The sequence below is a fragment of the Felis catus genome, chromosome B4, assembly GCF_018350175.1.
Source record: "Felis catus isolate Fca126 chromosome B4, F.catus_Fca126_mat1.0, whole genome shotgun sequence".
NCBI lineage: Eukaryota > Metazoa > Chordata > Mammalia > Carnivora > Felidae > Felis > Felis catus.
The window spans coordinates 64,177,496-64,665,082 of record NC_058374.1 but is presented as its reverse complement, the minus strand read 5'-3'; the positions used below and the strand labels follow the sequence as shown (position 1 = coordinate 64,665,082).

The 487,587-nt window shown below is 39.0% G+C and overlaps 4 protein-coding genes and 2 pseudogenes across 15 annotated transcripts; 4 read left to right on the top strand and 2 right to left on the bottom strand.

Annotated features, from left to right (window-relative positions):
- Positions 1–337: 337 nt before the first annotated feature.
- BICD1 (BICD cargo adaptor 1) lies at positions 338–265,291 on the bottom strand. 7 transcript variants are annotated; one of them, XM_023256907.2, is made up of 11 exons: positions 264,596–265,291; positions 149,103–149,315; positions 67,260–67,412; positions 58,857–59,282; positions 44,972–46,066; positions 40,182–40,333; positions 37,269–37,586; positions 36,106–36,299; positions 23,006–23,014; positions 12,018–12,093; positions 338–6,479 (listed from the first exon to the last, which is right to left on the bottom strand). In XM_023256907.2, the coding sequence occupies exons 1-11, from the start codon at positions 264,806–264,808 to the stop codon at positions 6,392–6,394; spliced, it is 2,937 nt and encodes a 978-aa protein (XP_023112675.1). In that variant the 5' UTR covers positions 264,809–265,291; the 3' UTR covers positions 338–6,391. The 7 variants fall into 7 exon arrangements, with proteins under 7 accessions (XP_023112675.1, XP_023112676.1, XP_023112678.1 ...); XM_023256908.2 differs by lacking the exon at positions 23,006–23,014; XM_023256910.2 differs by lacking the exon at positions 36,106–36,299 and having other exon boundaries at positions 37,379–37,586; positions 264,596–265,283.
- Positions 117,472–122,851, top strand: LOC111560781 (endogenous retrovirus group K member 6 Env polyprotein-like). 4 transcript variants are annotated; one of them, XM_045061635.1, is made up of 3 exons: positions 117,472–118,529; positions 119,636–119,722; positions 119,850–122,851. In XM_045061635.1, the coding sequence occupies exon 3, from the start codon at positions 119,873–119,875 to the stop codon at positions 121,934–121,936; it is 2,064 nt and encodes a 687-aa protein (XP_044917570.1). In that variant the 5' UTR covers positions 117,472–118,529; positions 119,636–119,722; positions 119,850–119,872; the 3' UTR covers positions 121,937–122,851. The 4 variants fall into 4 exon arrangements, with proteins under 4 accessions (XP_044917570.1, XP_044917572.1, XP_044917571.1 ...); XM_045061637.1 differs by lacking the exon at positions 117,472–118,529 and having other exon boundaries at positions 119,319–121,625; positions 121,809–122,851; XM_045061636.1 differs by lacking the exon at positions 117,472–118,529 and having other exon boundaries at positions 119,320–121,937; positions 121,993–122,851.
- LOC101090627 lies at positions 162,762–163,587 on the top strand (annotated as a pseudogene).
- A 17,911-nt stretch (positions 265,292–283,202) lies between the features above and the next one.
- On the top strand, positions 283,203–283,859 carry LOC101093947 (nuclear autoantigenic sperm protein-like). The gene is made up of 2 exons (XM_019835914.3): positions 283,203–283,394; positions 283,452–283,859. The coding sequence occupies exons 1-2, from the start codon at positions 283,224–283,226 to the stop codon at positions 283,737–283,739; spliced, it is 459 nt and encodes a 152-aa protein (XP_019691473.3). The 5' UTR covers positions 283,203–283,223; the 3' UTR covers positions 283,740–283,859.
- Positions 283,860–367,938: 84,079 nt separating this feature from the next.
- LOC101089780 lies at positions 367,939–369,089 on the top strand (annotated as a pseudogene).
- Positions 369,090–404,964: 35,875 nt separating this feature from the next.
- RESF1 (retroelement silencing factor 1) lies at positions 404,965–431,491 on the bottom strand. 3 transcript variants are annotated; one of them, XM_023256904.2, is made up of 6 exons: positions 431,337–431,491; positions 429,958–430,053; positions 428,090–428,290; positions 409,612–414,679; positions 408,150–408,233; positions 404,965–405,690 (listed from the first exon to the last, which is right to left on the bottom strand). In XM_023256904.2, exons 4-6 carry the CDS (start codon positions 414,620–414,622, stop codon positions 405,524–405,526), a joined length of 5,262 nt encoding a protein of 1,753 aa, XP_023112672.2. In that variant the 5' UTR covers positions 414,623–414,679; positions 428,090–428,290; positions 429,958–430,053; positions 431,337–431,491; the 3' UTR covers positions 404,965–405,523. The 3 variants fall into 3 exon arrangements, with proteins under 3 accessions (XP_023112672.2, XP_023112673.2, XP_023112674.2); XM_023256905.2 differs by lacking the exon at positions 431,337–431,491 and adding an exon at positions 430,513–430,958; XM_023256906.2 differs by lacking the exons at positions 429,958–430,053; positions 431,337–431,491 and adding an exon at positions 428,978–429,039.
- Positions 431,492–487,587: the final 56,096 nt, after the last annotated feature.

The following is a 487,587-nucleotide window of genomic DNA, read 5'->3' as shown; positions in this document are numbered from 1 at the left end:
AAATTAATCTTTCCTTTTTTTTTTTTGAACATTTTCTTCATGTTGGTACATCCTAATCTAATTCAGCTAAGTGTATCCTCCTGCCAAAATACCCTTTTAGAAAAGATTACAGTTACGAGAGATGATAAATGGAGAAAATGGGCAAATTTGATACACATTGCTTAATAGGAATGTGTAGAAATGTCAAAGGAAAGCATTTAGTTTTCAGTTCAAATAAGTGCTCTTTGAATAAATATATAAATCACATAGAAACTCCTATACTTTCTTCTTTTTTGGTAAGTACAAATCAAAATGACATACAGAAAAATCGCTCAAACTGATAAAAAGGTAGCATAGATGAAATGAACAAAAGATAACCAGTTTATTTACTGGAAAGAGTTATGCATTACACCATATTCAGTTGGTAACATAAACCAAGATATAAGAATCGATATATTGGCTTTTGGTTATTTTCTTAGCATTGGAGTTCCTTTTCCAACCATTGAGTGCATGATCAGATTACACAAATACAAGAACATATCATATATGGATTCTCCCACGAAACATTCACTGAGGATTGTCTATAATAAAAAAATTTTAAAGAACAAGCAATAATAAATTCATAAGAATTTTTCTGAATTTAAAATAAATGTATATGTCTTGGAGAACAAGTGTCCTTTGAAATTTGGATTTTAAAAAATAATTAGCAACAAAAGAGTTTCTTAGATCAGTCTTTTAGTCATGTTTTCATATGGTATTATCATTAGGTGGAAACACTTCACATCATTTAATCCCAAAAGGTATAATAACAAAATTGCAATTAAATGTAGGAACAGCAGAATCTTTACAACAATTATATAGTGTACAAATCAGGGGGGCCACACATTACACAAATGTTAACACTGGAAAGAAATACAATTCAGAATCATATATGGTTCATCATATATGCATAATCATGCAAATAAAAACACTGAGTAGATTATAAAAATATCATAAAAGATTTTCAAAGAATTGTTTAATTGACTCTAACAGTCAAACCATTGAGCTTAAAAATTTTGTGGCAATAATGGTAAAATCATTTATTTCCTCTAAGATTTGGTACATAATCAAATCTATAAACCTAAACAACAAAATGATTCATTCTGGATATTTGTTATTATTGAATAATGATTTGTCAACAAAATGATGACATTTCTCTTTATAGTTCTCTGATCTTTGTTTTTAAATGACTTTTTAGAAAGAAAAGCATACAGCTATACTAAAAACATTCGATTTACTTCTCAGTGTTTTTATTAGAGAACCATAACGATCAGAGAATAATTCTGAAAGAAAGAAAAGTTAAAATAAAGATGTGTTCTTGACCAATGTTCTATAGCACTTAAACTCCAATCACAGAAATAATCTGGCTCGGTAGTTTATTCAGGCGTCAGTTTAAATAGGACAAATTTTAAATAACTCCAGAGGAAAGGGATAAAAATACACTGAGGATTAGAGCCATGCATTTCAATATGGAAAGGAGACCAGATATAGGTAATAATCTCCTTACATTCCTAATGGAGAGAAGATCACAAGAGAAATAAGACTTCTATAGTGTTCATATTATGAATATGGGAAAGCTTACATGATGTGAAATATCTCATGCAAACATTTTACACGCATACTTTTATGTACTCACACCCTTAAAGTAAAGGCAGTTAATTACTCCTCTTCTTCGTAAGTAGAACATTATTTCTGGAAAAATCGATTGGGGAACACACCTTAATACTAAATATCTTTTGCGGTTATACTTTGGGTAAGAAGGATGAAAGAGATGTCTAGACAAAATCCTTCTGATGTCAACGTAATTGGATCAGGCTACAAATGCAACACATCAGGGACTATGGCAGTTAACTTGGCGTTTAAGTAAAGATGAATTTACTTACAGATGCAACTCATCTGGGGACATAATTACAGACAGTGGAAAAGGTCACTCGGGAGCTAGATTGGTCTTCTATATCCATAGAAATTGATTTCAAGGTAAAAATTCCTTGTCAATAGCAGCACTGATCATGCCATTTATCACAACTCCAGTTCAACAGCTTTGTCAAGAATTATGTTCCCTTTATTTGAAAACATATTCTTCTAAATTTTTTGCAATCTTAAATACAAGGATTATTTTAAATCATTCTGGCTTAAAAACAAATAAAAACTCTGGAGGACAATTTTTTTTAATTGTGAACTTTATCCTAAGAGTTCCTTTTGAATCTAAGTCCTCCTTTAGATCTACAATATCAATGCCTTTGGCATCCTTGGGCTGGATCAACACAGTTCCTTACGGGAAATCGATTACTTTCCCTTGATATGTCTTTCTGAAAGACAGATTATGTCTTTTGGCTGATTGATTACAATAATTACACATTAAAATTTGTCATTCTTATCCTAGTAGAAAATATATTCCATTTCTTCCTTTTCATATTTTGTAATTTCCACTTGAGAATTGTAGAGGATTTTATTTAATACCGTCCACATTCCCGGTTGGTTTATATGACCAATGTTTCATGGTTGTTGGAAACAGAAGGACTATCTGTACAGGAATATTTTCCAAAGCATTAGAAAGAGGAAATACTGAGATTGGAGATCCTTTTAAGAAAAGATAAAATTTGAGAGGCATCTGGCCCCCAAGGGATTGCATACTTTCTATTTCTGAAGTATTCCTGAGGACATTTGTTTTTTAGACTCTGACAATTGAGGCTTTTTATACTAAAATTACTACATTCTGGGCAACTTTAAAGATATTATGAAATATAGCTGGAAGAAAAAGTAATACCAATGGTCTTGTTTTTTATTAGAGATCTTGGAAAAGTTAAGATTGTTATCCTATTTTCAAGGGATAAAATATTTTATGATTAACCAGCATTACTTCAGAGTATTTTCAAGTTCAAAAGAAGCATAGGATTATGGAATCCCAGAATTATAATACGTTATCATAAAATACCTTGCCACCTATCAATCCTTACTAGAAAACCAATACTATTTAATTTTTGAAAAACAAAAATTCCTTATGATTATCAGTTCCACTGATTTATTTTCCACCGTTAAAAATCTCTTTCATAGAGGTAATATAAATCCTTCACACTAAAGACTTAGTTTTTCTTATTCCAGTCTTAATAATGATATCTATAACCGGTACTTCTCGTTTGTTACATTTTCTTGGCTTGAGGATCACTATTGTACCTCCATTTCCTTAAGCTAAGTAAAAGTATCATCTTTCTAAATAGGTCTTTTCTTAATTATTTAATAACTTTTCGTTTTCTCAAAGTTCTTCAGATTCCTCTCATTGAAGCAGAATTGTATGTATGAGAGGGATCTGATGAAATACAAGTTGACTGGAAAGATAAATCCAAGGGTCCTGTATACTCCTGTGCACTCAGGCCAAAGGCAATTTATTGCTCCTTTAAACTTAATTTTATTTTTTGGCTAAGAAAAAGCCTCAGTAGGAAAGCATCTCTGCATAATGACTTCTTTTTAGTATAGTAATTGTGCTTACTTGTAAAAAACTACTAGTTCCTTTGCTAACCGCTCTTGCCGGTTACCTTTCGTCTTTGCCCACTGTGTTTCCAATGATTAACCAATATTATTGTATTTCTGTAGTTGGTTTTCATTTGCCAAGTCTGTCTTCAGTCAGCCTCACTGAGGTCTGTTCTTTCTGATTTTCACTGATTCTTCAATTTTTCAATTTCTTTTTGAATTCTGATTTTTTTAAAAGTACTGATTTTTATCAATGCTACACATATTTAATTTTTAAATGCCTATAAATAAATATAGATATGGCTCGGTTTAAACTATACTAAATGATGCCACAGTGTAAATTCATGGAATTCTCTCTTACCGGTTAGGGACTATTATCTAAGTTTGTGCTGAAAATTAGAAATTTATTTCCACGTTTCTATATCTTCTTGGCAAAGTTTGCTAAAATTAACAACTTTATAGAATTGATACTTCAAAACAAGCATTTCCCACTCCATTAGGATAAAGAACTGAAATAAAACCAGCATATAATAGACTTAATGATAAACTTGTATTGAAAGAAATAAATGTGTTGTCCATACCTTGGCTTTTCACCAGGTCATAACTACAGAGTAAAGGGGCACGAAAGCAATACTGCACTGTCAATAGGCAGTACTGCCCTGTATTCCACACAGACAATACTTACTGCTGAATCCCTGTACCACCAACAAAGTTGATGAGGCAATAGAGGAAGATGTTCTGAGGTACTTTTTAAAAAGGCGTATTTTCCCTCAGGCACAAACAGTTTTTATTAAAAGTCAACTTAGCAGCCATGCCACTTCTCAGGTCTGAAAACATAATGCTCGAAAGAGAAATAAAAAGAAGAAACAGAGAAAGAAAAAGTAGGAGGGGGTATGGGATAGTTTCTTTGAATTGAACTCCAACGAAATCCACACCGTCTCACTAATACTGGTACCAAGCAGATAAAACATTAACAGAATGAAGGAAATGATTAAGAACAGCAAGGCAATGCAGGTAGCAATGAGCAGAACGTTTGGCTGCCACCATCAGGACTTTCTGAAGGTTTGTTTTGTTTCTTGTTTCTGTTACTTTAACCTGAATCTTTACTTTGGTGAAGATTTCCAGTTACTCCAAGCTGCATAATAAATGACACTGTTGAAAATAGCACTCACATAAGGAACTCAAAACCTCTTGGTTGCTTTGGTAATAGTGACCACTACTTAATAGGTGTACGTACAACTGACGAGAGCTCCTGCACTGTGCTTTATGATTTACCGACTGGCTGCCATCTTTGATAGACCATCCACGAATGTGCTCCCTACCCCCACCCGTGAAGCTGAGATCTCCACAACTAGATCTCCACTGCTAGAGCCCTGCATTGTTAACTATCTTTTGTGTTAACAGTGAGGATTGTTTTTGTTTTGAAGAGAAGTTACAGATACAGTTACATGAAAAGGTCAAACCGTTATGGTTTTAAATAAGTTAAGGCTACCTGACTAGACAAGGAATCAGGGCTAGGAGCGATTGTGTGGGCAGCACTTGGTACTTAAGGAGCCCAAGAGTGTTAGACCTTTCAGCTCAATTAGCTGTTTTCCTTGTTCGTCAGATTATGTGCAAAAGAAATTTTGCTATGAAAATCCACTGCCTTAAATCAAGTCATAAAAGTTACCCAGCAGAATCTGTAAATGAACTAGGAACATGTATTATCTCAATATAATATAATGATTGTAGGCACCTGAGTGTTTGTCAAAAGTAGACAATGAGCTAAGGTTTATTTATTGTTTTTTGGCAAGGAAGATTCATTATGAAAAAAACCTAACAACAACAAAACATACACTTTTAATCAAAATTTGAAAACTTTCTGGGTAAATTAATGAATCAAAGGCTAACTTACATCTATGTAGTATATTTTTTCCCAGTTTGATACCTTTTTTGCAGGAAAGACTCATGATTAGGGACCCTGAATTTGGGAAAGTAAAAAAAAAAAAAATCTGGTCTTTAAATGAACACGCTTTTTTCCCCCTTAACGTTATTTAGCTTCCTTAACATTATCACACACACATACACACACACAAGAGAGCAGCACCAGTGATCTACTTGTCTGCAGTTTAAAAAAATTAAAGATGCTGTCAAAAGTTGAGTAAGTCAGTGAATCATAACATAGTCTTTCTTAGATTTACTTAATAAAATCAAGTAAAGAACTCTAGTTAAAAAAAAAAAAACACCACCAGCAGTTAATGTAAATAAGCACATAAACAATATCAGTGTAGCAGCAAAATAGTTATTGTTAACATTCCGATGCACCTCATTTATTATTTTGTGCAAGAAATATGACCATGGTCTGGTCAATTCCAGATTTCAAACTAAATTAAAACTCATACTTAATTGAGCAAATTATGTGTATTTAAAAATAAATGAATTAAGTTCACCTCTCACAGAAATGATTTTTATAGACATAAGTCATGTGGCAAATAAAGTATAAAATAAATATTGATGACAAAAAATATGGGAATCGACTTCTATAGCTGAATTAGAAGTACAAGGAAAGATGATTTTACAATCTACGTATTTTACATTGTCTTAGGTCTTTCTTATGCTATCGAGGTAAAGCCAGCCATCTGAGATACACGGTTCCTGTTTCCTTTTATTTCTTGCTTTTAATTAACCATAGCCATTTGATTGTAGAGGTTTGTCTGTGACTTAGAGAAACCATCAAATGTTTCATCACACTGGAGTCTGTGCTTTGTGTTATTCTTCTTAACTTTCTTTCATCTTCCAAAATGACGAACACGAATCCAATCCTACCTCTCACACCCGAGAAGAAAACACCCGCGGGATCTTGGGCAGTATCCTGTGTGTGGTTACAAAGCATTCACCTCAGATATTCGTCCGTGGGAGATGGAGACTAGGGGTAAGGAGGCTTGGAGAGACAGTGGAGAGGGGCGCACTGCGGGCTGGAATGTGGCTGCTCGTCAGGGAGAGCTATGTCAGGACTGAAAATGAGAAACAAGCGTGTCAGCAAGAAACACAGGTACAGGGGCCAGGCACACTTGTAAGGGTTAAAGAGACACAATCTCTTCACAGAAAATTTTAAAACAGAAACAGAAACTCTGCACAATAAACGGTTTAAATCTAAAGCATGCTAAGACGACTGGAGTTTTTCAAAACAGTGTACAGAAAGAAAGAAAGAGACAGAGAGAGAGAGAGAGAGAGAAAGAAAGAAAGAAAGAGAGAAAGAAAGGAATTAAAAAGAAGAAGGAAAATGTGGTAGGGAAAGGACATATATAACTCTTCCCCCAATGTTGCTCTTTAATTTCTGCACACAGTCTCGTTTCCCTCAGGTCTTTGGGTTAGTTGCAAGATTTCTTCAGATCGGTTCTTTTTAAACTTTAATGTGCACACCAATCACCTGGGATCTTGGTAAAATGCCGATTCTGATTTGATAGCTCTGAGGGGGGACCTGAGAATCTTTATTTCTAACAAGCTCCAGGGGAATGCAGACAATGCTGGACCAAGCCTTTAGAGAACTCTTCAGTTCTCTGGTAGATCCAGATTCCATAGGATAAGTCCTTTGTCTATTGAAGCCTAATTTGCTCTAAAGGTTGCCACTGCTTGCTTTAGATTAGTGGTGTAAATCAGACGGGACAGTTTTAAAACTTCCTATTCGATGAGCATATAATACAGACTTCCAAACAACCACTTCGGAGAGCCTCCAGTTTAAATGAACACATAAATGTCCAGGCTCATCAATGTTTTGATGAATAATCTTGCAGGATAAGGGAGTGAAATCACTGAATTTTCTACGGTAAAACTATAAAACACATTGGAGTTCAGACCTTTTCAAAGGTAACTAATGGAGGGGAACACACACTATGGGGATTTTTTTTAATAGAAAAAGATGGGCATTTTTCTAACTCTCTGCTTTTTCCCTCATATATTATGAAATTCAGTACCATAGAATTCATTTCTGTCAGGAGTAATATTTGAGAAAACTATTCATGGCTTACCATGATTATGAGTATTAGTATTTATTTAATCATAGTTTTTAAAGCTAATATTATCATTGAATTCATTAAAAATTGCCATTAAAAATACTTTTTATCTTGGGGCAGCTGGGTGGCTCAATCAGTTAAGCATCTGACTTTGGCTCAGGTCATGACCTCACGGTCGGTGAGTCTGAGGTCCGCGTCTGGCTCTGTGCTGACAGGTGGGAGCCTGGAGCCTGCTTCAGATACTGCGTGTCCCTCTCTCTCTGCCCCTCCCCTGTTCATGTTCTCGCTCTCTCGCTCAAAAATAAATAAACGTTAAAAAAAATACTTTTTACCTTTGGTACTGAGAGTATATCTCTTGAATTTTAATACAAAATTATAATTATGTAAAATACCGATCTGCTTGAGGTCATCTTTACCTCCCAAACTCTTTGAACTGCTATGAATTTAATTTCAGAGGAGAGGTGCTCTTCTGTATTGGTAAGAGCAACAAGCGATAACAATGATTTTTCCCAGCTATTTTTAAAATATGGTAGGTGAGCCTGGGAGAGCTGGAGCTTCAACACAAGCACTAAAAAAATATCGCATGGCAAGAGTCTTCCTCCACCCTCCACACAGAGTCAGATGGCGGAGGAAACACAGCAGCAGACTCTCCCACGGACCTAACAGGGCTTCTTTCTATTAAATCTGCATGATTAAGAACAAGTTTCTTCTGGGGGGAACGAAACATATTATTCAACATAAGTTGTGGCAAGCAGCATGGGGTAGTCACATTACACAAGACGGCTGTTTGAAGGCCCCATGTCGTTCAAATACTCTTCTTCATCAAAGAAGACAAGCATTTCTGCTTGACCAGCTGAAGGGTGGAGCAACAGCTTAACTCCAAGTTATAGTCCGCTTGGCCCAACACCATGACACTATGCTATTCATGATAATTTCAAAATTTGTTCATTATTTCAGATTTTTTACATAAAGTGAGGGATCATAAATACTTTATTTCTTTTTTATTATTTTTTTAATGTTTATTTGAGAGAGAGAGAGAGAGAGAGAGACAGAGCATGAGTAGGGGAGGAACAGACAGAGACAGAGAGAGAGAGAGAGGGAGACACAGAATCTGAAACAGGTCCCAGGCTCTGAGCTCTTAACACAGAGCCCGATGCGGGGCTCAAACTCAGGAACAGGAGATCATGACCTGAGCTGAAGTCAGACACTCAACCGACTGAGCCACCCAGGCACCCCCATAAATACTTCATAATACACTATGGCTATTTTAAATTTCCATAAAAATGCAATCACACATTGGCTTACAGGTTAAGAAATTGTTTCTTAGATATAAATATTAGAGAAATTCTAATTATTTAAGGCACAGAATGTATTCAGTTCTGATGACTAAACACCTTCAGGAACCCACCTGTTATTCAACCTTTACCATTTAAGAACCTACTTTTTGTAGGTAGATCACGTTGTAAACAGTTGGCTTAGGAAACTATTATTAAGATATAAAGATGGGTATTTCTTCAGAAAGTTTCTTTTTTTTTGTCCCAATAAGCAACTACTTGATAGAAGGGGAGAAGTGCTAAATAAGAAACATCTGCATATATTTAAATATTACATCCAACGCTGCAACACCTTGGGCACTCTGTCCATATTATAATATCTATCATCTATAAACAATTGCAATAACTTAGCTCTATAATGGAATCAGTCTGTAGAAAGCACATATGAAAAATAGGAGGAAAATGCTCATGTATTCAAAACCATATGCCCAAAAAGTTATTTGAACACCTATGTAAGCTGAAGGAAGTATAAGATAATTTTCATTGTGAGAAACAGAGATAGAGAACACTGATGTATGGTTACTCAACACTGTTAGCGTGTTTCATTTCTCATGTTTCTATGAAATGAACATTCCTTTTCCAGGCAGGGATAAAGCATCAACATGGGTGATTTAAATGCTCTCTATGCTCATCACAGCGGAATTAAAATCGGTGAGCATCTCCTGGCAGCACATTGGTGTGTACTGTAGTGGTGGGACCATGGGTGCCAGACTCGTTGGGCTCAACTGCTTCCAGGATGGGTGACCCCAGAGAAGTCATGTGACCTCCTCCTCCTCCTCAGTGTCCTGGTTTAAAAATGGGTGGGGTAACTGTGCCTACCTTCGGGGGGTTGTAATGATTAAAAACTGTAAAGAACTGAACACATGTCAGTTACATGGTAAGAATTCAAACGTTGGCTCTTAACTTTTCTTGCCAGAAAGAAGTGAAAAGAGCAGTGAGGGCATCAAATTCAAGCCATTTGGCAGCAGGTGTGGGTGGGAAGGAAGACGATCATAATCTCGGTGACTCTGAAAAGGACAGTCTTTTCAGGTCTGTATGTACTTTGTCATTTCTCTGTGTGGACCACAATAAGGGACAGCGGAAGCTTGGACCATGCTGCATTCCCATGGGTAGAAACTGGAAACATCTGTAATTCATTAAGTTGCTTTTCTTTAAAGGAAATAATCCCTGTGAGGGTGTAGCAAACAACCTAAATTCTGTACACTCAGAAGATACGGAACTGGGGCAGGTAACCATTTAGTCAAACTGGTTCCTAAGAAAAAGAAAGGAAGGTGAAATAAAATTCAATGTAAAAAATTTCCCCACTAGCCTTTCCATTCCTTACCCATTTGAAACACTTAAAGAAGTAGACTTCTCCTATGTAGGAGATCAATCACTGGATTCTACTCCTGAAATCATTATTGTACTATATGCCAACTAACTTGGATGTAAATTAAAACAAATTAAAAATATAAATAAATAAATAAATAAATAAATAAATAAATAAATAAATAAGATGTGGGCTTCTTCACACCCTCCACAAGCAAATTAGAGAAGTTATGAAAGAGACCACAGGCCTTTGCCTTGAGGAACAGTTAGGTACTGAGAATGGTTAGTAGTGGTAATAGATATCGAGAGCACACTGGGTGTGCATCACGCCTGTGCCTCACAGAATCCCTCAAAACTATCCTCTTCCTTACTTTATAAGTGGAAACAAACAAACAAACAAAACAACAACAGACACACACAGAAGCTGAGCCAGCAAAAGCAACTTTCCACAATTACACAACTAGCAGGTGGTAGGGGTAGGACTTAAACTCAAACTATCTGCCTCCAGAGCTCATTCACTCATTCCTGTAATCAACAGGTGCTGAACATCGGTGGAGCGGTGGGGATGCCGGGTGGAGAATGGACTGCGGGTTAAGACCCCTTCAACACTCCACACACAGAGTCCCGCTAGGTTGGGTGTGAACATTTATAATTATATTCAATTACTTACACAATTAAAGTGACTCTACAGTTGGCTGCTGTAATAAAATGGCATTCATATGTTAGCAAAGAACATTTCTAAAGTAAAAATCCTGTTGCTGGAATCCTGTTGGCAGACTAGACATCAATCAGGAGATACTGGCTTGGGGCCTATTTAATCGTGCACCGTTTCCTGCTAACTCCCCGTCTCACTTCTACAGATGGCTGGACAACCACCTGGAGACCAAGTCACATGGGGGCTTTGGCTGCCACTGTATTTCTGGGGAGCACTTATGGCTCCCCAGTCCTCCTGGCTCTAACCCATGGCCACGGGCAGCCAGCTACTGATATCTAGTTCTGACATATGTAGAAATACAATCAGACCTGCCCCTGCTCAAAACCAGCCTTGCCCTGGTAGAAGAGCAAAGCACAAATTAAAACCCAGAAAGAACAATAAGTAGACTATACAAGCGGCACCAGACTATAAAAACTTGGCACCATCAGAGGCCAAGTAACTGGAGATGAAGTATTCCACAAGAATGTGAGGTCCTGAGGGGGGCGCTCTGATGCTGAGTGGGAGTGCAGCCACATGGAGGTAAATTCATGATGGATTTGTAAAGCTTTCATTGGAACAGAAGTCGTCAGTAAACTCCCCAACTTAGTGTCCACGGAATATGTAAAGCTGTCTTTAAAATTCTTCAGTTAATCTCACATAAAGGGCACTATCACTGCAAATATTCGTTTTAAATGCCAATTATAAGTTATTCTCCAGCTTTCAAATTCAGTTTTAATGAGGATGGTGGGTGGAGAAAAAAGAGAAACATTTTCATAAAGTTATCTGGCCACAGACATGAGATATGCTTTCTATTCTTCTTGCTTTTTTTTGCCTGAGAACTATATTCTAAGGACAGAAGACAAGCAAAAGAAAAAGTAGGGCAAGCATCCTAACAATTCCAGGTTTTATATTTGGGAAGGTAATGAACCACTGAACTAATTCAACTATTTACTCACACAAGGGAGCTGAAGGCAGCCCTTAGTCTACCCACTGGTAGCCAGTAAAATCAACTCTAGCTCTCTTGTATTTCCATCGGGTACACGTGGACTTCAGGTATCCAGTGTATGTTAGCGTAGCCCATATTTGAGATACAATGTAGCAAATATAATCATGGATAGGAAGTTATGGTGTTAGAAAGGAGAGCTTGGGATCCATGGATCTGACATGCAGCTGGGTGAGAAGAGAAATGACATCCAAATTTACCTGACAGTTGGGCAGTCTTGCCTCCCGGCTAGTTGTGAGCACTGTGGCGGTACGGAGGCAGCAGGCTGCTGACAATCTACAAGAAACTGATAAATTAGACATGTATACAAAGAGATGACGGAGCATCGTGTTAGTAACAGTAACTAAAGCAGTTGCCTGAGAGATTTAGTGAGGAATGTGCATTCTCATTGAAACATCTGGATTAAGCTTTGTTCCCCCCTGAATGATGCCAATAGAAAAGACGTTTTTCTTATTTAAATACAGTATTAAAAAATTAGTGACACAATTAGTCTCACAATTAATCTCACATTTAGTGAGATTTCTCAAGTACTTTTGAACATATGTGGCCATTCATATTTGGTATCAGGATACATCTAAAAATAAGGGACCTATTAATATAATGAAAGATCTTCAAGTTCTGAACTTGATGGTAGTTACATGTTTTGCACCTAGGTCTGCTTTTCCAAAATGGGATACATTCAGATAACTGCCTTTATTGTCAGAACACATGGGCATATTGTCAATCCCATAGGTACACTGAGAAAAGCATGCAATACAATATTTTCCATGATTAAGAAGATATCAGAGAAAGGAGTCATCTTTACAGTTTTCTGATAATGTTATTAATCAAAAGCAAGAACTGCTAGCAGAAATATTAGAATGTTCATTACAATAGCTAATTGTTAGTAACTTGGACTGATAGAGAAAGATAACATGAATGGGAGAATCACTTTTGTTATATTTTTGCCATTTTAAAGTCACATAATATTACTCACACTAGGTTGGCAAAATGCTCGTTAGTGAACTCCATGTGTTAGCTGATCAGTTATGTTAATCATCTACTCCCAAGAAAGACGGTGTACTGGGTGTTCTAAAATAATCAAAGAATAGTCTGTTTATTAGCACCAGACTGTCACCTGAGAAGCTAGTTAGAAATGCATGTGTCATATTTCTGTAAAAAGATTTTGCAGAAAAGTCAAAATTAGAGTTAGACTTGAAAATTCAATTATTCTCAAATAATTGCAGCATGTCCTTTTGCTAACTGCTTAGACCATGGATTTGCTTAGCAAACCTCTTTCCTTATATGTTATAAAGATAACATTTAAGCCAAATTATAAAATCATGATTTATAGCCTTGAATTTTTGAGGCTTCACTGAAATTTCCATTCACAGGCTTGTGTCTAAGTATCACTTGTTCTAAAGCCAGTATATTCTCAATACAGCAAAACCTGCTCATATAACTCCAGAATACCAAAATTTGTGAAAACTGCTAATGCTTTTGCTTGCAACATTGAAACCTCACTAAAGCTGTCTGTGATGCTAAGTAGACAGGCCTGATTTGAGTTCATTCAAGGGAACATCATTACTGAAGGGAGCCTTTCATAGGTGGTCTTTGTTGCAGAATAGCTTATTAATTATTGCTTACTAATAAGAATGAGATCTGATTCTCACTGAGTAGCTTGTGTTCAGATTATCATAGTTAGTAAAAGTCTTTCAAATGTAAGAAATATTTCCATTTTCTCCACTTTGGAGAATTATTTTTTCTTTGCTTTAACTTTGTCTTCTCATTTTGCACCTTGATTAACTCAATGATTCCCTTTTGTAGAAACTCAGAGTCTTAAAGGATGAATTCCTTCATGCTCCTTTTATCTTTTCCAACAGCTTTCTGATCTAAGTGATGATTTAGGGATGTCTTGGGCTAATTCAGATAATGATTTTGATACGATCAGCAGTGTTGTTTAAGTTAACCAGGAGAATGCTGCCCTCCTATGGTGTATTTGGGTAAATACAATGGATGGAAATGAAAGTGAACACTGGGAAAACCACTCTGGAATTTGGCCCTATGTCTTCCATTGCCAGGGAGGTAAATCTCTTCTTTTAAAAAATTTTGGCCTCTGTGGAATGACAAGCCTTAGAATTAATTTTGAGGGTTTACATGGTCTAATTTTTTTCCTATTTCTCCCTTACAATAGAAATATTTTTTGCTAAGGTAGTTACAAATTATTATTCATTCAAAATACGCTCTGTGATAAAATTTAGCAAGCAGATGAGCAGGACCACAGTGTATTCCCTTAATGAATTGTTTAATAAGTGGTGGATATTCCTTACACTTGTAGTATCAGTTTTTTCTACTTTAGTAGTAACATCACCTCTGGGCTCATTATCATTACTACTTTGCACTTGTTATTTGTAAGTACTTAGCAAGTGTTGTCCTTAAAGGTTAAAAAGCAAATTCCACAAATAATATGGTGATAGATGGAAAAATAAAATTTGAAAAACAGCCATATTGCTCTGACTTGCCTTCTAAAACTTTCTTCTCAGGACACCTGGGTGGTTCAGTCGGTTGAGCGTCTGACTTCAGCTCAGGTCATGATCTCATGGCTCATGGGTTCGAGCCCCGCATTGGGCTCTGTGCTGACAGCTCAGAACCCAGAGCCTGCTTCCAATTCTGCCTCTGTCTCTCTCTGCCCCTCCCCCACTTGTGCACTGTCTCTTTCTCTCTCTCAAATATAAATAAGCATTAAAAAAATTTTTTTTAAACTCTCTTATTGGGTTGACAGCCTTCCAGTTACACATACATCTAGCTCAGCTGAACAGTGGGATGTGTACTAGCATGCACTTTGTAAAATGAAGTGGGTGGGCTGGGGATTGGGAAAATCCCTTTACTTTTGAGGGCATAAAAGATGACAATTATGTGACTCATGCAGGATATATTAAAGTACTCCAGGAGTCACTACTGTCACCTGAGCTCATCACAACCATTCAACAATCAAGTTACTAAACTCTGAGTATGTGTTCAAATCTGTGAGGCACTGGGGACAAAAGGAAAACAGAGAAGATATGGTCCCTGGCCAATTGGGTAAAACAAGCATATTCAACCAGCAATTACAATAAGTGTCATGATGCCGGTGGTGATGGTGATGGTGATGATGATGATGGTGATGATGATAACCACCCAGCACTTATTCATTGCTTACCATGTGCCAGGCACTGGGTAGGCCCTTAACATGCATGCTCTCCTGTAATCCTGTTTTATTAATCACAGTTGATGGATGAGGAAAGGAGGACTTAGGTTAAGTAGCCAAAGTCCACCAAGAGGTGGAGCTGGATTTGAATCCAGGATTGTATAAGCCAAAGGCTGAATTGCATTTGCACACAAATCAGTGCATTGCTTTCCAGGATAGGAAAATGTAGGACTCTCAGAGCAGAAATACTTAACTGAGTCTAAATGGCCAGAAAATGCTTCCTGGAGGTTGTAACATCTAGGCTGATGCCTAAAATGATGAGTTAGCCAAAGAACTTCTTAGCAACTATAAATGGCTTATGGTCTCTACTAATAGTAATAAAATCTTTCATCAAAAAATTAAAGTATTTGAAATGTTCAGAACTGAACTAGATAACACTGTATGTTCATAAGGTCACAGGCCTCAGACGTGTCATAGCATATTCAAGAGATTGTTAGTACCTCAAGGCAGATGAATAAGGGATATTATAGCTTAAAGCATTGACAGGTCTATACTGGTATACACATAAAGACTACCCTTGTATGACATTCCTCCATAAACAAAGCCGACTAGAAAGGAAGTTAAAAAAAAAAAAAGGAAGGAGAAAGAAGAAAGGAAATTATTCGCTGAATCAACATGATGTAATTTCTCTTAGGAACTTTATATTAGTTATCTGTTGTAAGTCTTAGCAATGCTCTGGAGGTATTATTTTCACTATTCCTACCATAAGAAAATAAGTATTTTTGATATATGGGAACGATATCAGAATCTCATATACCCTAAGGCTATTTTTTTCCTTTAACATTTTTCATGCACTAGCAACAAACACAGAACTGACATCATAGTAGGTGTTCCACAAACATTCGCTGATTAAATTAATACACGATCACCATATATATTAACTTGCTCACCGTCACACAGGTAGAAAGTGGCAGAGCAAGTATTTAAAACAGGCAGACTTTTCTGATGCTGAGGCCTCTAGGAAATATGGGGGTCATAGAGTCAAAGAAACATAAATAAGAACTTCACCAGGGACACCTGGATGGCTCAGTCGGTTAAGCGGCCGACTTTGGCTCAGGTCCCGGTCTCTCGGTTTGTGAGTTCAAGCCCCTTGTTAGGCTCTGTGCTGACAGCTTGGAGCCTGGAGCCTGCTTCAGATCCTGTGTCTCCTTCTCTCTCTGCCCCTCCCTCACTCATGCTCTGTCTCTCTCTCTCCCTCTCTCTCTCTCTCCCTCTGTCTCTCAAAAATAAATTCACATTAAAAAAAAAAAAGTTAAAAAAATAAGAACTTCACCAGATAGTTGACATAGTAATTTGAAGGCAACCAATTCCCTCAAAACACAAAGCAAGATCAAGGGTGCAAGAATGGAGATAATATGCAATTTCTGTAAATTAACGATTAGGGAGAGAAAGTCTGGTTATAGGGTTTTCCCCTCTGGCTTCTATTACTTTTAAACTTCCTAATGCAACTTAGAAATATGAACCAATTTTTTAAAAAGTCAATGCCTTAGAAGGTCCCATGAGCCTCCTGGTGGCTGTTTGGGGAGGGAGGGAGAGCCTCATGTGGAAGGAGGCAGGGACCACCTCTGTGTTTTGGCTCCACACTGGGCTCAGCAGGCAGTGGTGAGAGGATGAGGACCCTGCGGCTGCAGGGACAGCTTCCTTGGTGCCAGACGCTCTGCGGGAAGCGTAGCAGCAGCTCTTTGTGTCAAATGGTCCCCTACAGAGTGGCCAGCCTTCCCCACCCCTGGGGTTCCAGACCTGAGAACTGACGCATCCCTATCGTTTCATGAGCTCTTATTTTCCACACCACATCTCCTTCCCTCATGACCACAGACTCCGCCAGGCGCTACACATCTTCCTATGAAAATTCCCTGTCCCCTGAGGTTTCCTCGGGCCAAATAATGCAAATTCCTCTTCACAGGACCCAATTTCAACTTCCCTCACTCGCCTCCTTGCTCTCTGACCATGTTCCAGTTTGTGCAACAATCTTCTAAAAGTGAGGTGTTCAGAAAGGAAATCATGTGGGATAAGATGTGATTGGTGGGGTGGGCTGGCAGTCTTGCCTCATTTGAGATACCCTGATTCTATTCAAAGAGCAGAAGCCTGCATGGATTTTTTTTTCTTTTTCCGGCAGATGTGTCACACTGTTTCATACGAGCTCACTTTGCCTACAGAGGGTGCCATCCAGTTATGCTTCCTCCAACTTGTACTTGGGGTGTCTGGAATCCCAATGCGATATTTCATGTGCTTTTTAAAAAAGTTTTATTTAAGTGATTTCTACATGGGGCTTGAACTCATGACCCTGAGATGAAGAGTTGCATGCTCCTCCGACTGAGCCGGCCAAGTGCCCTTCACATACTTTTAATTTTATGTTTATCTACAGTAAGTCTCACCTTTTCCTACCTGATGCATCTTTTAGATCCTATTCTGTCATCTAGTATAGTAACGTCCTCTCCCTGTTATTTCTCCCTCAAATTAGAAAATGTGATAATCATAGCCTTGATATCTTCATCTTTATCTAAGATTAGTAACCAATAATGGGGTCAGGCTAAGTAGAGACCTTATGTCATGAGTACCAATCTATGAATTTGGGCCCTTTGAAGATGTCTTTCAACCAGTTACGGACCTAAACAATTACATCATCTAGAATTTTTCTATCCTAAAAAACATTATAAAATACCTGGTCAGTTGTTTGCCAAAATTCAGGTATATTATATTACCACTCTTCCTGATCTTACAAGATAGAGAATGAAAATAAATCTAGCATAAGTCATTCTTGATGAACTCATGCTGGCTGTTAGTGATCCCTATTCTATACTGAGCATATGAAACCCATCAGCTTCCAGAAATTTCCCTAGAATCAGCCTCAAGGTTGTTGGTCTACGGATCAGAGAAATATCTTTCTTTTCCATTATACAAAAATTCTATTTCCACATTTCTTTCTCTGACTCATCTAGGAACTCACCTTCTCACTTCCATATTCTCCCTGAGCACATTTTCCTCATCTTTCATAAGGCCATGATATTTTTAGCATCTTTCCTTCAACAAGAAAAGTGGGAAGGAATAGTATGTGTGCTTTCCTTTTTTCCCCCTTCTCATTTACAAATGGCAACTCACATACTTCAAAAATGGCAGGGAAAATGAAAATCACGATACAAATGCAAACATGCCTCTTGGCGAGACAGTTAATCACTTTGTCTACTTGATGTACTATTTCCAAGACTGTTAAAAAAAGATGGGCTCAGTAATTAAATTTACCCACTTAAACAACTGCTGTCATAAATAATGATATTACTGTTATTTTCAAATGGACATCACTTTGGAACAAAAATCTTACCTACTTGGAGTAAATGGTCAATATTCATTAAGGACCTTTCAATGAGGACAGATGATTAACAGTAGAAAAAAAAATGTTTAACGATGAAAGTTATTAAACAGAAGGTCAACAGAGATAGTTATAGATTGTCCTAAAATAGCTCCTTAGTTAATGATCCAAACATAGAGACATCCTCTTTTGTGCCCTTATGAGAGATGAAAGGATATCCCTCGTTCTTCTTTCCACACACCTGGCCATATACTTCCAAACTAGTCACTAATTGGGATTTGGGCCATGACAGAAAAGGAAGAGCAGGCAGAAGGAATGCAGAAGGAAGAGGAAAGGATGAGAAATAATGGTAACATGGAACATTCAGTAAGTGCTGTATATTTGCAGACATTAGGCTAAGCATTTTGCATGCAACAGTTCTTTAATCCCTAAAAAAACTTAAAAGAGATAGGATTTATTTTTATTTTGCAAACAAGAACCTGAGGCCAAGGTTAAGGAGTTTGTGCATGGGTACCTTCCGTAAGATTTTTATAGTGATTTTTATAAAGCTTTTTTGGGCTCACAAAACTCAGTTGACTTTGGTTGTCATGATCCTCATTTTAGATATCAGGACACTGAGGATCAGAAAGGTTCAAGTGATGTTCTTTGCACGCTTGCAGAGGGAAGCACAGTGAGAACACAAGCCCAGTGGAATGCCCCATGGATCTGTAATGGACTAAATTTTGTCACCCCAAATTCATATGTTGGAAGCCCTACCACTACCTCAGAATGTAACTACTGTATATTTGGAAACAGGATCTTTAAAGAGGTCATTAAGTGAAAATGCTGCTGTGTTAGGGTCAGCTCTAATCCAATCTGATTGATGGCCTTATGAAGAGAAGGGATTGGGAGACAGAGAACACAGAGACACCAGGGATGGGCTCACACAGGCCATGTGAAGAGAAGGTGGCCATCTACATGCCAGGCGGAGAGGCCTCCAGAGAAACAAATCCTGCCCAACCTTGATCTTGGCCTTCTAGCTTCCAGAACGATGAATAAATAAATGTATATTGTGTAAGCCCCTCAGTCTATGGTCTTTTGTTATGGTAGTCCTCGCAAACTAATATGGAGCCTCTGTAGTTGCTCCAAAGTGGAAGCAGTTAGCACCCCCACTCTTCTCTCTTACTCTGTCACCAGTACTTCTCTAAGTAAACTGAGAACTTAAACTTTTCCAAACTCTAAACAGTCTAAGAGTTGGGACAAATAAATAAGGTTTAATTCAAGGAAACTCAGGGAAAAAGACATATACAAAAGGCCAGAAGCACAAATTCTAAATGAACATCTGTACTCGAATTTCTGCAGACTTTCTTCTTAGCAAAAAAGCATTTTAAATGCCAAAGTGGTCAAATCAGTGGTATTGGCGAAAACTAAACCGATGACAGAATATGATATCTGAGTATTTTCTAGAAAACAAGTTTCTAGAAAAAATGTATAATTATTAAAGAAAAGCCTCCCAAACACAGGAATTCTGGATATTTGCAGATAACAGCACAAAGATGCTCCTCATGATTAGTTACTGTCATACTTATGCCTACAGCCAGGTCTTAAGTGAGGGCTTTACACAACAATCCTTGGGGATGGATAATGGGTAAATCACGATAATTTTCTTCCATCTGCCAATGATACTTCTGCAGCAATTCTGTGGTCTCCTTGCCTTCCTCTTCATTCTCCATTCTCTCTCCCCTGTGCTCCTCAACTTTCCTCCATTTCAGCATGAGATTTAAAGTCCATCAGAGAGACCTTTGTGGTTAGATCCTACTCCACCAAACAGTAGCTGAGGGACACCGAAGAAGTGACTTAACTGTTCTGAGCTTCAGTTTCTCTGTTAAGTGAGGACATTAAATACAACTTTGCAGACCAGGTGAGAGAATGTCTGTGAAAGCATACAGCCCAGGTCTATGGACAGGAATTGGCCATTGATTACACATGAGGAACACCATGGGGAGAAGTCAAGGTGACCTTGAGGTTTTCAGCTTGAAGTAACTAAGTAAATGCTTTTGACAACAGTAAAATTTAAAAAGCCAAGATAGACCATATGATGAAATCATCTTGACAATGATTTTTTTGGGTTTTTTTTTTTTTTTTTGCCCCTATCATTACATTCATCTGAAATGCTCTTCTCTTGGACCATTCAGAAATAACAAGTTTTGTTTTTATTCCTGACCACCCAGAGGGAAGCATTTGCTTCCCCTAAACTCCTTTTGTATACAGCTTTGACCACTGCTGTCCTTGAAGTATGTCTAATTTCCTTGGTCACTCTACGTGGTTCAGAGAGAGAGAACCCTGTCTTATCATTCTTATAATTCTTCGTTTCCCCACAATAGTTTGCTTGGGGATGCATGTGGTGAAAAAATCCTTGTTAATATACTGATTTCATCTTCCCTAAAGGATTCTTGGATTTGTTTCTTTATTAGTACTTCATTAATGCATTGTCTGATGGATCCACTTGAAGAGGGGAGAGTTTATAATTAGGCATTCCTGTCATCATCTTTCTAATGAAAGAATTAACAAGGAGGAAATACTATCTGATAGAGGTTTTAGAGCTAGTTTAGTGATATTGGGTGATTAATTATTGTCCTTTGATAATTGTAAAACTCGGATGTATAAATCTTGAAAATAATTTTTAAGTGCCATTATTTAAAGTGTGCCAAATAACATCAATACTAAATTATTCCTCACTAAATCTACAAAATGATTAATAGTGTGTTAGTGAATTAACAGAAAAGTTCATGGAAAGAAGCATCAAAATACATTCTCCTAATAGTAACGGCTTGAACGCTTAAATAGTCCTATGGATGCCTATACACATAAACTGAAAAAAACAGACATACAGAATATTTAGGAAAAAAAAGAAATATTTAAAGTAGAAACATTATATAAAGAAAAATAATAAGGAGAGCATGAAATAGAAACATTGACATAAATATAAACAGTAATTAAGAAAAGTTGAAATATTTGTAAAAGTCTAATGATGAACTTAAAGGTACATTGACACTAATAAAAATGGATAGCTGTGAATCAACTTTTAGCATTTTATAATCAAACACATAGAGTTGGCTATCTCATCCCTGTTTGCTAAACATACAACATATCCTGTGAATACATTAGTTTCTCTGAAAGTGTCCACCGATAGGACAATAGCCTTATTTCTGACTACTCAGGAGGGTAATCTGCTAATTCATGTCACCAGACACTTCAGCCTTATCTTTCCATCAGTGTTTAACACAGCAAATTCCATGACATGTTTATACCCTTGATAGAAACAATCATTATTCATTAAAATTTTCCAGAGAACAGTAAAGACAGAATTGTTGAAATACATAGAAAAAATTCAATATAGACAATGCAAACATATGACCCGATAACACATCTTTAAACTGGCTCCGCCTTCATACAAATGACAACTGCATATAGTTTATCACATTTTGGTGACAAGCATTAAAATTGTCTTCAATGATGTAGAATCAGAGCATGACTTGCGAAGAAGAGGGAGCATCTTTAGACCTTTCAGTCATCATAGATTAAACAAAAACTTTCACCCAGCTTTCCATCTGCTGTCCTCATGGATATCATATAACTAGCTGATAAAACAAAGCAATATTCACAATCTGTTTTTTATTTCAAACCTTGCGAAAGAGAAATATAAAAATGCCCTGCAATATAGTCAGCCTTCTGCTCCTGAACAATGTATAATGAAACCATGAGCACATGTGTAATCAACTCCTTACGGTGGGAAGGACAGAAGATAAAGGAGGGGAGGGGGATGAAATACAGTGGCACCAAGAGGTAAAAGTACATTTTGCTACCAGATTCTTACACCAATTAGACACCTTTTGGAAAACAGCCTTTTGTTCAGAAATGACCTTCCCAAGGACAATGTTAGCTGGCAGAGTTAACTCAAGGTGGTATGATGGGTCTGTTCTCATTCAGCAAAGTGAATAATAGCACGTAGCAGATGAAGACCAGCTATACCTTTGAAATGTCAGAATTGATTCATCACCAAAAAGACACAAGAGAGAAATAAGTTAAACAAACTACCACCGAAAACCCACCAAAAAGATCAATTGTAAAAATATATCCCGAAAAGAAAAATATATGAGACACCACTCAGTGAAATGTGTTTGATTTTCTTATTTAATATTTTTTCATCATAAAAAAGTCAACACTAGAAAATATTCTGAGAGGTTCAGGGCATCCTCTTCTGTAAAGCGATGGATCTGAAAATTACAGATGTTCACCAATGTCAGTTGTTTCTTGGCTTTTTTCACTTTTCTTGGAAAAGAAGAAATACTGATGTAATCCATATTTTGGGGGGGAAACAATTCAGAAACCCCCAAACTAAACCAAGTGTTACAAAATGCACTATGTCCTCACAAGCAAATTAAATCCTAAGTATAACTCGGTTAAAGGAAAAGCAGTATCTTTAAATATTAAATATTTTTAAAATCCAGGTTTACAGAAGGTGCTTATTCATTTATCAAAGAATAAGGATTTACAATGACAAGCTTCCTAATGTAAAAGTATTTGACTTATGGAAACTTGTTTGAAGCAAAGCTACTCAAGAATAAATCTATTAAAGAAAATGAGGTTCACCTACAGGTTTATAGCCAACTTACCTCTTTTTGCTTTTGATGTCAAGTAGTGCATAAAAAGAGAAAAAAAATGTATGTTTAACTGATTCTGTGTCATTACATAACGGCTTATTCCATAAATACCTACTCAGAGTAAGCAACTAATCTATACTTGTTTTTTTTAAGGACGTATGAATGGAGGCGGAGCCGTGACTGTGGGCTGCCAGAAACCGGTGTGCAAGGTAAGCTAAATAGCATCCTCCCTGTGACATCTGTGCCAGTCTTGGGTGCCATTTGACCAGAGTACCAGGGATGGTACTCCCTCCTACTCTAAACTTGTAATTTCAGATCTTACCATCTAAGCTGATCATCGGTTGATTCTATTTGGAGTCAGACATACCCTTATGTGTGATGAAGAATTGGAAGGCAAGGCCCAGTTTGGAGCGAAAAACAGACTAGATGAACAGCATCGGAGCAGCAAAAAAGTACTTCACGTGAGGAAAGTTTATCCCTTCAACTAAAAAAAGCAACAATTTCATATCTACTAAAAGTAGGTTTAGCTAAAATGACAGTCCTGTTTCTAAACCAGTATCCTGCAAAATAAACACACACATTTTCATATAAGTCAATGCAAATATTTGAAATTAGAGTTGTTTCCTTTAGCTATTTTAAGAGTAACAATCTGATCAGTCCGTTTCTTGAGAACCTTCACTGACCTGAGCAGTCCCCCTGAAGAAGATCTGATTTATGGTCTGGACACATGAAAGTGACATAACCTATACACCAAAAAAGAAAAAGGAAATCTCCAGAGTCCAGTAATGAGCAAAATGGAAACGAACTTGGCTTTTACATGTACAGTTCCTAAAAACTTTGGATTTGTGATGTGGAGAGCACATTAATGACTGTTTCTTTTTGGCTGAGAGGTGACAATTAAAGGACCATAAAATTAAGAGTTATATGGGGCGCCTGGGTGGCGCAGTCGGTTGGGCGTCCGACTTCAGCCAGGTCACGATCTCGCGGTCTGGGAGTTCGAGCCCCGAGTCAGGCTCTGGGCTGATGGCTCAGAGCCTGGAGCCTGTTTCTGATTCTGTGTCTCCCTCTCTCTCTGCCCCTCCCCCATTCATGCTCTGTCTCTCTCTGTCCCAAAAATAAATAAACGTTGAAAAAAAAATAAAAAAAAAGAGTTATATGACATCTTTATGACTTTACTTTTTTTAGAGTAAACAAGAGAAAGGAATAAAGTCAACTGTTTGGTGTTTTTCCTTTTTCCTCTCATACCTTTCAAGCACAATACACTGAGGAAACTGCCAAGATAACCAAAGAAGCATCAATAGATGGTGGAAGAGAGGGGTGTGTAGAAGAAGGGACATACTGTTGCACAAAAGGAAAGCCAGGGTGGCTCCATTGTCATGTAATGAGTATCACCCACGGTCAATCTTTTCTGGTCGATGAGCTGTACAAGTTTAATTACTAGGTCACTGTAAGTAGTCTGGGTGCAAGTGCTTTGGAACTACCTTTTCACTACTTCATTTCAAGCAAGTGTAGTCTTCCCATGAGCATTACATCTACCCATTATTTGCACCATGCTCCCAGCAGAATTCAGGCTGCCCCTTCAGACCCTGACCAACTTGCCCAGAGCTCAGGAGAGCCACTGAAGCCAGTGTTAGCACGTGGAAAGGTCCGTCCCCCAGCTATTTATTAATGCCTCCAGAGAGTTTGGTGATGGGCACCAAAGAAACATATCTAAATTAAATCAGTGGCCTCCATATCATGTGTAATAATCTAGGTATGCTTTTAGAAATTGAGTCCCATCAGTTTTGGGAAGGAAATCAAAGCATTAGCACACTGCAAGAATTCAGTGTGGGACACTGCTCTTTTCTGCCTTGTACAGTCAGTTCATAACACATAGACACTTCAGACTGTCAAACAAAAAAAGGTTGTTCTGTTTAAGATAATGGGAATATTCCTTTTTCTTGTTGGAAAGTGTACTACTTGTACTGAAATATTTTAATGTTTTTACTTGCAAGTCTATTTAGAAACATGGTTGTACACAAGCTCCAGTCCCGATCATGAAGGGAATAATGTGTACTCATAGAATCAGAGTCTCCAGAGTTGGGAGAAGCTCTGTCCATATATCATTATGAATGTAAAGGGGAGTCTACTGTTGTTAACCTCAAAATTGGCTTCACTGGAGACCCATTGTGGCTTTTTCTTATGTTTTCTTAGAGTTCTTTGTAGATATAAAGCATCCCTTTGAAAGCTGAAGTTTGGATTTAACATCCTGGGAAATGTTTATAATCAGAGGGGTTTTGTTTTAAAATAACAGAGGTTGTTAAGTAGTTGCAGTGAGGGCAAACAGTAGAATACAATAGACTAGTGCCAACAAACAGGATTAAATAGTGGGAGCATAGCAAAGAAGAGGCTGATGGCTATTCTCCCCTGGAATACAATGAGGGGAAGGTCCCAGCTGCCCAACAGAACAGAATACTAAAACTCTTCTTTTGCATAAGGAGCTTTGGGATATGAAGGCAAGGTGATGCCAGTGCTAGACAGTTGTAGCACCTGACACCCACAAAGGATACCCAAGATACTAGGTTAGGTGCTGTAGGTAACTGATGACAGGTTGGCAGAATAAAGGCTGTTCCCTGACTTGAGTTGGGAGCATGCACAGGTAGATCACAGAGAACGTGAGCAATTTTTAAATTCAGTATTTGGACTAGTTGGTCCTTTAGTGGCAGAGGCTGGTCAATTCAGTGAGTCGGAAGCAGGATCTCTAATCTAGAAACCTATCCTAGAGGTATACATCTCCTTGATGTTTTCTATCTGCTTACTGATATTTTTTAGTGAGCTAGACAGTGTCATTTGGGCAGAATCAGAAGAAGAAGGCAGTTATTGCCTGGAATGTCCTGTGTCTTTTGTGTGTCCCAGCCCATCTATGCCCCTCCATTATCCTTCTGAACTTAGCCAGTTTATGGAGGCCTCTATCTTTTTTTTCTTTTTTTAATGTTTACTTATTTTTGAGACAGAGAGAGAGAGAGAGAGAGAGAGAGACAGAATGGGGGAGGGGCAGAGAGACAGAGGGAGACACAGAATCCAAAGCAGGCTCCAGGTTCTGAGTTATCTGCACAGAGCCTGACGTGGGGTTCAAACTCACAAATCGCGAGATCATGACCTAAGCTGAAGTGGAATGCTCAACCAACTGAGCCACCCAGGTGCCCCTGGAGGCCTCCATCTTTAGCTGGACTCTAGAGGACACAAGTATGACCTGACCACTTTTGCCCTGAATATGCAATAATTAGGTCTATCAAAAACTATATTTTCTTTCACTTAACGGATATATTGGGGAAGATTTTCATTTTTTCCTTGAAGAATTTAACAAGAAAATTTCAATTTCTGTGGGTTTAAAACTACATACTTATACTAAAATAGTCAACATGGAATAAAAAATATTGTCTAATCTAATATGTACATTCCTGCCACAATGTTGTTTTCCTGAGGATCCCTTCAGTACATTTTTTATCACTGCTAATTTTGCTTACAATGCTCAGATTTTAAATATGGAATCTTTCAAGAAAATTTAAGCTCTGGATAGTATACCTCACAGAGGAGGGAGTAGGAAACAAAGACAAAAATAAAAATAAATTAAAATCCTTTGGTCGTCAGATGTTCCATTCAATTCTGCATTATTTATTGAGTGGCTTTAGTACGCACCATGAAATTATTTATTTAGTATTGTCTTTATCTTCTCTGTTATCCTGGACAAAAGGAAAATACAGGGGACCCACCTGGAAAGAGTTTTTTTGGTGTGCTTTCAGTCTATATATGGTGTCATTAAATTCTGTCATTTAAAACTAGCAGGATGCATTATAAACATTTTCAATGTACTCCCTAAATAAAATGGACTTTTTACAAGCTTGATTACACCAATTTTAGAAAAATTCAGTTGTGTTATTATTTTAAGAATATTTAAGACATATGGTTTCTTAGGATATACCTAAACAATAGGGATTAAATTATAATACTGACAAAGATGCCTAGTAACAAATAAAGGAGAAGTATAAAGAAGAGTATACAAACATTTAATATGTACCTATCTAAAAGAGCATTGCCACCAATCAGGGACAAACAAAGCAGAATAAATCTGCAACAAAAAACATTTGGCCCAATATCTCATTTTTAATTTTATTTAGAGAATGGGGGGAGGGGCAGAAGAAGAGGCAGAGTGAATTATCAAGCAGGCTCCATGCTTAGCATGGAGCCCAACACGGGGCTCCAAACCCACAACCCTGGGATCATGACCTCAGCTGAAATCAAGAGTTAGATGCTCAACTGACTGAGCCACCCAGGTGTCCCCTAGCATTTCATTTTAAAAGAAAACCTAAATATGTACCATCTTAAGTCTCATTTTAAAATTAGATGTTAGTGAGTAAAACTGAAGTTTCTGTGCAGAAATTATATGTAGTTAAAACTATTGGTAAGCAAGAAGGCCTAGAACTACACTGTTCAATAAAATACTACCAGCCAAATCTGGCTATTGAGCACTTGAAATATGGCTAATTCAAACTGCAATGTATTCTAAGTACAAAATATAGGCTGAATTTCAAGGACCAAGAAGAACAGAACATAAGATATCTCACTAATATTTGCTTCTATTGACTGCATGTTGCAATGATAATAATATAGACACACTGTGTTAAAACATATTGCTAAAATTAAGCTCATATGTTTCTTTTTACTTTTTCTCATACGGCTACTAGATTAAAATTACACATCTAGTTCACACTATCTTACTACTGAATAGCTCTGGTCTAGGAGGTGAAACATCTGATGACTCCCATTTTATTGAATAGCAAGAAATATTTCTATTCTACACATGAAAACATTTTTAAGATTTTGTAAAGGGTTCAAGTATATCTTCCTTCTCCTCATTAACATCTGGTTAAAAATAAACAAAAAGATGAATATTGATATAAAGGAAGCCAAGATATATTAAGTGAAAAAAATAGCATGCATAACAATGTTTGTGGTTGTGCCAATGTTAATACATACATATATAATATATACTTGTGATTATATATGTACATATTTATAGATATTCTCTTGTACATATAGAGAATGTTTCTGGAAGGACATGAGAAGGAGGCTGGGAGAGAGCTACCTTCTATTTTATATTCTTTCATACCTTTTGAACTTTGGACCATCATTATCTATTGAAAATATACTTAAAAACTATTTTAAAAACATATAAAAAGGAGTAAGAATAAAAAATGAGGAAAGCCTACATATTTATATGCAATCTTTTACTCTGTACTACATGGATTCATAAACTTTGCCTCTAAAGTGGATATTTTCTTATAATTGCCTTGATTTTTAAGTACCCATATATAAAAACAACCAAATACAGGAACTTCAAGATTTTATATACATACACACATATATATATATATGTATATATATATATATATATATATATATATATCTCACACATTGTCTGAATAAAACAAGAGAAGTGAAGACCCCACTTGAAAAGTTCCCAAATACAACTGTTATGCAGATTTTATTCTATTACCTACATTACATCACATCTGAAATACGCTATTTTTAATCTACACATCAGAAGAACTACATGTATAGATGATAAACCACAATAAAGCCAAATATTTTGAGACACCGTAGAAAATTTGGACTGATTATCAATTATCCACCAAACTGAGGGCCAACTATGTGCCACGAACAGTGCAAGATCTTGAAGAGTAAAAGATCAAGGAACAGGGTTCCTGCCAAAAACCTTATAGATTCATAGAGGAATCTGATTTAAGACACTGTGTCCATGCCACCTGTAGTGAGGCAGAGAGGAAGAGGAAGGCAATTCTATCTAGTGGATACAAGGGATCAGAAAAGTCTTCATAATTTGTGTAATTTATGTACCCAATGGTAAAACTGGTGTATAGGATACATACAGGTTAAACACTTTATAAGAGAAAATAAGAAAGGGGAAAAATCTTAAAATTCTAAGATATTTTTATACTAAACTCGTTATCTAGACAAAAATCAAAACATTCAGCTAAATTAGAGAATGCACAGGTATTTCTCTAACCAAACCAAATATAGAGCTATTGGGAAAAATAAGCTACATTGTTCAGTTTCAATTGGGTATTTTTAATTTTCAACTGGAATTTAATGAAGAGACACATCTCTCAGATGACATTCTTTTTTTTTCTTCCCCCAGATGGCATTCTTAACATTGCATATTCCAACTCAAGATCATTCATTCTATAGGAAAAGATTTCCTATAAAAATGGAATTGCTCCTTGAAAGAAATACTGAAAAGAAATGTGAGGGTGTCGGACATTTCCACTGTAAAATGAAGCATGACTAACCCAGAAAAATAAAAATACTCCTGCAACATACATGATACACTGAAATTTGGAAATCTGAACCAATTTCTAATTGCATATTACATCGGGGCAAGACAGAAACATGTATTTTTCGAGATGTGATTGGTAACTTTCTGAATTGATATTTTTGTTAAATATTTATTTTTGAGAGAGAGAGAGCGAGTGGGGGAAGGGCAGAGAGAGATGCAGAGAAGAGAATCCCAAGCAGGCTTTGCACTGTCAGTACAGAGCCTGATATGGGGCTCAGACTCACCAACTGTGACATCATGACCTGAACCGAGATCAAGAGTCAGACACTTAACCGACTGAGCCACCCAGGCGCCCCTGGATTGATATTTTTGATTTAACTTCTGTTTTGTCAGATTCAAAGTAAGGGCAACATGGACCAGCATCAGAAAACACCCAAGCTTTCATCTGTAAAGAAGAACTCTATAGAAGCTATGTTAAGAGAAAATACAAGCCCAAAAGATTACAAGCTTCTTTTTTTAAAAAATTTTTTAAATGTTTATTTATTTTTGAGAAAGAAAGAGAGAGACAGAGTGTGAGCAGGGGAGGGGCAGAGAGAGAGAGGGACACGGAATCCGAAGCAGGCTGCAGGCTCCCAGCTGTCAGCACAGAGCCCTACTCGGGGCTCAAACTCATGAACTGGAAGATCATGACCTGAGCTGAAGTTGGACGCTCAACCGACTGAGCCACCCAGGCGCCCCAAGGTTACAAGTTTCAACAGAATGCTGTTCACTCTGGCTATTTCAAGAATTAAATCCTGTTGGGGGCGGGAAGCATACTGATATGGGGAAAGGGAACCCACAAAAATGGAGAAGCCTCTAAGGGAAAAAATAAGCTTTAGGAAACAAAAAAAAAAACACCACTGAGGCTGTTTGTTAGTTCAGGAAGTCAGTTCAAATAGCATTCACTGAGCTCCTTCTACCTACAAAATGTGGGAGGATGAAGGAGACAGGCTGTTAAAGTAGGCTGTGGGTACACAGGACATACCAGCTGTCGGGTATGGTTGGACTTCTCTACATTCAGACACATGTCAACATTCACAGTGCTCCAGTTTTGACTTCCAGTCTCTACCACCTCTCATCTGCAAATTTCAGACACTGTATCTGCTTCTCTACCTTAGGTGTTGGCACATCCAATCCATTCTCCACCTTTTATCAGGGCAATCGTATATAATGAAAACCTGTTCTTATTCTTAAAACAGTCATCTCTGCCAATGGAATAAAGTCCACTCTCACTAACCTGGCCGTCTGTTTTCAAGTCCTTGCTTGTCTTTCCAGTGTCATTTCCCATCACTCCTCAGTCCTGCTGCAATTTCTAGTTCCCAACCTCGTGGCCTTTGTATTGGTCGACCTCCTTTCCTAGGAGGCTCTGCTCATCACCCACACCTGCATCCCTATCATCTGCCCATCAACATCTAGCCACCTTTCACGACTAGGGCTTGCATTTCTTTTGGGAGAATGTTCCTAAACACCCAAAACCCTCTGTTTATTCTGGGAAAACCTAATAACACCGTTACTTATTTGCCTACCTACCTCCCCTACAGACTAGGAGTTTCTTGAAGCACAGGGATGGTGTTTCCCTTACATAACATATTATGTCAAGAGCCAAGAAAAGTGCCTGACACATAACGGTGGCTCAATACATTTTGTTACATTCTGATGAATGAGTGAGTGAGCAAATGAGTTAAGAAATATGGTTTTGATACATGCTTAAGAGCATAAACTGCAATATAAAAGACAGACAAATAAACGTTTGAATGCAGTGAAATTTTCACTAATGAACATGTTCGTGTCTATTGTTGACTATACATCTGAAAGGGTGATTGCATATCTAAGGTTAACACATTTCTGTGAGCTGCTTTAAACACGGGTAAAATCTAAAACATCATACAAAATGTTCAGATTTCACAAGAATACCATTCTCTCACACAAGTTCAGTAATGGTGTCAGAGAGAGGGAGAGAAAGAGAGAAGTGTGGAGGGACAGAGGGAAGTGAAATGATATGGGAAAGCAAAACATCCAAAAGAGAAAGCTCCTAAACGGAAAATGCAGCACGAAGAGCAAACTGCTTAGGCTGTTACTTCAAGAAGAGAGTTCCAACTTGCTTTTGTAAGTGTGAAATTTCTTGTTTATCCTGTTGCAATACTGTGATTTATAAGAAAGATTTATTTGGTCTTTGTCCATAGTTCCAGGTTCACAGCTCTCAAAACAAAAAACAAAAACAAAAACAAACAAAAAAAAACAACCCTTGGAATTTCCTAAGTGTTGGGAGTGACAATGGTGTCCCCAGTTATGTTAATAAAGTGACTTTTGGACTCTGCCTAAGGATGGAGGCTGGTTACCAGGAGAATTAAGAGAACTTGCCATGTGATTGGAGGTTTGGAACTTTCAGTCCTACCAGGCCCAACCTCAGGGGAGGGGAGGGGGCTGGAGGCTGAATCAATCACCAATGGCCAATGATTTAATCAACTGTGCCTGTGTAATGATGCCTCCAAAAAACCCCAAAAGGACTGAACTGGTGAATGCCTGAGGAGATTTGGGGACAGCAGTGTGCTCTGGGAGAAAACATGGAACTCCCAGTTCCTTTGCCATACCTTGCTCTGTGCCTCTCTTCCATCTGGCTGTTCCTGACTTAGATCCTTTTACAATAAATTGGTAATCTAGTAAGTAACATATTTCTCTGAGTTCTGTGAGCTGCTCTAGCAAATTAATGAACCTGAGGAAGGGGTCATGGGAACTCTGATTCATAGCCAGTTGGTCGGAAATATAGGTAACAACTTAATTTATGATTGGTATCTGAAGCCAAAGTGGGAGTCATTGGAACCCCTAATCTATAGCCGGTTAGTTAGAAGCACAAGTAATAATCTGGCCTTTCAACTGGTGTCTGGAAGCAGGGAGCAGCAGTTTTGTGGGACCGTGGAATGCAGTGTTATTTCTGGATACACAGTGTCAGAATTCAGTTGAATCGTAGCACACACCCTGACGGTGTCTGAGATTTGTTGGTTGGTGTGGGGAAGCCTCCACACAGACACAGATACACACATTGCAACTGGGTTCAGGAACCTAATTTACCTGTGCAAATCATGCAGTCAAGTCTTTACTGAAATAGCAACTCTTACCTATACGTTACACGGATTTCTTTCACATATTCTGGTAGACTGATTGTACGTATTGATGAAATAGTAAGATGTTATTATTGTTATTATTATTATTGTATAAATAATATACAACCATTTATATTATAAATAATATAAAACAACTAATGATTTTATAAAGATGCGCCACCTGCTGCCTGATTGTAAACTCGTTGATGACAACAGAGTCCCTTTGGATTCAAATTCATCAAGGATAGTAGCCCTATGTGTGAGGACACTACATTTTGTATGCCATGATAAGGACAAAGTCATCAACAAGAAAGTCAACAAGCTAAGGACAGAAACTCTGGAATTTCAGGGGATGAGGCAGCAGACACAGCCGAAATCAGAAGCAAAGGCCAAAATTTCCTCCAAAAGGTTATATTAATGTTGAAAATTAACTAGTACAAAACAATCTATTAATTTTGAAAATCAGTGCCCCATCCTAGAGTTGATTCTCCAGAAACTGAGAAATTGTAGCTTGAAGATGGGTTTTCTCCCGACCATCTCAAAGAAATAAAATCTATTTGAAAATATACCTTATATATGGTAAATAATATTTTGTGTTTTGTGTTTTAGATTTTTAAATGAGATTTATATCTGTCATAATTCCTCAACAAAAGGCTTCAAAACAAACTAAACTCTTTGTATGTCTACTGAAATGATTTGATTAATTACTTCAGTGGTCCTCAATAGAAAACCCACTTATTAGAATAATAATAATCACCTACAACAACCTATTAAAAACATATTTCAGAAAGCTTATCAAAAAACATTCTAATAAGTTAACAGGGAATTGTCCTTTTAAAATGATGAACATATATTGTTACTAGCTAGTAAATTTTATAATTATCAGTAACTTACAGTAAACTCACGAATAAAAAAGACTAATAAAATCTATTATTTCCCATGGGTTTAAAATACTTCTTACAGAGAACATTGGACTGGATATATATGGTATATTTTCCCTTTCTCAGCTTACTGAACATATTTTATATAGTAAAACCATTATAAATAATACTTAATATGTCTTACCCAATGCAGTTCAGCCTAGGAAAAATAATATACAGTGTCAATAACCCTAATATATTTTTTGAAGCTGCAATTTGGTATAGGTAATTAGTCACTTTTTATAGTAATTGATTTAACCAAAACTTTTTAAAAAAATGTTGCTGGGTTGCTCTAAAAATTGATTAAGAACTAATCTGGTTGGGCCCGTGGTATAAAACTGAAAATTCCTTAGGCTATGATAACAGCTTTACTCCCTCCCCTCTTCCGTTATTTTAACTTCAAATAAATGGTTAAAAATGTAAGGTTTATCGATATATAGTAAGTTGTGATTAAAATGATTTTCTGGCCTAGTGATGATTCTGAATGCCACATTATTTACATCTCTAATCTTGTATAAAATAATAATTTCTAAGACCAACGGCATTTTCTGGTTATTTGAAACTCAAGCGTTTGAGAAAACATAATGCTACTCTCGTTCATGTAGGCTCACTAGCCTTAGAGTTGCAAGATGGGTACAGTGTGCAAAAAGAACTAGAAACATTCAGAATGTGTGGAAAAGGGAAAAATATTTTGTGAGACTCTTAGTACACTGATCTATCCTCTTTGACAGCAACATCAAAACGGAGCAAAAAACATAAAGATTTTCATCATTGTAACCCAGTGATCTCACTTGAGAAAAAAACGAAACCGATGAGAAGTTGAATGCATGAGGGTATTTCTAGCAGCACTGCGGAAAATAACAAAGAATGAAAAAACACCCCAGCGGTTAACAGGAGAAGTAGAGATTAAAGGAATAAAATCTGAAACAAAATTTATGATACAACCTTTAAAAATAAAAATAGTCGAGGTAGTAGCATAGAAAAGTTTACAATGTAATGTTAATGGTTTCGACAGTGTAATGACAATGATGTAAATACACATTAAAGTAAATAAGGATCAAATGATCATACACAAAATGAAAACAGTTATTGTTAATATTTATTAATTTTTAATCTTACTGATAGGTCACTTTTTAATTCAAATACAATAGGGTTCCTAATTAATCATAGGATTTCTTTCCTAAGTTCCAATAGATAGTGCTACTAAATCCACTTGGAACACTAAAACAACTTGAAGTGTTTTATTCAAGTTAGATATCCTGATGAATCACAATCGTTTTGGTGATTTACAGATACTTCAAGGTACCTTCCAAAGGGGTCTGAAATATTAGGAAATGAGCTATGAAAGTAAGAACACCTGGCAGAGTTGTAGGTTTTTGTTTGTTGTTTTTGTTTTGTTTTGTTTTGTTTTTTGGCATACATTTTGGCTGTTATGCTCTCCCAACTCGTTATCATCACCCATTTGCTCAAACATTCTTAGAATGTTGATTATGTGCTATAAATTTCCACACCACACCTTTTCATCCCAATCAGTAGGCTGATTCGTGAATCATATGAGGATATTATTACAGATCCAAAGGCAGCGGTTTCCAAAAAGGAATTAAGGTAAACATCAAGTAAATGAGGTAGGTGAGACAACTAAAGTGAATTAAAAAAAAAAAAATCTGTGGCAAACTCAAAGGCTATAGTAGGGTTCAGAAGATAACAAAAATGGGTGCAGCAGGCTGGGTATCAGTACTCGGGAGTAAGGGGGCTGTGGAAAAGTGCATAAAAGCAGCAGCCAGTACGAGGCTCTGACAGGTTATTGACACGCATGGACACTGACCTTGGGCTGTCAGATATTCAGAATCTTTCAAGGGAGGCCAGAAATATAGATGCTCGTGTTGACAGCTAACTTGAATTAGTTTTACTTTTTCATTCCCTGTGACAACTAACCATTATGCTGCCTTTGGGCTTATTTTGTTTCATGGACTTCCTGTATGACACCTTTGACCTATAATTAGCGTGCAGGGATTTCTCAGAGGGCTGAACTTTATTTGCCAGAAGTCACATAGGAAGCTCTTCATAGGAAAAATTTTTTATAAAGAAAAAGAAAAATGCAAAACAGTGAAGCTAAAAATAAAATGTGAGCATATTGGTAAGCATAAATCAATAAGGGCTTGCAAACTACAAGAATATTACATTAAGATGTAAATGTTCCAGAGGAGCAAAACCTTAGCGGATTTTACTTCTATTTTCTCTATAGTGATTGAAGAGACATTCTGAGTCACTACAAAAGGAGATTAGCCCCAAAGGCTTTTTATAAAGATAGCTCCCTTGACTGAAACTACCTTAAAAAATATCAGAACAAAATGACAAAATTTGATCAAGATGGAATCGCTATGAGCTACCACGCTGCAGATAGGACCCAGGGGGTGTGTGCCCTGCATTACGCCTGTTGCTAGGTTCCCTTGACCTATCCCATTCCTTCCAACTCTCATTTTCCATCATTGGCTGTTAAAAGGAAGTCCTTGGAGACTCCTAAGGAATGCTCGTCTGGCCGAGTCAAGGAGGAAACGGGACGCTAGGCATAAAGGCATTTTTATGTTAGCTGCAGGAATTTACCTGTGGTCCAAGTTGGACTCCGTGGATGGGTGGACATGAGTGGTTGGGAGGAAGGGGGAGTGGTCTACTCAGCTAATCATCTGCATCACATGCACCCAAGGAAAAAATGTTTACCTGGTGGAGCCACGGTTAACCTTTTTTCCTTGCTGAGCCGGTGCCCTTGGATGAATTCATTCATGGAAGGGGGGCCCTTCAGAAGAAATGATTCTGTGGAGGTGGGATCAGGGGGAACTCTTAATAAATTCTGTAGGTAGGTAGCCCCTGAAGTCCTGGGACGGCTCTGATCACAAAGGGAAGGTGAAAATTGTCTTGCAGGAGATCCAAGAAAATACATATAGGAAACAAAAAAGTTTTACTTTAATTACCTTTCAAAGCCTCACCAGTGACAACATTATTTACATTGGCATTTAATTTTTTTAAAACATGTAAGTCAAGATTTTTGCTTATTGCTTAGTTTCCATACCAGGATACAACCCTATTTGGAAACTGTACTGGATACTGGAAAAGAAATTTATTATCGTTAGTCAGTTTGAACCGCAAACAGAAAATATTTATATTATTTGATACTTTACTGAAAATTCCTAAAATACAAATTTTACCATTAACTGAAAATACAGGGTAAGTAATTCAACACCCAGGACTCTGTAAAAAGGTCACCAAATCAAGCCGCTAATAACCCTGCAAATGATTTCTTTGAGCAACATTCACATACGAAATGAAAAGGCACAACAACCTGCTTTTAAGGAAAAGACTACACACAATCAATTCCATTTACCTAAATATAGACATCTCCTTTGAGTCAGTTGTCAGATTTGGTAATGTGGACAAGCTTCCCTAAAAGAACATATTCATATCCTTGTCGCATTAAAGAGAAGCTGGTAACTAGCACCATTACCAGAGGTACAATGACTTTTAAACGTCACGTAAAACGCAGCTTCATTCTTAATATCCACCTTTTTTTGTCTATCAATTTTTAGGTTGGAGGTAAGGGAGAGGCAAATTTATGCATACAAAGAACAGCAAGAATGTTGACAGATACTCAAAAATTATATTATGGTTAATCAAGATGTGGGGCATGGGGGACAGAAAGGAACAAATAAACACGATTATCAAAAGGATTTGATTTGGAAGGGCCAAGCAAGGCCCATTTATACACCCACTCCCAGTTTTTCTCTTCCTTCCCTTCCTCCATCCTCCACAATAAGAGCACATTAATTTTTGCAGTTAACTAAAAATCTGGCCTCTGCACCATACTATGAAGATCGCTGCATGCATACCTTTTCCTCTGAGTGCCACTGCTGACCCGAATGTTGGGTGTCTGTGGGCCCTGACTATGCAGGAGGTAAGTGTCTATGGTGGGCACGGTGACTGATGCCTCCCCACTTACTTTAGGGCTGCCGATCTTGCTCTTTCCAAGTTTGCCTTTGCTGCGTCGGGACTGCTCATGGTCAAACTCTAAGTCCTCCAGCCGCTGGGTCAGGGCGAGTTTTTGCTGGATAGCCATTCGTAACAAAGTGTTTAGAGTCTTCTTCTCATCCTCTGCGGCTGCTAACTGTCTCTGCATCTCATCCAACTGTGTGACATACTCATCACATCTAGAACCCAAATAAAAAAGTGGTCAGGAGAAAATCTTGGGGACACTAAATGTGGAACTTGAGTTGAGAATTTCACTGGAATTTAGATTTAGAACACTGGTCTTCCCTGAGCAGAATGGAGGTAACCTATTACAGTGGAAAACTGGAGAAGGTTCAAGAACTGACGGTTCTTCCATACCATGGAGTGCATATGGGGACACTCTTAATGGATGACATCTTAAACCCCAGTGACAGAGTTATTATGGAGGCTGCTCCATGGTGGCAGAAGAGTGAACTGTAACATTTCAGGTAATGTTCACATCATCTTAGATGTGTTACAATAGCTTCTTCTACTGTGTAACATGATCTTCTTCAGAGGAATGTGACAGGTTTATCATAGACTAGGCTTGTAGCATGCAAAGGAATAATAGTGTTTATAAAGAAAACATTTCCTCCTTTATCTGTATTTATAGGTTTTACTTTGAGTCCCCATTGCAGCTGCACTGTTTTCAATATGGCAGATTTGCCTGAATTAGAAACCTGAATATTTTCAAAGATTTCTTAACCAGAAGATAAAGCCATAGATGTCAAAGAAAATCAAGATTTGCATAGGGTTTGATACAGATATAGCAGGCTGTCGGGAACATCTTTCTTCGGCTTTGATACTTGTGCTGTAGCCAAAAGATAAGCTCAGCGATCTTTTTTCCCCAACAAAAGTAAAATCTAAGCACACAAACATTTGGAAGGGAGGCTTGATCACACAATTTTCAGGTTTTTTTTCTGCGTTTACTTACCCACTAACATAATAACAACAAATACTCTTCATGCACCAGCTGAGAGTTAATGACTTGATGGAGATATCCAAAATGTGCCGTGCAAACTTTGAAATTAAGATAAGCCTTGCAGCATTTTAAAGAAAAAACAGACTCTAGGTGAAAGAACTTGAAATGCAGGTGGGTCCCATTTTTGTTAAACTTAAATGTCAAGAAGCATAGTAGGGATACCAAAAGAAATATTGTGTCTTAGTAAAATACGAGGTGGGTTTAACATCCTGGATTTATTTTAATTGGTCAGATAACAATACTTTTAAAAATACTATGGAGCAAGGCAGTTACTATACCTAAAAAAACAAAACAAAACAAAAAAACAAATTTCTGGTTATTTAAGCCAGATTAAGACTATAAATGTCCCATTAAAAATATTTTGATTTCTGTTTAAAAGAGGAAATATATATATTTTAATTCTGCATGTAATGCTGACTGATTTCTTTCATCAAAGAAGGGAGCACTGTGTACCATCCCCATTCTCTATCCTGCCCCCCACAGTGGCCAGAGGTGTATAAATATATCCACTCTATTTCTCAAACTCTCCCAGGATCAGACCCAGAGGTCAGCTCATTCAGGTCTTCTGCATCTCTGTGGTTCACCAAGCACTCAGCCCTCTAACGGCCATCACCAAGAGAGTCAATCACAAAGTATGAGCTTGAAACTTTTCTCTCCTCATATGCAAGAAAGCCGGACAGATTCCAGGGCTCCTATAAAACCCAGGGTTTGTTTTGTTTTGTTTTGTTTTTTACATTTATATCAGCTACATATAAGTTATCTACTAAATCTGCAAATAAACCCATAGTTATGCTTTATGAATTTTGTACCACGTGTGTATTATATAAGACACATGACTGCTTTTGTTTTGGTACTGAATTGTGACAGTAAAAAGGGGATGGCGACACTATTGGAAATCTCAAGATTTTGAAACCTTTGAATCCATACATGCTTAATCACTTCAAGTTTAAACACAAAGCACTTCATAATGAAACTGGTGGGGAGAGGTAGTCACTAATATTTGTCTAGTTAATTAGCATGGCAATGTGAAAAACTTGGTGACAAATACAATTACATTTTAGAAATTATAATTTAGGAGCGCCTGGATGGGTCAGTTGGTTGAGCGTCTGACTCTTGATTTCAGCTCAGGTCATGATCTCACAGTTCATGAGATGAAGACCCACGTTGAGCTCTGTGCTGACAGTGTGGTGCCTGCTTAAGATTGTCTCATTTTCTCTCTCTGTCTGTCTCTCTGTCTCTCTCTCTCTCCCTGCCCCACTTCCCCATTCATGCTGTCTCTCACAAAAAAAAATAATTTAATTCATAGTGTATTAAAGTCCAAATAATTAGCTGATATAATGAGTACTTATATTCATCATGAACATGTCTTTCTCATGCAATACTTACTAATGATAAGCACTTTTATGTCACAGAAATAAATTTCAGTGGTGATAATACAATATTTATCAATTTTAAGAAAAACATTTCCTTCCCATTATCGGAGGCTTTTTTTTGGGGGGGGGGTCCTAATTCTTTTTGGCACATAAGCTCTAGGAAAAAATATCTATTAATTTAAAAATACTTCTATGTAAACGAATTGCTTGATCCAGTGTGTCCAGTAGAGGGCTCTGGAAAACAGCACACAACATTTTGCCTTAGGTCAGAGTGGAATCTCAAGTATTTTCTTCACCCCTCACCCTCTTAGATGGCACACCAAGATGTGTGCATGTGAATGTGAATTTTTAAAGTCTTTCTCCCAAGCACCCCACCTCATCTTGGAAGAAAAAACTGTTACCTTGTTGCAAACATTGCTCTCAGGGATGAGAAAGTTGCTGCATCTTCTTTCAAAGCCTTCAGTTCATTTCTAAGCTTCGTCATAGTTTCAGTCACCATTGCTTTCTCATTTTCATATTTGTTCTTGAGATTAGCTAGAGCCACCTCAGCTGTCTGAAGCAAAAAAATCACAACGCTTAGGATTTTCGTATCAGGAAAACCTATCATACAGATTTTTCCATGCTGGGTCTAGGACTTTCTTTCATAAATGGAAAGTGAAATTGGTTTGGTTAATTTTATATAAGCATATATATGTACTTGGACGGACATAAGGCAGTTTTTCTTTAAAATCCATAACATGGTTAAATCGCCCTGGAAGCCAGCTGTGAACCAGAGTATCAGAAGCTAAGGAAACGATCGTAGTTCAGAAAATATTTTAATGCAGATTCCTGAGTCTGCAATTTTTCAGACAGAAAGGGAGCTAAAATTAAACTTTATCCAAGAAGGATTTTATCAAGGAGAAGGCAGTAAAGAAGCACAGCTTCCAAATGAAATACAACAGAATGCGGGGCGCCTGGGTGGCTCTGTCAGTAAAATGTCCGGCTTCAGCTCAGGTCGTGATCTCACGGATCGTGAGTTCGAGCCCCATGTTGGGCTCTGTGCTGACAACTTGGAGCCTGGAGGCTGCTTCAGATTCTGTGTCTCCCTCTCTCTCTGTTCCTCCCCCACTTGTGCTCTTTCAAAAATAAATAAATGTTAAAAAAAGTAAAAAAGAAAAAGAAATATAACAGAATGCAAATATTCTTACCCCTGTGCTCTAGGGGCCTAAAACATAGAATAAAAGACACAGGCCATTGCAGTTTATAGTATGAGTACACAATAAACTATAAATCCCTATTACATGTGTAAGGAAAAGTATTCACAAGGAACCGATTACTTCCTGCCTTTGCATACAACTTCAAAACAATAAATTATAGTCTAATTTAATTCTTCACAATTTCCATAAAAAGGAGAAATTCCAAAATGTTTGAATGAATTAAAATATCCCTTTGAACTTAGAATTTGGGCATTTCTGAATCTTTTGGAATTAACAGCGTTTCAAACTGAAAACTAGCTTGACACACCGTAAGAAGAAAGAAAGATGTTAACTGAATCAATGCATGAAATCAATGTGTATTCAGGGACTGCCTGTTTAATGCACAGCACATGGTATATATATATATTGAAGCCAAACAGAAAACATACCATTTAAAAAAATTTTTTAATGTTTTATTTATTTTTGAGGCAGAAAGTGACAGAGCATGAGCAAGGGAGAGGCAGAGAGATAGAGGAAGACACAGAATCTGAAGCAGGCTCCAGGCTCTGAGCTGTCAGCACAGAGCCTCATGCAGGGCTTGAACTCACAAACCGCGAGATCATGACCTGAGCCGAAGTCGGACGCTTAACCGAGTGAGACACCCAGGCACCCCGAAAACATACCATTTTAAACAAACTGTTAACCACAGCTTTTCAGAGTGTGTAAAAATACTCAATACTAATGAAAAAATCCACTACTAATGAAGAAAAATCCATTGCTAATGGGATGTTCCTGGTTTTTAACATTTCCTTTTGTGCTTAAAATGGACAGCTTGAACTTTCTTATGCAAAGTGCCAACTTCTATCGGGATACCTGGATTCTTTTTATAATTAAAACAATGTTAGGATAGAGTAACTTGTTAATGTCTTGATTCCAAAGTAGCTTCTTATAGGTTTTAATTGAATTTAAATTCAGATTAAAATGAGAATTTACTGATAAAATATTTTAGCGTATTCTGTAGCTATAACTCCATGGAATCTTCAGAAATACTACCGATTCAGAAAATTATCCAGAATGCAGAAATTGATCTGGGGAGAAAAATGGCAGTTTAATTTTTTTTTTTAATTTATACATATATTCATATAGAACCGTTAAGCTTAAGTTGTGAAAATGTAGGTGTAACAAATTGGTAAGCATATGAAGCCAAATGGTCAGTTATCCAAGGGGAGGAGAGAAGGGAATAACAGAAGAGCAAGATCTGAAATAGAAGCACAAACTCATTTATTATTTGTGAGAAATGCCCCCAAAGACTCAGTTCTGTTTGTAGACTTGTTGGTCCAGACTGCACAAAGCTTTTTCAGAAGTTAGAAACTCTAAGTATCTTCAGCCCATGAGTAGATTTGCTGATGTCTGCATTTTCTACATTCTCCATGCTCCCTAACTTAACTTTGTAAATGAAAAATCTTGCTTCCAGCCACAGACATCTTCACAACCATTCCCTGAATATATCATTCTATTCTTTGACTTTCTACCTACTATTCTTTCTGCTTGGAATTGTTTCTTCCTCTCCTGGAAGACAACTCCTTATCCTTTAACAACAAACTCAAGTAAAACTGCTTCCATGAAGTCTTTTTTTTTTCCTAACTCCTTTAGGAAACATCAATTGCTTCCTCGGCAATGTTTCCATAACTTCTATTACAGCATGTATAATATCAAACTGTAATGATCTGTTTCTTTCCCAACATTCTCACCAGTTTGCGAGTCCTATTCTGAAGGGCAGGGACCATGTATCAGTCTTCTTTGAATGTTTAGCATCTAGCACAGTTTAGTACACAGATGCTATTTCATAAACATTTGCATATTTCAGCAGAAGACACTGTGCATACAGAAAAACCTGAAGTCTATGAAAAAATTCATAGAGAATGCAGAATGTCTATTTTTAAAACAAGAAGATTCCCCCTTTTCCCTTTATGACAGAATTCTTACCTTAGTCTTAATAGTGAACATTCCACAATGTCTAAACATAATGGATGTCATCTGCAGACATCTGAAGTTATTTATGGCACATAAGCATCATAGCGATAGGGCCAACATCATTAAAATGTAAACTAAATGCATGGCTAGAAATGTGTTTTCATTTTATTTACTGAGACCATAAGGTTTGTGACGCTAGTGTAATGCAAATGGTACCACAAACCACTGAGAAAATAAAAATTCAGCCAGGAATGCTTTGTATTCCTGTATTGCACTGAATTCCCATGATACTGTTTATACCTCTCAATGACATGTCCTACTCTGCAAACAGTTAACAGGCATGTGTTCAACTCCTACTAGATTACTTGGTCACTTAATTGGCATCATTATCTACCACCTGCCTTGAACTATGTAATAAATGAATGCTCATTCACAAATTAGTCTTTCATGGCTTATCAACCATGCCTATCTATACTTCTGCATCACTTAAGCGTCTTGTCACTTATAGATCTAGATTTCTAGGTTGTTCATATTCAACCTTCAGGAAGAAGTCAGAGATGCTATTTGAGTGGCTTGAGCAAGAATGCCCAGGATATTAGGTCCTTGATAAAGGTTGTCTAAGCCTTATCTAATGTGGTTTTTAGTGATATGGTATTGGTTTTTTATGATTACTCTAAATAACTGGGTCTTTGGATTGTAGTAGTTTATGGTAGCAAATTATTTTTTTTTAAGTTTTTACTTACTTATTTTTGAGAGAGAGATAGAGCAGGGGAAAAGCAGAGAGAGAGGGACAGAGAGAGAATCCCAAGCAGGCTCTGCACTGACAGGGGCTCGAACTCAGAAACCATGAGATCATGACCTGAGCTGAAACCATGAGTCGGACACTTAACCAACTGAGCCACCCAGGCGCCCCACAAATTCTTTCATTCTGACCTCAAATTGGAGTCAGATCTCTCGCAAATTCTTTACTCATCCTAATCTCTTCTATTTCCTTGAAGTGATGGCACAAAAGAAGGTCCTAATTTGTCCTTAGATTTATATAAAACATGTTTACAGTGCAAAGAAATTACTGCTTGTGGGATAGACCTCCCAATTATATCAGGGGATTTATGGGAACTAAAGACAAAGACACTATAAAACTGTACTGTGGATGACACAATATTGGTGTGGCTTCCCTCATATGAGGGTAAAAGGAGAAGGAGCATTGCATCTGAAATTAACCCTCACCCCCCAACACCAGCACTGCCTACATTTGCAAGAAGGCATTTGATGCTTTCCCTTTATCAACACCCTTTATCAGCACCCTTCTCAAATGTATCTTTTAAGGTTTATGTTCCAGAGAAACTAAACAGAGGTTAAAAATATTTTCCCATCTATATTTCACAGCATTCTCACCCAGGTAAAGCTCAAGGGTGGAAAACAAATTCAGTCACAGAGAAGATCTAGGAATTAGTCAGGTAGGGTCATGTTGTAGCATTCCTGCTTATTCCGGAAGGACAAGATCTATGCTTAGGAAAAAGTTTCCACAGCTTAAGCTAGGTGATGAATTAACATCGCAACTGAACCGAAATTTCAGATACGTGGTCCCTGGCAGAGCTCAGAGACATTCTACATCTCTCTCTAGAGGGCTCCCCTCTGCTTGCTCTGGGGCTTGCCAGAGTGTCTCCCTGGTATATGCTGCCATGCCAGCCCATTCAACCCCCCTCCATCTCCTGTTTCCACACTCAGTGACTGCTGGACTCCAGCTAAGTACTGCCTGAATTGCCTTTCTACATCTGCAACTAGATCTTCCTCTTGGATCCTGCTTTAACTTCCTCACCTCGACCTCCCCTAGAGGGGCATAGCTACTCTCCTGTATCATCTACTCACTCACTGAAAAATAATTATTACATTCTGATCTGGCACTGAGACGTAGTTTGATTTATTACTCTGCTGACCAGGAATCTGAACTCTCACCCTGATGATAACGGACACTAAAACCATTAAAGAATTAACTAGTTAAGAAAGTGTTGGCTAGCATGTTGTCAGTAGAATGAGATCACCTGTTTGTTGGCTTTCAGTACTGCTCTCAGTGTGGCAATCTGCTCCCGTTTGGTGCTCAGCAGGGACTTGAGTTTGAGGATCTCTTCCATTAAGGCTTCCTTGTCTTTATCAATCATGGGGGCCAGCTCCCGTGCTGCTGCTCTTTGACGAGACAGTTGCAAGGACCGGTCCACAGCTTTCTGCAGATGTTTGATTTGGTCCCGGATTATGGCATTAAGGTTGTAGATATTCATTGGCTCTTTGCGGATGTCACTTGTATCCAATACTGGAGATGATGGTGGGGCAGTAATAACAGGAGAGATTGTGGGGGTCTTGGTTGGACTTGGTTCTTTGCTGGCCTCTGTGTTTTCTTTTGAAACTGGTTCAGATGAGGTCCTTGTTTCTACTGGGGATGACACACCCCGCCTGGCTAATCGTGGAGACAAAAGTCCCCTGGGATCATCAGGCCCTTTCAGGCTGCCACTACGAGTGACTCTGCTTTGCCTATAGTAGTCCAGCATGACCCTGTTGGGGGTTTCGTTATTACACAGACATACATGGTGGTAAAGCTGGGCTAGCTCCTCACTAAATGTCACCAGCTCATCCTGGGCTGTATTAAGGGTATTGTGATTTTCGTTGGCTATGCTGGTCATCTTTTGCAACTCCTTCTCCATGTGGGCCATCTTCTCTCCACTCTCCTTGGTGGTCTTTTCAAGACTTGTAACCTGCTCATCATACATTTGGATCTTACTCTCATACTTGGCTTTCTCATCAGTATAGTTTTCTACAGATTTATTATATTTCTCCTTTAAGGCCTTAATTTCAGCTTTCAAATCAATCACCTCAGTTACTGCCACCCTATACTTGCATTCAAGGATCTCTAAGCCATTGATGTCCACCTCATAGTCATGGGCCTCCTCTGCTGAGTCCCGGCCCTTCTCCCCATCCAGCTCAGCCTTGAGTTCTTTGCTGCTCTGTAGGCCTCTCATGGCATTAACGTGTTCTGTTAGCCGGTGCACCCGTTCGTGCTGCTCTGTCAGCGCCCCCTTGGTGTGTTCCAGCTGCGTCTGTGACTCCTGGAGATTGGCCAGAAGAATGGCCTTTTCCCGCTCTACCTGTGATGGCAAAAAAAAATGTGTCTGAATGATTTCAATGCAATGCCAATGACGCACTTGATCCATTCACAGTCAGGCATGTATACATTTAAAATAACTGTAGCAGAGCCAATGTCCCCATTATTGCAAATTAAATTGGAGTGTGTTTTCTTATTTCAGCAGTTCTGGTAAGTCAATCAGTCTAAAAGTACATCATTTTAAAAGAATTATGCTACGCATATTTACTCATCCAAATTCTCATGCATTATACAAATACACTCATGAAACCTGAATGTTATCCAAACAATCTTATTTTTATCTTAACATCTTGCAGACAACACAACATGACTTCAAGAGATGGTACTTAGCACTGTCTTTATTTTCAGAGCCTTGGAGAATATATGCTCCTTAGTTCATGTGGGATAAGTGACTGTCTCAAGGTGCCTATGAATCACCCTTTCCTTCTGAGAGCTCAATCAAAAATCAGATTTAACACCTAAGGCTTTAACTTACTAAATAATGCTGGGAACACTAACCATCCCCTTAAAATAAAAAAATAAGCATTTGATCTCCAAAACAGACATGCTCAAAATTTGATAGATTTTAATATAAAAACATAGAGTTTTAGGGCTAAAAGAACAATTTATAAACCATTTCAATTCCTTCAGTCCAAACAGGAATTTTAAAAATTAGCAATATATTTGATTAACATGACAGTTTTGTTATTACATAGGTAGTATTATTGTATATTAAAAAAATTCTAATCTCAATGTAAAATACTGTCTCATTAAACATAAGTTTATAAAAAGGCACCCAAGTGGCTCAATTGGTAAGCATCCAACTTGTGCTCAGGTCATGATCTCACAGTTCGTGAGTTCAAGCCCCACGTTGGGCTTTGTGCTGACAGCTTGGGGCCTGGAGCCTGCTTCGGATTCTGTGTCTCCCTCTCTTTCTGTCCCTCCCCTACTCGTGCTCTGTCTCTTTGTCTCCCTCTGTCTCAAAAATAAATAAACGTTAATTTTTTTTTAAAAAGCATAAGTTTATAAGCAATTATAATAGGAGAATTTTTTAAGTTTATTTATTTGTTTTGAGAGGGGTGGAGTGGCAGAGAACGTGGGAGAGAGAATCTGAAGCAGGCTCCATACTGTCAGCACAGCACAATGTGGGGTTCGAACTCCAGAAACCTGAGCTGAGACCAAGAGGCAGATGTTTAGCCAACTGAGCCACCCAAGCACCCCTATAATAGGAGAATTTTAAAAAGCATTTCCTGGGGGTGCCTCAGTGGCTCAGTCAATTAAGCATCTAACTCTTGCTTTCAGCTCAGGTCATGATCTCACAGTTTGTGGGTTCAAGCCGTACATCAGGCTCTGTGCTGAGCAGGGAGCCTGATTTTGATTCTCTCTCTCCCTCTGTCTCTGCCCCTCCCCCCCGCTCTCTTTCTCTCTCAAAACAAATAAATATTAAAAGTATATAGGGCACCTGGGTGGCTCAGTCGGTTGAGCATCTGACTTCAGCTCAGGTCATGATCTCATGGTTTGTGAGTTTGAGTCCCATGTTGGGCTCTGTGCTGACAGCTCAGAACCCGGAGCTTGCTTCAGATTCTGTGTCTCCCTCTCTCTCTATATCCCCCCCCCCCACGCGTCATGTCTCTCTGTGTCTCTCAAACATGAATAAACACTAAAAAATTAAAAAACAAAAAGTATATATATATTTAAATACATATTTGTGTTAAATATATATATTTAAAAGAACATTTTCTTCCCTCCATTCAGGTAATGATTATGAATTAAAAGTTTTTACGTGATTATGACATAAATGTGTTTTTAATAAGCAAATATTGATATTGTTAATATTTGATATTATACTAATATATAACATAATAATATAATACATAATATAATATATTCTATAAATACAGTATCAATATATTGATATTACTAATATATTGATATTATTATTTAAATATTTAAATATTATTTAAAGATAACAGCTTGAGGGGCGCCTGGGTGGCGCAGTCGGTTAAGCGTCTGACTTCAGCCAGGTCACGATCTCGCGGTCCGGGAGTTCGAGCCCCGCGTCGGGCTCTGGGCTGATGGCTCAGAGCCTGGAGCCTGTTTCCGATTCTGTGTCTCCCTCTCTCTCTGCCCCTCCCCCGTTCATGCTCTGTCTCTCTCTGTCCCAAAAATAAATAAACGTTGAAAAAAAAATTAAAAAAAAAAAAAGATAACAGCTTGATGTTGAATGTTTTTATAACTAAAGTAATTTATCAATTTGAACTTTAAAATTTTCCTGAATCATACATTACATCCCTCCAAACTTCTAAATTCCTAGGGGTTAAATAAAATTATTATTATAATAACATGATAATATCAATTATTAAACTATAATTAATATTATATCAGCATATTATTTTAGGAGATCCATAGCTATCTATAAATTTGTAATACAGTAGAGTAATATTTTTATGATTCTTTGTGATACTTGATATCCTTCATATTATTATCATATATAGAGAGTCTTCACTTAAGGTTCTAATATGTATTAATTTCAGCGACCATCGTTAGTTAAAACGCCAGTCCCCCAAAACACAGTTTGAATTTTGATGACTGGTACATTAACTGTGAACAATGTGTAAGGTATAAACTTTGCTGCTTCAATATACAAAATCATTACATAATAACATCATGACCAGTGAACAATTACATTACTTCTTCCAAAGCCTTTCAGTGATTGGTCACTGCATATCTGTTATTCAGTTCATTCACAGACAGCAAAGTGTAGTTGTGTTGTCTTCACCATCTTCCAGTGATAAACCCACATGATGTTTCACAAAAATAGTCCAAAGAGGGCATTGGGAAAGAAAGAAAGAAAGAAAGAAAGAAAGAGGAGAAAGGAAAAGAAAAGAAGGGAGGGAGGGAGAGAGATGGAAAGAAAGAAAAGAAAGGAAGAAAGGGAGGGAGGGAAAGTGAAAAAACAAAAAGAGAAGGAAGGAGGGAATGAACAAGCAGCAGAGAAACAAAGAGAGACACACTGGAAGTGAAATCTGAATTAAACATAAATGGAGTTACAGGAGAAACGGTTGAATTTGCGAATATTGACCCTGATGCCATTTCAAGGAATTTAGATATGCAGCCAAGGCAATTTGGTGATGGAGAGGTATCGATATAAATCAAAAGAATAGTTGTTACAAAAAGGATTAAAAGGTTCTAGAGAAAATGACATGGGCACACTAAAGGCACTCTCAGAGATATTTTCAGACACTGAAAGTGCAAAGGATAGAATGTTGAAAGCTGATCCAAACTTACGAGTATGACAATTTAACAAGGCATAGAAAAGATTCTTGTTCCGATAATAAATTATGTGATGAGAGGGTGGCAAGATCAAACTATTCTTGATAAGTGTTTGGTGGGGAGGAGGCACAGTTCAAATTTCTGTTTCAAAAGCTTGGATATCTTTAATATTCTATAAAACATAAATTTAATTTCCCTAGTTTATTTTGGGGAGGGTTAAATTTTTATCTCAAAGATAAGTTTTTTACAAGGAAAACTTTAAATATGTTTCTAATTTTTGGATTACAGTGTACTAAGTAGTTTTACTATTTTTTCAATTCTTTATATATTTATAATCAACAATAAGGGAGTTTTAAATGTTCTGATAAAAAAAATTTTTAAAGATCACAAAACAAAGAGCACCTGGCTGGCTCAGTTGGTAGAGCATGCGACTCTTGATCTTGGAGTCATGAGTTCAAGCCCCACATTGAGCATAGACCTTACTTCAAAACAAAAAAGAGAGAGGGGCACCTGGGTGGCGTAGTCGGTTAAGTGTCCGACTTCAGCCAGGTCACGATCTCAAGGTCCGTGAGTTCGAGCCCCGCGTCAGGCTCTGGGCTGATGGCTCAGAGCCTGGAGCCTGCTTCCGATTCTGTGTCTCCCTCTCTCTGCCCCTCCCCCGTTCATGCTCTGTCTCTCTCTGTCCCAAAAATAAAAAATAAACGTTGAAAAAAAAATTAAAAAAAAAAAAAAAGAGAGAAAGAAAAAAGATCATAGTACAATTGAATTTTCTCCATTAATTGTGAGTTTGTTTTGCATGGTTTCAGTTTACACAATCATTTATGACCCATCAATATCATGCAAAACGAGGACTGCCTGTATAGTACACTCATCGCTTCTTGGCCTTTTGGCTAAGATCAAATGTATAGTACAGTCATGAAATTAGAATTAAAAATACAGTTATGTTATCTTATTAGAGCCTTCTAAGTCATAGCTTTGATTTTATGACATAGTGCTTGCCCATATCTGGAACACAATCCACAAGGTATATATTATGGCTATAGAAACCAAAATATTCCAAAATAATAGTATTACAGGTTAAAAAAAAAACCCAACTAGGCTGTAGTATCAGAGAATTCGACTCTAATCTTGGCACAAGCATTTACCTAACGCTATGACTCTGGGCAAGTTTCTTAACTTACAAAAGGATGATTGAGTAAGACCGTGAATTTAATGCTCCAGGTATTCTAATGTTAGCCATTGTTAACATTTGGGTAACTGGTCATTCCCATGACCAAAATATTTCTACATGGCAAACGCCTTTGTTTCACAGATTTGTATCTGTATTTGCAAAAGTAACTATTTCATTTCAAAGTCAAGACATATTTCAATACAAATCCCCCTGGTTGGGTTTCATTAGATATAACAAATTGTATCACCATAGCCGAAGATGAATGGACTTATCCAGACTATTGGGCAATAATTTTAAATGAAAAAATGCAGGTAATTATGTAATGTACTTGATGAAAAGCCAAGTCAGTTGAATTTTTGATAAGGGAGACAGAAAATCTTCTAAATATTCTATTATTGATATTGTAGACAATATCAATGAAAATGTATAATTTTAGGAATGTTTTTTTCTCTTGAAAACTAAGTGTATTTACTCTGAAAAACCTAAACATCATTTGATTAGTATATATGATTACAACAGACAAAGCTGTTTCCAAAAAGCCTTTGAATAAAATAAAAATTGGACCAGAACAAAAGGCACTAAATATGTCTCAACCTTGTTTTTAGAGGAAAAAGTGTTATAATAAATGAGGTGATACCATTAGGAGAATTTCAATCTGTACTCTGCCAATTCTGATTTACAAATAACATTTTCTAAGCTTACAAGGTAAATCTGTCAGGTTCTTCATGATAGTCTCTCCAGAAAATATCAAATAGGACACTGTCTCTTTCATGTCTGTATTTTCCACATACAGTATTAATTATCACACTCAGTATATTTCTGGTGGAATCACTTGAACAGAGAATGATATCAAAATTTACACACACATACACACACACATACACACACACGCACACACACATACACACACACTTACACACACACACACACACACACACACACACACACACACTTTTTTTTCCAGACAGTTATGGTTGGTTTGTTCCCCCTCCAATGATAACTAAATTGTGGATAAAATTATATTTGGATTTCAGAAGCAGTGCACAAACTAAGATGTGTAAAGCACTTCAAAGATTAAAATTACTATTCATTTTAAGGGTACTATTTTAATCTCTATTGGTGAAGAACTTATCTAAGGGAGACTTGCTCTGTTAATTAGCATCTTCCATAGTGACTAAAATCTTCATCTTCTATCTGGAACTGAGTATTTTATTTTTTATGGTAGGGCGGGTTGTTTTGCCAGAAAACTTGAATGCAGAATTTGTGAACTCTTTAATCCAGTATAAGTATACAATACATGTTAACTATTATTATTATTGTCATTATGTCCCATAAAAATTTTTTTAAGTAATCTCTACCACCAATGTGGGACTCAAACCCATGACCCTGAGATCAAGAGTTGCATCCTTTACTGACTGACCGAGCCACGTGTCCCTCCCATAGAAATTTTTTAATTTCACTGTATGTTTATCTTTTAAATGAACACATTTATATGTATTGAGTCCTGATAGCTCTTTTGTGGAAGAACAAAAGAAAAGATAGTCAGAATTTGCACATCCAAAGGACTTTTATAAGAAAAGAAATCAAAGCTACTTATATGCCATTAGTATTCTTTCTTTCTTTCTTTCTTTCTTTCTTTCTTTCTTTCTTTCTTTCTTTCTTTCTTTTCTTCCTTCTTGAGAGAGAGAGAGAGAGAGAGAGAGAGAGAGAGAGAGAGAATGTGTGAGCAGGGGAAGGGCAGAGAGAGAGGGGGACACAGAATCCAAAGCAGGCTCCAAGCTCCAAGCTGTCAGCACAGAGTCTAACACAAAGCTTGAACCCACAAACTGTGATATCAGGACCTGAGTCGAAGTTGGATGCTTAACAGACTGAGCCACCCAGGTACCCCTATATGCTATTCATTTTCATAAAGTCTTTATCCTGGTCAACTGACTCTCAATTTGAATGGATAGTGTGATTCTTGTAATGGTATACCTAGGACTGACATACACAAATAGAAATCAGAAATAAATAATTTATTCTTCTCTGCTTGAAGTAAAACTATTCTGGCAATGCATATCTGTTCCCTGACAAACAAGAACTATGAAAAAGATCAATCTAGTGAAATGTCAACTGGTGGAACAGAGTTGCCAAAGGATCGCAATTCCACTCCTAAGCATATACTGAAGAGAATTAAAACATATGTGCACACAAAAACTTGTACATAAATGTTCATGCCATTATTCATAACAGTCAAAAAGTGGAAACAATTCAAATGTTCATCACTGGTAAATGGATAAATAGAATGCGGTATATCCAAATAATGGAATATTACTTGCCAAGAAAAGAGAATGAAATACTAATATATGTTGCAACATACATGAACCTCAAACATGTTATGCTAAATGGAAAAAGCCAGTCATAGGGCGCCTGGGTGGCTCAGTCTGTTGAGGGTTCAACTTCAGTTCAGGTCATGATCTCATGGTTTGTGAGTTTGAGCCCAGCATTGGGCTCTGCTGTCAGCATGGAGCCTACTTCGGATCCTCTGTCCCCCCCTTCCTGCACCTCCCTTGCTCATGCTCTCTCTCTAAAATAAATAAACATTGAAAAAGAAAAAAGAAAAACTCAGTCATGAAAGGCCACCTGTTGTATGATTCCATGTACATCAAATGTCTAGAATAGACAAATCTATAAAGACAGAAAGTAGATTAGTGGTTGCTCAGGGCTGGAGTGGTTAATGAGTACATGGTTTATTTTTGGTGCAATGAAAATACTCTAAAATTGACCATGGTGATGGTTGCACAACTCTGTAAATACACTAAAAAACAATGAATTATACCCTTTAGCTGGGTGGATGTATTTTACGTGAATTATATCTCCAGAAAGTTCTTAAAAAATGACATAGACTCCCTTGCTATTGTGATAATAGATGCCCTTTTATGTTTTGATATATGGCAGGAAAAGTAAGGCTTCTGAGAAATTCATTTGCTTATAAAGCTTATATTAAAGGTAATCTTTAATTATAAAGTCTGTAATCATTTAATGAGTTGTCAACTTTGTCCTAGGAAACTGTATATGTCACTTTAAGTTTTAAAAAACACAGAGCATCTTCTTATAATTAATTTCTCCCCATAAATATTCTGTAAGTCTTTTTAAGCACATATAATATTTGATTTGATTTGATTTTGGTGACAAAAACATCTGTGCTTCAGTTTCCCTACCTGTAAAATGAAGATAATAATACTATCTACCCCATACAGTTGTTGCAAACACCAACCAATTAATCAAATATATATAAACTGCTCTGAACTCTTATGGGACATATAGCAAATTGACCACTTACCATCATTATAGGAAAAACTAAAATTGTTTTTAATAGAGTGGATCTAAATATAATATGAATCTTTATTCTTTCACAACCATGAGGATACAACAAAATATCAGTTTCAGTTTCATAGAAACATTGTTGTTTTGTCACATTAAATGTAAAATATAGCTAGTGTGATACTGAAGGAAAAAAATCCGAAAGTTTTCCCCTTAGTTTGACCAAGGAGAAAACTCTCTGCAATGTGACGTTAGACAGAGGCTATTTATTGAAGGCAGAAATATTAGCATAAGCATAGAGACTCCTTTAAATAGATTAAGAAATTTAGTTTCCTCAGACAGGATCTACTTATTTTCATTCTAATAAAACTAATTAAGTTACCTGACCAGTACTGGAAAATATCAATTACAGTTGGCCCTTGAACAACGCAGTACTGTTTGATTGGAAGCCTTACCAATAACATAAAGTCAAATTAATACATATTTTATATGTTATTTGTGTTATACACTAGTTTTTTTTTATAATAAAGTAAGCTAGAGAAAAAAAGTTATTAAGAAAATCATAAGGAAGGGACACCTTTACAGTACTGTACTGTATTTACAAAAAAAAATCTGTGTGTAAGTGGACCCATGCAATTCAAACCATGTTGTTCAAGGGTAAACTGTTTAATCTGTTTTAAATAACCGAGTCTTGAGGGCAATACAACTGTCAGAGACACTATTTCAATTGCAGTTGTCCTAGATTTTCATATTAATTATTGCCATTTCCCAGCAGATGGCAGTATGACCTCTTTAGAAATGGACCTATTTTTTTTTTTTTTTTCCCTAATTCTAACTAACAAAGGCCTAGAGACTACTGATGGGGCTAATTTATTACCTTCCCTTTATAGATGCGTCTCAGAGAAGTAAAGCAACTCACCCATCATTCCTGATACCCAAGGCAAAAACAGATATTTTTTCTTTTCAGAACCAAGGCAAATAAATACCCATAGATGGGAAAACATAATTAACATGCATAGATGGGAACTTGTAAGATAAGAATAGGCCAATAGGCTTTGACCTGGGTATGCTGTTTACAAAAGGTTTCTTTAATTCTCAGGAAGAATAATTTAAAAGCTGCATATTCCCTGGTACAGGGTGTTAGATCCCTGCCTGTGCCTCTCTATGTCTCCACAAACTGACAACATTAACTAAGCACAGGCGTTCAATTTGAAGGTGCACAACTTTCTCTCAGATGCGGTACTTTGGACCCTGGCCAAAAGAAATACTAAGAGACAAGTGAACTATGAAAATACAAGCTGGGATATCCAAAGTATTCTGATGTTAGAAGCTGAGGTACACAAGACTGAGAACTGCCTGAACAGTATGGCAGCTGTAATGCCCCACGACAGCCATAATTTCAAAATCGCAAGTGGCTTTAAATAAAAGTTGTATCATAACTCATGGGGTAGTGATATTCAGACAGCCCTAGACTCCTAAAGCAGCAAAATTGCACCTGCCTGATGAGAGGCCTTCTCTGGTCCTCATTTTCTCCTCTTAGAATGAACAGTCACATGTTTCACTACAAAAATGTTAATAGTGGGATGCCTGGGTGGCTCAGTCGGTTAAGCGGCCGACTTTGGCTCAGGTCATGATCTCACGGTCTGTGAGTTCGAGCCCCGCGTCGGGCTCTGTGTTGACAGCTCGGAGCCTGGAGCCTGCTTCTGATTCTGTGTCTCCCTCTCTCTCTGCCCCTCCCCTGTTCATGCTCTGTCTCTCTCTGTCTCAAAAATAAATAAACATTAAAAAAAATGTTAATAGTATTTGATCATTCACTGCTGCACCTGATCTCATTAGGGATGTCGCAAAATATATAGTATATGCTGTATATTACCTTTCTACATTCTGAACATTTCATTCAACACATTTGGCTCCAAGCATTTCAGATAGTCACACGTAAAGTACATCTGATTGCTTGTTCCTTGGGATGTCCAGACAGTGGTGCTGACACACAGGATATGCTGCAAGGTGCATTAAGAGTACTGCTGTGTATCAGAACTGTCATATTATTTTCAAGCCTCATTAACATCAAAGACAACTGCAATTACTTTTCGGTAATGTATCCTGTAATGTTTTTATAATTTGCTTATTTATACAAATTAAACCCAAGGGGGATGCACAGCTAAGGAAAACCTATCAGATTATAAATTATGCATGAAAAGATACATTCCGCTATACTTGTACTCAACAGTTTGAAAGAAATATATTCTTAGAAAAAGTTAATGCGCTTTTTTTTTAAACTTTTTTTTAACGTTTTACTTATTTTTGAAACAGGGAGAGACAGAGCATGAACAGGGGTGGGTCAGAGAGAGGGAGACACAGAATCTGAAACAGGCTCCAGACTCTGAGCTGTCAGCAAAGAGCCTGACGTGGGGCTCGAACCACGGACCGCGAGATCATGACCTGAGCCGAAGTCGGCCGCTTAACTGACTGAGCCACCCAGGCGCCCCAGTTAATGTGCTTTTTAAAAAATGTTGCTTACCAAAAGATGGTGACTTTGTCTAAACCATAATTAGATGTTAGTGTTGTTGCTGTGAGACTGGAAGCTGTAAGCCCCCCATTCCTGTGTTGAGCCTGGTCTCCACAACTAAATGCGGTGCTAACTTTGGAACATAAGGCCGTGCCTGTGCCTCTTCATATCTTGACAAACTGTCAACATTAATTAAACCCTGGTACACTGTTGTCTGCTGTACTGAGGGAAGGTTTACCCGGCCAAGTCTTTCTCTCCCTAACTTTCTGCTAAATGAACATCCCTTTTCAGACCTCACGCTGACACTTCACTGTTACCTTCCTGTATTCTTACCAGTGAGCACATTAGTCCCTTCTGAGATGACTCTCCCGGAGCCAACTGTCCAACAGTAAGTTAATAATACTAATAAAAGCTAAAGAGAGTGCTCCAGGCACTATGGAGTTGAAGTAGTCATAACAGTTCACAATTATTGAGCGTTTACGAGGCACTCTACACACATTAACTCATAAACCATGCCACTCTAATGGAGAAGGTAGTCTGTATCCCCATTTTATGGGAGAGTAAAGTGCTGTCTTTCTATAGGAGGATTCTCAACTAGCAGTTGACCCTTGGAGCATTTGAAACGGGTGGGGCATTTCATCATCACGTTGCCTGAGGAGATGTAACCGGCACTTAATAGGTTGGGACCAGAGACACTAAACCTCTGGTAGCTCACCAGTCACAGACAAGGAGGAATCATCCCACCCCAATGCAAATGACATTCCAACCCGGAATCGCTCCCTTGCTGAGAACTTGTCTCCACCATTCTTTTTGTTACACAACTCATTTCTTTCAGAATTTTCTATAATTTCAGATGACCTACAGGATTAAATGGGAGAGCAGCCCTGAGTTTGCAGCCCAAGGGCCGACCTAGTTGAAAACTGTTGTGCTGTTTCATGCAGAAAAGCCCCTCTTCCGAATCTACACTGCCACCCTAATAAGAAGAAACAAAAGTCTTGGCATGCTAACTTTTTATCCTAAAGCCACCAACGTGATAGTTTAAGAAAAATTTTATATTAATTCTATTTAATTTGGGGGCATGAATTCTTATATTATCTGTCACATACAAATTTAAAATATGTTTGCTATCAATCTAGTTGTATTAGTGTGAACTGAGCAAAAAGACATAAAAAAATATTACCTACACAGAACTGAACTTTGCAGTCAGATAAAAGTCTATATACATTCATTTTCTTCCAATGGCCATGCCCTCTTGATTTCAGTTAAACATTGTGAAAACGAATTCTTTGCTAGTAGCCAAGAGCACAGGGCAGGTAAAGTGTACAATGTGTTAACTCGTGATGTAATATTAACAATAAACCTATAAAATTAACTTCACTCGGTCTCCAGATTTTTATTTATTTCCGCTAATTTCACTTTTTAGCCATCATTTCTGTAGAGGCAGAACATTATAAGCCCTGTTTACCATAGAAATAAATGACTGCACAGTCCTGATGGCCTCTAACCAGCTGTATGCAGATAAACTTGGGGGGTGAGGGGGTGGGTAACAGACCAAAGAGTTAATCACCTGACAAGCCTGTTGAACCAGATTCCTGGTTCAGAAGATTTGCATGGAGCCCAAGAATGTGTACTATAAAGAAGCCCTCAGATGATGGTATTGGTGGCAGTGCTATGCTTCAGAGGAGATTCCCATTAGCACTAGATTAAGGTATGGCAGGGAGGCAGTATCTAAACTAGAAAAGCCATCTCACAGTGAGATAAACTTAAAAGGCAGGACTCTTCACAAGATATTTGAATTTGAAGATGCTAAAAATTTAAGGCCTAGCTCATGTTGAAATAAGAACTCCTTGGTTTCAGATTTATACCTGCTCTGTATTTTGAATCATATGATATCCTGGCTAATTTATAGACTGAAAGTCCTTCATGTCTTTTAAAAGCTTCGGGGCGCCTGGGTGGCTCAGTCGGTTCAGCGACCGACTTCGGCTCAGGTCATGATCTCACGGTTTGTGAGTTCGAGCCCCGCGTCAGGCTCTGTGCTGACAGCTCAGAGTCTGGAGCCTGCTTCTGATTCTGTGTCTCGCTCTCTCTCTGCCCCTCCCCCACTCATGCTCTCTCTCTCTCTGTCTCAGAAATAAATAAACATTAAAAAAAATTAAAAAAAAAAAAGCTTAAAGTATTCCTGCGAAGTGTATCGTTATTCTTTAACACTACAGTTGTTTGTGGTGGAAAAGTCAGATCACTCATGTATAAAGCTTTTGAATTCCTCTGTTAGAAACGCATCAAGAGGCTTCTCTCCCTTCACACCTGATCATAATCCACTTTGTGGCTCTAAGATATATTTCCTAAAGCCAGGCAAATGAGAGATTTCTTTTCAACACCTCTTTGGTTGTGTCTTTCTAAAATACTATACTTTCAAGGTTGCCAGGTGAAGAAGCAGTATGTCAAAAAATAAGCTAGAAGTAAAATGTGAGAAGAAGATATCACAAAACAGGCTCCGTGCAGCCTGCAAGAAGTTCACAGTAACAGAAGAGATTTTACCTGCATAAGTTGCTGCTTTAACTTCTGTATTTCTGAAATGTTCAGCTCACTGAATAAGTCAGAAACGGGGTGTAGAGACTCTCCTTTCCTTAAAGTGGGAGTCCGATAGTCTCCATTGAGTTTCACAAGGGGCCCGTGGATATGCCCATTCATTTTGTCGTCATTGTTTGGTTCACCCCCATCCTCGGCAAACTTGAGTCCATCGACAGAGATGCTAAGATGGTTGTCATTGAGGGTGATATACTGGGAGAGCTCCTTCCGCAGGATGTTCTTTTGTTCCCTCTCATTTTTTAAGGTCTCAAGGGCTTCTTCCAGCTGGTGCTCTGCGATCTCTTTCAACCGGATGGCATCTTCCAGCTGGCTGTTGAGCAGCACGGTTTCTTCCTCAAATCGCTTAATCTCATGCTTTAGGCCTTCGTATTCAACCTGAATTAGATATGACAAAGAAGATTCATAAAACTAAAATTTGGGTCTTACAACACTGCCATTAACCATTCTAGTAGACCTAATTATTTAAAAAATTAAAATGTTAGTTTCGGGCATACAATATAGCAAGTAGACTAACATAACACTGTACGTTAACTAAAAACAAAATAAAAGAAAGAAACTACGCAGTATAAATTGTTTCTCTACAAAATAAATCTCAAATCTCAGTACACAGTATATATACTCTTAAGGTAACACAGGACAGGTTCTTTGTATGTAAATTATATAATTTATAACATATTATTATTATATAATTTATATATGTAACATGATATATAATCTATATATATGTTAAGTTATATATATAAATTCAATTCTTAGCAGAGATGAAAAAGGTGTCTGTTTTTATGATTTCTTTTTATAGGAGCCAATGGCCAAAAGGGGGCATTGTTTGCCTAAAAAACAAAAACAAAAACCAGGAATTTAAAAAAAAAAACAACAACATAGTTTATCAGAATATCTACAACCAAGAAAATATTTTATCATCACTATTATTTTGTTTTATTCAATTATTAATGATAAGGAAATTTTTATACTCATAAATTAGCTAAAATATCACAATAAGAATTTAATCTCAAGAAAATATGTGTGAGGGTAAAACAAAACAAAGAACAATTTTATGTGCTTACAGATAGAATCTGAATAGCGGTACTGATTATCTAATAACAAATATATATATATATTGTTATCAATGTAATATTCTTTTGAATTAGAATCAAATAGCCTGCTTAAACACTCTCTCGGTCATGAATGCCCACAAGTGAAAGAGATCCCTACTCTAAATCGACATGCCACTTTGTTTGTTTTCTTTTGTTTTGAATTTAAATTTTAGTTAATGATGAAGTTTTTGGGGTTAAGGTGGGATCCAGAGCCTACGACCAAGAAAGAATTCTTGAGACGTCTTTGGTGCAAAAATGGTGACTTTATTAAAGCACAGGGACAGGACCCATGAGCAGGAAGAGCTGCCCCAGACCCTGTGAAGAGACTGGTCATATATTTGGGAGTTGGGGGAGATAAAGTCCAGAGGAAGATTCCAAAGAGATTTTCATATGCTAAAGAAGACTCACAGGATACCGGAGGCCTAGCTATTGTCAAGCTAAGATAGTTTTTCCCTCTAGTAAATCATTAGCATTAAGACAGCAGGGAGTTCCTGGAGAAACATTTTACTCTGCCTGCCTCAAGTATTTGTCAGTGGGCTGCAGGTTATAAGGAAATTTAGTTCTACCTGCCATTTCCTTCCCACATCAGTTAACATACAGTGCAATATTGATTTCAGAGGTAGAATTCAGTGATCCTTCACTTACAACAGCCAGTGTTCATCACAAGTGCCCTCCTTAGTACCCATCACCCACCTAGCACATCTCTTACCCACTTCCCCACCATCAACCCTCAGTTTGTTCTCTATCTCTAGTCTCTTGTGGTTCCCCTTTCACATGTCACTTTTTAATTTAATAACTCTTTTACCTCCACAGAGGTAATTTCCTCAGAAGGAAGAAATACTTGTTATGCACCTAGGCGTCCCTCACAGTGATTCAATATTCTTCCATCATGTTCCAACAGAATTCTGCTCTTCAACAAGTGTTTGCCGAATAAATTATTGTGGAAGAAAAAATAAACTAGGAAGGTAATATAATAAAGTCATTATATTAGATACTAATATAAACTATGTGTTTAGCTTTACATTTATCTTAGTGTTTATATTAAACTTCTATTTTAAGAAATATTAAAAAAAATTAAAGGATGGGGGATCTTTTTTTTTTTTAATGTTTTTAATTTATTTTTTGAGACAGAGAGAGACAGAGCATGAGCAGGAGAGGGGCAGAGAGAGAGGGAGACACAGAATCCACAGCAGGCTCCAGGCTCTGAGCTGTCAGCACAGAGCCTGACGTGGGGCTCGAACTCACAGACTGCGAGATCATGACCTGAGCTAAAGTCGGACACTTAACCGACTGAGCCACCCAGGCGCCCCAAGGATGGGGATCTTTAATTCCACCCTCCAACCCCTGTTCTTCACATAATCTCAATGCAATGGCTTATCTCATAAAGGTTAGGATAACAATTTTTGTTATAGGTTTAGGTCAGATATAGGTTTGGCTGATGTAACAGAGACCTAAGTAAGAATGATTTAGTCTAGATAGAAGTTTGTTTCTCTGTCTCATGTAACACTATGGATGTAGTCAGTCAAGGGCCAATAGGACTCTCTGCTCCATCATAAGGTCATCCAGGAACCAGGCTTCTCCTGTCTTATTGCACTGTCTTCTACTCTGGCCCATATGATCTAAGGCAGTATGCCACCTTGATCATGTTTCAAGCAGTGGCTCAAAGTAAGGGGAACACCCCTTCCCTTTAAGCACATGTCCCAAAAGGTGCTCATCACTTCTCATATACCATTGGGCAATACTAGTCATATGAAACTTATTTACAAGGGAGGTGGAAGAATAAGAATATATCTTTCCTCTGGGTAGCCTTATGCTCAGTTAAAACTGGGTAATACATTGGGAGAAAGGAATAATGGATAATGCTGGACAAACAGCACTCACCGTTATACGAGATCATTGGAACTTCACATGTCCATGACAGAATCATTCAAAAGACTCAAATCATGGAAATTGCTTGGGATAACAGAATCTGTGTCTTTATATCATGGTTTCTTCTAGGCTTGCTTATATACTGTAAAGTTATCTTCCTCTTGACCTTCTCTTTTCCCTTCCCTGGACAACTCAGGATACCTATCATTTGCTAACCTTTCCTAGTATTTCAACCAATCCTCTGACTGCCCCCAAATTATATGATAGCTTTACATATGCAGACATTTCTCTAGTTTGCATTGTAGACCTTTTATTCTGTAATCCTTGTTAAACTGATAGCTTACGCCAGGGACTGTCAAACATTACTGTGTCTTCTGGACAAAAGCTAGCCCACCACCTATTTTTACAAAAATAAAGTTTTATTAGAATACATTCAACCTATTTTGTCTATGGCTATTTTCATGCTACAACACCAGAGTGGAGTAGTTGGAAGAGACGCTGTTAGACATATATTAGGCCTGCAAAACCTAACATATTTACTGCCTGGCCCTTTATTGAAAATTTTACTGATTTCTGAGCTATACTTGAAGACACTGTAGATTTTTTTAGTTTATAATTCTTATTTAATTGACGGTACACTTCGTATAAGACTTGATCTCTTTGTCTCTGGGCAGCTTCACTCGCTCTACTCACATCTCACTCAAATACTCCTAATATTTACCCAGCTGTTTCATGTTTCTCTGCCTCAGCAAAGGACGTCATCTGGAACACTCCTATTCATCTTTCAAGACCCATGTCAAAAATCTGATCCTAACTCCAAAGGCAAACAGATCCCTCTTTTCTGATGCCATTACCATAAGGCCACATTACATGATTAGAGGTCCAGCAAAGGAGAGGTACCAAGAAACAGGAATGAGAAGGCACTTAAAAAATTGATGTTTGATTTTTTAAAGATATCATCAAAGTAGTCACTATTAGAAAAATCAGTACTTTGGTACAATTTCTTATAGCAACTTCACAGCTTAGTAACTTTCTTATTTTTAACTACAAGAGGGTTGGGGGTAAGTATCATAATCTTTTTAGAGTTTAGGAACTCTAAAAATCTTAATCTGGCCTGCCGGGGTCCAGCCCCAGTAGTTCCAGGGGTTCCCGAAGGATGAATGGCATCCGTGAGATGACAAATGGACACAGACAACAGCAGTGTGTTAGACTGGCCACTTTATTATGGCAAACGTGGCATCATATTTGTTAGCAATTTGTTTGTAGCGTGCGTCATCTATGTTTCTCGGCATTACCTAATTCTAAAAATGTTCCTTTGTGTAATCATCCATTAAGGAACTTCATGGTTATTTCTGTGTAACATTCCCTCCTGCCCTTTGCTTATTGATTAATTTCCCCATATTACTTTCATTATGTATCTACGTTTATTTATAGTTTATAAGGCATTTGCTTTGCTATTTTCATGAAAGGTCATCTAGCTCTCAACACCTCAAGTGGAACATTTACAGGGACATGACTTCTTAATTGTTCCTTTGAACCATTTGCAGCATAAGGAACAAAAGTATTCGCTTTGGTCTGGGGTGCTGGGAGGGAGCCAAGAGGGCCCTGGGAACCCACGCTTATGCGCTCCCAGAGAGACAATGTATACCTAGGAACTAATGAACCATTCTATACCTTAACTCATCAGGTCCAGCTATGCTCTGGAATGCCTCCTGGGGGCCAAGTGGGCCTAGGGGTTGGAGTAACTTGTATCCATAGATACATTCCTTTGTTGCCGGAGTGGGGGTTTCTAATCCATTTGCCCCCCTCCTTGGCTGGGAAACATAGGGGGCTATCCTTCCTTTAGGTAGGGGATGGGCAGGCAGGGGTGGCACCAGCTGGATATAATGTTTCATTATCCGTCTTCGGATTCTCATGGTTTTTCCCAGTTTTCCTGGGGGTCATCCCCAGAAAATGTCCCCAAGTTTGCCCCCCATGGGTTTATTTTGAATCATCAGTGCCAACTGGACCATGGGGATGACCAAGATGAGTAACAGGAGGGATACCAGTAGCTTCCCATTCAGAGGGTCACTGTGCGTTACCCTTCCACCAACCACCCGGGCTGTGCCATCAGGAAGGCTGGATGGATCGGCTCCCAGCACTGGCCCTGTATTGCCAAATCTAACACATAGCTTTAATATGCAATTATGTGGATGGCTATGAGTTTATTATTGCCTTCCCTACTGGGACTATAAATTCTTTAAGCCAGTGACCATATCTTTTGTCCTTAAAAAAGTACATGACCTCACTGAAAGATACTCCTGAAACACTGGTTAAATGAAATAAAACTGAATTGAATACATTCCCTAGGTCTCTTATGATATTATTTCTTGATATAGAAATATATCCCTGGAGGAAATGTCCTTCATAATAGAAGTATGATTGAATTATTAATTTTAAACAGGGTTTCAAAGGCTAGATAACCAATATTGAGTGCTTTAGCTTAGCATGTGAGATATTAGGGACAGAGAACTTATTATTTCCGCCCCCCCCCCACCTGTACATCTCTAGAAATTGAAGCTAACATAATTCCCTGCCCTGTAGGTAATACTGGGACCAGGCAAATTTTTCTGTTAACTCTGTGTTAACCAATACTGAGATGAGGGATAAAAAACTTGGCTGCTTGTGGGAAATACTTGCTCCTAAAAGATGAGACCCATACATCAGGACCCTTGCTTTGTTGTGCCTCCTAACTGACAGCCATTATGTCATAGACTCAATCTATCCCAACCAGCTCCCCACCATGCAAAACCCAGTCTAGAGCCTAAAATCCTATGAACACCCTTTCCCTAAACCTCCCATTTTAGACATTACTGAGGCTCTATCGAGGTGGGTGGTCTCTTACTGGGAGAGGTCTAATAAATAGCTCTGCTTCATCAATGGGTTTTTCTGGTAGGAAATTGACAGTTCACTTGACCTCTCTTCATGGCTCCTATACTTCTTTCAGATATTTTATTTTTAAAAAATATCGAGGTATAAATAATATTTATAAGACTGGACCTATTTTATTTTGTACACGGAACCAAACCAGCACACAGAGCAAAGTAGCTAAAGTTTTCAAAGTTGACTCTCTGATGTTCCCATATATTTCATATTTATAAAATAAATAAAACAATAAAATGTGGTTTGGTTAATTACAATTATCTGAAATTATAATTTCCTTTCTAAGCTGAAAAGAATGAATATAAGAGAAAGAAAGAAACAATTTACTCATTCTTTTAACAGATGTCTATTCAATGTCTTCTACGGGTCAGGCTCCGTACTAAGTGCTATATAATTGTTGAGGGGGAAAGAAAATAAACAAGGTAATATATAGGAACTATATAGAGAATAAGAAGTGCTATTTAAACCAGAGTTATTTAGAAAATAATAAATAGTTAAAAGAGAAATAGAACCTCAGGAAGAAAAAGAATCTTCTAGTTCTCTGAACTAAGCATTTTACAATGCTACTAGCTCACCTATTCAGAGAAATGTCAATACCCAGGCTGCGGGAGTATACTTTACTTAGGGAGCTTCAGTACAAAGCAACATTCAGACCAGTTTTGAGATTGAAAGCCAGCACCGTCATTTCTTTGGGAAAAAAAAACAACTGTGGCATGTATACATAAAATATTATACTTAATACCGCATTAATTGGGAAGAGAGTTTATGATGGATTCTAACTCCTGGCAATAAAGGCCAACAGGAGGAAAAAACACCAAAAAGCTAAACCTAGCATTTTCTTAATTGGGAGAGACTTATAACACTACAGTGTATCCATTTGTCAGGGAATAAGCCAGAATGGCCCTTTGTGCAGAAAATGATTTCAAGTTAATTAATTAGACACTTGATTGGGAAAATTACCATATTGCATCTAGAAAATAAAACTGAAGAGATGCGTACATTTTCCCATTTGTTTGTTTTGTCTTTTTTCAAACTTCTGAGTTAAGCATTTGATTTCCATATTTCAATTACTGGTGGAAGGGCATGGATGAGCCATAAACAGTAATCAGCCAGACTAATAGTACGGATTCCCACAGAAATGGCATCTGGGTTAATGAATACTCACAGGATACCTTGGCAGACTTTCAAGAATACCTAATACTGGCCTAAATTAACCTCCTGAGTCTATCAGTCTACCACATGCAGTGATGGGAGGCTACAGCAAGGCTGTCTGGCCGCACTCCTGCCTGTGCAGAGAGGGTTTAGAAGGACGGGAGCTAATGGCCACTTCAAATATCTGCACTTTAAGTAAATTCGCTTCAAGTCCTCTGCATTCTTCATCAGTGACCAAAACACCAAACAACAACAACAAAAAATACCCTTCTTAAGAAGTTTCTCAGAAACACACTTAAAATTTTTTTTCTCAGACTGATTTTCTTCACGTGAGCTCACTGACTCCAGCCAAACTGAGACCTGGGATGATCACCAGCCCTCAGAACAGAACACACACACAGGGAGTCAGTACTTAAACTGCAAGGATTGAGGTAAAAACAGAGGGGGATGTCCTGGTAGCCCTTTGTAATGGTGTGAAACCAACCCCCCCACTCCTGTGCTCCCTGGTAGATACTTTGTTTCCCCAACATTCCAAAGCTGGGGGGAAGTAGCAATGATCAGAAATCAAATTTCAATTGTGTCAACACGTGGATTTTTTTTTTTCTGGATTCTTTCTTTCCCTTCCCAACCCTTGTTATCTATCAAACCCCAAAATAGTTTTGTATAGAGATATCAGCTTGGGAAGGGAGGAGAAATAGAAGCATACACCTGGGATGGCCTCTAAGTTTACTTACTAAGTTACTTACTTTTGTTACTTACTGTAACATACCACAAGCAAACCAATCTGGAAAATTAAGCAATTAAACTAAGCCTCACTACAAAAAAAAAAAAAAAATTATTTGAACGTCCACACGCAATGTTTTTGGTCAGGTTACAGCTGAAAAAAAATCAGATATTATCTTTTTCTTATAATTTTATTCTTATTCATTTATATTTCATAATCCCTTTCCCTGTGTGATTTGAAAGCAATCTACAGAAAGAGAGAGAAGGGATTGCTCTTAATGAGAAGCTGTCAGGTTAAATTGATTATAATACAATTCAATTCCACCTAAAATAAGTTAACACAGGGCTACAGGATAAACTAAGATTTTGCTTCTTATCCAGCAAAGTTTTATTGTAAATTATCCTTCCAGGTTTGACTTTTAAAGGTTAGCTGAAACAGGAGGAGGGTCAGGAAATACCAGCACATAAATATTGTAGGAAGATTAAGGCAAATTCAGGCAAGTTCCTTTCTGAGAAATAAAGAGATTTAACCTTGGTGGTCAGAAGATGTGGCTCTATCTGGAGTGTAACTCAAAAACTTTTTGAACCTCACCTGGTTCTGCTTTAACGTGGACACGAGTTTCTGCAACGTGATATTTTCTTCTTCCAGCTCAGTGTAGTCCTGAAGGAGGCGGGCTTCTCGGAATTTGTATTCTCGGATTTCATCCTTCATCCGTATTCTCTGTAACTCCACCATCTCATTGTTCTGAAACAACAGAATAGACAATAGATATAAAACTTTCTTATGCTAGGTTTTATAAAGTACAGATACCTTGGTGGTTAAAGATAATAACAAAAACACCTCATAGAATGTCAGTCAGTCCCACCATCTTTCGAATGGCAATGTAGTGGTATGTGACAAAACTTTAAAAGCACATACACGAGATTCAGCAATTCTACATAGAAAAAACAGTTTTAAAAGTATTTTCATAGAGAAAAGTAAACCTGTATATATTTACACAAAGAACTGGAAACAGCCTATGTGTTGGCTATCGGGGAAACAATGAAATAAAGAATCAGGCATCTGCTGAATTGGCATTATAAAATTAATTAAAAGAATGAGAAAAAAATGAGGAGCTTAATATGGTGAAAGAGAGATACAGCTACAATATATTATGAAATATAAAAGAAAATTATAGGTTAGTACACATACAGTACCAACTTTCCAGCCTCCGAGTATGGGGGCTGTCCATCCACAAGTTTCCCAATAAGCCACATGGTCTGACCTGCCTCTGTCCAGCCCTTGGTCATGCGTGGCAGTCTCAGTAGCTTTCCTCGTGCCCCCCAACCATGCTGGACTTGCCAGCTTGCTCCTGCCTTGAGGCCTTTGCACTTCCCCTCCCAGAACTTCTTGCCTCCAGATCAGTTTATTTTTTTTATTTTTTTATTTTTTATGTTTATTTAGTTTGGAGAGAGAGAGACAGACAGAGTGCAAGCAGGGTAGGGGCAGAGAGAGGGAGACACAGAATCTGAATGAAGCAGGAACCAGGCTCTGAGCTGTCAGCACAGAGCTGGATGTGGGGCTTGAACGTGTGAACCGCCAGATCATGACCTGGGCCAGAGTCAGATGCCTAACTAACTGGGCCAGCCATGTGCCCCCTGATCAAGGGTTCTTGACCTCATTTGTACCATGGCCTTCTTTGACAACGTGTTGAAGGTGATGAAGCTTTTCTCAGAATAATATTTTAAAGGGTTCAGAGCATGCATACTGATTAGTTTGAGCTGCAGGCCCTTGAGAAACAGCTGATGCAGGAAGGGTTCTCTCTGTCCTCCCCCTTTCTACCTAAAAGCAGGACACGAAACTGCCCCTGAGAAAGGTGCTCTCCCTGTACCAGAAGAGAAGAACATTCTTATCAGCAGAGACAGTATGGGCACCAAAATGGACTTGTACAAACAAACCTACTAAAATAACCCTGATCTTCTATTACGTTCTCCACACATTTCCTAGTCACTGTTCCACAATGTACTGCCCCTAGCACAAGTTATCATATCTTGTCACATCCCCACAATTTATCATTTTTTGTGTAAAAGGTATATATAAGTTTGGGGGCTTGATGGCTTCTTTGGGTTCTCATTTTCCTTCTAAAGCCCCCTGTGTACACATAAAAAAGTTAATTTGTATGCTTTCTTCTTGTTCACCTGTCGTATCTTGTGTATGTCTTATATAAAATGTCTTATGTTTAATTCTTTGGCTCAGGCACAGAGAGGAGGGAAAATTTCCTCCCTCAGAGCTTATGCTTTGACAGGATCACAAAGGATACTGATTATAGTACAATTAAATTAATACAATGTTTTAAAAATTACGATATGGCAATCAGGTCATTTATTACAGCAATGAACCCCAATTAATCATACTTCTCTTGGAGTCTCCTCTTAAGCTGACTCTGAGCTGGCCTCTGACTTGCTCTGACCTGCAGAAGGTGGTGGAAGTGTTGTGGGATTTCTGAGCCTCAGCCTCATGAGGTGGAACAGTGCCACCGTAGAAGAAGCCAGGCCCGCCTGCAGGAGCCATGCCATCCAGCCCACAGTCAGCACCAGCTGCCAAGCACAGGAGAGGGACTTTGTGGACTATTTTGCTCAGTTGGGCTGCCGGGTGACAAGCAGCCCTGTGAGTGACCGCAGGCCCGTCCATAAGAACTGCTCAGCCGACCACAACCCAAATGACTGATCCTTGGAATCACGGAGTGCTGCTTTAAGCCTCTAAATGTTGAGGTGACTACACAGCAATACTGACCGACAGCATAATCACGTGTGCTTCTTTATTAACACAACGTAATAATCAGATTTAGTGGCAGATCTAAGAAATACCATAATTTCAAAGCAATGATGATATTTCAATACCTGCAAGAACAGAGATGTGGTATGAAAATACTGATCACAAAGTAACAGGCGATGATGATACTACTGAGGTTTGACGCCTACATTCACATCAAGACAAAGTCAAATTTCAGCCTGACTTCAGTGAACGCAATGTAATTATTTTTCCCACCCAAGTTTATCATCAAGTCTCCTGAATTCTATCCATAGACTCTGAGGACCCAGGTCAAAAAAACTCTTCTGCTTCTGCTTGTCATTTAGATCTCAATTCAAATGTCATCTCCTCAGAGGGACCTTCTCTAAACAGCTAAGATGACAGCTCCCTGGCCCTCCCTTCACCTTACATGATTTATTTTATATGTCAGCCTTTAGCATATAGTAGGCACTCAAAAAATAACCATTGAAAGAATAGCACCAATCATTGCTTGAAATCATTCACGTACCTTTTATACTTTTGACATTAAATTTCCTTTTTCATCTGAACATAATGAACCTTTTCTGTATTGCTCATCGATGTGTCCCTAATACCTGGCAAATTTTAGGCCTTTATAACCATGGAATTAACAACAAAACAGGAATACAAATGGTTAACTCAAAATTTAAAGAAGACTATTATTGCTGGGATGATGGCTTTTGGTCTTGCATTGCTTTAGAGTGGGGACCAAAGGGAGAATAAGACACTTTGAAATAAAACATACCTAAATCTGTGAAATAACTAGACTTGCTATAATTCTTCTTCACTATGTAGTCCAGCAACTTGGAGGCAGAAATGTTACTTTATTCCCTGTTCCTTGGACACATGTGCTCAATAAGTATAGAATGAAAAACAGTGGAGTTTGGCTATAAAGCCAAATTAAAATTTTTCATTAAATTCTTTTATTTTGCAGAACATGAAACCTTCAAATAATATTGCTCTATTTCTTGAGAAACTTACCATTAACTGAGTGATATATATTTATTTAGTTGTCCATATTTACCTGCATAAAGATGTGAAGAAGCCTGATAAATTGGATGCCAGTCATTTATATAAAATTGTAAAGAAAAATGTTAAGATATAACACCTGCTCTAAAATGTGAATGTGGACGGACATTGTAAAAAAATGTAATAATCAGAAGCCTCGCTTGAATACACTGAGAATTAACCATTAAAATCTTATATAGTAAGATGGTAAATGTCAAATTTAAGGCCACAACAACGCTAATGAGCATCACTATCAAATAACTCATAAAATGGCTAATGAAAACTCCTGATGCTAAATAAGGAAAAGGAGGAGCTTAGCTGGGAGACAGGTTAAGTTCAAAGACTAGCTAACAAGGAAACAGACATAAGGCCTAAAGGAAGAAAACTGGTCTTCTGTATTCTTTTTAATGTTTATTTATTTTTGAGGTGGGGGGGAGAGAGCACATGTGAGCAGGGGAGGGGCAAAGAGAAAGGAAGACAGAGGATTCCAAGTGGACTCCAGTCTCCATACTGAGAGCAGCGAGCCCAATGCAGGACTCTATCTCATGAACCGTGAGATCATGACCTGAACAGAAGTCAGACCTTCAACCGACAGAGCCACCCAGATGCCCCTGGTCTTATGTATTTTGCTAGAAGTCCTTGTTTTTGAACTGGCAAAGACTACATTCTTTGAGCAATGTTCTTTGCTTCCATCATAAATTTAAATAGATTTTTTGTGCCACGCATCATACATTTATCTCCTACAATTTTTTCTTCCTGGGATGTTTCTGAGCTCTTCTAAAAAGCCCGTAAAGAATAAGGAGAGTGAGAAAAATAAAGCAGGAGAGAAAGGGAGACAAGTTACGACTAGGGAATGCTTTAGTTTGTCACCTCCAGAGACCTGAGCTCCAGTTCCTCCTCAGAGCAAATGGACCTGAAATGTTTGGGGTTGACTATCCTCATTATTTGCATTGCACTAGAGCATAGCAGCATTCTTAGTTTTATTTTAATTAATATTAAAAGGATTTCTTTTTGCGCAAACAATACATTCCTTCTATTACCGGCAAGAAGAAAATCTAAGCATTTGTTACCACACAAAAGTATTGTGTAAATAATGCCTTCCAGTCATATAGCTTAGTCTTTTATAAATTAGTTAATTCACTGTCACATTAGGTCTTTATAATAGCTTGTGTGAGACGGGCACTAGACCCTCCAGTTTATTCATCTGTAAAATGGGGGTCCTAATACTTAAGATTATGTGGGTAATTATAAGGATTTAATAATGTAACATGGGGAAAGGAGCAGAGATGCCAGACACACAGAAAATTCACCATAACACAACAGAACAAGTGTTGTTAGGTTCACACCACAAGGCTGAGCAGTCAATTACTACTGGTTAAGTCAGCGAAAGCCTTACAAAGGAAGTTACATTTGAGCAGACCTTGAAGGACATGTAGTAGAGTTAACTAAATCGATAAAGAGGACAGCCCTTCTAGTCAGAAGTAAACTTTTGAAACAAAAGCAGAGTCATATTTGTGTTGAGGGCAGTGTTAAAATACCCAGTGGTCAAGGGAGGGCAGAAGATGGCGGTGTAGGAGGATGCTGGGCTCACTGCCCGACCTGCTGATCACTTAGATTCCACCTACACCTGCCTAAATAACCCAGAAAACCACCAGAAGACTAGCAGAATGGAGTCTCTGGAGCCAAGCGCAGAGGAGAGGCCCACGAAAGGGGGTGGGAAGGGTGGAGGGGCGGTGCACGCTCCACGGACTGGCGGGAGGGAGCTGGAGCGGAGGGGCAGCCCGCCAGCCAAGCAGAGCCCCGAGTCTCGCTTGCAAAAGTGGAGGGGCCAGACGGAGTATGTTCCGACAGCAAGCGGGACTTAGCATCTGGGAGGTCATAAGTGAACAGCTCTGCTCAGAAAGCCGGTAAGGCTGGAGGACAAAGGGAGGGAGAGTTGCTGAGCCCCGGGACACCGGAGCTCAGTTTGGCGGGGAACAAAGGCGCTCGCCAGCGCCATCTCCCTCGCCCATCCCCCAGCCAAAATCCCAAAGGGAACCAGTTCCTGCCAGGGAACTTGCTTGCTCCGCGCAAACACCCAACGCTGTGCTTCTGCGGAGCCACCCCTCCAGCAGCGGGTCTGACTCCCTCGCGCTGCCACCGGGCCCCTCCTGAAGTGGATCACCTAAGGAGAAGCGAGCTAAGCCTACTCCTCCTGCCCCTGTGCACCTTGCCTACCCACCTTGCCTACCCCAGCTAATATGACAGATCCCCAGCACCACAAGCCTGGCAGTGTGCAAGTAGCCCAGATGGGCCATGCCACCCCACAGTGAATCACGCCCCTAGGAGAGGGGAAGAGAAGGCACACACCAGTCTGACTGTGGCCCCAGCAGTGGATTGGGGGCAGACATCAGGTCTGACTGCGGCCCCGCCCACCAACTCCAGTTACACACCACAGCACAGGGGAAGTGCCCTGCAGGTCCTCACCACTCCAGGGACTATCCAAAATGACCAAACGGAAGAATTCCCCTCAGAAGAATCTCCAGGAAATAACAACAGCTAATGAACTGATCAAAAAGGATTTAAATAATATAACAGAAAGTGAATTTAGAATAATAGTCATAAACTTAATCGCTGGGCTTGAAAACAGTATAGAGGACAGCAGAGAATCTCTTGCTACAGAGATCAAGGGACTAAGGAACAGTCACGAGAGGCTGAAAAACGCTTTAAACGAAATGCAAAACAAAATGGAAACCACCACGGCTCGGCTTGAAGAGGCAGAGGAGAGAATAGGTGAACTAGAAGATAAAGTTATGGAAAAAGAGGAAGCTGAGAAAAAGAGAGATAAAAAAATCCAGGAGTATGAGGGGAAAATTAGAGAACTAAGTGATACACTAAAAAGAAATAATATGCGCATAATTGGTATCCCAGAGGAGGAAGAGAGAGGGAAAGGTGCTGAAGGGGTACTTGAAGAAATCATAGCTGAGAACTTCCCTGAACTGGGGAAGGAAAAAGGCATTGAAATCCAAGAGGCACAGAGAACTCCCTTCAGACGTAACTTGAATCGATCTTCTGCACGACATATCATAGTGAAACTGGCAAAATATAAGGATGAAGAGAAAATTTTGAAAGCAGCTAGGGATAAACATGCCCTAACATATAAAGGGAGGCCTATAAGACTCGTGACTGATCTCTCTTTTGAAACTTGGCAGGCCAGAAAGGATTGGCAGGAGATCTTCAATGTGTTGAACAGAAAAAAATATGCAGCTGAGAATCCTTTATCCAGCAAGTCTGTCATTTAGAATAGAAGGAGAGATAAAGGTCTTCCAAAACAAACAAAAACTGAAGGAATTTGTCACCACTAAACCAGCCCTACAAGAGATCCTAAGGGGGATCCTGTGAGACAAAGTACCAGAGACATCACTACAAGCATAAAACTACAGACATCACAATGACTCTAAACCCGTATCTTTCTATAATAACACTGAACATAAATGGACTAAATGCGCCAACCAAAAGACATAGGATATCAGAATGGATAAAAAAACAAGACCCATCTATTTGCTGTCTACAAGAGACTCATTTTAAACCTGAGGACACCTTTAGATTGAGAGTGAGGGGATGGAGAACTATTTATCATGCTACTGGAAGCCAAAAGAAAGCTGGAGTAGCCATACTTATATCAGACAAACTAGACTTTAAAGACTGTAACAAGAGATGAAGAAGGGCATTATATAATAATCACAGGGTCTATCCATGAGGAAGAGCTAACAATTATAAATGTCTATGTGCCGAATACTGGAGCCCCCAAATATATAAAACAATTACTCATAAACATAAGCAACCTTATTGATAAGAATGTGGTAATTGCAGGGGACTTTAACACCCCACTTACAGAAATGGATAGATCATCTAGACACATGGTCAATAAAGAAACAAGGGCCCTGAATGAGACATTGGATCAGATGGACTTGACAGATATATTTAGAACTCTGCATCCCAAAGCAACAGAATATACTTTCTTCTCGAGTGCACATGGAACATTCTCCAAGATAGACCATATACTGGGTCACAAAACAGCCCTTCATAAGTTTACAAGAATTGAAATTATACCATGCATACTTTCAGACCACAATGCTATGAAGCTTGAAATCAACCACAGGAAAAAGTCTGGAAAACCTCCAAAAGCATGGAGGTTAAAGAACACCCTACTAAAGAATGAGTGGGTCAACCAGGCAATTAGAGAAGAAATTAAAAAATATATGGAAACAAACGAAAATGAAAATACAACAATCCAAATGCTTTGGGATACAGTGAAGGCAGTCCTGAGAGGAAAATACATTGCAATCCAGGCCTATCTCAAGAAACAAGAAAAATCCCAATACAAAATCTAACAGCACACCTAAAGGAACTAGAAGCAGAACAGCAAAGGCAGCCTAAACCCAGCAGAAGAAGAGAAATAATAAAGAGCAGAGCAGAAATAAACAATATAGAATCTAAAAAAACTGTAGAGCAGATCAACAAAACCAAGAGTTGGTTTTTTGAAAAAATAAACAAAATTGACAAACCTCTAGCCAGGCTTCTCAAAAAGAAAAGGGAGATGACCCAAATAGATAAAATCATGAATGAAAATGGAATTATGACAACCAATCCCTCAGAGATACAAACAATTATCAGGGAATACTATGAAAAATTATATGCCAACAAATTGGACAACCTGGAAGAAATGGACAAATTCCTAAACACCCACACTCTTCCAAAACTCAATCAGGAGGAAATAGAAAGCTTGAACAGACCCATAACCAGTGAAGAGATTGAATCGGTTATCAAAAATCTCCCAACAAATAAGAGTCCAGGACCAGATGGCTTCCCAGGGGAGTTCTACCAGACGTTTAAAGCAGAGATAATACCTATCCTTCTCAAGCTAGTCCAAGAAATAGAAAGGGAAGGACAACTTCCAGACTAATTCTATGAAGCCAGTATTACTTTGATTCCTAAACCAGACAGACACCCAGTAAAAAAGAGAACTACAGGCCAATATCCCTGATGAATATGGATGCAAAAATTCTCAATAAGATACTAGCAAATCGAATTCAACGGCATACAAAAAGAATTATTCACCATGATTAAGTGGGATTCATTCCTGGGACGCAGGGCTGGTTCAACATTCGCAAATCAATCAATGTGATACATCACATTAATAAAAGAAAAGAGAAGAACCATATGATCCTGTCAATCGATGCAGAAAAGGCCTTTGACCAAATTCAGCACCTTTCTTAATAAAACCCTTGAGAAAGTCGGGATAGAAGGAACATACTTAAACATCATAAAAGCCATTTATGAAAAGCCCACAGCTAATATCATCCTCAAAGGGGAAAAAATGAGAGCTTTTTCCCTGAGATCAGGAACATGACAGGGATGCCCACTCTCACCGCTGTTGTTTAACATAGTGTTGGAAGTTCTAGCATCAGCAATCAGACAACAAAAGGAAATCAAAGGCATCAAAATTGGCAAAGATGAAGTGAAGCTTTCACTTTTTGCAGATGACATGATACTATACATGGAAAATCTGATAGACTCCACCAAAAGTCTGCTAGAACTGATACATGAATTCAGCAAAGTTGCAGGATACAAAATCAATGTATAGAAATCAGTTGCATCCTTATACACTAACAATGAAGCAAAGAAAGACAAATAAAGAAACTGATCCCATTCACAATTGCACCAAGAAGCATAAAATACCTAGGGATAAATCTAACCAAAGATGTAAAAGATCTGTATGCTGAAAACTATAGAAAGCTTATGAAGGTAATTGAAGAAGATATAAAGAAATGGAAAGACATTCCCTGCTCATGGATTGGAAGAATAAATATTGTCAAAATGTCATTACTACCCAAAGCTATCTACACATTCAATGCAATCCCAATCAAAATTGCACCAGCATTCTTCTCGAAACTAGAACAGGCAATCCTAAAATTCATATGGAACCACAAAAGGCCCCGAATAGCGAAAGTAATTTTGAAGAAGAAGACCAAAGCAGGAGGCATCACAATCCCAGACTTTAGCCTCTACTACAAAGCTGTCATCATCAAGACAGCATGGTATTGGCACAAAAACAGACACATAGACCAATGGAATAGAATAGAAACCCCAGAACTAGATCCACAAACATATGGCCAACTCATCTTTGACAAAGCAGGAAAGAACATCCAATGGAAAAAAGACAGCCTCTTTAACAAATGGTGCTGGGAGAACTGGACAGCAACATGCAGAAGGTTGAAACTAGACCACTTTCTCACACCATTCACAAAAATAAACTCAAAATGGATAAAGGACCTAAATGTGAGACAGGAAACCATCAAAACCCTGGAGGAGAAAGCAGGAAAAGACCTCTCTGACCTCAGCCGTAGCAATCTCTTACTCGACACATCCCCAAAGGCAAGGGGATTAAAAGCAAAAATGAATTACTGGGACCGTATGAAGATAAAAAGCTTCTGCACAGCAAAGGAAACAACCAACAAAACTAAAAGGCAACCAACGGAATGGGAAACGATATTTGCAAATGACATATCGACAAAGGGCTAGTATCCAAAATCTATAAAGAGCTCACCAAACTCCACACCCGAAAAACAAATAACCCAGTGAAGAAATGGGCAGAAAACATGAATAGACACTTCTCTAAAGAAGACATCCGGATGGCCAACAGGCACATGAAAAGATGCTCAATGTCGCTCCTCATCAGGGAAATACAAATCAAAACCACACTCAGATATCACCTCACGCCAGTCAGAGTGGCCAAAATGAACAAATCAGGAGACTATAGATGCTGGAGAGGATGTGGAGAAACGGGAACCCTCTTGCACTGTTGGTGGGAATGCAAATTGGTGCAGCCACTCTGGAAAACAGTGTGGAGGTTCCTCAAAAAATTAAAAATAGACCTACCCTATGACCCAGCGGTAGCACTGCTAGGAATTTATCCAAGGGGTACAGGAGTCCTGATGCATAGGGGCACTTGTACCCCAATGTTTATAGCAGCACTCTCAACAATAGCCAAATTATGGAAAGAGCCTAAATGTCCATCAACTGATGAATGGTTAAAGAAATTGTGGTTTATATACACAATGGAGTACTACAGGGCAATGAGAAAGAACGAAATATGGCCCTTTGTAGTAACATGGATGGAACTGGAGAGTGTGATGCTAAGTGAAATAAGCCATACAGAGAAAGACAGATACTATATGTTTTCACTCTTATGTGGATCCTGAGAAACTTAACAGAAACCCATGGGGGAGGGGAAGGGAAAAAAAAAAAAGAGGTTAGAGTGGGAGACAGCCAAAGCATAAGAGACTGTTAAAAACTGAGAACAAACTGAGGGTTGATGGGTGGTGGGAGGAAGGGGAGGGTGGGTGATGGGTATTGAGGAGGGCACCTTTTGGGATGAGCACAGGGTGTTGTATGGGAACCAATTTGACAATAAATTTTATATATTGAAAAAAAAATACCCAGTGGTCAGACTGGGCAGTACTTTGCGGAAATCAGTAAAGATAAAGTACTGACAGAGAGATAGAAAGAGAAATTCACAAAAATCTAGAAAATGGACAATTATTTTCAGCTTAGGTCTAAGTTCAGTATTATTCCATACAATACAATGTTGAATTACAGACTAGTATTGTTAATCTATGGGATGGAGGAAGAACCAAAATGTTTTCAGTGCTTAGAACATTTTAAGTCCTTAAATGGGCTGTAGGTTAGAAAATAGTGCAGTTTGGTGTGATTGGAGCAAAGTAACTCGAGACAATTTTGCGGGAAATTCTATGTTAAACAAAGGAATCGGGGAGAACAAATCATCACAGTCTCTTAAGCAAAGCAGTCATGTGATCAGACCTATAGTTTGACAAGTGACCCTGCTTGGAGCAGGGAGGGTGGGCTACAAGAAGAGAGAGCCACAGAGAATGAACTTGAGCAGCCACTCTAAGAGCCAAAGTGAGAGACCTAGGAGTACTGAGGTACGCTGCAGCTAGAATGGCTGACATGATAAGAAAAGAAGAAGGAAAAAAACATAGTAAGGATAAAGGCACCTAAATCGAGCTGTAAGAAGAAAAGACATTTACGACAAAGTGAATGTGAGAGTTAGTGATGTGGCTTATAAAGTTGCAAGTAGTATCAATTTGGATAGTCAAAGCAGGAACTTCTGATCTGATCTGGACCAGAGATGCTGGTCCAAGTGGGAAAAGCTGCAGAGGGGGAACAAATGGGGTTATTTCTCACTTCTCTGCCACAGAGTTGCCACTGCCAGGCAGTTTGCTTATTTTCCTTCCCTTGCCAAAAATTAACACTTCTCTCAGTTGGTGAGAGGAGTGGACCATTGTTTTCTCTGCCTCTTCTGGGCCAAGAATTCTCTGCCCTGGGGCCAAGAATGCCTGGCATTGGGTAGCCGAAGAAAGTGTAGGGGTGGGGAACGGAGAGGAAAAGGGGTCGTGACCCGCTTTAACCCAAGGGAACCTGCTGACATTGCCATCTGCACTGCCCCAACTCTCCATGCCTTAGGACCAGCATACGCTTTATTTGAGGATTCCGTGAGCACAAGTCTCTGAGTTTCTCTTCCGCGAGGCAAGAAGAAGGATGGGGCTACTGGATGACAGATCGTGGGACAGGTCCTGACTTCTCAGTTCCTCAACCTCAACTCGGGTGATCTGCTCTTCTATCACACGTCAGCCACCCACTCTGTCATGTTGTCACCAGTAACTAAATCTCCTACTCTTCTAAATCCTCTCTGGTTCTCCTAACCCAGCCATTCTTCCACCTTTGATCTCCAACTTGCTCATTATCTATGACCTTGGGTCTTCACTTCCCTCCTCATCCAGCTTCGATCCCACTACTGTCACACACTTACTCTCTTGCAAACACATTTAATTCCCTTCCATCCCTCTCTCTTGATCATAAAGCTTAACTCTGCCTTGCATGCCCAAAGCTGAACAGCCATACTCCAACACTTACTAACTTTGGCCGAGGTTACTTACTTCTCCATGTCTGCTTCTTTTCTTGCAGGAGGAACCACCTCCAAGGGTTGTTTTGTTGATTAAAATGGTACCTGGTAGGAGGGATCGATTAAAAAACCAAAAAAGTCTTGATTCTTTCAAATCCAAATGGGTCTTAAGCACTAGTGGTCATGCTACATGTCCACAATGTAGTAAGTTTCCTGCTTCCCTATTCTCCTATCAGCAGTTTCTCCTTCCCTCCCCTAGAACCTTGTCTCACATTTCCTTGGTTGTGGTAGTGTGGGGAGGAAGGCAAGGTTTGGCTCCTATTCCCATTCTCATTTTCATTAATTGCTTCCAATCTACTGTTCACAAAGATAACAAATCCTTCCTTAAAAATAACAAACCTTGGGGCGCCCGGGTGGCTCAGTCAGTCAAACATCCGACTTTGGCTCAGGTCATGATCTCACAGTTTGTGAGTTTGAGTCCCACGTCGGCCTTTCTGCTGACAACTCAGAATTTGGAGCCTGCTTTGCATTCTGTGTCTCCCTCTCTCTCTCTGCCCCTCCCCTGCTTGTGCTCATGCTCTCTTTCTCTCTCTCTCTAATAAATAAATAAATAAATATTTTTAAAATTTATTTAAAAAAAACCTTGACCTTTATATCTGTATCTCTATTTCTTTATGCATGATCACCCTTTCTCAGATCATATTTGTCTTCAGTCCATTCTGAGGAACACTGAAACTGCTCTCATCAAAGTTATCAATGACTTTGCATGCTGCCACTAGATTTGTAACAAGCATATCTGTTTTCCTCTTACTCTACTTCTTCAGTGGGATTTACCACTCCCTCCTTTTAGAAACACCTTCTCCTAATGGCTTTCCAGACATCTAAACTAACCTCACGGGTTGCTTCTTTAGAGTCCTTTCTGACTTGCTCCTCATCTTTCTCTGCTCAACCTCTAAATGTTGACTGTTTCAAATCTATGCTGAGTACCCCCCCTTTTCTGTCTACTTACTCCCCAAAGGCAACCTTGTCAAGGTCTCTGGCTTTCAATAAACCACCTATATGCTAATGATTCTCAAATCCTTACGAGTGCTAACAGAACCCCATGTGCCCTGCCTCCTGCCTCCTTTATTTATTTTTCTTTTTAATTTTTTTTCAACGTTTTTTATTTATTTTTGGGACAGAGAGAGACAGAGCATGAACGGGGGAGGGGCAGAGAGAGAGGGAGACACAGAATCGGAAACAGGCTCCAGGCTCCGAGCCATCAGCCCAGAGCCTGACGCGGGGCTCGAACTCATGGACCGCGAGATCGTGACCTGGCTGAAGTCGGACGCTTAACCGACTGCGCCACCCAGGCACCCCTACTCCTTTAAAGAGCTCAACATCGGGGCACCTGGGTGGCTCGGTCGGTTAGGCGTCCGACTTCGGCTCAGGTCATAATCTCATGGTCTGTGAGTTCGAGCCCCGTGTCAGGCTCTGTGCTGACCACTCAGAGCCTGGAGCCTGTTTCAGATTCTGTGTCTCCTTCTCTCTCTGCCCCTCCCCTGTTCATGCTCTCTCTCTGTCTCAAAAATAAATAAACTTTAAAAAAAATTAAAAAAAAAATAAAGAGCTCATCATCTATTTTGCTCACACTCACCCATGAGGCTCCCTTCCTTGGCCTTTTGTTTCTCAACCACCCCAAGTTGGGTCCTCCTTTGGAGTTTTTGCATTTGGGGATTCCCTTTTCCTTGTTCACATTGCTGTTTCTTCATTAGGATTTCAACCTAAATGTCTTCTCCATAAGAAGCTTTTCCTGATCATTCAATCTAAAGTAGCTACCCAGTCACATTCACATAATCTTGTGTTAATGGTCTGGAAAATGTTTATCACTACTGATTTGTTTGTTTGCTTATTGGCTATTTTTTCTCCTACTAGATGTAAGAGCCATGACAGCAGGGACTTTCTCAGTAAATGTTTATCACAGTGCCCTAGAATCCAGTGGGCATGTCACACATGGTAGTTGTATCCCAGAGCTCACCTCATCATTTCAAGCTTGAACAGCATTAGTGGTAACATGAAGAGAAGCTAAGGAAGTCTTTGTAGGGGTGAGTATATTTTATACATGTGAGTTCATAAACTGAAAAAAAATTTCAAAAGCACACCTACGAAGCAGGTCCCATGTAAAATCCCCTAGTGTTAAGAAATTCTTATTGGTGACACCCATTCCATGCATATTTATACTTTATTCCATCTCTAGAAATTTGCACTAAGGAAAAGATTTGATAAACTCATTTACTGTATTGATATATGACTGACATGACTTGCAATGTTATCTCTCATAAGAATGGGTACAATGAATGAGAAACAGAGCAAGACATCTCTGTGATAACAAGCTGATGGACACATAAGGATTTTCTTCCAAAATCACAATAAGGTAAACCCTATTGCTCTAACAGGCAGTATGTGGGCTTCACAAGTCTTCAGGAGAGCTACCAATGAAGAAAACACAATATCCAGAGCACCAAAGAGTCGGTATCTTTATTTTTTTTTTAATTTTTTTTTCAACGTTTATTTATTTTTGGAACAGAGAGAGACAGAGCATGAACGGGGGAGGGGCAGAGAGAGAGGGAGACACAGAATCGGAAACAGGCTCCAGGCTCTGAGCCATCAGCCCAGAGCCCGACGCGGGGCTCGAACTCACAGACCGCGAGATCGTGACCTGGCTGAAGTCGGACGCTTTAACCGACTGCGCCACCCAGGCGCCCCAAAGAGTCGGTATCTTTAATTGCAATCTAGACTTAATAACTAGGAAGAACAAACAGGGCAATTTTGAAATGTGGCTTAAAACAAACATGCTCAGCAAGAAAAAGGAAGTAGAAGATTTGTTGTGGCTGGGCAAGAGTAATAAAGAAGAAGAGAATTATGATTTCAGGACAGCATTTCCCACAGTGAGTTCTTTAGTGGGCTATTCTATATAGAGTTATAGGACTCATTCAAACATAAGTTTGGGAAATACTACGTTAAATAAAGTCATGCGCTTATTTGTGTTGTTGTTGCTGGACTTCCCAGAGCACTTCATTTGCTAGTATGCTTTGAAACTTTGTAAGAGCAAGACATGGTATGCAGTGTTTGCTAAGTTTATTTGACTGCAAGACTTTTGCCTTTTAAAGGAAAATTTTAAACAATCCACAGACCAAATCACTGAAAAATGTTATTTTGAGACAGTAAAATGATAGTATCTGTACAGCTGAATGGTGTAAACGACTAAGCCCCTTATCACTTGCAACTGCCAAGGGTTGACTGGACGATAAGATTTAAATAATGGCATAAAAATAAAAGCAGAGGAGTAGATCAATATAAAAAAGGGTAAAATCGGGTGCCTAGCTGGCTCAGTCGGTTAAGCATCCGACTTTGGCTTGGGCCATGATCTCGTGTTTCGTGGATTGGAGCCCTGCACTGGGGTCTGTGCTGACAGCTCAGAGCCTGGAGCCTGTTTCAGATTCTGTGTCTCCCACTCTCTCTGCCCCTCCACCACTTGCACTCTCTCTCTCTCTAAAAAAAATAAAACATTAATTTTTTTTAAAAAGGGTAAAACAGGGGTGCCTGGGTGGCTCAGTCAGTTAAGCATCCGACTTTGACTCAGGTCATGATCTCGCGGTTTTTGAGTTCGAGCCCCACGTTGGACTCTATGCTGACAGCTCAGAGCCTGGAGCCTGCTTCATATTCTGTGTCTCCTCCTCTCTCTGCCCCTCCCATGCTCATGCTCTGTTTCTCTCTGTCTCTCAATAATAAATAAATGTTTTTTTTAAAAAAGGGTAATCAGGATCAGGTCCTGACTGGACACGAATTAGTGACTATACAAGAGCAACAAAGCCTGTGCTGCCTGGTGGGCAGATGGCCCAGACACAGACAGGGTGAGGGCAAGGATATGAGGGATGCCTAGGTTATACGAGGGGAGATGGTTTGCCCTTCTGGGAGGACTTCCCAGACAACAGCAGGCACAAACTCCCCTAGCTGGGGACAAGGGAGGCAGCTGACACCATTTCTCTTCCCCACTCCTCAGCATGAACTAACTTCATTAACCAGCACAGTGCCGACAGTGGCAGCCTAAATAAACTGCTTACACCAAGGCCCACGCCCCTGCACGTTGCAGGTACTGCTTTTTTGGGGGAAGTATGCCTAAGAATCAGTGCAATGGGCCTCTCCTCCAGACGACCAGCACAACCCCCCACCCCCACCCCCCAACAAACACACACCATGTCTACTACTGATCACAGAGTTCTGCAAAGCTTCAGCTCTAGTGGAAATAACATCAGGTCTTCTTTAACAAGTAGATCAGAACACACCTAGTTAAAACTAGCCACACTCTGGCTTAGTTTAACTCTCTACAGAGAAACTCTGCAGAAGATTGACCTGAGGGAAAGAGCAGCCAAAAAACAGCAGCAGAGTGCACATAGCATACACCAGAGACACTTCCTGAAGCGCCAGGATCTGGACGGTATATGACCTCTGCTTCATAAATCCATTTCTGTCAGGAGGAGGAAACATAACAGACTTTCTTAACATACAAAAGAAGACAGAGAGCTAGACAAAATGCTAAGATGGAGGAATTCATCCCAAAAGAAAGAACAAGAAAAGGTTAGGTCAGGGGATCTAAGCGAAACAGATATAAGTAATATGCTTGAGCCAGAATTTATTTTTTTTTTATTTTTTTTTTCAACGTTTATTTATTTTTGGAACAGAGAGAGACAGAGCATGAACGGGGGAGGGGCAGAGAGAGAGGGAGACACAGAATCGGAAACAGGCTCCAGGCTCTGAGCCATCAGCCCAGAGCCTGACGCGGGGCTCGAACTCCCGGACCGCGAGATCGTGACCTGGCTGAAGTTGGACGCTTAACCGACTGCGCCACCCAGGCGCCCCGAGCCAGAATTTAAAACAACAATCATAAGGATACCAGCTAAGCTTAAGAAAAGAATAGAAGACACCATGGAGTCCCTTACTGCAGAGGTAAAAGTCCTAAAACTAGACAGGCCAAAATAAAAAATGCTATAACCAAAATGCAAAACTGACTGGATGTAATGACCACGAGGATGGAAGAAGTAGAGAAACAAATAAGTGATATAGAAGATAAAATTATGGGGGTACCTGGGTGGCTAAATTGGTTAAGCATTTGATTTTGGCTCAGATTATTATCTTGCAGTTTGTGGGTTTGAGCCCCGTGTCAGGCTCTGGGCTGACAGCTCAGAACCTGGAACCTGCTTCAGGTTCTGTGTTTCCCTCTCTCTCTGTCCTTCCTCCACTCATGCTCTGTCTCTCTCAAAAATAAACATTGTTAAAAAGAAAAAAAGATAAAATTATGGGGGTGCCTAGGTGGCTCAGTCAGTTAAGCACCTGACTCTTAATCTCGGCTCAGGTGGATGATATTACAGTTTGTGAGTTTGAGCACTCAGCTGACAGTTCAGACCCTGCTCTGGGATTCTGTCTCTCCCTCTCTCTGCTGCTTCCCTGCTTGCTCTCTCTCTCTCTCTCTCTCTCTCAAAATAAATCAACAAACCTTTAAAAAATGGGAGATGAAATTATGGAAAATTGTGAAGCTGAAAAGAAGAAAGAAAAATATTAGATCATGAATGTAGACTTTGAGAACTCAGTGATCCATAAAGCCTAATAACATTCATATCATAGGAGTTCCAGAATAAGAACAGAGGAAAAGGGGGCAGAAGGTTGACTGAGGAAATAATAGTTAAAAACTTCCCTAATCTGGGGAAGTAAACAGACATCTAAATTCCAGAGGCACAGAGAACTCTCATCAAAAATCACCAAAAGCAGGTCAACACCAAGACATATCATAGTTAAATTGGCAAAATATAGAGATAAGGAAAAAATCCAAAAGGCGGCAAGACAAAAGAAGTCCCTGACTTGTAAAAGAAGACAAATAAGGTTAGCAGCATACCCCTTCCTCAAAACTTGGCAGGCAAGAAGGGAGTGGTATGATGTATTCAACGTGCTGAATGGGAAAAATGTGCAGCCCAAGAATACTATCCAGAAAGGCTGTCATTCAGAATAGAAGGAGAGATAAAGAGTTTCCCAGGCAAACAAAAACTAAAGAAGTTCATGACCACTAAGCCAGCCTTGCAAGAAATATTAAAGGAGACTCTGAATGGAAAGGAAACATCAAAAGGGACAAAGACTAGAAAGGAACAGAGAAAATATCCAGAAACAAGGAGTTTACAGGTACTACCATGGCGCTAAGTTCATATCTATCAATGATCACTCTGAATGGAAAAGGACTAAATGCTCTAATCAAAAGCACAGTGTGTCAGAATGGATTAAAAAAAAAAAAAAGACCCATCTATATGCTGCCTACAAGAGACCCATTTCAGACCTAAAAACATCTGCAGATTGAAAATGAGGGGATGGAGAACCATTTATCATGCAAACAGACATCAAGAGAAAGCTGGAATACCAACACTCATATCAGACAAACTAGATTTTACACAAAAGATTGTAACAAGAGATGAATACCTATATCATAATAAAGTGGTTTATCCAACAAGAAGATCTAAAACTTGGAAATATTTATGTCAACTTGGAACACTCAAATATATAAATCAATTAATAACAAACATAAAGAACTCACTGACAATCATACAATAATAGTAGGGGACATTAGGGGTGCCTGGGTGGCTCAATCAGTTGAGCATCTGACTCTTGATTTCAGCTCAGGTCATGATCCCAGGGTTGTGGTATCAAGCACCGCCTCAGGCATCATGCTGAGAGTGAAGCCTGCTTGACATCCTCCCTCTCCCTCCCTCCCTCTCTCTGCCTTCTCCCCCACTCATGCTCACTCTCTGTCTAAATAAAATAATAATAATAACAATAATAATAATAAGAGACTTTAACACCCCACTTATAGCAATGGAGAGATTTTCTAAGCAGAAAATCAACAAGGGAAAAATGGCTTTCAATGACACACTGGACCAGATGGACTTAACAGATTATTCAAACATTTCATCTTAAAGCAGAATACACATTCTTTTTTTTTTTTTTTTAATTTTTTTTTCAACGTTTATTTTATTTTTGGGACAGAGAGAGAGCATGAACGGGGGAGGGGCAGAGAGAGAGGGAGACACAGAATCGGAAACAGGCTCCAGGCTCTGAGCCATCAGCCCTGAGCCTGACGCGGGGCTCGAACTCCCGGACCGCGAGATCATGACCTGGCTGAAGTCGGACACTTAACCGACTGCGCCACCCAGGCGCCCCAAAATACACATTCTTTTTGAGTGTACATGGGACATTCTCCAAAATAGATCACATATTGGGTCACAAATCAGCACTCAACAAGTACAAAAAGACTGAGATCACACTATGCATATTTTCAGACTACAAAACTATGAAACTAGAAGTCAACCACAAGGAAAAATTTGGAAAGACCGCAAATACATGGAGGTTAAATACTACTAAAAACCGAATGGGTCAACAAAGAAATCAAAGAAGAAATTAAAAAATACATGGAAATAAATGATAAACAAAACAAGATAGTTCAAAACCTTTGGGATGCAGCAAAAGCAGTCATAAGAGGAAAGTATACAGTTACACGGTTCTACCTCAAGAAACAAGAAAAATCTGAAATATGCAACCTAACATTACATGTAAAGGAGGTAGAGAAAGAACAACAAATGGATACTAAAGCCAGCAGAACAAGGAAAATAATAAAGATTAGAGCAGAAATAAAAGATACAGAAAATTAAAAAAAAAAAGGTAGGACAGATTAATGAAACCAGGAGCTGGATCTTTGAAAGAATTACTAAAATTGATAACCCCCTAGCCAGACTTATCAAAAAGAAAAGAGAAAGAACCCAAATAAATAAAATCACAAATGAGGGAGGAGAGATCACAACCGCCACTACAGAAATACAATTAAAAGAGAATATTATGAAAAATTATATGCTAACAAACTGAGCAATTTCAAACAAATGGATAAATTCCTAGTAACATACAAACTACCAAAACGAGAACAGGAAGAAATAGAAAACTTGACCAGACCCATAACCAACAAATTGAATCAGTAATCAAAAATCTCCCAACAAACAAAAGTCCAGGGCCAGATGGCTTCCCAGGAGAATTCTACCAGACATTTAAAGAAGTGTTAATACCTTTTCTTCTCAAACTTTTCAAAAAAATAGAAATAGAAGGAAAACTTCCAACTCATTCTATGAGGACAGATCACCTTGATTCGAAAACCAGATAAAGACCCCATTAAAAAGGAGAATTACAGAGGTGCCTGGGTGGCTCAGTTGGTTGAGTGTCCAACTTCGGCTCAGGTCATGATCTCATGGTTTGGGAGCTCGAGTCCTGAGTCGGCTCTGTGCTGGCATCTCAGAGCCTGGACCCTGCTTCAGATTCTGTGGCTCCCTCTCTCTCTACCCCTCCCCAGCTTGCACTCTGTCTCTCTCTCTCTTTCTCTCTCTCTCAAAAATAAATAAACATTTTTCAAAAATTTTTAAAAGGAAAATTATAGGCCAATATCCCTGGTGAACATGGATGCCATTATTCTCAACAAAATACTAGCAAATCGAATCCGATGGTACATTAAAAGAAGCATTTATCACAATCAAGTAGGATTTATTCCTGGGCTGTAAGTGTGGTTCAGTATCTGCAAATCAATCAATGTGATACACCACATTTAAAAAAAAATTTTTTTTAAATGTTTATTTATTTTTGAGACAGAGAGAGACAGAGCATGAACGGGGGAGGGGCAGAGAGAGAGGGAGACACAGAATTGGAAGCAGGCTCCAGGCTCTGAGCCATCAGCCCAGAGCCCGACGCGGGGCTCGAACTCACGAACCGTGAGATCGTGACCTGAGCTGAAGTCGGTCGCTCAACCGACTAAGCCACCCAGGCGCCCAGATATGCCACACTAATAAAAGAAAGGATAAGAACCAAATGATCCACTCAATAGATGCAGAAAAAGCATTTGGCAAAGTACAGCATAGAAAAGGCCATATATGAAAGACTCGCAGGTAATATAATCCTCAATGGGGAAAAACTGAGACCTTGTCCTCTATGGTCAGGGACAAGAATAGGATGTCCACTCTCATCAATGTTATTCAACATAGTACTGGAAGTCCTAGCCTCAGCAAGCAGACAACAACAACAACAACAACAACAACAACAACAACAACAAAAAGCATCCAAATCAGCAAGGAAGAAGTCAAACTTTCACTATTCGCAGACAACATGATACTCCATGTGGAAAATCTGAAAGACTCCAAAAAATTGCTACAACTGATACACGAATTCAGTAAAGTTGCAGGTATATAAAATCAATGTACAGAAATCTGTTACATTTCTATACACCAATAAAGAAGAAGCAGAAAAAGAATTCAAGGAACCAATCCCTGTACAATTGCACCAAAAACCATAAGATATCTAAGAATAAACCTAACCAAAGAAGTAAAAGACCTGTACTCTGAAACCTATAGAACACTTATGAAAGAAATTGAAGATGACAAAAAGAAATGGGAAAACATCCCATGTTCATGGATTGGAAGAACAAATATTTTTACAATGTCTGTACTAGCCAAAGTAATCCACACATTTGATGCAATCCCTATCAAAATACTACCAACATTTCTCACAGAGCTCAAACAATCCTAAAATTTGTATGTAACCACAGAAGAAACCAAATAGTCAAAACAATCTTGAAAAAGAACAGCAAATTGGGGGCATCAAAATTCTGGACTTCAAGTTACGTTAGAAAGCTGTAGTGATCAAGACAGTATGGTACTGGCACAAGAACAGACACATAGATCAATGGAACAGAAGACAGAACAGAAAATGGACCCACAACTATATGGCCAACTAATCTTCAACAAAGCAAGAAAGAATATCCAATGGAAAAAAGACAGTCTCTTCAACAACTGATGTAGGAAAAATGACAGCAACATGCAGAATGAAACTGGACCACTTTCTTACACAAAGTAAATTCAAACTGAAAGAAAGACCTAACTGTAAGACAGCCATCAAAATTCTAAAGGAGAACACAGGAAACAACCTCTTTGACTTTGGCCATAACAATTTCTTCTGAGATACATCTCCATAGGTAAGGGAAACAAAAGCAAACGTGAACTATTGGGACCTCATGAAGATTCAAAAAAACTTCTTCACAGTCAAAGAAACAATCACCAAAACTAAAAGGCAACCTTTGGAATGGAAGAAGATATTTGCAAATGACATCTGATAAAAGGTTAGTATCCAAAATCTATAAAAGACTTATCAAAGTCAACACCTAAAAAATAAATAATCCACTTAAGAAATGAGCAGAAGACATGAATAGACATTTTTCCAAAGAAGACATACAGATGGCTAAGAGACACATGAAAAGATGTTCAACATACATCATCATTGGGTCAGTACAAATAAAAACCACAGTGAAATATCACTTCACACCTGTCAGAATAGCTAAAATTAACAATACAGGAAAGAACAGATGTTAGTGAGGATGCGGAGAAAGGGGAACCCTCTTACACTGTTGGTAGGAAATGCAAACTGGTGCAGCCACTTTGGAAAACAGTATGGAGCTTCCTCAAAAAGTTAAAAATAGAACTACCCTACGATCCAGTAACCGCACTATTAGGTATTTACACAAAGGATACAAAAATACTGACTCAAGGGGACACATGCACCCCAATGTTTATAGCAACATTATCAACAATAGCCTAATTATGGAAGGAGTCCAAGTGTCCATTGACTGAGGAATGAATAAAGAATATGTGGTATATATATACAATGGAATATTACTCAGCCATAAAAAAGAATGAAATCTTACCATTTGCAACAAGGACAGAACTAGAGCATGAGCATATTATGCAAGCCTAAATGAGTCAGTCAAAGACAAATGCCATATAATTTCACTCAAATGTGGAATTCAAGAAAAAAAACCAGATGAACATAGGGGAAAAAATCAAGAGAGGCAAACCATAAAACAAACTCTAAACTACAGAGAATAAACTGAGGGTTGCTGGAAGGGAAGTGGGCAGAGGTTTGGGCTAAATGGGTGATGGGTATTAAGGAGGGCTCCTTGTTATGAGGAGCACTGGGTGTTATATGTAAGTGATGAATCACTAAATTCCACTCCTGAAACTAACCTTTCACTGTATGTTAACGAACTGGAATTTAAATAAAAACTGGAAACAAAAAATAGAAAGAAAAAAACAGAGAAACAAAGCTATAACGAAACCAAAACTCTGCAATTCTCACTTTGAAGCGTACACAAATCTTGCTCTGAAGAAGTGCTATCATGAAGAGTTAATGATTTTAGACTGAATTTGAAGCAATAAAGGCATCTTTCCCATAGGACATCTGACTCCATTAGAAAGAAGCCAAGGACCAATACATCTCACAAACAGTTCACATTTCAATGCCTCATCTCAAACATTTATCATAAGCAATAGCTCGCCAGCAAAATAAAACCTATCCTTTTAATGCAAACATTTGAAATAAATGGCACAAAATAAATAACATGACTTATTTTCTTATACCCTGATTTATAGTTTTTTCATTCTTTTACTTTAATAAAGAGTGCATTAAAAGAACACAGACATAATTCTAAATTTTCAAAATAAATCAGAAACATTTCCATTGTATCTTAGTGGCGTGGAACATGTGTTTTACAGGAAAGCTCTTTGTGTAAGATTTTTTTTTTTTTGGTATCAACTTCCTTAAGATACAATTCATATACCTATAATCCACCCACTTAAAGTATATAATTCAGTGGTTTTTAATATAGTCACAGAGTTGTGACCATCACCACAATCAATTTTGGAACATTTTTATTACCTCAGAAATGAATTCTAAACCTTTTAGCTCCCCACCTCATACCCCATCCCATTTTTCCAGCTCCAGGCAACTACTAATCCACTTTCTACTTGCTTCTATTGGATATTTTCATATAAATGGAATCATATAATATGTGGTCCTTTAAAACTGTGTGGAACATTTTAAACAATTGGTTACTGCCGATAAAATATCTTGGCTTTTTGAAGTCTATAGGCAGCTTTACTACAGCACAAAACATATTTCATTCTACATCAGCAAAGTACTATAATCGTGCTGGCATTTATCCAGCATATATCAGATCTAGCAATCACAATATGATGTTTCACAAGGAAGCATGATCATTTAAAGTTCACTCAATTGCTGCAAGTTATTTTTTATCAATAAAATGTGGCTTTGTGACCCGGGTATTGTAACCTAAATATACTGATCTGTTTTGGAATGAGCTCTTACACACATAAAATATTGAAATCTTTTCTCTTTTCTATAACCAACCTTGACGTCAGGAAACCATGATCATTTCCCAAAGCAGTCTAGTTACCTCTTGCTTACTTGTTTGATTTTTCTTTTAATTTCTCTTTTTTAAATTTAAAGATATAAAACACTATAATGAATGATAGCACAACAGTTTTCTGATAGTTTCTCTTTATAACATTAAATATACATGCTGCTCTGATTACACAATTACTGTGATGACTTATTAAATGGAAAAGGGAAATTTACATCACGTACTAAATAAATTTGAATCTAGATTGCGCAATACACATGAAATCTTTATTCGCAAATACTCCAGAAATAGTTCAATCTCTAACAGTTACCCTTTTACCTCAGCTTCTCATACTTTCCTTGATCTTACTGTAAAGAATGATCTAACCAAAGAAATAGATAGCATCAACAGGGTCAAAGTGATTGATTATGATAAGTAATTTTAATTCCCATCATCAAGGGAATATACTGTTTATAGATTTTTTATTGAAAAGAGACATCGTGAAAGGGAAAGAAGTGAATAAAAAAGGAGGTAATTGTATCCATTAAAGTGATTTTTTTTAATGCAAGTAAACATTGAAATAAAGAAAAAATTTAGAGGAAAGATAAGGGAGAAGGGATAGAAGGTAACAAAATGTGAGATGATTATCATCAGGAAGAAAAGGCTGAACAGAAAGGGGGGTATTAATACAACTTGTAATTTGATTTGAAAGGGACAAGTTAGTCCTTCAAGGGACTGATTATTAGAGACACTATTTTTGTTTATTCTTCAGGTATGTGTGTATAGTAAACGATGATTGGTCATTCATCCAGATAGTTTCTGAAGCTTTTCCAGGATATCTGGCCTGTCTGACCTAGCTATTTATTTTTTGTTCCTATAAAACACCTTTATTATCCAGGAAATAAAAGTTTAGTCCAAACATTGGCAATAAAGCAGGAAACTTAAAAAATAGTGAATATAGTTACTCAAATGAAGTCTTCAATTTATGGCATAGTATCAAAAACAATAGCTGCAGAGAGACATCTGTTTTTTTAAGTTTCTGTTTAGGTTATTTTTTTTAATATTTATTTTTTTATTTTGAGAGAGAGAGCACATGTGCATGTTCGCACACACACACAAATGGGGGAGGCTCAGCGGGAGAGGAGAGAATCCCAAGAGATTTTGCACTTTCAGCGCAAAGCCCGATGAGGAGCCATATCACAAACTGTGAGATTATGATTTGAACTGAGATCAAGAGTAGGACGCTTAACCGACTGAGCCACCCAGACGCCCTGAGGCATCTGTTTTATGGAGGTGGGTGGGAGAGTAAAAATAGTTCTAGACATGGATTCAGTTTCAAATACTGGCTTTCACACCCAGGAATTTCTGGGACTTGCAGTTTTCTTATTAAAAGAAGAGTTATTAAGATAATAGTATTTTCTTATTAAAAGAAAAGTTTTCTACTAAAGGTAGAAAAGTAGCTTTTCTGGTCAACTCCAGAGTTGTAAGAAATAAATGAGAAAGTATTTCTAAAAGCACTTTGTAAATTGTACTGAGCTATCATGCATTTTTCTTAGTAGGTAGTTGTTTCAAAAGTCAGTTAAAAGTTTTTGCAGGACTGTGTTGGGGATCCTTCAGAATGTTCTCTATCAGTAACTATTTGAAAATTCTTTGAAAAAAACATCAACACATAGATATGATTCTCACTCATCATATGAAGAACTTAAGATGAAGAGATACTGATTCCAGACCCAGAAATTATAAAAATATATACAGTGGGTAAAAATCTCCCTCTCATCTTGTCCCACACGAGCCTGGTTTCCACCCCATCCCAATGCACTGTGCTTAGTATCTTACCTATACTTCCAGAGTTCCTTTGTATTTTGCCTAGTCTCAAACTTTATAAAGCCAACTTATTCCCACATGAAAACGAACATGGTTAACATAATTTCATACCAGACTAATCATTGCAAAGCTGTTTTATTTATGCATATATGTATATTTTATATGTATATTTATGGAATATGTATATTTTATTTATATGTTTTAATAAGTATTTTATATGTTATTTATATATGTGTATTTATATATATGTTTATATATAATATATATATCATATATATCATGTATTTCATATGGCATTCTTCAATTACAAGCCAGAATTTATTAACTTAATAAGCACTTACATAATGCTTACAATGTGCTAAGACTATTCTAAACACTTTAGAAATACGAAATACTTTTAACCTTTTAACACACTTAACTCTATGAGATGGATACCATTATTAATCTCATTAAAATTTTGTTTTAAGTAATCTCTACATCCAACATAAGGCTCAAACTCACAAGTCTGAGATCAAGAGTCATGTGCTCTACTGACTGAGCCAGCCAGCTGCCCTTAATCCCATTTTACACATAGGCTGAGGCTTGGTTTGGTGACATAATAATTTCCCTAAATTCAAGAATAAATGGCAGAGCAAGAGTCAATGTAGTTTTAGAACACATGTTCTTAACCACTATGTTCTGCTATCTTTAAAATGATCTTTAAAGCGATTTATTGCTTAAATGGGATGGCTAATATGAACCAGATTATTTTAACTTCTGTCTTTAGGTTATGGTTTCCTTCTCTCTAAGAAATAACGAATGAATATACATATAAATGCCTCAGCAAATCTATCCCAGTTTATAATGAACTAGTGGGTGCTATTTCTGAAAAACAAACAAACAAACAAACAAACTATTTTATTATTTCCAAGAGGACTTCCTACAGATTTTCCTCAGAATTGATGCTGGAGCTAATGACATGATGGTAGTAAGAGGTGCCCACATTTTGAATACTCACTGCCTGCCTATTAAGTAAGTTTCATAGGTAAAGACTCTGATTACTGAAGCAGTGGTAGCTATGGTCCTGACCGTTACAGTGTATCCAGAATCTTTTCCCTATTAAAGGCTTTTAATATTCTGGGAATATGAGTCCTACAGCCTAACTAATATAGGAAGCCAGCTGTGTATGTGCTTAATAAAATACAAGTTACAAACTCTAAAGTATTGATCGGTCTTTAGTTAACCGGCATTCCAATTTTTTACTGTTGTATTAAAAGTCTTAAGAAATTCAAAGATGTATCTTTTACATAAATATTTAAGGTGATAAACTTTATACCTCTTAAAATCTCCATTAAAGTTTCCAAAAGAGGGGTACCGACTGGCTCAGTCGGTTAAGCATCTGACTCTTGGTTTCAGCTCAGATTATGATCTCACGGTTTGTGAGTTCAAGCCCCGTGTTGGGCTCTGTGCTGACAGCGTGGAGCCGGCTTGGGATTTTCTCTCTCCTGCTCTCTCTGCCCCTCCCCTGCTCACGTGTATGCACTCTTTCTCAAAAATAAATGAATAAACTTCTTAAAAAGTTTCAAAAAGAACTCTCCTTACCAAGGTCTTCTTGGTATAAGCTTTTGTTGTTGTTGTTGTTATGAAATAAGTAAATAGAAACTGAACTTTGGTATCACCTAAAAAACGAACTTTTGGTATGACAGGAGTGATAACTTGAAATATAGTGGAAATCCTAGGTAGTGAAATTTAAAAGTTATAAGGTTCAGGTGAGAGTGAAACAGTATTAGCACAGAATAAGAGTTACTGTATACGGGTTAACCTGCAGTCAAAGGTAGGTCTGTGCCCATCTCTGGGGACCCCTGGACATCCATGGCTGACCCTGGGCCATGACAAAGACAAAATGAACTAAAGAGTAACTTGTATGCTGTTTAAAGTCTGAAATTCTTCTTGACACATACTCTACTAACTTGTCTGTATATTATTAAAAAGGATTTTTAAAAAAAAATTTTTTTAACGTTTATTTATTTTTGAGACAGAGAGAGACAGAGCATGAGCAGGGGAGGGGCAGAGAGAGAGGGAGACACAGAATCTGAAACAGGCTCCAGGCTCTGAGCTGTCAGCACAGAGCCCGTCACGGGGCTCGAACTCACGGACCATGAGATCATGACCTGAGCCGAAGTCGGATGCTTAACCGACTGAGCCACCCAGGCGCCCCTATTAAAAAGGATTTTAAGTAATCTCTGCACCCAACTTGGGGCTGAAACCCACAACCTCAAGATCAAGAGTCACATGCTCTACTGCCTGAGCCAGCCAGGTGCCCCATTATCTATATCTTTTATAGAAAACTTATAGGTCGATGATTGGTACTCAGATTCATAAATTATATTGTCTAATTTAGCTATATGAGCAGGGCGATACAAAAGACTCTTCTGTAAACTTGTGTCTTGGCTGCCCTGGAAACAGGTATCTTGTGTGTATCTTAATGGTGCATAACCTAAACACAAATCACATCCACTGAGATTAAGAAAGAGCCCTAAAGCTGTGTCTGGAAGGCTCAGACCTCTCTGTCTGTCTGTGTTTTCTTGCTCCTGCTGTACCCCATCCTTTAGTTTATCAAAGCTGAGGGGGAGCAGAATAAGCCACCCCAGAATGTGCCACTTTGACATATGGATTATTTGCAGCTGAAGACAACCAGAGGCCCAGGAGACAGGGAGAATTTTTTACCTTCCCCTGAACTGCCTCAAAGAATTTAGATGGGGGCGGGGGAGGGGGGGTGAGGGCTATACCAGGAAGAGAGCTGTAACCAAAGAGAACGTTTTGTATAAGAAAGAACTACTTGCATGACTTCGCAAACATTTGTTTACCTAACACTGGTTCTTCCCATCTTCCACCCCTTGAAAGTGCCAGACCCTCTGGGGGGCCTGGGGGGCTCAGTTAAGCATCCGAATCTTGGTTTCAGCTCAGGTCATGATCTCACGGTTTGTGAGATGGAGCTCCATGACACGCTCTGTGGATGGCACACAGCCTGCTTGGGATTCTTTTTCTGCCCCTCTCCAGTTCCCTCTCTCAAAATAAATACATAACCTTAAAAAAATAGTGCCAGACCCCTACCCCCTTCTCCTTAGCTCAGAATGGCATATAAGACTCAATTACCTGACTGCTGGGGAGTCTGTTTTTATGGGGCCACCCATACATACAAAATTTGTCTCCTGTTAATGTGTTAAGTCAATTTAGTTATTAGACAAGGCAAAGAACCTAGAAGGGAAGAGAGGAAAGGTTTCTGCCCCTACAAAGCCTTATATGAATATACCCTTTGGAATCATGTGAGTCCTTTCAATGATCTGATCCTGTGTAATTGCTGCAACTTTAATAAAAGCAAACAGAAACGGAGTTGAGGCTAGGAAAATAGAATGCAATACTGATGAATTCCAGCAACCATCCAGGAAGACACTATGCAGAGGATGAGAGGGTGCAGCCTCCCTCCCTCACATCCTGCATATTCAGGTGGGACAGAGCTGCTGGGTCACCGGAAGGCAGATGATACAAGTCAGCCCTCAAGTGGAACAGAGGTGTCAGGGATATGAATGGCATCAGAAATGTTTTGCCTTCCTAAGAGAATATTCTGAGGCATTTTCTTTACATTCTCCATAACAGTAAGAAAATTTTCCACAATCTATATCTTTTTTTAATTTTTTTTAAAAGTTTATTTATTTTGAGACAGAGACAGTACAAGTGGGGGAGGGGCAGAGAGAGAGAAAGAGAGAGAATCCCAAGCAGGCTCCATGCTGCTAGTGCAGAGCCTGATGCAGGACTCGAACTCACGAGATGGCGAGATCATGACCTGAGCAGAAACCAAGAGTTGGACTCAGCTGACTGAGCCACCAGGGCACCCCTACAAGGTATATCTTTGCAGATGGACATCTAAAACCAAATGAAGTACTATAAGTCAAGATGAACAGAGTGAAGTGTTAGCAGAAATTCAGTTATATTTGAAAGATACAAATACATATGTATGTATATGTAAATACATTCAGCAACATTTTTCCTTCTTGGCAGGTAAAGGTAAGTAAATTCTCAATCTTGTGATTTTTCTCTTATAAGAAAATAACAGCTGCTTTATTGTTGTTACCAATTTTATAATCACCCAAAGTGAAATTTTCAATCAATTACAGTGCCATTGAAGAATGACACCTTGATTATTTAATGTTTTAATAAAAGTTGTTTTAGGGGTGCCTGGGTGGCTCAGTTGGTTAAGCATCAGGCTCTTGGTTTTGGCTCGGGTCATGATCTCATGAGTCATGAGTCTGAGCCCCAGGTCAGGCTCCACGCTGCTGGCGTGGAGTCTGCTTGAAATTCTCTCCCTCCCTTTCTCTTTGTCCCTCCCTCACACACTCTCTCTCTCTCAAAATAAATAAATAAACTTAAAAAAAAGTTTGAAGAAAAGTTGTTTTAACCACATGCATGTGAGTTATCAGAACTAAGAAAGCAATTTGTCAGGCATAAAAAAGACAGCTAGAGAACATATGATTCAACCATATATAACTAGTATGTAATACCAATATTTGGTAATTAAATATGGTGTAAGTAGTTAAGTAAAAAGAACTTGTAGTGTATATCTTACTCCAACAATGAGTAAACTGAGGCCTAGAGAGATTAAGGAAATGGAGATAGGCCACAGAGGTAGGAAATGATAGCTCTAGGTTTTGACCCAGATTCCCCAGAACCCTCAGTCAGGGCTCCTCTCTTAAGACACCCGGGCTTCATCTCCTGGCTGCAGGCAGATAACCAAAGAAAACAGACTGAAAGGAAAAGAATACAATATGCAAGGTGAAATGAGGAGTTCTCTGCAAATCAAAATGAATTCCTTATTTTGTGGGCCTTCAAACTCAGAAGGAGGCTGGAAGCTCTTTGTAAACAGAGAACTAAGGGGTCATACCCTCAAGCCCTAAGTACACTCTTACTTGGCTCAGGGAGAAAAGGCGGTGTTTGAGGGATGAGAACATGCTTTACCTCCTTAGAGACTCAGAGTTCCACAAAGGGGCTCAAAGGATGGCTCCCTTCCCCCAGGCCTGGGAAAGAATTTTGGAAAGCATGAGTGAATATCTTCTTTTGGCACCTGGTCAGGGGCACATACAGCTTGTAAGCTGTCCTCTTGGGAAGAGAGCATGATGGCTTCTGGCTGGTAAGTGACTGGTGTCGATGTTGCTCTTGAAGACCCCACTGAACACACTTCACACATAGGGTCACTCTCACTTGGCAAAGAAGAGAAGCTTTTATACTGAACAAAGTCCAATAAGAAGGCCTTTTCATAGATACACAAAGGCCAGTGATGTATTTTTCCCTGCCCTGAATTTCAATTAGCATCTTAGGCAACAAACTTGAAAATAACTAAATGAGAAATGTCTGCATTTAGTCTATGGGCCAAGGCCAAGGAAATATAAAATATATATTAAAAATCACTATTAGCCAAATGAACTCTCAGTGTGCATGGGGAGGGGGTGGACATTTCTTAAGAGTATTCTGTTGGAGTTGCTTTTTTTTTTATCCTGTTATACTGTTACCTAAAAACTTCTAATAATTACTTTTTGCTTTACTTACTTAACCTTTTAATGAGTTAAACAGTGAGACAAAATATGTTCTCATCTACTATTTAATTAATCAAGATATGTGTGAAGTAGCTTTCATCCTTTTCTGGTGTCACCAAAAGGAAAAGTTGAAAGTATTATAAACTCAGAGAATTTTGTCTATAAAAGTGAGGGGGAGCAAAATACACGACCTCAAAAATGTCACTTTGGCGTATATATTATTTCAAGCTGAAGACAATCAAGGCCCAACAGACTCAAGAAGAGCTGCTTACCTTCCTCTTTTTTTAAAAAATGTTTTTTAATGTTTATTTGTTTTTGAGAGACAGAGACAGAGCGTGAGCAGGGGAGGGGCAGAGAGAGAGGGAGACACAGAATCTGAAGCAGGCTCCAGGCTCTGAGCTGTCAGCACAGAGCCCTACACGGGGCTCGAACTCATGGACTCTGAGACCATCACCTGAGCAGCAGTCAGACACGCAACAAACTGAGCCACCCAGGCACCCCCAACAATCCACATTTTAACAAGCTCTTCTGATGTACATGAAAGTTTGATAACCACTGGTCCAAGTTAACTGACTCACAATAGCAACATGCAAAAGAATGAAGCTGGCTCACTTTCTTACACCACACACAGAAATAAACTCAAAATGGATGAAAGACCTAAATGTGAGACCTGAAACCATAACACTCCTAGAAAAAAACACAGGCAATCATTTCTCTGACATTAGCCATAGAAACATTTTTCTACATATGTCTCCTCGGGCAAGGGAAACAAAAGCAAGAATAAACTATTGAGACTATCCCAAAATAAAAAGCAAAGAAAACCATCAACAAAACAAAAAGGCAACCTACTGAATGGGAGAAGAGAGAAGATATTTGCAAATGATATATCCAATAAGGAGTTAATATCCAAAATGCAGAAAGAACTTACACAACTCTGTACCCCTCCCCCAAAAGTAATTCGGTATAAAAATGGGCATAAGAACTGAATAGATATTTTTCCAAAGAAGACATACAGATGGCCAACAGACACATGAAAAGATGCTCAACATAATAATCATCAGGGAAATGCAAATCAAAACCACAATGAGACAGATATCACCTTATACCTGTCAGAATGACTAGAATCAAAATGATAAGAAATAATAAGTGTTGGTGCAAATGTGGATAAAAAAGAACACTTGTGTACTATTGGTGGGAATACAAATTGGTACAGCCACTGTGGAAAGCAGTATGGATGCTCCTCAAAATATTTAAAACAGAAATACCATATAATCTAGTAATTCCACTACTGGGTTTTTATTAAAGAAAATGCACCCCTATGTTTACTGCAGCATTATTTACAATAGCCAAGATAGGGAAGCAACCCAAGTGTCCACTGATATATGAATGGATAAAGAAGATGTGGTATGTGTGCATGTATTTGTGTGTGTGTATATATACATGTATACAAATACACACACGTGTGTATATATATGTGTATATATGTGTGTGTGTGTATATATATATAATGGATATATATGTATATATAATGGATATATACATATACATATAATGGATATATATATATATATATGTATATAATGGAATGTTATTCAGCCATAAAAAAGAATGAATCTTGCCATTTGCAACAACATGGATGTAGCTAGAGAGTATAATACTAGGTGAAATAAGTCAGAGAAAGACAAATACCATATGATTTCACTCATATGTGGAAGTTAAGAAACAAAACAAATGAACAAAGAAAAAAAAGAGACCAAAAAGCCCCCAGATTTTTAACTATATAGAATAGATGGTCACCCGAGGAGAGGTGGGGAGGGATGAGTGAAATAGGTGAAGGGGATCAAGAGTACACTTATCTCGATGAGCACCAAGCAACATATAGAATTGGTGAATCACTATATTGTACACCTAAAACTAATTTAACACTATATGTTAACTATACTACAATCAAAACAAAATTTTTTATAAAAGGAAGATGTGGCACGCACACACACATACACACACAATAGAACATTACTCAGCCATAAGAAAATATGAGATCTCGTCATTTGCAGCAATACAGATGGACCTAGAGGGTACAATGCTAGGTGAAATAAGTCAGACAGATAAAGACAACAATTCTACTCATGTGTGGGATCTAGAAAACAAAATGAATAAACAAAAAACAGGAACAGACTTCCTAATACAGAGAACAAACTGATGGTTGCCAGAGAAAAGATGGGTAGGGGAATGGGTGAAAAAAAAATTAATAAACCACAGAGATGCCATTGCACATCAGTGGGGAAAAAGGGGCTAGAAGAAAATATAGGAACACGTTTATGACTTTGTAGCAGAAAATTTCTCAAACAAGAAACAAAAACAGCTTACTATACAGGAAAAGATTGGTACACTTAACTGCATTAAAATTCAATATATCTGTTTATACATGTATCATTTATTATAAAGTAAATGAAAAGATAAGCCTCTAAACAGGAATAGATGTTTTTCACACATATTGACAAAGACTCATATTTAGTATGTATTCATTCAACAACTATTCATCGAGTGCTTATGTGCCAGACACTATTATAAGTGTTAGGATATAGTAAAGAACAACAAAAAACTATAAAGATCTCTGCTCTCCTGAACTTACATGCCTTGCTTACAACAGACCTAATCAATAAGGAAATCATGCAGTTATTTGCTTAAATTGTGGGTAAATTATATACATCATATATAAATACAGGAACCCAAAAATAGAAAGTTTGAAAGTATGGAAAGTTTGAAATCTGACAGCCTCTGTCATCAACCACTCTTGTGCTGGCACAACGGGACCATGAAGGTGGGGCTTGGGAGTCCTGTCAGCCAGGAAAGAATTCAAGCTTTGGTGCCAGGGTTCTCAGACCAGGGCTCTACGTCCCATAAGGTGATTGAGGTATTATTCGTTAACTTCTTGCTCATCCTAAATTCTACCCCTGCTGTGTTGTCTTGGATTCTGGACCAAAGGTGGCCCCCAAATATCTTTTAGATGATGGGGTTCACCTGCTGTTCGGCAGCTCACACGAAGGAGCTTTTAAGAGTCTGGTCATAACTAACAATGGGATGAATTTTACAACGTGGCCCACTCATTACCACTATGCTGAAAAGAAATCATCCATTGTAAAATTGACAATTACCGCATTTTAGTAAACTTTGAAATTTTTTGAAAACTATAATTCCAAGAGTGTTTCTCAAACAAGAAAATCTTCCAGTAGATATAATGTACTTCTTTGATGAAATGACTCTCATGCCTTTCTCTTCACCAGTACAGGAGGATTAAAATAGGATTAAAACAGATAGTTTACATACAATAGAACTGTACAGCTATGACCTTCGAGGGGGAAATGACTGATTGCACAGAAATAATGTAAATAGACATGGTCTCTGTGCTTAGATGAAGGAATCTGTATACATCATCATTAAAAGTTGAAGCCAATTTGTGAGAAGCAATGGAAGATCCTCATAGATTATGGCTGTAAGAATGGATGTACAAATGCATGGAGAGATGACATACTTAGGCACCATCCTGCCTAACAAGCTATGAGATATGGGTTCTGGGTCAGTGAACAGCGTACATTCTTTATACTTTAGAATTCCATTCTCCATGCTAATTCACTTAAGCTGGAAGTGAAGATGGAAGACTTTATTTATTCTTGAAGCAAACTGCTGACTGAGCCTGAAAATTTGCCTAGAATTGAGGAATGACACTGTCTTTTTAAATTAATTATAGCACTTAATTCTTAGTAAACAAAAGACTTAAAAGTCTTAGTTTATAGTTACTTTATTTTCTTCCCTCTTTTAACCAAGACACTTGCATGAGAACTTCTGCTTTCAGCCGTGATAAAGTAACAAAGTCCTAACTTTAATTTGTAAACAATTAGCTGAACAAAGTATATGAAACAGCTGTTTTCAGACACTGAATGACAGGCCTATAGGACTATGATTTCTGGAAGAATGAAACCAGATGAGGTAAATGCTATGCACACCCCAACTTTGTGCCTGGAGGTGCCAGGTGGGGGAACTCAGAGGCTCACCTGAGGTGAGCAGATGGAGTTCAGAGCTCAGGAAGCTGAGGTGGCTGGAATCTGCAGGGTAGAATTCTGGAAAGAAGAGAGCTACACAGAAAAAGGCCTCCGGGGGCACCTGGGTGGCTCAGTCTGTTAAGCGTTATCTTGATCTCAGCTCACGTCATGATCTCATGGTTCATGGAATCAAGCCCCACACTAGGTTCTGGGCTGACAGTGTGGGGCCTGCATGGGATTCTCTCTCTCTGCCCCTCCCCTTATTCATGCATGCGTGTTCACTCTCTCTCTCTCTCTCTCTCTCTCTCTCAAAATAAATAATAAATTTTTAAAAAAATTTTAAAAAGAAAAGAACAAGGTCTCTGGAAATCTGCATAGGGGTTTCCTTGAACTCTTCTTGTGTATGAGGCTGCACATGCCTTCCTATCCCAAACATTATGCAAAAACACTGGAATTACAATGAAACATAGGATAAAAGTCCCTGTCTTTCAGGGGCTAAAATATAGCGAAGAATTTCCCACTGGTAGTGATTTCTGTTTCTTTCCTTCTCTTACTTATACTTGTAGTTCTCTGACAAGTCTTAAATTTTATTTAATTTCTGATCACATTTTTTTACTGTAACAAATGTTAGAATGTTACCAATTCTGTGTATATTTGATTTTTTATGGAGAAAGTATTGTAAGCATATAATCATTCACTCATGCCTTTTATTATGTACTTTTATAAATACTCAATGCATATAATATGTAAGAAATTATATAGGCTCTGGTATTATAAAAAGTATAAGACATTGCCTCTATCTCAAAGAGTTTATAATTTAGCTGGGGAGATGTGCTTAAAAGCTAATAATATTTAATGTGCATTGAATCCTGGTATGCAAGTACTGTTATTTTATAAGTATTTTATATGTAATAATTCATTTACTCCCCACAACATTATGAGTTAGGTATTATGATTATCACAGTTTTATAAGACAAATAAATTGAGGTGCAGTGAGATTATATAATTTGCTCAATGACTTACATCCTGTAGGTAGCAGAGGCAGGATTTCGAGACTTAAAATCGAACTCCAAAACAGCTGCCATAACACATTACTGGAACTTAAAAAAATGAACTGTTTAAGGAGTGTTTATTGGAGGACCCATCATATGCAAAGCCGTCTGCTAGGCAGTGACATTTAAATGTGTTTAGGACGATTCCCAGTTTCAAGAAATTTATAGTCTTCATATGATTAACATTAGAATGATTGTTATGGATTAATATCTGAAAAACCCATAATATATCATATGACTCCTACAGGGAAAAATGTATTATGAGTCTCAAACAATTTGCGTATGCATTAACTTTAGGAGCACTTTATTGCCAGGTGAAAACTGGCTCTATAATATGTTACATATAATTACTTAGCAAACATTTAAAAAATGTTTTAACAATTGGAAAATGTTTTCATATTCTTTTTAGAATATTTTCTTATTTAAAATGTTCACCGATTGTGAAATAAATGATCCTTTGGTGCTGTACAGTCTCCCGTGGTCTGAGATTCCCAGGGCTGCCGCAACAGATTACCACAAGGTTGGTGGCTTAAACAATAGAACTTATTTTCTCACAGTTCTAAAAGCCAAAAGTCTGAAATTGAGGTACCAGGAGAGCCACACTCCTTCTGAAGACTCTAGGGGAAAATCCTTCCTTGCATTTTCCAGCTTCTAGTGGTCCCTGGCCTTTGTTGTCTTGTATTAGCCAATCACTGCCTCTGTCTTCACAAGGCATTCTTCCCTATGTCTGTTCCTTTTCTTCTCTGATGAGGGTACCTCTCTTTGGATTCAGGGCCCACTCTTCTCCAGGATGATCTCATCTCAAGATCTTCCCCTTAATTACATTTGCAAAGACCCTTATTCCAAATAAGGTCACATTCTGAGGTACCAGGGATTAGCCTGTGCTGAGCTGTGTGATGTTTACTTGGGGGGCCACTATTCAATCCCCTACACCCACCTTAATTACTCTTATTTTTTGTTGTTTTGCTAACATTAAGGGTGGTAGGAGGCTGAAGTGCATGAGCAAGAGGCTTGCTCTTAATAGGGACGGGGATGGAGAAGGGAATGGGAGACTGAGGAGGAACAACAGAGGAAACAGAAGACACACATAACTGAGCAGCCAAAGAGTTCATGACTCCTCAGGCTCAAATATATACTCAAGAGATCAAGAACAGAATAGGTAGAAAAGGAGATAAGATTTTTAAAAAGAGAAGAGGGGCACCTGGGTGGCTCAGTGGGTTAAGCGTCTTGACTTTAGCTCAAGCTCAGGTCATGATCTCACAGTCTGTAAGTTCGAGCCCCATGTCAGTCTTGCTGCTCTCAGTGCATAGCCCACCTGGAATCTTTTGTCCACCCCTCTCTCTGTCCCTCCCTCACTCATGCTCTCTCTCTCAAAAATAAATAAAACATTTAAAAAGAGAAGAAACAAATGTCAAGGCAATGGGGAAGGCTGGGGACAGTGTTCAAAGATTCCTGGTAATGAGCTCCATGCACCCTGTTAGGAAAGGGCATTTACAGGTAAAGCATATATACAGACAAGGATATCTAAGCCCATGACTTAAAATGGGGTTGCAGTTAATAGTAACAACGCATGTATCACCAGTTCTTGCCTCTAACAGCTACTGCAAGATCTGTTAGGTGTGAACTCACCTCAGCCCCGTAATTATTTCTGGTAGTCTTCCTTAGCTGTCCTCCCGGGCTCAGCAACATGTCTTGTCAAGGCACTCGCCATTTCCTTCCTCTCCTGCTGCGCCTCCACTGCCTCCTAATTGGCACGAAAGGATCTCACTGCTGCCTCTGACGATCCCAACGGGCCTTTTCCTGCCGTGTCCCTCTAGGCCTTGCTGCCCGATCATGCCAGGTTCTTTGACACCAGTACTCCCCTAGGTGCCAAATCTCTTCCAGCCACCAACACCACAGAGATGGTGTGATCCTCTCGGTATCAAAATAGGTATGGTCCTCAAAATGCAAAGCCTCACTGAACTCCATAAAAACGTGGAGGCACTGTTTTCCTTCCTTTTAGCATTACCCTTTTCCACTTGGTTTCATAACAATGCTGCTGTGTCATGGTGGCTGATAGACCTTTACTTAGTGTCTCACTGTCCCCATACCTTCCTCCTATAACAACATGCATACACCCATTCCACACACGTATAGACAAACCACCATGAGAACTCACAAAGACCTGAGCAGGATACACATTTGAGTGACAAACACTTAAGTGGAATTGTCCTCTGACAACGGCTGGATTTCTGGGTCAAGAGAAAAAAAAAGAAACAGGAAGGGTAAAACATAGAAATAAATGGTTACTACTATCTACACTCTGTGCATCTACGAATCTTTGTACAAGTTTTGGGTAAGGTCTCTAGCACAGGGCCAGGCACACAGGTGATCAATAAATACTTATTAAATGATTCCATGAGATAGAGGAATTGATCCTATGAAAACAGTGCTTGTGGGCCTTGCCAGGTAATGAAGTCCCCGTTCACAGCCCTCATGCTCCTGGAACTCTCCTTCCTGCGCCTACAGTAGGACTCACTCACATTTGCCCAGCTAGGAAATTATGATACTTTGAATCAGAGGTCTGTTTGCCTAAAAGGCTATTCTGATTGAAATAAAAAGTCAGATAAAGAAAGAGGAGTCAGGGAAACTTCTGGGTAGTTAAGCAGTAGAAGTTTTATTTAGGGCCCTTGGGCAAAAACAGTAATTGCACAGGCTTAAATCAGTGAGGGCAAGCAGATGCTGCTCACCCACACAACAAACTGTCCTGGGAATCCTAAAAAGCATAGGCAGAAATTCAGTCTGGAAAACTAACCAGTAGCATTCAGAGGAGCAGCAGACAAGGGATATGATCAAGAGCAATGTTTTCAATTTGTGTCCTATGACCCAGGAGTGGTTTGTGAAATCAATTTAGAGGGTTGATTCCAGCATTTAAAAAAAAGTATCAAATAACAGAATATGGTAAAGTAGGATAGAATAGAAGAAATCATATCTGCATGCACTGCAGAAAGTAACAGTAAGCATTGTTCCATGAAATTTTGCTTTAGAATGTATATGTATATGCATCTCTACACCTGCACGTGAATGTGTACACATGCATATGCACGCACGTAAGTGACGAATAGCAATGTAAAATGTACTATTTATTGTGGGCTATCTTAAAAGTATTTGAAAGGCACAACTGCAGAGAAGGCAGCCACCAGACACAGTTCTGAAGAACCAGTGAGTGTATACCCTACCTAGAGGGATGGCTGCCATTCAGCTCCAAACGATTCTCAAACCTACTCTGTAGACAGAGACTGTATTGGTCACTTTCTTGTCCACAAATGTTTACTGCCCCTTCCAATAAGCTCCTTCCTCTTAGAAGATTATATAATGCTCTCACCGACATCAGTCTTAGACACATGATACGTTTGGTCAATGGATATGAGTAAAAGTGAAGAGCCTGCCACGTCTGGGCATTGATGTATGACCCATCACATTGCTGCCTTTCTTTTCTCTCTGCCCAGAGCCCAGCAATGCCCCAAATAGGAGCTGTCCTCACAGCCAAGCTGTCAGAATGGTGGGGATGTGGAACAGAACCACTAACCATCAGAAATAGGCAAGAAGCAAAAGCAATAATTAAACCTTATTGCTTTGAGTGACTCAGATTCTCAAGTGCTATTATGTCACTTACTGTAGAATAATGTAGCCTCAATTCACCGATACAACGATTTACACAGAAATTTCATAATCAGCCTTATTAAATAATGTTTCCAAGGATCCTTTTATTAATAAATATCTTGATTTAAAAATAGCATACAAATGACCAATAAACATACTAAAAGGGCCTCAATTTTATTAACCCTCAGGAAAATGTACATTACAACCATGGTACAATACAGCTGTACGCTCACAAGAGTGGCCAAAATAAGGGAAAAAAAATACCAAGCATTGCTGAAGATGTGGTATAGCCAAGCTCTCACATATTAGGTATGTATACTGGTACAACCACTTTGGAAAATTGTTTGTCAGTCTCTGCTATCCTCGAACAGGCACATCCTACAGCAATTCTACTCCTAGGCATATAACCAACAGAAGTGCACATACACATGCTGCATTTCATGAAGAAGGATGTTCAGAGAAGCCCTATTCTTAATAGCCAAGTATCTCAAACAATTCAGATACATGAAAAGATGCCAACATCACTAATCGTCAGGAGAACGCAAATCGAAACCACAAGGACATATCACTTTATACCTGCCAGAAAGGCTAGAATCAAAATGACAAGAAATAACAAGTGTAGGCACAGATGTGGATAAAAAGGAACCCTTGTGCACTCTTGGTGGAGATATAAAGTGGTGCAGCCATTACAGAAAACAGTATGGATGCTCCTTGAAAAAGTTAAAAATAGAAGGACCATATAATACAGTAATTCCACTACTGGTTATTTACCCAAAGAAAATGAAAACACTGATTAGTAAAGATGTATGTGCCCCTTTGTTTATTGCAGCATTATTTACAATAGCCAAGATATGGAAGCAAACTAAATATCCATCAACAGATGAAGGGATAAAGAAGATGTGGTATGTACACACACACACACACACACACACACACACACACACACACAAAATGGAATACTACTCAGTCATAAGAAAAAATGAAATCTTGACGTTTGCAGCAACATGGGTAGACCTGGAGGGTATTATGCTAAGTGAAATAAGTCAGAGAGAGAAAGATAAATACCATATGATTTCACATATATGTGGAATCTAAAAAACAAAACAAAATGAGCAAACAAAAAGTAGAAACAGATTCATCAATACAGAGAACAAACTGATGATTGACATAGGGGAAGGACATGAGAGGATGGGCAAAATGGGCGAAGAGAAATGGGAGATACAGGCTGCCAGTTATGGAGTGATTAAGTCACAGTGATAAAAAGTACAGCATAGAGAATATAGTCACTACTATTATAATAATATTGTACGGTAACAGACGGTCGCTACACTTATGGTGAGCACAGCATACCATATAGATTTGTGGAATCACTATATTGTACACCTGAAATTAATTTAACATTGTGTGTAAACTATACTATAATAAAAACAAATTTAAAAAAATTTTAACGTTTATTTATTTTTGAGAGAGAGGGAGACAGAGCACAAGCGGGCGAGGGGCAGAGAGAGAGGGAGACACAGAATCGGAAGCAGGCTCCAAGTTCGGAGCTCAGCACAAAGCCCGATGTGGGGCTCAAACTCACGAACTGCAAGATCACGACCTGAGCTAAAGTCCATGCATGTGCGTTGTTGACATATTCTATATACGTAAGATTATATATAAAACATTATTTATCAATGAGAACTAATGAATTACAATCACATTAGTGATTAGCAGCCACTTAAATAAACTGTACACACATAAGTTTCTATTGCATATACTATAATTTACTCATTTTACTGTGGATGGACATCTGTTTTCAGACTTGTCTATTGCAAACAGTGCTGCTGGGAACTTTGTTGTATATGCCCCCCTGATTCAAAAGTGCAAAGTTTTCCAGGGTACATACCTAGGATTGGAATCACTAGATCTTAGAGTCTAAGCATCTTTAGTTTTACTACATAAGACCTAACAGTTTTTCAAAGTGATTATACCAAGATATATTCCCACTCTTAATATTTGAGAGTTCCTATTGACATTTTTTTTTAATTTTTTTTTCAACGTTTATTTATTTTTGGGACAGAGAGAGACAGAGCATGAACGGGGGAGGGGCAGAGAGAGAGGGAGACACAGAATCGGAAACAGGCTCCAGGCTCTGAGCCATCATCCCAGAGCCTGACACGGGGCTCGAACTCACGGACCGCGAGATCGTGACCTGGCTGAAGTCAGACGCTTAACCGACTGCGCCACCCAGGCGCCCCACCTATTGACATTTTTAATACGTTGGCACAATCCTTTAAAGAGACAGAGGAGCTCAACAAAATGCTACACAAGTTTCTATGGTCACTGGATGTACAGTGAGTAATACAGGCAACATTTTGTATTCCAGAACAAATAAAATAATTTTATATGTATATAATTGTACATTTATTTCTATTTCCCTAACAAAATGTCTGATCCTTTCAACACAGCTTTCAAATTTCTGGAAAATTTGCATTTCTAATCTTAGTGCTGCTTAGAAAAGACTTTATACCATTAAAAAGAAATTATTAAATGTTTATTTGTGTTTGGTGCTGAACTGCACAAATTACATAACTGAGTATTATTATTATTATTATTATTATTCAAGAAAATCAAACTAACATTGAATGAGAATGTGTTAGTGCCAGTTGGAACTTCCTTTGTACAGATAAGAAACAAAAGATAAGAGTTAATTCTTTCACAGAGCCAAATGGTGGCTGGGTCAGAATTCAAATGCAGGTCTAATTACAAAATACCTTCATGTCCATTAATCACCACTGCTTCTTTTTACAATCTTCCTTCTGATCTATTATTTTTTCAACTTTTCAAGATAAAGATACTTTGTCTTGCTGACCTGATTTATCATCTGACAAAAAGGAAATCTTACGTAAGCCTCTAAAATCTGAAGCCCAGTGAAACTGAGTAATTTCTAGTTCTACCATTTTCTCCTGCGCTGCAGTTTTCTGATCTGATGTGAAGACAATAATCATGTGTATATCAGAGGATATCTGTAAGGATTTTATCAGAGAAATAATGGTAAGCCCTTGGCACAGTGCTTCCCACATAGTAGGTGTTCAATACCTGCCAGCTATTATCAACATGAACATTCGTGCCAACATTTACTAAGGGTAACACTTTGATAAGCCTGGCACTTTACTACTGATCTTTGTCTTCTTTCTATCTGGCAAAGCATCTGGCACAGACCAACTAGCCCAGGGAGTAATTGTGGTTGGTGTGAGGGATGTCCTATGAGGGATGACATTTAGCTGAATGATGACAATGAGCTGACCATCTGAGTCAAAGCATTTCAGGGAGAGTGAACAGCAAGAACAAAGGCCCTAAAACAGGAAGGAAGCAGCCACAAGTGGCCAGAGTTCTGAAGCAACATGGGTAAAAGAGAGTGCTACAGTGCATTTGGGAGGTGAGCAGGTGCCTGATCACGGCCTCACATACAGATTGGTTATGTTCTCCAATTCACTGCTGCATGATAAGATTTGTAATCCAGTGAGTAATATGGCACACATATTTGTAGAATAAATGAGCATCAAAAGGGTCACATTAGTAATTATACTTCCATTACTTTAAAAAGAGAGAAAGCTTTGGCATGGGTAGAGCTTTTCCAAACTCCCTCCAGATGACTGGCCCACTGCAGCTTCTAGGTACTGAGTTGTTGTCCCCCACCCCAAATTCATGTTGAAGTCCTACGCTCTGCCAATGTGATGGAGGTGGGGCCTTCGGGAGGAATTGGAATTAGATGATCTTACGAGGGTGGGCACCCCATGATGGGATTGGTGCCCTTTCAAAAAGAGGCACCAGAGAACTTGCTTGCCCCTCACCCCCCACATGAGCACAGAAGAGAAGCCCTGACCAAATTGGCTGGAATCTTATCTTGGACTTCCCAGCCTCCATAAGTTTGAGGTATAAAGTTTTGTTATGTAAGCTACCCAGTCTATAACATTTTGTTATGGCAGCCTGAGCAGACTAACACAGTGGGCAAGATTTAGTCAGGGAAGAAGATATGAGTCTCAATCAAAACACTAAATGGATCTTAATGCTTTTGCTTTGGGAGAAAAAAATGCCCCTCAGCAGTGCGGAGACAAATAAACAGACTAATTGAAGACAGAGAACAAAAGAGGAAATTGCTTTTTAAGCAATGTTATCTCTTGGTGCCACTGCTCCATTCTAATTGCACCAGAGGGAAACTAGGTAATAGTATTCATCGAATTCCAGAAGACTGGGCCCAAATTTCACTCATCTGATTCAAAGGCTTAGTTCAGCAAGAGGCACATGATGTGACTGCCCCCAACTGAATTAGTGATGCAAGCAAATGCACTGCTCTTGACAGCAGCATGCTGAACAGAGGAGGAAAGGGTGTGGGGAATGCCAGGCTTTGATTTATTTTCCTGTGTTGCTTTGGATTTGCAAATAGATATTACATGTGAATATATCAAAATAGGGGACCTATTAAGAGGTTTAAATTCCCTATTTTGTTTATGCAACAGATACTTTCCTAAGCAAATATTCTTGTATGAAGGCCAAACACTATTCTGGGTGTTTGGGATAGAGCAATGAATAAGACAGATATGGTCCCTGCCTACAGAGAGCTTCTAGTGCGGTTGGAGGGAAATAGAAAATAAATAAAACAAACCCAGAAAAGCTCATATGGTCAAAAACGTTAAGAATAAAATCAAATAGAAATGTGCTAGAGAGTGACTGCGGAGCTGTTTCTGTCACTATTCACCTAAGACATCTGACTAATAAATATTAGTTGGAAGCTTAACATTCACTTTTGCTTTTTGTTGTTGTTGCTGCTGCTGCTGTTCTTGAAAAAGGAAACATTCTAATCACTTCTGGTCAAAAACAATAAAATACTAATCCATGGTCCTTCTTGGGCTATTTTCATTCAATTAAATTTGTATGTATACTAAGTCCTTTTGAAAGGGGAAAGTGACAAACGGGGTTGGATAAGTACATGGGCATTAAAGTACACTAAATGAGTTCAGATTTAGAATGTAAGCAGTTTGAAATTAGGGATCAGATTTTCCTCATCTCTGCATTATGCATAGCAACTAGCAGAGTTCTTGGCATTATTAATAATGTGGTAAATCTAACAGAAAAACTGCGCAAATATATGAACAAGCACTTCAAAGAAAAAAGAATCCAAATGGCTAATAAACAGAGTAAGATGCTAACACCAATTCATAATGAAAAACAATAAAGTAAAAGAAGTGGGTTTTTTTCCCAACATATCATAGTTGTAGAGTTTAAAACTTTTGTTAAAAAAACCCTGAAAAGAACAGTGTTTGCCAATGTGCGTGTAAACATGAACTCTTATCAATGGTTAACTGATGGAGTCTTTGGCAAGGCAATTTGGAAAAAAAAAATATCAAAATTGTAAATGTCCATCCTGTTTTACCAGGAAATTAAACCTCAAACAACTTATCCCATGGATATATTTACCAAAACATGCAAATATAAATTACAAAGATATTCTTTAGCATATAGTTTAAGAGAAAAACCAAAAAGCATAAAAATAAACCAACTGTCCAAGGGACTGCATACATAATTATGGTATATCCACACAGAACAGTATGTATCTATTAAAAAACTATGGAAAGTTCTATGAAATGAATAATTAAATGGAAAAAAAATCAAGAAGTATTAAACATTTCTGAAACAATATGTAAGTAAGTGTTAACAGTGGCACAGCAGGTACGACAACAGCCCCCCAAAGATGTCCGTGTCCTAATCCCCTGTACATATGTTAAATTATAAACAAATGAAAATTAGGGGTATAGATGAATTAAGGTTGTTAATCAGCTGACCACGGAACAGGAAGATGATACTGGATTATCCAGGTGGGCACATGTAATCACAAGGGTCCTTAAAAGTGGAAGAGGGAGGCAGAGGAGAGAACCAGAGAAATGGTTAGCACAACAGAGACCTGGCTTGACATTGCTTATGTTGAAGATGGAAGGAAGCCATGAGCCAAGGAATGTGGGTGGCCTCAGGAGGTGGAAAGGGCAAGGGGAGAGACTCTTCCCTAGAGCCTCAAGAAGGGAAGAAACACCCAGCCCTCCTAACACCTTGATTATAGCCCAGTGAGGCTCATTTCAGACTTCTGAACTATAAAACTTTAAGTTAAAAAATTTGGAGTTTTTAATCTAAAAAAGTTTGTGGTAATTTGTTACAGGAAACTAATGCGAGTGGTTAGTTCTACAAGGGGGTGCTGGAGGTTGGGGCAGCCTGGTTAAAGATTTCAATTGTATGTTATTCTCTAAGCTGCAGAGGGGCAGAGAGAGAAAGGGAGACACAGAATGTGAAGCAGGCCCCAGGTTGTGAGCTGTCAGCACAGAGCCCAAGGTGGGGCTCAAAGCCACGAACCATGAGATCATGACCTGAACTGAAGTCTGATGCTTAACTGACTGAGCCACCCAGGCAGCTCTGTAGGGAATAACTTTTAAAGACAAGTTTCTATTATGGCCAAAACCAATGAGGTAAATATAAGAAAAATAAAATTTGAAGAGAAGGAAATTTTGTATAGGTTCTTACACACTCAAAAGGACTAATAATTAGGCTTGCAATTTCATCCTTACAATGACATATAGTGCCCAAATTTACTGAAAACGTCTGTATGTAATAAAGATTAAAATAACACAATTTTGAAAAGTATGGGAAAACCAAGCAAGATAAAAGATGAGTCTCATTTCTCATCCCTGAGTATTTATTAGCTTTGTCATTCTACCCTTTCACCATCTCTTAAAGTTAACTATGCACCACACAATGGTTTTTAGACAGTCATATTATTATATATCCCAATGCAGTGATAATGAAAACATCTAACTTGTGTCCCTGATATCCTTCTAATTGTTTTAGATGTATTGCATTTAATCCTCACAATAACCCCTCTGTGGTTGGCACTATTATCATGCCTATTTCTTAGGCACAAGGGATTTACTTGCCCAAAGTCCACACAGCTAATAAGTGATAAAAACCAGATTCAAATGGAACAGGGTAACTGCTAAGTGCACAATCTCAACCAACCGCTTAATGCTGTGCTCAATATAGCCAAGAAAGTTCGACTCAATGTCTAAAAAGAAATTTCTTCATGATTAATGAAGCACAGGACAAGCTTTATTTTAGCAGTCCTGTTAGCAGATCTAGGGCTGCAGAGTTAACATAATAATATACTTTTCCATCTGGCCTTTCCAATAGCTCAGCCTCTCCACCATACAGGCTCTCCCAATATCCTTTCTTGTGTCTCCTACTTGACCTCAAAAAACGGGTCACTAACCAAATTGTCTGGCATACCAACTCGACAGCATTTATTATTATATCCCTTTTATTTCTTTGTCAAGTCTCTGTTGTAGGACCCATGCTTTAAGCATTCCTGGGAACTAAAGCTGTGCTACCATAAAAACACTCACAAATTAATGGTATTATCAAGTCACACAGGAAGTCATTGTACATAAAAATGAACAACACAATAATGTGACAACTTCAGTTCAATACTGCCAGTTAACCAAATACATCTTAAATTGTCAACAAACAACTCTTCTGCAGGGCTCCTGAAGTAATTAGTGATCCCTAAGAAAACATTCCCCAAACCACAGCATTTTAAGTTAGACTCCATTTGAATGTTGTTAGGGACACCTGGGAAACCTAGAAATACTCCTCTCCAGCCACAATGATCTATATCTCTTTCCTCCATGAAAATCAAATAAGAAACTCTATTCTGTTGTTTTTACTCTAAGTAAGAAAAAGTGAGAAGAGGAAAGATACATTCACAGGCAAATCAATAAATTACTTGAAAATAGATATACATATTGTTAAACAAAGTATAGGACCAATTAAACTATTTCAAAACACCCATATATAAGAACATATTTTGTTTCATAGAGATCCCTGTCCATATCAGTCTTCTCACCAATTGAGCAGGCTCACTTTTGCATCCCAGATCTGCTCTCCAGGGCACCATGACACTTGTTTATTCAAATCTTTTTTTTTTTTGGTCAGCTGTTACCATACTCTACCCTACCCACTTGGGGTTCCTTTCCCTAACGACTGGTACTCAGTAATATACAGGCTCCCCAGCTTCATAGGCCCCCACACCAACCCCACCCTAACCTAACTTAGAGTTGAGTCTGTTTTTTTCATTCTAAGGTTTCCATCTCTATGCATATCAGGAAAGCTCAAGGAAAGCTTACCTGCTCAAGGACTTTGCTCTTACCAATATCTCTCCTACCTTTCTTCTTCATTATCAATTTCTCCTTCTTTAAAGATCATCACTTTATGCGGCACCTGGGTGGCTAAGTTGGTTAAATGCCCAACTCTTGATTATGATCTCCCAGGTGGTGGGATCGAGCCCTCCATCAGGCTCCGAACTGACAGCACAGAGCCTGCTTGAGTTTCTCTCTCTCCTTTCTCTGCCCCCCCTCCTGCTTGCATGCTTTCTCTCAGAATAAATAAACTTAAAAAAAAATAAAGATCATCACTTTACAAACACACATCTTGCAATAAAATACATGAACACCATAACAGAAACTAAGAAAGAAAACAAAAATAATAGTAGCCCCATTCCTCTGCTACCTTTCACAGCAAAATCTTGAAATGAATTGTTTATATTGTCATTTCTTCCCTTTTGCTCTGCCTTGTTCCCTCCACCCCAGGGAAATATCTCTTGCCAAGGTCATCAGCAACCCCATCTTGCCAAATTGAATGGTCAAGTCTTGGCTTCATCCTACTCACAGTTCACTTCTTCCTTTTGGAAACACATGTATCTCTAGGATTCAGCCTCCTTTAATGGCTCCTCCTTTTCTTCATGGATTTCTGTAAGTAACTGTCCAAGGCTAGATCCTTGGACATCTTCTCTTGTTACTCCACAGTGATGAGATCTGGACCCATGGCTTTCAATGTCATCTTTCACTGGTAACTCCTAAACTTCTTTCTCTAGTCTCAACCTCTACCCTGAGCTCCAGACTTGTGTATCCAATGATCTTCTTCTTCTTGTTGTCTTCTCCACTTGGAGGTCTTACAGGCATCTCAAACAAAATATGATCAAAACAAAACTCTGATGTAACACCCCCCCCCAGCCTACCAACCCAGTCCCTCCATGAGAGTTCCCCATTTTACAACATGACAGGATATTATAATTACATTTATAGTCATTCTCACCCACTAGAATGTAAGCTTCATGACAGCAGGATTTTGTCTTGTTTCTTGCTGTACCTCCACTGTCTAGACCAGTACCTGGTGAACAGAACGTGTTCAACAAGTATTTGATGAATGCAAAATAGTGGGAGAAGGAAAGTAAAAACAATAAACACTGTAAAAGCTACAAATATCAAATAACGATAAAGATGCTTAACAGTTTTTCCTAATCAGCAGAAAAGTGCTGCCTTTTTTTTTTTTTTTTAATGGTTTGGTGGAAATCTGCCATATTATTATGCTGTTATTTCTGGAGATTGAGATAATCAATTCTTTTCCTCTTTAATGACTAGTCCCTCCCATCATTCTTCTAGTTTTCAGGTGGGCCTAAGCAGGAGGTGAACTAATGAACTAATGAAGTAATAGGACATTCAAGTGTCCCTAAATGAAGGAACCAGCCGAATGAAGTCTCATTCTGCGCTGCCATGAGGACAAAGGTCCTCTCTCGATCAGCCGAATGAAGTCTCATTCTGCGCTGCCATGAGGACAAAGGTCCTCTCTCGGGAATCACTGCAAGGCAGTGACCCGTCGCCAAACCGCCTGCTGCTAGTTTTGCTTTTACTCTCTATTCTCCTTTTCACCTATGGGGAAGCCTGGAAACTGGAGACATATGTAAAATATTTACTAGATCCTAATGATAGGATGTGTATGTGGAGTGATTGGGGTCCTTATACTAATTATGGGATGAGGGGACTTTGCCAGAGGAAATTGATAGGGGGTTTTCAATCACCTTGTATTGGGTTCATTTATAATCAGAAATATTATTCTGTAAGTCATCTTACTAGTACTAGATATACTGCATGGAAAGTTCCTTGGAAATTAGTCAAAGATATGTTTAGATGTTGCCCCTGGCCAAGATATTGCAATGCATTGTGTCCTAAGTTTATGACTAATCCTAAAGGTTGCCATTGTGAAGTGTACAATGGATTAGAAGACAACCTGTACCCTAATGTGTATAAATAAATTGTAAAACTCTGACTGCGTCAATATGAACACAACAACATTGTAAAGCTTCTTAAAAAAGTTATCATGACCCTAAGAACCTGGTGAACTTTACACAAGAATTGTAATAAGATAAATGACCCTGTTTGTGACATTGTTAAAGATTTCTTTTCATTGTATCTACCTTATGTAAACTGAGGAAATAACCTTTGAGGAACTTTCTGTGAACTTTGTACCTTCCCCTTTCCCTGAAAATAATCATGTTAGACTATATATGTCGGTACACTCATGCCTGCCTCATGCCTATCATGTAGAATTAGTTATCCCCCACCTGTTAAGACTCCGGTCCCCAAGTGATAAATAACTCCTTCGCTACCTGCAATAAAGGCTGATGTGCAGAAACTAAAGTGTGACTTCCTTCGCCGACGTCCACCCATCCCATCAGGAACCCTGACTGCTGGAGCTGGTCTCCGGCAAGTGGCGCCCGAACAGGGACCTGAATTGGGTAAGTATATAGAGGATATTTCGGGGTGGAATAGGAGCTTGAGACAGGGTGCTGCAGACCCCTCTATCTTATATAGAGTGAGAGATCTCAAGAACTAAGTAAGTATGGGTAACTCAGAGTCCAAAGAGAGACGATTGTTCATTGATATTATTGTTCATATGCTTAGACAAAGAGGAATAAAGGTAAGTGGATCACAAATTTCTAGATTTTTGCATTTCGTGCAAGAACAATGTCCTTGGTTTCCAGAAGAGGGAACTGTAAATGTGGAAACCTGGGAAAAGGTAGGGCAGCAATTAAAAACTTATTATACTTTACATGGGCCAGAGAAGGTTCCTGTAGATACTTTTTCTCTCTGGAATTTGGTTAGAGATGCCTTAGATCCTGTACATGAGAGTACCAGGTTGGATACTAAAGTTGCAACCTCCTATGGGACCATGCCCTCGAGTTCGAAGGCAGTTATGGCCATGGAAGCCCAAGAAGATTCAGATCAAGAAGGGAATGATATTGATTTAGCTGATGAAGAGATTAAATATGAAATGGAGAAGCAAGGGGAAGATTATCCCCCTCTAGAAAAATTGACCCTTAAGTCATCTTCAAGAAATAATGTCCCACCTGGAGATTTTATAATTAATGATCACCCTAGACCTCCAGGGAAATTGCCTAATAAAAGTTGTGTCTCCTTAATGCAAAAAACTAAGCTACAAGCTATTGAAGCAGGAGACATAGACTTCTCATTGTGTTTTCCGGTAACATATGGCCCACAAAAGGAGTCTGATCCGAGGGCTGGGGATCCTCAATGGACTCCTGTTCCCTACAAACTCATAAAAGAGCTAAAAACGGCATGTTCAGCTTATGGAGTCAGTGCTCCTTATACCTTAGCATTAGTGGATTCTCTTACAGACTATTGGATGACTCCTTTTGATTGGACTCAGATAGCTAAGAGTTGTCTTTCTGGTGATCAATACTTGTTATGGAAAGCAGAATAGAAAGAGCAAATCAAACTTTAAAAACATTTATATCTAGATTACAAGCCTCTGATTTCAAGTATAACTCTCCTCACCACATTCTTACTCATGCTCTATTTGTTCTTAATTATGTTAATCTAGGACATGATGATCTTAATAATATGCAACGACACTGGGAACCAAGAAATACTGTCAAACCTACAGTAATGTGGAAAGACCTTTTATCTGGTAAATGGAAAGGGCCTGACATTTTGCTTACTTCTGGCAGGGGATATGCTTGTGTCTTTCCTAAGGAAGCTGATTCTCCACTTTGGTTACCAGATAGGCATATTAAATGTGTAAATTCCTTTCCCAGTAAAGTACCTGTAACCACTAAAAATGAACAAGAGCAGGAAACGGCGCAATTGTGACAAACCTCCTGTTGCAGAATTTAAAAGGCTCTCACTGGAGAAACCTAATCTTTTTCACCTCAAGACAGCGGCCACCTTGGCTGCCCCCCCTCCAACATGGGGACAGCTTAAGAAGTTGGCTGCTCAAGCTGAACACTTGGTTTTAAGCCAAGGCTGCACACTCAGTCCTTCTGTTTTGTTCGTTGCTATGCTATCAATCCTCGCGTGTCAAGTAAGTACCTGTAGTGCAGAACAATTCTGGGCTTTCTTTCCTAATCCTCCTCACTTTCATCCAGTAACCTGGGATGATAATACTACACATTTTATTGTTAATAATACTGCTATTATGGGGGGTCCAAAAATCGTATACTCTGATTCTCATACTACTCCAACTATTAATTATAATTATACCTACTTGGGAACTTCGCCTTCTATGCCTATTTGTTTTTCTATCCCTACTGTTTGGCCATACTCCCAAAACTTTCCACAATGTGTCGGACTCCAAACCACAGGTATAATTTTTGACCATCCACCACCATCTAAATTTGAATCATCATCTACGAGAGGTAAGCAAAGTCAATCGGAAGAGAGGCATTTACAAATGGTTCGCCTTATAGCACCGGGGATTGAAGCAACTCCGGTAAGAAAGTGGCCTTTCGATAATTACTCTCCTTTTTACCTACCTCACCCTCTTGGCCTACCAGACTGCTCTCAAAAGTTTTTTAGACTTATGCCTAGTGCTCCTTATTGGGTTTCTTGTTATTTTAATTCTACTCGGCCACAAATTCTGCAAGCCATGGACGGGATTACACGCATTTTTGATTGGACTAGTCCTGATCCTTTTGCAGATTATAAGCCTTATTTTAGAAATAAGACAAATTACAAAGGGTGGGATCAAACTCTTCTACCCGATCCAATAAATGTAAATAGAATTTCTACTTCCGGCTGGGTAGCTCCAGTTTTAACTGCAGTAGTGAAAGGACAAACTTACCTCCATAAATATCTTTGGCAGGCTACGGCCGCTTCACATCCAATAACTGCAAGTTATTTTTCTAATAATCAGACTACCTTTGCGAATTATTCAGTGACTACTTGTGTGCAGACGCCTTATGCTTTGCTTGTGTCTCCAACGGCGTACTCCTTAAGCTTTATAATGGACCCAAAAACAAAACTTATAACTACTTCCTGTAAAGAGTGTATTTTAACTAACTGTATGCGCCCCGAACTGAAAGCGAAAGCGTTTGTTTTGCTTCGGCAGCCACCTTACATTATGGTTCCTGTTAATGTTACAGACAGTTGGCACGAAAATTCGGGTTTAGAGGCTCTCCAAAAATTAGATTCACTGATGCGTCCCAAAAGATTTATTGCAGCATTGATTTTAGGCATTACAGCGCTTATTACTATTGTAACATCGCTGACAGTTTCGACCATCGCCCTCGCACAGGAAGTTCATACAGCACACTTTACTAATGAACTTTCGAAAAACGTAACTACAGCACTTACCACCCAAGAAATTATTGACCGAAAATTGGATGACAAAGTAAATGTTCTTGAAGAAGCGGTAATGGCTATTGGACAAGAAATATTAACTTTAAAAATTCAATTGTCTTTGCGATGTCATTCTGATTATAAATGGATCTGCGTAACACCCTTACGTGTAAATGAATCGGAGCATAATTGGGAAAGAGTGCAGAGTCATATTCTAGGAGTATGGAATCATTCTGATCTGGGCATAGATTTAAGTAAGTTACATAAACAAATTTCAGATATCAATCATGCCTCAGAGGAATTCTCCCCTGAAGGCATAGCACAATCTCTATATGATAATTTTTCTTCATGGGTATCTGGATCCTCACTGACCACTTTGTTGATTAATGTCGGTGTGGCTCTCTTAGTGTTATTAATATGTCTCCTCTTAATTCCAGTCTTCTTCAAAGTCCTCGCCCGAAGTCTCCAAAAGCTAACTGCTGAAGTTCAACTGCTTGCTTTAAAAAATAAAAAAGGGGGAAATGAAGGAACCAGCCGAATGAAGTCTCATTCTGCGCTGCCATGAGGACAAAGGTCCTCTCTCGATCAGCCGAATGAAGTCTCATTCTGCGCTGCCATGAGGACAAAGGTCCTCTCTCGGGAATCACTGCAAGGCAGTGACCCGTCGCCAAACCGCCTGCTGCTAGTTTTGCTTTTACTCTCTATTCTCCTTTTCACCTATGGGGAAGCCTGGAAACTGGAGACATATGTAAAATATTTACTAGATCCTAATGATAGGATGTGTATGTGGAGTGATTGGGGTCCTTATACTAATTATGGGATGAGGGGACTTTGCCAGAGGAAATTGATAGGGGGTTTTCAATCACCTTGTATTGGGTTCATTTATAATCAGAAATATTATTCTGTAAGTCATCTTACTAGTACTAGATATACTGCATGGAAAGTTCCTTGGAAATTAGTCAAAGATATGTTTAGATGTTGCCCCTGGCCAAGATATTGCAATGCATTGTGTCCTAAGTTTATGACTAATCCTAAAGGTTGCCATTGTGAAGTGTACAATGGATTAGAAGACAACCTGTACCCTAATGTGTATAAATAAATTGTAAAACTCTGACTGCGTCAATATGAACACAACAACATTGTAAAGCTTCTTAAAAAAGTTATCATGACCCTAAGAACCTGGTGAACTTTACACAAGAATTGTAATAAGATAAATGACCCTGTTTGTGACATTGTTAAAGATTTCTTTTCATTGTATCTACCTTATGTAAACTGAGGAAATAACCTTTGAGGAACTTTCTGTGAACTTTGTACCTTCCCCTTTCCCTGAAAATAATCATGTTAGACTATATATGTCGGTACACTCATGCCTGCCTCATGCCTATCATGTAGAATTAGTTATCCCCCACCTGTTAAGACTCCGGTCCCCAAGTGATAAATAACTCCTTCGCTACCTGCAATAAAGGCTGATGTGCAGAAACTAAAGTGTGACTTCCTTCGCCGACGTCCACCCATCCCATCAGGAACCCTGACTGCTGGAGCTGGTCTCCGGCACCTAAAAGTGTTATTTATGTCTTTACATTATTTACAAACAGGTAGTTGTTTTTCAGTCTAAACATTCCTTCTATTCTACACTGGGAAGTCAACTTGAGCAACATTTCCTAATTTTCCCTTCTGACTTAGACTCCTGGGTATTGTTAATATTCCTCTTTCACACTTGCCAATCAGCTGGCAAAGGTCTTTACATCTACTAGAGAGAGAACTCGAAGCAATGCTGGTTGCCTCTTGGATGTCTTGATTCTAATACTGAAGTCCAGTGATTACCATGTCCATCTCCAGCTCTGGAATTTGGAATTACACCTTCTTAGAGAATTTAATCAAATCAGGACTTTGTGGTATACTCTAAATAATTCTTTAACAGGAGGTAGGTTAAAGTCAGGCACTGTTTAGCTTCTGTAGTTCATGATTCTTGAAAAGCTGAGGGACACTTTTTCTTTCCTGATGTCAATCTTGCTTCAACCTAAAATTCAAATCCTTAAAATGCCTGTGGCACCAAGTTGTGATTTCATCCTTTTTTCTATAATTACTGTTTATTGGGCACCCATCTTATTATTCATTCTAAGAGCTTTTTATTATCTAAGAGCTTTGTACTACCTCATTTAATCCTGAGAATAACCCTATACGGTAACATTATGCTCACATAACAAATTAAGAAACTAAGGCGGTGAGAGGTAAAGAACTGCTCAGGGCCATGATTCAAACCAAGGTGTGTCTGACTCTAAATCCTATGCTTTAACCACTACACCATGGCCTTTTTTGCTTTCTTTGTCCCTCCTGATGATTTGGGTTATATTACCATTTGTGCGTTATTATTACTTATACCCCCTACTTAAAATGTTTTGAGGACATTTATAATAAAATATATATATAATATTTATTATATATGTTTATATACATAATAAAGCAGTTAAAATAAAATAGAAAATTTTACAAAATGAAAAAAAAGAAGCACATGTCCTTGAGAAGTATGACCAAAAGCATTAATATGATGCCTTAGTCCTAGGACTAGGACCTGAGAATTGAATTCCCAGGACTAAGACTGAGACCCCTAGTGTCAACATGAATTATTTGTTCCAGGAAAATTTTGCCTAGGACAGATAAGACTGTAAACTGATAATTTAATTCACTTTTAAATAAACTTTTACTTTAGGAAAATTAACTGATCTTGGATCAGTTACTTATTGACGATCCAATCGTCTGCTTACCCAGGAAAATAGCTCACATACCAAAAAGCAATACCCTGACCAGGTCTCAAGTAGCCACTGTAACTGAGCTTTAAACTGAGCTCTCTGCTTCCCAGCAAACATGTGAAAAAGGAAACACACAGAGTCATTTAATTCTAGTTTTCTCTTTTTTTTAATACCATTAGACAGGGGTGCCAGGGTGGCTCAGTCAGCTGAGCATTTGACTCTTGACTTCAGCTCAGGTCATGATCTCAAAGTAACTGGGATCAAGCCCCACATTGGGCTCTGTTGTGACAGTTCAGAGCCTGCTTGGAATTCTCTCTCCCCCTCTCTTTCTGTTACTCCCCTGCTTGCATGCATATGCTTGCTCTCTCTCTCTCTCTCTCTCTCCCTCTCTCTCAAAATAAATAAATAAACTTTAAAAATAAAATAAAATTGGAGCACCTGGGTGGTTCAGTCAGTTAAGCGTCTGACTCTTGGTTTCGTCTCAGGTCATGATCTCATGGTTAGTGAGACAGAGCCCCAAATCAGGCTCTGTGCTGATGTGAGCCTGCTTAGAATTCTCCCTCTCCCTCTCTCTCTGCCCCTACCCTTCATGCACTCTTGCTCTCGCTCTCTCTCAAAATAAATAAATATTTTAAAAAATAGAATAAAATACCATTAGATATGATACAGCCATAAAAAAAGATGCTATTGTGCCATTTGAGATAACAATAGATGAACCTAGAGGGTATTACACTAAGTAAAATAAGTCAGACTGAGAAAGACAAATAACCATATGATTTCACTCATAAATGAAAACTTAAAAAAGGAATAAACAAAAAGCAGAATCAGACCTATAAATACAGAGAACAAACTTAAGTTGCCAGAGGGAGGGGGGTGGGAGGTCAGGCAAAATGGTGAAGGAAAAAGGGAGATACAGGCTTCCAGTTATGGAATGAATAAGTCACAGGAATAAAAAGCAGAGCATAAAGAATACAGTCAATGATACTGTAATAGTGATGCAAAGGGACAGATGTCAGCTACGCTTGTGATGAACATAGTATAATGTATAAACTTGTCAAATCACTAAGTTGTACATCTGAAATTAATATAACATTGTGTGTCAACTATATTCAAATAGGGGCACCTGGATGGCTCAGCCAGTTGAGCATCCAACTTTGGCTCAGGTCATGATCTCACGGTTCGTGGGTTCAAGCCCCGCGTCGGGCTCTGTGCTGACATCTTGGAGACTGGAGCCTGCATCGGATTTTGTGTCTCCCTCTCTCTCTGCCCCTCCCTCACTCACATGCAGTCTCTATCTCTCTCAAAAATAAATAAACATTAAAAAAACTATATTCAAATAAAAAATAATAAAAATAAAAATAGAAAAATATATAAAATAACATTTTTAAAATACCATTAGATATTCAAGAGAAATACATTTCTTCCCCATTATTTTTAACCTTATTGCACAGATAAACAACTGAGGCTGACAAACACTATGAGATTTAGACAAGGTTCCACTGAAAAAAAAGTGGTAGAGCTTGAATTTGAACTTAACTCTTACCTGACTTCTGGGTCCATATTTTCAAACATCACATCAAATTCCTGATAAGAGAAAGTATACAGCTTTCCAATACTCCATGTCAAGAGAAGACTAAAACTTAAGAAAAAATGGAGGAGTTGGCGGATTGCATGTCACTTGGGCTATGGCCCTTAAACACCTGTCAGCTGGGTTTTTGACAGGAATAGAATAACAAGTAGGCAATTGAAGTTAACCCTGTCTGATGACAGCCTCTGATGAGTATTCTGTGCTGCAGAATGAAGGGAGATACACAAGCTTTGGGTACCAGATAAGCAGGTGGCAAGGCTGACACTCCATTAAAACTGATGAAAAGCCTGCTGTGATAATTTGACTGGATATAGGGGTCATCTTATTTGCATAAAGAGAAAGGGCAAAGAAAGACACAGGATCAAGTGGTCCTTAAGAAGAGCTGTCAGAGTGAGCACCTATTAGCAGAAAAAAAAAATTAGACGGGAAGTTCTATGACTGGAAATTATGAGCTCTGTATTTCAAATCCAAAAGAACTTCTGTCTTGATTTTTGCAATGTCTGGTTGTAAATATCAGTGGTTTCCATATTTCATGTTAGAGAATACATATGAAAGCAATGATTTTAATTTTGGAACAGTTGATAAAGAACTGTTACCTGTAGACAATTGAATTAATGATTTTTTTTAAGTCACTCCTAGAAGAAATATTAAATCATCACAGGAAAAGAAAAAGGAGCCTGAGCTTGTCTTCCAAATTGTACTATCTATCAAGAGTGCAGGCATATTGATAATCTAAAAGTAAAAGGGCCATCAAAATAATTGAAACAAAAGAAAAAAATAAGAGAGAAACAGTACTAGTAAAACTTAAACATATTGTTACATGGTAATAATTACAAAGTGAATCCCCAGCATAAGAGCATGTAGGCAGAATAACAAGGTACAATAGAAACAGGACAAACTAGGACAGACAGGATAAAAAACACAATACAGTCAAGACAGACTCATGCAGGTGTTCTTTTGGGAAAGAAAACACAAGTCTCTTTAAAAAAGGAATCAATTTTAGTTTAAAGGGAAATTATGAAGAAAATCACTCAGACCAAAAAATGTGTTATTTATTCAGAAGCTATGTATATAATTACCTTCTCAGACCTGGTAAGAAACCCTCAGGCTACTGAATATTTAGGTTTCCGGAAGCTAATCAAAATCTGTTGCTGGCTAATCAAGCAGAAAGAAATAAGATTAATTTTGACTATAGTGTTCTATTTTTGATATTCAAAGTAAAAATACTGAGACTCTTATCAAAATTATAAACCCTTAACCGAAGAACTTAGGCCAATTCTAAAAGCTTATAAATCATGCCTTAAAGAACTATGCCAAGGGGGCACCTGGGTGGCTCAGTCAGTTAAGCGTCCAACTTCAGCTCAGGTCATGATCTCATGGTTTGTGAGTTCAAGCCCCACATCTGGCTCTGTGCTGACAGCTCAGAGCCTGGAGCCTGCTTTGGAGGTTGTGTCCCCCTCGCTCTCTGCCCCTCCTCCACTTGTGCTCTGTCTCTCTCTCTCTCTCTCAAAAATAAATAAACATTTAAAAACAAAAAAGAACTATGTCAAATTAAAAAATCATATATTGCAGAAAATATTAATAACATTAAATATGCTTATTTTTCTTCATTTGAATTGAAAATTATTAACAATTCATTCTTTTCATTAATTAAAGATATTCTGGGTTTTGTTGTTTTGTTTTAAAAAAACTGTAATTTATTCTGACTCTCCCAATTTAAACTGTTTGTGATAAGTTTAAATAGAGTGTATAGAGAAAGAGGGACACCTGGCTGGCTTAATCGATAGAGTATGCAACTGACTCTTGACCTCAGGGTCGTGACTAAAGCCCCATATTGGGTGTAGAGCTTATTTAAAAGAAAATAGAAGGATATTCTTTTTTTATTATTACTTTAGAGAGGGGGGCAGAAAGAGAAAGAGAATCCTAAACAGGCTTCAAGCTCAGCACAGAGCCCCATGCAAAGGCTTGATCCTATTACCTTAGGATCATGACCTGAGCTGAAATCGAGAGTCAGACATTCAACCAACTGAGCCACCTAGGTGCCCCGAGAAGGATATTCTTTCTAAAAGAGGGGCACCATGCTGTAAATGGTGTTGGGTTATTTAACCATCTCAGGGAACTTTTTAAATTTAAACTCTCACATTGTTCTACATACCAAACTGAATCTCACATAGACTAAAGCATTAAAAGTAAAAATCAGGGGCACTTGAGTGGTTCATACATTTAAGCAGCTAATTCTTGGTTTTGGCTCAGGCCATGATCTCACGGTTCATGGGTTCAAGAGTAGCATCAGACTCCACGCTGACAGTGGAGCCTGCTTGGGATTCTCTCTTTCCCCCTCTTTCTCTGCCCCTCCCCTACTTGTGTGTGCTCTCTCTCTCAAAATAAATAAATAAAATTAAATTTAAAAAAGATTAAAAATCAAACCATCAAACTGATATAAATATTATGATTTTATAGTTTTGAGAAGGGTGAAGGGAAGAAGGAGGGAAAAACATTGTATTCTTAAAACCACTAAAAGGAACCTCATAGGATTACAGGCAGTGGATTTAAAAATAGAACTGCCAAAACTTCAGTGTGTCAAAAGTAAAATAAAATCAAAAGGCAAATAAAACACTGGAGGAAATACTCATAGGAATGATTAAGAAAAATCAACTGGGCAGAGGGGAGGCGAGTGAAGGAATGGATGGAATAGGTGATAGGGATTAAGAGTACACTTATCATGACCAGCACTGAGTAATGTATGGAAGTGTTGAATCACTATATTGGACACCTGAAACTAATAGAATACCTTATATTCACTATACTGGAATTAAAATGAAAATAAAATAAATATAAATAAATATGAAAAAGAAAAAAATCAGTAACTTCTTGAAACACACATACATAATAGAAACACTAAAACCTAATAAATAAATATGCAAAAACATAAGGAATACAAATTATTCCTTAATTACTAAATGAATTTATTCATTAATTATTCCACAATTTAATGAATGTAGCAAATTTCTCATTCACTTGTTCTTTTTTCTGTGTCTACTGTATTCCAAGCTTTGTGCTCAACCAACTGAGCTCAGTTCAACCAACTGAGCCACCTAGGATACACTGATGAACAAGATAAATCATGTCTCTACCATAAATGACCTTATAAATTAGTCTGAAATGCCACTACTCATCTACCAAATAATCAATCAAAATGAGTTATAAAGCTTAATGCTCGCCAGGGCTCAGTGAAATGGGAATTCTTTTCTATTACTGATGAGAGCATAAATTGCTTGAACCAATTAAGAAAGCAATATAGCTACATGTAGGATCTTTAAAAAAAAAAAAAAAAGCTTTGTATCATTTGATCTGGTAATTCTATTTTTGGAATGCTATCCTAGTGAAATAATCCTAAATATATTTTTAAATATAGGCAAACAGCAATAAAATAATCAAGTAGCTAACTCTGACTCCATGTTAACTACGTGCCAGGTGCTTTTCCAGGTATGTCACATGTCAGGATTCATTTAATCCTCACAAAAGCCCGGAGAGGTACGTATTAACTTATTCCCATTTAATAGGTAATAATATTGAGGCCTGAAGAGGCTGTTTTACTTGCCTAACATTACTCCACTAACATGTGCAGAACCAGCGCTAAACTCTGGCAAATACGGGGATGAAACTACTTGCAAAATCTACACATAGCTCTAAAAACAAAATCCAAAATTTCTGACTTCAATTATTTGCAAAGTTTTAAATAATAAACTTTTAGGAGATTTTTCCTAATACAATTTTTCTTTTGTTCCTCTGCATTATCCAAAATGAAATATTATGCTAGGCTTCAATACCATTTTCCAGCAATTCAGTTTTAAAATAAAGATTAAGATGCCCAGGTCCTATTTGCCCAAGAATAAGGGCAAATATGAAGGTTTTTTTAGCCTATGATTTGGTTAAATATGTCAGGGAAAGTCTGTCTCCAAAAGCAGTTTGAGCAGAGCCTTAAGAATCTAGTTGGACTTGATAAGGATTCTTGTTGAATTCAACTTCCATAATTATTAAATATATTATTCAGCCTCCATAATACCCTCTACTCATTTCGGATGGAAGTACAACTCATGGATTGTTAATAGAGACCTAATCGATTTCAAGGCCATCTAAGATATTCATTATAATAAACAAAGAAGAACCTGGCAGTAAGTCTTTAATTAATAATATTTCTCTTAGGCTAGAGAACCAAGCGGTGGCCACTGGATGTTTCCCAGAGGGCACTAATCAGGCTACATACTTAGAGGATGTCAGGCAGGTGTTTCCTGCTTTAATTCAGACAACTATCCTGAGCAGCACAGGGGGAGAGAAGTGCCTTCCAGTACTATACTTAATTACATACTTATTTTATCCCTCTGAACAGTCTCATAGAAGCACACATTGCATCACACATGCTCATATGTTCAGCAGTGTTGGCATAGCATTTGCACAAAGTAGGTGCTTAACAGAATGGTCATTCATGAAGGAGGAGTTTTGCAGCAAATTAAAATACAGCACAGAATTTTCATTTCTCTTTTCATTTCATCTTTCTTTCTCTTGCCACAGAGTGTGAGAAATTGTGGTTACATATGACTATCTGCACGTACACATCGAAAGCATTTGCCAACTCAATAGTATTTCTCTCAATCTGAAGCTTAATGGTGGATTTGCCCATCACAATAAGAGTTAGGTAATAACACTGTCTGACCTTGGAGTGACTCACTGCCCTTCTCTGCTGACTGGCCCCAGCAGAAAGGGTGATGCAGAATAAATGTACACCACAGTAAGATGGGCATCACCAACTCTACTCTTCTGAATCCTATGAATTTTAAACACATCCTCTATCTTCTAATGACAAGTGCCCCAAACAGATGAACATATAATTTAAAAAAATAGCCAAAGGTACATATTTATTACCTTCTATTCTACTTTCTTTTCTTTCTTTCTTAATGGCGCATTTCCAATTGGGTGGTATCACCCATGTGGTAGGCTGAATAATGGCCCCCAAAGATATCAAGTCTTAATGCCTGGGACCTGTGAATGTTACTTTCTATGGCAACAGAGACTGTGTAGATGTAATTAAGTTAAGGATTTTGAAATGGCAAAGTTATCCCAGATTACCCAGGTAGACCCTAAATGTAACCAGAGTGTCTTGATAAGAGGGAGGCAGAGGAAGATTTGACGAAGACGGCAATATGACACTGAAGCAAGATGCTGAACTGCTGACTTTGAAAGGTGGAGGACGGGGCCTTGAGCCAATGAATGTACGGAATGCAGTTCTAGAAATTGGACAAAGGCGGAGGCTAAAAGAGGAAATAGGCCCTCCTATAGTGCCTTCAGTGGGAGTGTGGCCCTCCCCATACTTTGACCTCAGCCCAGTAAACTGCAGACTTCTAGCCTCCAGAAACTAGAGAGTAAGTTTGTGCTGTTTCAAGCCACAGAATTTGAAGTACTTTGTTACAGCAGCCCTAGAAAATCAATACAGACCCAAAGGGAGTGAAATTGGTCCTAGGGGAAGTGAAAAAAGTCTTAGGTATTACGATGGTGTGTGATTCCCTCAAGCTCAACCCTATCCTCCAAAATCTTATTCCTCGCTATTTAATTTTGTGGCGGTTAGGAAAAAATATCTTAAAAGTCTCCTTTATAGAGATGATAATGAAAGAAAAGTGGTAAGCACTGCCAGTGAAAGACTGATTCAAATAATGAGGTGAGATGTTTATTACTCTGAAGGCCCAGTCTCACCATCATTAATAGCTGCAGAAGAGAGGTGATGTTATACTGACAGATTCTTTCATATCCTCCTTTCTTAATCACCAAGTTCACCATCCAAAAACATTTGAAGGCCACTTCTTGGTACAAGTAGTCAAATCTCTATCTTCCTGTTTAAAAACAACTGTGGGGGGCGCCTGGCTGGCTCAGTCATTAAGCATCTGACTTCAGCTCATCATGATCTCATGGACTGTGAGCTCCAGTCCCATATTGGGTAAGCTTGGGCCCCACTTCTGGTGAACCCCACTTCTCTGTCTCTCCCTCTCTCTCTCTTTCTCTCTCTGCCCCTCGCTTACTTGCATCCTCTCTCTAAAAAGTAAATAAATAAAAACAATTATAGGGGTATACTGTTTGCTAAAGCCCATGAAGAAACACATGCTGGTATTCTAGATTTCTTAATGTAATGTAAGTGGTGAGGTTTTTTTATATTGTGGTAGCCTCAAAAGAGATTTTTAGTTCCAATTCTGCTTTTTGAATAATTGTTTTAGTGAAACCAAAACCCTATCAAAGAATTATTTCTAAATCTGAGTACTTTTAATATTGCTGAACAAGTGATAATGAGAAAGCTAGATAAGAAAGTAATCAATGTATAGGCTGTCTAATGGGATATATAGTATTCTACTCTAACTCAAATTGAAAGTTAAAGTTTGGATCTATTAATACATTTAGTACGATTTTGTCTATAATATTTATTTTAAAAAATATATTTGTTGATTAAATATTTAAAGGTATAATTCAGGGCACCTGGGTGGCTCAGTCAGTTAAGCATCTGACTCTTGATTTCGGCTTAGGGTATGATCCCAGGGTCATGGGACTGAGCCCCACATCAGACTCTTTGCTCAGCATGGAGCCTGCTTAGGATTCTGTCTCTCTCTCTCTCTCTCTCTCTCTCTCTCTCTCTCTCTCTCTCCCTCCCTCCCTCCCTCCCTTCCTCCTTCCCTCTCTCTCCCTTACTCATGCACTCTCTCTCAAAAAAATAAAAATTTTTAAGAAGTATAATTCAAAATATATACATCAAAATTCATTATATACCTAAGCTCACCCATTTATTTGCTCTTTTTGCCTTGCTCAAGTAGAAGTTTCCTATAACCTTCAAGAAATTAAGTTCTGAGTAGATTCAGGTATTCTTGATTGTTAGATTAAGCTATAAACTCCCTTAGGAGAATTAAATGCCTGAAGTGAATCTTAATCAGGCCTGAGCTGCCAACCAGGATGTTCTCTGGAAATAGAGGTCAAGATGTAAAAAAACATTAAAATTGTCCACTAAGCACTCCATCTAAAATGCTGACTGTGCATTATTTCTCCTTCTACCCAGTCTGCACTGGGAACAAAACCTGAGCTTCTTGGGGTGGGAGAAAAAGTTTGAAATGGAATCAAGCTATTTTTAGTCCAAGAATCAATGTGTACAAAATGGATTGTACACGGATCTTTCTTCTTATATTCCAAGAGACAGAAAGCTGATGTTTGACCCTATTCACAAGATATGAAAGGGAAGGCAGGAGAAGGGGAAAAGGGAGTCAGGCAGGAAGGGAGGGAAGGGGAAAGGAAAGAAATATATACATGATAGATAGATAGATAGATAGATAGATAGATAGATAGATAGATAGATCATATATACCATACCCATTTTACATTTAGCAGGCTGCCTTTCACAGCTTATTATTTTTAAATGATGAATGAGAACTAACAGAAACTTACTTACCTTTTTAAAAAAGTAGACTATTCAAGACTACTTTAAAAATAGATTTTGGGGGCACTTAAGTGGCTCAGTTGGTTAAGCATCTGACTTCAGCTCAGGTCATGATTTCACGGATTGTGAGTTCAAGCCCAGCATCGGGCTCTGTGCTGATAGCTGACAGCGCAAAGCCTGCTTTGGATTCTCTGTCTCCCTTTCTCTCTGCCCCTCTCCCACACATGCGTGCATGCATATGTTTGTTCTCTCTCTCTCTCTCTCTCTCTCTCTCTCTCTCTCTCTCTCTCAAAAATAGATAAATAAACATTTAAAAATAGATTTTCTTTAAAACCTAGATCAACTTCAGAGTTTCCATTTCTACAGTATGTTCTGAGCAATACTCTCTGACCATTTCTAACTTTGACTTGACCTTCCCTGCAGTTTCCCTTTTAATTCTCCATTTGGCCCTGGTTTTTTTTTTTAATTAAAAAAATTTGTTAACATTTATTCATTTTTGAGAGACAGAGAGAGACAGAGCATGAGCGGGGAAGGGGCAGAGAGAGGGAGACACAGAGTCTGAAGCAGGCTCCAGGCTCTGAGCTATCAGCACAGAGCCCAACGCGGGGCTCGAACTCACGAACTGCGAGCTCATGACCTGAGCTGAAGTTGGATGCTCAACCAACTGAGCCACCCAGGCGCCCCTCCATTTGGCACTGGTTTAATGACTGGCTATTACACAGGAAATTGATGCAACTATCATATCAGGCCAGAAGTTTATGCCTCTTCTCATATTCTAGTGCAGAAACAAAAGAGTCACAAACCAAAAAGGTATTATTTTGAAGCTGTGTCCAAATGATGTCCAACATCTGGATGTTGGAAATATTTACATATGCTTTCATTTTTTAAGTTGCCCTCAAAATAGCTGGCATTATAAAGATGCAGGTCCTCATTACCTCTCCAAAATAAACTCAAAAAGGCTAAAAATATTTAATAGGGATCAACTGACATCATTTTCAAAACTATTCAAGAGCTGTTGTATTATTTCTCATTGACAAATAGAACAACCAACTTCCAAAATCATGGACAAAATATTTTCAGTCTTTAAAAAGAGAAATTAAATGTATATGCTCCTTACAATAATGCATGCATTTTAAACAATATCCACTGACTCTATGAGCATATGGGATTGCAGCAGGCATCATGATGGTTTTATAGATGTGTATAATGCACTCCTCACCTTGCTTTGATGGAAAACTGACTCTCCCCTGGGGACACTGTTTCCCCTGCAACCCTCTCAAGTGCTGGCCTGGAGGTGGGATGGGTGCCCCTTTTGCTCCACATGGCTGCTTTCAGAGCAGTCTCCCACCTCTCCTAAAACTCCTCTGCTTCGAATCTCATGTCATTATGAGATTTTCTTCTTAGGCTGATAAATACATATTGGGGCAGGGGGGACAAAATAACAGTAGCTTCCACTGGGGCAAGATAGTGGCAGCAGGGTAGGACTAAACCCTGTATACTATCCATTACCATCAATGATACAGTCACTTCCCAGACACCAATTCATTCCCCGTCATTTCTCCAAGACTTTAGCTCCAGGCTTACTGTCAATAACTCTAAAACTTCTGGTCGTACTTCCTGGCATCCTCAATATGCACATAGATGATCTTGGTTCCTGGAATTCCTCCTCTTGAGGAACGTCCTCCTCTGGCTTCAGCCACTCTTTCCCCTGCTCCTCCCTTAGTGATTCACCGTCCCAGGTGACTATTCTGTCACTCTTCTCTCTTCAAATTCCTAACACTTCCCCCCAACCTTCCTTCTCAGTTGCTGACCTTGCGTCCTGCTTCAGTGAGGAAAATGAAGCAACCTGAAGAGGACTTGCTCACACCTGCCATAGTACCTACATCTGCATCCACATACTCTGCTTTTCCACGCATTGCCATTGATGAAACGTCCTTGCTCCTTTTTAAAGGCAATCTCTCCACTTTTTGTACCAAATCCCATCCCTTTCTCCTTCCATCAAGAAAATCAATTGTTCTAGCATTCTCCCCTGGTCCTCTTATGTCATTAAAATTTCCCTCCCTGCTGAGTCACCCATCATCAATCAGCCTTTACAAAGGCCACCATTACATTATTTTTCACCTTAAGAAAAAAGAACAAAAATCAACAACTTTATTTTAAGCCCATTCTGTCTTTCCCCAGCTACTTCCTCATTTCTTTGGTCCTCTTTGCAAACAAACTAGCCCCCCCCCCGTCTTACACACACAAAGTTGCCTCCATTCTTTGTCTCCAATTCCTCTCCTTCTTTTCTTTCTCAACCCTGTTCTAAATCAGACTTCTGCTTCTACAACTCCACAGAAATGTCTCTGAGGTGACTGATGACCTCATGATGTTAAACCCAGTGGTATATTTAGTTTCCTTATCTTGTTTGACCTAGTAGCAGCATTTGCACTCTTAAAAAAATTTTTTTAATTTATTTTTGAGAGAAGAGGGGGACAGAGCACAAGCAGGGGAGTGGCAGAGAGCGAGTGAGACACAGAATCCGAAGCAGGCTCCAGGCTCTGAGCTGTGAGCACAGAGCCAGATGTGGTGCTGGAACTCATAAGCCATGAGATCATGACCCGAACCAAAGTCGGATGCTTAACTGACTGAGCCACCCAGGCGCCCCGCAGCATTTGCACTTTTGATAACTTCCTTCATAGATATCACTTTCTTCATTTGGCTTCCAGGAATCATTCTCTCTTTATTTTCTTTCTATCCCACTATGATTTTTAGTGTCTTCTGCTAGTTTCCCTTCTTGTGCCCAACCTCTCAGTGCTGAGGTGGTCTAGGGATCAGTTCTCGGGCCTCTTCCTTTTCTATCTATACTTCCAGTCTTGGTGATCTCCCACTGATGTGCCTTAAATAGAATGTATCTGCTGATAATTCCACAAGTTATATTTCTATCCCTAAATCTCTCTCCCAAATGCTAGGCCCTCTTTCCCCATGACCCCTGCATATTCTACACTTGGTGGTCTAATCAAAATTTAAAATTCAACATGTCTAAAAGTTCTAATCTTCCCTCCTAAAACTTATTTCATCTGATGCTTTCCCCATCTCAAGTGATGATAATTCCATTTTTCAAGTTGGTCAAGCTAAAACCTTTGACTGGAGTCAACATTTCCCCTTCTTATTTCTTAGTCTCTACAATCAACCCATTAAAAAGTCATGTTGGCTCCACTCTCAAAATACTTTCAGAATATGACCTCTTTTCACCACCTCCACCTATCATTTTGGCCAAAACTACCATCTTCTTACATTTGGATGACTGCAAAAATGTCCTACTCTTATCCTTGTCTCATTAAAGTCATATCACTCCTTTGCTCAACACTTTCCAATAATTTCCCATTTCGCTCAAAGCAAAAGCCAAAATCCTTTCAATGGTCTATAATACCCTACATGATTTGGCTTCCTGTTACCTCTATGACTTCATCATGACAGTGTGGTATTAGCAAAGGGATAGACATATAAATCAACAGAAGAGAATAGAGTCTAGAAATACACCCAAACAAATATGGCCAATTGATTCTGACAGAGGTGCAAAGGCAATTCAATGGAAGAAGAAAAGTCTTTTTAACAAATGATGGTGGAACAATCAGATATGTATATGCAAAAAAATGAACCCCATCTTAAACTTCATACTTTATACAAAAATTAACTCAAAGGGATCACAGATCTAAATTTAAAGCTCTAAAGCTTTGGGATAAAAATATAGGAGAAAATCTAGCTATCATCTATCATGACTTGGGGATAGAAAAGTTGTTTTTTTTGTTTTATTTTGTTTGTTTGTTTCTTTTGAGAGAGAAAGAAAGAGAGACCAGGGGAGGGGCAGAGGGAGAGGGAGAGAAAAAAATCTCAAGTAGGCTCCACACCCCACACAGAGCAGAGCCCCACACAGGGCTCAATCCCATGACTGTGAGATTATGCCCTGAGCTGAAATCAAGTGTTGGATGCTCAACTGACTGAGCCACACAGGCACCCCAGAGTATTCTTAAATCTGATAGGAAAAACATAATACATAAATGTATCATTATTATTATTATTAATAATATTAATATTACTGAGGTATAACTGACACATGACATTCCAACAATTTCAGGTATATAACACAATGATTCGATATTTGTATACACTGTGAAATGATCACCACAGTAAATACAGTTGGCATTTGTCACCATACCTAGTTACCGAACTTTTTGTGTGTGATGAGTACTTTTAAGATCTACTCTCTTGTTAGCTGTGAGCCCTGAGCAGACACAGACACAGAACCTACTCTATGTCTATCTACTCCATGACCAAGAGCACTGCTCAGCTCAGAACCCACAACTTACCAGATGATCAAAGGAACTTTGTCTTCCATAGAGGTCTGGAAGCAGGCAACAACTGAATCGGAATAAACTCATATTTAAAAAAAAAATCCTTTGGGTCATCTATATACCAAATAGGAATAAAGTGACATTAAAAAAAAATAAAAAGATCTACTCTCTCAGCAACCTTCAACTATGCAATATAGTATTATTAACTCTACTCACCATGCTATATGTTACATCCTCATGCTATATATTACATCATTACAAACCAGAAGTTTGTACCTTCTGACTCCCCTTAACTCATTCCACCCACTCCCACCTCCCATAAGTGTTTTCTGATACATTAGACTTTATCAAAAGGAGAAAAATTGTGCTTTGCAAAAAGTTAAAGAGAATGAAAAGATAAGCCAAATACTAGGACAAAACATTTGCAAAGGTCTTATATCCAGAATATATAAAGAATTCTCAAAACTTACCTATGAAAAGAAATAACACAATTAATAAATGGAAAAAAGCCTGAAACAGAAGCTTTACCAAGGAGACTGTGGAGGGCAAATAAGCACATGAAAAGATGCTCAATATTATTAGGCATTAGGGAAATTCAAACAAAACTATGATGAGATATTACTACATACCTATAAGAATGGCTAAAATTAAAAATACTAATAATATCAAGTGCTGGAAAGGATGAAGGGAAATTAGAACTTTAACACATTGCTATCAGAAATGCAACACGGGGGGCGCCTGGGTGGCGCAGTCGGTTAAGCGTCCGACTTCAGCCAGGTCACGATCTCGCGGTCCGTGAGTTCGAGCCCCGCGTCGGGCTCTGGGCTGATGGCTCAGAGCCTGGAGCCTGTCTCCAATTCTGTGTCTTCCTCTCTCTCTGCCCCTCCCCCGTTCATGCTCTGTCTCTCTCTGTCCCAAAAATAAATAAATGTTGAAAAAAAAATTAAAAAAAAAAAAAAGAAATGCAACAGGGTACAGCCACTCTGAAACACACACTCACCACCTGACCAAGAGTTCCCACCCTCTTAATTATTTGTCCTAGAGAAATGAAAACTTATATTCACACAAAAATACAAATGTTCATGACAGCTCTGCTTGTAACTACCAAAATCTGAAAACACCCAAATGTTCTTCAATAAGTGAACTCATTGAAAAAAACTATAGTATATCCATATAGTGGAATCCTATTCCACTATAAAAAGGAACACTTATTGATATATGTAACAACTTAGATGAATCTCATAGACATTATGCTGAGAGAAAGGACCGAAATTCAAGAGTTTACATGTTGTAGGATCTCCTTTACATGACATTCCTGAAAAGACAAAACCATAGTGACTGAGAACAGAAGACTGGTTATCAGAAATTGAGTGGGGGACCGTATGACCACAAAGCAGTCGCCCAGCACAGTGGAGGTTTCTGGAGCGATGGAACTGTTCTGCATCTTGATTGTGGCTGCAGTTACATGAATCTATTTATGTGTCATAATTCATAGAATTGTACACCCCCCCGCCAAAAAAACATTCTATGAGCTTATAATTTTAAATTAATCCTACAAACAAATCCACTCGTGTAACTTATTTTTCCAAAAGGCACAATCAAAGCACAATTATTCAAAAGTGAATTGTCTGTATATTGTTAAACTTTGCTTTCAAATTCCTAATAATGTTAATAGAGATATTTGTTTACGATAGCTTAGCAAGTGTTGGAAATAACTTAAAAAGAATTTTTTTAATGTTTATTTTTGAGAGACAGACAGAGACAGGGTGCGAGTGGGGGAGGTGCAGAAAGAGACAGACACACAGGATCTAAAACAGGCTCCAAGCTCTGAACCGTCAGTACAGAGCCCAACGCGGGGCTTGAACTCACGAACTGCGAGATCATGACCTGAGTCAAAGTCGGATGCTTACCGAATGAGCCACCCAGGTGCCCCTGGAAAGAACTTTTTGACCAAAAGAAATATAGCACTCTCTGGTGGAATTAATAAACCAATAGCAGACACTAACATCATTAAGAGCAGGGGTTCTAGAGTCAGATTGTTTAGGCCTTCTTGACTACTTGCTGGACAAGCTGTTTAGCCTCTCTTTGCCTCACAAGTAAAGGCAGGCAAAGATAGAAAACAGAGAGGGAATTAAATGAGATGATGAGGGTAAAGTGCTGATACCATGCTTGGCACGTGGTAAGCTCTCAAAATGTTAGCTATGGTATTGTTATTAGTTACTAAACCAATTAAAACCCTGATAATTCTTCATTGTTTGGGGCTTTGTATCATCTCAGAGAGGTGTGAGGCCCATACCCAACAAGTGTGGGGAGCAGGGGAGAAAATGGGACAGGCCAGGGAAATAGCTTTCTGACTACATCCAAGCCCTATCTTTACAGAATGGTAAAATCATCATTCAGTTGGAAGTGTCAAGTTCATTCAACTATGTATAAACATAGTTCCCAATGATCAACATCAGAGACCATAAGAAAATCTTTGTTATTTATTGGCTATGCCAATTAAATAATTCAATCTTGTCCCCATCACTTGGGTCATCTGTAAGCACATTCGATGTTGTACAAATAACACAGTGACCCTTTCAAGAACGAGCCTGGTATAAAAGGCTGCTTACACTGATAGTAAGAGCACCTAGACAGCTCACCTCTTTCAACCTACTGGTTTTAAAATATGTGTTGTTTCCTGTTTTAGTGTCAGGATGTCAGGCATTATTCTTGCTACTTTCAGAAGGTGTGGGGGGCTTCTCCGGACACTTCAATACAACTTTCTAATTTATTGTTTCTTTCTTGTTATGTGTGAGTAAGTCTGATTACCAAACCTTGAAACAATAAATAACAGTCTTTTATTTCTTGTAAAGCATTTTCATGAAAATATTTTATCTTCATAAAAATCATGGGGAACAGGACAGGTATTATTATAGTGTTTACATAGGAAATGAAAAGTTTAATCACACACCTGGTACAATAGTTAAGACGCAAACTTAGATTTCCTGATTGCTGATTCTACCCCATTACCAAAGCACCTATTTATAAAACAAGCAAATCGATTTTTAAAGAGTGGCTGAAGGGCTCTCCCTAGAATAAAGTGAACATGTGCTTAGTAGCTCAGGTCAATGACATCTAATCTGGCTGTTTAGATGATATTTTTCACTTAGTCACAGCAAGTACCACATATTTGTAGTTATAATGAGAGACTAAGATGATGAGTATATTATATAAAATGTTATATGTTGTCCCAGTCCATTCAGGCTGCTATAACAAAATACCATAGACTGTGTGGTTTAAACAACAAACATTTATTTTGCACAGTTCTGGAGGCTGGGAAGTGCAAGAACAAGGCACAGACAGGTTCAGTGTCTAGTGAGGGCCTGCCTCCTGGTTCAGAGATGGCCATCTTCTCACGGTGTCTTCACATGGTGGAAGGGGCTAGAGAGGTCTCTTTTATGAGGGAGCTAATCCCATTCATAAGGGCTCCACCTTCATGACCTATAATTTCTAAAAATGTCATCTCCAAATACTATCACACTGGAGATTAGTTTTCAACATATGTATGTTGGGGGGGGCCACAAACATTCATATATATTGTCTAAAACATAGCTTACTCTCTATTTCCACAGATAGTAGAGTAGAAGGTAATAGTTTCTAAATACATTTAGTTGTTTTAACATTGAAAACAACCATTCATTATTAAATATATTTGTTCATTGGTGTTTTCCAAGCATCTGGTTCATAGTAAGCACTTCAGAGAGCTTTGTTGAGTGCATGAATGTACAATTGCAAAATTGGAAATCCAAAAACATTAAAACACTAAGATGAGAAACTCCAATCTAGGTCCAATGATTCAAAATTTCAAGGATATATAACAAGGGTAAAGACACTCAATAGTATCATGTTTTTTAAAAGCAGACACATATTCTTAAGAGACACTGGATGTTAGTCTAAGAAGGTAAGGCAACCTGAAACCATGTCACATAAGGAAGTGCTAATGGATCTAGATATGTTTAGCCTGAAAAAGAGAAGACAAAACCGTTCTTTGCAAATATTTGAAGCTGTTGGGCATAGGCTGAAATTGTCAAGTGGAATAGGAAACTAAAAAAAAAAACATATATATATATATATATTCTTTGTATATCCAAAGGCTAGAAATGTGGCCAGCTGGTGAAAATTACAGGGTGTCAACTGTTCATTTAATAAAAAAGGGCAGTTTAACAATTAGAGCTGCCAAGCAACAGGACGGGCAGCCTTGTAAAGAAGTTGTAAGACAGGGAGAAAATAATAATTTAGCAACTCTGGGCATTTTGCACAGAACCTCTATGTTAGTATTATCACCTCCACATTGGGATTAAGGAAGCGAAGCTTAGAGAACAAAAGCAATTTTTCAACACCACATAGTTGGTAAGTGGCCCACCTCATATTCAAACCTAGGAATGTGTAACTTCCAAAGCATGTTCTTTCAGTTCTTGTCAACAAACATTTTTTAATGTCTGCTTTTGGCAAGACACTGTGCTGGGTGCTGGAGATTCAAAGATAAATGACAGACAAAAGAAAGCCCCCTCCTTGTAAGGACTCACAGTTTATCTTCTCCATAGTGCTGGAAATGTCTGAATAAAGGCTACATTGACCATGTAGAGATATTGGAAAAAGAATTGTTGAACTAGGAAAGTCTTTACCAAATAATCACTAAAAGCCTTCCTGCCCTAAAAGTTTGTAGATATGGATTCTTAATGGTAGATTAGATGTATTCCTAAAATGTTGGCATCATAGGTTCCTGGAAATTAAGCCACTGGTATATCATGAAATTTGGTGTATAACAATGAGGGAAAATAGTAAGAGTTTCAAACGTAATAAAAGTCACATGGATTAAGCAGCTTTTAAAATATAAAATGGCACACTAAAAACCAAAAAAATCCCTAGGAATAAACCTAACCAAAGAGGTGAAAACTCTATACACTGAAAACTACAGAAAGCTTATGAAAGACATTGAAGAAGACACACAAAAAAATGGAAAAATATCCCATGCTCCTGGATTGGAAAAACAAGTGTTTTTAAAATGTCAATACCACCCAAAGCAATCTATGTATTCAATGCAATCCCTCTCAAAACAACACCAGCATTCTTCACAGAGCTAGAACAAACAACCCTAAAATTTGTATAGAACCAGAAAAGACCCCAAATAGCCAAAGCAATCCTGAAAAAGAAAACCAAAGCTGGAGGCATCACAATTCCAGACTATAAGATGTATTACAAAGCTGTAATCATCAAGACAGTATGGTACTGGCACAAAAACAGACATTCAGATCAATGGAACAGAACAGAGAACCCAAAAATGGACCCACAAACGTATGGCCAAGTAATCTTTGATGAAGCAGGAAAGAATATCCAGTGGAATAAAGACAGTCTCTTCAGCAAATGGTGCTGGGAAAACTGGACAGCAACATGCAGAAAAATGAACCTGGACCACTTTCTTCACCATACACAAAAATAAACTCAAAATGGATGAAAAACCTAAATGTAAGACAGGAAGCCATCAAAATCCTACAGGTGAAAACAGGCAAAAATCTCTTTGACCTTGGCCACAGCAACTTTTTACTCAACATGCCTCCAGAGGCAAGAGAAACAAAAGCAAAAATGAGCTATTGGGACCTCATCAAGATAAAAAGATTCTACACAGCAAAGGAAACGATCATCAAAACTAAAAGGCAACCGATGGAATGGGAGAAGATATTTGCAAATGACATATCAGATAAAGGGTTAGTATCCAAAATCTGTAAAGAACTTATCCAATTCAACACCCAAAAAACAAATAATCCAGTAAAGACTTGGGCAGAAGACATGAATAGACACTTCTCCAAAAAAAGACATCCAGATGGCCAACTGACACATGAAAAAATGCTCCACATCACTCAACATCACACAGTGAGATACCATCCTCACAGCAGTCAGAATGGCTAAAATTAACAATGCAAGCAACAACAGATGTTGGAGGGGATGTGGAGAAAGAGGATCTCTTTTGCACTACTGGGGGGAATGCAAACTGGTGCAGCCACTCTGGATAACAGTATGGAGGTTCCTCAAAAAATTAAAAATAGAACTACCCTATGACCCAGCAATTGCACTACTAGGTATTTATCCAAGGGATTCAGGTGTTCTGTTTCAAAGAGGCACATACACCCCAGTGCTTATAGCAGCATTATTGACAATAGCCAAAGTATGGAAAGAGCCCAAAATGTCCATTGACAGATGAATGGATAAAGAAGATGATACACACACACACACACACACACACACACACACACACTGGAGTATTACTCAGCAATCAAAAAGAATGAAATCTTGCCATTTGCAATGATGTGGATAGAACTAGAGGGTATAATGCTAAGCGAAATTAGAGAAAAACAAAGATCATATGACTTCATTCACGTGAGGACTTTAAGATACAAAACAGATGAACATAAGGGAAAGGAAGCAAAAATGATATAAAAACAAGGAGGGAAACAAAACATGAGACTCTTAAATACAGAGAACAAACTTGAGGGTTGCTAGAGGGGTTGTGGGTGGGGAGGATGGGCTAAATGGGTAAGGGGCATTAAGGAGGACACTTGTTGGGATGAGCGCTAGGTGTTATACATAGGGGATGAAGTACTGGAATCTACTCCTGAAATCATTTTTGCACTTATGCTAACTAATTTGCATGTAAATTAAAAAATAAAAAAGAAAAGAAAAAAAAATAAAATGGCCACATCCCAAGGGGCGCCTGGGTGGCTCAGTTGGTTAGGCGACCAACTTCAGCTCAGGTCATGATCTCACAGTTTGTGAGTTCAAGCCTGGCGTCAGGCTCTGTGCTGACAGCTCAGAGCCTGGAGCCTACTTCAGATTCTGTGTCTTCCCCTCTCTCTGCCCCTCCCCTGCTCATGCTCTGTGTCTCTCAATAATAAATAAACGTTAACAAAAAAAAAAATTATCTAAAAAAATGGCCATATCACAAAACTAATAATAATATTCCAGTAAGTTACAAATTTAGATAATGTACTAAAGCTTCATATATTTTGCTAGAAATTTCATTAGCGTGAGGCAAGACTGAGAGGAGGGAAACTTGTGCTCTTGGCAGTATAGTGACACGACAGACACAGTCTAGATGAGAGTGACTTTCTGAGTTCCAATCCTGGCTTGTCACTTACTACTCACATGCTTTGGACAAGTTATGTGACATCTCTGTGATTTATGTGCCCTGTCAGAGAATGAAATTGTATAATAGAATCTACCTCAACAGGGTGTTATAAGGATTCAGCAAGTTAATCCATGTAAAGAATTTAGAACAGTGCCTGGCATATTATCTGGCAGTCAATGTTAAGTTATTTGCATTTTAAAGTATAGGTTTAATCTCTGTTAAGGTCAATAATCCATTTTATAACTCCAATCTTCTGCATTCTACCTGAAGGGTTCTATCTCCCATAACATCTCTTTTTCACATATACACCAATTCTGATTAGGAATACCGGTAAAAGTGCATTGTATGCTTCGTAAAATATTGCAGTAAATTCTGACTTACCTTACTAACAACTGAGAGTATTCAGTATTATTAGAAGTTTCATTATCCTGTTTTATGATTTTATCAATGTGGATTTTACTTTAATACAAAGTAAGTGTTCAATAAATATTGTTCAAATAAACCTATTTAGGCTATCGTCTACATGTTACACCTATAGGTTGGAGAGAGAAAAATGGAAATCAAATTTGTTTACTAAATATCTGCTTAGGCACTATAGTAACCTGTTCTCTTTAAGCTCTCACCAAAATGATGCTGATCAAGGCAACCCAAGGGTTTTTTTTACTGGCCCTGTAGGATTAACCCCTAATTTGGTTCTTTAGTTGGGGTGATATTTTTTCTTTATGCTCTCTATACTTCAAAAAATTTGTTAAAGCAGTTTACCATTAAAGACACACATACAATCAGGATGATAAAAATGGGAAGAATTATATGAAAAATCTGAGTTTTTACAGTTAAACATAGTCCTGGAGCTTCTTAACAACCAAGGCAGAAAAAAAAAAGCATACTGTAATTCCTACTGCCTGATTCATATCTCAACAGAAAGAATTTTCAAGGTAATAAATTCAAAGAGGTATTTATCTGATGTTTCTTTGACCTAAGAATATAGATCAACATAATAAGGGATATTTTCAACAATGTTTTTATGGAGGATGCAGAAAATTTTTAATGATAACAGTTTATGTTTAATATGTACTGTATTTACTATATGATAAAATAAGCTTCTACAAATACCATGAATATAATTGTAAAACTTTTAGCAGAGCTGAGACTAGAATATTAATTTTCTAATACCTAGTTCAGAAAATGTTCTATTTTTTTTTCTACTATATTATCCTATATCTACCATATGTGGAAGAGAATTTGACCGTGGAATTACACATGTATACAAACATGTGTCAAGCTTCTATAATACACATGCAACATTTACAGACACACACATCTTGGCCAGTACCAACAATCCTACTGAAATAAGAGATGAGTAAATAAATGAGTAAATAGCTTACTGCCAGTAAATAAATGTGATTCCATCAGTTAAATTCACATAGCATCTGTCAAGCTGATGATTTACTACATCTTGTATTGGTTATCCTTCTGTATTTCCCATGGCCCATCAGGTTATGATTTTTTGTTTTATGATCTCTCTTCCAATCATTATGCATCATTCCATGCTCAGAGTACAAATATAAAAAAACAAAATTGAGTGTACAATAAAAACAAATCTGGGATTTCAATTTAACACCAGACATCAAAAGTCTATGTCAATACGAACTCCCAGTTAGAAAATAAATGTCATGGGGATATAATGTACAGTATGATGACTATAATTAATAATACAGTATTATATATTTGCTAAGAGAACAAATCTTAACAAATTTTTTCATCACATGAAAAAAAATTTTTTTTAACTATGTAAGGTGATGGACATTAACTAGACCTATTGTGGTGATCATTTCACAATATAAACATCAAATCATTACCCTGTATCAATCATTGCATAAAAATCAATCATTATGCTGTATACCTGAAACTAACATGTTGTATGTCAATTATATCTCAATAAAAAAGTTTATATCAATATACCAAAAAATAGAATTTATTCCTTTTCTTCTTTTACAAATGTACTCAGCTCTAAATGCTAATAATTTTACTAGGTACTTGAAAACATGAGGCCTGGATGAAAACCTGCAGGCCTCCAAAAATAGTAATACCAGTAGCTTCCAGCCCATCAGAAAGAACACCAACAAATATCTTGTTGGCACACTTAGAAGAACAGGAAATTGACAACTGGGGTTTTTTTTCTTTTCATTAACTAATAAACCTGAATGAATACACTCATAGGCTAGATTGCCTTATGTGTATTTTAGATTAAAAAAATACATAAATTTGGATATAGCAAGTTATTCTCTTGCTGCAAATCAACTATTGTATAGAAATAGAGGATTATAACCCAGTGATTCATTCAGCAATTCCCCAAATTGTGAGCCGTATGATTATGATACTCCTTTCCCTAATTTGGGGCCAGCCAAAAAGTTTAAATTAGTGGTTCTTAATGCATGGTCTCCAGGGCAGCAGCCACAGCATCACCTGGTGTGAAACTGTAAGAAGTGCAAGTTAATTGTGTTCCACCAAGACCTCCAGAATCAGAACTCCTGAGGGTGGGGCCAGGGGTCATGTTTTGATGTGTTTTCTAGGTGATTCTGATACTCACTAAAATTTGAAAACTGATCTGAATGAATGGCTCCTTAAAATTTTTTTCTTTGCTCCCTCAATTCATTCATAACTTATACCTTCACTCTTCAGTACCGACTCCCACTGGTGATCGTAAATCTACTCCCTGGAAACTCCACTCAAGCGCAGCTTGTAGTGAGGATGCTTGGTCAATCACCACTGCAATGCCTCCACAGAGAAACATCTGTGGATTTTCTGCCCTTCCCCAACCCTCACTGATTGTTCCTCAGCTCTAGCTGCTGTGCACAGTGAGGGTGTGTGGCTTTCAGAGGATCCATCTAATTAGCAGTTGAGACCGCTTGACTCACTGGCCATGGGAATTCTCCACAAACCAACTGCCTGTGTGTGCCCATGGCCCCGTGTTGCCTTTGTCACACTGCATCTGCCAACTTGCCATGTGAACCTGCTGCTCCACGTAAGCCCCTGGTGGATGTCCAGGGACTCACTTGATCCAGGATGGTAGCCTGTAGCACTACATGATCTTGGGTCCACTTCTGTAGTGGACACCTGTCTCACAGGGAAGCCTGGGGCTGAAAGGGTGAATGGCAATTCCTTAGGAGGAGCAGGGTCTGCTACCATAAAGGGTAAGCAAGTGATGGCCCAAACCCAACACTGATAGGTGCATCATATAAAGAACTAGAGAGGAGCTTTGTTTTTAACCTTCACTTGCATTGGAGGAAAAGGAGGCAGGGTATCTTGAAAACTGTCTCATGTTCTTCTCAGTACCCAGCACTAATTTCCACTTGGTCGACCCTTTCTTGGTCTCTAGAAATCATATTACTATTCTTGGGCATGTCCAAAGAGAATGAGCTAGGTAAAGCAGAAACCTTACTGTAATATGCATTTAGTTCACTGTAACATGGACATGTGGAAATGCAAATTATTTATTAAATGCCAACAAATTTAGGACAAATTACATCTCTATTTACAAAACTCTACTTGTAATGTCACTAATTTCAGGAGAAAAACATCAGTGTATTATTTCTCTTGTATTTTACAATATTTAACAATTCTTTCATTCTACCCTTTTACATTACTAAAACACTCAACTGAAAAGCCCACTTGGTTCATCATTCTCTTCTGCACTGGTATAAGAATTCGAGGACATCTGTACCTCCTCTATAGCATTCACATCCAAAAATGGAGTGAATGACTCAATATGAAGTTTCCAAAAATGCTCTTAAAAGGGTGTGGTAGATTAAGCTGTTCCCAATATCCCCCCTCCACTAAAGAATGACTCTGCCACTCTGAAAATGATCTGGCACGTGATGCTGCCAAGGAAAAGCTGAAGAGAGTGAGTCCAGAAGGCCCAGCAACTGAGGAAGGCTCCCAGACCTAATTCATACCAGCTGTAATCTGCTGCCTTCTCTACAGCCAAAAAAATAGTTTATGGCTCTGCATTGTCAGACTCTACGACCCCACAGACACTCCCCTGGGGTCTCACTCCCCAGTGAGAAGAGTCCTGAGCCAACATGACTGTCATTTTGAATTAGTGCTGACACAGAGCATCACAGCCAGCTTTTTCTCCACCTTGTATTAAAACAGGTAAAGGGGAGAGGAAGTGCTAAGGTCACAATATTTTTTAAAAACCTTTGCAGAAAAGCAAGGCCAATTCCCAACTACTCGATAAATGGACTTCCAATTCTTAACAAACAAGAAGACAAAAAAGCTCATCTCAGAACAGGCTGTCATTTCACTAAACAAGAAAAATCACTAGCATCAGTATTATGTGCTTTGTGTGTTTTATTCCTCTCTCCTAGAAAGAATTTTATCTTATTTCTCTCTCCCACAAATCTCTCACAGGGAGTTGGCTGTTTACCTCCTTCAGATCCTGCACGACAGCCGTGAGCCTCTCATTTTCTGCCTGAACGTTAGTGACCACAGCCCGGCTCTGTTTCAGTTCGTTCTGCATCTCCAAGATCTTCCCCAGATAGTAAGCTTCCTTCGATGCAGACTCTTGCAGAAGTGTTTCCTCCCGGGTCTCTCCATCCTCAGCAACCTTCCGGTGGATGGAGAAGGACTGCCCAAATGCCTGCAGAGTATGTGAAAAGAAAAAGAGTGCCCGATGAAATGCACCACAGCACTATTTAAACAAACTCCGGGAAATGTTTGGTTTTTAGTATTTTTAGAAAAGCTACTCTACAAGACTTCTGGGAGCAAAACAATACATTTTATGCAACAGTCTAACTGCAATCACTGATACTTGAAATAATTCACTCAATTAGTAAGGGGAAAGAAAATTTTTAAATGTCTTGCTAAAAATATATATAATGACTTAAAGAAAACCTGAAAAACACTGCTTGTTTTATGTTACAATTTTCTTAAACCAAGCCTATTAAGGAACAGACAGTTCAGTGCTAACGAGGCCAACAAAATTCATGTTCTCACTCTCATTCTAGAAAACAATCCCAAAATTATTTTTCAAGGAAGAAAATAATAGTTTCATTAGCTTTTGAATACATTAGTGGTAAGAATATACCAATTAGGAACAGCACCCTGAAGAGAGGAAATCCCCAAACAGCATTCAAATCGCACACTACTAAACACACACACACACACACACACACACACACACACACACACAAAAGAACTGTAATCACTGTGTAAGAAGATATGTATCTACATATACAGAATAAAAAAGAAATACAGAATAAACCAGAAACTAATGATACTGGTAAGTCACAGAGGGCGAGTGGGAGCAGCAGGAAGGAAAAGTGATATAAGGGATGAGGGATACTCACTTTCCTGAGCACACCTTTTCATATAGCCCTGATTCTCACAACTCTAGTAATGTTTCACACACCTTCCAAATAGTAACTAAAACCAGTGACCCCATGTGGAACACAAAAAGTAACCAATGTTCCTAGCTGTACTACAAATGAACAAGTTAACCATACTGAGAGGAGCGGAGAGCTAATTTTGGAAATCAGTGTATTTGCTGTATACTGTAAAGCTAAAGACAAAAAGAACTGTACCCAACTACTATAGTCAAGCTAGTAAATTCTCACAGGGATTATGGGATCACAACTCTACAAACTTCTTTATACGTACACTAGGGTCGAGCAAATAAATAACTGTATTATCGATAACGGAAGCCAGGTTTTTCACTGTTGGAGAAAGTTACAAATAAGGAAAGGGAGACTTCTGGAAGGAAACTGGTGGCACTGTGTTGTAATTAGAAGCATCAGGGTGAACTTACAGTCTTTAATAGGTAGATAAATATTCACAGATGAACAGACGGAGAGAGACATTTATGCATGTGCATACACACGCACATATTTCCTAACTCTGCCCTCTGAGAGGCGCAGTAGCAAGGACATCTCAGCAGCCAAGAACATACCTGCACCCAAATTTTGTTTCTACATATCAATCTCCAATTAAAAGAATTAGGGCTCGGGGGGCGCCTGGGTGGCTCAGTCAGTTAAGTGTCCTACTTCGGCTCAGGTCATGATCTCATGGTCCATGAGTTCAAACCCCACATCAGGCTCTGTGCTGACAGCTCAGAGCCTGGAGCCTGCTTCAGATTCTGTGTCTCCCTCTCTCTTTGCCCTCCCCCGCTCACTCTCTCAAAAATAAATAAACGTTTAAAATTTTTTTAAAAAAAGAAAAGATTTAGGGCTCGGGGCACTTGGGTGGCTCAAGTGAGCACCCAACTTCGGCTCAGGTCATGATATCACAGTTCACGAGTTTGAGCCCCTCATCAGGCTCTGTGCTGACAGCTCAGAGCCTACTCTGGATCCTCTGTACCTCCCTCTCTCTGCCCCTCCCCTGCTCACGCTCTCTCAAAAATGAATAAACATTAAAATAAATAAGTAAATAAAAGAACTAGGGCTCTTTGGAGAAATAACCCATTCTTGAACTAGAGCAAAATGAATTTCATACATCTTGTGGTGCCAAAGAGTAAGTAACAAAATGCTTTCAAAAAATGATAGGGATCTGTCAAAGGACACAAGAGCCTACCAGAAGGGGCTCCCAATGGCCAAATCTGGGATAATTTGGTCAATAAAATAAATAATTACAGTAATGAATTATAATCCATAGAATAATACAGTCATGAGTCCACATTGATAAAATAACTGAATAAATGAGGGAAAAGAAGGAATTGCTCTTCCTTATAGTAGAACTCTAATTTTTAGGTGTAGTAGGAATGGTGGAGATAAAATATATCATCATTTGGCAAACACCAAGTAATCATTGTTGCAGGCAAAAATGATCAATGGAATATAAAATTCATAGGCCAAAAGTATGATGAGAAACAGGATATTTGCATAGTCTTAAAGTATCTTCTCCCATGATACTTATAAATTCCAGTTGGAAAAATGGGAAACTTGCAGTGGAGAATCCTGATCACCTTATGTGACCAAAAGTTAGATCAGCAGCAATGAAACATACTGACATCATGTACTCTCTAATATAACACAGTAAGAGGGGACGGCATCTCTTCTGTGGTATTCTTGCCAAAAACATATAAGCCAATTCTTATCATAAGAATGCATCAAACAAACCATAACTGGAGGACATTCCACACAAGTATTGGCCAGGACTCTTGAAAAGTATTAAGTTCCATAAAAATAAGTAAAGACACCTCTAGACTAGGTGAGACTAAGACAACATGACAATAAAATGCTATGTGGGAGTTTGGATTGGATCCTAGACCCGAAAAAAGATATTAGTAGGGCAACTGGCAAAAATGAAATAAATTCTTTATATCGGTTAATAATATTGTATCAAGGCACATTTCTGGTTTCCATAATTTTTCTATGGTTTTGTACGATGTTAACATTTGGGGAATTCAGTGTTGTATTTTTGGAGTTTTTTCTATGTCTAGAGTTATTTCAAAATGAAAAGTTACATAAATAGGTATAGTTTCTACCCTAAAGAATTTGGAAGATCTGATAAAATAGTGGCATAAAGAATTATGAAGAATAAATGTACTTGAGGGGTCCCTGGGTAGCTCAATCAGTTATGCATCCAACTTCAGCTCAGGTCATGATCTTGCATTTTGTGAGTTTGAGCTCCGCGTTGGACTTTGTGCGTACAGCTCAGAGACTGGAACCCACCTTGGATTTTGTGTCTCCCTCTCTCTCTGCTCCTCCCCCTCTTGTGTGCCCTTTCTCTCTCTCAAAAATAAATAAACATTAAAAAATTTTTTAAAAAAAGAATACATGTACTTCAACACCAATGGAATACTATATTTAATAAGAAGTACTTTGGGTATTTACCCAAAGAACACAAAAACACTAATTCAAAAAAATATATTCACCCTTATATTTATTGCATTATTATTTACAATAGCCAAGATACAAAAGCAACCCAAGTATCCATCAATAGATGAATGGATAAGAAAGATGTGGTATAAACACACACACACACATACACACACACATGCACACACATATACACACACTGGAATATTACTCAGTCATAAAAAAGAATGAGATTTTGCCATTTGTGACAACATGGATGGACTTAGAAGACATTATGTTACGTGAAATGAGTCAGATAGAGAAAGACAAATACCATATGATTTCCTTATATGCGGCATCTCAAAAACAAAACAAAACAAACAAAAAGCAGAAACAGACCCATAAATACAGAGAACATACTGATGGTTGCCAGAGGGAGGGAAGTGGGGGTATGGACAAAATGGGCGAAGGGGAGTGGGAGACAAAGTCTTCCAGTTATGGAATGAGTAAGTCACCAGGATGAAAGGTACAGCATGGGGAATACAGTCAATGGTACTGTAATAGCATTATATGGTGACAGATGGTAGCTACACTTGTGATAACCACAGCATAATATATAAAGTTACTGACTATGTTGTACACCTGAAACTAATGTAACACTGTATGTCAACTATGCTTTAATTAAAAAAAATAGGGGTGCCTGGGTGGCGCAGTCGGTTGGGCGTCCGACTTCAGCCAGGTCACGATCTCGCGGTCCGTGAGTTCGAGCCCCGCGTCAGGCTCTGGGCTGATGGTTCGGAGCCTGGAGCCTGTTTCCGACTCTGTGTCTCCCTCTCTCTGCCCCTCCCCCGTTCATGCTCTGTCTCTCTCTGTCCCAAAAATAAATAAAAAACGTTGAAAAAATTTAAAAAAAAATAAATAGTACTGAGGCTTTATTATGTATGTAATGCAATTTTGTTCTGAAATTTAAAATGTCGTAAAATTATGCTGCTGGACTTCATACAGGCTGGAGTTAATCTGGAAAATTGTTTGACATCATTACAAACCTGAAGGCAGAAAAGGTGTGTGTTGATCCATTACAAGGGAAATCGTTAAAACTTAGGAGGATACAGTATGATTTCATTATTTCAGACTCTTCTTCAAATTATACTCATAGAACAGAAATTAAAAAAAAATAATAACCTGCAAAACTATGTCTCAGTAAACTATCTTCTTTAGAATTTCTACATAGATCAAAATCAAAAGATGGTTCCTAAGCATCAACTGAGAAGGAAACATTCCAGTATGGACAGATGGACGTTCATCTGCACAGAGTGGAACATTCATTTTGGTGTTTGGCTTAAGTCTCCAAACAGAAATAAACTCTTATTTGAGTAGCCAAATTTCTAGATGTAGTAATAAACATATAGACTCATGAGCAGATGAAAAATTATCTTCAGAGGTGATGTTTACTTTGCTTTTCCATCAGTAGTGGTCAAATTCTGTGAGGGCAATTCTGAATTCATTACCCATTAGAAAGCCTTTGGAGGGGAGAGGTCTGACAGCACACTTCCGCATGGTGACCTGGTGAAGTCTTCACCTACCTTCCCCCTAGCAAAGGACCCTGACTACATAGTTAGGCATTAGTAAAATTTATAATTAGCATTAACTGTGTCAAGCACCTCAGCTACCTTCTTTTTTACAACCTATTTTCCCACTTCTTCATAATAGAAAACTGCCAGAGGACATATTCTTTACTCTTCCTGAGTAAAATCAATAGACTTATTAGGCATTCAAAAATGGGGGTCATGGGGCGCCTGGGTGGCTCAGTCGGTTGGGTGGCCGACTTCGGCTCAGGTCACGATCTCGCGGTCCGTGAGTTCGAGCCCCGCGTCGGGCTCTGGGCTGATGGCTCAGAGCTTGGAGCCTGCTTCCAATTCTGTGTCTCCCTCTCTCTCTGACCCTCCCCTGTTCATGCTCTGTCTCTCTCTGTCTCAAAAATAAATAAAACGTTAAAAAAATTAAAAATGGGGGTCATATTATTCTCAGTACATAAGCAATGCTCTCTTGGTAGCTGAAACAAACCCTAAAGTCTTAACAGCAAGTGACTGTGCCTCTCCACCCCTGACATAAAATTTAAAAATTATACTCTGGGTCCAACACCAAAGGAGATAAAATTTTTCAAATATATACATAGAACAGATTTCAAAAAAGAATCAAGAACTGAAATTGCAAATATAAACATTTTGATGACTCTTTACATTTACTGCAGCTCAGAACCTTAACTGAACATATGGGCTTCCAAAGTTAGTCATTATTTTAATGAAGAACTTGGCCCTTCATTGGACCTGATTTAAAAACCAGTGAAAGTATGCAAGGTTATCCAAGGACATTAACCATGGTGTTTCTCACTTGAAATAGAAAAATAATAGCAGTGCTGCATAGGCTACAGAAGCCCCATGATCTACATTTGCAAATGCACTGAGTGCTAACTCTACTCAGAAAATGCCTGCAATTTAGAAAGGAAGAAAAAAGGAGAAAACACTCCTACTTTACCTAATTCCTAACTGTCAGTAACTAGAATGGGATGGGATACCAGCTGACATCTATCATTTGGTTAATTGTCAAAGTGCATTCATCAGACCTGTCTGGCTCTGCCAGGTAGCTTCCTCCTCCATCACTACTCCAAGTATATCCCGACAAAGCTGGACCCAAGAGAAGACAATCTTCTTCAAGGCCATTGAAGCTGTATCCTTGGCAGAAATCACAAAACTAGCTTCGATGTCTATGTATATAGGCAAACCCAGGGTAGTCATGCCTCTAGTTATCTTTCAGACAGCAAATACTTTTATGTACTGCAATCATTTCATGGGTAATTTTCATTTGAAATTAATTCAGGTAAATTGATATTTCTATACAATTTTGGAATGTATTAGGATTTAATTGTAGAATATTATCTTCATATATTCCATTACAATGGAATCACAGTTGCTTTCAATTACATACCAATGGAAGTCCAGTTAGCTACAAAATAGTTTTTTCCTTTCTCATCCTACTCACATGACTTCTTAACCTAAAGAGAACTGATATTTTTTACCTTCATGTTCAGGACAATACACTAGCTGTTAAGTGGAGTTTTCATACTTATTATCCTTCTTAACATGAATGATAAAAGAAATAAAAGTTTGGCTAGTGTATTTAATAATGTTACATTATCTTGAAAATATGTGTCCTTGGTTACAGAATTTTCATTCTTTTATCTTAAAAATTGTGGCAAAACAATATACTAAATCATCCAAGGACATCAGACAAAATCTTTTTTATTTCAAATATTAAAATCTATTCATTCATTTCATTGATCTAAGTGCTCAACAAGTACTTACAGAGAACTGTAATAGGCACTGCTTTAAGCACTGAAGATCTGCAATGTTCTAGAAAAAAGATCTCTGCTAGTGGGAGCATACATTCCAGTGGAACATAAATAAATCAGTAAGTATGTGGCATAATGTTGGAAAAGTTCTAGAAAGAAAATGAAAGCAAGCATAAAAGCACAGAATAGCACTGCCTAATAGAACTTTCTGCAAAGATGTATCTATGTTGTCCACTAACCACTAACCACATGTGACTGATGGGCTCTGAAATTGTGGCCAGAGTGACCAAAGAATTGAATTTTTTCATTTTATGTAATTTCATTAATTTTAATTGTCACATTTGGCTAGTGGCTCCCATGTTGGACAGAACAGGGATAGAGAGTAAGGCAGGTGCCCACCCATTTAAACAGCACCATCATGGAAGGGGGGTGACCTTTGAGCAGAACCTGAACAAAGGAGGGAGAGTGAGCCAGAATCTGGCCTTTCCCCTCAGCAGCAAGCCTAAATTTCGGTGTTACTAAACAAGAATTACCGCAGTGCCATGGCACCTCTTTTAAGGACTATCAATGGCAGTCCTTCAAAATCTCTACTACACGTAGCACTTTAAGATCTGGGTGCATCAGGAAATATTGAGCCATGATTTAATATGTAGGAAAAAACGGTTGGCAACTAACCTATCATTGTAACCCATCCTCTCCAATGAACAACTTTACCTTCTTTAACATATAGGGGCACCTGGGTGGCTCAGTAAGTTAAGCATCCGACTTCAGCTCAGGTCATGGTCTCATGGTTTGTGAGTTTGAGCCCCGCATCGGGCTCTGTGCTCACAGCTTGGAGCCTGGAGCCTGCTTTGGATTCTGTGTCTCCCTCTCTCTCTGCCCCTCCACTGCTCACACTCTGTCTCTCTCTCCCTCAAAATAAATAAACATTAAAAAAAAAAGATGTAGGGGCGCCTGGGTGGCGCAGTCGGTTAAGCGTCCGACTTCAGCCAGGTCACGATCTTGCGGTCCGTGGGTATGAGCCCCGCATCGGGCTCTGGGCTGATGGCTCAGAGCCTGGAGCCTGTTTCCGATTCTGTGTCTCCCTCTCTCTCTGCCCCTCCCCCGTTCATGCTCTCTCTCTGTCCCAAAAATAAATAAAAAACGTTGAAAAAAAATTAAAAAAAAAAAGATGTAAACATATAATAAAAACTATCTGACCAATTATACTTCTCTGTTGCCTCAGCTGGCCAGGAAATTCAGCATTAAGTGCTCTAGAGCAATTAACTAAAATATCTTAAGTTTCTGGCATAACTCCCTCCTGTTTTCTCTATACTGTTTTGAGTTTTTGTTGTATTTACCCCCATGGTATGGGCTTCTTTTATTTTGATCTACTTCAAATACTTTTGGAGTAGAAAGGATGGGAGTTATAATCCCATCAAATGGTTTAAATAATGTTGAATTACCATTTCTTTGAAATTTAAGCCTTAAAGAAAGCCCATGTTAAAGATTATAGTCTGAGAGTTTAAGAGAACTGAGAGTTCTACTAAGGATTCACTCATTCCGTGGGAAATAATGGGTCCAAAAGATTTCATAAAGTGTGTGCATAACACACACAGGAATAAATGAGCTACACTTGTTAGAAGTGACTGAGAAACATTTCCCAAACGACTTATTCCAGCAGGAAAGTATCTTAGAGGGTATGGTCCAATAATAAGGGATGAGATCACTGGAGGTGGGACAACCCAAAAGTACCCAGCTAGGAAAAATCGGTTTCCATGACTCATGGCTCAAAAGTTACTAGGAGTCGTAGGGTATCCTTGACAGTGAGAATCAAGCCTGATCCTTGAAAGGGCACATGTACTCATAAGAGGCAGAAGAGGTCAAGGGCATGGGCTCCTGAGCTAGAGCAACTCTGCCACTTCCTAACTGTAGAGCACTGGACAAGTTACTTAATATCTTAAACCTCAGTTTTCTTATCTCATAGGGTTATTGTTAGGCTTAAAAGAGAAAATCTATGTATCGCTTGGAACAGTTCTTGGTACAAATACAGTAAATGCTCAAAAATTACCGGCGATTATCAGGAGGAAGAAAACGTGCTTTGGAATCAAACACATTTGGGTTTAAATAAGCCTCTTCTGAAATGTCTGGCAAGGTTTTGAATTTCTATGTCTCAGTCCTCACATGTACATAAACGAGAATAATACCATCTACCTTAAAAGTAAAAACAGACTGGCCCTCAAAGGTAAGGTTATCAGAGAAGAGGTATAAAACCCATACAAAATACCTTGCACACAGTAAAGGCTTACTAAACACCGTCTGCCCCTGCCTCTCACCTCCCCTTTGGAAGTCTCAGGTCTGGTGCGAGGTTCTCTGCGAACTTGTGCATGACTCAGGGGGCTGTTCTCTCCGTGGATCACAGCTCCCTGTGCATTTCTGAAACCCTAAACCTCTTACCGGGAAGGGAGTTCTGATGTACGCTTTTTCTTATTAAGCCATTCAAAATGTAAAAACAAACAAACAAGCAAAAAAACGACAAAAATGTCTCAAGGCCTAGGCTCTAAAGTTTACTTTAGCAAAGAATTCAGCTTTATCTTCCTTCAGTGAGAACTTGCAACTCTTCCTTAACTTTCCCTATCTTTTCTAACTTTTAACCTAACTCCTATCTCATTGTAAATTCCATCCATCTTGGAAAAACAAGATATCTATGATAACTTGAGTTATTGCCTCTGATATTTCCAAGTGTAATACCTAACAGCCTATCATTCACATATGTATTTACTTAAAGCCTAGATTTTTTTTGTATTCTTGATGGTTTATAATTGGCACCTTCTGTCTTGGTAAACAAACCCCCTTTTATTTTTTTTTTTAAGTTTATTTATTTATTTGGGGGGCGGGGCAGGGTCAGGGCAGAGAGAGGAGAGACAGGATCCCAAGCAGGCTGTGCACTGTCAGCACACAGCCTGAGGCGGGGCTCAAACCCATGAACCATGAGATTATGACCTGAGCCGAAATCAAGAGTCAGACGCTTAACCAACTGAGCCACCCAGGTGCCCCAGAACTATTCAGGCAGCCTTTTAAAACTATTCAGACTTTTCTTTTCTTTTCTTTTCTTTTTTAACATTTATTCATTTTTGAGAGATAGAGCGTGAGTGGGAGAGGGGCAGAGAGAGAGGGAGGCACAGAATCCAAAACAGGCTCCAGGCTCTGAGCTGTCAGCACAGAGCCCGACATGGCGCTCCAACTGACAAAGTGTGAGATCATAACCTGAGCCGAAGTCGAACGCTCAACCGACTGAGCCACTCGGGAGCCCCAGTTCAGAGATTTTTCTAAATGTTGTTGTTATATATTGAACATACACAAAGAAAATTTATAACAAAATATAAGCACAAAAAATAACATCAAAATTAATTTCTGTAGTTTAAAAAAAAAGACCATGATTTGTTAGTCTCAAAGGTTTCTATTTGCCCTATCTCCCTCATTGCACCCCAACGCCCCCCAAGTAAACACTATTCTGTATTTACCATTTCCTTTTTTGTAGTTTACCATATATGTATGTATTTGTAAATAATATATTGTTCAATATTGCTTGTTTTTGAAGTCCTACAATGGAATCATTCCATATGCATTCTTTTGTAATTTGTTTTTTTAACTCGTTTACATTCCTACAATATAATTTTGATTGGTATAGCTGTAATTCATCTTTTTTCATTGCGATATTCTACTGAATAACAAATATATAAATATATACCTCATTAAAATTTTTTTTGAATATTTTTGAAGGAGAGAGAGACAGAGCATGAGCAGGGGAGGAGCAGAGAGAAATGGAGACACAGAATCCAAAGTGGGCTCCAGGTTCTGAGCTGTCAGCACAGAGACCCATGCGGGGCTTGAACTCATGAACCGCGGGATCATGACCAGAGCCGAAGTCAGACATTTAACCGACTGAGCCACCTACGCGCCCAATTACCTCATTTTAATAATCTATTCTCCTGACAATGGATAATTGGATTGCTTCTAGTTTTTGTTTTTTTTTTTAATTTTTTTTTTCAACGTTTATTTATTTTTGGGACAGAGAGAGACAGAGCGTGAACAGGGGAGGGGCAGAGAGAGAGAGGGAGACACAGAATCGGAAACAGGCTCCAGGCTCTGAGCCATCAGCCCAGAGCCCGACGCGGGGCTCGAACTCACGGACCGTGAGATCGTGACCTGGCTGAAGTCGGACGCTTAACCGACTGCACCACCCAGGCGACCCTGCTTCTAGTTTTTTGATATAAACAATGTAGCTCTGGATATTCTTCTGCCTATCTCCTAGGCTAATACTTCTCAAAATACATGTGGTGAGGAACAGTTTTATTTCCAATCTTTGGTGGAGTAATGCTTTTGTAAAATGCAATAAAAATAAATTACTATAAGCATACACCGACCATATGACCTAACTGTTCCACTCCTAGGTATTTATTTACCCAAAATAAATGAAAGTATGTGTCCACATAAAGATTTGTACATAAATATTTATAGCAACTTTTTTTAAAAATTTTTTTCAATATTTATTTTTGAGAGAGACGGAGACAGAATGTGAGTGGGTTAGGGGCAGAGCGAGAGGGAGACACAGAATCTGAAGCAGGCTCCAGGCTCCAAGCTGTCAGCACAGAGCCCAACGCAGGGCTTGAACTCATGAGTTGTGAAATCATGACCTGAGCTGAAGTTGGATGCTCAACCAACAGAGCCACCCAGGCACCCCTATAGCAACTTTATTTGTAATATACAAAATGAGAAACAACTCAAATGTCCACCGATAGGTGAACGAATAAACAAATATGGTAGAGCCATACAATGGAACATTACTTGGCAATGAAAAGGAATGAACGTTGATACATGCAACATATGCAAAATAATCATGCTGAGTACAAGAACCCAGACAAAACAAGAGTGTATACTGTCAGATTCCATTTACATGACATTCTAGAGAATGTAAAAGAATCAGTAGTGACAGAAAGCAGATGAATGGTTGCTCTGAGATGGGGTAGGGGCTGTTGAGGAAGGGGTGTGGAGGGGCAAAAGGGAGAGATTATCAAGGGGCATGAAAATATTTTAAGGACTGATAGATATGTTCATTATTTTGGTTGTGGTAATGGTTTAATAAATGCATGCATATGTCAAAATTGAACAAACTGTTTATTTTAAATATGTGCAGTTTGTTGCAAGTCAATTATACCTTAATAAAGCTGGACAAACATAAGTTGCTAAAAATGTGAGAAGAAAAATACAAATATAGGCCTCAATTCTTTTTAAGACTATTTTTTTAAGAGCACTTTTAGGTACACATCAAAATTGAGAGGAAGGTTATGGAGATTTCCCATTATTCCTTGTCCCTACACATGCATAGCCTTCCCCACCAGAGAGGCACATTTGTTACAATCAACGAATCTACACTGACACATCATTATCATTCAAAGTCCATACTTTACATTAGGATGCACTCTTGGTGTTGTACTTTGTATAGATTTAGAAAAATGTATAATGACATGTAACCACCTTCATCATACCAAACAGTTTCACCGCCCTAAAAATTCTGTGTCCTGCCTACTCATCCCCACTAGCACCTGGCAACCACTGATCTTTCCACTATCTCCATTGTGGTTTTGCCAATGTCATATAGTTGGAATCATACGTATGTATTTAGCATTCTCAGATTGGCTTCTTCCATTTAGCAATATGTATATAAGTTTCCTCCATGTCTTTTCATAGCTTGATAGCTTGTTTCTTTTTAGCACTGAATAAGATTCCATTGTTTAGAGGGACTACCTTTTATTTATTCATTCATCTACTGATGGACATCTTTGTTGCTTTCAAGTTTTGGCAACTATCGGGACACCTGGGTGGCTCAGTCGGTTAAGCGTCCGACTTCAGCTCAGGTCATGATCTCACAGTTTGTGGGTTCAAGCCCCATGTCGGGCTCTGTGCTGACAGCTCAGAGCCTGCAGCCTGTTTCAGATTCTGTCTCTGGCTCTCTCTGCCCCTCCCCTGTTTGTGCTCTCTGTCTCTAAAATAAACAAACATTAAAAAAAAATTTTTTTTAAGTTTTGGCAACTATGAACAAAGCTGCTGTAAACATCCATGTACAGGCTTTTTTTGGATATGTTTTCATATCCATATTCCTTTGGATAGATGTCAAGGACCGTGATCACTAGATCATATGGCAAGAGTATGTTTAGTTTTATAGGAAACCCCCAAATTGTCTTCCAAAGTGGCTGCATCATTTTTCATTTGCACCAGCAATGCATGGGGGTTCACAGTGCTCCACATCCTCACCACCATTCACTTAACCAATTTTTTTATTAATAAATGTAAGAGACATAAAATTGTATTTCAATAAACTTAACCAGAACAAACATAACGTAGGAGTAAAAGAGGATTACAGAAGGATTATAAAAACTGTACCTCACTGAAAGTGTGATTAATATAAACTATATCTATCTTGGTACAGACCTGCAGGAAATAATTTGCAAACAGTGCTGGTCCCCAGATATACTTTGAATAGCATTATCCTAAATCACAAGTGCAAAAGTTTCTCTATAATGGTACAGCCCTAGTGGCCTATTAGAATCACCTGTAAAGTTCTTGAAAACAGACACACAGATTCCATCTCCAAATATTCTGAGTTAACTGATTTGGGATAGAGATTCCTAAGCATTCATGGTTTAAGGCACACCTGGTGTCTCAATAATGTTTTCATGGCACCCCAGGACAAAAGAACTACTGAACAACTCTTTCCTGAATAAGTATTTATGTCCTAACAATGTAGTAGGTGTTTGAAAAACTAACGTACGTACAGCACGTGAGCCAAGGCTCCTGGAGCCAGTGTGGTACACCAGGGGTTGGAAAAAATGCGCTAGGCAAAGAACTTGCAAGATCAGGACTGAAATACATTAATGTGGGTTATTTAGCCACAATGGAGATCATGGAGTCTGGCAAGATGGCTTCTCCCAAGAGCACGCTGAAAGATGCACAGATGATGGCACAAATCCTGAAGATATGGGCATTACAGAATATAAGCCAAGAGTTATAAATCAGATGGAGTTTGCCTTCCGATATGTGACCACAATTCTAGATGAAGCAAAAATTTATTGAAGGCATGCTAAGAAAGCTACTGTTAATGCAAATGATGTGTGATTGGCAACCCAATGTAATGCTGATCGGTCTTTTACTTCCCCTCCCCCAAGAGATTTTTCTATTAGATGTTGCAAGGCAAAGAAATCAAACTCCTTTGCCAGTAACCAAGCCATATTCAGGTCCCAGGTTGCCACCTGAGAGATACTGGTTCACTGCTCCAAACTATAGACTTCAGTCTTTATTAAAAAAAAAAAAGGCATCTACTTCTGTGAGAAGAATAACAGTTCCACAGTTAAGTATTGGTTCAGTTACTAGCAGACCACGATGTAGTAGACTAGTAGACCCACACTTGCCATGCCAAACCCACAAACCCACACTGTGTCAACTAAATTCGGGACTCCAATGTTCCTCACAGAGCAAAGGTTTACAGTCCTGTGCTGCCCACTGCACAGTCCCGAGCTGATAAAGCATCAATTTCTGCAATATCCACAGTTCAGAACATTCTGGTTAATCCATCATTAATTGGGTCCAAAAACATCCTTATTACCACTAAAATGGTGTCATCACAAAGTACTGCTAATGAATCATCAAATGCGCTGAAAAGAAAATGAGAAGATGATGATGATGATGATGATGATGATGACAATGACAATGACGACTATGATAATTTGTAATCTGGCCTTGATGCTTTAACACTTATACTTGGTCTTGAATCCACTGTACTGAGATTAAATATGTATGTTCGGTGTCTTCGAGTTGTGTTGTAAAAAACGTAAATGGTATTTAATGAGTAAATACAGTTATCCTTTCTGATCGAGATGTTGCATTTTCTTTAAAAGGATTAGTAATGGTTTTTCATCAGCCTTTAAGTGTAAAAAATAAAGTTGTCACACTGAATAGATACTTCTCCAAAGGAGACATCCAGATGGCAAAGCGACACATGAAAAAGTGCTCAACATCACTCATCATCAGGGAAATACAAATCAAAACCACAATGAGATACCACCTGACACCTGTCAGAATGGCTAACATTAACAACTCAGGCAACAACACATGTTGGCGAGGATGCGGAGAAAGAGGATCTCTTTTGCATTGTTGGTGGGAATGCAAGCTGGTGCAGCCACTCTGGAAAACAGGATGGAGGTTCCTCAAATATCCAAAAATAGAACTACCCTACGACCCAGCAATTGCACTGCTAGGTATTTATCCAAGGGATACAGGTGTGCTGTTTCGAAGGGACGCATGCACCCCAGTGTTTACAGCAGCACTATTGACAATAACCAAAGTAGAGAGAGAGGTTTGCAAGATGGCGGCTTAGGAGGACGCTGGGCTCACCGCACGTCCTGCTGATCACTTAGATTCCACCTACACCTGCCTAAATAACCCAGAAAACCGCCAGAGGATTAGCAGAACGGAGTCGCTGGAGCCAAACGCAGACGAGAGGCCCACGGAAGAGGGTAGGAAGGGCGGCGAGGCGGTGCGCGCTCCATGGACTGGCGAGAGGGAGCCGGGGCAGAGGGGCGGCTCGCTGGCCAAGCAGAGCCCCCGAGTCTGGCTGGCAAAAGCGGAGGGGCCTGATGGACTGTGTTCCCACAACAAGCGCGACTTAGACTTAGTGTCTGGGAGGTCATAAGTTAACAGCTCTGCTCAGAAAGCGGGAAGGCTGGAGGACAAAGGGAGGGAGAGCTGCGGAGCCCCCCGACGACAGAGCTCAGTTTGGTGGGGAACAAAGGCGCTCGCCAGCGCCATCTCCCCCGCCCATCCCCCAGCCAAAATCCCAAAGAGAACCAGTTCCTGCCAGGGAACTTGCTCGCTCCGCGCAAACACCCAACTCTGTGCTTCTGTGGAGCCAAACCTCCGGCAGCGGATCTGACTCCCTCCCGCTGTCACAGGGCCCCTCCTGAAGTGGATCACCTAAGGAGAAGCGATCTAAGCCTGCCCCTCCTGCCCCCGTGCACCTTGCCTACCCACCCCAGCTAATACGCCAGATCCCCAGCATCACAAGCCTGGCAGTGTGCAAGTAGCCCAGACGGGCCACCCCACCCCACAGTGAATCCCGCCCCTAGGAGAGGGGAAGAGAAGGCACACACCAGTCTGACTGTGGCCCCAGCGGTGGGCTGGGGGCAGACATCAGGTCTGACTGCGGCTCCGCCCACCAACTCCAGTTATACACCACAGCACAGGGGAAGTGCCCTGCAGGTCCTCACCACGCCAGGGACTATCCAAAATGACCAAGTGGAAGAATTCCCCTCAGAAGAATCTCCAGGAAATAACAACAGCTAATGAGCTGATCAAAAAGGATTTAAATAATATAACAGAAAGTGAATTTAGAATAATAGTCATAAAATTAATCGCTGGGCTTGAAAACAGTATAGAGGACAGCAGAGAATCTCTTGCTACAGAGATCAAGGGACTAAGGAACAGTCACGAGGAGCTGAAAAACGCTTTAAACGAAATGCATAACAAAATGGAAACCACCACGGCTCGGCTTGAAGAGGCAGAGGAGAGAATAGGTGAACTAGAAGATAAAGTTATGGAAAAAGAGGAAGCTGAGAAAAAGAGAGATAAAAAAATCCAGGAGTATGAGGGGAAAATTAGAGAACTAAGTGATACACTAAAAAGAAATAATATACGCATAATTGGTATCCCAGAGGAGGAAGAGAGAGGGAAAGGTGCTGAAGGGGTACTTGAAGAAATTATAGCTGAGAACTTCCCTGAACTGGGGAAGGAAAAAGGCATTGAAATCCAAGAGGCACAGAGAACTCCCTTCAGTGGTAACTTGAATCGATCTTCTGCACGACATATCATAGTGAAACTGGCAAAATACAAGGATAAAGAGAAAATTCTGAAAGCAGCAAGGGGTAAACGTGCCCTCACATACAAAAGGAGACCTATAAGACTCGTGACTGATCTCTCTTTTGAAACTTGGCAGGCCAGAAAGAATTGGCATGAGATTTTCAGGGTGCTAGACAGAAAAAATATGCAGCCAAGAATCCTTTATCCCGCAAGTCTGTCATTTAGAATAGAAGGAGAGATAAAGATCTTCCCAAACAAACAAAAACTGAAGGAATTGTCACCATTAAACCAGCCCTACAAGAGATCCTAAGGGGGATCCTGTGAGACAAAGTCCCAGAGACATCACTACAAGCATAAAACATACAGACATCACAATGACTCTAAACCCGTATCTTTCTATAATAACACTGAATGTAAATGGATTAAATGCGCCAACCAAAAGACATAGGGTATCAGAATGAATAAAAAAACAAGACCCATCTATTTGCTGTCTACAAGAGACCCATTTTAGACCTGAGGACACCTTTAGATTGAGAGTGAGGGGATGGAGAACTATTTATCATGCTACTGGAAGCCAAAAGAAAGCTGGAGTAGCCATACTTATATCAGACAAACTAGACTTTAAATTAAAGACTGTAACAAGAGATGAAGAAGGACATTATATAATAGTTACAGGGTCTATCCATCAGGAAGAGCTAACAATTATAAATGTCTATGCGCCGAATACCGGAGCCCCCAAATATATAAAACAATTACTCATAAACATAAGCAACCTTATCGATAAGAATGTGGTAATTGCAGGGGACTTTAACACCCCACTTACAGAAATGGACAGATCATCTAGACACACGGTCAATAAAGAAACAAGGGCCCTGAATGAGACATTGGATCAGATGGACTTGACAGATATATTTAGAACTCTACATCCCAAAGCAACAGAATATACTTTCTTCTCGAGTGCACATGGAACATTCTCCAAGATAGATCATATACTGGGTCACAAAACAGCCCTTCATAAGTTTACAAGAATTGAAATTATACCATGCATACTTTCAGACCACAATGCTATGAGGCTTGAAATCAACCACAGAAAAAAGTCTGGAAAACCTCCAAAAGCATGGAGGTTAAAGAACACCCTACTAACGAATGAGTGGGTCAACCAGGCAATTAGAGAAGAAATTAAAAAATATATGGAAACAAACGAAAATGAAAATACAACAATCCAAACGCTTTGGGACGCAGCGAAGGCAGTCCTGAGAGGAAAATACATTGCAATCCAGGCCTATCTCAAGAAACAAGAAAAATCCCAAATACAAAATCTAACAGCACACCTAAAGGAAATAGAAGCAGAACAGCAAAGGCAGCCTAAACCCAGCAGAAGAAGAGAAATAATAAAGGGCAGAGCAGAAATAAACAATATAGAATCTAAAAAAACTGTAGAGCAGATCAACAAAACCAAGAGTTGGTGTTTTGAAAAAATAAACAAAATTGACAAACCTCTAGCCAGGCTTCTCAAAAAGAAAAGGGAGATGACCCAAATAGATAAAATCATGAATGAAAATGGAATTATTACAACCAATCCCTCAGAGATACAAACAATTATCAGGGAATACTATGAAAAATTATATGCCAAAAAACTGGACAACCTGGAAGAAATGGACAAATTCCTGAACACCCACACTCTTCCAAAACTCAATCAGGAGGAAATAGAAAGCTTGAACAGACCCATAACCAGCGAAGAAATTGAATCGGTTATCAAAAATCTCCCAACAAATAAGAGTCCAGGACCAGATGGCTTCCCAGGGGAGTTCTACCAGACGTTTAAAGCAGAGATAATACCTATCCTTCTCAAGCTAGTCCAAGAAATAGAAAGGGAAGGAAAACTTCCAGACTCATTCTATGAAGCCAGTATTACTTTGATTCCTAAACCAGACAGAGACCCAGTAAAAAAAAGAGAACTACAGGACAATAACCAAAGTATGGAAAGAGCCCAAATGTCTACTGATGGATGAATGGATAAAAAACACGTGGTATATATATACAATGGAGTATAACTCGGCAATCAAAAAGAATGAAATCTTGCCATTTGCAACTATGTGGACGGAGCTAGAGGGTAGTATGCTAAGCAAAATCAGTCAGTCAGAGAAAGACAAATGTCATATGACTTCACTCATAGGAGGATTTTAAGACACAGAACGGATGAACACAAGGGAAGGGAAGCAAAAATAATATAAAAACAGGGAGGGGGACAAAACATAAGAGACTCTTAAATATAGAGAACAACAGAGGGTTGCTGGAGGGGTTGTGGGAGGGAAGGATGGGCTAAACGGGTAAGGGGCTTACGGAATCTACTCCTGAAATCATTGTTGCACCATGTGCTAACTAACATGGATGTAAATTATAAAAGACAAATAAATTACAGAAAGTAAAAAAATAAAAAATAAAAAAATAAAGTCATTCATAAAAAAAATCTAATGTATGCAAATTTAAAGAAAAAATAATATTCTAATGTCATTCTTAAATAACCATAATTATTTACTAATGAGATGTGTGTATCCACTGGGCACTGCACAACTTCTCAAACCTGGAATCAGATTGGACCCTGTCACCCTCATTTCCTGTTACACATTGATTTTCGCATGGCATCTGCTTTTTATTAGCAACCACTGAAAACCCAGCTTTGCAAAATATTGTGCTAAAAAGAAGAAGAAGAATGTAGCCCAATCTGATATTGAAACTGTGAACTGAACTATCTGGAGCTAGTAGCTCACACAGTGTCAACAGAGGCCAAGTATCACTGTGTTGCCCTCAAACAAATATATGTGAATATCCCTTGGTCCTCTGTGGGGCTGCCACAGTGCCCCTGGGCACCCTGGGCACACAGTTTGGCATCCACAGGTCTGGGGTAAGTCCTCGCCTAAGTATTTCTGACACACTCATTTTGAGATTTTAACGTAAGGAAGGGTTGAGGACCACGGGTCTGGGGTGCGGGCCAGGAGCTGAATGGCCAGGTTGCAGATCACACACAGCTCTGCTCTCCCCAGCAGGCCTGCAGGGGACTCCAATGCTGGACCAACTCACACTGCCACCAGCAGTGACTGAGAGTTCCTAATGCCCCACATCCTTACTGTTTACTTTAAGACTTTAAAGTTTTTACCACCTTGGGGAGGGTAAAATAGTACCACCTAGTGGTTTAATTTGCATTTCCATGATTACAAATGAGATTATGCATTTTCATATTCTTATTAACCATTCATCTTTCCATTTCTGTGTAGTTTCTACTCAAGGCTTTTTTTTCATTTTTCAACAGAGTGTTTCCCCCCGCCCCCGCCTTTACTAATTTGTCAGTTATATGCATGGCAAATATCTTCCCCCAGTATTTATGGTTTGTCTTTTCACACATTTTACAGTGTCTTTTCAAAACATAAGGTCTCATTTTCTAAAGGACAGGTTCCTGTTCCCTTACTATTTGTTACTAATAAGTATGGCAAATATTTTCTGGTTTGTTGCTCTCCCCGCCGCTCCAATCTTTTAGTGATGTCTTTTGATGAAGTAATGTCCTTAATTTTAGGTCCAGTGACTAATCCCTTGCTCTCTGGCCAGGACTTTTGTGTCTCATTTAAGATCCTTCCCTTCTTCAAGGTCATAAGGCTATTTTGTATTTTCTTCCAAAAGTTCAAAAGTTTTGCCTTTTACATTTAAGTCCCTTAATCTACATGAAATTGATTTTTGTGTGTGGAATGAAGTACAGATCTATTTTAATTATTTTCTATATAAATAATCAATATCCCTAGCACAATGTAATGATTTGCCCCTCCTTTCCTGCTGATATCAAGTGCCAAGTCCATCATAAATCATATTGACAGAAGTGTGCCTGTCTCTAGACTATCCCATAATGCGCCACAGATGTTAAGGTACTGAAGTGAGGGGCAGTTTCCCTGAGAAAGAAGGGGTAATTTGTATCATCTAAACCTTATTCGTTGTTATTTAAGCTTTGAACTATCTGCATCAAACAGAATGTGAGTACTGATGGCAATCTATTAAATGAAAATGTCATACTTTGTAGGAAAGGAGCAAATCCATATTGATTTTGAAATTTAGCCAGTGAATATATAAAACCTTTATATAAGTAATGCATGTAATTACTGAGGAAAATATAGATAAACCCAAAAAGTAGAAAAAGAAAAAAGTTACACCTTTCCTCTCCCACCCCCAAAACTTAGGGAAGTTCAGGACCTCCAAATCTTGCCCATTGTTCCCCACTGGGCCCCTTGAAGTCTTTAACACATGTTTTACTCATCAGGGTGTGGGCCTCAAGCTAAGATCTGGTCTTCTACCCTGGTGAACTTGGCTCAACCAAAAGGACTCCATCTGGCCAGGCTGGTGATCACCCATGCTTCCTCTTCCTTAGCTTTCCCTGGGTTCTAAGTATTTTTTTCTGTTGTTGGCAGGGTGATTTATGTCATAAGAAATCTTGGGGTCAAAAGGGTTAGGCAACCACTGTCCCTTAGTTGATGTATATAGTCAGTCTTATTTCTGATGGTTCACTTCAGCCTCCTTTGCCTGGGTTAAAAGCTAGTCTCTTATTACTATAGCTATCCACAGTCTCAAGCAAATTACGGAGACTTTAAGAATCAGCATAAGGAAAAACATACATGCTCAGCAATCAATCTCTTTTAAGACTGCTTGCTTAGCAGAATATGTCTGTCCAGGAGCAAAACTCAAATGCACACATTTTATGAGTATTACAACCAGAAAAAAAAAACTCTTCAATCTTTAAATAGATTCTGTTTTCTGAACAAAATATGTATAAAATACAGGTAAATTTTTTTTCTGGATTTTATCCATTGAGCGTCTTTGTCTATTAAGATGTAGATAAAAGGAACTTAACTTCTTAAGTCATCATAAGTTATATTCTGGGTCTCCAAGTAGAAAAATAATAAATTTTACATTCCTTTTCCCAACTAAAAATCAAACCAATATTCAGTAAAAAAAACAATTTCTTTTTGCTAACTTTCCCTCCCTTCCCTTTTTCCCTTTCTGCCATCCTTCCTTCCTTCCAACATTCATTCAGAACCTGTGCATTTAGGTACCAAATTGCTGGAATATCAAGGCCTCGTTAAAACTTAGGAAAACTGGTGGTTTTATTTATATGCAAGTTTTGTATAAAAACAAGTCTAGTGCTTTGAAGGACAACTTGTAGAGCCATTGAGGTGATTCAGCTCAAGAAAGTGAACAGAAATCAGCTCAGGCAGAGTGACCACCACAATCGCCCTAGATAAGAGGGATCCCCCAGGAGATCATTCTAGTTCCAGAGTCAGAAAAGGAAAACCTTGTTTCATTCAGGAAAAAGATTATCTCACACTCTATTCTCAGAGAAGAAATACTGTAGGCTTTTTGGAAAGCCTAAAGAAGAAAGTAATGAGGAAATATTCCTGGTTTTGCAGCTATTAGCAAAAATAAAAAAGCAGTATTAACATGGAGTTATCAATGTGGCCTAGATTTTCTTAAAACTCAGTTGTGACTGAGATATGAGACTACATTGAGTGACTTTTATTACGAATCAAATAAGAAAAGAAAAATGTTTCTTGGATGTATTGTTTCTTTTCCTCTGTATGTGGACCCTCATGTTCTTATTGGTTAACAAAATATATGAACCAAATGTTTTGAGGGTGTCTTCTTGCCTTCATGTAAAGTAACCTGATCTTTTACTTGAATGTTCAAAAACCACCTCAGCCTAAAACATTACTTAAAATAAATAATGGTATTATTATTGACTATTTTGAATAGTAGGTTCAGTAATCTGCCAAAGTCACCAGCTGGACAACGGGACAGCCAGGATTAAAAGCCCAGTGGCCTGACTCCAGAGCCTGGGCATCAAGTATTCTGTACTATGCAGAGCAGAACTGCAGCAAATCAGAAAATGAAAAACCTGATAAAAAGCATTACTAAGATAATATGAGACTTTTGTTCTGAACTTATAGGAAGTTAGGAAATACAAAAGTAATTTAGGCAAAGATTAGGCTAAAATAAAGTGAAACTGGGGTGCCTGCGTGGCTCAGTCAGTTGAGCATCAGACTCTGGGTCTCAGCTCAGGTCTTGATCTCAGGATTCTGAGTTCCATCCCCGTGTTGGGCTCCACGCTAGCATGAAGACTACTTTAAAAAATAAAAATAGAGGCGCCTGGGTGGCTCAGTCAGTTAAGTGTCCGACTTCAGCTCATGATCTCGCAGTTCGTGAGTTTGAGCCCCCATGTTGGACTCTGTGCTGACAGCTCAGAGCCTAGAGACTGCTTCAGATTCTGTGTCTCCCTTTCTTTCTGCCCCTCCCCCACTCGTACATACTCTCTCTCTCTCTCAAAAATAAACATTAAAAAATTTTTTAATTAAAAACACAAATAAAAATAAAAATAAACCAAAGTGAAACAGTCATCCAGCTACCCCCACCCTAGTTTGCTGTTGTGGAAGGGACTGTGAGTTATCTAAACAATATCCACCCTCTCTCTCCTTCATAAGAAATGTTGATGTTATTTGGGGTATACTGCCCTAGCTTAAAGACTGCTTTTCCTAACTTCTTGACTTCTACAGGAGTTCAAGGAAATGTAAGCAGAAGCCAAGTAGATAGAAGTCAGGGAAGCTCCTTCAAAGGGGGCTGATTCAGTTGACAGATGTGCACTTTTGCCATTTCATTTTCTTCCAACTTGGAATACAGACATGATGGCTGGAGTGCTAAGAGCATCTTGTGACTATAAGCAGACTTTTGGCATGTAAGCCAGCACTAAGGAGAGCAGGAAGAAGGTGGGAAGAAGCCTGGGCTCTTTGTGACCACAGGATTGCCAAACTAGTGCTAAACTATTTAGTTTTGGGCCTCTTTTATGTTTAAACCACTCCTACTTGAGTTTTCTGTAAAATGTAGCCAAATTGTAAGTGATATAGTCTCTTAGATTTTTTTTTTCCTATTTTTAAATGTTTACTTATTTTGAGAAAGAGAGAGAGAGCACAAGCACAGGAGAGGGGCAGAGAGAGAGGTTGAAAGAGAGAATCCCAAGCAGCTCTGTGCTGTGAGGGCAGAGCCCAATATGGGGCTCGATCTCATGAACTTAGGATCATGACCTGAGCCAAAATTAAGAGTTGGACACTTAACTGACGGAGCCCCCAGGTACCCCATATACTGTCTTATATAATTTTTTAACTTTTAATTATCCTCAATACTTTCCAAAAATTTACAAGAACTATTAATACTTTCTATTCTAGCAGCACCAGGTGGCTCAGTCAGTTAAATGTTCAACTTTGGCTCAGGTCATGATCTTACAGTTTGTTTGTTTGTTTTTTTTGTTTTGTTTTTAAATTTTTTTTTAAATTTTTTTTTTCAACATTTATTTATTTTTGGGACAGAGAGAGACAGAGCATGAACGGGGGAGGGGCAGAGAGAGAGGGAGACACAGAATCGGAAACAGGCTCCAGGCTCTGAGCCATCAGCCCAGAGCCTGAGTGATCTCACAGTTTTTAAGCACCACATCAGGTTCTCTGCTGCCAGCACGGAGCCTGCTTCAGATCCTCTGTCCCCTTCCCTCTCTGCCTTCCCCGGCTTGCACTCTCTCTCTTTCAAAAATAAACATTAAAAAAAACATTTAAAAATAAACAAATTTTATTCTAATTCACAATAACCTCCCTTCTGCCCCACATTTATTCTTCTCTGCAGTTCATCCCTACTAGTCTTATATTCATGTCTTTGTGAATTCATAGCATACTCTTAATAGAAAACAGTGGAACATCAGTAAAGGTGGAAATGAACAGTAAATGAAAAGTCAACAGCCTGTGATATAAAAGGGAAAAAAGATATTGAGAAATTAAAGGTAAGAAATTTGTCTAGGATCACCAGTCCAGTAATTGATGAAACCAGAGCCCAGACCTAAAGGCTCCTTTATGATGTTGGTCTTAAAGGGAAACACTGATAGTGAACAGGCAAGAAGGAAGTGGAAAAAGCTTCCAGTTGAGGGTGACTGGTTTCACAAAAAGCCTTCAGGGAAAAAGAAGGAGGTAGATGGTACTTACTTACAGACCATCAGAAGCCATGAGAGTGAGGGGGCATTTTAAGAAAAACAGACCTTGGTGCGGTACTAAGCAGACCTGGTGCTAAGAACTAAAGAGAGGAGTAAAATCATGAAATAAGTAGGCTAGAGGTGCCTCTCAACCACCAGCATGGGGAAGACGAGGGTGGGGAAACAGACTAACAAGCAGGGTATTCAGACTGGCCTGTCAAAGCGCACAGGTGCAGGTTTTATTACCAAGTCATGCAACATTCATCCCTGACCCCGACCCTGGCTATGAAGAATGTTCAGGCTCCTCATTATTTTTTTTCAGTATTTTTAGAGCATTTATAGCATACATGTTACTCCTATAATCATTCTCCTCTCAAAAATTTATTAAAATGTCTATAGAACTTTAAGGATATTTGGTCCTCTCCCCAAACTCATCATTATACATAAGGACTGGGAAAAAATATATATGATGCATGCTTATTACTCAGAGATTTGTGTTAGACAAGAAGTCATAGCCAGTTGATAAGGTGAAGGCTAGGAACAGCCATAATACCTAGGACTTGGAGATCTACAAATCCAAACCGTGTGCCGGGTGAAGATTCTTTCCTGTCTTACTTACGGCTACTCTGTACCTTTTCATCATAAAAGTGTCCCAACCAATGTGTAACAAGTTACCTGGAGACATCCAGACTTCAGAAGGCTAATTCTATTTCTTGAGGAATATAGTCATAAACTTCAAAACTATACATACTAATTGGCTGTCAAGGAAGCTGTCTCCAGCCCTCTATATGTAACATCCTTGGCAAAGTCCTTAAATTCCTTAGTCAGTAAAAAAACAAGACTTTTCGATTTCTTCCATCGGGCCTGATTGTAATAATATGATAACCACAAGTAGATTCTTCTCTTCAAACCAAAACTAATATGAATTTTTCTCCCACAAGCCCAAACATTTCCATTCCAATTCCGATCTGCATCAGTGCCTTTAACTTTAAGGAGAAATGAGGGGCATCTGGCTGGCTCGGCCAGTGGAGGGTACGACTCTTAATCTCAGGGTTGTGAGTTTGAGCCCCACATTGGGTGTATTGATCTTAAAAATAAAATCTTAATAAAAAAACTTTAGGGAGAAATGAGAGAAATGGAATTTGAGATGCAAACATTAAAGATATAAGTAGGGACGCCTGGGTGGCTCAGTTGGGTTAAGCATCCGACTTTGGCTCAGGTCATGATCTCACAGTCTGTGAGTTCAAGCCCCGTGTTGGGCTCTGTGCTGACAGCTCACAGCCTGGAGCCTGCTTCAGAGTATGTATTTCCCCCTCTCTCTGCCCCTCCCCTGCTCATGCTCTATGTCTGTCTCTCGATAATAAATAAATGTTAAAAAAAAAAATTTTTTTTAAGATATAAGTAAAATCTCAGGAAGGAAAAGATGCTTTGTTTTTAATGACTGATGGCTTTTCCTGAGATAAGTAAGGGTGGCTGGAAAACTTCTAATGCCTAGTTATATGCAGTTGGCCTGCCAGATGTTATTTAACCATTAGCCCATCTCATGCTTCCCTCCAATTCACCTTATGCCACATCCCCAATTCAACATTATCCAGTATCCACAGGGCCAGGGTGGGGAGTAGGGGAAGAGGAGTTCAGGAAGGGAAAGAGAATGACCAGGATGAGGCTCAGGAAAGGTAAGGCTGTCTGCTTTGCACATTATTTGGCCATTTCTTTCAACTGAAAACCAAGGTATCCTTTTTAGTACACACCAAATGATCCCACAACAAAATGGCTATGTCAGAACAACAAAATGTAATGTCACAGGCTCTTCTCAGGGTTATTCCTTCTTAAAGGCACATTCTAAGTTCCAACTCCATATCTTCAACAACCTGCTTTGAGATCCATGTTTCAATTTCCTAAGGTGAAACTATGACTCTAAGGACAAAACTTTTTCTACCACATTTCGTGAGGAAATAAAAAGTATAAATCTGAAAATACCTTGGCTCAGTCTTGGTTAAAATTAAAGAGAGAACACATGAGTAATGAAGGTACTGAGTGAGAAATTTTGAGAAAAATAACTTTGATAGAAGTTATTTAAGAATTCGGAAATGATTGGGGTGCCTGGGTGGCTCAGTCAGTTAAGCATCCAACTTTGGCACAGGTCATGATATCACAGTTCATGTGTTCGAGCCCCCCATCAGGCTCTGTGCTGACAGCTCAGAGCCTGGAGCCTGCTTCAGATTCTGTCCCTCCCTCACTCTCACTCTGTCTCTCTCTCTCAAAGATAAATAAAGATTAAAAAATTTAAAAAAAAAGAATTCAGGAAGGATCAAAAATATGACAAGTTGAGAAGTAGTTTCATTTGGGAATCTTAAGAGCACACTGAACAAAGAATACTCAAACAACAGGCACAAATTTCTGCTTTAAGTTTAAATTTGCACATGCTCTGCCTCTTGTCAAACTAATAAGTAGCTCTTAAATGTTGGGTAAGTAATGTCAGGGAACCTCTGTAGTATGTTATTTCAAACTATAAAGAGTTGGGGCACTTGGCTGACTTAGTAGAGCATGAGAATCTTGATCTCAGGGTTGTGAGTTCAAGCCCTACATTGGGCAAAGAGCTTACTTAACTAAAAAAAGATGCAAACTATAAGGGCTTTAACCTAGAACCTTAAAACTATGTTATGTTTGTTATAGAAAACTGAATTTCTTAGAATGTATTTTATAAACAAATTGTTGTTTACATAAAGATGTAAACTATGTTTGACAGAGAAAATTGATTTTGCTCACCTGCCTTGTTATAATTAACCCAATGTCTATGTTCTCACTATCCATGTTATATATAATTAACCTCAGCAATATACAAACTATGTAGAATCTCATGCTAGTCAAGAAAAATACCTAGACTCACATACTAAGATATTTTTCTCCCAATTAGATAGCATTTACAGCAGATTCACTTTCAAGACCCCAAAGCATAATGTCATTGTTCTCCATACTTGTCGAACTGTTTGCCCAGATGAACAGTATATCGTTCTATTAAGAGAGCTGTTTGCCCAGATGAGCCAAGTGTTTGTCCTGATAAATTGATTTGCAAGAATTTTCTAAAGCAAACAGTGAAGTTATTTATTAAATTACTGTCTAATCTTCCTGAGCAAGATAATTTCCTGGAGCAAAGAGTTAAGTCATGTTGACACGGGTGGGCTCAGTTCTAATATGCCCCATTCCATGTGTAAATAACAAATGGTTAGGGGCTCCAGGGTGGCTCAGTCCAACCTGGTTGAGAGTCCAACCTTGATTTTAGCTCAGGTCATAATCCCAGAGTCATGGAATCGAGCCCCACGTCAGGCTCCATGCTAAGTGTGGGACCTGCTTAAGATTCTCTCTCTGTCTCTGTCTCTGTCTCTGTCTCTCTGTTTCTGTTTCTCTCTCTCTGCCTTTTTCTCCCACTTGAGCATGCTTTCCCCCCCTCTCTCTAATAGTAAATAAATAACAAATGGTTAAGGAGAAAAAACATGATTGAAATAGAGGGAAGTTCAAACGTAGAATTTTAGAATTTGGTGAGGAGTCTAAGCTCATACGTTCACTGTAGAAGACATTGAGACCCAGAGAATTTAGATAACATACCTAAGTTCATATAGCAAGTTAGAGTGTGGACAACAGAATATAGATATTTGCTCTGAATCCAATACTATTTCCATTATATGACTCAGCTCCTGCTTTGAAATGGACCTTTAAACACAGAGAAATGTAGATCGTTTTTCATGATAGCTGTAAATGGTTCCTGGGATCACAAGCATCTCTACAAATGTAATACAGAGATTCAGGCAAAGGCACAGCATTTGCAAAGTTATCAACTCAACACATCTTACATACTTCACAGTGAAAAATTTTTTAAACTTAAGACTGTGAAGTCTCACTCATTTTAAATTTATTTTATGTCAGTAAAGATTATACTTATACTTTGGCAAAAATGTCCATTTCACCATTTGTTCTTCTGCACTATATTTGGAACCTATTAACATGGGCCCTCATGTCAACTCGTACTAGTAAAGAACTCTGACTCGTGCTCCAATGTCAAAACTGTCCCCAATGAAACACTATATAAAAATGTGATTAATTTTTGCTCTTCATTTTTATAAGTCTCAGTCATTCAGTAAGTGTCTAATTTAGACAACACATTGGTTTTATGCTTAATGGATGAAATAGTGGAAAGATTTATAATACATCAAAAAGCCAAAAAGCTTCCTACTGTTTAAAGCTCTGTGGTCCAATATGGGAGCCATTGGCCCCATGTGGACATTTACATTTACATTAATTACAATTAAATAAAATCTGGAGGTGCCCAGGTGGCTCAGTCAGTTAAGCATCCAATGCTTGATTTTGGCTCAGGTCATGATCTCAAGATTCATGGGATTGAGCCTCATGTCAGGCTCTGCACTGACAGCATGGAGTCTGCTGTCTCTCTCTACTACTCTTTCTGCCCCTCCCCGCACATGCTTGCACATACTCTCTCTCTCTAATAAACTTTAAAAAAATTAAATAAAATCTAAAATTCAATTCTTTAGTCACATATTCAGATTTCTACAGTAGAAATCTATGCAGGGGCACCTGGGTGACTCAGTCGGTTAAGTGTCCGACTTCAGCTCAAGTCATGATCTCATGGTTTGTGAGCTCGAGCCCCACATCAGGCTCTGTGCTGATAGCTCGGAGCCTAGAGCCTGCTTCAGATTCTCTGCCTCCCTCTCTGTGCACCTCCCCCACTCGTGCTCTGTCTCTCAAAAATAAATAAACATTAAAAAAAATGAGGAGGACCTGGGTGGCTCAGTCTTAAGTGTCCAACTTTGGCTCATGTCATGATAGCATGGTTCTTGAGTTCGAGCCCCACGTCAGGCTCTGTGCTGACAGCTCAGAGCCTGGAGACTGCTTTGAATTCTGTGTCTTCCTCTCTCTCTTTCCCTTCCCCACTCACTTCTATCTCTCTCCTTCTCAAAATTATATAAACATTAAAAAAATTTTAATAAATAAAAAAGAAATCTATGCATACTTTCAGCAATTTTGGAAGTATGTCTTATTTGGCCACTCTATTACAGAATGTACATAATCCTAGTAAATGAGTATCATTAAATAAACCATAAAGCAAGGTTTTATTAGTCAGGATAGGGTAACACAGGAATAAGCAACCACGAAATCTTAGTGTCATAAGACAACAAAGGTTCAGTTGTTCTATCCCATAGTTCAAAGTAGATGTTTCTGGTCAGGTGGTTCTCTTGGCTACATCCCCTTGGAACTGTGATTTAGAGAAGTAGGCTCCTCTGAATTCACCTCAACAATAATGAGAGGAGGGGGGATTTTACTAGATGTTCGGGAGCTAGGTCTGGAAGTGCCACACAGCACTTCTCTCCATAATACCCTGGCCATAAGTAGTCTTCTGGTCCCACATAGATGCAGAGGGGTTGAGACAGGCTATTTTCCTATAAATCCCAGAAGAAATGAAATGATGGGTTGAGTACAGATGGCTGTCTTTGCATGAAAAGTCAGTCAACATTCAGACCTCATCACACACACACAGACGAATCTCAAGATTTTATAAGGAGATGGTATCGCTATTCAAAACTATTGGTAGCTTCACAAGGAAGGACTATACACCCCTGCCACACTGACGCCAGACTTGGCTGCATGACCTGCGGTGCCCCTCTGTGCACACCCCAGAGCGGCCATGTGACTTGGTTTGTAAAATGTGTGTGGCATGACATGTGCCACTTTCAAGCAGAAGCTTTAAGATCCACTGTAGGTTTTCACTGTGGGATTTGTCCCCCTCTGCTAAATGATAAGCAAAGTCTCAGAGAGGGACTGCTCCCGTGGCTCATGTCTCAGAATGGCAACGACATGGAATAAGTCTTAGTTACTTATAACAGATGTAGAGCGTGAGGGACAAACCTCTGCAAGCCCCTGAAACTTTGAGGGTGGTTTGTTACCACAGCATAACTTAGCTTCAGTGACTACTAAAGTATCAAAACCATAGCACTGGATGCGGCTCTTTAGAAGCATTATAAATTACAGGGCACCTGGGTGGCTCGGTCGGTTAAGCGTCCCACTTCGGCTCAGGTCATGATCTCAGGTTTGTGAGTTTGAGCCCCACATCGGGCCCTGTGCTGACAGCTTGGAGCCTGGAGCCTGCTTTGGATTCTGTGTCTCCCTCTCTCTCTGACCCTCCTCTGCTCACACTCGCTCTGCTCTCGCTCTCTCAAAAGTAAATAAACATTAAAAAAAAGCATTATAAATTAAGAATAGCAATTCCTTGGTTTGTGATTAATAATAAAACATTCTTGTGACTGGGAGAGAATATGACAAAAGCAATAATTTAAATTAGGTATGACCTTTACTTTGGCCTTTTTTACTTGTCATATTCCTTCGCAGGTCCTGGGGAAGGGACTCTACCAGTGACTTAGAGACATGAAGTCCCTGCTTCCCTGCCAGGTAGTGAAGGCTATGGAAGGGGCAAGGCGCCTGGGGGTAGTTCTGCTCCTCTGTTCTCTGGCACTATTAGTTCAGGCACATGCAAAGGTAAAAACACCTCCATCTGGACAGAGCTTAAATATAAAACCATGTTTGTAACAACTAACAAATAAACTTCTGGAATTCAACAAATCATATTGAAAAATACAAATTGGTTCTGCCAGAATTAGCTGATAGGAACAAAGCTGACATTCTAATATATAACTCTATCGATATAACTTAACTAACTTGACCTAACTGTTCTATTAAACCATAAAACACATTTCATGAAGAAAATTTAGATTTCATAAACTGCACATAACAATGAAAATCAAGAAAGCAAAAGTTATAAAAATTGAACTTTCTAATTCATTTACCTGTTTTCCAAAGTTTCAGGTAAAAAGGAATCCTCTGCAAAAGGATTCCTGTTATCCTCCTTTTGTTTTTCTGAAGTCTAAGTTCCTTTGATGCTATTTTAAGCAACTTCTCATTAGGTCCTCACCTAGGATGGAAAACAATCATCTGCCATATAACATTTTAGTCTTAGTCAATTACTGACTATTCAAGGCCATACAGTAGCAAGGAATCAGTATGCCAAGAAACCAAATCAATAAATGTTTTCTCCTTGCAAGGCACTGCATTAGATACCAACACAACTTAAACACTTTACAATTACTTAAAATGTCCTCTTTCTTCAACAGTCCTGATTACGATCATCAACATTACTCTTTTTTTTTTAAAGATTTTAAGTTATCTCTACACCCAACATGGGGCTCAAACCCACAACCTCAAAATTGAGAATCACATCCTCCACCAACTGAGCCAGCCAGGTGCCCCAGGATGCTAAACCATCATATCTCATCTTTCAGCATGTCATAACCCTTTCCTGTTTAAGTAAGCTCTACACCCAATGTGGGGCTTGAACTCACAACCTGAGATCAAGAGTCACGTGCTCTACCAACTGAGCCAGCCAGGCACCCCCAATACTGCTCTTTTAAAACTAACAGCAAGATGGCTTACCAGCCTGTAAAATTATGAAAAAATAAGAAATTAACACACTTTTTTCCAACCCATTGGATAAATAAAGCACTGTGAATGATATCACCAAATTTCACGATAAATCATAACACTTTTAACTCTCCGTCCTTTCCAACCCTTTTTCTCAAAACAACTTTTAAAACTCTTATGAATAGGAATACTACAAATCTCCTTATGTCAGTAAACATTTTCTATACACAGTGGCAGACAGTGTGAGACTGCAGAGAGCCTTGTCCTTGGAAATGAATCATCTACTCAAAACAGTAATTCATATATACGAAAAAATTAGGAAACTACAACAGACACGAGATATAATTGCCTGTACCACAGGAAGTCAAGTTTTTCTCCTTCCCATAAAATCAAAAAGATGCATGGAGATATTTACCACCACCTTTCTGAACTTGATTGACAATGAGCAGTTTTCTGTCCTATATTGGTATTCTTTAAGTTCTCCTTTATTTGGAACAGAATAAATTTAAGTAAATCTAACAAGCATACACTGGCAGTTTATCATTTGTAGCAGCTAATTAAAAACAGATGCAACATTAGTCTTAGTAAACAGAATACATCTTTGAGCAATTACCATCACAATTCTGTCAGAACCAGGGTCTTACAGTGCAGACAAATCAGCAGATATTTCCTCTGCAATCTGTTGTGCAGGAATTTCAAAGTTCTGCTATTGCTTTTACTAAATTGATGAAGTACATACAGACATAAAGAGAAAAATATAATTGCACTCAAATTACATAGGCCAGTATTTTGCCGTTAGAATGATAACAAGTAAATTCCAATTATAAACAGTAGTTACTGAAAAAAAAACTGAATTATGTTCCAAAAACCAGTGAGTGAAAAATTATGTTTTCTGATAGAATCATTAGTTTATGTGAACTTGAAATGGGCAAAAATATAATATTTCATAAGATAATACATAAGTGCATAAGATAACCAACAAGCTGTCTTACTGCATTTATATGCACAAAATAAAAGGCTCCTGATAGTAACTTTTAAGGATTTCAAATATTAATCAGAGAAAAAAATCAAATCTAAAAATGATTTTCATTTTATAGCCAGAATTACTATACACCATGGCATTCAATATGACAAATAGTAGATTGGAACTTTTTTATAAACACGTATTTAGTTCTTTTATGTTTCTTTCCAAGTACTAAAATATACCTAAATTCATGACTTCACTGTAGAAAGTAATATTCCAACTTCTGGGTAAAGATAGATGGAAACATAGGTATTTTTAGTTCTCCCTGAAAATCCTTTAAACCTCCAGTAAAATTAAATATGTATCTATCTTTCCACCAGAGAATATGAGAGGAGGCAACTGTCACCAGCTGGAATACATGTGGATGAAGAGTGACTGGTTCCACAAACCTGAGAAAGCCAAGACTCCTTAGTCAATAACGTTATTATAAGGATTAAATGAGATAATATAGGTCACAAAATAAAGCATCCAATAAATGGGTAATCTTTATTTTCAACAGAATGTCTACAACGGGTGATCTTTTGGAAGGTGGCATAAAGTTTCAAATTGGCAAGCCAGGACGAAGAAAACAGAATGTTAGGAGGAAAATGTAACCTGCTGAGACCAGAGTTGTGAATTATTAAAGGGAAAGCTCTACAGGCATACCTCATTTTATTGCACTTTGATCTACTGCACATTGCAGATACTAGTTTTTCTTTTTCTACAAACTGAAGGTTTGTGTGTGTGTGTGTGTGTGTGTGTGTGTGTGTGTGTGTGTGTGTGTTTTAATGTTTTATTTATTTTTAAGACAGAGAGAGACAGAGCATGAGTGGGGATGGGGCAGAGAGACGGGGAGGGAGACACAGAATCTGAAGCAGGCTCCAGGTTCCAGGCTCCGAGCTGTCAGCACAGATCCTGACGAGGGGCTCGAACTCATGAACCATGAGATCATGACCTGAGCCGAAGTCGGACACTCAACCCACTGAGCCACCCGGGCGCCCCAGGTTTGTGTGTGAAACGAGTCTATCAGCGACATTTTCCCAAGAGCATTTGTTCACTTTGTGTCTCTGTGTCACATTTTGGTAATTCTGGCAAATTTTTTCATTATTATTATATTCTTTAAGGTGATCTGTGATCAGTGATCTTTGATGTATCTACTGTAATTGTTTTGGGGCACCATCAACCATACCCATGTAAGACAGTGAACTTAATCCATAAATGTTGTGTGTGTTCTGACTGCTCCACCAATCTGGTGTTCCCCGGTCTTTCTCCCTCTCTTCCAGGCTTCCCTATTCCCCCAAGACACAACAATATTAAAGTTAGGACCAGTTAATAACCCTACAATGGGCTGTTAAGTGTTCAAGTGAAAGGAAGTGTCACACATCTCACTTTAAATTAAAAGCTAGAAATGATTAAGCTCAGTGAGGAAGGTATGTTAAAAGCTGAGATAGGCCAAAAGCCAGGTCTTTTGCAACAAACAGTTAGCCAAGTTGTGAAGGCAAAGGAAAAGTTCTTGAGGCTACTCCCACGAACACCCGTGAACACTCGAATGATAACACAGAGAGATTACTGCTGATATGGAGAAACTTTGAGTGGTCTGGATAGATGATCGAACCAGCCACAAGATTCACTTAAGCCAGAGCCTAATTCAAAGCTAGGCCCTGTTTCTACTCAATTCCATGAAGGCTGGGAGAGGCGAGGAAGCTACAGAAAAAAAGTGTGAAGCTAGCAGAGGTTGGTACATGAGATTTAAGAAAAGAAGGTGTGTCCATAACATAAAAGTGCAAGATGAAGCCGCAGGTGCTGATGTAGAAGCCTCAGCGAGTTATCCAAAAGATCTAGCTGAGATAATGAGAAAAGGTGACACCAAACAACAGATTTTCAATGCAGTTGAAATAGCCTTCTATTAGAAGAAGATGCCATCTAGGACTTTCATTGCTAGAGGAAAAGTCAATGCCTGGTATCAAAGCTTCGAAGGACAGGCTAGCTCTCTTTTTAGGGGCTAATGCAGCTGGTGACTTTAGGTTGAAGCCAATGCTCACTGCCCATTTCCAAAAATCCTAGGGCCCCTAAAGAATTTTGCTAAATCTACTCTACCTTTTCCCTGTAAATGGAACAACAAAGCCTGGATGACAGCACACCTGTTTACAACATGGTTTGCTGAATATTTTAAGCCCACTGTCAAGACTTATAGCTCCAAAATAAAGAATCCTTTCAAAATAGTACTGTCTGCTGACGATGTACCTGGTTACTCAAGAGATCTGATACAGATGTCCAAGATTAATGTTGTTTTCACATCTGCTAACATAACATCCATTGTGTAGCCCATAAAAGGAATATTTAAATCCTTCTGGAAAGGATTTGCTATTCTAGATCCATTAAAAGCATTTGTGATTCATGGGAAGGTCAAAGATTGACATTTACAGGGTTTGGAAGAAATTGAGTCCAAGCCACATGGATGATTGAAGGGTTCAAGACTTCAGTGGAGGAAGTAACTGCAGATATGGTGGAAAGAGCCAGAGAACTAGAATTAGAAGAGGAGCCCGAAGATGGGACTGAACTGTAGCAATCTCATAATTTCTTTTAGAAAGTATGAGCAGGGGAGAGGAGCAGAGAGGGAGAGAGAATCCCAAAGAGTCTCCACACTCAGCATATGGACTCATTCCCATGACCCTGGGATCGTGACTTGAGCTGAAATCAAGAGTCAGACGCTCAACCAACTGAGCCACCCTGGTGCCCCTCATAATAAAACTTTAAAAGACAAGGTGTTGTTTCTTATGGATGAGTAAAGTGGTTTCTTTTTAAAAAAAAAATTTTTTTTTCAACGTTTATTTATTTTTGGGACAGAGAGAGACAGAGCATGAACGGGGGAGGGGCAGAGAGAGAGGGAGACACAGAATCGGAAACAGGCTCCAGGCTCTGAGCCATCAGCCCAGAGCCTGACGCGGGGCTCGAACTCACGGACCGTGAGATCGTGACCTGGCTGAAGTCGGATGCTTAACTGACTGCGCCACCCAGGCGCCCCAGTAAAGTGGTTTCTTGAGATGGAATCTACTCCTGGTGAAACACTGTGAAGACTGCTGAAGTGACAACAATGAATTCAGAATATCACATTAACTTAGTTGATAAAGCAGTGGCAGGGTTTGAGAGGATTCACTCCAATTTTGAAAGTACTTCTGTAGGTAAAATAGTATCAAACAGTATCACACGCTACAGAGAAATCATTCATGAAAGAAAGAATCAGTTGATATGGCAAACTTTATTGTTGCCATTATCTTATTTTTAAAAATTGCAACAGCCACCCCAACCTTCAGCAACCACTTAATACCCTGATCAGTCAGGAGCCATCAACATTGAGGCAAGACTCTCCACCAGCAAAAAGATTATGACTTACTGAAAGTTCAGATGATGTTTAGCAGTTTTTAGCAATATTATTAAATCATTTTTAAATTACTTAAATTTTAATTTATTTTTTTTAATTTTTGTGAAGTTTATTTATTTTTCAGAGAGTGAGAGACAGAGCATGACTGGGGGTGGAGCAGAGAGGGAGAGGGCGACACAGAATCGGAAGCAGGCTCCAGGCTCTGAGCTGTCAGCACAGAGCCCGCCCGATGTGAGGCTTGAACCCATGAACCATGAGATCATGACCTGAGCTGAAGTCAGACACTTAACCACCTGAGCCACCCAGGTGCCCCAACTTAAATTATTTTAAATCATGTTTTAGATATGATATTATTGTACACTTAATAGACTATAGTCTAGTACAAACATTAATTTTATATACACTGGGAAACCAAAAAATTCATTTCACTCAATTTATTGCAATATTTACTTTATTGCAGTGGTCTGGAACCAAACCCACAATATCTCCGAGGTATGCCCATATTTTAGGTTCCCCAAGGGAGCCATGTACTTCCAGTGGAGCTAGGGTAATATTGCCTAGAAAAACCTTTGCAGAAGAGAATGAAGGACACAAGGGGCAGTATATTTGGAAATCTGATAAAGAAATAAAAAACGTAACCAGAAAAAACATCAAGAGAAAGGCCTAACTCCAGAATATAAGTAGAATATGTACCTGGTGCCTATTATAAATCATCTGAGTTGGCCTCCAGATGAAAGGCTAAGTGCAGTAGAGACTCTTCATGAAGGCAAGGAAGACATTCATCCAAGAGGAAGAAGGAAAAGCAGACCAAGAAAACGCGTCTCAGTGGGTGACTGCAAGGTCTGGGGAGAAATCCTTAGGGTTCTTTGGGCAGAGCTTTAAAGCTAATTATGGGACCCAAGAGCTCAGGAGCACTGATGTCTACATGTAGACTTCACTAGCTCTGCCTCTTCATAAGGGGAAAGATGTTCAAGTCTGGGCTCGGGCTCAGTGGATAAATAGGGCTTTGCTTCTTTGCCTTATATGAGGGGAAATCCTCCACATTAAGTCCCCTTTATTCCCACCACAAAGACATGAATTACTTCAGCCTTCACATAATTTATTAAACATTAGCCTAATATACAACCTTCACATAATTTTTTTTAAATAACACACTGTTACAGCTATGAAAACATCTTGCTTGTTTTCATAGTTGTAGTAAAATAAGCACTCTGGAAGTCAAAAAAGGTAGAAATTTAGATTCTTTTACCACTCGACCTATTGATGAGGTTCAGAAAATGCTATCTCAAAATATGGCAACTTGGCAGGCTGAAAATTTTAAACTGATAGAGTTTTGAGAAAATAGCAAAAGTAGAAAAGACCTTCCCTCCCCACCGTCTCTCACCCTTAAAACAGGTCATAAAAACTTCATATGAGAGAGGTCTTCCTTATAAGGGAGGAAAGGGGCATCCTTATCTCCTATGACGAAGGGACAGTAAGAAGAAGAATCCAAACAAACGGGCCTTGCTAAGTCTCTCCCAGTTTACCGCACTAATCTCATTCTCCCTGACCTATCAAATGTCTCCACAAATGCCCACTCTTCATCAAACTGAGCATAAAAATATTCAGCTTTAACAGCTTCTGCAGGTCTTCATTTCCTTATGAAGGCTCCCATATCATATAAAATTATTGTTAAATATTTGTAGGCTTTTCTCCTGTTAATCTGTCTCGGTCAGTTTCATTTTCAGACCCAGTCGGGGATCCTAAGAGGGTTGAGGGTTGAGGAAAACTTTTTCCTCCCCTACATTTTTATACCATTAAATTTTAAACACTGGCTAGCACAATAGAAAGAAAAACAACCTACCTCAAAATGTGTTTTATCTATTTTAAGGAGGGACTAATGTTTTTTGTCAAGTTCAGCTTGAGTTAATAGGGATTGATAAATATACCAACAATATAAAATTTCTACTTTGCAATGTATACCTCATCTAGATATTGATTTTCTCATTTATTCAAAATAAAAGTATTTTCTTGGCATCGTTTCTGGTGGGAATGGCATCCGGAATCTGGCGTACATGGGTTTCTCCACAGAACTGCTTCATCACCTGAGGCATGGCCTGTTGTTTCCACAGAAGCACAAATAGATTACACAGAAAAATACAAAACTGGGTCCCTCAACTATGCGGAATAACCTCATTTATTTACATTGTGGTGGCCCTTAGAGAACAATGAAGTATATCTTGTTCTTTTGATTAATATTTGACATACTCCAAAAGCTGGCCCTACCAGAAGTAGAAAAGGGTGGCTGCTCTGTTACAAGTAGAGTGCTGTTTAAGGAACAGCTAAGTTCCCTACAATGAAATGCAAAGCCCTTGAATGAAAGTATAATACAAAAGCCTTATGCATCATTCATTCCTTCAGCTGGAAGGTGCGGAAGTGAGGAACCCCCAGGTGTCTGACTTGCAGTGGGCCAGGACAGCCAGCCTCAGAGACAGAGGAACTCCCTGCATCAGCACTGGGGAGTATGGACCGAGAAACCCAGTTAGTTGCCAGACTTCCACACCGTTATAGAGACTACTCAACAAGTGGCCACCTACCTGACTTTTTAACATTAACATAAGATCCTTCCCTTCCCTTCCTGTTCCCTTCCCCCCACCCCTTTTTTTTTTTTGAGATTCTTGCTTCTATGGCCCATCCACCAGATAGAAGATCCTAGAGTAGAGGCTCCAGCTCGAATCAAAGCAACCAGTTCATCAAATTCTAAGCAAATCCTAATTTCCATATATCAGAGACTAATTTGCTGACCTGGCAAACAGATCAGTCTCCTGTCCTATGTCACCTTCCTGTCCTTCCTGTCCTTTTCCTAGAAACTTCAGCTTCAGTCCCAGCAAGCATTGTGATCAAGTGGTTACTTGCAACAGGCAGGCACCAGCACTGCAGCCAAGTGAAGAATAGTTTGACCGTGGCCTGCTGCTTTTAAAAACTCAGGGTTTGACCTTTTTGATGCTGAACCCATTTTCTCATATGGGCTGTATTTAATGGTGATCTCTTGAAATTATGAATCAGAATTATTCTGAGTGCTGAGAATGACACATAGAAACTTAAAAAGTGATTCCTCCCCTCAATCAGATTACTATCTAATTAAAGATATGACTAAATCTCATGAAATTACAGCTATACCAGGAAGAGTATAATTTAATAGAGACTATAAGTACTTTAGTAATTCATACTTCCAAAAATAACTTCAGCTCTTGTTCCCTAAAAAAAATAAACAAAAAAAAACCCATCATCGCAATCACATTAGCACAAAGTAGACAAGATCACAGCATATATACTCTTTTGCAATCTGAATTGTCATTTAATACACATACTAAACACATGTATGTCACTATTGTTAACAGCTGTAAATAATTTCATTAAGTTAATCATTTGTGCTATTTCTAAATTTTATCATTATAAAGAGTTTTTGCAATATTATTTTACATAAATATTTATATTCTTTTAAAATAATTTTCAAGGTGCCTGGGTGGCTCAGTCAGTTAAACATCTGACTTTGGCTCAGGTCATGGTCTCCTGGTTCAGGAGTTCGAGCCCTGCATCAGGCTCTGTGCTGACAGCTCAGTCTGGGCCCTGCTTCAGATTCTGTGTCTCCCTCTCTCTGCCCCTCCTTCTCTCTGCCTTCCTCTGCTTGTGTTCTCTCTCTCTCTCTCTCTCTCTCTCAAAAATAAATATTAAAAAAATTGTTGAAAACTAAAATAAAATACTTATCTTTTCAAAATAATATATTTTTATCCCTGTTTGTTTCTTTTTTTTTTTTTTTTAACTCAACTCCTTCCACTTCTCCTTAGACATTCCCACACCTCAACCAGGAAACCAGGGTCAGTGTTCCAGTGGTCATCTTCTGAATCTCTTCCCTTGCCTATGAGATTATAAACAAATATATATATGTTATTACCTGCCTGATAAAATTTGTATTATACCATGTACATTTCTCAGCAATTTGCTTATTTCACTAAAAAAATCAAAAACAAAAAACAAACTCAAGATCAACAGATAAAGATCTAACTCATTCTTTTTGTTACTTGTATAAATTCCATGGCATGAACGCATGATACGATGGGCTTCAGATTTTTCTAGTTCTTGACATTATACAAAATAATATAAAACTGACTTTTTATACATACATTTGAATCCTGGTAATTTTATTTCTTTGGGATAGATCCTATCTTTTTTTTTTAACCGTGAAAATATTTTATTGGGTAAAATGGGTAGAAAAAAGCTACACATTATTAATTTTGAAGAAGGTAAGATTTAGCTTGAGTTTGAATCCAAACATTATGCTACTCTTACCAAATAAGTCTAAATAAACAGAAATCTAGTATGTTGGGGGAAATGCACATTTTAAGAAAAAACTACACTATTTTTAAAAGAGAGAGTAAGGGAAAATAATGAACACATGCTATCTTTAAATTATTCTAGTTAAACTCTGAAAATCAGAGCATTTCTTTTCTTCCCTATTGAAAAGCATTATTGCCAGAAGCCATGAACATACAATATAAGACAACTTTCATGTATTTGTAGTAAACTTTACACTTTAAGGTTATAACTTAAGCAATAGTGACTGCTTTTATAAAGCAAATAACTCATCAACTCTCGGATCTGGCCATTTTAGAAGAGCATATATTTTTTATTATAAATTTCTTAAAGGATGGCACTCTTTAATACTTATGCCACTCACACTCCTTACTCTGTTGCTATACAAAACCCTGATGTTGGAACCACAAAAGGCCCCGAATAGCCAAAGTAATTTTGAAGAAGAAGACCAAAGCAGGAGGCATCACAATCCCAGACTTTAGCCTCTACTACAAAGCTGTCATCATCAAGACAGCATGGTATTGGCACAAAAACAGACACATAGACCAATGGAATAGAATAGAAACTCCAGAACTAGACCCACAAACATATGGCCAACTCATCTTTGACAAAGCAGGAAAGAACATCCAATGGAAAAAAGACAGCCTCTTTAACAAATGGTGCTGGGAGAACTGGACAGCAACATGCAGAAGGTTGAAACTAGACCACTTTCTCACACCATTCACAAAAATAAACTCAAAATGGATAAAGGACCTAAATGTGAGACAGGAAACCATCAAAACCCTAGAGGAGAAAGCAGGAAAAGACCTCTCTGACCTCAGCCGTAGCAATCTCTTACCCGACACATCCCCAAAGGCAAGGGAATTAAAAGCAAAAATGAATTACTGGGACCTTATGAAGATAAAAAGCTTCTGCACAGCAAAGGAAACAACCAAAAAAACTAAAAGGCAACCAACGGAATGGGAAAAGGTATTTGCAAATGACATATCGGACAAAGGGCTAGTATCCAAAATCTGTAAAGAGCTCACCAAACTCCACACCCGAAAAACAAATAACCCAGTGAAGAAATGGGCAGAAAACATGAATAGACACTTCTCTAAAGAAGACATCCGGATGGCCAACAGGCACATGAAAAGATGCTCAACATCGCTCCTCATCAGGGAAATACAAATCAAAACCACACTCAGCTATCACCTCACGCCAGTCAGAGTGGCCAAAATGAACAAATCAGGAGACTATAGATGCTGGAGAGGATGTGGAGAAACGGGAACCCTCTTGCACTGTTGGTGGGAATGCAAATTGGTGCAGCCACTCTAGAAAACAGTGTGGAGGTTCCTCAAAAAATTAAAAATAGACCTACCCTATGACCCAGCGGTAGCACTGCTAGGAATTTATCCAAGGGATACAGGAGTACTGATGCATAGGGACACTTGTACCCCAATGTTTATAGCAGCACTCTCAACAATAGCCAAATTATGGAAAGAGCCTAAATGTCCATCAACTGATGAATGGTTAAAGAAATTGTGGTTTATATACACAATGGAGTACTACATGGCAATGAGAAAGAACGAAATATGGCCCTTGGTAGCAACGTGGATGGAACTGGAGAGTGTGATGCTAAGTGAAATAAGCCATACAGAGAAAGACAGATACCATATGGTTTCACTCTTATGTGGATCCTGAGAAACTTAACAGAAACCCATGGGGGAGGGGAAGGAAAAAAAAAAGAGGTTAGAGTGGGAGAGAGCCAAAGCATAAGAGACTCTTAAAAACTGAGAACAAACTGAGGGTTGATGGGGGGTGGGAGGGAGGGGAGGGTGGGTGATGGGTATTGAGGACAACACTGGGTGTTGTATGGAAACCATTTTGACAATAAATTTCATATACTGAAAAAAAAAAACCCTGATGTTTACATACACTGAAATAATGACTTGATAATTAGAATGTTATTATAATGTAATTTCAAATTTACATGCTAATCACGGGTAACATTTATTACTTAAGAACTCAATGTTCTGGGCACTTGGGTGGCTTAATCAGTTGGCAAACAACTCTTGGTTTCAGCTCAGGCCATGATCTTGCAGTTTCATGAGTGCAAGCCCCACATCCGGTTCTGCGCTGGCAGTGAGGAGCCTGCTTGGGATTCTTCCCCTCTCTGCCCCTCCTCTGCTTATGCTCTGTCTCTCAAAATAAAAAAATAAACTTTATTTTTTTAAATGTTTATTTTTGAGAGAGAGAGAGAAAGAGAGAGAGAGACTGAACATGAGAGGGGGAGGGGCAGAGAGAGAGGGAGACGCAGAATCCAAGGCAGGCTCCAGATTCCGAGTTGTGAGCACAGAGCCTCACACAGGACTCGAATTCACAAGCTGTAGGATCATGACCTGAGCCAAAGTCAGACACCCAACCGACTGAGCCACCCAGGTGCCCCAAAATAAATAAAATTTAAGGAAAAAAAAAAGAACTCAATGTTCTGATTACAAGACTATCTCACTTGGGGTACCTGGCTGGCTTAGTTGGTGAAACATGTGATTCTTGATCTTGGGGTTTTAAGTTCAAGCCCCATGTTGGGTGCAGAGATTCCTTAAAAATAAAATCGTTAAAAAGCAAACAAACAAAAAAGACTTTCTCACTCAGTCACAGTATAAAATCCAACTCTTATACAGCATGAAATTCATGAAAAATATAAGGGCTATGTCAACATAAAGCAAGATTATGACTATTAGATCATAGATCTTACATATATGATCTAATAATTGTATGCATTATTTTTTAAAGATTTGCCAGATAGTGTTCCCAAAAGCCTACAGAAATTCACATTCCCTCCAATAAATAGGAGTGTGTTCTTTTCTTAAAATTCACTAGTACTGAGTATCATCACCCTCTTTGCTAATCTTATGAATAAAGGGTGGTGTATCAGTGTTACCTTAATATATATTCCCTTCATTAAAACTAAAGTTGAGCCTCTTTTTATGTTTGTTGGTCATTTAGATTTTCTTCTCTATAAAATCCTATTTCTAGGGGCACCTGGATGGCTTAGTCGGTTAAGCGTCTGACTTTGGCTCAGGTCGTGATCTCATGGTTTGTGAGTCTGAGCCCCGTGTCGGGCTCTGTGCTAACAGCTCAGAGCCTGGAGCCTGCTTCAGATTCTGTCTCTGTCTCTCTGCCCCTCCCCTACTCGCTCTCTGTCTGTCTCTCTCTCAAATATAAAAAGTAAAGCATAAAAAAATTTTTTTAATAAAATCCTATTTCTATCTTTGGTCTTTTGTAAGATTTATTTCAGGATTGTTAAATTAGTTCAAGAAATCTATAAACATAATTTATCATCTCAACAAAAAAAGGAAATAAAGTAGGGGTGCCTGGGTGGCTCAGTAGGCTAAGCGTCTGACTTCGAGGTCATGACCTCACCTGGATGAGTTTGAGCCCCTGCACGGGGCTCTGTGCTGATAGCTCAGAGCTTGGAGCCTAAAGCCTGCTTCAGATTCTGTGTTTCCTTCTCTCTTGGCCCCTCCCACACTCACACACTCTCCTCTCTCTCTCTCTCTCTCTCTCTCTCTCTCTCTCTCTCTCTCTCTTTCTCTCCCTCTTCTCAAAAATAAATAAACTTTAAAAAAATAATAAAATTTTTTTAAAAAAGGAAGTGAAGTAAAAGAAGACATTAAGAGATTCCCACAATGTACTGAGCAAAATTCAGTAGCTAAGTAAAATAGGGAAAGCTTACAACAATTTAAGTATGATAAAGATGGTTTATTTTATTTTATCTTTTTTTTATTTAAGACTGTTTACCAAAAGCAAACATCATACCAAATGGTGATGCATCAAGACCATTTCTATTCAGTGTGCCTGGGTGACTCAGTTGGTTGAGGGTCCAACTCTTGGTTTAGGCCAAGGTTATGATCTCATGGTTCATGGGATGGAGCCCTGCACCAGGCTTTCTGCTGACAGCAAGGAGCCTGCTTGAGATTCTCTCTCTCTCCCTCTCTCTGCCCCTCTCCCACTTGTCCTCACTCTCTCTCAAAATAAATAAATAAACATTTTTAAAATTTTTTTTTCAAAGTTTATTTATTTTTGGGACAGAGAGAGACAGAGCATGAATGGGGGAGGGTCAGAGAGAGAGGGAGACACAGAATCGGAAACAGGCTCCAGGCTCTGAGCCATCAGCCCAGAGCCTGACGCGGGGCTCGAACTCCTGGACCGCGAGATCGTGACCTGGCTGAAGTCGGACGCTCAACCGACTGTGCCACCCAGGCACCCCAATAAACATTTTTTAAAAACCCATTTCTATTCATATCAGCAACAAAACGACAATGCCAAATATCACCATCATTGTTAAATATTTTTATAGGTTCTATACAAGAAAATTAAATAATCAGTAAAATAGCATAAAATATAAAATTATATATATATATATATATATATGTATATCAGCAGACTGTACAATTACTTTAAAAATCAAAGACATGAGGGGGTACCTGGGTGACTTAGCTGGTTATGCATTCAACTCTTGATTTCAACTCAGGTCTTGATTTCACAGTTCATGAGTTCGAGCCCCATATCAGACTCTGTGCTGACGATGCAGAGCCTACTTGGGATTCTCTCTGTCTCTCCCTCTCTCTACCCCTCCCACTCTTCTCTCTCTCTCAAAATAAGTAAATAAACTTTTTAAAAAGTTTAAAAATCAAAGACATATTTTTTAAATGCTTTATTTATTTATTTATTTATTTATTTATTTATTTATTATTTTTATTTTTGAGAGAGAAAGAGAAAGAGCATAAGCATGAGAGTGGCAGAGAAAGAGGGAGGTAGAGAATCCCAAGCAGGTTCTGCACCATCAGGGCAGAGCCCGACACAAGGCTCAAACTCACGAGTTGTGAAATCATGACCTGAGCTGAAACCAAGAGTCAGACCCTTAACAAATGAGCCACTCAGGCGCTCCAAAAATGAATTCTTATAAAATTTCATAAGCTGACAATATCAGGTATAAATCAGTAGATAACATATAACTACTTTATAACCTAGCAATTACATTTTTGGGTATTTATATAAGAAAATTAAAAGCATATCCATCAAAACATTTGTATAAGAATGCTCAATTATAGCTTTATTCCTAATAACCATAAAATAAAAATTACTCAAATGTCTATCAACAAGTAAATGGATAAATAATATATGGTACATTTATACACTGAAATACTCTCAGTAATAAAAAGGAACAAACTACTGAGAATAAACAACACTGATGAAATTCAAAAACCTTATGTTAAGTGAAAAAAGTCAACACAAAAAAGCACATCTGTATGAGTTGGTTTATATGAAATTTTAGAATAGACTATACTAATCCACAATGATGAAAATCAAAACAGCAATTACATCTGAGGCCAACTGGCATGGGGACTTTCTAGAGTGATGGCAATGTTCCTTATCTTGATTGACATAGTGATGGTATACACACATGTATACATTTGTCAAAACTCACTGGATTGCACACTTAAAATCTAAGAATTTTATCATATATAAGTTGTACCTCAACATACACTATATCTCAATCATATATCAATTGGGAAGAAAGAGGTAAGGAAGGAGAAACAGAGACTTTATACATTGCTGCTATGAATATAAAATGGTCTCGTCACTTGGGGAAACAGTTTGGCATTTTCTCAAATACAGTAAAATGAACCAGCAATTCCAATCCTAGATGCTACCCAAGAAAAATGAAAACATATATCCACACAAAGGTTTGCATGTAGAGTTCACACCAGCATTATATATAATAACCAAGAAGTAGAAATAATCTATGTATAATTACTAATGAATAGATAGATAAAATGTGGTATATCATACAATAGAATATTATTTAGCAACAAAGGAATGAAATATTAACACATGCTACAATATGAATGAACCTTAGCAACATTATACTAAGTGAAAGAGCCTAGTCACAAAAGGTCACATATTATATGATCCCATTCATATGAAATATCCAGAATAAGCAAATCCACTGAAAAAAAAATAGATGAGTAGTTGCTTGGGGCTGGGAGTGGGGGTAGAAAGAGAGATTAATTATAAATGGGCATGAGGGATCTTATTAGGAGGATCAAAATGTTTTAAATCTGATTTATAGTAACAATTGTACCACTCAATAAATTTGCCAAAAGTCATTTAATTGTGCACTTGAAATGAGTGATTTTTATGATATACAAAATATATACATCAATAAAGTTGTTTTATTTATTTATTTATTTATTTATTTATTTATTTATTTATTTAATGTGTGTGTGTTTTGTTTTGGTTTTTTAATCTTTAACAGAGACACAGACAGAGTGAGCCAGAGAGGGATGGAAAGGGAGGGAGACACAGAATCCGAAGCAGGTTCCAGGCTCTGAGCTGTCAGGACAGAGCCTGACGTGGGGCTTAAACCCACGAGATCATGACCTGAACCAAAGTCAGATACTTAACAGACTGAGCCATCCAGGTGCCCAACAAAGTCGTTTTAAAAAAGTTAAGGAAGAGATTGAAGAATCTTCTCAATTTATTGACAGCAGTAATCCAAGGATGTTAAGTGTTTGGTATGAGTTAGAAACACATTTATAATAAACATAAGAGAAAGTAGAAAAAATTATGAATCTCCTCTCCAACTCTTTTTAAAAGAAGTTCATTCATTCATTTATTCATCAAACCTGCTGAAATGGGAATAAAATAGTAAGTAAGGTAAACATAATCTATCTTGTGCTTCAAAACAGGAAACAGACCTCAAAAAAGGGTCAATTAATAAATGCCTGCAAATAAATGAAATAAAAGGCTAATAAAAATCAATCACTTCTCTCTATACTAATAGTAACCAGGTAGAAAAAGAACATTTTTAAATTCCATTTACAAAAAAAGAAACCTATAAAATGTTGTTGGAAAGGTACAAATCCTATATGAAGAAAACTATATTTTAAAAAGCATAAAAGAAGACAAATGGAAATACATTCTGATTCTGTGAATCAGAAGATGTATGCAATTCCAGTTAGAATTCCAATGAGGTTTTGGAGCTAAGTGATTTACAATTGCATATATTGGAAAATAAAAATCTGGAAATCACCAGGAAAATTATGAAAACCAATAATGAAGAGAATCTCTATTATTTTTACACTTATGTTAACAACAATGTTTTCCAACATTATACAGGCCTAACTACAGAAGATAGACCAGTGGAGGAGAACAGGATATACAGGGAAAGAGGAGTCTATATAGTCAAGAGATGGCAATTCATTTCATAGGGCAGTACAGTATAATCATGCTGACACAATTCGTTCTCCAACTGGAAGAAAATAAAAACAAAGTAGTTCCAGTGGATTAAAGCTTTAAAGTTATAATCATACTAGACAAAGAATGCCTATAAATTATGGGAGGAAACAATACCCAACAGAAAAATGTGATGATGCTTTTTTATTTCTACCATAAACAAGACTGAAATATGTTCAAGATTATTTTGTAAAGGCTATTGTAAAACTCTGTGGGAAGAAGCAGAATTGGCTTTTTGTTTTGTTTTTTGATTTAACACAAAAATTGTTTCTGGAAATTTTGGTAAGAGACTATTTGTGGAATAAGTGATTCTTACAGAGTTCACATTCATTTATCCAACCAATATTTATTGAATTCCAAATATGTGCAAGTTTCTTAGAGAAGTGTTTGATGAATACATCTGGCAACTGAATGGAAATTAAAGTAATTTTTCAAAGAGAAAAACCTAAATAAAGTGGCTAAAATAATTTCTAAAGAAATCTATAAAAATCAGGTTTGGAGTTGTGGATTATTGTGTTCAGGTGTTTGATCTATTTTTGAGCTATTACATCGGTAAGAAAAGAGGCAAAATTGGAAAGTTGAAACTAGGTAAGCATGACTCTAGCTGTTATTTTCCTTGTTTCCCTCCTTTCCTTTCCTTCCTTCCTTCCCTCCTTTCTTCCTTGGTCTCCTTCCTCTATCCTTCCCTCCCATCCCTTTGTTTCTAAAGAGAACACTTCTAAAAATGATCATGTTAGCTAAAGTTGTCATGGATAGCTTAGACAGAAGTCAAAACCATGCTTATCTCAGCTAATCAGCAGTTTGTATTCAGATAGCCAATCAGGTAAGTGGGACATAGCTTTAAGGAATCCAAGCAGAAATTAGAATCTAGGAGTAATGCAGTTGATGGTAGTCAATTAAAGCTCTGCCTGAATGGAGCAAGACACCTGGCCAGCCAGGTAACAGCACAGGCAAGTGGTAAACTCAGGCATTTTATGTTGTTGGTATTAGGTAGGTTGTGCTATCAACTGGCATAACCCTACCTGATAATGCTGGTTTAGCAACTGAACAACGCTTAAAGATGAGATCTAGAAGAGAGGATGACTTGGCATAGGGCATGTTATGAAAGGAAATTCACAATATTAATGTATAGAACACAGGCACTTTGAGGGCAAAGACCTTGTCTGTCTTATTTAGCAATGGATCCCCAATTCTGGCACATGGTAAGCACATGAAGGAATGAATGGATGTTCTGTCCTACCCACATTAAAATCTTCTGTAACACCACACGATCTATAAAAGCCTTGGAGGATTAGTCACTTTGGACCTCCCTACACAGGAATGAGGTAAGAGGGCCTGAGTCTTGGAAGTTCTCCACAACTTTAAAAGATCTGAAGTTGTGTGTAGGACCAATGTTAGGTAGAGGGTGAGTGAGAAGATAGTGAATTCAGCCAGATCTACTCTAAGCCTGAGGGGAGAAAGCTCTGGACTCTGGATCTCTGACTGCCTTTAATGTGGAAGAAAAAGTCCTTCCTGAGAAAAGTGTTATGATCAGAGATTCTGGTGTAAGTTTAGGGGTAAAGAGACAAACTAGCTTGCTGATAAGTCTATTTCCCTTCTAGATTCTAAGGTTTTTGATTGAAGAATCCTTCTCTTTTCATCTCTGTATAACCAGTACCTAGTATAAAAGCAAACTAGTCACTCCCTCTCACAAAGATGCCAGCTGCTTGGTGACCCTAGCTAACTACAACTCCTTAACTCTAGCTACTTAACTCCTTCTTTGGGTAACTGGTCATTCTAGACTTAATACATAAAAGCTTCCAGTAATGAATGCATTAGTGCTCAGTCCAAAGTAGAAACAAATATAAAAGCAGGACAGGAAAAAGAAGGGGAAAAGTGATACAAATAAGAGAGAAATGAAGGAAAAATCCCTCATAAAGCCCAGTGCTCAACTCTAGCAGTCTTAGTATAATTTTAAAAATATAAATATGCAAACAATAATAACAACAAAGAAAAGCATTCATATAGCTAACTCCATCGTAACAGTACTGTGACATAAGCCTTACTGTTAACTCCAGATGGGTGAGAACAGAGGGTGCCCTTGATGAGGGAGCGTGGGGCAAGCTGAGGGCAACAGCACACACACCACCCCGCTCCCCAGGTGGAATATGCGTGATATTCCTCAGACACTCCTGGCTACCAAAAAATAAAGGAAAGGGGTTTAAGTGCTTGCCATGGTGATGTGGGAAACTAAGGCAAATGAAAACTTAAATTCCTTTACTGCCTAAAATCCACTGACAAGTCCTTGAAACCAGCAGAATGACCTCCTTTGATGACACTTTGCTAGGGGCGAAAGAAAATCTTGGCTAAACATTATCCCACCCTCAAGGCTCCTGTAAGTCTACTCTAACACATAAAAATTCCTTTGGAAACTTCTTTATCTCAACTGTCCCCAATGATATATGCTGGTAATCCTACTCCAAGCTTATGGCCCCCCGATATACATGTTAAGGGTCTCATGACTGAGGTTTTACTAAACAGTAATAAATGGTGTTTCCCTAGCAACATTGAACCCTTCAAGGTCCTGGAAACCTTGCTTCCAAAATCCCTTAGAGACTTACTCTACCCTTGACCTCCTCCCAACCTGAAGGTATATAATGAGTTACAGGTCACGACCCCAGTGCAGCTCTTTCTGCTCACGAGTCCTGTCCCCATGCTTCAATAAAATCACCTTTTTGCACCAAAGACATCTTCAAGAATTCTTTCTTGACCGTCGGCTCCAGACCATCCCACCATCACCCACAAAACTTCATCACCCTTGTTGAGATACCCACAAAAGAAAAAAAACTTACTGAATGTTGTATGTGTAGACCTTAAGTTACAAAGTAAAGGAAGCATCAAAATCTTGCTCTTCATAGGAAAACTGTATATCATACTTCCTGATGTGATATGTTTTTAAAACAGTAAAGGCTCATTTCTAGTTCCCACCACATCCCTGTCAAGGGTTGGTTGTAGCTCTGAGACCACGCTAACAGACCTGCCGGACCTGGAACATTACCAGTCGTGCCGGCAAGGGGAAGAGTGAACGTGGCACATCATGCATGCACTCCTAAGGCTTCTATTTGATAGTGACATGTTGCTTCTGCTCATAGTTCACAGGCCCAAACAATAAAGTAGCCATGTCTGACTTCAGCAGGGCAGGAATGCACAATCTTCCTATAGAGAGGCACTCTTAGGGACGGTGCTGTTTTTGACAAAAGACATCTTTATCTTGATCTCATTCTCAAAGGGAAATTTCTCACTGTGTCGCTACTTTAAGAATAAATTTGGGAAACCATATTAAAAAATTTTTTTAATGTTTATTCATTTTTGAGAGAGACAGAGCATGTGCAGGGGAGGGACAGAGAGAGAGAGAGAGAGAGAGAGAGAGAGAGAGAGAGAGAATCCGAAGCAGGCTCCAGGCTCTGAGGTGTCAGCACAGAGCCCGATGCGTGGCTCAAACTCGAGAACTACAAGATCATGACCTAAGCCAAAGCCAGATGCTTAACTGACTGAGCCACCCAGGCACCCCAGGTGATCTTTTTATACAAGCAATGTTTAGGCTTTGTCCTAAGAAGGTACTGTTCATAAGTGGTTTAAACATATTTTATTTATTGAATGCATAAACTGCCTTATTCCAAAAAGCATTTGAGGCAGCTTGCAAAGAGGCATACATAATAAAATGGAAAGAAAAGAAGAAAATTAGGGGGAAATAGGTAAAGAACAAAGAGTAAACAACTATTGCGATCCTCAAAGTCAATCATTTCTGTGGTTGTGCATAATTTTATCAGAATCAGAATTTTAGATGTTGAAGGGAAAGTTGGAGACAAAGAAATTATATAATTTGCATTGGCAGAGAAGAGGAATTACTCTCTAAAGAAACAAAGTTTTTCAGAGGCTCCTGGGTGGCTCAGTCAGTTGAGTGTTCAACTCTTGGTTTCAGCTCAGGTCAGGGACTCATGGTTCATGAGTTCAAGCCCTGCATCAGGCTTTGTGCTGACAGTATGGAGGCTGCTTGAGATTCTCTCTCTCCCCCTCCCTCTGCGCCTACCCTGTTCATGCTGTCTCTATCTCTCTTGAAACAAATAAGTAAACTTAAAAAAAAAAAAAAGAAGAAGGAGAAACAAGGGTTTCCTTAGAATTTAATCAGATATGTTTCATGTGAGGAATACATGTTCAAAGGATCCATAGTCATGGTTTCACAGAAAAAGCCAGTTTTTATATCAACCTTAAATATAATTTTAAAGCATAATTTTGAAACACAATTTGGTGAAGGTGTTTCTTTGGGAAGCTAAAGCAACACAGGTAGCTTTCCAATGAAAGCTGTCTAATGACCTAGGTTATCCAAAGATAAGATGTTATTTGCCTATAAAAGTGGTTTTCAAAGTGTGGCTAGTGGAGGAAACTTTTCTTCAAGGAGAACCTTCTAGAGAAGTCTTGAATAAATCTGTGCCTTTCCTTCTTTCTACTCTCTCTCATCCTCAGAAGTCCTCAGGGACTCAAGGCAAAATTCAAAAGCCACTAACCTAGAGAATAAAACTTCAAATACCTAGAATACTTTCAACAATTCAACAATTACGTATTGTGCTCCTAAGTGTCAGAGTAAATATTGTTTTAGATATTAATTTTCTTTAAAATAATTTTTTCAGCTGGGGCACCTGGGTGACTCAGTCGGTGAAGTGTCCAACTTCAGCTCAGGTCATGATATCACGGTTCATGGGTTCGAGCCCCACATGGGCTCTGTGCTGACAGCTCAGAGCCTGGAGCCCGATTCAGATTCTGTGTCTTCCTCTCTCTGTTCCTCCTGTGCTCACATTCTGTGTGTGTGTGTGTGTGTGTGTGTGTGTGTGTGTGTGTGTCTCAAAAATAAATAAACATTAAAAAAACTTTTTTAAATAATTTTTTTAGTTGAACTTTTTATGAGAAAATTGATGGTTCCCAATACAATTTCCTGAGAGAGCCTGCGAAGTAGATTAATACCCAGATCCTTGCATTTAGAAGAGTTCATTGTTGAGCCCACTTCTAGCGTCTGACCAGGATTCACATCTAGGTGCAACACTGTCCCATCTCCTCACAATAGATACACACAACATCAGGATTCTTCTCAGAAAACTATTTTGGATTCACTCAGGACCTGACTGAGTGCTTGGTCCACATCCAAAGTTTCTACATTGCTGAGCATTGTTGAGGCAGTCTGAGCCTAAAAATCTTTCAGCACAAATGTTACCAGTGATCAACCTCTGTTACATGACCTGGCTCCTGTCAACCAAATGCCAAATTCTCCTCACCAGTTTCAAAGACTGCCCCACCCCACTTCCCATCCTCTTTCCTCAAGATCCAGGGTAGAACTACCCCTGAGTAGCTGGCTTCCATTTCTTGTTCCTGGATCCTCATCTGGCCTTGCTCCTCAGTCCTACATCGGGGCCTTTCAAAGCAGAAGGCTCACAGAGGCCAAGTGTTACCACGTAAGTAGAAAACAAGTATAGGAAACTGCACCAGGAGAAAGGGACCTTGAATCCTTCACTCTCTCACCAAGAACACACAAGTGTGCATCTCAGCTTTTATCTCATGAGCTGAACATAAATGAAAGGCCTTTCTTGAGAAAGAATGAAAGGTGAAGAAGGTGTTTGACCAAGAACCACAACTTGGAAAAGCTCAGTCATGCATTAGTAGCTAGTTCTAAATAATAAGATCTTCCAATGTAACAGATAACATGAAGTCATAGAATACAATCCAATGTAAGTGAACTAATTAATACAGAGCAGTCTGATACCTACTATTTATGTACTGAAGAATGGCTATCAAAATTACCTTTGTTTTACCAAAGTTAGTGCTGTGTGTTTGCAATAGATTAAAAAAATATAGAAATTAAAAACCTATCCAACATTCAACAAATAAATAGAAACAGAAATGTATATCATCTCCTTTTAACCTTCACAGCATGAGAACATTATTATTTCCTTTTTAAAAGTGGGGAAACTAAGTCACAAGGAAGTTAAGTTACTTCCCCAAGATCAAAAAGGTAATGAGTGGTAGGGCTGGGATTTGATGCAAAGAAGCTGGGCTGCAAGGTCTGTGTGTGCTCTTAACCACTCACAAGACTCTTTCTGGGTTTCCCTCAATCACATATGACCTGGCATTAAGAAAATCCATGTCAAATAATAATGACTCTCAGCTACTTCTCTGTAATTTCTATGTGCCCATAGAAAGAGAAATAATTTTAAAGTCTAAGCAAAACAAGAATATACGTGAATACCTTGAACAAAACCAAATCCTGCAATTCATTCCATCTGTCATAAACACATCATTGCTTTTTTTTTAATCACAGAATATTGACAACCATTTTATTTCACAGTCCTATTTCATTCCAGCATCGCAGCTTTCTATACGCTCATAATTTAGGTAGCAGCTGAAAATATCTATTTTGTAATCTAGATAACCTAGACTTGACTCTAAAAGGAAGAGAATATTTAGAATTTATAATATGGAATCTGAAGCTTCCTTTTGAACTGACTTAAAACAAGTTTACTATTTTCTCATAAAAAAGAGTGTTATGGTAGAAAATTTTTAAATACAATCTAAGTTAAAAGTCATGCCCAGAGGCACCTGGATGGCTCAGTCGGTTAAGCGCCTGGCTCTTGATTTCAGCTCAGGTCATGATCTCATAGTTTGTGGGTTCGATCCCGCATCGCACTCTGCGCTGACAGTAGGATTCTCTCTCTCCCTCTCTCTCTGACCCTCTCCTACTCATTCTGTCTCTCTCTCAAAAAAAAAAAATAAACTTAAAAAAATATGTTTTTATATGGCCCAGTGATAACCAATACAGATACTGTGGTATACAACTTTTCAATTTTATTTCTCTGCTGATACCAGCTACCATTTACTGGGCATTTAAAGATTGTCAGGCATTGTGACAAGCATTTATTATGTTTCTTGTTTAATTTTTACAAAAACCAACAAGGCATGTACTGTTATTATTATTCCTACTTTTTTGATAACTGAGGCTTAGAAAGGTCTGGAAACTTGCCCTCAGCCAAGGTTCCAACCTACTACTAAAAGAACTGCTATCCTATGATCTCCGTGAGGCAGGCACTCTGTCTATAATCCTTCCTAGGCACTATAGTCCTAGGCACTATGTTGGGTAGAGGCTTAACAAATATGGTTCATTTTCATTTCCTCCAGTCTTCTCCATTTTTTCACTTAAATACAAGTTCCCTGGTTTATTAACTCAAGGTTTCTTAACTTGAGCAATAATGACATTGTTGGCTGAATGATTCTTTGTTGTGGGGACTGTCCTGTGCAACATAGGACATTTGAATATTTAGCAGCATCCCTGGCTTCTACCCACTAGATGCCAGTAGTGTTCCCCTGGTTGTGACAACCAAAAATGCCTCCAGACATTGTGGAGGGAGAAGTGAGTGCAAAGTTGCCCCCAGTTGAGAACTACTGCAGTTTAATAAACCTTGTAACAATCTCTGGAAACTCAGTCTGATTAGCATATACCATTAACTAAGACAGACCTTTTTCACAGAAACAATTCAATAATGATTACCTACAGATTTCCTTTATAAAGAGCCCTGTTAGGATTCTTGAAGGGTCTCTGCAGTTTCTGGAGATTCTGCATTGTTTCACTGTGTTCACCTTGAGGCTAACTTGCCAAATCCTCTTGACAAATGAATTTTGACAGAGCATCTCCTCAAATACTTTTATATAGATCTGAACCATCAGTCCTAGAGTCTCTTTTCAAATATCTCTTCTAGTAATTCTGGTCTTTCTTCTCATAATATTCTGTCTTATACTCATGAACCCAATTCATCTTTATTGCAGTTCTTTTGAGCTCTGATGCGAAATTCAAGCTCTCACCAAATGCTTTGTCTAACTTACCATGGTCCCCTCTGGATCTTTCTCAAGGAGAGATCTCCCTCTTTCAGCAAAAGCAGGGAAGTGTCAGCTAATTACGCCCTATGATCCTAGATTTGCCATTTCACCTACACTGTCAGGATGCACGGCCCTCACATAGCTCATTAAAAACAATTTTGATGAACAGCATAAACAATGACAATTAGCTCCTGTGACCTTCTAAAATCCATTTTACCTCCCGATTTTTTTTCACAGTAGTCAGACTGTTATCTATGGTGTTAATGGATTCACTTCTGTCCTTTCATGCCCTTGAACAACAATCTTTGTCTTTAACTATCAATATGTTATTGAAAAGGACTTCTGGGGGCACCTGGGTGGCTCAGTCAGTTAAGTTCCGACTTCAGCTCAGGTCATGATCTCACGGTTCGTGAGTTCGAGCCCCACATTAGGCTCTGTGCTGACAGCTCAGAGTCTGAAGCCTGCTTCAGATTCTGTGTCTCCCGCCCTCTCTCTCTCTCTCTCTCTCTGACCCTCCCCCACTTGCATTCTGTCTCTCAAAAATAAATAAAACATTAAAAAATGATAAAAAGAAAAGAAAAGAAAAAGAAAAGAAAAGGACTTCTGAATCTAGGCTGCAATGTTCCTCCTTTGACCTCGCAACTAAGGAACTGAGACAGAAAGACAGGTTATATTTGAATTTCTATAATTACTTTAATTGCCTCTATAACAAATACCATAAAGTTTCATTTAACAATAGGGACTATCTCAATCCATCTGACTTTTCCTCCATGCAATAAAAATTTTGTAGTCTAAAACACTGACTGGTTTGATGTCAATAAAAAAAGAAAAAAGAGACAAAAATAAATTACATGGTAGTAAACTTTCTTGGTCTTTCACTTTTCAACCTTATATTCTTTTTAAATTTTTTTTAATGTTTATTTTAGAGAGAGAGACAGAGAGACAGTGTGAGCGGGGGAGGGGCAGAGACAAAGAGGGAGACACAAAATCCAAAGCAGGCTCCAGGCTCTGAAATGTCAGCACAGAGCCTGACACAGGGCTCGAACCCACGAACGCAAGATCATGTTCTGAGCCAAAGTCATACACTTAACCGACTGAGTCACCCAGGCTCCCCTCAACCATATATTCTGATTTATCTTCAGTTAACATGGTGGGAAGAACTGACTATTAAGTGCACTGATGAAAATTGGTGCATAATAGCCTAGCCCATTAACACTGGGAGTATAATAGTAAATCAATACCATTGATAAACAAGATAAATTCTACAAATCATTAGGACAATGAACAGAAGCTGCTACAATAGACAAATCTGTACATTTCAACGGTTTAACTCAACAAATGTTTTTCACTCAGGTAAAGTCCAAAGTAGATTGGGCAGCTTTCCTCAGGTATGCCATTGGGAATATACCATGTCCAAGTTCATTTCACCAGGGGAAGAAAGGGATAAAGGAAACACATTAGCTTTTAACTGCCTTAGCCAAGAAGTGCCAGTAGTGAATTCTGTTCACAGGTCACTGTCTAAACCAGTCTGAGGATCCTAACTCAACTAAAAGGGAAGCTAAGAAACATGAGGGGCACATGGAATATCTGGTGAGCACTACAATCCATGTTCAAAACATTTATTTCTATCACTAGAAATAGCAATTTTTATATTCCACATAATAAAATATTACAAGCAATTAAAATTAAAAGCTAGACAAAAATATCACTTTATTACCAATAGTTATCTCCGTATGGTATAATTAGAGGTAGCTTGATGTTGTTCTCTATGTACTTTCTTATTGTCAAATTCTCTAATACCATGCCAAATACAGTAACAATATATTAAGAAGTTATATCCCCTACCTACCTAAACCCTGTGAAATTCAAAAAACTCTCAATGAGAGTTCTTTCTTCCATGGCAATCATAGTTATTTGCCTAAGTTCAGTAAGAATCTTCTCCTTTTAACAGGACACCATTGGAAATGCTGGTTATTTTACCAAAGTTTTGACTGGAATGTCATATTTGAGAGCAACATGCATAGACTCAGATATGACCATACAGCTTTCAGGAACTAAGATTGGCTTTATGAAGCAGGAAGCCAATAAAGCCCCTTGGAAATGTTGGCCTGATACGTTGCTTACAGAGTTCCCAGCAGCCTTACCAGGTGAGTAAAGAATGTCACTTCCTGGCAGGTGCAGGAACCTCAGGATGTTTGGGGGACCTCAAAAAGAGGAATTCACCTAAATCTACAGGTATTGCAGGCATGTCTTATGGCACAAGTACTTCGTGCAGCTTGGCTTCTGGCTACTAAAGGCTACTAAACATTCAATCTAGATTCCTTATAGAAAGTTCCAGCAAAGCAAAATTTAAAAGACCTGCATGGCCAATCGCTGTTCTTACTGAGCTTATGTAAGTAATAAGGCCAAGTTTGTTAAACTTGGACTTGTTTTACAAACAAATTAGTCTTGACTTGGCTGTCTTTGGGAATGAAGGTTACTAGAGAGACAAATTATGTATCAATAACGCACCTTTGTGGATGTTAAATTCTAGCTCTGATTGTCTTTAAATGTTTGTTGTTTGCCTAAGCTGGACAACTTGAGGTAAACTTCAGAGAGCTGGCTCACGTATAGACAATCTTTGTGCTTGTTATTCTGTGGGGATAGTAACAGGACCCCATAGACACAGAATTATTTGAACAACTGGGAAATGGGATGGACTCCCCCAACAACTGTATATGAAAAGCCTGTTCTCACTGTAGACCTATCAATAGATAAAGCCTATAGTGCCTTATTAAATCATTCACTTGAGGCTGGGTTAATTCATAGATCCCTAAGTGAATATGCAAACCATATCCTCCCTAAACCTGATGTGACAGTTAACAACCCATCCAATATAAACCCAGGAGATATGGTTTATTTAAAGGACTGGAAGTCTAATACAGCAGGGAATTTAACTCCAAAATGGAAGGGCCCTTACCGGGTCATCTTAGGTACGTACTCCCACTGCAGTAAAGTGAGAGGGGTACTCTTCATAGGTTCATATATCAAGAATAAAACCTGTATCTCCTTCACACGAAACCAATGAGCAAACTGATGTGCCTTCTTATTCCTGTGAACCTGTGGAAGACCTCAAATTTCTCTTCTAACAACAACAAAGGACTTGAGGAAAATTCTGATTAACTCTCAAAGGTCTTTTATTGAGGCTTCCCTTTCTCATAATATTCACCTTATTTTGTTGTCTTTTCCAGTGTCTTCCTGCCTGGTGACAAGACTCCTTCATTGTCATTATGTCTAGCTGACAGGTGATCCTTTCTACTCAAGGAGGTTCCTCTATATTGTCTACCATGGACTGGCTGCCTCTATTTTTGGTATATCAATACCCCAAATGACCAATGTTGACCCATAGGTAGGGCCATCTCTACACCCCTATTCAGCAGGAAGAAGTTACAGAAGAGAAGACCTTCTGCCCTCAGCAACCTTAAAGATTTAAGGGTCAAAATTTTGTGCTCTATCTTTCAGAGGGGAATGATGTGGGAAACAAAGGCAGAAGGAAATGGCAGATAAATTTCCTTATAACCTGCAGCCCATTGAGGCAGTTCACCAGGAACTCCCTACTGTCTTTATGTTAACACCTTGCTAAAGGGAAAAACAACCCTAGCTTGATACTAGCTGGGCCTCCAGTATCCTGTGAGTCTTCTTTAGTGTATGAAAATCCCTTTGGAAACTTCCTCTTCACTTGACCTCCTCCAACTCCCAAGTATATAATCATTCTCGCCTCACAGGTCCTGTCCCTGTGCTTTAATAAAATCACTTTTTTGCACTGGAAAAAAGAAAAAAAAAAGAATTTAAATCAATCCAATAAAACTAGAGTACAATCCACTTCAGGACCTTGTATATTAATAAACCCTCAATCACTGCATGAATGAATGAAAAGGGAACAGGAAGAATTAAATAATGAGATTTGTTACTCTTACTTGACAAATCTACTATAATGGAAAATTGAAATTCTACTTATTAATCAACAGAATCTTCACTTCCTATTAGAGAACAAGAATTTGATGAATAAGGGTTAGAATTATAATAGGTGACACTAATTGGTCAGTTACCATTAGTTAGGCACTGTGCTAAGCATATCACACTTTTTAATCTCATGTATTCCTCAAACTCGAATCTTAACAAGATTATGCTCATTTATAGGTATTGAAATTGGAGCACACAGAGTAGAAAGAGGGTTTGACATCAGATAGCGTGACCCTGGAGCCCATACCCTTACCCACTACCCTATACATGTCAATTATTTTTTGGCATTACAAAGTCATCACCGACACTTACCTTCTTCACAAGATTGCTAATGGAATATAGACTTTTAAGGAGATAGAACAGATACAGTAGATTGTGCTTAACATCCATTTCAACTTCTTTCTAATGAACCTTCTTTCCAGCAGAGGCTAGAATATTAAAATCGCATTTTCTAGACTTCCGTGCAGCTAGGTTTTTGAGTCTAACTTCCAGTCCACCACAGACATACTCATCTGGGATTTAGAGGGGAGAAGGGAGGCTGAGATCACAGCTTGTCTCTGCCATCAAACATGGTCATACGGGGATCTTCCTTCGCTGGGGCAGTGCTACCAAAGATTATTCCCTCACCTCATGAGTGTTGAAGGACATGATGAGGTGCATCCATTGGCTGGTATATACTGTAGCAGGCATAGGATGGTTCTGGAACCAGCAACAGTATGTGGAATTGCCTGATTATGGTGGTCTCCTTACTATAGTAGTTGGAGGTATAATTCTGAAGCTGGTGTCTTCCCAATGTCAAAAAAATTGAACAGAAGTCCATGAAACGTTACAAATGCATTTTAAAAAAATCACTGAGAGCCCTCTATTTGCCAGGCACAATACACTACTAGGAGGTGGGAACACTATGACAAGCAAAATATACATGTCCGTAGTTAGGGAGCTTACAGCTTTGTTGAGAAAGCAAAAATTAACAAAAATAATTATGCAAATATTTACAAACTCTAATTATTCAAAGTTCTGCCTGCTTTCATTTCTTCTTATTCGCAAGGCAGTGAATACCATCAGAAATGTCTAGACTTCATACTGACTTACAGAACGTTTAGTTCAGTTTATTGATCTTAACTTCAAACTAAAGTAAGTTACAATCAGGAGTTTAGATACCAAATAAAGACAAATTGAACGTGTAATGATGACAATGCAAAAATTCCAAGAAGACCTTCTTCTGGAAAATGGCTACAATTCAACAATTACGGTAAGCAAAACTATTCTCTTCTAAAGACAAAGAGAAAAAAAAATACAATCATGATGTCAGTGCTACAGAAAATAATTGGTCATATTGACATACTGTTAATGGAGTCTAGGTCTCTGGTTGAATAATATTGATTTCACTAATGTTCTTTCTAGTGTCAGCTCCCTTTCATTTGTTATACAGCATGCCATCTTTCAGCTTGGAAGGATTACTACTCAGCATTATGATGGCTAATGATTTGGCAACGGGTGTCTTCAGGCTCAGATCTTTTACCATATGGGGGGCTCAGTGAGTCATGTAAAAGATTGGATTTAAGTAAGTATGAAAAGATAATGACACTCAAATCATTTTTCTTTCTGATCTGAACAGATTATGGGCAATTACTGTATCACTGAGTATTACTGTAGCATTCAGACTCCCAGACCAAAGATAAAGATTTTGGTCATAGAGTCATATACTCTATGTCCTATGCTGTAAAAATGTTTTGTTTTGTTTTTTTTTTAAATAAATGGTGTGGGGTGCCTGGGTGGCTCAGTTGGTAAAGCATCCAACTCTTGATTTTGGCTCAGGTCGTGATCTCACGGTTCTTGAGATCAAGCCCTGCGTCTGACTCCATGCTAACAGTGTGGAGCCTGCTTGGGATTCTCTCTCTCCTTCTCTCTCTGCCTCTTCCCCACTCACGCACATGCCCTCTCTCTATCTCTCAAAATAAATAAACTTAAAAAAAATGAATGATGCTAGATATTTATGAAATTATGTCAGTCTTATTGCAAATAAAGCAGATTTAGATAGAGTTTAAGTACAACTGAAACATTATCAACTTTTGCTTGTTTTAACTTTTAATTACATAAGGAGAAAAAGGGGAAACACACACATATGTATACATGTATGTGTGTGTGCACAAGAGAGATACCTGAAATTTTTTTTTAATTTTTTTTTTCAACGTTTATTTATTATTTTTGGGACAGAAAGAGACAGAGCATGAACGGGGGAGGGGCAGAGAGAGAGGGAGACACAGAATCGGAAACAGGCTCCAGGCTCTGAGCCATCAGCCCAGAGCCCCGCCCAGAGCCCGACGCGGGGCTCGAACTCACAGACCGCGAGATCGTGACCTGGCTGAAGTCGGACACTTAACCGACTGCGCCACCCAGGCGCCCCGATACCTGAAATTTAATTATACAAAAATACATTTAACCATTAACAAACAGGAGCATCTACCCATCTCATTGTTTATTACTCAATATCTACATAATAAACACTAAATTGTTGCATGAATGATTATGAAACAGAAGTGCCATTTTAATTGGTACCACTGTAGTTCAAGATGATTCAGATTTTCATACCAGATTATAAGGATTAAAAGTAATTTGAGGGGTGCCTGGGTCACTCAGTCAGTTGAGTGTCCAACTCAGCTCATGATCCCAGGGTTGTAGGATAAAGCCCTTCAACAGGCTCTGTGCTGAGCATGGAGCCTGCTTAAGATTCATTCCCTCTCCCTCTCCCTCTCTCTCTCTCTCCCCCCTGCCTCTCTCCCTCCCTCCCTCTGCCCTTCCCCCACTTGTTCTCCCTCTCTTTCAAATAAAACAAATTTTTTTAAGTAATTTGAGTTAGCTAGCTCTTATTACCCAGATTTGATATTGAAAAACTCATACTTCCTGATTTTCCAAAATCTATACTGAGGCTCAATATTTTTTTTTAAGGTGAGGCAGTTCTATTTTCAGATAAATGAACATAACCTCAATAAGAGTGGTTACTTTTATTTTAACCCTTTTGGGGTGGAAATATTTATAAAGTATACAATAGTTTTTAAAAGATAGCTTTTCTTGCATCAGCTTAACTTTTTAACAATAAAACCTTTTTTAACTACAAAGGGTATTATAAACCTCTTGTCAAAAGGGGCAGTGTAGGGCATGCTGGGAGAGATTCTCCATGCTATGGGTTCACCTCTAGGAGATTTAGCCAGAGCTGCCCGGGAAAGGCAGACATGGTTCCAGACAATATCCAGAGTGCGCTAAGCCAGTAGTTGGGACATGGCAGCGGGAGAGATAATACCTACCATTTGTTGACTATGACGTATATGCCAGACTAAACCACATGCCACGTGTGTGTCAGATGTCATACATACATGCTATCTAAACTGGTAACAAGGGGTCCCTGAGTGGCTCAGTCAGTTAAGCACCCAACTTTAGCTCACATCACAATCTCACGGTTCATGAGTTTGAGCCCCGCATCAGGCTCTATGCTGACAGCTCAAAGCCTGGAGCCTGCTTTGGATTCTGTGTCTCCCTCTCTCTTTCTGCCCCTCCCCCACTTGTGCTCTGTCTCTCTTAAAAATAAACAAAACAATTTTTTAATATAAATAAGTAAACAAACAAACTTGTAACAACAGGGCATTATCATCCCCACTTTATGGGTAAGAAATCTGAGGCTCAGAGAGTTCACAACTATGACACATTGGAGCCTAGATTCGAGCTTCAGCCTGTGAGGCCCAACCCATCATATCCAAGGAGAGCTCTGTGTTCAAAGTGGGCAACTGTGTGGCTCCTACTGAAAGAGAGTCCCAAACTACTGGTAGACACTAATTGCCCTATTTTCTCTGCAGGAACAAGAATGGCAAAATAAACTGGAAGAATGTCAAAGCACCAGGTAAACAGGCAGGGTTCAAGCCAGAGTTCTGTCAAAGACAAGATTAGTATGGGGACTTGGACTTGGAGACACACATATCCAGTAATGACAGAGATATATCAAATAGTGGGTCTTTGGCAGCAAGACAATTCCAGAATCCCGCTGCTGGTTAACTGATTCTCCCTGAACACTCCTTGCCAGGACTGGCTTTGGGGACCAAGTGGTTGGTGCTGCACTAACGGGATAATAATGGCTACAGCTAACAGGACAGGGAGGGCATAGTTGGCACTTTGGTTATTGCACCATGACATCACAGGGATGCCAGAGAGGGCTACTGCAATGTGTAGCACTCTATGTCTACATGACATAGCTGTGCATCTCCAGACTTTTAAGTTTTTTAAGTGTTTATTTACTTTGAGAGAAAGAGAGAGAGAATGCACACTCACGAGCAGGGGAGGGGCAGAGAGAGAGGGAGATAGAGAATCCCAAGCAGGCCCTGTGCTGTCAGCATGGATTCTGACTCTGGGCTCAATCCCACAAACCGTGAGGTCATGACCTGAGCCGAAATCAAGAGTGGGATGCTTAACTGGCTGAACGACCCAGGCACCCCACATCAGGCTTTTCATAGTTTTTCTCCCCTCCCTGGTAGCCTACCAGTAGTCACATTTTGCTGTCAGTACGCCTGATAGTTTCCCCAAGTCTCCCCACCCGACCTCTCCAAAAATACACGTTACCAGTTCATTTATACACTAGAAAATTGGGAAACCAATCTTTTTTGATAGGGTACAAATCACACACAAATTATTGGTCCCATTCTTTCATTCACTCACTCAACAAACATTTCTTAAGCATTTTTAATCAAGAGTGGCAGGCATTGTGCAGGCCCTTTGAAAAGAATACCAAAGACCATGTTCTTGCATCTGAAGAGCTCATAAACCAGTGGGGATGGAGAGCTGGGAATACAAACATAACGCTGCAGGATGTCGCAGAGACTAAGAAAGTTCTGCACAAGCGTGAAAGCCACACAGAAATGGAAGCAAAGCCATCACGAGAGTCATGGAGGGCTATTCCACAAATCCATGGCAGGAGTTTCTTCTCTACAAGACCACAACAGGGACCACATCTGCCACCTACAGAATTTAAAAGCTAACAGCTAATACTGGCTGAGTGCTTACTATGTGTCAGAGATGTTCTTTCCACATATTAATTCATTTAGTTCTTACAACAACCTTAACATGTAGCTATCATTTTTATTTTCCTTTTACTTCTGGAAACTGAGCCACAGAGAAGGAATGTGCCAAAGGTCATAGAGCTAAGTAAGTGGGGGAGCCAGTATCTAAAACCAGGCTAATTCCGAAGCCTATACCTTAACCTCTTAACTATATTATTGCCCCAACCCTTAGCACGTAGAAAAGTGCCCAATAATTAATGGCCAAATTAAAATTAAATAAACTTGGTGACATGTTTTATTTGGCTAAAGGCCTTGACTTCCTTTCAAATTGTGAAGGCACAGATATCAGGGAAGCCACCCCAGTCACCCCAGATGACAGGGCATCAGTTAATTGTCAATTCAGTGAACAAACACAGTCCCAACTTACAAAACAGCCATGTTCCAAACCTTAATCTATCTTTGAAAATATTTCCTCAAATATTATTAATTGGGCCAAAGTGCCCTATCTAGTCACCAAAACTTACTTTAGTAAGTAAGTTCACTTTAGTCCATAAAGCTGCTAAAGTATCACACCTTTGTAATACCAGAAATCAAAATACCAAAATCCCAAAGGGAGCTTCTGGTTAGACAAACATTTTAAGTAAAGGCAAGAATTATATTTACTTTCCTGTCAATAAAAATAGTAACATTTATCAAACACTTATTACCTACTCTATATGTACGTTCTCATTTGTCTTCAAAACACCCTTAAAAGTATTCTTATTATTATCCCCACTTTGCAGATGCACAGACTAACACATAGGTAGGCAACTTGCCCAGAATCAGCCAGTCCACGGCAGATAGAGGATTTGGCTGAGGTATTTGGGCTCTAGAACACACACTCTTAATCATGGCACCACAGTGAACATCGGGGGAAACTTTTTTAAAGTAAATAGGTGGAAAAGCAAATGTCTAAGGTGAAATTCACTAAGCTACGGCCAATGAAGACAGGAAAAAAAAAAGGAGAGAGATTAAGAAAATATCTAGGAAATGAACAGTCATGCTGAGAGAATAAAGAAACATGGCAAGGAAATTTGGGATCAGATGGTTCCTGGCTCCATCCAATAGGCAGCCTTGAGCACTCAGGAATCTTGGGTGCTTCCAGAAGAAACAGAAAAACATGGAGAGCACACTTGATTTATCACTTTTAATACTGAGACATAGAATGTGTGGCCTTCCAGTTGCCCTCTTGTCCTGGCCACCCAAATGTTTACGGGTGGGTCTGAAAATCTGTTAATATAAACTATCCAAAATTTGTAACAACACACCTGCATTTGCTCTGAAGCAAAGAGGTCTGTCCTACCAACATTTATTTCATCTCTTCTAGAGAAGGTAAACTTCTGAGCATCCTCAGAGTGGGCCTGGGGCCTTCATTAATGTTTTCACCTGTATATAAAGAGTACTAGAAAAAAGCATATGCATAAAAAGTTAAATTCATATTGACACAGAGGCTGGGATCAAGTCCTTATCTCTGAAAATAAGACTCTAGACTCAAAATAATTATAATAGACAACAGTAATTTCTAAAGAATTTAATTAGCTGAATCAATATCTAATATTTTTAAAACATGCTAATTAACATCCAACTTTATTGGGTTTTAAGCCTAAGAAAATCAGAGCACTGCTTTAGAAAAATAATTATAATGCATGCATATGTACCAGCAATTATATTCTAGGGAACAGTTCAAAGTGTTTTATATTTACTAACTCATCTAGTGTATATATGTGTGTCTGTGTCTGCCTCTCTGTCTCCGTCTCTCTTTCTCCTTGTATATAGTATATACATATATTATATATGACATGCATGTATGTATATGTGTGTGTGTGTTTGTGTGTGTGTGTGTGTGTGTGTGTGTATATATATATATATATATATATATATATATATATATACAGACAAATGTATCCAGGTTGACAATATTTAATTTATGCTAATCCAGAGATAATCAACCTCAGCACTATTGACATTTGGGTCAGATAATTCTTTGTTTTGGGGGGGCTGTTTCATGCATTTAGTAAATTTAGCAGCATCCAGACCTCTATACAGATGCAGGCAGCAACTCCTAACAGTGACAACCAAAAATGTATCCAGACATTGCCAAATGCCCCCCAAGGCAGGGAGGAAAAGAGGGCAAAATTACTCCCAGTTAACAGCCAGTTAACTGATATACACTAATTCAATCTGTATATGCATATACAGGGCGGGGGGGGGGGGGCGGGTGTACACGTACATTTCTATCACGCATTTTTGGTTTGGGGAGAATGATGTATAAATGTATACAGAGACAAATATGTATAGATAGACAAATACATAAAATCTTTCAAGATAGGTGTTATTAATGGGATGCCTGGGTGGCTCAGTCGGTTGAGTGTCCAACTGTTGGTTTCAGCTCAGGTCATGATCTCACGATTCATGAGATAGAGTACTGTGTTGGGCTCTGTGCTGACAGCACAGAGCCTGTTTGGGACTCTTTCTCTGCCCTTCCCCTGCAATCTCATGCTCTCTCTCTCTCAAAAATAAATTAATTAAAAAAAAAGATAGGTGCTATTATTAACATACATATTTTATATGGGGCACCTGGCTGCCTCAGTTAATAGCACATATGACTCTTGATCTAGGGGTCATGAGTTCAAGCCCCAGGCTGGGCATAGAACTTTAAAAAAATACACATTTTACAAAAAAGAAAAGCACTAACCAGAGAATTAGCTTGACTATAAAAAGATTACTTAACTTGTAAACGCCAAAATTATTTCTTTTATAATAACCGGTATCTACTCAGTATAAAATAGTAACATCATGTTTGAGAAATTGTTTTGATAGTCAAAACTTAAGTCTTTCCTGATCTATTCTTAGGTCACATGATATAGTGTCAATACTGTCAAATCTTAAGGTAATAGAGATATACTCACACACACATTAATCAACACCGCACCTCGCACACGCATCACAAAACACAGTATCACACACTACGTAACACTAAACGGAAGGTCTCATACCCACATATGTGTGTATATGTATATTTATGTATATGTATTTTTATAACAATTTTGTAGAATTTTCCTGTTTGGAGAGAAAAATCCATATGGTTGGAATTTTTCTTGAATACAAATAATTTTCAAATAACTTATTCAGAATATAAAAAGCAGTCCTGACCACCTCTAGAATTGTGTCCCAAGCAGATCTCCTAGTTGATCCAAACACATACATGCCCTGCTTGTGGTAAATAATACCAAGACAGCACAGGGATATCCTCATAGCATTATTCAAAATGTAATCTTTTAAACTGACAGGCAGTTAGCAGCTCTTCAGAAAAGAATGGTAAGTATGTGGAGCCCAGAACACCAAAAAATATTGCAATTTGGGGGGACACGATCTAGTTTTCCAGTGCCAAATAACTCCCCAAATGCCGGTAACAGACCTCTCTCAGAGTGCCTCATCTCGAGCCAATAAAATCCTGCTGTGCTTTCCTTCAATTACTTTAAGCACATCCTTAGATTTCAGCAATATGATAGCTGGGAACCTGAGCCCTGGCTAACGCTGCCCTTGGCCACATCCCTTTATTAATTCATCCCAGGAGCCAGGATTGAGCTGTGCTGAGCAGAAGAGACGACGCTATTGTGTCCCCCCTGGCAAAAGGCAAGACAAGCGCAGGCACTTCAAACACAGAGATACACTTGTCCTGCCATTCAAAGAGAGCTGTTTGCCTGCTGCCCGAACTGCAGCGTGCCATAACACTGCATACAAAAACTCTGGAGCAGCAATCATTTTTAAGTGCAATTTTATTGCGGAAAGGCCTGAGTCCGCACCGTTGTCTCTTTACAAATGTCTGCTAATACACACTCCTGTCACAGACTGACAGGAGCTGCTATTTTACTTCCAGCAGTTAGGGTAGACCTCAGGAGAATAGTGATCTCTCAATGGACAGCCACAGCAGGGTCATTTCAAGACCTCGCTGCATTTTAAAGGTGTTATTTGTCCACACAGACATATAAATCATCGGGGAACATCTTTTCTGAAGGATGAGCTGGTCTGTAGGATTTCTGGATAATTCCAAGTGAATGAGGGCATGGTACATCTTGCCAGACAGCTAATTTAAGTGACCCTTTCACAATTATATTTCATAATAAAGGGACAGAAATTTTTCAAAGATCTTAAGCCATTGTTATAAAACCAATTTAATATAAGTGAATATATCTTAATATCTTAATAAATGTTGCTCCCAATAGTTTATTTTAATATAGCTGAACTATTAAAATAAGGCATTCTTTTCTTTTTTGTTTTTGGAGGGCAAGAAAACGTATAATGGAAATGTATTGTTATTGTGGTATCCTATAGCAACAACAGCAATCTCCTTGCCTTCAGAAGAACTTCCTTTCTTTGCAGAGTTTGAATTTGTTTACAATAAGCATGTATTAAAGAAGATACTTTGAGATGTTCTTATCAGAATAAAGAGGGCTATATTTCTCCTTGAGAATCTCAATACAATAAGTTCTTGAACTAGATACTACGTAAAAAATTTAGCTCATTGCTGAACTTTAATCTCCATAGCTGGACAACTGAAATTCTGCTTTTTGCATATCAATTAGATTTAGTTCTCATCATTCTACCTTATGGTGTCAACATTCACAGATGGTTACTCCAGGGATGGATGCATTTCAGTAACAGTTTGAAATGCCCCTGGGTAATAAAAAGTGTAAATGATTGCTGCGCCTTTGAAATAACGCAATCAGAGTGTTAGTGGCTGATAGGGTACAGCTGTGGACAAAGTCCACATTTGCTATTAGCATCCTGTCTGCACTGTGCATTAAAGAAATTTTAAAATATGTTACCTGAAGACAAAAAAAAAAAAAAACAATAAACGTCATTCACTACACTGGATTTTAAAACCACGGCGTGTTTTTAAAATTCACATTTCAGAGTAAGAAAAGCAAAAAGGTTAATTTCACAGATGCTCATCTTTCTGCCTAATTGCAGAAACAATATGGGGTAAAATGCTTGAATTAGAGGAGAACCTGAAATGAGATCATTTTAATTGGATACAGGATGAAGCAGGAGGTTTATCCACAATGCATCAGTATGCATGTTATTTAGTATTTGATTAAGTTGACTCAAAGTACCAGGCTATCCTAGACTGTGTACAGGATATCAAAGATTTTTCCTACTTTTAGAAAACGTAAAATCTACTTTGATAGAAAAGATTTGATGCATATAAGACAGTACCTAAACAAGTATTGGGTTATAAGCAGTATAGACAATAAGTAAACCACAAAAATTTGGGCAAAGGAAAGAACAGGAGCTGTATTCATTGGGAATGCTTGGTGGAGAAGGTGGTCCTTATGAGAAGTTAAGGCAGAACTGCTTTAATGAGACCAGTAAAGTGACAGACTGAATATGAATGTGGCAGACAAGAAGACAAGTTGCCTCAAGTTCAGGACTCACATAGAGGAATGGGGAGCACTGAATGTCAGACTGAGGATCTTGACCTTGACCTTGACCTGACAAGCCTAAGGAGGCTGCTGGCAAAAGGGAGGATTTATGCAATGTTTAAAGAACTGATCTAACAGTGTTAAGAGCAGTAATCCTTAACCCAGGGTACACATCAGAATCACCTGCAAAACCTTTCTACACTAGAACTTGCCTTTATTTTTTGAGATTTTTCAAATCACTCCAGAGATCGTGATTGTAATGGAGATCAGAGGGTGTATGTTTAAGAAATATTCAAGTAATCCTGGTGTGATTTCTGGCTATGAACCATTAGGTGAAGTTTAAAAAAAAAAAAAAGCAAAACAAAGCCAAAAAGAATTTTTTTTAATCCTCTTAGAATATGATGATATCCCAATGAGAATCTGGTCTGTGGTCATAGCAATGAAAATGAAGAAGGAAAAGCTGTCAAAGAAGAGTTCATGGTATTAAACCTAAGTAAATGGGAGAGTTTCAGTGGCTGACAAAATTAGGGGAATGTTAGTAATTGTGGGACATGAAGCCACTGAGTTACCATTCAACTGGCAAATGTGTCTACCAAGAAATAGTTATGTGAGAGGTCAGGGGCAGAAACGTGCCTCCTTGGCTAAAATACTGGAAAAACTTATGAAAATGAGTGAAAAAGAAGAGCAGAGGCAAAGGACTTAAGTCAAGCCCCTCTTCACAGAGTGGGGAGATACAGAGCATTTGGGGGCCCTTTGAGGAAGAGAAGTACGAGGAGAATGAGAATAGTGCCATGGAAGCCCCAGGGTGGAAAGTAATTAAAAAGCATTACATGTAAAATATTGAAAATATTTGCAATAGGTCCAAAATACTGAAAAAAAATTATTGACTTGTTTAAAATAAGGTACACAATGACCTTAAAGAAGCCCATTAAAAAATCTTAGAGATGGGGCACTTGGGTGGCTCAGTTGGTTAAGTGTCCAGCTCTTGATTTCGGCTCAGGTCACGATCTCACGGTTTTTGAGTTCCAGCCTTGCATCAGGCTCTGTGCTGACAGCACGGAGCCTGCTTGGGATTCTCTCTCTCTCTCTCTCTCTCTCTCTCTCTCTCTCTCTCTCTCTCTCTTTCTCCCAAAAATAAACAAATAAACATTTTAAAAAATCTTAGAATTGGGTGAGTCTTGAATCCACCCTCTGATGTCAAGTATTGGGAACCTGATAAACCTCTTAATTGATTTAATGTTTTTTAATTTCCTCTTTTGCCAGGGGGGCCTTGCTGACTAACTTGCTAGGAGCAGTTTTCCTACTGAACCTCTTGAACATAACTGAACAATCCTCTCAGATCCAGATGAGCAACCAAATCTAACCAGATGTGGCTGTGTATTTCTTTGACTATGTTATTACTATATTAAGTAGGTTTGATTTCTTTGAATAAACAAATAAATAGTAGGTTATGTTATACACCTATAGATATAACTCCTTAAATAGGAGAACTTATTCTCACAAGCTCATATCTCTGTCTTCTCTGGGCTGGACCCGAGCAGTCATGTTTATACACACAAACCGGTCTCCGTGGCTACAGCAGAATAGACCAGCTTCAAACACATAACCCCAGGTACACCAATCAATTTCACCCTCCCTAGCAGGTGGATTTGGGATTTAAAAACACTTATCTCTGCTAACTGCTTAAACTGAAGACATGTAATCTCAGGAACTATGGAGCATCCATCTTCCACCATGGCCATTGGGAAAAAGAAAAAGGAAAACCGGAGGCAGGGAAGAAAGACGTGAAACAGTGCAGGCAGAGGCAGGGATGCGCTCCACCCCTCAGAGTCTACTTGGATATTCCTCACTCCGTGACTCAGTGCACTCTCAGTTCTTTCAGGCTCCGCTCCTCTTCTTTCTTTCTCTGCTCCTTTCTCCTGTGTCTCACAAACTCCCAGAGAGTGGATCTGATCAAGTTTGATTAGTCATCACCCAATATGAAGTAACCATAATGTACAGTTACCAAGCCCAGGGATGCCTGGGAACATGGCGTCCCATTCATCTAGTCTTACAATAAATATTGTACAACTTACTATGTTTGGGTTGGCATATGCATTTCTCCAAATTCATAAAAATGAAAAATGTGCTTTAAGCAAAGCTGTACCATAATCCAATAATCATACTGTATACAAGTAATTAATGAGCTGTACCTGGTGAGCAGGCAGGCGGGCAGCCAGAGGTTCCAGAAGAGTCAGAAGGGCTGTCAGGGCAAAAAGACTGCCTAAGAAAGAAGGTGAATGGCTGTCCACTGGTGGAATCTGTGCAACTTCTGTGAGTGGCAGCTGTACGGCTGTGTGAGGTGCTCTGGGGAGAGCGGGACCCTGTACTTCTGTCTCAAAACATGCTACACCATCACCTGCCTTGTGCAGGTATTTCCAGTCATTTATATCAAGGCAATCTTATTATCTTTAAGCAACTGTGTCTCATACCACATTCCAACAACGTCACCATCATCTGTTTTGATGTCTACACAGAAGACAAGCCAGTGGACCCTACATGTTTAGGAGTATTTGCTGAAGCACAAAGACTTACCAGAATTGCTGAGAAGCACAACATAGCTTATATTAAGATTACAAGGAAGGGCTACAATTATATGAGTCAGTGAATTTACCAGGAATCTTGCCAGCCTTCTTGACCTATGGAAAGGGTTGTAACTCTTTAGAATACTATCTCTGAACAACAGCCTGCATATCTTATCTATTTCATAAAATAGCAAAGTACCTCTACTCTAGCAGGATATGGTAGTGTCACACACTTACTGCTGTCACAGACCGACCCAAGACACCTAAGTCAGGCTCTGCAGACCTGCACTGCATTACTTCAGTGGTGTCATTGCCATCACTACTCCTCAAAGTTATGTAGCACAGCAGGCCTGGAAATTACCATGGAAAAGCAACAATGTGAATTCAGTGATGTTAACAAGCAATGTACTTGTACAGCTCAAGAAAAGCATCATACCTGGGTGTCCTTTCAGATTATCATTTTCTCTGCTCAGCCCCCAAGCCCAGTTGTTGCAATCCCTACCTTTATCTACATGCCTCTCAAAAATTGATTGGGCATCTCCTAGGATCTTCCTGTTTGTACACAGCAAAGCCAGAATAAACTCTCCAGGTCAGGAAGAGTGTTTTTTTTTTTTTTTCTCCCTAGATAAAACCTTCAGAGAAGCTAAAATGACCTACTAGGACTATCAGGGAAATCCCAAACTAGTTACTTATTCTTTTTTCTTTTTCTTTAAATGTTCACTTATTCATTTTTGAGAGAGAGAGAGAGCAGGAGTAGAGGGCAGAGAGAGAGAGAGAGAGAGAGAGAGAGAGAGGGAATCCCAGGTAGGCTCTGCGCTGTTAGCACAGAGCCTAATATGGGGCCCAAACCCACGAACCATGAGATCATGGCTGGAACCGAAATCAGACGCTTAATGCACTGAGCCACCCAGGAACCCTGGATACTTATTCTGCTTACAGTTACATGATCAAAATTCTCCCAAGCCAGGTAAGGTCAATGTTTTGCCTTTACTCTTGTTTTGCATGCTTTTAAATTTGACGCTAGTCTTCTTTTTCCTGATTCACTTAAAACATCTTAAAGCCCCAACTTTATTGTTCACAACTCCAGCTTACTTTCTGGAAGTGCTTCTTTGACAAAGCATACACATTTTGTGGTATGAAACAATATGTATTTCTTGACCTCAGAAAAAAAAGGTTTTGGGGCACCTGGGTGGTTCAGTTGGTTCAGAGTCCGATTTCGGCTCAGGTCGTTATCTCATTATTTGGGGGTTCAAGCTCTGCTTCGTCGGGCTCTGCACTGACACCACAAAGCCTGCCTCAGATACTGTCTCCCTCCCTCTCTTCCCCTCTCCCGCTCGCGCTCCCTCCATCTCTCTCTCTCTCGCGCTCAAAAATAAATAAACACTTAAAAAAATGATTTCTCAGAGGCAAGGGAAACAAAAGCAAAAATGAACTATTGGGACCTCATCAAAATAAAAGCTTCTGCACAGTGAAGGAAACAATCATCAACACTAAAAGGCAACTGATGGAATGGGAGAAGATATTTGCAAACAACATATCATATAAAGGGTTAGTATCCAAAATCTATAAAGAACTTATCAAACTCAACACCCAAAAAACAAATAATGCAGTGAAGAAATGGGCAAAAGACATACTTCTCCAAAGAAGACATCCAGAGGGCCAACCGACACATGAAAAAATGCTCAACATCACTCATCATCCGGGAAACACAAATCAAAACCACAATGAGATACCACCTGACACCTGTCAGAATGGCTAACATGAACAACTCAGGCAACAACAGATGTTGGCGAGGATGCGGAGAAAGAGGATCTCTTTTGCACTGCTGGTGGGGATGCAAACTGGTGCAGTCACTCTGGAAAACAGTATGGAGGCTCCTCAAAAAAATTAAAAATAGAACGACCCTATGACCCAGCAATTGCACTACTAGGCATTTATCCAAGGGATACAAGTATGCTGTTTCGAAGGGGCACATGCACCCCAGTGTTTACAGCAGCACTATCGACAATAGCCAAAGTATGGAAAGAGCCCAAATGTCCACCGATGGATGAATGGATAAAGATGTGGTGTGTGTGTGTGTGTGTGTGTGTGTGTGTGTGTGTGTGTGTATAATGGAGTATTACTCGGCAATCAAAAAAATGCAATCTTGCCATTTGCAACTACGTGGATGGAACTGGAGGGTATTATGCTAAGTGAAAGTAGTCAGAAAGACAAATATCATATGACTTCACTCACATGAGGACTTTAAGACACAGAACTGATGAACATAAGGGAAGGGAAGCAAAAATAATATAAAAACAGGGAGGGAGACAAAACAGAAGAGACTCTTAAATATGGAGAACAAACAGAGGGTTACTGGAGGGGTTGTGGGAGGGGGGATGGGCTAAATGGGTAAGGGACACTAAGGAATCTACTCCTGAAATCATTGTTGCACTATATGCTAATTTGGATGTAAGATACAAAAATAAAATTAAAAAAACATTTTTAAATGATTTCTCTTATACTACATATTTAAAATATATATAAGGCTAGATTAAGTTGTGACTTATGTAACTTATTAATAAAGGTACATGAATTTTAACATACAAGAATATACAGATGTATAATGCTATCATTTATAAGAGAGCAGCCCATCACCACACAGTGGTGGCCAAAAACATTTATCAATGGCCAAAACCCAAAAATGTTTCCAATATTACCCAAGATCTATATTTAATACATGTTTATGAGCCAGATGACCAGGCTATATACAAATAGTCTGGCCCAGGCAGTTGAGCACCAGGAGACAGAATGCAACACAGTAGTAACCATGGCATGCTTGCAAATGACCAATTATTCATTTCGCATTAGATAATACCTGTTTCACATCTTTACAATTACAGAATTAAGTCTTAGTACGTTAAATTTTATCATTTTTAGAAAAATAATGGTAATCTCTGAAAGCTCCCAGAGGAAGGCTGTATGGTGATATGGAGGAGTTGCACCGGGAAAGTGCCTGCCTGCCAAGAGACTTTAACAGGGAGCTTAACTTGGTGAATCTGACATGATTCTGGTCACGAGCCGGAGACTAGGAAACTCGATCCCACTCCAGACTCATTCAGGCTCATGGATGCTCTCACATGTGAATTAAACCCCCAGGAGACTGATACACAAAACCAGAATAGACATTTATCTTACCATAAAAAATTCTGTAACTGCCAAGAGGTCAGAGAAGGACATCAGTAAGAAAATCACATTCTCTCCAGCAACCAGTTAACCAGGCACCAGTTGGAGAAGCATGGAATCAACATCAAAATGAGATATGCCTGATTCAAATGTAACTCCATCAGGCCCTGGAAAAGCAGTTTGTGTGTCTCCACAGCACAAGCCTGTCGACAGCGCTGACCACTATGCAGGCCAGGCAGGGTGCCCGCCCCTGCTCGGTGCGCACTGCCAACCTCTGCTTCTCGGGTTCTCTTTGTTCTCTGCTTCCCGTTTTAAAACAACCCTACCTCTGACTGCTACAGTCTTGATATAGTATTAAGACTTCTTTTCTTAAGACTGTAGACAAAGCTTGCTGACCTGGAGCCATTCTGTCTCTGAGATTTTTCCTTCTCTACTCTAGCCCTTTAATTGTTCATGTTATTCCCTACTTCTCAGGGCAGAGCAAGCACTTCACCATCACACCCAGGTACTTACTGCCCACTTTCACTGAGTTATTGTGCACCTATGCATGTTTCTAGAAAACCTGAAAAAGCTTTTTAAAAATGATCACCATAGAGACTCTAAAGAGGGTAAGCCTTGAAGCAGATGTTAAAACACAGAACAAAGAAATGGAGTGAGCAGCGAGGTGAACAACCAACTTGAATGATTTTAATCACCAGTCACTTACTTTTAAAGAGCATAGAAATTCTTGGTAAATCTTAACTACCCAGACACTGGAAATTTAGCTGTCTGATAATTAATCAAATATCCAAATGGTGGCTAAGGAAAACAAAAGAAACCATCACCCCACTGTCCTTTCTATGAAATGACACCTGTGGATCTCAGAATTCAGAATTCTCCGGAGGTGTTCCTGGGAACCTCCCAACCAGCCTGCTGTCCAGTGCCCCTCTGCCTTGGCCTCTCTGAAGTGCTGGTCTCTGGTTTCTCAAAACGCTTCCTGTGTTGGTCTCCATTTGTCTGCTCTTCTGGTCCCGTTCACAGCTTTCACAGCTCTCCCACCACACGGCTCTGGCTCTCCCTGCAGCCTCTGCCTCTGCCTGCCCTGAACGACTGTGATCCCCAGGACTCCACCAGCACTCTCGTCCTTCTTCCTCTACTTTCATCTCATTCGCTCCATGACTTCAGGAATGACTTACATACATGATTTGAAGCCACATATCACATAACCCAAGTAAGACACGTGTGATTAGTTCCTCATTGTTAATTTTCTTGCTTTTTATCATTAGTCAGTCTTGAGATTCAGAAGTGCATTTGCACCAGCCCATCACCACGGAGTAAAATCTTTATCAATGGCCAACAATGTTTCCAATATTACCAAAGACCTATTTCATACCTCCACTCTGACATCTCACAGTTCCCTTAAATTGTGTTCGAAACATTTTTTTTTTTCTTTAGTCTCGAATTTCTCACCAGCGTTCTCTATTTCAGTATATGGCCTCTCCATCCACCTGCTTTCCCAAGTTGAAAATCTAGAAGCCATCGTGATTGTGGTGGGGTACTTTGGCCAATATGTAAGAGTGACTATGTAACTAACAGTAATTGTCAACAAAAATATGCAAAAGAAAATTGCAAAGCTACTTGCTAAATAAGCCTGACAAATGACTGTTAACTTACACAGATGGTATATTAGGAAGAGTGAAAGGGAATAATGAATGGGTTATGAGCGACCTCTATTTATATGTGTGTGTCACTTGTAATTATAAATATGGAAAATTTATTAATTCCATTTTTCCCACTCAACATTAAGTTCTATGAGGGTAGGACCCCTGCCTGTTTTGCTTATCTCTGTATGGCGAGCACTTTGTACAGTGCTTCACCTATAGTAGGTGCTTAGTAAATGCTTGATGGTTACATAGTTGCTAACACATTAGCTCACATTAACTGAACACAATTGAGTTCTGCTTTGGTTTTGAAAACAATGGAGTTCTGCTTTGGTTTTTCTATCAAAATCAAAGCAGACTCAGAGAACACCAATAGACCATGATGAGGGAGCAAAATACAAACTAGCACACACATGCATCCCCACCCAGGTGGGATATGTCTGACATTCCTCAGATACTCCTTGCTGCCCAAGGACAAAGGAAAGGACAGAAAACAAATGGTTAAACAGATAAGAGTCTCCATCAGTTTACAAATATCTTAGTAAATTACAAGAAAAAGGCAATCTTATCAATAGTCTAATCTCCGGTAAACTGTAGACTCAGTTTCCTGGGAACCCCAGCATCACCCTCCCCTCCATAGTGATGTGGGGGACAGAGGCAAGAAGGAAATGAGAGGTAAAATTAAATTTCCTTATAATCTGCAGCCCATTGACAAATACTTGAGAAATGTATGACATTTCTCCAGGAACTCCCTACTGTCTTAATGTTTTGCTACAGTGAAAACAACCTTAGCTTGGTAATAGCTAGGCCTCTAGTAATTCTTTAACATGTGAAAATCTCTTTGGTAACTCCATTACTTTATCTCCCCCAACTCCATAAACCGGTCACCCCCGACACTTGCAGTGCAGCTCTTCTGGCCCATGGTCCTGTCCCTATGCTTTAATAAAATCACCTTTTTTGCACCAAAGACATCTTCAAGAATTCTTTCTTGGCTGTCAGTGCCAAACCCACGAACTCCCCCCATCACCCCTAAACCTCATCAGACAATATCAGTCTGAATATATGCCACCACAGAAACTAAAAGTTATCTAGTAAGATGAATAAGATTTTCTCAGCATATCTGTTGAGACTTCAGTTCATTATTTAACCAGAAATTTCTCTTTCTCACTAAATCAGAGACCTTGATTCTGATTGTGATTTTCACCTCAGCAAAACTAAATTGGACTTGAGGGTCATTTATCATTTTAAAAGACCCTTTCAATGATTTAACAAGTCTAAGATGTCAGCTATCAAATTTCCTAGGTATCAATTGATCAGGAAGGTAGGAGACAAGCAGAGAGGTCTAATCAAGATCAGACAAAAGAAGAAGAAGAAGAAGAAGAAGAAGAAGAAGAAGAAGAAGAAGAAGAAGAAGAAGAAGAAGAACCACCAAGAAGAGGAACTTCTTTGAAAACATTCCACACAAACACCACAGAAGGAAAAGCTGACTCTGTACTCTCTATGAGTAAATCTGACAACTCAGACCAGGTAAAGGTGAATAGGATATGAACAATTTATTCACGAGGATGAATGTTTGTGTCTATAAATGAATTATCGTGATCTATAAGTACACAAAAAATAGAAACCTGTTGTCTTCTGGCCCTTTGTCCTACACCTTTCTCCTTAAAGCCCTGCATTTGTAGACCTAATATGATAGGAAAAGATAGGATTCAATAGTCAGAGAGGGAAAGATTAGGACCTGAGGTCCCTGAGTAGGGAAAAACACATATTTTGGAACAATGCTGGTAGTGTCTGACACAGCAAAACCCCTCAGGTGTAAGGTTCCTCTTAAGAATGTAACTGATACCACCTACTTCCCCTCAGGTTTCCCTCGGGAATTTGACAAAAGATCTAACTGAAAATAAGTAGTGGACCAGAAAACGTCTGACGCTCAAGGACTGGTATGGCCGGCCATACACCACCCCCAATACGATGGAATTGAGCCGATCAGGAATGATCGCACCTAGAGCTCCCAAGCCAATAAGGGTAGAACCTGAGAAGGAACAAGAGGGAAGGGAAGGGAGGTGGGGACCAAAACCTTGTAAAACAAAGGCCCTTGCCTATAGCCACAGGTCCCCTCTCTGAAAGAGAGTTTTCATACTATTCTTCCTTTCTGATCTTATACTCTAATAAACTTCTGCCTGCTCATTTTGTGTCCATCTCTTCATTCTTCAAAGCGGCAAGACAATGAACCCTGAGTTTTGAAGTAAAAAAATCCTGCAACCATAATATTCACTCCAGTCTTAAGCCAAACAAAAAACTCACTGTCCCTAGCCCCTCAAATCTACCTGATCATCAAATTCTATCAGCCTGGTCCTCAAAGATCCAGCCCCAAAACTGCTTTCTCTGTGTAGTTACTGGCTTTTTGTGCTTCCATTACACATTATCTGAGTATCTTGCAAATTATCATGTAGTATAATAATTTTAGCATCTCTCTCTTCCTTCCCTCTTCTAAGACCAGGAACTAATTAAAGATTTCAGGATCTCCTGTGTAATAAGTGGGCTCAACATAGTACCTTGTAACTTAATTGGTACTCAGAAATCACTGTCTTTAAAAGAAAGAAGAAATGAGATTTGGGAACATAGACAGGATTTCTATAGCAAAAGTGAATCCTTTCTTTTCTTTCCTATTTTGTATCTCTCCATGGCCTTTTCCTCGGCCATTTTTTGTCATTTCAACACCAAGCACTACAATACGCAGAAATAACATACACATGGTAGCACTGATTAAAATATTGACAAGAATTAAAGAATACTGCTTTCAGGAAAACTCAGGTCTCCCTCTATGTCCATGCATATTACTGAACCATCAGGAGACAGCTAACTCTTTTCCTAGGTAAAAGATGTTGACACGGGCCCCCACCCCATACTAACTAATGCATCTTTCCATTCCCATCTTTCCATTAAAAAACATTTTTTTAATTTATGGCCTAGTATTGGATATAAAAGAAGAGGGCTTTGAGATGACTGATAATGTAGTTTGGACTCTCTCTTAGGGGAGTGGGGTGCAGGTAACAGAAAGGTGAGGGAAAGAAAGGGATTCTGAGTAGTTTGGATTAATATTTGATCTTTAATCTTTATGAAAGAAATAAGAGCTTAGCTTATTATATAAAAGGCTTCGGTAGAGGATAGATTTTTTTACAGTTATGAAAATAAATAGAAATTAACCTGGCTTGATTAATGCAAGCAATTACCAAGTACTATTACCACAAGTGGATTAATTTCAGTATGTGACATCTCCTGGTGATTCTTCACTTGGACCAGAAGAAGCCAGGGGCTATTTGACAAAGGTTTCTTGTATCTAAGAAGGTACATTTTGCTGGTTTAAACCACAGTTTTTGGCATTCACATCTACTACAGATTTATATCCTTATATATATTCTTTCTAGCTTAGCAAAAATGTTTTTGTGAGAGGGAAACAAGAATATTAGACTTTCCTAGCAAAAGAGCCATTGGTCTATTGTGATATGCTAATAGTCAACCTGGAAAGAATCATTTATGACTCAAGCTTCTATATATGCAATTCAACTACTGTGGATTCAATGATGGTCACAATTTATTTATATTTGCAATAATACAAGATTCAAGAACTAATTGTATTAGATGAAAATTATATGTAAGACCTCAGGATAGGGAAGATGTTCTTTTTAGGGGGAAGAGGAGACTTTCTTTAAGACACAAAAATACATAGGGGCACCTGGGTGGCTCAGTCGGTTTAGTGTCTGACTTCAGCTCAGGTCATGATCTACATCGGGCTCTGTGCTGACAGCTCAGAGCCTGGAGCCTGCTTCGGATTCTGTGTCTCCCTCTCTCTCTGCTCCTAACCCACTTGTATTCTGTCTCTGTCTCTCTCAAAAATAAATAAACATTAAAAAAATTTTTTAAGACACAAAAAAACATAAAGGAAAAAATTGATAAATTTACTTACATTAATTAAAGTTAGGAATTTTATCAAAGGACATCACAAAAAGAATGAAAAGAAAAAACAAGCCACTGTGTAGGAAAAGATAATTGCAGGAGCCTGGGTGGTTCAGTCAGTTAAGCATCAGACTTTAGCTCGGGTCATGATCTCGCAGTTTGGGTCATGATCTTACAGTTTGTTAGTTTGAGCCTCATGTCAGGTTCTGTTCTGACAGCTTTGTGCTGACAGCTCGGAGCCTGGAGCCTGCTTTGGATTCTGTGTCTCCCTTGCTCTCTGCTCCTCCCCCACTCACGCTCTGTCTCTGTCTCTCAAAAATGAATAAACATTAAAAAAAAATATATTTGCAACACATAAATGATAAAGAACTAGAATCCTGAATATATATAAAAAAATTCCTATATCCCAGTATAAAAGACAGATAACCTAATATTTTAAAGGGCTAAAACCTTAGATAGGCATTTCATAAAATAGGAAATTCAAATACACATTTGCAAAGTTGTTCAATCTCAGTAATCAGGGAAATGCAAATTAGAATTACAATGGGCTATCATTTTTTTTTCAACGTTTTTTATTTATTTTTGGGACAGAGAGAGACAGAGCATGAACGGGGGAGGGTCAGAGAGAGAGGGAGACACAGAATCAGAAACAGGCTCCAGGCTCGAGCCATCAGCCCAGAGCCTGACGCGGGGCTCGAACTCACGGACCGCGAGATCGTGACCTGGCTGAAGTCGGACGCTTAACCGACTGCGCCACCCAGGCGCCCCAAGGGCTATCATTCTATACCCAGCAGATTGGCAAAACTTTAAAATCTGACAATATCCAATAATGTGAGAATTCTCATACACTGCTGGGAGGTATATAAAATGGTACCATCACTTTGGAAAACATGATGAGGTTGAAGATAGGCATATACTATGCCACAGAAATTACACTTGTAGAAATTCACAAACTTGTATATGAGATTATACGTGCAAACTATTTTTTTTTTAATTTTTTTTTTCAACGTTTATTTATTTTTGGGACAGAGAGAGACAGAGCATGAACGGGGAGGGGCAGAGAGAGAGGGAGACACAGAATCGGAAACAGGCTCCAGGCTCTGAGCCATCAGCCCAGAGCCCGACGCGGGGCTCGAACTCCCGGACCACGAGATCGTGACCTGGCTGAAGTCGGACGCTTAACCGACTGCGCCACCCAGGCGCCCCTACGTGCAAACTATTCATAGCAGCACTCTTCATTATAGCCCAAAGAATTAAAGTAACCCCAAAATCCACCAACCAAAGAGTAGATAAATAGGACAATGGAGTACTATATAGTAATTAAATAAAACAACCACTGTTGCATGCAATGACCAGGAGAATATCACAAAAAATGTTAAACAAAATGATATGGTATGAAAGAACATATACAATAGGATTCCATTCGTGTAAAGTTCAAAACCAGACAAAATCTAAACCACATGTGGTAAAACTATTTAAAAAAAAAAGACAATTATTATGACAAAATTATGGATTACCTGGAGTGGGGAGAGTTGCAATGGAGGAGGGGCACAAAGGCAGATTCTGGGGTGCTCATAATATTCTATTCCCTTTGCCTAGGTCGTGGCTACACAAAGAGTGGCTTTATGTTATGTGTTTAAAGTGTGCTTCCTATTTGTGTGCTTTTTCTGTATAGAAGGGCATATTTCACAGTTTAAGCAACTTTTTAAAAAGGTTATACAGACAGGTAAGACTAGATGTTCTGGAAACTGGATGGGAGGAAACAAAGGACAAACAAAAAATATCATCAGTAGAGAACAACTGCCATGAAGAAATATAAGGCAGGAAAAGGGCAATGGGTTGAGCAGAGAGAACTATTTATAGCCTACAAAATCAGTATCTCCACAGCTACAAATGGAGTGCTGCTGTGGACACAAAAAGGCAATGCAAATTGAATGCACAATGAAATTTCAAATTGTGCCGCATGCAAGATTTCATAAAATCCATAAAAGATGGTCCCAGTGATACCCAAAGTCCCTGATAGTTAAGTATCTGGAAGTGTTAGCCAGTTAACCACTGAAGAAAATAAAATTTAAAACACAGTCTATATTTTGGATGCTTCTTAAGAAAATTTTAAAGATAACATGCTTTTTAAAGCCTTGGAAAAGTTAATGAAGTCTTCAAATTTAATGTGAGATCCGAAGATCTGAGATGTGAAGTTAAGGCTGTGTGTCATAAATAACAATAAGCCATTCATTTTTAATTTGAAGAATTCGTTATTTTTATCAACATTTCCGTATGTTTGTATATTTCAAGAAGAATTCCAATCAGTGCTTTTTCTTTTCCTGCTTATTCACACTATGAAGTGTTGGTCCCAATTTTTAAGTGAACTGATTTTATTTTTTCTGTAGGTAGCTGTTCTCAGGTAACAAAGGTCCTGAAAATGCATTAAATTTTAAGCCCTCACACTCACACCTTTCTGTTTAATATATTAGAATATTAAAATTCCAAATGATGGTTCAGCCCATCATTTTTGAGCTACAAAAAGGCAGTTTCATAGGATTTGTCCTAACATGCGACCTCTGCAGTCTAAGCTGTGTCCTGTTTATGACACAGTCCTGCCTTACAGTGCTTGAAGAGCTGGACATTATATGGAAAAGGTATGTTTTTCATAATAACTTTTCCTCTCTATTTAAAAGGAATCCTGGGGCGCCTGGGTGGCTCAGTCGACTTAAGCGTCTGACTTCAGCTCAGGTCACGATCTCGCGATCTCGTGGTCCGTGAGTTCGAGCCCCGCGTCGGGCTCTGGGCTGATGGCTCAGAGCCTGGAGCCTGCTTCCGATTCTGTGTCTCCCTCTCTCTCTGCTCCTCCCCCATTCATTCTCTGTCTCTCTCTCTCTGTCTCAAAAATAAATAAACGTTAAAAAATTTTTGTTTAAATAAAAAAAAATAAAAGGAACCCACTATCTTCTGTTCAGCAAACTCAAAACACTGATGAGGATGATATTATTTTTAAACTAGACTATGATTGAACCCGTACACTGAACAAATATTTGTTGATCACATACCATGCACTAGCACCTAGAGAGACAAAAACAAGACAAGGATCACGGACTCATGAAGCTTACCAACAACAGGAGGGAGAAAAAGGTAAGAAAACCAACATGTTCAGGACATGTGTATGGCAAGTATTATTGAAGTCTGTCCAAAGCAGGAGGTATCTAAATCAGATTTCTCACTGGGCATTACAAATACAGGATTTTGTTCTGAGATACCATTTCATACATTTTTAGCTTACAACCAAAAACACAACAAATTGGCCAAAAGCAGATATCTGGACAAAATAAGTCAGAAATGTTAATTCCTAAAACGATATGAATGAGATAATAATAACTTGAATAATTCCATCTTCTTAATTTTAAGTTGGACACTTATAAAACAGCAGTGTAAGATCAAAACACTGTCTTGTTTGAATTATAAATTTTCACTTTAAAACGGCAGATGGAGCACCTTATGTTCACAGATGGAAAGCCAAGGGCTCAGAAAAGGTAACCACTCAGCCAAAGGCAAAGAAGCAAAACAGAGAACCATGGTTCTGAACTTTTATTCCCTCCAAAGGTAAGAGAGACTTTGAATTTCAAAGACTTTTACAGAAATAGAAGGTAACTAATATAAATTTCTCTAATGTGTTTTCCTTTTAAGGAAACATATACATTCTAAGAAAGATTTCAGTAACACTGAAAAATTTTGAGTTTCCAGTTAGTGAATTTAAGTCACTACATTTCCTCTGCTGTATAACATATTGATGATGTGGTTGCAAACATCTTTTTTCTCAGTTCTGCTCTCTCCAATGCCAAAACTATACACACTCAAGCATGTAACCCTGTAAGAATGAGGAAATATATGGAAATTGTATTCATTCAAAGAAACTAATATCCAAGATTTTGCTTCTTATTTGTAGACCTAGTTCTTATAAACATTGAATCCAATAGATAGTCTGCCTAAAAAATAAAGATCCTCTTAAACTATGGCACTTCTTTCAGTGGAAGCAGTGACACACAGTTTGATAAGGCAACAGATATGCACACCAAAACCACCTGACAGGAAAGGAATTCTAAATAGTTAAACAACATGAGGGTTGTTCACCCTTATTAATAATTTAAAAATTCAAAATACTATGTATGGCATAACATGTTTTACCTATCCAATAAGTAGAGGTTTGGGGAAAGAAGGCATAGATTTCTGTTTCTTTTCTTTTTTAATGTTTTATTATTTATTTCTGAGGGGGTGGGGGGCAGAGAGAGAGGGAGACAGAGGATCTGAAGGAGGCTTTGTGCTGACAGCAGAGAGCCCAAAGCGGGGCTCAAACTCGCAAACTGTGAAATTATGACCTGAGCCAAACTGTAAGATCATGACCTGAGCAGAAGTCAGATGCTCAACCAACTGAGCCATCCAGGTGCCCCTAGATTTCTGTTTCTTATGTGTAACAGGTCAATAACACTTATGACTGCAATTCCAGCATTTTTCATAATTTACATTTCTGATCACATGTTTGTTCCTGTTAATACGTCCTCAGAGTAATAACAGACTTCACAAGGTCATGCCTAGGAAGATTTCCCATTTCAGTACCATGAAATGCTTCTTGGAAAACTGAGGGCCTTTTGACTTGATTTACCAGATATTTCTTGGTGAAATTATGCATCTTACCAATGGAAGAATATTTTCTCTACCCTCAAATTAAATATTCAAACTTTATATGATCATTCTTGGAGCTGCTTTGTACTCAGCCATTTATTCAAAATTGAGTGCTTATGAATGAGATAAAAAATTTTCATAAAAAAGTAACAGCATCCTATCACAGTATATAACAGCATCCTATCACAGCTGACAGACTTCCCATTTGCATCTACCCATCTTCCCTTTTCCCTTGAGTCTATTCTTTTTCACTAAGCTATTCAGTCTAAACAGACTACAAACAAGGATACATAGCAAAAGTGGTGGCAACAATAGAGGAATAATGGTCTAAACATCGCAATATGGAAGAAAAAAAGAGACTATGCCACTGTCTCTGGAGTCTTAGGTTAAAGGATGTGGGAGAGAATGAGCAATGTCTCCTACAAAGGGCTGCAGGAGAATACACGTAAGGCCAAGAAAAGGAGATGGAAAGAATATTCCAGGAAGAGATTAAGGTACAAAAAAGTTTGCTTACCATGGAGAAGGGTAGGTAGAATAAGGGGGTGTGCAGAGTAAGAGAATGGGTAAGCAGAAAGAGACTTGGCTGAAGGAGGGGACACAGGGCTTTAAGAAGGTAAGAATAAGAGAAAAGAGGAATAAAGGATATTCAGATCAATTTTATTACAGTCTTACATGTAGTCTTTCTTTTATTAGGCCACAGAGAGGCATATAAATCTGTTATATTCTTGACTTTCAGTCATTTAAAAAATATTATATCTTTATAAATTTCTCTGCCATGTGAAAGGAAAAAAAAAACACAACGAACTCCATCTTTGCCATAACAGGAAGAAAGCCAGTGAACCAAGTAACTCATTGTAAGTATAATTATAAACACTTAGCATTGTTTTGAACGTGAAAAAAAGAAAAGCTTTCGTTTAACAGTTTTTCATCATCTCGAGAAAGAATTCATCCACCATTAATTTTCAGGGAAACATGATGCTGCTTGGAAGAAGCCCAGAGGATCCTGCTGTTAAATCAAGACCCATGCAGGAAAAAAAATTACCCACTCCACAATAACATGGCATGTAACACAAAGGCAGTGGTGCTTCTCCAGCAGGGAAGGGCCCCTTCAACACAGGGACTCCCACCGGCTGACTTAATTACAGTGCAGCAAGGCAATCCGCTACAAAGAGTGCAACCCAAAGGAGGACTGCTAAGATCTGTCCCAAGTACTGGGACAGATGGTTCTGCTGCTTTTCATCTGGTAGGATATCTTCTAGAAAAATCTGAAAAATGGATATATGCCAGCTAGTTTTCCACTACCAATATTTTTTAAAGCCTACCATATGCTACTATAAAAATAATCCTTAACTTGAGAATCAATCAGCAAGTATTTACTGAGCCATGACTCTGTGTAAAGGGAGAGGAAAAGGTCTAAAGCAGCTTACCATCTAGTTTAGGGACAGGGATTAAACTCTGATTTAATTTAAGAGGTTCTGATGTTTTTTTTCATCATGCTGCACACGAAAAGAAAAAAGAAGAGCCCATAAAAGCACTGCCTTAAAATCTAAAACGACAACAAACACAAATTCACAGAAACAGCATGAATCTACATTAGAAAACTTAGCCTCAAACACAGATGGTGCAATAATATCTAATCCAGCAGGCAAAGGTAACACTGTTGTTAAAAGCAGTCACTTTACAGCAACTACAGGGCATATGGCAGATTAGCTCCCTCAATTATGTAGTTGTCATATAGTTTCTAAACAAGAGCACTGAGCACGTTCTCCAGTACAAAGTTTTCAAGAAAACAGAAATTGTGGGGCACCTGGGTAGCTCAGTCACTTAAGCATCAGACTTCAGCTCAGATCATGATCTTGCGGTTCATGGGTTCGAGCCTGGCGTTGGGGTCCATGCTGACAGCTCAGAGCCTGGAGCTTGCTTCAGATTCAGTGTCTCCCTCTCTCTGCCCCTCGCCTGCTCACTGTCTAATGATAGAACTGCCTCTCTGTGTGTGTCTCTCTCTCAAAAGTAAATAAACATTAAAAAAAAAAAAAGAAAAGAAAAGAAAACAAATTGCACTACACACTTACTAAGGAAAGACCAAGCTATTACTGCTATGCTGTTATATAAAATGAATACACATGCAGCTTTTCTGAATGCAGAAAATTCTACTTCCTGGTCCCTTTAAAGTCTATGAATTAATAAAAATCACAAAATCCTTCATTCTTTTTGTTTTTTAAAGCAGGCTCTATGCCCAGCCTGGAGTCCAACATGGGGCTTGAATTCACAACCATGAGATGGAGACCTGAGCTGAGATCAAGAGTCAGACGCTTAACTGACCAAGCCACCAGGTGTCCCATAAAATCCTACATTCTTATGTGTGAACATACAATAATACCATCTAAGAAATTTAGTTAACTTATAATTTCCATAGCATGTATCTATACATATATAAATATGTACATATCTTCATATTTAATACTCATAACAATTTTATGAACTAAAAAAGCACAGGTCAATGAGTTTGAATAAACGTATGTAAAGCACTTAGAGAACTCCTTGACACACAAGCAGCACTATGGAAGCCCAAGCTATCATTCCTACCATTACAGTATTATTATTGTTGTTGATATTAGTATTATTATTATTATTAATTATTATTACTTAAGAATGCAAGTTTTGAAGTCATACTGCCTGACTCAAATTTTGGTTCTGTCATGAGACAAGTTAATCTATCTGCGTCTCAATTTTTCTCATTCATATAATGCAAGTAATAATAAAAACATATACTTCACAAGCTATTGAGAGTGAAATAAGAAGGATGAAGTATTTAGCACAAGACTCTGTGCACGGTAGATGGCAAACACAATTTAGTGATTTTTACAGCTTAAATGTTTGGCCTTGGTCTCCTAGCCAGGAAATAGGGAATCTGAATTAAAACCCGAGTCTCCTGATAAAGTTTAGAGCACTTTCTACAGCCACACTGCTAGAAAACATCAAAAGAGGCCATTTAATTGAATAGATACAAGTACTATTATGATACAGTAACAAAAAGTAGCATTGGTTGCATTGTGTACTGGGTAACACTGAGTACCAAAGGCTTTCTAGTTTGTACGATAATCCAGTCAGATACCCTGGTAGGACATACACCACCAAACACACTAGCTTCTTTTCTTTCTGCTAGGACATTTACCTTCTTGAAAAGTATAGAAAAAGTATACAAGCAATGAATCACTACAATAAATATTTGATAGTATTACTTCAGGTCGCAAAAGCAAAATAACTTGTCAGTAAAGTGACCGGCTTTAAAATACTGAGTATTCAATGAAAACCAGAGTCTTCATAAACCTAAACAGTGCTTGCTCTAGGTCCGTGTATCAGTGGCCACTTTTGGACCCATAAGCAAAGCTGATAATAATGCTCCTAAATAAAGAACTGGGGTATGTTTAGCAAAGAACTACCTCCTTCATTTCTTAAGAATGTTCAACCCAGGCACAGAGTGGTCCAAGTCAGTATGGCTGGACTTCCTTCTAGAGAGATGATGGTTCACAGCAAGACTATGAGCCTGAGGGTCTGGAGGAGGAGGAAAGGGGGATCTGGAGAAAGGGAAGTAAGGGGTGACTAGTTACTCCCTTTTCTCTATTCGGTTTTCCTCCATTCTCAAAATTCACTCAAAAATTCGTCTATTCATCAAAATGTCAAGTTCAGTGCTTGGTGATATAAAGTTGAATACAATACAAAGAATCTAGTATAGAAAACAGATACAAAAATCAAGAGTCACAGAACAAGGGAACATTATAGTTCCCTGGGGTTTTACAGGACAATACAGAAAGACCTCAGCTAACTAGCTAACCAGAACATATACTTTCAGCAAGGATTATGCCAGGTGCTCCTGTATATACTATCTCATTCAAAAATCAATATCAGTCCTATTTACGGTTCCTGTTCAGTAGATAAAGAAATGGAGGCTTCAAGACGTGAGAGGTAGAACTCAGAATGAAATGGAGGCCCTCTTAATCCAAGTCCTGGGCTCTCTAAGGCACTATGATGCTTCTCTACCTCCTCTACTTTCTCATTCTTGATTTTCCTTTCTCCTTTGTTTTTTTTCTCTAGAAAGGCAAGAGAGTGTCAGCATCTAAATCAGAAGTCAAACTCAAACGTCAATAGGGAACTGACAGACGATGTAAATGAGGAAAATAGACAGAGGATATGGACGACATGGAATGGGGAGGGCTGTGGCAAACTGGAGTTGCATGCCCTTTCTGAAGGGCAGGTGGGCCCGGGATTTTGTGAAATCTTCCAATTTTTTGAGAGAGTTCTGCAATCCAGTCTTTTTATATGACTCTCATTTTTTAAAAAAGAAGCTCCCTAAATCAAATGCTTCCTAATCACTGGGCTGCATTGTGCCTATCAGATAACGGTTTGCAATCTCTGCTCTAGATGACAGGTGGCCAATCTGACTGGCATTGCTCTCCGTCACTGTGGTATTTCACCAGTAGAGTTTAGAGTTTAACAACCAAGCAATCATTGCAAAGCAAGCCAATGGACGGTGCAACTGTTGCTACCAGGATTTTATCCTAACTCTGCAGTATTAATGGGGCAGGCACGTTCAGTGACAAAACTGCAGTTATGAGAACAATCTCGACATCATCTGTTCCAAAATCCATCAAGTGCCTGACTCACTTCCTGGACCCCCCTTAGCAAGTAGCTTTTTGGCTTCTGTTTAAACATCTCCATTAGCCAACAGGGAAGTCTCTCTCTTCAGAAGGCCTGCTAATTTTCACTCTACTCTTAGTCTCCCCATATGGAAGGTCCTTCTTCATATTAAGGTGAACTCTGTATTATAACTGCCACCCGTTTGTTCCTGGATCATTATACCTAGAGCACAAATATCCCAGGAGTAGATGGATTCACATTTATCGTCACAGCCTCGACAGTGTTTCATGAGGCTAGTACACTTGCCTCCTTGCCCTTCAAGACTATGGAACAATCTACAATGCAAGTGAGTCAACAAAGATCCACAGCAGAGGGAAAGAGAAGTGTTCTTTCTTCGAGTCATGTTTGTTTGTTTGTTTGTTTGTTTGCTATAATTCCAATTTAAGGATATATTTATGCCCTTGTCTCCATGTTCCTAATCCAGAATTTACACATTGTGTCCTATAAATAATTTTTTTTAATCTTTAGTTTAAAAGATACATCCATTTTGGGGTGCCTGGGTGGCGCAGTTGGTTAAGCGTCTGACTTCAGCCAGGTCACGATCTCGCGGTCCGTGAGTTCGAGCCCCGCGTCAGGCTCTGGGCTGATGGCTCAGAGCCTGGAGCCTGTTTCCAATTCTGTGTCTCCCTCTCTCTCTGCCCCTACCCCGTTCATGCTCTGTCTCTCTCTGTCCTAAAAATAAATAAATGTTGAAAAAAAAATTTTTTTAAAAGATACATCCATTTTGATAACTAGATGGGGTTGGCTTCACAGAATATTGAGAGTGTATATGGTTAGTTTAATTTCATAGGAAGAAAATGATTTAACATTTTAGCCTTTAAATGAAAACTAAGAAATATGGCTATACACCCAATGTGTGTCATGAAATGGAGCCAACTTAATTCCAGTAAATTACATCATAGAGCATAATAACTATAGGATGATGCTTGTTTATCTACCAAAGTCATGAATCCTTTCCAAATGTTAAATGCTTTTGGCACACACATTTTTAAATTCTTTTTTAAACAGAGCATCAAATTGAAGTCCACAAGAATTTGAAAATTCAAAAATATGGAGTAGTTCATCTCCTAAATTTAATTGTGAAATTTCCTCCTCCTTCATTTTCGTATCTCCTTACCATATGATTTCTTTATATTCTTGACTCCTTATTAAAAACAAAACCAAAAGCCGGGCACCATCCTAATTTCTTGTTCTTTTGCTCTCACATCCAATTAATGAGCAAGTCTTTCAACATCCTGAATCACATCATCCCGCCCTCTCCCTGGGTAGATTCTCCCCAGTCCAGGCCACCGCCATCTAATATGGGAACTGGTGCCACAGCCTCCTAACTTAGCTCATTCTGTCCACAGTCTGCAAGGAAGAGCCAGAGTGATCTTTTTAAAACATTTATCAGATCACATCACTCCAGTGGCTGCCTGTTATGCTTAAAATAAAATTCAGGTTTCTTGCCAGGGCTCAAGGGCCTGGTTGCCCTCCACCTCCCCATCCGAGCCTTTCTAACATCCCCTTCCCCAACTTCCCTCCCTCCCAGCTTTCAGAGGCTCTAGGTGGAGGGCGGTAGTGGCACCCTGAGGGGAGAAGCAGTGTTTGAAATACGTGAGACTGTTTTCTGTTTGCATTTCTTTTCTTTGTATTTACTTAAGTGGAGATACAATTGACAAACAACAATGTATTAGTCTGGGGTGTACAATGTAATGAGTTGATATATGTACATATTGCAAATGATTACTACAATGAGTTTAGTTAACATCCATCATATGGTTACAAAGTTTTTTCTTGTGATGAGAAGAACTTTTAAGATCTCCTCTCTTACCGACTCTCAAATATGCCATATAGGACAGTTAACTATAGCCACCGTGGGTCTAGTGAGTGCGTTTTTGTAATCACAGTGACTTGGGAGGGGGCACTACTGGCATTTAGTAGGCAGGCCAGAGATGTTAAACATCACGCAACACAAGCACGGTTCTACACGACAAAGGATCACTGCACCCAAATGCCAGGAGTATCGCTGCCATCTTCACAAACACCAAGCTCATTCCCACATCAAGGTCTTTACATTTGCAGGTACTCAGCCCAACACACTGTGAAATCTTTTCCCAGCTTGCTCTTTCTCACGTGTGGGACGGGGACGTCATCTCCTTTGAAGATGGACCAGCCCTCATTTCTAAAGTAGACTACCAGCATTCCTGACAGTCTTTTTATTTTTTCTTTTACCCTGCTTTATTTATTTTTTAGCACATATCATTATGCAAAATTTACTTATTTATTTACTTACTCTTTTATTGCTTTTCTCCCCCTCTGGTGTGTCAACCCCCTGAGAGAATTTGTACCCCCGGCACCTAACAATGCCTGGAACGTAGCAAGTGTTCAATAATTTTCTGTGAAATGAATAAATGTCTACAATAACTTTTCTTATTTAGAATCAGGAATGAACAAAACTTCATTTTGAGGTACAGTGGCACTGACCCATCATTCCACGGCACAGAGAGGTAACAGTAAATTTTTAATGCTCCAAGTCACCAATTACCTCTTTCACAGAATGTAAAAGGGGGGGAGGGGCTTATGGGCACCATATTTCTCTAAACCTCACAGTAAATGTGCTACTTCTGACTAACATGGTCAGTAGAGCAGGGGAGAAGCACTTCCAAGGGCAAAAGTAAATACGTGGGTGGTAGTCCCTTTACTTTGATGGGAACAACTCCCAAATCCACCAGAAGAGAGAATGAGAATCACCTTTTGTTAAAAGTGCTCACAAAATATATTTTCTTTTTTTTTTTTTAATTTTTTTTCGACATTTATTTATTTTTGGGACAGAGAGAGACAGAGCATGAACGGGGGAGGGGCAGAGAGAGAGGGAGACACAGAATCGGAAACAGGCTCCAGGCTCTGAGCCATCAGCCCAGAGCCTGACGCGGGGCTCGAACTCACGGACCGCGAGATCGTGACCTGGCTGAAGTCGGACGCTTAACCGACTGCGCCACCCAGGCGCCCCACAAAATATATTTTCAAGACTCAAAAGAGTTGAAAAATAATGTAACGTTACAAAATTATTTTTTAAACACAGTTTAGGAGCACTAAATCTAATGTTCAAACCAGGTCTATGAAATGAACTAAGGGAGAAGGGATAAGCGGGGATATGTAGGATTACATTTAGGTTTTATAATATGAATTTATGAAATGTATAGAAGCATTATTTAATTAAACATATAGTAGTCTGTTAAAGAAGAAAGTATAATTTGATTCCTGTCATGTTCCCCACATACATGACCTATATTTGGATAGGGTCTAGAGTAGGAGATACTAAATGCTAAGTGCTTTTCTTTGATAAGAGATATTTGGGGACTGGTATACAATGACCTAGGATTTGTGTGAGATTGTTGGGCCCAAGTGCTGTGTGCATTTTATATTCTTTTTTTTTTTAACGCTTATTTATTTTTGAGACAGAGAGAGACACAGCATGAATGGGGGAGGGGCAGAGAGAGAGGGAGACACAGAATCGGAAGCAGGCTCCAGGCTCTGAGCCATCAGCCCAGAGCCCGATGCGGGGCTCCAACTCGCGGACCGCGAGATCGTGACCTGAGCTGAAGTCGGACGCTTAACCGACTACATTTTATATTCTAATAAGATTGCCAGATGCCATTCTCAAAGCTCATAGCAATTCATGCCCCCATAAGCAATGTAGGAGAATGCTCACACTTCCACACCCTTTCCAACGCTGTACATGATCAGTATTTTAAACTCTTGTTAAGTTGGGGGCACCTGGGTGGCTCAGTCGGTTGGGCATCCGACTTCAGCTCAGGTCATGATCTCATGGTCCGTGAGTTCGAGCCCCGCGTCGGGCTCTATGCTGACAGCTCAGAGCCTGGAGCCTGTTTCAGATTCTGTGTCTCCCTCTCTCTCTGACCTTCCCCTCATTCATGCTCTGTCTCTCTCTGTCTCAAAAATGAATAAACATTAAAAAAAAAAAAAATTAACTCTTCTTAAGTTGATTGGTGAAAAAGTGAAAACTCACTATTCTTTTTTTATAGGTCTATTTATTTATTTTGAGAGAGAGAGAAAGAGAGAGTAAGCAGGGAAGGGGCAGAGAGAGAGAGAGAGAGAGAGAGAGAGAAAATCCCAAGCAGGCTCAGCATACCCAGTGTGGGGTTCCATCTCACAGCGCTAAGATCATGACCTCAGCTGAAATCAATAGGCTATGACTTAACCCACTGAGCCACCAGGCGTCCCCAAAAAACTCACTATTATTAATCTGCATTCACGGACTACTATGATCATGCATGTTTTCAGATGTTTATTGATTATTTGCAAATCCTCCTGTTTGTCTATTTAGTCTTTGTCCTTTTTTCCACTGTATCATTGTTTTCAGTTGACCTGTAGGAACTGTACTTCAGGGATAATAATCTTTGTAAATCATCCACACTGCTTTATTTTCTTTCCAGTCTGCTGCTTGTTTTTTTACTTTTGTTTACAATGTCTATCACATTTTTTTTTAAATCTCTATGTAACCAAATGTGTCAGTCCTGTCTTTTGTTTCCAAGTTTCAAATCTTGCTTAGGAATATTTCCCCCACACTGACACTTAATAAGTGTTCTCAGGAATTTTCTCCTAATTAGAGTTCATTTGATCCATTAAATGATCCATTAAATCCTCAAAATTCTAGTGTAAGGTTAATGGAGGGAGGGGATAAATGAAGATAAAAAAGAAAAGTATTGGGGCACCTGGGTGGCTCAGTTGGTTCAACGTCCAACTACAGCTCAGGTCATGATCTCACGGTTGGTGGGTTCAAGTCCCGCATCTGGCTCTGTGCTGACAGCTCGGAGCATGAGGCCTGCTTCAGATTCTTTGTCTCCCTCTCTCTCTGCTCCTCCCCCACTTGCACTCTATCTGTCTGTCTCTCTCTTGCTCTCAAAAATATCAAAAAAAGAAGAAGAAGAAGAAGAAGAAGAAGAAGAAGAAGAAGCAGCAGCAAAGAAAAGAAAAAGAAAGAAAGAAAAGGATTTGGGTAGAAAAAGGGACTGGAGAAATCTTATTTTGTAATGTTAAAGAGGGAGTTTCCATATAATGCTGCATTGCTGAACTTTTCTTCTTCATATAGTTAATATTATGAAGGGGAAAAGGTCAAATATTGTGACTTGAAAATGTAATTAAGCTATAAACATAACAGAAAATTATTGGTTTGAAACTATCGGAACAAAAGGAATACTATGAATTTTTCAACTTAAGAGGAACAATTACATTTTTCATAATACTATAAATGGAATCATGTAAAATGATAAAAAAATAAGTTAATTCCTACTTAAGTAATACTTCACCTGACGCTTTCCATAAAAGTTTTAAATTTTATGGTATTATGATGTTATTTATACCTAAGTAGACCAGTGAATTGGGAAGTAGTCTACAAGTTTGTTCTTCCAACAACTGTCATGAGAAGAAAATAACCAAAGGAAGAATTTTCAGAGCTTCAGGTAGTAAGATATTCCAGATGTTTAAGTTAGAAATATGCATGTGCTTGCTCAAAAACCAAAAAGGGATTCGAACTTATATCTTTAATACTTTATGAAAAGCCCTTAAATAATATTTTTCTCCCAAGTGACTTCTTAAGAATTAGAGCACAGATCCCATTAAGTTTTCTAGTAACATCTAATTAGACAATTTAGTTCCTTTTCTGGAGCTTGCCTGCTTTGCTTATAAAAATGTATGTAAAGTCTAGGACAACCACAACCAAACACTTGGCATCCTTCTCCTTAACACTTACTGGTGAGATAGAAATGGTGTGATCTGCCCTCATTCACTTGTTGTTCCCTTGTAAACGTTGAAAGCCTATCAAAGCAAAGAGTCAATGAGAGCAAAGAAGACTTCCTAAAACCAATGGGTTCTAAAGAAGAGAAAAATAGGAAGAAGTATTCCACCAGCTATTAAGAATGTTATTATAGGGGCACCTAGGTGACTCAGTCAGTTGGGCATCCAACTTCAGCTCAGGTCATGATCTCACAGCTCATCAGATTGAACCCTGCATCGGGCTCCATGCTGACAGCTCTCTTGCTCATTCTCTCTCAAAATAAATAAATAAACTTAAAAAAACACACAATGTATCAACATAAAAGTAATAAGTCAACCAAATTAAAATTATGAAGTTCTCCTCATCAAAGACACCCCAGAAACTGTCAAAAGACAAGGCACAAACTAGGAAGAGATTTCTGGCTTATATGACTGAGAAGGCTTAGTCTACACAACACAGATATACTCCTACAAATGGGTAAAAAGAACATAAACAACCCCAATAGAAAAATGGGCAAAAGACACAAAAAAAGTCCTTTCAATAATGAGGAAACATAAATACTTGTAAACATCTAAGAAGATGCTTACCCTCATTAACATCTCCAAAATGCAAACCAAATCTACAATGAGATAACTTTCACATCTACCAGTGAGGCAAATATCCTAAAGTTTAACAATACAAAGTAATGACCAGGGGATGCCTGGGTGGCTTAGTCAGTTGAGCATCCAACTCTTGATTTCAGTTCAGGTCATGATCCTAGGGTGGTGGGATTGAGCCCCAAGTCTGCTTATGACTCTCTCCCTCCCTCTCTCTCTGTCCCTCTCTTTCTCTCAAATAAAAATAAATAAATTTAAATTTAAAAGATAATGACAAAGATGTGGAGCCAAAGGTGCCTTGCTCCTTGTATATTTTGCCATTTATTTATTTATTTGTTTGTTTGTTTGTTTGTTTTTAAAGTAGGCTTCATACCCAGTGTGGAGCCCAGCATGGAGCCTGAACTCATGGCCCTGAGATCAAGACCTGAACTGAGATCAAGAGTCTGATACTTAACCAACTGAGCCACCCAGGCACCCTTCGTATTTTTCAGAATATTATCTGTGTTGATTCTTTCTAACCTATCATGTCAGTAGGTTTCTTAGAGCAGGTCTGTATTTGCTTCTGACAGATGTCTGCAGGCATGACCAACCTGGAATCATTCTAAATTCTGACTTTAGGACCTTAAGATTTTTTGGATTCATCCCCTCCATACACATACATTCTGTGTGAACAATCTGCAGTCTATGGTGAGAACCAATTGTGGGGAATATGAAATCTGAGGAAAAAGACCCAATTTTTCATGTAGTCAGGAGATGGAGGTGGGGAAGGACAATATATCCAATTGTCCCTCACACTGAGCATTAAGTCCTTTGGGCCTCAAACTTAGAAGGACATTAGGGTTTTTCTCTCTCCTATTTTCTCTACCCCAAGCAGCCCACAGAAACAATGCTCATTTTTACCTGAGTCAGCAAAAGCACTCAAAGCCAAAGTCAGCTTTGATGTACTACTTAGTTCTAAGGGTTTCCGCTTTAATTCAGTTTTAGCCTCTGAGAATCCTTCCGAAATAGCCAATTCACTTGTGCATTTTAAGGGATAGTGTTATATGTTATCAAGTATCTTTAACTGTTTCCAGCAGAAGGGTTAGTCAGAGGTCCTAGACCACTGTACTGCCAGAACCAAAAACCAAAAATCACAATTTTAAAATATAAACCTGGGTGCCTGGGTGGCTCAGTCAATTAACCACCCAACTCTTTTTTTTTTTTTAATTTTTTTTTCAACGTTTATTTATTTTTTTGGGACAGAGAGAGACAGAACATGAACGGGTGAGGGGCAGAGAGAGAGGGAGACACAGAATCGGAAACAGGCTCCAGGCTCTGAGCCATCAGCCCAGAGCCCAACGCGGGGCTCGAACTCACGGACCATGAGATCGTGACCTGAGCTGAAGTCGGACGCTTAACCGACTGCGCCACCCAGGCGCCCCACCACCCAACTCTTGATTGGGGTTCAGGTCATGATCTCAGTTTGTGGAATGGAGCCCCACAACAGACTCAGCACTGACAGTGTGGAGCCTGCTTGGGTTCTCTCTCTCTCTCTTTTTCTCCCTTCCCCCATCTCAAAATAAATAAATAAACTTTAAAAATATACAAAACTAATTCTATTATTTTCCTGCTTGGAAATTTTCAAGACTTTTCTCATAGCATTGGAATAGTTTAAGCTCCTGAACTTCCCCATAAGTGACCTGCTCCTGTTCACAAGCTGTAAGAGAGATTGTCCCAGAGGAGAAGCACAAGGAAGGTTGAACCTGAATCAATGGCAACTGAGAGAAAAGACAACAGGAGGAAAACAGCAATTAAATTTAATTAGCAAAACCCAGTGGCAGAGAATGTTCAAGTCCGGTATGGACAGAGCTTAACATATCCAAAGGCTTGACCAACAGATTAGAATCTATGTCAACTTCTCCTGAAACCATTATTACATTATATGTTAACTAACTTGGGTTTAAATAAAATTTAAAACTTTAAAAAAAAATTTTTTTAAAGGATCTATGTCAAGACTGCAGGACACTAGTGGCTCTCAGAGCTGACAGAGTCAGGAATCTGAGGGGAATGTGAGAGATCAGGACCATGAGGAGCAGCACCAGCCCGATGCCGTGAAGAGACAGTGGGCGCTGAGGGCCCAAACTAACAGGCAATTAGGCAACCTGACCACAATGGCGGTAAAAGACCGGGAAGCTGCCACTCTCAGATTCACAAAAAGCCATGAGGCTAAAACAAACCCTAAAACATACCCCACAGAGCACATACAAACAGCAGATATTTCCAGCCCCCTGATTTGTTAGAGGTACCTTCCTCCAGGGTGGCTGAGCCTGCTGTCACTGGCAGAGCCTTCTCATGGCAGACATCACAGTCAGCACCAAGGCCTTGGCTGGTGGGGACTGACAACCTCATTAGAAGACCTTTACCCCTCTGGCCCCAAACCATCTCCCCAGGCTCACTCCCCACCTCTTATCTCATTTCAAACACCACCTACTACAGCCACCACAGCTGAGAAGCATCAATCCCTCCAACCTTCCCTCCTTTGCAGGTGGTTTCCATCTTACTGAATGACTCTGCCGTCTCAGCTGCCTGATAAACCCTACTTGTTCTTCAATGCCCTCTCACATGTTGCCTCAATCTGGAAGCTTTCTCTGATTCTTTTCAGTTAACTTTGCTGCCCTCCACTTCAGTATCCTATCAAGCACAGCCAACACATTACTGTTTTTATTGTTATTTTATTATTATCATCATCATCCCCAACACATCCATCATTTATCAGGTGTTTACTATGTGTCAAGGACTCTTTTACATCCCTCACAGGGATTTTTCTTTAACACCCATAGTTAATATCGTTCCCTATTTTACAGAAGAAGAAAGTGAGGTTCATAGAGTTTTAAGTGTTAAGATCACACAGCACTCTGACTCAAAAGCCCATGACCTTGGGGCGCCTGGGTGGGTCAGTCATTTGAGCGTCTGACTTGATTTCAGCTCAGGTCATGATCTTGCAGTTTGTGAGTTCAAGCCCCACTTCAGACTCTGCACTGACCGTGAGGAGCCTGCTTCAGATTCTCTCTCTCTTGCTCTTGCTCTCTCTCTCTCTCTCTGCACATCCCCCGCTCTTGCACACATGCTCTCTCCCTCAAAATAAAGAAACAAACATTAAAAAAAAAGCCCATGACCTTTCCAATAAAGTAGCATAATCACCTTTGTTCATGTCTGTTGCTACCAAGAGTAAATAACTAACTTAAAAATATAGACCATTTCGAGGCACGTAGGTGGCTCTGTAGGTTCAGCACCTGATTCTTGGTTTCAGCTCAGGTCATGGTCTTGCAGTTTGTGGGTTCAAACCCCACATGGGGCTCCGTGCTGACAGTGCAGAGCCTGCTTGGGATTCTCTCTCTTCCTCTCTCTCTGCCTCTTCCCTATTCGTGTTCTCTCTCTCAAAATAAATAAACTTAAAAAAAATTTTTTTAATACATAGACACTGTGTCTTCCTCATTTTCGTATAACAGCCATAATGCTTAGCATACAACTGATCCTCTCTAAATATTTAATACAAACTTCCAATTATAAAATAAGCAAGACATGAGGATACAGTGTACATCGTACAGTACAGAACATACATAATAATAGGCAACAACTTCACATGGTAACAGATAGTGGCCAGATTTATCATGGTAATCAGTTCACCATGTATATAAATGTTAAATCACCTGAACCTATACAATACTGTATGCCAACTATACTTCAACTAAAAAAAATTTAATATGTAGGGGTGCCTGGGTGGCTCAGTCAGCTAAGCATTTGACTTCGGCTCAGCTCATGATCTCTCGATGTGTGAGCTCGAGCCCCGCATCGGGCTCTGTGCCGACAGCTCAGAGCCTGGAGCCTGCTTCGGATTCTGTGTCTCCCTCTCTCTCTGCCCCTCCCCTGATCACGCTCTGTCTCCTTCTGTCTCCCAAAAATGAATAAACATTAAATAAATTTTTAATATACAAATGAATGAAATAATGACTAGCACCCATTCCAGTGCCTCAGAAAGTAGGATATCAACCATAACACAGAATCTATAATACAATGTTAAAATTGTCTTTTTGTCACCTTCAACTGGGATCTACTGGATGGTTCATAAGGTCTAGAATAAGAGACAGAGAATAAAAGAAAGTTAAAGATTCAGGTACAAGGAACCAGAAAAGTCAGCACAGTGTCTCTTTAGCGAACTGGTTTAATCAATCAAACAAATGGCTATTTTTACACTTGATCTTAGCCAAAAGGCAGAGACATGATACAAATGGTTATTTTTAAAACAGTGGTCTAATCCAACCTCTTTTCAAAATAATTGGCTACCCGGGGCACCTGGCTGACTCAGTGTGTAGAGCATGTGACTCTTGATCTTGGGGTTTTGAGTTCGAGCCCCACATTGGGTGTAGAGATTACTTAAATAAATATTCTTTAAAAAGAAAATAAAATACCTGAATAACTTTATCATTTTTTTCCAGCCTCAATCAATGCAATACCATAAATATCTATTAAATACTTGCTATGGAGGAGAGTTTAAAAAAAGGATGCGTCACATCTCAGGAGCTACCAGTTCAATTTAAACTCCTTTTCCCAAAAAGAAGTTAAGTCTTACTTGAAAGTATGCACAGATTATCTCAATGTGGGGAAAAAGAGCATTGTGACTCCTTTGCTCCAAATCCTTCTCAAGTTTCCCCATCTCACTGAGACCAAAAGGCATAGTCCTGGTAATAACCTAAAAGTTGATTCATCATTTAACCCCCATTCCCTCTCTGCCTCGTTTACTATTCACCCCCCTCACTCAATCCCAGCCAGTCAGGTGGCCTCTTTGCCATCCCTCTCAAGGAGCCTCTCTCTGACCACACTATTGGAAACAGTAACATTTTCCCACTTCAAAGCCTGTCTCCCTCTTCTCTGCTCTTTCTCTCTACCACTTAGGACCATCTAACATTCTATTTTACTCACTCATTTTGTTTATTGTCCCCACACTACCCTCTCCTTGTCTCCCTCCATCACCAAGATTTCTGTTGGAATTGTTCTCTGGTGTATCCTCAGCATCCAGTTCTATGCCTAACACATAGAAGGTGCTAAATATATCATTGTAGGGAAGAATGAACCATTATTTAGCTTTATGCAATGATCTGCTCACAGTATTTACTCTGGTGTCCATTTTCTGAATTTCTAAATCACATGGGTATCACAAATTAAAGTACAACTTAAGGGGTGCCTGGGTGGCTCAGTGGGTTAAGTGCCTAACTCTTGATTTTGGCTCAGGTCACGCATGGCTCATAAAATTGAGCCCCCCAATGGGCTCCACACTCCACGCTCTCAGCATGGAGCCTGCTTGGGATGCTCTCTCTCCCTCTCTCTCTGCCCCTTCCCTGCTTACTCATCCTCATTCCCTCTCTCTCAAAATAAATAAACTTTTTAAAAAAATGCAACTTAAAATTTTTTCACTTCAAACTGATCAATGATGACAAAAACCTCATGGGTATAAAGTTCTTTTCATTGTCTTTCCCTGAAATGTCTTACTGTGACCATTGTCTAAAAATGTAATTGTGGATTTGAGATCTTGGTCTCAATTCTAGCAAATAATAGCTCATATTATCCCAAACACTTCAAAGTTACTTGCAAAGGTATTGTATTTATTTTGCTACAATGAAAAAAAAAGCACATATAATGGTAACTACAGTAATTAAGACAGACACCCTGAGGTCTCTTAGGGTTCTAGTTCTAAATTATTTTGTGTGTGTGTGTGTGTGTGTGTGTGTGTGTGTGTGTATGCCCATGTGTTCTCCCCTCTTTGAAGGAGGTGGACTTTTTTTTTTTTTTGAGAGAGAGAGAGAGAGAGAGAGAGAGAGACTCCAAGAAGGCTCTACATTCATCGCAGAGCCCAACGCAGGGCTCAATCCCACAACCCTGGATAATGCCTGAGCCAAAATCAAGAGTCAGAGGCTCAGTGAATGACTGGGTTGCCCAGGTGCCCCTAAATTATTTTAAAATATTAATTAAAAGAAGATCATTAAGCCATAGTTAATTCTGAATTACCAAAACTACTTAAGAACTGGTATCATATCTTTTTTAATTTTTTTTAATGTTTGTCTATTTTTTTTAATTTTTTTAACGTTTATTTATTTTTGAGACAGAGAGAGATAGAGCATGAACGGGGGAGGGTCAGAGAGAGGGAGACACAGAATCTGAAACAGGCTCCAGGCTCTGAGCTGTCAGCAAAGAGCCTGACGCGGGGCTCAAACTCACGGACCCCGAGATCATGACCTAAGCCGAAGTCGGCCGATTAACCGACTGAGCCACCCAGGTGCCCCTAATGTTTGTCTATTTTTGAGAGAGGGGGAGACAGAGTGCCAGAGGGGGAGGAGCAGAGAGGGAGTGACACAGAATCCGAAGCAGGCTCCAAGCTGTCAGCACAGAGCCCAATGCGGGGCTCAAACCCACAAACTGTGAGATCCTGGCCAGACCGAAGTCAGACACTTAACCGAATGAGCCACCCAGGAGTCCCCAGTATCAATTTTTTTTAAATAATCCAAAAAGCCAACAATTCAAAAGGCATTCAGAATTGGTTTCCAAGTGCAATATACCCCTTTCTTCCCCTCTGTAATGGTTGCTTTTCCTTCCTAATTATGTTTACTTGAGGTTTTGGGTTTAAAAGCTCTGCACATATACGCCAGCATTAGCAGAAAGCAAGCCACATTGTGATTTAAAGCGGGAAAAAATGGTTGTATATGCCAAAAAGATAATGTGCAAGATGACAGTACCTTCAGCTCAACAACAGAAGTCATGTCCAGTCCTGTCTCCATCTAGTTACCTCACACAGAGGTCAACTTAAAAAAAAAAATCTCCTAAAACCTTCTAGAGAATGGCACTCAGTAAGGCTTATCAACAACACACATCCGTTATAACATAAACCTTTTTCAATTTCAAAAATTGATGGATAAGGCCTCTTCAGCAGTGGCATTTGATTCCACATTAGTCTGCAGTATGCAAGAGAAAAACAAAGACCCGTCATTCTGAACCTTCCATTACAGACCCACGCCAAACTGCAACAAAACATTCTTAAGGAAATTGCTGTCACCGGGTACTTCCCATAAATGTAAACAGGTTTCTTATTTTCAATTCTAATTTTAAAGACAGAAACACACCAGTTAAATATTACATTTTAGAAGAGTGCTTTTTCTCCATAAAATACTGTTTGAAAACAGTGAGCATGTATAACCAAAAGAACAATTGGAAATAACCCCAGGAGCGCCTGGGTGGCTCAGTCCATTAAGCATCCTTTTGATTTCAGTTTAGGTCATGATCTCATGGTTCGTAAAACTGAGCCCAATGTCAGGCTCTGCGCTGACAGCTCTCTCTCTTTCCCTCCCCCCACTCTCTCTCTCTCTCTCTCTCAAAATAAATAAATAAACGTTAATAATTAAAAAAAGAACCCCAGAAGTTAAAGATCAATCAAAGCAATTCTTTTTTAATTCTCTATTTATAAACTTGTAAAGTTTGCATTAGCAACTGCAAACAGAATAAAGCAAAAAAACAGATTCAACAAAGAAGACTCTTTTTTTAATTTTTTTAACGTTTTTTATTTATTTTTGAGACAGAGAGAGACAGAGAATGAACAGGGGAGGGGCAGAGAGAAAGAGAGACACAGAATCGGAAGCAGGCTCCAGGCTCTGAGCCATCAGCCCAGAGCCCGACGCGGGGCTCGAACTCACGGACCGTGAGATCGTGACCTGAGCTGAAGTCGGACACTCAACCGACTGAGCCACCCAAGCGCCCCAAAGAAGACAACTTTTAAAGTAAACTTTAAAGAACCCTAGAGTATATAAAAATAAACACAGTCTCATTTAACATACATTTCTGTCTAACACAGTTAAGTTTTGATGATATCTGTTGGTCTTCTGAAACGCTTTACAGTGTTTTATTTTTTGTTTTTAATTATTTTACTGTTTATTCATTTTTGAGAGACACAGAGAAGAGCGTGAGTAGGGGAGGGGCAAAGAGAGAGGAAGACACAGAACCTGAAGCAGGTTCCAGGTTCTGTGCTGTTAGCACAGAGCCCGACGCGGGGCTTGAACTCACAGACGCAAGATCATGACCTGAGCTGAAGTCAGACACTTAATTGACTGAGCCATCCAGGTGCCCCTACAGTGTTTTAGTTTTCAGAAACTGGAGAAGTAAAAAGACTGTGCAATTAAGGTTTACATATTAGCTCATAACTTCCCAGCTTTTCTTACAGAACACTTCTATTCCTATAGTCATTTAGTCCTAGAGTTGGAAGTTTCTAGGAGAGGTTCTCAGCCCTAACTGTACCTATAAGGGAAGACGGGTTAACAAAATAAAGCCCCGGCTTCACCCCCAAAGACTCTGAACTGCCCAGGGGGGAAGCCGGAGTGGGATCATGGGGTCAAGGCAGCAGTATTTTTGTAAATCACCCAGATGACCCTAATGAGTAGTCCGTATAGAAAGTCACTGATTCTGACCCAACTCTTCCAAAAGAAGGTCCCAGAGAGCATATTTAGGCTTTGCTTACACACTTCCTATGCTGAGACCCAAAATCTCATCCAAAACTCTAAAGATAATATAGTACTTTATAAACGGTCACTTTTCAAATATGAATGGCTATACTTACAAGGCATGGTGACCCATCATTTCCCCTAACAACCACAAACAGAGTTCTATGATCTTTGTACTTGTACCCCTTCCTCAAAATCCCTTCTTCCACAGGATGGGCCCTTCATCATTCAGGTCCGGGCTCAACCATCACCTCCTAGAGAGGCTTTCCTGATCACACCATCCCTAGCCAGTCTCCATCTCTTCACTTGTGGCATTTCTCACATCCTGACTGTGTGTGTTTGTGGACTCTCTCCCAGGTCTGAAACATAAGCTCCATTCAGGAACCTCCATCTTGTCTGGCTTGCTCAACACTGTATCTTCACCATGTGGCATAGTGCCCAACATAGTAGCCACTCAATACAAACTTTTGAATGGATAACTGAAACACAACAACAGGCAAGGGCAATCTAAAGCAAAACACAAACTCAGATTGCTACCTAATGAAAACAGTTGACAGTGCAGATACAAAATACTGAACTAAGTGTAAATGACAAAATATATCACTGTGCGTGTGTACGAAAACAAATACTCTAGAGGCTATAGACCCCCCCCTCAATGTAACCATATAGCTTCAAACTATACAAAGTTTCATGGATATTACCCCAAATTTATAGATGTAGTCACCTTAAATTCTTTATTATGCATGTTTCCTATTGAAAATCAAGCAAAACATAAATCAAAATTAAGATAAACTTTTGATATACTTTGAAAACATTCCAAATATTCAAAGTCAGAAATACAGCAAAATGCTAAACATTAAACAGAAAAATGTAACCAAGTTGGAAACACTGTTATCTAGTCATGGGGAAGAGCATATTAAAAACACATAAACGTATGAAATTACTTGGAACACATGAAATGATAAAATCAAAAAAACTCAGATTGGGTTGGGGGGAAACTTGGAGATCATTCTACATAAACTCCTTTCTAAGTATGAACCTTCCAGACAGTGTTTCTAGCATGTGGTTGCCTAGCCTTTCCTTAAATTTTTTTGGTGACAGGGAGCTCACTACTTCCTAAAGAAAGCTGCCTCATTCCATTATTGGACACCTGTACTTGTTAGTTCTTGATTTGGGCCCCAAATCTGGCTCCCAGAGATCCACTGGGCCATGGTTCTGCTCTCTGAAGCCAAGTACAAATATGTCAATGAAATAAACTCAATGAATCAGTTCTATAACAATATAGATATGATTAAAGAACTAAAGTGAACCCAGAAGGAAAAGGAGTTTGGGCCAGGTATCAAAGGAAAGGAAAACTGTGAATTATTAAAAATAAATAAATAAATAAATGGACAGACTACAAGTGTGAAAACAAGTAGATTATCCTGGCTAGAAGTGAGTGACCAGAGCAAAAATAGATAGGACGAAAAATACCAAAAACAGCTGATGCACATCCCTAAAGGCTAGGTAAACATTACTGTAATTACATAAGATCATTCTGTATTTTGTAAAAAAAAAAAAAAAAATTAGAACGAATTTGAAAAGTAAAGGACAGGTAGATAAAATAAGTAGACAAGGTAACTCTAAAACACAGCATCACAGAAATTTAGAGCTGCAAAAAATCATAGAAATTATCTATCCCATCCCCTTAATTTTATAGACAAAATAATTAAATCCCAGAAGGAAAAGGTATCAATTGTCATTCTTCTATTCTTTTTCATCGTAATAAGGAAGAACTCTTTTGCCAAACAATCTCCTGTCTTGTACCCACTGATCCCCATCGACTTCATGACATGCCAAATATGAGGTGCTGTGGAAGAGCCTAACCAACTATCTCAAAACTCAACGATCACGGGGCAAAGATGGGAGAACATAAAGAGGCCCAATTGTCTGAATCATCTTGGCTTCTCACCAAGACCCAGTATGGACAGGATGCAGTCACACTGCAGGACCAGCTCTTGCTGGCCATGGAACCTAGCCACCTATTATGCTGATACACATAGCTCCATCGTCAGCCAAGAAGACAAGAATCAAAACTGCTGCTAATTCACCCACAAGACTTTCCATCTTTTTTCTTGGTATTATCACACGGGCCTGCCACAGGACAACCCAACAAACACCATCCATTTGTTTTACACACGCCTGCACTTATTTTCTCTCTCTCAGCACCAGAGCCATCCTCAGGGCAGAAGCTGGGCCACCTGCTCCCTCCAAGCCCCCAGAGTCACCCACCCTCCCTGAGATTCTCTGGTTTTCTTCTCTACGCAGTCCAATTTTCTTCACACTTGCAACATCAGTGCCTTAAAAAGGTAGCCCTGCTCTAGAAAAATCTGCATTCTAAAAGGATACAGTAGGGGCGCCTGGGTGGCGCAGTGGGTTAAGCATCTGACTTCAGCCAGGTCATGATCTCGCAGTCCGTGAGTTCGAGCCCACGTCGGGCTCTGGGCTGATGGCTCAGAGCCTGGATCCTGTTTCCGATTCTGTGTCTCCCTCTCTCTCTGCCCCTCCCCCGTTCATGCTCTGTCTCTCTCTGTCCCAAAAATAAATAAACGTTGAAAAAAAAATTAAAAAAAAAATAAAAATTAAAAAAAATAAAAGGATACAGTATTAAATGAAAGACAGCAGGTTGCAAAGTAATATGTATAAAGTGACCCCATTTTTATAAAAACAAAGGAATAGGAACAACAACCCTGTCAATGGATTTATGTTTAAAGACATTTAAAACAAGTATAAAAGGGGCGCCTGGGTGGCGCAGTCGGTTAAGCGTCCGACTTCAGCCAGGTCACGATCTCGCGGTCCGTGAGTTCGAGCCCCGCGTCGGGCTCTGGGCTGATGGCTCGGAGCCTGGAGCCTGTTTCCGATTCTGTGTCTCCCTCTCTCTCTGCCCCTCCCCCGTTCATGCTCTGTCTCTCTCTGTCCCAAAAAATAAATAAAAACGTTGAAAAAAAATTAAAAAAAAAAAAACAAGTATAAAAGAATACTCATCAGAGTATTAGAAATACAGACAGAATTGGGAGGAGAGAAAGGAGAAACTATTAATTTGTATATGATTTTACCTAACTTGGATTGTTGCCATAAATTGTTGTAATTACAGAATCATAATTCTTTTTTTTTTTTTAATTTTTTTTTTCAACGTTTATTTATTTTTGGGACAGAGAGAGACAGAGCATGAACGGGGGAGGGGCAGAGAGAGAGGGAGACACAGAATCGGAAACAGGCTCCAGGCTCTGAGCCATCAGCCCAGAGCCCGACGCGGGGCTCGAACTCACGGACCGCGAGATCGTGACCTGGCTGAAGTCGGACGCTTAACCGACTGCGCCACCCAGGCGCCCCCAGAATCATAATTCTGAAGGAGCAATCAAACTCTTGTCACCAAAAAAGGAAAGGAAAAAAAACTTAAATTCAAAAGGGGCGCCTGGGTGACTCAGTCGATTGAGCATCTGACTCTTGATTTCCGCTCAGGTCATAATCCCAGGGTTGTGGGATCAAGCCCAATGTCAGGCTCCACACTGAGTGTGGAACCTGCTTAGAATTCTCTTTCTACATCTGTCCCGCTCCCTGCTCACATGCTCTCTCTCTCTCTCTCTCTCAAATAAAAACAAAACAAAACAAAACAAAACACTAATGCAATTTCAAGTTTTCAGTCAGCAAGGGGTGTGAGCTGTTTCTCCCAGGCCCTTCTCTAACTGAAGAGGTCAGCAAGGACTATTTTCCACTTAGGCTGACCTCTGGGCCCTCGCTGTGTCAGCCCAGCTTCTTTGCCCATTGTTTACTAATTTTCAAATCTCCTAATTCAAAATGCAGTCAAACTAACTGGTGAAAACACTGTTAAGTTGTTCATGTCTTCTGTGTTCTGGAAATTAGGTCTGAATGAAATGGTGACTAATTGCACAAATTACTCATTTGTTTTATTAAATTGAGAGTTGAGTACTGGATTGTCTCATGGAACTTATGCCTCCCCTCAAAGAAAACATGAATTAAAAGGACTCATATGCCTTGGCCATCAACCTTATCCTCTAAAAGTGCTCCCATAGCACCTTCCTTTGTAAATGGAACCACCTTCTACACATCCTAAGAAAATACTCCACTCTATTCTTTCCCGTACCTTCCACATCTAGTCACCCAGCATTGGGTTCCACCCTACACCTCCTGAAGGGCTGTTAGGTGTGACCCCTCCTCACCATCCCTAGCGTTCCCGCACAGCTCCAATCCACCCTCTAGAGCCAACGCTGGGACTTTCTAAACCACACTTGTGACGGACGTGTACCACCTTCCCAGGTGGTATGGTGCAGTGAGAAGAAAATGGGCTTCTTCCTAAACCAGGTTTTTTCACCACTTAGTTTCGCAGCCTCGAGAAGAATCCTTAACCTAAAACCTACTTTCCTCTTCTGCATAATTTGAGTAATATCTACCTCATAAAAAGATCGCTGTAAGAATCAGAGATAAGACATGCAAAATGCCTAGTCCTAAATGGAGCTTTGTACATAATTAAACACTTTATTATTTTTGCTATTTTTTATCTGTAAAAAGGAGCAGTAAGTCTTCGAATTACTTTGAATATCAAATAAGATATAAGGCACCAAATACAGTTACAAAGTGTTTCTTTTCATTTCCTTTTATTGGTTCCCCATCTTCAAGGCAAAATGTAGCTCCTGCCACTTTCCAATTTCAACTCCTGCCACTTGACTTCACATGTCTTCTCCTTCAGCACAATGAATTATTGTGAGTGCATCTCTTCATGCCTTCCTCTCCTTCAAAGCCATATTTACAGGTACAACATTATGTTTTACAGTATATTTCAACATGCAAGTAGCCATCATATTTTCAAATTTGGAATGCGATGTCCATAAAGTACAACTGTATTTAAGGGAATGATATAGTAGAATATTCACAAACATGCAAATCCAAAAAAATTGCCCAACCATGGTTACCATACATGTTCATACAAGCATAATGAGTGTGATTAAAGATATAACAACTTGCTAAATGATATCTGAGAAATAACTTTGCCAGAGATGAAATTTTGAGTTGAAATAAAAAGAAGGGTGCAAGTTAGAGCAATTAGGTCAAAAAAAAAAGAAAGGAAGAAATATGATTGAAAGTGATTGTGTTGTTTGTTGAGGTTGTTTGTAAATACTTTCCAAAAATGGATATGCATATACTTTTTTAAAGTATCATTCTTTTTTTTTTTTTTTTGAGAGAGAGAGAGAGAAAGAGAGCACGTGAGTGGGGGAGAGGGGCAGAGGGGCAAAGGGAGGGAGACAGAATCCCGAGCAGTCTCTACACTTGGCACACAACACGGGGCTTGATCCCACAACCCTGGAATCACGAGCCAAAATCAGAAGTCAGATGCTCAGCCAACTGAGCCACCTAGGCACCCTACATTGATATATTTTAGATGTTTTAATTAATTTGATAATAAAAATAAATATTTCTTTTTTGAAAAAACAGTGAGCAAGAAAATATTAGCTTAGGTGAATGAATTATTAACATTCTCTATGTTTATTTATAGATGGGAAGTGAAATCTGGGGATTCCCACCACAGTATGATTTCATGATTTAGAATATACGACAAGCATATGAAGAAAAAACGTTCTGTTTAAAGATGAATCAAAGTAATTCAATGGGTTTCCTCAGGTCCCTAATGTGACAGTCTCTAAAAAGTGTGTGAGCTCAATGTTTACTCCTTGAAAGATTTAACCGTAGCCCTGAAAAATCGTAAAATCGGTGCCAGGAAGCAAAGCTGCCCATTGCCCACAAAGTGCTTCTTCAGCAAGTGGGGTCTATCCTTGGCGTCAGGGTTGAGAACATGAGCAAAAAAAGGGAGGTGGAGATTCTTAGGACATAGTCTACTGTAACCTAGCTGCAAAACTTTTCTAAAGATGTCACATGGATGTTTTCTAAAATGCCATCAGGAATGCTGAATCATTCCTTTCTGAGGAGATCTTTCTCAACTTTACTACTTTCTAAATTTCAAATATTTTTTTTGAGTAAGAAACAAAACAAAACAAAAAACAAATAAACAAACTTAAATTCTAGGGGTTTTTTTTTCATGTATGTATATTTTTAGTTTTAAAATTATTTTAGAACTATGACTCTTCTTCAAACACTATTTTGGCCTGAATGACACTCACAGTGCTGATTTATACACATCCCAAACATACAATCAGCAGGATCTGGACACAACTGGGCATGGGTGCCCCTCAGGTCACTGAGAAGCAAGCATTACTTGTGAAATCATAAAATGATGGTCACGTATTCTAACGGGTATATGGTTTTGTCCAGCTCCCCAAAGATAATTAAAACGAGAACATTATGACGATGTCAGAAGTCATTGTTTTTTTCATATCCTTAGTACTTTTCTTTTTAAGTGTGTTCTTTTGGGTCATGTAGACAGTGATGTAGGCACAGGGCAGAGCTCTAAATGATGTCAGGCCAGGTCAAAAAGCAATCTAGACTAAGGGAAGAAATAACTAGAAAAACATTCAGGAATTCATTGTCTTGATTTTGAACATCTTCAGGCAATGCTGCTCATGTCCATTATTGTCACAGCGGTAATCAGCCTGGGAAGGAGGGCAGCAACATTGTTGGGTGCTGACTCTTGAAAACAAAATGACCTGTAAAGCCTGAGCCATATTGCTACCCTACAAATTACTAATGTTCAACTTCGAAAAACAGTACAGTCTTTCTCTGTTGATATTCCCATAAACTGGACCAATTATTTTTAAATGAATCATAGTTGTTGAAAGAGCCTAGAAATAAACCAAAGATTTTTATACTTGGCTTTACAGATAAAATGTAACATTGCACCTGAAATGCACCTATATGCACCTGAAAATGAACAAAACTTCCCTTTTAAAAATCAGAGCACTCATAAAACATGTCTTTCAAAAATGGCTTCTATATGATATCATCATTAGGATATCTTTGTTTGCACAATTCTTCTGGATTTACTTTTCAAACAGGAAATATTATTGAGACAGATATAGCTCATTTAATAATATTCCCAACTAAAGTGTACATTATGTTTAAAGAATAAAAATACCAGGTTAGTCTATCAATCAAATATAATGATTATTTTTATTACTCTAAAATAAATTGTATGTAATTGCTTAAGACAGTTCATTAGGAATCAAAACACTGAATTAATTTATGCTAAGTGCAACTTAAAATACATATGTACATGAGTATCATTTGGTAAAAATAATCATGATAAATTTTTTATTAACCTCCTGCTATATAGAACAAAATACGCCTTAGATTTTTAAAGAAAAAAATTTATAACTACTATTTGTATCATTCTTTATTAAGAAACCACTGTTATACCATGCTCACAAAATGTTTTTTTCTCATTTTCCCCATTATTGTTGATGATAGTAATATAGTGTTTCAGTAACAGTTCCCATACCTCCTAATTTTCTTAGTCTTTCTCTGACACTAACCAATACTGACTAGTGAATGTTTGATAAAGGTGTACCTTCTTCCAGTATAAATTTATTTTTCCATAAAATATTTATTACACACTTACTATGTGCTAGGCTTTGTTAAAGGCTTTAGATGCAAAGTAAATTAAGACAGATTCCTTGCTTTAAGAGCTCATGGTCTAGTAAAGGCAAAGACAATTGCATTATGGTTTACTATGCAGACTAAGTGCAAATGACACAGAAATATCCCTAGAAACGTTGTTTAAATCAAGCAGGAAGGTCAGTTAACAGTAATACTTCATTAAATGAAGTCTACCTCCTTTATCAAGGAGGTGATAGCTTACCACTGCCTGGTTTGCACTTCCTGGTCTTGGCAAAGCAGGGTTGATAGGTGTAAACATCAAAACATCTCTGAGAATTACAATCACTATCCTGTTTCCTGACTTCACAAGGTTTAGCATTGCTGAATTTAAACACATCAGACCTAATCTAAGTTGGACAATACCAGTAAGCCCAGCTGTTGTTAAGAACAGACATGTCCATGGCAAGAAAAACATGAACTCAAAATTAACAGCCTGATACACAAAGATCAAGTGTCTAGTTGGGGTGTTCACTGTATGTTTATTAGTTGGCTTTTAGGCATCAGAATAAAAATTAGACATACCTGAAAGTATAAGTGTTGGCCATATTACGTACTAAGTTAGAAGGCAAGTTCATTAGACAGGTCATAAACCATGTTTTTTAACTGTAACAACATAAAACAGATGCCTTCTGAAAAAGTGAGTACATGATAAGAAAACATCTTCAATAATACATACTAAATTTAGAAATAACACTTTAAATGCCAAAATGCACCTAAAAATAAAGACTTGCCACATTGAAAAGCAGTGGGTACATTTAAATTTATAACCAGTGAGTTGCTACCCATAGTGCTTCAGGAATCGGGTAAAATAGACGGAGTTCCTTCAACAGTATGCATATGCTTATGAGTGCTTGACAGGACATCAAAGCATATCCATTATTTTCTTCCAAAACATTAGCCAGTCTTTTAAAAAAGCCAAATATGAAAAGACTACAAAGGACAAGTGTTACGCATTTTATAAACACAGTCCCTTCAAACAGAAGAGGCTCATTTGATATGGACAGCCACCCATGTATTTGCTACCTACCATTCAGACCATTTGTAAGGGAGTTTAAATCCTCCCTGGTCAGGGTGACCTTACAGGACTTGGGCATGGCTCTGCCTCACTCAGAAGTGAAATCAAGGCAGTGGGATCATCCAGTGGAGTTGTTTTTCTCAGGCAGCCCATGACAAGAATAACTAAAGTCAAGGAGAATGAAGATTGCCCAGACTTTGTCAAATGGGATTGGCGGGGAGTTCTTCTAATAACAGTCCCCTCTTGCATCAAGGAGTGGTTACGTTCAGAAGGCTGAGGTAGCATAGATCCTCCATCCTTAAATTGTGGGTCCCTCAGCACAAACCTACTCATTGCCTTTGTGGATTATGGGATTGTCGCTGGAACCCAGGTTTGAAATAACAGCAGTTTTGAGAAGTTGGATTTACACATTCCAACCCAGCAGAAGGTCGCCTCAGAGTGCTAAGACTTGAAGACTTCTGAATGTCCCTCCCCCACAGCCTGAAGGGCCACTGCCTCTCGAATTCCAGCTTATACATTCATTTCCTGGGCAATTTTTCTCCCGGGGGGGGGGGGGGGGAACAATGGACTCTTTCAATCCTCTCTTATCAACAAAGGACCCTAAGATGAAGAAACATTCCTTCCAGCCGCATCCTTCCCGACTTCTGTGTACATGATGAGTGGGCGTTGGGGGTGGGGGGACGGGGGCCGAGCAGGGATGAGGTGACAGGCAACTCACCTCTTTCAGCTGCTCCAGCTCTTGCTTGAGGCTGTCGTACTCTGCCTCCAGCTCGTCATACTGCTGTTTGAGGGTCAGCTTCTCTTCCAGGACCACCAGCCCGTACTCGGCAGCCTGGATCTTCTCGTGGGTCGTCTCCGTGAGCTCCTTGGTCAGCCTCTCTATCTCAGTCTTGTAATGGTCCACAGTCTGCAATACCTCTTCTGCGGCCATAGCCCCGGCGGATGGAGGCAGGAGGGGGTGTCGGGGTGGGGTGATGGATGGGAGGCAGGCGGGGGGGAAGGGTGAAGGCGGTGGGGAGGGAAGGGTAAAAATGGAAAAGTGTGGCTGGGTGAACGTGCGGAGCGGAGCGATGCCCTGACTGCTGCTCCCGGCGGCAGCGGCTACACAGCCCAAGAAACTGAGGAGGAATGCAACATGGAGAACGCAGGGAGAGGATCAGGGGCGAGGCGGCAGCCGCTGCCGCATGTGTCCTCTGGGCCGGCCCCTGCGTGCGCTCAGCAGCCGTACGGCATGGCCTGGGCTGCGGCGGCCGCGGACGACGAGGGGCTCCGGATTCTGCTTATTCAGAGGCGCCCGGCCGCCATGTCTCCGGGGCAGCGTCACTGCAGTCTCCCCGGGGCCTGGCGCGCTCCGGCTCGCGTCTCGCTCGCTCGCTCCACCTGCTCCCTCTGGCTGTGCTGCAGCCGGTGCGGAATGATGCAGTCTCGGGCCCGCTCCCTCCCTTCGCGCCTGGCCCCGGCTCCGAGCAGGGGGCGGGGAGGCGGATGGAGTCAGCGCGGGGGGAGGGAAGGAACCGACGGAAACATCCCGAGGCGCCTCCCGCCGGGCGCGCGGGGCCACCGCCGCTGCCGCCGCCGGCTGCACGGGCGGGGGAGCGCGGGCCAGAGGCCAAGGCGAAGGCGGCGGGACGCGCGCGGGGGGAGCCTCCTGCCTGCTCGGCTCGCTGCGGGCGGGAGTTCCTCGCACGGCTTTGCCCCGCGGACGCGCAGCCCCCGAGAGTGGCGGGGACGCCCCTGCTCTGCCGCTGCGACGTGAGCGCAAGCTCAGGGACCTGCTCTAAGACCTTCGGCGCCTTCCCCAAAGAAAAGCAAACAGTAACTAACGCGCTCGGGGCCCGCGCATCCTTCTCGCCCCCTGGGCTCGCAGCCTCTGGCACCCAAACCAGCGCTGGGTTCCAGTGCCTGCCAGACGCGCCCCCAGGCGCCCGCTTCCACCACCACCCCCTCCGCCTTCCCTCCCTTCCGCTCTCCAGCTTGGCCTGGTTCACCTCACTCTGTCACCGAATAGCCTTATTACCCCTGCAGAGAGTCTTCGCTAAAGATTGCTTGCCCTCGCACAGGGGTCCTGTGCCCAGTTTGCCTCAAGATCGGCATCTGTTCCGAAAAACAGATCTGTAATGCAGGCACCCAGTAAGCCTCTGGGAACTATTATTTCATGACTCTACTGATTCTTCAATAAAGCAAAACTGCATGAAATTTCCCTCTATACGGTACCACCGATATACCCTACAATAAACATTTTTAAAATAGTAACAGCTAATAGTTCTTGAGCCCATGTGACAGGCATTCTTCTGAGTATAGTACGTTCATTCTCTCCAGTCCTAATGACAATTCTTGGAGGGTAGCAACCCTTATCCCCAGCTTACAAGTGGCAAAAGAAAGGCCTAGGGGAGTTGAGGGATTTGTCCAAATCAGGCAACTCTTAAGTGGTGAAGCCAAAATTTAATCTTAACTCCAGAGCCCTAAACTGGATCATTATGTTGGCCTCACCATTCATTAACAATACAAATCCAGCAACTAAATATCATATGCTCTTAAAATGAGCACTTTGAGCAATATGAAGAGTGATGATGAAGAGTCACAAAAAGAGGTGAAGGCAAAGTCAGAGTGAAAGATCAAAAGCAGAGAAGAGATGAGCATACAGAACCTACAGAAAAGGGAGGGATAGGAGCAGAAAAGGAGCAATTTCTGTGGAAATGGAAGGGAAGCTGTGGGATCCATAGACCAAAAGTCTAACCAGTTCCTTCCCTCTCTTCTATTGGGTTGCACTTATTAGAGAGCTGCTTCTCAGTGGCCAGGAGGTGTTCAACACACACACACACACACACACACACACACACACACACACTGGCTAGCTTCCCGTTTTAGAAAGCAGGACTCCACTCTCCCCTTCATTTTGTACCTGGTAAACAAAAAAAGGCAGTTGCTGATGGTGTGGGAGGAAGAGCAAACAAACAACAATGTCTTACAAAGCCTTGACTAATAGCCTGGATGTGATCTTCTCTACCTCGGAAAACACAGAAAAGATTCCTTCTAGATGCTGACAATTACAACAGAATATTCTCTAATCTATAAATAAATAAATAAATAAATAAATAAATAAATAAATAAATAAATAAAGGAGAAAACACTTGAAACATGCAACCAACCATGAATGGCAAGCTGGCAGAGATGTGGGGGTGATCAAGACCACATCATTCCACTTATCCTACCTTGAGGTCACACCACAATTGAGAAGACCCGCCCATGTGCTCCTGTAGTGCCCATCCCCTATCACAATGATGAACAATCGATCATGAAGTGCTGAGAGAAAAGAGATGAAAGCTGTAATTGCAGGGAGCTAAACTGCCTCCTTCCCAGGATGCCCTTGGCCTTTCCTCACTCAGCAAAGTATAAGCAGAGCCCTTCCAAAGGAATCATAACACTTGGAGTAGATTGCCTATGATTCCCTTTCCTTTGGGTAGAACGAAGAACGGAGTTTGCCTCTGTGATCTTCCTTCTTCCAAGTTTCCATTGCCACCCATTCCCTATGCTCTGTCCTGCCGCATTTTGCTGATTGATCCACTTTTGTTAATGTATTCAGTCTGACTTCATTGAGATATTACACTATTTTAACACTAAGATTTTGCTTATTACAACTTTGATCCTGTATATGTTGGCATTTACCTTGAAGAAAATCAACTTATTCCCTTACCCACCATACTCTTCCAGTACTGCAGTTACCTTTCTCTTTCTTCGTATATATGCTATACATATCATGTATATATAGGTATAGATATAGATATAGATATAGATATAGATATAGATATATAGATAGATATAGATAGATATAACACTGACAAGTATCTAGGAAAGAATTTCTTAAACTGTTCCTGGAACTAGGGCTCCCTCATATTTCTTTATCCTAGTGGGGAACTCCAATTACTCTGATTAATTAGGGAATTTCTTACTTACAAATATCCAGGAAAATTTATATTTTGTGACTTAGTACCTCAAACCAACCTTTCACCAACTTTACATAAATATTGCCTTCTCTTGCTCTCATTCATCATTCATTCATTCCTTAAGCAGATATTTATTAAGTACCCATTATGTCCTAGAAACAATAGTTGGCATTGTGAAATCTATGACCAATAAGATGTCAGGGGTCAACAGTCCCTGACCTCATGGAGCTTATGTTCTGGGAGGAATAAACAAACAAACACAACAAAACAGACCAAAAACAGACAACAACAAAAAAGATAAATTAATACAAAAATTCCAAATTTTGACATTGATAAGCAGGATACAGTAGAGCAGCTAAGAGCAGAAGCTAGTCGTCTTGGTCAAATCCAACTTTGCCACTTACTAGCTGTATATGCTTCAGTTGCCTCATCCTTAAAGAGGGGACAATAATGAGATTGTTGTGAACAGAACAATAACTGACACCTAATAAGCAGCATAAATGTGTGTGTTTTTAAGTTTGGGGGGAAAAAACAAGGATAAAATTGAGGTAGAAAACAGAAACAGGACGATCAGTGGAAATCTCTCTACAAAAGTGATATACACCTTAATATTTAAGGTACCTGAAGGAATTGGATATGCTAAATGTGAAGGAAGAACTTTCCAGGAAGAGGGAACAGGCATGTCTAAAAGTCTAAGGCAGAAAAGAGCTTGGTGAGTGCAAAAAAAAAAAAAAAAATCAGAAGCTGAGGCTTAATAAGCCAAGAGTAGATGGCCTAAGACTGCAATATAAAGATTAGCAATGCTGGGGGGACACTCAGGGATCATGCCTGCCTTGCAGGTTAGAATAATTTGGATGTTGTACATCTGAAAGTAATATAATGTTATATATATCAATTACATCCCAATTTTTTTAAATTTTTTAATGTTTATTTTTGAGAGAGACTGGGGGCGGGGCGGATGGGAGGAGCAGGAAGAGAAGGAGACACAGAATTTGAAGCTCCTAGCTGTCAGCACAGAGCCCGATGTGGGGCGTAAACCCATGAACTGTGAGATCATGACCTGAGCTGAAATCAGATGCTCAATGGACTGAGCCACCCAGGTGCCCCACATCCCAATTTTTAAAAAAGAAAAAAAAAATATGGTCTTTCAAACTGCAAGCATTCGCAGAGTAAAAAACTTTCCAAGGCAAATGAGTTTCATACCACACAAGAACAAGAAAAGATATTTGTTTCATTTCTCAGCATGCTTTTGAAAAATGTTTAAATAACCCTACTAACTGGATTAGCCTTAGAGTCAGAAGAGCTGGTAGGTTGTGAGCTGGGATTTTTAAGGCTGCCAGAAAGGACTTTTTAAATCCTCTGTTCTTTCTAATCCCCCTGAAAATGATGTCTGAGACTCCTTTGGTAAAACAAAGAAGTCTATCATCTCATAATTAGAAATAAGTTTAAAATGCAAAAAGTTATTGAACTTAAATGTACACTTATATTTGCTTTGTATTTTTTTCTGATTCTGATGAAGAAATGCCCCCAAGGAAAGAACTGAATGGCTGAAGAAGTGGAGGATGGGAACACTGAAGACAAATATCATCTAATTCACATTTTTGCCTAAGGCTGGACTTGCACCCAGCTCTTCAAGATTTGAACAAAATTTCTTAGTCTGCTTCTTTCTGCCAAAATATGTCCCTTCTCTTGGTTTTTGATAGCCCTAGAATTTATATAGTGATTCTGAACCTGTTCAGGAACATTCCTTTACCCAACAGCCTAAAGAAAAGAAAGAAAAAGAAGAAAAAGGAATTTGGGTTTTATTCTCAGTGCAGTAGGAGACTTGATTATTTAGTCACAAAATGAAATGATTTGATTTGTACTTTAAGAACATCATTACTGGGGCACCTGAGTGGCTCAGTCTGTTAAGCGTCCGGTTTTTGAGCTCAACTCAGGTCTTAAACTCAGGATCGTGAGTTCAAGCCCCATGTTGGGTGCCACGCAGGGCATGAAGGAAAAAAAAATCACTACTGATGCAAAAAGATTGGTGGTATCAAAAAACAGAAATAGGGGGGTTCCTGGCTGACTCAATCGGTGGAGCTTGCAACTCTTGATCTCCAGGTCACGAGTTCTAACCACACGTTGGGAGTACAGTTTACTTTTTTTAAAAAAAGTATGGGGTGCCTGGGTGGCTCATTCAGTTAAGCATCCAACTCTTGATTTCAGCTCAGGTCATGATCTCACAGTTCATGAGATCAAGCCCCACATCAGGCTCCACACTGACAGCACAGAGCCTGTTTGGGACTCTCTCTCTCCCTCTCTCTCTGCATCTCCCCTGCTCATTCTCCCTCTCTCTCTCTTTCTCTCTCTCTCTGTATCTAAACAAACAAACATTAAAAAAAAAAGTAGGGTCACTAGTTAAGAAGCTGTTGTGATTGTCTAGGAGAAAGAAGATGATGACCTTGACTGAGGTGGTAGCAGTAGGGGAAGTAGATGGATTCATAATATATTGGGGGGAGGGGAAGATAGAAGTCTTAAGACTTGTTTGGGATTAGATGTGGGATAGGAAGAAAAAAAAGAATCATTAACAAATTCTAATTTTCTGACTTGGGCAATTGGAAGATGGTTTGCCATTAGTTGGATGGGAAAGGCTGGGAGGAAATTTCAGGAGACTAAGAGTTCTATTTTGGACATATTAAGTGTAAGACATTTGGAGACATTTGAATAGAAATGTTAAGTCGAAAATTGGATGCAAGACCAAGGTTAAGAAAAGACTTCTTGGGAGGTATAACAATTCTCCTCTGGAAATTAGCATTAGATGGCATTTTTTTAAAAGTAAACTCTACATACAGTAGGGGGTTTGAACTCATGACCAAGAGATCAAGAGTCTCATGCTCTGATGACTGAGCCAGCCGGGAGCCCCAGGATTATATGGTAGAGTAAAACCTTGGATTACAAGTAACTTGTTCTGTGAGATGAGTAAACATTTTTAATAAATTTTAACTTGACAAATGAGTGATGTCTTGCAGTACAACTAGTACATGATGCCGAATGTCACATGATCACGACTTTGCCAATGGTTCTTGAAGTTCGCTTTTACATACAGGTGCTTTGGATCACAAGCATGTTTCCAGAATGAATTATGCTTGCAAACCATGGTTTTACTGTATTTCAAGTGAAGGAAATGGATGGTACCATCTAGGGAAAGGACACAAATAGAGAAGAGAAGGGGGTCCAGGACCTAGCCCTGTAATACCCTTAATAAAGGTTGAATTGAAGAGGAAAAGCCAACAAAGAAAGCTGAGAGGTAACTGTAGAGAACAAACTGACGGTTACCAGAAGGGAGGTGGGTGGAGGGATGGGTGAAATAGGTGCTGGGGATTAAAGAATGCACTTGTGATGAGCCCCAAGTAATGTATGGAATTGTTGAATCACTATATTGTACACCTGAAGCTAATATTACACTGTATGTTGACTAGCTGGAATTTAAATAAAAACTGAAAAAATACAAAGAAAGAAAGAAAGAAAACTAAAAGAGACCAGTAAGTGTGGTAGGAGGAAAATCAGGAGAGAAATATCTGAAGGAAACAAAACAAAACATTGAAGAGTGAAGGAGGGGATGCCTAGGCAGCTTAGTTGGCTAAGCATCTGACTTGGGTTCAGGTCATGATCTCACAGCTGGCTTGTGAGTTCAAGTCCCGCATAGGGCTGTCTTCTGTCAGTGCAGAGGCTGCTTTGGATCCTGTCTCCCTCTCTCTCTGCCCTCCTCAGCCTGTGCTCTGTGCTTCAAAAATAAATACATTTTTAAAAATTAAAAAGAAGAAGAAAAGTGAAGGAATAAGGACCAAGTCAATGCTGTTGAGAGGTCAAGGTCAAGTAAGATGAGGACACAAAAATGTCACCATAGTTAGCAACATGGAAGTGGGTACTCTTGACAAAAGCAGTTTGTGCATGACAGAGAGGGTAGAAACCAAAATGTAGGAGATTGAAGCATGAAGAGAAGTTTAAGATGTGGAAGGAAGCAGCCTGAGCAGACAACTCCATGCCCTCAGAAACACCCCAGAAACAATGTATGTATACAGTGAGAAGGTGGATCTGGATTGGAATGCTCTGTTATGAACTGCTGGTGAGAAATCCGCCCTTCAAGAGCATCTCACACACTGGGACCTCCAAATGCTCCCCAGGATAAGAGTGGGTTTTCCCCCATCAATGTCTTTTGAGGCCAGGACTTCATCTCCAAGCTGCTCAGATACCAGCCCTCTGCACAGCTGCCTCTGGCTCAGATCCTGGAGCACCCCTGGGTCCAGACCCACTCCCAGAGGGTGTTGCCTCCCCCTGTTCACATGGCTTCCTGAGCCCCGTCTGCTCTCTTTTGGATGCTTATTCAGGGAGCACTCCCAACTCTGCTATCTCATCTGTTTTTTGTCTCTTTTCTTTCAAGATGCAAGATGCTAATTAATAAAAGCTGGAGTATTTTGTAATAAGAAAAAGAAAAGCCACATAGCTGTTCTCTCCTGTTTTACATCTTCAAAATCAGCGACTACCAGATTCTCTGGGGTTGTTTCTTAGCCACAGTTTACATCCTTGTCATCTTCTCACCAGAAAGGCACTGGTTTCTCCAAGCGCTTGATTTAATTTTAATTGGGATTACATTTCTCCATCTGTTTTTCTTTACTTTCTAAATAATATTTTCTTAAAAACTCCTGATTTTGCCATTTTTGCCACCAGCATTTGACTATTTCAGGGGCAATCTCATCTTCTTAATTCTTTCTTCATTATTAAATCTATCTCCCGTATGTATTGGTTGAAAAACAACCAAAAGAATTTGCACACTGTAGGACACAAGCTAATATAATGTATTCTTTCTTTAAAAGAAGACTAAAAAATTCTGAGTGCCAGTTCTTATTTCTTTAGAATTTTTCCACTGACCAGCCTTGCTTTTCTTGATCTAAGGCAATGTTCTGAGTTACTTATTTCAGAATACCAGTTCCTCTCTTTTATAAAGCTTATTTTGAGGACCACTCTAGTGACTAAAACTACATGCTAGCAGCTAAGTGATAAATACATCCAAGGTCTTACAAGGTGCTATGGATCAAAGAATCTAAAGATTGTTTTAAGTAAATTTTTGTCAGCCAGCTGAGTCAAGAGCCCAACTATAGTTAAATATCGTGGATTTGTAGAAACACTTAAAGCCATATAGTTGTATGGCTTTTTCCAGAGGATTAAGTATAAGAGTAGAGATGGTGAGCAGATGTATCAATCCAGACTTAGGGTTTTGTCAGTGAGTGTGTAAGAGGACTAGGAGATGAGCAAATTGGGGATATTGATGAAAAGGTAGCTGATGGGTTAAATTGTGGAACATGGCCAACTGCTGGGTGTCTCTCAACATCTCTTTTCTTCCATAGAAGAATGGTCATGCTGTGTGAATGGTCATGTAACAAATCTGGCTATTTATTTGAGTACATTCAGTTACTTGCCAACAACGAGGATCCAGTTAACTGGATTTAAGAAGTGATGCATACAACTCTGCAATTGTCCTTAATGTAAGGTATACCCTTCTACCCTTCTGTTTTCTTGCTGGCTGGAATGCAAATAGAATGACTGGAGCTCCAGGAGCCATCCTGGCCCATGAAATAACTTTGTGGGGTTTTTTTCCCCCATGAAATAACTTTGATAATGAAAATCATGTAGACTGGACAACAGGATAGAAAATGCCTAGGTCCTGGGGCACCTGGGTAGCTCAGTTGGTTAACTTAGCGACTCTGGCTTTCACCCAGGTCATGATCTCACAGTTTGTTGGATCAAACCCCACATCAGGCTCTGTACTGGTAGCACAGAGACTGCTTGGGATTCTCTCTCTCTTCCTCTCTCTCTCTCTCCCTCTGTCCCTCCTCAACTTGTGTGCACACATGCTCTCATTCTCTCTCAAAATAAGTAAATAATTGTTTAAAAAAATTTTTAAGTGCCCAGTTCTTAAATCTTAACAAGAGGATTGGTGAGATAACCAGCTTTAATGTTCAAACTCAACACCCATGTAAAGTAGACTTTTTTTTAAGTTAGAAAAAATAAAGAGCTTGAGAAAATCAGCTTAGCCCTTGTTCCATCCTGACTGCAAGGATCACCTAAGCCTGAGAGCAACATTAGAAATCATCTATTCTAGGGACACCTGGGTGGCTCAGTGGGTTAAGCATCCAACTTGATTTCAGTTCAGGTCATGATCTGAGGGTCGTGGGATCGAGCCCCACATCAGGCCCTGTGCTGATTGTAGGGTCTGCTTGAGATTCTCTCTCTCTCTCTCTCTCTCTCTCTCTCCCTTTGCCCCTCTCCCCCACATACTCTTTCTCTCTCTCTAAAATAAAAATGAAAAAAAAATTTTAATCATCTATTCTAGTCAATCTTTTTTCTTTAACAGTTTTGTTGAGATATGTTTCACATACTCTAGAATCCACCCATTTAAAGTATACAACTCAATGGTTTTTAGTATGTTCACAAAACTGCAGCTATCACTATAGTCAGTTTTAGAAAAATTTTGTTACCTCAGAAAGAAACACTGTGGAGTGCCTGACTGGCTCAGTCAGTAGAGTATGGAACTCTTCATCTCGGAGTCATGAGTTCAAGCCCCACAGTGGGTGTAGAGCTTACTTAACTAACTAAATACATACATACATACATACACCCCATACCCTTTAGCTATCCTCCAAGTACCTTGCCCCCCCCCCCGCCCCAACTACTAATCTTTCTGTTTCTATAGATTTCCCTATTCTAGACACTTCATATAAATAGAATCATATTATATGTTATCTTTTATGACTGGCTTCTTCCACTTAGCATGTATTTGAGATTTGTCCATGTTGTAGCATATATCAGTACTACTTTCCTTTTTACGGCTAAATAATACTCCATTGTATGGATATACTATATTTTTAATCCATTCATCAGTTCCTGGATATTTGATTTCCACCTTTGGGCTATTATTAATAATGTTGTTATAAACATCCCATGCAGGGTTTTATATGGCCATATATTTTCATTTCTTTAGGGTATACCTAGGAGTAGAAATGCTAAGTCATGTGGTAACTCCAGGTTTAACATTCTGGGAAGCTGCCAGACCGGTTTCCAAAGTGGCTGAACTATTTCACCTCCTCAGCAGCAGTGTATGAAATATCCAATTTCTCTACATCCTTATCAATATTTATTATTATCTGACATCTTGATTCTAGCCATCCTAGTGGATATGACATGGTATCTTGTGATTTTTGTTTGCATTTTCTTAATGACTAATGATATTGAACATAATTTCACGTGTTTATTTCCATTTGTATATCTTCTTTGAAGAAATGCCTTTCCAGATTCTTTATACATTTTTTTTGACTGAGTTGTCATTTTATTATTGAATTGTGTGAGTTTTTTGCATATTCTAGATACAATTCCCTTATCAGTTATATGACTTGCAATGATTTTCTCCCATCATGTGGCTGTCTTTTCCCTTTCTTTTTTTTTTTAAGTTTATTTATTTTGAGAGAGAGAATGCATGAGTGGAGGGAGGAGCAGAGAGAGAGAGAGAGAGAGAGAGAGAGAGAGAGAGAGAGAGAGAGAATCCTAAGCAGGCTCCATGCTTAGTGCAGACCCTGATGCTGGGCCTGACTGATCTCACAAACGGTGAAGTCATGACCTGAGCCAAAATCAAGAGTCAGACACTTACCTGACTGAGCCACACAGGTGCCCCTCTTCACTTTCTTGTTAGTGTCCTTTGAAGCACAAAAGGTCTTAATCTGATGAAGTTCAACTTACCTATTTTTCCCTTTGTTGTTTGTGTTTTTGGTGTCATAGCTGAAATCCACTGCCAAATCCAAGGTCATGAAGATTTAGACCTGTTTTATTCTAATAGTTATTATAGCTTTAGCTCTTAAATTTAAGCCTGTAATCCATATGGCATTAATTTTTGTATGTTGTGTGAGGTAAGGGCCTAATTTCATCTGTTACATGTGAACATGTGACTATCCAGTCATCCCAGCACAATTTGTTGAAAAGGCTATTCTTTCTCCATTGAATGGTCTTAACACTTTTGTCAAAAGTCAGTTGACTATAGACATGCGGGTTTATTTCTAAACTCTCAATTCTATTCCATTTGTCCATTTGTCTATTCTTATGCCAGTACCAGTGTCCTCATTATTGTTGCTTTGCTGTAAATTTTGAAATTGGGAGGTATATGTGATATTGTGATTTGTAATAAGAAACGTATATTTGGTCATTCCATTTCCAGCACAGAGCTCTTAAAATCCTTGGAATTTCCTAAGTGATAAGAGAAATGGGAACACTTTTTGTTATAGTATTTGATTTTTCCTCGAGTTCCTGAGGTAGCTCCAGATCCATAAAGGTGAAAGGAGTATCTTGTTATTCATAACAAGCTCCTTTCAACCACATCTGAGTTTATATTAATGAGGTGACTTTCGGAAAGCCTCTAAGGATGGGGACTGGTTGCTGGAGAAATCAACCAAGAACAGAGGGTTGGAACTTTCAGTCCACCCCCCACCTCTAGGGAGAGGAGTGAGCGAGAGGTTGAATCAATCACCAATGGCCAATGATTTAATCATTCATGCTTAATTATATAAGCTTAATTATATAATAAAGACTCCAGGGGCTCTTTGTTGGCTCAGTTGGTTAAGTGTCCAACTCTTAGTTTTAGCTCAGGTCATGAACTCACAGTTCATGAGTTCGAGCCCCACATTAGGCTCTGTGTTGACAGTGTAGAGCCTGCTTGGGATTCTCTCTCTCCCCAGTCGCATGCTCTCTCTCTTTCTCTCTCCAAATAAATAAATAAATAAATAAATAAATAAAATTTTAAATATTCCATAAAAACCCAAAAGGGTGGAGTTCTGAGAGCTTTTGGGTCAGTGAGCACATCCATGTGCTGGGATGGTAGCACAACTCAACTCCGTGGGGACAGAAGCTCTTGCACAGAAGTCTCTTCTGGACTTTGCCCTATGTATGTCTTCAGCCAGCTATTTATCTGTATCCTTTATTATCTTCTTTATTATGAATTGGTAATCTAGTAAGTAAACTGCTTTTCTGAGTTCTGTGAGTTGCTCTAGCAAATTAATCACACCCAAGTGTTGGGGTGTGGGAACCTCTGAATTATAGCCAGTTCACCAGAAGCACAGGTACCAACTTCAACTTTCAATTGGTGTCTGAAGGAGGGGGTATAGGGTAGTCTTGTGAGACTAAGTCCTTAACCTGTGGGGTCTGACACTATCTCTGGGTAGGTAGTATCAGAATTGTGTTAAATTGTAGGACACCCAGCTGGTGTCCCAGAATTGCTTGATGTGTGGAAAACCCACATGTCTGGGGTCAGGAGTGTAGTGTGAGAGTAAAGGAGACACACAGCAGGAGGGATGTTTCTTCTTTATGGTGTGCATAGCGTAATGTACCTTTTTGCAGAATACACTGAGGTCCCAGGTAACATCAGAAAGTAGATGAAGCTAGAAGGTCACTGCATTTATTCAGAATTCTTAAATAAAACAAGTTAAAAGGCAATGATGACTTACAAAACACCTCATATGCTAACATGTCCTGGAGGAAGAACTGGTTATTTCCTGGTTAGCACAGTATCCCAGTCCTGGGACAGGAAGTTTGATTCCCCAGCATGAGCATCAGGCTTCTTTTCTTATGGAAATAGATCTAAGTTTAAACCTTAGTCATTCTACTTCCAAGCTGTTTGATCTTGTGCAAGTGACTTACCTGCCCCAACCTCAATTTCCTCATCTATAAATAGGAATAATGCTACACCTACTTCATAAAACGGTTGCAAGGATTCTGAGTGCTAATTTCCTTCTCCTTCCCAGGACCCTCTTTTTTACAACACAACACTATTTATCAAGGATTTAGGGATTGAGAAACAAAGACAAAAACACAGATTAAAAGTTTATAGATGAGAAACTAGATGTGTTTCCTCTGTGGAAGCTGTTTGGATGTCATTAGACTGTAATTGAAGGAGAAGATACTGGAGACTTCACATTTAGTGTGTATCAGAATTTGTGTGGAAGCTGCAACAGCCCAGAAAGTGTATCTAGAATAAAAAGAACGAAGAGTGAGAACCGATCCTGGGCAACACGCATATTTAAGGAGCAGATAGGGGAAGCAGAGTAGGACCCTGAAGGAGGTATAGTTTTTTTCCGGTATGTGTGTGTGTGCACACTATTAAAATGATCTCAGACTTACCTAGTTCAGTGTCTTTTCTCTACATCAGAAGCTCCTTGTGTCTGCTCACCTCCCCCCCACCCCCAACTCTCCACCCTGCACTGGTATCCTAAGGCATGGTTGCAGAAAATGCTCTGTATTTTCTGGGGTAATGAATGAGGGGTCCCACAGTCTTGTGGTCTGGCAATTATCAGCTTAATGCAAGTCCAGGAAGGATCAAGTCCCTCCCTACATCTCTGTGAGAAGAAACAGCCACAGACCCTGGGACAACAGTGTTAGGCATGTTACTATTCAAGTGCAGGTGTATCCGATAGGAGATGAGGGCTCAGCTCTCTCCTGGGCACAGAAATCTCCTAGCACTGGACTCCCTCTCTTCATGGGCAACTCCAGGGATTAGTTTTTAGGTTTCTGAAGGCACCTCTGGAAATCCTCCTCATTGCCATCCTCTCCCAATCTGTTTCCCCCACATTGTCTTTATGCTTTCCCCCAAGTATTCTTGCCTCCCAAACCAAATCAAAACAAAACCTGTTTTCTTCTTTCCCTTTGGTTTGATGGTGACCCAAGCAATTAGGAATTGAAAACTGCTGCCTTTTTCTAAGACATTCTCATCAATCCAGAAAGTACTTTTTGTTCTTCTATTGCAGTAAATAACAGAAAAAATAAGATTCTATATTAAGAAAAACTGAAGAATCATGTCTTGCTACATAACATATTCTCAAATAGTTGATATCATATGCTATATACAGTTTTATATCTGGTTTTATTTATTTAATATTGTAGTATGGAACATTTTTCATGTTAGCAAAATATTTCCTAAGCATCATCTCTAATAGCTGCATAATTGACTATTTCATCATTGTTTTAATACTCTATCCAATTCAATGGTCCTTAGTGCACATGAAACTGACAGTTCTAGGTGCTAGTTGAAAACACAATCTCAATCTCATGCCCTACAACATTTATCAAAGGGAGGTTTATCTAAAGGATATCAGCTTACTCATTTACAGGTACTCTATAATCTCTAGACCAGTACAGGAGGAGGTGCTCGGCCCACATCCTGCTTTGTTTTGATGTTGGGTCATGAGGCCACATGAGAAAAGTTGGAATACTCAACTCAGCAGAAGTGGTCATCTTGTCTACACAAGGATGCTATCAAGGTCATTAGCTATGACATTACCTAATATCTTTTTATGAGAACCCTCTGTGTTCTGTGCAATAAATCTATGTCTGATCTTACTACCAAGAATAATTGGACTTCTGCAGAGTAAGTGGTCTGCTTTTATATCATGAGTGTGTGAATTTTATAACTGATCAGATTTTTCTTTATCCCCAGGCTGCTAGAAAGCTTCTAGGCAAATTTGTGACCTTCTTTTAGCAAGGGTATAGGTGAAATAATATGTATTTTTAGCATCGTTCCTATTTTATGTCCCCATCATTGTTTTTTTCTTTCTTCTACAGAATTCTTGAAATTATCTGTGTTTTATAGAGTACTGCCTGCTGTCTTAAGTTTTTTCTAGAACTAAGTAATAGAGCATAATTGTTCAGGGCCTGGCTCAGGATTTGGAGCCACTTCCTGTCTGTGTGCCCTTGGGCAAGTAAGTTACTTATTTCCTCTGTACCTCAGTTTCTTCCTTTGTATAAAAGGGAATACTGTTACCTGCCTCATAGAGTTTTGATGAGGATTAAATGACAAGATACATGTGAAGGCTCATAGTTAAGTGGTTAAAAGAAGTTTTAAAATAATTAAAAAGAAGTCATTGGAATATTTCTATTGTTTCAGTTTTACTTATATAGGATTTACTCCAATTGGAATGACTGGGCAAAGACCATGGGTGTTTGGGAGGCTGTGTGCTTAATTTTCCCGTCAACTGGCATAGACAATGGGATAAGACAGGATAAGACTCCTGTCTTATCATGCTTTAGCAGTGCTGAGTTCTTTTGAAAATCCTTGCTGACTTGACAGGCAAAAAAAAGGAGTATTATCTTATTGTCATTTCAATCTACATTTTGTTGATAACTAATGAGATTGAACCTTCTGACCCAAACCGCTACATTTATTTTATTAATCACTTCGTTTCTTCTCTCTTTCCATCTTTTGCAATTTTTCTATCAAGGTCCTTGTGTTTTTCCTTGTATCTGTTTAAATAAGATAACAGACTCTATTTTTTCTGTCTCTAGTCATCTGCTGAGAGGAGACAGCCTAATAGAGAAGCTTGAGGAACAGTCATGGGGAATAGAAAAGGGGCAACCAGGAACACATAAATGGGTGCTCAGGTCGGCATGCAGGCCCTGCAGAATGAGCTGCCATCTTATTAACTGAGGATGGATACATAGTTCTAAAAGCAAAACACTCGAAACACAGTTGCTAGATCATTTCCATAATCTAACTCTCTCCTCTTGTTTTTTTAAACAAAATCAATGCCAGAAAAATAAGTTTTTATTTATTTTTTTTTTAATTTTTTTTTCAACGTTTATTTATTTTTGGGACAGAGAGAGACAGAGCATGAACGGGGGAGGGGCAGAGAGAGAGGGAGACACAGAATCGGAAACAGGCTCCAGGCTCTGAGCCATCAGCCCAGAGCCCGACACGGGGGTCGAACTCATGGACCGCGAGAAGTCGGACGCTTAACCGACTGCGCCACCCAGGCGCCCCGAAAAATAAGTTTTTAAAGCATTAGGTTTTTGTTCTTTCGGTTGAGATAAAATTCCTTGAATTACAGAGCAATTTTAAGATCATAATCAAATACTTGTCTGTTGCAAAAACTGTTTGTAGAAGAGCAATTATTTTTGTAGCCATGGAAACACAGCTGATACCATGACTACATAACCAGCTCGCACAAATAATTTTTAGTAAACCAAGTCAAATAAATCGTGTATCTACCAAAATCATTTCATTTTAGAAATGCTTTCTCACATTGCTGGTAGAGGGAAATTAGATGGTTTGGCATTGTGTTACACAACTGGCTCAACTTCTTAGCATCTCTTTTTTGACAATTTTAGCTTTTTCTGTTCTTTTAAAAACTGTTTAATAAGTACAAAGGACATGCCATAATAATCCTCTAATCTCTCCTCTGATTTCTCCAAATAAGGCCCCTGGATATTCCAGCCTATTTTCATGAGGATATTGAGAGATTCAAGGATGCTAAGCCCAGACCATGGCCACATGCTTGACAAAGCTATACAAACTTCATCAACAATTTATCTCACGTGCAACTGCATTCTCTAGGAGATTAAGGAAAACCCAACTGCAAGCTTTTGACGTTCAATTTGGAAAACATGTCAAGTGGATCCCATCCTAACCCATTGTCCTTTTTCTCTACTCCTTCTTTAAAGACAACATGTCTCATGTCCTCCGTGCTACTCTGTGCCAGACCCAGTTCTAAGCATTTTACAACTAATTTACCCTTCTCAACAATCCCAAGAGATCAGTTTTCTATTTTACAGATGAGGAAATGAAGGCACAGAGAAGTTATATACCTTGTCCAAGGACTCACAACTGGTAAATGATGTGCATCAACTGTTATATAGGCTTTTCTAGTAAACCACGTACTCCTCTCTCATTGGACTGGAAACCGGGATTGTCCACAAAACTTAAAACTTTGTTTTAAGCCTTAAGCAATAAAGAATGAGTCCAGTGAAACATTGTAAGCAGAAAGAGTTAGGGGTCCCCAGAAAAGAAAGACAAGACATAGCTTTAGTGACATCAGAGAAGTCACTGTAGGCAGCTATTTTCTGTGATCTATGTATGACCCGCTAATCTGAGCTCACTTCTTGCAGAATTTCCTAGGATGCGGCAGAATTACAAAGAAATGCAAAAACCATAGTAATTAAGGATTTTAAGGGAACAAAGGGAATGCAAACACTAACATTCTCTACCAGTCCAGGAAATAAACTAACCTGTTCAGAGACAATAAATAAATGTTAGAACTCCCAGTGCTATTCCAAAAGTAAGCAAGGCCCTGCAGTCCTTCTCTGAGATAACAAGCCCAAGACCCCATGGAGTTTATACCAGTTCTAGGAACATGACCATATAGCCCCTCCCCCTGCTTTATTATAATGTTAAAGTCTACCCTAAGAGGAGCACAAGCTTCATGAACATAATATAGGATGTTTTCTAAGTACCTGCATAACCTTATTTATGCCTGCCTTTATATGTGATAATAAAGCTCCCCTTTCTGAATATTCATCCTAACCCTAAATAAAAGAACCTACTCACCCATGCTCCAGGAGTCATGCTTTGGAAGTTATTTCTCTCCTCCTCATTGCCCCCCCGCCCCCCCCATCTCCTTATGTGTTGCAAATAAAGTTTCCTTTGTGTGATGACTGCACCTAGGTTAGTCTTTTTTTTTTCTTTACATTTATTTATTTTTGAGAGACAGAGACCGAGCACAAGTTAGGGAGGGGCAGAGAGAGGAGACACAGAATCCAAAGCAGGCTCCAGGCTCTGAGCTGTCAGCACAGAGCCCGACACGGGGCTCGAACTCACAAACCGTGAGATCATGACCTGAGTTGAAGTCGGACCTTAACCGACTGAGCCACCCAGGCACCCCTGGGTTAGTCTTTATCTATGACTCATCAACGAGTAAACGCACGCATGCACGCACGTTAGTTCAGATACAACATCGTTGATGATTTTTGTTCATGTTGCCAAACACCACTCCTGAAGCAATTGGCACAACTGGAAATTGAGATGGACCGGTGACACAGCTGGTACACACAACAGGAGATGTCAGGAGCATGAGGGGAGGGCTTTGCAGACTATGGGAGCATATAACGAAGCCACACATGCACGACCAACATGGAGGACATGTTGAGGGATATGTACAGGAGGAGGGGTGGGGATGGAGGGCATGACTCATGGCACAATGCATCCAATTAATTTTTAAAAACCATTTTTTTCACTTCAAGGCCAGAAATTCTATCATTCATCCTCAAGATTAAAATAAAGAAATCCTAAACACTTTCAATTGTTGCCCTGAATGCAACAGGTAGAATCTTGATGAGATAAATGCATAAGGTTGGCTCCATCTCCTATGTGGCTAAGGCAAGAAGCTCTGATGCCTGCAGGATCCATCTTACTCCATGGAAAGCATTCTTCATGGTAATAGCCTTCCTGCACCCTTCAAATGTGACTGGGAATAGACACGGGTAGAGGAGCCCTCAAAGCCATGTGTTTCTATAAGACCGAGGGTATGGGCTACGAAGAAGCCAATTGAGAAGAGGATGGCTGTACTAAGTGAGCAGATGAAGGAGGCTGATAGATCATCTTCTGAATATGAAAAAGAAATTGAGGAGCTGAAGGAACTGCTACCTGAAATTAGAGAGAAGATAGAAGATGCGAAGGAGTCCCAGCGTAGTGGGAATGGAGCTGAATTGGCTCTGAAAGCAACTCTGGTGGAGAGCTCTACTTCAGGTTTCACTCCTAGTGGAGGAGGCACTTCAGTCTCCATGGTGGCCAGTAGAAAGCCAACAGATGGTGCTTCCTCATCTAACTGTGTGACTGATATTTCCCACCTTGTCAGAAAGAAGAGGAAACCAGAGGAAGAGAGTCCCCGAAAAGATGATGCAAAGAAAGCCAAACAAGAGCTGGAGGTGAATGGAGGCAGTGGGGATGCCGTCTCCAGTGGAAATGAAGTTTCAGAAAACATGGAGGAGGAGGCTGAGAATCAGGCTGAAAGCCAGGCAGCAGTGGAGGGGACCGTGGAGGCCGGAGCAACAGTTGAAAGCACTGCATGTTAAGAGAGGGCACAGAGCCTTCCTCCTGAGGGAAAGTGTTTTTGTATATAATGTATTTTTTCACTTTGGGGGGATTCTTTTTGTATAACTTCAATAAAGATTGTAAGCAAAAAAAAAAAAAAAAAAAAATGTTCTCTCCCTAGGGGAGAACAAGGAAACTAGGCAGAGGAAATTCAATTCACCACGAGGGTCAGGCCACATGACCCTAAAGAGAATGTTCCCTGAGCAACCTTTGCCAATGTATCCACAGCCTGTTACAAAGACTGCTGAGTGGAGGGTCCATTGTTAATCCACCAAACCATGTCTGTGGCTGTTCACCTTATAATATTGAGCCTGTACCATACTTGGCTCTTCGGGGCGGATACTGAAAAATAAACATTATACATACAATCAATCCTTAATGGAATACTTTTGAGATCAAGGGGAACTATTCCTGTTATGTCTTCATTGAGCTCACCAGTTCATGACTTGGGCTCTTCTATAGATCACGTATTTTGGGGGGACACAGGTGCCACCTTCCAAACATGTTCAAAACCTTGGAAAGACGTAGGATGTGGACTAATTTGGGTTAGGGGAACCTATAATGATAGTTATGATAATAATGATGTCCAACCAAGCCTACAGTAGGAAATTGAACTATGATTACGAGTTGGCCTTAAGAAAAAATTACAAAATTACAAAAGTAGGGGGGCAGGGAGAGAGGAACTAAGGAAATCCAAAATGATTCAATGTGCAGCATATAATAAGGAATATGTTCAAGCATAGAAAGGGAAACCAAAAAAGAATAATATAATCGACGATCAAATAATAAATGGAAAAAAACTCCTTACAAATTTCATACTTTCTCCTCACTGGAGAGTTCAAATATGTATTGAAGCAGGAAACCTGCTATTGTGTTTGTCCTCTATAAATGGGCATATAAAAGACTTAACTTTTGTAGGGGAAGAAAGACTTTCCCCCTCCTCTTCTTTTTTTTTTTAATTTTTTTAATTAGTTTTCTTTATTTTTGAGAGGCAGAGAGAAACAGAGTGTGTGCGGGGGAGGGGCAGAGAGAGAGGGAGACACAGAATCAGAAGCAGCCTCCTGGCTTGAGCTGTCAACACACATCCCGATGTGGGGCCTGAACTCACGAACCGTGAGATGGAGACCTGAGCCAAAGTCGGTCGCTCAACCGACTGAGCCACCCAGGGGCACCCCTTCCCTCCTCTTCTAAGTATGATATCTGGGTCTATGACATAAACTGGCAACAGGCAGATTGATAGGAGAAAAGGTGCACAAATTTATTAATTTTTAATATTATGTACACGGAGGGGGAAGCTGTGAAATCTGAGAGCTTTACAATCTTAACAGGGCGAGGGAATAGAGGTTGTAGGCCACTTCAGAGCGACTACTTGATTTTTTGGTAAGATGAATGGGCCTTAGGAGAAAAATGTGAGATATGATAGTTTGTGACAAAATGTGTCTGGGCGGGGTTCCAACTTCTGGTCTTGCCTCCTATGATAAAACTCAGTCTTCCCTGGTTGAGGAAATTCCAGGGGAGGGCACCTATGACAACTGCTTTCCTTTTGGAGGATCTCTCTTTGGGCAGATAATAGAAGTTCAGAGAAAGCCTCCTCTAGCATTTGCTGACTTTCACGTGCCTTCAGCTCAAAATAATCAATATACAAATGGGGCATATTTTGGGGTGGCATGTGCTGAATTCTTTCACTTCCATAAATGAGACCGCAAGGATACCAAAGAAGGCCTTTGCAAAGGCTGTGCACTCTGTAATACATGTGAAGTAGGCAGGTCAGATGCTCTTCTTGGGAACTGCTCCATCCTCTCAGGGGCTGGCCAGCATGCTAACCAGAAAGCCCACCCTACAAGTGCTTCTCTGTAATAAGCAAGGAGACTTTGCCAATTAGTATCATTATGTTACAAGAGAGTTTTCATTGGTAAAACTGGTGATGATGAAGATAGGTAGATGAGCCAAAGTGTTTTAGCCACTCTTGGCAGGAACAGAGTATAAGAATCTAGGATGTTCTGGAGTGCTTGGGTGGCTCAGTCATTAAGCATCTGACTTCGGCTCAGGTCATGATCTCGCAGTCCATGAGTTTGAGCCCCACATCGGGCTCTGTGCTGATAGGTCAGAGCCTAGAACCTGCTTGGATTCTGTGTGTGTGTGTCTCTCTCTGTCCCTTCCTGGCTTGTGGTCTTTCTCTCTCTCTCTCTCTCAAAAATAAACATTAAAAAAAATTTTTTTAAGAATCTAGGATGTTCTGGAGCCTGCTCCCTAAGGGATGGCACCCAGATCGACTTCTAAACCTCCTGTGTTCAGTCATTGATTCAGAAGATTCAGTGATGAAGTTAACCACATCCTGCCTCCAGAATACTGATACCTGTGTCTTAAGGTAAACATTTTATGCAAGATGTACTCCAGCACCTGAGGAAACAGACTTGGTCTTAATCTAATCGAATAAAACATCGTAAGAACTGCTGTGTTCCTGCTTGCTGCTAAGTGCAAGCTCGGTAAATACCTTGATTTTATCTGAAATTTGTTTTCATTATAAGCTGGTAGTGAGGAACGGGGATTAGCTAAACCTAACCCACCTCTAACTAAGGGCTATCACCAATATCAGTCAAGAAATAACTTTAAAATTATATTAAGTCCAAATTGCTGTATGTCAGTTAACAATTACGACCAATATTCATTTCCCTTCCCCTCCTTTGTGTAAAAGTCATGATATTTTGGTGAGATTGGCTATTCCAGGGGGTCATTCTTGATCAAGTCTTTGAGAGCAACCCATAAATAGTACCTCACTTCCTACCTGGTTTCTGAACCAATTAAGAAACGTTCCAAAGGAATAAGGCAGATGGAAACTCAATTGTTACTGTTAGTACTGATAAAGTATAGTTTGGAAAATAAAATGATTGTGTTAATTCCTTGTCCTCCAGTCTAGCCCTTAGAATAACCCACCTAAGGGCAAGTTTCAGAGAACAGAGCAGATACATTCACCTACTGTTTGCTTTCATTGGGTTAAAAAAAAGAGGGAGGGAGAAATAGACCAAAATCTCCATGCTTGAGACCTTTGATAATTGAGCTTAACCCACTTAATAAAAAAGGCCCAGTGGCTCACTCATGGATCAGGCAATATAGCCAATCCACATAGAGATCAGTAAGGAATGAAGCAAATGGCCTCATCTTGATGCCCTTAGCATTAAGAAAAAAAAAAAATACATCAGTGAATACCTTACCTGGAGTTCTATTATAAAATCATTGTCCTTTCTGGTCCTTGGCCTAGTCAGGCAAAAGGCAAAAATCAGCCTCTCTCTCTGGTTCAGCTCAGTCAGTCCCTCATCAATCACACCTATGAGTCAGGGGACAACAGATATCTAAGATGAACCTGTAAGTCTGGGACCTACCCACAGTTCCACACTGTGGCACTCAAGCCATGGTAGCCAGCTACCCCTGACCAGTCCTGTCAACACTCCTGCCACCTCCAGGGTAATGTCAGGGAGCAGATCTATTTTAGTGACAGCTTGTGAGGGAAAAAGTTCCTTCCAAACTTGAGGAGCTCCTTCTTTCAGCCACTAGCTCTTCTTTTATGCAAATATAAACCCAGGATTAAGAATGTGACATTAAATTTATCCTCACTTTACAAAAAAAGCAAGCCTTATCTTAATTGTCAAAGCCTAGATTTGAAAATAAGACTGAATCTATTTAGCAAAAATTCTAAACTTTTCCAAAACTTAGTAGGTACCTGTAGAGATCAAGTAGGGGATATATATATATATATATATATATATATATATATATATATTATATATTATATATATAAATCACATAATACCTGTTTTAGATAAATATAAATGGAAATTTAATTTAAATGAATTTCCTTCTCAAAAAAGGATTTATAATGTTACTTTATACACTGTTGTTTCGTTAGATTGTGACATAAATATGGCTCAGCTGTTGTCCATATTAGCAAACTAAACTGAAGGTTCATGGAATGAACTGAGTCATCACTGTGGCTTCTATCCAGACCAAAACAAAGTTGAGCTATAACAATAATCATGGCAGCATTTTAAGAGTGAGAACTTTTAACGAGTGTCTACATTTTGTAGAGAAAATAAGTGACATTTAAAAACATGTTTCAGTGTTTGCAGTATATCTTTAAGAGCATATGACCAAAAACTTTAAGAGCATTTTGGTTAAAATATATATATATATATATATATTTTTTTTTTTTTTTTTGTGAGAGAGAGATTGACCAGGATCTTAATGTTTTAGGGCCTGACACAAGAAATGAAATATTACAGGATAATGTTATTCAGTCTAAGTATAAATCTAGACATACACTATTTATAGGAAAAGAGAGATAAATGGAAATGAAAACAAAGTTGACAAACTTCAATAGAACAATGAAAAGTCACATATAAGCACAGATTCTTCACATCAGCCACAATGTTAGTTGTGCAAGGCAGGCCTCCTTAGACACTAGGGGAAAGGAGTTCTAATGCAGTCTTGAGAGAAAGTCCACTTAATCCAGGGTAGGTTGCTTTAAATCACCCCATCAGGAGAGGAACCAGAGGAAGAAAGTACTCCACACAAGGGGTTCTGTCTCCCCAAACCATCTCTATGAATTTGGGCAAACAAATTGAGCAGTGCTCAAACATAGAGCACTTAGGAAATTGGGAAGGAAGGTATAGATCAGTCACCATACATATTCAATTTTTTTGACTACACAGTACACATGTCTGAATTATTATCCCTATTGTACAGATGACAAAACTGATGCTTCCTCGAGAGAAGATATACAACCAGCAGAGCCAGAATCCAAACCCAAGTTTGTCTTCTATCAAGTTCTCTCCTCTTTCTGGGCCTCTTCTATTTCAGACTTAGGTATAAATGGACCCTCACTTTAAGTTAATGCCACCCCTGAGCTCAGATTGAGGATCCCCAAGATGTGCATAGAAAAGGAGGAATGTAGGGTGCCTGGGTGGCTCATTTAGTTGAGGGACCAACTCTTGGTTATGGCTCAGGTCATGATCTCACATTTTGTGGGTTCAAGCCCCACATCAGGCTCTGCACTGACATTGTGGAGCCTGCTGGGGATTCTCTCTCTTCCTGTATCTCTGCTCCTCCCCCATTCACTCTCTCTGTCTCTCTTGAAATGAATAAATAAATTAAAAAAAATTTTTTAATTAAAAAGAAGAAAGAAAAGAAGCGGTGTAAGACAGGAAAAGCAAGGAAGAGCAAAGTATCAAATATTAAACTTCAAAATCTAGTCCAGGGGTGGGCAACTTTTTGCTGTAAAAGGCCAGGTAGTAAATATCTTGCAGACTATATGATCTCTGTCACAACTCTTCAACTAGGCCAAAAAAGTGTGAAAACAGCCATACAGAGCTGCTGTATTCCAATAAAACGTTATCCACGAACACTGAAATTTGAATTTCTTCTAATTTCCACATGTCACAAAATGGATTTCTCTTGTGTTTTTTCCCTCTACCATTAAAAAATATAAAAAAACCACTCTTGATTCATGAGCTGTATAGAAACAGGCATTGGGCCAGATTTGGCCAATGATCCACCGTTTGCTAACCCTGCTCTAAGCTAAACCAGTCAACTAGTAACTGTTCAAACATTCTTGTTATTCAAACTTCTATGCATTTCTTCTTAATCAACTGTTTTCTTTTTTTGTTGTTGTTGCCTTCACCTCATCTTTTACAGTTAATTACTATATATTATTTCATTTACTTAAAACTCCCTATGCTGACAAACTTATAGAAATAAAAAAAAAAAATTAGGGCAGTGATTGCTTTCATCCCTTGTGGGCGTCAGTGTTAACTCATTCAGGTACTGACATTGTATTATGGCTCAGGGAGCAGGACTGGTTCTGGAGATAAGGTTCAGTCCCAGGCTCACAAACAATAGCATAAAACTCAAACACCAGTCGAGCATTTTATCTATTAGACATTCTGAAAGTAGTGAGACCTACTCTCAAAGAGAAGCCTTTAACAAAATAAATGAAATTGATGAGCAAACAGAAAAACACTTTTGCAACAAATGCCTAAAAGCGATAGACTTGAGATTTTAAAAGGGCTACCTATTAACTAGGCCTAATAACCAGGAGGATTAATGTTTAAATAATATGATTTTAGTCCAACAAACACTGAATCTTATATCTGTGCTGAAATGTGCTAAAATTATTACTGATGTTCCTTTTTCCTTTCCTTAACTTGCTGCATTCTGTTGAGCGTCTTTACTTACATAGTGAGACTAGTTTTTTTTTATAAGCATGCATTCCTCATTTGTAAGATGACATGAATGAGAAAAGCATGTTTCATTTGAAAGTAACTTCATGGTAAACTTTAAGAAAGCAATGCAATCCTGCAGAGACAGACTTTATCTTTCGAGATATTCATTAAAGAAAATTTTATTTGATAACCCCCGGTATAGCTACCATAATGAATACATCAAGGAAATGAACTAGAAGCTGCTATGTTTGAGGATTTAAGACAGTAGACATGTTGCTGTACAGTAGAGTAGGAATAGACAGTTCATTTGTACACTTGTCACTGTTCTGAGAAGTGTTGTCAAAGGAAAAACAGGCTCTGAAAATGAATGGGGGGCGAGGGTGCTGAATGCAAAGAGCTTCACTCTATGGTATTGGGTTTCTGGCAGCGGCAGGAAATGTTCAATCTGCCGCTTGGAGACTCCTTGCCAGTGGACTCACATTCTCTGCTGTCAGTACCCTGTGAGTAGCGGTGAAAAGCCCCCCCGGAATCCTTCAGGAAAAGCAAAATCCTTGTCACTTGTCAATGCCCTTGACAGCCTACAGAACAGGCTGTCAGCTAGCTGGTGGTACTAAATTAATGAACATTGCCCTTGAAAGAAAAAAAAAAACAGTTTAGCACAGAATAATCAATGAAGAAACTTACAAGGTTTTTGTTTTTGGTTTTTTGGGTTTTAAGATGTTAAAATGTGTCCCTTACTGGGGCACCTGGGTGGCTCATTCCTTAAGCGTCCAACTTTGGCCCCGGGGCATGATCTCACAGCTGGTGAGTTGGAGCCCCACGTTGGGGTCTATACTGACAGCTCAGAGCCTGGAGCCTGCTTCAGATTCTGTGTCTCCCTCACTCTCTGCCCCTCCTCTGCTCACGCTCCTCCTCTCTCTCTCAAAAATAAATAAACCTTAAAAAAAATAAAATAAAATGTGTCTCTTACTAAGGTGATGAATATGGGAGGAATTAGAAAGCGTTCCTCCACCCTTCAGTTCATTAAGACTTTCCATAACCAGCTAGAAGGATTTTTATTTAATATTTTGTAGAAGATCACAGCACCATAGAAGGGATGCCCCACAGGTTGGTTTTCCCATACACTCACAGAGGAGCAGAAGGAAAGTTTCATCTGCCCATTTACTTCCAGAAGTAAATTTAAAATAGGTTAAAACAGGGGCGCCTGGGTGGTGCAGTCAGTTAAGCGTCCGACTTCAGCCAGGTCACAATCTCGCAGTCTGTGAGTTCGAGCCCTGCATCGGGCTCTGGGCTGATGGCTCAGAGCCTGGAGCCTGTTTCCGATTCTGTGTCTCCCTCTCTCTCTGCCCCTCCCCCGTTCATGCTCTGTCTCTCTCTGTCCCAAAAAATAAATAAACGTTGAAAAAAAAATTAAAAAAAAAAATAAAATAGGTTAAAACAAAAACTTTAAGTACCTAATTTATTTGAAGCAGATCGTCATTTTATTTATTTATTTACTTACTTTGAGAGAGAGAGAGAGAGAGAGCACAAGAAAGGGAGCGGCAGAAAGAAGGAGAGGTAGAATCTCAAGGAGGCTCCGCACCATCAGCACAGACCCCGATGCAGGGCTTGAACTCACAAACTGTGAGATCCTGACCTGAGCCAAGATCAAGAGTCAGACAATTAACTGACAGCACCACCCAGGTGCCCCAGGTCATCAACTTATTTCAAGAAGTATGTGAAAATGTTAATGTTTATTTGTGAAGCTACCTAAAAGAAATTTCAGGAATAACTCCTTAACCCTTCTCAGCCAGCAGAGGCATCCTTCATTCATCATGGCCCTCATTCCTGAAATTCCATCTCAGTCATTCTAACACTACTCTTCTGAAGATGCCACTGAATTGCAATCCATTTGTTTTCTCTGCCTTGTGGCGATTAACCAGTTAAACAGCTCCCCTGTAAAGAAAACTCTTTCTTTAAGGAAGCCTGTGCCAGGCCCTCCTATTGGCTCATTGAGCATCAATTGCAACACTCTCTAGCTTGCCATCCTACACTCTAGATGCTGGAAAACTAAGAACTCAGTTTTTTAGATTCTCTTGTGGCCACAGTTTTTTACATATACGGCCAGGTTTTGCCAAGCAAGCTTGGGAGACTTAGGAGGTGAAAAAAGTCCCATGAGGGGGCAGCTGCACTGAGGCCCATCGGCTCTTGTGATGGAAGCACATGATTTCTCCAGGGCCGCTGTGGCAGAAGTTCTACTGATCAAGCTCTAGTGTCACAGGTGTCCAGTGCTTTCATGCACAAGCAGCAGTGGGGCTTCTGTGTTGACAGTCCATGATGTGGTTGAGTGTTCCTTTAAACTCTGCAGCATTTAAGCTTGGTTCCTGGGACTCGTAGAAATTCTGTAAGCTACTCTGTACCGGGAAATCAATCCCTTTCGCTTAAATGAGCTAGAATGCATTACTTTGCTTGCAACCATTACTTTCGTTTGTAACTCTCTGAAGAGTCAGTGAGGTAAGGTCTCTAACATACCTGGTATGGAGCCTGACATGTAGTAGGTCCTCCATAAATCATTGTTTCCTATGTTTAAAAAATATAATATTTATGTTGGAGTCGACTTTTTTTTAATGTTTATCTATTTTTGAGAGAGAGAGAGAGAGAGAGAGAGAGAGAGAGAGAGAGAGAGAGAGCACATGAGCAGGGGAGGGGCAGAGAGAGAGGGAGACAGAAAATCCCAAGCAAGCTCCACACTGTCAGCACAGAGCCCAATGCAGGGCTCAAACGCATGAACCATGAGATCATCACCTGAGCCAAAACTGAGTTGGACAGTAGACTATTAAACCTTTAGAGGGGTGCCTGGGTGGCTCAGTCGGTTAAGGGGCCAACTTCGGCTCAGGTTATGATCTCACGGTCCGTGAGTTCGAGCCCCACATCAGGCTCTGTGCTGACAGCTCAGAGCCTGGAGCCTGTTTCAGATTCTGTGTCTCCCTCTCTCTGACCCTCCCCCATTCATGCTCTGTCTCTCTCTGTCTCAAAAATAAATAAACGTTAAAAAAAAATTAAAAAAAAAACCTTTAGAGAAAAGTGTAGGTGGACATCCAGTGGTGGACAGGGAAAAGGTTACAATTAGGACACAAAGAAAAATAAAATTTCAGCCAGGGATGGGCCAGGAATGTGGAAATGTGAGGTGACAGTAAGTGTCAGATGAGAAAATACCTAGAAATAAGATGTTCTAACAGTTCTAAGATAAGAACTGATGTTCTAAACAGAGAAAATTAACTCCAAGTTAGAATTCATGCTTTTGCAAGTAAAAAAACCCCAACTTCAGGCCCTAACAAATAATAGACAAATTTTCCCCTAAAACAAGCCTGGAGGTAGGTTGCTGCTGGCATCAGTTCAGCTGCCAAATGATGCAAAACTCAGCTCTCTTGTTGCTCTCCTGTGCTTGGCATGTTGGCTCTTGTCCTGTGCTTGTCATCTCAAGGTTGCAGGAGGGCTGCATTCTGCTCTGGGCATTCCCCCAACCCAAGCCAATAAAAAGGGTAGGGGGCAAGAGCTTTTTCCTTTGGTGCCTTTGTCTTGTTTTTCAGGAAGGAAACCCTGCACAGGTCAGTGTCCATTCTGTCTCATATGCCAGAATTGGCTCATGTATCCACTTTAACTAAATTACTAGCCAATGGAACAAAATCACAGTAATACTTTGATTTTTATTTTTAAAAATATCATGTAATTTGTGTGGCTTACCAAGGGAAAACAAGACACTTCTCTTTCAAAGAAGTGAACAGATAAGGGTGAATTGAAGTAATAACATCAGGCCATCTTTTTTGCTACTTATCCCCAGAAGTCCTTGTGCATTGCCAAAGGAAGGAGCTATTCTTATAACCATATATAGCCTTGGCCTTGAGATCAGCTAGGAATCCAACAGTGAACTGGCAGAGAGATGAATGTAAGCTCCAGGAATGAATGAGCTGTGACTAAGATAGCATATTTGTAATGGAACCAATCCCCAAAGTGGAGACAGTATTTTAAAATTGAAGTCCTTTTAAGCATCCAACTTTGGCTCAAGTCGAGATCTCACAGTACGTGAGTTTGAGCCCTGCATTGGGCTCTCTGCTGTCAGTGCAGAACCTCTTTGGATTCTCTGTCCCCCTCTCTGTCTGCCCATCTCCTGCTCATGTGCATGCACACTCTCTCTCTCTCAAAATAAATAAATAAATAAATAAATAAATAAATAAATAAATAAAATTTTAAGAAACAATAGTAAAATAAAATTTAAGTCCAAAAGTGTGTGTGTGTGTGTGTGTGTGTGTGTGTGTGTTGAGAGGGCATTGATTCATGTCTCATCCAGAATGGAATCAGTATTAAAAAATCCATTCAGATAGAGAGGGACCTCAGTATAAGAGTCTGTGAGTAGTGGCAAAATTTGTTGCTAAAATCATGGCACCAGTGGAGGTTCAGAGATAGCGAGGACACAGGACAAATCTAGGGCTTCTTGGAGCTGAAGCCAATTCCCTAGGAAGAAAAAGAAAGCAAGATAGAGCTATGCAGGGGATCTGGTCCATTGCCAAATGGGCTGGTTAATGGTAGGACTCAAATCTCAGTATGAGCTTAAGAAGAATCCCACTCAATCAACTGAGACCCATAAAATGTATACTGAGTGAAGGAGAAGAGGGAAAAACTTTACTCTGGGCTCAACTCCATCAACTCCAGACTCCATCTCCAACTCACATCAACTCCAGACATGTGAGATGTTGGGGGTCCTGAGCCAGTCGGATGTACTTTTCATTGACTTGGAGACTGTGCAAACCTAGAGCAAGTCTGTGACACTCAGCTGTTAAAGAAAGGAAAGATAGTTCCTTCAATAAATTGAGCATTCGTTACATGCACAACACTGTTCTAAGTGCTGGAGATACAATAATAGGCAAAACCGATGTAATCCCTGCCCTCATGGAGTCCGCTAGTTCTCCCAGAACAATTGTAGGAGAAAAAAATAACTACTGGCCAAGGGCACAGCTTACCAAGGCTTCAGTATCCCTCAATCTGGGAAGAAATAGGAGTCCCATGTAGAGATTAAAGGTATGCAAGATATGGTCCCAGTCTTAAAGCCCTGAGAGTCTAAGGGAAAAGTTTCAAGTGTCTTGCAGGAGACTTCTAAAGAGATACAACAGTTAACACCCAGATCATGACAGCTTCAGGAAACCAGTGCCCCTGCACCTTGGGAGTGCGCCTACCATTTCACATGGTCAAGGACGACAACTAGAGTGACACTCTAGCACAAGGAAAGCCAGTGGGGGTACCCTTCACATCCCACCTGCCCCCAACTTTTCATCTTATCAGTTAGCTTTTCAGAGTCTGATATTCCTCTGGAAAACAGTGAGGATTGTCTGGTTAATGGATCATTAGTGTACATCAAAAATAAGAGAGCTGGCGATAAATGTCATTAAAAAGAAAACCGTCATGCAGATATCGACATCTCTAACAGCTGTGATCAGGGCTTTGTTCTTTGTCCAACTTACCTATCACATGCCTGAAAATGCTTTCCTAACAGTGATTATTTACCTTACTATCCCAATAATCTCAATTACAAATATGAAGAGAGGCATGAAAAAGAGTTGAGAAATGCAAACTCACACAAACCACCACTTTCTCATTCCACTTACCAGGTATCTGTTAAAGCAGATGTTATCAGTGCATGTGTAACTTGCAGACAACACTCAGTTTCCCAAGGTGGTAGAGAATTAACATGTGTTATTAATTAAAATCAACAATCCAGGCATGTCTGGGTAGTTCAGTCGGTTAAGCATCCGACTCTTGATTTCAGCTCAGGTCGTGATCTCATGGTTTGTGGGATCAAGCCTTGCATCAGGCTCTGTGCTGGGTGCTCTGCGTTGCTTATTTCCTTTCCTCCTTTTTTGTGCCATATGATCTATGACTATTTGACCAATAATTACTGCTTTCCTCATCAGCTGACTATGCAGTCAGTAAAAAACATAATGAAAACTTAATAAATCAGTCAATATCACTATTTGCTGGTTATTAAGCATTACAACTATTAGTTGTAAATTAATTTAACTCTCAGTTAAATAGTAAATTTCTCCCTGGATTGTTGATTTTTAAAATATTTATTTTGAGAGAGCACATGCACATGAATGGGGGAGGGGCAGAGAGAGAGAGAGAGAGAGAAAGAGAATCCCAGGCAAGCTCCACACTGTCAGCACAGAACCCAATGCAGGGCTTGAACTCATGAACTGTGAGATCACAAGCTGAGCTGAAACCAAGAGTCTGATGCTTAGCTGACTGAGCCACCCAGCCAGCCTCCCTGAGGCATCTGTTTTATAGAGGTAGGTGGTAGAGTAAAAATAGTTCTAGACATGGGCTCAGTTTCAAATACTGGCTTTCACACCCAGAAACTTCTGGGACTTTCAGCTTTCTTATTTCTAAAAGTAGAAAAGTAGCTTTTCTGGTCAACTCCAGAGTTGTCAGAAATAAATGAGACAGTATTTCTAAAAGCACTTTGTAAATTGTACTGAGCTATCATACATTTTTCTTAGTAGGTAGTTGTTTCAAAAGTCAGTTAAAAGTTTTTGCAGGACTGTGTTGGGGATCCTTCAGAATGTTCTCTATCAGTAACTATTTGAAAATTCTTTGAAAAAAACATCAACACGTAGATATGATTCTCACTCATCGTATGAAAAACTTAAGATGAAGAGATACTGATTCCAGATCCAGAAATTATAAAAATATATACAGTAGGTAAAAATCTCCCTCTCATCTTGTCCCACATGAGCCTGGTTTCCACCCCAGAAAATGCATCCCAATGCACTGTGCTTAGTTTCTTACCTATACTTCCAGAGTTCCTTTATATTTTGCCTAGTTTCAAACTTTATAAAGCCACCTTATTCCCACATGAAAACAAACATGGCTAACATAATTTCATACCAGACTAATCATTGCAAAGTTATTTTATTTATGCAGATATGTACATTTTATATGTATATTTATGATATATGTGTATTTTATTTATATATTTTAATGTTTTAATTTATATGTTATTTATATATGTATACATTTATATGTCTATATGTAAACAGCCTTCATGTTTATGCAATTATTACATATATATAACATATTGTGTATCTCATATGTCATTCTTCAGTTACAAATTAGAATTTATTAACTTAATAAGCACTTATATAATGCTTACAATATGCGAAAACTGTTTTAAGCACTTTACATATATGAAAATCTTTTAGCCTTTTAACACACATAACAATTCTATGAGGTGGATACCATTATTAATCTCATTGAAAAATTTTTTAAGTAATCTCTATACCCAACACGGAACTTGAATTCATGACCCTGAGATCAAGAGTTACATGCTCTACTGACTGAGCCAGGCAGGTGCCCCCTAATCCCATTTTACAAAACATTTTTTTTCCAAAACACATTTTTTCAAAACATTTTTAAGAAACAAAAATCAAATGCAACAAATAGACATATCAGTACACCTAAACAGGAAATTTTTACCATATTCCTTCTTTGCCTAAAACCCTTTAGACAGTGGTCAAGGGCTCACTGTTTATTCATTAAAATTCATTCTCCTCACTTGGTCTGAAAAGTCTTCAATGAACTGGGCTCCCTAGGCCCCCAGTTTCATCTGCTTATTTTCCTTGTAATAAACCTCATTCTCAGGTAATACTCAAGCTAGTTAACCCCGGCTCATAGATTCCCATTCTCCCAACATTTCACTGTAAGCTTGGGATTCATGCTATGGCTTGTGATTTCTCCCCCCACCCCACCCTCGGAATGTCTTCCCAATTTTCTTTGATCACCCAACTCTTCTCATCTAAACCCTGCTCATTCACTGTACTGTATCTCAGGCCTCATCTACCCTAGAAAAATTTCCCCAATCTCCCAGACCAGGTATAGTACCCTTCTCATTGCTCCTATGGCAACATGTACATACCTTTACCTTATTTGTTGGAATTTCTATTCATGTCTTTGTCCAACCCAGTAGATTCTTCCAAGGCAGCACAGCACAAAACTTGGCATATAACAGGTGCTTAACAAGTGTTTGCTGAACTGAACTGAAGTTATTATAACAAATTCCATTGGGAGATGTAAGTATTAATCAGTGGTTAATTAATATATTTGATATAGACATTGTAAAAGTATTAAATAATTTGTCCCTCAAATAAAAATGATTGGAGAATCAAGTGGTTTGAACAGCATATTTCCCAGTCTATTTAATTGCTCTCCCAGCTAAGAGTTCTAATATATTCTCTTCTTCTGAAGTGATTGATATAGTCACATAGTGGAAATTATGTGATTTCAAGAACAGCTATTATTATAACATTAAAAATACAAGACCTGATCTATTAAAAATTGTTCTGCGAGCAACATTAAAATTCAGAGTACTTAAAGATTCTGATAAATTCTAACATAGATAAAGTGATGGACTAGGTAGATGCCAGCAAAGAATATTAAATTGAAGAGTTTTCCCTTTGCTGCCATCTTTTGGTTAAACAACAGTATATCTTAACAAGAAAGCAAGGGAAGAAACTTAATCTTAATCAACACATATTTCATGCCAGGCACTGGCTTAGACTTCACACATGTTATTTCATTTCATACTTACAGCAATATTCCATAAGTGATATCCTCCTTTTGGTAAGAGAAAAAACTGAGTGTACCAGGCACTGTTGTCACTTTCCCAAACCAGATTATGTTCATCATGCAGACAAATCCTTCAGAGGAGTCTCAGCACCTTCTTAGACTAGGAGATAAATTTTAACTGGCCTGAGCAATCATGGAGTTGTCATCTTGCTTGCCAAGTTACTGGTTTGAGCAGGAACATGGAATGAAATTTTAGGCAATGAAGCCTCAGTGTGTGGGCTGGTGCTTTTAGAAAGGTTATCTTCTCTCTTTAAAAAAGAAGACATATATCCTTTTTCCTGCCTCTGAACATTATTATTGATACGTGACCATGAAACTGTGGTGGCCATCTTGGGATTACATGGGAAGCCAGCCTAAGGCAGCAAACCAATATGTTGAGAATGGCACAGTGGAAAGATGGGAAGAACCTGGTTTCTGATGACATCACTGAGCAGCTGTTCTAATGGTAGACTTATTTTTAGTTGAGATGTAAAAGGTAATTGTTTAAGTCATTTTTATTTTGGATTTTCTATTACTTGCAACCAAAAGCATCTTAACTGATTCACTGAGGTTTGGTAAAATTAAATAATTTACAAGTGTAAAGATTTGAATATAGCACATCATGCTATTATCTACCTGTTCTTGCATACAAAAAAAAAAAAAGCAGAAACTCTGAGGGAAGAAAGGTTAAAAATGTAACCTTTTACCTAGCCAATGGAAGGTCCAAATTCCTAAAGAAGGAATGTATAATCCTTAATTGGATCTTGAAGCAAAAAGAAAAAAGAAAACCATAAGGGACATTACTAAGACTATTGGCAAATTTGAATACAGACCATATATTAGAAATTTAGGATAGCATACTGTATAAATTCTATTTTTTAAAGTAATCTCTACACCCAGCATGGGTCTCAAACTCATGACCCCAAGATCAAAAGTCACATTCTCAATTGACTGAGCCAGCCAGGCATCCCTAAATTCTAAGTTTTCTGAGTCGGATAATTATATCTAGATGTGTAGAATGCCTTCATACTTAACATGTAAACAAAATGTTTATTTAAAAAAAAAAGGTTAGAGAAAGGATTCATAATCACTAAGTTTTCTCACAGAAATGATCTTCTTTAAGAAGGGGAGAAGCAAAAGTTTTCTTTCCCTTCTGTCTTGGCCACTGGGGAAATTCATTTAAAAATTTTATCTTTACAAGGATGGATGGAGTGAGAGAAAGCTAACACAAATGTAGTAAAAATTTAATGATTGAATCTAGTAAGTGGCATAAGGGTCTTCACTGTAGTATTGCAACTTTTCTAAAGGTGTGAATTTTTCTAGATAAAAAATTAAGAAATACAAAGGTATTCAAATACTTAAAAACATGACTCTCAGATGAATACAAAGTGAAAAAGTATTAAAGGTTAATCCAGGCTACAGGTTTACTTAACTTATTAATGAAGGGACCAACTGGTTCCCTGGGTGGAAAACTGGTTCAAAGGAGAATTTGAGAGACTAGATATATATAATCACTGGGGAAAAAAGAGAATGCCAGCATGTTTGCTAAATTACATACAAAACTGTTTAAAATAAAAAGAAAATCGTTACCCTTTGGGGTAATCATTTCTACTGGACAGAAAACATTTACATTGTACTGAAAAAAAGTATCATTTGAAAATTATCCATCCAGGGGCACCTGGGTCGCTCAGTTGGTTAAAAGTCAGACTTTGACTCAGGTCATGATCTTGAGGTTTGCGTGTTCAAGCCTTACATCAGGCTCTCTGCTGTCAGTGAGGAACCTGCTCCGGATCCTCCGTCTCCCTCTCTCTCTGTCCCTCTCTGGCTCATTCTCTCTCTCTCAAAAACAAATAAACATTTAAAAAAAGAAAATTATTCATCCATTTAATATTTAACTTCAAAGTCTGGGTCCTATATTGATTGTATAAGCTCCTAGAGTAAGGGCTCTCAAAGTGTCATGTGGAAACCCTTGGGGATGGGGCAAGGGGACAGCTAAAATCCTTCTTAAGAGGTGAGCAAGGTCAAATTACTTTCATAATACTAAGATAAGTATATACTTTTTAAGATAAATATACTTTTTCATTCTCATCCTCTCATGAGTACACAGTGGAGTTTTCCAGAGTCTACATGTGATATTGCAGTAGATTGACTACAGAAACAGATACGAGAATCTATGTGTCTTCTATTAAGCCAGAAATTAAAGAGATTTCTAAAACTGTACAACAATGCCATTCTACTCACTAATTTATTTTTGGAAAATATAGCTATATTTTAAAAATATATATAATTTATGTTCATATGTAATGAGTTATTTTTAAATGAGTTAATGAATATTTTTAAATATTTGTCAGAATTTTTGTTTGTTTTATTTTTTTAACTTGTTTTATTTTTTATTTTTTTTAAATTTACATCCAAATTAGTTAGCATATAGTGCAACAGTGATTTCAGGAGTAGATGCCTTAGTGTCCCTTACCCATTTAGCCCATCCCCCCTCCCACAACCCCTCCAGTAACCCTCAGTTTGTTCTCCATATTTATGAGTCTCTTATATATTGTCCCCCTCCTTGTTTTTATATTATTTTTGTTTCCTTTCCCTTATGTTCATCTGTTTTGTCTCCTAAAGTCCTCATATGAGTGAAGTCATATGATTTTTGTCTTTCTCTGACTAATTTCACTTAGCATAATACCCTCCAGTTCCATCCACATAGTTGCAAATGGCAAGATTTCATTCTTTTTGATTGCCAAGTAATACTCCATTGTATATATATACCACATCTTCTTTATCCATTCACCCATCAATGGACATTTAGGCTCTTTCCATACTTTGGCTATTGTCAATAGTGCTGCTATAAACATGAGGGTGCATGTGTCCCTTCGAAACAGCACACCTGTATCCCTTGGATAAATGCCTAGTAGTGCAATTGCTGGGTCATAGGGTAGTCCTATTTTCAGTTTTTTGAGGAACCTCCATACTGTTTTCCAGAGTGGCTGCACCAGCTTGCATTCCCATGTCAAAATTTTTAATACACTAAATATTGATTGATATTCCCCACCTAAACAAAAGTTCTTTGAAGTCCTGAATAATTTTTAGCATGTATGGGGGTTCTAAGGTCAACAAGTTTCAGAATCATTGCCCCCAAAATTACAAAACACTTGACAGAACTTCTAGTATGACTTTGATAGTATACATGGTATAATTTTTCCTTATTTTCAAATTGCAGATAATTCTTCTTAACAGAAAAAAGTTGTTAAATGAAATAGAAAAGAATTAATTGAATTTATTTTCACTGTAAAAAGTAAAACCTAGTAAAAAATAGTATCTAGACCTTGAATAGGCAAAGCAATCTTGAGAAAGAAAAAAGTTTGAGGCATCACGTTGCCTGATTTCAAACTATATTATAGAGGAATAGTGATCAAAACAGTATGGTATTGGCATAAAAGCTGGCACACAGACCAATAGAACAGAATAGAGAAATGAGAAATAAACTCATGCATACGGTCAATAAATTCACAACAAAGAAACCAAGCATACACAATGGGGAAAGGATAGTCTCTTCAATAAATGGTGTTGGGGAAACTGGACGGCCACATGCAAAAGAAGGAACTGGACCACTTTCTTACACCATACACAAAAATAAACTCAAAATGGGTTAAAGACTTGAATATAAAACCTGAAATTATAAAAGTCATAGAAGAAAACACAAGGGATAAGCTCCTTAACACCAGTCTTAGAAATGAGTTTTTGGATTTGACATCAAAAGAATAGGTGAAAAGGTGGCTCAGTCAGTGAAGCATCTGACTCTTGATTTCGACTCGGGTCATGATCTATCTCACGATTCCTAAGATCAAACCCCACATTGGGTTCTGGGTTGACAGTGTGAAGTTTGCTTGGGATTCTTTCTCTCCCTCTCTCTGCCCCTCCCCCACTTGTGGGCTCTCTTGCTCGCTCATTCTTTCTTTCTCAAAAATAAATAAACAAACTTAAAAAAAGTATAGGCAACAAAAGCAAAAATAAAGAAACGGAACTACATCAAATTCTAAATGTCCATACAGCAAAAGAAACCACAAAAAAAATGAAAAGGCAAACTATAGAATGGGATAATATATTTGCAAATCATATGTCTGAAATGGGGTTAATATCTGAAATACATAAGAACTTGTGCACCTGGGTGGCTCAGTTGGCTAAGCGTCCAACTTCAGCTCAGGTCATGATCTCACGGTTCATGAGTTCAAGCTCTGTGTTGGGCTCTGTGCTGACAGCTCAGAGCCTGGAGCCTGTTTCAGATTCTGTGTCTCCCTCTCCTGCCCATGCTCTCTTTCTCTCTCAAAGAATAAATAAACATTAAAAAAAATGTTTAATACACAAGAACTCATACAACTCAATAGTAAAAAAACCCCAAATAATTCCATTAAAAAATGGGCACAGTATATGGAATATTGTTTACCATAAAAAAAGAAGGAAATACTGCCATTTGTGGCAACATGGAAGGATCTTGAGGGTCTTATGTTAAGTGAAAGAAGTCAGACAGAGAAAGACGAATAAGACAAATACTGTATGATATCACTTATATGTGGAAACAAAGAGCAAAGCAAAATAAAAACAAAAACCCAAACCCAAACTCATAGCTACAGAGAATAGATTGGTGGTTGTCAGGGGCAGGGAGTAGGGTGGGGTGGGGAGTGAACTGATATAAACTTCTGTTGTAAAATTAATAAGTCAGGGGGCAGCCAAGATGGTGGAACAGCATGGAAGTTTTTTGTGTGTCTTGTGCCCATAAAAAACAGCCAGACCAACACTAAACCATCCTGCACACCTAGAAAACTTGTCTGAGGATTAACACAACAATCTGCACAACATGAACCACAGAATTCAGTACATACACAGTGTGGAGAGGCGAACTTGGGGAGAGAGAAGGCACGGAGGGGAGGGAGTTGCTTTTTCATGTGGAGACAGGGGGTGGGGGGAGAATATGGGAAAGCACCCCTCCCCAAAAGCAGCTGGAGAGAAAGTAGAAAATTGGAAACAGCTGCAGGGACTGAACTAAAAAGGGAGAAAGGAGAAAGGAGAAAGGAGAAAGGAGAGGATTTAAATTCCACTAAGACTATAAACAAGGGGAGTGCAGAGTCTGAAACTCCGCAGCTCGATATCTGGCGGTGCTCTGGTGGGAAGGGCAAATCCTGAGGAACAGAGTGGGGTCCGGGAGGTTCTCAGGACCCATGGGGAGAAGCGGTTCCATTGCTGGAAGGACATTTGGTAGATGTTGTGAGGCCACCTGGTCCCTGCAGACCTCAGAGAACAGCCACATTCACTGGTGCTGGAACAAGGTTATTAAGGCTGAAGCCTAGTGCCAGATGTGTGTTGTGATTTTGCATAATCCCTGAAACACTCCTGCTACACTACCTTGCAAACTTTTTCTAGGGAGGGCTGGCACCTGGCTGCAATCTCTGGGCATCGGCAGCAGCACAGTCCCACAAACTTTCCTGGGTGTGGTTGGCATTCAGCCATTGCTCCATAAGACCCTCCGCAGAGGGGTGGAACGGGTCAAAGCCACAGTCCCTCAGAAGTAAGGGGCCAGGGGAGATAGCCGCATCTGAGACAAAACTCAGGAAAGAGGTACTGCCTGGGGCTTGGCTGCGGACAGTGTAAAAGTGGACAGTGGAGAAAAGCTGACGACAAAGGATGGGCGCACGATTGCTGATCAGGGAGAACAGAGTACCAATACTAGAGACTGGGTAGCTGGGTGATGCCATTCTCACCACTTCCGTGCATGCTCATATGCACCTACGAGTGCTACAACAATCCACCCCAGTAGGCTAGCAGCGCCATCTAGTGAGAACAGAGCCGTTACACTGAGCCCCACCCAACTGGGCCAACCTCGCTCTTTATGAACAGATGTCTCACCGCCTACTTAGTTTCTTAGTTTATGGACTTTAAAGGTCTTCATAGTCTGACTTCTAGGGGAAAACGAAGTAATTTCAGTCATATTTCAGTCTGTTAGCAGGTCCATCTATTCAACTTTCTTTCTTTCTTTCTTTCTTTCTTTCTTTCTTTCTTTCTTTCTTTCTTTCTTTTTCTCTCCTTCTTTTTTGTTTCTTTTCTTTTTCTTGAATACAGAAAGAGAAAAAATTCATTTTTATCTTTAATTTTTATTAAAAATATTTTCCTTAAATTTTTTCTACTATATTTTTTACTTTTGCGTAAATTTTTCAAATTCTATTTTATTTCCATCATTTCATTTTAGTCTACTTCAGCATATTCATTTTTTTCAAATTTCAAACAATTTGTTTTTTCTTTCCCCCTTTTCTTCTAATCTATCAAGCCACTTTAAACACCCAGACCAAAATACACCTAGGATCTAGCATCATTTATTCGATTTGTGTGTGTGTGTGTTTAATTTTTTAATTTTAATTTTTTTTAATTTTAATTTTTTTAATTTTTTAATTTTAATTTTTTCTACTTCATTAATTCCTTTTCTCCCTTCAAAATGACAAAATGAAGGAATTTACCCCAAAAGAAAGAGCAGGAAGAAACGATAGCCAGGGACTTAACCAACACAGATACAAGCAAGATGTCTGAAACAGAATTTAGAATGACAACAATAAGAATACTGGCTGCAGTTGAAAATAGCTTAGAATCCCTTTCTGCAGAGATAAAAGGAGTAAAAACTAGTCAGGATGAAGTAAAAAATGATATAACTGAGCTGCAATCACGAATGGATGCCACAGCGGCAAGGATGGATGAGGCAGAAGAGAATCAGCGATATAGGGGACAAATTTATGAAGAATAATGAAGTAGAAAAAAAGAAGGAGATTAAGGGAAAAGAGCACGATTTAAGAATTAGAGAAATCAGTCACTCATTAAAAAGGAACAACATCAGAATCATAGGGGTCCCAGAAGAGGAAGAGAGAGAAATAGGGGTAGAAGGGTTATGTGAACAAATCATAGCGGAAAACTTTACTAACCTGGGGAAAGACACAGACATCAAAATCCAGGAAGCACAGAGGACCCCCCATTAGATTCAACAAAAACCAACCATCAACAAGGCATATCATACTCAAATTCTCAAAATACTCAGGCAAGGAGAAAAAAATGAAAGCAGCAAGGGAAAAAAAGTCCCTAACTTACAAGGGAAGACAGATCAGGTTTGCAGCAGACCTATCCACAGAAACTTGTCAGGCCAGAAAGGAGTGGCAGGATATATTCAATGTGCTGAATCAGAAAAACATGCAGCCAAGAATTTTTTATCCAACAAGGCTGTCATTCAAAATAGAAGGAGAGATTAAAAGTTTCCCAGACAAACAAAAATTAAAGGAGTTTGTGACCACTAAACCAGCCCTGCAAGAAATTTTAGGGGGGACTTTCTGAGGGGAGAAAAGACAAAAACAAAACAACACAGATTAGAAAAGAACAGAGAACACCACCAGAAACTCCAACTCTACAAGCATCATAATGCAAATAAATTCATATCTTTCAGTACTCATTCTAAATGTCAATGGACTCAATGCTCCATTCAAAAGACATAGGGTAACAGAATGGATAAGAAAACAAGATCCATTTATATGCTATTTACAAGAGACCCACTTTAGACCTAAAGACACTTTCAGATTGAAAGTAAGGGGATGGAGAACCATGTATCATGCTACTGGTCAACAAAAGAAAGCCGGAGTAGCCAAACTTATATCAGACAATCTAGACTTTAAAATAAAGATTGTATCAAGAGATGAAGAAGGGCACTATATCATAATTAAAGGGTCTATCCACCAAGAAGACCTAACAATTGTAAACATTTATATGTCAAATGTGAAAGCACCCAAATATATAAATCAGTTAATCACAAACATAAACTCATTGATAATAATACCATAATAGTAGGAGACTTGAACACCCCACTCACAGCAATAGACAGATCATCTAATCAAAAAAATCAACAAGGAAACAATGGCTTTGAATGATACACTGGACCAGATGGACTTAACAAATATATTCAGAACATTTCATCCTAAAGCAGCAGAATACATATTCTTCTCCAGTGCACATGGAACGTTCTCCAGAATAGACCATATACTGGGACACAAATCAGCCCTTAGCAAGTACAAAAAGATTGAGATCATACCATGCATATTTTCAGACCACAACCCTATGAAACTCGAAATCAACCACAAGAAAAAATTTGGAAAGGTAACAAATACTTGGAGACTGAAGAACATACTACTAAAGAATTAATGGGCTCACCCATTTATTAACAAGAAGTTAAAGAGGAAATTAAAAAGTTCACGGAAGCCAATGAAAATGATAACACCACAACCCAAAACCTCTGGGACGCAGGAAAGGCGGTCATAAGACAAAGGTATATAGCAATCCAGGCCTTCCTAAAGAAGGAAGAAAGATGTTAGATACACAACCCAAACTTATGCCTTAAAGAGCTGGAAAAAGAACAGCAAATAAAACCCAAAAACAGTAGAAGACAGGAAATAATAAAAATTAGAGCAGAAATTAATGCTATTGAAACAAAAAAAAAAACAGTAGAACAGATCAATGAAACCAGAAGCTGGTTCTTTGAAAGAATTAACAAAATCAATAAACCACTAGCCAGTTTGATCAAAAAGAAAAGGAAAGGACAGAAATAAATAATATCAGGAATGAAAGAAGGGAGATCCCAATCAACACAGCAGAAATAAAAACAATAATAAGAGAATATTATGAGCAATTTTATGCCAATAAAATGGGCAATCTGGAAGAAATGGACAAATTCCTAGAAACATATACATTACCAAAACTGAAACAGGAAGAAATAGAAGATTTGAACAGACCCATAACCAGTAAAAAAAATCGAATTAGTAATCAAAAATCTGCCAAAAACCAAGAGTCCAGGGCCAGATGGCTTTCCAGGGCAATTCTACCAAACACTCAAGGAAGAGTTAACACCTATTCCCTTGAAGCTCTTCCAAAAAATAGAAGTGGAAGGAAAACTTGCAAACTCATTCTATGAAGCCAGCATTACCTTGATTCCAAAACCAAACAGAGACCCCACTAAAAAGAACTATAGACCTATTTCCCTGATGAACATGGACACAAAAATCCTCAACAAGATATTAGCCAACTGGATCCAACAATACATTAAACAAATTATTCACCACGACCAAGTGGGATTTATACCTGGGATGCAGGGCTGGTTCAATATCTGCCAAACAATTAACATGATTCGTCACATCAATAAAAGAAAGGACAAGAACCTTATGGTCCTCTCAGTAGATGCAGAGAAAGCATTTGACAAAACATAGCATCCTTCTTGATAAAAACCCTCAAGAAAGTAGGGATAAAAGGAGCATACCTCAAGATCATAAAAGCCATATATGAACCACCCAACGCTAATATCATCCTCAATGGAGAAAAACTGAGAGCTTTCTCCCTAAGGCCAGGAACAAGACAGGGATGTCCACTCTCGCCAGTGTTATTCAACATAGTATTGGAAATCTTAGCCTCTGCAATCAGACAACATAAAGAAATAAAGGCATCCAAATCGTCCAGGAGGAGGTCAAACTTTCACTCTTCACAGATGACATGATAGTCTATATGGAAAACCTTAAAGATTCCACCAAAAAACTGCTAAAACTGATTCATGAATTTAGCAAAGTTGTAGGATATAAAATCAATGCACAGAAACCGGTTGCACTCCTATACACCAACAATGAAGCAACAGAAAGTGAAATCAAGGAATCAATCCCATTTACAGTTGCACAAAAAAACCATAAAATACCTAGGAATAAATCTAACCAAAGAGGTGAAAAATCTATACACTGAAAACTATAGACAGCTTATGAAAGAAATTGAAGAAGACACAAAAAAATGGAAAAAGAGTCCATGCTCCTGGATAGGAAGAACAAATATTGTTAAAATGTCGATACTACCCAAAGCAATCTACATATTCAATATAATCCCTATCAAAATAACACCAGCATTCTTCACAGAGCTAGAACAAACAATCCTAAAGTTTGTATGGAACCAGAAAAGACCCCGAAGAGCCAAAGCAATCTTGAAAAAGAAAACCAAAGCAGGAGGCATCACAATCCCGGACTTCAAGCTATACTACAAAGCTATAATCATCAAGACAGTATGGTACTGGCACAAGAACAGACACTCAGATCAATGGAACAGAATAGAGAACCCAGAAACGGACCCACAAACGTATGGCCAACTAATCTTTGACAAAGCAGGAAAGAATATCCAATGGAATAAGTCTCTTCAGCAAGTGGTGCTGGGAAAACTGGTCAGCGACATGCAGAAGAATGAACTTGGACTACTTTCTTACACCATGCACAAAAATAAACTCAAAATGGATGAAAGACCAAAATATAAGACAGGAAGCCACCAAAATTCTCAAGGAGAAAGCAGGCAAACACCTCTTTGATCTTGGCCGCAGCAACTTCTTACTCAACACGTCTCCAGAGGCAAGGGAAACAAAAGCAAAAATGAACTACTGGGACCTCATCAAAACAAAAACCTTCTACACAGCAAAGGAAATAATCAGCAAAACTAAAAGACAACCGACAGAATGGGAAAAGATATTTGCAAATGACATATCAGATAAAGGGTTAGCATCCAAAATCTATACAGAACTTCTCAAACTCAACACCCCAAAAACAAATAATCAAGTGAAGAAATGGGCAAAAGACATGAATAGACACTTCTCCAAAGAAGACATCCAGATGGCCAACTGATACATGAAAAAAATGCTCAACATCACTCATCATCAGGGAAATACAAATCAAAACCACAATGAGATACCACCTGACACCTGTCAGAATGGCTAACATTAATAACTCAGGCAACAACCGATGTTGGCGAGGATGTGGAGAAAGAGGATCTCTTTTGCATTGCTGGTGGGAATGCAAGCTGGTGCAGCCACTCTGGAAAACAGCATGGAGGTTCCTCAAAAAACTAAAAATAGAACTACCCTACAACCCAGCAATTGCACTACTAGGTATTTATGCAAGGGCTACAGGTGTGCTGTTTCGAAGGGACACATGCACCCCCATGTTTATAGGAGCATTATCAACAACAGCCAAAGTATGGAAAGAACCCAAATGTCCATCGATGGATGAATGGATAAAGAGGTGTTATATATACACAATGGAGTATTACTTGGCAATCAAAAAGAATGAAATCTTGCCATTTGCAACTACGTGGGTGGAACTGGAGGGTATTACGCTAAGTGAAATTAGTCAGTCAGAGAAAGACAAAAATCATATGACTTCACTCCTATGAGGATTTAAGAGACAAAACAGATGAACATAAGAGAAGGGAAGCAAAAATAATATAAAAACTGGAAGGGGGACAAAACATAAGAGACTCTTAAATATGGAGAACAAACAGGGTTACTGGAGGCGGTGTGGGAGGGGGGACGGGCTAAATGAGAAGGGGCATTAAGGAATCTACTCCTGAAATCATTGTTCCACTATATGCTAACTAATTTGGATGTAAGTTTAAAAAAATAAAGTTAATAAAATAAAGTAAATTAAATAAATAAAAAAATAAAAAGTAAAGTCCTATTTAAAAAATAATAAAACATAAAATTAATAAGTCATAGGGATGAGTGTTTAGCATGGTGACTATAGTTCACAATACTGTATTGTATTTTGAAAGTTGCTAAGAGACGAGATCTCAAAAATTGTTATCACAAGAAAATCTCAAAAATTCTCATCATAAGAAAAAATTTTCAACTTATATGGTGATGGATGTTAACTAAACTCACTGTGGTAATCATTTTACAATATATACATAAATCAAATCATTATGTCATACACCTAAAACTAATACAATGTTATATGTCAGTTATATCTCACTTCAAAAAATCATAATAAAGAAAACAGCACTGGGGCACCTGGGTGGCTCAGCCGATTAAGTGGCCGCCTTCAGCTCGGGTCATAGTCTCATGGTTCGTGGGTTTGAGCCCTGCGGGAGGCTCTGAGCTGTCATCTCAGAGCCTGGAGCCTGCTCTGGATTCTGTGTCTCCCTCTCCCTCTCTGCCTCTCCCCTTCTTATGCTCTGTCTCTCCCTCAAAATAATAAATAAACATTTAAAAATTTTAAAAATAATAAAATTAAAATTAAAAAGAAAAGGAAACAGTAAAAGTAAATAAGTCTTTAAAAATTCATATAATAAATATACAGCATGGGAAATTTAGTAAATTGTAAAATTTTAAATTATCATTTTCTTCACTCTGACAAAAAATAACGTAAACCAAAATAATCATAACCCAGCTATCTAGTGGTAAAACATTTTAGTTATTCTTCTCTGATTAAGAAAGTAACACAGGGGCACCTGGGTGGCTCAGTCAGTTAAGCGTCCGACTTCGACTCAGGTCATGATCTCGCAGTTAGTGAGTTCGAGCCCCGCGTCGGGCTCTGGGCTGATGGCTCAGAGCCTGGAGGCCTGCTTCCGATTCTGTGTCTCCCTCTCTCTCTCTGACCCTCCCCCGTTCATGCTCTGTCTCTCTCTGTCTCTCTCTGTCTCTAAAATAAATAAACAGTAAAAAAAAAAAAAAAAAAAAAAAAAGATAGTAACACATTTGGGGCGCCTGGTTGGCTCAGTCAGTTGAGCATCTGGCTTCAGCTCAGGTCATGATCTCACGGTTTGTGAGTTCGAGCCCTGCATCGGGCTCTGTGCTGACAGCTCAGAGCCTAGAGCCTGCTTCGGATTCTGTGTCTCCCTCTCTCTCTGCTCCTTCTCCCACTCGTACTCTCTCTCTTTCTCTCTCTCTCTCTCTCAAAAATAAACAGTAAAAAGTTTTAGGGGCGCCTGGGTGGCGCAGCCGGTTAAGCGTCTGACTTCAGCCAGGTCACGATCTCGCGGTCGGTGAGTTCGAGCCCCGCGTCAGGCTCTGGGCTGATGGCTCAGAGCCTGGAGCCTGTTTCCGATTCTGTGTCTCCCTCTCTCTCTGCCCCTCCCCCGTTCATGCTCTGTCTCTCTCTGTCCCAAAAATAAATAAAAAACGTTGAAAAAAAAATTAAAAAAAAAGTTTTAAATAAAAAAATGATAATAAAGAAAGTAACACATTTATTTTAAATAAACATGGATAATAGAACAATATGTAAGGAATAAAATAGTAAGCATCTATAAATTCCATCAGTCCAAAATAATCCCTATTAACATTTTTCTCTCTTCTTTCATTTTTTTCTGTGTATGTACATGTGTGTAACTGAGCTATATAAACATGTATACATACACACACATACATGTACATTTTAAATGTTTATTTATTTATTTTGAGAGAAAGTGAGAGAGCATGCATGTGAGCTGAGGAGGGGCAGAGAGAGAGGATAGAGAGAATCCCAAGCTCAGCGTGGAGCTCAATCCCATGAACTGTGAGATCATGACCTGATAGGAAATCAAGAGTCAGATGCTTAACAAACTGAGTCACCTAGGTGCCCCTGTATATTTTAAATTAAAGTGGAATCACACTTTTTGGTATTTTGCTTTTTCCATTTAATATTAAATTGTATATAATTTCCTATTCATTATATTTCTTCAAAAATGACATTCTCAAAGCCTTGTGGAATAATGTCTTCTGGACATGTTATATTTGAGGAAGCCCTATTTGCTGTTCATCTAGATTCTTTTGCATTTTTTACCGTTATCATGAACATAATTTTCTAAGTGTCTCTGATTCTCTCCTTTAGATAAGATTCTAGGGGCACCTGGGTGGCTCAGTCAGGTAAGAGTCTTACTTCAGCTCAGGTCATGATCTCACAGCTCATGAGTTCAAGCCCTGTGTGGGTCTCAGTGGTGACAGCTCAGAGCCTGGAGCCTGCTTCGGATTCTGTGTCTGCTTCTCTCTCTGTTCCTCTCCTGCTGGCGCTGTCTCTTTCTCTCTCTCAAAAATAAACAAAAAAGAAAAGAGTTTTTTTTAAAGATTCTAGAAGTGAAATTACTAAGAAAAGAAGTATGAATATTTTCTAGTAGAGAACATTCTCCATTTTTTATTTGGTTAAGCCATTTATCATTTAAAAAATATTTATTGGCATACCTGGATGGCTCAGTCAGTTAAGTGTCTGTCTTCGGCTCAGGTCATGATCTCACAGTTCGTGGTGACAGCATCAGGCTCTGTGCTGACAGCTCAGAGCCCGGAGCCAGCTTCAGATTCTGTGTCTCCCTCTCTCTCTGCCCCTCCCACTGCTCACACTCTGTCTCTTTCTCAAAAATAAATAAACATTAAAAAAATACATTTATTGAGCATCTACCATATGCCAGATGTTGGAGATACAGAGGTGAAAGTGACCCTGGTTGCTTCACAGAGACTACAGAATTTGGTGATGATACAGACAACCCAAACTGTGATAGTGTAGAGAGCAAAATGGAGTTACTCATGTCAGGCAGAGCCCCGTGTCAATCACTGACTCAAGCAGCCAAGGGTAACGCAGCTACCAGATACGGCCAAGACCCGAGCCAGCTGATGACATCCCAGAACTGATAACTCACAGAAGCAAAGAGGTCTGCAGGGGTCCAAGACTGATAAAATCCCATTTAAAAGGGAGGATTTTTGCAGGAAATTGTCAGACTCTTCAGACACTGACCCCTCTGTGTCTGACCATTTCAAGAAGGCAGCTGCTGCTAAAGGTTTTGCCCGGTTCATCTCCAAACAGAACTGAGATAATTCATTGTTTGAGCATAATAAGCAGTAAGAGCTGCAAGCTGACCAGGCTGGACTGAGGCTTTACCTCAACTGCTTGCCCACAGGCTGACTTTGGGTTTGGTTTATTAACTTCCTACCCCCTCTTGTATTTTGTTGGTTGTGTGGCTGGTCTTGTGCTTTACTTTATGTACCATGTAAGAAGCCAAGTTAAACACGTGGGTGAAATATCATTGAATTTGGAATTGTGAACCTGTGTTATAATTATGTTAATCTTGCTTTAAGATTGAATAAAGCTGACATTGTAGAAAGACACAATCCATGTGTGTACCTTCATAGCACGTTCATGACAGATAGGAAGTACAGGGTGCCTCCCGTGTGGAGGACTGGAGATACAGGAAAAGTTCTTGAGTATCTGAGATCTGGGGGTCAGAAAGCCTTTCTAAAGAAATTACCAGCCAACCTGGTGCCTGAAGAATGTGCAGAAGTTAGCCAGAAATATGTGGGATTTGAGGGGAGGCAGTTTCAGGTAGAAAGAACAGCACGAGCAGAGGTTCTCCTGCTGGAACAAATGAAGGCGGTCTCTTCGGCAGAGAGAGTGTCTATGTATTGGAAGTGGGGAGGAAGCAAGAGATGAGATTGTGATGGGGTTGTGGTGTTCAGAGCTGATGGCCAAGCAAGAATTCTTGAAGACACTTTTGTGCAAAAAGGTGATTTTATTAAAGCACGGGGACAGGGTGCCTGGGTGACTCAATCAGTTAAGTGTCCCTTTGGCTCAGGTCGTGATCTCACGATCGGTGAGTTCAAGTCCCACAACCGGCTCTATGCTGATAGCTCAGAGCCTGGAGCCTGCTTCAGATTCTGTGTCTCCTCTCTGACTCTGCCCCGCTCACACACACTCTCTGTCTCTCTCTCTGTCTCTCTCTCTGTCTCTCTCTCTCTCTCTAAAACAAATAAACATTAAAAAAATAAATAAATAAAAGTACCAGGACAGGACCCATGGGCAGAAAGAGCTGCATTGGGGTTGTGATGGGTAATTGATTTTATACTTTCAAGTTAGGAGGGGGTTAGGGATAGAGTAAGTCTCTAAAGGTATTTTGGAAGCAAGGTTTCCAGGACCCCGAGGGGCTAGCTGTTGTTAGGAAAACACCATTTATTACCATTTAGTAAAACCTGAGTCATGAGACCCTTCCGATGTGTATCAGGGGTCACAAGCTTGGAGTATGATTGCCAGCATATATCTTGGGAGAGCTGAGATAAAGGAAGTTTCCAAAGGAATTTTTATATGTTGAAGTAAACTTACAGGATCCTGAGGGGTCAGGATAATGTTAAGCCAAGATTCCCTTTTGCCCCTAGCACAGCTCACACAGGCAGCTGAGCAACTAGGGGAAGATCACTCTGCCAGTTTCAAGCATGTCAATGGGCTGTAGACAGTAAAGGAATTTAATTTTTAATTTGCCTTTTTTCACACATCACCAGGACAAGAACTTAAACCCCCTTACATCTTGATGAGGGTGATATTGGGTCTCCAGGAAACAGAATCTATAGGTTTTTAGAGATTAGGGTATGAATAAGGTTGCCTTTTTCTTGCAGTTATACATAAACTGAAGGAGACTCCTGTCCTGCATAACTGTGATCTCTACCAAGTCAACCATTTGCTGTCTTCCCTTTCTTCTGTTCTTGGGCAGCCAGGAGTGTCTGAGGAATATCACACATACCCCACGTTGGGGTGGGGTGCTGTTAGCTTGTAATTTGCCCTCAGCTTGCCCTCCAGTTGTCCAGCCCTCAACTGGAACATAAAGAGAGGCAAGATCATACACAGATTTGTAAGCAAAAGTAAGGGATTTCGGCTCTACCCTAAAAGTCTTGGAAGTTTTAAGAAATAAAGTGAGTATACAGAAAGCAGGAAGACCAGCTAGGATGGGGATATGAATTGAAGTGATTTAAGACTGACAAAATTCTCAGTTTTGCTAAGGTTACTGGATTGATAGAGAACAGTATCTGGATTGGCAGAAAACAGTAGTAAATTCATCTACCCAGCATACTCTGAGTTTGCCTGAGCATTTCTAGACTAGATAGAGAAATAGATTGAATATCATCAGGTAGTGTAGATTCTAGAGCAAGACTGTCCAGGTTCAAATCCCAGCTCTACCACTGAATAGTTTTATGAAGCTGGACGTAGTAAGATCATGAGAACAACTCACCTCATAGACTTGCCATGAATATTAAGCGAGCGAATACTTATAAAGCCCTAGAATGATGCCTGGAACATAATTAGAGCTCTCTGTGCCTGCCAGTATAATTTCACAAGAAAACTCACACACTTACATTTATCATGCTATCAGTTTCTTCAAATATCACTTTCTCTGAAAGGTAAATAGGGTTTCATGGTCACGTAAGTTTAAACAATACTGAAGAAGAAAAAAAGAAAAGAAGATACCTAATTGAAACCTGATATCACACATGGCTTTCTGTGGGTTGTGGTCATGACTTAGGAGGTCACCCTACTATGAAAGTCCCTATACCCCCTGTAATTTTCAGATTCCAGAATAACCACTAATAGTATTTCAGTTTATATTCTTTCAATTCTATTTCTGTACACATCAAATTTATAGTTATGTTGTTCTTAAGGACATTCTTCAAGGCCAATGAATTGATCTACTTCATTTTTTAAAAAATGTTTATTTATTTTTGAGAGAGAGACTTGAGAGCACCGGGGGGGAGGGGCAGAGAGAGAGGGAGACAATCTGAAGCAGGCTCTGTGCTGACAGCAAAGAGCCTGATGGAGGGCTTGTACTCACGAGTTTTGAGATCATGACCTGAAGTTGGACAGTTAACTGACTGACACACCCAGGTGCCCCTGATTTATCTCATTTTTTAAAAATGGCTACAATGCTATTCCATTTTATGCAGGTGCCACAGGATTTTGTTTGTTTTTCTTTGTTTGTTTAATCTACTCTCCTCTTTGTGGACATTTATTTATTGCCTGTACTTTTTCTACAGTACAAACAACATGATGAATATGTGTGTGTATACATACGATATACATATCTGTACATTTACATACATACATGTCGATATACATGGATATCTCTGCATTTATTCTATCATATTTATAGGGAGGGGTTTTTGACTCCAGCTTTCTATGCAAGGAAAACTGATCAAGGAAATTTTAAAATGCATGAGAAATGTGTCAAAAGTTACCTACCCATTCATTTATGTAAAAGCCCTAGTATTGCAGTCTTCCCTGATGGCTAGCAAGAGGGAAAAATTGTTCCTTTGTTTCCACCACTCACCCCCACCCCAAGCCAGCCCCCCAGGCAACAGAATAATGCCACCCTACCTAACCTCACAGGCAAGTGGAAGAAAACAGAGATTTTCAAGTTGTGATCTCCACAGGAATCAGACTGCCCCCTAGAGGTCAATTTGGAAGTTTCTGAAGTCTTTTTTTTTTTTAACTTTTTTAAATGTTTATTTTTGAGAGAGAGACAGAGAACATGAGCGGGGGAGGGGCAGAGAAAGAGAGGGAGACACAGAATCCGCAGCAGGGTCCAGGCTCTGAGCTGTCCACACAGAGCCAGATGTGGGGCTTGAACTCGCAAATAGTGTGATCGTGACCTGAGCTGAAGTCAGCTGCTCAACCAACCCAGGAGCCCCCTGAAAGTCTTTTTGATTGTCTCAGTCATTGGAATTTGGGATTGGAAGGACTCATATGGACTCCCATTTAGTTTAGTAGGGACCAGGCACACAACAGTGTGTAGAGTAGTCTCACAATGCAAAATTGTTTCTGAGTATGAATGTCTAGTCCCTCCAAACATTTATAGAGGTTAAAAACCTGTATTTGAGCTTAAACCTAATTTTTTTTTCACATATAAACAAAACACTTTGCATGCTTTTACTAGACACTGAATTTTCCACAAATGCAACCATTGTGCAAATCTAGGAAAGACTATACTTTACTTGGCCCAGGAGTTTACTGAGTTACTCACCATTTTGGAAAATCATTTCTCTGAAGCCAACTTGGGTTATAGTTTTTGAGTTGGTGATACATTGAAGTGGTTCAGAACAAGCCTCCGCAAAATGTGCCACTTTGGCCTGTGTACTATTTTGAGGTGAACATGACTGAGGCCCTGCAGGCTTAAGAAAAACTTAAAAAATTTGCCCTCCATTAACTACCTAGAAGAATCTACATAAGGAGCCTTTCCCACAAGGAGAGTTATTACCAGAGATAAATTTTAACTGAGTGACCAATTTCTATGGCAGGGCAAACATCTAATTACGAAACACCTGCTCTTCTCTTTGCCTGTGAACTGCCCTCCCACCCTCTGAAGCCCCAGTCCTCCATCCCATTTCTTAGCTCAGAATGGCACATATAACTCATTTTACTGCTCTTTAAAAAAAATTTTTTTTTAATGTTTATTTATTTTTGAGACAGAGGGAGACAGAGAGTGAGTGGGGGAGGGGTAGAGAGCGAGGGAGGCACAGAATCTGAAACAGGTTCCAGGCTCTGAGCTGTCAGCACAGAGCCCGATGTGGGGCTTGAACCCACAAACTGTGAGATCATGACTTGAGCTGAAGTGGGATGCTTAACCTACTGAGCCACCCAGGTGCCCCTATTTTACTGCTTTTTGAACCTCTCATGTAGGTGGGGTTCCTGTACATACAAAATTAAACTTGATTTTCTCCTGTTAATCTGTCTCATGTCAATTTAAATCTTAGCCAGAAGAAACTTTGAAAGATAAAGGAAAAAATTTCTGTCCAACAATATTATAACTGTTTCTATATGCATTTGTACCTAGTAGATTCTCATTTTTCTATATAGAGGCCCAAGCAACTCACTATTCATTATGCCTTCTAGTATGATCATACCGAACATTTACTTATTAGCTATATATTAATTTTATAGTAATTTTTTATCAATCGTTTATATTTCAACTTGAGCATTAAAATTAAAATCATATTTTTAACTGTATATAAAAATAGGTGAATGGTAAAAATGATGTTACACCATATTTATTACTGAAAGGAGACAGATGAGAAGAAATTTTATAATAATGAGCAAAGCACCTATCTTCATCCCAAAATAGAACTTTATTTATTTATTTTTCTTCAAGTTTTCACTTAAATCCCACTTAATTAACATGCAGTGTAATATCAGTTCCAGGTGAAGGATTTAGTGATTCATCACTTACATACAAAACCCAGTGCTCACGTGGATGGAACTGGAGAGTGTTATGCTAATAAGCCTTACAGAGAAAGACAGATACCATATGTTTTCACTCTTATGTGGATCCTGAGAAACTTACCAGAAGACCACGGGGGAGGGGAAGGAAAAAAAAAAAGAAAGGTTAGAGTGGGAGAGAGCCAAAACATAAGGGACTCTTAAAAACTGAGAACAAGGGTTGATGGGGGGTGGGTGATGGGTATTGAGGAGGGCACCTGTTGGGATGAGCACTGGGTGTTGTATGGAAACCAATTTGACAATAAATTTCATCTTAAAAAAAAAAAAACCCAGTGCTCATCACACCTGCCCTCCTTAATATCCATCACTTGTTTATCTCACCCCTCCCACACACACTTCCCCTTCAGTAACCCTGTTTGTTCTCTAGAGTCTATTTCCTGGTTTGCCTCTCTTTTTTTCTCCCTCTCTTAAACTGTTTTGTTTCTTAAATTCCACATATGTGTGAAATCATATGGTATTTGTCTTTCTCTGACTTATTTCACTCAGCATAATAATCTGTAGCTCCATCCACGTTCATTGCAAATGGGAAGATTTCATTTTTTATGGCTGAGTAATATTCCAGTGTATATACATATATACCACCTCTTCTTTATCCAACCATCAGTCCATGGACACTATTTCCATATTCCACATTTCCATATTTTGGCTGTTGTAGATAATGCTGTTATAAACATTGGGGTGCATACATCCCTCTGAATTAGTATTTTTGTGTTCTTTGGGTAAAAAGCCAGTAGTGCTATTGCTGGATCACAGGGTAGATTCACTTTAAACTTTTTGAGGAACCTCATACTGTTTTCCAGAGTGGCTGCACCAGTTTGCATTCCCACTAACAGTGTAAAAGGGTTCCCCATTCTCTGCAGCCTCGCCAACACCTGTTTCCTGTTGTTGATTTTAGCCATTCTGATGGGTGTGATATGGTATCTCATTGTGGTTTTGATTTATATTCCCCTGGTGATGAGTGATGTTGAGCATCTTTTCATGTGTCTCTTAGCCATCTGTACATCTTCTTTGGAAAAAATGTCTATTCTTGTCTTCTACCCATTTTTAAACTGGATTATTTGTTTTTTGGGTATTGAGTTTTAGAAATTCTTTACAGATTTTGGATACTAACCCTTTATCAGATATTTCATTTGCAAATATCTTCTCCCATCCCAAAGGATGCCTTTTAGTTTTGTTGATTGTTTCCTTTGCTGTGCAGAAGATTTTATTTTGATGAAGTCCCAATAGTTTATTTTTGCTTTGTTTCCCTTGCCTCAAGAGACATATCTAGTAAGAAGTTGTTATGGCCCATGTCAAAGAGGTTACTGCCTATGTTCTTCTCTAGAATTTTTGATGATTTTCTGTCTCCTCTAAGGTCTTTTATCCATTTTGAATTTGTTTCTGTGTGTGCTGTAAGAAAGTGGTCCAGTTTCATTCTTTTGCATGTTGCTGTCCAGTTTTCCCAACACCAACTGTTGAAGAGACTTTTTCCATTTGATATTCTTTCATGCTTTGTGAAAGATTAGTTAACCATATAGCTGTGGTTAGTTAGTTAGAAAGATTAGTTAACCATATAGAGGTTTTCTACTCTGTTCCATTGATCTATGTGTCTGTTTTTATGCCATTTTATTTTATTTTTTTGGTGTTTATTTATTTTTGAGAGAGAGAAAGACAGAGAGGGAGCAGGGGAGGGGCAGAGAGAGACACACACACAGAATATGAAGCAGGCTCCAGGCTCTGAGCCTGACAGCACAGAGCCTGACTCAGGGATCGAGCCCATGAACCGTGAGATCATGACCTGAGCCAAAGTCGGACGCTTAACTGGCTGAGCCACCAGGTGCCCCTGTGCCCCTATTATACTCTCTTGATCACTACAGCTTTGTAATGTAACTTGAAGTCCTGAATCGTGATGCCATGCCTCCAGTTTTGCTTTTCTTTTTCAAGAGTGCTTTAGCTACTTCAGGACTTTTGTGCCTCCATACAAATTTTAGGATTGTTTTTCGGAGCTCTGTGAAAAATGCTGGTGGTATTTTATAGGGGTTGCATTAAATGTGTAGATTGCTTTGGTAGTATAAACATTTTAACAATATTTCTTCTTCCAATCCACGAGCATGGAATGTTTTTCCATTTCTTTGTGTCCTCTTCAATTTCTTTCATCAGTGTTTTTTTTTTAATTTTTTTTTAACATTTATTTATTTTTGAGACAGAGAGAGACAGAGCATGAACGGGGGAGGGGCAGAGAGAGAGGGAGACACAGAATCGGAAGCAGGCTCCAGGCTCTGAGCCATCAGCCCAGAGCCTGACGCGGGGCTGGAACTCACGGATCGCGAGATCGTGACCTGAGCTGAAGTCAGACGCTCAACCAACTGAACCACCCAGGCGCCCCTCATCAGTGTTTTATAATTTTCAGAATACAGATCTTTTACCTCTTTGGTTAGATTTATTCCTCTATATCCTATGGGTTTTGGTGTAATCGTAAATGGGATTGATTCCTTAATTTCTCATTCTGCTACTTCATTATTGGTGTATGGAAATGCAACAGATTTCTGTACTTTGATTTTGTACCTGAAACTATTGAAGTCATGTATCAGTTCCAGCAATTTTTTGGCGGAATCTTTCAGGTTTTCTATATAAAGTATCATGTTGTCTGCAAATAGTGAAAATTTGACTTCTTCCTTGCTGGTTTGTATGCCTTTCATTTCTTTTGTTGTCTGATTGCTGACACTGGGACTTCCGGTACTATGTTAAATAACAAAAGTGAGAGGGGCACCTGGATGGCTCAGTCAGTTAAGCGTCTTACTCTTGACTTCAGCTCAGGTCATGATCTCACAGTTCATGAGTCTGAGCCCCATATCAGGCTCTCCGCTGTCAGTGTAGAGCCCACTTTACATCCTTGGTCCCTCTTCCCCTTTGCCCATCCCCTGCTGGTGCTATCTCTCTCTGTCTCAAAAATAAATAAGCATTAAAAAAATTAAATAACAAAGGTGATAGTGGACATCCCTGTCTTGTTTCTGACTATACAGCAAAAGCTCTCAGTTTTTCCCCATTGAGAATGATATTAGTGGTGGGTTTTCACTAATAATAAAGGGTGGCCCTTCACATAATGAAGGGTGGCCTTTATTATGTTGAGGTATGCTCCCTCTCTCCCTATTTTGTTGAGGGTTTTTATCATGAATAGATGTTGTGCTTTGTCAAATACTTTATCTGCATCTATGAGAGGATCACATGATTCTTATCCTTTCTTTTAATAATGTGGTGTATCACACTGATTTGTGATTATTGAACACCCTTGCAACCCATGAATAAATCCCACTTGATCATGGTGAATAATTCTTTTAACGTACTGTTGGATTCGAGTTGCTAGTTTTTTGCCGAGAAGTTTTGCATCCATGTTCATCAGGAATATTGGCCTGTAGTTCTGTTTTTTAATGGAGTCTTTGTCTGATTTTGGAATCAGAGGAAGGCTGACTTCATAGAATGAGTTTGGAAATTTTCTTTGTTTCTATTTTTTTGGAAAAGTTTGAGAAGAATAGGTACTAACTTTTCTTTAAATGTTTGGTGGAATTCATCTGGCCCTGGACTTTTGTTTGTGGGAGATTTTTGATTAGTGATTCAACTTCTTTTGCTGGTTATTTTGTTTCTTCCTGCTTCAGTTTTGTTAGTTTATATAGGCATTTGTCCATTTCTTCCAGATTATCCGATTTGTTGGCACATCATTTTTCATAATATTCTCATAATTGTATTTCTGTAGTGTTGATTATTATTTCTGTTCTCTTGTTTGTGATTTTATTTTTTTGGGTCCTTTCTCTTTTCTTTTTTGGTAAGTCTGGCTAAAGGTTTATCAATTTTATTGATTTTTTTGAAAGAACTAGCTCCTGGTTTCATTGATCTGTTCTACTGTTTTTTTAGTTTCTATATCACTTATTTCTGCTCTAATCTTTATTATTTCCTTCCTTTTATTGACTTTAGGTTTCATTTGTTCTGTCTCTAGCTCCTTTAGGTGGAAACTTAGGTTGTTTATTTGAGATTTTTCTAGCCTCTTGAAATAGGCCTGCATTGCTATATACTTCCCTCTTATGACCACTTTTGTTGATTCCTAAAAGTTTTAGACCATTGTGTTTTCATTTTTATTTGCTTCCTTGTATTTTTATATTTCTTCTTTAATTTCCTGGTTTACCCATTCATTCTTTAGTACCATGCTGTTTAACCTCCATATATTTGTGGTCTTTCCATATTTTTTCTATTGATTGATCTCAAGTTTCATAGCATATGGTCAGAAAATATTCATGGTATGCTCTCAATCTTTTTGTACTTGTTGAGGCCTGATTTGTGACTTAATATGTGATCTATTCTGGATAATGTTCCATGTGCACTCTAAAACACTCTCACAGTCTTTTGACTTCCATTTGCATGATAAATGTTTCTCCATCCCCTCACTTTCAATCTGCAGATATCTTTAGGTCTAAAATGCATCTCTTCTAGGCAGCATATAGATGGTTCTTGGGTTTTTTTGTTTTTGTTTTTTACCCATCTGGCAACCTATGTCTTTTGGTTGAGGCATTTTGTCCATTTACATTCAGAGTAATTATTGATAGATATGTATTTAGTGTCATTTTTTACTTGTTTTGTCATTGTTTCTGGAAATTTTCTCTGTTCCTTTTTAATCTTTGCCACTTTTAGTCTTCCCTTCTGACTCAGAGAGTCCCCTTTTATATTTCTTGCAGGGCTGGTTTAGTGGCCATGAACTTTTTTAGTTTTTGTTTGGGAAATTCTTTATCCCTCCTTTCTATTCTGAATGATAGCCTTCTTGGCAGAGTACTCTTGGCTACAGATTTTTCCCATTTAGCATGTTGAATATATTACACCACTCTCTTCTGGCTTGCCAAGTTTCTGTGGACAGATCTGCAGCTAGCCTTATAGGTCTTCCTTTGTAAGTTAGGGACTTTTTTGTCTTACTGCTTTTAGGAATTTTTCTTTATCACTATATTTTGCAAATTTACCTACAATATGTCTTGGTATTGGCCTGCCATTGTTGATTTTGATGGGAGATCTCTAAACCTCCTGGATTTGAATGTTTGTTTCCTTCCCAAGTTTAGTGGGGTTTTCAGCTATTATTTCCTCAAATTAACCTCCTTCCCCCTTTTCTCTCTCTTCTTTTTTGGGGACTCCTATGATATGAATGTTATTACATTTGATGGAGTCAGTGAGCTCCCTAAGTCTATTCTTGTGATCCATGGTTCTGCTTTTTCTGTTTTGATCACCTTCATTATTTTCCATTATTCTATCTTCTATATCACTTATTTGTGCCTCTGCTTCTTCCTTCCTTGTGGTCATTACATCCAGATAGTTTTGAATCTCAGTTATTGCATATTTAATTTCAGAATGGATATTTTTTTACTCTTGTATCTCTATGGTAAGGGACTCCATAATCTCTTCCACGCTTTTCTCAAGCCCAGAGAGTATCCTTATGATTGCTGCTTTAAATTCTCCATCAGGTGTATTATATCTGTTTCACTTAGATCTCTGACCATAACCTTTTCTTCTTCTTTCTTTTGGAATGAATTCCTCTATCTTTTTCTGTGTCTTAGAAAAGTCTATTATGTTTCCTGCTCTTGAGAGTAATAGCTTTATGAAGAGGTCATATAATGTCAAGGGTCTGGTGTTTCAGGGAGTGTCTCTGGTGTGTGCTGTATGCATTGTGCTGCTGTATTGGCTGCTTTATCCCTCAGGTCAGTTGCCTGTGAAGTTCTCCTTGCCTATAGTGGGCTGTGTCTGGACCTTAGCCAGGGTGGGGCAAGTTTTAACTAGACATGCTCTGGTTTACTTGTTAAATGAGACCTGATGCTACTTCCACTAGAACAGAAGAATTGCAGAACTCCATGGTCATGTGTATGTGCAGAGATTTCTGCTGGCCTTCTGGGGAAGGGGCCCACTGCACTACTCCTTAGGCACACTTGTCAGAGAAAAGCAGTACCAGCAGAGCACAGGGGGTGGGACTTCCTATAAGGAGGTTAGGCAGCCAGTGTTGGCCTTGTCCTATGTACTGAAGTTGGTTTATGCTAAGGGGTGGGGGGAGGAAAATGGCACCAATCAGTTCCTTTGTCCTAGCAGAGAGGAGTCCGTGCTTGCTGCTCTCAGGAAGGCCCTCCCAGAAGAGCAAATAATTTCCCCTTGTGTATCCCAGGTATTTTTCAGAGCTCTGTTTTCATGCTATTGTCTCCGTCTCCGGGTTGCTTGCCTGCCTGAAACAGTGCGGTGCACTTTGGGCTCTATTCCAGCCAAGACTACTGACTTTTAAAATGTCAAACATTAGGGATGTGCTGTGGCAAGGGCCTGCACTGGTCTTCTGGGGGGAGGGTCTCACTGCGCTGGGACCAATGCAGATTTGACTGAGAATGGCAGTCACAGCAGAATGCAGGGGCATGGGATTTGGAGCAAAGCAGTCTAGACAGCCAGTATCTGGGTCAGCTGCCCTCAGCAGGTTTCTGTGCACCTATGCTGAGGGCCACGGGAGGGAAATGGTGCCTGCCTGCTTTTTTGTCTCCAGAGAGGTGATTCTGTGAATGCCACCTCTCACAAATGCACCCCAAGAAGAGCAGTCTCTCCCCATGCACCTTAGGTAATTCTCAGATCACTCCCTCTGCTCCAGGGTTGCTTGCCTGCCTTCTCTCTATGAATAGAGCAGTGCCCTCAGAACTCTGTCCCAGCCAAGCCCACAGACCTTTAACACTCCAGTCTCTAAGCCCCTTTGGTTGCAAGAACTCACAAAAATCAGCCCCTTCCCCCAGCCAATGGCTTTGGGGAAGTGTTCTCCTTGTGCTCATCCCTGCGTGCTCCACTCTCTCTCACCTTTCTCTCTGACTAGGGCTCCCTCCCCTCAGCAGCACCCATGATCCATTTCTCTTAAACCACATCTCCACATACTTCCTACCTTCCTCCTTCCTGCCTCTTCTGTCCCTCTAGTTGTGCAGCTTGTTCTGTCAGTCCTCAGGTCAATTTCTTGGGTATTCAGAATGATTTGATAGTTATCTACCTGTTTGAGGGACAAGGATAGCCCAGGTTCCTCCTATTGCACTGCTATCTTAGCTTCCCCCAAATAGGACTTTAATTTTACTTTCCCTTAATCACAAGTTCCCTTCTAAAAACCAAGGAGATCCCAAAGTCCTTTAGCAACCATTAACTGTGTCTCATTTCCCCCCCTGCTTTCAGGCTTCGCATACCTAGGACATCTTTCTCAGACAGGACTCAGGTTTTACCTCTTAGAGAGAACACCTTTACCACTACACATCTGTGTTTCTCACTAAACTGAAAGTGACACAGCTAGGTTCTATTCATTGCAGTATCTGGCACATAGTGTGTGTTCAATAAACATTGGTTAGATTAAAACTTAGGGAATTTGGAGTTTCCAAGTTGGTGAACACGTGGAGATTTGGGGAGAGCGATGTGCCCAGAGAACATGACAGTCCTGCACTCTTTCCCATAGACCTTGCCCTGCGCATCTCTTCCATCTGGCTATTCCTGAGTTATATACCCTTTTACATTTTACTAGTGATCTAAATCAAACATTAAAGAATACATGGTGAGGCACCTGGGTGGCTCAGTCAGTTAAGCGTCCGACTTCAGCTCAGGTCATGATCTCACGGTTGGTGGGTTCGAGCCCCCCATCGGGCTCTGTGCTGACAGCTCAGAGCCTGGAGCCTTCTTCGGATTCGGTGTGTCTCTCTCTGTCCCTCCCCTGCTTGTGTTTGTGCTCTCTCTCTCTCTCTCTCTCTTGAAAATAAACAAACATTAAAAAAATTTTTTTAATAAAAAAATGTAAAAAAAAAGTACATGGATACAAATATTTGCTTAAGAATGAGTGAAGAGAACGCAAGACAGAAAGAAAAAAAAGCTGGTGGAGCTAGGTATATAAATTAAGATAAAAGGGGCGCCTGGGTGGCTTAGTCCAGCTTTGGCTCAGGTCATGATCTCGCAGTCTGTGGGTTTGAGACCTGCATCGCGCTCTGTGCTGACAGCTCAGAGCTTGGAGCCTGCTTCAGATTCTGGGTCTCCCTCTCTGTGCCCCTCCCCAACTCATGTTCTGTCTCTCTCTGTCTCTCAAAAATAAATGGTAAAATAAATAAATAAATAAATAAATAAAGTTAATGCTATTGCTGAACACATTTTGACTACCTAAATAAAAGACACTGTAAAAAAAAAAAAAAAAAAAAACCTGGGGAAGAGGCTTGTGGAAAGTACAATTACAAAAGAAATCCAATGAGAGAAATGAGTGGTAGACCATGGAATACTTACAGACATATGATTAGAGTAAATTTGAGAAAGCATACCATTCTGTGTCTCCCTCTCTCTCTGCCCCTCCCCCGTTCATGCTCTGTCTCTCTCTGTCCCAAAAATAAATAAAAAGCGTTGAAAAAAAAATTTTTTTTTTAAAAAGAGAAAGCATACCAAATGAAATGTTAAAGATAATATCAAATATGAAAGAAAATGTTACTGAAATGAAGACAGTGCAGATGGGTGGTCTCATTGTCCTCCAAGAAAATGAAATTCACAACTACAACAATATATATCATGATGTGGTCAATTAAACTTCACAGTAAAAATGCAACATTTTATACTTTAAGAAATGCTGTAGTTCATTTACAAGGATAAAAATAAATGCCGTCTGAGTTACTTGTAATTAATAAAACATAAAAGAAAATAAATATCTAGAACATTCTGAAGGGAAAAATAAAACAGGAAATTTGCACCAAAAGACTTACCTGAAGATAACGAAAAGAGATAAACTATGTATTGAGGGTTTTCAAGTAGCTGTCAAGAGAATTATCCAAAACTTGGAAATAAGGCAGAAAAGGTGAGTAGCCCATCCTTTCTGCATCATATGGGGATAAAGCCCACCCAAGTACTGACCAGGACAAGTTGCCAACAAATTGTTAAGGTCTAGATAGTAAATATGTTAGGCTTTGTGGGTGTTAGCACTCTTGAGTACTCAGGTCTTCCATTGTAACACAAAAGCAGTCATAGGCAGTAAGGAATGACCTTGCTGAGTTCTAATAAAACTTTATTTATAAAACACATGGGCTAGGGGTGCTTGGGTGGTTCAGTGATTAAGTGTCCGACTTCGGCTCAGGTCATGATCTCAGGGTTCATGGGTTCAACCTCCGTGTTGAGCTCTGAGCTGACAGCTCAGAACCTGGAGCCTGCTTCAGATTTGGTGTCTCCCTCCCTTTCTGCCCCTCCTCCTGCCCCTGCTCATTTTCTGTCTCTGTCTGTCAAAAATAAACAAAACAAAACAAAACAAATCACATGGGCTAAATTTGGCCAGAGGATCATAGTAAAGTTTACCTCGTTATTTACTATTGATTAAAGGTCCCAGAATTAGGACATTACTTGTGTTAAACAAGAAACATGACCAAAATGGAGTCACTTATGTTAAATCCCACCAAGCTTTACCGCCTAACCTAATTGCAGTTTGAGTCTCTCACAAGAGTGGAATTTTAAACCAATTGGTCTGGAAATTTCTGATCAGGACTAATGAGGTCATCTTATGATAAGAAGACCTGAAACAATCCTTTCTTTTCCCTCCCTAATAGCTTCCTTGCCCCACCCTCCTTCCTATAAAAACTTTCCATTTTGCACAATTCCTCAGAGCATCTACTTGCTAGAGGGGATGCTGCCCATCTGTGAATCCTTGAGTAAAGCCAATTAGTTCTTCAAATTTACTCAGTTGAATATCTGTTCTTTAACACTTGTTAACTTGAAGATTTTTGTCTGCAAGAGATGCAAATAACTTCTGTCAGTGGAACAGATAATTCCAAAAATTTATGGCCAATTGAGTATTTTATATTTCATACATCTTATTCTATAAATGTCCTTGCTTCTTTGAATTTGTCATAATATCTTGGCTGGTTCCTTCAGTAATTAATGCATTAAATGAAATCTTTGAAATGTGCTCATTTTGTATTTGCTAGACAGTCGTGACTTTACCTTTTTGAACATTATACTCTAACATATATCGTAAGGGGGCAAACAGTCACAGGTCTTTTCTGCTATAACAGGGAAAGGGCCAGTGGTTATACATGCTGCCTTTCCACAAGTTTTGAAAAGGCTGATTAACACTATAAAATAGAGATGTAAATAACTGGCTCTAACTTCAGTTTATTTCAAATCTTGGTGGACAGGTAGCTGTAATAGCCAAAACAGAGATCTTATGAAACCTCTTCATACACAACAATTGGGGTGAAGTTTGTTTTAACACTACTTGGGACACCTGGGTGGCTCAGTCTGTTGAGCATCTGACTCTTGATTTCGGCTCAGGTCATGATCTCACAGATTGTGAGTTTGAGCCCAGCATAGGGCGTTGTTCTGACAGCTGAGCCTGCTTGAGATTCTGTCTCTCTCCCTGTCTCTCTGCCCCTCCCCTACTCTTGCTCTCCTTCTCTCTCTCAAAATAAATAAACATTAAAAAATAGTTAAAGTAAATCCATATTTCAAATAGGGTTGATCATTTTGAATTTTTGACCAGCTTCTTGTAAAATATGCTATATTCTTGGGTTTTTTCCTTCTTAAGTAGCTGACAAAGATCTAGCACTGTAAGAGTGTTCGTCAGTGTTTCCATGGATTCCTATTTGATGGCACATACATTATTTTTTAAACCAACAATTTCTCAGTAGGAGTCTTTTAAAGTCACTTGTCCACGTGTAAGGACAAATTTAACTGAAACTAGATATTATCTGCCCTTTAATCAGGCACTCATAATCTGCACTATATTACTACACTCTAAAGAGGTTCAGAGAAGGAAGTTACCACTATGTGAAGCTTCTATTCTTCCCCAAGAAAGTGACATGTGACATAAATTCAGGGTGAGAAACCCAGTGTAAAATAGTATGTTAAATCCTAGTACTAAGTTTAAATTCTTGCTTGCTTTTTTGATAAAATAAAATGAAGCAGAAATTCTGTTTTTTAATTCCTGCATCCCAGTGGTTTTTCTTGCACTCTCCTAGGGTACACATAGCCCCCCTAGAGTCTGAAAAAAGGATGTCTTTACTTTGCAAGTCTGAGGTTTGGCAGTCACTAAGTGGGTGCCACCACTTGGTGGCAGCGGTGTCCCACAACTGTGGGATCTGTTTTGCAAGGATAAACCTTTTCTTAAAAGATTAAGTGTAAATAATTAACAGCAAACAATGACAATGTGCATTCAGCCCTACACAGGCCCTTCCTCGCGACTGTTGACAGGGCTGAAGTTTACCTAAGTCCTGTGCTTCTGGAAAGCAGTGATGGTAAAGAACACCTCCCCCAACATTTTGCTTTCCCGAAATCTCCCCCATTCCTTTGTGTTCTAGGAAAGGACTTACTCAAAGAGTCACCCTTACCCATTTGGCTTAGATAAACCTCACTGTCCACCCTTTCTTATGACCTCCTGAATTCTCACAGATGATTTCTCTGTTTAACTGTAACCAGGCCAAATGCAGATCTTTTCCTCCCTTTTCAGAACGTGATGACCAGAGCAGACACAGATCTTCCAACTTCCCCTTCTTTGTTGTAATTGATGAGCTAAGATTAGAACTATTTGTTCTCCCTGAAACTAGCTAACCACAGAGAAAAATATTTCGTATTCAGCTACCTCACTGAGACTTCTGCTTACGTAACAACCCAACTCTAAATCATCCCACTCATTGTCTGCTTACGCCTCCCTATATAAATCTAAGGCAATACCCCTCCCCCAGAGGCACCCTGATAGCCCAAATAAAAGCAATCTCCTTACTTGTCTGGTTTTGTTTGGACACATCCACCAACTCATCCTTAAAAAGCTTCACCCTCACCAAACCTAAGCCAATTAACTACTGTTCCTGTACAATGTCTCTTAGATAAGTCTTCTCCCAAAAGAGATACCTCTTCATATTTAATACTGAGATAGGGAAACTGAAGGGACTCCATTTTAGAAAGGCTCTATTTCCACCATTTCTCTGCTAAATCCCATTTATTCATGTTCTATATTTTGCATCTGAGTAAACCAAAGAAGATATGTTCCTATTCTAGAGGGGAAGAAAGAAAGTTGATCATTCTCTGAGTTTTGTCTTAGGCCCCCAAACACCTGATAACATCTCAAAACAACTGGATCCCAAACATGTTCCAGGAGATCAGCTTCAAACAAATCTTGATTGACACTGCATCAATACCTTTAGTGGTGCCTTTGGTGATTTATGGAATAATATCTATTGTTTACCTGACACTCAACTGTGATTGCACCCCATTCTAGATTCCTGAAGGAATACATACCCTGGACCCCTTTCCAGTATAAATCCTTCACCTCAAGCAAAGGAGAGATTCACTTCTCCTTTTCCAAGTCTTCCAGAGCTTCCATCTGCTATAGTCTATCACTTAACACTATTCAATAAACTCTCTTCTCACTTGCTCCTGGCTTGCATTTGATTTCTATCCTGCACAAAGCCAAGGACCTTCTTGGCTGGTCCTGCGGGACCCACTCTGGGTCCTTGGACCTGGTCTGCCTACATCAATATCCAAACTTCATAGAACATACTTATCTCTCAATATAACACTTCCAGACAACATTTACATAGAAAAATCTTCTATTTGTGTCTTAACCATAATACAATATTTTTAACAAAATAATATAGAAAAATGTCTTTCATTCTAAATACTATTGATGTTTCTTCTGAGTCAGTTATGGGTTGCATTATGTGTCCCTCCCCCCTCCCAGTATATTGTAATTCTAACCCCTGGTACTTGTGAATGTGACCTTATTTGGAAATAGGGTCTTTGCAGATGTAATTAAAATGTAAGTTTAGGGGCACCTCGGTGTCTCGGTCAGTTAAGCAACTGACTCTATGTTTTAGCTCAGGTCATGATCTCATGGTTTGTGGGTTCAGGCCCCACATTGGGCTCTGTGCTGGTGGTGTGGAGCCTCCTTGGGATTCTCTGTCTCTCTCTCTCTCTCTCAAAAAAAATTTTTTTTTAAGTTAAAATGAGGTCATACAAAAGTGGTATGGGCCCGTGATCCAATATGACTGGTTTCCTTTTAAGAAGAAAAGACACAGGGACAGACACGCACAGGGAGAATGCAACGTGAACATGTAAGCAGTGATTGCAATGATGCATCTGCAAGTCAAGGAACATTAAGGATTACTGGCAACACCAAAAGCCAAGAAAGGCATGAAACTGATTCTTTCTTAGAGCCTTCACAAAGAGCCTGGCTGTTAACCACTTTGATTTGGGGCTTCTGGCTTCCAGATTAGTAAAAGAATAAACTTCTAGTTTTTTTTAAACTTTCCAATTTATGGTGATTTGTCATGGCAGCCCTAGGAAACTAACAAAGATCCTGTTCAAATTTTTGAAAATTGTGGAATTGAGTGTCTTGAAAAGGAGTGTAGTACAGGACCATTGGTGGTATGAAAGCAAAAATTTCACTGGAGAAAGTTAAACTGGTGCAGGAGACTTTATCTGAGGCTACTGCAATAGGAGAGAGGCCAGCACGAAGTCTGAACTCAACTCCACAGCAGCAGACTGGGCAGGGCTGTTTATGGGCTGGGGTGAGCTAGTGGAAAAGTACTGGAGGATGTTAGGGGGACATCACAGGCCATCTGTATTTGCTAATGGGCTTTATCCAAAGAAAAAATAAATGTCTCTTATCTTTACGACAAGAAATGGTTTTGTAACTCGGAGCAAGAAACCTTGGAGTTGGCTCCTATCCCGCCATGGAAGCTGAGAGATAGGGGTGTTATATCCTTTGCTAATTAAATTTCAAAGAGATGGTTCCCAGGTTCCTGAGATTTTCCTGGGTTGTAAAACTGATCAGAGGCTTTTAACAGATTTATATCTCAGAGGGGTAGAGAAAGAATTTACAAGTTTTCTAAAGTAAATATTCTAAGAAAAGGGAGTTGAGGCACCTAGAGTCAGAAAGAAGCCTGTTTAAATGAAGTCAAGTTAAAGAAAACATTAAACCATCTTGGTCAGTGGCCTTTGTACAAAATCTGCTGTTATTGATTATATTAATTATTTGGTGAAAAAGAAATAGTATCTTAAGCACTTCACACCTAAAAAGATGGTTTGGATTTTTAAACATTATATATAGGTATATTACCACACTTTAGTTGCCTGTTTAAGAAATTGGTTGAGGGCTTGGGGTTGACATAACATGTTTTCCTACCTAAATAAATGAGAAATAGGCTCCAGATTAGCATTTGCATGCAGAACACCTGGTTTTCAGTAACAGCTTTCTGATGGACAGCAGAAGATGACTACATTTCTGAATTATTTATTTTTTTAAGAAATTTTTGAATCATAGACCCAAATCTCTTTTAAAGCACCACCTAACTGACATAGTGATTCAGTGCATACCCACCACATTCTAAATCCTAGAACAAGACCATGTTTAATGAGCTTTCTCCCTGTACCCCCCACTTCTGCCCCCACTCTCATCAAGATCCAGGACAGATGGGCCATCAACTCAAAGACCAACAGCAGGACAGGCCCACTGGCACATTGCCTAGAAAGCTTGGGAGGGAATAACAAACATCTGTTCTAAAATCCACAACACAGATCCAAGAAGGAGACAGCTGCTAGCCATATTCCTTCTTTCCCAAGGCAATACTTTTAAATTGCTGTTGGAAGCTAAGAATTAAAAAACAAAAACATATACAATAGAATAGAAAATAACAATAACAATGCATTAGGTGTTATAAGGCTAAGTATTGGTTCAGTCAGGTAGGTATATATGTAAGTATATATGTATGTATGTATATATGTCCTCGGTAATAATATAAGGTGCATTCCTTTGAGAACTCTTCTAGGAAGTCCCCAGTAGTTACTTGAAGGGAAGGGAAACCCAGTTAATACTAAATGTTGTAGACATCAATAGGCCAGGATTTGAGATCTGATCTCACACTTTCAACTCACCTACCAACTTATATTACTGGTAGCCCAAATCAGTCGAATTTTCAGCTGCCCTAAGTCTGGCATTTGAAACCCAAAGCTCATTGCATTACCACTGTCCTCTGGTTTCTCTAGCCTCCTGGCAAGCAGCTTCTTTCACGTGCCTCTGGTAGACCAGTGAAGAACAAAACCAGGCAGATAATTTTTTTTTTTTAAGTCAGGTCAATCTTATTTCTGTAAATAGATAGACAGATAAAGACAAAAATAATCTCAGAGGACTCTTGAAAACATCTTAAATCAAGCTCCATCATTTTTATAAATGAGAAATAGTTAATGCCATTGACATGAAGTGATGTACTTGAGATCACATAGCAACATGTTGATAGAGTGAGAACCTCGGTCTTCATTCAAATTTCTCAACCAGGGTTCTCCCTGCTAACTCCATGCCTGCTGATGGAGAGGAGAGTACTCAGGTGTGGATAGCTGGCATTCTTCTCCATTCTTCCTGCATATACCTGGAGTAAAAATGCCTTGAGGGAGGACCCTGAATGCGCTAATTTGAGTTGAATGCCCCTAATCATACAGCAGTTACTTAAGGTACTGGAGGATGGGACAACCAGGAGTCTTGTGAGTAGTGAGTTTCTGTATCTGTGGCTTACTGATGACTATTTATCTACAGTTTATTAAAACACCCAAAGAGAAAACAAAACTACAAACGGTTTGAAACTTAAAATTTTTCTAATTATATAAATAAATAAAATTTTCTAGTTATACCTCATTAAGGCAGAACTGACAAAAGAGGAATTTTCTTACCCTGATTTCGAAGACGAAATTTTATAAGGTGAAAGCTCTAATGAAAGTTTGGGAATATTTCTGCCATTTTTCATTGTTCAATAGATAGAATCCTAATTCATTGCATTATTATTTTTTTTAAATTGTGAAAGGATTCCCACCATCTAGTTAATTAATGCATCCATCCTTATATATACATTTTTAATGAGAACATTTAAATTCTACTTCCTTGGCAAATTGCAGTTATATAATACAGTGTCATCAACTATAGTCACCATGTTTTACATTAGATTCACAGACCTTATTCACCTTATAGCTGAAAGTTTGTACCTTTTACCAACCTCTTTATTTCTCCCACTCCTCAGCCCCTGGCAACCACCTTTCTACTGTCTTTTCCCATGAGTTTGACCTTTTTTTAAGATTCCATATATAAGTGATATCATGTAGGGCACCTGGGTGGCTTAGTCAGTTAAACATCTGACTTCAGCTCAGGTCATGATCTCACAGTCCATGAGTTTGAGCCCCACATTGGGCTCTGTGCTGACAGCTCAGAGCCTGGAGTCTGCTTCAGATTCTTTGTCTCCCTCTCTCTCTGCCCCTCTCCCACTCATGTTCTGTCCCTATCTCTCTCCAAAATAAATAAACATTAAAAAAATAAGTGATATCATGCAGTATGTCTTTCTCTATTGGTTTATTTCACTTAGCATAATGCCCTCAAAGTCCATTCATGTTGTCACAAACGTTAGGATTGCCTTCTTTCTCACGGCCAAATAATATTCCATTGTATGTCTATACCATCTTTTTTTTCTTTTTTTTCCATCTTTTTTTTTTCAATATATGAAATTTGTTGTCAAATTGGTATACCATCTTCTTTATCATTCATCTGTTGATGGACACTTAGGTTGTTTCATACTTTGGCTATTGTGAACAGTTTGGTAATAAACATGGGAGTACAGATATCTCTTCAGTATTCTGTTTTAATTTCCTTTGAATACATACCCAGAAATGGGATTGTTGGATTATATAGTAGTTCTATTTCTAATTTTTGGAAGAAGCTCCATACTGTTTCCCATAGTGGCTCTACCAATTGACATTCCCATCAAGAGTGCACAAGTGTTCCCTTTTCTCCACATCCTTGTCTTCTCTTGTCTTCTTTATAATAGCCATTATAACAAGCATGAGGTGATATCGTTGCAATTTTGATTTGCATTTCCCTGATGATTGGTATGTTGCACCTTTTCATGTACATGTTGGTCATTTGTGTGTTTTCTCTGGAAAAATATCTATTCAGAACCTTTGCCCATTTTGACTGGATTAATAAATACATTATGTTATAAGATAATAAATAAATCTTGACTAATTTTAAAAGCGGTTTTTGAGAAAGAGAGCACAAGTGGGGGAGAGGGGCAGAGGGAAAGACAGAGAATCTTAAGCGGGCTCCATGTTCAGTGCAAAGCCCAATGCAGGGCTTAATCCCACAACCCTGGGATCATGACCTGACCTGAAATCAAGAGTCAGATGCTCAACTGACTGATCCATCCAGGCACCCCAATCTTAACAAATTTTAAATAAGCTATACATGTAATTTCCAACATTCCTTTTTTTGACCCAAGTCAAAAAAAAGCATGACTGCACAGAGTTCAGATCCTAATATTTATGGCCAGCCCAATGTAAAGTTGGCAGGTGGCTCCTGTCAAAATCCAAAAACTGTTAAAAATAAAATCAATAATTTGTATTTAGTAAGAGTTTATAGTACACAGAAGAACAGTTTGCAAACTGGGAGTCTACAAACCAACAGTGACTTGAAGCCTAGAGACATGTTATAGGCAGCTTATATAGTAAACACATGGGAACGATTTCATCTTTATAATGACTGGTTACAGCATTGGGATTTTTCCAAGCAACAGGGAATTGGTTAAAAGTGGTCTTCTTATGCCATTTTTGGGAAAAAAATTTCAGAGGCATTTCCAAGGAACAATCCAAGTTGTTTTGCTTATGTTGCAGAATAAGTTATATTAGGTTTTGCTTACATGGTTTAACTTGTTCTGTCCATTCAGGGAATTTTCAAGTCTGGTCTCCATTTTGTATTTATTGTAACTCATCTAAAAAGGTGTTCACTTGAGATAGTAACGTAAGTTTTTCTCTTACACAACAAGCAATTAAGATAAGACGCTAATAGGTTCTGGGTAGACAAAAGAAACAAGACAGATAAGGTCCCAGTCCTTGCCAAACTTACAGACCAGTGGGAAAACAAACCACAAAAACTGAACAAGGAAAATTGGTTCTAACAGATTCCATTAAAAGCTATTAAAAAAATAATAATAACAAGGTACTTTGAGTGAGAATAAAAGAACTACCTAAAACAGGTTGGGTGGTTAAGAAAGGTTTCTTACAAGAGATGACACTTAAGTAGAAAACTAAATGAGAAAGCCTGCTATGGTTGGTTGAAGGAGAAACTTCAGGAAGACAGAGAGCATGTAAAATCTTGGGATAGGAAAGAACCTGTGTATTCCGGGACTGAAGAGAGGTCTGGATATTTGGAGTTTAGTGAGTAAAGGGTATAGTTTGCTTTGTCGTTAGCTTCAACCCTCTGTCCTAAAAGGAAAGTATATTGCACCCTGGTAAATAAAACAGATGAAGGCATAACTTCTTGGATCAAAAAGATTAATAAAACACCATCTACATGAATGCCTTAGCATGTGAAATACTTAGAACTATGCTTGGCTCATAGTAAATGCTCAACAAATGTTGGGTTTTTTTTTTTTTAAGTGTTTATTTTTGAGAGAGAGATAGAGCGTGAGCAGGAGAGGGGCAGAGAGAGAGAGAGGGAGACACAGAATCTGAAGCAGGCTCTAGGCTCTGACCTGCAGCATAGCTAAAGTCAGACGCTTAGCCAGCTGGGCCACCCGGGCACTCCAAATGTTGGCTTTTTTAAAAGACAAGTGTAGAGAGTGTTATTCCCTGTTTTCCAACCTTCCAGGTGCCCCAGAAGGGCACTCAAAGAAATGCCTAGAATTCCAAGAACAGAATGTGATAATCATTACACTGTTGCTGCTGCATCACAGAGGAATAAGAATTTCTGAAACCATGTTGTTTATAAAATCAACTTAATACAAAGAGCCTTTCTGGACACTTGATTAGTGAGTAATTCTGATTAAAACTTACACCTGGTGCCGGAAGCCGCGCTGTCCAACCAGCCTGATGGCAGGGCCCAGGCGGTGGACGCATCGGGACTGCAGGGCAGCCCAACGACAGTGAAGCTTCTTGTACTCCCGCTTTTATGTAGTTTGGCCTTAATAAAAGTACCTGGGGAATTGTCTGTTGAGGAATTACCCTTGACAGGCCCCCGGGGCAAAGAACCATTGGGGAAAGAAAATAAGGTTCCGCAAGGAAATTGTGCAGCCCTACATTTAGCCCTTGCCACCCCCTATAAAGACTCCTCTACCTAAAGGAAGGATAGCCGCATACATTTGCCAGCAAAGGAGGAATAAATGGATTTGAAAGCCCCACTCCGGCGAAAAGGAGTGTAACTACGGGCACAAATTACTCCAAGCCCTAGGCCCACTTGGCCCCCAGGAGGCATTCCAGATGATGACTGAACCCAGTTGGTTAAGGTACAGAATGGTTCATTAGTTCCTAGGTGCATTGTCTCTCTGGGAATGCATAAGGTGTGGGTTCCTAAGGCCCTCTTGGACCCCTCTTGGCACCTCGGACCGAGGCGAACACTTTTGTTCCTCAAGCCACAAGTGGTTCAGGGAAACAACTAAGAGCTCACATCCCTGTAACTGTTCCACTTGAGGTGTTGAGAGATAGATGAACTTTCATGAAAACAGCAAAGCAAATGCTCTATAGATTGTAGATAAACGTACATACATAATGAAAATAATGTAAGAAATTAATCAATAAGCAAAGGGCAGGAGGGAACGTTACGAGAAAATAACCATGTTATTCCTTAAAGGGTGGTTACACATAGGAACATTTTTAGAATTGGGTAATGCTAGAAAACGTAGATGACGTATGCTTGCTAACAAATATAATGCCATGTTTGCCACAATAAAGCGGCCAGTTCAACACACTGCTGTTGTCTGTGTCCATTTTTATTTTATTTTATTTTTTTTCACTTTTTTGCCGACACCATTCATCCTTCGGGAACCCCTGGAACTGCTGGAGCTGGACTCCAGAAACCTGGGTCTTGATTTATGGAGACTTTTTTACAAAACATAATATGAAGAAATAAACAATGTAGAGAGTTTCAGATAATTTATTCAGTCAATTATGCTTTAAGTAGCAAAAGAGGGCCATCAAGAAAAGAGAGATGGCAAAATGTGATCTGGTCCAGTGCTTCTCAAACATTCATACGTAAGGATCATGTGAAAAATGTTAAAACAACACCAGGGCTTCTGATCTGGCAGTTTCAAGGTGGGTTTTGAGAATCTGCATTTCTAACAAGTTCCTAGAGGATGCTGGTGTTGCTATCTTGGCAACTGCACTTTGAGAACCCCTCTAGATCCTGGAAATCAGGAAAAAATTAAAAGGAGCCAGATTGAGGGGGCAGGTCATGCCCAAGTATGCAGTTCTTTTAGGCCGAAATAGTCATCTCTCATAGTTAGAGGTGGGTGAGGTTTAGCCACTCATTGGCACCCACCCTACCAGGTCATGGTGAAGGCAGTCTGAAGCACACAGACATTCATTTGCAAATAGATACAAAACAAGTCAGAAACCCTGTACTGTTCAACAAAGACCTGCTATCTGTCCCTTCAGGTTCTTGGAACACATCTAGCCTAACAAGTTCAGGCAGTTAATCAGGATGAGAGTCAGCCTTAGAGACTCCAAATCCTCTGAACCCATGGCAGGATGCAAGATGTTTAGGGATTAAGATCTGGATGCCATCCTTAGGGCTATAGGCCTCCAGAACTCTGAATTCTTTGACAAGGTTCATGCAAGAATGGAAGCATTGCTAAAAATCTTTCAGCCAATCCATATTTCTTGAATTATCACTAATGTCATCCATAAACACTCATTTCTAATATTCATTTTGATAATTGTAAAGTTCTGGGGTTCCAGAAATAAAGATAACTTGAACTTTGTGGTGGCTACTTCTAGACTGTGATCTTTCTAATTAATTAGCCCTGTTGGTACACCACTGAACTACCCCTACAAGACACCTACTTGATAGCACACTGTTTATGCTAATATTTGTAAATCACAATTACTTTGCAAAAGTCACAAGATACAGTAAAATTTCAAAAGTGAAAAATGATTTTTGATAAATTTGAGAAAAGACATAACATTCACAGATTTACTAGAAAGTAGAGTGTACTCCGATTTGGGTTGGCACGTGGTTGTGGCTTAACAATGACCCAGAGAAGGGACGCCTGGGTGGTTCAGTTGGTTAAGCGTCCAACTTTGGCTCAGATTATGATCTCGCAGTTCGTGGGTTCAAGCCCTGCATTGGGCTCTGTGCTGACCACTCAGAGCCTGGAGTCTGCTTCGGATTCTGTGTCTCCCTCTCTCTCCTCTCTCTCTGCCATTCCCTGCTCACATTCTGTCTCTTTCTCTGTCAAAAATAAACATGAAAGAAAGAAAGAAAGAAAGAAAGAAAGAAAGAAAGAAAGAAAGAAAGGAAGGAAGGAAGGAAGGAAGGAAGGAAGGAAGGAAGGAAGGAAGGAAGGAAGGAAGGAAGGAAGGAAGGAAGGAAGAAAGAAAGAAAGAAAGAAAGAAAGAAAGAAGGAAAGAAGGAAAGAAGGAAAGAAGGAAAGAAGGAAAGAAGGAAAGAAGGAAAGAAGGAAAAGAATTGTACCACAATAATGTCTGCTCCTATTCTTCCCTCCTTTCTCATCCTCCTTGCTCCTCCCTTGTAAGACATCTTCTTTTAATGACTCGTGATGTATTTGTTTGTGCTATTTTTGGTCCTTTATCCTGAGCCAGATAAGAGTGAAGAGCCAGTTAGGCAAAACCCCAGAGCACAAATCTGTGAATAGAGAGGATTATCATATAATTTATCTTCCAAATAGTGAAATTTTGGATCAAAAGGAGGTGCCAAAAGTAATCATAATCCTAGAATTTTTGATATATTTATCGACCAACAAATTGGTTTTGTTATTTTGGTGGGTTTATAAAATAATTTAATTGCAAAACTATTTAAAAAATAATGTCCTAAGAAAATAAAAATAAGATCTATCTACATCTCTTAAAGCAAAATTTAAAACCTTTATGTTTTTATACCAATATTAAAAAACAACATAGAAAAATTATTTTAGGTACATATTCATATACCTTAGTTTTTTTTTTCCACCAGTATTGAGGTGTAGCTGACAAATAAAATTTATATTTAAAGTGTACATATGCTTTGTGAAATGATTACCACAATGAGGTTATTTAACACTTCCATTACCTCTGGTAGTTACAATATGATGTCAAATACATAAATTGTGGGTTAAGGAGAGAGAGATTAAAAATACAGAGTGTGTTCAAACTAAAGCAATCATCAACTTAAAATAGACTGCTATATGAATAGAATGTTACATATGAACCTCGTGGTAACCACAAACCAAAAAACTATAATAGCTACACAAAAAATAAAGAGAAAGGAATGTAAGCTTAACACTAAAGAAAGTCATCAAATCACTAGGGAAGAGAGCGAGAGAAGAAAACAAGAGAACAATAAAACAAACAAGAATAATGAACAAAATGTAAATAAGTACATACCTGTCAATAATTCTTTTAAATGTAAATGGACTGAAGGTTTAACTCAAAAAACATAGGGTAACTGAATGGAAAATAAAACAAGACACATCTATATGCTCCCTACAAAAGGCTCACTTCAGACTTAAGGACACATGCAGTCTGCAAGTGAAGGGATAGAAAAATATATTCCATACAAACAGAAACAGAAAGAAAGCTGGGGTAACAATATTTACATCAGACAAAATACTTTAAAACAAAGACTGTAATAAGAGAAAAAGAAGGATATTACCTAATGATAAAAGGACCAATCCAACAAGAGGATATAATAATTGTATACATATTCATGCACCCAAAAAGAAGCACCTAAATATATAAAGCAAATATGAATAGACATAAAAGGAGAAATTGACAATAATAGAATAAAAATAGAGAACTGCAACACCCCATTTACATCAGTGGATAGATCATCCAGACAGAAAATCAATAGGAAACACTGTCTTTGAATGACACATTAGACCAGATGGACTTAAGAGATACATATAGAACAATCCACCCAAAAACAACAGATTACCCTCTCTTTTCAAATGCACATGGAACATTCTCCAGAATATATTAAGCCACAGAACACATCTCAATAGATTTAAGAAGAATGAAATAATATCAAGCATCTTTTCTGACCACAACACTATGAAACTAGAAATTAATTACAAGGAAAAACCAAAGCACACAAAGTCTAAACAACATGCTACTAAACAACCAATAGGTTAACAAAAAAAAAAAAAAAACCTTGAGACAAATGGAAATGGAAACACAATGTCCCAAAATTTGGAAGACACAGCAAAAGTAGTTCTAAAAAGGAAATTCATTCTAACATAGGCCTATCTCAAAACAAGAAAAATCTCAAACAAAAAAATCTAACTTTAAAACTAAATGAAAAAGAAAAAAGAGAACAAGTAAAGCTCAAAATTAGTAAAAGGAAGGAAATAATAAAGAGCAGAGCAGAAATAAGTGAAATAGAAAGTGAAAAAGCAATAGAAGACATCAAAAAAACTAGGAGCTTGTTCTTTGAAAAGATTAACAAAATTGATAAACCTTTAGCCAGACTTATCAAGAAAAAAAGATGAGGACTCAAATAAAATCAGAAATGTTAGTTACAACTAACACCACAGAAATACAAAAGATTATGAGATTACCATGAAAAATGTTATGCCCACAAACTGGACAACCTAGAAGAAACTAATAAATTCTTAGAAACATACAATCTTCCAAGACTAATTCAGGAAGAAATAGAAAGCTGGACAGATTACTGGTAATGAAACTTAATCAGTAATCAAAAAACTCCCAACAAACAAAAGTCCAGGACCATATGGCTTCACAGGTGAATTCTAAGCAACATTCAAAGAGGAGTTAATATCTGTCCTTCCCAAACTATTTCAAAAATTGAAGAGGAAGTAAGGCTTCCAAATGTATTCTATGAGGTAATTCATTACACTGACACCAAAACCAAAGACACTGCAAAAAATAAAATTATACACCAATATCCCTGAGAAACATAGATACAAAAATCTTGAAGAAAATTTTAGCAAGCTGAATTCTTTATTTTAAAAGGATCATTCACTATGACAAGTAAAATTTATTCCAGGGAAGCAAGGATGGTTCAATATCTGCAAATCAATCAAAGTGATACACCACTTGCACAGAATAAAGGGTTAAAATCATATGATTATCTTAATAGATAAAAAAAAAAGTATTTGTCAAATTCAGTATCTATTCATGATAAAAACTCTCAATAAAGCAGGTATGAGGGAACATACATCAACATAATAAAGGCCACATATTACAAACCTACAACTAACACCATACTCAACTAAAAAGTTGAAAGCCTTTCTCTGAGATCAGGAACAAAACAAAGGTGCTCACTTTTATTCAACATAATACTGGGTATATGAGCTACAGCAATCAGAAAAGAAAAAGAAATAAAAGATATCCAAGTTTGGTAAGAATGAAGTAAAATTATCACTATTTGCAGCTGATGACACTATACGTAGAAAACCCTAAAGACTCCACAAAAAAAACCTATTAGAATAAATAAATTCAGTAAGTTGCAGGATACAAAAATCAGAAAATTTGTAAATTATAGAAATCTGTTGCATATCTATACACTAATAATGAACCAGCAGAAAGAGAAATTAAGAAAACAATCTCATTTACAACGCCATCAAAAGGAATAAAATACCTAGGAATAAACTTAACCAAGGAGGTGAAAGACTTGTATTCTGAAAACTGTAATACATTGATGAAAGAAATTGAAGACACAAATAAATGGAAAGATATTTCATGCTCATGGATTAGGAGAATTAATTTCAAATGTTCGTACTACCCAAGGCAATCTATAGATTTAATGCAATCCCTATCAAAATGCCAACAGCATTTTTCACAAAACTGGGACAAATAATACTAGAATTTATGTGGAACCACAAAAGACCCCAAATAGTCAAAGCAACGTTGAGAACGAAGAGTCAAGCTGGAGGTATTTCGCTCCCAGATTTCAACAAATTTACTACAAAGCTATAGTGATTAAAACAGTATGGTCCTGGCACAAAAATAGATCTATAGATCAAGAGAACAGAATAGAGAAATAAATCCATGCTGATATGGTGACTAAGTCTGTCAAAAAGAAATCAAGAATATATCATGGAGAAAAGGCAGTAATACATGGTGCTGGGAAAATTGGACAGCTACCTGCAAAATAATAAAACTCGACTACTTTCTCACATCACACATAAAATAAACTCAAAATGAATTAAAGACCTAAATGTAAGTCTTTAAACCATAAAACTCTTAAAACATAGGTAGTAATCTCTTAGATGTCAGTCTTAGCAAGATGTTGTTGGATCTGTTTCCTCAGGTAAGGGCAACAAAAGCAAAAATAAACAATTGGGACCACACTGAAATAAAAACCTTTTACACAGTGAAGGAAACCACCAATAAAACAAACAGGCAATCTACTGAATGAAGGAAGATATTTGTAAGTGGCATATCTGATAAAGAGTTAATATCCAATATATATAAAGATCTTATACAACTCAACACACAAAAACAAAAACAAAAAACAATTTATTAAACAATGAGCAGAGGACCTGAATAGACATTTTTCCAAAGAAGGCATGCAGATGGCCAACAGGCACATAAGAAGATGCTCAACATCACTCATCAACAGCAAAATGCATATTAAAAACAAAATGAGATATCACCTCACATGTGTGAGAATGGCTAGCATCAAAAAGATAAGAAATGACAAATATTGGTGAGGATATGGAGAAAAAGAAACCCTCATGTACTGTTGGGAATGTAAATTGGTACAGCCACTATGGAAAACAGTTTAGAGGTTCCTCAAAAAATTAAAAATAGAAATACCATGTAATACAGTAATTCTACTTCTAGGTTTTATCTGAGGAAAATGAAAATGAAAACACTAATTCAAAAAGATATATGCACTCCTATGTTCACTGTGTCACTGTGGTTCACTGTGCCAAGATAATGGATAATGCAACCTAAGTGTCCATCATATATATATATATATATATATGTACCTATATATGTATATATGTACATATGTATATATATGTATGTGTGTGTGTGTGTATATATATATATATATATATATATATATATATATTTCCCAACCATAAAAAAGAATGAGATCTTGCTATTTGTGACAACATGGATTGACCTAGAGGGTTACTATGCTAAGTGAAATAAGACAAAGAAAGACAAATGCCATATGATTTCACTTTTATGTGGAATCTAAGAAACAAAGCAAACAAACAAAACAAATAAAACAGAAATGGACTTATAAATATGGAGAACAAAATGGTGGTTGCCAGAGGTGAGGAGGCTGAAGATAGGCAAAGTAGGTGAAGGGGATTCAGAGGTACAAACTTCCATTATTTTTTTTTTTTAGAGAGAGAGAGCGTGGGTGCTCAAGCAGGAGAGGGTCTGAGGGAGAGAGAGAGAATCTCAAGGCAGGCTCCACACTTACTGAGAAGCCTATTGCAGAGCTTGGTCCCACAACCCTGACATCATGACTTGACCTAAACTCAAGAGTTGGACGCTCAACTGACTGAGCCAGCCAGGCACCCCCAAACTTCCATTATAAGATAAGTAAGTCACAAAAACGTAAAGTATAGCATTGGAAATATAGTCAATAATATTGTAAGAACTTTGTAGAGAAGAAAACAAATCATTTTCACATGTCAAGTCATTTTACCTCAAAATCACCGAAGTTCAAAATTAAACCGATTTCAGCTCTGTTAAAATTGTTCAGCTTTTCCTTTGCATTATAGGAATAAATTTCAGTATCTTCCTATTTGCAAATTTTGAATTCAATAATTACAAGTTGCTAAAACCTTTGGTAGCTGGATTTTGCAAGGTACTTCATTTCTTAACTACTTTGATTAAAGGTTTCTATCTCATTTTATACCCAATGCGCTCATACAGGACTTCCTAACCAAAAGGCTTACTGCTATTATAGGATACTTGGGTTTACTTAGTTCTTTTTGAGTCTCAGATACTTAAAGAATTTAATTAATAATAGTTCTTATTTAAATTCAAATTAGCTTCACCAAAATTTGGTACTTTCATTAATCTGTGTATATTAAAAAAGTATAAATGTTTATAATTATAGCTTTTATTTACATTAGTAAATTATTACTACACTTTTTTAAATGATTATGAATTATGCATGCATCTCAATCAATCCCAAGAATATTTTTGGATCCATGGGTTTCTTAATTTAATAAGAACATTGTTTTTCCATAAAGCTGTACTCCTTCAAAATTTACATTTCTATTATCAAAGAAAACCAAATCCTTTTACTTTGATGTGGAACTTTTTAAACTGAAACTACAATAGCATTCACAAATGAAGTTAGATTCTTTGACGGAATGAGCTTCTAAAAACTTAACTTGAATCAGATGAAAAGAAATCAAACTATTATTGTAATTAATTTATTTGATGACACCAATATAAAACCAACATTATCGAACTGGGTGCAAAGTTTAAAAAGCCAACACATTAACAGATATCATTTTACTTTTCACCTGTGCACGAGAAAACTTAGACTTGAAAGTGAACAAAAGTACTTTAGAAAAGCCATCATTTGCTCTAAGTGAGAATCATGCTTCTCAGCTAAGAAAATACACCTATGTATCTGCATGTGTTACACAGTCATTTTCAGGCACAGTATTCTTTAAAAAATTCCTAACTAGGAGCTCCTGGGTGGCTTAGTCAGTTGGGTGTCTGACTTCGTTCAGGTCTTGATCTCACGGTTGGTGAGTTCCAGCCCGCATCGGGGTTCTGTGCTGACTGCTTTGGATTCTGCGTCTCCCTCTGTCTCTGCCCCTCCCCAACTCGCGTTCTGTCTTGCTCTCAAAAAAATAAACATTAAAAAAAAAATTCCTAACGAACGTTTGAAGTAGATGCGGATTTTTCTTCAGCAAATTTGAATCTTCTACTTTTCACTTAGTCAGTGATATTACTAGAGACTCCTTACTAGAGCCAGCCTTATTACTGGCCGTGGTAAATGTTGATAAATACTCTGTGCAATTTACACATTCATCATGAACTACATTGAGAAACCAAAATTTGGATTTAATTTTTCATTCTATAAGAACTTTTAAAAGCTTATTCTTGCTGAAAGAGACGATGGGGGGAAACTAAATAGGGTATAAGAAGTAGTTGTAGATTTATACTATACATGCATATATATTACACATATATTTACACATATCTATTTATATATTATATAATAAAACCACTAAACCAAGAGTAACCAGACACAGTGTGGCAGGACTGCTCGGTCTATTTTCTCCACTTATTTCATACACAACTTACCCATAAGTAGGTGGCCTGAAAGTTCGTGCAGTTCTTCCACAGAAGCATGGGCCATGGCATATATATAGCAAGTGGTCAGCCCCAGCTGCATCCAATCCTTCCACCATCACCAGACCTGAGTTAGTTGCCCCTAGTCACCTGTGTGGGAGCATACTTCATTCGACAGTAAGCACTCTGCCTCTGCCTGCGTTTCTTGAAGAGGAAGGTATTGCTTAGAGAATGTGTGATGAGACCTGAAAAGAGCAAGAGATATTGTCCTTCCCATTGAAAATGAGATCCCTGCTTGTGGCACATGTGCCTCACACGCTGCTTCATGAGACCATCGCAGAAGTTACAAGTGCAAAGAGCAAGTCAACCAAACCCAGCCCCTGCTTATTTTAATAAGTCTATTCATAAAGATGTTTTAATTTTTTTATTATTTTTTACTGTGTTTTTAAATTTTTTTTTTATTAACGTTTATTTATTTTTGAGACAGAGACAGAGCATGAACGGGGGAGGGTCAGAGAGAGAGGGAGACACAGAATCCGAAACAGGCTCCAGGCTCTGAGCTGTCAGCACGGAGCCCGATGTGGGGCTTGAACTCACAGACTATGAGATCATGACCTGAGCTGAAGTCGGACGCTCAACCGACTGAGCCACCCAGGCGCCCCTTTTACTGTTTTTTTTTTAATGTTTTACTGTTATTTTTTTAATGAGAGAGAGAGAGAGAGTGTGTGTGAGTAGAGAGGGGCTGAGAGAGAGGGAGACAGATAATCTGAAGCAGCCTCCAGGCTCTCAGCTGTCAGCATAGAGCCCAACGTGGGGCTCAACCCACCAACCATGAGATCACAACCTGAGCTGAAGTCAGGTGCTTAACTGAATGAGCCACCCAGGTGCCCTTAAATATGTTTTTTTAAATGGGACAAGGGTGAGCCGTGGCTGTTCGGTGCAAATTTCTAGGGACCTATGTAAAAGAACTTGGAGGACAATTTATTTATCAGTTCTTTTAAGGATAACCTGTTTGGTTAGAAGCTGTCTTCTCTGAACTGCTTGAGGTGGCCCAGTAATAAGGTCCCCTAGGGGTCATACTCAAATGACCCTAACTAGTCTCAAAGGAGCAAAAATTTGGTAACTATGAGCCACCTGTTTAGCTGAGTTTGGGGTCTCCGAGGAACACATCTCCTTCTAGACAAATGTTGAACACATATTTAAACAATATTGGTTTGATGATGGACTAAGTAACCACAGTGTTATGTTTCTGCCTCCATCTCTGGTATTAACACTAAATGAATCTCAAAATATTTACCTCTCCCTTTGGCATATCTGATCATTTCTTCCTAATACCTCAGTCATGAAAAGGAAGGCAGCTGATTTTCAGTATTCTTTGTGTGTGTTAGGAGAAGGGAATTTACATGTTATTATATTGGATTGTCTCAACAATGATTTTAAATGTATTTTACTCAGGGCACCTGGGTGGCTCAGTAGGTTGAGTGTCCGACTTCGGCTCAGGTCATGATCTTGTGGTTTGTGAGTTCCGCCCCTCATTGGGCTCTGTGCTGACAGCTCAGAGCCTGCAGCCTGCTTCAAATTCTGTGTCTCCCTCTCTCTCTGCCCCTCCCTCGCTCACACTTTGCCTCTCTCTGTCTCTCAAAAATAAATAAATGTTAAAAAAACATTAAAAAATGTATTTTACTCTTTGCTTAATTCTCCCCCCAACCCCCTGCCCACCAGCTTTATTGAGGTATGATTGACAAATAAAACTGTACATATTTAAGGTGTACAACATAATGTTTTTAAAAAAGTAATCTCTCTGACCACTGTGGGGCTTGAACTCATGACCCTGAAATCAAGAGTCACATGTTCTGGGGTGCCTGGGTAACTCAGTCATTTAAGTATCCTACTCTTGATTTTGGCTCAGGTCATGATCTCATGGTTTGTTCAGGTCATGATCTCATGGTTTGTGAGACTGAGCCACAAGTCAGGCTTTGTGCTGACAGTGCAGAGCCTGCTTAGGATTCTCTCCTGCTTTCTCTCTCTCTCTCTCTGTTGCACTCAAAACAAACAAACAAACAAACAAACAAAAAGATCTTGCTCTAAAAAAAAAAAAAGTCACATGTTCTACTGACTGAGCCAGCCAGGTGCCCCCACAATGTTTTGACATATGTATACATTGTGAAATGATCAGTACTAAAAAAGTAATTAATATATTACATCATATAGTCGCTTTTGTTTTTGTATGTGGTGAGAAACCTGAGCTCTACACTGTTAGCAGATTTCAAGTATAGAATAAATTGCTCTTAACTATAGTCACCATGGTGCACTTTATGTCTCCAGAACTTATCGATCTTATAATTGAAGGGTTGTATCCTTTGACCAGCATTTCCCTTTTTCACCTACCCTCCGGCCTCTGGTAACGATCATTCTACTCTCTGTTACTATGAGATGTCTTTTTTTTTTTTAATTTTTATTTAAATTCTAGTTGGTTAACATAGTGTAGTATTGGTCTCATAAGTAGAATTTAGTGAATTATCACTTACATACAACACCCAGTGCTCATCACAATAAGTGCCCTCCTTATGCCCATAACCTATTGAGCCCAAACCCTCACCCACCTCTCTCCATCAACCCTCAGTTTGTTCTCTATTGTTAAGAGCCTCTTATGGTTTGTTCCACTCTTTTTTCTTTCCCTTCCCATATGTTCATCTGTTTTGTTTTTTAAATTACACATATGAGTAAAACCATATGTATTTGTCTTTCTTTGACTGACTTATTTCACTTAACATAATGCTCTCTAGCTCCATCCACATCATTGCAAATGACAAGATTTCTTTTTTTTGATGGCTGAGTAATATTCCATTGTGTATATATACCATATCTTCTTTTTTTTAATGTTTACTTTTGAGAAAGAGAGAGAGAGAGAATGTAAGCGGGGAGGGGCAGAGAGAGAGGGAGAGAGAGAGAATCCCAAGCAGGCTCTGTGCTAGTCAGCACAGAGCCCAATGTGGGGCTCAAACCCATGAATTGTGAGATCATGACCTGAGCCAAAATCAAGAGTCAGACACTTAACTGACTGAGCCACCCAGGCACCCCTACCACATCTTCTCTATACATTGATCAGTCCATGGACATTTGGGCTTTTTTCATAATTTGGCTATTGTTGATAATGCTGCTGTAAACATCAGGGTGTATGTATCCCTTCAAATCAGTGTTTTTGTGTCCTTTGGGTAAATATCTATTCATGAAATTGCTGGATCATAGGATAGTTCTATTTTAAGCTCTTTGAGGTACCTCCATACTGTTTTCCAGAGTGGCTGCACCAGTTTGCATTTCCACCAACAGTGCAAGAGAGTTCCCCCTTGGGGCACCTGCATGGCCCAGTCAGTTAAGTGTCTGACTTTGGCTCAGGTCATGATCTCGCAGTTCATGAGTTCAAGCCCCACATTGGGCTCTTGCTGACAGCTTAGAGTCTAGACCCTGCTTCAGATTCTGTATCTCCCTCTCTCTGTGCTCCTGTCCTGCTCACACTCTGTCTTTCTCTCTCTAAAATAAACATTAAAAAAAAAAAGAGTTCTCCCTTCACTGCATCCTCACCAACATCTATTGTTTCCTGTATTGTTAATTTTAGTCATTCTGAAAGGTGTGAGATGGTATCTCATCATGGTTTTGATTTGTGTTTCCTACTGATGAGTGATGTCGGGCATCTTTTTGTGTGCCTATTAGCTGTCTGTATGTCTTTTTTGGAAAAATGTCTTTTCATGTCTTCTTCCCATTTCTTAATTGGATTATTAATTTTTTTGGGTGTTGAGTTGATAAGTTCTTTATAGATTTTGGATACTAACTTTATCAGATATGTCATTTACAAAAATCTTCTCCCATTCTGTAGGCTGCCTTTTAGTTTTGTTGATTGTTTCCTTCACTTTGCAGAAGGTTTTTATCTTGATGAAGCCCCAATAGTTCATTTTTGCTTTTGCTTCTGTTGTCTCTGACAACATGTGTAGTAAGAAGTTGCTATGGCAGAGGTCCAAGAGGTGGCTAACATTGTTCTCCTCTAGGATTTTGATGGTTTCCTGTCTCACATTTAGATCTTTCAACTATTTTGGATCTATTTTTGTATATGGTGTAAGAAAGTAATCCAGCTTCATTCTTCTGCATGTTGCTGTCCATTTTATCCAACATCTTTTGTTGAAGAGACTATCTTCCTTCTGTTGGATATTCTTTCCTGCTTTGTCAAAGATTAGTTGACCATATAGTAATGGGTCCATTTCTGGGTTTTTTATTCTGTTCTATTGATCTATGTGTCTGTTTCTGTGCCAGTACCATACTGTCTTGATCACTACAGCTTTGTAATACAGCTTGAAGTCTAGAATTGTGATGCCTCCAGTTTTGCTTTTCTTTTTCAAGATTGCTTGGCTATTTGAGGATTTTTGTGGTTCCTTACAAATTTTAGGATTGTTTGTTCTAGCTCTGTGAAAAATGTTGGTGGTATTTTGATGGGGATTTATATTAATGTGAAGTTTGCTTTGGTAGTGTAGATTTTAACAATATTTGTTATTCCAATCCATGAGCATGGAATGTTTTTCCATTTCTTAGTGTCCTCTTCAATTTCTTTCATTAAGTGTTCTATAGTTTTGAGAGTACAGTTCATTTACCTCTTTGGTTAGGCTTATTCCTAGATTTCATTTTCTGCTACGTCATTATTGGTGCATAGAAATGCAACAGATTTCTTTTTTTTTAATTTTTTTAATGTTTGTTCACTTTTTGAGAGACAGAGACAGAGTGTGAGCAGGGCAGGGGGCAGAGAGAGAGGGAGACACAGAATCGGAAGCAGGCTCCAGGCTCTGAGCTGTCAGCACAGAGCCTGACGTGGGGCTTGAACTCACAGACTGTGAGATCATGACCTGAGCCGAAGCTGGATGCTCAACCAACTGAGCCACCCAGGTGCCCCTCTTTTTTTTTTTAATGTTTTATTTTTTGAGAGAGAGAGAGAGAGAGTGAGTGCATGCGCATGTGTGAGCAGGGTAGGGGCAGCGGGGGGGGGGGGGGGGAGGCAGAGGATCCAAATAGGACTCAGTGCTGACAGCAAAGAGCCCAACGTGGGGCTCAAACCCACAAACTGTGAGACCATGACCTGAGCCAATGTCAGATGCTTAACTGACTGAGCCACCCAGGTACCCTGACACAGATTTCTGTACATTGATTTGATATTCTGTGACTTTGCTGAATTTATGTATTAGTTCTAGAAATTTTTTGGTGAAGTCTTTTGGGTTTTCTACATAGAATATCATGTCGTCTGCAAATAGTGAAAGTTTGACTTCTTCCTTGACAATTTGATACCTTTTATTTCTTTTTATTGTCTGATTGCTGAAGCTAAGACTTCCAGTACTATGTTAAATAGTAATGGTGAGAGTGGACATCCCTGTCTTGTTCCTGACCATACAGCAAAAGCTCTCAGTTTTTCCCCATTGAGGATGATATTAGCTGTGGGTCTTTCACATATGGCCTTTATGATGTTGAGCAATGTTCTATCTATACCTACTTCGTTGAGGTTTTTTTATAAAGAATATATGATGTACTTTGTCAAATGCTTTTTCTTCCACTATTGAGAGGATCATATGGTTTTTATACTTTCTTTTATTAATGTGGTATATCACATTGATTTGTGAATAGCAAACCACCCCTCAAGCCCAGGAATAAATCCCACTTGATCCTGGTGAATGATTCTTTTAATGTACTGTTGGATTTGATTTACTAGCATCTTGCTGAGAATTTTTGCATCCATGTTCATCAGGGATATTGGCCTATAATTCTCCTTTTTAGTGGGGTCTTTGGTTTTGGAATCACAGTAATGCTGGCCTTGTAGAACAATTTGGAAGTTTTTCTTCCATTTCTTTTCTTTCTTCTTTTTTTTTTTTTTGGAAAAATACTGAGAAGAATGGGTATTTTTTTAAGTTTATTTATTTATTGTGAAAGAGAGAGAGAGAATGAGCAGGGGAGGAGCACAGAGAGTGAGAGAGAGAATCCCAAGCAGGTTTACTGTCAGTGCAGAGCCCGATGTGGGGCTCGAACTCACAAACTGTGAGATCATGACCTGACTTGAAAGCAGGAGTCAGGGGCGCCTGGGTGGCACAGTCGGTTAAACGTCCGACTTCAGCCAGGTCACGATCTCGTGGTCCGTGAGTTCGAGCCCCGCGTCGGGCTCTGGGCTGTTGGCTCAGAGCCTGGAGCCTGTTTCCGATTCTGTGTCTCCCTCTCTCTCTGCCCCTCCCCCATTCATGCTCTGTCTCTCTCTGTCCCAAAAATAAATAAAAGTTGAAAAAAAAAATTTAAAAAAAGAAAGCAGGAGTCAGATGTTTAACTGATTGAGCCTCCCAGGCACCCTGAGAAGAATAGATATCAATTCTTCTTTAAATGTCGGGTAGCATTCCCCTGTGAAGCCATCTGGCCCTGGACTTTGTTGAGAGATTTTTGATTATTGATTCAATTTCTTGGCTGATTATGGATCTGTTCACATTTTCTATTTCTTCCTGTGTCAATTTTGGTAGTTTGTATGTTTCTAAGAATTAGTCCATTTCTTCCAGATTGTCCAGTTTGTTGGAATCTAATTTTTCATAATATTCTCTTATAATTGTTTGTATTCCTGTGATGTTGATTATTATTTCTCCTTTCTCATTTGTAATTTTATTTATTTGCATCCTTTCTCTTTTCTTTTTGATAAGTCTGACTCGGGGTTTATCAATTTTATTAATTCTTTTAAAGAACCAGCTCTTAGTTTTGTTGATCTGCTCTACTGGGTTTTTGTTTGTTTGTTTCTATATTGTTGACCTCAATGGGCCGTGGACCTGGGGCAGTGAAGGAACTGAGAAAAAGAGATGATAGTAGAGTGAGGCACAGGAGACCCCGAGCCAACAGCCCAAGGTACTGAGGTTTATTGTACATCTTCTTATATACGTTTTCAGGAAAAACAGGTCAGCAATGATTAACAACAGAAGCTTATTAAAGCCTGTAAACAATGTACATCTGATTCAGCTATTGTATGTGTCTTGTGTATGAGAGCAGATACACATGTTCCAATAAGAATCTTTATGATAGAAGCAAAGACAAAGAAGGGAGTGAATGCACTGTGCTATATACAGCTGACTTCCTTTAAGCAAAACATCTCTATCTCTGGTACTAAAGAACAGACCACATTTCCCAAGGGCATTTCACTCAAGTCCTTTCAGGTTATTTTTAACCCTATGATCTTGAGTTTTCTCAGAGGTCTTGGAGCCTGAACAAATATGTGCCTGTGGTCATTGTGGTGTTCCGTTTCCCACACTATATCATTTATTTCTGCTCTAATCTTTAAAAAAAATTTTTTTTCAATGTTTATTTTTAAGAGACAGAGACAGAGCATGAGCAAGAGAGGGGCAAAGAGTGAGGGAGACACAGAATCCGAAGCAGGCTCCAGGCTCTGAGCTGTCAGCACAGAGCCTGACACAGGGCTAGAACTCGTGAATCATGAGATCATGACCTGAGCAGAAGTTGGACACTTAACCGACTCAGCCACCCAGGCGCCCTTCTGCTCTAATCTTTACTATTCCCCTTCTTCCCTTCTTTAGGCTTTATTTGCTGTTCTCTTTCTAGCTCCTTTAGGTGTAAAGGTATGTTGTATAATTGAGACTTTTCTTGCTTCTTAAGGTAGACCTGTATTGCAATATACTTCCCTCTTAGGATCACCTTTACTGCATCCCAAAGGTTTTGGACCATCATGTTTTCATTTTCATTTGTTTCCATGTATTTTTATTTCTTTAATTTCCTGGTTAACCCAGGAAATTCTTCAGTAGTATGTTCTTTAGCCTCCATATATTTGGAAAATAAAAAAAAATTCCAAATTTTTTCTTGTGATGTACTTCAAGTTTCTAGTGTTGTAGTCAGAAAATATGCATGGTATGATCTCAGTCTTTTTGTGCTTGTTGAGGGCTGATTTGTGACCCAGTATGTGATCTATTCTGGAGAATGCCCCATGTGCACTACTGTGAACCTTTTGGTTTGTTTGTTTTCAGATTCCACATGTAAGTGAGATCATAAATATTTGTCTTTCCACAAGAACCATATGATCCTCCCAAAAGATGCAGAGAAAGCATTTGACAAAATACAGCATCCTTTCTTGATAAAAACCCTCAAGAAAGTAGGGATATAAAGACCATACCTCAAGTTCATAAAAGCCATATATGAACCACCCAACACTAATATCATCCTCAATGGGGGAAGATCTGAGAGCTTTCCCCCTAAGGTCAGGAACAAGGCAGGGATGTCCACTCTCGCCACTGTTCTTCAACATAGTATTGGAAGTCTTAGCCTCCAATCAGACAACACAAAGACATAAAAGGCATCCAAATCTGCCAGGAGGAAGTCAAACTTTCACTCTTCACAGATGATATGATACTCTATATGGAAAACCAAAAGATTCCACCAAAAAACTGCTAGAATTGATTCATGAATTTAGCAAAGTTGCAGGATATAAAATCAATGCACAGAAATCGGTTGCATTCCTATACATCAACAATGATGCAACAGAAAGATAAATCAAGGAATCGATCCCATTTACAGTTGCACAAAAAAACCATAAAATACCTAGGAATAAATCTAACCAAAGAGGTGAAAAATCTATACACTGAAAACTATAGACAGCTTATGAAAGAAATTGAAGAAAAAAAGGAAAAAAAGGAAAAAAAAAGGAAAAAGATTCCATGCTCCTGGACAGGAAGAACAAATATTGTTAAAACGTTGATACTACCCAAAGCAATCTACATATTCAATATAATCCCTATCAAAATAACACCAGCATTCTGTACAGAGCTAGAACAAACAATCCTAAAGTTTGTATGGAACCAGAAAAGACCCCGAAGAGCCAAAGCAATCTTGAAAAAGAAAACCAAAGCAGGAGGCATCACAATCCCAGACTTTAAGCTATACTACAAAGCTATAATCATCAAGACAGTATGGTACTGGCACAAGAACAGACACTCAGATCAATGGAACAGAATAGAGAACCCAGAAATGGACCCACAAACGTATGGCCAACTAATCTTTGACAAAGCAGGAAAGAATATCCAGTGGGATAGACAGTCTCTTCAGCAAGTGGTGCTGGGAAAACTGGACAGCAACATGCAGAAGAATGAACCTGGACCACTTTCTTACACCATACACAAAAATAAACTCAAAATGGATGAAAGACCTCAATGTAAGACAGGAAACCATCAAAATCCTTGAGGAGAAAGCAGGCAAAAACTTCTTTGATCTTGGCCGCAGCAACTTCTTACTCAACATGTCTCCAGAGGCAAGGGAAACAAAAGCAAAAATGAACGACTAGGACCTCATCAAAATAAAAAACTTCTGACAGCAAAGGAAACAATCAGCAAAACTAAAAGGCAACCAACAGAGTGGGAGAATATATTTGCAAACAACATATCAGATAAAGGGTTAGCATCCAAAATCTATACAGAACTTCTCAAACTCAACACCCCAAAAACAAATAATCAAGTGAAGAAATGGGCAAAAGACATGAATAGACACTTCTCCAAAGAAGACATCCAGATGGCCAACCGACACATGAAAAAATGCTCAACTTCACTCATCATCAGGGAAATACAAATCAAAACCACAATGAGATACCACTTTTCACCTGTCAGAATGGCTAACATTAACAACTCAGGCAACAACAGATGTTGGTGAGGATGCGGAGAAAGAGGATCTCTTTTGCATTGTTGGTGGGAATGCACGCTGGTACAGCCACTCTGGAAAACAGTATGGATGTTCCTCAAAAAAATTAAAAATAGAACTACCCTACGACCCAGCAATTGCACTATTAGGCATTTATCCACGGGATACAGGTGTGCTGTTTCAAAGGGACACATGCACCCCCATGTTTATAGGAGCATTATCAACAACAGCCAAAGTATGGAAAGAGCCCAAATGTCCATCAATGGATGAATGGATAAAGAAGATGTGGTATATATATACTATGGAGTATTACTCAGCAATCAAAAAGAATGAAATCTTGCCATTTGCAACTATGTGGATGGAACTGGAGGGTATTATGCTAAGTGAAATTAGTCAGAGAAAGACAAAAATCATATGACTTCACTCATATGAGGACTTTAAGAGACAAAACAGATGAACATATAAGGGAAGGGAAACAAAAACAATATAAAAACAGGAAGGGGGACAAAGCATAAGAGACTCGTAAATATGGAGAACAAACTGAGGGTTACTGGAGGGGTTGTGGGAGGGGGGGATGGGCTAAATGGGTAAGGGGCACTAAGGAATCTACTCCTGAAATCATTGTTGCACTATATGCTAACTATTTTGGATGTAAATTTAAAAACATAAAAAATAAGTTAATAAAGAAAATATTTGTCTTTCCATGTTTGGCTTATTTTATTTAGCACAATGTCCTCCAGTTATTGCAAATGGCAGTGTTTCCTCCTTTTCTTTTTTATGTTTATTTATTTTATTTTTTTATTTTTTTTAAATTTTTTTCAACGTTTTTTATTTATTTTTGGGACAGAGAGAGACAGAGCATGAACGGGCGAGGGGCAGAGAGAGAGGGAGACACAGAATCGGAAACAGGCTCCAGGCTCTGAGCCATCAGCCCAGAGCCTGACGCGGGGCTCGAACTCACAGACTGCGAGATCGTGACCTGGCTGAAGTCGGACGCTGAACCGACTGCGCCACCCAGGCGCCCCTATGTTTATTTATTTTAGAGAGAGAGCACATGCAAGGTGGGGAGGAGCAGAGACAGAGGGAAAGAGACAGAATCCCAAGAATGCTCCCCACAGTCCACACAGAACCCAATGCAGGGCTTAAACCCACAAACCATGAGATCATGACCTGAGCTGTCATCAAGAGTCATATGCTAAACAGACAGAGCCACGCAGGTGTGCCAGCATTTCCTCATTTCCTTCTTTTTAAAGAGTGTGTGTGTGTGTGTGTGTGTGCGTGTGTGTGTCACATCTTCTTTATCCATTCGTCTGTTGATTAACACTTAGGTTGTTTCTGTATCTTGGCTATTGTGAATATGCTGCAGTGAACATGGGAATGCAGGTATCTTTTCAAGATACTGATTTCATTTTCTTTGACTATATACCCAGAAGTAGAATTGCTGGATCATATAGCAGTTCCATTTTTAATTTTTTGATAAACAGCCACACTATTTTCCATGGTGGCTATACCAATTTATATCCCACCAACAGTGTACAATGGTTCCCTTTTATCCACAGCCTTCCCAGCACTTGTTACCTGTTTACTTCTTTTTTAGCCTTCCATTTTTTTTTTAAGTAAGCTCTATGGGGGTTGAACTCATGACCCTGAGATCAAGATTCAGAGGCTCTACTGACTGAGACAGCCAGGCTCCCCTGTTGACTTTTTGATAATAGCCCTCCTAACAAGTGTGAGATGATAGCTCATTATGGTGTTGATTTAAATTTCTTTTTTTCTTTCTTTCTTTCTTTCTTTCTTTCTTTCTTTCTTTCTTTCTTTCTTTTTACTTTAGAGAGAGAGAGAGAGAGAGAGAATGTGCATGAGCAGGGGAGGGGAAAAGAGGGACAGAGAAAAAGAGAGGTGGGGGAGGGAGAGAGAGGGAGGGAGAGAATCTTAAGCAGGCTCCACAGTCAGCACAGAGACCAATGGAGAGCTCAATTCCATGATCCTGGGGTCATGACCTGAGCCAAAATCAAGTCAGACCCTCAACTGACTGAGCCACTCAGGTGCCCCTGATCTACATTTCTTGATGATTAGTGATGTGGAGCATCTTTTCATGTACCTGTTGGCTTCTTGCATGTTTTCTTTAGACAAATGTCCATTCATATCTCCTACTCACTTTTTAATTTAGTGATTTGGTTTCTTGCTATTGATTTGTATGAATTCCTTATATGTTTTGGAAGTTAACCTCCTGTCAGATATTTACTTTACTCAAAGTGATATACAGATACAATGCAATCCCTCTCAAAATGCCAATGGAATTTTCACCAAAATAGAAAAAATAATCCTAAAATTCATACAGAGCCACAAAAGACCCAGACTTCAAACTTCCTGACTTCAAACTCTATTACAAAGCTATAGTAATCAAAAGCAGCATGGTACTGGCATAAAAACAGACATACAGAATACTGGGACAGAATAGACAGCCCAGAAATAAACCAATTCACATATATAGAGTGAACTAATTTTCAACAAAGGCACCAAAAATACCTAATGGGGAAAGGACAGTGTCTTCCAAAAATGCTGTTGAGAAAACTGGATATCCACACCCACCATATATGAAAATCAACTCAAAATATATTAAAGACCTAAACATAAGACCCAAATCTGTAAAACTCCTAGAGGAAGATGTAGAGGAGGCACTCCTTGACATTAGTCTTGGCAATGATTTTTTGGATTTGACACCAAAAGCACAGGCAACAAAAGCAGAAATAAACAAGTAAGACTACATCAAACTACATCAAAAGGTTTTGCACAGCAAAAGACATAATCAGCAAAATGAAAAGGTAACCTACAGGATGGGAGAAAACATATATGAACCAAATGAATTCTTTTTAAATGAAAAATGACCTTGAAAGGGGAAGATGGCAATAACAGATTTGTTGAGTTTAAATATGTTTTCAATGAGGTAGATTAAAAGCTAAATAAAATACATATTTTGAGGTTCAAAGGAATTGTTTAGCTAGTAAAATTAATTAGACAGCAACCTATCAATCACCCCCTTCCCTTTACCTTTGTTTTGGAGTAGAAATTTAATTCAACTTCATTTCACAAACATTTACTGCACATTTTCTAAGTGTGAAGAGCCACATAAAGAGATAAACTGATGCACCCTAATCTAAAGGAGTTCCCACTTTCTCAGGGGATATAGACACTGCCTGAAAATCTATGGCTATAACAGGGTTTGAAAGGTTATGCTCATAGCCTGAATAAAGTGTAATAAGATCTCAGAAGTAGAGGGGTGCCTGGGTGGCTCAGTCGGTTAACCAGCTAACTTCAGCTCAGGTCATGATCTCAAGGTTCACAAGTTCGAGCCCCACATCAGGCTCTGTGCTGACAGTTCAGAGCCTGGAACCTGCTTCATGTTCTGTGTTTCTGTTTCTCTCTGCCCCTCCCCTGCTCTGTTTCTCTCAAAAATAAATTTAAAAAACGTTAAAAATTTTTATAAAAAAGATCTCAGAAGTGGAGCTCAACTGATTCTCCCTGAAAGGGTTAGGAAATGCTTTATAAAGCATGAGGTGATTTTGAGCTAGGATTAGGAGTAGGAGTAGGATCTGTTCCATCAACTGGAGAACCAGTGAAAGGATTTTCTAGATAGAGGAGTATAGAAGTGGTGACACCATTGACTCCATCTTTGGCCCTCCATCTTGTTCACGCCCACAGAATGACCTCCCTCAGGGCTACATATTCCAGGCTCCATGGAAGTTAATGTGTGCCCTGACTGGAACGTAGGAAGGCTTGCTCTGATCTTCCCTAATGTGGCACACAGAAGACACCACTTTATATTTTTTAAGTTTATTTTGAGAGACAGAGAGAGAGAGAGAGAGAGAGAGAGCAAGTGGGGAGGGGGGCAGGGAGCAGAGAGAGAAGGGGAGACAGAATCTCAAGCAGCCTCCATACTGTCAGCACAGAGCCTGACACGGGGCTCAAACTCACAAACCATGAGATCATGCCTGGAGCTGAAATCAAGAGTCAGATGCCGAATGACTGAACCACCCAGGAGCCCCAGAGGGTACCACTTTAGCTAATTAGTAGAGATGACTGGCACACAGATGGTGCCATTTTAGACAACTACCCTTTGACTGCAACATAATGATCTCCTTGCTCTATAGAAGCTGTGAATTAAGGTCCAAACTTAATTCAGAGAACAAAGACAAACACAGAGAATAGCTGTGTAGTGAATTGTTGCCCATCCAATTCCTCCCCCATCAGTAAGATACCCTGAATAAAAACTCTGTAAATGGTATGGAGTGACTTGCTTTGTTTTTCGGTCTCAAAGTGCATTCTCAGTCTGGAGGATACTTTTACTATCCCTCCTCTGCCTTCTAGAAAGGAGACATAACAATATGAGCAACGGCAGGCAGCTCCTACATGCCAAAGTCTGGTGTATTTATCTGGGGAAAGTGGGATGTTTAATATGGCTGGCACAAAGAAAATATAAGATAGGAATATGGGCCTAAAGTAAAAATAGTTTGGTCTGTGGAAATACAGATAAACCAAAAGACCAACCATATGTCCCAATGTCCAAGCTTTGGTTAATAACTGCAAGCTTCCCTAAATTTTGCCCTGGTTTCCAACTAGGGACCAACTGAGAAAGCCAAATATGTTCCCCTAACCAAGACACAGGATGTTCCATTTCCAGTTAGCCTACCAGCTTCCCCATGCCAACAACCTCTAATCAGACATACCCAAAGACTTCCATTTTCCCACTACCAAGTTTTCCCACTCTTCTGCCTGCCTTAAGTCTCCATTAAAATATAAAGGACAGCAGCTGTCTCCCTTGCCATAGCATGCTCTGAACAAATAGCCTTTGTTTTCATTCAGGTGGTCTTTGTTTAATTCCACACAATCAAGTCTACACTGCCATCTAGATCACCTCAAGTCTTCCTATTCTACTCATACCTTTTCCAATGATATTAACTGATACCAACTACCGAAATCTTCCAAAACACACAAAATAATAAAGTGTTTATGATGAAAAGCTTTGCATCGTGTTTGTAGCTGCCACTGTCAGTGCCCCATCCATGCTCCTGACTCTGTAGTATGCTCGGCTGATTTCCAACCCTGAGGGTTTTCTCCAGTGGCCTGAATATAAGCACTCCCCCAGCTGTACATAACCAATGACTGAAGACAGCTGGTATATAAATACCCCAGTTTCTTCGCTTCTCTGGTAGGATGATGGGAGGCTTGCTTTCTACACTGACTCCCAGAGTTCTCCAGCAGGATTAAGCTACATTTGCTCACAGTTTCCTTACCACCTTCCTTTCCATTCTTGTGTTCTCCATCCCCAACCAGTGTTTCCTAGGATGACCTCTCAAATAAATAACTTGCTGTCGAATTCTTTCCTCAGGGTCTGCTTCAGTGGGAACTCAAATGAATACAGTGTTAGAATTGGAAATAACCCAAACCACATTTATTCTAATAACTAGCCACTGCAGAGAGTAGACTAGCCTGTCCCATAGGTTTTTCACTGATAAATATGTTTTAGAAAAGAAGAAAAGAAAAAGAAAAAAAATGGTAATGCCATTTACAATTTAAAGAATAACAGGCATCTGGTTCATTAGCAAGCAATTTTTACTAATAAATTATATCACTCTACACAATAATTTAAAGCTTTTGAATTAACATAAAACTAGATGTAAAAGATTTCAATGCAAAAGTTTAGAGCAAAATCAATAGTAAAATCATATGATAAAAGACTCTAATTTTTTATCATGAAATGAAAGAAAACTGAACCAGAAATCTCTCATTTATGGTAGATGGGGGAATTTTACCATTAGTTAAACAAGCAAATGTTTTAGCAGCAGTTCTCAAATGTTTTGGGCTCAGGACACATTTATACTCTTTAAAATTATTGGGACGCCTGGGTGGCTCAGTTAGGCATCCAGCTTTGGCTCAGGTCATGAACTCACGGTTCATGACTTTCAGCTCCGCATCAGTCTCTGTGCTGACAGCTCAGAGCCCGGAGCCTGCTTCAGATTCTGTGTCTCCCGCTCTTTCTGCCCCTCCCCCATTCACACTTTGTCTCTCAAAAATAAATAAACATCAAAAAAATTTTTTTTAATTATTGAAACTCCAATGAACTTTTATTTATGCATAGTTGGCCACTGAACAATGTAAAGGTTAGAGGCACCAACCACAGCCACAGTCAAAAATCTGCATATAACTTTTGACTCCCCAAAAACTCAGTTACTAAAAGCCTACTGTTGACATTTACAGTTGATTGACATATATTTTGTATGTTATATGCATTATATACTGTATTATAATAAAGTAAGCTAGAGAAAATAACATTAAGAAAATCATTAGAAAAAATACATTTACAGTACTATACTGTAAAAAATCAGCATACAAATGGACCCATGCAGTTCAGACCCATGTTGTTCAAGAATCATCTGTAGTTTAATTTATCAATATTTACTGCATTACAAATTAAAACTAAGAACTTAAAAATATGTATTAATTACTTTTTAAAATAGCAGTCATAATCATGAATAACACATTTTAAAAAAACTAAGACAATTTTCTCCGAGAGGCATTGTTTTACATTTTTGCAAATCTCTTTGGTATGTAGCCAACTAGAAGACAGCTGGATTCTCATATCTGCTATAGATTCAATCTGTTATGATACCACGTGCCATGTAGTCTCTAGAAAATTCCATTTTACATTTGTGAGAGAATGAAAGTGGAATAAAAAATGATGGCTTAGTATTTTTGAAAAGTTTTGACCTTGTGGAATCCCTGAAAGGATTCTGGGGATCCCCAGGGTTTCTGGACTACACTGGAGAAATTGTTGCATTAAAGGATATACAAATCATGTAGCAGACAGTACACATTCCACTGAACGTGGGTTACAACATAGGTAGATGTTGAGGCACCTAGTCTTTTTGATCTTGGCCTTAGGCATCTTTCTAACCTTGGGCACCGTGTCATGATATCCTTATATGGAAGTAACACTCTGTCGCTAATTGACAAGTCTCCAGCACCTGTTGCCCATATTCTTCATATTGCTATTTATTGCTGCTGTACACGCACCCAGTGCCCAAGGATAGGGACTTTCCAGCTTCTAAAGCACAGAGGCTTGGGGGAAGGTGGAAGGGGAGATATGCTAGCAATCGGCACAGACCTGACCTAGACCCAATCTTCAGAGCATAGCCAATTTTCACGTGACTTAGCACTTAGCTGCACCTTGATCAGTCAGTTGACCACATTCTTTGTTTGGAGCACTGAAGGAGAGCCAAGCTTCTTTATCAGCTCAGAACAAGACTTTGGGCACAGCATACATGCAAAGCACAGGCATATTAAATCCAGGGAACGCTCCTCTTTGTCAGGCACTTCATCTATTGTTCTTTTTAATCCAGGCTGGACAATAGGGAAGCGATTCTGTTTATATTCCATATTTTTCACTACAAAAGAGAGACTTCCTTTTCTTTTTCTTTTTCAAATAAACATTGTATATATTTAAGGCATATGAGATGATTTGATACACATAATAAAAGCACCACTACAGTCAAGCTAATTAAAATACCGTCTCCTCATAGTTATCTTCTTTGTGTGTAATAAGAGCACCTGAAATCTACTCTCTTAGCAGTTTTCCAGTATTCAATAAATATTAACTATATTCACTGCACTAGATCTCTAGGTCTATTCATTCTATATACTGCAACATTGTATCCATAAATCAACATCTCCTTTTTCCCCCTACCTCTCTGCCCCTCATAAAACTAAAACTACAACAATCCATCTTCTGGATATATATCCAAAGAAAATAAAATCAGTGCACCCATAGTCATTGCAGCATGACTCACAACAGCCAAGATATGTAAAAAACCTAAGTATCTGTTGACGGATGGAAGAATAAAGAACATGTGGTGTGTATATCCAGTGGAATATTATTCAGCCTTAAAAATGAAGGAACTACTGCCATTTGTAACAACATGATGACCCTGGTGACAGTATGCTAAGTGAAAGAGGCTAGACACAGAAGGAAAAATACTTCATTATCTCACTTATATGTGGAATCTAAAAAAGCCAGATAGAAGCAGCACGTAAAAGAGGCATTTTCTAATTACAAATTGTAAGAGTAAACAAAGCGCTATTACCACAATTGGAAGGAAGCACACCAAATATAGAGTAGTGGCGGCTTCAAAGGAGAGAGCAAGAGAGATGGAGGGTGGGGAAGGCACAGAAGGAATTTTAACCTCCATATTTTTTCTTTTATTAAAAAAAAAAAATGTGGAATGCCTGGGTGGCTCAGTCACTTAGGCATCCAACCTCAGCTTAGGTCATGATCTCGTAGTTTGTGAGTTCGAGCCCTGCATCGGGCTCTGTGCCGACAGCTTGGAACCTGGAACCTGCTTCAGATTCTGTGTCTCCCTCTCTCTGCCCTTCCCCTGCTCCCACTCTGTCTCTCTCAATAATAAATAAACGTTAAAAAAAATTTTATAAAAAAAATGTGAAGCAAACATAATTAACTGTTAGTACTTATTACTTGTATGTGGTAGGCATTTGGGTGTGTAAGGGAAAATAAAAATTGAAACTTAAAGGCTTAATGCTCTCTGTTAAAAATGAAGGAAGAGACTCCTCCCTTTTCTTAGAGCATTTTCTTTAGAAAACTTTTAGGTTTGAGATGTAAATCCTTTTTAAGGCTTTTTTGCCAGATTTATAACCCAGGAATATTTTTCTCAAGGAGCTGGGGGCCACCTCCTTGAAATGTAAATGTCAAGGGAGATAGCACCCACCCCTACTTGCCAGTTCCCATGGGAGACTAGGAGAGTAATTTTGGTGGGCATCTGGCTCCAAACTGCAAAACTACCAGCTCTCATAAAGATATGAAAATTGGTTTTTCCTTCATTGTAAAGCCAACCAGGGGTGCCTGGGTGGCTCCGTTGGTTAAGTGTCAACTTCCGTTCAGGTTGTGTGAGTTCGAGCCCCACATCGGGCTCTGTGCTGACAGCTCAGAGCCTGGAACCTACTTCAGATTCTGCATCTCCCTCACTCTCTGCCCCTCGCCTGCTCGCACTCTGTCTCTGTCTCTGTCTTGAAAATAAATAAACATTAAAAATAAATAAATAAAGCCAACTAACAAACATGGTTACTCCAAATTCCAAGTGAATTTAGGAGGAACTATATGTGACAAATGATGTTCTCAAATTCTCCTACTTGAGAACTAGTTTTGTTGTTTATCTTGAGAACATATATACAGTGGGTTGCATCTGCCTGGCTATATACAAACTGTGAGATTTATTTCTGTGTAATTTGTTAGCAGAATGCCTGTAATGAATATCAAGTTCTAGTTTAATTTTTATGCAAATGATAAAAACTATTCTCTTTCTCTTCTACCTTTGTGGAGAGGTTTATTGGGTTGGGAGATTTTTGTTTTTAATTATATTTCCCCATCAGGTGTTTGTTATACTATTCTTTGTAATTTCTGTATTTTTCAAATTAGGAAGAAAAGATATTATTCATGGACAATTTCTCAAAAAAATTGTCTACTTTCCTATACTACTTTTACCTATAAGCAAACTTCATTATTTTAGTAAATAAGCCATTTTTCACCCTGGCCTTCACTTATGACAGGGGTTTTTGTATTTAAATGTCTGGAAAACTGTATTGAGATCTCAGTATTAAATGCATTAAAAAAAATAAGAGGCTTCGGAAAAAGAGTTTATTTTTTTAAGTAATCCCTACATGCAACGTGGGGCTCAAACTCACAACCCTGAGATCAAGAGTTGCATATTCTTCTGACTGAGCCAGCCAGAAGAGTTTAAAATCTAAAACACTAAAATGGAATTCATAGAGGATTTGTATTTTCCCATAAAAATATCTTTAAAATATAATATGATTTATTTTTTCCAGCTTTATTGAGGTATAATTGACAAATAAAAAGTGTATATATTTAAAGTATACAATGTCATGCTTTGATATATATGCATTATGAAATAATTACTGCAGTCAAGCCAATTAACATACCTATCACCTCACATTGCCACCTTCTCTGTGTGTGTGTGTGTGTGTATGTGTGTGTGTGTGTGTGTGTTGTGAGAATGATGTGATTTAAATTAAAAAAAAAAAAACACCACCTGTCTCTCCTGACAAATTTTAACTTCTCTAAGATCAGGGTCATTGTCTTATTTGCTGTTGTCCTTTAATACAGTGCTCCTAAAACAGTGATAAGTACATAGAAGATGTCTACTAGGGGCACCTGGCTGGCTTAGTCAATTGAGTATCTGACTCTTAATTTCAGCTCAGGTCATGATCTCACAGCCATGAGATTGAGTCCCACATCGGGCTCCTCTCTGGGTGTGGAGCCTGCTTAGAGTCTCTCTCTCCCTCTCCCTCTGCCTCTCTCCTGCTCATGAGCTCTCTCTCATTCTGGCTCACTTAAAAAAAAAAATAGTAAAGACTTCTAGGTTCTGGTTCTGCATGTTAGGAGTCTGGAAGTCTCCGCTTTGTCCCAGCAAGAAGTAAAAACCTTAAAAGACTGAAAAATCAATTACTCTCCTTGGATCCAACTCTTCTTGGACAGCAACCCGCTGTTCCCAAGATTGGAGAGACCTACAGGTAAATACAGGGAGCAGAGACTCAAATGGAAACCACCATGAGAAACTTCCAGGATTGGAAATCCAATCTGCAACTGACAAATTGTTAGAGGCTCAACATGGACAAATATGAGAGTTAAAAACTCCAGAAGAACTCAGACATACAAAGGCCACTATACTTTTGTGAGTTATACCTCCAGGAGCTCTACATATCTCAGTTCTCACTGAGATCTACATATTACAGTTCTCACTATAAATACTGGGAAAAAATATCTTTGTGCTTCTGGTAGGAGGAGATGAAAAGGAACCAATTTGAAATATACCAGAGCACTGTGTTAAGAACAAGGTCTGCCTTCAGGGGTAACTGTTAACCAGAGCCTAACTAGTTAACCAGAGCCTAACTGAATTGCAAGATGGAAAATACCAACTCCAGCCCACTCTAGCCATCCTGTCCCACCTAAGCTGGGAGAAAAAAACACAAAAATACTTGTAAATTTCAAAATCCAGAGAAATAGGTTCACCAAGATTGAGACCTAATCACAGGACTATAGAACATTTCCCCTACTGCCACACTTTTTCACCACATTACTAAAGGCACCACATTACAGCAGGTTTTTTTTTTTTAACCTGGTACATCCTGTCAAACTATCAAGAAAAATTGTAAGGCACACTAAAAGGCAAAAAACACAACTTGAAGAGATAGAGCAAGCATCAGAATCAGACATGGCAGGGATGTTGACATTATCAAACTGGAACTTAAAATAACTATGATTATATTTGCTGATGGCATGATACTGTATAGAGAAAACCCAAAGACTCCACCAAAAAACTACCAGAACTGCTAAATGAATTCAGTAAAATAGCAGGATACAAAATTGATAGTCAGAAATCTGCAGCATATCTATACTCTAATACTGAAGTAGCAGAAAGAGAAATTAAGGAAACAGTCCCACTTACAATTGCATCAAAAAGAATAAAACGTCTAGGTAAAGACTTAATCAAGGACTTTCTGCTTATGGACAGCCCGAGGAAGCATCGTTAAAGTCTCCCCTCACACCACCAGCATGTCTAAGTCAGAGTCTCCCAAAGAGCCTTCATCAGAGTTTCGAGCTTTGAGACAACCCATGAGAGTCTAAGGAGTCATTTTGAGCAATGGGGAATGCTCACACACTGTGGTAACAAGGGATCCAAACACCGAGCGCTCCAGAGACTTTGGGTTTGTCACGTGTGCCACTGTGGAGGAGGTGGATGCAGCCATGAATGCAGGGTCACACAAGGTGGATGGAAGAGTTGTGGAACCCAAGAGGGCTGTCTCAAGAGAAGATTCTCAAAGACCTGGTGCCCACTTAACTGTGAAAAAGATGTTGGTGGCATTAAAGAAGACACCGAAGAACATCATCTAAGAGATTATTTTGAAAAGTATGGGAAAACTGAAGTGATTGAAATCATGACCGACCGAGGCAGTGGCAAAAAGAGAGGCTTTGCTTTTGTAACATTTGATGACCATGATCATGATGACCATGATCTAGACAAGACTGTCATTCAAAAATGCCATACTGTGAATGGCCACAACTGTGAAGTAAGGAAAGTCCTATCTAAGCAAGAAATGGCCAGTTGTTCATCCAGCCAAAGAGGTCAAAGTGGTTCTTTCTGGAAATTTTGGCGGTGGTCGTGGAGGTGGTTTTGGTGGGAATGACAACTTTGGTCGTGGAGGAAACTTCAGTAGGCAAAGTGGCTTTGGTGGCAGTTCAGGTGGTGGTGGATATGGTGGCCGTGGGGATGGCTATAACAGATTTGGTGATGATGGAAGCAACTTTGGAGGTGGTGGAAAAGCTATAATGATTTTGGCAATTACAACAATCAATCTTCATATTTTGGATCCATGAAAGGAGGAAATTTTGGAGGCAGAAGCTTTAGCCCCTATGGTGGTAGAGGCCAATACTTTGCCAAACCATTAAACCAAGGTGGCTATGGAGGTTTCAGCAGCAGTAGCAGTAGCTATGGCAATGGCAGAAGGTTTTAATCACTGCCAGGAAACAAAGGTTAGCAGGAGAGAAGATCCAGAGAAGTGACAGGGAAGCTACAGGTTACAACAGATTTGTGAACTCAGCCACACACAGTAGTGGCAGGACCTAGCTCCTACAAAGACATGTTTTAGACAATACTCATGTGTATGGGGAAAAAACTTGAGGACTGTATTTGTGACTAATTGTATAAGAGATTATTTTAGTTTCTGTTCCATGGAAAGTGTAAAGCATGCCAACAAAGGGTTTTAATGTAGATTTTTTTTTTGCACCCATGTTGTTGATTGCTAAATGTAATAGTCTGATCATGATGCTGAATAAATGTGTCTTAAAAAAAAAAAAACAAACTTAATCAAGGAAGTGAAAGACCTATACTTCAAAAACTATAAAATACTAATGAAAGAAACTGAAGATGACACAAGCAAATGGAAATATATTTCATGTTCTTGGGTTGGGAGAACCAATGTTAAAATGTCTATACTACCCAAAGCAATCTACAGATTTAATGCAATCCCTATCAAAATACCAACAGCACTGTTCACAAAACCAGAACAAATAATCCTAAAATTTGTATGGAACCACCAAAGACCCCGAACAGCCAAAGTTATCTTGAGAGAGAAGAACTAGAAGTATCACATTCCCAGATTTCAAGATATATTACACAACTATAGTAATCAATATGTGGTACTAGCATGAAAATAGACACATAGGTCAATGGAATAGAATAGAGGGTTCATAAATAAACCCACACTTACATGGTTAACAAATCTATGACAAAGGAGGTAAGAATATGCATTGGGAAAAAGACAGCCTCTTCAACAAATGGTGCTAGGAAAACTGGAAAGCTACATGGAAAAGAATGAAACTGAACCACTTTCTTACATCACACACACACACACAAACTTAAAATGGATTAGGAGCTAAATGTGAGAGCTGCAACCATAAAACTCTTAGAAGAAAACATAGGCAGTAATTTCTTTAGCACTAGCTGTAGAAACATTTTTCTAGATGTGTCTCCTCAGGCAAGGGCAATAAGAGCAAACATAAACTGTTGGGACTGCACCAAAATAAAAAGCTTTTGCACAGCAAAGGAAACCACAAACAAAACAAATAAGCAATAGGAGGGTCTGGGTGGCTCAGTTGGTTAGCCACCCACCTCTTGTTTTCAGCTCAGGTCATGATCTCACAGTTTGTGAGTTCGAGCCTCACATCTGGCTCTGTGCCGACAGCACGGAGCCTGCTTGGGATCCTCTGTCTCCCTCTCTCTCTTCCCCTCCCCCAGTTGCTCTCTATCTCTATCTCTTTCTCTCTCTTAAATAAACTTTAAAAAAATATTTTAAAAAATAGGCAATATACTGAATGGGAGAAGATAATTGCAAATGACACATTTAATAAGGGATTAATATCCAAAATATATAAAGAACTTACACAGTTCGACACCAAAAAAACAAACAATCTGATTAAAAAATTAGCAGAGGACTTTAATAGACATTTCCCCAAAAAATCATACAGATGGCCAACAGACACATGAGAAGATACTTAACATTACTCATCATCAGGGAAATGCAAATCAAAACCACCAAGAAACATCACTTCACACCTGTCAGAAAGGCTAAAATAAAAAACATAAGAAACAACATGTGTTGGTGAGGATTTGGAGAAAAAGGAAACCTTGAGCACTGTTGATGGGAATGCAAATTGGTGTAGCCACTGTGGAAAACAGTACGGAGTTTCCTCAAAAAAAATTAGAAATAGAAACACCACATGGGGGTGTCTGGATGGCTCAGTTGGTTGAGAATCTGACTCTTGATTTCGGCTCAGGTCATGATCTCATGATTTATGAGATTGAGTCCTGCATTGGGCTCTCACTGACAGCATGGAGCCTGCTTGGGATTCTCTCTCATCTCTCTCTGCCCCGCCCCCAACTTGTGCACTCTCTCTCTCAAAAATAAATAAATAAACTTAAAAACAAGAGTGTCTAAATTTGACACCAAGAAACACCATATGATCTAGTAATTTCACTACTGGCTATTTATCCAAAGAAAACAAAAACACTAATTCAAAAAAGATATATCCAACACTATGGTTATTGCAGCATTATTTACAATAACCAAAATATGGAAGCATCAGTGTCTATCAATACATGAATGGATAAAGAAGATGTGAGATACACACACACACACACACACACACACACACACACACATACATATATATATGTATACATACATACACACAATGGAATATTACTCAGCCATAGAAAATAAGATCTTGCCATTGGCAACAACATGGATGGTGTGGGGCACTCCTATCAGGTGGGGGCCAGCAGCATGGGCAGTGAAAGAATTCACTCAAGGCAGAACAAAAGAGATAAAGCTTATTGAATATACTGCAAGGGGGCACCAGGCAGGGACAGCAAGGCAGTGCCTGCTATCTGCCACAAGGCAGTGGTGAGGGGTCACAGTTATAGAGTGGACTAAGGGAGTATGGGGGCAGATGGGATTTTCCCTTTTTTGGTAATCTTAGGAACTGTGCCTGGTTGTAAGTAGCTCATTGGTCATTTAGGGCCTGTAGCCATTTCAAGGTGGGTCACTTAATGAGCCTGCTTGTATTCAGCTTGGTGGTCACTATGGGCCTTTTTGCCTTGCTCAGGTTTCCATTGCTCAAGCCTATTGCCTAAAAGCAGCCCTGACATTCCCCCACCCCTGGCAGATCAACAATGACAGATCTTTGGCATGTGGGAGGAGGTCTCATCTTCAGTAGCTTCTTCCTGCTCAATGAGGGGCATAGAGATATCCCTACCTTTGGGTCAACACTGGTCAGTTGGGAGTTTATATGTAAGAATTACAAAGGACAGAGGCAGCCAAATCCAAGGTAGACAGCATGCATGAATCTCCCTGATTAAGAAAGGATCATCTGTCAGCTTGAATATATGACAGTGAAGGAATCTTGGAACCAGTCAGAGAGACTTCAGAAAAGACAATAAGATTATTACTATTATGAGAAAGAATAGCCCGAATAAAAGAACTTTGATGGTTGACAAAAATCTTCCTCCAGTCCAGAAGTTTAACCAAGTAAAGGAGAGAGATCATTTAGGTGCCAATTTGAGTATTCATGTCTTTTAGTATCCCTGTCACAATTTTGTGGGAATCTAGACTATATACATAACACTACCTTAATATGAGTTTCCTCCTTGAGCTACAGTCAGGATATCAAGGGCCATTTGGTTTTAGAGGGCCACCTTTTGAATTTGTAGGTGACTACATGTTGGGTTTGGTGAAAGGTTAAAGGTTTGGCGAAAAACTCTATTTGCAACTTTGCATCAACAGAGGCCGTTCCTAAGACAAATGCAGGTAAGGGATAAAACCACCAAGAAGCCCTCTTTGTCTGATATCTAACCTTAACAAATATCCTAATTATGAGGAATCACGGGCAAGTGGGAGAAGACTTGTCTGGGGATATGGGCATCCCCAAGTGTATCCTCTATTTAATCGTAAGGAAAGTGGGGCCATCCACTATTTCTATCATAAGCCCATAATTAACCTTATGGAGTGGGGTACATTCCAGCTTTTGAGGAATAATTTTGTCATTCCAGCCACACAGAATTGGCCAAGGTGATATCTGAGTTATACAGCTGTCGGGCAGTCCATCCCACTTTATAGCTGTTCAAATAATCATATGTCCATGGGGTTCTGATATTATCAAGAACAAAGACTGTCTATACATGAGCTATTGTGGCAAATTCTCCGAAGGCTACTTTAAGTTGTCTAGCTTAAGCAAACAACAAACATTCAAAGACAATCAGAAATGGAATTTAACATCCACAAAGGTGCATTATTGAAACACAATTTTTCTCTCTAAAATCATCCTCATTTCAAATCAAGACGGATTCATTTGAAAAACAAGTCCAATTTCAACAAACTTGGCCTAATTATTTACATAAGCTTAGTAAGAATAGTGATTGACCATATGGATTCTTTAAAACTTGTTTTGCTGGAACTTTTCAAAAGGAATCTCTAGATTGAACTTTTAATAGACTCTCGAGGCCAGAAGTCAAGCCAAATACTTGCCATCAGACATACCTGCAATACTTGGAGATTTGGCTGAATTTCTCCTCTCGAGGTTCCCAAAATATCCTCAGTTTCCTGCACCTGCCAGAAAGTGATATTCTTTACTCACCTGGTAACACTGCTGGGAACTCTGTAAGAAAGGTATCAGGCCAACATTTCCAAGGAGCTTCATTGGCTCCATAAAGTCAACCTTAGTTCCTTAGAACTGTCTGGTCATATCTGAATCTAGGCATGTCTCTCTCAAACATGAGAATACTCACTAAGAGTTTCTGAATTTCAGAGGGTTCAACTAGGGAGAAAAGTAAAATATGTTTCAATTTGTTCACAAAAAGAACACTTAATCACATTTCTGTAAGTCATTTTATTTTATTTAATTTTTATTTAATTTTTATTTTTATATATATTTTATATTTTATTTAATTTTTATTTAATTTTTTTTCAATATATGAAATTTATTGTCAAATTGGTTTCCATACAACACCCAGTGCTCATCCCAACAGGTGCCCTCCTCAATACCCATCACCCACCCTCTCCTCCCTCCCACCCCCCATCAACCCTCACTTTGTTCTCAGTTTTTCAGAGTATCTTATGCTTTGACTCTCTCCCACTCTAACCTCTTTTTTTTTTCCTACCCCTCCTCCATGGGTTTCGGTTAAGTTTCTCAGGATCCACATAAGCGTGAAAACATATGGTATCTGTCTTTCTCTGTATGGCTTATTTCACTTAGCATAACACTCTCCACTTCCATTCATGTTGCTACAAAGGGCCATATTTCATTCTTTCCCAGGGCCATGTAGTACTCCATTGTGTTTATAAAGCACAATTTTTTATCCATTCATCAGTTGATGGACATTTAGGCTCTTTCCATAATTTGGCTATTGTTGAGAGTGCCGCTATAAACATTGGGGTACAATTGCCCCTATGCATCAGAACTCCTGTATCCCTTGGGTAAATTCTTATCAGTGCTACTGCTGGGTCATAGAGTAGGTCTATTTTTAATTTTTTGAGGAACCTCCACACTGTTTTCCAGAGTGGTCACACCAGTTTGCATTCCCACCAACAGTGCAAGAGGGTTCCTGTTTCTCCACATCCTCTCTAGCATCTGTAGTCTCCTGATTTGTTCATTTTGGCCACTCTGACTGGCATGAGGTGATATCTCAGTGTGGTTTGGATTTGTATTTCCCTGATGAGGAATGACATTGAGCATCTTTTCATGTGCCTATTGGCCATCCAGATGTCTTCTTTAGAGAAGTGTCTATTCATGCTTTCTGCCCATTTCTTCACTGGGTTATTTGTTTTTCGGGTGTGGAGTTTGGTGAGCTCTTTATAGATTTTGGATACTAGCCCTTTGTCCGATATGTCATTTGCAAATATCTTTTCGCATTCCGTTGGTTGCCTCTTAGTTTTGTTGGTTGTTTCCTTTGCTGTGCAGAAGCTTTTTATCTTCATAAGGTCCCAGTAGTTAATCTATGCTTTTAATTCCCTTGCCTTTGGGGATGTGTCAAGTAAGAAATTGCTGCAGCTGAGGTCAGAGAGGTCTTTTCCTGCTTTCTCCTCTAGGGTTTTGATGGTTTCCTGTCTCACATTCAGGTCCTTTATCCATTTTGAGTTTATTTTTGTGAATGGTGTGAGAAAGTGGTCTAGTTTCAACCTTCTGCATGTTGCTGTCCAGTTCTCCCAGCACCATTTGTTAAAGAGACTGTCTTTTTTCCATTGGATGTTCTTTCCTGCTTTGTCAAAGATGAGTTGGCCATACGTTTGTGGGTCTAGTTCTGGGGTTTCTATTCTATTCCATTGGTCTATGTGTCTGTTTTTGTGCCAATACCATGCTGTCTTGATGATGACAGCTTTGTAGTAGAGGCTAAAGTCTGGGATTGTGAAGCCTCCTGCTTTGGTCTTCTTCTTCAAAATTACTTTGGCTATTCGGGGCCTTTTGTGGTTCCATATGAATTTTAGGAGTGCTTGTTCTAGCTTCGAGAAGAATGCTGGTGCAATTTTGATTGGGATTGCATTGAATGTGTAGATAGCTTTGGGTAGTATTGACATTTTGACAATATTTATTCTTCCAACCCATGAGCACGGAATGTTTTTCCATTTCTTAATATCTTCTTCAATTTCCTTCATAAGCTTTCTATGGTTTTCAGCATACAGATCTTTTACATCTTTGGTTAGATTTATCCCTAGGTATTTTATGCTTCTTGGTGCAATGGTGAATGGGATCAGTTTCTTTATTTGTCTTTCTGTTGCTTCGTTATTAGTGCATAAGAATGCAACTGGTTTCTGTACATTGATTTTGTATCCTGAGATTTTGCTAAACTCATGTATCAGTTCTAGCAGACTTTTGGTGGAGTCTATCAGGTTTTCCATGTATAATATCATGTGATCTGCAAAAAGTGAAAGTTTAACTTCATCTTTGCCAATTTTGATGCCTTTGATTTCCTTTTGTTGTCTGACTGCTGATGCTAGCACTTCCAACACTATGTTAAACAATAGCGGTGAGAGTGGACATCCCTGTCATGTTCCTGATCTCAGGGAAAAAGCTCTCAGTTTTTCCCCATTGAGGATGATGTTAGCTGTGGCCTTTTCATAAATGGCTTTTACGATGTTTAAGTATGTTCCTTCTATCCCGACTTTCTCGAGGGTTTTTATTAAGAAAAGTTGCTGAATTTTGTCAAATGCCTTTTCTGAATCGATTGACAGGATCCTATGGTTCTTATCTTTTCTTTTATTAATGTGATGTATCACATTGATTGATTTATGAATGTTGAACCAGCCCTTCATCCCAGGAATGGATCCCACTTGATCATGGTGAATAATTCTTTTTGTATGCTGTTGAATTCAATTTGCTAGTATCTTATTGAGAATTTTTGCATCCATATTCATCAGGGATATTGGCCTGTAGTTCTCTTTTTTTGCTCGGTCTCTGTCTGGCTTAGGAATCAAAGTAATACTGGCTTCATAGAATGAGTCTGGAAGGTTTCCTTCCCTTTCTATTTTTTGGAATAACTTGAGAAGGATAGGTATTATTTCTGCTTTAAACATCTGGTATCACTCCCCTGGGAAGCCATCTGGTCCTGGACTCTTATTTGTTGGGAGACTTTTGATAACTGATTCAATTTCTTTGCTGGTCATGGGTCAGTTCAAGCTTTCTATTTCCTCCTGATTGAGTTTGGGAAGTGTGTGAGTGTTTAGGAATTTGTCCATTTCTTCCAGGTTGTCCAGTTTGTTGGCATATAATTTTTCATAGTATTCCCTGATACTTGTTTGTATCTGAGGGATTGGCTGTAATAATTCCATTTTCATTCATGGTTTTATCTATTTGGGTCATCTCCCTTTTCTTTTTCAGAAGCCTGGCTAGAGGTTTGTCAATTTTGTTTATTTTTTCAAAAAACCAACTCTTGGTTTCGTTGATCTGCTCTACCGTTTTTTTAGATTCTATATTGTTTGTTTCTGCTCTGCTCTTTATTATTTCTCTTCTTCTGCTGGGTTTAGGCTGCCTTTGCTGTTCTGCTTCTATTTCCTTTAGGTGTGCTGTTAGATTTTGTATTTGGGCTTTTTCTTGTTTCTTGAGATAGGCCTGGATTGCAATGTATTTTCCTCTCAGGACTGTCTTCGTTGTATCCCAAAGCGTTTGGATTATTGTATTTTCATTTTGGTTTTTTTCCATATATTTTTTAATTTCTTCTCTAATTGCCTGGTTGACTCATTCATTCTTTAGTAGGGTGTTCTTTAACCTCCGTGATTTTGGAGGTTTTCCAGACTTTTTCCTGTGGTTGATTTCAAGCTTCATAGCATTGTGGTCTGAAAGTATGCATGGTATGATCTCAATTCTTGTATACTTATGAAGGGTTGTTTTGTGACCCAGTATGTGATCTATCCTGGAGAATGTTCCATGTGCACTCAAGAAGAAAGTATATTCTATTGCTTTGGGATGCAGAGTTCTAAATATATCTGTCAAGTCCATCTGATCCAATGTATCATTCAGGGCTCTTGTTTCTTTATTTATTCTCTGTCTCTTTATTCTCTTTATTATTCTCTGTCTAGATGTTCTATCCATTGCTGTAAGTGTAGTGTTAAATTCCCCTGCAATTACCACATTCTTATCAATAAGGTTGCTTATGTTTGTGAGTAATTGTTTTATATATTTGGGGGCTCCCATATTCGGTGCATAGACATTTATAATTGTTAGCTCTTCCTGATGGATAGACCCTGTAATTATTATATAATGCCCTTCTTCATCTCTTGTTACAGCCTTTAATTTAAAGTCTAGTTTGTCTGATATAAGTATGCCTACTCCAGCTTTTTTTTTTTTTACTTCCAGTAGCATGATACATAGTTCTCCATACCCTCACTTTCAATCTGAAGGTGTCCTCAGGTCTAAAATGAGTCTCTTGTAGACAGCAAATAGATGCATCTTGTTTTTTATCCATTCTGATACCCTATGTCTTTTGGTTGCCACATTTAGTACATTTACGTTTAGCGTTATTATAGAAAGATATGGGTTTGGAGTCATTGTGATGTGTGTAGGTTTCATGCTTGTAGCGATGTCTCTGGTACTTTGTCTCACAGGATCCCCCTTAGGATCTTGTAGGGCCCGTTTAGTGGTGATGAATTCCTTCAGTTCTTGTTTGTTTGGGAAGACCTTTATCTCTCCTTCTATTCTAAATGACAGACTTGCTGGATAAAGGATTCTTGGCTGCATATTTTTTCTGTTCATTACATGGAAGATTTCCTGCCATTCCTTTCTGGCCTGCCAAGTTTCAGTAGAGAGATTGGTCACGAGTCTTATAGGTCTCCCTTTACATGTTAGAGCACGTTTATCCCTAGCTGCTTTCAGAATTTTCTCTTTATCCTTGTATTTTGCCAGTTTCACTATGATATGTCGTGCACAAGATCGATTCAAGTTACATCTGAAGGGAGTTCTCTGTGCTTCTTGGATTTCAATGCCTTTTTCCTTCCCCAGATCAGGGAAGTTCTCAGCTATTATTTCTTCAAGTACACCTTCAGCACCTTTCCCTCTCTCTTCCTCCTCTGGAATACCAATTATGCATAGATTATCTCTCTTTATTTTCTAATTTTCCCTCATACTCCTGGATTTTTTTATCTTTTTCTCAGCTTCTTTTTCCATAATTTTATCTTCTAGATCACCTATTCTCTCCTCTGCCTCTTCAAGCTGAGCCATGGTTGTCTCCATTTTATTTTGCAGCTCGTTTATAGCATTTTTTAGCTCCTTCTGACTGTTCCTTAGTCCCTTGATCTGTGTAGCAATAGATTTTCTGCTGTCCTCTATACTGTTTTCAAGCCCAGTGATTAATTTTATGACTATTATTCTAAATTCACTTTCTGTTATATTGTTTAAATCCTTTTTGATCAGTTCATTAGCTGTTGTTATTTCCTGGAGATTCTTTTGAGGGGAATTTTTCCGTTTCGTCATTTTGGATAGTCCCTGGAGTGGTGCGGAACTGCAAGGCACTTCCCCTGTGCTGTCTTGAATAACTTGCGTTGGTGGCGGGGGCCACAGTCAGACCTGATGTCTGCCCCCAGCCAGATCTGATGTCTGCCCCCAGCCCACCGCTGGGGCCACAGTCAGACTGGTGTGTGCCTTCTCTTCCCCTCTCCTAGGAGCAGGATTCACTGTGGGGTGGCGTGGCCCATCTGGGCTACTTGCACGCTGCCAGGCTTGTGGTGCTGGGGATCTGGGGTATTAGCTGGAGTCCATTGGCAAGGTGCACAGGGGCGGGAGGGGCAGACTCAGCTCGCTTATCCTTGGGTGATCCTCTTCGGGAGGGGCCCTGCGGCCCCCGGAGAGAGTCAGACCCGCCGCCAGAGGGATGGATCCTCAGAAGCACAGCTTTGGGTGTTTGCAAGGTGCAAGCAAGTTCCCTGGCAGGAACTGGTTCCCTTTGGGATTTTGGCTGGGGGATGGGCGAGGGAGATGGCGCTGGTGAGCGCCTTTGTTCCCCACCAAGCTGAACTCTGTCGTCTGGGGCTCAACAACTCTCCCTCCCATTGTCCTCCAGCCCTCCCGCTATCCGAGCAGATCTGTTAACTTATAACCTTCCAGATGTTAAGTCCCGCTTGCTCTCTGAACACACTCCATCCAGCCCCTCTGCTTTTGCAAGCCAGACTCGGGGTCTCTGCTTGGCCAGCGGGCTGCCCCTCTGTCCCGGCTCCCTCCTGCCAGTCCGTGGAGCGTGCACCGCCTCTCCGCCCTTCCTACCCTCTTCCGTGTGCCTCTCGGCTGCACTTGACTCCAGATACTCCATTCTGCTAGTCTTCTGGCGGTTTTCTTGGTTATGTAGGCAGGTGTAGGTGGAATCTAAGTGATCAGCAGGACGCGGTGAGCCCAGTGTCCTCTTACGCCGCCATCTTCCCTCCGACCAGTCACAGATATTTTAACAGAAAATTTTCTCAATCTAGAAGAGCGAACATTATAGAACCTGTAATGTTTCAACCAAGAGTCACACAAACTATAATCATCTTTGTCAATTCATTCAGACCCACATTACCAATTCTAATTGTTTGGTTGCAGCTTTTTTGCTAGTTCTGGAAATTCTCACCCAGTTCAATTTTATGATCTTAAAGACATCAAATACCTGTATTTATTAATAAAAAAAAAAGTCCTTTTCATGACTTTCCTTGAAGACAAAACTCATTTGCAAAAGCATCAGACATGGAAATCTGGTTATTTCTGTGACACATAACACCTCAATAATCAGAATATCAAGCGATGACCTTATACCAGAACATAAGATACCAAATAAACAAGACTAATTAGTCAAAAAAAAAAAAAAAAAGGACTTCATTTGCAATTAAAATCTCAGGGAGGTTTGTTAAAAACCTTAGAAAATTAAAAAAAAATAATGTTTATTTTTGAGAGAGAGTGCATGTGGGGCAGGGGCAGAGAGAGAGAGACAGCAGTGAGCCCAATGCAGGGTTCATACTTCTGAACTGAGAGGTTATGCCCTGAGCCGACGTCACTCAACCAACTGAGCCACCCAGGTGCCTCAAAAACCTTAGAAATTTTAAAAGCACATGCCTAAATAGGATTACTTACACATAGTGAAGTTGGCAATAAGAGATTCTCCAGGAAGCCACACAATTCTTTCCAAAACTTAGCTCCTTTAACATTGAGAGGTTTTAACTGTCTTAAGTAATCAAAGGCCTGATAAAGACAAAGCATAGAAGCTTTGGTTTTCTGCACAGATAAAGAAATAAACCCCTTTGTTTACATTTTCTTATCAAGAGCAGACCAACAATCCAAGAAAATATTGTCTTTTGAACAGAGGGTAAAGAGTTTAAATCTTATACCAGTGTACGTTTTTTAAAAGATTTTATTTATTAATTTTAATGTTTATTTATTTTTGAGAGAGAGAGAGACACACACACACACACACACAGAGTGTGAGCAGGGGAGGAGCAGAGAAAGACAGGGAGACCGAAATCTGAAGCAGGCTCCAGGTTCTGAGCTGTCAGCACAGAACCTAACACGGGGCTAGATACCACGAGTCATGAGATCTTGACTTGATCACGACCTAAGTCGGACACTTAACCAACTGAGACAACCAAGTGCCTCACCAGTGTATTTTTAAAATCCACTCATTTCAATCTTAGTCTGTCCTGACCACACATAAAATTCTTTTCTAAAGATTTCCATTCACAAACCTACAACTTTCTTTTGCATTCCGATTTTGTCCTAAGCCTTTTCTCTCTAAATAACCCACCTCATTTTAGGACAAAATTTTCTTCCCTCAACACAAATGTATTCACATTCCTTCTATCCTCCTTACACATCTCCTGCTTTCCCACCTACAGAGTTGCTTTCCTTATCATCTCCATCAGTCTTAATGACATTTAGCAGGAGTTTAACTCTTAGAAACCTTCATCTCCACTGAAAAGTAAGTAGTAACCAACTGTAAACTGTCTATTACATTAGGATTGTACACTAGCATATTACACTAGGTAGATTTTTGAATACATTTCATAATTTTTAGGAACATACATTTATCATAGTACAAATTTTCAGTAAGGCACAAAGCACATTTTCCAATAGATCCAAATATCTTTAGTTTCTCTGAAATAAGAAGTCAAAAGTAGATCAACCTTATGTTTAGTAATTAATGTTTCAGTATTTTATCTTACTTGGAAAAGACAGATTTCCAATGAATCTAACCCAATTTATCATTTAACTTAGCAAAACCTCAAAGTTTCAGGTTACCAAAGATTTTGAAAGCTATCTTAACAATTACCCATGAGAACTTTGAGACAGACAAAATTAACCATTATTTTAAGCCATCTTTTTTTGCTGACAAATTGCAACAGAGATAACATGAGCTCATTTAACCTTTAGTAAACCCTGGTACAATAGAAGTTTTATATTTAATGTCGATAACTCTAAAGACCTATCTATTTTAGTTAAACCAACAAACTGTAGTTTGCTTTAAATACCAACTATGTTGCATCTGTGTCCACTAAAATCCATCAGTTTGTTCTCCATTGGCAATTTTTACCTAGGACACCTATAGGGAAATCCAATGTGGGTGGTTTGAGTCCATGTGCCTTCAGGGGAGGGGAAAGATGGTGGAGTAAAAGAGAGGTCATCTAGAAGGTCCGCAGTGTCAGATGAGCCATGAAACCAAGCAAGACACATTCTACATGTTTTGCGAAGGTTGGGATTTGGGGGACAAAGCCAGAAAGGTCTGAATATATGGGAACTCTGATCATCTAGAGGAGTTCCAGCAAAAGAGGTCAAGCTGGAAAGTAAATTATAAGAAAGGGTTCCATGAATGTCCACACCTCTTGATCTGGGAGTTTGTATTGAGGCCAGGAAACATTATATTAAAAGATGAGACATTTTTCCTTAAAACGTGGGGGTCAAATTTGTTCCCATTTTTAAGAATACAGCCCAAGGGCAGGTCCAAAGAATACACATACAGAATCTGAAATAGAGGGGGTGTGCTCATAGTGGGAAAGTCTGGCTGCTGGTTTCCAAAGGGGTGGCCCACCAAAGGGAACAGAGCTCCAACTTGTGGTCACAATTTCAGTCGGGGCATCCCACTGATCTGAAAAAGGACCAGACCTTATACAGGACAACTGTCTCTACTAGGGTGTCCCAAGGAGAGGGTCAGAGCAAAGGGCAATTTTAATCCCTCCTGGGGCATCCCCTGCAACACAGAAAGCTGAACACCAGGTGGCCAAATTGGGTTGGAGAAAGGATGGGGAGGACTTACCATTCAGACACGTCAGAATGTGTTTTGCCTATAGATCAAGATGGCAGCTGGATCTCCAGGAACGAAGGAAAAGTGGGGGGCGTGGCGAAAGAAACACAGCAGTTGAGAGTCAGCCACTATCATGAAAGTGTCCCAACTGGGTCCGTAGAGTGTGCAAACTCACCCTAGACAAGTTACAGATGGAGTGTCAGAGGAGGGGAAAGCAGTCCTTTGCCCTCACACGCCTGGGCAGTCTGATCTGTTGCCTCAGACTTTGGACCACATGAGGGAGATGACCCGGCCAGAACTTCAGTAGTCTGAGGAGTACTAGGGTTACACTGTGGAAAGGCCAAAGAGAGAAAGGAGAGGGAGGGAAGAATCCCTCTGAAGGGCAAAGAGGGAAATCCCTCACCCTTCTAGGAAAGAGTGGTCTGGTGGGTTCCCCCTGGATCTTCGGATCCTTACTGAGGGGTAACCTCACTGGAGTTCGTCAGTTCCCCAAAGAGTACTAGAGTCGGTTCACTGAGGGAAAGTCCCAAGATATTCTTGGAGAATCTGGGGACAGTCCCAGGCTAACAAAGGGTCCCAATACGGGCCACCAAATGTGGGGCGCTCTGACTGGGTGGGGGCTGGCAGCACGGGTAGTGAAAGAATTCATCCAAGACAAAATGAAAGAGATACAAATTTATTGAATACACTGCAAGAAAGTAGCGGGCAGGACAGCAAAGGAGAGATTGTCTGCCACAAGGCAGTGGCGAGGGTCCATAGTTAAAGAGCTGAGTAAGGGAGTATGGGGACATATGGAATCTTCCCTTTTTTGGTAATCTTAGGAACTGTGACTGGTTGTAAGCAGTCCATTGGTCATTTAGGGCCTGTGGCCATTTCAAGGTGGGTCGCTTAATGAGCCTGTTTGTATTCAGCTTGGTGGTCACCATGGGCCCTTTGCCTTGCTCACCTCTCCATTGTTCAAGCCTGTTGCCTACCAGTGGCCCTCACAGATAGACCTAGATGGTATAGTGCTAAATGAAATAATTCATGTGGGACCCAAGGAATTTAACAAAAATCCCCTACCCATGGACAAGCAGAGCAAGACTAACTCCATTTTGTGCTACACCCACCATCTTATGTATAACCCCCACATGACCTACTTATTGCTTAAGACACTCCCCCACCCTAGTCAAGCCGCTGAGCACACCCTTACTGGAGACCGGCTCATATAGGAATACGGAACCCCTCACCACCAAAGAATGTAAACCCCGCCTTTTGTCCGCCAAACTTGCGCGCCAATTCTGACCAGAGTGATAGGCTAGTTCAAACAGTTACTATAGGGTAAATTGTAATTCAATTGGCCACCTGTGTGTGGACTAACATGACTATGCAACTTTCTGTGTGTGTTACAATCTCATTGGCCACTGGCCCCTATAAAACTGCTACGCCTTTTAAGCTAGGGGTCCAAGTCCCTGCTTCGCTGTGTCGGGTATACTTGGGCCCAAGCTCGAGCTTGCAAATAAACCCTCGTGCGTTTGCATCAGTATCGGCTCCTTGGTGGTCTCTTGGATTTGAAATTGGGGGCATTACAATTCAGAGAAAGACAAAGGCTGTATGATTTCACTCATATGTGGAATTTAAGAAGCAAATGAACAAACAAAGACAAAAAAGAGACAAACAAAAAAATATACTCTTAAACACAGAGAACACACTTGTGGTTGCCAGAGCAGTGGTGGGTGAAGGGATGAACCAAACAGATAAAGAGGATTAAGCACAACAGATAAATAAACAGCTTTATTGAAGTATAATTCACATATCATCCAATTTACCCTTTTAAAGTGTGCAATTCAGGGGTGCTGGGCCGGTTCAGTCAGTAGAGCATGGGATTTGTAATCTCAGGGTCGTGAGTTCACGACCCACGTTAGATGTGGAGCCTACTTTAAAATAAATTAAATTAAATTAAAAAGTAAAGTGTGCAATTCAATGGTTTTAGTGTATTCAATTATGCTCCCATCATCACAATCAATTTTAGAACATTTTCATCACCTCAAATAGAAACCACGTAGTCTTTACCTATGACCCCCCCCCTCCCCCGCCCCAATCCCTCCACACTTTGTGGAGTACTTTGTGACTGGCTTCTTTCATTTAGCATAATCTTTTCAAGGTTCTTTCAGGTTATATGAGCACTTCATTACTTTTTACTGATGAATAACATTCCATAGTACAAATTTACCATAAGTTGCTTGTTTTGCTTTGTCTATTCACCAGATGAAGAACATTTGCGTAGTTCCTCCTGTTCTATTTAGCATATGAAAGCCTAGTCCTCTGAGATTACCTTTCAATTCCCAAGCAGTTTTTGAGCACAGGTATTTTTATCATTTTTATCACAGCTCCAAATTACTTCTTGGTTGGCTCATGAATGCAATCCTTGCTGAAATATATTCTGAAAACCCATAATAAAATTAAAGGGTTTTGTTTTGTTTTAAAATCAGTTTATAAGACTTTTCAGAAATGTTTCTGGCAATATAGTTGCTCTTTTATTTTCTTTTGTAAAATTATATGAATAAAATATTTTTTAACATCAAGAGTAAACTGATTCACAAAGACGGGGAAAAGAAATCAAAAGCCATATTCAGATGAAAAGGAACTTTTTTCCAGGAGACATAACAATGCAGCTTATGGAATTAGAACATTCTTGCCTCTCTTTTGAATCCTTCCTCAGTATAAAATTGCTGAAGAATGGGGCATCCAACTTCAGCTCAGGTTCGTGATCTCGTAGTTCATGAGTTCCAGCCCCATGTCCTGCTCTGTGCTGACAGCTGGGAGCCTGGAGCCCGCTTTGGATTCTGTCTTCCTCCCCCTGCCCATCTGCCACTTGTGTTCTGTTTCTCTCTCAAATATAAACGTTAAAAAAAAGAAGAAGAAGAAGTAGAAGAGTAAAAAGAAGAAGAGTAAAAAAGAGAAGAGTAAAAAAAAGAAGTAAAGAGTAAAAAGTTAATCAAGTTAGGGGGCATCTATCTTTACTCATGACTCGAAAATACAAAGCAGCAGTGTAGGGCAGTGTTCATCTTGATGCCCGTGTTCATGTTCTGTTGCTGCCATTTGCCATCCGTGTGTTTTCAGGACAAATTACACACCCCCTCGTCATCTCAAGAGTCCTAATCTGTAAGTAAGGATTATAAGACACGTTTTCTGTGGGAATCTTACTGCGCAGTGGAATGTTTCACAAAATATGGGTATAAATATGAGGGGAAAAAAAACAAGAAATCACACTGCGCGACAGTATCTTTCAATTTTCTTCAACTTCATGCAATTAACTCAAGAAGAGTCTTGGTTTGAGCCAGTAGGGCTCTTCCTTAACACCTGTCTAAAACATTTGCAAGACAGAGCAGGTAGTTACTTAACTAAAATTTTAAAATGTTGTTGGCTTTAGCATTTAGTAATTTGAGTAAAGTATTTATTAATGCCACCCTCCTGAAGGCCCTTAACCCTGAAATTTGCTCCACTGTCTAGACTTCATGCCAGGCTCAAGGACAAGGAGTCACTTACATTTTCTTATCTTCTGCCTCTTTAAACAGATGGAATTGTCCTTGGCCCCAGGGTAAACAAAATCAAGTTATAAAGTGAGTACAGCTCTCTAATAAAAGACTCCCAGTGATTAGGTAGAAAACTGAAAGAAGGGAATAGGGAAAGGACAGGAAATGTAAAAGCCACATATTTTTCATTTTCTGTATGTGTGAAATCATCCAAAACGGGGCAACCGTTTGGTTGAGTGTTTACAATGTCCTCTCCATTGCCGCCACTGGGGAAGCAGAACAAGGTAAGACTCACACTGTGAACTGTAACAGCCCAAACTCTTGGTTTTGTGGCTCAGGTTATTTACTCTTTCTTGTTTCCTCCCTGGCTGTCCCCTGTGGGTCCTCCACCTTCCAGAATTCCCAGTGAAGTACCTTCTCCTTAGGGTCTTACTTCTAGGAGAGTAAATGTGCTTCTCTTGACTGGCAGGAGTATTGCTAACGGGGAGCACCCCAGGCAAAACGTTGTTTTATATGTTCCAGTTTTACTTTAAATTTTTGTGTTGGTTTACATTGTGTGCCAACATTGACTCCTGCTTGTTTTCATTTTATATTTATTTACCTTCGGAAGAGAAAATTTAAATTTTTTTTTCCAAATCTTTTGATCTGATTCATATGCTAGAATGACGCCCCCACCAATGGTCTGTGATTCCAGATTTAGTAGGAGTCAAAGAATACACTAGGATTTAGAATCAGAGAGCAGTGATTTCATCCTGACCTTCCAACTAGCTGATAGTCAGGTTGTGACTATCTGAGAGAGACAATGTCGGCCCTGAAATACAGAATTCAGAGATGCAGTTTTTGCCTTGAAACAAAATACTAGCCTGAATCTGTGCAAAGAAAAACCATAGGAAAGCATTTTTCATCCAACTAGCATTTATTGAATACCTACTATAATGCCTGGCACTGTTCTACATAGCATACAATCATGGTCAAAAGTACAGACTCTAGAATCAGACTTAATCAGTTCAAATCTCAGTTCTGCCACTTACTAGTTGTGTGACCTTGGACTATGTACTTTACTAATCTGTGCTTCCATTTCTCCATCTATAAAAGGAGGATAGTGAGAAGTACCTACCCCAGAACATTATTATGAGGACAAAATGAGTTCATATTTTTAAAGCACTCATTTCCTAGCATATAGAAAATGGTATATAAGTTTTTGTTAAAGAAATAAAAATAGGCACCAAGAAACAAGGCAAAGCCCTATTCGCAGAGATTTAAATTCTAGCAGGGAAAGAAACAATAAGCTAATAAACATATCATATAACAAAACACTGTGATAGACACTAGGAGGAAAAATAAATCAGCCCCAAGGATGAGGGTGTACTTTGGATAGTGTGGCCTAGGAAAGTGTCTCTGAAAAGTGACTGTAATAGTCAGGGTTTTCCAGAGAAACAGAAGCAGGATGGATGGATGGATGGATGGATGGATGGATGGATGGATGGGAAGAGAGAGAGAATGAGAGACAGATTTATTATAAGGTATTAATTAGCTCATATGATTGTGGAAGCTGAGAAGTCCCAAGATCTGATGTGTACAATCTGGAGATGCACAAAAGCTAATGGTATAGCTCTATAGCCTGACAGCCAACACACGATGGTAGATTCCAGTCCAAGTCTGAAGACCTGAGAACTAAGGAGCAGCAGAGGCAGGAGATCAATGCCCAAGCTCATGAAGTCAGGCAGAAAGCTAATTCAACTTCCCTTCTACTTTTTGTTTTAATAAGGCCCTTCACAGATTAGATAATACTCACCTACACTGAGAAGGGCAAACCACTTTACTCAGTTCACCAATTCAAATGCTAATCTCTCCTGGAAACACCCTCACAGACATACCCAAAAATAGTTTAATCAGATATCTGAGCATCCCATGATCTAGTCAAACTGACATAAATTTTAACTATCACAGTGACATCTGAGTGCCTATACAAAGAGGGCCGGGGAATGTACCATGTAGCTATCTGAGAAGATATTTTTCCAGGCAGAAAGAACAGTAAGTACAAAGGCCCTGGGGTAGAGTATTTCTAACATTCAAGGAGCTACAAAAAAGCCATTGAGACTGGAGTGAAGTAAACTTGTAAGGATGTTCACTGAGCCCAAAACTGCATCTTAGAGCTCTGGAAGTCGCCCTAAACACAAGCTATTTGAAATAACCCAAGAATTGATCATTGTCACCTATAGATAGTGGGATTTGAGGTCATTTTAAATTTCTTTTGAATTTTCCCAATTTGCCTCTATAGACTTACTCTCTTTAGAATCAGGGAATTAAAAAAAAAAAACTTTAAAACGTATGGAGTTAAATGTGTCATTTTGTTGGTTTTTTTTAATAGTTGAAGAAACTGAAGGAAGAGAACTTATATCTCCAGATGCTGCAGAAACTTATATCTTGGTTGTTTTATTCCTACTTCTGGAAGTCTTGGCACCAGCATGCTCAAACTGATAAGCCTCCCTTACTTCATGAAGGTTCTAACTGGTGAAGTACTGGACTCTTACCATGAGCAGGCAGCCAGGAACTAGAGGACATTGGTTAGGGGAGCAAGTCACCAAAAGTGATAACCCAAGAGAACAGGAAGCCACTCAATCTTCTCACCCAGAGGGACTTCCAGACTTTGATCTTGTATGAAAGGTCCACAAAAGTGGAACTCCTTCAAGTCATTCTACCTAATATAGTCATAGCTAAGTTGTAACTGTAATTTGTCTAAAATTTAGCAAAAAAAAAAAAAAAAAAAAAAACTTAGCAAAAAAAATTATTTTACTTAGCATACTTTCCTATATTGAAAGAATAATTATGTAGAAAAGTGAGTTTTAAAAATTGATTCATCAAGGCGCCTGGGTGGCACAGTTAGTTGAGCATTCAACTCTTTTTTTTTTTAATATTGTATTTATTTTTGAGAGAGAAGACACCAGTGGGGGAGGGACAGAGGGGGTAGGGGGGGGGATAGAGGATCTGAAGTGGGCTCCTTGCTGACAGCAGAGAACCCGATGCGGGGCTTGAACCCACAAACCATGAGATCATGACCTGAGCTGAAGTCGGATGCTCAACCAACTGAGCCAGCCAGGCACCCAAGCATTCAACTCTTGATTTCAGCTCAGGTCATGATCTCATGGTCATGAGATCAAGCTCTGAGAGTTTATTGTTTCTCTCCCATGCCCAGTGTGGAGCCTGCTTAAGATTCTCTCTCCCTCTCTTCTTTCTGCCCCTCTCTTGCTTGCGCTCTCTCTCTCTCTCTAAAAAAACATAAAAATAAAAATTGATTCATCTGTTCCACAAGCATCTATGGAGGGACTCCTAGGAGAAAGGCACTGTGCTGTACAGTAAACAAAGTGCCTCAGAGAACTTAGAGCCCAGTGGGAGACACAACATGGAATAAGCATGCAAATGGTTATATCCTTACAGCTGAGGTTTGCGCTAGGAAGGAAAAGGTGGAGTGCAAAGAAGACTATGACTAAGACTATCCCATCTAGACTGGGATGCCTTGGGATGCATCCCAGGAAGTGCTATTTAAGTTGACATCTAAAAGATGAGACCTAGAGGAGCAGAAAGAAATGTTGAAGACAAGGGGAATGTTCCAGGAAATATAACTGTAAATGTGATGGCCTTGAATGTCAGAGGAATTGGGGGTGTTCAAAGAAAGGAGGGAACCTTGGGTGTTGGGAAACAGTAAGAGAGATGGGGAGTGTTGAGACCTGAAAATTGACACTACAGCAAGAGCCAATGCAGTGCCTTTCACTTGGATGAAGAACATTGAAATTACCTTCAGAGCAATGCCAAGTCAATGAAGACCTTATGCAGAGGGCTGATAATATTTTTACTCTAATATTTTATCTAAAGATATCACTCTGGGGCACCTGAGTGGCTCAGTTGGTTAAGTATCCAACTTTGGCTCAGGTCATGATCTCGAGGTTTGTTAGTTTGAGCCCCACATCAGCCTATCTGATGTCAGCGTGGAGCCCACTTTGGATCCTCTGTCCCCCTCTTTCTCTGCCCCTCCCCTGTTCACTTATTCTTTCTCCCTCAAAAATAAATCAATATTGGGGTGCCTGGGTGGCTCAGTTGGTTAAACGTCTGACTTTGGCTCAGATCATGACCTCTAGTTTGTGAGTTCAAGCCCCACATTGGGCTCCGTGCTGACAGCTTGGAAACTGAAGCCTGCTTTGGATTCTCTCTCTCTCTCTCTCTCTCTCTCTCTCTCTCTGTTCCCTTCCCCCACTCACACACTCTCTCTCTCTCAAAAATAAACATTAAAAAAATATTTTAAAACACCACTCTAAAGACTCAAAGTGTAACAAACACAACCACATTTTATTTTCCATAAATTACCACATTAAGCTAAAGGAACTAGATATACTGTAGATGCAAGATCAGAGGTAACTGTGTAGCTTCTGTACTTAGAAGATACACGTCTTAATATTGATTAAAAATATTTACCCTGTATTGACAGCCTACTAATAATTACTTGGGAAAATAAAAATCTGATTTTAACAGCGTCCACAGATCTTTATTATTTTGGTTGGCTCAAAACAAGTATTGTCATTTTAATCTGGTTTAGATAAGTGAGCAGTTAGGGGTACCTAGCTGGCTCAGTAGAGTATGAGACTCCTGATCTCGGGGTTGTGAGTTCAAGCCCCATGCTGAGTGCAGAGATTATAAATAAATAAACTTTAAAAAAAATAGGTAAGTGACCTAAGAAAAAAGTGAAAGTAAGATATGAAACTAAGATTAGATCATAGAGTCTGTGTTTGACAAGAGAATTTTGTTTACCTACAAATTGTAAAAAATGCCCAGTCATTGTTGTCATTTTTGTCAAATTTTGTCAACTTTGCATAAGACCACCAGAGAAATCTACTCAAAGTTGAGAGTTGAGTTTATTAAATTTACTGCAGGAGAGGACAGTGCCACCTTGACTCAATTGTGACTGGGAAGGAGGGGAGGAGGGTGGATTAAGGAAGGGTTAAGGATTAAGGCTTTGAAGGTCTAGACTTTAGTGGTTTAAAGAAGATCCTTCTAGACAGAGACCTGGTTGGAACTGGCAAAGTTTATGACAGCAAAGTGAGGATTTAAAGTAATTTTCGATAAGTAAACTGTTGTCAGAGAGGCAAGCTCTTTTCCAGGTTTGCAAGCTGTTATCTTAATAGCAAATGTTCCTACAGATGATCTTCCCAGATACACTGACTGGCAAGCACATCCTAAAGCAAATAGTGAAGTTATGTATTCTTTATATTCCTGGGCAAGATTATCCTGGAACAAAGAATTAAAGCAAATAGCCTCAATTTCCACTTTTCCTTTAAAGAATTCTCCTTTTAAAATCCACTAATGCAAGAGATCAATGAGCTATATAGTTCAGAAAAATAATTGCTTAGTTGGTGGAGAATGCAACTTTTGATCTCAGAGTTGTGAGTTTAAGCCCTGTGAGCATAGAGCTTACTTAAAAAAAAAAAAAAAAAAAAAAAAAAAAAAAAAACAGATAAAAGTGAAAGGCCATACAATGGAATATCATTTAGCCATAAAAAGGAATAAAGTACTGATACATTCTATGTGAATGAACCTTTAAAACATCATACCAAATGAAAGGAGCTAGCTACAAAGGCCACATATTATATATCATTTCATTCATAAGAAATATACAGGATAGGCAAACCCAGAAGCAGAAAGTAGATGTGTGATTACCTAGGGCTAGGAGGAAGGGAAGTGGAGGGACACCACTAAGGGTACAGGCTTTCTTTTAAGGATAATGACAATGTTCTAGAATCAAATAGTGGTGATGGTTGCACAACTTTGTGAATATATTTTAAAGAAAATCACTTCATGGTGTGGCACCTGGGTGCCTCAGTCAGTTAAGTGTCAGTTGAGTGACTCTTGTGGGATCGAGTCCCATGTTGGACTCTGCACTGGGCATGGAGCCTGCTTGGGATTCTCTCTTCTCTCTCCTTCTGACCCTTTCCCCTGCTTGTTCTCTCTCTCTCTCTCTCTCTCTCTCTCTCTCTCTCTCTCAAAAATATAATTAATTAATTGTATACTATGTAAATGTGCATTACATCTCAATTTTTATTTACTTACATTTAAATATTTATTTATGTTTGAGAGAGAGAACACAAGTAGGTGAGAGACAGAGAGAGAGGGGAACAGAGGATCTGAAGCAGGCTCCATGCTGACAGCAGAGAGCCCAATGCAGGGCTCGAAAGTGAGATCATGACCTGAGCAGAAGTTGGATACTTAACAAACTGAGGCACCTAAGTGCCCCACATCTCAATTTTTAAAAGACAAGGAAAAGACTGAATAGGACCATCCCTGACCTCCACCCCTTGGTTCCTGGGCTTATATTTAGCTATGAGGGAAAGGTATACTTGCTGTCTACTGATTTAAGTCAATTATTCATCCTGTAAAACAGCATCTCAATCCTGTAAGGTAATTTTCTTTCAGCTAATGTAGTAACTGGATTTTTAGCAGGCCAATCTACCATTTTGTCAAGCCAGATGCTTTTGGGTTGTTGGAGCTTGTGATAATGTTGGTGTATCCTGTGAGTGTAATTCCATTCCATTATGTCCTTCCATATAAACAAGTTCCTTGGTCTGAAGTGATTTGTATGGAACATAAATGGCAATGAGTATGGTCTTCTGTTTAGTGCTGATGGAGCACTTGGGGCAGGAAAAGGTTAATTCATTTCTGAAATATGTTTCTATGCCCAGGAGAACAAACTGCTGCTCCTTCCATGATGCAAAGTGTCCAATGTACTCACCTGCCTCCAAGTAGCTCATCAGTTCCTTGGAGAATGGTGTGCTCTGTCTGGAACTCAGCATGGCTTTGACTCACAGCACACGGGTACCCAGCAGAGGCAGAAGTGAGGAGGTCCATGCAGAGCCTACTTCCCTGCTGCCATCTCACTTTATGGATAGGCCTAATAAGCAAACACCAGGGTGGCTGGTGAAAGAGGTTGACTGACACCCACAGTACTGGATATACTGTTTCTGACCAGCAAGTCAACCCATTAGCCCCTGTCCATGAATCAATGTTAATTCATACATCAGGATACCTATCCACCAGAGTCCAAAGTTGATAACCAGATGTAGTGGCTCGTCAGTCACTCTCGTACTTGCTTAATAGGTTTATCAAACCAGATAGGGAATTCTGTTCTGATAGTTATTTATTGTTGATTTTTTTGCCTGTTTAGACTAGTCAGTTTGTAGATGCTATAAAGGTGAATGAACCAGTACTTTATCTCTGCTTCACATTTAATCACATCCAAGAATCTGCTCTTATAAAGGCCGTGGGGTATTTCAGTATAAGTAACTCAAAAGTCATTTAAAAGAACTACTCTCATCTGTTCCTGGTGGCAGGCTATAACAAGGTTGGCTTTATCACTGTCATCTAGTATCATTTCTAAGTAGGGCTATAAAATAGTTCTGGCTGGAGTCAGCAGACTAAACAAACCCAATTCATAAACCAGGACCCTACTTTCTTTCTTTTAATTCACTCCTCATGCGGCCATATGTGTGGACTGAGGTATGACAGAACACTGAGGTGACTTGCTTATATATTCTAATTATGCCTTAAGAGCTGCTTGGGGGTGCCTGAGGGGCTCAGTCGGTTGGGCGTCCGACTTCGGCTCAGGTCATGATCTCATGGTTTGTGAGTTCGAGCCCCACATCGGCCTCTGTGCTGACAGCTCAGAGCCTGGAGCCTGCTTCGGATTCTATGTCTCCTCCTCTCTCCACCCCTCCCCAGCTTGTGCTGTCTCTCTCTGTCTCTCAAAAACAAATAAATGTAAAAAAGCATTAAAAAAAAAAAGAGCTGCTTGGACTGGCCATGTATATACTGTTTCCTGTAACAATGAAATGCTGCTGTGCCAACCCAATTATATAGTTTTGTGAATCAGAGAATACCCCATTCATGATGGACAGTTCAGCATAGTCAATTTATGTCCTAAGAACAGGGCCTGGTAGCAATCTAGGAACCCTTTTTCCAAATGGAGAATACTTGTCAACAAAAGAGGGCATGATGCTAGGGGTTTTTGCTAGAATTCCCCTTTTTAAAAAAAAAAGGGTTTTGGAGAGGATTCATACAGCACCAAACCTCCCTGTACCATTGGACTCCCTGGGCCATTAGGCCAGAGGGGCAGATGACTTGCACCATAGCCTGAGCATGGCATAGAGCCTTCTCTTGCTTTTGGCCTCATATAAAGGTGGAGTTGTGTGAATTACTTTATAAATTACTTAGGGCAACACATCCATTTATGGTGTATGTTACCCACGACCCCAAAGAGGTTCATCAAACACTGTGCCTCTTTGTGGTGAGTGGTACAACTTGTGCGCCAGACTATAGTCAGACCCCCAAAATCTCACTAATGTGGCAGTCCTTGAATTTTTTTACATTTATTTCCCATCCTCTGGCATGTGTTTTATTAAGTCTTAGAGAAGGCTTACTTTTCTTCCTATTTGTCAGGTCTATCTCGTTAGCATAATATCATCAAAGAAATGGACCACAGTTCTACAGGATATCAAGATGACAAATCTTACTCTATAAAAGAAAGGAAATTGTTCAAAGGCAGATGTCTAAGCTACACATAGATATACTCATTGTTATATGTCCATGTCCTAGAGGTAGGAAGAATTATCGTCAGGAGGCAAGAGGGCAACTAGGTGCTGAATCAGCCCATAGGGGAACTCAGATAAGGCCTCAGACAGGCTCTACCAGGGTGCCACTGATAACTCTCACAAGCCTATGGGGATCCCAGTGACAGAGAGATACATCTGTGGAAATCTTCCACCCACCCTGTAACACTGTATTATCCAAGAAGAAACATGTGGTCAAATAGTCACATGTAGCTATTTAACTTTAAATTAATTAAAATTAAGTAAAATTAAAAATTCAGTTCCTCAATCAATAGACACAGGTGGCCAGCAGCTGCAGTTAGACCATGTAGATACAGAACTATTGGCCAGTGCTGCTATACAAAGCCAGAGTAGGGGTAGCTGGTGATATTTCCCTGACTAACCAATAAACAAGGTTCCTAAAAGCCTATCGAACCAAATAGGGCAATCCCTACACAGATTCTGCTAGTCATTTAGTATTGGTTTGGACCTGTCTGGACTATGCCAGTTTGTAGCTGCTACACAGGTGAATGAACAGTCCCTCTCTATCTGCTTCACATTTAATCATATCCAAGAATTTGCTCATGAAAGGAAGGTCTGTGGGATATTGCAGTATACTAATTCAAAGGCTATTTAAAGTTATTCTCTGGGAAAAGACAGTCTCTTCAATAAATGATGCTAGGGAAACTGGAAGCTACCTACAAAAGAATGAAACTGGGCCACTCTCTTATACCATACACATAAATAAACTCAAAATTGATAAAAGATCCAAATGTGAAATCTGACACCATAAAACATCTGGAAGAAAACCATAGGCAGTAATCTGACACTGGCCTTAGCAACATTTTTCTAGATATGTCTCCTCAGGCAAGTGAAATGAAAGCAAAAATAAACTATTGGGACTACACCAAAATACAATGCTTTTGCATAGCAAAGGAAACCATCAACAAAACTAAAGGGCAACCTATTGAATGGGAGATGACACTTGTAAATGATATACCCAATAAGGGATTAATATCCAAAATATATAAAGAACTTATACAACTCAACACACACACACACACACACACACACACACACACATAGATTAAAAAATGGACAGAGGACCTGAATAGACATTTTTCCAAAGAAGTCACACAGATGGCCAAGAGACACATGAAAAGATGCTTAACATCACTCATCATCACGGAAATGTAAATGAAAACCTTCAGAGGATACCACCTCACATTTGTTAGAATGGCTAAAATAAAAAACACAAGAAACAACTAGTGTTGGTGAGGACGTAGAAAAAAGGGAACCCTTGTGTACTATTGTCAGAAATGCAAATTGGTATAGCCACTGTGGAAGACAATATGGAGGTTCCTAAAAAATTAAAAATAGGGGCATCTGGGTGGCTCAGTTGGTTGAGTGTCTGACTCTTGATTTTGGTTCAGGTCATGCTCCCAGGGTTGTGGGATCAAGCCTCATGGAAGGCTCAGTGTTGGGCATGGAGCCTAAGATTCTCTCTCTCTTTGTCTCTCTCTCTCCCTCTGCCCCCTTTCCTCCACTTGTGCACTCTAAGAAATAAACAAATTTAAAAATAACTAACTAACTAAATAAATAAATAAAAATAGAATTACCATATGATCCATTTCCATTATTATTTACCCAAAGAAAAAGTAAAAAAGATATATGCGTTCCTATGGTTACTGCAGCATTATTTACAGTAATCAAAATATGGAAGCAGCAGTGTCCATCAATAAATGAATAAAGATGTCATACACACACACACACACACACACACACACACACACACAGCCCAATATTACTCAGCCATAAAAAAGAATAAGATCTTGCCATTTGTGACATGTATGGACCTAGAAGGTGAAATAAATGAAATAAAATGAAATAAGAAAAAGAAAGACAAATACTGTATGATTTCACTTATATGTGGAATCTAAAAACTAAAACAAATGAACAAACAGACTCATAAATATAGAGAACTAATGGTTGCCAGAGGGGCAGTGTTCGGGGGGGGAATGGGTGAAATGGGTGAAGGGGAGTAGGAGGTACAGGCTTTCCAGTCATGGGATGAATAAGTCATGGGGATAAAAGGTACAGCATAGGGAATATAGTCAGTGGTATTTATAATAGAGTTGTATGGTGATACACTTACAACCATACACAAGATGGGAGCTACATTTTTTACTGTAACATAATGTATGCACTTGTCAAATCACTATGTTGTACACCTGAAACTAATTTAACATTGTGTGTCAACTATACTTCAACTAAAAAATAGATAAAAATAAGAAGTATTCTTGGGGCGCCTGGGTGGCTCAGTCGGTTGAGCGTCCGACTTCAGCTCAGGTCACGATCTCATGGTCCGTGGGTTCGAGCCCTGCGTCGGGCTCTGGGCCGATGGCTCGCAGCCTGGAGCCTGCTTCCAATTCTGTGTCTCCCTCTCTCTCTGCCCCTCCCCCGTTCATGCTCTGTCTCTCTCTGTCTCAAAATAAATAAACGTTAAAAAAAATTTTTTTTTAATAAAAAAAAAAATAAGAATTATTCTCATCTGTTTCTAGTGGCATGATATACATAATAAGGTTCGTTGCAATAAGAATTCATTTTTTATTAGTCCTTGACATAACACAAGTGTCTTTTAACATATTTTTCCTAATAACCCCACTTTTAAACAGTTTCTGACAGATAATTTAGTTATTCAACAAGTGCTTCACGTAAGTGATACATGCTGGATTCTTGTATTTTGGGTAGAGTTCCAGGTTCTTATTAATTTGCTCCTTATTAATTAACGTATCAGTTCTTTCACCTGTCCATAGAGGAAGTATAGCAGGAGAGTGGAGAGCCCATGGATGAAGTCAGAGAGCTGGGTTTGAGACTGTCACTCACTTTTGAACATTTAAGCCCAAATGTTCACTCATCAATAGTCATTCATTTATTCATAAAATAAATATCTTAAAAATAAGCCAAGAATTGGGTATACAATGGTGGAAAAAAAAAACGGTTTTCTGTTTAACACTGAGAATAATGATACCTGTGTCTCAAGATTGTATGTGTATTGAGATAATATATGCTAAGTGTCAAGGAATAAGCTGGCATAGCAATTGGTAAATTCTAAAAAAATAAGTACCTCTTATGTACCTAGAGATACTTGAACACCTTTTATGTGCTAACATGTCCTAACTGTCCCATTCAGTGGTGACAGGCTACACATGACTATTGAGAATCTGAAATGCTAATCTGATTAGGATGTACTGTAAATATAAAATAAACACTAAAATTCAAAATCTCAATATCAAAAGAAATATCTCAGTAATTTTCATATTACATGTTGATAATATAGTTTAAATATATTGGTTAGATGAAACACATTATTAAAATTAATTTTACCAATTTTTTTACCCTTAAAAATTTTTACTTATTTTGAGACAGAAAGAGAGAGAACAGGGGAGGGGCAGAGAGAGAGAGAGGAGGAGAGAGCATCCCAAGCAGTCTCCATACTGTCAGTGCAGTGACGTTTTTTTACACTTTTTAATTGGACTGCTAGAAAACTTAAAATTACATATGTGGCCCATATTTCATTGCTATTGCACAGCATTGTGCTAGACAATAGGCACTGTGAATATAAATAAAATTAAGCCAGAGTCCCTGCATTCAAGCTCCTAATCTGTCTAGGGATTGAGATTAATTGTAATATAACATGATAAGCATTCCTACAGCAACATAAAAATTCAGCAAGCTGGTTTTATATAAAGAAACAATAGGGGACAGTGGCATGGGCAGCAGGATAGAAAGAGGTCTTCCCCTCACAGAAAAACTGACCTTAGGGAAAGGCATTTGAGGAGGTTCTTCATAGCCCCATGGGTTATTTGACTAATGCTGGGAGTTTCCACAGCCACCTGGATGCTGTTGGGATTCAGACACAGTGGCTATATCTGAAGTGCAGAGTGTGGGGACAGACCAGCCTAACTGCAATGATCACATGGGACTGGATCACTCAAAGGGATGATGTGACTCCAGGGGATATGCTTATATAAGGCTTTAGTAAAAGTAAAGGATACAGTACAGGAAGGAAAGCACAGGCAGATAGAGATCGGAGGCTTCAGGGCACAGCTCCCAGGGCCCTTGGTTAATCACACAGAACATACTTTGTCTTTGCAGTATGAACTACCAAGATAGGAGCAAGATATAATCTCAGGGATGCTGAGGCATGAGTTTACTGAGGGGTTTTATACTATCTACCAGGGAGTTAAAACCAGGTTAGGTAACCATTTAACTATATGCATCATCGTCTATTCTTATTTTGGCCAAGAAGCCAGACTTCCATTCCAGGCTTCCCTGGAATAAACACAGAGCTACCTAAATCTAACAGAAAGGTCATGCTTCCATTCCCATACAACAAAAGAATTTAGGGCTTAATGTAGTAAAAACTGTGGTAGGGAGCCTCTAGGATGGTCCCTAGTGACCCCTAAACCCCTTTTCCTTGAATGTGGGCTGGAAACTTGTGACTCACTTCTAAAAAATGAATATAACAAAACAACAGGATGTCATTTCTGAAATTAAGTAACAAAAAGACTGTGACTTTCCTCTTGCCTGCTCTTTCTCACACTCATGTTCTATTGCTTTGAGGAAAGTCAGCTGCCATGTTGTAGGTTGCCTTACCGAGAAACCAGCATGGCAAAGAATTGAAGGAAGCTGCAGGCCAATGCTGGCAAGGAACAGAAGCACTCAGTCTAAAAGCCTGAAACACCTGAACCCTGACAACAATCACATGCATGAGCTTGGAAGTGGATCCTTCCTCAGTCAAGCCTTCAGATGAAACTACAGTCCCAACCAACAACCATGATTCAGCCTTGTGAGAGACCTGAAGGAGGCACTCAGCCCAGCACACCCAGATCTCTGAAACTTATGAACTGTGACATAATGTTTTAAGCCTTACATAGTGTCAGTACCTGATGGAGGAATCTAACAATGAGTTTCAGTCTGCAAAAGGATAAACACATGATAGTATGTTCCAAATCTATGAAGTTGGTATATAGTACTAAATCACAAATGAAGGGAAGAGTAAGGGAAGTTAAGGTCACACTGACACAAGGTGAAGTTGGGGCGGGGGGGGGGGGGGGGCGGGGAAGCACAAGGCCTCTAGTAATTATAAGTGCAAAGCCAAACAGAGGTGGAAGCTGAAGGGCCGTCTGTGGGAGTAGTATATTGGGATTACATAGCAGACATATTCAAGCAAATTAATCCAGCACTTCTAATACTGGAGAAAGGGCAAATGTTCGTAACTATCATGTAATGAAACGTTCCTTGGTAAGGAATGTATTGTAATCACCGATTTTGGTGTTTTGGACCAAATTAGAAGTTCTTTGATGACTACATTAATTCTTAGGTGCTCCTTTATTACTTTAAAGCTGTTTGACCTTATTTCTCTGTAACTCAGTTTTCTTATATGTATAACAAGGACAATATAACTTCCTGGTTTACTATGAATACTAAATAATCATTCATGACAGGCAGTGAGTAAAGGTCTAAAGGGCATACTTGAGTATGAGCACAAAACTTAACTATCCACACATTTTGTTTCCTACAAGATTCTTTGAAGCATCCAAAAGGAACGGAGTTAATTCTCCCCATGCATAGGAAGTTAATATTTTGCTCAGCCCATTCAGTCATGAGTAAGTATATGTTTTACATTTGATATGAGGTCTTAAAAATAATTAAAAGCGTTTGGGGTCCAGAAAATAATAACAACGTAGGAGCCACATTTTGGATATGCAATTCAAAGCAATCAGAGCAGGCAAATTCCCAATGACCAATGGAATTTAACACATCTAAAATTTTCCCAAAGTGACAGGAACAGTTCTGATCATCAAATCCCCACAATTACAACAGCCTAGAATCTCAAACATTATCAACATGTAGTTACAGAGAGATCAGATAATAGAAGACAGGAAGGAAGTGACTGAAAAGGACTTAGAAAAGAAAATGCTCAAATTCCTTTCCTGCTCCTTCCAACTCTTTCAATTCAGGTCAATGATCTGTTTCTTGCTATTAAAAACAACAACAATTATCTCATAGACAAATCCATTCTACTTAGGCAAAGCAAAAGTTGGGAGAAACTACAAAGATTTCAAATTAAACCTCAATTTGTTTTATGAAATTTACCCTGAAATATCAGCTATGAAAATAATCATGTCTGTGAAAATGGTGTTCGGAGTACAAGTCCATTCCTTTCTAAAAGTTATGCTGAGTTGACTCAACCACTAAGAGGTGTGGGTTAATTTATTCAAGACTGTTGCCTTGCAGGCTGGCCTCCAAGTAAAAGCTCTATGGAAACTGAACACAGGCTTAACATAATCAACTCCTGGTCAGCCTAAAGACTTCAACTCCCTAGTTACACAGGCAAGGCAGGCCTCTCTACCTACTCAGTGGCACAATCTAGAAAAAACATTACTCCCTCTTGTTCTCCCTTATCCAATCTACCATCAAGTTCCATTGGCTCTTCCTTTGGAACATAGGTTCAAACTGTCTAGTGCATTTTATATTCTAGTGCTCAATACAGACACATATGACTAATGGCTACCATTTTGAACAATTAAGCTCATTGATTACCTTCTGGTTACCTGTATCTACAGCAGGTTTACTAGGATTACTAGGTTTACTAGGACTATCTAAACGCTATCAGCTTGTATCACTTAACCTTCCTCAGCAAAGCTTTCTTCAAGGTGTATTCACACCCTTTTCAGGGCACCTTCCCAATCTTGATGTAAAATAATCTGACATTCAGTCTCAAGCTTTGCTTTGACTATTTCAGAAGCCTTTCAAGTCCCGATGGCTGTTTGATGTGATAGTCTTCATTTAACTATAGTTTCGCTGCAGTCCTGATTCATACTCCATAATCTCTGCTCTGTAGTCTAAACTTGATATAGGAGAGTTTTGAATACTTCTGAGTTCTATTTTTAAACATCTAGAGTTGCAAGAAAATGAACCTTGAATGCACTCCTTTAAACCTGGAAATAGTAACAAACCAACATTATTTATGCTTCTACTGTAATAACAACATATTATTTGTGCTCCTTTCTCTGGACCCTTATCTTGAAAAGAAACTCAGATAAAAATTAATTGGGAACACTAGTAGTTTTGGCCACTTCCATCTAGATAAAGGCAAGAGAAGGTACTAACCTGGCTGTGTTAAGGTAATATAAGGCATTCCAAAGTAAGAAAATTTCTGTAATTGTATTTCATCTTTTGTTAACATTTATGCCCCTCATAAATATCAACTGACATTTGGACACTTGCTTTTTCTCATCTTCCAGATTGGAAATTCCTTAGAAAAACTTGTTTTACTCCTCTTTGCAGCTTCTGTTGTAGTACCATACTTTCCACAGAGCTTCATACATTATAGGTATTTGACACTTGCAAATTTCCATTTCCAGGAACTAAGGTATATGTAACATGCTGCCCAATGTTACCAGTCAGATGGATTTTTTGCTTTTTCCTTTAAAATCAGTTTTATTAATGCTTTCTTTCTGTAGTCATTCTTTAGATGAGTATCTGATTTCTTTGACCTTTCACTCTTGCATCTCACTTCTATTTTCAGTTCCCTTCTTCCTGAAGAAACTTCATTGGTCTTTCTTTCATTGAGGGTTTGTCTTTTGCTGTATTATGCATAAAGAATATTTTAGACACACTGCTCAGAGCTTCAAATACCTAAAAGACTGAATTTATCTTTTTACTAATTTTAGTGGTTTATGCAGGCTACTCTCTCCTGTCCTTTGAAAATTCATTGTCATAGAATGTTCATTGGTACCTATAATAAGGTTCTAGCCTTAACATTGTAAAAGGCACTCCTAATATGAAAAGTATTAAAGAATAACAAAAGCAGCCATTCAACATTGTTACATGCAACCTTATATACAACCCTGTTTTACACTATACTAGTTTTTTGAAATATTTGAAAGTTAGTGTTGACTTTTGGGAATGATGCAAGCCTGAATACATTCAGGGTGCCTGGGTGTCTCAGTGGTTAAGCGTCCTACTTTTGGTTTCGGCTCAGGTCATGATCTAAGGGTTCGTGGGTTCGAGCAGCACATCAGGCTCTGTGCTGACAGCATGGAACCTGCTTGGGATTCTGTCTCCCTCTCTCTCTGCCCCTACCCCACTCATGCTCTCTCAAAAAAAATAAAAAATTAAAAAAAAGACTAACCATATCCATCTGTGCTTGCTCCTTAATCACCACTGTAATCACTGATTTTTTAAACCATCTTAAAAAACTGAGGAATTGAGATATGTCAATATTTATTCCATGAAAAATTCAAACATTTAACAAGTGTTTTTGTTTAAAAGTAAACCTATTACATGGTTACATAAATAGCATTTTTATGAAAAATATATATCCAAACAAAATTACAAAAAGTCGGGCCTTGTTTTACATTTCTGCCAATCTCTTTAATGTCTGACTTGATAGAAGACCCTTGAATTTCCTACCTACTTGTGCATCCAGCTTGTTGTTGAGCCATGCCATGGTTTAAGTGTATTAGGAAATCCCATTTCACACACATAGATGGCTTATGTGCACAAGAGCTTTCTTCCAGCTTTTTCAGATAATCGCGTAATATTCTTCTTGGACACTGCACCAAAAGCTGACAGTGTTCCCTAAAGGTTAGTTACAACATGGAAGCTTGACATGATAGGTATCTTTTTGCATTCTTCTATCGAAATCCATTTGGTCTACCTGGCATTTTCAATAATCTCTTATCAACATGCATCAGTCATCCGAAAACATTGGTTGACTAAGTTAGGCAGATCTTCCAAATATTGACATACATCAAAAATTACATTCAGGGGTGCCTGGCTGGATGAGTCAGTTCAGCATGTGACTCTTGATCTCAGGGTTGAGTTCAAGCCCCCCTTTGGGCATGGAGCCTACTGTAAAAATTTTTTTTAAATGATCAAACTCATTTTCACTGAGCTGACCAGAGGTCTAGTAGTAAGATGCTATCAAACTTGGTCTCAGATATAAGTTTTCCAAAATCTGAATTTTTTTAGAAAGCTCATTTTAGGGGCGCCTGGGTGGCTCAGTCGGTTAAGCGTCCGACTTCAGCTCAGGTCATGATCTCGCGGTCCGTGAGTTCGAGCCCCACGTCGGGCTCTGGGCTGATGGCTCAGAGCCTGGAGCCTGCTTCCGATTCTGTGTCTCCCTCTCTCTCTGACCCTCCCCTGTTCATGCTCTGTCTCTCTCTGTCCCCAAAAATAAATAAACTTAAAAAAAAAAAAAAGAAAGCTCATTTTATCATTGGTAATAAATATCTTTATTTTCATGGAAATGTGAGGAGGGCAGTTTTCAGAAAAATGTCAATGATTCCTTCAAGTAAAAATGACATCCTAAGGTTGAGTTCCCAAGTCAAAATGTTACATTTTTCCTCAATGACCAATGTATCATTATTGCTTATAATCTCTGCTTCAGATTGTTCTGAAATGCAGTTTCTGTACTTGCTATTTCACCACCTAGAATATTTAAAAGACGTGTACTCAAGGGTTGAGGTTTAATTATATTAGCAATTTTCACTACTTTTTCAAAGACATTAAGACTTAAAAAAAAAAAAATGGTGCCGGCAGTTTTCCCAACCACTGCTTTTCTAACTGAATCTTATCATTGACATGAAACCATCAAATAGTCAAAATGAGCACAGCTGCTTAGTATTTTATGAAAAGCCCAGTCTTCTGTAGTCTTCAGAACATAGTTTTTAAACTTGTAATAAAATACACATAAAAGTTACTATCTTAAGGACTTTTTTTTTAGTAAAAAAGATTTTTTTTAATGTTTATTTTTCAGAGAGACAGAGACAGAGTATGAATGAGTTAGGGGCAGAGAGAGAGGGAGACACAGAATCTGAAGCAGGCTCCAGGCTCCAAGCTGTCAGCACAGAGCCCAATGTGGGGCTCGACCTCACAAGCTGTGAGAACATGACCTGAGCTGAAGTCGGATGCTCAATCAACTGAGCCACCCAAGTGCCCCTCTTAAGGATTTTTAAGTGTGCAGTTCAGTGATGTTAAGGATATTCACAATAGCAAAACTGAAACTATACTCCCCTTAAACTCCCCATTTCTCCCTACTCCCAGAAATGTGGTTAAGTATGAACCATATATATATTTTATTTTTATGTATTATATATAATTTATACATAATATATAATGTATTATATTTTCATAAAATCTCAGTGCCATATATATTATATATAACATATATAATATACACAATTTATAAATAACTATAATATATATATGGCATTGAGATTTTATGAAACTAACCAACACATTTCTAGGAGTCATAAAGTAAAACCCAGACACATTTTGCCTTCTTCCAATTTCCTGACCCCAGTAAAATGTTTGCTCTTCTTCTGAATGCAACCTGAAAATATTTACTTCTGACAGCTTAATTTAACATTTCTCCTTTTAAAAACACCCTTCTAAAATGTGTCCTGTTGTGAGGGTAGAAAACGAAACACAATCCATTATGACTTCACATATATATTTTTAAAAAATAAATGTTTATTTCAAGTATGAAAAGTAATGTTTAAACATTATCCAAAAATTATGTTCAGCTTAACAAGTACAAAACAAGACTTCTGACAAAGTTTACAATTAGGTATAAAATACTTAAGAATATACTTTGACGTTCACAGTGAGCATTTTTGAAAAATAAGTTTTGCTAATAAGCTTTAGAAATAAAAATATATTTACAGTCCCAGCTAAAATAAACAAGTCCTTAACTGAGAACAACAGTCCTCCCTCAGGATCGATAGTTAGCATTTCAAAATAAACAATGGTAAACTTTGTTCAGTAATGTCAAAATTCAATACCTTACGGTTTTGCTGACAAATACCATCTATCTCTTATGTCTGGTACCCACAAGCAAGGTTCTCAAGCCACTTAATTGATTTCATAGATGTATAAAACTTATGTAGTATCCAAACTCTCTTGACATTTTTTACAATTCTGAGCATTTTCAGCAAAATATTCTAAACAGAAACTGGCAGAAACTTCCTGGTGCCCATTACAGAACCATCAAAAAAATTAGCCTTGAAATTATTTTAAAGGACTACTACCAAGGCTTCTGCTTCTCTTTTCCATATACATCTTTTTGTAGGTTTGAAACATTGCTTTTGAATCTTTTGCTGGATTTTGTAGTGTTTCAAATCCATCTGCACTGAAGCTTCTCTTGGAGAGTCTTGTATTAGCCAAAACATTATCATCTAAGGAAACAGAAATTTTGTTTACTTTATTATTCAGTGTTTGTGACCAATATACAATCAATTAAAATGGAGAGGGTAACCCTGCACTCTTCTCTGGGATAAAATTAGGACAAGGAGTTGGACAAACTATGGCTTTTTACCTAGAGAATTATAAATTACACACACAGGACATCTTGCCTATTTTGGGGACTCTTTTCTACTCTCATCCCATCTTCACATCCCACAGCTATCTTGTTCTATCATTTGCACACTATTATAAATGTGACCTTTTTAACAGCTATCTAAACTAGCAATATAAAGAGCACAAACCAGCCAGTTTCAACCAGTGAATGGAAAAGTTTTTGTATTCTAAGACATGTCTGTAGCTTTCTGTTGTCAGACCATTTCAGTGTTATATTAGCCTATCTTTTTGATGGGTCCAGCTTTTCCTACCTCCTGCATTTCTAGATGTGGCTGTACTTCTCAGTAGCCAATTCCCCTGGCCTAGAATAGAATTCCCTTGGTTTTCATTCCTGCTATAGCCATTCCTTTCTGCATAATAGTCTTGTTTTACTTTTTTTTGCCTAGGAACTCACGCATTCTATCCTCTTAGTTTCAAATTCTTGTACATCCTCATTAGCTTTCTTCTATGACACTGATATCCGAGATGGGTTCCTAAGTCATTTTTCAATGGATTCTGTTACTTCCTCTTCTCTGTACCTTACCTTGACTTGATAGTTTCACAACTTGCTCCATCTACACTCAAACCTTTGCTACCAAATGTAGATGTATAATTATCTCAACTGTTTCTCTGATCTGTTTGGGAGTTTGCAACATTTGTTTTTTGTCTCATTTCCCGCTGGTTCATGTTCTCCACCTCTTCATCTTGGTATTTGTTCTTTCACGCTTTTCCTCTAACTCCAGACTTTTTTTTTTTTGGATTGTAAGTATTATTTGCTTTTATTTTTTAATTGAAGTATAGCTGACATACAATATTATGTGAGTTTCGGGTACAACATAGTGATTCATCTCACACTTCGCATCTTGGCTATTCCTTACCCTGCTGCAGATCTCCTTGAGCTTGTGCCCCAGTCTGTGTTTTTTTTATCACGATTCTCAGCACTGATGTTTACTCAACTTCAGTTTATTGCTCATCTTATTTGTGGCTGTCTTTATGTCTCTCATTTAGCTCATGCTTATATCTGGTCAATTTGTGCAGGCATCTATGAGTATTTTCAGATTCAGATTTCAATTATGTCTCTTACCTTCTCTATGGAGTAACATCTCTCCTATTTCCAAGGACCTTTCTTATCCAATCTCAATGCCCATTTCCATTTTTCTCACTTTTGAATTCTTGTGTTCCAACTTTAAAAGTATGCTTTCCACTCTTAGGACTTTTAAAATTCATTTTGCCCTGTTTCAGCTGTTTTCTTGTTCTGACGAAGAGTGCAGTTCTTCTTTAAGACTTTAAATCAATTTAGTTTTTTCCTATGTGTACCTTTACTGTGCAGGACTCGATTTCTGCAAGCCTGCTTATGTATATTTGTTTTAAACTCTCTTTTCCACTTCATCACTTCCTCTCTTTTAAGAAATGTGCTTCTTTATTTTTCATGGTGAAATTCTGCTTCTACCCATTTTCAATGAGTTCTAAACACTTGTCTTTTCATATTCAATTAACCAAAACTAAGATGAAACTCCTGAACCCTAGCTTCTAGTTCTCAATGCAAAACCCTAAAAACAAAGTGCATTCATTCCACTAAGTAAGATACTGAAAGCTCTGGTTTTTCTGGTTGGCACTCAGCCTAAATCCCTCCCATACAAAGAGAAATAAATTTTAACTAGGAGACTCAGTCTCTTATCATCAAAATAACTCAAATTCCACACTGAATTAACTTTGAAAAGAGGGGACAAAGTTCAAGTCCCTATTTGGTTATTAGTCATGGAATTTCTAATGACCTTACCTCCCACTGATAAAATGGGGACATGCTCATCTACCTGGTTTTGAGAATTAAATGAATTAAACTTGCTAATCACCCCACCCAGGAGCTAGCAAACAGGGTATGGCTAACCCTCTAGCCCAATGTGGTAAATAAAGTTTAACTGAAGTATAGCCTATACTCAAGTATAGCCTATACTCATTCATTTATTATTCTGCCATTTTCTCACTATAGTCTCGGAGTTGAGTATTCAGGAAACCTTACGATGTGCAAAACCTAGTATTTACTGCATAATCCTGCACAGAAAAGTTACCTAACTCATCAAGAGGAGAAATATTTTCTTGTTAACAGGAAACAGACCACTGCTCCCCTCTCCACAGTATGACAGAAAATATCAGAAATTATCTTCCTACCATACACTGAATCATTCAAAAAATATGGATAAAAATCAAACTTCACAATAGTTTCATAACTATAATCCAGCTTCTGTGTGACCAAGTGCCCAATACGTAGAGTAAAAATTTAAATACATGAGGATTTTACCTATTTTTTGGTTGGCTTCTGGCATCCTTTTCTCCTCAGTTACACCTCTTAACCAGTCTTCTTTTGTACTTTTTATTCCTGAAACTAAATATTCATTTTCAGATCTCTAGAAATTGCTATTCATCTTTTAGTACTTTAATGAAGGAAAGTCATATAAACACAAAATAAATCTTAGAAGGCATTAAATATATTCACATATACTGCAAATCTAAGAAGCCTCAAAAATCCTTCCATTTCAAGTGTCTGAGTATCTTATAAATGAAAAATGGGTTGCATTAAAAGTTTATCTTCAGTATGGAATTGTTTCTCCCACTTAGGCTGAACACCAACAAATTCCAAGGTATTTAAGGGTACATGACACAAAGAAAGCCCCTCCCATTGCCCCCACCTACTTCCAATGTTCTTGTTACACCCATGCCTCAGATACATTTATATGGCCAAGTGAAATCACCAATACTTTACAACATAAATTTTATAGTCTATTTTTACCATACATCCCTATATCCTTCCAAGAAAATATACCTTGTATTTACATTGTTAACTTTCTGTGCCCAGATACCATCTGAAGAGCACAGGAGAAAAGATTGACATTCAAATCCTTTACTTTTCCAATCTGAATTTCTCAACACAATGTTTTATAAGTAATATTCACAACACTTAAATGTTTCCTGACTACCAAATAATTAGTCCTCTATTTTCTCCTTCCCTCCTGGCACTACACTGAGAATTCTATCATTCAGCCAAATGACAGTCATGCTTCCTTCTGGCCTTGGTAACTTAACACTGGACAAGACTGCTTCCGTTGCCCTCCCATTTCAAGAGCAGACTACAGGACAGTGCTTTAACTTTCGTGATAACACAGTTACCAACTACTTCAAAGATAATAGTAAATCAAACCATTTCCATATGTATAAAAAGTTTTCACAAATATGTAATGATTATTTCCTCATATTTAGACCAAAGCTTCAAATTCACAGAGCTTTGAAATCACAAGTCCAAATGAGAATCAACAAAAGACTGAGGGGCGCCTGGGTGGCTCAGTCGTTTAAGCGGCCGACTTTGGCTCAGGTCATGATTTCAGTCCATGAGTTCGAGCCCCACGTCGGGCTCTGTGCTGACAGCTCAGAGCCTGGAGCCTGTTTCAGATTCTGTGTCTCCCTCTCTCTGACCCTCCCCTGTTCATGCTCTGTCTGTCTCAAAAATAAATAAACATTAAAAAAAATTTTTTTGTTTAAAGATTGAAATAATGTATAACTAACACTCTTCTAACTTAGCACAAAAACATTTTTCATAATATCGGCTTCTTGGTGCAAAACGAAATCTTTGTATTTGGCAAACCTTACAATTCCATACACCTCTTGTCATCAAGTACAAATTGAATACAATTTACAGTAAGGGGAAGATAAACTTAAAACCATGCCTTACAATGTTGTAGACATCATCAAAAAAAATCATACCAGACCTTGCACAGGTGCTTGCTCCTTGCTAGGACAAGGCTGCAGATCCTTCCGGTTGTCGTCAGAATTTGTATTCTTAATCAGTCCATCTGGACATAATTTAAACTCCAGCATGTTTGGTCTTTCTGTGGCATCTTTCACAGGTAAGAAGCTCTGAGGTTTATTTTCTGGTGTCCTCTCTTTATTAAGCTTCATGGGCGAATTATCTAATTTTGTGAGACAAATGCTCTCACGTTCCGTGCATTTAAATGCAACTCTGTTCAGATATAGTTTCCTTTGATCCTTTGATTGGGGAGACATTTGGCCGAATTCAACTTCATTGTCTATACTGTTCAAATTTTTGTCTAATCTGGTTTTATCAATCCACATTTTATCAAGTTGCTTTCCACCAACTATCCCTTTAACATTCCTTGAAATACACATTTTAGACTCCTCAGAATGGTGAAATTTGAGGTTTTTAGCATGGCTTAAAGAAGTATTTAATGATTCTTTAGAAGCCTGTACACTATTGTGTCTCTCATTTGATTTCCCACAACTCCCTGCTTGCATGGAAAGTTTACTGGACTTCATGTACTGAGAATCACACGTTACATTTCTCACGTGGCTTTTCTTTGATGTGTTGCTACCCATCGCTTCTTTGTGCTTCTGCCTTTGTAAATACTCCTTCGGTGTCAGAACTCTACTCATTTTGGATGAAACGTCCTTGGAGCCTGAGGACTTAGCATTTGATACTGTCTTTTCTTTAACTCTGGCTCTTTCATTTGCAAGTGACAAAAAATTACACAACTTAAATGTACCATCTCCCGTGTTTTTATTATGCTCTCGTTTATCATATTTCTTCCTCTTTATCTTTGAATCAAGTATGCCCCCATCATCTAACTTCCTTTTTTCCAAAACTTTTTGTCTCAAGCCACCTGCTTTCAATTTTATTTTCTCTGGGGATACTGACTGTACCAAAGAACCATTCTTCATACACAGATCTTTATTTTTATTTGTCAAAAAACCCACCTTTGGTTTTAGTGGACGTAAGTTTTGTGCCATGAGCTTCTGGTGCAGGCTCTCTTGAGAAAATTTTGTCATTTTATTACTGCTATGAAAAGTTATCTCATGAAACTTCAGTTTTCCTTTCCTTTTGTGACTTTGCAAGGAATCTAGTTTTTTATCACCTTTAGATAAAAACTGACCTGATAATTCTTGTTCTGTCCTCAGTGATTTGTGATGTTTTGTTTTGGGCTTATTTACATTTTTGCTTTCTTCTATTTCAGGAAGATGATTTTTTGTATCTGGACAAGTCAAAGGAATCTCCGGATTGTTATTTAGAGGACTATTACATTCAACAGGGGCATTTCTATCAGTTTTCTCTCCTTGTTTACAACTGTTGATCTTCAAAGGAGAACATTTATCTTCCCCTTCTTTCTCTGAAGCTGAGTTCTTGATAGAATTGCACGGGCACTGGGGTACTCCTTCATAAACCATAGATAGCCATCCCAGTGCACAGCAACGGACATCATCTTTCTCTGAATCCATTACAGAATCATGACTCTTTTCATCTGTATCTGTTTGTGGGTCACACTGGCCCTCTTCTTTGTTTACAGGTTCTTCTTTCTGATGTTCTCCCAACTTGTCTACCTCACAGAGTTGATCTTCATGTTCAGGAAACAATTCTTTCATTTGCTCTGAGTTTAATATTGTAATTTGTATTTGGTCTGTTGAGTCTTTGGAGTCACAACCAGTTTTATCACAAGTTTGACCTTTTGGGATTTGGCTTGTTATTTGTTGGGCCACAGAACTTTCATGTGTGTTCACAGCTTCAATGCCATAGGGAAATTCTTTTAAAAGTTCTGACAGCTGATCATGTAGGTATAAGATGGATGCCTTATCATTAAGAATCTCATTTCTTGTAGGATATTGGGCAGTGTAATTGCAAACTGCATCAGCTTCCTGAGGGCAACTGCCCTGTTGGATAGCTGCCGATGAACACATATCATTAGCCATGCTTTCTTTTTTAGTGATATGTTCCAAATCACTTTCCTCTAAAATTCCACTATTTGCTTTAACATGCTTCAAAGATGATTCTGGAGGTGGAGGTGATTCTGCCTGGCCAGTTATTTTATGTGAAACATCTGTGCACTTTAAAAAATTATCACTTTGAAAACCAAAGTCTTTATTTTCAGTGACATTGTCTGTATGTTCTTTTTGTTGTCCACTACTAATCACCTGTTGCTTAGGGAGAGAAGATTTCTGTGGCTCAACTCTTTTCAAAGGCGGCAAGTTGAATATCTCCGCTATTTGGGAATTATAAGACGTATCACCTTCAACAAGAGAACAAATATTCTCAATATGTAACATATCACCACTAGCAATATCACTTTTCCTTGGCTTGTATGCAGCTTGCTGTTCACTCACAGTATAATGGGTATCTGGTTCTGATTTGATATGCTTTCCTTGATTGCCATGAGGTGTGTCTGCTGCATTAGTTGACTCGTTTTGCTCTTCCTTCTGAATTGGTAAGAACATCTTGGTGTCTGTTGTAGCACCTGCTACTGGTTCATCGACATTAGCTTTCAAAGCAGCAGTAATACTTGTATTTTCTGCCAACTGATTCTGTAAGCTACAAACACTGCCTTCTTTAATAACTGGATACATTGTTTCAGATAAAGCTTCAGGTGTTGTTCCTTTGACAGACAAGGTTTTGACATCTGAAAGAATTAGTGGTGACACTACAGCCACCTGAAGTTCTGTTCCTTTTGTGTTGGTTGTGCCTGAAGACTCAGAATTCTGTACTACCATTGACAAAGTTGTTTCTTGTGAGCTGTTTAACACCTTATTCTGCGAATTTCCCACAACTGAAAATGGACTCTTTTCACAGGTTTCCACAGGCTTGGAAACTCCAACTGCTGTTCTATTTTTTCTTGATTCATTACACTGTTTTTCTTCGGTAGGTTCTGAAGGTTGCTTTTTCCACAGAGAAAGACATGTTGCTAGCAATTCCATGGAAAAGTGACTGTCACTTTTAGAAGGCATTCCACTTGTTGAGGATTTATGCTCAAGGCAAAAAGAGTTATCTAAAACCTTGGCATTTGTGTTACAAGTACTTGGAGCTTCCACTGTTTCCAAATCTAGCTGGTTACCAGTGATTTGGGTACTTGGATTAACTTCATAACTATGTGGTTTAGAACCCTGAATAGTTTCACTAGCATTTTTAAACAACTTCTCCTGAGGTTTATCTCTACATGTAAGTAAACTGAGAATTAGCGTATTTTTATTTGGATATTTTGAAACATATTCCTCAAAGGACGCAGACTGAGGAACGTAAGTTGTTTCAGAATTTGTTGGCACATTTAGTTCAACATTGACATTCCCTGATGAAATCTGGGTGTTATTTAAGGTTGCCTGGGTAATCTCAACAGTCGATGCCTTTAAAGAAGTCCTAACTTTCAAATCTTGTAACTGGTCTGGCATTGGAAACTTTTCTGAACAGACAGAATTTAGTAAAACAGAATTCACTTGGTTAAAATTTCCACAATTGGGGTCCTGAATGTTGGAATTCATTGTACTGTATGCTCTATTTGTTTCTTTTGCAGATTCCATTACTGTTGGTGGTTTATTCTCTGGAGTCACTAGGGTTACCTGTGGTCCAGACCGGATTTGGGCAGTTTGTTTCAGAGACAATCCAGAATTTGGAGCTAATTCACTATAAGAGGTATCAGTAGTTTTAATACAACCTGCTGCCATCAAAAGATTTTTATTAATCTTGATTTTCCTTGCAAGTTCCGAAAACTTCTTTTTTATTTCTACTAATGTTTTAATATCCCTCACTAACTTTTCTTTTGTGACACTTGTGTCCAATACTTGATTTGAAGTTAGATCACAAGAGTCTGTTCTCCTATCTTGATTATTTTGAGCAAGAGTCTGAACACCATCCACAGAAGATCTAACAGGTTCATTAAAAGGCTGAATGACACTGCTATTTACTTTCAAGTTACAGGAATTTCCAACTGTGCTGACATTTTCATTAAGGTTTTGCCAATGCAGTTGTAAACTTCTAGAAAAGTCTTTCCTCATTTCAGGTAAGTGCATTTCTTGACTCTGAGGAACTTCCACAGAAGCCTGTTTAATAACATGCTGAGTACTTTGCAAAGGCTGGCTTGCATATCTACAGTCATAAGGAGGAGGAGGCCTTTTGTCAGTTTGAGGAACTGCGTATCGATAGGAATGTACAGTTGCAGTCTGCTTTGACTGTAAAGTCTGTGGAGGATCTGGAGGGTGACTATTTTTAATTTGCAATGATGCAGATGGCATAGGGTTTTGTTTCTGAAGGGAAGGATCTTGCAAAGAGCTTCGTGATGTGTAACTATATTGCTTTGGAAGCGGTCTGTAATCTGGATAAGTCAGTCCACTGGATGTATACTGTTGCGCCCAGTCAACCTGTCGTTCTGATACAGATGGGTTAAGTCTTGGGGTCCACTGATACGTTATAGGAACTCTTGGAGAATTGGAGGGGATCATTTGTAGTTGCACAGAACAGGTATCTGAAGTTACAAATTGATTCTGTAGTGCATGTACATTAGGTGTATTAGTTCCAAAACTAGTTTGATGAGATACAGTTGCCCCTGTATGAGAATGCACAGAATTCTTCATTGGTGAGTTCAACCATACATTTTGGCTAACGCCTGAAGACATCTGCAAATTGTGATTTAGTTGTTTGGATCCTTTAACATTTGCATATGTTATTCTTTCTACTGACGTTTGTGAGGCCACAACTGTCCCGGTATGTATATCAGAAATAGGGATTTGCTGAGGAGCTGTATAATTTCTCATGTTTAGCAGTGGCTGTGAAACTGGATTTGAATTTCCAAGAAACATACATGCTTCTTGGTTACTTCCAGGATAGCTTAAAGAACTTTGAGATGTTGTGTTAAATGTATTTATTAAAGCCTGCTCCAAAAAAGATGATGGCTTTTTAGGATAATGTGGTGGTAAGGTGACATTCTCTGGTTTTGCATTCCAATTCATTGTTGATTTGATGTAGTAGCAGAGTATTAAAAGTCAGTTGTTTTGAATGTCAGGAATCTGTAGGAAATAAAGATCTTTCATTAAAAATTTGTTTTGTCTGCATAAAACTTCAAGAAAATTAGTTTACCTTAACACCAATGCTATGGTCTATTAGAATTCCAGAAACCTCTGACCAGTCAAAACTTCATCTTTAATTTGGGGAAGAGATACAAAGAAAAGAGCAAAGAAGGATTTAACAATAAACATGGCAAGTATCAATAAAATCTCTGGGGTGTTTTATAGAAATTCTATACAATATAGTATTTTGCTTGCTCCATTTAAGTGGCAATTACTTTGATGTTAACAGGCTCTTTATTCTAAGTAACCCATGTTACCTGAAACAAAACAAACAAAAAACTTCAAACACATGGCAAATACTCCTTATTGTCTATCCCCATTGTCTAATTCCCCAGAGGTATCTATTGTTACCTCCTCTTACAGAAAATTTTATAGGTAAAAAACAAATACATAAAGGAAGCCTCATCTTTTTGCCTCATTTTCATTACTATACCTAGGATACCTTATTATTTCACTACAAATATATTATCCTCATTGCCTGCAGAACATACACTTTCTGAGTATATATTACCATTTAACCAGTCCTTTATTGGCAGATAAAGTTTTTGCACTTGTAAAGTATCCTAAGGATTCTATATTTATACTTTACATTTTTGGCTAAATGTTTCTGGAAATTCCTAGAAGTGAAATCAATGTGTCAAAGGACATTAAAATTATCTTCACGAACAATACAAACTGCCCTCCAAAAAGGTTAAAATAACTTACACTCTCACCCACAGCTACTGACAAATCTAAAAATGGTCAATTCTACAACCATAGTAAATGAGGAAAGACCAATTAAAATAAAACCAACTTCACTTAAACATATTAATACTACACCCTAAATGCAGAATATACATTCTTCCCAAGTGCACATGGAATTTTTACCAACATGACCATCTAGCTGAGCCATAAGCACATCTCAATTTTCAAAGTGTTCAATTATTCAGATTAATTTACAGTGGAATCAATCTAGAAATTATAGAAAACAAAGTAAATAGAAAATTGCCAAGTAATTGAGAAATAAAGAATACACTTTACACTTACAGAGAGAGAGAGAGCGCGCATAGGCTCTCTGGTGCCTCTTTCCTCTACTTATGACATCAGTCCTATTGGATCAGAGCCCCACCCTTATGACCTTATTTAACCTTAATTACCTATAAAGGTCTCACCTCCAAATACAGTTACATTAGGCGTTAGGGCTTCAACATACAAATGGGAGAAGACACACAATTCAGTCCATAACATGCTCCTATCCCCATGTTCATGTAACACATAACACTAATTTAGAGCATAAATAAATATGTTAAAGAGACTGGGAGGGGTGCCTAGTTGGCTCTGTCGGTAGAGCTTGTGACTCAATCTCAGGGAGTTTGAGCCCCCCCCCCCCCCCGGGCGTAGAGATTACTTAAAAATATTCACTCACTCATGCATTCATTCATAAATAAATGAATGAATAAATAACCAAGAAACAATCTTTGTATTTATCACAAAACTAATAAGTTAACCCAAGGAAAGAAATGATGATGAACTGAAATAAAATGAATAAAAATGTAGAAATTCAGCTAGTCACAAGTTGATTCTTTCAAAAGAATAAAAATCATTAAGCCTCTGACAATACCGATCATGAAACTTTAAAAGCACAATATTGGGAATAGAGGCTACCACTAGACCCTATAGACTATAGACACTAATATAATAAGTATTTATTCCAATACATTTCAAATTTAGGAGTAATAGACAAATTCTTTGAAAAATACATATAACCAGGACTAACACAGTAAGAATACCCTATCTCTTTAAAGAACTTACACTGATAATTAAGTATCTTTTCACAAAGAAAATGCCAGGCCTGTATGGCTTTGCTGGAGTATTCCAACAATCATTCATGAAAGAAAACAATCCCAATACAGCTTCTTTAAAAGGACAGGGGCGCCTGGGTGGCTCAGTCGGTTGAGCGGCCGACTTCGGCTCAGGTCATGATCTCGCGGTCCATGGGTTCGAGCCCCGCATCGGGCTCTGTGCTGACAGCTCAGAGCCTGGTGCCTGTTTCAGATTCTGTGTCTCCCTCTTTCTCTGACCCTCCCCTGTTCATGCTCTCTGTCTCAAAAATAAATAAATGTTAAAAAAACAAAAATTAAAAAGAAAAAAGGATAAAGAGAGAACACTTCAGAGCTCATTCACTGAGGCTATCATCCAAATGCTGAAAAGAAGGAAAATTAATAATTTCTTTCAGAAATGTAAATGAAAAAATCCTAAACAAAATGCCAGCAAACCAAATGGGGTGACCTATGGAAAGGATAACCCATCATGATCAAACTTGGCTTTACTTCAAAAATACAAAGTTTGTCATTTGAAAATTAACCAAAGTAATCACAGGACAATAATTTATTTATCTAAGAGAGAAAGCAAGCAAGCACAAGCAGGGGAGGGGTAGAGAGGGAGAGAGAGAATCCCAAGCAGGCTCCACAATGTCAGTGCAGAGCCTAACATGGGATTTGAACTCACAAACCATGAGATCATGGCCTGAGCCAAAATCAAGAGTAGGACATTCAACCAAATGAGCCCCTCAGGTGCCCCAGATGATAAATTTTCAACAGGTACAAAAGCTCTTGATAAAATTCAATATCCATTTATTAGAAGAACAATCATATCAAACCAACAATAGAAATTTCCTTAATTTTGATAAATAGCAGCTTCAAACATTTATATTGACAATAAAATGAAAACGCCACTATTACCTTCTTTTTGCCATGGTACTAGAGATCTGGAAAGCATAAGAATTGGGAAGGAAAACATAAAACTGACTGTTCACAGAGTTTATGTAGACAATCTAAATCAGGGGCACCTGGGTGGCTCAGTTGAGTAAGCATCCAACTTCACTCAGGTCATGCTCTCATGGTTCGAGAGTTCAAGCCCTGTGTAAGGCTCTGTGTTGACAGCTCAGAGCCTGGAGCCTGTTTAGGATGCTGTCTCTCTGCCTCTCTGTGCCCCTCCCCTGCTCAGGATCTGTCTCTCTCTCTCTCTCTCTCTCTCAAAAATAAATATTTAAAAAAATTTTTTAAATCCAAAACAATCTACAGATCTTTTACATCTATCAAGTCTTGGGTCATAGTGTTTTCACTAAAAAGAAAAACAAGATTGAAGAAGGTATGTATGCTTTTGAATTAAAAACGAATCCCCAAAAGAGAGAGATCTGTATATTCCTCACATGCCTTCTCTCAGGAAAGCTCCTTATTAATAATACAACTGACTAGGGGTACCTGGCTGGCTCAGTTGCTAAAGCATGCAACTCCTGGTCTTGGGGCTGTGAGTTCAAATCCCATGTTAAGAGCAGTTTACTTAAAAAAGAAAAAAATAAATAAAGGCCGAAGCATAATACAAACTAGTTTTTCTACTAGAGTTAATGATGCCTAATAAATTCCCCTTACTTCTTGTATGTACTTGGGGGTGGGATGCTGTTATGAACTAAATTGTATTATTCCCCCCACCAATTTGAAATGTTGAGGTCCTAATCCCCAGTGTGACTATATTTGAAAACAGGCCTTTAAGGGAGGTAATTAAGTCTAAATGAGGTGAGAAGGATAGGAGCACAATCCAACAGGACAACAACCGCTGTCCTCATAAGAAAGGCATATGCACACGGTGGGGGGAGAGAGACCATGTGACATCACATAGGAGGAGGCTGACCACAAGCCAAGAAGGAAGAGGCCTCAGGAGAAACCATAACCCTGATCTTGGACTTCCAGCCTCTAAAACTGTGAGAAATAGGGCACCTGGGTGGCTCTGTAATTAAACATCTGACTTCAGCTCAGGTCATGATCCCACTGTTAGTGAGTTCAAGCCCCACACTGGGCTCTACGCTGACACTGCAGAGCCTGCTTGGGACTCTCTCTCCCTCTCTCTCTCTCTCTCTGCCCCCACCCCCTGCTCACTCACTCTCAAAACATAAACTTAAAAAAAGAAAAATTTTCAACCCAGCAACTTTATTTTTACTTTACCCTTATTACAGAAATTTCAAAGTAAAAAAATAACCTAAAAATCACAGCTTGTGGAAGAATAGTAATATTAGTATCTATTTTAAACACAATCACACGCACCCATGAACAGAACTCTATGAAAACGGACTGGTTACATTATGATCTACCTACTACAGGTCAGATAAAATTGTAAGAAATAGAACAGGACAAACAGAGCCACATCAAGAATTGTTTTATATACAAGGGTGACTGTTAATTTGTCAAAGAAACTGGAACATTATTAAAATGAAAGATAATGCTATTAATAGACAAGATGATAGGCATAAAAAAAGACTGTCTCAGAGCAGCCCAAAAGATGCAAACCTAGACAATGTCCAGCAGGCTTCAATAAACGTTTGTTAAATGAATAAACACAATCTGTAAGTACTGAACACCAAGTTAAAAAGAAGTCCCTATTTAAACTTCCAGATGGGAAAAAGTCCCCACTTCTCCCTTCAGATTCGTGTCAGCCATAAACATCACATGATTTCAATACTTCAAAAATATAGAACTTCTTAAAAAATATATTAAATACTCTTCTTATACCTGAAAAAAACATAAAACCCAGACTTCTGGTATTTTTTTTTTAATTTTTTAACATGTATTCATTTTTGAGAGACAAGAATGAGACAGAGCACAAGCAGGGGAGGGGCAGAGAGAGAAGGAAACACAGAATCTGAAGCAGGCTCCAGGCTCTGAGCAACCGTTCAGCACAGAACCTGACACGGAGCTTGACCCACGAACCGCAAGATCATGACCTGAGCCAAAGTCGGTCACCTAACCAATTGGGCCACCCATGCGCCCCCCCATTCTGGTATTTTATTTTATTTTATTTTATTTATTTTATTTTTTTAAATTTTTTAATGTTGTTTATTCTTGAGAGAGAGAGAGAGAGAGAGAGAGAGAGAGAGAGAGCGCGCGCGCATAAGCAGGGGAGGGGCAGAGAGAGGGAGACACAGAATCCGAAGCAGGCTTCAGGCTCCGAGCTGTCAGCACAGAGCCTGATGCAGGGCTTGAACTCACGGACCATGAGATGATGACCTGAGCTGAAGTCAGATGCTCCACAGACTGAGCCACTCAGGCGCCCCTCCCCCCCATTCTGGTATTTTAAAGTGAAACTTTCCCTTATGGCTTAAGTTTGACATCTAATGTGTTCCACAAACCAAAGTTTATTTGGAGTGTCAGCTGATGTGGTCAAAACGAGGAAAGCCACTATTTTCCACTGAAAAACTGATTTACGTTAGCAAAAGCTATAGATGTTTCTGTAACATCAACAAAACCATCAATACCAACACTTCAATGTAAAATGCACTTTTCAGAAATTCGAAAAGTATCATGATTTTCTCAACCTATTATTCTAGCTCTGGCTGTTCGTATCCTTAGTCATAGAAGAAATTAGGCTATCAATCCTTGAATTAGGCTTTCAAGAATATTCTAAATTTTGCATTATTTATAATACAATTCTATAAATAACAGCTATCATTTGAAAGTTTACCATATGTTAAGAACTGCACTGAATGCTTTAAATACATGATCACAAGTAACTGTTACAACAAATGAATGAAGCCAGGCAATAGTGCAAGGCTAGCAAGGCTAGATAGAAATCCCACTATCACAGCTGTCCACATTGCCAGAGACAGAAAGGAGACAAGAATATAACTTCACATACAAATTTATTACTTACCCACACAGAAAAAAATAACATCAGTGTCCCTATTCCCAGAGGGTGATCCCAAGGTGTTTGAGAACACAGGTTGCCAAAAAGCCAACTCTAAACTGCAGCCATTTTATAGCTGGCGACTATATAACCCAAGGATAAGGGAGGTGGTAAAGTCCTGTGCTCAACAGGAAAAAAAAAAACATGCCTGTGGCTATTTCTCACAAGGGTTCTTATCAACTTTTGTTCCAGAAGGGCCTACTGGGTGTCCTGCCAAGGTAGGAGTCAGACAGAGATTAGACTTTGCCTATTTGGCCCATGAATAGACAAAGGTCATCAGAGTACAATGGAGAAGTTGCCCCCTACATCTCTACCCTCCACCCTACATGTGTCCTGCTACAAATTCTATTCAGAAGCACAGGACACTCAATCAAATACCCTAACGAACTGTACTTCTTCTTAGGCAACACTGGAAAAGAGTGACTTGACCCTGACCCCTGCCAGAATGATCAGGCCGTTTGTGGAGGTCAGGCCACAAGCTCCCCATACGGAGCCATGTAACGTCCCAGGTATCATCCAGGCTCACCAATAAGAGTCACATGGCTTTCTCTCTGGAAGGACAAGGGAGTGGGAAATAAATTGCTCTAATTTTGCTCACTGATTAATCTAAGCAGAGCATGGGATGCTGGCAATCACACATACCCCATCATGACTGGCCAGTAGGAAGTTCAGAGCAATGCATCTATCATTCAGGCTAGAAAGTTTACGCTTATGTCTCCAGAGCAGAGGTCAGAGACAAATTTCAAACTAACTTTAGAGTTGTACTATTCCCTAAAATGGGAATTAAATATCAGAGAGCACACATGAAAAAGTCAGTTATCCCTCCTGGGAGTTCTGCCTAGAAACTCATTTTAGAACCCTCCAGGTACCCACCACCTTAAGCAAACAAGATTCATTAGAGGGGTGGTGGTCTCAAATATCTAGAAATTCCTGACAAGTGCCTCAAATACAGAGGAGTAGTTTGCCAGCATAAGCTACCTAAGATGCAATATGCTGTTGGAGTACAAAGTGTATTAGGAGAATAAATACCACTATTACAGCAGGAATGAGCCAATTCTGTGCCTCTTGAGATGGATAAACTCTTTGAACAGAACCAAACAGTTGCCATAAAAGCAGGCTCAACTGCCTTGAAGAGAAATCTGAAAACTGTTACACCCAGTTAGTTACCTTCGTCATTATAGACCATACTCTAGTGTTTACTCTGGTTGTACCAGGTTTTGTTTGGAGGAGTGTAAGAATATTAACACAGGCATTTTGTTGGCATCCCATTAAGATCCAGGTTTTATAAAACTAAAGGTTAAGACTAATGACACAAGGGGACCTGAAGTACCAGAAGAGACCTATAGGATAGAATCTACTTTCTTATTATCAGGGTCAGGTAGGGGATGACAGATCCAGTTAAATTCAGAACCGTAACTGTAGTCTAGAAGATACAGACAAGAGAATTCTGCTTTCCCTCATTCAGGAAACCAATGGAAATCATGACTAACAGAATAAATTACACGAGTCTTGGCCCAAAGGACACCACTCCCAAGTGCATTCATTCCCCCCAAATTAGCAACTGCTGAGGGTTTCTAAGAGTCCTTAAGATTAAGATCTTCCACTGGCCAGCAGTATGTTGACTAAGAGTAGTAGGCAGCTACAAGCCTGAGGTAAATTAGATTACTAGTTTCTGCCTACTCCTCCAACCCTTATCCCCTAGGTCTATGGTCTTCCTTCTCCAACTAGCATAGAGGACCTCTGCAAGTTATGGTGGGTGAGAAGGAATGGCAATCACTCAACTGTGAACTCATCACTTCCATGCTCTAAGCCACCTTACCCACAACACCTTGTATAGTAGCATGGTCATGTGGAAGGAAAATGTAAAAACCAACAGAAGTTGTGGCAGTGAATCTTTATGGCCATAATGAAAGTGACCTACTTGAGATAAATTTCTGACCTCCAATAAACACCCTCAACTACTTCAACTAAAATAACACATGGCAAGAAACTAAATGCAGAAGATTTGATATAACCTACATAAATATTCTTCAGGATCCTAAAGAATTTCTAACGTATGAGAGGTAGGGCGCCTGAGTGGCTCAGTCGGTTAAATGTGACTGGTTACATGTGACTCTAGGTTTCGGCTCAGCTCTCGTGATTAGTGAGACCAACGTCAGGCTCTATGATATCAACTTGGGTTCCTGTCTCCCTCTCTCTGCCCCTCCTCGACTCACACTAGTGCGCTCAAAAATAAACATTAAAAAAAGATTTCTGGGGCGCTGGGGTGGCTCAGGTCATGATCTCGCTGTTCATGTTCAAGCCCTACGTCAGGCTCTGTGCTGACAGACAGCTCAGAGCCTGGAACCCGTTTCCGATTCTGTGTTTCCCTCTCTCTCTCTCTCTCTGCCCCTCCCCCACTCACACTTTCTCAAAAATAAATTTAAAAAAAAATTTTTTTTAAGAATTTCTAATGTATATAAAAGCTTCCTGACTTGATCTGTCCCTGCTGACTGTAGCTAGAGATGGCACGCCCATTCAGTACTCATGGAAGAACCTGGAAGCATGTGCCTCACCTTCACAGACTTTGCCTATGCATCTCTTTTCTGTTAGTCCTATATTATATCCTTTGCTGTCATAAACTTTAGCCATGAGGATATAGAGAAAAGGAACAAAACCACAACTTGGGTCCTTGAAAAGATCAACAAAACTAATAAACCTTTACCTAAACTGACCAAAAAAAAATTACTCAAAATTACTCAAATTACTAAAATCAGGAAATAGAGACACTACTACCAACCTTTCATTGAAAACAAAAAGAGAATACTATGAACAACCACATGCCAATATATTCGATAATCTGAAAGAACAAGCTCCCTGTGATATTGTAATTTATACAAAGAAATATATATTTGATCTTTGTCCCTATTTCTCACACAGAATTTCTAAAATCCTGAGGTTTTCCCAAGTGTTGAGTGAAAAAAGGTGCCTTTTGTTAGGTTAATGAGGTGACTTTTAGACTGCACCAAAAGGTGGGGGCGGGCAGGAGAACCATCCATGTGAATAGGGGGTTGGATCTTTTAGCCCTCCCCCACCTCCAGGGAGGGATGGAGAGTTGGAGGTTAAATCAATGGCTAATGTTTTTAATCAGTCATGACTGTGTAATAAAGCCTCTATAAAAACTCAAAAGGACAGGATTCAGAGGGCTTCTGGGTTTGTGAACACATGAAGATTTGGGGACTTTGGCATGCCCAGAGGGAGCACAGAAGTTCCACACAACTTCCTACATACCTCATTCTACCAGCTCTTCTAGACTGTTGATTCATATCCTTTAAATTCCTTTGCAATAAACCAGTAACCTAGTAAGTAAAATGATTCTCCGAGTTTCATTAGCCTCTCTACCAAATTAATAGATTCCAACGAAGGGGTTGGGGAAACTTCCATTCAATAGCCAGTTAGACACAAGTACAGGCAACAAACAATCTAGACTTGCGACTCATATCTCAAGTCCAAGGAGGGGAGTTATAAAAACCTCCAATCCGTAACCTGTTCGTCAGAAGCACAGGGAATAACCTGGGTTTGTGATTGGTGTCTCAAGTATGGATGAAGGCAGTCTTGTGGGACTAAGCCCTCAACCTGTAGAATCTGATGCTACCCCCCAGGTATATAGTGTCAGAATTGTAGGAGACCCAGCTGGTGTCCCCAGAGAACTGCTTGTTGTTGCTTGTTGTTGTTCCACACACATACAGTGGAATTCAGTGAAGAAACCCCAAAAACTCCAAAAGACACTGACTGAAACTGACTTGAGATACAGAAAATCTAACTAGGCCTATGAAGAGATTGAATTAGTAACCAGAAGATTACCCAAAAAGAAATGGTTAGGCCCAAATGGCACTCTGGACAATCATACCAAAACCATAAATATTATAAACCAATTCTACAAACTTTTTTAAAACACAAAAGAGGGAATACTTCCCAAGTTAATTCTAAGAGGCCAAGATAACTCCATAGCAAAACCAGAAAAGAAATCACAATACAACTACAGACCAATCTGTTATGAATATGGATGCAAAAATCCTCAAAAAAGAACTAGCAAACCAAACACAGCAGCATATAAAAATAATTATATACCATAACAAAGTGGGACTTATCCCTGAAATGCAAGGTTGATTTAAAAAAATCAATGTTAGGGGCGCCTGGGTGGCTCAGTCGGTTAAGCATCCGACTTCAGCTCAGGTCTCGATCTCGCCGTCTGTTGAGTTCGAGCCCCGCGTCGGGCTCTGGGCTGATGGCTCAGAGCCTGGAGCCTGCTTCCAATTCTGTGTCTCCCTCTCTCTCTGCCCCTCCCCTGTTCATGCTCTATCTCTCTCTGTCTCAAAAATAAATAAACATTAAAAAAAGATTTAAAAAATAATAAAAAAATAATAATAAAAAAATCAATGTGATATCAAATATCAATACAATAAAGGACAAAAACCACATGATCATCTCAGTAGATTCAGAAGAAGGACCTAACAGGATGGAAATTAAATGCATCTTCAAATCCAACTCTTTTTCATGGTAAAAACACTCAAACTAGAAAAAGAAGGGAACTTCTTTGATTTGATAAAAGGCATCTGCAAAAAACCCACAGCTTACATCATAATAGTTAAAGACTGAATGTTTATCCTCTAAGAAATCAGGGAAAAAACAGAGATGCCTGTTCTTGCTACTTCTAATCCATATTGTACTAGAGGTTCTAGCCATGGCAGTTCAGAAAAAAGAAAGAAAAGAAAGAAATAAAAGACATCCAGATTGGAAAAGAAGAAGTAAAACTATCTCTACTTGCAGATGACATGATCTTGTATATAGAAAACTTTTAAGGAACCCACTAAAACCTAACAATTAATTAACTAGTTTAGCTCAGTTGCCTACTACAAGCTCAGTATACAGAAGCCAAATGTATTTCTAAACAACACTTAATCTGGAAATCAATCTCACTACAGTAACATTAAAAAGAATCAAACACTTTGAATAAGTTTAACAAAAGTGAAAAATTTATAAAACATTGCTGTAAGAAATTAAAGACCAAGGGCACCTGGCTGGCTCAGGTGGAAGAGCATGCAACTCTTGACCTCAGGGTTTCGAATTAGAGCGAGCCCCATGCTGAATGCAGAGATAGAAAAGAAAAGGGGAGGCGAGGGGAGGGGAGGGGAGGGGAGGGGAGGGGAGGGGAGAAGAGAAAATTAAAGACCTAAAAAAAAGGGATAACATCCCACATTCGATGGATTAAAGGATTTAATACTGTTAAAGTAGAAACACCACCCAAATTCATCTACAGAGTCAGTACAACCCTTACCAAAATCCCAGATGTCTTCTTTCTAGAAATTGAGAACCTGATCCTGAAATTCATTTTGAAAAGAGTAAAGTTGGAGGACTTACACTTTCCAACTTCAAGACTTACTACAAAACTATGATAACAAAACCATGTGGCACTGATACAGGATAGACACTGATCAGTGGAACAGAATCCAAAAATAAACCCTCACATTTACAATAAGGAACTAGAATTCAAAAAAGGACTCTTGCAACTCAACAATACAAAGACAACTCAAATTGAAAGTTTTTCCAAAGATATATAGTCAATATGCACATGAAAAGATGTTTAACATCATTAACCATCAGGAGAATGCAATCAAAAATACGGTGTTGCAGGGGCATCTGTATGGCTCAGTGGGTGGAGCATTTGACTTCAGCTCAGGTCATGATCTCCAGGTTCGTGGGTTCAAGCCCTGCGTTGACAGCTCGGAGCCAGGAGCCTGTTTTGGATTCTGTGTCTGTCTGTCTCTCTGCCCCTCCCCAACTCATGCTCTCTCTCAAAAATGAGTATTTTTAAAAATCTTTAAAAAATAAATATACATTTAAAAACGCAAAAAAAAAAAAAAAAAAAAAATCCACAGTAGCATACCACAAAAAGACAAGTGTTTGCCCTGGATGTGGACATACTGGAACTCTTATGCCTTGCTGCTGAGAATCTAAATCTAAATCTATATAAATACTCTGAATAACACTCTGGCAGTTTCTCAAAAGACCAAGTAGTTATATGATGGAGCAATTCTATTCCTAGGTACATACCCAAAGGAATTAAAAATGTATGTCTAGGGGCGCCTGGGTGGCTCAGTCGGTTAAGCGGCCGACTTCGGCTCAGGTCACGATCTCACAGTCCGTGAGTTCAAGCCCCGTGTCGGGCTCTGTGCTGACAGCTCGGAGCCTGGAGCCTATTTCGGATTCTATGTCTCCCTCTCTCTGACCATCCCCTGTTCATGCTCTGTCTCTCCATGTCTCAAAAATAAATCAAAATGTTAAAAAAAAAAATTAAAAAAAAAAATGTATGTCTACACAAACACCTGCACATGAACGCTCACAGGGGTATTATTCACAGTAGCTAAAAAGTGGTAACAATCCAAATGTCTGCTAACTGATTAAAGGATAAACAAAATGTGGCATATCCATGCAATGGACTATTACTTGACAATAAAAAGCAGTGAAGGACACAGATAAACCTTGAAAACAAAATGCTAGGTGAGAGACGTCATAAAAGATCACATATTAATCCATCTGTACGAAATGTACACACATCTAGAGACAGAAACTAGATTAATAGTTGCCTGGGAATGTTTGGGTTGGGGAAAAGGGGGAGTGATCTGTGAAAGAAGATTCTGAAACAGAGTGAGCATTGCTAAGAGAGTCACTCTAAATAGAGTCAGATGAATATCGAAAGTAGGGTCGAGGCTTGTCTCCAGTTTTAATTTTTTTTCCCAGTTTTAATTTTCAAAACATCACAAAGTTCTGACTTTTGTCAGTTACAACTGGACCACCTCCTGGAATGCATCGTCCTACTGTGGCTAAATAGCCAAAGCCTACAAATAGCCAAACACGTATTATAGTTAGTTTCAACTCTGCTAGCACCCATCAACCAATCATTTATTCATCCAAAACAAATTATGTAACCTTGTGCCTTCTGCTTATGTAAGCTTGTACTTCCCCACTTGTCGCAGCACTTTACTTTGGATTTTGTCAACTCTGTGTGTCTCAGATTGCAATCCCTAAGGGTCTAAATAAACCTTTTTGGTTGCTGTGCAGATTCATCACCTTCAGGATCAACACCATTAATGAGCATGGAGATTGTTTTGGGAGTAAAGAAACTGTTCTAATTTAATGCAATGATGGTTGCACACCACGTGAACATAACTTAAAACCACTGTACACTGTAGTGGGTGCCTGAGTGGCTCAGTTGGTCACGTGTCTTGACTCCTGATTGGTTAAGTTACCAGGGTCTTGGGATCAAGCCCCGTACATCTGGCTCCAAGCAAGTAGTAGAGCCTGCTAAAGATGCTCTCTCCCTCTCCCTCTGCCCCACTCTCGCAGACACACAAGGGCACACTCTCTCCACAATTAAAAAAAAAACAACACTGTACACTGTAAATGGACAAACTGAATTTTATAAATACGGCATATGAATTATATCCCTAAACTGTGGTTTAAAAACCAAACATAGTTATTTCCCTGTCAATAGCACCGACATGGGTACATGACCCAATGAAAGCCAATGAAATTATAGACTTTTGGTAGAGCAACCATACAAAAGGCCTAAGTTCAAGCTGATTGGATACATACCTGGAGATGCTAGAGCCACTCAAGGAAGAAAGGTGTGCCTGAGAATGGAGTCAATGCTGAAGAACAGAGCTCAAAGATGGAGGGTCTCAAAAGTCTTTAAAGTTTTTCTTTCTTTATATTCAGATACTGGATCCAGCCAAACATGAAGGTTGAACTATTTGAACTTCTTAATGATGTGATCCAGTAAATTATCTTTTAGGGCTTAAAAAAAATAATAATTTGCTTATGATTTGTTTCTTAAAACATAGGGTACACAATATAATTTCTTATAATACTTTGCAATCTTAACCATAAATTAAAGATTTAATTTACAGTGAAGTCATATAATTTAATACATCTCAGGAGAATCTTAGTGATTGTCATTAAATCTTTGCAGTCATTAGAACTATGAGCAAATGTCTCACGACATTTACCTCAAGAGGCCAGCCTCTAACACTGCCCTTCAATTTACAAGCACACTTAGGATCTCAAGAATATACACACTACAATGCTGCCTCCCAACAAAGCATTTAGAATTTCTCAAAGTCCCCAGTTAGTTCTTTCTTTACAAGACTTATTACAAAGTAAATTTTAACTTGCATTCTAGAGACAGAGTTGGTAAACGTTGTCTCTTTATCTCAAATTGAATGCTTTCCATGTCTGTTTCAATGGGAGGGATGGGGCAGGAGGGTGGAGAAGGCCTGCTTACACACACACAAAACCTTTGAAATTCACCTTTATAAATACCTTTTCAAACAACAAGATCAATTCCCTAAACATTTAGGTTCCTATTTATACAAGACATCGATAACCTAAATGGTAAGGGAGTCCTGTAGATCACACAGTAATATGGAAAAACGAGGCTCTGGGGCAAATATGCCCTGAATTAAGAATTTAACAGAGGGGCACCTGGGTAGCTCAGTCGGTTGAGCGGCCGACCTCAGTCCAGGTCATGATCTCGCAGTCTGTGAGTTCAAGCCCTGTTGGGCTCTGTGCTGACAGGTCAGAGCCTGGAGCCTATTTCGGATTCTGTGTCTCCCTCTCTCTCTGCCCCTCCCCGGCTCATGCTCTGTCTCTGTCTCTGTCAAAAATAAAACATTCAAAAAAAAAAATATTTTTTTAAAGGAGAATTTAATGGAGATATTCTTGATTTCAAATTAAGCCTAGAGGTAAAAACCAGAGTTGTGTCTAGTACTTCCCTGCAGAAACATAACCTACAACAGGATCTATAGTAAAGGGTTTAATCAACACAAAACTGATTAACGTAGAGCTGATAAACTTAGACCTTAAAGGAGCAAACTGAATTTCCTATTAGATACAATGCTGTCTGAGGCCATAAAATATCTTTCCTCTACAGGACAACAACTAAAATTTACTGAGCTCTTACCACTCACAGACAGGGGCTGTCCCACATGTGTTGTATGACTAAAACTCATATAATTTGGGGCACCTGGGTGGCTCAGCCGGTTAAGCTTCCAACTCTTGATTTTGGCTCAGGTCATGATCTCGTGGTTTGTGAGATCAAGCCCCACGTCGGGCTCTGCACTGACAGCAAGGAGCCTGCTTGGGATCTCGGTCTCCCTCTCTTTCTCTCTCTCAAAAACAAAAAAATAAAATAAAATAAACTTACAAAAATTCTAAAAAATAGAGCAATCCTAAGTAGACCTCTGCCTGAGTAACCTGAACCAGTCACCTCCCATAATCTACTCTTTCTTGCAAAGACTAACAACTAAATTCTCTATGCTATGTCAACCATATATTTCTCCTCAAGCTCTGCCATCAAATCCATTGTGCCCGACTGTTTAATATTTAACCAACGCTGATTCGTTTAATTAACAATTTAATTCCATAATAAATTAGAGCAGGCTACTTGGAGGTAACATACTTACTTTTAAGTACAATGTTAGTCTTTTACTACTATGTTCCCATTTCCCTCCAAGCATGTCAGTCCCCCTTCACACAGTGTTTATTATACTTCTTTGGTCCTAGGAAGAGCAAGAAACATTTTATAATTAGTGATAATTTAATATGAACTGCATTTTTTTATTCATATGAAACTTACTTTATGATAAAAGCACATGCTATTCTGTTTGCTAGATAGGACATTGCTGTGCCAAACTGTGTTCCTTTAAGGTTGCACCAAAAACATACTAAGTTTACAGAATTCTCATTAGGTGTGGAAAGTAACAAATAGAAACTAGGTGTGGCCTAAAATACCATTCACTGTTTAAGTTAGAATTCAAGTTGGTCCTCCAGGATCACTACTGCCCTACCATTCCAAAACAGAAATACTTTATCTTACCAGCTTTCCTCACTAGAACAGTAAGAGAATCCGACTGTACAGGGGGAAACGTAACTAAAACCTTAACATTCGTGAATGCTAACAATGACTAAAACATACAATTTACAAGCAGAAAAGTCCCCAAAGAAGCTCTGCGACCCACCTATTCAAATGCACCCCAAGCTGACTCGTATCATGGGCTGTTCTCTTTATTTTGAAGGTAGGCTCCTTAAAGTATTACAAATAAATTGTTTTCACTGAAACGATTCTCCTCAAAAGGTTGCTGCTGAACTCAAGATCCTAAGGACATTTGCTTAGAGCATTCGCCTCCCTCGAAAACACCTAAAATCGGTATGCATTTGTGCATTTAAAAATGCCTCGAGGAACTAACTACTGCTGAGGAACAGAAAGCATCTGCGGAACAGAGGCGTTCGCGGGCCACTTGGAGATACAAGCCGAGCAATTCTGTTTCGGGAGGGTCAGCATAATGGAGGTGGGGAGGAAGGCAACGCTCGAGAAACCGTAAACGCAAAACAAAGATTTTTTTTTTTTCCACGCCACCGACAGGAAATAATTAACAACATAAGGTACTCTCACACCCACCACCTCGTAGTTCAACAAAATGCGTACTCGCTCTCTCCACCCCGACCTCCACCGCAAGGAGTGAGGCAATTTAAAGAAAACACCCAGGAGGCGCCGCCCTCCGGCTCGGGCTGGGCGTCCGCGGCTGGCCCCGGCCGGCCCCGCGCGGCAGGCAGGGCCACGAGCGAAGGGGCCGGCACGCGGTGGGGCGCGCGAGTCGCGGGGCCGAGGCCCGGAGACGCCCGAGCTCCCGCGACCCCGAGACTCCGTCCTCGCCCCAGAACAAAAGCGCCCGCCGCCTCGCGCGCGGCGCCTGCCCGCGGGCGCCTGGGCTCCTGACGGCCAGCACCGCGCCTGGGACCTGAGGAGAGCGAGGGGCAGCGGGCTCCCAGGCCCCACACTTACCGACGGGCGCCGAGCCCAGCGCGGGTAAGCGGGGAGGACGCTCTGGGCCTCCCGGGCCCCTGAGTTTAAGTCAACTCGGTCCGCCTTCAGGGGCGGGTCGATCAGCGAGGCCCAGGCTCCCCGAACAGCTAGGCCCCGCCCCCGGCCGTGAGCGGCAGCGGTTAGCCCTGCGCCGCCCGGGTCCTAGTGCCACACGTATACAACGGCTGTGGCCAGCCCCGCCCTCCAGTCCCTGGCGGCGAGATTTGCAAAGGCAGGTTTACTTGTCCTATGGAGATAAACGTCTCTATCAGTGGTACTTTACGTTTCACTTGCGTCGGAATCGTCCAAAGGATTGAAGAGCACCACCTGCAAAACCAATTCAGTAGGGCTAAAGTGGACTGAAAATGTAGATTTCTAACAAGTTCCCAGGATAGGCTGTTGCAGCTGGTCTCAGAACCAATGATGTAGAGAATGGGGTTGGCAAACTTTCCATAAAGCATGTGAAAGAAAGCACACAAAGTGTGAAAGACCCCTGCTTAGCTTAATAACACACCCCCACCCTATCTTCAGTTCCGTAACGCCTCACTTGCAGGGCTTGCACTTCCACCAGTTGACAAACAGGATATCTGCAGTTAGACATCCGTACCCTGGGAGAGCTGTACCCCCACCTTTCCCTACGCAAGACAGGAACAGGTTGTCACATAAATAACGATGACCGCTTTCATCTCGCTTCTGTAAACCTGCTTACGCTCCCAAACCGGAGGTCCCCTGCCGCTTCGCACCCGGGCTCCAAGTTGCATCTGCCGAGAGAAACTCCATTTCCCAAGCTTTCCCAGGACGAAATTACCCCCAACCCTAACCACCACCGAGCAGAGAGCCTACCACCAGCCTGTATGCAAATGTAACTCAAAATGGTATAAAAGACCTGTAACCCCGTATATCGGGGCTCTCCCGCTTTCTAACACTGGGGAGCCCTGGTGCACCAGTAAAGACTCTCTGCCGAAATCGGAGTGCCGAGTGGTTCTTTGCGCCAACTCTCATTCCATAGGGCCTAGGAGCTTGGCTCCTAACAAGTGAAGCTAGGGAGATGTTTTTTTCCCCCAAGCAAATGGAATAGGGAGAACGTCCATTAATGTAGAGGAAGCTTCTCCAAATAAATAAATAAATAAATAAATAAATAAATAAATAAATAAATAAATAAATAAATAAAATCAATGTTTTCTATACAAGGATTTTTATAATATGAAGTAAATAAGGGAGTCCCATCTGAGTGGTTAAGAATAAGAAAGGGCATGGGGCGCCTGGGTGGCGCAGTCGGCTAAGCGTCTGACTTCAGCCAGGTCACGATCTCGCGGTCTGGGAGTTCGAGCCCCGCGTTGGGCTCTGGGCTGATGGCTCAGAGCCTGGAGCCTGTTTCCGATTCTGTGTCTCCCTCTCTCTCTGCCCCTCCCCCATTCATGCTCTGTCTCTCTCTGTCCCCAAAATAAATAAACGTTGAGGAAAAAAAAAAAATTAAAAAAAAAAAAAAGAATAAGAAAGGGCAGAGGTGGTTAGTTTTTGCCAAAGGGTGGGCAGGGAATTCCTTTGACCTAAGATTTGGATCTTGGCTCTGCCACTCCCACTCACTAGATCTACAACCTTGGGAAAATCACTTAACCTGTCTCTGCTCAGTTTTCTCACCTATAAAAGGAGAATAACAGGAATGCAGGTTTCTCCTGCTATCCAAAAGTAGAGAATTTCTATGAAAACTTTGCTAATCCAAAATAGTGTAGTGATGCAGCAATTACCATTACTTTATAATAAATGGGAACATTTTTTAATATTCCCAGACCCCCAAAACAACTTTTAGGCTTTCCTTAGGACACATCTTGCTAATATCTGTTAAATAAATGGGGATAAAGCACAGATGCTCACAGACATAGTTAAAAGCTATATAGCAGCTTGATGCTGAGACAGTGTAGTTCCCAAGGAAGGAACTTAATGGTGCCACTCTCGCTACCCAGGGTGCACGTGCAAAACAAATGATCAATGCTATATTCACTTTTCACCTTCTTTTCATGAAAGCAAAAATCCTCTTCAGATTTTTTTGGGGTTAGCAAAAACAGGTAACTAATGTAGGTCTTTTGTAAAAGCAAAGTGGCATAAGGAGAACTTTCAAAAAGTGAAAAGCAGGGGATACCTGTGAAAAGAACAGCTTTAAATCCAAATGACAGCCCTGCCTTAGTTTAAAGCTAAGTTCTCTTTTCTGCTTATTATGGATCTTTGATAAGAAATACAATTGCTGAGAAGTCTGTTTTGCTTGCTGTTTGCTACGAGCATTGTGAAACCTTTCCTGAATGTAACCCACTATGTAATAGAGTAAGTTGTGAAACTTCCTAAATGTAGTCTGGTATGTAACAGAATAAGTGATTGTACATGAACTAACCGGCATTTCTCGCTTCTGTAAACCTGCTTGCTTAACATATTTTCCCCTTCCCCCTGGTTCCTCAGGTACTTGAGAAAGGGGAGAAATGAGAGACCTGGGCAAACTGTTTGCCTAGTCATCCTGGTCTGTGAAAAACTTAGCTTAAATCCACTTGCTTAACCAGCTTGTTCCGCTTCTGTACAACTGCTTGGCGTAACCGCGTATTCTTGACCAGTCATTATGACACCCACACCCCAGTTGTGGTTTGACCTAAAGGCGGGGACCAATTAAATTCTGCTAAGTGTTTAAATTAAGATATCAACCAATAACCGCTCTGTAACCTCGAAGAATCCCTAACTTCCCCATAACTTGTTTGTACCTGTCTATAAAAAGGCTGTAAAAACCTCACTCGGGGCCTCTTAGCGTCACCGGCAACGAGTGAGCAGAGGTCCAGGTTCGAACCTGCAATAAACGACCCTTGCCGCTTGGCTTTGACTTACGGCTCTGGTGGTCTCTTGTGGGAGGTTTCAGAACTTCGGGCATTACACCTGTACTTACTTCATAGGATTATTGAATACATAAATTAATACATAACTTAGAACATCTCCTGGAACGTGGAGTGGTGCACTTGGCTCAGAAAAGGGGTTTTCCAGAGCCTAAGCTGCACAGATCAGCAATAAGGAATCAACCCAAGGAAGAGGGAGTTTTATTGCCAGAAAGTCTGATACAGACCCCACTCCTATAGAGCCTGAGGAAGCCTTAATGCCCAGCAAGATTTAGTGCCCAGGAAACTACAACTGTATTTGGGATGAAATTGCTGATCTCTCTGCCATGTATCCTTGTCTGTGTTTATGCTGACTTTCTCCTTTCTCCTTGAGATAAGTAAAGCTTGTCTGATTTCCCAAAAGTATTTCTTTCCACAAATCCTAAAGTACAACTGGCATTCATCATTATAGCAGCCCTGAAGGGTCATCAGCAAAGAGACTTGCAAAGAGAAGACATAATCTCTAGGACTTGAAAGTATGTTTAATCCAGGGCTCGACTTTACATTGCCTTCTTTTTAAGGTACTTGTAACACCGAGTGCCAAACGAGGAACCTTGTTACCCAGCTGGCCAGGCTGAGGAAAGATTCCCCCAAAAGATTAGATTGTTCTATGCTATGTCCCTTATCATAAATTACACATCCTCCCACTATGTTTCCCGACATTCAAAAGCAAAAATTCAAACTTAATTCTACTATAGATACTATCTCAATCTTCCAAGAGCATAATACTTAGCCTCAAGGATGGTTAACTCCTAAACTTATAAAACAAGTTTTAGAAAAGTACATGACATCATTAGCATGTCTATAATAAAACAAAATTATAGTGGTGTACTAAAGATGACTATTACTCATTTCAGTTGTAAATTGGGTCATTGGTTTTCTTTTTCTTTTCTTGAATGTCCCCTATATTCTGTTTCCCCTTCCTGTTAGTAGTTTTTAGCTGGGTACAGGGACATGTAACTGAAGACTACATTCCCCAAGCCTCCCTTGCAGCTAAGTATTTCCACATTTCAGCTCTCACAAAGACTTATGAGCAGAAATGTTGTACACAACTTCCGCCTAAGGGAATGCTTTTGCCCAAAAGTTCTCTATCTTTCTTATTTGTTTGGGTTGGAATGTAGAAAAGGCAGTAACCAAATTTCAACATACAAAAGAAGATTAATTCCTGAGGACAGGAATTGTTTTCTTTTTTGGGGCCATAAATCTCTTTAGCAGCTTGGTAGAACCCATAGACCCCTACTTAGAATAATGCTTGGGAATGCTTAAAATAAAATACGTAAGACTACGAAGGAAATTAATTCAATTTGAAAGTTCTCAAAACATTTTTAAAAACAAATTGTAACATGGTAATATGTATTTCTTTGTTAACAGATAAGATCTAACAACTGTGATTTTGTTTTTAACCAATGGACTTAAATATTTCAAGATCATCTGCATTAACTCTAATAATATGAAAATACCTGTGATTTTTTTTTAAAAATTTTATTTATTTATGGGGGGGTACAGAGAGAGGGAGAGAGAATTCCAAGCAGGCTTCATATTGCCAGCACAGATAATGACACAGGGCTCAATCTCACTAACCCAAGATCATGACCAAAATTAAGAGTCAGATGCTTAATCAACTGAGCCATCCAGGTGCCCTCAAAATACCTGTGATTTTAATGGTGACAAATTAACTGTTAATACTGTTATGTTACTGTGGAAAAAAAATTTTTTTTTTGCCAACATTCATAATTGAAGGTATGAGAGAAGATTCAAAATGAAATAACCATTGCTAAGATAGTCACTCAAAATAGAGTTGGAAGGATATTTAAGAAGTAAGGCCTATGCGCATCTCCTGTTTCAATTCTTAGAACACCATGAACTTTTGACTTTTGTCAGTTGCAGTTTGTCAATTGCAACTGGATCATCTCCTGGAACATATCCTTCTGCTATGGACTGAAATAGAGATAATCTAGTACTTGTTAGCTAAATAGCCAATCATGTGTTAGATAGTCAGTTTAAATTCTGCCAGTACTGATTATAATTCTTTCAAAACAAATTATGTTACCTTGTGGTTTTTGCCTTTATAAGCCTGCACTTCCCACTCATAATTTACAAATTCCCAATTCAAAGCATACTTTGGATGTTGGTGGACACTTGTGTCTTCCTGATTGCAATCCCTAAGATCCTAAATAAATCTTTTGGTTGATTTACAGCCTCTTCTTGATAGATCAACAAAGGATATGGTACATTTCAGTAAAATGTTAGTGAAAATAGAGTTAATTGTTTTGCCATTATGGGGGACCAACTATTCATATCCTTTTCAAAGGTCCTTCTAGCTGGATTAAGAATCAAACTGACAGGGTGCCAGCCTGGTTCAGTTGGTAGAGCATGAACCAACTGTTCTTGATCCTGTGGTTCTGAGTTTGAGCCCCATGTTGGGGGTAGAGATTACTTAAAAGTAAAATCTTAAAAAAAAAAAAAAAAGAATCAAATTCACATGAGACAGATTAACTAGAGAAAACCAAATTTAATAACATACATATAAGGACTCCACACAGACATGAAATTTCAAAGACAGGCAAAATGAGTATTGATGTCATTCTGAACTAAGGAGAAGCAGGTAGGGGTCTGGGACTTCAGAGGAAAGGAATGTAATTCACAGGGCAGTAAGAAAAGAGCAGATGTTTGGTAATTAGGTGTTTGCCCTGCCATACAGATGGGTTATTCAGGTAAAATTTATCTTTGCTAATAACCCTTATTCTAGAAAGACTCTCCTATTTAGATTAGATGTAGTAAAGGGTGGGGCAAAAGTTTCTCCTAAGCCCACAGGGTCTTGATTGCCTTCAGTTCAAAATAGTCCACATACCAAAGGGGCACATAGGGGGCAGGCTGTCCCAAACCCTTTCACCATCCAATTTCATGGTATTACTAAATCCTATCCATGAATGTAGTAGTTAGGATTTTGGCCTTTATAATCTTCACCTCCCGATGCTACTCCAAAGGTTATGTTACTTACATACAAAAGGGATTGTGCAGATAACTAAGGTTACTAATCAGTTGACCTTAAAATAAGCAAATGAGTCTGGATTATCTGGGTGGATCCAGACATGAGCCCTTAAAATCAGAAGAGGAAGATGGGGCAGGAGACCAGAGAGATGTGGCAAAAGTGGAAATCAGATTGAAAGCATAAGAGAGGCTCACTTCACTGTTGCTGGTTTGAATGAAGGGGGCCGCATGGAAAACATAAAAAGGAAGTAATTTCTGCCAACAACATGAATGGGCTTGGAAGTGAAGTCTGTGAGATAGTAAGTAGGTGTTGTTTAAGCAACTCCGTTTATGGTAACTTATGATGGCAGTAATAGAGAAGTAATGAAATGGACTCCAGGTTATAACCCCTACCCAAGGCAATGTTTAAGGAATAAAGTGGAAGGAAAATAGATACTGAAATCTCTGTAAAGAAGAAATATCTGTAAAGAAGCCTGGACCAACTAGACTGTTACTAATAAAGAAGTAAATTTCTGACTTTTAAAAGTTCATCAAAACTCTGGATATGAAGGAGTATTACCTTATGTGAAATGTAAAATGAGAAAAGAGGTTAGGACCAAGCCTCAAAAAACTCTAATGTTTAATGGCAAGAGAAGAGGATAAGCCTTAAAGACCCAAAGGAATAGCCAGAAAGAAAGATGGAAAACAAGGAGAATGTTGTTACAGAGGCAAAGAAAGAGACTGGTTCAGGTGAGTAAAAAATGTTCAGTTTGTTAAATATCACAGAAAAGTAAATAGGAAAATATCCTTTGGATTTAACAAGAAAGGATAATTGGAGACCTGAGCCTGGAAATAAAAAGGAACAAGAATGGCAAAAACAGTCCTGAAGAACAATCGAAGGACTTTCACAACCTGATTTCAAGACTTACTAAATAATAATAAATGTAGTTTTGGTTTAGGGATAAACCATCAATTCCCCCTAATGCATTTGTACTTTCGTACTTTTATTCATGCTCATTCAACCATGTATTAATAAATATACATATAGAGACATTTTGGTCATCATTTTATTACATAGCACAGTACACATTTCTCTGATTCTTGCTTTATTCAACAAGCCATAGCAATCCTCCAGGTCATGGAAGTAGCTCTAAGTCATTTTTAATAATTAGTTAAAATGCATCATTACCCAACTGAAACTCCCATTTTTGCCACTGGTGAACAATCCCAAGTATTGGAAGGATTCCCAGGAGGAGGATTGTTGGATTAAAATGTGATTTTAATATAACAGGTATTGCCAGATTATTTCCTTTTAAGGCTATAAGAATTTGCATTAACATCCAGAAAGTTATCCTTTCCCCATCATTAACAATGGCTATTAACTTCTCAATTTATGTAAAGTGATCTCCTTGTTGTGTTTATTTGAACAGTCAAAAAGATTTGGAGTTGAACTACCAACTGGAAAACAAAATTCAAGGTCAATTTGGAAAACAAAGAGCAAAAGGGTTGGAGGTGGCCATAGGGTTCAGTAGTCAAAAAAGAAAATAGACCAGCCATTCAGATGCTAAGAGCTTTGAGTTTGAGACTGAATGTAAAATGCTACTAACTGATCAACTCATTCTTTTTTGAAAAATAACTATTCTGTTCACATTTGTGGCCAAGGGGCCATCAATTCTACCACCACAGGAAACTAGTTTTTAAAGACTGAATTTCAGCCCAGTTTTGTTAGGCCAGTTAATTCTCAGTGATGGTATCCCACATGACATTGAATGTTGTTAAAGACACTGAAGGTCTGAGAATTCTCCAAAGCTGTTACTGCCCTTGTCCCCCCCACAGGTGTTCCCCCTCATACCTCCTTACACATGACCATAGCCCCTACCTATTATGCCCTCTACTCCTCTTTTTTACCCTCCTCCACTCCTCTTGACCAAACAATGATTACCAATCTACAAAAATTATTCCTCTCTTTATTAAGGACCTACCTTTGATTATCTGTTCCCCAAATTAGCCAAACTTCAATTTACCCCTCCTGCTAAGATGCCATCCTTTTACAAGTGAGACTGATCATTTGGAGCCTTCTCATACCTGGCATTCTCCAATAGATGATACTGTAAGGGCAGGAAAATGTAATCCTCGTCATGACATTATTGTACAAAATAGAAAGTTTCCTTCCCATCACAGACTAGAAGTTCTTCATGACTTGACCTTGCTAATCACCAAAGCATAATTTAGAAGAGTTCTTGGACTCATAGGATCCTGTAGACATTGGATTTCTAACTTTTTGTGTTCGTTGCCCCTTTATATGATCTTTAGTTGACACACGTCAGGGTGTTGCATCCACACGACTCCTGAAACAGAATGCTACGGGCACCAGTGACAGTCACAGCAAAGCTTATTGCAAGGAGAGGCAAGGCCGACCGATTGGGACCAACACTCTTGATCAGAGTGTGGCCTCAAGCAGCCAGGGTACAGAGTTTTTATAGCCGACCACGACCACGTTGTCTTATCATCACTTGGGAACAGAACAAAGAAATAGTTCCCAGATGGGGGTGGAAACAATTCAGACCTTCTGCCGTTAAGCCCAACCAGTTGACCTCCTTGACCCTGCCTCTGGCGCCACTTTTTCAAAGTTCTCAACATGCCCTAGCCCCAATCCAATCAATCACCAATCCAGTTGATTTTCCTTGAACTTTTGTTCCCTTGATTGATAGGACAAGGCTGTTATCTCTTAACCTACAGTGTCAAAACAAAGCTGTTATTTCTCAAGGCTACAGGTTAGCCCTACACTACAATTTAACCCTTACAAGGGAGCAGGAATTTCCTGTCCCCATCAGTGTCCTTCTAGCCAGACTAAAAATCAAATAAATCAACATGCGACAGATTAAAAGGAAAACATCAATTTAATTTTGTACATACAGGGAATCCACATGGACATGGAAATTCCAAAGATAGGCAAAAATGAAGTGTGCATGTCATTCTGAACTAAGGAAAAGGGGGTAGAGGTCTGGGACTTCAGAGGGAAAGAATGCAATTCACAGGAAGATGAAAAAGAGTAAATGTTTAGTAAACAAATGTTTGCTAGGTCACTCAGAAATAATGAGACATAGAGGACTTTACTCAAACAGGGCTTTCTAGGTTCCTCCCTGTCTACCATAATTAGTTCCTCTCAAAATGTAGTAATAATACCTCTCTTCCTGGAGCAGGTTGCCTATCTAAATTCTTTTTATGCAGTTGAGAGGGAGGTAAAGAGCTTTTCCTGAATCCTCCAGGTTTTGATTGCTTTTTAACTTGAAGTGATGTTCATGCCAAAATGACCCATTTTAGGGCAGCCTGCCTTTGCCCCTCACACCTGAGTCTTTGCCCTGAGTAGACCCATCACCCCTGGGTTCCCTAATCGTCACAACCCTTTCTTTCTATTTGTATATAAAAAATCAGGACAAACTCTAGGGGTCTTAACAACAGCATGATGGACATCAGAGGCCCATTGATTGTGTCCCCTCATTTGAGCCCATTGCAAATGCCCACCCACCTTGTTTGGGTGCAGTGACAGCAAGTGCTTATTATTACCTGCACTTAACCTCATAGTCCCTGATGCTGCTCAGATTTCATTCTTAAATGAAAATAGCTAGCATTTCTCTGCCTCTGGATTGACTTTCTAAAAAATCATCTCCTCTTCCCTGTACCTCTACCCTGTATTTATCCATTGCAGGGATACTCTAGAACCCACCACTGTTCTTTCTCATTCAAAGGAAGGCAAACCTCATAACTGTTACGGGCTTATTTGGGAATTATACCTACCTCACTCTCATTTCTTTGAAACTCCTTTACTTAATGCATATTTAAAGCCCTTTGTAGATGGGCACTATTTGAGGAGGAAACAAGGAGGGTACCCACACGCTGTTCCAACTCATTCAGATTTCTTTGGACCCAACCCTCTCCCAGAGGCCAAATCTGCACAAGAGTTTGACAGTCCTTTGTTTAACAAATTTCTGTATGGTGGGATACACGATTCACTTGAAATTACATGTTCTGAAGTAAATGATATTTGTTTTCTTAACTACAAATTCACCAAATAGAATAGAGAAGGTGAATTTTTGTTATTAGTAATCCCCCGATTTCAAAATAAAACAGCTAGGTTTAAAATATCTGAATGGTATGGTGTGTTTTTTCCTCTAAGTGTTCTGTTTTGGACTGAAGTAGGCAGGATTATACGTAAAACAGGAGTATGATGGCTTTGTAGTACATCAACCTAGCTAACTTCAAACCAACTTCCCCAGAACTTCTTTCCCTGCATGATTTTGAGTTACAGATGGCCACAGGAGAAATACGAGCATGTTTTAGAAGGCCTAAGTGAAGCAGCAGTCATGTTTTTCATGCCAAAAGTCAGTATAGGGTGCCAGGTATTGTGGTAGTGAGCACATGTTGTTGCTAATGTGCTAGCTCACCTAGTAGTGAACGGTAATACTCAGCTCATAGTTCTTCAAGCACACACCATATCCCTTCCTTCAGTTTTTCCTAATCTTGGGCCAGGGGTATGGGTAGTTCCATGAGGAAGGGCACCAGGTTCTACCACAGGTCACCCAAAATCACGGTTTGTCCTTGTGGTTTCTAGTCTCTCCATATGGACTCCAGTTCTTTCTCTTCCATACCTCACATCCAGCTTCCCTGATTGCCAGCCTGAATGACATCAGGCTCTATCCAACAGCTTTGCATCAACTTCTCAACCAGCTACCATAATCATCTAAGTTCTAATGCCTACAATGAAACTCTTATTCTATTATTGATATTGTTTCTGCTTCTCAAATCTAACTCTGCCTGCTACAAGAACTCAGGGCACTTATGAAATGAACATCCTCTAAGAGAAACATAAAATTATATTTGTAGCATTTATGATTTTCTATGTGCCAGACATTTTGGTAACTATGCCTTATCTTGCTTGTTCTTTACCACAATATTATTTTACAGGTGAAGAAATTGAGCTCAAAGAGATTAATAATTTGCCCAAAGGCACACTGCTAGAATATGAGAAGCCAGGCAATCAAGAGTTTCTAGGTACCTGGCTGGCTCAGTCAGAAGAGCCTGCAACTCTTGATCTCTGGGTCATGAGTTTGAGCCCCATGTTGGGTGTAGAGATTATTTAAATACATACATACATACATACATACACTTTAAAAAAAAAGAGTTTCTGCTTATAACCTTTGTGGCATCCTGCTTCCTCAAAAAGGGTAAATTCTGTACAGTAATGAATTCTCTACATAGAATGGTGAATTTTTACCCTAAAGGTATTTCGACTTCATTTGTTCAAGGGATCAGAATCCACCAACACAAAATATGCCACTTTGACATAGGGATTATTTTGTGCTGAGGACTTTAAGAATCACACCTCTACCCCTAACCACCACCACCACCACCGGGGAGACAAAAATGATTCATATTATCCTAGCCAAGGAGCCATCACTAGGATGAGTTTGCCTAAACAAAACCTTATTAAAATAGCCCTTATCTTCTATTAGTTTTACTTCCCCACCACTCACTGTCCTTTGAAGCCCAAACTCCCTTTCTTTTGTTAAAAGAGTATATAACTGATTCTCTGAGTTCCACTTCTCTTCTGTGAACTCCTACACACATAAAAAATAAAAAATGAGTGCCTTTTCTCCTGTTGTTATTTAATTTGCGTACCCTAGGTATTAAACCTAACAGGGTAAAGCTTTTTTTCCTCCTTATGTCTATTAAAAAAGTATTTTCCAAATAGATAAACCATCTGAAGTAGTCCCTTTGATTAATAATACAGTACAGAAATGATGTCTTCTTAGTCAAAACTTACAAGATTTTAATTCAATCACAGATTTTTAAAAAGTGTTTATTTATTCTTAAGAGAGAGAGAGAGACAGAGCATGAGCCAGGGAGGGGCAGAGTAAGAAAGGGAGACACAGAATCCAAAGCAGGCTCCAGGCTCTGAGCTGTCAGCACAGAGACCAATGCAGGGCTCAAACCCACCAACCAAGAGATCATGACCTGAGCCAAAGGTGGATGTTTAACCAACTAAACCACCCAAGTGCCCCTAATCACAGATTAAAGTGTTAACTTGCGCTCCTAAAAAAAAAAAAAAGTCAACTATCAAATATCCATTATGTGAGGTAAAATTCAAAGTTGTGGGAGGGAATACAAACTACAAGTCTTTGTAAAAGTCACAATAGGCCAAAGTATTGCCTCACACATCCTCAAAGACAAGAGTCAGGGCATGCTGAAACATGCTGTGTTTTGTTTGTATCAACATTTTCCTCATTATTAAAATAATATATGCTCATTAGGCAATGAAGAAAATAGTGAAAAATAAAATTTTTTTTTGTTACCCAAAGACAACTATCATTAATATAGATTCTTTTCTTCTATTATTTCTTTTCTATGCATAGATTTTTTAAAATAGTTTTATATGTTAAAATATAATCTTTGGAGATGTGGTTTATATATGCATGGAATATTACTCAGTTATCAAAAAGAATGAAATCTTGCCATTTGCAACAACGTGGATAGAGCTAGAGTGTATTATGCTAAGTGAAATAAGGCAGTAAGAGAAAGACAAATACCATATGATTTCAGTCATATGTAGGATTTAAGAAACAAAACAGATGGAGGCACCTGGATGGCTCAGTTGGTTAAGCACCCGACTTAGGCTCAGGTCATGATTTCACGATTCGTGAGTTCAAGTCCCAGATTGGGCTCTGTGCTGACAGTGCAGAGCCTGCTTGGGATTCTCTCTCTCTCTCTCTCTCTCTCTCTCTCTCCCTCTTGCTTGTGTGCTCTCTCTCTCTCTGTCTCTGTCTCCCTCAAAAATGAATAAATAAACAAAAAAATAAGAAACAAAACAAATGAACATATGGGAGGGTGAAAAAAAAGAGAGGGAAATTAGCCAGGAGAGACTCTTATTGATAGAGAACAAACTGAGGGCTGATGGAGGGAGGTGGTTGGGACATGGGCTAGATGGGTGATGGGTACTAAGGAGGGCACTTGTTATAATGAGCATTAGGTGTTGTATGTGAGTGATGAATCACTGAATTCCACTCCTGAAACCAATATTGTACTGTATGTTAACTAACTAGAATTTAAATAAAATTTTGAAAGAAAAAAATACCACCAAAACAACAATAAAAAATTAAGCAATTAAAATATAATCTTTGGGGTGCCTGACAGAGCATGTGACTCTTACTCTACAGAGCATGCTCGGTAGAGCATGTGACTCTTACTCTTGGGATTGTGAGTATGAGCTCCATGTTGGGTGTAGAGATTACTTGCCAATAAAATCTTTAAAAAATTAAAATAAAATGAAATATAATCTTCATAAACATAATTTTAATGATTGAATATTTTTCTAAGAAAAAGGTATAGTTTTACTAAATCATTTTTCTAGTGAACACAGAGTTCATGGAAACATTGTTTTCTTTGCTTTTACTCAGACACAATAACATTTTATTTTATTTTATTTTATTTTATTTTATTTTATAAGTTTATTTATTTTGAGAGAGTGAGAGCACACACATGTGAGCAAAGGAGGGGCAGAGAGAGAGGAAGAGAAACAGAATCCCAAGCAGGCTCTGCACTGTCAGGGCAGAGCCCAACATGGGGCTTAAACTCAAGAACCATGAGATCAAAACCTGAGCTGAAATCAAGAGTCAATGCTGGCTCCCCTAACATTTTTTTTTTTTAATTGGGATGTTTAAAATATAAAAGTAATACAGAAATGTAAAAATTCAATTTCCCACTTGTATCCGCAGAAATAAAATCACTGTCCAATTTTCCTTTGTGCATTCCTTCCAGAGCCTTGACTGTGAATACACAATTATATTGACAGGCAAAATTCTTAGATAAATTTGTTAGTACATGCAAAGGTTTTATTGAATTATGAAGGAAACAGCAGGTAAGAAAAGAGTTGGCTTGGGAAGATTTGAGAATAGAGTCTTATTTATATGCTCAGAGGAGAAAGAAATGCCAAATAAGGTTGCTTAATTAGCAATAAAAGTGGTTAACTTTTTCAGAGCAATAAAGGTTTATCACATTTGGAGCTAAGCATCTAACAATTTATTAGGTTTACATGTTAACTTCTAATCTTATAGAGCAGTTGTCTTTCTGTACCCTCATCGATGTTGATTGTTGTCAAATATATAGTGTCATTTCCCAAGAGTGTCACATTAGTGTAGGCAGAGTTAGAGGGGTCCCCAGAAAAAGAAAGACGAGACATAGCTTTCTTGACATAATAAAAGCAATTTTTGAGCCTGGCCATCTTGTGATCTATGCCTGATCAGAACTGCTGGTCCACAGCGCATTTCTTGCAGAATTTCCTGGGATATGTTGAAATAGCAGAATAGACCTCAGAAGTTAATGATTTTAAGAGAACAAAAGAATGTAAGAACAAACAGCCGCTATCAGGTCAGGAGATAGCCTAATCATATCAGGGACAATAAATCAGTAGTAAAACTCCCAGTGCTGGTTCAAAAGTAAAGATTGACCTTATGCACATTCTTGAGTTATCTTTGCAGGATTTAAACCCCTTTGAGCACTCAAATACCAGACAAACTGGAGCCACAGAATTGATGATTCTGACCCTTGCTGCCGCTCATAACTTCTATCAACTAAGACCTAAACTCTGTCACCTTAAGAGGTGACAATTCCATGCTGAAATCTCCATTGCACAAACCCTTTCATGAATATGTATGCACCCTTAGCTTAAAAGCTCCCCAGGTTTGTTCATATGGGAGATATCCCCCGTGTTCTCCTTTACTTATTGCAAGTTAAGACCCTTCCTTTTCCTATTCTTTGGCTTGGTTGTGTCTTTTTGGCTGGACACCCATCAAGAGGTAAACCCATTTTCAGGTAACACCAGGGTAAGTGGACTTAGTAAATGTTCTAGTGTGTATTAAAACAAGCAAACAAACAACTAATTATCACATATACAATGTATATTTAAGGTATATACACACACACATATACCCTTTATCGCTTCAAAATTATAAAGGTATTCTCCTAAAAAGTTTTTGGTAACCTTATACCTTTGTTTATCTTTAGATTTTTAAGTCTCCCCCTCCCCAAATATTTATTATTATTATTTAAAAATTTTTATTTATTTAAGTAATCTCTACATCCAACGTGGGGCTCAAACTTGCAACCCCGAGATCAAGAGTTACATGCTCTTCCGACTCAGCCTGCCAGGTGCCCCTCAAAATATTTATTATTTTTGATGTGATGTATGAATCTTTTTTTCATCAGAACAGACAAAACACCACTTATTGAATAGTTCATCTTTCCCCACTAACTTGAGATGAAACTTTAGGTAACTACACAGTAGAAATATGTCCTTAAGGTAACTGCACAATATAAATATATATTTTTAACTGTATTTCTGAACATTTTTCCTGTTCAGTGACCGATTTGTTTATAACTGCTTTAATATGACAATATTTTAAAAACGTTATATTTTGATGGGAATGCAAGCTGATGCAGCCACTCTGGAAAACAGTATGGAGGTTCGTCAAAAAATTAAAAATAGAACTACCCTATGACCCAGCAATTGTACTACTAGGTATTTATCCAAGGGATACAGGGATGCTGTTTTGAAGGGACACAAGCACCCCAATGTTTATAGCAGCACTATCAACAATAGACAAAGTATGGAAAGAGCCCAACGCCCAACGATGGATGAATGGATAAAGAAGATGTGGTATATATATACAATGGAGTATTACTCGGCAATCAAAAAGAATGAAATATTGTCATTTGCAACTACGTGGATGGAACTGGAGGGTATTATGCTAAGTGAAATGAGTCAGTCAGAGAAAGACAAAAATCATATGACTTCACTCATATGAGGACTTTAAGAGACAAAACAGATGAACATAAGGGAAGGGAAGCAAAAATAATATAAAAACAGGGAGGGGGACAAAGCATAAGAGACTCATAAATATGGAGAACAAACTGAGGGTTACTGGAGGGGGTGTGGGGGGGGATGAGCTAAATGGGTAAGGGGCATTAAGGAATCTACTCCTGAAATCATTGTTGAACTATATGCTAACTAATTTGGATGTAAATTTAAAAAATAATAAAATTAAGTATTATGTTGAAAAAAATTAAAATTAAAATAAAATAAAATTTGGTCAATTGAAAAAAATAATTTTATATTTTGATATCTAGGAGAGCATGTCCCATATGTTTATTCTTCTATTCAAAATATTTATGTGAATCTGTTTTTCAAGACATTCTTTAATTTTGTTGTTGTTGTTGTTTGTTTATTTTTGAGAGAGAGAGAGAGACAGAGCATGAGCAGGGGAGGGGCAGAGAGAGGGAGACACAGAATGTGAAGCAGGCTCCAGGCTATGAGCTATCAGCACAGAGCCTGATGCAGGGCTTGAGCCCACAAACTGTGAGATCATGACCTGAGCCTAAGTTGGATGCTTAACCAACTGAGCCATCCAGGCTCACAAGATGTTCTTTTTTTTTTTTTTATTAATTATATTCTTTGGAATTAATAGAGGTAGAATTTTGGAGTTGTTGGATATGTTTAAATTCAAACTGCTTCTCATACATGTTATACCAGTTTATACTCCCAACAGCAGGGCACAAAGGTTCCCATTACTCACTTTCTCACCAATATGTTATTTTATTAATTTTTTGAAACCCAGTCATTTTGGTGGGTATATAAACATAACTTATTGTGGATATAGGCACAACTTATGCTTTTACTGATTATTGCGGGATTAGCACATTTACCCATCTACTTGCCATTTGTACTTTCTGTTTTATGTAATGCTTGTTCAAGACTTTAGCATATTTGGGGAGGAGAGATCTATCTTCTCTTTGTTTTCATTATGGCTTTAAGTTTACATTTTTGATCCACTTATAATTAATTTTGGTGTAATGTAGGTTGTAGGAGTTTAACTATCACTTTGAATTGGCTAGTTACTTGTCATAATACTACTTACTGAATAATCCATCCCAGATCATTGATAACTATAGAATCAATTTTGTACATGTGTATGTGTGTCTGTGTATAGCATATGTGTATATATATTCTATGAAGATTTCCTTTGTATTGCATAGAATACATAGATAAATTAGAGAACTTCCTTGTGTTTTGTTTGGCTTTTTTTTATATTGAGTCCTCCAATCCAGGAACACTGAATGTTTCTCCATTTATCTGGGTGTTCTTTCATGCCTTTTTATTCAGTCTTATACTTTTCTTCCTAGATAGTCTAGTTTCTCTTACTGTTACAAAGATTTCTGCATCATTTGTTTTCTAATTGCTTCACTTATTCTACACACTTTATTATTTAAAAAAAATTTTTTTACCATTTATTTATTTTTGAGAGAGAGACCAAGTGCAAGTAGGGGTGGGGCAGAGAGAGAGGGAGACAGAATATGAAGCAGGCTTCAGGCTCCAAGCTGTCAGCACAGAGCCCGATGTGGGGCTCAAACCCATGAACTGTGAGATCATGATCTGAGCCAAAGTCAGACGCTTAACTGACTGAGCCACCCAGGCGCTCCATCTTCTACACACTTTAAAAAATTGTGGTAAATATATATATAACATAAAATGTACCATTTTAACCATTTTTAAGTATATAATTCAGTGGCATTAACTACATTCACAAAGTTATACAACCATCACCACTATCCTCCAATTTATTCCTATCTTTTTCTTATTTCTGGCTACTTACTGAAGTCTAGCCATTCTGAGAGCTCCTGGTGGACAACCTTAATTGCAAAAACTTTCAATTAAAAGTTTGAAAGCATTCACAACAAACTGTTATATTTTCTATAAATTACTTTTATAACGGAGAGCTTTCTACCAAGCCTACACCAAGGCAATGGAAGATCTGATGACTTCAGGGATCTACTAGTTTAATCAAGAAAGAACAAGTGGTTCAATAATTGTTGACTGGGAAAGGCTGTGACAAGGCCAGATACACAACTCTTCCCCTTTGCCTGAACCTGCTTTCTACCTAGCCAACTTCTCTTTCCTTGTCTCCTTATTTTCAGCTAAGATTAGAACTATTTGTCTCTTTGCAACTAGCTAACTAGAGACAAAAGCATTTGTTACAATAACTGGCTGATACTGCCCCTGCTTATAAAACAACCTCGACTGTAAAACACCCCAGCTATAGCTGGTTTACCCTTGCCTATGAAAGTCTAACCCAATATTACCCTGCTGAGATACTCTGATCTGAATAAAATCAATCCCCTTACTTGTGTGGTTTTTGTTTTTGACCACTGCAAAGGAATACTGCGTGCTAACAGGAAAAGTCACACTTAATCAAGATAAAGCCATCTTTTCTTTTTTGTTTTTTAACTTAAAAAAAAAGTTTATTTTGAGAGGGAGAGAGAGAACAGGAGAGGGCAGAGAAAGAGAGGGGAGAGAGAGAGAATCTCAAGCAGGCTCTGCACTGTCAGTGCAGAGCCTGATGCAGGGCTTGAACTCACAAACTGTCAGATCATGACTTGAGTCTAAGTCAAGAGTTGGCCACTTAACCAATAGAGCCACCTAGGCACCCCAAACCATCTTTTCTTAAAAACTTTATTTTACACACCCACTCATTACTTTGCAAGATGTAGGAAGCAAAGAATATATTTATCAGAGCCACCATAAATGATTTATCTTCTTCATAGGGCCTAACAAACCTAAATCATATGAGGTGCATAAGGAATTGAAAACTTGACTTTAGTACTCCTGGGAAATATTAATTAAATCCTCAGGAATTCATCCAGAGAGATCATCTTATCCAGAATCATTAAAAGAAAGCTAAACTCTTTGTTTAGCTGTCTAAATTGCTCTCTCACCTCTTAGCTATTGACCTATGAGACAGAGGTTGGGGTGTGTAATGAGGCATCTTGTAAAATACATACCATTAGTTTATAAATCAGAAAATCTGAATTATAGTTCCAACTCTGGTGCTAACTAACTTTAGCAAGTAAGTTAACCTTTAAGCATTTGATTTTTTTTCTTTAATATTTGTTTGTTTATTTATTTATTTATTTATTTATTTATTTATTTATTTATTTATTTATTTTTTGAGAGAGAGAAAGAGCACGAGCCAGGGAGGTGCAGAGAAAGAGGGAGATGCAGAACCTGAAGCAGGCTCTAGGCTCTGAGCTTTCAGCACAGAGTCAGATGTGGGGCTCAAACTCATGGACTGTGAGATCATGACCTGACCTGAAGTCAGACACTCAACTGATTGAGTCACCTAGGCACCCCTTTTCTTTAAAAACTCAAGGAGTTGAACTAGATTGCTTCCAGATCTCTTTGCATCCCCAAACTATAGCATGGTACAATTAGCCTATAATTAGCAAAGCACTTTTTTCAAGGAAACCTAGACTCTAGGCTTTATTCTTTCACATTTATCAGGTCACTGAGCACAACTTTTCATTTCTAGTCTAGTCACTTGCTTTCTCCTTTTTTGTTCTGTTTTCTTCCTTCCCTCCTTCCTCTTCTCTCCTTCCCTCCCTCAATCCCTTCCTTCCCTTTCTTTTCTTTTCTTCTCTTTTCCTTTCCTCTCTTTGCTTTCATCATCATAAGGAAATTCATTATTTCACATAATGGAAGTCCAGATGTAAAGTATTCTATCTTTTAGTTTAATGCAACAAATACAAAAATGTTTGAGATTCCTTGGGGAAAAGGAAAACTTGATCTTCATTACCCATAGGATGGCCTAGGTATGGCTTGGGGATGTAGGTGCCTTTGGGGACCACCCTAGGTAAGCACACTAATAATGGTTACTTTTTGCCCACTAAGTTTAGAAATAGCCATTTAAATAAAGCTGCCACCTGAGTCCTCAGTCTTGTAATCCTCCCCTGGGGTTTATTAAGTTCAGTTGTTAAGGGCTCTTTTTACAAGACAAATCTTTATGCTTCCCCATCTCACCTTACTAAGATCCCACAAGAGGACGCCACTATTTCCAATCCAGTGAATTAAGACAGAAAAAAAAGAGCAGAATTATTCAAAAAAATATGACAGAAATTTGTGTTTCCCAAGAGAATTAATTTTGTCAACAAGTTAAGCTCAATCAAATTTGGATCCTCATTTACCTCTTCTTAAATCTTTTCCCATATCCAACTTGTCCTTGGTTTACTAATTCTTACCTCAATAGATAGCCTATTATATCTCAGTCTTTATTCCTGTTTCAATCCAGGCTTCTCACTGCCAACTCACATACCTCACATATCCCATAATATGGGCTGTGGGAGGAAAAACATGATATAATCTTGACCTTATGAAGCTTGGAATTTTAGAGGAAGTGAGACATATAGATAGGAAGTACAAAGAATTGTTTTGAAAATGAGAATTAATGATAAAAAAAATGGAAGTTCCCATCACATGCCATGAGCACTGAAAGTTTTTAAACTGAAAAGACAGGAAGCATAAAGAAGACAAGGAAATTTGACAAACTATAGATATTTACATTTGAAGAATCTCCAAATTAAAAGACAAACTAAAAACAAAAATTTAAACAACATGACAAAAGCTAAATATCCCTACATAGAAAACTAAGTATTAGAAAGTTTTTAGGCTCCTCAAAGAAAGATTGACAGTTCTACAGCCATGAAAACAGGATAACCCTCTTAAATCAATTTGCTTTTGTGAACATGAAAACCAACCAATCAGAGACAGCCCAATATTCCTGAAAGCCAGCTAGTCAGCAAGGTGTTGGGGAGGAAAATTTTTTCTCTATCATTCAAGATTCATCTGGCTGGTCTAAGAATTAAAATGTCATGAGAGACATTAACAGAATTTAAAAAAAACCCACAAAGTTTAATTAGGTGCACACGGAGGTCCAATGATAAAATTGAGACACAAAGAAATGACCAAGACAGGCAGTTTTTGAGGAATTGATAAGATGAGAAAAACTGGGAGCTTCAATTAATAAGGAATTCTAAACAGAATTTGGGCTGAGATAGTAAATTAGTAGAAGTAACAAGGTTTGTCTATATAGGTTTCTTCAACACTGAATTCCAATATCTGGTGATAAGGATACTTCTCTCAGTCTTCAGGTAAAGGGTTGGGGAGGTATCCTTCACATGGGAGATTTATTTCCTGCATTCAGGGAGAAAAGGGGTCAAGATGCCTTTCTTGCACTGGCTGCTTTTCAAATAATTCAAAATAATCATTATGCCCTTGTGCCATATTTTGGGGAGGTTTGCCCTGGGGCCCCACAAAGGCTTGCCAGAATAACCCACTCTCTTCTTTGTAACTAGGACAAGCCACATATCTAGGGCTGATATGTGACAAGCCACATATCTTGCCTCTATAATCAAGACAACCACTAGACAAATGCTTCCCATGAACCTCATAAGACAGTTTGCTTTCTTCAAGGATACTGTGCCTGAATCAGTACAATATTCCCCTATTTAAGTAAGTCATAAATTTCTTTACAGATATTAAGTAGTAGTCCCCACCTTTGATGGAGGGAGGTATAACTATGCAAAAATGCCATTAAATGTGCAAATGATATGAGACAGTAATTCATAAAGGAGGAACCCAAGTGCCATCCCCCAGTTCAAACTTACAGGTAATCACAGAAATTCTAAATAAAACATTATACTTTTTTTCCCCAAAAAGATTAATGTTGGTAAGGGTTTACTGAAATAAACACATTTTTTAAAGTAATTTCTACACCCAGTATGGGGCTCAAACTCACAACCTCGAGATCAAGAGTCAGATGCTCCACTGACTGAGCCAGCCATGCACCCCCACAATAAATTTAAAGCCTTGAAAATCTTTATTTTACTCTAACTCAAGAGTTATTTTTATCCCATCTTCCTCCAGAGAAAGAAAGAGAAAGGGAAAGAGAAGGGGAGAGGAAGAGGATGGGGGGGAGGGTAGGGAGGAGAGAAGGATAAAGGAGGAAAAATGGGAGGATGGGGAGAAGGACAGAAAGGAGAAGAAGAAAGTTGATGAAGAAAAAACATGATTTATGAACAAATCTTTGCTGTGATAATAGACATATGAGAGATGTCTTTCATGGTCATTTGACCATGTTTTGATGGTCAAATTTATATAGTTACATGGATGAGTAAGCCAAGAATAGTCTTATATTCTTTTCTTTTTTTGTTGTTGTTTTGTTTTGTTTTGAGAGAGAGAAAGAGAGAGATCTCATACAAGTGTGAGCAGGGGAGGGGCAGACCGTGAGGGAGAGAGAGAATCCCAAGCAGGCTCTGCACTGACAGCATAGAGCCCAAAGTGGGGCTCAATTTAACAAAGGAAACATAAGATCATGACCTGAGCCAAAATCAAGACTCAGACACTTGACCAACTGAGTAACCCAGGTACCCCTAAACCTTTCTTAATTCTTCCATGCAGTCTATAAATGAATTTTTAAAATCCAATCTTCTTTTAACAACTAAGGCATCAAATCATCTACCTTTACTTTATGAAATTAGTTACATAAAAATCTATGGGAAATCAATCAGCCATTCACTGGGTTAGGAGATCATAGGGAACCCATTGCAAAGCAGAACACTGCTTTCTGGCTGTGCTGAAAACAGCACACCAGGCTTCACTTACCTAGTTAATGTATGCATACCACTCTTCGCTTATATAGTTAATGTATGTATATCTAGGGGTTAGGTCCTGTCAGTGCTCACAAATTTCTTAGATCATGTTATCACATGGAATATTTTACTCTGTTTTCTACAACTGCTCTTTTGAATTCTTGGGAAAGCCTTAACGTATTTTTCTGCATGTTTTCCATATGTTCCTACTGACATGTAGCACACTGATATACTGCATATTGTTTACCTAAATATATGCTTAATAAATACAGGAGCTTGAGAGCAATTCAGGGAGACTTCCCTTGGCCTCCCTCTCATCTCTCTTGATTTGCATAGAGTCTTGAGTAGTTCTTTCTGCAGCCATCGACTTTAAAGAAGAAAGCCAAAAGCCGAACCCACAAAAATCTACCATCCTAGTTTAGGCTGTATTTACTTCCTACTCTTTTTTTGTCTTCTTTTGGATTAATTTTATTATTTTTCCTACTAGTTTGGGACTTATATATTCTATTTGTTTTGGGGATGTGGTTTTTGTTTTCGTTTTTTGTTATTGATTACCTTATACATTGCAACGTGATCATTTAAATTACAAAGTCTGAAGTTAATAAATATCTTTATCTCCTCCAGAAGATGGACCTGACATATATTACTTTGGATTTTTTTATTTTAAATATACATATCATTAAATGTCATCATTGTTTTATAGTTGATATTTGTTTAGATTTATTCAAACATTGGGGCACCTGGGTGGCTCAGCCAGTTGAGCACCCGACTTCAGCTCAGGTCATGATCTCGCAGTTCATGAGTTCAAGCCCCACTTTAGGCTCTGTGCTGACAGCTCACAGCCTGGCGCCTGCTTCGGATTCTGTGTCTCCCTCTCTCTCTGTGCCTCCCCCACTTGTGCTCTGTCTCTGTCTCTCTCAAAAGATAATCATTAAAAATATTTTTTTAAAAATGTATTCAAACATTTACTACTTTTTTTTTTTTTAACCTTTGTTTCTTCTTGAACTTAGACTTTTCATCTGGGATCAATTTCCTCCTACCTAACCTTTTCCTATTTTAGAGACTCAGTTTTGTCTGAAAATTATTTTATTATGCCTGCATTCTTTTTTTTTTAATTTTTTTAATACTTTTTTTTGAGAGAGAGAGACAGAGTACAAGCAGGGGAGGGGCAGAGAAGAGAGGGAGACACAGAATCTGAAGGGGGCTGCAAGCTCTGAGCCATCAGCACGGAGCCCAATGTGGAGCTCGAACTCCCGAATTGCGAGATCATGACCTGAACCGAAGTCTGACGCTTAACCAACTGAGCCACCCAGGCACCCCTAAAAAAAAAAGATTTCTGAATGGAAATGATAGTATGTTGAGCCAAATGATTATAAAAATATCACAGATGGTAAATGCAGAATGCAACTAAATAGTAGAGAGAAATTTATAAACTTAAAAAGCTTGTATTAGGAAGTAAATACAGTAAACTGGGAGAAACATAGCAAGACCTGTTTGTTTGGATTCTTCTTGTCTCTTTGTCCTTGGAGTAAGGGCACTCCTTTCCTTCAGCATAGGGAAAGCTCCTCTCATATGATGGTTTTATGACCTTTGTAGGGGAAGAGGACAGAGGAAAGGTCAAAGTGACCTTTCTGTTTCTGTTTTCTCAAACTCCTTTAGCTCAAAATATTCAATATGCCAACGTGTCATATTTATAGGTAGCATGTCCTAAACCCCAAAATGAGAAAAAGACAGAAATAAATCCAACTTAAAAGGAAGTTCTTTTAAAAGAATACACAAGTCTGGCAAGAATGATAAGAGAGAAATGTGAACAGACACTTTACCAAAGAAGTTATATGAATGGCAAATAAGAACATCACTTAATCATTGGGAAATGCAAAATAAAACCATGAAATACCACTTCACACCCGCTAGAGTGATTCAAATTAAAAAGACTAATAATATCAGGTGTTGGTGAGAATGTGGAGCATTTGGAACTTTAATTCATTGCTGGTATGAATCTCAAAAGTATTATGCTGGATGGAAAGAGTCCAACACAAGTGATTATACTGTATGATTCCATTTACATAAAATCCCAGGAAAGGCAAGCTATATAGTGACAGAAAGCAGATCCACAGTTGCCAGAGACCAGAGTAGGACAGATTGACTGAATGAGCACCTGGCTGGCTGTCAGTAGAGCATGCAAGTCTTGACTCAGGGCTGTGAGTTCAAGCCGCAAACTGGGTGTAGAGATTAGTAAAAGAGAGAGAGAGAAACTAGAAATAAGAGCTTAAGGAAAAATGTGGAACAAACGTAGGTTAGTATAAGTTGATGTGCAGTAAAGCTTAGGTCTTATTGTTACAGGAGGGTGGGAGAGACGCTGGTCCTTGTCTCATGGAGTTGAAGAATGAGTCTCTCAGACAGGAGAGAGTGAGCAAAGCGATAGAGTTTGTTGAGCGAAAGTACAAAGCTCTGAAGAGTGAGAAGGGTCCCCGACTGGGTTGCTGCCAAATATTTTTGTCTCTTTTTATTGGTACCTTATCAGGAACTGGACAACAGTTTGTGAGACTATTCATGGCACCTAGCATGGGCAGGTCTGGAATGCATTTATCCTTTTTTTCCAAAACCCGCCCACAGGTATAGCCTCCCACCAGCATGGTAGGCACTGTGAGGAGTAGGAGGGCTGAGGGCCCCTAAGGTGAGCCTTGAAGTCTAGGGCATGGCCCAGGTGAAGCCACTGCAGCTGCAACCAGCCTCAGGGACGGTCCCTTATCTATCCCTGCCTACTGCTAACCCTTTCCCTACTTATTGAGGTCTTGCTGGTGACACAATGATGGGATAATCTATTGCAGTTGTTTTTAATTTTCTTTATTTTAAAGTTTATTTTTATTTATTTTGAGAGAGTGAGAGAGTGAGCAGGGAGAGGCAGAGAGAGAGGGAGATAGAATCCCAAACAGGTTCCAAGCTGTCAGCACAGAGCCTGATTCGACGCTCGAACTCACAAACCATGAGATCATGACCTGAGCCCACGTAAAGAGTCCTTCACTCAACCCCAAGTGAGTCATCCAGGCTCTCCAGTAGTTTTCAATTTTCAAATTACAACCCATTGGTCAATTCATAAAACCATAACCATATGGTGGCAGGTTTTGACCAGAATTTTTAAAAAACGAAGTGGAATCAAATGGACTAGAATATAACAGAAAAGAGTAGACTATGAAATACCAGAATTCATTGCAAGATTGTCTTGCAATTACATTGTGAAACTTTTCTTTCAATTATACATGCATCTATGTCTATATTGGGTGGTGATATAAAATTGAACTTTAACTATGGGTTTCCAACAAAGTTGAAAAAATGTTGACACACACACACACACACACACGCACACACACACCCCACATTGACTTAGGAATTAATGTAGGAAGGGGTCTTGACAACACTGATCCTAAAAAGAACAAAAACATACTGAGGATATGATCAATCTGTATATTTCACAAAGGAAACAATAACAGAGGTAAAGTCATGCAGACAATGAGAGGAAAAGCTGAGATGAAACATTAAACTGCAAAACCATTAGCAATTATTGGTGTCCTATGTAGGGGTTGCTTAAATAATAGGGAGACTTCATAAATGATCACCCACATGAGGTCACCACTGAGAGTGAAAGCAGAAACCAAGACAACAGGTCAAATGGGGATCCTGCCAGGCAACTGAGGATATACTTAAAAACACATACTCACCAATTAACAGTTATTTTTTAAGTATGAAGAATGAATGAGTGTTAAGATTGACCGTCTAACTACAATGTTTCATCACCACTGAGTTATTAAGGGCTTTTTCAGTGTCTGCCTTCATTACCACAGCTTTGCCTGACTCTGTCTGCTTCCACTAAACCTATCCTTGTCACAATTAGGATGACTCATCTAGTTTAAAGTTTAAACTACTAATCTGATTGTGCCACTGTGATATTGTGATTTATTAAAGAAATATCTATTTCTTTCTGTCTACTGTTCCTGCAAAACCCTTGCAATTTTCAGTATTAAGAGTTTTAGGGGCATCTTTTGTTTACAGTATTGATTTGGTTTCCCAGTTCCTGAAATAGCTCCAGCGTAAGGAAGAAGAAATGGGTGCCATTTGTTATTCATGTAACAATCCCTTTTCAGCCACACCTGAGTTCACGTTAATGAGACTTTTGGAGTGCATCTAAGAAGGGGGCTGATTGCCAGTGGAACAAACTCTGTGATTAGAGGGTTGGCACTTTCAGTCTCTCCTCACTACCCCCCATCTCTGGGGAGGAGAGAGGGGTTGAAGGTCAAATCAGTCCCCAACGACCAAAGATTTAAGCAGTCCTGTCTGTGTGATGAAGCCCGGGCCTCAGGGGTATGTGAGGGTGCTGAGAGTGGTCCTTCTAGAGAAGACACAGAAGCTAGGTGTACTTCCCCACCTTCTCCACAAGCCCCGCCCCATGTAGCCCTTCATCTGGCTGTTCATCCGTATCCTTTAATGCCCTCTGCAATAAACTGAGCAAATTTGAAGATCTAATTGGCTTTCTTCAATACGTGAATTGGACAGCATCTTTCCTAGCAAATAGATAGGCTTTCTGAGGAATTGTACCAAACACAAGGTTTTTCTAGGCAAAAAGCAGGGGAGCAGGGAAGTTATTAGCAAAAGAAAAGGAAGGTTGTTTTAGGGCTTCTGTGTTTTGGGGGGAAGGGAATACAGGGACTTATGGAGATTATCTCACAGGTGCTGATCAGGACATTTCAGATCAACCGCTTAAAGGTCACATTTATTTCTGGGAGAGGTTCAAACTGCAGTTAAGGTTTGCTGTGCTGGGGGCAAGTGACTACATTTGGGTCCCACTGTTTCTTTCTTCTTTTTTTATGACATTTTCTTTCTTTTTCTTTCTTTCTTTCTTTCTTTCTTTCTTTCTTTCTTTCTTTCTTTCTTTCCTTCTTTCTTTCTTTCAAGAGAGAGCAAGCAGGGGAGAGGGGCAGAGGGCTTAAGCAGACTCTATTCTGAGTGGAGCCTGCTGCTGGGCTCCATCCCATGACCTGAGCTGAAATCAAGAGCCGGATGCTCAACTGACTGAGCCACCCAGGGCCCCAGGAACTGTTGTTAACTCTTTTCCTAAGTTCTATGTGCCGCTCTAGCAAATTAATTGGAGGAGGGGATGAACTTCTACGTTATAGCCTGTTGGTCAGAAGCACAAGTGACAACCTAGGTTTGTGATTGGAGTCTGAGGTAGAAATGAGGGGACAGTCTAATGGAACTGAGCCCTTAACCTCTGGGACCTGGTGCTATCTCCAGGTAGAAAGTGTCAGAATTGAGTTAAATTGCAGGATACCCAGTGGGTGTCGCAGAATTGCATGATGTGTAGAAAACCCATATATGGCATCGTGAGTGTTTGTGGAGTGTTCTTGGTGTGGGACACAAAGGCAGAAAGAAATGACAGATAAAATAAATTTCCTGAAAACCTGCAGCCCACTGACAAATACTTGAGGCTGGCAGAGTAAAACATTTCTCCAGGAATTCCCCAAAGCTTATGCTTTGCTAGAGGGAAAAACAACCTTAGCTTGACAATAGCTAGGCCTCCAGTATCCTGTGAGTCTTCTTTAGCATATGAAAATCTGATTGGAAGCTTGCCTTGAACTTTACATCCCCCAACTCCCAAGTTTATAACCTGTGTCTCTTCATGGTCCCAGGGCAGCTCTTTCTGCCCACGGGTCCTGTCCCCATGCTTTAATAAAATCACCTTTTTGCACCAAAGATGTCTTCAAGAATTCCTTGACTGTTGGCTCTGGATCCCTCCAATCACTCCAAAACCTCATAATTCTGAGTACTGGAGTGGTCTGAATATTCGGAGGTTAGTGTGTATAATATAAATGAAGACCTTAGTTTTCCTTTACAACCAGACACAGCTTTAAACTTTTTCATCACAAACTGGAAAAAAAGATTTGAAGCTCCATAGCATCATATACAATGGAAGGCTCTTCATAAACTCTCCAGCCTCTCAGGTAGCTGATACTCTTTTGGAACACTCTTCCAACTTTTTCTTACCCATCCTTCAAAATTCATTCTAGCTTATCTTTTCCTAGAAGCCTTCCTCAGAGTCCCAAGATAGACTAAGAGCAGAGGTGCCTGAAATTCTGGGTAAGGGAGCTTTAGCATGGCAGTCTGGTTGGATGGGATGAATGCCTAAGGGATTTATTTTGAAATACCATTTGTAAAAGACGGACACTTTGGGAAGAGGGAAAATATCCTCCCAAGACTGTTTGGTTCTTGTGACTGGTCTAATAATTAAACTGACACAAGACAGGTTAACAGTGAAAAAAGCAAATTTAGCTAATTCATGCAAAGGTCTCATAGATATGGGACTTAAGAAATGACCAAGGCAGGCAGCATTTATACTTTTTATACACAAAAACAAATATGTGAGGAATCGATAAGACAAAGAAACATAGGTTTGAATCTATCCAGAGACTTTTTATTTATTTATTTATTTATTTTTTTTATATCTTTGGCCCTAAATTCCTGTCTCTGATAGGGATGCACGTTTCTACCTCTTGGTTCAGGGAGCATACCCTTCACATTGGAGGTTTATTTCTTGCTTTCTGGAGACAAAGGAGGGTGTTCTTGCATTGGCTGTTTTTATTCTTTTATTTTTATTTTTATTTATTCATTTTGAGAGAGAGAGAAAGGGGGAGCAGGGGAGGTTGAGAGGGAGAGGGAGAGAGAGAATCTTAAGAAGGCTCCACACCTCATGTGTCTTGATCTCACGATCCTGGAATCACGACCTGAGCCAAAATCACAAATAACCAATATGCCAATGTGCCTGCCCCAAGACCCAACAACATACTTTTTGCCTTAGGAGGAATAGTATACTTTTCAAAAAAATAAGCATTAAAAAGAAAGTCACAGGCCCAAAATGGCATCATTTAGGTTAAGGCCCCAAGTTAGTAGATTTAATACCTAACCTACCTTCAGTTCCAACTCTCCAGGAATGTAATCTTTAGCCAGTCAACGTGGAATTTACTGGTCAATACTAGAAAATTTATTTATTTAAGTTTATTTATTTATTTTGAGAGAGAGAGAGAGAGAGAGAGCATGAGCAGGGGAAGGGCAGAGAGGACAGAGAGAATCCCAAGCAGGCTCTGCACTGTCAGTGTGGAGCCTGACATGGGGCTTGATCTCACAAACCATAAGATCATGATCTGCGCCGAAATCAAGAGTCAGACGCTTAACTGACTGAGCCACCCAGGTGCCCTAATACTAGGAAATTTATTGATATGTCCCTTCTACACTGTCACAAGTATACTATTGTCACAGGCTAGATCCCAAGACCTGACTTTTACTGTACAGCTGCTCGTGTACTCACCGACCTTTGTCCCACATTTTTCCTTCAGCTCTTCTTTCCAGTTTATTTCTTAACTTAGGCAAATGGAAAGCAAAAGCACCCCTTCAGCAATGGTGACAGCCCTGGCAAGACTTCCAGAGGCCCAGACCACCCAGATCAGTTTGAGCATAACCCTGACTCACAACTGTGCTGATAGACTATGCAGTGACCTCTAGAATGACCGACAATTACCTTTACCTCATTATAATACTAAAATCTCTGCCCAAAGAGGAGCACAAGCCTCATTTACATAACATACAATGGATGTGTAGGCATGTTTCCTTAAAGCACATGCACAACCTTATGCCCCTTGATATATATAAGAACTCCCTTTTTAAATATTTATCCTAACCCTAAATAAAAGGAACCCATCCACTGTCACTTGGAGAGTCACAGTTTTAGAAGTTATTCTCTGTGATCTCCTTATTTGCTACAAATAAACTTTACTTTGTGCAACAACTCAGCCTGGTGTAGTTTCTATCTGTGACTCACCAAGGAATGAACTCACATTGGTTTGGTCACTCTATGAAGATGAACACACACAAGATGTGTCTCTCCACAATGTCAGCTTTATTTAATTGCCGGAGTCCAGCTCTAGCAAGTCCAGGGGTTCCCGAAGGATGAACGGTGTCGGCGAAAAAGTGAAAATAAAACAAAACTAAAATAAAACAACTAAAATAAAAATAAAAATGGACACAGACAACAGCAGTGTGTTGAACTGGCCAATTATTGCAGCAAACGTGGCATTATATTTGCTAGTGATTTCCTTATAGCATACGTCATCTATGTTTTCTGGCATTACCCAATTCTAAAATTGTTCCTTTGTGTAATCACCCAATAAGGAATAACGTGGTTGTTTTTTTGTAACGTTCCCTCCTGCCCTTTGCTTATTGATTAATTTCTTTCATTGTTTTTATTACGTATCTATGTTTATCTATAAGCTAAGAAGTATTTGCTTTGCTGTTTTCATGAAAGGTCATCTATCTCTCAACACCTCAAGTGGAACAGTTACAGGGACATGACCTCTTAGTTGTTTCCCTGAACCATTCATGGTTTTGAAGAACAAAAGTGTTCGCCTGGGTCCAAGGTGCGAGGAGGGGGCCAAAAGGGCCTTAGAAACCCACGCCTTATGCATTCTCAGAGAGACAATACACCTAGGAACTAATGAACCATTCTGTACCTTAACCGATTAGTTCAGTCATCATCTGGAATGCCTCCTGGGGGCCAAGTGGGCCTACGGGTTAGAGTGACCTGTGTCCATAGATACACTCCTTAGTTGCCAGAGTGGGGCTTTCAAATCTATATGTCTCTCCTATACAGGCCCTCTTTGCTGGCAAATGTATGAGGCTATCCTTCCTGTAAGTAGAGGAGTCTCCATAGGGGATGGCGAGGGCTAAATATAAGGCCGCACAATTTCTTACGGAACCTTATTTTCTTTCCTAATGGTTCTTTTCCCAGAGGGCCTGTCGAGGGCAATTCTCCAACAGACAATACCCCAGGTAGTTTTAAGGCCAAATTACCTAAAAGCGGGAGTACAAGAAGCTTCACTGTCGGCGGGCCACCCTGTAGTCACCAATCCGTCCACAGCCAGGGCCTTGCCACTCAGGCTGGGATAGCTCGGCTTCCAGCATTTAATCATAAAACAAGGTTAACATTAATTGTAAAGCAGGTTCAGGATTCCAAACTCAATGGCATTTCACCACGCATTTAACTTGGCTTTATGCATATCAACAAAGCAAAGCACAAAGTCACACAACAAACAAGATACATCAGGAGGTAAGAAGTTAATGAGCCAGAGTAAAGTCAGTCTGTAAGTACACAGTTGAGATGAAGCCTGTCTAGTCCGGGTCAGCTTTTGGCATGTACTGCTTATTATATTCTGGCGTTGGAGGCTCCCTATAAGGTTCGGAGATCAACTGAGAGGCAGGTGTCTTTCAAATTCGGTCAGAGGTAAAAGGGTCTGTGTCTGGAGAGTCTGATATTTAGATGCAGAAGTTCTCCCTTTCCAATGGAGTTTAATCAGTAAACTTTGTAGGCCCTTTCTGGTTCTAGTGATTATCAGCTCCTGGTTCTTCCAGGTTCCAGTGGTCGTAGAGATTATCAGTCCTTGGAACTGCTAGTCTGTGCTGGTTTTGGTGATATCTGGTCTTAGTTGCAACACCATTGGCTGCTTACATCACTGCTTGACATGAGTCATTGCTTGACATGAGTAAGTCCATCTTATTCTCTACACACTCCCCTTAAGAGGGCAACCTTGCCTAAACAATGCATTTCATGCTAATAAATTCTTTTCTTCTAGTTTTATGCACCTTCTCTGCCTTTAAAAACCTTTCTTTTGTTTAGTTCAAAGAAATTCCCTTCTACTTGCTAGATTGCATGAATCATTTAATAAAGCCAATTAGATCTTCAAATTTTCTCAGTTGAATTTTGTTTTTAATTTTTATTTTTAAATATTTATTTGTTTGTTTAAGTAATCTATATACCCAACGTGGAGCTCAAACTTATGACCCCAAGATCAAGAGTCATATATTCTTCTGACTAAGCCAGTCAGGTGCCCTGAATTGTGTTTTTTAGTAGAAGGAACAGTGAATGTGAGATTTATTTATTTATTTATTTATTTATTTATTTATTTTAATATTTATTTATTTTTGAGAGAGAGAGAGAGAGAGAGAGAGAGAGACCACAAGTGGGGGAGGGGTAGAGAGAGAGAGGAAGACACAGAATCCAAACAGTCTCCAGGCTCCGAGCTGCCAGCACAGAGCCCAATGGGGGGCTCAAACCCACAAACTGTGAGATCATAACCTGAGCCAAAGTTGGACACTTAACCAACTGAGCCACCCAGGATCCCTGAATGTGAGATTTCTGAAATGGGAGCAATCTTGACATTAGGCAACAAATTTGAATTCTGTAAGAAAATGGAAGACATCTAAATGTCATTTTCTATTTGATACTGCTTTGGAATGCAGAATGAAATGAAACAGATGTAAAATGAAATCATAGAATGCTGATGTATTTATCCTGCATGAAGTTTTAACTCATCACCAGGCATCCATGATCCTCTTCTTCACACACACCCCAGCTTTACTGCTTAGCTGGAAGGCACCACTCTGACGTTCCCAATACAGTGGGAATGGTGGGAATGATGTTCCCACTCCCCACCCACAACCCCACGCATTTATTCACCCTTCAACTTCAAAATCAATTTATTAAAATCTCACTCCAAAATAATAATAATTTGGGGCACCTGCGTGGGTCAATTGTTTAAGTGTCTGACTTTGGCTAAGGTCATGATCTCATGGTCTGTGAGTTTGAGCCCTGCATTGGGCTCTGTGCTGACAGGTCAGAGCCCGGAGCCTGCTTCAGATTCTGTGTCTCCCTCTCTGCCCCTCCCCTGCTTGCACTCTTTCTCTCTCTCTCTCACTCTCAAAAATAAACATTAAAAAAAATTAAATACTAATTCAATAAAATAAAATAGAAATGACTCTTGTTACTCTATTTTAGGATATTAAAGTTAAGTCGACTAAAATACAAAGTAATCCACCGTGAAAGAACATTGATGGAACCAATGAGGTAAGTATTCATATAAGGCACACACAGTGACCCAAGCATATAAGTATGGAAATATGAAATGACTGTCAGCTTAATATTGTAAAACCTCTCTATATTAATATGAAATATTTTGTTAATCATCTACTTGATTTATGTCCTGAAGGGTCACATAATGCATGGCAATAATATAAATTAAGCTAAACAAAAGACAGTGTGTATAAATAAAGATAGCTCCCAAGGAAGCTTCCGTTGAAATTAACATAGATTTTCTGTATCAGAGGCCATTTTAGTTGAGGTGGCTTTTTGGAGAGGCCAGTAAAGATTAGGACTGCAAAATTAGCCGTTTACACAGCTAATTGGCAATCACATGTTATATGAAGAAAATCTGCCTTCTGATGAGGCTGGAAATTCTTTAAGGGCAGGGACATTTTCTGTCTTACTCTTTGTTTCTCCAGCTGATATCCAATAAATATTGATGATAACTAACTCTTTGTTGGGGAGTAGCAGTAGAGTAGCACAGTGTCTAGGCATAGGGAAAATGATCAATGTTGTGTTCTAAAGGATGCTGGAGTCAAAGCTTAGAGAATGAATCACCTGCTGTAGAAATACTGAGGAGAGGGGCTAAAATGGGGGAGGTCTAAAGCAGTGAGAGTTTTGGCAATCTGCCTCCCAAGAAAACTACGGAATAAGTAGGCATCCTAGATTTGTGTATGGGCTCTATAATGAGATTACCCAACTCTGTAATGAGATTAACCTGTCACTGCTGAGATAACTTTAAGGAATAATTTAGGGAACTGCCTTTCAAAACTCCCTTATTTCTTTATTAATATTAGGCCACACCTCCTAGCCTGATTCTTTTTTATTGACTAGATAATGGGTCAATAAATTACCTGCAGCCTATTTTTGTATCACCTGTGGGTTGAGTGGCTTTTTAAGTGGTTGGGAAAAAAAATCAAAAGAATAATAATACTTAATGACCCATGAAAATTATATGAAGGTCACATTTTAATGTGCATAAATGGTCTTATTTGAACATAGCCATGCTCATTCATTTATGTATTACCTGTGGCTACTTTTATGCTGTGATGGCATAGTTGAGTACTTGTAACAGACACTATATGGACCACAAAGCTGAAAATATTTATTATCTGACTCTTTAAGAAAAAAAAAAATTGTCAACCAGATTCACCCATCCATAGAAAAGTTAGTGTGAAGGTCGTAGGTTAGCCAGATAAATGGTGTAAAAACTAAATTCACAAGTTTTCTTTGGTGTTTTTGCAGTGAGAAGGCTTTGACCCACAGACTACTAGTGTTCAGTTCCCTTTCACAAATCTCATTTCAGCCTGATACCATTAAATATTTGATCATCTAGCTTCCTTTATTCTAATGATTTGGCTTCAAAGGTCAGACTGTAGAGTACATCTTATGTACTTATAAGTTGTAAGAGTACAACTTATGTACATCATAAGGTTCTTGAGTATAGTATTTCCCCTCCCTGTCATAGTAACTTTTACCTTGTAAATTAATAATTGAGCCCTTGGTTGGGATTGGCTTGCTGGCTGGCTTGAGTACTGGAAGAGAATGTGCTCTTCATACAGAATTGAGCATTCTGTGCTCAATGTAATTGTAAATTGATACATTGACTCTCTAGTTTTTCAAGGCCATCTCAATAGCCTACTTAACACTAGTTCATTTTTCAGAGATGGACTCACTCCTGGTGAACTCAGGGCATTACCTGGAACGTACTGAGCCCCTCAGAAGTTACACTGATTATTAGTATAGACTTACCTCTAGGGGAGACAATGCATTGATAGGAGTTCTTTTTCAATAAATTGCATTCTGGTTTATACACTACTTTGAGAGTCTATTTAGTATGATTTAGTTCCATTAAGCTTGCTTCTTCCTGAACGTTTAAACAAACTTGAGGTCCTGGAACTGCAAAACAAAGGATTAGAACCTGGAATTAGTTTGTCTGAGCATAATTTAGTCATTCATTATTCACTTATCTAACGTTCACTGAATATCTCCCATGTACAAATCACTGCACTGGCCTCTGGGGTTCACAATATGAATAATACATAATCTCTGCTCTCAGAGAATTTACAGCAGTGAAACAAAGTTATAAATGCAAAGATATAGATAGATATGAACAGAAGTTATCCCAAGGACACACAAGGAGCGCCTTAACATAATCAATGGAGACTTTAGAGAAGTAATGCCAGGGCTGAGCCTTAAGAAATGGATAGTGAGGGGCACCTGGGTGGCTCAGTCAGTGAAGCATCCGACCAGCTCTGGTCATGATCTTGCGGTTCATGAGTTGGAGCCCTGTGTCAGGCTCTGTGCTGACAGTTCAGACCCTAGAGCCTGCTTTGGATTCTGTGTCTCCCCTTCTCTCTGCCCCTCTTCCCATCATGCTCTGTCTCTCTCTAGCTCTCTCAAAAATAGTCAATCTGAGAAGATAAAGACTCCTGGGGACAGAGGAGGTGAAGGCATGAACAAGGCAGAGACCCAAAGAACATCATAGTTTGTGGAAGAATGTATATTCCATTTGGTACACTGGGGTAATGAGCATGAGCCAGATTAAGACTTTGCCATCTTAAAGAGTTTCACCTTTAATATTTTTAGGATAATGGTGGGGAGTCACTGAAACTGCCACTAATATTTATTGAGCATGGTACTGTTTTACGTTTTTTAAAGCCATTTAATGTTTTCAGTGACACAGTAAATAGACACCATTATTATCCCCATTTGTCAGATGCAAAAACTAAGGCTCAGAGTAGTTAAGTAATTGTTCCAAGACTAGGTAGCAACACATGGCAGAACAAGGATTTGAAACAGTCTTTCTTTTTTTTTTTTCTTTAAATTTATTGTTTCTTTTTGAGAGAGAGAGAGAGAGAGAGAGACAGAGAGAGAGAGAGAGAGAGAGAGAGAAAATGAGAACATGAGCAGGGGAGGGTAAGAGAGAGGGAGAGAGAAGGAGAGAGGAATTCTAAGGAGGTTTCATGTTGTCAATGCAGAGCCCGACATGGGACTCAAACCTATGAACTGTAAGATTATAACTTGAGCTGAAATCAAGAGTCAGATGCTTAACTGACTGAGCCACCTGGGTACCCTGAACAGAAGTCTTTTTAACCCTAGAGGTCATGTTCAATAGAAGCACTGTGGAATAATGTCAAGCCCATGTATTTTGAAGGAAGTCATCCAAATACTGTCATCCATTCTTTCTGCCTTGATTTTCAAGTTAGACTTTGAAGAGTCATCCTCAACCTTCCCTCTCCTTGAAAACAGGACACAAAACCCTTTTCATATGATGTGAATCTACTTGAGGAAACATATGTGGAAATAACACAAATGCCAAGTATGGGTAAATCATGTTTTACAAAATTTTTTCTATCCTGCCCTTTGAAGATAATTTCAAAGATGGTAAATATCCCAACTGTCTTTTGCTTTTCACTTACTCCTTCATCAAGCCCCATCCAAAAGGGCTCCACTCTTAAACAGTCAACATTTGAAGATTTCAAAATAGAAAAGAATAAAAAATTAGTGTTTTAAGTGACTTCAAGGGATCAATTTTCAATGTAAAGGAGTAACTCTGAATTTACTAGCTCATAAATTTCTTTTAGGATTTTGTCTGGGAGAATATTTAATTAAAGTACAGTAGACACTTGAAATTTTTAGATTAACATTCATGATGTAAAAAAATCATCAGAAATATCCTTTAAGCAATTTGCAATTTTTCTGAGTCATAATATCGGGTTTTAAGAGAGCAGACTGGTCTCAAAGTCCAGAGTTAAGTCTTAGATCAAAAGCTAAACTTCAGGAAATTAATGTCCACATCTTTTTCTAGTATCAAATCTTGCATGTCCTAGGATGTCCTAATGGACACTCAGAAGCTTGACTCTCTGTGGAAGACCACAAAATATATATTTTTCTACAATTCTTGCTGTTCTGTAACTTGTGTTAAAATCTCTTATAGACTTTATATAATAGAATTGCAGGCCTCAAGTTAAAGCACTCCTTTTTCTAGGTAGAATGGAAACCAAAGCTCCAGACTAGCTTAAATTGTAAGTTTCTTGCTAAACTTGAACATAATTAACTCTCAAGCCATCTACCTTAGGTAACTAGAAATAAACTTTTGCCTTGCCTCACACATTATATATTTGTTCCTTATAACCCATAAAGTTTCTGCTAACTACCAGAAAAGGGAGGAAGGTGAGTCATCTCAATTTCTGACTGACCCTTATAGGGGATGGAAAAATTTTCCTCTACCTTTCCAGATTCTTTTGGCTGGTCTACTAATTAAATTAACATAAGACAGATTAACAAGAAATAAACACATTTAATGATGTAGTATAGGGCACCATAAGAATGTGAGACTCATGGGGTGCCTGGTGGCTCAGTCAGTTAAGTGTCTGACTTTAGCTCAGGTCATGATCTCATGGTCCATGAGTTAGAGCCCTGTTGTGAGGCTCTGTGCTGACAGCTCAAAGCCTGGAGCCTGCTTCAGATTCTGTGTCTCCCACTCTCTCTGCTCTGCTTTGTCTCTCTCTCTCTCTCTCAAAAAAAAAATAAAGAAATAAATAAACGTTAAAAAAAAATTAAGAATGAGAGACCCACAGGCAGTCAGGCAATTGAGGCCTCTATGCCATCTTGAGCTAAGAAGAAGGCAGTCAGGGTCTGAGACCTCAAAAGGGAAGAAGACAATTCACAGGAAGATGGGAAGAACAAATGTTTGGTAAACAAACATGGAGAGACAATGGACACAGAGAGTAATCTGATCCACAGGCCCTGACAAACATCCCCCCAGTTTACCACACCTGGCCCATATTCTTTAGAGTTATCTCAGGTGATAGTTCTCTTCCTAGACCATGCTCTCTATCTAAATTCTTGTAGACAGTTAAGAGGGGAGATAAAAACCTGAGTCTTTTGGACCTTGATTGATTTCAACTCAAAGTAATCCATCCAAAATGGCACGTTTTGGAGAGGCTTATTCTGAACCTCTTCACCTTTCAGCTGGCAGCAAATGCTGTGTTCCCTTTTCTCACCTATTTTCTTGGGTCTTACTGTAAGACCCTGGACAAAGTGTTTAATCATCTTATGATGGCTATTAAGATCAAGAAGAGGTTTGATTGAACTGAGGTTATTGCAGAAGATAATGTAATGTACTAAGAAATTCATCTAGAAAAATATTTGTAAATGTCTCCAACTCTTAGTCAGACTTGAGATTGGTACACACCCCTCCTATGATGCCAGTGGGGCTTACACTTTCAATAAGAATATTCCATTATTCTCAAGTTTCTATCTTATTTGGATCTTGGTAATTATGATAACTGAAACCAACATATTTCTCTGTTTCTATGTTAAATAATTCTGGAAGAAAGCATTCTTTCCTGCTTTTGTGCTATCAATATTAGGATCTAGCAAAAATAACTTAGCTACTTTCTCCAAGAAATACTTCCCCTTAGAAAATAAAACTATGAAACAACTAAAATAGCCTATTCATCAAGCTGACTGGTTAGTACTTACTCAAGAACATCATCTGGCTCTCCTAAACAATTCAAAACTATAATGGGATACATGTTATCTAATCCCACTCAACTCCTTGTTTTGCCAGACCCACCATAAAATCACCCTGCCCTGGCCTAAAACCTTATAAATATTGTCTCCTGACTTTTGCCTTTTGAGATGCTGTTAGGACTCTGTCAATGTGATGACTTTCCTTATTGTAATAAGGCTAATAAACTTAATTTTGTGTGATTAATGGGGCTTTTAACTGGTCTTTTAGGAAGTATATTACAAGTTAAGGAGCAAAGTCCTGATTTTACCAAGGTAATTTGCCTATATCTCCCTTGTTTCCTCTTAAATAAAACACTTTCCTGGTCCTTCTCTCCTGATTTTCATGTTAATCATGCCCTTGCCTTTCTTTATAACTTTCACAAATTCCTTTTTCTCTTAACAAACAGAGAAGGAAAAAAGCTTTTATTGCCATAAAGTACCTGGCAATTGTTTCTCTGCTCTCCAGCATTCTCAGCAAGCTAACCACAGATTCACCTGGTCACTTCATTATTCTGGCAGTAGTAAGGCCCCAAATCCTATGCAATTCAATCTTGGGGTGCCATTTGCATTACACTAAGAAAGAATTTACTGATAGTTTTCAGTTGTGAAACACTGAGTGCAGCAAGAACAAAACTATCTAGATAAGAAAAATGCAATGTTGTCACTATTTAGCAAATGCTCACAAGACAGAAAAGAGTGTCTTCTGAGGGTTTTTAAGAACATCATCTGGGGCAATTTGGAGACATGGTCCTGAAAAACATACACAGGGTTGTAGTGTGCAAGCCTAGGACTGGATATCCAGCAGGAATACGGTCAAGGAGTGGGGAATGTTCTGTATTTTCTATTTCTGCTAACTGTGGGCTACATCTTAAGTCTCAGGAGTAGAGCAAAGCATAACACTTTTTTAAGGTAAAATGAAGATTCTCAGATGATCCAGGCTGCAAGGGAGAAGGGGTAAGAAATACAAAAATGCCACGCATAGACAAGATTCTCACCTCAGGTTAAACATGGCAGTAGGCATCGTGGGGGTGACATTCTCAGCATGTCTGTGTCTCTCCCAATCTGGACCAGTTGCCTTCTACCCTTGGCTCTTGATATTTATTTGTGATTTCCTTTCACTGTCATGTCAGGCATTCCCTTTGCCTCTGTCCCATTTCCTATGTTTCATACCTTGTTCTTTCTTAGTTTTCTCATTTTGGTGGCACATACCCTCCAGTGGTTTCTTTTTCTTTTTCTTTTTCATAATGTTTATTTTTGAGAGAGAGGGATAGAGTGCAAGAGGGGAGGGGCAGAGAGAGAGAGAGAGAGAGGGAGACAGGATCCAAAGTGGGCTCTGCACTAACAGCCCAGAATCTGATATGGGGCTTGAGCTAATGAACTGTGAGATCATGACCTGAGCTGAAGCTGGATGCTTAACCAACTGAGCCACCCAGGCACCCTTCCTCTAGTAGTTTCTTAAGGAAGGGTATATGGAGATTATTTTTATAGTCTTTGCAAAGTTTTCTTTTTTTTTTTTTTTTAAGTCTTTGCAAGTTTTTATATACACCAGCACTTTTTTGATAATTTGGCTAAATAGAGAGCTCTATGTTTAGGATAAATTTTCCTTCAGAATTTTTAAAGTACTACTCTAATGTCTTCTAGCATCTCAACGATGGGGTTCTAGACACACAACCCCAACATATGGCACCTTGGCATACTGAATATATTAATTTGGAGTTTGAAAAAACAGTAGAAGCAGGAAGGTCACTCTGACCTCTGTGCTGTCCCCCCCCTTGTTTCCTCAAAGGAAGAGATAATTCCTCCATGTGAAAGATACCGTCCCTCCACTAGGAGAAAGAGAGGTGTTCTTATAACCAAAGACAGGGCATTTAGGGCCCGGAAGCCTGCATAAATAAGCCTTGTCTCCTATTTACCATTTACTACCCATAACCCAAATTCCTTTGTCTTGTCATCTCCTCACAAATTTATTGTCCCTTTGTCTAAAAGGTATCAAAACTTCCTGCTCTGGTCACTTTTTCTCGTCTTCGTTCTCTTATGAAGGCTTTTGTATACATGTAAGAATTCTACAAAATTTGTATAATTTTCTTCCATTAATCTATGTCACTTTAATTTTTAGACATAACCAAGAACCTGAACAGGGTTAAAGAAAACTTTTTCCTCCCCTATATCACATTGCTGCTGAAAAGCCCAAAGCAATTCTGATTCCTGTTGATCTGCTTTTTATCTCCTATCTCCTCCTGTCCCTTTGCTGGAAGCTTGAGAATCTCCTCTTTTACCTTAAATGTTTTAGATTTCACAATTATATGCTTTGGTGTAGGGCAATTTTTATCTGTTAAAATGGGCTCTTTTGATTTGGAAATTTGTGTCCTTCAGCTCTGGAAATTTTCCTTGAATTATTTCATCATTGATTTCTTCCCTTCTGTTTTTTCTTTCCTGAACTTCATAGACTGATTTAATATTCTTACCTTTTTTCTCCAATTTCATATCTCCTTGTCTTTTTTGTTCTGTGTCTGATTTCTTCAACTTATCTCTTCAAATTTATTAAATTTTGACTTATTTTTAAAAATAATGTCTTGTTCTAGTTTTAAAAATAAAATATATTCTCTTACCTCTCTCAGGACTGAGAAATGGAAAACTACTGAAACCACAACTTGAAAAACAAAAACAAAAAGCACCAAGACCACATTTGCAAGACAGACAATTTCAGCAACAGCTCATGGGTTCAGGAAAGATAAAACCACAGACTCTTTCACAAACAGCCTTGCCTAACCTATCAAAGCAGTCAGAGGCTTAACTCACTTGCAAATTCTGACCAATTCTTTCCTGTCATAGCCCTACCCTTCCTTCCTGCCCCTCCCCCATTCTTACTAACTTCCACCTAAAACCATCCTTTGACTAACTCCTCCCCAACAAAACTTTATAAAACTTAAGTGCCAAAGCTTCTCAGAGTCCATTTGACTGATTTCATTAGGCCATTTCCCTTGTCTGGCACATTTCTAATAAATTATGTTTGGTATGCATTGTTATAATCATAATAGACTTCTTAGGTGGTCTCTTCTGGGAAGTTTTGAACAGAAATTATGTAACATTTTCTTTCTCCAGCATATTGTTTCCTCAACAGGTGCTTTTTCTGCCTATTTGGTCTTTACCTTTCATGATAGAGACTTTCTTTAGAGTTCTGGTAATCTTTGGTTTTCTGCTCATGACTGAGGGCAAAAGACAGAAAAGCTGATTGGAAGTTCTGAGTACACGGAGAGCTTTTGTATACTTTGAGTTTACTCTAGGGCCATTTATTTGTTGGGCAATCCTAAATGTCAGTTTCTCTTTCTTCTCTCTTAGGTTGCACATATTCCCTCAGAGAAAGGTGTGCAATATCCTGCCTAGAGGGTATAGATACAGCTGCCATGGTTTGGGGGCTGAGTAGTTGATAAAGACTGTGGAGTGGAAGATAGAGTATTAGCACACACAATGCATGTGATTATGTTGCCAGAGAGGAAGACCTCCTTCTGCCATATGGTCCTTCTAGCTGGACTTAGAATCAAATTGACATGAGACAGATTAACAGGAGAAACTCAAATTTAACAGTTGTAAGTATGGGGAACCCACAGACACGAAATTCCAAAAAACAATGTGGCGACATGAAGCCTACATGAACTAAGGTGAGGGGTAGGGTCAGAGGATACAAAGTGGGGGAAGGCCATCATTAGCAGGAAGGTGAAAGATGTTTGTGCAGATAAGTTCCTTAGGTAAAGTGAAGTCTCTGTTAACAGTTCTCTTGCTGGTATAGGCTCTTCTTCACAATGTAAATTTAGGTAGTTGATGAGGAAGCAGAGAGCTTTTTCTGCATCTGTTGGGTTTTGATTACTTTTAACTCGAAATAATCTTTATGCCAAAGTGGCCCATCTTGGGGCACCCTGCCCCTCAATGTAAACCTCCATTTTGCATGGTACTAATGACCTCAATTGTGCCTACTATTCCCCAGTTCACAGACTCATTTTTATCCTCTCCAGATATTTCCAGCCTCTACTAGAGTCAGGGAGAAATAGTCACCCAATAGCATGGATTTAGGGAGAAGATTTTTTCCACTGTTGCCAGAGAATTCAGTTTTCTCAGTTCTTCTAAGTTAGTTTGCAATCAGTTTGCTTTCCAGTTTCCAAAGGTTTATTTTTGTTGTTATTCTCCCTATCTTTGTGCTTTCATGCCTTTTTTTTTTAAGATACCACTATTGTAGTTTTAGAGGAGAAATAAAATTAGATTGGTATATTCTATGTATCACTTTAACCTACAATGTTTCCAATGCTTTTTTTCTTCATTAGCCATGTCGTCTTTCTTTGGCATTTCACCAGAAAAACATCTGTAGAGTCAACCATTTTGTAAAGGCTCATTCACTAATAGCCAAACTGTTTGAGGGAACATGTAGACAGATCATAAGATTAAGCAATGAAATGCTTTGACTACTTATCACTGAAATATTTTTCATATTCAAAATTAAATCAGTGAATAGTTTAGGGAATGGATGCAGCAGACTTCTCTTTCAAAATCCCCCTTTTTGCATTTTCTGAATCACAAGTCAAAGTGGTGTTATTTAAGAATGTACTGGGTATGAGGTGGGGGAAGATAAGAAGAAAGAGGAAGGAGAGAGAGAAAAAAGGAAAAAGACGAGAGGAAGAGAAAGGTAATTGTCTGTCTGTACAGGGTATAGAGGAGGAAAGATATTCCCTCTGCCTTTCTAGGTTCTATAGTTGGATCTATGAAGTAAACTGATAAGAGGAAGACTACCAGGAGAAAGGATATATAAATTTATTGACTTTTAAAGTTACATGCACAGGGAAATTATAGGGAAAAAGGAGTGAATACCCAAAAAAGCAGTGAGATTTAAGAGCTTATATATAGTCTTTTTAAAAAATATATACAGTCTTAATAGGGGAAAGGAAAGGAGGATTAGGCTGCTGAGGGGAGAATAAGTGATTTTTAGGAAAGAGGAATGGTCCTCAGAAGACTATATGGGAGACATGATAGTTTGTGATAGTTTTCTAGTCTCTCCTGTGGTAAGAGCCAATTTTCCCTACTTGATGAAACTCTAGAGGAAGAGATCTGTGACAATTGAGTTTCTTTTGGAGGATCTGTCTATAGGCAGAGAAAGGGAATTTTAAAAAGTTTTGTCCTGCATTTTCTATTTTTCAAGTACCTTCAGCTCAAAATAACACTTATGTCAAAAATGCATATTTTAGGGTTGTATATTCTACCACCCTTCAAGGGCAAACTGGCCTGTCCATAGCCTTCTCATGCTATCTGAGCAGGGTCATCCATTCTAAGGCCTGGTCTTTAGAAATTAAAATGAAGGAAGAGGAGTTAAGATGGCAGATTAATAGGGGGACCTTATGTTTGCCTTGTCCCTCGAACATGGCTAGATAAATATCAAATCATTCTGAATACCCAAGAAATGTATCTGAGGACTGAGAGAACAAACTGCACAACTAAAGAGGGAAAAGAGGCTATACAATGGAGGGTAGGAGGTACAGAGACCTGATTGGGGGAGAAAAGAATCATGGGTGCTGAGGAGGGGAGGGAGCCCTGATCACAGAGAGCAGAAAGAAAGAGAGAGAGAATGAGAGAGAACAGTGCACAGGGGATTATGCAAGAAAAGCACTTCCCCAAAACCATTGATTAGGAAAATGAGAGGGACTGTTTATCATGGGTTTTTAAAAGCAGCAGAGCTTGAAGACAGAAATTTTAGACATCCACACTGTGACAGGTGTGGAAGCTGGCAGGCTAAACGGTACTCCTGTGGAGTAGAAGGGCAGTGGGAGTGGACAGTGTGGTTTATGCACCACTTGGGTTTCACTAGGAGAGATAGTTCTCTTTGTTGGAGTGCACTTGGGAGAGCTGGCAACGGCTCTTAGGGTACAAAAGAGCTGGCAGCCACCACTGTACTGCCCTATTACTTAGCATAGGGAACCTGCTAAGGGCAACTAACCTGGACACTGGCTTTTTGTTGCACATTCCTATAAACTCCAAGCCTCTGTGCATTTGTGCAACTGCCCTTCTGGGACAAACTGGCAGCAGCCATAGCGTGGTGAGTCCCTCCCCCAGAGGATCATCATGGGTCTATGCTGTGCAGGGTCCCTAAAATATTTTTGAAACTCAGCCAATATGCATGAGATAAAACACAGGGGCACTGTACCATTGAGGGGGCAGATGACCCAGACACAGGGTGAAAGCAGCGATCTGAGAGATGCCAGGGATAAAAGAGGGGAGATAGTTCACTCCTCTCTGAGGGCTTCCTGGACTACAGCAGGTAAGAACTTCCCTCTGCAGAGATAAGACAGCAGGTTGACACCAGTTTTTATCACCTGCCCATCAGCACAGATGGATTTCAGTGAACAGCACAGTGTCCACAGTGGAGGCTTGAGCTGCTTATACCGAGCCCCACTCCTGTGCTCTTCAGGTGATTTTTTTATTAGAGCAAGTGTGCCTGAGAGCCAGAACAGCAGTGTGCCCCTCTCCCAGAAGACCAGCACAAACCCCCTGCATGCACCAAGCCTACCAACTATAGGGTGCTTCAAAGCTTCCGGTCTAGTGGAAATAGGATCAGGCTAATTTTAACAAGCAGACCAAGTACACCTAATTAAAATTCATCACACACTGGAGAAGGTCCAAACACTACCCAATGAGGGAAGGAAAAACTTTGCAGGGAAAGAGCAGCCAAAACACAACAGCAGATTGCACACAGCATACACCAGAGACACTTCCTAAAGCACCAGACACTGGACAGTATATGACCTCTTCTTAATAAAGCCATTACTTTCAAGAGAAGGAAACATAATAGGCTTTTCTAACACACAGAAGAAGTCAAAGACCTAAAAAAATGCCAAAATGGAGGAATTCATCCCAAAAGAAAGAACAAGAAAAGATCATGGCCAGGGATCTACTCAAAATTGATACAAGTAATATCCTTGATCCAGAATCTAAAGCAACAATCATAAGAATACTAGCTGTGCTTGAGAAAAGCATAAAAGACACTGGGGAGTCACTTACTGCAGAGATAAAAGACCTAAAATTAGTTAGGCTGAAATAAAAAATGCTATAACTGAGATGCAAAACTGACAGCATGCAATGAACACAAGGATGGAAGGAGCAGAGGAACGAATAATTAACATAGACGATAAAAATTATCGAAAATAATGAAGCTGAAAAGAAGAGGGAAATAAAAATATTGGATCACAAATGTAGACTTAGGGAAGTCAATTATTCCATAAAGTGTAATAACACTCATATCATTGGAGTCCCAGAATAAGACAGGGAAAAATGGGCGGAAGGTTTTTTTGAACAAATTGTATCTGAAAACTTCACTAATCTGGGGAGTAAAATGGACATTCAAATCCTGGAGGCACAGAAAGCTCTCATCAAAATCAATAAAGCAGGCTAGCACCAAGATATATTCTTAGTAAAACTGATAAAATACAGAAATAAAGAAAAAATCCTGAGAGCAGTAAGGGAAAAGAAATCCCTAACTTACAAGGGAGGACAAATAAGGTCAGCAGCAGACTTATTCACAGAAGCATGGTAGGCAGGCCAGAAGGGAGTTGCATGATATATTCAACATTCTAAATGGGAAAAATATGCAGCCAAGAATACTCTATATACAACAAGGCTGTCATTCAGAATAGAAGGAAAGATAAAGAGTTTCCCAGACAAACAAAAACTACAGGAGTTCATGAGCACTAAACCAGCCCTGCAAGACATATTAAAGGAGACTCTTGGAATGGGAAAAAAGACCAAAAGCAACAAACATAAAAAGGAACAGAGAAAATATCCAGAAACAATGACTTTACAGGTAATACAATGGCACTAAATTCATATCTATCAATAATTACTCTGAATATAAATGGATTAAATTCTGCAATCAAAAGACATAGAGTGTCAGAATGGATTAATAAAAACAAGATCCATTTATGTGGTGACTGTAAGAGATGTACTTTAAACTGTAAGAGATGTACTTACAGACTGAAAGTGAGGATGTGAAGAAACATTTATCATGCAAAAAGACATCAAAAGAAAGCTGGAATAGCCATACTTGTATCTGACAAACTAGATTTTAAACCAAAGATTGTAACAAGAGATGAAGAAGGGCACTATATCATAATAAAGGAAACCATCCAACAAGATCTACCAATTACAAATATTTATGCCCCTCATCTTGAAACACCCAAATGTATAAATCAATTAATAACAAACATGAAGGAACTTATTGATAATAATACAATAACAGCAGAGGACTTTAACAACCCATTTACAACAATGGATAGATCATCTAAGCAGAAAATCAATAAGGAAACAATGGCTTTGAATGACACACCGTGCCAGATAGACTTAAAAGATATATTCAGAACAATTCATCTTAAAGGAGCAGAATACTCATTCTTTTATAGTGCACATGGAATATTCTCCAGAATAGATCACATACTAGGTCACAAATCAGGCCTCAACAAACACAAAAAGATTGAGATTATACCATGCATATTTTCCAACCATGACACTATGATACTTCAAGTCAACCACAAGAAATAATTTAGAAAGACAACAAATACATGGAGGTTAAACAACATCCTACTAAAGAATGAAAGGGTTAACCAGAATACTAAAGAAGAAATAAAAAAATACATGGAAACAAATGAAAATGAAAACACAACCACCGAAAACCTTTGGGATACAGCAAAAGTGGTTATAAGAAGGAAGTATATAGCAATTCAGGCTTACATCAAGAAGCAAGAAAAGTCTCGGGTGCCTGGGTGGCTCAGTCTGTTATGTGTCCAACTTTGGCTCAGGTCATGATCCCATGGTTCATGAGGTTGAGGCCCACATTGGGCTCTCTGTTGTCAGCATGGAGCCTGCTTTGGATCCTCTGTCTCCCTCTCTCTCTGCCTCTTCCCCATGCATTCTCTCTCTCAAAAATAAATAAATATTAAAAAAGAAAAGAAGAAGCAAGAAAAGTTTCAAATATACAACCTAACCTTACACCTATAGGAGGTAGGAAAGGAAGAGCAAATGAAGGCTAAAACCAGCAGAAGAAGGGAAATAATAAAGATTAGAGCAGAAATAAATGATACAGAAACAAACAAAAAAACAGTAGAACAGATCAACAAAACTAAGAGCCGGGTCTTTGAAACAATGAATAATATTGATAAACCCCTTGCCAGGCTTATCAAAAAGAAAAGAGAAAGGAGATAAATAAATAAAATCACAAATGAAAAAGGAGAGATCACAACCAACACCAGAGAAAGACAAAAAACTATAAGAGATTATTATTAAAAATTGTATGCCAACAAACTGAGAATTCTGGAAGAAATGGATACATTTTTAGAAATATATAAACTACTAAAACTAAAACGGGAAGAATAGAAAACTTGAACAGACTGATAATCAGCAAAGAAATTGAATGAGTAATCAAAAATCTCCCAATAAGCAAAAGTCCAGGGACTGATGGCTGTTGTAGACTCTAAGTCTAAAGTTCTTTCTTGTCTACCAAAAAAGCAGGACACAGGATTAAAATGTGAGAGATGGCTAATGTCCGGGAAAAGACAAGAGCCCTGAATAAGGGTCCTTGCCCTGTATTTATTAAGATCAGAAGGCTTACAAACGTGATGGGCGTGTACAAAGAGACAATGAATCAGTGAACATTAACTCACGAGCATGAGGGAAAAGGGGGTTTTGAAGATATATGGTATTTGGTGTTTGGGTCAATATAAAACAAAATCCTGGCTCTGGGCAGATGGGCAGATGGTTGTTAACAGCAGACAGGAGGTGCCATGTCTGTTTATCTTAGCTAGCCTAGGGGATAAGACAGATAGGGGAAATAACCTCAGGGTTAACAGGGCACTTTTCTTCTGCTAATCAGCTCTGCTCTGGGCAGCATGGCGGTCTATAGCCCTATATACCTGTTCATCTAATTTTGTCCTTCCATCCTGTGAGAGCAGCTTTCTGCTATAGTACTAAATTGGGGGCACTTTTGCCCTGAATACCTAATCTTGCTTACCTCATAAACTGTTGTATTGGGGCCTTTGCCCCTCTGTATTCTGGGGCCTTTGCCCCTCCCTCTCTATTCTGGGGGCCCTGGCCCTTCCCTACTTTACTCTGGGGGTCTTATGTTGTTTACACAAGCTTGGGTGAGAGCATCCTATGGCTTTGTAATTCTTTATGACTTGTTAACCCATTGGTGTAAACCCAGGGAATTTCTAAGCTTATTCCCCACAATGGCTTTCCAGAGAAATTCTATCAGACATTTGTAGAGGAGTTAATACCTATTTTCCTAAACTGTTCCAAAAAATAGAAATGGAAAGTGCCAGGTGCCAATCCATCCAGCCTTCCTGATGGCACAGCCCGGTGATTGGCAGAAGGGCAATGCATAGTGACCCTCTGAATGGGAAGTTACTGGTATCCCCCCTGTTACTCATCTTGGCCATCCCCATGGTCCAGTTGGCATTGATGATTCAAAATAAACCCATGGGGGCAAACTCGGGGATATTTTCTGGGGAAGACCCCCAGGAAAAACTCCCTCTGGGAAAAAACCATGAGAATCCGAAGATGGATAATGAAACCTCATATCCAGCCGGTGCCACCCACCTGTCCATCCCCTACCTAAAGGAAGGATAGCCCCCTATATTTCCCAGCCAAGGAGGGGGACAAATGGTTTCGAAATCCCCACTCTAGCAACAAAGGAATGTATCTATGATTACAAGTTACTCCAACCCCTAGGCCCACTTGGCCCCCAGGAGGCATTCCAGATGATAATTGGACCTGGTGGGTTAAGGTACAGAATGGTTCATTAGTTCCTAGGTATACATTGTCTCTGGGAAAGCATAAGGCATGGGTTCCCAGGGCCCTCTTGGCTCCCTCCTGGCACCCCAGACCAAAGCGAATACTTTTATTCCTTGTACTGCAAATGGTTCAAAGGAACAATTAAGAAGTCATGTCCCTGTAAATGTTCCACTTGAGGTGTTGAGAGCTAGATGACCTTTCATGAAAATAGCAAAGCAAACGCTTTATAGACTATAAATAAATGTAGATACATAGTGAAAGTAGTATGAAGAAATTAATCAATAAGCAAAGGGCAGAAGGGAATGTTACAAAGAAATAACCATGAAGTTCCTTAATGGGTGGTTACACAAAGGAACATTTTTAGAGTTAGGTAATGCCAAGAAACATAGATGATGCACACTACAAGGAAATTGCTGACAAATATAATGCCACGTTTGCCACAATAAAGCGGCCAGTCTAACACATTGCTGTTATCTGTGTCCATTTGTCAATTCGCCGACACCGTTTATCCTTAGGGAATCCCTGGACCTGCTGGGGCTGGACTCCGGCAGGAAAGAAAACTTTCAAACTCATTCTATGAGGCCAGCATTCCCCTGATTCCAAAACCAAAGTTTCCATTAAAAAACAGAACTAGAAGCCAATATCCCTGATGAATGTGGATGCAAAAATTCTCAAGGCAAACAAACAAACAAACAAACAAACAAAAAAACACCTGGCAAATCAAATGCAACTGTACATTAAAACAAGTATTCACCACTATCAAGTGGGATTTATTCCTGGGCTACAGGGATGGTTCAATATTCACAAATCAATCAACGTGATATACCATATTAATAAAAGAAAGAATAAGAACCATATGATCCTCTCAATAGATACAGAAAAGTCATTTGACGAAGTACAGCATCCATTCTTGATAAAAACCCTCAACAAAGTAGGAGTAGAGGGAACATAGCCCAACATAATAAAGGCCATATATGAAAGACCCACAGCTAATATCATCCTCAATGGGGAAAACGGAGAACTTTTCCACTATGGCCAGGAACAAGACAGGGATGTCCACTCTTATCATCATTATCTAACATTGTACTACTGGAAGTCCTAGCCTCAGCAATCAGACAACAAAAAGAAATAAAAAGCATCCAAATTGGCAAGGAAGAAGTCAAGCTTTCACTATTTGCAGACATGATAGTTTATGTAGAAAACCCAAGAGACGCCATTAAAAATTGCTGGAACTCATAGATGAGTTCAACAAAATTTCAGGTACAAAATCAATGTACAGAAATTGGGGCACCTGGGTGGCTCAGTTGGTTAAGTGTCCAACTTTGGCTCAGGTCATGATCTCACAGCTCGTGTGTTCAAGCCCCACATTGGGCTCTGTGCTGAGCTCAGAGCCTGGAGCCTGCTTCAGATTCTGTGTCTCTCTCTCTTTGCCCCTCCCCTGCTCATGCTCTGTTTCTCTCTTTCTCAAAAATAAATAAACATTAAAAAAAATCAATGTACAGAAATTTGTTGCATTTCTATATACCAAAATGAAGCAGCAGAAAGAGAAATCAAGGAACCAGTCCCAGTTACAATTTCACCAAAAGCTATAACATACCTAGGAATAAAGCTAACCAAAGAGGAGAAGATCTGTACTTTGAAAACAGTCATGGATTGGAAGAACAAATATTATTAAAACGTCTGTACTACCCAAAGCAAACCCCACATGTAATGCAATCCCTATCAAAATATCACCAGCACTTTTCAGAGCTTGAACAAACAATTCTAAAATTTGTATGGAACCACAAAATTCCCCAAATAGCTAAAGCAATCTTGAAAAAGAAAAGCAAAGCTAGAGGCAACATAATTCCAGACTTCAAGCTATTATTACAAAGCTGTAGTGATCAAGACAGTATAATAGTGGCACAAAAACAGACATTCAGATCAATGGATCAGAGTGGAAAACCCAGAAATGGACCCGCAACTATACGGTCAACTAATCTTTTACAAAGCATGAAAGAAATCGACTGGCAAAAAAAGACAATCTTTTTAACAAATGGTGTTGGGAAAACTAGACAGCAATATGCAGAATGATACTGAACCACTTTCTTACACCATACACCGAAATATATTCAAAATGGATGAAAGACCTAAATGTGAGACAGGAATCCATCAAAATCCTAAAGGACAGAATTGGCAGAAAAACCTCTTTGATCTTGGCCATACCAACTTTTTACTAGATACGTCAGTGGAGGCAAGGGACACAAAGGCAAAAATGAACTATTGGGAACTCATCAAGATAAAAAACCTCTACACAGGGGATGCCTGGGTGGCTCAGTTGGTTAAGCGTCTGACTTAGGCTCAGGTCATAATCTCACAGTTTGTGAGTTTGAGTCCTCCATTGGGCTTTGTGCTGACAGCTCAGAGCCTGGAGCCTGCTTCAAATTCTGTGTCTCCCTCTCTCTTTGCCCCTGTCCCACTCCCAGTCTGTCTAAATAAATAAATAAATAAATAAACAAACAAACAAACAGGTTTTAAAAATTAAAAAAAAAAGACTTTTCAAAGCAAAGGAAACAATTTGCAATATATTTGCAAATGATATATTGGATAATGGGTTAGTGTTCAAATCTATAAAGAACTTACCGAACTCAACACCCAAAAAACAAATAATCCAGTTAAGAAACGGGCAGAAGCCATGAATAGACATTTCTCCAAAGAAGACATAGAGATGGCTAACAGACACATGAAAAGATGCCCAACATCATTCATCATCAGGGAAATACAAATCAAAACTACAATGAGACATCACTTCATACCAGTCAGAATGGTTAAAATTACCAACAGTGGGATGGGAAATAGGTCCTGGCGAGGATGCAGAGAAAGGGGAACCCTCTTAGACTATTGGTGGTAATGCAACCTGGTGCAGCCAGTCTGGAAAACAGTATGGAGGCTCCTCAAAATACAATTACCCAAGACTCAGCAATTGCACTATTAGGTATTTACTCAAAGAATATAAAAATACTGATTTGAAGTGGCACAACCACCCTGATGTTTATAGTAGCATTATGAATGATAGCCAAATTATGGACAGAGCCCAAATGCCCATCAACTGATGAATGAATACAGAAGATGTAGTGTACATATACAATGGTATATTACTCAGTCATCAAAAGAATGAAATCTTTCATTTGCAATGGCATGGATGGATCTAGAATATTATGCTAAGTGAAATAAGTTGGAGAAAGACGACACCATTTCACTCATATGTGGAATTTAAGAAACAAAACAGATGAACCTAGGGGAGGAAGAAAAAAAAGAGGAAGGCAGACTATAAGAGTCTTTACTAGGGAGTACAAACTGAAGGTTTACATGGAGGGAAGGTAGGCAGGGGATGGGATGGCTAAATGTATGATGGGTGTTAAGGAGGGCACTTGTGATGAGTACTGGGTATTACATGTAAGTGATGAATCACTAAATTCTACTCCTGAAACCAATATTACAGTACATTTTAACTAACTAGAACTTAAATAAAAACTTGAAAAAAAAGAAATTAAAATGGTAAATATACATTTACCGCACATTTACATCACAACCTCAAGAAGTTCATTTATCCATTCTTTCATAAAGGAATTAATGTTGATTATGTGTCATCCTCTATGCTGTGTGCTAAGGATACAAAGGTGAAAAAAAAAGACATAATACTAGCTTTATGGTGCATATGATCTATATGTAGAGATACCTGCTTTTATATTTGTTATTTTATAGTGATAATAATACCATCAATGAGTATGCCAGATGTTACTCTGAAAGCACATTATCTGGTTCTCAATCAAGTCAAACAGGTATAAAATCCTCTCTTGCATGCCTTCCAGATTCAATGAGAATTTCATGTGATTCAGCTTTTTTATAGATGCCTCACAGCTCAAGATGGTCAAAAATATGCCTCTGCAGAGAGAATGAAATAACATTCATTAGATGTCTGCTTTCTTTTCCAATCATGTCCTTCTGAGATTACCTCTTGCTGTTTTTTTTTTTTTTTTTTTTTTTTTTTTTTTTTAAAGAGAGCATGCATGTGAAGGCAGAGAGAAGGAAAGAGAGAATCCCAAGCAGGCTCCACACTGTCAGCCCAGATTCCTACTTGGGGCTCAATCTCACGAAGCTTGAGATCACACCCTGAGTGAAAATCAAGATTCCAGCACTTAACCGACTAAGCCACCCAGGCGCCCTACCTCTTGCTGATCTTGGAGTTGGGGCATTCCTAATTTTTTTTCAATATTTACGGCACGCAAAAATGTATAAAGAATAGCTCAGCAGGCACAGGACTACCACTATCTAGCTGCTGAAATAAATTACTGCCAATGCATTTAAGTCCCTGGTTCATATACCTCCCCACTTTTCCCCCGAAAATGAAGCACTACCTTGAAGGTAGTGGGTTATCATTTCATTAAGTACATGTTTAATTTCACAGTTTATATATGTATCTTTAAGCAAAACATAGAATTGTGTTGTGTGTTTTTTACTGTATGTACTGGTATCATATTATACTTATTACATCACAGCTTATTATTTTGAATGAATATTATATATATATAATAATATATATGTGACAGTGGGTTTAAAAGTGAATCTGGGGGCGCCCGGGTGTCTCAGTCAGTTGGGCATCCGACTTCAGCTCGGGTCATGACCTCATGGTTCGTGAGTTCGAGCCCCGCTTCCAGCTCTGTGCTGACAGCTCGGAGCCTGGAGCCTGCTTTGGATTCTGTGTCTCCTTCTCTCTCTGTCCCTCTCCCGCTTGTGTTCTCTCTCTGTCTCTCAAATATAAATAAATGTAAAAAAGAAAAAAAGTGAATCTGATTGCTGCTTTGATTTATATCTCCTTGCTAATCAATGAAAACCTTTTCATATATTTATTGGTTATTTACATTCTCTATTTTTGTGAGTTGCATATGTGTAAGAGTGTAAGTTTCCTGAGGACAACTTTGTATCCTCAGTGAGCAATGTCTAATACATTGTAGGTATTAAATATATATATTTAAAAATATTTTGCTTACAAGTATATATAAATTTATTGCATACTGTAGGGAAGAAAAATTTTCCTTGAACCTCTTGCTATTCCTGACTGGGTCTTAAATTTAAACTAACAAAAAAAGATCAACAGGAGAAAAAGCATACAAATTTAGTTAATAAAAGTTTTACATGACATGGGAGTCTTTGTAAGAAAATGAAGACCTGCAGAAGTAGTTAGACCTGAGTACTTTTATGCTAGGTTTGATTGAAGAATGGGCAATGGAGGAATATGATAAATTGTGGAGGTTATATGATAGGTTAAGGACTATGAAGTAACTGCAGTAAACTGGGGGACACTTAGCAATCCCTGTTTGTTGACATTCTTCTTGGTGTCCCTTTGTCTTTGGAGATAAGGATGCTCCTTTCCTCTAGGTATAGGGAGGGCACCTCTCACATGAGGACTTTATGATCTGTTTCAGGAAAGAAAGGGAAGGGAAGGAGGAGGTCAGAGTAACTTTCTTGCTTCTGCTGTTTTTTCAAACTCCTTCAGCTTAAAATAGTCAATATGCCAAATTGCCGTATTTGGGGATAGTATGTTCTAAACCCTATCAATATGTTTATAGCATACATTTTTAAAAATTATCTTTTTCTTAATAATTTGTTAGATATTTTAATATATTTTGAATGCTAATCTTTTATGGGTTACATACATAGCACATATCTTCTTTCAATTTGTGGCCTGCCTTTTCCTTTTTTTTTTTTTTTAAAGTGACTCGGTGCACAATTTTTCATATTAATACAGGTTTTTATTTAATATGTAAAAGTCAAGGATGGATATTCCAGCTTGCCAAGTAGCTCTAGTCCTTGTAGTCATTCAGGAGTCCAGGTTTCTTCCAATTTGAGTCTAAGCCACTTCCTAGGACTTTGATTCAGTTTTTGGTTCAAGCAAGGTTGCAGCTATAGTCCTATTTCAGCTAGGAGGAAAAGGTAAGACGAAAGTGGAGTGAGCACACATGCCCTGCTAAGGAAGGACATTGTATTTATACTGTCTGCTCTTCAGTTGGGGAGAACTTATTCACATAATCATATCTAACAACAAAAGAGAGATAAACATAGTATCTAGCTAGACAGCTACATGCCTCTTCCCCTTAGAAAAGGTGGAGTAAGATTGTACATATGTACATGTGTACGTATGTATGTATGTATGTATGTATGTATTTGTAAGTAGGTTCCATACCCAACACAGGGTTCAAGTTCATGATCCTGAGACCAAGAGTTGCATGCTCTACTGAGCCAGCCAGGTGCCTCCTTTTTTTGTTTTTGTCTTTGTTTTTGTTTTAGGGGGAACAGATTTTAATGTACATTTGACAGTTTTACTTTCCCTCATTTTCTTTTACTTGGAAGAGCTTGTATGGTTACAATGATCTCTCCCTTAAAGGTCTAATATAACTGACACAGAAAATCTTAAGGGTCTAATTTTTTTTCGTGGGAATGTTTTAAATTCATTATTGGAAGTACTTTACTGGTGATAGAA

Bases quoted from the DNA above. Each gene is read 5' to 3' on its own strand.
- LOC111560781 (XM_045061635.1), top strand. From the start codon at position 119,873: ATGAACAAGAGCAGGAAACGGCGCAATTGTGACAAACCTCCTGTTGCA.
- BICD1 (XM_023256907.2), bottom strand. From the start codon at position 264,808: ATGGCCGCAGAAGAGGTATTGCAGACTGTGGACCATTACAAGACTGAG. The intron at 40,334-44,971 runs GTGATCTCATTC...TTTTTGCTTCAG, and splicing joins TACTGAAAGCCAACAAACAG to ACAGCTGAGGTGGCTCTAGC. The intron at 6,480-12,017 runs GTAAATTTGGAT...TCTCATTTTCAG, and splicing joins CAAGACTGCCCAACTGTCAG to TCCTGACATAGCTCTCCCTG.
- LOC101093947 (XM_019835914.3), top strand. From the start codon at position 283,224: ATGGCTGTACTAAGTGAGCAGATGAAGGAGGCTGATAGATCATCTTCT. The intron at 283,395-283,451 runs GTGGAGAGCTCT...TCAGTCTCCATG, and splicing joins TGGCTCTGAAAGCAACTCTG to GTGGCCAGTAGAAAGCCAAC.
- RESF1 (XM_023256904.2), bottom strand. From the start codon at position 414,622: ATGAATTGGAATGCAAAACCAGAGAATGTCACCTTACCACCACATTAT. The intron at 408,234-409,611 runs GTCTGGTATGAT...ATGAATATTTAG, and splicing joins GGAGCAAGCACCTGTGCAAG to TTTCAGGAATAAAAAGTACA. The intron at 405,691-408,149 runs GTAAAATCCTCA...CTGTTTCCTTAG, and splicing joins AGAAGCCAACCAAAAAATAG to ATGATAATGTTTTGGCTAAT.